The sequence below is a fragment of the Dunckerocampus dactyliophorus genome, chromosome 11, assembly GCF_027744805.1.
Source record: "Dunckerocampus dactyliophorus isolate RoL2022-P2 chromosome 11, RoL_Ddac_1.1, whole genome shotgun sequence".
NCBI lineage: Eukaryota > Metazoa > Chordata > Actinopteri > Syngnathiformes > Syngnathidae > Dunckerocampus > Dunckerocampus dactyliophorus.
The window spans coordinates 8,140,579-8,612,100 of NC_072829.1; the positions used below are offsets into that span (position 1 = coordinate 8,140,579).

A 471,522-nucleotide genomic window follows, 5' to 3' on the forward strand; every position below is an offset into this window, starting at 1 on the left:
AGCTTTTTTGCATGTGCATTAGCTGCTACAAAACCTGCATGAAGCTGAAGGAATTTAATGTTGAACCGAAATCAAAATAAATGTCGGAAGGAGGTCGGTGAAAGTGGGCGCTCGTCCAGCAGCTACATGTAGTCACTTGACAGTTAGTGTTACAGTACATATTGACATTTGAAGTTAGCGTCTTGAAATATTGGCTAATCACATATTTTCATAAGACAAACGTGAACTTCGCTGAGTGTTTCTGCTTTGAGGCCAAATGAAAACACCCCACAAAAAAAAAAAATCAGGCGGTCATTTACAGTAAAATGTTTTACCTTCACCTCCAGAGAGAGGTGAAAATGAAGCGGGACTCAAAAAAGGGAGCTTTTGATAGAGCGAAATAAACCCAGCTGTGAGCTGGACCCGACCCATGCGATATATAAATAAACGCGCGCGATGTGCCAGTTTTTCAACAAACCGCCAACTTAATGGAAGATTTTATTTCACATTAGATGGGGCGATACCCGAATTAGCGCTAATGGGAGGTGATTGGTGTCAAATTATTTGCAATTTGCTGTTGATTTAGGTGCTAAGTGTTATTTTAGATAGATAGATAGACTTGCTAAGCAAACTAGCTCGCTAAAAACGAACTAGCTATCGAAGATGGTCGTTTGCTATGACAACTTAAATATTACGTCCATAGAGAAGAAACTAGCTACGCAAACTAGCTTTGCTAGCTTCAGATTGCTCGGCTAACCAGCTAAATAAGCATTAAGGTTGCTGATATAGCGGCACGTGTAAACAATTCTTTAATTCATGAATTGTTTTTCAATACAATGTCCATTTTGTTGTTACATTTTATTTCATATAGAAAAATAAGACAACTAGCTAAGATAAGCGGCTCGTGAAGACTTTAGAAGATAGCTAACTAGCTGCGCTAACCAGCTAACTAAGCTAATGTGCAGCTAACATAGCGAAATGTGTGAACAATTGACTCACATTTTAATTGACTCTTTTTCTATTTGTTGTTCATTTAGGTGGCCATTTAATTTTAGACACAGATATAAATAGGCTAACTCGCTAAGGTAAGTAGTTTGCTAAGGCGTTTGGATAGATAGTGCTAACTAGCTAAGCTAACAATTTAATAAGCAAACGGAATTCTTCTTTCTCATGGCTCTTTTTCATTTCTTTTTCATTTTAACTAGCTGGTTGCCTTGCTAAGATGTTTAGATGGATAGAGCAAACTAGATAAGACAACCAGCAAACATAGCAAAATGGTTAACAGACTAATACTTCAATTGTCTATCTTATGAGTCTTTTTCAATTCTGTGTTTATTTAGTTTTTTTGTTGCATTTTAGATAGAGCAATACCTAGACAGGTTATCTCGTGAAAATAAGTAGCTAAGTTAAAGTTCAGTTGCTAAGACATAGGCAAACGTGTAGCTAACATAGCGAAATGTATAAACAATTCTTTTACTACTCTTTTTCAATTTAGTGTTCATTAAGATGTTAATTTTTATTTTAGATAAACAGGTTATTGCATATGCTGCCTAGCTAAGGTAAGGCTTGCTAAGATGTTTAGACGGCTAGCGCTAGCTAGCTAAGCTAACCAGCCAACCAAGGAAACTGCGAAATGGGTGAACAATTCTTCTTTTATCTTCTGATTCGTTGGGTGTTTATTGAGGTTTTAGTTGGATTTTAGACAGGCAACTAGACAGGTTCACCAGCTATGATAAGTAGGTTGCTGAGATGTTTAAACAGATACAGCTATTGCAGCTAACACAGCAAAATGGGTGAAAAATTATTTACTTTATGACTCTTTTTCAATTCTGTGTTCATTCAGGTGTTAAATTAGATTTTCTAGCTACCTAGCTAATATAAGTAGCTTGCTAAGACAATTAGCTAGATAGAGATAGCTAGCAAAGCTAAATAGCATGATGGGTACGGATTGTTGCTCTTAAATATTTTTCACTTGGTGTTAATTTTAGTCTTAAATATTATTTTAAATGAAGAGATAGATACATAGCTTAGCTAACTAAGCACATTATCTAGATGCACCGTATAAGATAAGTGGCTAAGCAATAGATAAGCTGAGTAGCTTGCTAAGCTAAATATCTACATCTGTGGATAAAGATTTCCAGAGTCATATTTAAGCTAACTACCAATTTTTCTTAATATTCCCTTCCCCTGTGCTGTGTTTATTCCTGCGCCGTCCATCATGTGGCTGTGACAGGCCAGGACACTTAGCAAAGAAAACCTCATTTACAACACAGCTTCAGAGCGTACATGTATTACACATATTCAACAAACACTGCTTCAAGAGCCACTTGGCGCAATGTTTGCTTTAATCCGTGAAATGGAAGCCGTGATTTAAATTAACACTTCAATTAAACCAGCTACCAGAGGCCTCCTTGTTTGTTAGGGGCGGAAAAACTCCGCTTAACCAAAAACTTGTTTCCATTTTTCCCCCCTTCCTCATAAGTGATGAAGAAGCACTCCAGAAACATTGAAAGGGTGTTAAAAGTGTTTCGGTTTCTCATGGTTTTTAGCCTCACAGTGTGATATAAGACAGGTTTCCTCTTCCATTCATCCTCTGTGGGCCTTGGAGGTTGCCTGAAAAGTGGAAATGTTAGTGTGGCAACATCAGGACGGTTGGCATTTATTGGTGATGACACCAGAGCTGAAGGGCTTCGCTCTTCGTGCCCCATGTTGAGAGGATTATTTTTCTGCCATACATCGCTTAAACGCAGACCTTACATTCTTGCTAATTCGAGTTCTTGCAGACTCTAATCAGAAGGTTTTACGGTATTTGCATGACGACTTTGCATGATGCAGTGCAAGATGATCGATGGACAGGTGGAATCGGAAACAGCCTGGTCATCAGGCTAGCAGGCTAAGAAGGCGTAACATAATCCACACTGCTTGCCTGTTGCAATTCCAGTAACGACTTACGATAATATCTTCGTCACTGAACGTCTTGAGGCTGCATTGGCAAACTTTTATGTGTCACAGGCACAGCGCACAACGATGGTGCGTCCAAGGACCGCTGAACAAAGTTCGAAATCTCAATGCTTGATGGAAAAACATTGTTAGTGAAGTATGAAGGCATAGCCATGTACAAAATGTGGGCTGTAGCGGTGCATGTACTGTATGCTGTACATGATACCTGCAGTATTCTGTTTTTATACATTTTTTTCCAACTTATGGTGAATGAGATGTGTTTTTTTTATGGAATAAGTTCACTATTTTTGGAGAAAAAAAAAAACGGACCAAAAATCCGCTAATTTTGCGGGCCATGAATGTTCAGTCGTGAATGTATGGGAATCCACTGTAGTGCAAAATAGCTAAACAAAAGCTACAAAACACGACCATTGGCTGAGTGCTAAAGTTCAGTGCTATGCATCTGAACTGCAGCGGTGAAGAAGTAAGTGAGAAAACACGTACGATATGCAGAGATTGATCCTTCTGTTGTGTTGCAGCAACTTCAGCAGCGATAGCAATGCAACTACAAAGCAATGTAAATAAGACAAAAACATGATCAAACCTTGGGACAGAGGTCATTAATTCAAGAAATATACCCTTCATTCAAAACTCGTATTCAGTGTGCTGCCTCCCAAGATTTTTAAATGTGTGTTGCCCTAAAATAGCGTTGTTTTGACTGAATTTCCACTTTGGTTTAACAGAGAGAGCTCGAAAAATGTTCATTTTCTCAGCTTGACCTGTTAAGTAATATGTAAGTAGAGATGTCCCGATCTCGATCTCGGTTATTGATCGGAGAATGGAGGATGAGCCCACCCGATCTTTACAGTAGCCGGAAAGTAACAAAGCCATGCCAGCCGTGTGGAAGTACTTCACCATTGGAAATGAAAGTAGTCCTCCAGCCATTTGCAATGTCTGCAAAATGACAATTTCAAAGGATGGTACCAGCAGATCTGCATTCAATGCCACAAAGTTAAGATGTCATCTGAGGACCAAACATAAAACGGAGTACAAAGCGTTCAGCAAGACCACCGACGAAAAGGCTGCTCTCCAAAGCAACAAACTCTGTACTTTCAGAAGACAGACAAAAGAGAGCAAAAAGGCAAAGCAGATCACTGAAAAGGTAAGCGAATTTAATGCTTCAGACAACCAGCCCATCTCGGTCACGGAGAACGCTGCTACTTTGGTGATTTACAACAACACTAGCAGATTCTAAATGTAACGGAGTACGCGTTATAGCAATGTGCTTAGTGCTGTCTTTGACGAAGGATTTTCATCGTTGAATCTGATTCGTCCGTAGTCGATTAATATTTGTTGAAACATCTCATTTGCGACTTTTTCCCCGTCAAAGAAAAAGGCTGAAACACTCAGATAAACGAATAAGCATGGAGGGTGTGAAACAGCAGTACGTTGATTTATAGGGATGAGCGAGTACACCGCTATCTGTATCAGTATCAGTATCAGTATCAGTATCTGTATCTGTATCTGTATCTGTATCTGTATCAGTATCTGTATCTGTATCTGTATCTGTTCACCCGTCGTATCCGTAACTGTACTCGGAGTGGGCGGGGCATAAACCGGGTGGGGCTTAAATCGGAACATTATTTTAAGTCTGAAATTGACATGGATTGATCAGAAGTTGGGCTGCTCGGTGGTCTAGTGGTTAGCATGTTGGCCACACAGTCATAGTAGATCGGGAAGACCTGGGTTCGAATCTCCGTTTCTGTGTGGAGTTTGCATGTTCTCCCCGTGCGTGTGTGGGTTTTCTCCGGGTACTCCGGTTTCCTCCCACTTCCAAAAACATGCATGTTAGGTTAATTGGCGATTCTAAAAATTGTCCACAGGTATGAATGTGAGTGTGAATGGTTGTTTGTTTATATGTGCCCTGCCATTGGCTGGCGACCAGTCCGGGGTGTACCCCGCCTGTTGCCCGAAGTCAGCTGGGATAGGCTCTAGCATGCCCCTGCGACCCTAATGAGGAGAAGTGGCATAGAAAATGGATGGAGGGACAATACGGGCAGAATGTTTGATGCAACTCTTGTACTGTGCAGGTGTACCTCTTACCACCGTCTGTGTACTGCCAACTGAAAATGAACAAAATTCATGTATTGTAGGTAAAACACCTGTTTTATGATGACTTCATGGAACAAGACAAAAATACATAAAAAAAGCGGTCATGCTACCCCAGTTGAGTTGCATAAGTGACATAAGTACATACATAAATACAACACAGCGCTGTGTTGTCAAATGCACCACATTCTTTACCAAAGAAGTTTACCAAGTAACTTTAGATACGAACCGAAATAGAGGTGAGCTGAGGAAAACTGAGCTGAGCTGAGGCAACGCCACACGAGCTGTTTTCATCTTCCCAGTTGCAGCGTGTACGTGAATGAGGCACCGATCAACTCCTCTGTGGCTCCAGCCTGCACAGTTTGTCTCGGGAGGGGCGGTCGCTGTGTGTGATTGGCCAATCACAGAGCGTGGACAGTGAATACATAATGACGATTTTCTTTCATCACGATTACAGATAATGACAAGATGTACTCGTTTAATGCTCGTGTTCGGCAAAAATGCATGATCCGTAACGGCTCATCCCTGTTAATTTATTTCGTGATACACAAAGACAGACAAACAAAATCGGAACACGTCCGCTTTTGGCACACATCAGAAAAGTGCACATAAAACAGGAGCAGCATGGCTTGAAAAACAACAACTTGGCAAAACTCTCAGGTAGCAGCCTAATTTCTTGCATTAAAATCCACATTGGGGATATAAATGAAGGTGGCGTGACAGCCTTACCCATTTTAAATGATACAATGTTGGTTGTTTTATATGCAAAAAGCTGCTGACACAAGTTGCACTTCACTTTCTGGAGTCACCTTTAACCTTTTCAAAATGCTTCCACACTTAAGATGATTTTTTTACTATCCATTATGAACCAGTAAGTCCCTCGATGTTGACAGTCTTCCCAGCGTTCAAAGCTAGCGCTCAGCTCATCTCCTTTGGATTGTGCCACTGAAGCAGGTGATTCTAGTCATGCGTGGTAAATTTAGGTCTTCTGTTAAACATACACATCATTTTCATTTCTTTATTTGCACAAATTATTTAAAGTAGACTATTTATAACAAAAACACTCCTCCAAACTGAATAGTCGAATGGTCGACTATACCACAAATCCTTATTACCACAATATTCCAAAATTATCGAAAAACTATTTAACAACAGGTTGGAGAAATGTATTAGTAAGAATGAATTACTCGCGGACAGCCCATACGGATACAGAGCTAACATTTCAACCTACATGGCACTGATCAAAATTACCGAGGAAATTACCAACGCTATAGACCACAAAAAGTGTGCAGCTGCAGTATTTATGGATCTGACAAAGGCTTTCGTTACAATTAATCACGACATTGTAATTACAAAATTAGAAAGGTACGGAATCAGAGGGTTAGCTTTGAATTGGGTCAAAAGCTACCTAGCAAACAGGAAGCCATAAAACTGTTCAACTTATATAGTAATGATATATGTAAAGTGATGAAAGACCTAAAGCTAGTATTATTAGCAGATGATACTGCTTTCTGTTCTGGGGAATGCACACAAGAGCTAATGAAAACAGTCACAGAGGAAATGACGATTCTAAAAAGATGGTTTGGTAAAAATTGATTATCCTTGAACCTACGTAAAACTAGAATAATGCTATTTGGTAATAGCAGAAAGGACACGAACGTGCAAATACAACGGTGTGAATACTGAAAGGGTGAATGAAAATACATTTCTGATCTAGTCAATTTTCAAACAGCTAAAATTATGCATAAAGCAAACAATAACCTGCTACCCAAAAATGTCATACAATACTTTTCAACAAGAGAGGAGAAATATGATCTCAGGGAAAAACTAAACTTTAAACACTTATATGCGAGAACAACGCTAAAAACCCACAGCATTTCAGTATGTGGAATCAAATTATGGAACGGCTTGAGTAAGGAACTCAAACAAAGCACCACCATGAGCGAGTTCAAGAAACAATACAAACAGTTGATGTTTGCAAAATACGAGGAAGAAAAGTTTTGAACCGCTGTGTACAAAATGCTATGTCTAATCACGACAACACTCATTACTCTGCATTCTTGTGAGTTCATTGTCAGTACTCACCTATTATTACAGCTAACTTCAGTTATGTCTTTAAACTGATTATTATTTATTTACTATTATACTAATTATGTGATTATTATTATTTATTATGATTGAAGACAAACCCTGACAATTTCATTACTACACTGTTACGTTACCTTATCATTACCTCATCCATTGTATCATTTTCCCATAAATCAACGGGTAAACTGGTATCGGAATACAAGAAGTGAATAAATGTATTGCAATTGATGCGAAATGGACGAGAGGAAGGATTAAATAAGCTTGGCTTCTTCCTACTCCTTTTGGACATGTGGAACTGCGACTTGACCTATGTGATGTATTCCATTGTAACTTTTATGCACGTTCAAATAAAATTAAACCATTACCATTACTGTACTAAGACACCCCTTAATGTGTTATTGTATTTACTTTGCTGATCGGCTGATCGGGACATCACTATCGGTAAGAATAATGTACCAGTGTGTTACTTTTAAATGGAATTATTAATACCAAAATAGGGGTGTTAGCATGCCAATGTTAAGATAGTATAGTATAGTAATAGCAATTTTTCTTTGCTTACACACCTTGCTATTGTTCCCGGTAATGACAGTAGCATGTCAGTAGCAATTTCCAAGTTTAATTAACATAATGCTAATCACTTTTTTTTTTTTTTTGCTTACACGTCTTGCTAATGTTCCCGCTAATCACATTAGCATGTCAGTGGAGATTTACACGTTGTTATTCGATAATTTTTTTGGCGTAGGTGTTGTATTGTGAATATGTCAATGAATCAATATTGTTGTGGAACTGAGAACTGTTTATGAATAACTCATCATTGTAGACAAGATGGAAGCTAAAAAAATACCTTCCAATCTACTTTTTAGGGAACATCAGAGTTTATTGTGAAACAAGTGTCGACAACTGCAATCATCTTTAGCCTGCAGATGGTGCATGACATCATGTTTTCCACACCAGGAGACAAAAGGGCATGCAGAAACCTTACATGAAATTGTACTCAGTTTCCACATCAAGCGAGTAAGTTTCGTTGCAAGACCCTTGTGGAGATGTACGTCTGAGGAACGGTCATGGAACATATAACCCAACCCAGCAGAACTGACAAAACATTCCAATTGTTCTCCAAAATGGGCGATTATCTCCTACATTAACCATCCTCGTAATGTTCCTGATGTCACCTCTTTGAGGTGCATATTGGAATAGACATGAAGCTCCCCCCCACTTCATTCTGTGCTTATTTAAGCCCACAGGAAGTGAAGCGTAAGTGTAACAGGAAGAGGAGAATCCCCAGAATGTAAATCAAGCTTTTTTTTTTATTTTATGAGGCCGGCCACCCTGCAAGATGAAGTGCTCTTGTTGTGAGTGAAAACAACGGAGCAGCACACATGTCATAACATTGACACCTCGGAGGGGGTCGGCTGGGATCCATCCCCAGGCCACGGTTCCCATGTGCCCTCTTGGCCTGAAATGTTAGCCCCAAGCAGCCCTAAAAGTCATTCTTCCCTGCACTCTTGAACACTCTTCCCTCGCCAGTGTCCCTGCTGGATGCCAGATTTGCTTAAAGTGCAGAGCTCGGCTTGAGTCCACCAGGACACACTCTCGAACAATAAACACACGGTCTTGGTGGTCCTGCTACCACAGGACTGTCCTCTCTGTGGACACTTACATTGTCAAAAACCTCCTGGGGGTTGTGTTATGTCACAGTCCAAATGGTGGATCATTCGCCTTAGATTATGCCACCAGTCACTGAGACTAGGTGTCTAAGTGTGGCCTCAGAGAATATAATACAGCCGGGGCCTCCCCCAGTTCCTGAAAAACTGATTTTTGGTGGTGTTTTCTGCTCACTCTAGATGCTGTTTACTCTGTAGGAAGTAAAAATCTATTCATTTTGCCTTTAAACATAACTGAAGTTAGCCTAGCCAGTTTGAAAAAGATGTTTTTCTTTATTTTTCTCAAGCTGCTGCACCTTCTGGCACCTCCCACTTTGAAAACGTTACGACACAATACAGGCACTTGTAAACTTATTGTTCAACGTCTTAGTGTACCTTTTAAGTAGAGTGGATCGTCGGTTAGCATATGCGCCATTCCTCAAATATTTCCCTATTGCCTTGGTTTGCGCACCTTTTTCGGTTAGCGTACAACATGACGAGCGCCTTGTTATGTTATTAATACACTGCATGAGTCCAACGTGGTTTTATCACAAAACGTCTTTGTTCACGGCCTATTAGAATGCTAACAAAATGGAAACAGCAACCGGAAATTATTTTCCCCCAGCTCCAATGCCCAGCTATGATGTCATCAGCGGTGGACTGTAGTTCTTTGCTAACACAGTTACACCACAAGTCTTTGCTCTTTTTTGTGATCATGGCTGTAAAATAACCCAAAATGAAGCCAAAGAAAGTTGCCAGTGACAGCATTCTGGTAAAGAAGGTGAGAAACACTATTGCATTGAAGAAATAACAAGAGTGCCGTTGTGTCAGCAATCGAGTCTTCAATTAAGGTGAAAGTGACGTTAAATGCTCATTTATCCCTTCCATTCGATAAATATATTAGCCGAATGCATTGGAGATGTCTTCTTTTGCTGTCAAACTTAGCCGCTGTAAGAAAAGACTTTGGAGGAAGAACTCCTGCCCTCAAGTTCTGTTCTTTTTAATGAAGCCTTTTCCACAGAGAAAAAAAAATTGGCTAAGAGTTGGGAGTTATAGTGCCGCTTGTTGCTTTTGCATACCTCGCCAACCTACAAAGTTGTTTTCATGTACGCAAATCCCATTTATTGCAGCCTGTAAGGGAGATGTCAGCATTAGTTGACAAATTTTAGAATCCTCCACATACAAAATGTCATTTTCAATCAGCAGAGCTGTAAGTGGTTAGCGTCTTACTGAATAGATTTTATTCTATGCAAATAATGTTAAAGGCCTCCTATTCTGCAAAAGTGACTTTTTAGATGATGTTCTAACAGTACTATGTGTCACTAGAGCCTGTTTATGAGCAGCACATGTGAGGAAAATGTACCGTGTCCCTCACTTGTTTGCTCCACTTTTGAGAGAAGAGCCACTCTCAAACCGTCGCTTATGAAGTTGCAGCTCTTCATGACGTCATGAAGGAGAAACCTCCGTTATCATGGAAATGATACTGCCTCTCATCTGCCCCTGGGTAGATGAGCCCACCACTTGACGGAGGACAGCTTGTTGTAAAACAAAACCTTAAGCCTGGAAAAAAGAAAAGATAGGCTTCACTACACATCTTAAAATAAGGCTCGACCAACTACAGTACCTTCAGTTAGCTACAGACATGGGAGCTGTTTGATGGTTTTCTTTTCTTCAGTGAATAGAATAACCTTGGGTAATGTTGCTGTTAAAAGGTGAGCACTTTAGCTCACACAGCTAACAGCTATACAAATGTTGCTAATGGTTGTGTTTTCCTGTCCCATTCCTTAATGTAACATTGTTGTTTGTGACATATGCCATCAATTACGTTGGACATGCGCAGAGTTACAGTGTATATGTAAAAAGTGGATACAGTACACAATAGTGCTCACACACAAATACAGAACTTCATTTTTAGCATTAAAGCTACGGACACACAAATAGGCGTGTTCTCACCGTGGCTTACTAAAAGCACTACAGTATTACAATGCACTACTGTGGGACCTGTAGGACGTATTTAACATTGTGAAAAACAGTATGATATGGGACCTTTTAATGAACACAATTTACTTTTGTTAACAGTTCAGCTTTGGCAGATTATTTGAATGTACTCAGCTCCGTGCTTTTTCCAGTAGAGTGTTACATGACCTTATGTTCAACTGCTTGCATGCACTGTAAGTCAGCGACAACACCTCGCCTTTTATTCGCGTGGAAACACTTTTTAAGCAACTTTTGTTTGTTTACCCCCGGCCACTTCGCACGCGGGGTTGCCCCCGGTGTGACTCCACTCAAATATTACAGCTGCAGTTTTTTAAAACAATCCTCTTAACTCGTGATTGGGCATGGGTTGCCACAGAGCTTGCATGATTGAGCGCCGGCGCGGCGTATCTTAATTGCTGGAGCACCAGAGGTATTTTGCAGGAAGGTCTGTGTTTACCTCGAGTGTGTGACAGGAGCCCGGGAGATGCCTGTTATAATGGCGTTTATTTACGTTCACACTCACTTACACTGGCCAGCGCCTGGCACTCTTAACTAGGGGGATACGTTCCTGCTGGTGCACGTCACCCGGTTCTGTTTGCACGAGCTGTGGGGTCAGCCGTAGGGATTATTCAAATTGAAAGGCCACAAAATAACCTTGTTTCAAAAAGGCTTCAACCTTCCTAATCCGCAGGTGCAGGAAGCGTTACAGTGGAAAACTGAGTCACTTAGTTGTTTTATTATTAACAATACAGTAATCCCTCCTTTATCGCGATTACTTGGTGGATTAATTAGAGGTGAATTTCCGCAAAGTAATATTTCTTATTTATAAATTGAATATTTTTGTAAATGCAGCACAGAAAACTTGTTTATGAACTTCTAAATATGTTTTTTAACATTATTGGAGCACTCCAGGCATGGAATAATATAGTCTCTTTTACACTCGTATTACCCAATATGGTAGACAGAGAAAATAAGCCGTCTAAGCCTAATAAGACTCTTGCTCATGTGTGCTGCTGTAAATGTATTGCCGGTGGCAAGAGAGCTGAGTGGAGTGTAAACAGGTGATGTAGGGGGTTCAGAGGTGAGTTTTAGCTTGCTGTGGGTTACGCCCGCAACAGTAGCCCCTGTTTTTATTAGGGATTTTTATTCAGGATTATTCGGCCTGTTGTGAGATAATTCGAACCTGCAATAAAAGCCTGTTGTTTCGGTGATCAAGTCTGGTGCTTGTGTGTTTCAAGCTGACATCTAGTGACCAGTGTAGAATACTACATATCATTCAGTGTCTTTGAATGTGTCTTATGAATGCCTTATACAGTATTTGTATTTTAGCTCATTTAACCATTACTACTACATTTATGCTTGAAAATGCTTCATTTAGGAAAAAATAAATAAAACTTGAGTTCAACATGTCACCCTATTAAAATAATGACCTAAGTCATATTTTCAAGTTTTTGGGAAAACACAAAAAACTGACTCAGAGTTCTCAGAGAAGTTCTGGACCTTAACATCAGAGCTAAATTGAAGAGCCCACAAATCATGTACAGTTGGGTCTTCTGCTTTTTTTTCCATACTTGAGAAGTAAGACCCATTGAGTTTCATGATTTCATCATGTTCAATCAATCAATCAATCAATCAATCAATCAATCAATCAATCAACCAACCAACCAACCAACCAACCAGTCAGTCAGTCAGTCAATCAAAAATGTTGACTTGAGCAAAAAATAAAATGGCCCAAGTCACCCTCTTGACACAGGCCATTGTCCTGTAGGGATCCTTTCAATTAAGGATTTAGGTGATTTTACCAGAGATGGCCAGCATTATCAAGAGATGATTTAGGCCAAAAACTAATTTTCGTCAAAAAAGGACTTAGGGTATTATATAATATTATTTGTCGAATAATCGTCCGCATTCAAAATAGCATGATTTATTCATTTATATATTTTGAAATACTGGGGTAGAGTGAAGCTGCGAAATTCAAAGCGTGAAGTAGCGAGGGATAAATGTACACTATTTCCCATACATTCAAATTGGGCTCTAGCTGTACACCCCCACCTGTGTGTGGAGCTTGTTGTTCCGACTCTGCATAGTAGATGTCATGATAACTGCTTCTTAACACACCTCATGTGCACATGCAACAACTGACTTGGCCGTGCATTTTAATGCATCTGTTCATCCATGTGGTGAGATTTCACATGTACAATGATATGTACTGTACATTATCTTTAAAATCAGGAAACAGGATGAATGTTTTTTTTAATTGCCCGTGCGTGTTATAAGACGCACACGCTGCACGAAATAAAAACAATAGTGATGTGCGATACCGCTGATTTAGTTTCCGATCCGATACTGAGTAAAATTTGGGCTAGTATCTGTCTGGTAAATTACAAAAAAAGTAGTGTATTTCAAATCATAGCATAAAGAATATAAGACATCAGAGTAATCTATTTGTTTATTTTAAACTCTGAAGTATATTGAGGTAGTGCGGCGATTTACCAAGCTAACCAAGCTAATATACTGTACAACAACAGAAAAACAGAGGACAACATTACATAAAATATGCGAAAATGGTATTTTAAACAATAAAAACAAAATAAGTAAAATAATAAAACCATTAAAATGAATGATTAATAATTCTTATGAATATTATACTTATTATAATAATACTAATTATTATTATTATTATGAAAACATTATTCACAATTCACACATTGCTTCGTTTACGATCGGCCATCGTTTCAACAGACTGAGACTGACTGACGGAGCACTGTGCCACTGCGGTTACGTGTTACGCACTTTACTCAAGTGGAAGAAAAAGTAGTTCCCACAAACGGCGTATCATATACACAACATCTCAATAATTTAGTTATCATCCACTGCGTTCCTGTTAATGACATACATGACTTCAAATGACTACTAGAAAACAACACCTTCATGTTCTGTTGTTAAATAAAGATTAAAAACATGAGAGAGTCTGACACATTTCTTATGACACAAACAAAAAAGCTCAGTTGCACCCATCCACACACAAATAACGGCCAGTTCTGCATATTATAAGAAGACGCCATCTCGGCAGTCCTTATTTTTACACTTAAATGTTAAAATGCAAAAACAGTTTTAGTCTAGTAATAGTTTGACCCCGCAACTGCTTATTTCCTATTGGGAAGGTTTTTTTTTGTTTTTTTTAACTCAAACAAATTGGACCTTAACGGTTCCCGTGTAGTCGCTGGTGGCTTTTATAGTCGTTTCCTCTTTAAATATTGTAGGTAATATGTAGAAGGAAAAAGTAGACGTTCCACTGAGACTACTCAGTGCTCAGCTATAAATCTATGCAATTTTTCCAATTTTACATGGCAGAATTTAAATGAATATTTAAAAAAAACAACTGTAAAAGTGAACCTTAATAAACTATATCATATCACAAATCAAACTGTCATAATAAGCTCTGATTCCAAGATGAATTTCCAACACATCAGAGTTTGAAATAGACCAGATATTATTTGGTATTTTTGGACTGGCGTTCTATTTGCGCTTGAACTATTTAGCTTGGCCGATAATTGAGGTCTCATTTGGTGTCAGTCTGCCAACACCTTCCTCATAAAAGCTCAAGTCTTCAATATCTGCTTTGGAGTGAAGTTATTTGTTGAATAGACGGTTTAGCTCAGCAGCTTAAACCATGTTGTCCTTTCACTGTAAGTTGTTTCTTCTCCTTTTCCTTGTGTTTAAAAGAAAAACAATGCCAAGGGAGGTAATCAAGTGTTGTTCTGAATTCACACATTGGATCAACGCGTAAAACACCAGAGACTGGAAATCGGGCCCAACCTCTGTGAATGTGAATGTTTCATTGTATCTAATGTTGCCTTCCGCGCAGCGCCATCCAAAGTAAGCGAGCTGCGAGAGGTGCGCCGCGAAAAAAAGGTTGAAGCCCCTTGTGAGCGCTTGGACCAAAGCGGCTCTCTGCTTTCTTCACGCCGGCCATCCAATAACAGTCTTTTTTTTTTTTACTGAACAGGGTTTTCACTCACATTACCGAAAGCGCTCGTGCCCAAAGCGTACTTTGCTTATTAATAATGCAAGCAGAGGAGGACAGTGCTACACCTTCCGAAATTGGTTAGTGTCCGCCCTGGTTAGCGTGTTTTTCAATCAACGTTGAAAATTTACCGCAAAATTTTGCCACGATTTACGGAAATTTTCCAGTTAGCGTACAATACAGCGTGCGTCTATTACGTAATACATTGTGTGAGTCCAACTGTGTTCTCAATGTATATTTATATTTAGCTTCTAAGAAAGAAGCTAGCTCACTAACTTACAAAGTCAGCTACCGGTCGACTCTCAAAAATGTTAAGACAAAACATGCTTTTATAGTTTTACATGCATAAAACCTTTCTAAATGCATATAAATGATTAATAAAAGGGATAAATGAACATTTTACCTTCATTGAAGACATGATTCTTGAAGTGAGCGTTCCCAAAGACACGACACGGACACCATCTTCCTGTTTTGTCATGAGTTATTTCTTGAATTCAATAGTGTTTTTCTACTTCTTTATCAAAATGTTGGCACTTGAAACTTCCTGTGGGTTATTGAGATGAGAAACAATATTGAATTCAAGAAATAAGTCATGGCAAAACAGGAAGGCGGTGTCCATGTGGTGTCCTGCTGCCACATCCTGTCTTTTGGGAACACTCACATCGAGAATCATGTCTTCAACGAAGGTGAAAGTAACCTTAAATGTTCATTTATCCCTTTCATTTATCATTTATATGTATTTCTATTCGTGAGGAATTGTTTACTGCATGTGAAACTGTAATTCTAAAACTATAAAAACGTGTTTTGTGTTGACATTTTTGGCATACTGGAACAAATTAATTAGATTTTTTATATTTTGTTATGGGAACACTTTATTTGGTTAGCATCCTTTTCAGTTAGAGTTGGACCTTATGCCGCGAATTAATGACGTTAAACAAAGTTCCACCATTGGAACGTGTATTTACTGTTAAAGCCACTCATAAAGTGGTATGCTAACTAGCTAGGAAGATACTAACAGACATTTGAGGTGAATGGATTATAAAAAACTTTTTGTTGCCCTTAATCAAAGTTTAATCAAAGTACTCAAAGTTTTTTGTAAATATCCACTTCATATATCTATTACTGTTGTAAATACACACTCAATGTTTGCAAAAAAAATGGTTTAACTCAGCCATTGGTGGCATTGTTTACCTGTACATGAGTATATATAACGATAACAAGGTTTATGGCATCATATTAGTAGGTGCGACCTCGCAAGTTAGCAAGATGGTAACAAACAAACATTGTCCGATGTCAAGCTCTCTATTGCCATCTATGACAGCTTAAATGGACCCTTGTTGTTGTTGTTCATTGGGTATTTATTACATTCATTTATTTTCTCTGCCGCTTATCCTCACTAGGGTCGCAGGGGTGTGCTGGAGCCTATCCCGGCTGACTTCGGGCGAGAGGCGGGGTACACCCTGGACTGGTCGCCAGCCAATCGCAGGGCACACATAGACAAACAACCATTCGCACTCACATTCATATCTATGGACAATTTAGCGTCTCCAATTAACTTAACATGCATGTTTTTGGAAAGTGGGAGGAATCCGGAGTACCCGGAAAAACCCACGCACGGGGAGAGCATGCAAACTCCACACAGAGATGCCCAAGCGGAGATTCTTCCAGATCTCCTGAGTGTAGCCAACATGCTCACCACAAGCAGCTAGCACACAAAACCGTACTGTTAACCCTCCCATTTTCCTTGGGAAATGCCAGTATTTTGTCCTTCTTTCCTGTCGACCTCCTGTTAAATTAGTTTCTGGCAAATTTCCCGTATTTTAACTTTCATCATAAATCATTCGGTACTGAGACTGGCTTGAGTAGCGAGCAATCTGCGTGGGCAGTTGGGTCTTTCCATTCCCCCGGCCGGAGAATTTGTATGTTGTATAATATTTAGATACATACTAGGGTTGGGCACTACTTTTTATATACCGGTATAAATTCTTCCAATGATAAGAAAATGACTTACTGCTATAAATTATAGTTGGTGACGTGTATTTCCTGCGACTGTGCTCCGCAGTGCACTGTAGTTGAGCATGGCTGAAGGCAAGGCTGAAGGCGGAGGAGAAGCGAAGACGGGGACGTACCGCTGTAATACGGAAGTGGTTTGGTTTCGATAGAGCAGATGTGCAGCAAGAGACCATAATATGCAAAGTTTGCAAAGCAACGGTGACGGCAAAGGTAGGAACTTGACAAATTTGTTCTACCATGTCAAGCGCAAACACATAGGGTTGTCATGAAGTGTGAGACAGAGTCAGCTAGTGAGTACTCACCCAGTCAAAAATACAGAAGACTTTTGCTCATGGCCGTCCTTACGACAAGAAAAATAAACAATGGCATGAACTGACTGATGCAGTGTCATACTATTTATCCAAAGACATGATGCCTTTATACTCAGTCGAAAAGGGCAATATTTAGCTCTATTACTGTATTACTGTTTTGCAATTTGCAGTTGCTACTAAACAGTATCCGTGAATTCTGAATACTTTGCACTGATCTATCTTGGTAGACACTAAGTGCACTTGCTGTATTGCAGTTTGTTACCAATAAATCAATAAATGTGCTTTACAATTTCAGACAAATGAATTTAATTATATGAGTTAAGGCTTGTAGCTTTTTATAGAAGACTCCGTGATTCATCCAAAAAATATCATGACATGCTAAGCTCCATATCAGCCAACATACCCTAAAGTAGTTTAAAAAAGTTATAATTAAACATATTAATTGTAAGGTAGTGTATATAAGTGCAAAATGTAATAATTAAATATATTATTTATTGTATTTTTTTTTAACGGGGGTTGTATAAACTGTCAAATAACCAAACGTGGAAAAAGTAAAAAAAAAAAAAATCCTGCCTGTAGGTGTCATTTTAGAAGCACATGTGCGCCTGGTATTAAATAAAAGTGCCCAGCCTCCCTCCAAAATTCAAGAATGATCTTAATTGCCTCTATCATTTGACTAAATGGCTAATGACAGTGATTTCAGCACACAGCGCCTTGCCAGCTGTGTGTGTGTGTGTGTGTGTGTGTGTGAGTGTGAGTGTGTGCGCACGTACGGCGTGTGTGCTTTGATTTCCCCCCCTCTTCGCCAGCATGTGCGAGGACTTAGCGGGGCGAGCTCCCACACATCTGGTGGACATTAGGGGCAATAACAGCTGGCCGGACCTCAAACACGGTCACCCACTTCACCTCGCCGCGTCTCTGAGGATAACCCCAGCCTGCCTCGCACTCCGCCATGACAAGTGGCCCTTCTTCGTCGTCTTCTTGGGGCGTGGCCTACGAGCCGAGCATCCTCCACCAGAAGAGTCTTCAATTCTTTTTTGGCCTTCTTTCTGTCTCTCTCAGGCCTCTCATCCCTCCTGCTGTGCCTGGGAACAAAGTGGGTGGTATATCAGCCATCATAGTATCCCACCAAGTTTGATTTCTCCATAATGTGTCAGCTTGTTGTTGGAATGAATTTCGAGCTCACCGGTGGTTGTCCGTCAACATCTCTCTTGTGGCTTCTCTCCTGCGAAAGATGGAGAAGAGGGAAGGAGTTTGGCCCCTACGGCTTGCAGATGTTGAGGTCACGCTTTAGCACATTTCCAAGATTTTCTTTTTTTTCACAAATTCAGCACAGTATTCAAGTCCAAAGATAAGCACGTGGAGTAAAAACACTGATAATGGGGCATCAAGTTCCCCTGCTGAAGTGGAAACTATGGACTTTTAAATAAAGAATGCATATTTAAGAGTAATTTAGAATGCCTTCTCTGTTTGATGATTTAAGGAAAAACATCCAGCTGACAAAACTTGTCAGTTGTCATCAAATACTTGAAAAGCTGAACAACCAAGACTTAGCGCTATTTATGTCATCTAATTGAGTGAGGAAGTAGCCGACAAAGCTAATGCTATCTAACAAAGTGAGGACGCAATCGACAGAGCTAACCTTAGCCAAGGAAGCGAGGATGCAGCAGACATAACTAGTGCTACTAGAGCAAGGAGTGGAGAAACTAAGCTAATGCTCGCCAATGGAGCGAGGAGACAACATACACAGTTAATACTAGTCAATGGAATGAGGAAGCGGCAGGCAAAGCAAATGGTTTCTAATAGAACGTTGAACCAACTGACAGAGATCGTAGCCAAGGAAGTGAGAACGCCACGGAGAAAACCGAAAAAATGAATGCCACCGAATGGCGTGAAAATGCAACTGACAGATCTGACGCGAGGCAAGGGAGGATGCAACAGCTCGAGCAAATGCTACTCAACGGAGTGAGGAAGCAACAGATGGAGCTAATGTTGGAGAGAGACGTGAGGATGATGAAAACGCTGACGGCAACCCACTGAGGAGGAATTCAAGCTGGTTTCTCATAGAGCAATGAAGCAACTGACCAAGCTATTGTGAGCCATGCGGCGGAGTGAGGAAGTAACCGATAAAGCTCGTGGCTTCTCATACAGTCATGAAGCAACTCCTCTTTCTATGATATTACTCACAGATCAATAACCACATTCACAGTTACCAACCTCAGCGTTTTAAAGACGTGCCTGAGTCGCATTTTATGAGCTTGTGATTAGTGTTTTTATGGTGGTGTGGAGGTCTGCAGATGGTTTGTGTAAACTTGTCACACTGAGGCTCTCTTGTAGGCAACACTGACTCAGAGAAAGCTCTGTTGAACCTCAGAGACTCCAAAACACAGAGACACAGCGCCCTCTTCTGGATCACCTCACTTCATACACCACCAGGGCACTGAATTATATTTCCATAACCAAGCATTCCAAACATATTTTGTGAGTATTCTTTTAGTTGAAAAACAACCAAAATTACCTTTCTTAAACTTAAATGACCCTTCTTAAACTAAAATAAGAACATTCACAGAAACAATAAGATACATGTTTTTGAAAATTGCTTTAAAATTCATGTTTTCTAAAATGTTACGTTAAAATATTAGTGTTGCATGTCCATAAAATGTTACATAAATAACTAATAAATAATAGATGGAGTAAATATATATATATATATATGTATATAAAATAAATGAAAACCAATGTATGCGCCTTAAATCTTTACAATGTGTTTAATTTATTTAATAGTGAACAGAAGTGTGGACTCTTCAACTCTTGCAACTTGGACTTGAGTGAGACTCAAGTCACACTTTTGATGACTTTGGAATTGATAATACTGTATCTCGACGACTCAACTTGACAATATTATCAAAGACTTGCAACTTTACTTTGACATCAGAGGCTTGCGACTTCAGTCTGATGACTTAAAAATACTTGAGATTGAGTGTGTTGAGTAAAATGTGTGCCCATTCAAAGGATTCAACAAATGTGATTGTTAGTAGGTCATTTCCAGCAAGACAACACATTTTCCCACAGAATCTGCCTCACTGAATGCATCTATTAACGTCTGACCAGGTTTAAGAACAAACAGCGATGGTGTGGATTACATTTCTGTGCACCAACCAAATCTCGAATGCTTTGTCAGCGCTCGTTTGCTGTGACTATTCTTGTCACACTGGTCTTATATAAAAAACTAAACAATTCCAAATGCATTCATTGTATATTTCAAGTGTAATAGATTGTTACATTGTTAAAGCAGTATTTTATTTGGTAAACACTGAACGGTGCTTATGACTTTTAAAGATTTGAACATTTCAAGCCAATGACTTCAGACTTGGCTCGACCTGTCTTGTCTTGACTTGAGACTTGACTTGGACTTGCAAGTTTTTAAATGAGGATCGCCTCGATGCCTGAGATTCAACACTTGAGACTTGAGAACACTGACTTTCTCTCACTTCTGCTACTAAATCCATCCATCCATTTTCTATACCGTTTCATCCTCATTAGGGTCGCGGGGGCAGGCTGGAGCCTATCCCAGCTGACTTAGGGCGACAGGCGGGGTACACCCTGGACTGGTTGCCAGCCAATGGCAGGGCACATATAGACAAACAACCATTCACACTCACATTCAATCTGCTACTAAATAAATACCAAAATAGTACATATAAATAAAAAGTGTCCATGTACCCGTAGTTTGTTGAATCATAATAGTAATGATAGACAAATAGTTGTCAAATAGTAATATCATCATTAATCTATATAAACTTATTTATTAGAGTGTCCTTATTTAAAGTGACAGCCAACTTTTTCTGAGTGTGTGTCAAATGAAAACCATAAGACTAGAAAAAAGTTACTCCATTGTGAGCTTTAATCCATTTCTGGATGTGATTATTCCAAATGACGCACTTGCACGGAGGATGGAACTTTTCTGCGTGTTATTATATTTCTTCTTTGTGATGCATGGCTATGAAGCAGTCAATCTGTCACTGAGGCCAATATGAGCTCTGTGGTAAGTGAGCGAGCCCTGTAATTACCACACAACCACTTTGCTGTGGCAGAATGGACACATGGTAGAAAAAAAAATTGTTTAAATCAGTTAGCAGGTGTTTGACCGCACTGACAAGACTGACTGCTTCATTTCGTTTCATGACGCGGTGTCCTATAAAGTGTTTGATACAATTATTTAGGATGTCTGTTTTCGGAAATTATGACATTTAGAAACTTTTTTATTGTTGCCAGAATTGAATGAAAAGAACGTTACAATTCTTCAATACGTCACCATGCAGCTAGGAGCCTGTTATTTACCGTAATTTCCAGTGTATAAGCCGCGACTACTTTGAACCCTGCGGCTTACACAGCAGTGCGGCTAATATGTGGTCATGGTCTAATATTGTGACATCTTGTATACTTAAGAATTACTACTAATTGTTAAAATATGTATTTTGGAAAAAAGCTATTACCGTCGGGCACAAACCATAGTGTTTTATTTCTTTGGGCAGATTAAGAACAGATCTCTCATTCAGTTAATCACGGAAGGTCATCGCTCAACACAACAGTCTCAGTCATGGTGCACAACTAAAAACATCACACCGAAATGCAGCAGAAAACACAAAACAGACAAGAAACTAAGGCTATTTGTGCAGAACAATAACTGACAACTATGTAGCTCAAACATGTAACTTTAAGAGCATTTGCACCAAAACAGCACCGCAAAGTACGCTGGGGAACAGGACGTGCTCCCAGCGACGCTACAATACGCTAGCATGCATGCACGCTAAAACATACGCTAGCATGCATGCTAACGTATGTTTTTAAAAAGGCAGCAGGAGCAAAACTGAGTTCGATTGGACTTTATTGAAGTATTTAACAATGTGCTCGCGTTATTTTTGATCAATCCTCATCCACAAATCCATCAAAGTCCTCATTTTCTGTATGCCAAATGAACAGCTGGGCAAATTCTCCATCAAACACGCCAGGTTCCCTCTCGTCATTGTCAGAGTCAGTCTCGTTGCCGTGCGGCTCCTCAGAAATGATGGCGGCTTTTGCGAAAGCTCGAACAACAGTGCAAGCAGACACGTCAAGCCCATGCATCCACAATCCATTCACGCCCGGTGTTCCCGGCGCTGCCTCTCAGTCTTAGTAAAGCTGTGTTCGCCATCTGTCACCCATCGCTCCCACGCCGCTCGCAACTTCACTTTGAACGCCGTGTTCTCACCGATGTCCAGCGGTTTTCACAGCGGCTGTGAGATGGGCGCGCATGGAGTCACAGATCAACAGGAACGGTGACGCGTGGAAAAAAAACATCCGGTCTCTTTTCTTACACGTCACTCAGCCACTCAGCCATTTCCTGCTCGCCCATCCAGCCCTTTTGATTGGTCTTAATGATGACTCTGGCATGAACCTTTTCTTTAGGCAGAGTCTTCCTCTTAAAAACCACCATAGGTGGCAGTCTCTGTCCATTACCATGGCAACCAAGCACAACAGTAAAAGCCGACTTCTCGTGCCTGTTGTGTGTATCGCTACCGTGCTGGTCCCCCTTCTTCTTTACAGTGTGGTTCACCATGATGTCGAAAGTGAGCGGCACGTCGTCCATTTTGGTGATGTGGTTGGGCTGGATGTGTTTGTCGGCAATTTTTTTTACTGCAGTAAGAGTTGCTGCGCCACGGTAGTCCTTGCCCGCATGGATAGATGGCGCCGTTTCGTTGATCTTGAATTCTCTTGCGGTTGCTCGATTCCCATGTTCCTCCGCGTAACTGATAGCTTGTAGTTTAAACTGTGCTTCATAAGCCTGTCTTTTTGTAGGTGGCATTTTCGAGGGTCCTTAGCCAAACCGATGTTGTTTTGCACAATGCACATACTGGCACTATGTACTACCTACTGTCTTTAACGTCCTCTTTCACGCCCACCCTTCCGCCTTTAACGTCCGCATGCTGTCCTCAGTCACGTCTGCCTTCCGTCTATATAAACAGCGTGTTGGCAGGAAATGCTTCCAGTCAGTCAAGCGGAGCGCTCATCAAAGTCACACAACAACCTTAACAGATTTTGGAACTCGGTGCACACATAAGGCGTGCCGCATTATAAGGCGCCCCGTCCATTTTGGAGAAAATGTAAGACTTTTAAGTGTGCCTTTTGGTCGTGAAAATACGGTACTAAGCTTAGTGCATCATAATGGCTAAAAACGTTCAGGAAACAACCAAAAAACACAGAGAAGCCACCTTTCTTTGCATTTGCTAACCCTATCGCTCTTGTTGAGTGGAGCTGGGTATGCATGCACACGCTGCAGTTTATTGTGAGCAACATCAAGCACAATTTATATTAAAATCGAATGTAAAACATTGTTGGATTTGGATTATTCAATGAATACCATAAATATACCACCAAGATTGCAAAGCCTCTTATGTTGAATGAAAACAAAAAGGGAAAGTAACATATAAAAGAGGGTATGTAATGGAATTTGTGCAACGATCGCATTGTTGACACATACCTGCATCTACCGGGACGCACTATGATGACTCAAAGGGGGACCACGGTATCACTGGTCCCGTTGTACCGTGGTTCTTATGAAGTCCAGAGTGATAAGGCCAGCAGAAATAGCGTGGTATATCCAGCAATTCCCCAAGTGACCCTACGTAAAACTTATGCAATATACATAGCGCTACAGGTGTACACGTCATATCCGCTCACGTACACTATACATCAATAAATAGAAATACGGATACAATAAACCATATAAAACAAAATAGAAAATGCCGTGTAGTTCTCTTGGAGATGAATAAGGGTGCTATCTAACCATCTAACACTGACTGCCGACAAATAGGCCTTTTTGTTTATGGCGGGTCACAACCAACGTTTAGGTGCATAACGCCACCTACTGTACCGGAATGTAGACGTGTTGTGCACATGTGCACTGACAACCCAGGAGTCTTCCATTATAGAAAACACGCAAAGAAATTATGCTGCTTTCATGTTAAAGGCAATGGATTTGGCTGTTGGAGAAGGAACTGTGCAACTTTTGCACAAGTCTGTCGGTGGATCCTTACAGCGTGGAGCACAAAAAACACTTTCATCAATGGGTTTTGAAAGGCTGGAGTACTACCAGATGAAGAGGTGGACACGGAGAGCGACGCCAAAAGAGTGAGAGAGACCGACGACGTGTGTGACAAAGGAATTATGACGCTGTTCAGTTCTGATATGAAAGAGGAAGACTTTTGTTGTTTTAGTTCCAAAGAGGACGGCACTGAATGACTTTTCTGGTAGGCTATAGCTATCTATGTTACATTCACTCTTCAGCACTGTTTAACTAGCCATAGACTCTAAATTGTCCATAGGTATAAATGTGTTTAAGTGCCCTTCGATTAGCTGGCAACCAGTCCAGGGTGTACCCTGGCTGTCGCCCGAAGTCAGATGGGATAGGCTCCAGCTTACCCGCGATAAGCGGCGTATAAAATGGATGGGTGTAATTTTATATAAATAAGTGAAAAAGACATGATACAATTCTGTTAACCGTATAAACATAAAAAATGTAGCTTTCATAGCTAACGTATGTGTCAGTCAGTAGTTCATTTAGTTAAAAAAAAAAAAACAGTCATTCTTGGCATCTGATTTCTTAAAGCTTCTCATGCTGAACTCCCAATTTTACCCACTTCCTCCTCAAAGAAACCAATAGTGTTCTTGTCCAGTAGTTGTCAGGCAGCCAATCACGGCAGCAGCTCTTAAAGTGTCCAAACTAATTAATGAAAGAATCCATCTCTCTTATAAGCTTGACTATAAAAGGTCTATTTCAGGTGTCATTTGACTCTACTTGAAAAAAGACTTTTTAATGTGCTTGGACTCTGAAGCAAGGGAGGGCCATGGCGTCTATTTTTAACTCCACTTTGGACAGGACGGCTTATTTTCTCAGGTGCTTTGACTCGACTTTACGGGAGAATGGTGAGGTGAGCCGCAACCTCGTCCCACAGCAGAGGAAGGCGGCTTCTGGGAAGAACGGACTTTCCCCCAGTGTGTGTCAGCGGCCTTGCTGTCATGACATGAGTGAGCTGTCTTGTGGATGGTTAGCATCAGTGATGTCAGAGGCTTACTTCCTGTTCACGTGTAAGCTTGCTGCCATTCACTCATTTTCTTTCCTTAGTCTTTACTTTATTTATTTGATTTTCTCCCTATTTTTTAGCGATGGAGTCATACCCACAAGGAAATATTTACAAAAAGAAAAACATTGTGGTTTCGTCACCGCAATGTACCACGTAATGATTTGGCTACTAACAAAAGTCTTGCACATTTCGAGTCGTATCCGACACACGATGTCCGAAGTGCAATTCTTAAATTTGCTTTTCCTTTGGCTTTTTTGCACCAGCGCTTAATCCAAGCAGAATGTAAAAGGAGAAGTTACTTGAAGCATGCTCAAATTTAAACCAGCAAGACTACAGTATTGTTTTTACATTTTGCAGTGGTTGACTTCTCTTTAGACTTGTGTGGCAGTCAAATATGTCAAAAAGCGACACGCATGATGCGAATCAACTCATGCTTTACACATCTCCAATCAAAGTTCAGTGTGTTTAAAGAGTGTTTTGGTGTGTGGTGATAGAAGACTGTTTAGAGCGGGGGTGTCCAAACTGTTTTCACCGGGTGCTGCATTCAGACAAACCAAAGGATTCGGAGGCCGTTATAATATTTTTAATTTTTGTAAACAGTCTAAAACCAACCCATTTAGATATGACAAGAAGTTATATTTAAAAAAAAAAATAACAGCCACCGTGTCAGCTTTGTGTAATTGGTGACAAAACTTATTACTGGAGGCCCTCGAGTGTCTTGAACAATTTCCGTTCCAACGACTTGTTGTTGTAGGAACACATGAAGGACATATAATAGTCATAAAAACACATAATACAGTCATAAAAACACTAAATACAAGAGTTAAGGAAACAGTTATAACAAAAAGAAAAAAACACTCCACTGCTGTTACTGTCACTGTCATTGAAGCAAGCAGGTCCTTCAACATGCCCGAGGACACTGCAGCAAGCTGGCAGTTATGTCTAATGATAAAGAGTTTTGTGATTTCCGACTGGCTGTGAACGTGACAGGCGATAGTAGCCTGTTTTGATTTTGCAATAAAGACGTCGTTAATCGACCACCTCCTCGCCATCCTTACAATGTCCGGGTAGATTTGCTTTGTTTTCAACTTTTGCTGTTATTTTTTTGCTGTTTTGTTTTCTTGCTTAATTATATTTTAGAATGTGCTGTGTGCCAGTAAATAAATAAAAGGCCCCATATGGCCGCCGGGCTGCATTTTGGACACCCCTGGTTTAGACTAAAGGTCAAATCATTTCATTTTTGTCACATTTTTCAACCGTCAGTCTTCAAACGGTGACATGTTGAAATGAAAATAAAGAACCCTGTTCATTTTGTACAACATTGGCTCATTGCTGGCATCCATTTTTCTCGACGGCATGATTGCATGTCGTCTCAGTGACACCACATACGAGCCATGTCATGCTGCGTGATGCAATGTGAGCATGCACAGACCAGTCCATTAAACCATATGAGTGCGTGATCACAGTTTGACAAGTCAGACTGCACTTTGGTGCCAAATGTCAGGAGAGATTATCATCACTGCTCAAAAGAAAAGCAGCACTTAGTTGAAGTAAAATGCCCAGAATGTCCCTCCCTTTTGCTGTAAATTGTTGCTTCTGGTCGTCTTCTCCATGACGTGGCTGGCTGAGGCTGTTTAGATGTGGAGTGCAACACGGTGTGATGAGCTGTGAAAGAGTCAGACTGAGCTGCTTCAGCTTGTCCTCAGCTGTGCAAACAAACTGCCCTGGCTACTACTCTCCTTTTCATACCATCATTCTTCTGTCTGTCTACTTCACTGTCACCTTTGCTGCACCTTGATGTATACTTGTCTCTTACTGTGCACTTTTCATGAGTAATTAGGCTTTTAAATATTTTGTGTCAAGTATATTTCCCATAATGGCCCTCAGTAAGGCTATTTGCCCACATACCAGAAATGTCCATTCACACTAAAGATGTTTTTTAAAATGGAAAAATATTTTCATTTCAAGCACATGCCAAAGCAACAGAAGGACAATTTTAGTGTAGCACCCTACTAATTTGATGACCCTTTCGTACCTAAAGTGGTGTTATCGTAACCTTTTAAATCCTTTTGCCTTTTAAAGGGGTTTTAGTAAAATGTTCTACATTGAGGCAGGCCTTGAACGTCTCAGATTTGTTTCTGTCATGTATTGGCTCCACAGGTGTCAATCACTCATCGACGAATCAACGTCAATCTTTATAAGCGATTGTTTAAGCCAATTGGATGCTCTGAGGGCGGGGCTTACAATCACATACTGTAGTTTACAAACAAAAGAACAGTAAAACTATGTTTAAACGTTTGTTTGCCCGTGGTGAGCATGTTTTATTTTTGCGCATTTTTTCTTAATGGTCTGTTCTGTGTTAAGAGTTTATGTGCGTATTTTGTTAATGAGCACACCACTCGTCCTGTCCATCCATACTAGTATTGCTGTTAGCTAGTTAGCTTTAGCCCTGACAAAGTTAGTGGAGATGTTTTCATTCCAGATTCCGAGTAAGTATTCACTCTAAGATTTGAATATTCACACTGATAAGTAGATATTCAAGCTTTATGAATGTAAATAATATCGACAGCGTATTTGTACCATAATATTCCTGAGGGAAGTTAATGTTCACTAACAGTATAACTTTACAGCATTAAAGCTAACTTGGCCTCGCCTCATCCTCAAGTAATTTATATTTGCAGAATTTAAAGTAAATTGATTTATTGTATATTTTGGAGCTACAACAAATTGCTCTATCATGCAAACTTGTGGTATGATATTCAAAGTGTTGCATCATAATCCAGTGTTATTCAAAAGTAAACTGAGAGGGGAGGGCGACATGAGCCAGTCAGAAGCCTTAAGAAAGTAATTTCCAGAAAAGGCACAACGATGGCAGAAAGAGGGGGAAAGCAAACTGACACTGAAATACGATGTAACAAAACATGCAAAACCTTTACTAGCAAAAAAACCCTAAAACACAGTTGGCATGATAAAATGCTAATAGAAAAATGTGTAGAGGAATAGAAATGTTGACATACAAACATGGCCTTAGTCAGCTTTTACAGAGGCGGTTTGATCACACAAGTACTCTAATTACATTTGAAGTTGATCTCATTTAGTGAAAGAAACATTATTAGAAACCTAACGCAGTATAGTGCAGTACACTTGTACAGCACAGTAAAGTACAAACCTAATAATAAACATTAAATGAATACCGCTCAAAACTAAGCATTATTATCTTTGAAAAGTCATTGGCTGTCATTAGATTGTGCAGGTGTTATGGACTATATTGCAAAAAGAGCAAAGGGAACTCAGGTAAGTAAAGTAAATACATTTTAAAGCATTCCATTGAGACTCTTGATCCTTCTCGTCTTTGTAGACTTCTCACGTGTACAGTTAAACTCACATTTCTCACAGCATTGTGCCATTGACGGTATGGGACCCGCATTTAAGCGTCCTCAGATTGTTCTATTTATCATGGCTGTACGTGCAGGCGAAGGCAGTTCAGTCCAACAAGGCTGTCTCCAACATACCTACCTTGATAAATGTCCACTCTGACTAAGTTAAAAATGTGTGCTTAGCATGTGGAGCGTGTCTCCTACACTTGTAGGCTAAAAGGTAGTGAAAACACACCTGGATGTCTAACATGGGACATGTTGCCTTATATCCACCATTAGCTTAACGATGAAGGCGTCATTGACATCAAAGATGACCCTCTCCTACCCAGACAGCCATCAAGACTATAAGTATGCCACCTCCAGGTGAGAGCAGGAACTGATGCCCCTTTTCAAGAGTAACAGTTGTTTCCCAGCAGCATTGAGGACCACACACAAATGATGGCTCCTCTACGCGATGGCCCATTGATGATTAAGCAAGGACTGGTGTGTTTTCCCAGAAAGCTCACAGAGCCACAAAAGACAGTGTGGAGTGAACGCATGATGGTCTGCAAATAAATAAAGCAAGAGTGGAAAAATGTGGGTGAACACTCACCGATAAAATGGCCAGATTTTGCGAGGGTAGACTTGAGTGTTTATTTCCAGACTATTGTGGGTCTGCGCCATCATTTATGGCTCTCCCAGGTTGTGTCTTTAAAAATGTCAATGAAATTTTCATAGCTGCTTCAGCGCAATAGTGGAATAGTAAAACAGAAAACGGATTCAATGTTAAGTTGCTGTGTTTTCACAGTGGATAACTTCTTTTTACGCTTGTGTGGCGTTCAAGAACGTCCACAAGTAAAGATGCCCAACGTGACACAAATCAACTCCACATTACGGCTTTGTCATTTGTCGTCAAAGTTAAGATTGTTTTGTTTTCATGTCTTACAACAGCAGCGGTTAACGTTTTTTTTTTTTTTTACATTTGTATGACGCTAAAAGGTCCAAATTACAGTTGCTAAAGATTTTATGATGGCAACAGTTTGACTCCGGAGCGGATTATTTCTAGATCCATTATTTCCTATAGTAGAAATAGTTTTGAAATATGAGAAAATTGGATGGAGTTGTTTTCTCAATTAACAGAACTACGCATAACTGTCTGGTGTAAGATCATTACAAGAAAAAAAAAATCACCAAATTTGAGAATTTTTCCTAAATATTCGGTACTTATTGTTTTACTTGTTTGCAGAAAAGTTTAGTTTCTTTGTGGAGGTGTAAGAACCTCATAGAGAGGGCACAGGAAGGGTCTAGTTAAATCTGGATAAAGTTGCAGATTCATGCTAGATTTCTTGAAATTTTGTTGAATTTGCCAAAAGTTGTAGTTTTTCAATAAATGAATGCATGAAAAATAGGGGTGTCACGACACAACCGTCAGTACAATGAAAAAATATATGACCATATATTGCAATCTACTAATTGAATTACCACTACAGTACACTCTTCTGCACTGCGTGTGTATGCCACCGGCCTCGCCTCCACCCGCCGAGGAAAAGAAGACTGCATGACTGACAAAAAGCGGCTGTTCTGTGGAAAAAAATCCTAGGGGAAACCCTGAGAGACGAGGGAAACAGACACACATGCACATGGCAATATACTAAGACAGAGTTGATTTTCATTTATTGTGTGATCAATTAATTAATTAATTACCATCCTAGGCCTAGGGGCCACAAGGCTTTTTTTTATTCTGAATAAGAAATCTTGTCATGTTTTAATATCGCGACATCTTGTGACATGAGATCCTGTGACACCCCAACATTGTTGATATATTCCTTTTCTTCCTCAGCTAAAGTTTTTGACGTTTTTAACTCAACTCATTCCATCGTACAAAATTCCCTACTATGAGCTAGGTTAAATTAATTAAATATTAAATATATATGTTATTTAAATATATATTTAATATTAATAAAAATAAATAAATTAGAATTAGATGGGATTTTTTTTATTCCACACCCACTACATTGCATGTTTCTTTTGTTTTTGGTGCAGGTTTGGGTAAAGGTGCGACCTGGGTTTTTTTTGTTGTTCACACTTGTTAACATTACAACATTTTCAGTGTTTTTCTTAAATGCTCTGTAAATAATGCTTGAATCTTTTGTAACTCTGGCACGAGCAGTAGGAAGACGTACAAAGTATTCCTTGGTGGAAGATTGCACTGATTGGAAATGAGTCTCACTTTGCTGTTATTATAAACTACAGTAATGATCACATGTACTTGCATGGCTTTTGCCTACCATCAGTGTGCCCATGCATGTTTAAGTGCTCCTTTGCCTCCCGCTCCATATCCCAGCAGTGATAAAGTGTGTGTGGTAGAATGTGCCCCCATGAGTCAGCTCCTCCCAGATTAATGGGCCGTGTTGGGAGGGGAAAAGTGCAGCCAGGCGAGGGGAGCATAAATAAGTATTTAAGTAGCCTGCTATGGCAGCTGTGGGCCTGCCAAGACGTTTTTGCGACCAAACGCAGAGAAAATGTTTTGATTTACTGGCACTCCGTGATGGGTCGCGTTTGTATTTGGAACACTTTGAGATATGATGAGACATCTGCTTCTGTAACCGGTATGCGGATGTACGTTGGGAAACCTCACTTCCTGACACCTTAAGAGACGCGCTGTATGTTGAGTTGACAGTTGGGGCTTTTAGCTTGACGGCCACCGCTCTCGACTCTCATTCTGTGGACCTTGGTTTTGGGCCCAGGGCGGGATGTGGGGCTGGCTGAACCAGGCGGGTTACATTTTGTAGATTGGATGATATGGTAGTGCTGTAGTACTAGTGTGGTCCACCAAAATATCTTCCTTTCAATTTATTACGTTCAACTGCCAACTTAATCTGTATATAATAATATAATAATAAATATTACATATATATACAGTATATATATATATATATATATATATATATACACTAAGTCCCCAACTAACGAACTAATGAACACAATTGGTTCCAGACGACCGTTCTTAAGTCGTTCAAAGTCGTTCTTAAGTCGAAACAAAATGAATATTACCAATGATATAGGTACTACATGTACGTGTATACATATACAGTATATGTGTATGTATGTAAATATGAGTTTGGATGCAGTAGTAATATTAAACAAGGATAATTAATGAAAAAAACAATAATAAAAAATGATATAATAATACGTAATGATAAATGTTATTTACCTTTGAAGAGGAGTGGTTGAGCATACGTCGTTGGTAGAAGTGGTGGGGCAGGAGGAGGAATTATTGAAGAAAGAACAAATCTTTGTCGTCGTTAGATTCCTCCAAAAGTGGTAGTTCAGGGGAAACTACTGAGGTGGAAGGAATTGGCGACGAAGGTGCAGATGAAGGTGTAGGCATTGGTGGCAAGTCACATGGTGACGACGGTGCAGGAGTAGCAGATGTCCGTTTGAAGAAGCTTTTAATGGAAGTTTGTATGGTCTTCCTTTTCTTCTCCATGTAGATGATACGGTAGCACTGTAGAGCGTCGTTGATACTGGTTGAAACCTTCTAGACCCTCTCAACATTAGGGTCTTGACTCTGCAGAAGCAGTAACCCCTCTTCAAATTTCGAAAAGGCAGACAAAAGAAGCTTTGTGTCGAACCTCTTAATGGGAAGTGTTTCTTCTTCTTGCGTTTCCTCCATCATCAAAATCATCAAAATCATCAAAACATGCATCATGTTACGAGGCTTAATACAAGCGTCCAGACTACATTTTATGTAGCTGTAACAATGTAGCTACTTTCAAAACATACAATATAAGAAAGTGTATGAGCCCCTGTACTGTACATGTGCATGTCAGTATGAAGTGAAGTGTATATCTGCATATATCTTTATTTCTCTTTAAACGCTGTATAATAGTTGTAGATAATGGTGGCCATGTGAATTAACAGTTGCATCTATTGTTGTTTATCTCACAGAGACGCAACTTACACAACGTTGAAACACTGTAATACGCTTTCTTAAACTTGTGTGAAGAAAAACTAGAATGTTCTCTTGTTCTACTAAAGTGTAGTCTTATATTGTTTTACAAAGTTACAGCCCATCGTCGTGTAAAAAAAATGTAGTTTGTTTCGTCGTTCGTGTCCTGCAGCCGAGTAAGAAAAATCATTTTAGATATTTAATTTTTTTTATTTGTATTAATTTATCCTTAAAATTAAATTTAACAACCATAACATTAATTATAATATATATATTCATTTATTTATTGTATTATTTATTGTCTGTAAAGGAGAAAGGAAAAAAAATGCAAAAAAATAACAGATGTGAAATTGTGATTGGAATTGTTGAATTATTGTGAATAATTCAACATTAGAACATATTTAATTTCACATACAAGTTGAGATGTTTTTAGTGCAGCAGCTGCAGACAAGCTGCAGCGGCTACCAATGACAAAACGACCGGAAAATGCAGTTAGCGCTCTGTTATGTCACTGACCCGTTTCATTTGAATCTCACACACCGGGTCTCTCTTTTCACATTCCTGCGAATGCAGACTGGAGAACGGGGTGCAGAGGAGTTAATTTAGCATTAAGAGCGAGTGGCGGCGAGCAGATGTTCTCTTTAAGTGTTTGAACGTAACGACTTGGCGGACACGAGTCAGCGCACTTGATCTCTTGTCTGAATACCACCCACTGAATACCGCACACACACACACACACACACACACACACACACACAGCTGTTGGGCTGCTGTGGGTTGAGAGTCGTGTCCTCAGCAACAGTGTGATAACACGTGCTAATATGTGAGCTGTAGCTTCTAGTTTTTCAGTGTTCGCTTCTCTCAGGAGAGGAGGAAAAGAAACATGAACATGCACATGCCAATTTATCCAGGCGGGCAAAATTATTATTGTGCGATTAATTGATTTATTGATTGTTGTGACAATTTTTGACATTTGTGACTTTTTAAAAAAAATAAAATTAGAGCTTTTTTTCCATTTCTGCTGTCTTTTTAAATTTTAAAACTATTTCAACTTTCTTCTTGTAAATTTTGTTGTTGTAATTATGACTTTATATTCCCATAATATTTTTACATTGATCCCATAATATTAGAGTTTTTTTCTCAGCCTAATTTTCCAAAAATTACAACTTTGTTTGTTGTTTTGTTTATCATTCATAATATCACAACTTGAAAAAAATAAAATTCAAATTTCAATTTTTTCTCTCATATTACGTTATTCTTCTAAAATTATGACTTTTATCATTAGATTGCAACTTTTTTTCCATAAAATTTGGAATTTATTCTTGTATAATTATTGTAGACTTGTCCAATTATTGCTGTTGTTGTTGTTTTTGTACTTTTCTTGTTAAATTATATTTTTTAAATGTGCCGCAGGCCAATAAAAAAAAAAAGAATTTTGAAATGTTAAATCTGTAGGAATGCTGAATTTTGTGTCTGACAGTATTCAAATGAGAAAAAACATTGAATTTAAAAGAAAAGAAAAATCCAGTGTGTGAATATATACAAAGTGTAGCGTTAGCATAGATTGGGCTAACGTGGCTGTTCAACAGCAAGAAACTAGCAAAATGTGAGCTAATGGAAACAAGCGTCTATTCTAATGTTATTCTATGAAAAAGATAAAATGTATGAAAATCTATTCATGTGACTCTTCTTAGACATTACAGCTTTATGTTTGAGAAGTCCAACAAATGCTGTTTGGAAGTTATTCTAGGCCTAGTTAATCTAAAACGCGACTTTACGTGAAGCAAATCGCTACATCACCATTACTGCTCATATTTAGAAAGATACAAATAGAGTGGCACCATCAGACGTATGGTAAAAAGCAATGAAAGCTGTTCAAAGTTGTTACTACTCAACAAAAATGTACTATTTTTTGGTGCTAAAACTCTCCCACTGAGTGCAATGAAGCAAGGAGTGAAAACATTGCTGCAGTTCTTGGCAGTAAAACTCCCAAAAAAACCCACCTCTGAATCACTTTTCTACGAAGCGTGTCTTCACTAAAGCATAACAGCGGAGGACCACACAGCTCTTTGTGTCGTCGGCTCACTTAAGAGGAATTAATGTGGCGAGAAACACCACCGGTGACCTCACTTCTTTGAAGGAACAAATATTATTTTTCAAAGGCGGCAGAGATGAGACTGTTGGATTATGGTCTTTGTTCGCACAGCAAAATGGGGTGAACATTGAAACATTTTAGGTTAACAAAAACATGGCGCATGTAAATAGAAAGTTTGTGTGTTGGTGACGGCACAGTTCATGGTGACCATAACCTCCCAAACTCTCTAAACGATTGATTCAAGATTCAAGATTCAAGATTCAAGAGATTCAAGAGAGTTTTATTGTCATGTGCATGGTAAAACAGCAGTTATACCATGCAATGAAAATCTTATTCTGTTCATTCTCCCAAGAAAAGAAAGAAAACAAATGAAAGAATAAGAACATAAGAAACATAAACACATAAACATATATACCAATAAATTAAGCAACAACAACAGACGAGACATTAATACAAGTAAATAATACAAATAAATAAATAAATAAAGTGCTATGAGTGTGTGCGTGTGTTGCGTGCGGCGTGTGCGAGTGCTTCGTTGAGGAGCCTGATGGCCTGTGGGTAAAAACTGTTTGCCAGCCTTGTGGTCCTGGACTTCAAACTCCTGTAGCGTCTGCCTGACGGTAGGAGTGTGAATAGTGAGTGTTGTGGATGTGTGCTGTCCTTGATGAGGTTGTGTGTTCTTCGTAGGACTCTAGATTTATAAATGTCTTGCAGTGTGGGGAGGGCTGCCCCAACAATGTTCTGTGAGGTCTTGATCACCCGCTGGAGTGCCTTCCTATCACGTGTTGTACAGTTACCGTACCAAACAGTGATGGAGGCGGTAAGGACACTTTCGATAGTGCATCTGTAGAAGCAACTCAGGATTGTGGTGGACATGCCAAATTTCCTCATCTGCAGAATCTGCAGATTCGAGGGTATAACAAAAAGGAAACGTATTACTTTTGTAAGTAAGCTCTTTTAAAAGTCTTTCCAAAATGCTTCTGAGCTTTTTAAACATAGCATAAACGCAATGTGGGCTACAAACAGTAGAATGAGCTGCATGTGAGATGTGGGAGTTTGGCCACCAGAGGGGGCCAAAAGTATGGCGATTAACGACAGTAGGAAGTTTCATTGATCATAATGCAATGATTAAAGCTTATTTATTGATCGTGTAGATTGTAGACAGCACACAACCTGTCCCATCTACTGATGATTCCACCACAATTAAAGAGACAGTTAGCAAAAATATGTATATGTTCTAGCAGTAAAAAAAGAAAGAGAACAGTTGCAAAAATGTGGTAAACGATGTAGTTTTAAATAATAAAAAATATTGTGTCTAAAATAAAAAAATAAAATGTATTTGATATTTAGAAATACATACATTATCGTGTATATTTAAAAAAATATTTTAAAGTATACAGTAGATCTTTGACTTTTTAAAAAACTTTTTATTTTAAAAGATATTAAAAGATATTGTCACTGCAAAGAAATTGGATGAAATAGCTTGAGTAATCCTCTACAGCAGGGCTGTCAAACTCATCTTACCTGGGGGCCGCTGGAGGGGAGGTAGAGGCTGCACCTCATGTGGTCGTGGGGGGCTACCTGGTGCCCACGAGCACCACGTTGGTGACCCCTGGGCTATATGATATGAAAAAGGGAACCTGGAAATCACCTTCATCTAGACAAAAACATATTTGACATACTTTTTCAAGAGAACGTGTATCACTCGTGACACTTACAGAGGATGAGACGCCTTCTTTAAAGAGAGTACATATTTTGATGGCGTTCTCGCAGGACTTCCAGTATCATGCCGCGGGTCTCCGAGTGAGAGAACAGTCGAAAAACCAGCTGTCTTCCCCCGCTGAAAGAGGCTGGTCATCTAGTCTGATGAAATCAATTATATTTGTAGCTAATTGTTTTAGACTTCTGGCACACACATACGGGCGAGTGTTGTCCAGCGTTGGCTACATTAGGTGCCGTTTGACTGATGATCACGTCGTGAGCCTCGAAAACTTCGTCAAGTGTTTGTTCTTCAAATGCCGTATTAAATTAAAGCTTTTTAACGTGGGTGCAAAATTTAGGTCACTCTCGCAAACGGCAGGTAAGTTCCACACGGCAGACATGTTTGTTTTGGGTTAGGCACGCCTGTGCAGTGTGATTGAAAGTGGGCGGGGACCCTCGCTACAGGCTGCATGCTGCAGTAATACGAGCCAGAGGTTACTGGCTTTTGTGATCGGCGTTGAAAGGCAGTCGTCGGCATATGCCGATCACATGCTTTTTCACAGAAATCGGCCAATATTGATCGGTGACTGATTGATTGGCGCATTGCTAGTTTCAGGTACTCCAAAAATAAGTACAACTGATCCAATCTCTTCTCAATCTTTACTAACAGCAGTTCAAAACATGAATGGTTCTTCAGAACATAGGCTTCTCTTGCCTACTTCTTGCTGCCACGGACCTCGGAGCGCTTCCTCTTGCACAGCATCACTGTGAGTGCTTTTGGGTTCCCAGCATGCCTTGCGGCACGGTAAAAGTTAGGTGTTTTATGTTAATGTAGTTGTTGTTTATTATAGTAGTTGCCCTGTATTAGTTTGCTTACCTGTTACATGTTATGCTGCCATTTTTGTGTTTTGCACTGTGATTGTGGTCAGTGTTCTGTCTTGTGACCGCTCCTCCTCACAGGTAGTTCAGTGCTGGCTGTGGCTTGCCCAGTTAACTCAAGTTTGCCACGGTATACATAACATTAATCAGAGGTTGAGACCCGTGCTCTACAACCTTTTTGGGATTATTCCGATATGTCAAAGAATCCAATTCATTTTGAGCCTCCATCATAATTATTTGACATTTTTTAAGCTAAAGCCAGAACACTATTGATTTTACACGAAACGTGACACGTGACACAAGAGGCTTGACGTGTACCCTGCTACTTTTGCAACCAGCATCACAACATTTACTCCTAATGCTACAAACACTCACGAGTTAATTTAGCATCACTGTTATTAGTGGTTATTATTACTACAGCAACCACACAGAGTTAGTAAATGTTGGCAATAGTACAAGAAGCACCATTAAAGCACGTCTTTTATTGCTACTGATGTTGCTGAACTATTTCCACTGTACGATAACATCCTTTATTCCAGCTGTGCTCCTAATAAACCCAACAATAAAACCAGCATGCCAAAACCAAACAATTTTAAAAGCAATATACAATCTCATGGGGGGGGGGGGCAATGATTTAATCATAATAATGCTTTTTTATTCTTTGATCGGCGTGCTACAGCGGCTGATACAACCCGTCGACATACAGACATTTATTCATTTTTTAAATTCATAAATGCGTTTCGAGAAACTGTGACAGTTGTTTTTTTTTTTTTGTCACAATGCATTGTGTCATCATCATTATCATCAGCACTTCATATAATCACACAGCAACGCCAGCATTATCTCAAGAAAGGCGGCGCTGGTAAGCACCTACACACCTACACCTTGTGTCGTGTCTCGCACATAAATAGATTGGATTCAGACGCAAGTGATCTGATAAGGTGCAGATACGCCTTACTGGCTGAGGAGAATTTAAGATGAGACGGTTTCAAAGCTTCCACATCCCACAATGCTTTGCATATTACAGACACTGCAGCTGAAAATATGTAAAATACTGTTTTTATATTCATCTTCTTCTTTTTAATTGGCCAGCTTGATAGATGCTTTGACCTGTAAAACCTATAAGATAACTATTTAGTACATTTTGAGTTTATTATGACGTGTTTTTTGATGTTAATGAAAAAAAACATGTTTTTTTTTGGAGGATACATTCACGACATTGATACATGCGGTAAGTATTCATCAAGATATTTAATATGAGGTGTGACTCGATAGGGTTTGCTGCAGATTGACTTTTAGTTTAGTTCAGTTGCAAACACGTCTATGAGTTCATCCTGGGAACAACAATCCACCTCATTCTTGAGGTGCATTCACAGCCACTCCGAACTCCGAACATCACAACATCTTTATTATGCTTGGATGCATCGTAAATAAGCAGAAAGACAAACAACAACAATATGTGCATGTTCTTATTGCAATCGAAGTGTGCTGGGAAATCTCAGAAAATACACCCAAAACGTGAATTAAACTTTATGCGGTGTCTTTGAACGCAACCCCTCATTGCTCAGAATATTTAAATGTTCTGCTACTTTTAAAGAAATTAAAGGTAAATAGATTTTGAGACATGTGTGGCATCTTTATGTATGATTAAAACATGATTAAAATTAATTAATTTGTAGCTGTTAATGCATAAAAATATATGTATATAATCCTGTCCTGCCATTTATCTTTCTTTTAACAAACTACAGTAAAAAAAATTGTCATATTTCAGACATAGTTGCAAATAGTGATTAATCCTGATTAATTCATTTGAAAATTGTGATTAATCTGATTTTAAAAATTTAATTATTTGACAGCCCTGATAAAAACTTGTCATTGGGTCATTGCGTTGTCACATGAGGACATATTGACAAACTAACTGCAGATCCAAAAAGCATTCATCAATGCCTCTAATATGAGGTGGTCTTGTCTTTATTCAGTTTTAACAGCCAAATGTCCTGCGCTGTAGACATCTGGGCCATCCCATAAGCAAGCTGCAGGGATGCTAACTGCTTGATATTGCTTTAAATAGTGGAACATTCAAGCACTTTTCAGCCGATTGTCACCAACTTCAAAGTTTCTCAACTTTACAAGCATCCTCTTTTAACGGTTGAAGCGCGACGCTTATCAGCACATTTTAAAGGCCTCGAGTGTAAGATGCAGCTTGAGGATATGCATCAGTGTGACGAGCTATTCAGCGTATTTTCCCTCTCCTCCTCCTCCTCCTTGTTGCAGCTAAAAGATAAGTGAAAGCTATTTGCATGGCACGCGATTGTGGATAGTTGGTCCTTTTTGTCTTCCATCTCCTGGAGGATTCCGGGGATGCAAATGCAGTTTTGCCCTGTTTGATAAGACCTCCAGCAGACGCAGATAACAGCCTGTTTTGCACACAATTATTGATCTTCCAATACCATGTTTATAGGAGGAAACATGCCTCTTCCGTGATGAACACATCCTATTTGCATATACAGTCATCTCTCGTTTATCGTGGTTAATTGGTTCCAGACCCGACCATGATACGTGAATTTCCGCAAAGTAGGATTCAATATTAGTCAACTGAATGTTTTTGTAATTAGCGCAAAGAAAACCTGTTTATGACCTTCCTAATCAGGGCTGTCAAACTCAATCGCACAGCAGGCCAAAACCCAAAGCCGCCTTTAGGTTGCAGGTCAGGACAACGCCCCGACCCGGCTGCGAATATACGACTGTGGTTGTTTTGGCGTGGTTGTCCATTTCAGTAAAGTGGTTGTTGATCGAGCACCTTTTGTCATTCTCCCAACATCTGGGCAAAAGCTACAGTGTTTTACATCAACACAAAAACATCACAATCAGGAAGATGTTTAACCTGAAAGTGTTTGCAGCTGTGGCATGGGCGGATCACATGTGCAGTTAAAATGGTCATTTTTGACTGTCTTATGCCTCTTGAAGGTGTTATTTTGTACAGACAGGCTGCAATATTAAAGTGGTGTCATTTTTTTGTTGTGTACACTTAAACTATTATTACTTTCAGTCCGAATCTGGCACCTTTTACTACAACGGCTGCAATTAGTGCTATATACAATACTGTGGCCACCTAGATTCAGCAACACTAACTGAATAGTTGAGACTGACAAAATGATTTTGTTGTGTAGGTTATTGTAAGCACGCTGTTTGATGAGGTCCGTGATACGTTGAACAAACAGTTCCGCGGGCCTTGGGTTTAACACGTGTGCTAAATACAGTTTTTACCTTTACCTATTGTCTTATGTAGTAGACATGATAAGCGATAATAAAACATAATAACTCACATGCATTGGGAAACTTCCTTGTTGTTGTAGCATCTTGAACATATTGTGGGTTAATTGCGTGGCATTAAAAAAAAAGATTGATGTCAGTCAATCATCCATCCTCCCTATGTCTTTGTTTACACCACACTGCACAACTCACAACGCTTAGCACAGGTTTTGGGATTGCTGCGGGAACACGAGAGACAGTCGCTGCTTTAAACATAGCAAGCTATTGAGCTAACGAGTTAGCCTCCAATTTATTTATCCTAAAGTTAAGAAAGTTTTTTAAACTGAGTGGGGAAGAAGGACAAAGTAAAAAGCAAAGACCGTACCACTTCCACACGGAATGGGAGGGTAACTTTTTTTCACTCTGCATCCATGGTTGACCCCATACAGTGCAAGTTAAGGTAAAGTCATGTAAACTAATGGCTCATCAATGTAAAATGACTGATGCCTAATGTGTAGTGCAGAATACTACATATGACTTGTCTTTCAATATATTTTGACTAATAATAGGCCATCGTCAACCACAAAACAGTGATCGTGTATTAATGAATTTTTGAAAAACTGTGATAGAGTGAGGGAGCAATGTTCGAACCTCGATGTAGCAAGGGACAATTGTATAGGTAAATGATCTATTCTACATCTATCTATGCAAAGGGGATCTTTTCATCTTAAAGAGACATAAACACTGTTTCAAAGCCTATATGCTTAATTTTGTTTTTCTCCTTAAAACATGAAAGCGGATTTGCAGACATGAAGCAACGGGTGGCGCTTATAACCCTCAAACCTAATGCGATGTTAGCCAATCAGAAACTTCACAAAAACAGCAAAAATGAGCAATAAGGGAATTCATACAAGCAGGCGTATTGTAAAGCGGACTGCATTCCATGACAGTGTTTGACATAAGACTGCCATCTATTTGTGGGTTGGGGGGGCTAGATGACATCATCGTATAATTTGCATAATACAATCAGCAAGCACTCGTTAACTGTGAGGCATTAATGGAGAATGTATGCGCCTTGTGGATGACCGAGCAGACAGCAGACAATAGGAAACAATAACTTGGCAACGGCTTCATAGAATGTGCTTTAGTGCCGTCTAGTGTCTACTTAGGTTGCGTTACTCTGTGGTAATAAAACAAGTGGAACGTCAAACTATGCACACATTTGCGTGCAAATAAGCATATTTTGTTAGATATTTTGAAATCCAAAGTTTTTGCGGCTAAGGTTAGAAAGAACACTTAAACCATTGACAAATTCATCAAATCACAAGCTGATGCAATGTTCGTGAAAAAAAAATCAGCCTCAAATCATCATTGTCAACTGTAGCTGCGACTATTCTGACGAAACTGCAGCAAAATCAAGCATTTTTGGGTGCAACAATAAAAAAAAAGTGTCCAAGTGTTTTAAATTAAATTAAGATTTTTAATTCGTGTTTAATTTAAATTGTACTTTTAGTACAGGAACCTTGACTTTTATAAAGGTGACTATAAATAAAACTATGCTGTAGCTAACTATTACTTTATAAATTATAGAAATGATAATTAGAAATTATAGAAAGAGCTTTGTGCTATTATTAATGAGAATCACCATTTCAGCTTATTCTCATTACACGATGCCTTTTTGCTCAATTTTTCCAATTTTGCTAGTCAAAGGCTGGGCTGCACGCCTCCACACCTTGCCTTTTACGGCAGTGGTAACGCACTCTCCCTCGTGTTTGTGGAGGGTGCCCTGCAGGTCTGGATCTCTGCTCCTGCAGCGAATACTTTGCCATTCCTGACCGCTTGTATATGATTATCAAGCATGCGTTATGCAAGAAACTATTCCTGTCTTACAGCGTGGGAATTCAGAACAGAGTGGAGTAACGATGCACCACCTAACAGGTCGCGGCAAAATCATTTGGGGGGGCTCAAATTGATTAGTGGCAGGCCGTCCACAAATAAATGCATGTCTGGGAAACATTGAAAGTGCTGAAAACTGAGTTAAAAAAAACAAATTTACCCCCTAACTGTAGTTTAAAGCGGACTTTCCAGTGATGCATGGAGAAATATGTTTGTGTTCATGTGTGCATGAATCAATCACGTTCATTCTGAGCCTGAAAATAAGTAATAAGTAATCATCTGTTGGATATGTTGCACTTGAATGTCTCTCACCGCAAACTAAAGCATCCATTAAACATTGACATGGACGGCAAAGGGGAAGATGAAAAAAAAAGTGTTGTGGCGTGCCAACAGCTTTACCCCTGCTGCGTGCCAGATAGCGAAGGCAAGCCAGGGGCCGACGCACATGACCTTGTGCTATCAGAGCAGACATGCTCATCCATCACTGCAACCTTGAATCATTGTTTTAGCCAGCTGCAGCGTTCGCGCTATACAACAATCTGCTGAGAGCCAAGCAACGCAAGTGGAGAAAGAAGTAAGAAACTTATTTATTTTGTAGAGAGACATCTGACTTGAAATGCAGTTTGCAGTGAAACACATCAAAGCAGGCTGTGTTACACATGGTCCAGTGTGCATGTCTCACACTTGACATTTCTCCTTTATTGGAGTTCATGGGCAAATTGGCCCCGCACACCACTTAAATTAGAATTTGCATCCTCTGCGTTTGAGTCCTCTTTGAATTGATGTGCTTTGAAGACACATGACAAGCCCAACGAAGCTCGGCGACCAATGCTGCAGCCCTTGAAAGAGCGCTCCGGCATCAGGCCTTCGCACATTCCTTATGAGTGACAGAATAATAGCCCACTTCACTCAGCACTGCCAAAATACCGCTTTTATTAAATGCAGAAATTACATTTGTGGTCACGTGTGTAAAATGAAAACGTTTACAGCCAGGTGGGACATGTTGGTGAGGAAGGGGGAGGTTGATGAATAGTCCAACTTCTTGGCTTGATTAATGGCCATCGACTTAGCAACACATGCCCTACGTGAGGGGGGACAAGTAGCAATATAAAGAGCAGAAATTACTGTCAGTGCTTTAGCAATTTAGCTCCCCTGTGACTAACAGGAGGTGAAGTTTACCTTTGAATAACTTTTCAGAGTGAAAAATACTGAAAAGTGAAAGGATTCAGGGGCTGTTTTGATGTTTTTAATTGTAGTTTATTAAATAAAACCAACGCATGCTAAGAAGTTATATATAATTAAAGACAAATACAGCCTGCATGTCAGATTTGTGGTCTAGGTGACAGCGTATATTTGTATTTGTGTTGAGTATAAACCAAATTGCTCAGATTTGTTGTTTTTTTTGGTCATCTGTGGCTTGGCATTCATTGGGCTCAACCATAACTGCCCCATTGGCCAATAAAAACAAGCGATGGTTTGCCGGAACCCTTGTTGCCAGGCAGAATTCACAGGGCTCAAACAAAGCTGCTTCACGGGCCAGTTTAAAGAGAGGCATACATATTCCCGACCACTTGTTACTTCATGGGACTCAGTCATAACTGCCCCATTGGACCTTGAAAAGATAGACACACGTTTTCCCTGGAACATGTTGCTAGACAGAATTCCTATGGTGCAATCGTAATTGTTCTATGGACCAATGAAAAAAATACGTATACATTTGCCTTGCCACTTGTTTCTGGGCATGATTCATAGGGTTCAATCAAAACTGCTCCATGGGCCAAGAAAAAAACAGGCACGTGTTGCTAGGTAGGATTTGTAGGTATCAATCAAAAATAAAAACTGGTATACATTTGCCTTGCCAGTGAAATCATAGGTATACATTTGCCTGGCCATTTGTTGCTAGGGATCAGAGGGATCCACCATAACTGTCCCATAGACTAGTTATTAAATTAATAAAAACAGTGCCATCTGCTGATGACTGGATTATTACAAGTCAACAGTGACCGTGTTTACAAAAGGAAAACCAAATATGCATCTCCTCGGGCTGCTACAGGGTGATTTTTTTTTTTTTTTTACAGCCCAGCTCCCAATTATTGAAGCCAATTGTGGAAATGAGTGTCACAGCTCATCCGAGTGGCTCAGTGTGGCTCTCCAAACAATCTTCCAGTGATGAAACATGCTGGCTGCAACAATCGCTTGTGGCGCAGTAGGCAGGAAGTGATACACGTCCAAATACACAGGCCAAAAAAAGAACTTATAGAATGTTAGTGTACAAACAGGTAAAAGTGCCAGGCAAGTTGTGTGGTCATTGCAAAATTTTTAACATTTTGCTTCATTTATCTGTAAATAATGCATTAATCTTACAGTGGAACCTTAAAACCTAGTACTATTTGGAATTCAACCATTGTACTGGAAAATATGACTCAAAAGTCAAATCGAATTGTTCATCATCTGTGCAATTGTAAGATTTCAGCTCAGAGAGCATCTGAAGGATTAACTCCACAAGTGTACTTACCTGTTTGTCTTTTTCATGTTTTTTTGTGATGCTACAACAAAAGGGTACCAGTTTTACGTGTGCAGTTATATAAAACACTACTAGGTGTACAGTATCACCCTGCTGACAGTAGTCAGTACGTTTACATCCACTAAAACAGTGGGATTCCTGAAATAGTTTGGTCTCTCCATTTTTCACACTTCAATGTGAAGTCCCTGTGTACAAGCACTATTTCTAATTCGATGGTGGCCAATTTTGGTCATTTTAGCTCGTGTAGCTGTGTGGGTAGAGGAAGAGAAGGTTACAGTCGTCGGGTCTAACGGATAAAATGGCTTTCTCCAGCTCTTACGTGTTGTGGGTTAAGTTTTTTTTTGTTCGGGATGTCACAAGATCTCACAAGATTAAAGCGTGACGAGATTTCTCGTTTGGAGAAAAGGTGTCACGAGAACAGGGCAGCCAGAAGCCAATAAGACTGTGAGCTATGGCGTTGCTACTATGAATGATACACGTAAGTGGCACGAAGTGGCAGTGCGTGAGGCGTTTTTGGAAGCGCACATGTGCTACAGACACCTTGCAATCTTACCTACCTTGGTGTTCCCAACATCAGCGTCAACAAGTGAGTGTAGTTGTGTTTTCCAACGAAGTTGAACAGCAGCCGCCGTTCTAATGCCCAAGCAGAAGCTGTAGTAATTTTCCATTTGATCAAAGTTACTTAAGATTTGTCGGATCAAAAACGTAGATGTTCTGACTTGTCTGAACCCTTAATCACCGAGCGGTTATATTTTCTATTTGACTGTGCCAACTTCACAAGCAACAGCAGTGGAAGTTGGTTACAATTGCTCCAAGTTCACAGCAGAAATGAAAGTCAGGTATGGTCACGATGTATTGGAAGATAAAGGGTTAAGTGGGTGTCTTGGTATTGTGGCAACTAGGGATGAGCGAGTACACCACTATCTGTAGCTGTATCTGTTCACCCATCTAAATAACCTGTATCTGTAGCTGTACTCGGAGTGGGCGGGCATAAAGAAAAAGTGGGCATGGCTTAACCGGAAATGGGTGGGGCTTAAATCAGTACATTATTTTAAGTCTGAACTTGACATGGGTTGATCAGAAGTTGCTATTTTTATTGTTTATTATTCAGCTATATGTGTAGTGTGTATGTGTGTAAGTGATCTGTTAGACTTTATCATTTATTTTTTTAATGATCTGTGTGAAGTTGGTGATTCATGCAAACATCCAGTGATGGCAAACAGGGAAATAATCTGTCAGCTTTGTTTACTGTGTTTTTCTCAAAAGCACCGCATTCAGTACAACGAGCAAAGTTTTCCAACTGACGTTATATCACCAGCCAAATTATAAGAAAGCAGACAGAAAAGAAAAAAAAAAACACACCGGCAGGGGCCGACGCAACACAAGCCGTTTACAGCTCTATCTTGTCAAATGTACTGCTCACGTAATGAAACACGTTTACCGAGTAACTTTTCGACTTAAGAACGGTCATCTGGAACCAATTGTGTTCGTTGGTTGGGGACTTAGTGTACTCGTTTCATGCTCGTACTTAGCAAAAATGCATTATCCGTAATGAATACTCCGCTTCATAACACACCTCATACATAGAAGAAATCCGTGTTGACAATTTAGCGACATGTTTACTATATTTAGCAAGTAGGGGTGTGCATTAAAAGTGAAAGACAGGAAGTGTTTCTTGCGTGATGCATTTATTCGGTAATGAAATCAAATTCAACAAAGGAGAAGTACTGTATCTGTCGCTCAGGCGAGCGGGAGTGGAGCTCCACCAACGATTCTGAAAGCTGCATAAACCCCTCCACAATGCTGTCCAACCCCTGACCAGCGACGGAGCCAAGAAGGCAGAGCTGGGACGCAATCCTCTGTTGCTTGGCGGCACCTCACCTTACTGGTGAAACACGCATGGGTGTCCAAAGTGTGGTAGAGGGATCATTTTTGGAACGTGGCTCATTACAGATATAAAAAAAACAAAACCCCCGCAAAAGTGGAAAAACTTAGCATTCAATTGTGAATACAAAAATGACATTTGGGTGTTAAAATATGGCTGTGTGGTATGGTTCTAGCCACCGGGATGTGTTCAAGCGTCATGACACGTGTTATAACTGGCTTCTTCGAGAAGATTCTACCATTTATTATACTGCTAGGTTTTAATTGTATCGATTTACTTTCATTTCATCTTTTGTATCTTTATTTTGCCTCCTCGTTTGTGTAAACAGTCACCCTCTCTGTGGCTTTGTCTTCTTCTCTTGTGAATTTAATGTTGTTAAGACTAGCATGTGTGTAGGAAGCTTGATCAAGGTTCATACATGCAAGAGAGACCTGATTTCCAATCGCATAGTCCAGGTGTTTTAATCAGACCCTTAAACAGTTGAACACTATTTAATTGAAGTGTTTATATGCGTTTTGAAAAGCTGGTTTCAACCAAATTCATGCAAAAATTCAGGGTTTGTTTTTGTGCATGCAACCATAGTGATTGTAGTCTGTGTCTTTAAATGGTGAGGAGTTTTACTTTATTGTAGTTTTATTATGCTCTTGGGAACTTCACTTGACGTTTGCTATGAAAAGTAAGGTAAAGGTAATAATAAATAAATCAGTTCACAAATAACTGTTATGAAATTATAACAGGTTGGAATGTGTTGTGTGTTTGAAATTTAGCAGGTTCCACTGTATATTATATTTTGGATTAACCCGCACCAATCTAGGCAACAAATATAAAGGTCTTCTACCTGCATGAACCACTCACCCAGAATGCACATAATTAGTCTCCATGGCTCAAGTTCCCAGAGGCTTTTAAGCGCTAATCCCCCACCAGAGTCTCAGCACACCAACGTTATACAGCCTTTGATAATGGCTAATGACTCCAGCGGTGATTCCTTCAACCATAATATTATTTGAACCGGAGCTGATTAGAAACATGTGCTTTCGTGTGCGCGTGTCAGAACGATTTATGAGCCCCTCCGCCGGTGACCTTTCCGCCTGCCGTAACGCTCGCCGCTCTTATCGGGGGCACCCCACCGAGAGCTCCTCGCTTTTTCATTTTTCCAGGAGAAGTACGGCTCACTTACCTTTTTTGGTGAAGCGCCGAGAGTGGACTGTCACACATTTCAATCCATATGCAGTATTTATTTCTTTGCAGGTCAACTAGACACAGATTTATTGTTACGGTATGTAAATGAGCATGTGATTGATCAAGAGCCTTTCCTTTGACGAGCCACAAATCTGCTTATACAGTAGAAGCTGCATGAATTCTCAGGTCACAAGGCACTGTTTAAACACACTTAAGCCCAAAATGAGTCATACATTAGCTTAAAGGGACTGTTTGCAACGGGTTCCCCAGCTGTCAACATTCAAATGTGCTTCAAGTATTATATCCCGCCTTGTTCCTGCTTTTAGAACATCCTCTTCCTGCTTTGAGTGTCATCCTTAACTTTGACCATTAGTTATATTTAAGGATGTCCCGATCCGATCTTCGGGATCGGCTGCCGATTTGCTGTATTTTGAAGATCGGATAATATCGGCTTCCACCACAAGATCGTGCCGATCCGGTTGCTGTAAAACGTTTGTAACTCTGAGCCACACTCCAGCATGGTAGGAGCAGTACTGCGCTTCAAAGCTGGTTGCCACTCAACTCCTGCCACCCGCAAGAAGCAGAAAACGCAAGACCACAGTGCAGACATGTCCGCAATGTACCGTGGTGAAGTTTCACTTTACATGGTGGATATCTGGCTCTGTAGCTCCTCTGTTGCGGAGCGTGAATGGAAGCTACCAGGGTTAGCATAGTTTAGCTGTGCAGCTGTGTGTGTGTGTGTGCGCGCGACTCAGGCTGGATGAGTATATTTTCACCGTGTTGTGTTTTACCGCTTTAATGTAAGGACCATTTTAGATTGTAAGGACCATTTTAGAATGTAAGGACCATTTTAGAATGCCCACTGACTACATGCAGGTTCTGAGTGAAAAAAGACGAGATGCTCGTTTGTTCTTTTACCCAGCTCGTATGAACCGTCAATTGCATTCTCAACACACACATTTCCAGCCTTCAAAATAAGAGCGTAAACAAAATAAGGGTGCCATAAAAATAACGTGATTGGAATAACATCTGTGACTCCATCTTCCTTAATCACAAGCACGGGCATTACAGTTGGTTGGAGATTTTGTAGCAACATGTGCTGAGGCTGACATCCCATTAGAAAAGTTATCCAAGCTGCATCCATTTCTTCATTACTGGACAAAATGGGCCAGTGATGTATTGCATCAATGTAATACATGGAAGACATTTTATTCACAAACCGTAATAGCACACACACTATGCTGGTAAAAAAAAAAAAGTGGAAAAGATGAAAAACAGAAGCTTGAGACGTCATCTGTACTTCTGTGAAGAAGGTGTCGGACGTTTCGCTCCTCATCCGAAGAGCTTTGTCAGCGAACTAATAAGTGCTGGTAGCCTAGGCCTAAAATACAGTAAGAATGGGTGGAATTGGTGTGCCAACACTCTCCTTCTAGTAGTGGTATAATCCTCTCCTGCTATTAGCACCTCCGATAAAAGGGAAGTGTCGCTCCCTGAGTTGGGTATGAACGACTCTGATACTGGCTCGTTAGCATCTATTGTTCAGTATCAGAGTCGTTCATACCCAACTCAGGGAGCGACACTTCCCTTTTATCGGAGGTGCTAATAGCAGGAGAGGATTATACCACTACTCCGCCCAGGCTTAGTGTAAGGAACCAATAGAAGGAGGGTGTTGGCACACCAGTTCCGCCCACTCTTACTGTATTTAAGGCCTAGGCTACCAGCACTTATTAGTTCGCTGACGAAGCTCTTTGGATGAGGAGCGAAACGTCCGACACCTTCTTCACAGAAGTACAGATGACGTCTCAAGAAGCCTTTCCCTTGATGGACAACTCCTGTACGACTGAGAACCTACACAGACATAAAAAACAGAATTCAAAAAAATTTTAAAAAATAAACGAATTTCATAGGGCCCTCAGAGGGTTTGTTCTAAATCACACCACAAATTGATCTATAACCATGTCAAATGATTAATCCTACCCTAAAAGTATTTCTCGCCTATTTTTTTACAATATTATCTTTTATAGGATGAACTTTTATTGGATCTTTTATTGGATTAAAGACCTGACTCTCAGGGGTTTGTCACAAAAGCCAAACAATACTGTTGGTCATGCTGTGTAATAAAAAAGTTAATTTAGCAATACTTTGGTGACATTATTTTTAATGCTTTGAAGAGCTATTTTCATAACCATATTCAGTTCCACAAATTCATGTTTGTTATAAAAAACATGTTAGAAAAAAAATTATCGTATTGGATCCGATCGGCAAGACTATAAAAAAAAATCAGATCGGATCGGAAGCCAAAAAATGTGGCTCGGGACATCCCTAGTTATGTTTGTTGCCAGCTAATGATAGCGATTTGGCAAGGTTTAGGTACTCACGTTAGCTATCAGTGAATGTTTAACCTATCGTAGCAATGACGTGTAGTCAGGGAAGGCAGGTGAGGCTCTGTCATGATGAAAAATGTAAAAATGAATAATGGTAACAGAAAATAAATGATAAATAAAATAATAATAATAATAATAATACTAAATTAAATAAATGTGACTTGTGAATGTGAACGCAAAGCATCCAGAAAGTAACGTGCATGCGCAAAAGTGTTGTGTGCGCAAGGTGAACCGCGATGTAGCCAGGGAACACTGTATATGTGTAACATTTGTTTGCCTTTTTAAAAAATAATTTAAAAAATAATAAAAAGATTTGAAATATCAAAAGGACTCCCCTGGACAGCCCTGGCGTAAATAATAAAGGTGGAATTATTAATGCTGCACTTCAGACTATAAGGAACTTATATATACTACCTGGCACTGTATAATGCAAACGGTTGTGTGGCTGATTGGCGTAGTGGGTAACGATGTCGTTATTCGGCACAATGAACTGTGGGTTGAATCCCAGTCAGGGTAAATGGCACAATACTGTATGTTATTGTTGTTATTATTTTAACAATACTGGCCCTAACAGTGTCTGCCAGGAGAGATTCTGGCTGGTCAAGCTGCATTTCTGTACGCCTGGCTCTGTTTGCAGCTGCCAATTTGGCCATATCCATATGGAGTGAGCACTGTGTGAGGCTGAATGCTTTAGGAGGCAATGTTGATACAAAGCCTGACCTTCACCACAGACCACCAACTGCTGCACACACACCAGTACTCTCTCTTCATTTGCTCACATAATCACCACCGTTGCCTCCCATCGAGCCGCGAACGTGATAAATGATATGTCTCGTTTGGCTTCGTTAGGACCAGCGCAAACCTCCTAAAGACTTTATTATTCCACTTGTTTTTTTCTCTCCACCTCCTGCTGGGTGGTGGATGTTATGCTGAGATTTTGCGGGGAGATGAGCGAGATCCTACTTTATTAATGAGCACCTCTAAACAGGAGACGTTGCAGGTGGTTGGGTGTATTTGGGCTCCATCAGGAAAAAGGCACCCGACGAATGGAGACAGACTAAAGACATTAAAACTAAAAATAGTTGTGTGCTTCGAGCCAGCACATGCATGCACTGCAGTTGTTGTCGTAGTGCAGGGGTCGCCAACCAGTCGATCGCGAGCCATTAGTCGATCTTTGGGACTTTGCCGGTCGATCGTGAGAATATTAGAAAAGATATGTATTTTTACATCAGTGCCCTCTCCTCCATTAGAGTTACCAACAGGCACGCATTTTGACCACCGAACACGCCCATACGCCTCTCCGCCCTCCAGGAACGCGACCCGCAAGCTCCAGCCAGGAGCGCAGTCCCCAAAAGCTGGCCGGAGGAACCACATGTACGCCGGCTCTCCTCACCTCGCAGCAACAAGCGTTCAGCGGGTGAGATAAAGAGAGAGAGAGAGTGACAGTGCGCAGCGATGTGCCTGACAACACAACAGTAGTTATTGCGCGTTAATATGGCTCAAAAACTGCCTTTGCTACCTCAAAATTAAGGCACAAATATAACTCCATCGACGTACACCTCCCAAAAAATCTTCGAGCTGCGGCTCGGTAAGGGCTGAGTATTGTAAGTCTCTCTCTCCCCAACCACCATCGCTCGCCCACGACACGGAGCCAGCAAGCCGAGCTGTAGTTTGCTCGCAAACCCACAAGCCACACCCTGACGAAGATCCACAAAAGTAGAGATGCACAAAGTGTGGCTTGGGGGCCATCCGCGGCCTGTGGCTCTTTGGTCATTGCATCACTGCAGAAACAAAATAACATTTCAAAAATTGTAAAAATCGAGCAAAAGGCACGATGAGAAAAGGCTGAAATGTTGACGCCAACAACCAATAGCACAAAGCTTTGGATTTAAAGACAAAGTTTAAATATATATCACGTTTTACTTTTCTTACTACAAAATAATAAGCATAATATAATAATAATAATAATAATAATAATACATATTTTCATATATAATTTTAATTGATATTGTTTATTTTTTTCTAGGCATACATATATATCCCGTTTTTTTTGTGGGGGTTTTGTGCAGGGTTTTGTGCGGGTTCATGGCCAAGACCTGGGATCTTGGGCTCAAAAAGGTTGGTGACCTCTGTCGTAGTGGGTTCTCTCATGTCCCGTGGTGCTGCACGAGGTGGGATGAAGGTTTCATACAGGAAAGTCAGAACCTATAGCAACATGGTGGAGCACCACAGTGTTTAAAGGCCAAGCAGAATCGATGGTTGCATTTTTTTTTTTTTTTTTTGAGGCATGGCTCCGACCTCTCATGTTGGCACCAGTTATCAATCACCGGGCGGCCTGCTTCTCCGCCTCACTGCCCGTCACATTCGCTCGACAAGGCGGGAACAAGCTCCATCTACCTACTCACAGATGTCACATGACACGGAGTAACACAACAGGACACTTGTGGGAGAAATCAGTGCCGGGAAAAGTGGTTTGAATTCAAGACTATTCAGCGAGTGCGTTTAATTGCATCAAGTCCACCAAGAGGATCGTCGTTGGTTATGCTAAGCTAGGCTAAAGTTGTGGAACAACAAATTTATGATCAAATGAACAGAACTAGCATTCATTGTCTTTATGCCAATTTTTCTTTTGAATACAGCAGGAATGTCACGTCTACAACGATTGGTGTCTTTACAATTGAATGAAAACACGTGTATTATCTATACAAGAGACACACACTTGTAATGCTGCATTCCAGACTGCTGGGAAATCAGAAATATCCTATTTGGAGCTTATAAGGTGTGACAAACAAACATGGCTGACTACCTCAATAAGCATTAGATTTGCGTAAAATCTGGAAAACTAGTGGACAATAGTAAGATTCCATGAAATAAATGGTTATCTATTATATGACCAAGTATAACCCCATAAATATTTTTCATACAATGTTTGAGTGTAATTTTTACATTCACATTGGGCCCCACCATAGTTCTGTGACGTTACATTTCTTGAATTTGAACAGCGATCAAGTGGAGTTTTCCTGCCAAGAAGTTCGCAAATGTCCAACGTACAAGTTTCTAGGGTATCATTAGATGTCTCGGGAAATCAATTTGCCTCCAAATGTCATTTTTCCCAGTTGGACGTTACAATTTCTGATTCCCCAACTTTTCTTGGAATGCAGCATTACTTTGTTCACCCACATAATGGTTTGGTTTTGGTTTGGTTTGCTTTAGTTTATTTGAACATGAAGGTTACAATGGAATACATCTCATGAATCATTCTTTGACAGTTCCACATGTCCAAAAGGAGTAGGAAGAAGCAAAGCTTATTTAATCCTACCCCCCATCCATTCTACATCTAGTACAGTACATGTAGTTCACTTCCTGGATTCCATGTCATGTTTTCAGTGATAGTCAGGATAACACATAATAGATAACGGTGAGATAGCCCTCCCCCCAAAAAAAGAAAGAACATTCATAATAATGATAATAATGATGACAATACTAAATAAATAAATAAATAAGAACAAAGCTTTTTTTTTCTTTCTTTCTTTTTTTTTCCTTTCCTTCTTTTTTTTTTTTTAAACACAACAAAGAAAATTATAAAAAAAAATAAAAATAAATAAATACAAAATAAAATTTAATTAAATAAAAAAAATTTAAATAAAATAAAATAAAAAATAAAAAAAATAAAAAAATAAAAAAATAAAATAAAATAACAAACCTGACAGAACAATCAGGACTCTTCTGCCTTGTATTTAGCAAACATCAACTGCTTGTATTGTTTTTTGAATTTGCTCATCTCTGTACATTGTTTGAGTTCTTTACTCAATCCGTTCCATAATTTAATTCCACACACGGAAATGCTGTGGGTTTTCAGCGTTGTTCTCGCATATAAATGTTTTAGGTTTAATTTTCCTCTAAGATCATATTTCTCCTCTCTGATTGAGAAATACTTGATTAGATTTTTGGGTAACGAGTTATTATTAACTTTATACATTATTCTAGCGGTTTGAAAGTGTACTAAATCTGCGAATTTTAATATCTGTGATTTTAAAAATAAAGGGTTTGTATGTTCTCTATACTTGGCATTATGAATTATCCTCACAGATCTTTTTTGCAGTACAGTGAGTGAGTGAAGATTGCTTTTGTAATTATTTCCCCATATCTCCACACAATACGTTAAATATGGTAATACTAAGGAACAGTACAGAGTGTGGAGTGATTTTTGATCAAGAAGATATTTTGCTTTATTCAAAATAGAGATATTTCTCGCCACCTTTTGCTGTATAAATTTAATATGAGATTTCCAACTCATTTTTTCATCTATTATAACCCCAAGGAATTTATATTCTTCCACTTTTTCAATATCCGTTCCATTAATTTGTATTTGTTCGTACGTGTCCTTTCTACTATTACCAAATAACATTATTTTAGTTTTACTTAAATTCAGAGATAATCTATTCTTGTCAAACCATGACTTTAATATGACCATTTCATCCTTGACCTTTTTAATGAGTTCTTGTGTGCTTTCACCAGAACAGAAAGCAGTGGTATCATCGGCGAATAAGACCAATTTTAAGTTGTTAGTTACTTTGCAAATGTCGTTAATGTACAAGTTAAACAGTTTTGGTCCCAGTATGGACCCCTGTGGTACTCCACACGTATTGTGTAGACTCCCAGATGTATATTCTCCTAGCTTTACAAATTGTTTCCTCTTTGCTAGGTAGCTTTTAACCCAATTTAAGACTAAACCTCTAATTCCGTACCTTTCTAATTTTGAAATTAAAATAGTATGATTAATTGTATCGAAAGCTTTTGTCAGATCCATGAATACTGCAGCTGCGCATCTTCTGTTGTCTATGGCAGTAGTGATTTCCTCCGTGATTTCCATCAGTGCCATAGAAGTTGAAATGTTGGCTCTGTAACCATATTGACTACTTGCCAATAATTCATTCTTATTAATAAATTTGTCCAACCTATTATTAAATAGCTTCTCCACAATTTTCGAGAATTGTGGTAACAAGGAAACTGGTCGATAATTTGTAAATTGGTGTTTGTCTCATTTTGCTTGGAAATATTCCAGTCTGAAATGATAAGTTACTAATATATGTTAACGGGTCTGCGATCTCATTGATGACCCTTTTAATTGTTTCCATTTCGATTCCATGACAATCAGTTGATGTTTTTGCCTTAAAATGGTTAACAATGTCAGTGATCTCCTTTTTGGTTACAGCAGTGAGAAACATAGAATTAAGATTCCTATCAATAATATCAATCCCTTCATCAATTGTGTCTTGTTTTGGAATTTCCTCTTCCAGTTTTTGTCCAATATTTACAAAATATTCATTAAACATTTCAGCTACCGCATTCATGTCATTCCTGTAAGTGTTTCCAACCATGAAATAGGGAGGATAGTCTGCTTTCTTAACGTTGTTCTTTATAATACTATTTAAGATGCCCCAAGTTGCTCTCATGTTATTTTTGTTCTTATTTAGTACATGACTATAATATTCCCTCTTACACACTCTCAAGATAGTTGTCAACTTGTTTTTGTATGTCTTATACTTTTGTTCTGCTTCTTTAGTCTGTTGAATGATAAATGTCCTGTATAATGTGTTCTTCTTCTTACAGGCGTTTTTTAGTCCTTTTGTCATCCATGGCTGCTGGTTTTTCTTTTGCTTCTTGGGCTTTTCTTGGGCTCCATATAAGTGCCAAGGAAGCTGTCATATGCCTCGTCCACATCTGTTGCACTGTAGACACTCTCCCAACTTTGTTCTTCTAGTCCTATCTTGAAGGCACGGATGTTGTCCTCTGTACGCAATCTTTGAAAAGTCTTTTTTGCCTCCGCCTGTTTTTTCTTATAATGTTCATTGTAGATTGTAAACACTGGAAGATGATCACTGATGTCACTAATTAGCAGGCCACTGATGGTGTTGTTATCAAAGTCATTGGTGAATATATTATCGATGAGGGTGGCACAGTGGTCAGTTATTCTACTTGGTCTAATGATTTTAGGATATAAACTCAAACTATACATTGTATCTATAAAGTCATCTATTTCCTTGCACTTGTGTGAGTTCAAGAGGTCAATATTGAAGTCTCCACATATGAAAATAGTTTTCTGACCTATGTCTGTAAACGTTGTCTTAATCCAATCCTCAAACATTCCAATCTTTGACTTTGGAGTTCTATACACACAACTTATTAACACATTTTTGCTTTTTTCTTTACAGATTTCAATTGTTATACATTCTAAAATGTTATCAATGACAAATGACATATTCTTTACCATTTTGTAGTTCAAATGTTTGTCCACGTATACGGCCACACCTCCTCCATTTGCATTGTTCCTGTTTGCACACGTCATTTCATATCCTTCCAGCTCGAAGTCCATTCCTTTGTTAGCATTAATCCAAGTTTCTGAGATTGCTATAACTTTGAAAGGTTCTTTGAATTGATTCAAATATTGTTTAATATTAGTAAAGTTTGCGTTCAAGCTTCTGCTGTTTATATGTATGATGGATAACTTGTCGTCGTTGATAAAACTGTTGTTGTATTGCTCCTCCGTATAATAACGGCAGTCGTTTGTAATGTGAGAGAAAAAATTTGAGTCTGGATCAATGTCTTTTTCCATATCCAATTGTTTGTGATCTGTAAAGTGAAAAGTGTCCAATTGTAGATCTTCTTGTAGCATATTAAAACTGTTTTCCTCCATGTTGGGAAAACCTCAATATCTTTCTAGGTCCTTGATGTCTTTGACAGCAAGAACTCTGGCCTCTGGTCCTCCATTTGCTTTGATGAAGATTTTGCAGTTTGCACTCCATGTTCCTTGAATCTTTCCTTGCTTCCTCAGATCACGTGCTTTCTTCGCAATCTCAGCGTTGCGCTTGGTCAGGTGGTCATTCATGTAGACATTTGTTCCTTTCAGCTTCTTTCCCTGTTTCAGCAGAGCAACCTTGTATTTCCTGTTGGTGAATTTGACGATGATGACGGGTGTGGTACGGTTCCTCCCATACAGTGGGATGCAAGTATCAATAGATTGGATGTCTACATCCACCTCCTTCGATTGCAAAAAATCAACAACTTGTTGCTCTGTTGAGGCGACATCCCTTTCGTCTGGTTCTTCAGTATTCGCCACTGCTCTGGCATAGGACCTTGGTTTAATTCGAAGTCCCGTCACGACCACGTCATTCATTCGTGTGTTCTGATCCATATCATCTATGGTGTTTTTCAGCTTCTCAATGATTTTATCCTTTTCTTCACATTCATTTTTGAGAGTGGCTCCCAGTGCATCATAACTTTCCTGTAATTTTTTATTCTCCACTCTCAGACCTTGCATTTTGTTCCTTAATATCCCCATTTCATTTTGAAATGCTTCTCTCTGAACTTGTATTTCTCTTTGTATGGCGTTGGTAGTCTCTAGCAAACTGTAAGTTAGTTTATGCAGGGAGTTGGAATTCTCCACAAGTTGCTGCATCTGTTTTCCATAATCCTCCATGGTTTTCGCCATGGTATACTCACTCTTTTCCATTGAACTTCTTTCTTGCTTGTTTGCGCGGTGTTTAACCTTCTGCAAGGCTGTCGCTGTTGCTTTGTCTATATTTCCACTCAGGTGTGTCAACTGGTTAACTGTGTCATCCTTGTAGGGTCTCGGCGGCGGTTGTGGTAATAGGTGAGCACCTCCAGTTGTCTCAGGAATCTGTTCTATATCGACATCTTCCATATATATGACTGAATCTGGAGTACTTCGACCAGAACTGCTAGAGCCACTGCTTGTTGCGCTTCTTCTCCCTCGAGCCTTTGACATTGTTACTGTTGCTTGGTAACGCCGTCAGTTAGCCGTTAACTTGTGGTGCAATGCCTTCGGTGAATAATCTTCGTTATAACGGCGAGTTTATCTCTCACCAGTATCTCACCAAGGTCCCACCAGTCCTCGTGGGCCGAAAAAGCTGCACAGGAAAACTCCAAATGTTATCCTGTTATTGAAATCAGGCTTCAAACCGCGGCTAGCATGATAGCTTGCTTGTAACGGCTGTCGGCTCCACCTGATTGTCTCTTTTGGTGAGTTTAGTCCACTCGCGGGTCCGAGTTGAGGCAGAAGTCTCAGCACTCACTTGCAGAGTTGTAATCACAAGTTGTGATCACAAACTGTATTCACCAAGGTCGCAAAAGTTTAAAACTCCGGTAATAGTGGACGGAGCTTTTCCGTGAGCGTCCTTTCCGTACAACAGGAAGCGACGTAGATGTCCACTGAAGACATACAAAAATGTATTTCTATATTATTTTAATGTACTTTGAACCTGGATTGTACCGTGGTAGCTCGGTTAACGTCTGTTAGCGAGTTTTTCGGTTAACAACCAAACCGTTTTTGCTCAAATTTTGCCTTGGCTTGCGTTCGCCCGCTTGTTTAGTGTCCAAAATACCGTCCGCTTTGTTTACGGCGCCATCTTGGCTCACGCGCACAAGACGAAATCTCACGATACTTGCACATGATCGCACGGTGCATTGTGGGCCGACGTCTGTATCAGAGTTGTAGAGAGATACACGTAACGCACACATGGACCGCACAAAAGCGAAAGGCTGTGGACTGTCCTGAGACAAGGGTGAAAGACCTCCGAATTTTACGGCTTAAAGAGAAGACCGTCGTCATTTCAGAAGTATGTAAATGTGACGGCGAGTTAGTCATCAGCTGCGTGCGCACATACTCATACATGCATACACAGCGTCCCGCGTAACAGTCCATCAACCCGCCGGCGCATTGAGGATGACACTCAGTGTTTCTGCCTGTCACATTTTACATCCAAAACACTAATTTCTGCTTCCAACAACAAAACATACGTGGCATCCACAAACACATGTCACCAGACGTAAGGCATCCTCGCAGGCGCACTTCCGTGACGTCACTGCCGCCAGTGTTTAAAAAAAAAAAAAAAACTAAACAAGGTACATGTTTATTGGTTCTAGAACGTTAATTATAGTTTGATATATTTTTGTTTACATTTTTGCAAATTGTGGTTGCAGCACAATAATGCGTTTATTTTATGTTCTTAATTGATGATTTTGTGTTTTTTTTCCCAACAAAACTAGGTACTGTAAAAGTGATGTAGGTAAATGTTCAGTTGTCTATTCATTTGTCATTTGTAATTATTTTTGCATCATTTTCTAAGTATTATTTATTTTGTGTTAACATTTTTGGGTGTCTGAAACGGATTAATTGGATTTACATTATTTGCTTTGGTTATAGTCCGTTTTGGTTTGAGTCTGACCTTCTGGAACGGATTAATGACCTTAACCAAGGCATCACTGTACCATGTTATGGACACGATAGAGGGGTGTTTTTGTAGATGTTTTGTGACTCCAGTCCATTAGTTGGTGGTAATGCACCTTTTAAGCTTGCCTACCAGACTCCATAAAAGGAAAAGAAGAAAAGCTAGGAGTTGAGGCCTAGATGGGCTACAAGTAGAGCCGGAATTTTTTTTGGTTATGTCATTTTGCATTTTAGAACTACAAGTAAACAGCAATGGAGCTTTAGCCACAAATGGTCCACAGCTTTACAAAGGTTAGCGGCACACAAGTCGACAAGTAGTCAAGTCCACATGCTTGATATTGGCTTTCTTACCGATATCCGATATTGTCCGGCACTTCATTACCAATACCACCATCAATACTCATATCGGCAGCCGCTCTTCCCTCAAACTAATAAACACATTATGGTTCTTCTACTGTCATGCTTTTGCTGTGATGCATTTCACAAATAAACACAAAATAATGTGCAAAATAAGACAAATGCAGTAGGAAGTACACGTTATAGGACAAGTGCTAAAAAGCTGCGTTTGACTTGGGGATTCTTCCTGAGGTGTGATATTAGATTATAAGTACTGAAGAAAGACTGCTTACTTCCCCCTCGCACAACCAGCGCTTTGTGTCATGTTCCACATGAGAGGTTGGACTTTAGTTTTTGTTTCCCTTAGTGTTCACGTTTCCTGTTTTCTGCTCTTATTTTGGTTTTCTGTTTCCTCTTTGGCACACTGTGCAGCTGCAGCAGTACCCATTTCCCATTAGTAGTGAGTGCTACTTTTTAAGTGGAGCCTTGCATTACATCCAAAGAGCAAAACGTAACACTTTACAGACATAGCAAATTGCATATTGTCAATCCGAAGGCGACACTTGGAAATAATTGCAGACTGCGGACATGCTGAACTTGTTGCTCTGTGGAGGATTGTGGAGGATTGTGCAGTTTGATGAGGTCTCACTCTCGTGCTAGTATTAATATCTGCAGAGAAATTGATGTCGATTTGATCCGATATATCATTTTTATTCAATTATTGGCAAATACTATTGGACGACCGATATTATTGCACATTCCGAAAGTCAAACCTTTTTTGAAGTCATAATTTGACTGTTTACCTGGTTTTCATGTGCAGTATTGACTTGTCTTGTCTTGTCTTGGCAAATTAGAATCAGAATTGATTCTTCTGGATTGCGTCATTGTCATTGTACTTCATACAATGAAAATTCTGTACAAACCTTGTTGGTGATGCAATAATAAAAACACAAGAACATAATAAAATAAAACAGAGTAGCCTAAAACATGATAAAATATGATTAACAAAACAATTGCAGCAGGTCATTGCAACAAAACCATCAGACACAAATTACACATCTGGTTTAAAATCAACTTTTTGACAAAGTTTCAGTCTGTTTCTTTTGATGTCCAGTTGCTCGTATATCGTCTGCCTGAAGGAAGAAGTTTAAAGAAGTCACGTCCTGGGTGTGATGGGTCTGAGAATCCTTTGTGCCTTATTGAAGAACTGTGATTTGAACAGTTTGTCCATGAAGTGGAGAGGGCAGCGGACAATTTTTTCAACGGTGGGGACAGCAGCAGTTTTTGAGGTAACTTGTTCTTCCTGAAGAATCTCAGGGAGTCTACAAAGCCGCCTATGTTGCCATAGTGTTTCATGCTCCATTTAAGATTCTCTGTGATCTGAATACCCAAAGATGAGGAAGTTGTATATCATCTCCACAGTCCCCATCGATTAGGAGCAGCTGAATGTCTCTCTTTATCTCTCTATAATTGATGATCCTTTGTCTTGGCCGTGTTCAGGAGCAGGTTGTTGTCCTTGGCCTAGTGATGGGAGAGGGTGCAGAGTAGCGGGCTCAGCACACAGCCTTGTGGTGTGCCGGAGGCCTACTCTCACCCTCCAGGAGCGATCTCTCAGGAAGTTCAGAATCCAGCTGCAGATTGAGGCAGGCAGACCCAGTTCTGTCATTTTAGATGCCAGTCTGCGGGACGATGGTATCGAAATCAGAGCTAAAATCCACAAAGAGAAGTCTTGCACAGCTCCCCTGTTGATGTATAGGTGCTTCAAAGCAGAGTGTAGAGCTGTGGTGATCGCATCCTCTATGGATCTGTTAGCCCTGTGGGTAAGCTGCTGTGAGTCCATAGCAGGGGCCTGCTGGAAATTGATCTGACTTCAAACCCATGTTTTGAAGCACTTCACGGCGATCAGTGTAAGCGCCACAGGACGGTAGTCATTGAAACAGGTCATGACTGACTTTTTGGAGTAATAATAGGACTTCATTCAGGACTGTGACAGTGACTCATTGAATATTCAGCTTAAATCACCAGACAGCTGGTCTGCGCATGTGAGGTGTATTTGTTTGACCTGTAAGCAAAACTTATGATATTAAGTTAATATCATTAACTTATGATATTATGATTATAACTTAAGATATTTTGACCAGTGAGGTTCCAGGATTTTCTTTCAATGGTGAATTCAGAAGTTGTCTTAGTATAAAATAACTTGACAGACTGATGTTTTTATTAGGGATGCGCCGTCGATCGGCCACCGATCAGTATTGTCCAATTTCTGTGAAAAATCACGTGATCGGCATATTCGGATGAATGCCTTTCAACGGCGATCACAAAAGCTGATCACCTGTGGCTGGTACTACTGCAGCCTGCAGTGATCCCTGCGAACAGTCTGGTGTTTTGCCCTAACTAACGTCTTGGACAGCGTCCTCCCACTTTCCTTCACCATGCACACGCGTACAGAAACAATATTTTCTGCCGTGTGGAACTTATCTGCCAACACATACCACGAAATCTATCTTGCGGGGGTAGCACGTGAAAAAGCTTTAATTTAATATGGCATTTTAAGAACAAACACTTGACGGAGGATGGTGAGTATTCGAGGTTCACGGTGTGATCATCCGTCATGTTGCACAGCACTCACCTGTACTGTATGTGCGTGACAATCAGAAGTCTAAGCAAATAACCTGAAATATACTGTATTTGAATTCATGGGACGAGATGACCAGCCTTTCTCAGCGGGGGAAGACACTGGGTTGGCCGAGTGTTGTCTTTTACCTGGAAGTCCTGCTAGAGCTCCACCAATGTACTCCCATCCAAATATCCTTAAAGAAGGCGTCTCATCCTGTATAAGCTTTGCGAGTCATAAATGTTCTCTTGAAAAAGTAAGTCAAATATGTTTTTGTCTAAATTAAGGTAATTTTATGTTCCTTATTTCATATCTTATAGCCAGTAGCAGCCAGAAATTCTGGGCCCCATGGAAAAAAATCACGTCCCCCTTTATTACTAATTTTTATTAATAATTAGACATTTTTTTGGGGACCCCAAACGGACCTTGGAATTGTCCTGACTTTGTACAACACCTCTGGTCAATAGCACTCATCATAAATAAACTGAAAAATGTATAATTAATCCATGTGATCAGTATCCCCCAATTTCAGTCCTTGATTTTCGGAATCCCCATAAAACCCTGATTGGAGCATCCCTCGTTTTTATATGACTAAACGAACAGGATGTTTCACCATACACGAACATGTCAACAAAGAACTTCTTATCATTTTAAAGGCTGCTCTATTAATATTAATCACCATGTGTGCTTCAGCCAGCTTGAAGAAAACAAAGTGTCGGTAGAGCAAACAGTCCGAGGGGGCATTGTTGTTTAGCGTGATTAAAAACAGATATATAAATAAATAAATCAGAGCATGTTTTGATGAAAGTGCTTAATTTGTATGTACGGCTGATAGCCCCTTTTGATGCGATACTAGCCTCCTGTCGCAGGTTTGAAAAGGAAGGGACGGTTCCCATTATGGAGTAATTAGTCTTCTTGTCACCGCTGAACCTTGAGAGTGAAACCGCTCGAGGGGATTGGCTCGTTTGCCACGGCTGAATAATAATAAATATGGCTATCACCTCCTCCCACCAAGGGCGAGGCCTTCACACCCACCAGATGCTTTTGTAGCTTTCTTGTTGATGGAATGTTTCAGGGTGAGGGTTTTTTTGGTGTGTGTGTCTGTAGCAGCTTCATTTTTAAACCATGTTTTAATTAAGGCGGTGTCATCATGGCTTTATGTTGCATCTTCTTTCATGCGCTACCACGCCAAACAAATGCACTCCATCAGTTCCGCTTGCCCCCATGTGTTTGACTGAACACAAACAGCCATTATTAGCTGGACCAATTAAAACTTTAGATTTTCATTTTTTTTTCAAAAACACTCAACAGGGTTCCCACGCATCCTGGAAAAACTGGAAAATGATTGATCAATTTTTCAGTCTGAAAACATGGAAAATAAAGTCCTGGAATTGGTTACATTATCCTGGAAAATTACTGTAAATTCCGGTGTGTAAGCCGCTACTTTTTTCTCATACTTTGACCCCTGCGGCTTATACACCGATGCGGGAGGATAACTCCAGCAGCAGTAAGGTACATCGTAATATCCAGCAATTTCACAAGTCACCCCACGTCAACGTTATGCAATGTACGTAGCGCTACAGACGTAGATGTGCGCTCACGTAAACTATACATCAATAAATAGAAATACAGATATAATTAAGCATATAAAACAAAACATAAAATGGCGTGTTGTTCTCTTGGAGATGAATAAAGTATCTATTGATCCATCTAAGTGCATACTGCCACCTACTGTACCGGAATGTAGACACATTCTTTGTCTTCTTTTTGTTTATGACGGGTCGCAACCAACATTTAGGTGCATGCCTCCACCTCCCGTACCGGAATGTAGACGCGGTGCCCGAATGTAGACGCGTTCTTCTTCTTCTTGTTTGTGGCGGTCGCAACCAACGTTTACACGCATACCGCAACCTACTGGACCGGAATGTAGACGCGTTGTGCACGTATGGCCGGTAGTCACAATCTTCCATCATAGAAAACATATGAAGAAATGGATATGATGCTGCTTTCAAGTTAAAGGCGATGGATTTGTCAAAGAAAGAACTGTGCAACTTTTGCACAAGTCTTGCACGAATCATTACAGCGTGGAGCAGAAAAAACACGATGTTCAACGGGTTTTGAAAGGCTGGGATTAGTGCCAGGAGGACACAGGAGGACACCAAAAGAGAGAGAGAGAGAGAGACGTGTGTGATGAAGCAATTATGACGCTTTCCTTTTTCTATTTATGTATCTATCGAGGTACATCATGCACTATTTGCCACTATTTAACTACTGTAGGTGTGTGCTGTTCTGCAGTGTTCCTCAGTGGATATCCTTTGATACTTCAGTATGTAGCCCGAGGTGGAAAGAGTTTAGAGGTTAGAAGGGTCCACTGTACGTGGAGGACATTTGCCTCTTTAATGCAGAGATCCTGCAAATTAGCTGCATCAGAACCATAACGGTACATCTCGCAGAACTCAGCGTCGCAAGAGATTGCTGTCACTGTACTCTTTCAGACAGCTTTTATTGGCGTGTAAAAGGAGCTACAGTTGTGTGAAAAAGTGTTTGCCCCTTCCTGATTTCTTATTTTTTCGTATGTTTGTCACACTTAAATGTTTCAGAGCATCAAACAAATTTAAATATTTAGTCAATGACAACAACTGAATACAAAATAATAAAAAAAAAAAAAATCCAAACCTACATGTCCCTGTGTGAAAAGGTGATTGCCCCTTAAACCTAATAACTGGTTGGGCCACCCTTAGCAATGAGGGAGAGAGCAATTTCACAGCGCTTTGGAGGAATTTTGGCCCACCAATCTTTGCAGGATTGTTGTAATTCAGCCACATTGGAGGGTTTCCAGCATAAAGCACCTTTTTAATGTCATGCCACTCAATAGGATTCAGGTCAGGACTTCAACTAGGCCACGCCGAAGTCTTAATTTTGTTTTTCTTCAGCCATTCAGAGGTGGACTTGCTGGTGTGTTTTGGATCATTGTCCTGCTGCAGAACCCAAGTTGGTTTCAGCTTGAGGTCACGAACAGATGGCCGGACATTCTCCTTCAGGATTTTTTGGTAGACAGCAGAATTCATGGTTCCATTTATCACAGCAAGTCTTCCAGGTCCTGAAGCAGCAAAACAGCCATAGACCATCACACTACCACCACCATATTTTAGTGTTGGTATGATATTCTTCGGGGGAATCAGTTTTTCACACAGGGCCATATAGGTTTGGATTATTTTTCTCCCTTAATAATAAAACATTTCATTTAAAAATTGCATTTTGTGTTCAGTTGTGTTGTCATTGACTAATATTTTTAATTTGTTTGATATTTGAAACATTTCAGTGTGACACACATGCAAAAGAATAAGAAATCAAACAGTTTTTCACACCACTGTATAGTGTAGCCTTTTCTTTTTTTCTGTAAAGTTATATTATTTTGGCCCTTGAAAGTATAAGAAAAATGTTTTTGATGAGACATCCAGCAGTTTGTGTGTGCATAAAGTGCAGCTTTTATCCTCCAGCCACATGTGTGATGTTGCAGCTGGAGTGTTTCTTACTTCTAATGTTGTTCTGTTTGTTGTTTCAGAAGCAGCTAAGAGCTCTGTCCTTGTGCATCAGTCAGCTTGAAGTGTTTCCTTCCATCTCAGTCCTCCTACACTTCCTGGCTTTATCTTCCAAATACCAAAAATCACACTTTCTTTTTTTTTTCACCCACATCACTCAGTGGAGGATGGCTGTTATTCCAACTATCTATCCATCATTTTTTACTGCACATGGCTAATCCTACATTCGGGTTTTGATTTGGGGTGGGAGAGTTGCCAGTACAGTTTATTTCAGCTACAACCCAAAATTTTGGGGTCGGATGTTTTCAAAGCACGTATAGCAGATCCCCACGTAGTCGCAGTTCAGCATTCACAATGTAACTATCCCACACGGACAATGTAGGTATGGAAATAGATGTTTACACATGAATATTCATGCAAAACAATACTATTTTGTACTAATGTATTACCCGTACGGCATGCTGGGAAGCCCACGTGCACACTTCCCTAACGAGTAGTTACTTAGCATGCCTTGTGCGTTTTAAATGAGTATAAAATAGTGTTGTTTTGCATGTATGTTAGTGCGTATGTGTTTATTTCAATACCCACATAGTCGGTGTGGTGCAGTTACATTGTATGTTCTACATGTGTAAAACAAAGGCAACTACAGTTGTCCATCGCTGCATGTTCGGGTCGAACATCGCTCCCTCACTCTTTTGTGTTTTTTCAAAAATGTATTAATTAATAAATGAGTGCTGTTTTGTGGCTGGCCTATTATTAGTCCAAAACTATTGAAAGTCAAGTTATATGTAGTATTCAGGTCACTAGGCGTCAGTAATGTTACATTGATGAGATATGACATGAGATGAGATTACCTTCACACTGCATGTAGTCAGCCAGGGCATGCATGTCCGACATGATAGAGTGAAAAAAAAAAGGTTCTCCTCCCATTGCGTGTGGAAGTGGTACGTTTTGGGCTTTTTACTTTGTCCATCTTCCCCACTCCGGTTGAAACACTTGAGAATTGGAGAGGTTAACAAGTTAGCTTGGTAGCTTGCTGTGCTAGCAGCGGTTGTCTCTTTTGTGCCTGCAGTGATGCTGAAACCTGTGCAAGGTGATGTAAACAAAGAATAATAAGAGTGTAAAGGTGCCGAGGGGTGACTATAGGGGTGCCATGCCTACAGGGCTCTAATAATATTAAAAACCATATTTAAAAAGTCCTAAATAGTTTTTCTATGCTGTAACTACGAAAATGTTCCATTTATTAATATTGAATCGTACTTTGCCAAAATTCACATATTGTGGTTGCTTCTGGAACCAATTAGCGCGATAAACGAGGGACGACCGTATTTGTATTTTTACATTTTATTTATTTATTTTTGTTTCATGGTGTCCGCACGGTGGTCTAGTGGTTAGCATGTTGGCCACACAGTCACAGTCTGGAGATCGGGAAGACCTGGGTTCGAATCTCCGTTGGGCATTTCTGTGTGGAGTTTGCATGTTCTCCCCGTGTGTGCGTGGGTTTTCTCCGGGTACTCCGGTTTCCTCCCACATTCCAAAAACATGCACGTTAGGTTAATTGGAGACTCTAAATTGTCCATAGGTATGAATGTGAGTGTGAATGGTTGTTTGTCTATATGTGCCCTGTGATTGGCTGGCGACCAGTCCAGGGTTTACCCCGCCTCTTGCAGGAAGTCAGCTGGGATAGGCTCCAGCGTGCCCCCGCGACCCTAATGAGGAGAAGCGGTATAGAAAATGGATGGAAGGATGGTTATGCTAAACATTTTATTTATGTATATGTATTATTAGGGATGTCCAATATTGGCTTTTTTGCCGATATCCGATATGCCGATATTGTCTAACTCTCAATTTCCGATTACGATATCTACCGATACTGATACAGCTGTATCCAGCTGATACTGCTGGATACAGCATCAGCAATTAGCGTCTCGATGTGGCTGTAAACAACATCTTGCAAATTCCCGCGTCTGCCTGCCGCTATTTCCGCGTTGTTTTTTTTTACATTCCCGCTACACCATAGACATTCTATGAATGACTGAATTGTGCACGGGAATGCAGTGTTTTCTACGTCGGGAAATTCTGCTCTCAAAACGATGTTATACAGTAATGGCCAAATCATGCAGTCTATGTAGCGATGTTACAAAATTTGGAAATATATAACATCAAGTCTGTGGTTCATTCTGTCTGATAAAGCATGACTTGAACTTTAATTTGATACCTCATTCACTTCTCTACCCCAAATATTACAGTAAATAAGTCAGAGCAAATTTCATAGCGGGAAATAGTGGCTTTGGTTCCCATTGGTTTACCATTGAGTCAAGACAACATTTGTGTTCGACCCACGGACCTTGGCGAGTACAACCGTACTACAAAATATATACTGTAAAAACTGTGAAATTCTCTTTTTAAAGTCAACAGAGTAGACATTTACATTTTTCTGATAATCAAAAAGTCCAGGGAAGAAAATCAAATGTCATATTTTTCATGTACTGTATATGCCATAGCTAGCTATCATCGATGACAGGAATGTATAAAATCCACCATCCACTCCATATTTGAGAAAATCAGTGTTTTTTTAGCCTGATTTTGTTATGATGATATCTAAATTATCCATATTTTATTTGCTGTTATATTTACAATCAAGGCATCCATATTAAAAATAAGACAACGCAAGCATGACATGTAGTAATTCTGAGTAAAACAAAACATGTTTCGCACCATCAGATTTAAATGAAATCTGCAGATAGATATTAAAGTTATGAATTAATTAATATCAAATACTATAAAAGGTCATTGTTCCGGCTTACCTGTGAAATGTTTGGTTTGCAGCACATGAATGAGCCATCTTCTCCGCTCCGACTCTTGCCACATGCAATGTGGCGGCGAGGTTGACGTTAATGGCTCAGCACTCGATGTAGCGTCTATATATATATGTTTATGAGATACCCCGCTCACCATTAGTGGTGTTTGACAACCGACCACGTCCTGCCACCCCAAACACGTTTAAAGTAGAACATTGGCTCAAGTATATTCTGCATGTTGACTGTCATGGCGACAGCAGTGTTGCTTGTGGCGCTTAAACGGCCATATCGGCTTTCGTTGTAGGGAAAAAAACGATACCGATATTGAAAGATTATTAAAGATATTAAATTTTTATGCCAATATCAGGCCGATATTCATAGTTTTCAATTTGTATTATTATTGTTATTATTCATGGTTTATTGTAGCATATTTAGTTTAATTCAGAGGACATCTTCTTCTTCCCTTTGCCATTGTTGCCATCATGCCTTTTCCGGAAATGATTTCTTCAGGCTTTGGATTGGCTAAAATAGCCTAACATAAGATATTTTTTTTGACAATATCAAGAATGAGAATTTGCTTTTTTAAAAATCTTTTTAAAAAACATATGTGTGATAAAACTAAAATGAGGCAAAACTTGAAAAATCTTCCAAAAACTGGCAAGCGGCCATAAGAAACACACAGGTGGTAGCAGACGAGGGCAGACAAGCAACGGATGTTTAGTCGCAAAAACACCAACAATGCTGTCTGTGCTCACAAGGACAGACTGAGCACACAAAAAACACCAGATAGAAAAAACAGCTGGAGTAAGGACAAACAATACCACACAAACACGATGAGGAAAACATCCAGACACACAAGAGAAAAACAGAAAAGAAAGATTTCAGTGTTGTTGCTTCATTCCAATAACCTAAGCTTGCCTCACCGGCCTGCTTTGGCTGTGCAAAGAAAGGTACGTTTTTAAACATATCAATAAGAACGAATCGATACGCCGTGTTGCAGTGTGGAGGTCAATGATTCCCAATTGGCGAAGGACTCGCCACAGTAGCAGCTGCATACTTCCACTTTGTCTGCTTAATTGTCTCTCTAGATACTGGATGCTTATGAAACATGGCCTTGTGTGCTCATACATCAGTTTCCAAGAGTAAAACCTCTGTTAACCTGACCAGCATTGTTTTAAGTTGCATTCTTACTTGTCATGCAAGTGTAATAAAAAAAAGGATGTGGCCACACTTGCCATGTTTGGTTGGTTTCAAAGGAACTCTGCTGCGTTTGCTCTGCTAGCGCAGTTCATTTGGTCAAGTGTGAATATGAGCATCTGAGCCCTGTTGTGCACCAAACAAGAGGAGAGAGATGAGTCTCGGTCCACTTGCAAGTTCATGCGGTTCGGTTCACTTGAGCTCAAAAATCCGCACAATATGGACCAAAAACACGGACCAGTTTTAAAATGACAGCACAAAGCATACAGAAAGGGAAAATAATGGGATGGCGCTCTTTAGAAGTACATTTTAGAAGCTGTTTGTCAAATCTGTGCTGGTAAAAATAGCAAAGTATAAAAATAACCTACGTGTTATGGCATTTTGCTTTGGAATATTTGGGTTGTGTCACATATTATGCCAGGAAAGCTGCCTGTTGTTCATAGAAAGTTGTTTTAAGACAAAATAAGCGTACATCAAAGTAGACAGCAAAGTCACTAATACTCGCTTTGAATGTTAACTTCGCCTCTGATATTCTATTTGTTTGGTTTCTTGCAGCAGCCTCCATAGATGTATTGCATCCTTAATGCTGTGTCAAGGTCAGAGTCACTTTCCTTTTGTGCTTAAAAAACACTGAGAAGATGTGAGAAAACAAACAAGCAAGCATGCGAAAGAGGAGAAGATTAAGAAGTGAAGCACTTGACAGCTCTGCTGAGGTGATGTAGACTCTTGCTTAAGTCCTGACTTGAATGTAAAGCATACTTTTTGTCAACATGTCTTTTCAGGACTTGTCTTTTAAATAATAAGGAAATCAGTGTAATTGAGTTGGGTAGCATTTCCAGGAAGTGCATTGTCCAAACTTGGACTTGAACAAAGAGTTCTTTCAACACAAGCTGGGGTTCAAAGGTCATGGCCACGTGCTGTGTGACAGATCACGTGGTTCACAATGGTCGGCCCTCCAATTATCTCTGGCATTTCCAAGCTTGGCAAGAACGAGCTTTGTCAGACGTTTCCCTTGACAACACATTTAGTTGTTTTCGTGCTACATGCATCATTAAGTTGGCACAACATGTTTTTAAACCAAGACTACTCAACTAAATTATTAACACTAGTCAAAGATCCTTTATATGACAGGAGCACTCTGCTGCTTTAAAGCACCTACTGCAAAGAAAATGCTAGTTAAAGATCCTCTCCATCACAGGAGTTCGCTGCTGTTTTTAAGTGAAAACTGCTGAAAGAAAAAAATGCTAGTTAAAGATCCTCTATTACAGGAGCACGCTGCTGTTTTAAAGGACTTTCTGCAAAAACAAAATGCAAATTAAGGGTTGTCTATGTGATAGGAGTGTTCTGTTCTTTTTAACCACCTGCTGTGGAAAAAAAAACAGCCAAGGACCCCGAGGGGAAAGGCTTCTTGAGACATCATCTGTACTTCTGTGAAGAAGGTGTCGGACGTTTCGCTCCTCTTCCGAAGAGCTTCGTCAGCGAACTAATAAATGCTGGTAGCCTAGGCCTTAAATACAGTAGGAGTGGGTGGAATTGGTGTGCCAACACCCTCCTCCTATTGGTTCCTTACACTAAGCCTGGGCGGAGTAGTGGTATAATCCTCTCCTGCTATTAACACCTCCGATAAAAGGGAAGTGTCGCTCCCTGAGTTGGGTATGAACGACTCTGATACTGGCTCGTTAGCATCTATTGTTCTGGCTCGGCCCTGGCTTCACCTCATTTGCAAGACTAAGAGCTGTGGTTTTTGGTCTCAGTAACCTGCTGAACACAGGGTCCAAATTAAACCTCAAACTACCGTTCCGATTCAATGATGGGTTCTGTTGTTTGACAAAAATAGCTTCCTTTACTCCTCTTTCAAACCATCTGTTTTCTTTGGCCAAAATCTTTACCTCGCTGTCCTGAAAAGAATGATTGGTAGCTTTCAGGTGTAGATGTACTGCTGATTGAGGACCACTAGAATTGTCCCTGCGATGTTGATAAAGCCTTTTTTGGAGCATTTGCTTAGTTTCCCCAATGTAGTGCTCTTTGCATTCCTCATCTTTACAGTGGATGGAATAGACCACATTGCTCTGTTTTTGGTTTGGAGCCTTGTCTTTAGGATGCACTAATTTTTGTCTCAGGGTATTTACTGGTTTGAAATAGGTAGGAATTTTGTGTTGCCATAAGATCCTCTGGAGTTTTTCGGAGACCCCCGCTACATAAGGGACTACCACTCCTCTCCTTTTTGCTTCTGTGGGCTTTTGGGTTTCTTTCCCTACGCTCTTCTTTTGACATTTGTTAAAAGCCCACCGTGGGTACCCACAGGTTGAGAGCGCTCTCTGGACATGTTGTGTCTCCTTTTTCCTTCCCTCAGCACAAGTTGGTATTTGTTCTGCTCTATGTTGGAGGGTCCTAATAACCCCTAGTTTATGTTGTAGTGGATGGTTAGATTCAAAAAGCAGGTATTGGTCAGTGTGTGTGGCCTTTCTAAAGACCTCTGTAAGTAGCTGTCTGTCCTCTCCTATAATTACCTTGCAGTCTAAGAAGGCTAGTTGGTTCTGTTCAGCGTCCTCGCGAGTAAATTTGATATTGGTGTCCACCGCATTGATGTGATCTGTGAAAGACTGAATTTCTTGTTTTTTGATTATGACAAAGGTGTCATCCACGTATCTAAACCAGTGCCTTGGTTTTGTCCCTGAGAAGGATGTGAGAGCCTGTTTCTCCATCTCTTCCATGTACAGATTCGCCACTATGGGTGAGACTGGTGAGCCCATAGCACAACCATGGATTTGTCTGTAAAATTTCCCTCTAAACTGAAAATATGTAGTGTTAAGGCAAATTTCCAATAATTGGCAGATGTGGTCAGCACTAAGTTTTGTTCTCCGATGCAGAGTTGAGTCCTCGAGCAGTCTCTTCCTCACCACCGAGACTGCTGCTGAGGTGGGGACAGATGTGAAAAGTGAAGTCACATCATAAGACACCAAAGTTTCCTCTGGCTCCAATCTGAGGTCTTTGATACTCGCCACAAACCCTTTTGTGTTCTCTATATGATGATCAGTGTTGCCTACCAATGGGGATAAGACTCACCAATTCCGCCCACTCTTACTGTATTTAAGGCCTAGGCTACCAGCACTTATTAGTGAGGAGGAGCGAAACGTCCGACACTTTCTTCACAGAAGTACAGATGACGTCTCAAAAAGCCTTTCCCCCGATGGACAACTCCTGTACGACTGAGAGCCTACACAGACGCAAGCCAAGGACCCCGTTATTACAGGGGTGCGCTGCTGTTTTTAAAGACCTACTGCAAACATGTTAGTCAAAGATCCTCGATAACACAGCAAAGCTCTGCTGTTTTTAAGCACCTACTGCAAAACAAAATCAGAAGTTAACGATCCGCTAAACAGCGGGGGTGCTCTCTTGTTATTTGAGCAGCTACTGCAAAAGACCCCCACTAGTCAAAGATCCTCTGTATAACAGGGGTGATCTGTTTTTAAGGACCTACTGCAAAATCATTAGTCAGAGATCCTCTACATGACAGGAGTGCTGTGCTGTATTTAACAATCATTTATTTGTATTGTTTTATATTTTAAAAATTGGATACATTGCTGAAATATGAAAATAATAAGACCAGTTGAAGAATTGCAAGAATTGTTGAATCTTAAGGAGGTTCTAAGTGGAGCTTCAAAATGAAAGAAGAAGAAATGGGCTTGACCGAAACAGTTTTGAGTAAGCAATTTATTGCAAAGAACCGTTAAAGTGAAATAGGCTGTTCATCAGCTGATCAAAAGTTTAAGACCATAGCTAAAAAAAAAACGAAATCCTGCCAAAATACAAATAAAATGTTCAAAAAAGGATGCGAGATTGACAGGCGGATTGGTCCAGTGTCTGCAGTGATGCGGACTCTGCAACGGTCTGTTGTGGTGCAGAGGGAGCTGAGCCAAAAGGCCACGTCATGAGCTTCGGGTAGTGACCGAAAGAACAAGATCGCTGGCCGAAATGAGTTTTCTCCGTAGAGTGGCTGGGCTGTCACTTAGAGATAAGAGAAGCACTGTCATCCGGTAGAGTAAAACCGCTGCTCTTCCGCGTTGAGTGGAGCCAGATGAGGTGGCTCGGGCGTCCGGGAGGCGTCCTGACCAGGCGCCCTGGTCCTTGAGGAGGTGTTCAGGCTACGTCCGACCGGTAGGAGGCCTCAGGGAAGACCCAGGACACGTTGGAAAGACTATGTCTCTTAACTGGCCTGGGAACGCCTCAGGACTCACCGGGAGGAGCTGGATGAAGTAGCTGGGGAGAGGGAAGCTTCGGCTTCCCTGCTTAGGCTTCCCTCGAACCAACCTGGGATAAGCAGAAGATGGATGGATGGATGGATAGATGTTCAAAAAAGGACTCAGTAATGAGTAGCTGCACCATTCTTTCTTGTTAGTCACCTCAACAATTGTTTTGGCCAGTGTTTCCAGGCGGCTAATGGGAATGTTGCTCCAGGTGGTGCAGATGGAACTGATGTCCATTTTTGTAAACTTCTCTTGTCATCCATCCCCAAATGTTCTCCATTGGATTTACATCAGGGGAACATGCAAGATGGTCCAGAAGAGTCATCTATTTTCTGTGCTGCTTAGGGTCGCCTCCTTAGGGTCGCGGCGGTATGCTGGAGCCTATCCCAGATGACTTTGGGCGAGAGGGGGGGTACACCCTGGACTGGCCAGCACACTCACCAGCCAATCGCAGGGCACATATAGACAAACAACCATTCACACTCACATTCATACCTATGGACAATTTAGAGTCCCCAATTAACCTAACATGCATGAGGAAACCGGAGTACCCGGAGAAAACATGCACACAAGCAAAGATTCGAACCGAGGTCTTCCCGATCTCCTGACTGTGTGGCCAACATGCTAACCACTCGTCCACTTTGGAGATTCGCCGTTGCAAAACTTCTTTGTGTGTGTGTTTTTTTTTTTGAAAATGTATTTTTCTTCAAGTCTTAGTTTTTTAAATGACATTTTTTCTTGCTGCAGTAGTTACAGTATTTCAGTCAGACCTTGATGCAGCCAAAATGTTTCTGCTTTCATCTCCCGCTCCTCAGCTGTCAGTCTTCCATTGTGGAGCTGTATAATAATAGGCTTTAATTATCTCAGCCTGAATGCTGAAAGTATCTAAAGTGTGCTCTGGAATTGACATGCCGGCTTTCCCCCTCCCTCCTCCAAATGTCATTTAGCCAAGGTCCAGTGAGTGTATATGAAATTGCTTCCTCTTTTATTCTGGCCAAACATTGTTACTCGACTGCCCTTGAACGCCTCCCCCAAAGGAGGATTCGTCCACTTTTCCGGAAGGTTGAAAAGACGCTTGGACATGAGGTTGCCGCTGCCTTTTATGTGCGACCCTCAGGTGTTCACCTTTGTCCCAGGCACGATGATGAAGGGGATGAATGATGAATAAATGAGTGTTATTCATCGCCTGTTTGCTTTAAATGTTACACTTCTGAGTTCTTATTGTAATGAGTTAGCCACAAAGCTGGAAATACCAGCTTAAAAAAAAAAAGTAACCGCAAAGTTAGTGCATCTCTAGTCATTCTTTCACAGTCGTCTTCGGGATTTTTAGTTGAATTGTCCTCCTTTTTGCGAAAGCAACGTAAACTGCGTTTGTGGCAAATTGTGTGTGTTGTGTGTGCGTGTATACTTCTCAGTGTACTTCCCTTTTTGCATTATTTGTTTTGTTGATTATTTTTATTTGTTGTGGTGTAATGAAAAGCATGTATCTCCAACTTGTATACGTTTTTTTTTTTTTTGTTATTCAAAAAACCAAAAAATAACATCTACTATGTGGATTAAAAAAAAGAAATTGTTCTAATATACATTTAATCATGCGAGATATAAATATATATATATATATATATATATATATTTATAAAGAATAAATTTATTTTTTTTCTTTGAATAAACCATCGAGGAAAAGGCTTCTTGAGACATCATCTGTACTTCTGTGAAGAAGGTGTCGGACGTTTCGCTCCTCATCCGACGAGCTTCGTCAGCAAACTAATAAGTGCTGGTAGCTTAGGCCTTAAATACAGTAAGAGTGGGCGGAATTGGTGTGCCAACACCCTCCTCCTATTGGTTCGTTACACTAAGCCTGGGCGGAGCAGTGGTATAATCCTATCCTGTTATTTACACCTACGATAAAAGGGAAGTGTCGCTCCCTGAATTGGGTATGAACGACTCTGATACTGGCTTGTTAGCATCTATTGTTCTGGCTCGGCCCTGCCTTCACCTCATTTGCAAGACTAAGAGCTGTGGGTTTTGGTCTCAGTAACCTGCTGAACACAGGGTCCAAATTAAACCTCAAACCACCATTCCGATTCAATGATGGGTTCTGTTGTTTGACAAAAATAGCTTCCTTTACTCCTCTTTCAAACCATCTGTTTTCTTTGGCCAAAATCTTAACCTCACTGTCCTGAAAAGAGTGATTGGTATCTTTAAGGTGTAGATGTACTGCTGATTGAGGACCACTAGAATTGTCCCTGCGATGTTGATAAAGCCTTTTTTGGAGCATTTGCTTAGTTTCCCCAATGTAGTGCTCTTTGCATTCCTCATCTTTACAGTGGATGGAATAGACCACATTGCTCTGTTTCTGGTTTGGAGCCTTGTCTTTAGGATGCACTAATTTTTGCACTAAATTTTGCACTAATTTTGCACTAATTTTTGTCAATAGGAGGAGGGTGTTGGCACACCAATTCCGCCCACTCTTACTGTATTTAAGGCCTAAGCTACCAGCACTTATTAGTTTGCTGACGAAGCTCGTCGGATGAGGAGCGAAACGTCCGACACCTTCTACACAGAAGTACAGATGACGTCTCAAGAAGCCTTTTCCTCGATGGACAACTCCTGTACGACTGAGAGCCTACACAGACGCATTCTTTGAATAAAGTTATTATATATTATTAAAAAGTTAATTTGACAAGTATCACATGATTAAATGTATATTAGAAAAATGTATCTTTTTTATCCATATATATATACAGTATATATATATATATTTTTTTAAATGACTTAATTTACAAAAAATTATACCTTTTTATTACGGTGTCATGAGTTTTTTTCTCATCCTATTATTACTTTATTCTTGTAAAAGGATGACTTTCCTTTCTCTGAATTTCATGACGTTATTCCAGTGACATTCCAACTTTAGTCTTTTGAATTTACGACTTTTTCTCTCTTGTCTTCATAACATAATAACTTTATTCTTGGAAAATTTTACCTTTTTATTCCATCCATTCATTTTCTATGCCGTTTATCCTCACTAGGGTCGCGGGTATGCTGGAGCCTATCCCAGCTGACTTTGGACGACAGGCGGGGTACACCCTGGACTGGTCGCCAGCCAATCGCAGGGCACATATAGACAAACAACCATTCACACTCACATTCATACCTATGGACAATTTAAAGTCGGCGATTAACATAACATGCATGTTTTTGGAATGTGGGAGGAAACCGGAGTTTCCAGAGATGCCCAACAGAGATTCGAACCCAGATCTTCCAGATCTCCTGACTGTGTGGCCAACATGCCAACCTCTCGGCCACCGTGCAGCCGTACCATCTTATCATTTATTTATTATTCTTATTATATCATCGCTTTTTTCTCAAATTGTAATACTGTACATATTTCCCCATTTTCCTCCGCTTATCCGGGTTTGGGTCGTGGGGGCAGCAGTCTCAGAAGGGAAGTCCAGACTTCCCGGTCTCCAGCCACCTTTTCCAGTCCGAGGCCAGCGGTGAGACATAATCCCTCCAGTGTGTGTCCTACAGTACGTCTGCCCATAAAAATGATAGTGTTCCCTCGCTCTATCACGGTTCACCTTTCACGGATTCTCTGTTTTGCGGAATTCTTTTAGTGCTTCTTTTTTTTTTTTTTCAGCGTATGAACCCTGTTACAGGCCGAGCCTGGCCCTTTAAGAATTGCATTGTGGGAAGTTGAGTGTCTTTCTCTTTCCTCTCTCGTCTGTCTGCACCGCCCATTGTTTTCTGTGACTGAGGGAAGACTTTATTTTTGCAAAATAAATGAATGACTTATGATATTATTCCCATGAAATTTAACTTGATTTTTGTAAAACTGTGATTTGATTTGTCATACACAACTTTGTTCTTGTAAAATTGTGACTTTTGCACGCATAACTGTATTGACTTATTTCACTTAAAATTACAACTTAATTACTCTCATAATATTGTGACATTAGTCATGTAGAAGTATCACTTTTTTGTCATATTATGAATTTATTCCCACAAAATGAAGGATAAAAAGGATAAAAAATTTTAAAAAAAATCTTTAGTCCTTGTCAAATGATGACTTTTTTTTTACCATAAATTACAACTCTATTCAGTTATGATATTTAGATTTCACATAAGTTTTTTTTTTCCTTTTCAATGTGGCCTTAATAGACGTCCATATGATGTAAGATAGCAGAACTACATGATGATGTAACTATGTTTTTCAATGTAGGATATTATGGTTATGGAGCCTCATTGATCAACTTCATTACCGGTGCCAAGAACAAATAGATGAGTTGGCCTTGCATTGCATTAGTGAGCAATTAATAGAAAATTGAAATGTCTCATTTTCCAGTTACCGCGGCAACAGGGGTGGCAAACATGCAGCTAGGAATTTGAAAATAGTTCCTTTTTAACTGGAAAAGGTACCCTAATTTTATTTACATGATGCATATGTGTGCTCATCCAGGACCCCCACTGGGAGTGAGGCCTCTTCATTATGCCACAAGCTGCTTTATCCGCTACGGGAGAATTGTTGCTAAGCCACAGCTTGCTTTAGACATGCACAGGTGTATTACTCACGTTCAGTTTTTTGTAAGGCAGCGTTAGTGTCTGCAAAGCCAAAATAGGGCATAGCGAAAGAAAATTAGGCGACAGCAGCGAGCGGGCAAGCGCCCACTCAGTGCGGACCTTTAGCTCGTACAGTACTCCTCCATGCACGCCCATCAAGAAACAATGGCAGTGATTAAAAAAAAAAACAGTTCACACACTCCTGTTGACACTTGGTGTAGTTTTCGGCCTGTTACCCAAAGGAATAATGTGATTGAGTCCGTGCAGGAAGTGGGACATCTTTCATGTAGCGAGGAGCTGTAATTAAGGAAGTGAAATGCTGAGAGACGGATGCACGTTCAATTCTTAAAATAGACAACAACATCAATAGTGGACTTTTAAAAAAAACTAAACTATTAATGATTTATATTAAACTCATGGAACTGTTCTATGCCCGATACCAGCTGCACAAATGGACACAAAAATGATTTGGGTAAACAGATTTTTTTCCATAAATACTTACATTTCACGCCACTTTGTGTTTCAAATTTTGTGGCTTCACTCGTATGGCTTTTCAAAAATATATTAATTAATAAATCATGCTGTTTCGTGGTTGAATACGGTCCGTTATTAGTCAAAAAGTATGCATACTTAAACAAATTTCAAGTAGTTTTTGCCTAAATCAAGTATTTTCAAACATAAGAATGGCTAAGTGAACTAAATAAGGCAAAATAAGGAACTAATAAGGTAAATAAGGAACTATATAAAAAGACGCATTCAAAGATGCTGTGCTGATATGTAGTATTCTATGTTGGTCACTAGGTGTCAGTAATGTTACTGTAATGTTCCAAGAAACACAACCACTAGACTTGATCGGGGGGCATACACAATATAATGCGCCCCCCAAGCTGCGGTGCGTTTTCAGGCTCAGACAAAATGCACATGACAGCTGGTGAATGGCTTTTCATGTGGACAGATTTGTTTTTTTTACTTCAATCGTGTGGATGGACTTTTCTTTTTTAAATCGGGGAAATGTGCACGTTTGAAAATATGTCAGTTCAGATATTTGTATTCTGTTCGTGTCAGTTCATTCCTGCTTGAAATTTCTCTGAGGCCGTGAATGAATCCTGACTTCTGGTTGGATGAGTCAGGAAATGGGAGGGGCTGACAACCGAGGATACAGTACTGTGTACGACTACGGTTGTCTTGGCGTTGCTTGTTTCAATAAAGTGATTTTTGATCAACCCCCTTCTCCTAATCCTCTCAACGTGCGGGCAAAAGCTACAGTATTTTATATCGACACAAAAACAACACATTCCACGAGATGTGTAACCCGGAAAATTTTGCCGCTGTGGAATGGGCAGATTACATGTTTCCCAGCATGCTTTGCAGCAGTTAAACTAATCACTTTTGACTGGTATGTCTCTACAAGGTGTTATTTTGTGTAGACACGTGTAATAGTTAAAGTACTGACGTGTTTCGTCATATATAGTTACTGTAAATGATTGTTTCTTTTGGCCTGAAGTGACCGTAGTAAGAATAGTTGTGCAATCTGTGCTATATCTAAGACTGTGGCCACTTTACTACATGTAACACCCGAGGAGCAGTTGATATGGGGAAAGCTCGTTTATTATTTATTATGCAAGGACTTTGTTTGTTGACTAAGTTTAATGCGATTTTCCAGTACAGTTCGGCAGGCGGGCTGACATTCCTGTGTAGGTCCGAGTTTGTATGGTCTAACAGGGGTGAACAAAGTGCAGCCCGGGGGCCATTTGAGGACCACGCCTGTTCTTTTACAGGCCCGTGGCACATTCTAAAAATATAATTTAATAATAATAACAATAATAACAAGATTAATAATAAGAAAACTGAAAGAGAAACACAACAGCAAAAATGGACATGTCAGCAGTAATTTTACAAGAATAAAGTCAAAATATGAAGAGAAAAAAAGTTATAATCTAACGACAAAAGTCATAATTTTATGAGAATAACTTTGTAATATTATGAGGAAAAATAACATAATTTAGTAATACAAATTTGAAATATTAAAGAAAAAAGATGTTATCTTTTTTAAGTCGTAATACTATGACAAACAAAAAAATGAATATAAAGTTTCTGGAAAATTAGGTTGCGGAAAAAATTTTAATGTTACGAGAATTAAGTCAAAATATTATGGAAATAAAGTAATGATTACCAGAAGAACATATTAGGAAAATTAAAAAAACAACAGCAGGAATGGAAAAAACAGCTGTAATTTCAAGAATAAAGTCACAATATTATGAAAAGAACATTTACAAAGATTATTTGAAAAGAAAATTGAAATATTTTGAAAAAAAACATCAAAAATGGGAAGAAAAGACAGAAGTTCATACTAATAATACGCTTTTTCACCTCTATCACAAAGCGGAGAAGCAGGTTTTCTTGAAATATGCTTTGAACCCTGCGGCTTGTACAGTAATGCAGCTAATTTATGGCTAATAACTATATTTCCCATGATGCTTAGAGTGCAGCTTCCGGACGTGGTGATGTGGACGAGTGAAGTGGAAGCTAAATCACACTTTGAAGTCTTACGCAACGATCTCCGACACATCTTGAGTAAGTTTGATCAAGTGAAAAATTACTACAGCTTCTAGGCCAACTATCATCCACTATCACCAAAGGCTGGACTGAATGAAGGGGATAGCTCAAGCTAAATGGCTAAAAAATGAAGAGTGACAACAAAAGAGAGAGAGAGAGACTGACAAAGTGTGTGATGGAATTACGAGGCTGTTTAATTGTGATGCTTCTCAAGATGACTTCAGTGGTTTTAGTTCCCAGGAGGAGGAGGTGGAGGACGCCGATGAATGACTTCTGGTAGGCTACTGTTTAATTAGCCTTGTTACACTGACTGTTCGCCACTGTTCAACTAGCCATGTTACAACAAACATTTATTTCATCAAAAGTTCAAAAAGTCTTTCTGTGTACTGAACATCCCATGATACAACGTGGACACCTGCGGCTGCCCCTGCTCTCGGGGCACAAATTGCTGTTAGAACATCATTAAAAACTCACTTTTGCATAATAGACGACTTTTTAATATGTTTTGTGTGTTTTGAAAATTTACAGTAGACGCCCCTACAACGTAAATAATCCGTTCCAAGAACCTTTACGTTATAGGGTTTTTATGTTATACGAAGCGTAAAATACATGTAAATAGCCTAATCCGTTCCAAGATCTTCCCAAACTCACCCCTTTAACACTTCAAAATATTCAAAGTCCACCAAATATGGTCGGAAAATATAAGAAAACGTTAGCATAAACATAGTAGAGTAACATTCCAATATAAAATAAGGTAATAAATAAGATTACTGTAAATGAATAAAACTGAAAAACAAAAACAATCCTACCGTTCACGAGATGTCTTGATCAGGAGCGCAAGTGGAGGCAGGAAAGAGGAGGAGGACTCGCCTTAAAGAGTCTAAGAGTCAGCTGGTCTCACAGACAAACGCACACGCACTACACGATAATGCTGTGTGCAAAATTTTAATTTGTAACTTAACTTAATTGTTTAAGTTAGTTTCAGGGCGACTACGAAGAGGAAGGAGTTTGTCTCTCACACAAACTCACATACGTGCTGTATAACTCAGCCAATGAGATGAGAGCGTAGGCGGTGCCCCGATAATCAGCCAATGAGATGAGAGCGGAGGCGGTGCCCCGAAAATCAACCAATGAGAGCGTGATGCATCAGAAGGCGTCACCAAGTGTTAGCCTGAACTTGCACCGACTTGAGGCATTAATAAAGTTGATTGAAAAAAAAAAAGACTTGCACTGACTTGTCGCTTTATGTTATATGGAATTTCTCTGTAATACGAAGCAAAAACTTTACATAAATTCTTTATGTTCAGTGGAATTTATGTAAAAGGTTTATGTTATGCGAGGTACTACTGTATTTGTATATTTTATTCAAGTTATTCCACTATGCTGATTTGTTTTTTCATTTTATATACATATATACATATATATACAGTACATATATATTTTAGAATGTTACCTGATTAATTTATGTACGATATAAATAATAATGCTGCTATCAGGCGTCTAGTATAATAATGAAGATGGATAGTGATTTAAAAAAAAAAATAGAGTCTTCATTAGGTTGGAAGTGATTACAAACGGGAAGCGACACACAAGCCTCAGTGGTTGTTTTTCAGGTGTAATTTATCACTGCCCACTTTAAATGTTCCCCCTTTCTTCCAAAGCAATCCACACATGAGCAGCGTGGATAATGTAAAGAAAAATACAATTCATCAAAACAAATAAGGCATTGTGGAGTATTGGCTTGTCATGTCCAATATCAAAATGCTTTATGAACGAGTGAGGATTTTTTTTGTGTGTCTTAAGTCGACTCCCAAGTGCAGATTGACTCATTTAAAATGAGGATGCGCTCGCTTTGTTCGGAGGAGGGGCGGGGGATAGGAGCTTTTTTTGGCTTCGGACTGTGAAAGTTGTCACGACTGAACGAGCTAATTGATTTTCACAGCCTAGGAGACAATTGCTTCCTGAGCTCAGTCGTGTTTGAACACTTCATAAACATCTCCAGCTCCAAAAGTAAGTGCATCAAGTGTGATGTGAAACAGAATAGATTGGATGGTTGTTCATTGGGGATGAAACATGGATTTTAGATGAGTGGAAATAGGCCGAAGTTGCTGCTAAAAATATTGATAAAAGTAGACAACTAATTCAAAACTTTAATGGCTAAAACCTCAAATCTCTTTTTTCCAAAAATAGAGCAGAAAAAATAGGTCTATGGTAGCGTCCTTTACGATAGAGTTCCCTTTTGGGGTCCCTCAGGGATGTGTGCTTGGTCCGCTGCGTTTTTTGTTTGTGTGTGAACTTTTAGTACTTTTTTGCTCACATTGTCCTGCAGACAATACCCAACTGTATTTCTCTTTAGGAAAAGAGGAATTCCATCGCTTGAAAGTGTTTCTTGAGTTATTGTAAATATATTCAATTGCACTAATCCACTCACCGCGTCAAATTTTGCGGCATCACTCTTATAGCGTTTTTTCTAATTATAATTATATTAATTAATAAATCATGCTGTTTTGTGTGTGTGTGTGTGTGTGTGTTTTTTTATGCATATTTAAGCAAATTGTATGTATTTTTGGCCTAAATTTACCATATATATGTAATATTGTACACTGGTCACTAGTTGTCAATAATGTTACTGTCTTGTTCAGTGAGACACACAAGCACCAGACATGATTGCCGGAACAACAGGCTTTTATTGCAGGTTTGAATGATCTTACAACAGGCACAATAATCCTTAACACGGGATACTGTGTAGGAATGCATAAAGGTAAGTTTTGATGACTTATTGAGTGCTAATGTGCACATTTGTCTCAAGTTAATTCATGCTAGCGCACTGCCTTTTACCACACACGTCAAACAGCGATGTAATAATCTCTCTGGAAAAACTTGGCTGGAACTTGAACTGGTGGATGGTGGGTCGGCATTCATTTTGTGCTTTAAATTTGATGTTATTCATGTCTTAGATTTACACAATACATAATAAATAAGATCAATTAGATCGCGATCATGTACGAATCCCCCCCGGTCCGCGGGAGATTTGTGGGAACACAAGCCGGTCCGTGGGTCAAAAAAGGTTGGGGACCACTGCTCTATGTCACTTCCCCCCCAGCATGGAAACACATTTACAGCAACATACTGGAGTCTTATTTATGTCATTTGTCCCTATTTATGTCTTAAATGGCTTATTTTCTATTATTATGCTTAGTACATTACGCACGACAAGTGTAAAGGTGACTATAGGAGTGGTATTTCATGTACAGAGGGCTCTAATATGTTAAAAATATATATTTAGATGGTCATAAATAGGTTTTCTATGCTCTAACTATGCAAATATTTGATTTATACATAAGTAATCCTATTGTGGGGGAATTCACTTATCACGGTTGGGTCTGCAACCAGTTAACCATGATTAACGAGGGATTGCTGTATAGTGGACGAGGCTTTTTAAATTGTGGACAACACCGCCCTTCTTTCTCATCATTTTATATTCTGTGGCTTGTAAAGTATTTCAGTCCCTCTTAAATCTGCTTTCATTATTGTAAGCACTTTAGTCATCTTGGCAAAGCATAGCTTAACACACACATAGCTGTTTTTGTCATTCTCTGAGAAAAATCCTCACAAAAGTAAGACTTTTCCTTAATGCCCTTGCTAAAATTTTGTCCTGTGAGATGGACAGGAATCCACATATGTGGCTCTCACATGGGAAAAGTATTTGTTCCACATGACCCTAACATTTGAGTCCAAATCATCTGCGCCACAGATGGTGTGCTAATGTCCAGAATGTGTTTGGTCATTGCTTTTGCGAGTGACCCCCATGGACGTAAACAAGCTCTCTTCTACTTCATTAGCAGTGCTATCTACATGGCCAATATGTTAAATACAGGCCTTTAGGGGAGTAACGGTACACCCTTATGATGGTTCGGTACGTACCTTGGTTTTCAGGTCACGGTTAATTTCAATTTTGGTACAGTAAGGGAACAAAATGCGAAATGTAGAACTGCTTAGCTTTGTGTAAAACAGCTTTTTGGAATGAAACAAAAACTGCAAATGGTGAGCAGGTAATTATCCAATAAATAATATTCTAAAATAAAAACAATTCAAAAACAATAATATATTACCGTTGACGTTTCTTATTAGGAAAGCGTAACAATGCAGACATGTGCAACAGCAACCTTTTGAATTGTCTTGATTGTTATTTTATTTTTAGGAAATGAAAGTTCCTTATGGGCTGCACGGCGGCCGAATTAGCATGTTGGCCACACACTCAGGAGATCCTGGGTTGGAATCTCTGCTTTGGACATCTCTGTGTGGAGTTTGCACGTTCTCCCCGTGCGTGTGCAGGTTTTCTCTGGGTACTCCAGTTTCCTCCCACATTCCAAAAACATGCATGTTAGGTTAATTGGTGACTCTAAATTGTCCATAGGTATAAATGTGAGTGTGAATGGTTGTTTGTCTATATGTGCCTTGCCATTGGCTGGCGACCAGTCCAGGGTGTACCCCGCCTCTCTGGGATAGGCTCCATCATACCCCTGCAATCTTAATGAGGATAAGCGGCATAGAAAAATAATGGATGGATGGAAAGTTCCTTATTGGCTCTTCGTGTAGCATTCATATTTGGAGCTTGTAGCCTGCTTTCGTCTTACCCTCTTGTCATCGTCCATTTATGTATTTCACAATGTAGGCCTGTGTTCCCAAACATTACACTAAGAGGGTTTTCAAGCTCTAATTTCGCCTTGGCAATATCACTAGCCATGTCTCCCGCTAGCCAAAGTCCGGGCTGCTTTTTATTTGTTTACCTTACTGAGAAATTTGCTTACGAATACAGGCACCATTACACCTCCAGTATTGTTAATGTACGTTATTGACTTCCATTTTTCCAAACAACATCAAATCTTTTTCGATCGTGGTGGTTTTTATCTATCACTTCAGACACCGTCAGGTCGCAAGCATATCGATTAAGTCAAGAGCATTGTGACGGTAGGATGAACCTGGAGCAGAGGCGAAGCAAAGAACGCTCACATTGTGTCTTTAATCAGCATCAGCCTGTGCTGTGGCAGCTCCGATAAGGCATTCCAAGAATCAATCCAGCATCTGTATTGGAGCCCATCAAGACAAGTGTTTGTCTATTTATAACGGACTTGGAACCCAGCTCAGAGAAACTAAAAGTAGCTTTCGTTGGTGGTCTCTTGGAGTTTTTATGATGGCCTTTGACGTGTCTGTGCTACGTGCTAGGAGCTGCAATGAATCAATGATTCTTTGTTTTCTGCACTCTTAACGCCAGCCTTGATGACACCAGGAAAAGAACACAATGGGGTCTTCTCAAAGCTTTTTTCTACCAAGGGAAGCATTTTCTTGCTTTTCAGCTTAACATTTCCTCTATAACCTGAAACGAGCTTTGTCCGCTGGCTGATTTGTCTTTCATGTTATCTCCCTTTAAAAGAAGGACGGACGCAACCGAGGAAAGTGCCACCTCTGCATTGTCTTTGTAGATATGAGCGGGTCGTAAGGCCTTTGTCTTGGTGAAATGCTGAGGTCGGCTAATGAGGAGATCGGAGTTTGTTTTTTTTCAGCCAGTCTCTGAACCTTGACATGACGGACACCTGGACCTCGTTTCTGCTGCCGAGTAAAAACTGGAGTAGCCTCTGATAAATTTTCATGTTTGTTTTTCCAATTGTTCTATAGCACGGAGTCCCAACTTTTACCCACTGAGGGGCCCACAGTGGAAAAACTGAAGGACGTGAGGGCCCCCTTTTCTTTGTCCAAAAACATCAGAAATTATCAGACATGTCAACTTTGTGTGATAGGAGACAAAGCAATTAACATTAATAATATTTGTGTTGTGTTTATTGCAGTTAATTGGTTCCAGACCCGACTGTGATAAGTACATTTCCTCGTTATTTATAAATTCAATATTTTCGTAGTTAGAGAGTAGAAAACCTTTTAACATTATTAGAGCCCTCTAGACATGAGATAACACCCCTATAGTCACCTTTACACTCATATTACCCAATATTGTAGACATAATTACAGAAAATAAGCCATTTAAGACATAAATAAGAGTTGTGCTGATGAGTATTGCTGTACATGTGTTCTGGTGCGTGGGGTGCAGACAGGAAATGATGTCAGGGGTTCAGAGTTGCGTTTTAGCTTGGAGTGGGTTATGGCCACAATAGTATCTCATGTTCAGGGTGATTGTGGCTGTTGTGAGATCATTCAAACCTGTAATAAAAGTCCGGTGCTTGTGTATCTCACCAAACATGACTGACACCTAGTGACCAGTGTAGAATACTACATATCATCACAACGTCTTTGAATGTGCCTTTTGAATGCCTTCTATTTGTATTTTTGTGCATTTAGTCATTTTTATGCTTTATAATGATTAATTTAGGCAAAAAATAGTAGAAATACATGTACCAAGAACTGGGTCAAACTGTGTACAGGCAATGTTTTACAATGACATAATGCAAAGTGTGAAAAGGAGGCCGCACGGTGGCCGAGTGGTTAGCATGTTGGCCACAAAGTCAGGAGATCGGGAGATCGAATCTGCGCTTGGGCATTTCTGTGTGGGGTTTGCGTGTTCTCCCCGTGCGTGCGTGGGTTTTCTCCGGGTTCTACGGTTTCCTCCCACATTCCAAAAACATGCATGTTAAGTTAATTGGCGACTCTAAATTGTCCATAGGTAGAGCTGGGCGAGATGTCGATATTTTTAAAATATTGATTTTTACTTTAAGCACGATATCAAAATCAACCATATCGTTGCTATCGATATAGACTGGATTTGCGCTGTATCTCACTCATCCCTGCATGAAGTCTCAGGAGGTTTGCTTCAGGTGGCTTAAAGTCATTTAAAATCAGGGTTTTGAAATAGAAATGCTGGTTCAAATCCTGAATTTTACGAATTATATTGTTAGGAGTACGTTAGGGGTTGTTCAGGGCACTCAGTTGGATGCGTTTGTAGTGCGAGACCGGAGAAGACTGGACAAACTGCTCTCCATCATGGACAACTCCACCCACCCACTCCATCGGACAATAGAGAGGGCGGCGGAGCTCATTCTCCAACATACTCCTCCTGTTTCGTTCCCACAGTGAACGCTACAGGACTTCATTCATTCCACGCACCAGTTATTTACCAGTGATTGTCTTTTTCTTCTGTAATTGAGCTACTGTAGCCAAGCAATTTCCCTTGTGGATCAATAAAGTCTAAGTCCAAGTACAATTTTTGAATTCCATGGTTTGTTTCCTTTGTGGAATTCTTTCCATATGGTGCAAGAAGAGCCAGAAACAATTATAGAATTTGGTTGACTGGCATTGTTGATGTTGCTGTTCTGATTTCTCCAAAGCTCGACTCCAGCATGTCAATTTAGCATCAGAGACCCAAACGTACGCGCTTTGTCGGCAGCAGCGGCGAGCAGACAGATGGATGCCTTGATTGAAAAGCTCGGACAGCAGAGGTAAACCTGCGATTTGGGATTTGATGGTTGGATGGAGAGGCTTGTTGGATGGACGCATTGAGTCATGAGAGAAGTAAACATGAACACGAACTGCACAAGCAACAGACTGGAAGAACGCCAGCAGATAAGAAATCCAAAAGGTGGCTCTACAGTCACCGCTACTTCCTCAAAGGACGGTGTGGGCCAAGGGTCAAACAGGACGTGCGCACGTTTATGACATGTGAAAAAAACAGTGCCGTTAAAGGAATCTTCCGTTATTAACGCATTAACTTTGTAACATATACCTGGACGTTGTAAGACTTGACGAGAAGGTGGTCGTTCAACTGTCTCTCTATTGCAAAAACAATAGAGGCTAATGTTGGCCACAAACACAGCAAAACAACATCAGCAAACTCATCCGTAGGGGTGTCTTAGAACATCGATTCGATTCGGAGAAGTCTGATTCAACTATCAATCGCATAGTCGAAACATATGAAAATGTCATGTGGTCAAGATTGTACCTTTCGGACTACATGGGGCGGTGCCCACGGCTGCTGCTGAGCATACAATTTTACATACATTGTCTTTGTTTTTGTTAAATTGCCTATTTTTATACAAATTAAGCCTCATTTGTGTTAATAAAGAATTGAAAATTACGGGTGTGTTTAACACAAGACTGATAATTACTCAAGCTGGTGGCACGTAAACACAGTGAATTAAACTATGTCACTGTCGTGCTTCCACAGAGGAAAAGCCAGCATTTTGTTTTTTTCTTTCTGCTAGCAAAAGTTAGCAGAAAAACAAATGTATTCAATATATATATATTTTATGCTCTGCTGAATGAATGACTTTGGCTGCCAAGGTGGAGGATTATAAACCCAAACTCACCAGGAGATGATCAGACTTTTACAACAAAGTATCAGAACTTTTCCTGGAGAAGAAAAGGCCGCATGTACTTCATACACAAATAAAAGGTAAGGACGCAGTTGTTTTTCAGTTAATAAAAAAATCAATAAAGGGGTCTTAGAAGTATCTGAAAATATTTTGAAAACCTTTTTTAAATGAATTATTCTTTTTTTCTTTGGTTACCCTCTTAATGAGCAACCTGTATTTACATAGTGGTGTTATTATTGTGATAGGAATTAAGGTGGTTACTTGGTATCAAACATTTGTGAACCCCTGTTTACATCATGAATTCAAAACCAATAAGGTTTAAATAGGCAGACCATGCCTCCAATGTACCAAAGGGAATGTGTTACATTGCAGTCTTCGTCACAATGCTAATGTCAAACCGCTAACTTCCAGCCTGACGTCCTGCTGGAAGAAGCAGATGGAGCGCAGCAGCTCATTGCTTTCATTTCATATCATGTTTGACCTTTAAAAATGGAGGTTAAGTTCAGCCAGAGGCCGCACAATCCATCTGAAAAGGTTTCCTCCGCTGCAAACTAATAATATCCCGCCAAACCAGGCAAAGACGTAGCCGCCCTGAGACGCCACATCTGCACTTTCGCACGCACTTTTAAACGCTCCTGATAGATGACCTCTACGCCGCTTAAGTTGAGAGAGATTTACGCGGGTGCACACATGCATAAACGCAGAAGACACGTGCGCACACGCACACACCTGGGGTCCGGGCTCAGTACAGGAAGGTGCATCACGTTATTATCCCAAATGGGGTGGAAGTGATGTGACCTCACATGATCACATCAAACAGGAGGGCTCTGGCTGTACATAAAATACGCTCAATGGCCACTTCATTAGGTACACGTGCACTGTCCAATCTGTAACTCATGCTTTTACAAACATAATAATAATAGTGGACTTTTGTGGTATTGATTTAATAATATGCTTATCGCTGTGGTGGTACTGCATCATACTACCTACCCTTCTAACGTTTTGACCCTCTTACCATTAAATATGTGATACTGAGCTTTATTTTCTGTTTTAAGTCATTGGGAGTGTAATTTGTAATCCTTTTTACATTACACAGGTGTCTCTAATAATGTGGTCAGTTAGGACACATTATGAATGAACAGTCAGAAAATAAAGATGGTGCAAAACTTTATAGTGGGGTGGGACAAAAACTAAATAAAATCAAAATAGTCCAGATCTAGGATTGTTTTTTTAGTGAGCAGCACAGTATTAACTAAATGATGCAGCAATGTTGCAATTTTGCGACGCTGGTGCTAAAAGTTCTATATCGGCTTTCATCTAGGAAAAAAAACAATTCCGATGCTGGCCGATTTCACATTTTTATGCCAATATCGGGCCGATAATTATCGGTGGCCGATATTATCGCACATCCATAGTATTTATTACTATTAACATTAAATACTGCCAAGCATGCTTGAGTCCCTTGAAAGGTGTAGTAGTGGTAATATTGTTATTATTATTGTTGTTAGTAGTCGTAGTAGTCATATGTTTTGATTTTATTTACTTGAAAGAGTAGCAATTATTTTAAAAGAAATCCATTTTGATAAAGAAATCCATTTCTTCCACTTATCTGGGTCCGGGCCACGGAGGCAGAAGTCTCAGTAGGGGAGTCCAAACTTCCCGATCTCCAGCCACCTCTTCCAGTTCCACCGGGAGGACACCAAGGCCCTGTCCACACGAGAACCCTCCTGAGTGCATCCACACTGTGCTGAGTGAAAACGATGTAATACACAATGCACACCTACAGTGCGTGTGGTGCTGTGAACAGACACACAAACGAAGCCAAAAAAAAGAAAAACAAAAAGAACGCATGCGCATACGTTCGTTGTCTTCTGCATCCAAGGCTCATCGAGACTTGCGAGAAGTCAAATGACTTCTGCAAGTCATTATGGAGTATAAGACAAGAACATATCAGGAGAATGTTGACAGGGGTGAGTCACGCCAGTCAAAATATTCAGATTATTATGCTGTCTTGTCGTCAAAGCTCACTTCTGGTCATGGGATGTTGTCAAAGAAAATTGTAAAACTATAATAAAAAAGACCTTTGAAAGAGAAAGAACAACAAGAGTGTGATGAAGGTCCCCAAAGTAGACGTTTCTTGGAGGAAATGACTGAAATGAGTTTTGAATGGAAGCACTGTGATGACAAATCCACAACAAGTCTAATTAATCTCACGCTGCCTCGTTGAACGCCACTTTTTCAGATGGCCGCTTTGTACCTGGGCGCGTCTCTTGATGTATGAAACACCCAGGCTGCTTTGTCTTTTGTTTCAGACTCCAGCACGGTTTAGTCATTTATCATTTTAATGGATTTGCTCCTCTTTGTGCTAAGTTTTTTAAAATATAAATTAATCACGCCACGGAGCATTAAACTGAGGCAGGTCTTTTAATGGACTGTTATGACAGGTTTATTCGTTTTTTTTGTGTGTGTTTTTAATCATGACTGTTTAAGGAACTATTATATTTTGCCATATAAGAAAAATTGTTTCAGCTGAACTTTGCATTCATTGTTCATGCTGTCTAATTTGTGGCACTTGTTACCGTAAACCTTATAATAGACGTGAAGTGAAGTGTCCTAAGCTCATCACAGTGGAGGATAGTTTTGTTTTGCGTAAAGAAAACTAATATATACAATGGTGTGAAAATTAGTTTGCACCCTTCCTGATTTGTTTTTTTGTTTTGAATGTTTGTCACACTTAAATGTTTCAGATCATCAAACAAATGTAAATATTAGTCAATGACAACATAACTAAACACAAAATGTAGTTTTTAAATGAAACATTTCAGGGAGAAAAGAAATCCAAACCTACATGGCCCTGTGTGAAAAAGTGATTGCCCCCTAAACCTAACAACTGGTTGGGCCACCCTTAGCAGCAACAACTGCAATCAAGCGTTTGTGATAACTTGCAATGAGTCTCTTACAGCGCTGTGGAGGAATTTTGGCCCACTCATCTTTGCAGAATTGTTGTCATTCAGCCACATTGGAGGATTGCTGCACATGAAGCGCCTTTTTAAGGTCATGCCACAGCATCTCAATAGGATTCAGGTCAGGACTTTGACTAGGCCACTCCAAAGTCTTCATTTTGTTTTTTCTTCAGCCATACAGAGTTGGACTTTTCGGTGTGTTTTGGATCATTACTGGTATGTGATGATTATTGGATCATCACCATGAGGTCACAAACAAATGGTCGGATTTTGGATTCATGGTTCTATTTATCACAGGAAGTCTTCCAGGTCCTGAAGCAGCAAAACAGCCCCAGACCATCACACTACCACCACCATGTTTTACTGTTGGTATAATGTTATTCTGCGATTGGCTGGCAACCAGTCCAAGGTGTACCCTGCCTCTCGCCAAAAGTTAGCTGGGATAGGCTCCAGCATACCCCTATGACCCTAATGAGGACCGGCATAGAAAATGGATGGATGGATGGATATAACATACTTTTTACGCGAGAGGTAATGGCACACACATTCTAAAAATTTCAACTTTTGTCTTATCAGACCACAGAGTATTTATTTTCCCCAAAGTCTTGAGGATCAAGGTGTTATCTGGCAAAATTGAGACGGGCCTTAATGTTCTTTTTGTTCAGCAGTGGGTTTTTTTCTCGAACTCTGCCATGCAGGCTGTTTTTGCCCAGTGTCTTTCTTACGGTGGAGTCATGAACACTGACCTTAACTGAGGCATATGAGGCCTGCAGTTCTTTGGATGTTGTTGTGGGGTCTTTTGTGACCTCTTGGTTGAGTCGTCGCTGCACTCTTAGAATCATTTTGGTTGGCCAACCACTCCTGGGAAGGTTCACCATGGTTTCATGTTTTCTCCATTTGTGGATAACGGCTCTCACTGTGGTTCGCTGGACTCCCAAAGCTTTAGAAATGGGGGTGGGGTGCAATCACTCAACTTTTCACACAGGGCCATGTAGGTTTGGATTTCTTTTCTCCCTTCACAATAAAAAGTTTCATTTAAAAACTGCATTTTGTGTTCAGTTGTGTTGTCACTGACTAATATTTCAATTTGTTTGATGATCTGAAACATTTAAGTGTGACAAACATGCAAACACCTTTTCACACCCCTGTATAGATATATACCCTATCTACGTATGAATACCGCTTTTGTAAGTCACCAATTTTTCATTACTTTCAACCCCACAGGACTCTGACATTATATTACATTTTTTAATCTCAAAATCAAAATCCTCTTTCGGGACAGAAAATGCTGCTGTGCATTTTCCCATGTATGATGAAAATTTTAACTAATCTCTAATAGAGAGGACCAAATTAAAAAAAACACTCCCCAAAGAAGAGCTTACAGGTCTCAAGAGGATAAAGTGATTTTTGTGTGTGCATGAATACCTTTCTGCATGTTTAGTAAACTGTTCCAAACTTCCTTGACTTGTTCCCCTTTGGCCAAATCCCTGTTTGACATTGACTTCGCCACTAATTCTCTTCCCGGGACTAAAAAGCAATTTCTCATGCTGCTAATCCCCACATCATCGTCATGCATGTACACTAATCCATACTCGCCATAGTTAGATGGGAAAATATACTAGTTATGGCAGCTGGGAATGCAATGAGAGATCTTCTGTTGGAATTAGGAGTTCATTTTAGTCTTTTTTTAAGCCCCATAAGAAAATGTAAATAAAAATATTTCAATGTTTTTAACAATTTTATAGCATAATTGTTATGTAAATTGGGGCCGGCTCTACATGGCTTGCCCCCCCGGAATCAAAATTTCAGAAGTTAAAACTCCACCAGAAAAAGCAGAAGACATCGCCACTCATCTCTCATCTCCGTGGCCGTCCTGCATGTGTCTTCACAGCACATATCGCCTTCACTACCCTCAGTAAACATCCAATCACTTTTAGAATGCAAATGAGCCAAGACGCAGCGCTATCATGTCAGGTTTCAAGACAGAGCGGACTTTGAGGAAACACAAGTGACCCAGTAGACATTGCGTGCCTAAAACCCGCCCTGATGTAAGTGCACTAAGGCGTTATTCAAGATTCAAGAGAGTTTTATTGTCATGTGCATGGTAAAACAGCAGTTATACCATGCAATGAAAATCTTATTCTGTTCATTCTCCCAAGAAAAGAAAGAAAACACAAGAAAGAATAAGAACATAAGAAACATAAACACATAAACATATATACCAATAAATTAAGCAACAAAAACAGAAGAGACATTAATACAATAAATAATACAAATAAATAAATAAATAGAGTGCTATGAGTGTGTGCTTGTGTTGCGTGTGGCGTGTGTGAGTGCTTCGTTGAGAAGCCTGATGGCCTGTGGGTAAAAGCTGTTTGCCAGCCTTGTGGTCCTGGACTTCAAACTCCTGTAGCGTCTGCCTGACGGTAGGAGTGTGAATAATGAGTGTTGTGGATGTGTGCTGTCCTTGATGAGGTTGTGTGTTCTGCGTAGGACTCTAGTTTTATAAATGTCTTGCAGTGAGGGGAGGGCTGCCCCAACAATGTTCTGTGAGGTCTTGATCACCCGCTGGAGTGCCTTCCTATCACGTGTTGTACAGTTACCGTACCAAACAGTGATGGAGGCGGTAAGGACACTTTCGATAGTGCATCTGTAGAAGCAACTCAGGATTGTGGTGGACATGCCAAATTTCCTCAGTCTTCTCAGGAAGTACAGTCTCCTTTGGGACTTCTTCAGAATTTGTTGGGTGTTGTGAGACCAGCTGAGGTCCTCGCTGATGTGTGTGCCAAGGAACTTGAAGGTTTTCACCCTCTCCACCTCAGTCTCACCAATAAACAGGGGTCTATGTGGCTCCTTTTCCCTTGTTCTTGGGTCGATGATCATCTCTTTAGTCTTATCTGTATTGAGAAGGAGATTGTTATCACGACACCAAGCTATGAGGTCCGCCACCTCTCTTCTGTATGATGTTTCAACACCACCAGTGATCAGGCCAATGACTGTAGTGTCATCCGCAAATTTAATGATGCTGGTGTTGTTCTGGGAGGCCACGCAATCGTAGGTGAAGAGCGTGTAGAGGAGCGGACTCAGCACACACCCCTGTGGGGTCCCAGTGCTCACAATTCTTGAGCTGGATGTGCGGTTGTGGACTCTGACTGACTGGGGCCTGCCTGTGAGAAAGTTAAACACCCAGTTACAGAGGGAGGGTGACAGGCCAAGTGTGAGGAGCTTATTTGTGAGTTTGTGGGGGCTGACTGTATTAAAAGCAGAGCTATAGTCTATAAATAGCATTCTGACGTATGTGTCCTGGCCCTGTAGGTGAGAAAGGGCTGTGTGGATGGCAGTGTTGACTGCATCATCCGTGGACCGGTTCTGGCGATATGCAAACTGTAGAGAGTCCACAGTTGCCGCCGGGATGCTCTTTTTGATGTGGGTCATGACTAATCTTTCAAAGCACTTCATAACAATAGGAGTGAGTGCTATAGGGCGATAGTCATTCAAGCAGGTCCCGTTGCTCTTCTTGGGTACGGGCACTATGGTGGTGGACTTAAAGCAGGTCGGTACAGATGCTTGTGCAAGTGACAGGTTAAATATGTCGGCAAGCACATCAGCTAGCTCTGATGAGCAAACCCGAAGTGCACGTCCTGAGATGTTGTCTGGGCCTGCTGATTTCGTGGGTTTGTTTTGTTTAGAACCCTGCGCACATCAGCTGATGTCACCATGACAGGTTAGTCCTGTGTGCTCCCCAAGTCCAGCCACCCTCTCTGCTCATCAGGAGTTTGGGAGTCAAAGCGGGCATAGAACTCATTCAGCTCATCTGGAAGTGTGGTTTGGCTGGACGTGGCTACGCTAATCCGCTGTCGATAGTCTGTGATGTGCTGGTGTTATACACGTCACAGTAGCTGATAGGGGTGTCACAAGGTCTCAACAGATTAAAACGTGTGTTTCTCGTTCCGAAAAAAAACTTTCATGGGCAACAGCACAACTGGAATGAGCCTATTTGTCTCGGTGGGGCAGAGGCGGGGCCACTAGCATACACACTGAGTGCAGAAGAGTGTAATGTAATGGAACTAAATTAGTAGATTGCAATATATTGCCATATTTTTATTAGCGGGAAACCTTTGAAACAATAAAATCATCAGCTAACCTAACCTTTTGAGTAAACACATTTGATTCATGTCTCCAACTTTTATCATGCTTGCACTTTTTACTAGCATTTTAGCATAATTAATTGAAATCTCAGTGTGAAAGAAGTTACTAGAAATTATAAAATGTTGGTACCGCTAAGCGTTATTGCTCATGTAAGTCCAAAAATAACTTATGCAAGTCACCTCCGTTAGTAGTAAAACTTAGAACCAATCAGAAATACTCGTTCATCGTACCTTCAACCCCTTGCCGTTCCGCTGCTGGTTTCACGATGAAGCCGGGGTTTTATGCTGCCCCCGTTTGCATGCCAAGGCGTGTTATAAGTCACTAGAAACCTCAGTTCATTCAGATCAGAATGATACACACCATTCCAGGATACAATTATAACTGCAGGCTCAGTAAGTAGAAATGTTAGCCCAGTCGCAAACATAAATATGAATGCAACTCACATTCAAAGCCTCATACTGCAACAGCAGATAAGAGTCTGACAAATAAGCTCCTGTTACGTCGGCAGTAGTGGATGTAAATAGTTGATCTACACCGAGCCTTGCAGCCATAAAGACACATACTGCTCAGATCCACATATTTACCACATATTCCCGATCGATGGAACTGTTTAACTTTTGATTGGCGCCTCAATCGACCCAATAGATGCTGGTTTACTTCGGCGACTGTGACAATAGCCAATTGAACTTCTGTGTGTGAATGGAAAAACTTTGGAACACCTTTGGGAAAAAAAAACAAAAACCTGTGTAAAACACTAAATTGTTGTAGTATTATTGTGAAATTTGAAGTGGTGTGAAGTAAGGACTCCTGCTTTTGTCCCATTGTCTTTTGCAGCTCATACCGTCAGTTATTTTGAAGGTACATATTAAAAAAAAATCGTTCTTTTTTTATTGTATTTAAACTCATATTCCTCATTGTCAGTAGCACTTACGAATGTTGGGGATAAGAATTCTGGATGTTATCTTTCAAAGGAGCCCAAAACAATGCCTCCACTCCAAATGGTTCAAGTACGGCTTTACATTCACTTTATGAGTGAATGGGTGAGTGTGTGAATGAGTTTTTCAGCACTTTAGCAAAAAAAATTGCGGAATTTTAAGGCTGGGGTGTCCAAGGTACGTCCTGAGAGCCATTTACGGCCTGCTGCGTTTTTTTTTATTGGCCAGTGGCAGATTCTAAACATACTATTTACCGTAACAAAAAAAAACCCAACAACTGCAAAAATGCATTTATAAGAATAAGGACTGAATATTAAGAGAGTGATAAAAATAATAATAATATTACGAGAAAAAGAGAATAAAGTTTAAATATTAAAAACTAAAATATATAATTTTTTGTTGTAATATTATGAGAAACAAACAAAACAAAGAATAAAGTTGCCATTTTAGGTAAAAGTTATAATATTTCACTAATAAAGTCAAAATATTATGAAAATAAAGACAGAATATTACAAGAAAAAATGTACTCGACGAAAGTTGTAATATTTTTTTAAAATAATTACCAAAAAAGGGAAAACAAGCAAAAAAGTGAACTTAAGAAGAAAAAGTCAATACTAATGATATGCTTTATCAATGGCTACGTTAACATGCAGTCAAATAACTCTATCATAACTGGAATATTAGCAATAACCTGGGTGTGCACGGCCATGTAAACACCGATAACCCTTTTGAAAAAACGGAAAATGCTCATATTTTTTTTAAAAACTTGAATTGCTCCTTTTCTAACCCGAAAATCAGGTCATGCATACGCCTATCGGGATATCCCGGTCAAAAGGAACATTAATTTGTGTTCTGCGCATGTTCTATTCAAAAGGAATCTTGTTTCTTTGGCAGGAACTACTTGTAAACATGACGACACGCAAAACCCCACACTTTTGGAGCGAGGGGGAAACAAGGCACCTCATTAGTAACCCGAATATTGACTGCATGTAAATGTACTCAATGATAACACAAAGCAGAGCTGTGGCTGTTTTTTTTTGTCATTATTCAGCATTTTAGTAACATTTTCGCATCATTAATTGTCATGTGAGTGAACATATGCTGGAAGTGGTGCTCGAGTAACGTAATGTTTGATTTTTAAAAAGTACATTTACAAGAATGAAGTTATCGTTTTATGAGGATAAAGTTGTAATTTGTAAATACGTTGTAATATAATACGTTTATTTTGATAATATAGTAGAAAGTCATACTCTTGTGAGTAAAGTTGTAATTTGACATGCACGTACAATCCAACCTAGTATATCTCACAGTTTCTTGACTTTCACCTGTAAAAATGAAGACTTTGTCCCCGTCATTTAACTTTTACTTTTCAAGGTGGTCCCCTTAAACTGAACTGAACTGAAAGCAGCATACAGAGTAGTTGTATTGTTGTGAGAACATGTGTCCCTGATAAGAGCGGCACTGTAAGATCCCTGCCGTTCACTCCCACCCGGCTGCAGAACACACACACAAGCACAGGCATGCCGGCGTGAGCAAAACAAACGCCCTCTACCCTTCACAGCTGCAGCCTCTGATAAGTCTTTTCCAATAAAAACACCAGTTTAAAAATGTTGGAGTAAACTTAATGATAGCCGGCAAGTGAGATGCCAAACTATTGCTAAATAAATAATAAATGAATACTAGGGACATGCTATACGAGGCCACTATTGCACGGACACCATAAACAGCATTCTTTTTGGGAAGCATCTTCACTATCCTCCATCTTCACCATTTCGCTTGCATGGAGAGACACAGTTTTACTTTTTCCTTTGATGGAATGCTAGTTTTTTTTAGCTGTAGGTGTCGAGTAGGCTTATTAGCAGCCTCATGCTGTAAATGGACGCTTTTTAATGAGCACAAGTTGCCTTGAAAAGTCGCTCTCCAGCCGTTTTTGCTGACAAGAGGCTGTGACTTCTTATTTAAAGGAGCGGCCTTGCCTGCTGTGGTGGCGGAAGATTTAAGTCAAGCAAACTCTTACAGATGTTTAAAATGCAGTTCCACAAGTTTGTAGTTCATTTGAGTTGCATTTGGCTAAAGAGGGATGGAAAGAAGTTTTGAAAATCAACAATAATGATGACGGGAAGCTGAGCAGGATAGGTGTTGACTTCTAGAACATCCTCTGGTGGCCTGCAGCCAGCAGGGAAATCATGCTGTTTTGAGTCATAATCATAACAACAAGAATATTAATAATATAGTTGGCATGTAGAAACGCAGAAGAAGATGGACGCTGATTCATGAGGAAACTCTTTGTTTTCCTTGAAATACTGGAGGATTGTGGGTAGTGTAGGTGGTATAACACTGGGGGAGAAAATAAGGCTAAAAAAATATTTTAAAAAATACAAATAAATAAATAAAACAATTTAAATATTATTTTAGAATTTTTATATATTTTTATATATTCTTTTAGATATTAAATACTAAATAACAGAATGAAAGTAATTGAGATATACTGTATCGGTGTGGAAAATGTTATAAAGCTTTTTCTAAAGCTTTGGGACTCCAGCAAACCACACTGAGAGCCATTATCCACAAATGGCCAAAACATGGAATAGTGGTGAACATTCCCAGGAGTGACCGGCCAACCAAAATTACCCCCAAGAGTGCAGCAATGACTCATCCAAGAGGTCACAAAAGACCCCACAACAACATCCAAAGAACTGCAGGACTCACTTGCCTCAGTTAAAGTCAGTGTTCATGACTTCACCATAAGAAAGACACTGGGCAAAAACGGCCTGCATGGCAGAGTTCCAAGACAAAAACCACTGCTGAACAAAAAGAACATTAAGGCTCGCCTCAATTTTGCCAGAAAACACCGTGATGATCCCCAAGACCTTTGGGAAAATACTCTCCGGTCTTACGAGACAAAAGTTGAACTTTTTGGAAGGTGTGTGTCCCATTACATCTGGCATAAAAGAAGTGAAAAAGGACATCATACCAACAGTAAAATATGGTGGTGGTAGTGTGATGGTCTATGGCTATTTTGCTGCTTCAGGACGTGGAAAACTTGCTGTGATAAATGGAACCATGAATTCTGCTGTCTACCAAAAAATCCCAAAGGAGAATGTTTGGCCATCTGTTCGTAACCTCAAGCTGAAACCAACTTGGGTTCTGCAGCAGGACAACGATCCAAAACACACCACCAAGTCCACCTCTGAATGGCTGACAATTGGCTGCTGCAATTTCATCCAGCCCGCGGAACTGAATGGAAAATAGCATTGCGTTGGACCACCTCACGGACCTGATCAAACAAATGCCTGATCCTCCGGCATTTCAATTTTAAAAGTGGAAACAATATTGTGTATTGCACAAAATTCACAACCATTCTTAATAAAGGTGCCAGATTCAGACCAAAAGTTCAAATAATTTAACCATACACAACTAAAAATAGTGCAGTATCAATCTACACATCACTAACCAGTTTTTTGCTATTGTTTTTTTTTTAAACTTTTTTTTTACTTTCTTTTTAAATTTTGGTAAATTTTCTTTCGTAATATTATGACTTTATTCCCAAAATATTATAACTTTTTTCCCCAAGCTAATTTTCCAATAATTACAACTTTCTTTTATTTTGTTTTTGACTTTTAGACATTTTTATTTTTTTCTTTAATATTTCAACTCTATGCTTCTAAAATGACATTATTCTTCCTCATTATATTATTATGAGTTTATTCCCATAAAATTGCAACTTTTTTTTTTAGTTAAAATACAACTTTTTTCTGTTCATATTTTGACTTTATTCTCATAAAATTACAGCTGTTTTTTTTCATTCCTGATGTTTTCTTTTTAAATTTTCCAACAATTTTAACATTTTTGTAAATGTTCTGACTTTATTCCCATAATATCTAGACTTTATTCTCGTAATGCTAACTTTTTCCGCAACCAAATTTTTTAAAAATTGCAACTTTTATTTATTGCTTTGTTTGTTTGTTATAATATTATGACTTTAAAAGAATGTCTTTTTTTTAAATATTTCAACTTTATGCTACTGAAATTTCCTCATAATATTACGCCGATATCCTTGTAAAATTACGACTTTATCGTTAGATTACAACTTTTTTCTTAATATTTTGACTTTATTTTCATAAAGTTCAGCTGATTTGTCCATTTTTGCTGTTGTTTTTTTTTTTTTTAAATACACACCACTGTTTTGAAACAACTTGAAAATGACAGTGCTATTAAATAAAAAGACTGTTAGTCTCTGGCATTTACTAAAAGATGACCAACAAATTGCACTGAATAATCACAAAGAGCGAACCTTGCAGCAGAATCTCAGCAATCTCTGAAATGTTTCGTATAAAAGAAAATGTGTTTTAACGAGTGTGGTAATTCTCTTTTGCTTCCCTGTCCACTTTCCTCCGCTGATGACGCCTCGTGTTCACTTGCCGGCATGCATTGCGGTGTTTGCTTGGCCTGTTTACTATAAAAAGACGAGGGCGAGGAGGTGATGTGAATATATTGTGAGATGTTGTTTGAGATGTAAATGTGTTGTTGTTGTTGTTGTTGGTGGTGGAAGTTTAATTATGACTGATCAAGTCCAGACTTTTAAGCGCCCTCATGAATATGTGCTTCTCTTGATGCACGTCTGCATAATTTCATATCATGAGGGCATTCACTGGCTTGTTTCTTTGTCAATATGCCCAATGGTTTTTCTCCAGAATGAAGTTTGAAGTTGTTTATATGAGTTGTGAAATTCGACTAAACTTTTGTTAACTAATGTTAAAATTGCCGTAGACAACGGTTTGTCGTAAGCTATTCAGAAGTCACTTGAAAAATGCACTGATTTAAGAAAACATGCACGACTGTCACGACCATGATTTAGGATAAAGATTGTATTGTAACGTCTCCCCTGACGTTGGAAGGATGGAGGTGGTCGATCAACAGTCTCTTTGCAAAAACAATAGAGGTCACTGTCAGCCAAACAGCGCTAAAACGACATCATATGCTAGCGGCAGCCATCTCTTATGTCCCTGCAGTGAGCCCGTGGCCTGTGCAATGTGCCGTAAACAAAGAATAAATAAAAAGCAATTGATTAGTGCCTTTTCAGAAAGTACCCAAAGCCACCTAATCAACACCAAACATTTATACACCAGTGTGGATAGCGCTGGGGGGTGAAGTGTCTTGCCCAGGGGCACAGCAACACTGACCGCTAACCTTCTGGTTTCCAGACAACCCGCACTACCTCCTGAGTCACTGACGCCACGTAACGGGATCGTAAAGATGACTATAGGGGTGTTATTTCATGTCTACAAGGCTCTAATAATGTTAAAAGCTGTATTTAGAAGACCATAAACAGGTTTTCTATGCTCTAACTGCTCAAATATTCCGTTTATTAATATTCCATCCTACTATACGGGAATTCATTTATCGCGGCCGGGTCTGGAACCAATTAACCGCAATAAAGACTATTTGACTTTGGCCATTATGCTAGGTCAGCTAGCCTTTAAAGTAGCCCTGTAGGTGACAATACTTTGTTTGAGAATCGCGTCCAAAATCTGACATTGTCAATTTGAATATGGTTCTTTTCATAAACAAAACCAACAGTTGCTCTCGGCAGCTGTGCTTTTTGTTTACAAGATGGTTTTGTTTTTGAGCTTGGACTTTGTAAGCGAGCAGTAGTTTGATGCTACTTGCAAACTCTGCAAAAAGATTACGTTTACTTGTCATTATTCCAGTGTTATGTTCTAAACAGAAGCAGCAGTTTTGTCCTCACACAGACGGTCATGGAGACAAGACGGTGCGCCCGAGCAGATGGACGATTCCCAGGCGAGACGCAGCAGCTTGTCGTCAACCTGTTTTCTTGTCTTCTCTGCGGGGAGACAAATGAGCCAATGTCAAGTTGCGTTCCTCGTGTGGTGGCGTGACACGCTGATCAAGTTTACTCTGTGAGGTGTTGTCTGGCTTCAAAACTACAATAGTTTGTCAAATTACCAATGTCCTACATTAAACACGTCTAAGGAGGTCCCACAATAATGTGTTGGAAGTGTGTTGTTGATGCTGGAATTGTAAAAGTACTTACTGGGAACAGGCCATGTTGTGCGTGTAGCTTTAATGCTAATGAGCTGTGTTCGTCCAACAGAGTGTGTGTCTCCAAGAAGCACTATTGTGCACTTTATTCACGTTTTACATATACACGGTAACTCTGCACTTGTCCAACGCTGAAGAAAACAAAATAATGATGGCAGAGTTTGGGGGTTTTATTCTAAGATGTGTAGCGAAGCCTAATGTTTACATTGTTTCCTTTTTTTTTTTTTTTTACAAAGCTGTGAAGTGGTGTGCGTATACACGGGGCGGGCTCATCTATCGCAGGTCGGGTCAGAGCCGCTATCACAAGGAAGCAACTTCAAGAGCAAGCGTTTGAACGTTTGTTCTCTCAGCAAACAGGTGAGGAAGATGACGGATTTTTCTCACATTTGGTGCTAATAAGCAGTGTTGAGGGATGGTAAAAGTAAGAAAAATAAGCTCTGGAGTTGGAATATACAAGTCAAATATAAGCTATTGCTTTAAGAATGATATACTTAATAGTTAGTCATTTATATTCCAGCTCCTCATGTGTTATATGATTTATATCTACTTATTATGGCAAACCATTACAAAGCTTGGAAACGCTTTAAAGTTTATGTGCCGCTTTTATTACAAGTCTAGTCATAATATCCTCTTGCAGAATGAGCCATCAGTTAAAAGACTGACGATTATCCTGGTCTGTAAAATTTTATAGGCCCACCCAATTTCACAAAAAAAAAACACGAGCATTGTAGCTCATTAAAAAAACACAGCATGCAGTTGAAGAAGCTGTACTGTACATACACATATTTGTAATATGTCACATCTATTTGCTCATCAGTAGTGCAAATTGTGGCACACGTCGGGCCGATGGATATATGAGTGTGTAATGTACTTTGGTTAATGTTTCTTCAGCTGGGGCTTTGAGTTGGTTGCAAGATCCTTCTTACAAATAAAACATAAGACATCCATCAAACTACGAGTCACACAAGAATGACACTGCCTTAAAAAACATGTGCCTCTAGTCTAGAGCCCTGGGGTACACCATCATTACAAATGCTGGGTTGAGACAGAGGGGTTCATTCATAACACGTGGCAGAGATCATTGATAGGGTGTGAGGTCATTCAGGCGTGGCTGGATACAGTTTTTACGCAACTAACAATTATTTTCTTAGCCGATTAATCTGAAGCTTGTTGCTCCGATTAATCAAGTAATCGGTTAGGCCCTAGACCAGAGTTGTCCAAATGTTTTCCACCGATGGCGCTGCATGCTGAAAAATCAAAGGATGCGGGGGCCAGTTTTACATTTTTTAATCCACCCCATGTAGATATGCAGATAAGTAGATTTTTTTTATATATTTAAAGAAAAAGAAAACAGCCTGCATCTCAGTTTTGTGTTGTGTATTATTAGTATGAACTTTTTCTCCTTACACTATTTTGCTATTTTTTTCATTTTTACAAGTATTTCAACTTTCTTCTTTACGTTTTGTCTCAAAGTATTATGACTTTATTTTCATACTAGTTTGAAGTTATTATCCCAATATTCTAACTTTTTTCCAAATACATTTTCCAAAAATTGCAACATTTTCCTTTGTTGGTTTCTCATATTATGACTTTTTCCTTAAATTTTTTTAACTTTATGCTATTTTTTTCTCTTAATATTATGCCTTTACTCTCTTAATATTTTGTTTTTATTCTTGTAAAATTATGTTTTTTCCTCTAATTTTGCTGGGTTTTCTTTCTTAGTTTTCTTGTTTAATTGGATTTTTAGAGAGTGCCGAGGGTCAATAAAAAAACAGCCTTGGGCTGAAAATGACCCCAGGGCTACACTTTGGACACCCCTTCTCTAGATGAACCAAATCAATATGAAAGTTTGGTCTGCAACATATCCGAAAAGAGGCAAACATGTTTTTCAGAGTCAAAGATGACGTGTGTGAATTTTGCTCTGCCTAAAACACAAAGATAATAGGTCTGCTTTCATGGAGGACTAAGGAAATTAAAAAATATTCACATTTGAGAGGCTGAAATCAGAGGGTAATTACATTTCCATAAAACTTTTGATCAAATACCAAAATAGTTGTCGATTGGATCATTGATTAATCATTGATTAATTCTTGCAGCTTTACTCTAGACTGCCCATCGGTGTGACTGTGAGTGTGAATGGTTTCCTGCATGTGCCCCGTGATTGACTGATGACGCCTCCCGCCCCAAAATGTCAGCTGGGATAGGCTCCAACTCGCCTAAGAACACCCGAAACAGGAACATGAATGCATGTCAGAGAAGTCGTGTTTCTTTTTATTGCCACCCGAGACAATGTGGAGCCACACGGGCTAAAAACACCCAAAATCTTATCAGAGATTTTGAGAGGCCCCCTTGTGCCTGTCAGGACCCGGTAATAAATCACTGCCCCCCTCGCTGCCAAGTGGAGGTCTGAGCATGCCAGGAAACACTCGCTTCCTTAAATTCTCCTCCATCGAAGGCACTCTCCCCGTCGCTGCCAACAGCTACACTTCATCGTTCGATGGAAAAAGTAAATATTTACCAGAAAGTGATGAAAAGGTTACTGTGAATGCCAACAGAGAGAGAGCACCATTAAATATGAGCGTAAAGAGAAGAGTCTGGTTTTAGGCGCCGCTTTTTGCTTTATTGATGTTTTTCAAGGTTAAAACAGTTTGTTTACCATCGCTCCGCTCTCCGAGCACACCGTCAAATTTAACGCCTCTGCAGTGGAGGAAAAACAGTGTTCAACCTTCCGATGTCGTAATGAACCGTGACAACAGCAACGTGTACTGAGCCGTCACATCCGCTGCTACCGTAATATGTTTTTGTATATGACTTTATATAACGCCAAAGATCAGTGTGGCAGGTTATTATTTTGCAGAAATTGCAACCACAGCCGGGATGTTGTAGCGCTGTGTCAAATCGTGCAGGTCACAAATGTGAGCTCTTAATGCAGCACAAGGAATACAGTAAATAGCTTTTCCCCCTTACATGAGACCTGATAAGGAAACATGACTGCTTTTTAATGCTGTAGCTCTACATTGTGTTTAAGTGCCACACAGTTTGTCTGTTGGATTCTGCTTTTCATTATTGGCATTTTTGCTCTGAATACCTCCCCAGGGAGGTGTCCAAGAGGCATCCTAACCAGCCTCATCTGGCTCCTCTCAATGTGGAAGACCAGTAATGAACAGAATCGGTGACAAACTGCAGCCCTTGCAGAGTCCAACCCTCACTGGAAAGGAGTCCAACTTATATGCACACCAAGTTTTGGCAGGAACGAACGAACCGTCTGAATTAGGTGGTCTGGTACCCCATATTCCCGGACTACTCCTCACAGGATTCCTGGAGGAACACAGTCGAATGGCTTCTTCAAGTCCACAAAACACATGTGGAATGTTTGCAGAGTGCCAAGAGTGTAGAGTTGGTCCACAGTCCCACGACCAAGACGAAAACCTGAATCCGAGACTCAGCTATCCGGCGGATCCTCCTCTTGAGAACCTCTGAATAGACCTTACCAGGAAGGCTGAGGAGTGTGAGCCCAAGATAGTTGTAACGGACGCCTTCATCAAAAGGGGGACCACCACCTTGGTCTGCCAATCCAGAGGCACCGCCCTCGATGCTGCAGAGAGAGGATTGAGCCATGTGTCAAAAATACAGGGAGCCCTGCACGGGGTGTCGCGATGCGGCTTGCAGGTGTCACGGGGCGACCATGGTGTGCGTTTGTGAGTTCTTTTATTTAGTTATTATTTATTGTATTTATTACTTTATTACTGTCTCTCTCTTTCTTTTTTTTTTAATTGGGGTACATGGGGGTGGCTCCGTGGGGGCCGGTGCTGGGTGTTCCATCTCTGCAGCCCATGCCTCCATGGCGTGTGGGGGCGATACCACCACTGTCCCTGGGCGGACCGTGGGGTGGCCTGGGGCGGGCTGGACTTCGCTCCCTGGAGGTGCAGGGTGGCCGGAAAGGAAAGGTTGGTGGGGGCGCTACTGGGCCCGCTGGTGTGTGTGCTGATGTAGTCCAGTTTGTTTCTCTTGTTTTTGTTATTGTCGTTGCAAATGTTGTTGTTGCTGTTGTTCTTGTCCCTCTCTGTATTGTCCCCGCACTCCCCCCTCTGTTTTCTTTTCTCTTCTTTTCTATCCCCTCCTGCTCCGGTCCGGCCGCTCCCGATTAAGAGTATCTTAAGAGAATCTTGCACTTTTCCCTGGCAGAGAAATCTGTTTGTAAGGGTTTTTAGATCAACAATACTATCTGGTCTAATGGCTAGACAGGTAAAAAAAAATGCACATTTTTATCGGCGTCTCAATTACATGCAGATTTTTTGCATTTTTTTTCATTTGCTGGTGGTACTGGAAAGTAACCCCAGCAAAAAAAGGATTGTACCAATGTATGCAAAACTTTGTGCCTTGCCATTTTGCCATTTGCCATGTAAGAACCTAGTAAATTTAGGTGAGGATAAAGGTGTGGACACAAGAACCTATTTTCACTTTTATAGTCTTACAGTCAGCTTGCAGCACCTGGCAACCAGACCAACAGATGGAGCTGCGCCCGCTAGTATCATACAGTTTCAAAATCGACTTACTGTATTTACTGTTATTTGAGAAACACGGTAGAATTGACAGTTGACAACGTTATTTTTTTGCCTACAAAGACGACAAAGGACAAAGTGTGAGCATATTTTCAGAAAATTATAATTTGTAATAACAAAATAATTATTATATGTTACATTTATACTGTTCTCTCTAATATACAGTATATTGAATGACAAACACAATTTAGCTATTTAATCCCTACTCTGTATTAAATATAAAATGCAGACTAGAAAAAACTGCCCCAACTGGAGGGCTGCAGAAGATATTAACGATTCAGACAAATGGAGGATAAAAATCTCCAAGGTCTCTTCATTTCATGGGGATCATTGACGGAAACACACAACAAACCTCAGCAACAGGCTTGTAATCAATGTGGAAAAAGTAATCAGCGCTTGATTGGATGTAACGTTCCTTTTATTGATCCTTGTCTGCGCCGCCTGACAAGATCTCTGACTGAGTGAGACATCTTCGATTGCGCCGGTGAGGTTAAACACAGAGCGATACCGCGACGGGGGACCGCATCTAGACCGGTACAACCACACAGATATATATATGCGCGTGTGTGTGTGCCTGTGTGTGTATTTTTTTATATAATAAATGTACTGTGACAGAAACAACAGCATTCTGTAATACGACGGTTGCATCATAACATTCCTGAATTTGAGATCATCACCAAATTGTACACCTCCTTAGACACCTCCCTCGTGCGTATGTCTGAATTATGTCATCAAGATGTATGCATGGTTAATTATTCATCATAAGGCAGCGTCTTTGCGTACCTAGAAATGTGCTCTAGAAATGCCGGAAAAATATATTATTATTAAAAACTGGTGTTTAAAGAAAATGGGAAAAAAATACTGGTAAGTAAAGAAATTTGTGAAAAATATATATTTTATTTAGACTGACAAAATACAAATAAATAAAAGTATTACTGTATATAGCTATTGTTAGTTATTATTTGTTAGCCATTAAAGGAAATGCGACCAGTCAAGGGTGTACCCCGCCTCTCCCCTGAAGTCAGTGATTAGCGGCGTAGAAGATGGATGGATGGATGGATGGATGAATATATATATATATATATATATATATATATATATATATATATATACATACAGCATATATATATATATATATATATATATATATATATATATATATATATATATATATATATATATACATACAGCATATATATATATATATATATATATATATATATATATATATATATATATATACATATATATATATATATTTCAAGCTTTGTGGTATACTGGAGGTGAAAAAGTGTATTAACAGTATCATCTTCACTTTTTGCTCTTTTTTTCCCCATTTTTATTTTTGCTGTTGTAGTTTTTTTTTATATTTCAACTATCTTCTTTAATAAATATATTATATTATGACTTTATTCCCAAACTTTTTTTTTTTGGAAAGTTTTTTTTCTCATAATATTACCACTTGCAAAAAATAATGATTTAATATTTCAACTGTTACTCTGTTGCAATGACGTTATTCTTACTCGTAATGTTAAGAGTTTATTCTTGACTTTTTTTCTTGTAAGAATATGACTTTTTTCTCTGAACATTTTGACTTTATTCTCGTACAATTTCAAGTGTTTTTTTTCACTTCTGCTGTTGTTGTTGTTGTTTTTTTTTTTTAACTATTTCAACTTTCTTCTTGAAAATTTCATTCCTATGATATTTTGACTTTATTCCCATAACATTATATAGCTTTTTCTGCAACCTAATTTTTGAAAAATTACAACTTTAGTCTTTGTTTCTCATAATATTGCAGCTTTAAAAAAACATCTTTCTTTAATAATTCAACTTTATGCTACTAAAATGGCATTCTTTTTCCTCATAATATTACATTATTCTCATAAAATTAAGACTTTTCTTGTCATATTAAAACTTTTTTCTGTTAATATTTTGACTTTATTCTTGAAAAATGACTGCTGATTTGACCAATTTTACTGTTGTTGTTTTGTTGTTGTTTTTTTTAGTTTTCTTGTTAAACTATAATTTTAGAATGGCCACACTTTGGACACCTCTTATGTAATCAATAATCTTGTTGACTAATCCAAAAAATAATCGATGACTAGTCGATGATTAAAATCTTTAAAAAAAGACCTAAAAAATGTAATAAAACATGACAAAATATTTTTGTGGTGGCCCAAATTTAATTGTGGCGGGCAAATAATAAGTGTATTTATTTTTGTTTTGTTATTGTGATATAGTGGTGGTAATTAAAGAATGGAAAACATGGTGTTGCCAACTAATAGCAATAGAGATTGGCACCAAATTATGAACAACACATTAGTTGTAAACTTGTCAAATTCCACTTGAAAAATTTTGCATTGTTTTAAGTCAAATTCATGTAATTTAAATTTGTTTATCTATTTATTTTCCATAAAAATGGCGTCCTTACAGGATGGATGCTTTCATAGCAGCAGTTTTATCAGGAGAGAACATTTCATTACTGCAGAAGAGCAAGGGCCAACACCGGATGACATCATCAGAACATCATTAGCTCTTTTTTTTTTTTTTTTTTTAGCTTTGCTCGTCCAGATCTCTCATGAAAGCCGCTGTGCTAAGGCTCCCTGGTCACAGTTCATATCGCTCTGCTTTCACATGATCCATACTTATAATCTTACCGAGCAGCACACCCCACCTCCCCAAACCACTCACCCCTTCCTTACCCATCTGCGGTCGGTTTAGCTTTTGCACAATCCCTCCTTAAATCGCCACAAAGCTTCCAAGAGCTGCTGACTGGACTTCAAGAGGAGGCCACTTTCATTTGAATTCAGCTTGCATGCTTGTCCTAGTAACTTTGAAGACACGGGCATTAACTACATCAACTAGTAATTCACTTTAAAAGCCCGTCACCCCCCTCTCACTGCAGTAAATTGTGAAGGAATGCAGACCCAGAAGCCGATCAATAAAAGTCCTTAACAATTTAACAAGAACAGATGTTTGCAATCCCAGCAGGTTGGCCCAGTTACATTCTAAGCATATCGCTATGCATTCTAGGCATTGTATCTCTCACATTTGTGCCATCATCAGCATGTGGATTATCTTTATCACCGGTTTCAATTCACTGGGTTACAAAAAAAATAGTTTTGTAAATTGTCTCTGTTTTTTCAACTGATTTAGGACCACTCTGCAACGCTGAATCCAAAAATGGCATCCATTTTTGTCAATCAGGTCAGGTTTTCATGCCAAATGGATTTAGAAAAACCTGATCTTTTGACTAAATTGATTACATTTTTGCGACATTATCAGTTGTTTTTCGTTAATATTTCTCATCCAGAAAAGGTTTCAGGAGAAAAGAAATAGTTTTCTAACAGAATGTATTAACTAAATGTTACAGTCTTCAATTTCCGTAAATTGAATAATAGACATTGATCAAGGTAAGTTCACGTAAATTGAACGTTACGTCGTCATTGTGCAAAGTTCAGGACATGAACTTCCGTTTCTTCGAACCCTTGGAATGCTCAGCAGCAGGCTGTCTCTCTTCAGAGTCCAAGAGTAATCAGCCATCGTGACTGCATCGCAGCGTGCCTGATATCCGGTCTCCATCTCTTTCATGTCCTGATGGAATCTCTCCCCCTGCTCATCACTCATTGATCTTCGATTCTCAGGAAACCGATCCACATGTGAGAATAATAATGCGTTATGATGCTCACGGTGCATTCAAGGTTCCTGAAAGCAGTCAGCATATTGGTGACAGGTTCGGCATAGTTCCTGGCCTTGTTGTTGCCAAGAAAGTTCTTCACGACCAGAACAAAAGCCTTCCACGCTTCCGGTTCCACTTCGTTCACTGAGTTTTCAAACTCAGGATATCTGATGGGCTGATGGATTTGAGGACCATCAAAGATGCCAGCTTTCCAGTTCTCTATTACTCTCAATACTTCTTCTCTAATCCTGGAAAAGCATGGCACAAGTAAATGAAGCAGCCACCATCCTTGTCTCGAGCTTTGGTGAACTGTTTAATCAAGCCGCGCTTGATGTGCGGCAGTGGGAAGAGTATCTTGTCTCTGTCTACCAGAGGATTGTTGATGACGTTCCTTGCTCTGCAAGGCACCAATTCCTCCCGCACAGGCCAGTCCTTCTTTGTGTAATGCTGAGCAGTGTCCTTACTATCCTGCATGCACAGAAAGCATGGGTACGTGGTGAAGCCGGACTGTTGGCCAGCAAAAAAATCACCATCTTCAGGTCATGCTGATCATACCAAATTTTCTCCAACACATACTTCACCACGGTGGCCTAGTCGTTAGCATGTTTGCCACACAGTCAGGAGATCGGGAAGAACTGGGTTCTAATCTCCGTTGGGCATCTCTGTGTGGAGTTTGCACGTTATCCCCGTGCATGTGTGGGTTTTTGCCAGGTACTCAGATGTCCTCCCACATTCCAAAAACATGCATGTTAGGTTAATTGGCAACTCTAAATTGTCCATAGGTATGAATGTGAGAGTGAATGGTTGTGCGATTGTACCCCGCCGCTCGCCCGAAGTCAGCTGGTGTGGGCTCCAGCATACCCGCGACGCAAGTGAGGATAAGCAGCATAGAAGATTCCTGGATGGACATACTTCACCACTTCATACTTCTCCTTTGAGTAGTCGAGTGAGCAAGGGTTACAGAGGCAAACTGGTTGACGTTGTGAAGCAGAATACCTTTCAGCGATCGCTTGCTGCTGTCAATGAACAGTCTCTAATCTTTGGGTTGATTCTGTGGCACCCCAAGCTAGTTCAGAAGCTGAGCAATATCTGTACAGTACACCAAGTCCTTCTCTTCAAAGAAAAAACAGAGAAACAGTTGATGTCTGTTGTGGTAAAAGGTGTGAGCACTGTCAGACAGGTGGTTCTGTTCCTTCAATCTGGATACCAATAGCTCGGCAGAGGACCTTGACAAGCTGAGGTAGCAGACTAGATCATTTAGCTTATTTTGGGAAAAAGGATGTGGAGCGTCATTGTTAAGAACCACTTCTTCTTCTTCTGGAACACTGGAGGAATCTTCGTCCCTGATGTCAGGAAGTTCTCCAAAGACAGGTACTGGGGTTTCATCACAGTGAGTTACAGGATGACGTGCTGATTCAAGATCAGGATACTTGAGGCTGCTTCGGTTCTTTCTGTTGATCCCAGTCTCATCAATAGCGCAAAAGTAGCAGTCAGTGACATGGTTTGTCGGCTCCCTCCAAACTCTTCTTGCCTTTGGTCCATGGACGGTGCATGCACGATACTCGGTGCATGACTTGCATACCATGTGTGGTGCCCAAGCTTTGTCCAAGCTTACTACCCAAATAAGCATGGTAAGTACGCTTTATGAAACTTGTGACTGGATTCCTGTTAGGAACAGTGGTGTATTCACCATTGCAAGGTCCATTGAAGCCGTTTAATTCACCTGTACTATAACAACAATTAGTCATAAACTGGCACATGCAAAATCTTCAAAATGTGTTTATTGCAAAAAATGTAAAAGAATTTTGCATCATATGACGTGAAAATACCTGTACATGTAAACAAAAATGTCAAGAAATGAATATGTAGCTTAGTTCAGAAAGTTGACCTGATTGAGCAAAACCAATGTGATTTTTGGATTCAGCACGTCAAAATGATCCTAAATCAGCAAAAAAAAAAACATAAACAATAAATTTGGTGTTGACCATGTCATGATCTGGAGAACTGCTCTACTGTCTCGTTGCAGCACACTACCGCCTGCCTGGGAGGAGTCACCTGAACACACCTGCAGCCAATTTACCAACAACTACTTTAGCAGCGCTGTCATGCCTACCCGTTGCCAGATTGTTCCCTGCTTCTCGCCTGTCTCCTGCACTCCCTTGCGTCGTGTTTTTGTGTGAGCTTACTTTCTGGTCCCCCCGCGAGTTTCTCGGCCCAGGGTTTTTGTTGTACTGTTGTGTTTTTGTATTGTCCTCCTGTGGGACACCTTATTGTTTCATAAACTTTTGTTACAGACTGACTCGTCTCTGCATTCTGGGATCCTGCAGTGGACCCTCGTGTCAGACCATTGATGAGCATCCGAGTCCATGTGAGCAAACATGCATAAGATGCTCATGGGTTGTTTTCTTGCGACATATTTACCCCAAATGGTGGAGAGAAACATCTGCAGTGATGCAGTTTTATATACAGCCAGGAGTGTTTCTCTTCAAAGCTATTGTTTTTATAAGTGACAGGTGAAGTAGATGAAATGCAAGGCAAACGTGCGTCATACTGTTTCACCTGAAGTGAGTACACCCCTCACCTTTCTGCAAGCATTTTACCATACCTTGTCAACAGACAACACCAGGGGGTGTGACCATACGCTCAGCTCACGAGATGCGACCATAAACGATATTGGGTCTAGGAGACGAGTCGAGATTTTAACTCTGCTTTTTAAAAAAAAGTACAAAGAAAAAAATATGCGACCAGACTAACAGGCTTTTTAAAGTGAGTCACAAAACAATGCAGCTGCATTTTTAAATGTTTTATAACTTTGCAGGGGCGCAGCTACTTACTTTGTAAGGGGAATGCAGACGCATTACACTTATTTTTGTTCATGTTTACATGTATAAATCTTATTTGTTCGTATACTAATAAAATCCAAGACTACAGACTTTTGTTTTTAGTGGTTAGCATGTTGGCCAACACAGTAACAGTCTGGAGATCGGGAAGACCTGGTTCGATTCTCCATTGGGCATTTCCGTGTGGAGTTTGCATGTTCTCCCCGTGCGTGCGTGGGTTTTCTCCGGGTACTCGGGTTTCCTCCCACTTCCAAAAACATGCATGTTAGGTTAATTGGTGACTCTAAATTGTCCATAGGTATGAATGTGAGTGTGAATGGTTGTTTGTCTATATGTGCCCTGCTATTGGCTGGCGACCAGTCCAGGGTGTACCCCGCCTGTCGCCCAAAGTCAGCTGGGATAGGCTCCAGCATGCCCCCGTTAATTACTCGTTAATTTATTATTATACATACATTAGATATACAATAATCCCTTGTTTATCCTGGTTAATTGATTCTAGAACCAAGTGATAAGTGAATTTTCCGCAAAGTAGGATTTATTTATAGATGGAATATTTTCATATTTATCAGCATAGAAAAACTGTTTATGACCTAAATATGGCTTGGAACATTGTTAGAGCCATCTAGACATGAAATAACACCCCATGGTCACCTTTACACTCGGATTAACCATTATAGTAGACCTAATAAGACATATAATACGACATGCATAAGACTCATGCTCGGGGGTGTTGCTGTAAATGTGTTCAGGTGCCAGGGGAGCTGAGTGGGACAGGAAGCAACGTCAGGGGTTCAGAGTTGAGTTTTAGCTTGGGTTACGGCCGCAATTTGTTAGGGATTATTGTGCCTGTTGTGAGAATTCAAACTTGCAATAAAAACCACTTGTCTTTTGAATGTGTCTTCTGAATACCTTTTTATTATATTTGGATTTGAGTTCATTTAGCCATTTTTATGCTTGAAAATGCTGAATTTAGGCCAAAAAAATGTAAAATATGCATATTTTTCGAGTAATAATGGGGCGTATTCAACCACGAAACTGATTTATTAAGATATTTTTGAAAAATCGTGATTAAAGTGAAGCTGCGAAATTCACAAGCGCACACAAGCGCACAGTGGCAAGGGATGACTGTATTAATATAATTATACAATACAATAAAAACACTTGTGTGCGTGCTTGAGGGTACGTACACTGGAGCTCTTTCAGTGTGGGAGGAGAGAGGTGAAGTAGCGGAGGTGTGCCTAATCAGTGACGTGCCTCTATTGATGTTATTTACCTATTATTTACCTATTTACCCTTAATGAACCGCAGCTCATCCAGCAGCACTCATGCATCCCCAGACCATGATGCTAGCTCAGCTGTAGGGTAACCACTTGTGTGGCCAGCTATTTAGACAACGGGTGTGTGTTGGTTCTTTTTCAGTGAATGGGAAATCCATACTGCTATAAAAACTGTACACTGACTACTCTGAAGTGTAAACAAGTTCACTTTCTGTTGTTTTGTCCCCGATGTAGTCATAAGAATGGTTGCAGAAGTGGGAGGGGTGTACTCACTTTTGTGAGGTGCTATATACTATGTCTGGTGGGGTACATTGTGCATGTCTACAGGTATTTCTAGTGCATATGTGAGATTACGTCATGGTTAAGTAAGAGTTTGTATGTTAGAAAAATGATTCATCCAGCATGGTTTCCACAGTGTAATGAATACATCATCTAAATGGAATAAGTGATGGTATGTTGATCTTATCATAGTTTCTATTGGTAAGACATGTTGTAAATGTTGTACACAAGTGAAAGTGTTTAGGAAATTTCCCAGGAGTTTAAATATGAACACAGTAAATCACGCTGAAAGGGGGCTTATGTAAAACAAGATCTTTCCAGGGGGGGCCATCAGTAATTCAATTAGATGCTCCATCCCTCACAGACTGTTTGGACGCCTTCCACCCATTCTTCTCTTTGTATCCACTTGTCGGGAATGAGACTTCCCGTGCCCGAGTGCTTGTAAAGCATGCGCACTGGGAATGTCGACATTGTAGAGAAAAGGTCAGCGGGCACGGCGCCACCGATGACCTCACGGCAGCCGGGGCGGGTAACAGGAGGGACTGGTTAGATCAGTGGTGTCCAAATGTTTTCCAGCAAGGGCTACGTACTGAAAAATGAAAGGATGCAAGGGCCACTTTCATGTTTTGGAAAACAGGAAAAAATTGCATCTCGGCTTTGTGACATAAGTGAAAAAGTGTATTATTAGTATGAACTTTGCTCTTTTCTCTTATCCTAAATGTTGCTGTTATTTTTTTCCAAAGATCAAACTTTCTTTTCAAATCAGTTTTCTTAGAAAATTATGACTTTATTCCCATTTTGACTTTATTTTGTTTTTCATATTACGGCTTCAGGAGAATAACATCTTTTTTTCTTAAATATTTCAACCATATGCTTCTAAAATAACATTTTTTTTCTCCTATTGCAATGGAATTGTAATAAAATTATGATTTTTCTCATTAGATTACAACTTTTTGCTCTTAAAAGTTTGACTTTATTTTTTTTTAAATTTTTTTCTTAAGTGATATTTTTAGAATGTGCCGAAAAAACAGCCTTGGGCTGCAAAAGGCCACTGGACCGCACTTTGGACACCCCTGAGTTACCTCCCGCTCTGATGGGCGTTGCTGACACGCCAGGTTGGGGTGGCTGGACGTGGAGTCGTTAGATGGGGTGGTGCTTTGCATTCTAAAGGCAACTTCCTCCACACACATGCACACAATCACTGTACACAAGAAGAGAAGAGATGTGTGCCACTGTTGCTAGGATACCACTTCTTCTGGATCCTTCCTTCGTAAGTCTGGCTGACTGCTAGCAGCGAGCAGGAATGAACACAAAGTAAATGTAGTGGAGAGATGGGGCACTGATGGCTTATAGCATTCATGTCAGTCTTGGCGGGGACTCTACATGAGGGGCAAGATGGACACTGCCCCCCAGGTGACATCCAGTAGAAGCTTCAAAGCTAAATGCCCTTAAAGTGGTGCAAATTGGAGTTCATTCAAGATTTTCAGGAAAATATGTCACGCAAAAATGTCTGCAAGACTTAACTGCAAAAGAGTGTTTTGCTTTTGAGGTACAGTACTAGTAATGGCAAACGGGAAATACAGTTCGTGATGACAACCCTAGAACCAGAAATTGAGCTTCTCATTTCTGTCCTGGCTGCTCAGTACAATATCTGCCATATTTTCCCATGGCTGTGTTTACTGTTAATGCGCCTCCCTGGAACATGCACCATCAAAGTTCATGTTGAGCACACAATTTATTGCTTTAGAGTTTTCCAGTTGCGTGTGGCTGACGTCTTTGTGCCTAAAAAACGTGACACGTGAAGCTGACACATCTTCAGATGATTCTTTTTCCTCTCCACACGTCCGTTTTTTTTATTTTACTTGTATTTGTTCGTGTTAAGAGTTGAAGTTATTTGTACACTTGTGTGGCAATTGAGAATGTTAAAATGTTACTTTACTTGCTGCTACGTTGCCTGTACGATTGATAAACAGTATGATGTTGGCGGTTTTACCCTGGAACAGATTCTTTCTATTTTCCTGTGGGGAAAAATTGTTTTGGAATCAAATCGATTGAGCGGAGAGAGAGAGCTTTATTACCCCGCTGTGTAAACCTATCGTACCAATTTTTTCCTATGAAAACATTACTGACCCCTACACCCTCCAATCCATCCAGCCACCCCACCCCGCAATCTCTTCTCCTCGGTGTCTGCTGTTATTGAACAATTATGGTCATTGATTTCCTTTCTCTTCTCATAGCACGTCTGTATGACAGTTGGCCTTTCTAAGAGGCCTCCAGAGACTCCTAACTGCTGCCCTCTATAAGCTCAAACACACACTATTCCATTTCTGACCCTTCCCCGCCGTGCACTGAGGATCTTTGGGAACAACTTGATGAACGACAGTGCAACCCATGTTGCACTTACAGTACGTTTCATTTTAGCATGCATGCAAGTACCCGCACGACATGGCGTTGAATGAGAAGCGAGAGCTAATGCTCCACAGATGCCACTCACTGATGTGGTTGACGACAACGAGCCTTTCATTCGTACCCGCAACACAGACTTTATAAAAATTGACTGTTGGCAGACAAAGAAACGGGCGCATATAACTCAGACATGATGTTTGTGTTAAGAGTGAACTGACAAACCGCTTTGTTTGAACTTTCAGTGCCCAGAATGTCAGGCAGAAGAAAAAGTTCCCATCAGAAAATATAACTTGAGTTCATATCTGGACATCTCCCCTCAAAAAATACAAGAAGAAATGCTTCCCCAGAAATAGTGCCATAATGCAGCTGCCAGTTTCCTCCCACATTCCAAAAATATGCTTGTTAGGTTCACTGGCGACTCAAAAATTGTCCTTAGGTAGGAATGTGATTGTGGATGGTTGTTTGTTTGTATGTGCCCTGCCATTGGCTGGTGACCAGTCCAGGGTGTACCCCGCCTCTCGCCCAAAGTCAGCTGGGATAGGCTCCAGCATACCCCCGCGACCTTAGTGAGGATAAGCGACATAGAAGATGGATGGACAGCTGCCAACATGCTTTGCTCAAACTGTCATATTTTGCAATAAAAACTGCACAATTTAAAAACAACTGGCCTTTTGTACATATTAGGACTCAAGCAACATTGAAGTCGAAACTCACTGTACACTTGAAGTTCGGTATTTTTGACAAACATTTTATTTTTTTACAGTGAAAAGGTGAATATTTGGGGGGAAAAAAACGCCTGTGACTGTGAAACCATATCGTGTAAATGTACATACAGTACGCCTCATGATATTGTTCAACGTTTGATTACTCCATCATTCTCGTTTAATGTTTTACTAACAAACTTACATTGAAATCAGAAGTCAAGATGCGAAGCAGAACTTCTAGTAATGACTCTTGTATAATTTATTCTCAATGGGTTTTGACAACAACAACAAAAAACAAACTTGAATTGCATTCAGTACCAATTAGACTTATTTGACATTTTTGAGAATTTGACTTGCCTGTTCTCAAAATTTTAAGATGGGGGAACGTCACAACTACAGTGGCGTGAAAAACTTCCTGATTTCTTTTTTTTTTTTTGCATGTTTGTCACGCTTAAATGTTTCATATCATCGAGCAAATTGAAATATTATTCAGTGACAATGCAGCTGAACACAAAATGCAGTTTTTAAATGAAACTTTTTATTATTAAAGGAGAAAACAAATCCAAAGCTACAAAGTGTTTCAGATAACTTGCAGTGAGTCTCTTACAGCGCTGTGGAGGAATTTTGGCTGACTCATCTTTGCAGAATTGTTGTAATTCAGCCACATTGGAGGGTTTTCCAGCATGAACCGCTTTTTTTTTAAGTCATGTCACAGCATCTCAGTCGGATTCAGGTCAGGACTTTGACTAGGCCAAGTCTTCATTTTGTTTTTCTTCAGCCATTTCTTCAGCTGTTTTTGTGTTTGCCGAGTGTCTTTCTTACGGTGGAGTCATGAACACTGACCTTAACTGAGGCAAGTGAGGCCTGCAGTTTTTTGGATGAAGTTGTGGGGTCTTTTGTGACATCTTGGATGAGTTGTCGCTGCGCCCTTGGGATCATTTTGGTTGGCCGGCCACTCCTGGGAAAGTTCACCACTGTTCCATGTTTTTGCCATTTGTGGAAAATGGCTCTCACTGTGGTCGGCTGGAGTCCTGAAGCTTTGGAAATGGCTTTATAACCTTTTTCCAGACTGATAGATCTCAATTAATCTCAGTTAAGTTATGTTTTAATGGGGGTGGGGGCACTTTTTCACACACAGCCAAGTAGGTTTGGATTTTTTTTTCTTACTTAATAAAAAGTTTCATTTAAAAACTGCATTTTGTGTTCAGATGTGTTATCATTGACTAATATTTGAACTTGTTCGATCTGAAGCATTTAGGTGTGACAAACGTGCAAAAACGAAAGGGGCAAAGACCTTTTCACACCAATGTATAAAAACAAAGTTGTTTCTTTTCAAGAATACTTTTCTTCTTTGGAGCAAAAACAAAGTTGAATATTCTTGAACATAGTTGGATATTAATTAAACAACTTTATTCTTGTAATATTTCAATTACATTCTCATAGTAGTCTACCATGATTTTTTTCTTAGGATTACTTTTAGTGTGGCCCAGGGACTCCTTTTGCAGCGTTCTGAAGCTAAAAAAGAAGAATTTGTTGATGAAGTGGTGATGTAATGCACATTTCCCACATAGTTTTCAGTGAGCGAGTGTTCAGTTATGACAGGTCAGCTCATGTGTTGAGGTATTCACACTCTGTAGTGTAAACACCAGCTGGTTCTTATACTGTTTTTAAGTTAATAACAATCCTCTTCAACCTCTCACATGACTGTTCAAGCGTTGTTTGCCATCTTTTTCATTCTTTGTCAGTGGGAGAAGATAAGGGTGCAGTCCAGTGGATTTTCTTAAACTTTATTTATGCCAAATAGCCGATAATCCTTATTTTTGTATGCTGGAAATCTGCTTGAGTCACACCTCCATCCTAAACACACACACGAGCATCCAATGGCGATGAAGAGCAGTGAAATATTTCATCCTCCGCTGTGTCAGAAGTTTGTCACTAATCCTCTGAGTGGAGTATATCTTTTTTAAAATGTGTGTGTCTGCAGCCTGTCACACAGCATCACATCACACGCTGATCAAAACAGCCTTGGGCAAGCTCTCTCTGCCTTCCAGGGAAGGATGGAGGATAGCGGCATGGGCAGCCTGGCTGGTGGCAGCATCAGCAGCAGCATCATTCCGAGCGAGCCGGGTTAATCCCCCACCGCTCATTATCCCCCCTTCTAAGCCACACTGTGCCTCATGAAGGCCATTTCCAAGGATTTGCACCTCTGCACTAATTACACACACACACACATTCAGCTTACCTTTTTTATTTACTTATAAAGAGTAATCCCCTGGGGGCTGTGCTAGCGTTTTTGCTGTAGCTCCTTAAAAACAGCAGAGTGCTCCTGTCATATAGAGGATCTTGGACTAGCTTTTTTGCAGCAAGTTCTTAAAAGCAGGCGAGTGCTCCTGCCATATAACGCAGTGGTTCTCAACTGGTGGGTCGGGATCCAAAAGTGGGTCGCGCATCCATTCTGGTTGGGTCGCAGACAACTTGATGTTTTTTTTTTTTATTATTTTAAATTTAAAATTGAGTAATAATTTAGTCATCTGTAGTCATTCCTGTGTGGTTTACATTCATTGTTATAAGTGAAATATGCCATTTTGTGGTCTTATTTAGTGCAATTTTGATATTTCATTTTAATTTCTGCATTATGTTTATGCATGCAGTTGAGTACTTATTTTCTTGCCAAAATCCCTTAGTAAATTCCTCTAAAATGCACTTGGAACATGTCATTATGTGTGTTCATGTTTTAAAAGATGACAATGGGGATTTTAAAAAACAAATGCGCTTGCTTGGTTTGACTTAAAAAGTAAATCAAGTGTGTTAGTATAAATAAATACATAAATGAAAGAATACAAGTATAAAACAAAATAAAATGACTTACTGTAAATAAAAGTGTAGATAATAATAATAATAATTTAACAGTGTCCGAACTTGATGTGGTCTTTTTTTATACCTCCACTTCATGCTCAATGATGATAGAAAGTGATTGGTGAATGCTTTGCAGAGTCTGCAGAAGTCTACGCTGGCCTAGAGTAGAGCATACAGTCTCTAGTTCTCTGATTACCCGCGAAATATAGTAGACCACCATGAATAAATGAAGGTATGTGTGCGTACGTGCACCCTTCGTGCTGCACAAAGCAAAGTTCAGTCCCTCCACCTCATATGCATACACACATGCACACGCACACATTACACGTGTACGCGGACACGTGCACATGCACATGGCCATGCGTGCATGCAGGCACACAGAACATGCATAGACCTCATTGTTCCCCACACATTCATTTATTCATGGTAGTCTACCATATTTAGCCAGTTATCAGAGAACTATAGATACTCTTTTTCAAAAAAGCAACTACCGACAACTCTAGGCTAGTGTAGACTTCTGCAGACTCTGCTATGCATGCACAAAAAGGGGGGGGGGGATTTGGAATCTGACCCTGCAAAAAAAATAAATCGTCAAAATCAATTTTACTACTAATCTTATGTATAATTAAGCTTTGACATAGAGCCCCCTTACATTTATTATATGGGAAAATAACTCATTTTGTTTGGACGGTGACATACAGTAATTGGGGTCAAATAATACAAATATTTACGTGTTTGGTATTTTTTTATTAGAACTCAAGTTGATTGAGAGATCTAAGCAAAAATAGAAATCTGTTATGTTTTTAGAGCATTTTTTGGGGGCAGACCTTTTTGTCTGAAGTACCCGAAAGGGTGGGGATTTTGGACTGGGCGTCTGGTTGACCTAGAAACAAATTTTAAATTTGAATTTTAGGATTTTTTTTTTCATTAAAAAAAAAACATCTTAGGAAAAATCATGCCAAATGGACTAACACAACCAAAGTTACGAGCAAAAAAAAAAAAAAAAAAGCAAAAACGTACCTGCAAGGACAAAAAAAGTCCTTGGGGATCCCAGAGGGTTTGTCATGTAGATTATCTTTGACTTGTCTTTTTGCAGATGGTCCTTTTAAACATAGTGGAGGCCAAAAGTAAGCGATTTGGCAGTAGGTTCTTAAAAGTAGCAGGATTTTGAGTTGTGTTTTTGCAGTAGGTCCTTTTTAAAAACAGCAGAGTGCGCCTGGCATACAGAGGTTCTTTGACCAGTGTTTTTGCATTAGGTACTTGACATCCATTTCCAAGGATTTGCACCTCTGCAGTAATTATCTGTATACACATGCCGCTTACCTTTTAAAAAAAAAAAAAGTAGTTATAAATAGTAATCCCCTTGTGGCTGTGCTGAGCCCACAGGAAGAGCAGCGTTCAGCTCCTGAGTGCTAATGAATGTTTACACTTACAGAATGTCAACAAACGGATGCTTATTGACTGTAACACTATTCACCATCTATTTGTTTAGTTGTCAATATCAAAGAATATGTTTTATGTGTTTAAATAATGTAAAAAAATAAAAAATTAAAAAAAAACACGCTGCTTGATGCACTTTAATCCAGCAGAGAAGCGTCTGCTGCCGCCAGCGTACATCCACCTCAGGAGAAAGCCTTGTCACGACTTGTTAGGAAGACTCTCTCGTGCATTCCCATGACTGTGTGACAGCCACCAGCATACCCCGGCACAATGGAGATGATGCAATTGTTCGTCCTGCAAAATGTTGACGCAGTCGTGTCATCAACGTCATGCATGTTTGGAAGCATGTTTGTCGGTCAAACGGTCAAAGTTGGAGCTGCTGGAGGCTATCATCTTACATCCTTTTGTCCTTCTCATCCAACAGTAATTCAAATTGCAGACAACTCATGTGTGTGTGTATATATATATATATATATATATATTTATATATATACTGTGCATATATGTACTACATTATGTGCTATAAAAACTCCAATACCAAGTGTTACTGCTTTGGCCCGGTCAGAGTTGCTAGAGGTTGTTTATATGCTGAAGTTATTGGTGTTTGCACTAAGCTAGTTTTCTTTCTTGTAGATGTAACATTTACTGCCGGATGGTGCCGCCTTAAGTGCGCTAACATGTTAGGTGTGTTTCCTGCAGCATACCCCATATCCGTGGAACAATGTCGACACACAACTGGATTTATCTACTTGCCTTTGTCCATCCCTAATTTTAACAGGGAAGCCAAAGCTCAGGCTTCCCGCTTGCATTTGCCATGATGCCATTTGTCACGCTGCGAGCTACTAGCGTTGCTCCCCCGTCAGTCAGTAGTGTCCGACACTCAGAGGCGTCCGTGCGGAAACTTGCCCAGGACTTTAGTTCCGCGTGAAGCCACTCTAGTAATAAATTCAATGAGAAAAATAGCATAAAATATGCTATACACCCCTACTTTTTACCCATTTTGAATGACTTTCAGAGGTCCGAAAGGGGTTACGTTATGTGACCACCTTCAAATGGCAAAAAAAGGCAAGTAATTGAGACACCCGTTTTTGACACTCGAATCAAGCCTGGACTATGCGGGTATCAAAATAAATGTGTACACACTATTATGCAAGCAAAACAATACAATGTTACACTAATTTAGAACCCGCAAGGCATGCTTAGTAAGTTAATGTTGGAAGTGTGCACGTGGACTTCCCACCTCCTCAAACAAGTTGAAGTTTGCCTCTAATTACTCAAGCGTTACCAACTTATGTCAAATGAAGTGAGTTTTGTACTAATAAGCATAGAATGGCAAGTTTCCACAAAAAAATCATGTTTTGATCAAAGATTCGCAAATTTGCGGGGTTGCGAATGTTAAATTGTGAATATGCAAGAATACACTAATGAATTGGAAGTGTGTTGTTCAAAATCTCTCATTTTGGAATTTAGACTGTTTTAAAAGTGATTTTAGTAACTTTTCGGAACATCGACGAGTGGGACAACGAGGATACAATCGACGAGGATAGAAATGTTAGCAACACGAGCATAGCTACAGCATGTGAGCTACAGTGCTAACATTACGTGTACATTTTAACAGCAACATCATGCTAGGTTAGCCTATTTGCTGATCTAACTTTCCGCTCCCACACATTTGTAGCTAAGTGACAGATAATTGGCAGAACTCTGGAAATTATTTTAAAATGTGTAGTGAAGCCTGCTTCTTTTTTTTTTACAAAGCTGTTTTTTGAGAAGTGGTGGGTGTGTACACCCCCCATCTAGGTAGGGGCGAGTGAGAGGCAGTGTCGTGTCCTTTAGGACGTCATGACGTTATGCAAAGCCGCAAACTCAAAAGTGAGCATTTGAACGCCTCTCCTCTCAAAAGTGAAACAAACCAGTGAGGGAAGGTGAAAGATTTTTCTCACATTTGTTGCTCATAAACAGGCTTCAGGGACACACATTACTGTTACAACATCATTAAAACATCAATTCTGCATAATATGGGGACATATAAACGCACTCTTGAAACCCTGTGTAGACAATACAACAATCAACATCAATCTAATATCGAATATAATCACACAATCTTGCATTTTTCCTGCATGAGTACTAACTAATTTATCACGTTATAACACGGTCGATGCAAAAAGAGAACAAACTAATACACTTTCAGGTCCTGAGTGGGTGATGAGATGCTCAACAATGCAGCAACATCGCCTTCACTTCAGCCAAATACAGTATGTGCACTCTTGTAGTGTGTCGCTGAGCAGAAAATACACTACTGTGTTGCTGCAGGGTTGCACACTTCAGCAAATACAAGAAAGAACACAAAGGTCACTCTGTAGTCTGCACACTTCTAACGGCCACCATCCAAAAAGATGTAACTTTTAACGAAATTGATAAAAGGAGGAGACCTAACTGGGGGAAAAAACAGGAAGGATCTTTTGCTTTTACGTTTTTGCAGCCGGTCCTAAGAAAGCGACGTCCTGTCATACAGTACAGGAAGATCTTTGTAGCTGCCATGCAAAACTTGTCATATCTAGAAACGTTGTTTACGGACAACATGCTGAGCGCCCATGAGGAGCCTGTTCAACTGGTTTGAAATGCTTTTGTCACGCATGCAGTAAAAAGACTTAACTTCTTCTTCGGGGGAACAATTTGATGAGAAGAGGAAGCAGCAGCAGATGCTACAAGCACACAAGAGAAAATGCTACACAGGCCGATGTGAGCGACTGAGGGTATTTGTGCTCTTTAGCTGCGCTATTATTATGTTAATGTGCTCTGAGGCTTCTTGAAAGTGGGATTTTACTGTACACACAATGCAGCACCATGACTCCGACAGCTGCAGGCGTACCTCAAGAACCGGCCTCTGTCAGTTTCAATAGGCAATACACAAGCGCACCTTTTGCAATGTCTCCTCCCACTAAGCCAGCGGTTCTCAGTTATTTTCTGTCAAGCCCCCACTGGGGACAAATATTTTTGCTTCCCCCCGATTTGAAATACAATTGAGAAACGGATAATATCTATTTATTTATCTGTACTGCACAGACTGAACTCAAAACAGAAACCAGCGAAATGCAACAAAACGGAGAGCAGTGAAGCATACAAGCGTGTTCAAGAGTCAAATTGCATGCTGACTACAACAAATTCATACATGTTGGCAGGTCTGCACTAACACTGAAAGTCCTCCCTGCCTCTCACGTTCCCCCCTGGCAGTTCACCACGCCCCTCCAGGGGGGGCCCCACCCCACTATTTGAGAAGCACTGGACTAAGCAGATTGAACATAGATGATTGTCCTGTGTGTGTGTGTGTGTGTGTGTGTATCGTGAGCATCCATATTCCACCTCCCATGCATTTATATTCCTTCTTGCAAAGCCCTCCTGCTTGTACGTATTATAGCAGTGATTCCCAACCCCCGGGCCGCGGCCAGGTACCGGCCGTGGGTCATTTGGTACCGGGCCGCACAGGAAGAAAAAATAATTTTGATTTTTTTTTTTATGTTTTATTTTGAAAAGTGGCCGGATTCTCTTTGTTACATCCATCTCACGTGACGCATGTCCATTGTGCGTGTGCTAACACAGATAGACTACTACTGTATTTTTACCATTTTTCTTTCACCTCATATTTGGTGTCAAATGCTGATACTATGTGCGCATGCATAAAGGTACGTTTTGATGACTTATTGAGTGCTAATGTGCACATTTGTCTCAAGTTAATTCATGCTAGCACACTGCCTTTTACCACACACGTCAAACAGCGATGTAATCATCTCTCTGAACTGGTGGATGGTGGGTCGGCATTAATTTTGTGCTTTTAATTTGATGTTGTTCATGTCTTAGTTTTACACATAATAAATAAGATAAATGAGATCGCTATAATGTACGAAACCCACGCACCCCCCCCCCACCCCCACCCCGCACCCCCCACCCCACCACCCACCGCGCCCCCACCCCCGGTCCGCGGGAGATTTGTGGGAATACATGCCGGTCTGTGGGTCAATTGGGGACTACTGTATTATAGTGTATCCTTAAACACCTTTTAACAACCTTTAGCACAGCAGGACCCAAACAGTGATATGAGTCCCTAAAAGTGCCCGATAAGATCAGAAAAAGTTGCTACATTCGGCACTAGTTGCTTTTTTTGAGTCGCTAAACTGGCAGCTCTGAATTCCCTCTTGCTACGTCGTCTTATTCTTTTCTTCCACGTGCGTATGAGGTGTGTTAAGAAGCAGCGTTACGATGCCGTCTGCTGTATGGAGTTGCAACGACAAGCTACACAGTCAGTCCTATTATAATGTGTTCATGAACAAGGGCAAACAGGTAGTGCCAAAAAAAACAAAACAAAAAAAACACCAAATGACTCTGTGGCGATCCAAATTTAGTAGCGGGCTGCCACAAGTAAATTAATGTATGGGAAACACTGGCAAGTGGAAACTCATATTAACCATTATTGTTTACTATTTAATGCCACACGGTGGTCTAGTGGTTAGCACGTTGGCCACACAGTCACCGTCTGGAGATCGAGAAGACCTGAGTTCAATTCTCTCCTGAGGCATTTATGTGTTCTCCCCGTGTGTGCGTGGGTTTTCTCCGGGTACTCCGTTTTCCTTCCACATTCCAAAAACTTGCATGTTAGGTTAATTGGAGACTCTAAATTGTCCATAGGTATGAATGTGAGTGTGAATGGTTGTTTGTCTATATGTGCCCTGTGATTGGATGGCGACCAGTCCAGGGTGTACCCCGCCTCTCGCCCAAAGTCAGCTGGGATAGGCTCCAGCATACCCCCGCTACCCTAAACAGGAGAAGCGGCATAGAAAATGGATGGATGGATGTTATTTAATTTCTTCCAAAATTTGTGTTTTTATTTATTTTCAAATAGATTTTTATAGTTCTGTTATCCACACTGTGAGAGAAAGAGATGTAAATGAATAAATTAATGCATGAAATAATTGCCTAAAATTCACAACGCTGTATTAATTTATGTACTGACTTATTTTAATTTATTTTATTTTTTTAACGTATCGCTTGTAATGAATTTATCTATTTGCTAGGCGTGCTCCGATCGATCAGCCACTGATCAGTATCGGCCAATGTCCATGAAAAAGCACGGTATCGGCATATGCGCCGTCAATCAGCTCCACCCCCCACTGCAGCATCCAGCCTATAGCGACCATCTCCCGCCCACTTTCCCTTCACAAAGCCACAACCAAACATGTCTGCTGTGTGAGACTTACCTGTCGTTGTGAGAGTGATAGAAGTTTTGCACCGTGCATGAAAAATGTCTCGACGGGGTGTGGCGCGTTAAAAACCTTTAGTTTGGTTTGGCATTTGGGGGGCAGGGTATGGTGTGTTTTTGAAGCTTGCGATGTGATGATCGGTCGGGCGGCGGCGTGGCAGTCGCAGGTTCGGGGCCGATAGCTCGAAAAGTGGTTGGATTCGTCAGACTGGACGGTGGAGGAATGGAGGCTTGTGTGCTCTTGAATCAAAATTCTCCTTAAAGAAGGCGTCTGATTGTCCTAGTCCCCCCCCCCCCCCCTCTAGTAAAACAAGCATATTGGGTTTGTTTGGGTTAAAAAAAAATTATTTTATTCAAAAATGTACACTTAATCTATGTGATTGGTGTCAGTATCGGCAGCATAAAACCCTGATCAGGGAGCATCCCTAGTTTTTACTGATACCACTTTGATATTGTCATATATTTATTTATTTTTTATATATATTTTTTTTTTTGATTTTTGTAATCAAGCTCTTTTTTTGTTTTAATTGTATTTCTGCAATGTCCCGTGAGCCAATAAAAAACCTCCCTGGAGTAAATGAATAAACGGAATAAATAAATAAAATAATTTCTTAAATTATAGAATGTATAATCAATTTTTACATTTATTTTAATACATTATTTTTATAATTTTGCAGAGTGTCTCTCACCCACTCTGAGGCAAACACAGCAGAAACAGAAGAAATACTTCTGACCTTTTTTTTTGATGATACAGTGAATTCTATTCATATTTAAATAGAGTATCAATTAAACATGTCAATAATATCCAAGCTCGCATGTTCCTGCTGCGTGCTCCACATGCCAGCAGTGTTCTCCAGTCACATACCACAACGTGACGTCATGGTGAGTCAGGAGGGGGCGTGGCCACCATGTAGGCGTACAAGAAGAAGAAAAAAAAAAGCTCCGTAAAGAACCCCAGGAGGAGAACCAGACACTCGCTGCTCAGAGGAGGAGGAGGAAGCTCCTTCTGTCTCCTGGTTAATGTTGCCTCCCTCTCTCCCCCGCTGTGCTCGTTGTGAACATCCACAGAAATAAGTGGAGCTTTTTGGAAGAGAGGATCTGAGGATGCTCCACATGAAGAGCAGGTCGTGTGGACTATTGTAGACCAAGTACAAAAAAAGGTGGGATTATTTCTTGTTGCTTTGATGTAAATGCATGCAGCATATGATGTTTAGTTCAGTATTACTCTGCATGGAGCTCTTATTGTTCTATCATGTAGCAGATTGCAGGCTTCTTGTTAAAAGAAGTGGAAAACATTCATAACTTATTGTACTTCGCTACACTTTTATTGATATTGTTTACCTATAATGTTAGATATAAGTGTAAACATATTCATGGTTAGACTAGCAATTAGTAATTTTACTTCTTTATAATATGTATAAGTATGTAAAATCCTTATAATACAGATTAGACTTGATTAGACTTTTTCTAATTATGTTTTTAAAAAACTATTTTGTTGCATTATGTCAAGTATTGTACCTTCTTATACGTTTGTTTTTTAATATCTTCATAGCTAGACATAAATGTAAACATATTTATGATTAGACTTTTTCAAATTACATTTATTTTGTTGCATAATGTCAAGTAATTGTACTTCTTTATACATTTATATAATTAAAACATATACAGTATATAGTACTGTAGTATTGAGATCTTGACAGGTAGAAATAAATGTAATGCTGTTATTATCTTGTTGCATTTTGGGCATTGGGCACTGGATGTTGGGCAACCCTGCTGTATCTGTAAAGGTTTCCTATTTATTGGATGAATTGACTGTAAAGTTGACCTCATGCATGCTAAAACCTTCCTGTGAACTTTGACTTGTAAAGCGTTTACAGTTAAATGACAGCGTTTGCCAATGAAGGATTAAGCACTGGAGAAACTTGACTGGAAAGTTGACCGAGCCTAACATTTTGCGCTGAGATGTTCTCATGTTGGTGGGTTATGTTGTTTTCTTGACTAACGAGGTCACATTTGGTATTTTGTCTCCCTTGCAGAGACTTTTTTTTGGTTCGTCACAGCTTCCATTGTCTCCATCCAGCTGCTCTTTCAATGTGGGCTCCAGTCTTGTCCCTCACGCCAGGCTGAAATCCTCCAGGGTCAGGACCTCCATCATGGCGGCCCTGCTCCTCGGGGTGCTGCTCTTCGCTATGCAGTCCCCTACCGTCCCCTCCTCAGGGGCCCTGGAGTGGCAGCCGCCCACTTTGTCGCCACAGGCGGACAACATAACCGCCGCCCACTCAAACGGGACGGTGCAGCAGCTCCCGCGGATCATCATCATTGGCGTGAGGAAAGGCGGCACGCGGGCGCTCATTGAGATGCTGAGCCTGCACAGCGGGGTGGCGGCGGCCCAGAACGAGGTGCACTTCTTCGACTGGGAGAACCACTTCCAGAAGGGCTTGTCTTGGTACCGCAGCCAGATGCCCTTCGCCTTCCCCGGCCAGCTGACGGTGGAGAAGACGCCCGCCTACTTCACCTCCGCCAAAGTCCCCGAGCGCATCCACCAGATGGACCCGGGCGCCAAGCTGCTGCTCATCCTCAGGGACCCCACGGAGCGGGTGCTGTCGGACTACACGCAGGTCTTCTACAACCGCCTCCAGAAGCACAAGCGCTACCAGCCCATTGAGGCGGTGCTGGTGAAGGACGGCGAGGTCAACCTGGGCTACAAGGCGCTCAACCGCAGCCTGTACTACCTGCACATGCAGAACTGGCTGCGCTACTTCCCGCTAGAGAGCATCCACGTGGTGGACGGCGACCGCCTCATCCGGGACCCCTTGCCCGAGATGAAGAAGGTGGAGCGCTTCCTGAGGCTGGAGTCGCAGATCAGCGCCTCCAACTTCTACTTCAACAAGACCAAGGGATTCTACTGTTTGAGGGAGCACGGGCGGGAGCGCTGCTTGCACGACTCCAAGGGCAGGGCCCACCCTCACGTGGCCCCCGCCATCCTGCAGAAACTCTACCACTTCTTCCAGGAACCCAACAGGAAGTTCTTTGAGCTGGTGGGCCGAACGTTCAACTGGAAGTGAAGCCTCCCTGTTGTACTAACATGAACACAATACTAAGTCTATTTTTTATACCAAGTCGTCACTTTTTTTCTACTCACTGGTCAAAAACACGGCCCCTAGCGACACAGGCAGTCACATCCATGTCGCCATGTTATCAAGCGCATCTTCAACTTAATTAAATGTACCTCAAGGACATTCAGCGGCTGCTACGTTTTCACTTTCTGGAGAGAAGCCACATACGAACCTTTAATAAGTGTGTCTTTTTATTCCTTTTAATCCCGCTCTAATTAATCGTGTGCACAGATTAAGGCAGTGTGCTGTAAGAGCCTATAATGGAGATCATTTTGTACAATTTCATACAAAAAAATAGGCAAAATTTAGTGGAAAATATACATTTTTTAAGGTTGTCAGAAAAAAAAACAGGTGTGGAAAAAAATGTAACAAAGCTTTTCAAGGCAACACAAGTTGTTATATTGCAATTTTTGCCAACTTCCCAATAATAATAATAATAATAATAATAATATTGACTATTACTATTATTTTTTTAATTTATTTTTACACCCCATTACTGAAGTCTTATTTGCGGAATATTTTTTTCATAATTTCACGAAAAAACACTGAATTCATCAAAATATATTTCCAGAATATTTGCTGTGTTTGTGGAATGCAAGATTTGTCATTTTTATGCACAAAAAAAGTCCATTTGGAGACATTTATAGTGTACTAGATTCTCCTGTCTGTAAATAGATTTATTTCTAAAGTGAAGAATTAATACTATATTAAAGATATATATTATTTTCATGTTTGTTTTGTTTTTGAATTATTTGGAAAATATCCACATATTTAAATACAAGAACTTGTTCATACCTTTTAAAATCCTTCTCCTCATCAGTGATATCAAAGTGTAACATTATTGTCTATTTCTCATGACCTTTCTTTGATGGTTGAAGTTTACCTTAGCAAATATGGTTCTTTGCTCCATAAAGGGCGACACATCTTGTTTGTATTCATCCACAATACCAGATAGATTTTTATTTATGGAACGCACACTGTGATCATTTACAAGGCCCGCCGTATGAATTTAAAACACCAACAGGTTATTTGGTGACCCCAACCACCTTGGATTTCATGCATAAGCAAGTACAGGTGGGAAAATATGTCAACAAAAACTCGGTGATGATGGACCGGTAAGTCAAACTCGCATGATTATATGTATAAAAAAAAACATACTTCTGCTCAAGGGTGTCCTCTGACGCCGTGTTTTGATAGCCAATCTTTTGAATAATTTTCGTCTTTATTTCCTAAAAATCTGAGCAGAGTTTTGGAAAGTAATGTTTATGGCTTCCAAAAGAGCTCACACTCTGACTTGCTTTTGTTCACACTAAAGGCAAATGGTTTACACATATTTTACAAAAATATGAAATATTTTGTTAACCTGTGTGCTTTTTTTTTTTTTGCTTTTTAAGCACACATTGGCACCATCTGTATTTTAATCACTTTAAAGGTCTCATAATATTTTTCTCCAATTTATTTTTAGGCGTGTGGCAAAGCTTGCTCTGTACGTACGTATGTATGTATGTGTGTATGTATGTATATATACAGTATATGTATATAAATGTATGTATATGTGTGTATATATATATATATATATATATATATATATATATATACATGTATGTATATATGTGTGTATGTATATATGTATATGTGTGTATATATATATATGTATGTGTATATATGTATGTATATATACAGTATATGTATATAAATGTATGTATATGTGTGTATATATATATATATATATACACACATATATGTATGTATATATGTGTGTATGTATCTATATATATGTATGTATATATACAGTCTATGTACATAAATGTATGTATATGTGTATATGTATATATGTATATATATATATATATACTGTATATATATATGTGTGTGTATATATATATATATATATATATATATATATATATAATATATATATATACATGTACATATGCATGCATGTACATATATATGTATATATGTATGTGTATATATATATATATATATATATATATATATATATATATATATATGTATGTATATATGTATGTATGTGCGTGTATATACTGTATGTATGTATATATATATATGTATGTATATATGTACACTGTATGTATGTGCGTGTATATACTGTATGTATGTATGTATATATATATACTGTATATATATATATATATATATATATATATATATATATATATATATACACATACATATATACATATATATGTATATATACAGTATATACTGTACATATTGAGCTAGGGGCAAGTTCAACAAGTGAGGGAGATGATCGATTTTTCTCATGTTTGGTTCTCATAAAAAGGATCAATTTGTATTTATTACCATTAGAACATCATTCAAAAGTCACTTTTACATAATGGGGGGCTTTAAACTGTTGTTTTGGCACACTGAGTGCAGTAAAATGAAGTAAATAAAGTAATGGTATTCCTCTATGTAATCAAAAGGGTGCGGATCGTCACGGTTGATTCACTGACAGTCTGCTGCCTGCACTCGGCTATTAAGAGATCATGAACGTCTCATTAGTCTCGTCACTTGTGCAGCACTCCAAAGTTTTACAGCCCCCCATTACCCCCATAAGATCAGCTAATTAATCTGAGACACACATAATGTGCCCCCATCCCACATGCAGCATTACACTCTGGGAACCAGCAGGATTATTGGTGCCGTTCCGTCCTCGGCTTAGAACAATATTGACTGAAGAACTTTTTGGACGAACTGGTACACGCACACACATGCGTGCACACGCACACACACAGCTAGCAGAGTTCCAGAAGCAGCCAAGTTTTTCTAGCATCACAATCTGCCTGTCTGCCTGCCTTATTCAGGATAATGTGACCCAGCGAAGCGGGCCTCCTGCAGCTCGACTCCTTGCTTTAATTGGAATGGATTGTTTGTCCACCTGGTGTGTGAAGGCTTGTCTCGACACTCACACACACACATGCACACGCACACACAGATGCTAGATGCTGGTAAACCTCCAATTTGAAACAATTTCTCCCATAGTCAGGAGTGGAAATACAAATACAATAATCTGCTCCAGTGTCATAAAACTTTTATATAGTATATAACTGTCCAGACAATGCTTTAAGGAACACTTCAACAAGTGTAAAAAGAAGTTAACCACTGTTCATATTAAGATGGAAAAACCCTAAAATCCCTTGTCTTTAAATATGATGCAAAGATGATTCACGTTGCACGCATCTTGCATTTTAACAAGTTTAAATCAGGTGTAAAAAGAAGTTGACCAGTGTTCATATTACCTTGTACAAACAGTAAAACCCCCAGTCTTTCAAATGAGTCTGTAATGCAGAGATGATTGAACGCTGCAAGAATCTTGCCTTCCAACTAGGGGTGTCACAAGATCTTGGAACACACGATCTCGCAAGATTAAAACGATTTCTCGTTGAGAAAAAAAGCGTCTTGCGGGGACCAGGCCTGGGATGATAATAAATTTGTTAATTAATCACACAATAAACAAAAATGAACTCCATCATTTTGCTGGCCTCATTGCCATGTGCATGCGTGTCTGTTTTCTATCGTCCCTCGCCTCCAAACAGGCAGGATGAGCGTTCACTCTGAACACTGGTTTCAGCACCTTGGCGCCTTTTGTTCCATAGAACAACGGCATAAACGGAGCGAGCCTTTTGTCAGTCATACAGTCTAATTGTCTCGGTGGGTGGAGGCGGGGCCGCTAGCATGCACACACAGTGCAAAGGAGTGTAACGTAGTAGAAATTAAATGAAAAGATTGCCATATATTGTCGTTTTTTAAATATTTTTTATTGTACTTTACTCAAAAGTAATGTTAAAATCGTGTCTCGTGACGCCCCTAGTTTTAACGTTCCTAATTCAAGTGTAAAAAGAAGTTAACTACTGTTCATATTACCTTGTAAAAACAGTGAAACCATCTCAGTCTTTCAAGATGAGGACGTAATGCAAAGATGATTCATGTTGCAAGCATCTCGCATTTTAACAATCTTAATTCAGTTGTAAAAAGCAACTAAACACTTACCTTGTAAAAATAGTAAACCCTCAGTCTTTCAAGATGAGGATATAATGCAAAGATCATTGGCATTGCAAGCAGATCAAGCTTTAACAATCTTAATTCAAGTGTAAAAACAAGTTAACTGCCATAAAATGTAAAAACAGCCTGGCTTACTGTGCTTCACGTAACTTTTCTTCTCGCATCTTGTCCCTCATTTCTTCTGTTGCCAAACAAGCCAGAGAAGAAGCCAACCACAGACGATCTTGTGTGATATGCTGACATGGATTGATTTTTACACGTTTTGTTTGACTCCAGAGGCGGATTTTTGTCAAAATTCATTACTTGAGGGGACTCAAATATCCATGGGTTTATCTGATAAATTCTTAAGTAAAGTTGATCAAATGCAGACTTACTACAGCTTCTGCAAAGTAGATCTTTCTTCATGAAAATTGAAGCGGTAGGAGGACTTCAGTTTGTTTAAAAAGAGAGTTCATAATTGTATTTTTACCATATGATTGTTCAAATTAATGATGGAAATTTCGGCTCTTTTTGGAGAGCCAGTTCTTTTGGATTGGCTCACTAAAAGAGTCGATTCGTTCGCGGCCGACACATCACTAATTGAAATGCTTGGTTAAACCTAAATAGGGTCGCCGTCTCCCCTCTGTCTTATACAACACAAGCTAGCAAACATAGTGTAGTTAGCTAACTTAAATGGCATATTTCCCGTCAAAAGCTTCGTCGTCCGTCTTTTTGGTACATTAACTCCCAGTTTTAGACAGTTTTTACAGATGAAAACTACATGTTTGCTACATGTGTGCAAGAGAACTGAGTTGCGTGTAGTTGTCTAATCTTGGAAATATTGCTAATGATTGGTTCGCTACTTGCTTTTATTTGTGTGATGTCGCATGGTGGCATTTTGATATTTCTATTTTTTGAAAGGTCTATTTCCTTGAATTAGAACAGGGGTGTCCAAAGTGCGGCCCGTGGGCCATTTGCGGCCCACGGCTGTGGTTTTATCGACCCGCAGCACAGTCTAAAAATGTCATTTAACAAGGAAACTTAAGAAAAAAACCAAGCGCAGCAAAAATTGGAAAACCGATCAAAAGTCAAAATATTTAGAAAAGAGTTGTAATCTAGCAAGGAAAAAAAGCCATAATTTCACAAGAATAAAGTAATAGTGTGAGGGAAAAAAAGTTTTTGTTTATTTTCATTAAGTCAAAAGCAATGAATAAAGTTGTAATTTTTGGAAACTTGGGTTGGGGGGAAATTTATAACATGGGAATAAAGTCAAAATATTAGGAGAAAAGAAAATATACAAGAAGAAAGTTGAAATATTTTGAAAATTATACAAAAACAATCAACAGCAGAAATTTTACCAGTCAAAAGTTAAGAGTAAAGAGAAAATATTAAGAGAAAAAAATTGTTTTCTAATGAGAGAAAAGTTTGGTTTGGTTTAGTTTATTTGAACATGAAGGTTTCAATTTTATGAGAATAAATTTCTAAAATGAGGAAACATATCATTTTAGTAACAATGTTGAAATAAAGAAAAAAGACATTCTCGTTTTAAAATATTTATAGAGAAAATTTACAAGAGGATAGTTGAAATTAAATAGTTGAAAAAAAATGCAGAAATGGAAAAAACTGCTGTAATTTTATTTGAATAAAGTCAAAATATTAAGAAAAAACGTCATAATCGAATGAAGAACAAAAGTTGCATTTTTAAAAGAATAAACTCGTATTATTATGGAAAAAACTTCATTTTTAGTAGTATTTTACCTATATTACAACGGTGAAATGCATTTTTTTCTTGTGCTATATATAGCTTCTTAGCATATCTCTGTACAAAATATCGAAGTGGCCCTTGCATCCTTTCATTTTTCAGTATGTGGCCCTCGCTGGAAAAATTTTGGACACCCCTGACTTAGACGTTCTCTGCTATTCATAACTGTTTCAATGTCATGAGCATTTCAATGTACCGTATGTCAGAATGTCGGGAACTTACCACTATCATGCTAGGTGTTGGCATACTAACATTCGCATGTTAGCATTGATAGCATGCTAACATAGGCATGTTAGCATTGTTAGCATGCTAACATTAGCATAACGGAATTTTTTGCCATTTTCGTAGCTAGACACATATATAAAGACTTAGCACTATCATGCTGCCCCCGCAACCCTAAAGAGGAGAAGCGGTATAGAAAATGGATGGATGGATGGATGCTTGGTGTTAACATGCTAATGTTAATATGTTAGCATTGGTAGCATGCTGACATTAACATTGTAGCATTTTTTGTCATTTTCATAGCTAGACACTTATATAAATACCACTATTATGCTACATGTTAGCATTCTAATGTTAGAATGTTAGCATTGCTAGCAAACATTAGCAACCCAAATATAGATAAAATATAGATAGATCAAATAAATGTAGGATTATTATTTATGGTGTAAATCATAATATGGGGTGAACTTTGGCGCTTGGTGGAGGTCTGCGCTCTCCGAGTGCTTTTCTAGTTTGAACTGTTATCAGTAAGAAAATATGGCCCATCACAAGCATCCACTGGGTGGATATGCTCATGATAATCAATTATTGTACCAGTAATACTTGATTTCTTTCTACTTGTATATCCACTGTGAGGCCTGAGAGTCTTGTGTAATGATTCCAGACAAAACAAGAATATTGTATTGGGCTTGACTGTGCACATGATGGCTATATAGTGATGGTTTTATAGGACAAAAGTGATGTCGAAGGGGGACAAATAAACAAACTGGAGCATAACAAAGACTTCAGTCTCTGCGCGTAGCTTGACGTGCACCTCAGAAAAAAAATCCTCAAGCTGCGTAATTTATTTCCACGTGTGTAAACAATTTTGGATCTACTGACCATTGTCACGCATCAATTAGTTCCAGCCGCAAAAACAACATTCTCCTCTCTTTAATTACCATCCTTCGCTCACGACGGGAAGCTAGCACGCTGAATAGTCGAGGAGAGAAGTTGTGGTTGCTCACAGAGTTGATGTCATGTCACGCTCTCAATTCTGACAGAGTGCCATATAAAAAGCGTCCAAAGACCAAAGTGTGTTTTTTTTGGCCTGCAGTACATCACAGAAGTAAAATAAAAAGTAATAATAAAAAATGCATAAATGGGGAAAAAAATTTAGCAAAATGCTAAAGAAATGCTCATATTAACCTTTGTTTAATCCTTTTTAGAAAATAAGAAAATATATATGGTATACATAAACTTCTTATATTTCGCATACATTTTCTTAAATTATTTTATATATTATATTTGTGTGTTTTATATAATTCATAAATAGTAATATTTAGCCCACTCTGCCCCATGAGTCCGGCAGCAATTCTTCGCAGACCGGGCGTCTTTATTAGCCTCCACAGAGGGGAAGTGCCTCCCGGTACTTCAGCTGTCGGGAATGATGAAGGATTTTTAAGAGCCCTTTCCTATTTCTCCTTGAAGGCATTACACTGAGTAAATTGAATGTAAATTACATATGGCTCCACGTTATGGTCCTCTCAAGGGGGATCACACAACTCATCCATTTCCCTCCTCCAAGCTAATTGCTCCAATAAGCTTCTTCACATTGCAGCTCAGCATAAAAAAGTGTGGGTTTTCCTCCATGCTGGAGCTGCACTGAGATGTGCATGAGATTAGTTCAAAAACGAGACAAAAGAGTGGAGGTGCTGTGTGATATATGTGTACGCATTCCCATCATCCCTTTGTGGCGGCCAGCAGGTCGGGATGTGCTGCTGTTGTGCGTCGTGGTGTTTTGTTATCGCTCATTTCCTGGCACGGCCTCCTCTGGCTCAGGGATAAGCCTCCGTTTGCCAGTGATCGCTCCCACTAAGAACACACACACACTTCTGCTTACACGTGTGTACGAGCAGCCAACCGCGGTGCATTTTGGCACAGACTCCCTTGATGCGCATAAAAGAAAGGGAAACCCGGAATATTTGTAAATGACTTTTACATGTCGTGTTGTGACACGCTGGATGTTCACATCGCAGACGAGAACGTGTTTGAGAAGCCTTGGCTGCGCCACGTCTTACGCAACCTGATTGTGCAATTGTTCCACCTTTTTCCATTGGCTCTGCCACAGCGTGCATCTGGGTCGAATCAAAGCTAAGTATTACATGTCATAATGACTTGAATTGTACTGCACGCTGCCTTGAATAACACAATACAACCACAGGTTGATACCATAGGTTGCCTGTCATGTGATATAGTTGCTACGACGTTGAAAGATATGTACACAAAACCCTCAGGGGGCATGCAATTGTTGAACTGCTAAGACTGCAAGGTGTTTATATGAAATCAAGTATCCATTTGAGAGGAGGCCTCTGTTATATAACTAATTATGTGCCACAAAAAGACAAATCTACATGTACTCAAATATGGACGAGGCTGTTCATGTAATCAAATGCAGAGAATACCACATTTGTATTTGAAGTAAGGCATCTATTTGATTTTTTGTTTTTACAAGTGATTGTTTAAGACGAAAAGACAAATCCAGATTGATATACTCAAATATGGACCAGGGGTGTCCATGTGAACAAACACAGAGAATACCACATTTGTATTTGAAGTAAGGCATCAAGTTGAATTAAGGCCTACTCTACTCTATAATTACAGATGTTTGTCAGTTGCAGAGCTTGTTTATTGAGTTTTAAAAAATTGAGCAAATATGCAATATATTTGTCTCTTTAAAGCAGTGCTTGTCGATTCTTCTCTGTCATGCCCCCACTTGGGGGACAGAAATGTTTTCGCGCACCCTAATTTGAAATACTATTGAGAAAGTGATTGTTTATCAGGAGTGCACAGACTGAACTCCAAACCGAAACCAGCAAAATGCAACGAAATGGAGAGCAGTGAAGCATATGTAAGTGTCCAATCGCATGAAAGCGCAACAAATTCGTAGAAGAAAAGTAAACACGTTATGTGTTGCTTGAGACACTCTGCTGCCACCTATCTGCTCAGTGTTGCAGTGACCTGAGGGGGATGTTTGGGGCGAAGCCATGTGGTCACACCTCAGAGCAATCTTCCCATTAGGCCTCTGATGGGACTATTCCTTCCGTAATTTGCTTTTTGGCCTACCTTTGTTCCTGGACTTTGTGAGCACTTTTGTTAGCTTATGCTATTCCTGCCTTTTGCTCCCTTTGTTACCTTTTACCTTGCGGCTTCGCCCAGCTTTTGTTTGTATTTTGTTTTGTGTATTTTTGACCATTTTTCCACTCAGCTTGAGTGCACTTTTTGTTTTGTATTTTTGTAATTTTTGTAAACTCTCTTTTGTTGTCTCTGCTTTGGGGTGCAATTCCGGCTTCCCGCCGTTTTGTAACAAAATATGCATTGCACGAAGCGGCAAAGGGCATTTATTTTCTTGGAAGTAAGGCACCTATTTGAAGTGAAGCCCCAATTTGAGGCAGTACTTTGAAAGAAGTAAGGGGGAAAACATGCAGTATACCGTATTTCCTCAAATAATAGCCAAATATTTTTTATTTACTCAACTGCACATGAGAGTAGCTGGTGTTCATTTGAAGTAAGGCATCTATTCATAAGTAGGCTTCCGTGTAAGAATTGGGAAAAAACATAAACGATACGTCCTCTAAGAGTGTAAAAATATGAGGAATTCAATTGAAGTAAGACATCTACTGTATTCAAGGGGAGACCTTAAATTATACAAATGTTTGTGAAGAAGAAAAGACAAATATATGCCGTATTTGCTCAAAAAGTGTCCAGGTATAGTTACTGAGCTACTGTGTTTATTGGCAGTAAGGTGTCCATTCCAAAGGACACAAAAATGACACAAAATCTTGTGTAAGAAGAAAAGGAAATCTGTATGCCGTAGTTCCCTGAAAAAATCGGCAAATTTATTTACGCATGGGTAAGACATCTATGTGAGAGGAGGGTTCAGCTACATTGATCCTATCAACAAAACACATGTTCAAATAATTACCCTACCCTTTTCTAAGAAGCATCACTTCAGACTAATATCAACTCTTACTGTATACATTACTTTTTCCAATTATTCCACACTTGTGTTTTGTTCGTGCCATGTTATGGATGTATTTATTCAGTCATCTGTTGCAGGAGCAGCACCCCCTCGACGGTAATTTTTAACGTATATAAACACTACGAGCCCCCATCGGTTTATGAGGGATGATTAATGATGCCTGGCTCGTTAAAAACGCTCTCAGTTTGTGCACACTTGGTGTGCTGTACACCTGCACGTCAGATGAATGGATGAAGTCGGATATTTTGCATTGGTGACCTCGGTCATGGAACCTAAAGGCAGTTCATCAATTCACAATGCAACCTTGACTCAAGCAGGATTATGAGGCAACAAATGTTCTTTTCTGCCATCTTTGCTCGCGTGCTCAGGTGCTGCTCTGTGGGCCTCCTCAGCTCCCAGATTAAAAGCAGGTTTGGGGATTAAAAGTTCCCCCCTGAGAGAGCGGAGAGGAAAGGCAGCCATTGATGTTGCTGTGTAACACGCTGCACTCATGCACAGGGGTCAATGAAATCCCCTCAGCTTTTCTCCACACTTTGATCAATACCCGTCCGTCCTCGGCCATTTGTGTTCATTGTCAGCCACCGGGAGGACGCAATCAGTGTGCAACAGGAAGCTGAGCACACTTTGATGAAGATTGTAGCCTCCAGAGAGACAGGATGTTGTTTTCCTGCATACTTTGAAATAGCTGAACTTTTGTCTAACATGGTGATTCATTTGGGTATAGTTTTTAAGGAAATATCATCATGATAACGTAGGGAATTCAATTTTGTGGCTACCGTGCTTGTTGTTGAAGCCCCCAGGCGTTTCAAGGCTCCCTTCGGAGCCAAGAGGAATACACTGCATGTACTTCAATGACCGCATCAGCACCAGACTCTTTTTATCCCTCCTTACGGTCTCTAGCGTCCTACATACAAACATGATTTAGATTCTCCAAATGAATTCATATTTTTTGGAGCAAAAATCTTATTACTGTCAGCATTTTCTCTTATATTTGAAATAATTAAATGGCACAATGAAATCTGACCAGAAAAATGTATCCAAAAAATTACTAAACGTAAATTATTTTTGTGCTGAAAAATATTAAATAGATAAATGCATCTTAAAAATATGACATAACTGCTTTCAAATAATGAAAATGTTTTAAATTAATTTTTTTTTGTTCATTTATTTTACTTTACTGTGGCAGTCTGGTCTCATGGGTAGATTTTTTTTTTAATTTGAGAAAGTAATAAACTATAAAAGCTCAAAAGTCATCTCTATGAATAATTTACGTTAAATGAAACTCACACACACACACACACACACACATCAGCGTTGCCAGGTCTGCTTATTATAAGCGACTTTGGGCTTGAAGTCGCTTGTATTCCCAAGTACCCTGCTGTTTTGGGCTTGCTTTCAGAGACCTGACAACACAAATTCTTCACCTCCGGTTTGGTTCGTTTGATATACTTACTACAGTGATAATACTTATGTACTTGTGCAATATTGTACAAAAATTACAGTTCTTACACAGAACCACTAACCTGTGAAAATGCTGCAACATGTCCGGTGATAGTGACAATGCTACATTATATGTGTACTCTGACCTTTGTCTCTGAATGGGTGTGTACAGTATATCTTCTGAGGGCCTGATATCTGTATTTTAGTTCATTTAGGCATTTTTATGCTTGACATTTCCTAATTTAGGCCAAAAAAACAGAAACATTGCTTAAATGTGCATATTTATTGACTAATAATAGGCCGTAGTCCACTGCAAAACAGGGAGGAACCACGATATATTTTTTCATGAATATATTTGGAAAAACCTACATAGAGTGAAGTCGCGAAAGTCAAAGCGCAAAGTGATGATGGATGACTGTACATTTTGAGGGTTACTTGACAAATTCATCTCTTTATGAATAAATGATGTGAAAATAATACGCCCTCAACATCAACTCCTGCATCACTTTGAAACTATGTCTCAAAATATGCACCATGTCTATGTCTATGGAGTCGGTTTTTGCTTTGTTGATGGTATTTGGGGAGTTGTTCCTGTTGTTTGAGGTGAAAACCTAGTGTTTGGCAGGTCTGTCATTTTTGTGGAGTGTATTGCTAGTAGCAGGGGTTCATGCATGTGCAAATACTGGGAGTTGCATATAGATTATGGGTAAATGTGTTTTTGCACGCCACTTACCTACTACTCCTTCAAAGCATGAAGGCAATAAGTAACCTTACTGGAGTGTGGCCTAAGGCTGAGCTAATGGAACTGCATGCAAGACCAAAAGATATCACCTTTCTCCAAGGAAGAGTCCCTGAGGACATCACCTTTAAATTGCATTTTTGCACATTTTACTTCGTTCCTTTATTATATTATTTGTGCTTCTTTTCATCTAAACTTCCTCATTTGAAGGTTCTCATAGTTCAACCACAAGTCAAAGAGACTGTTTTGCATATTACCTTGGCAACTGCAGTTTTTGCTTCTTTTTTTTGTCTCCCATCATTAGACTGGCACAATTTGCTTAATAGAAGTTTCATTCCGAGCCAAGCATTTGGTATGGAAATGAGACTCCTCCCTGCTTTGGCAAAATGAGAGTCTCAGCAGAAAAGATTTGGGTTCCAAACCCAAAAGAAAGGGAAAAAAACCCACAAGGTTCTCATTAACATATCAATGAGGAGAGAAAAAGATGGAGAGTTATTCTAAAGACCCTCCCAGTGGAAATCTGACAAAGACGTCTTAGCGGAGAGGTATTTTAGTCGCAATAATCTCAATTGTAATATTACCTGGCTTTGATTCCTTGCAGCTTTTTGTTGTCTCTTAAGCAGGTTAAAAATATAACTTTTCCTTTTTGGGGTGTGTTTGTCTTCAGATAGAGAGAATGCCGGGCACGTGTCTCATCATTCTTAATTGATAATGGATAACAACAGTTCAGTTCCCATTGACGTGGGCCAGGGCCCGGCGCGATTGCGACAGCAAAATCCATACCAAACCATAGTGTTTGGGCACTTTAGAGCAGGGGTGTCCAAAGTGCCCACAGCACATTCTAAAAATATAATTTCATTTAAAAAAATAACCATCGCAAAGTTGGAAAATCAGCAGTATTTTTACAATAAATAAAGTCAAAATATGAAGAGAAAAAAAGTTGTAAAAGAAGAAAAGGTCATAATAGTGTCATAATATTATGAGGAAAAAATTATGTCATTTTAGTACCGTAAAGTTGAAATATTCAAGAAAGCTGTTTTTTTTTAAGTCGTAATGCTTTAGAAAATTTGGTTGCAGAACATAATGTTACAATGTTATAATGTTACAAGAATAAAGTCAAAATATTATGGCAATAAAGTCATAGTTATGAGAAGGAAATTTACATGAAGGAAGTTGAAATAGTTGGAAAATTAAAATAAAACAGCAGAAATGCAATACAAAAAAATACAGCTGGAATTTTTAATTTTAGGAATAAAGTAAAAATATGACAAGAAAATAGTTGTATTCTCATGAGAAAAAAGTCGCAATTTTTAAGAAAAATGTCATTTTAGTGGCATAGAGTTGAAATATTAAAGAAAAAGTTTTTTTTTTTAGAAATTGTAATTTTATGAGAAACAAACAAAAGTAAATAAAGTTGTAAATTTTGCAAAATTAGGTTGAGGAAAAAGTTAAAATATTATGGGAATGAAGTTATAATATTATGAGAAGAAAATTTACGAAGATTATTTAAGAATAAAGTTGAAATATTTGGAAAATTTAAAAAAAACAACAGCAAAAATTGGAAAAAAAAAAAAAGAGCAAAGAGCCAAATTCATAATAATAATATGCTTTTTCCCCTATAACTTCTTAGCATATGTGCTGCACATGTGTTGCTTTACAAAATATCCAAGTGGCCCTTGCATCTTTTCATTTTCAGCACGTGGCCCTCGCTGGAAAAAGATTGGACACCCCTACTTTACAGGAACAAGAAGTTGGAAATGTGCGGTGAGGGGGTGCCAGGGAGGGTTGGTGTCTCTGTCTGGCATCTCAAAGGGTGACAAAGGCGTGTGAGAGAAGCTTAATGTCTGCTGTCTACTCCTATTTCCTTCTTCATTTCACACGCTGTTGACTCAGGCTATTAACTGCTGCATGCCGGCCGGCCGTCCAGCAGCACACACATAAGTAGTCTGCCTCGCTGCTACATGTCCTTACTTATCTAATGAGCTGTGTGTCTGTGTGTCTGTGTGTGCTGTGATGCTCTTAGCGGGTCATTCCTATGGGCATCCCCCACCTCCTCCCAGGACAAATGTGCACTTTGCACCTTCTGTGTCTGGTGATTTTTTAAAAAACTTACTGTGTTCTCAGGAGAATTTACTTAGAAATGGTACAAAAAATTAAATACTTCAGTATGTTTGAAAACGACATGTGGTCAATTCTATGGGATGACACTGCTCAGACAACGGCATAATGTTTTACAATAAAAATCTAATATTTTTCATGTTTTTTGTTGTTATTTCAAAGTGCTATTATTATTATTATTATTATTATTATTAACCTTAAGAATGACCTGAAAACCCAATTAATTAACACATTTGTAATTTAAGTATAATTGTTATATCACAGTAAAATACTATTAATCTAATGAGCGCCTTGAAAAAAGTAACAAGAAATGTCCCTTTTTTACTAATTAGTGGACAGAAAATTTTCTTACAAAATGATTTATCGTAATTTCCGGTGTGTTAGACTTTTTTCTCAAGCTTTGAATCCTGCGGCTTATACACCGGTGCGGCTAATACCTGTATGTGGTCATGTTCTAATCTCATGACATCTCCTATAATTCACAACTAATCGCTTAAATGTGCATTTTGGACACGCTACTACTAACATAGTCCATCATAAGGGTAAAAAAAGTTCAGGAAACAAATCAACAAACGCCAAGAAGCCACTATTCTCGGCGTTTGCTAACCCTGTCACTCTAGTTGCGTCAAGCCGGGTATGCATACACACACTCCAGTTCATAGTGAGCAACAACAAGCACAATTTATCCTAAAATCAAATAAAAAACATTGTTGGAATTATTCAGTAAACTGTATAAAAAATACTGCCAAGATTGCAAAGTCTGTTATGTTGAATGAAAACAAAAAAAGAGGGGGCGTATTGGAATTTGTTCGGCGATCGCATTGACACATACCTGTGTCCGCCGGGGGATCCACGCACTATGATGACGCAAAGGCGGCTACAAAGGTGCCACTGTACCGTGATTCTTATGAAGTCCAGAGTGACAAGTCCAGTAGAAATAGCGTGGTATATCCAAGTGACCCTATGTAAAACTTATACAAAGTACATAGTGCCACGTATGCTATACATAAATAAATAGAAATCAATAAGGTTTTTCCTTGTGAGAGCTACTTTTACAAAATGAAAATGGCCAAGAGCTACGCATTTTTGTAACATTTATTTTCAGAGCTTATTTTAAACCCAAACAAAGCGAATATGCTTGTTTTACCAGAACATTAACAAAATGCTGGTGTCCACAACTCACATTTTGTATTTCAGAATGCATTTCTTTCTACTGTTCTTTCATTATTAACTGGAAACCTGAATGAAAAGCAGGCTTGCGGGCACCTCATGTGGTCGTGGGGGGCGACCTGGTGCCCGCGGGCACCACGTTGGTGACCCCTGCAATAGACCACATAAAACAAAACAGATTTTTACAGGTATTTCATCCTTTAATAAGGAGGTGCACAATTACGACCCTGTTAAATTAATGTTTAAAGAATAATTCATTTTTAATTTAATTATCCATCCATCCATTTTCTATACCGCTTCTCCTCTTTAGGGTCGTGGGGGCATGCTGGAGCCTATCCCAGCTGACTTCGGGAGGCAGGTGGGGAACACCCTGGACTGGTCGCCAGCCAATCGCAGGGCACATATAGACAAACAACCATTCACACTCACATTCATACCTATGGACAATTTAGAGTCACCAGTTAACCTAACATGCATGTTTTTGGAATGTGGGAGGAAACCGGAGTACCCGGAGAAAACCCACGCACGCACGGGGAGAACATGCAAACTCCACACAAAAAACTAAATTAATGAAATTATTGTTAATTACTCATTAATATTTATTTAAATATAAGAAACTGTGTTTGGTAAACGACTGACAAAAATAAATATTTTAAAAAATTCTTATCAATTCTGTAAATTAGTAGAATTTGGCCTGAAATTCTATGCTGACTTTGTAAAATATTGCACAGTAACTTGATTTTATCTTGTGTTTAACCTTTTCCAGTGATTTCAATGTAGTATAGAACAGATGGCGCTATAATTGACTGTAATTTAACAGCAACAATGCAACACAACAAAAGGCCCAAGTAATATCACCCAAACACAAGACGCATTCAACGCCTATTCCTGGCCTTAACACGTTTGCAATTCCCATCAGTTTTTCCTGTAGCCAATAACATGTTCGCCACCTCGACTCTCTTTAACAGGATGGAGGGTCATGTCTTGCCAGCACCGTCCTGTGATTTGCTACTCAGTCAAGCACATCTCCAGAGAAATAGAATGCAATGGCGTGCCCTCCGCGGAGTGAGATGAAGGTCACTCCTTTCCTTGGAGATGCCATTTGCTGCCATGTTATTGTTTATAAGCACGGTGAAAATAAAAGCTGGAGTCTGAGCTATGGAGTCTGGGGGATATGCTCACACATTCCTCCAGGCCTGAAGGGAAATTTACCCTTTCACCCCCCCATGTATGTGTGAGGCCTTGGCGTGATGGCACCATTGCACCTGGACTAGCTTTACAATCTGCTGAAGTGTTGTTGCAAGCATTGCATTTGGATTCTATTACTTGTGCTATAAGAGCTGCTCTGGTCATCACTTTAATTACATGATATGATGATGATGTCTTTGACATGTCTTAGCCAAGATGGACTCATTACAGTCATCTTGCAGTCACTTAACCTTCAATCTATGTCCTTTTGTGTCCCCTCCAACACATCATTGCATGATAGCATAGTACGTCCCCTTGTGCTTCCTAGAGTTGTTAAGTTGTTAATGTGGATGGATGGCATGCATGCCGGGGCAAGGAGTTGAACCAGACTGCAGGCGGGGACATATGTTCACTCCCCGCCCCTCGCCCCCTCTCCAAAATGGCTGTGATATATTTCAGAGGAGTAGAGGTGGCTGCAAAATCAGGAACAGGATGTGTCAATGGTCAAGATGTTGCAGTAATTAGACCTGACCGTTAAGTAATACCTAGTGAATTGCCATCTAACGAAAAAGAATCGAGCCATTTTGCTCGAAACAGAAAAACCAAAATACTGTAAATGTCCTGGGAAAACAGGACATTTGGTCCCCCTAGTATAGCATGTGCATATTTACGCAAGCGCCGCTTAGCAATTAACATAGCAACACAATGCAACACAAAAAGGGGCATTTTAAAAGGTTAAAACTAGAGATCCGATCGATCGGCCACCGATCAGTGTCGACCGATTTCTGTAAAAAACACGCGATGCTCTTATATCGATAAATGCCTTTCAAAGTCGATCACAAAAAACGAGCGGCGTGCGGCGGCAAACCCTACATGTGTGCTGTGTCACGCAGGGTTGCCAATACCCGTATTGAACAGACAAGGGATGCGCTTTGTCCCGTATTGACAATCAAAACTACGCTGTAAAACCTCAATGGCTTCAGTTTGGCATGCTTGCCACAGGCCACACCAGGGGTCACCAAGGTTTTTCCTTGTGAGAGCTACTTTTACAAAATGAAAATGGCCAAGAGCTACTCATTTTTGTAACATTTATTTTCAGAGCTTATTTTAAACCCAAACAAAGCGAATATGCTTGTTTTACCAGAACATTAACAAAATGCTGGTGTCCACAACTCACATTTTGTATTTCAGAATGCATTTCTTTCTACTGTTCTTTCATTACTAACTGGAAACCTGAATGAAAAGCAGGCTTGCGGGCACCTCATGTGGTCGTGGGGGCGACCTGGTGCCCACGGGCACCACGTTGGTGACCCCTGGGCTACGCCAATCGATGTCTCCCTTATCAAACCTATTTCCGTTTGACTTTTCTTGCATTCTTGTTTACACACTTTGCCTAGTTGCAGCAACTAGCTCGCTAGCTAAGTAGAGTTATCCGCGTAGCTTCTGGTCTTCGGACTCCAAATGTGACTTTTTCACCAAAGTGACATTTTGTGTTTAAAACAAACGAGCAATGCAGTTAGTTTGGAGCTCGTTTTTGTCCCACAAGTGACCATCGCATAGACTCTAGAGCTGAGTAAAAATAGCTTCTTTTTTTTCAGTTGATCTTGAACCCCTTTTTTTGAGTTAGAATTTTAGTCCTCAGGTGTTTAAGTTCTAATTTGATAGAAAGTATATGTAACACTGAAACTGAGTTAATTTAAATGTTAAGTCATTATTGGTGTTAGGAGGAACGCTTCAAATGTAAAATTGTATTAATTACATTTAGACCACCTTCAAGGTCATAACAGTGCAGCTTAAGTTGTATGAAACAGCCAATAACATGCACACTGCATTAGATTTAGTCATCAGAACAATAAAAACGTAGCAATGTCTGTTCAGTGCAACATTGTGCTACATGAGGTAAACCACTGAATTTACTCCAGCACATAAAACATCTCAGTGGATCCCATTCTGATAAGCCAGATAATACAAATTTTCTGATCCAACATAAAATGGTGAATCACACCCATGTGACTCGGGCATCAAAGCACTTGAAATGTGTTAACTGCTCCCTTTCTATCAATATCTTCCTTGGCATGCGAAGATGGTGCTTCAACCGTCTTGTTGCAGAAGAGACACATCTGAAGATCACAAAACAGAGTAGTGCTTATAAAGTCTACGATATCACAAAACTACCATGATTGCAGTCCCGGGGTTGAAAAGAAAACATGAACATCACCTCTTAATACATTACCAATTCTATGCCGCTTATCCTCATTAGGGTCGCGGGGGCATGCTGGAGCCTATCCCAGCTGACTTTGGGCGGGAGGTGGGGTACACCCTGGACTGGTCGCCAACCAATGGCAGGGCACATATAGACGAACAACCATTTGCACTCACATTCATACCTATGGACAATTTAGAGTCTCCAATTAACCTAACTAAATTTATTAATGAAATAAAAATCTCTAAATATGTATAAATCAAACACAGAAAAGTGGTCGCCAACCAATCGCAGCAAATATTATACATGATTGTAAATTATAAGTATTTGAATGTAATTTTGTGATAGTCTGAACTATATTTTTTATATTAAATGTTAAGATTTTCAAAATATTTGTATTTCTAAATTTAAAAAAACATACTTCATACTAATGTAATTAATTACATTTGTAATTTGTGTAAAATGTTGTAATGTATATAAATGAAAGGGCAAAAAGTTTTGTTTTGTTTTGTTTTTTGCTTTTTTTGACGCACGACTAACGCGCGCACGTCCTCAGCCCACAGCGTAGTTTGAGGAAACGCAGCACTGGATGTGGAGCCACAAGCGTCAACAAATAATAAGAGGAACTGGACAAAGAAAAGGGTATTTGGAATGGTAAGTTTAGCTTCAGATGGCTCCCACAACAAGACCAAAGTTATTTGTATCAACTGTCACTTTGAGTTGAGTTGTCACGGAGTACATAGACTGCAAGAGTCTTTAGTATTTTTTTTATTGTCATTCATACAGTGGTACCTTGGCATACGAGTGTCCCAACTAATCAGTGTTTTTTAGATGGGAGCTGTCTCTTGGCAGATTTTTTGCTCTGAACTGCGAACTAAAATTTGGGTTACGAGCTGCTATATACCGGCAGGCATAGGCCTGGACAGCTATTTGGGGGCTTTAGTCAATGTGACCATGACTGAAGACGAGAATGGATATAAATAGCATTAGCAGGACTAGCATTAGCAGCACACTAGCTAGTCACCAGGAAAGATTATCAACACATAGGAAAACATACGTACATAATTGATCTTATTTATTATGTATTGGGTAAAGCCATGACAGGAACAACATCAAATTAAAAGCACGAAAAAAATACTGAGCCACCATCCACCAGTGCGAGCCTGGAGTTTGTTTTTGAGAGAGGTGCGCCGCACAAATACGCACATTAGCACTCAATCAGGTCATCCAATCTTACCTTTATGCATTCCCACATAGTATCAACATTTGGGGCAAAATATGAGATGAAAGAAAAAGGGGAAAAACACAGTATAGTAGTCTATCAGTGCAGAGTAGGAGAGAATTAGAAGGTGCATTCAAGGACTGTCGAACAATGCGGGACAGTCCCCGCTTACATTAAATATTAAAAAACTGTGGGATTTGTAACTGTATATTATTTTTTGAATAAAATAATGGCCCATATTTCCGAACTTTATATCCCTTTACATACAATTTTATGTAGTTATTTACGTATGATTTTAGTGTTGTTGTTGTTGTTGTTTTATCATTGTGCTGGAATGTTTCCTACGGGCAGGTGGTTGGGGACGCCTGCCTTACAGCATGCTTGGGGATTTGGTCTGCTCTTTTACACATGTAAAAATACCGTAAGAATGTCACTTTTATACAAGCGGCTTCTTTATTTTATAACGCAAGATTAATGTCTACATAAACAAACGTAACTGCTGAATTGTATCGTTTGTACACTGTATCGAATTGTATCAGATCGTTCCGTTTTTAAAATATATCGCTTCTGAATCATATCTTAACCCGTGTGTGTGTAGATGCGTATGGAATCATTTACTACAAAGAAATTAGCATTCCTACTTATAAAAGATACTTCTTATAAAAAACAACTTATTTCTATCTGCAATTAACTGTGATTAATGTGATTAATTGCGATTCAATATTTTAATCCATAGACAGCCCTAATAAATTATAGTAAAATAATGTAATTTCATTTGATTTTGAAAAATATATTTTGATTGGCTTATTCTTCCTTGGTATATATGAATATGAATTAACTATAATTTTTTTAGAATAAATTTTTTGTAGTTGACATTCCTCCTCTTAATATTGTGCTCTGGAGTACATTTTGCACATAATATTGAGTGTATTTTTGTTTTAAAAAACAACATGCATGTGTTATGAAGGCTATTATAATGAAAACTAAATTAGCGTGCTTTTACCTCTATAAAAGTGTCACAAAAGTCACACCTTAATGACCATGGGAAAAAGTGAGTCCCAGGATGAGATCAGTTGAGAACCCCTGCTCTACAGTAAAGTTTCATGATTGCTCACATCGTCTCCATGCAATCCTGCAAAGTAACAAGCAAGCAAATGGCATTAAAAGGCAACACAGCACATCAGCTTCTATAAATTACATTCGCTTGCTAACTCTCTTCCATGCTAAATACAGACAGTGTACAACAGGCTTGCATGTGTTTGTAATGAGCAAGTATCTATCAGAGGCCTGCAAGGTCAGTGTCCCTCCTGTGGTTTGGTCTGCAACACTATCGCCTGGACTTCCTGCGAGAGATTACCATCTCGCCTCTCATATTTTCACCGATGCTTATCTATTGAGACAGCTCCCCAAACACGTCCACACCTTCGCCCCGAGCGACGACCCATCCACCTGTCAATCTGGCAGCTCCTCCTGTGTCCAAATCCCCACCCCTGCTCCTGCCTCCTCTCCTTGTCCTCCACCAGGCAGCCAAAAGACATCCTTCGCGTCCTCATCAGTCCTGGACCTGTCACGGAGAAATAAGATCCAGCCTGGAGGGTTGGCAACACTGACAAAGCTCAAAGTGGGTAAAAAAGTTGGTAAACATGTGCCCGGGTATGTGAGTTACCAGTATTAAATCGGCTGTATTGAACCACGGTATGAAAAGAGTGTAGTCCGTCGTCCTTCAGGCGTTCAATAACTGTGAGCGGGCGCTAATCCGCAGTGTATATAAAAGAAGGATGAGATCTCACTGATAAGATCTGAGCAAGGTCTAGTCCAACTCTCCGATGAGACCGCGATTCAGTGGCGTGAATAATTAAAGCCGCCAGCGCTGATGAGAATCTGCGGACACCAGGGTCGGATAATGGCGGACAGATAACTGGCGGGGGTTGCGGGTGGGGGCCTCCAGTGTGGGGAGGCGGTGTCTGTGGCGACATCAGTCACTCCCTCCCCTGCCCGGAGCACAGTGCTGAAGGTCAGCAGATGATGGATGGAGCGGCACCACCGTTGGCTTACAGCGGTGGATGACCAGGAAACCAATGTCGCCCGACATGAATTATGAGGCTCGTGGAGGAGGAAGATGGCCGCCATGATACACGGCAATGTGTCATGGCTTTGTGAACTTTTTGGAGGAGCCGCCATCGATCAAAATCTCCTGGTTTTAGAACTAAATGAAGTGGAGGTATAGAAGAATGTATTGCTTATTAGCAGAGATAGATTACAACGTATGGTGGATACAGGAAGGTTGATTCCAGGGTGCAGGCTGACCTTGGATTTGTTCAGATTAAGTCATTTTAAGTCATGACAAGAGTCATCTTTCCTGTAAGAAACAATTGAACTATAAATAGTCTGTTCCAAGGTAAAACTGTCCATCATAAAACCTTCAGGAAATGCATTATATAACATTTTAACCTTCCTGCTGCTAGGTTTTGACATTATTTATCTATACCTTTTTGTTATTATCACTTCTATACTGTATTGTCCAGGATCGCATGTGCTTTGACTTTGTGGATTATTTTGAGTCGCTATGTTTATTTCTATTGTGCAAATTTCTATTGTGGTGATTATCATTATTGTTACTTAATGGTGGGAGGAGCAATCGCATTGATTATCCGACATGTCTCCTTTGCATGCCCATACATATGCCTGCATTTGAGCAAGTGTACCTCTAGGTTTGACTTTGTGGATTATTTTGAGTCCCTCTGTTTAGTTTTATTGTGCAATGTGGTGGTTATCATTAATAACGAGCAGGAGGAATGATGACATTGATTCAAGATTCAAGAGTTTTATTGTCATATGCACAGTAAAACAGGTAGTTCTGCTATGCAACGCTTTGCATACCTCCCAGAACAACACCAGCATCATTAAATTTGCGGATGACACTACAGTCATCGGACTGATCACTGGTGGTGTTGAAACATCATACAGAAGAGAGGTGGCGGACCTCATAGCTTGATGTCGTGCTAACAATCTCCTTCTCAATACAGATAAGACTAAAGAGATTCAAGATTCAAGAGAGTTTTATTGTCATGTGCATAGTAAAACAGCAGTTATACCATGCAATGAAAATCTTATTCTGTTCATTCTCCCAAGAAAAGAAAGAAAACAAATGAAAGAATAAGAACATAAGAAACATAAACACATAAACATATATACCAATAAATTAAGCAACAACAACAGAAGAGACATTAATACAAGTAAATAATACAAATAAATAAATAAATAAATAAAGTGCTATGAGTGTGTGCGTGTGTTGCGTGCGGCGTGTGCGAGTGCTTCGTTGAGGAGCCTGATGGCTTGTGGGTAAAAGCTGTTTGCCAGCCTTGTGGTCCTGGACTTCAAACTCCTGTAGCGTCTGCCTGACGGTAGGAGTGTGAATACTGAGTGTTGTGGATGTGTGCTGTCCTTGATGAGGTTGTGTGTTCTGCGTAGGACTCTAGATTTATAAATGTCTTGCAGTGAGGGGAGGGCTGCCCCAACAATGTTCTGTGAGGTCTTGATCACCCGCTGGAGTGCCTTCCTATCACGTGTTGTACAGTTACCGTACCAAACAGTAATGGAGGCGGTAAGGACACTTTCGATAGTGCACCTGTAGAAGCAACTCAGGATTGTGGTGGGCATGCCAAATTTCCTCAGTCTTCTCAGGAAGTACAGTCTCCTTTGGGACTTCTTCATAATTTGTTGGGTGTTGTGAGACCAGGTGAGGTCCTCGCTGATGTGTGTGCCAAGGAACTTGAAGGTTTTCACCCTCTCCACCTCAGTCTCATCAATAAACAGGGGTCTATGCGGCTCCTTTTCCCTTGTTCTTGGGTCGATGATCATCTCTTTAGTCTTATCTGTATTGAGAAGGAGATTGTTATCACGACACCAAGCTATGAGGTCCGCCACCTCTCTTCTGTATGATGTTTCAACACCACCAGTGATCAGTCCGATGACTGTAGTGTCATCTGCAAATTTAATGATGCTGGTGTTGTTCTGGGAGGCCACGCAATCGTAGGTGAAGAGCGTGTAGAGGAGTGGACTCAGCACACACCCCTGTGGGGTCCCAGTGCTCACAATTCTTGAGCTGGATGTGCGATTGTGGACTCTGACTGACTGGGGCCTGCCTGTGAGAAAGTTAAACACCCAGTTACAGAGGGAGGGAGACAGGCCAAGTGTGAGGAGCTTATTTGTGAGTTTGTGGGGGCAGACTGTATTAAAAGCAGAGCTATAGTCTATAAATAGCATTCTGACGTATGTGTCCTGGCCCTGTAGGTGAGAAAGGGCTGTGTGGATGGCAGTGTTGACTGCATCATCCGTGGACCGGTTCTGGCGATATGCAAACTGTAGAGGGTCCACAGTTGCCACCGGGATGCTCTTTTTGATGTGGGTCATGACTATTCTTTCAAAGCACTTCATAACAATAGGAGTGAGTGCTATAGGGCGATAGTCATTCAAGCAGGTCACGTTGCTCTTCTTGGGTACGGGCACTATGGTGGTGGACTTAAAGCAGGTCGGTACAGATGCTTGTGTAAGCGACAGGTTAAATATGTCAGCAAGCACATCAGCTAGCTCTGATGAGCAGACCCGAAGTGCACGTCCTGAGATGTTGTCTGGCCCTGCTGCTTTTCGTGGGTTTGTTTTGTTTAGAACCCTGCGCACATCAGTTGATGTCACCATGAGAGGTGAGTCCTGTGTGCTCCCCAGGTTCAGCCACCCTCTCTGCTCATCAGGAGTTTGGGTGTCAAAGCGGGCATAGAACTCGTTCAGCTCATCTGGAAGTGTGGTTTGGCTGGACGTGGCTACGCTACTCTGCTGTCGATAGTCTGTGATGTGCTGTGTGTGTGTGAGATGATCATCGACCCAAGAACAAGGGAAAAGGAGCCGCATAGACCCCTGTTTATTGATGAGACTGAGGTGGAGAGGGTGAAAACCTTCAAGTTCCTTGGCACACACATCAGCGAGGACCTCACCTGGTCTCACAACACCCAACAAATTCTGAAGAAGTCCCAAAGGAGACTGTACTTCCTGAGAAGACTGAGGAAATTTGGCATGTCCACCACAATCCTGAGTTGCTTCTACAGATGCACTATCGAAAGTGTCCTTACCGCCTCCATCACTGTTTGGTACGGTAACTGTACAACACGTGATAGGAAGGCGCTCCAGCGGGTGATCAAGACCTCACAGAACATTGTTGGGGCAGCCCTCCCCTCACTGCAAGACATTTATAAAACCAGAGTCCTACGCAGAACACACAACCTCATCAAGGACAGCACACATCCACAACACTCAGTATTCACACTCCTACCGTCAGGCAGACGCTACAGGAGTTTGAAGTCCAGGACCACAAGGCTGGCAAACAGCTTTTACCCAAAGGCCATCAGGCTTCTCAACGAAGCACTCACACACGCCGCACGCAACACACACTCATAGCACTTTATTTATTTATTACTTATTTATTTGTATGAATGTCTCTTCTTTTTGTTGCTGCTTAATTTATTGGTATATATGTTTATGTGTTTATGTTTCTTATGTTCTTATTATTTCTTGTGTTTTCTTTCTTTTCTTGGGAGAATGAACAGAATAAGATTTTCATTGCATGGTATTACTGCTGTTTTACCATGCACATGACAATAAAACTCTCTTGAATCTTGAATCTCTTGAATCTTGAATGCAATGAAATTCTTGTTCTGTTCATTCTCCCAAAAAAGAAAGAAAACACAAGAAAATGAATATAAGAATATAAGAATAAAAGAACATAAGAAACATTAATACCAATAAATTAAGCAATAAGAACAGAAGAGACATGAATACCAATGAATAAATAAATAAATAAATAAATAAATAAATAAATAAATAAATAAATAAATAAATAAATAGAGTTATGAGTGTGTGTGTGTTGCGTGCGGTGTGTGTGAGTGCTTCGTTGAGAAGCCTGATGGCCTGTGGGTAAAAGCTGTTTGCCAGCCTTGTGGTCCTGGACTTCAAACTCGTGTAGCGTCTGCCTGACGGTAGGAGTGTGAATAATGAGTGTTGTGGATGTGGTAATATACAGCGTGAGTGCGTTGAATTGATTTGATTGTACAATAATGAACGTCTATCTAGATAAACAACCAAACATTTGTGTTCATTTGTGTTTAAAAGGTTTTATGGGAAAATCAATCTGAAATTTAAACAAATCAAAGCTCAAACAAGATCCGAGTGTTGGCTGTGTATCTATTTTACTGGAAATAATGCTAAAAGGGTCCTAATATTTTAAATTTGACTCCTTTCTTTGATAAAATGTTGCAGTTTGGCATTGAATCCAGAGATGAAATGCTCTCCTACAGAGCAAAAGAATGAAATGTCACCATGTTCCTGCCCACATAAATTGATGATTCATTAGATTTACTTGACACACATCACTTGTTAGGACTTCTTCTTCTTCTTCTTCTTATTCGGGAACATTTCTACGCTTTGTGTCGCATGAAAAGTCACACTTAGAAAAGGCAACATGGTCATCATTGAATGCAGCATACAGCAACGGAAAGTTTCAAGGTTTAATCCACCATGATGTGCATGTGAGGTGTGCATCAGTAGAAGTTTCCACAAGCTCCTTGATGCTCACAGAGAAGCAAAGTCGCAGAGTTGTCTGCAGAGTGTCCACAAAATCCCACTCCCCATCAGCCACACGTTTTTTAATATTTTTATGTTCCTGTTTCATCTTTATAATCTCTCTTTCCTTCTTTCATGTGAGTCATCCAACACCGCTTCCCATGACCCGCTAATCTCTGCAAAGTAGACCAGACAAGGCCCTGCTGAGTGTTGCTACACACTTGCAAAATCCAATTCCAAGTCGGAGTCCGCCTCATGGGACTTTGGATTTCACAGCCAGGACAAAACTTTTGATTGTGAGGCTGTTTGTGTGTGTGTGTGTGTGTGTGTGTGTGTGTGTAATGCCTTCATGTCACTCACAAAACGACTGATTCGTACTGACAGTGATGGCTCAGGAAGTTGCAGTTTTAAGCGTCCGTGCCTTTGTGGTTCTCCACTGACTGGAACCAGCCATTTAATTAGGGACAGCACCTAATGGGATCCATTACAAAAGCCATATAGACAGATTCTGAATTTTAAAAAATTTAAGATAATAACGGCCGGTTTTGATTGGCAGTCCGAGGTTTTTGTTGTGTTTTTTGTGGTGTAGAAGTGCGCTGCATCATTCTGACAGCTGTTTCTCATATTTTGACCAACTGTCATGGTACCTAGAGATAGGGATTTGATGCGGTAAATTAATTAATTATTAATTATATTTGTATTCTTTTATTTTCATAATTATATCATTTGTTTAAATACAGTATTTCCTATAAACGTTATTCAGTTGTGACTACATTATGTATAATATTGTATTAACTATAGTATTTGTTTTATGATCTTAAATCTGGCATCATTAAAAATCAATAATTAAAATAATAAATAACAAAATAATGACCAGCGACATGCTAATTTGACCTCAGCTACTGCATTCATTGTGTGTTTTATGTTAGTTTGTGTTCTTATTTGTACCGCACACAGTGGCCTCGTGTTAGCATGTTCTCCCCGTGTGTGGGTTTTCTCTGGTTTCCTCCCACATTCCAAAAACATGCATGTTAGGTTAACTGGACACTCTAAATTGTCCATAGGTATGAATGTGAGTGTGAATGGTTGTTTGTCTATATGTGCCCTGCTACTGACTGCCGACCAGTCCAGGGTGTACCACGCCCAAAGTCAGCTGGGATAGGCTCCAGCATACCCCCACGACTCTAGTGAGGACGAGCGGCATAGAAAACGGATGGATGAAAAAACTAAACCTAAAAATAAATGTTAAGAAATTACTAATATTGCTTTTGTTTGTTTTTGTACAATAGTTTTATATTTTAAATATTTTATGATTTTTTTTAAACAAATAAAAGAGGACAAAAAAAGGCCCCCTTAGAAATGTTATTGTCATGCTCCGTGTGACAGGTTGGACTGTTTTCCTGTATTTCCATCATTTCAGTTCCTGACAGGCTCTTATTTTGTAATTCTTCCTGTTTTGTTCCGCTTTGCTCTTTGCCGCCTTTACTTTCCTCATCTGACGCACCTGCCGCTAATTTGTGTTTGCTTTTTTTAGTTCAGCTGGTAACGTCATCCTTTGTTGGAGCATTGTGAATGTGTCGCGCTTCCTGTGTCTGTTTTTTGCTACGAGCTCTGTTTGGATCCTTTTTTTCTGCTCGGCAAACATTATTAACAGACTGTTACCTGCACTGGCAACACACCACTGCATGCCACATCGTGACAGAATGCTCCAACCACAAGATGTCCTTGCGTTGTACGACTATTGGACCTTGCTGCTTCTCAAGGTGATTAATCTCAAGGTTCACATCGGAGGAGCTGGAAACAATGGTGTGGGGGCCAGATGGCTGATTGGTTCCCATGGAGTCGCTGTACCCAGGGCCCACAGCTCACACACCAGCTTGCCTGCGACCGAGTGAAGGCTCCACGGCATGCAAAGGTGCAGTCATCCCCTCCCTCCTTATCACACCAAGCCAAGGTGCAGCGGCTGCAAGCTGTTCCTGAGCACCGCCCCACGGTTCAGCCCACTATGGCCCCTGCTCAACATCAGCACATCTTCCAGCCGTCCTCCTTACTCGCACCACTTTTACCTCCAGTGCAACGTCAAGACGTGCACCTCGGCTCTCCAGGATTCCGACGCTCCTGGTGCCCGCACCACATCAGCTCTCGACACCCGTCCCTGGTTCTGTTTTGGCAGTAAAGGACATAGGAAATCCAACTTTGGAAGGGGGGACTAGCTGTGTGCCACCAGTCACCTCCTGCTTCACCTTCACACCAGGCGGGCAAGCCTGCTCCTCCTGCTTCGCCTTCACGCCAGGCGGATGAGCCACTTCATGCTTCACCTTCACACCAGGTGGATGAGCCGCTCTCTTCAGTTCCTGTCCCGGCTGAGCCCACGCACCAGCAGCCGTCTTCAGTTCCTGTGCCAGTGTCGCCCACACGCCGGCCTGCTCCGCCTCAAGGTCTAGTCCCGGCTCAGTCCATGTGCCAGCCACCATCAGTTCCCCTCCAGGCTCCACACCAGCCCAAGACGCTCACCTGCTCTCCTGCGGCAATGGTGCCTGACCGCTCAGCTCCGATTCCTAACAGAGAGGAAATAGCGCCGATAGATTGAGAGGTCTGACTTTTTTGGGGGGAGCGGTTTTATGATGCACATGTATTACTCTTTTGAACGCATATTGTTTTGTGAAGCAGAATGCTTTACTTATGTGACCCCACCAACTAGCCCGAACTACTTTCTTAAAAATAAAAAAAAAAACAGAACTCAGCTCATGGGACCAAGTGGGGGAAAAGTCACTGTTGATGCACAACACCGCTGAAGAGGATGTAATACAACTTCATGTCAAAAAATCCAAATTATCATTTTAAGCAAAACTAAAATAATGCTATTTGGTAATAGCAGAAAGGACACTTATTCGCAAATACAAATTTATGGCATGGACACTGAAAGGGTGAAAGAAAATAAATATCTTGGGTTCATAATATAGATGAAAATATGAGCTCGAAATACCACTTTAAAAATATACAACATAAAGTGGCAAGAAATACCTCAATACTGAATAAAGCAAACTTTGTTCTGGACCAAAAATCACTCCATACTCTCTATTGTTCTCTGGTATTACCATATCTAACTTATTGTGTGGAGATATGGGGAAATAACTATAAAAGTGCACTTCACTCGCTAAATGTACTGCAGAAATGATCAGTTAGGATAATCCATAATGGAGCTTGTAGGGAACCTTTATTTCTAAAATCACAATTATTAAAATTTGCTGATCTGGTACATTTTCATCCATCCATCCATCCATTTTCTATACCGCTTCTCCTCATTAGGGTCGCAGGGGTATGCTGGAGCCTATCTCAGCTGACTTTGGACTGGTGGACTGCCCCAATCGCAGGGCACATGTACGTAGACAACCATTCACACTCACATTCATACCTATGGACAACTTAGAGTCACCAGTTAACCTAACATGCATGTTTTTGGAATGTGGGAGGAAACCGGAGTACCCGGAGAAAACCCACGCACGCCCGCATGTTCTCCCCGTGCGTGCCCCAGGGAGAATCAAACCCAGGTCTTCCCGATCTCCAGACTGTGACTGTGTGGCCAACATGCTAACCACTAGACCACCGTGCGGCCGGTACATTTTCGGTACAGCTACAATTATGCATAAAGCTAACAATAACCTACTACCCAAAAATTGTTATACAATTCTTCTCAACAAGAGAGGAGAAATATGAACTTAGGGAAAAAATTCACTTAAAACACTTGCATGCCAGAACAACGCTAAAAACCTTCAGCATTTTAGTATGTGGAATCTATGGAACACATTGAGGAAGGAACTCAAACTATGCACTAAAATCAGTGATTTCAAGAAACGGTACACACAGTTGATGTTTACAAAGTACGAGGAAGAGTCCTGAACCACAGTGTACTCTATATACAATGCTGTGTCTAACCACTACTACACTGACTACTAACTCTAACTTGTTTTTGAGTACATTGTCTGTACTCACTCATTATCCAACTATGTTTCTGTCAACTATTAACCCTTTCGTCAGTTATTATTATACTGTATATTATTATTTATCATGACTGTTATATAATTTATTTGCAGTGACTACAACCTTGGCTCCTATTTTACCACATTGTTATACTACCTTATCATTTTCCTATGTATTTAAAACTGGCAAAGGGTACATTTGGAATACAGGAAGTGAACAAATGCATTGCAATTGATGTCAAACGGGTGGAGGGTAGGATTAAATAAGCTTTGCTTGTTCCTACTCCTTTTTGAACATGTAGAACTGTGAATTGTACTGTGTGATGTATTCCATTGCAACTTGTATGCATGTTCAAAATAAATTAAACCATTACCATTTCACCTGCACTGGGTTCCCGTCTCTGCATCTTGAGGTCATGCTAACACACAATCGTGACAGTTACTGTTTTTACCCTAAAGTCCAAAAACAATCCATCTTGTACAAATATTTTTTCTCCCACTTTAACCTCATTCACCACCTTCAGACCTAACCATAGATACAAAACTTTATATTGTATCTGTGTAATATTTTAGGTTAGCTGATTTAGAAGACCTTATGAAAGGGTGAAAATATTAGAAAGAGCTCCCAAAATGATACACCACTGCAATATACAACCACAATAATAAATATATTGTTCAATTATTATCGCTATAAATTTTAACTGAGCATTCTGTGATTATATATTGGCTCTCACAGTTTCAGGAAATAGCTGTGCATCACATATAAGACAAAGCAATAGAGACAGCTGTACTATACTGCTTTGCACCAGAAAAAGCTCCGGTGAATATAATGAGCCAAACACCATACACCGGCAAAACGGGAGCATGCAGAGAATGAAAGCAGCGTGTGGATGTGAGAGAAACGTCATGCTGGGAGAACATGATGCTCCAGTGGCTCTCCGGGGCCATCTGTTGGCTGTGTCACACTGCGGGAGATTACAATTATCCAGGAGAGAAGGAAACATAGAGTGTGAACACCCTCCCCTCAGATCTCCCTCTTTTTTGTTTGTTTTACTCTCTCACATTGGAATCTAGAACTTCATACTGAACGTGTCTTTTAATTAAATGGACAGCTCTCGGCCGCAAATCAATACAGAGCAGAGCACTGCTGAGACTGGCCTATACGTGGGTCAGAACAATAATCCAAAGTCATAACTTTGTGTTTAACTACGTCATCATCACTGTTGGATCTTCTCAGGTCACAGTTTCACCAAGCTGTTACTCTGTGGACACTCATTCCAGCACTCACTGGTGTCCTTATTTGTGTTTCGAGTGGAACTTCTCGAGCGTGTGGAAGATGTCACAAAGCTCAGCGCTGGACTTCAGTCCATCCAATGGGTAGAGGAAGAAGCCCTGAACTAGGAAGTGCCTGCTCTATTGTCCTGTTCTTGAGTCCCACCCTCGCAGGGGTGGTACTGCTCCCCTACGTGGCTCAGTGGTGTGGCTACTGTATGTGTCCGCATCTAACTGGTTCCAGCTCATATCAGTCTACGGCAGCCATCACAAAATGGCGGACCTCGATTCGGATACCGGCCCAGTGATGGCCCTTTACGGCCCCGTGACCAATTAAAGTGAACGGGAAATATAATAACATACAATCATGCTCGCGGCTCGATCGCAACGGCAGTTTTAATTCCTTCAGCTATTATGATTAAGTGACAGCAAATGCGGTGATGTCGCTCAAAATGAGCCAATGAAATCGTTTGTTTACTTGCAGCGAAGTGAGAGAACCATGGCTTGCTCAAAAGCAACAAAAGTTAATAGAGAAAAACGAAACATTTAAAAGTGAATGGATGGACCAATATATGTTGGTCGCTGTGTCTCATCCGCTCGGAAACAGTAGCACTGGTCAAAAGTGCAAATGTGACAGAACATTATCTGACATAACACAGATCATTGGATGGGGAGTAGCCACTGAAGTCTGATGTGAGAGGGTGGAAAATAACGCCACTTAGGGCCCGGTATGAAAAATCTACGAGTCATAACACATTCATCTATAGCAGAGCAATGTGCAAATGACTGTTCACTGAGCAAAATAAACATCTTTCGCTGATGGGAGACTTGTGAAGGAGTACAGACCATACTCTATAAGGCAAACAAAATGAGGGATTGTGTGACAAATTCAGACAAATCCCAACGTCAGCTACAACAATAACAAGAAAATCTGAAACTTTAAGAGGATGTACTCTTGCAGATTTTCTGTTAAACAGGCATTTATTAAATTGTTATTATTTAACTTTGTTTCCAGGCTCGGCGCAGCGAGCCTGCGAAAGGTGAACTGCGATGGAGTGAGGGAACACTGTATTTCTTCCTTTTTAAAAAAAAAAAAAAAAAAAGTGTTGCTAAATGTGATCTTGTAAGATTTGCTCACTTTGTCTCATGAAGTCATGAAGTCTCACGCATGACGGAGGTTCTAACTCTGAAGTTGAGTGGTATTTTCAATAGAATATATAATTGGACCACTTCTGTGGTTCCACTGTATATTTAACATCACAGTTGGTCAAGAAAAGACATTTGCTGTGAGATGCTTTTCTTCCCTTGTAGGTAGGTCACCCCTGAGGCACTGATTCTGTATGGTGGGTCCAGTAGTAGTCCACTGACGAGTTTATAAGGATTTGGCTTTGAGCAGTGTCGCCATATAAAGGCCCCAAATAGGTAATTATTAGAATTCCTGGTAGCACCCCTGCTTTGAGGAGCAGAGGGTAACAGGTTTGAGATCCCCTATGAACCATAATACGGATGAATACAGGGACAAAATGCTGGAGAAGTACAGAAAACAACATATGCTACTGTCATTTTATTCCAGTTACAATCTACTTTTTTTCCGACTCCAAAAAGTACATTAAGTACGGAAAAGAATCTTTAGTTACAACCCATTGCAACCCCTAAAGGTACATTAAAGTACTTTTTTTGATAGTGTGGAGGCCATTCTGGGCCACCCTAACAAGATATAGCTTTAGCACCATCTGTTGGATGTCTTGTGGTATTACGCAATTCCGCCAATATGCCAATTTCACCTCAACATGAGGCGTTTTAAAAAAAACAACCTGTCTTAAGGTCATGACCATCATGAACACAGTTTTAATAGAAAAAAAACTACAGTAATAATATAAAAACACGGTGCAATGATAAGGAACACTGAGGACACTGGTGTTGAAAAAGGCAAAAGTAAAACATTTAAAAAACACTTTTGCAAAGTCATGGCCCTTTTGAAAGTCCACACAGGACATTCAAGCACATTTCTTCTGTTGGGATGGAAGAAGCTGAAATATTCTCTCAGCAGGGTTGAGCTCCATTCAATTTTCTTACTTGAGAGCCTCACAGGATACTCATTAGCTACAACTGCACAATGGCATCTGATGCAAGAGCTGTAACACGCAGTTGTGCAAAACTGCAACCACAATATTTGACACGCTGCTGTGTTATTACCAAGCTAGAACATTTCACAGGAAATGTGTAAAAATAATTTTTGACAGTACTGTATTAGATGAGGGGTGTCCAAAGTGTGTCCCTTGTCATAGTCTGAAAAATATTAACGTTATCACCTATAAGACAAAATCTACAATGTCAATGTTTTGTTCAAATTGAGCATATATTGACCTACACTGGAGTGGTTTTAGCATTTTTTATGTACAAAATGAATCCAGGTTTCTGGATGCGGCCCTGGGTGGTTGGAAAAAGTTTGGTCACCCCTGTATTGTGCAGGTGTATCTAATGTTGTGACTGGTAAGTATAACTTTACATATACAAAAATAAAATGGCAAGAGACAGAAATCTACATTATATACACATTGGCAACAAACTAAAAATCAACCAAAAGAGCCTACTTTTTAAGCATTCAAACTTTTTTCCTAGCATAATTCTAACAGTGGTATTACATTAAAAACACATGTTAACTAAGCAACGCAAAAGCGCGTACAGAACAAATAAAACTGAATTGAAATGTTCTCCTGTTCTGACCCAAATTGAAGCTGCCAAGCCTTGAAAACACAACACAGATGGTGCATTCAGGTGCTCCTTTTCAAGTGGGTAAAAACTATCCTCCTCAATACAGTAACAAGCTTTTTTTTTGTATTTACACAAAGCAGGACGCTTTAGCCATTTCTTGTATTCATTTGTGTCAATATTCACAATGACAGATTTTGGAAACACAGGCCATATGTGGCCTCAATACAAATAAATGATTCTGAGGTATGGAGACATTAGTGACACGTTTTTTTCTTTATCTGGATGGAAAAAAATGTAAAACAACTAGTCTATTACTAAAAACTGGGACTTGTTTTGTTTTGGACAATTTGCAGTAAAAGGTGGTGGAATAGTTTGGGCAGTGCATGACATGCTGCGATGCCTTCACAGAAATTAATACTTTTTCTCTGGGATCAAGTGTCTTGATTAGAACCTCTCTCAAATAGCGACTGTCCTTTACTTGCATTGAAATATGGAGTTCAGTTCATCATCTTATATGGGGCTATGCGGGCATTTGTGACACAATGTTCTTTTTGATTTTACCACTACATAAGCACAAACCTGCAGCAAAAAAAAATAGATATAAGGCACCCCTGGGATGCATTTTGCTATTCCTGTACATTTCTTTCCGAAATGTACCACAGCTGCTAATAATGTGGTTATTACTCAACATTACTGACGACTATTTGCAGTAAATAGTCACAACTGTGCATGATAAAGCACAATGCCACCAGAGGTTAATATGCTTTCTTGTTCTGAGCTAAGGTCTCCATCCAGCTGTTCTTTGAAATCTTTGAAAGTTATATGCTCTATTATATGGCACAGCAGTGATTAAGTGTAAAAAAAACAGAGGGCGGCAGTTCGAATTGGATGAAAAAAATGTGAAAAGTGGGAGTGAAACTTAAACTTTGAGATGTTTAAAAAAAATACAACGTAAACTTGGCACACTGATATCTATCATACTGTGTATCTCTCCTCTTTTCAATATAATCCTCCCACTTCGAACAATAAATGTAATTTGCAGCTACTGACTGTACAACACTACCTACATCCATCCATCTATGCTACGAGTCGCTAGTAAGGCTTTAAAAATGTTTGAATTAAATGCTCTGTTGTGTTCTTGCTTGTACTTTGGAAACAGAATCACTCTCCGGCTTCCTGCACAGCTACTAACACCAATGTCGTTGATAATTAAAAGCACACATTAGAAAGTAAGAATTGTACAAAAATGTCCATAATTGTACAGTAGTGAATGTTTTTCAGATCTTATATCTAAAATAGTTCTGTGGTCTTCATTGTAAATACTGCAAATTTGTACACGATTATTTATCATGTGTGAGCATCATGGGGAGACCCTGACAGTGCATCCCATGACCTCATATTTCTGTCCCATCACTTTGCTCAGCCTCATCTTTAGTATTTGGCACTTTGCAGGCTTCTCTGGGCTTCCGGTGTCAGTAACTTTGTCGACAGTCTCCTGGACGGGAGACCGTGGTTTAGGGTGATTGAGGATGACCACGGGCTGATCCGGGCCCGGCCACGTCACCAGTTGGTCCACCTTGAGCGGCATTAGTTGGATCTCCGTGCGGACGCTCGGTGCAGACGTCGGGGGGTCGCATTTTGACGCTGCGGGTTCCGGCTCATTCCCGCTGCTCATCCACGCACCGCATTCGTCCACTCTCATCAAAGATACAGTTAGGAATTTTGAAATGTCATATACAGGATTCACAACAGCAGAAGACGACACCGCATACGACTCGTTATTACAAACTGACTTTTTGTTTTTGGATTCCAAGCACGGAACATCTTGCTCTGTCTGTGTCATGCTGTTTTTCTCCCACTTTGCATTGTTTTTGTCCTCCTCCTTAATGTCATTCCGGGCCGGGACAGGCAGGTGTTCAATCATTTTGTCATGCCCTTCCACTTTCACAGGGCCACAGGCCACCTGTGCTGCTAACCGATCTCGAATGTCGACAGCTGGATTCAAGCTCTCGGTGTTGTGGAGTTTGTCCATGTCGATGCCCCGCAAAGCCATGACCAGCGGCTGCATGGTGCCCTGACCCTCTTCTGGTTGTTGGCTCAGCGAAAACACGGAGGAGATGACGGGGAAGCTCTTAGGCTCTGGCGCTTTCTCCATGGAGCGGACACCTTGTGGCCAAGTTGGACAGCTGGACTTGGAGCGAGAGGAAGCGATGGACGCTTTGACAGATGAGGACTCGTTGAGCATCTGTCGCAAAGTGGAGGGAACTGGGAAAGACATCTGAGGAGTAGCGCTGTCCTGGCCAAGCTTCTGGCCAAGCTTGGTCGTTGGAGGTGCCACTCGGACAGTTGCACCTGAAGAAACATTCAAGGAGGTCGATTTCTGATTTTCCACGTTGATCCCTGCTGGAGTATTCTTGATTTTGGAGGAGTTCTCACGGAGATTAACTACATCGGGCTCAACTTTAACAGACGTCAACAGGTCTCGAAAGGAACTTTCTGTCATGACTGCTTTTGTGACGGGAATACTCTTTTGACGCTCTGGAATACTTGGTAGCCTTTCATCTGGTTTTTGCTGAGAAACACACAATCCCTTTTTTTCTAGGTGTGGGAGGCGCGCCACCCTGCTGGCCTGGCTGGTGAAGATGACGGCGTCAGGTTTCACTCTATTGGGGACAGGTCTGTTCCACGTATTCGGGATTTCCATCCTTTCTCTTATGGGATTGTGGAGCATTTTGGAAACCTTGTTGGGGCAGTCGGCCAGGTTAATGACTTCCTGCGATGTCCTCTTCATCGGTGCTTGGTTCGAGACAAGGCTTTTGGAAGTGCTGACAGGGATTACAGCGGAACGTTGTGGACATGCCACCCTTGTTTCAAACTGCTTCTTGCTCACAAAGCACATCCCCATGTTTCTCGAATTTGTCGCATTTGGAGGATTCAATTTGGGCGCTAAGGTCGTCCCCGCTGTGAGGTTTTGTTCAACTGCTGTCCTGGTGTCTTTCCTGACTGACTCGTTTTCTTGTTGAGAGACCAGCCTCAGTTTTAGCTCCTTTGACCCATTGACAGTTTTCACTTCTACAAGTTCCACCAGACAGCCAGGTGGGATAGAAACTTCATCAGGGAGCGAAACCGTCAAAGCCCTGTTGTGATTAGTAACATTATTTGAAACACCATTTGGATGATTAATGACCTTTGTGTTCACTGTCCTAGTAATCTGTGCGTCTTTGTTCAGTCTGACGGCATGTGTGTTGAGGGTTGGCACGTTCACTCCAACTGGCTGTCGTGTTGACGGTTCTGCGCTGGGTAAGGTATTGGAGACCTGTGGATTTTTAGTCATGCCATGTCCTTGACCACTGTTTTTATTATGCACACGCTCAATGTGTTTCAACATGCAGCGATTCCTCATATAGCTCTGTCCACAGTGGGGGCAGGTGAACCTGTGCTTGATATGTTGCTGCAGATGGGCGTCCAGCTCCTCCTTGCTGAACATAGTCTTCTGGCAAAAAGAGTAGTGCGGTTTCGCCGCCGTGTGCTCAAGCACGTGTCTCTTGAACAGCTCTACATCCGACGACGCAAATCCACATTTGTCGCAGCGTGCCATCACAGAGGAGTTTATTGAATGGACCAGGACCGGCGGTTGCGCGCCGTACACCAAGGTGGGGAAGCTTTGATAGGTGACGGGCTTCATGTTTAGGGGGTCACCTGGCAGCAGCAGCTCCACCACTTCCACAGCTTCACATCACAGTACACATCAGATTCTGCTTGTTGTCTGCTGGAGAATGATGCGCTCTGTACCACAAGAGAAGACAAGAGAGAGACATGCTATATGGTGTTGATGATAGTCAAAGCATAGCCCCTCCCCCTACGTTGCTCATTCTTTTTTGGTCTGATCCACGCAACCCTCGACCACGTTTGTCAACAAAACCCTTGACAACACGCCCTTAAGCAGAGTTACTCAATTAAATTTAATAACATTCATCTGTAGGTTTCTTTTTTGTCCAACTGGTGGTGTGGGGGGCCGACGTTTCCTCTGATTGCAAAGTGAAGGCCCAACCAATCGAGTGAGGCTTTGCCACAAGAGGGGTCGCAAAGACGACGCCCCGGTGTGGAGAAAAAACGCCTATTCGTCATACAGATAAATGCCGCTTACGTACCTTTGGTGAAATATTGTGCCTGCGCTTTAGGATAAAATGTTTAAAACATTATTGCCGGATGGTTTCCCGATGGCTGTCAACACTGCAAATCGAGGGGCTTTCGTCGTTAGCTTCGTGTTGGTTAGCTTGTTTGGACTACACCGGAAAACATAAATGTCCCTTCAAAATAAGAAAATACATTATTTCATTAAACAGTTAACGAATTGAAACGTTTAAGTTCCTTTCAATTTATCATTTTAAAGAAGTATTTTTTTTATTCCAAAGTGACTTTAATAATTTAAGTTGTGTAATAATGTAACGTTTTGTGATATTATTAAAGTGGCGTTTTATTTTGACAGTCAAAAGCGGATGATTGGCTCTTGATTTATTTGACGGCTGCCAGACTTAGCGTAGCACCGCTGCTATTCTTTCTGGAATTATACGTAAGGTACGTTACGTTTTGTGTACAATGACATGTGATTTACGCTGGATTCTTAGGGCTGCTTTCGAAAATGACTTAAGCGTCCTGATTGGTTGCGAGCTTTCCTATACCGGAAGAACAACTTCCTGTTTCGTATTGTTTACTTCAGTTATCAATGCAAATGTATCCATCAACAGAGAATTGCTCTTTTAGACACATTTAGAATTGTAAAACCGACAGTTTGATGCAGTAAGGCACAAAATGGTGAAAATATGCTGTTTGTAAAGACAAGCAGCTTTCTTCAAACTGTGTCCATTTCACTGACACTACTGAGGTATGTTTAGAGGTTATTTTTACATTTTAAATAGTCATAAAGCTTGATAAAAACTGGATGTCGAATAGTTATTATTGCTATTAAAGTTTTGTCACTGTGGTTCACACCTGTTGTTGTAAAGTGAGCGTCACCGGGACCATTGTGAGGACGTTTTCTAGGATTTACACACCATTGTTGCATTTCATAATGACACAGCAGTGCAGCTTTTTTCGCCGGACCCTCCCACGCGTGTCAGCTTCCTGGTTATGGCGATATTAACCCGTCTAACTCGTACACACACCCCCTACCTTGTATTCTACTTCTCATCCGTCACCAGACATCGACCTTCCTCGTCTTTCCGGGTGATCCGTCGCAGTATGGCAACAACAACAACAGGGGTGACCCGGTTCGACTTTCTGGTGATCGGCGGCGGCTCCGGGGGTCTGGCCGGGGCACGGAGGGCGGCGGAGCTGGGCGCCACCGCCGCCGTAATCGAGGGTCACAAACTCGGAGGTACCTGCGTGAGTAACAATTCAAACACCTGACACCTGGAGCCTCCGGACGCCTCTGGTATACCGTAAAGTATGTAAAAGACTAGCATGGAGACATTAATAATGTCCCCTTCTGTCACAGTGCCCACATGACTGCATAAAGTCAATAAGTCTGCCGTTCATCTTATGTTGTGCAATGTGTAGCTAAATATTCTCCCCAATATATACACTATTCATGATAATAATGCATTTTATTTATAGAAGTGCTTTTAAAGACGCTAATAGCAAACTCCCTACACACTGCCGATACTACATGTGCATCTCAATTAATCAGAGAATTTGATTACATTAGATTACCTCTTTGATCCCTTGGAACCTGAGGGAAATTCAAGTTCTAATATCAGCAACACTGTATGTAGTATACAAGGCAGTAGTGGCAATAGCAGCACAGCAGTTTTCACAGTTTTTAAGTCTCTTGGTTTTGTGGAGGAACAGCCTGAACATCAGTCATCAGCTTGCAGATGGTGACTGGCATCATCTGTGATGGCCAACAGTTTGTCCCAAGATCTTCTCTCTGCAACTGTCACCAGGTAGTCCACCTTCATGCCAATCACAGAACTAGACCTCCTTATTAGTTTGTTCAGACTAAAGAAGTCCTTCTTGGAGGTGCTCCCTAGCAGACCATAGTGTAGACGAGCACACTGGCACGCTCACTGGTAGAACATCTGCAAGAGTTTCTTGCAGACGTTAAAGGACTACAGTGTGTTGTCTACGTTGTTTGACCCGAGGTACTCGGAGGCGCTAACACCCTCTACCTCGGTACCTTCGATCAGAACTGGTCAGGGACTTGGTCTGGACTTTCCAAGTCTATAACCAGCTCCTTTGTTTGTAGAGTGTTGGTATGGGTCCTGATGACAGAATTCTTCACAAGACTCATGTACTGCAACTCTCGGGCATCTCTGATACACACCTTCGTCTGCAAACGTCTGAATGTTACATAGCTCAGAGTTGCAGCAGGCGTCTGAGGTGTATAAAGTGAAAAGAAGGGGGGCCAGCACAGTGCCTTGAGGAGTGCCTGTGCTGCTGACCACCTTGTCAAATGTAACATCATTCAACTGTACATACTGCATTGTGTCTGTGAGATAGCTGGAGATCCAGGACACCAGGCAGGAGTCCTCTCGTATCGGGGCCAGTTTGTCTTGCCACATCAGGGGCTGTTTGGTGGTGAAGGCACTTAAGAAGTCCAGAAACAGGACCCGGACTGTGACCCTTCCCTGGTCCAGGTGGCAGAGAATGGTGTCCTCAAAGCAACTGTAGGGGGTCTTGAGCATGTTGCACTTGGGGTTTGAGGATGGTGAGGAAAAGCCGTTCCAAGTGTCTTCATCAGGTGAGACGTGAGTGTCACTGGTTGGAAGTCATTAAGTTTGTTGGGCCAGTTTTTTTAATGCAAGATGTCTTCTCATGCCAAGATGTAGTCTCGGAATGAAGACATGTTGGAGTGGTTCCCCCAGCTCAGCAGCTGGGCACACATCTTGTCTGCTTTCCTGGGGCAAAGCTTCTTCAGCCTCCCCCTGACCTGCTCAACAGTAGCGCAGCGGGAGGCTGCAGGGCTAGGGGACGAGAGGGGGCTGTGTGAAGAGTCTTGAAGGTAGACGGAGAGGAGGATGGCTGGATTGAGAGTGTAGGGGACATGGGCTGGTCAAACCGATCAGTTTCCGATCAGTTTGTTAGCCCTCTCGACTGCCTCCCTTGCTGTTTGATTCTTGTTGTTGTAGCCTGTGATGGTTTTAAAACCCTTCCAGACCTCACTCATGTTTTCCTCCAGCTTCTGCTCCACTTTTTAAACTGTAGGAGTCTTTGTTCACCTCCAACAGGGCTGTTTTTATTGCCTCTCTGTCCTTGCTCCCAAAATCCGCCTTCTTCATATTGTGGACTGCCTTGGCTTCTTGTGTCACCCAAGTTTGTGTTTGTGTGGTGTTAGCTCCTTAATGTCCTCATCCTGTGGGTTCAGCAACACCTCCCAGTCTGAGGCTTTGAAGCAGTCTCTCCACTGCAGGATACCATTTCGTGATTAGGTGTGAACGAGGCAATGTACTGTGGTTGAAGGTGGACCAGATTGTAATCAGACTTCTCAAGTGGGGGTATGGGGAGACCCTCACATTAGCATGCAGTGGGTCAATTGTCCTACAATTTTCCCGTCCAGTGAAATAACATAAAATCCGTATGGTGCTGCGTCTGCAAAGTTGATTTGTTTCCGTAGTTCAATTCAAAGCGTGAGACTCTTGTATTCTATGCAGTACATCCACTACACACAGAGTGATATTTGAAGAATGTATTTCTTAACCATTTTGAAAATTATAGCCTGCAGTGAATAAAAACGCCAAATTCAATAGCTCATAAAATGTAAAAATAAAAAATAATAAAAAGCGCAAAAAGTTCAGTCTTGGTACTGGTTCGCGCTGTAATCAGAAAATGAACTGCAGAAACATCCCGAGCCTCTAATTGGTCTCTTAAGCTGTACTGAACTTGTGCACAAATTTATTGAGATGCACTTGTATAAAACAGAGGCATCCAAAGTGCAGCCTGGGGTTCATCTGCAGCCCTCAGCTTGTTTTTAATTGGCCTGTGGCACGTTCTAAAAATACAATTAAACAAAAAAAAATTACAAGCAAAAATAGGAAATAGAAAAACGATCTAATGTACTGAGAAAAAGTCTCAGTACAAAAAGTCCTAATAATAATACAGTTTGTCACCGATAACACAACACGCATCTTTTGATTTTTCAGTACTTGGCCCCGGGTGGAAAAAGTTTGGACATCCCTCATCCCTGCTATACAAGCACGTCTGCCTCACAGTCGGGTTTGAATCTCCACTGGAGCAGCTCTGTGTGGAGTTTGCAGTGTGGGTTGTGTCCTGGTTCTCTGGGTTCTCCCTGCTTCCCAAAAACATGCATGTTAGGGACGGTGTAAATTGTCCATAGGTGTGAATGGTTGTTTGTACATATGTGGCCTGTGTACTCCGCCCCTCACCCCAAAATGTCAGCAGGGATAGGCTCCAGCTAACCCTTGACCCTAATAAGGACAAGCACTATAGAAAATGGATGGATAAAATGGAGTGTTTTTGGTACGATTCATGCATTTACTGAAGAGAAGAGTCTTGCGTATATTAGGTGGTGTAGGTGTACTCTCTATTATTGAATGGTGTCACAGAAGGGCAGTTGCGTAAATTGGAGGAAATTGCGCCTAGTTTGACTTCCATTGTTGCATACTCAACTCATTGTTGCATACTCATTGTTGCATATTCAACTCAAAAACATCAGTCTGGTGAACTTCCCCATTTAGTCACGACGGAAATTGCGTTGTATGTGTCAAAGATTAACGACGGTAATGCTCACGGTTCAGTTTATTTCCAACATGTTTAACAAAGTTACATTACGGAGCATCACATGATTACATTTTCACAATTCAACATGTCTGAAAAGGAGAAGGAAGAAGCAGAGCTTATTTAATACTACCTCCTTCTCCATGTATTACTGATAGTTGGGTCACTTCCTGTGTTTAACATGTTACAATTTCCTAACAGGGAAGAAAAGAATACAGAATGTGTAATAACGGATAGATAGCTTATTCAGTAGTGAAAAATAAATACAGGAGTAAAACCTGACAGAAACATTTGTATAGTGCATAGATAAATACAGAATATATAATAAATAATATCTTCTTCTGAGTTTTGCTCCACATATTGATATATGAAAAGTTGGTAGTGTTGTGCAGGCATACACTTATTTCTCCTAATAGTAGTTGTAGCACGTATTATTGTATATATTTTGTGATAAGCATGACATTTTTTATACAGTTACGTATTTTTTATTGTAAACTCATTTTTAAATTGTATTGGTTTTGACTTGCAACTACTTTAGCACCAAGCTTATGCAAGAATATTTTCTCTTTGCCAGGTCAACGTTGGCTGCGTCCCAAAGAAGGTGCGCTTTTCTTTCATTGAAAAATCACCTTACCATGACTTTATACTAAACTAAGAGGCACCTTTTTTTTCCCTTTTTCTCTACGCAGGTCATGTGGAATGCAGCGGTGCACGCCGAGTACCTCCACGACCACGCCGACTACGGCTTTGACGTTGGAAGCGTTCATTTCAGCTGGGAGTAAGTGACTTTAGCGCAAAGAACATCCACTCTGTCACGTCATGTCTTGTTTGTGCTGCACTGAAGTCAAGGTTTATAGAAAAGCAAAGCTCAGGAAGGAGTGGTACAAACAAAGCAGATAGGGATCAGTGGTGTGTCATACAGTAGAGGCTGGACTGGAATTTGTAAGGTGTGCCTATGTGTGTTTCATTTCATGCATTTATTCTCCTGTCTGATAGATGGGAAAGAAAATAACATTCATGCACCCCTTGATTTTTTTTTTACATATTCTGCTTTCAGAGCACTGAAAACAAAACGGGACGCTTATGTCCGTCGTCTGAACCACATTTATCGTAACAATCTCGACAAGGTAAGAACAAATCTTTGCATTGAGTCTCTAAAGCCATGTTTTCCAAACTTTATTGAGCCAAGGTACATGTGTTACATTAGAAACATCTCACGGCACACCACTAAACATGCCGTGACTTATTCTGTTGTATGAACGGCAACAGGTGTCTACCTGGGTTAATTACGTCTCATCAGCCATGTAGTGGAATTGCTCTGCCTGTTGCTATGCAACGCTGGCATTGATGAACAAAGATACATTATTTCTAGAGTTGTCACGAGATCAAAACATGACGAGATTTCTCGTTCAGGAAAAAAGCTTTCTTGCGATAATGAACAAAAACATTATTCACACGCTAAATGAAAGTGAACTCTATATATTGTGCGCCTGTGCATGCGTGTCGGCTTTACTCGTCTCTCGCCTCCAAACAGGTAGTAAGAGGGTTCACCTTGTGCATTGGTTTCAGCACCTAGATGCTTCATAGAACATATTGAGGAGTTGTGAGCCGGAGTGAGACCTCTTGTCAGTCATCCAGTTGCTTTGTCTCTGTGAGGGGAAGCGGGGACACTAGCATAGCAAAACACAGCAACAGCTAGTAGACGTTAGGAAAAAAGATGATTGCAAAGCCAAATGCCACAGCCCCCGTGTGGGAATATTAATAATAGGAATGTCCCGATCTGATCTTCGGGATCGGCCGAGCCGCTGTCTTTTGCCACAAGATTGGGCCGATCCAGTTGCCTTTCACGTTCCTAACTCTGGGCCACACTCCAACATTGTATGTGCGGTAATGTGCCTCAAAGCTGGTTTCCACTTGACTCCCGCCACCCACAAGAAGAAGAAAACACACCGCCACCATGCAGACATGTCCGAGTTGTACGGTGGTGTTAGTTTCATGTTGGACGTTGGATATTCAGCTCCGTTGCTACAGCGGTAGTTCCCGCTCACTGTGCCCAGACTGCTGTGTCATGGTGCGGGGAGCTTGCACGGGAAGTGCCGCTCTAAACCGCTGGCTGTTTCTAGGGACCGCCAAATTACTATTGCTTTGAAGAGCATTTGCTTGTTAAAAAAAAAGTCATATATTCTAAGTCACACCACAAATGAATCTACAATCATGTCAAATGATTAGTCCTACCCTAAAATTAGATTCAAGAGTGTCACAGAGACGTCTGCCACGGAGGGCGCCATCTTTGATCTTTTTTTATTATTTTGCATGCCCATTTTTTCCAATTTTATCTTTTATTGGGTCTTTTATTGGATTGGGGACCTGACTCAAATAGGTTTGTTACAAAAGCCAAACAATATTGTTGGTCATGCTGTGTAATATAAAAGTATATTCAGCAATACTTTGGTTGCATTACTTTCAATGTTTTGAAGAGCTATTTTCATAACCATATTCAATTTGACAAATTCATGTTTGTAACTAAAGCTTATTATTTAAAAACAAAAACGGATCGATATCGGATCGGCAAGACTATTAATTTAAATGATTTAAACCTCAACAAGACACTGACACAAGACACAATTGTTCATAACTTTCCCGACAGGCAAAAATCCAGACCATCGAAGGTCACGCCAGGTTCACCAGCGATCCTGAGCCGACAGTGGAGGTAAGCGGCAGGAAGTACACGGCGCCACACATCCTCATCGCCACCGGAGGACAGCCTTCTGTGCTGAGCGATACTGAGGTTCCAGGTGCGGACTTTGTAAGAGATTTACTCAGGGTTAGAATTAGTAATCAGCTTTTGTGTGAAGGGCATGCATGACCTCTTTTACTCTCCTCATTATTATAAAAGTACTCATAATTAAATAAGAAGAACTAAACAATTCTTTAAATATAATTAAATTCAGGAGCAAGTCTTGGCATCACCAGTGATGGCTTTTTTGAACTTGAAAGCCTTCCAAAGTAAGCAGCTCATTGAAACTCTCCTGTGACTGATTGATGTTAAAAATGTCGCTTTGCATTGAGTTTTTTTTTTCCCTCTGTCAACAGACGTAGCGTCGTTGTGGGTGCTGGTTACATTGCTGTGGAGATGGCGGGCATCCTCACCACCCTGGGGTCCAAAACGTCCCTCATCATACGACAGAGTGAAGTGAGAAGACCTTTAAATAGTGCATGCGTACCTAATGATGTGTCCAAGGCAATGTAGTGATGGCCAGACACTGTCACCTTAGGTTTTGAGGAACTTTGACAGCTTCATCAGCACAAACTGCACCAAAGAGCTGCAGAATTCGGGCGTGGACTTGTGGAAAAACTCTCAGGTGAAGTCAGTGCATAAAACTGACGCGGGGCTGGAGGTGACGCTCGCCACCATAGACCAGGAGAAGGGTAATGGCGAGGAGAAGACCAGTACAATTCAGGAGGTGGACTGTCTCCTGTGGGCTATCGGCAGAAAGCCCAACACGTCTGGGCTGAACATCGGCGAGTTGGTATGTCCTCTCATGACGTTTTTTCTGCTTTGATCACCTACATTCCAGCTGCTTCATTGTCTACCATATCAAATCATTTATTTTTGAGACTTATTAATGTTATGTTATTGGATGGAAAATTAGTCAGAGATGCTGTTTAACCTCCAATTCAAATTGAGAACACATTCTTCCCATTGAAAAAAAAATGGAAATGCCATTAATCTGTTCCAGGGTCAAACTCTCGCCATCATAAAACCTATATTAACTGTCCATGCAGTGTTTTAAGTAACATTATAATGTTACTGTCATATAATAGTAAAATTAACTGTTAATAGTAAAATTTTAAATAATTAAAATTGTCTTCTCATCCTGAATTTTACTGATAAATTAAGGACGCGGTTACTACATGCACTTGAGAGGTGAGTCTCGTCACATCAACTCTAAATTGAGCTCACTTTCCGACATTATTCCCTTTTTCTTATATTTTAATTGTCGTCAATTTGGCGTCTTACCATATGAGCAGCCAAGACACTACCGCTTGCATATGTCACGTTCTTTTTCTAATTCTGTGGTCATCATCACACTTCTCTTTTTGCCATCACTCGTACCCTTCTGTGGGGGTTTCACAAAAACAAATCAATCCAAAGAAGAAGCAACATTGTACTGAGCAGCCAGGACAGTGGTGCTTGCACAGTCAGTTCATTTTGTGGTTCTGTAGTCATCCCTTATGCCATCACTGGTACCCTTTTGTAGTCATGTCACAAAAAAATCCAAAGAAAAAGCAACATTGGCAACATTTTACTGAGCAGCCTGGAGAGTAGTGCTTGCACAATCAGTTTTATTTCTGGGTCTCTGGTTGTATCACAAAAACCCACAAAGAAAGGCAAGAAAAAGCAAAACACTTGCAGAGTTAGTACTTTACGTTAGACTCACTGAGATTATAGTATTTGGTTACGACATGGACCTAGGATGCATCAACGCCCTAACATTGCTGAAAGATCATAGCACTTAGTATGTCACCCTCTATACTGCTCTCGGCCTCTAGGGGGCATATTGGCAGTGGCCACCAACCTTTTTGAGCCCAAATGGTCTCAGCTATGAACCTAGGCAAGAGCTACATCCCTAAGGAGATTTAGCGTACAGGCCAAATGTTTGGACACACGCAATACAACCCTATAGTCCCAACCCCATTAGTAAGGCAAGAAATTTCACTAAGTAACCCTGACAAGGCACACCTGTGAAGTGAAAACCATTTCAGGTGACTACCTCATGAAGCTCATTGAGAGAACACCAAGGGTTTGCACCCTATCAAAAAAAATTATAAGACATAAAATATATGTTAAAAATGTAAGACATATTTAGAGTTATTTCAGAGGAATTGTCACTGTGTGTGTGTTTATACACAGACGTAAAGAGTGAATGGGAAATGCTTGCGCTAGCTCAGCTTGTAAAGCCGGTGTAATAACGGATTAAAAGGGCATCAAGTGTGTGTTTTTAGTCGCAGAGCTGTGTTTCTTCTATTTATGGTTCATTAACAAAGGTAAGCGAGCTGCTGTCGGATTGCCCATTAACAGAAAGTGCCAACATTGTACATTGCTCTTGTTCGATGACAAAGTCCTTCTCATGTAGCTAATATTATAACCAAGATGTTAGGTAGCCGTATGATGCATTGCAAACTACAACCACGATAATAAAGATATTGTTAGATTATCATTTATCTTGAGTTACAGTTCTGATACAGAATCATCTGCCTAATTATGAGTGTACTGTAATGTAAATGTGTATGTGTGTGTGTGTGTGTGTGTGTGTGTGTTTCAGGGTGTGGACACGGATGACAGAGGCCACATTGTGGTGGACGAGTACCAGAACACCAGTCGACCAGGAATCTACGCAGTGGGAGATGTTTGTGGAAGAGCTCTTCTCACGCCCGGTAATACGTGCCTTCAAGTGTGTCGTTACTGATGAAGTGACGTAATAGATACTGTATTCACTGCTTATCTGGAATTGGGTTGTGGTGTGAGATAAGACAACTTACCCTCCACCGAGAGTTTCTTGGCCAAATGAGGTCTATACAGTACATTCGCTCACACTCTTTGTTGTCACCCATATATTGTATTGTAGTTTTTTTTGTATTTGTTTCGTTTTTATTATACTGTTTTAATCACAAAAATGTGTATTCTCACTCATACGTAGGGCGTTTTTACTTCCAAAAACAATAGACCTACGAGATCACATTGCTCTGTGTTAATTATAAATACTATACTGTGCCCCTTGTTCAGATTTTTTCATATGACTGTATTTTAAATTTGTGGCGTCCCCTATGCGTAATGGTCAAAATGCTTTGGCACATACATGTAATACAAATATCCTCAAACATTTTATAATCATTAGACAAATGCTCAATCACTTATGGACAATTAGTTGCTTAGTAAGGCAGATGTTTTGCTTGATGGTGGCCATGATTTTTTGACCAATCTTGCTCCAACTTTACACACGTGCGCTTGTCAGTCCCCTAATGGTATGTTTTGTGTTTTGTGACAATTCGGCTAAATGCCCTAAAGTTACAGTGGGTGTTTTATAGTAGATCAGTGTGAGAAATTTCAGGAAACATAGTAGGGTGCATGTTTGCACAAAATTTTCACCCTTTTATATATGCAGCAGTTCATAAGTAGTAGGGTGTCCTAATTTTTTCACATGACAATGTTTTGTATCAGTTGCCATCGCCGCAGGCAGGAAGCTGGCACACAGACTGTTTGAGGGCAAGAAGGACTCCAAGTTGGACTACTCCAACATTCCCACGGTGGTGTTCAGCCACCCGCCTATTGGCACCGTGGGCCTCACAGAAGGTGAGCCGGCTGAAGACCCGCCGATGTTTCCCAGATCCACTCTTACTTCCAGTTATTTTCCTACAGAGGAGGCCATCATAGCCAGAGGCAAGGAGAACGTGAAGGTCTACAAGACCTCCTTCACGTCACTCTACCACGCCATCACCAGCCGCAAGAGTCCTTGCATTATGAAGCTAGTGTGTGCGGGCAAGGAGGAGACGGTAGCCTTCTATGTCCCCTTTAAAAAAAAAAAAAAAAAAAAAAAAAAAGTACATCTCTATTCGAGGTACATATAAAAGCTTGCAACAATGTTTTCTCTCCACAGGTGGTGGGTCTGCACATGCAGGGTCTGGGCTGCGACGAGATGCTGCAGGGCTTCGCTGTGGCCGTCAAACTCGGTGCTACCAAAGCGGACTTTGACAAGACCGTCGCCATTCACCCCACCTCCTCCGAGGAGCTTGTTACCATGCGTTAAAAGAACACAAGTGGCCTTCTGGTATCACGATACCATCACCAAAGCACATGCACACCAGATTATAGTCTGTAGTATGAAGATTTGCTTTATAAAACCACACGCTTCCATTTACACTCATATAAGCCACCCTCGTTGTGCACAGTGGTTCATTTTTCTGACTTTTCTGACCCAAATGGAACACGACTGAGTTGTGGCTTTCTGAAATTGTACTGTAGGTCATGATGACTGAGTGATTATTATGATTCTATTTTAATAATTGGTGTGAAATGGAAGTGATGCATCTGGATGGCAAGTCCAAAGACCTCAATTTTATTGTATTATGTTGTCAGTCATTTGTCAAAACACTCCCTCAAAAGACAGCAATGAGGGAATATAACAGTGCATTGAGAAATAAACATGCATTCTGTTTTCATACGTTTTGTTGGGATTATGTCGCTTTTATTGCGTGTTTTTATTTATTTATTTGCTGTGTTGTAAGTTCCATTAAAGTACATCACATGTTCAGCATGTCTGAAAAGGAATAAAAGAAAAGAATAAAGAGTAATAATAGCTAGATTATTGAATATTGGGAAAAAATTAGACGAGTAATTACCGACATAGACCTTGTATAGTGAATAAAGAAATAGAATGTCTAATAAATACACGAGATAATGAATTCAGTGATTTTAATCCACAGTACGTTGTGTGCTTATTAACTGAAATTGAACATTTTACGTATATATACATTATAAGATGAGAAACAACACTACGTCTGGTTCGCATAAATTACAGTGGTACTTTATAATACAATACAGTAAACAGTTATAACACGTTTACTAAATATCGCGATAAAGTGGCATTTCACGAGACTTTGGGTCCAGTGTGCCGCTCTTACCCTCACGAGAGGATTAGCGTCACAGGTCACGTGTTCATTATGTTTGTAGCACTCGCCGGAGTCCCCGCTTGTTGTCCATAGATTCGCACAATGGACACAGACAATGCCGAACAAACTTCACCGGAGTAAGGTACGACTTTTATGGCGTATCTCGTTCGACTGCACCAGGTAGTTGGCTCAGTTGGAAATCGGTGTGTGACGATTAAATTGCTTAACATTACGCTCTTTCGGTTAGCTTACGGCGCTAGCTAACTTTGTGAAATATCAGCGTTAGCTCACCGATGAAGGGATTTGTTGACGTAATGATGATTGGTCAAAATACGTAATAATAATACGTTTTTATTTGTGTGTGTGTGAGCGGTTTAGCTCCACTTCTTCGGCGGTTGTCATGCCTCCAATGGCGAGGACTTGGAGGAGTTAATCTGTTTGAATGAGGTTAAGTTGTCATGCGCTTCTGCTAGCATATCTCACCGGGATTCTCTGTGACTTTGCCAGCTACTGCACGCCCGTAGCGTCCGAGCCCGGGTCCAGCCAGGATGTTCCCAAGCCTGGCCCACAGACCGTGGCAGGTCTTCTGCAGGGTCTCCTGGCGGCACAAGGCGAGCTTTCCCCAGCCCCAGTGTCTCGGTGAGGTCCAACACCAGCTCCAGGGAAGATGCACTCAACAAAATCTTAAGACCGGGGAGAATTTAAAAATATTGCATTTTGCACCATTACTACCATTGTAAGTAGAGCATGAATATGCACAATTAGACCAAAATAGAGGGTGTGCAATTTTCGGAAAACTGCATTTAACCCTAAACAGGCTGATCAAGAATTTAAAAGCATTTTTAAATCATTTTCTGGCATGCATTCACACTGTTATGTCCTACTTATGGCAAATGCACAAAGGTTGTGCATTTGGTTGGATGCAATGAGAAGGGGAATTTCAGAATTTCTTGAACGACAGTGTGTCCCCTTGGTTTACAGTACTGTATGTGCAGGCGCGCAGTGTTGCCGAGTCATGCAATGACTGTAATGCGATCCCAGTTATATATGGTCACGGTCATCTTTTCATAAGACTTATTATATATGGGCACGGTCGTCTTTTCATAAGACTTATCAATAGAAAAACTCCAAAGTAATCCACGGTGATAACCTGCGGCAGGCTCGCTCAAACAAAGACATCCTCAGCAAACTCACGACCGTGTAGAGACAGAGATGACATGCTGTTGTGTAAATAGTAGGGCTGTCAAAAATAGTGCGTTAACGTCGGTAACTAATTTATTTCATTAATTACGACCTCAGCACATCAGCAGCAGTGCAATTCCAACACCATATATGCATCTCCAACTCACAAACACATCTCTACTCAGCTCCGCTGTGGAACACACGTAAACAAGATGGCCACGGCGCTCCGTCGCGGATGAACATACGCCACATACACACAAACAAAGAGGCGACATTGCGCAGGGACACGGCATGAGACATATAGCGCCAAGTGATTTCTGAGGTCTGATTTTTTTTTTTTTGAGAAGGTATTTGTATGATACAAATGTATTACTCTTCTGAACGCTAATTGTTTTTGAGAAGCCAAACTCTTTACTTAAATGACCCAGCAACTAAATAGAACTACGCTCCTCGTCACGGCAATCCAACCAGAACTGGACTCGTGGGACCAAATGTGGGGTTAAGTCACAGTTTAAATAGTCCACTGCTGATGGGGATGTCATACAACTTCATCCAAAAATCGGAACTATACCCCTTTAACGCGTGAAAGTGTTCTGCTACTGTTTAAGAGACTAGCGTTAGTCAAATACATTTTCAGACATGTGTTATGTGTAAAGACATGGAGCAGTTGTCAACCCAATTGAACACCCTGACTGCAGCCCAATGACTATAAGATGACATCTGCGAGAGAAGGGCTTAAAGTGGAGCTAAACTGGCGACTGGCAATGTGTAGATGTTCTTTCAACAGGACAACACTGCAACATTTGTTATTTGTCTCCACCCCCAACCCCCGGTGTTAAGAGTTGATTAAGGAGTGTGTTAGCTTAGCTTGGTTGGGTTGTTGTTGGTTTTACTCTTTTGGTCTGGAAGGTTGGCAAACCGCAAGCGCATTTAGCTTGTGGTTTAGCCCCCCGGAACGCAGCGTCGCCTCACTGGGAGCGGGCCGAGTCCACTTCTACTCCACCTCTGGAAACGGTAAAGATGTTCCACCAAAATCTCCATCAGATCCAACCGAAAAGGCGCCTGCAAAATCTAGCACAACACCGACATCAGGTGATGAACTTTACTTAACATTTCCATCATTTTATGTGTACAACTTCTCTTTTTACTAGCGTCATTTCTATTTGTATGATAAATGTTGCTCTCACAGGTTCACCACTTAAGGGGCTAACCAAACTTGAGACAATACAAGTAAAAGGTAAAGTCCTGCCTCACTCTGACCCTTTTTTTTAACAGGCTTCTAAGGAACATACATAAACATAACTTAACTTTTATGTTGAGTGATACAGTTTGTATTTCTGATAGTTCCTGGTGCAAGACATCAGTTTTTCTATTTGAGTGCTTTGGTCTTGTGCTTGTGATCATCCATTAATGTGAGCACTCAGTAGACGTCCGCTAAGGCAGAACCGTTTGAATCTGTGCCAGTTGTGCAGCTTGATAAATTCCCATCCTCTTTTCATGATGTAAACATAAACCTCCCTGATGTTTCTGCTGCATTCAGTCCGGGCTGTCCTGAAAAAGCGCGAATATGGATCCAAGTATACCCAGAACAACTTCATCACAGCCGTTAGAGCCATGAATGAGTTCTGTCTCAAACCGAGGTATCCCTTTATGCTACTTCTTTGCCGTCATGCTTCAAATTCCTTCCGGTTAATAGGTAACCGCGCTGCCGCGATTAGCTAACAAGAAGCAGCATCATCTCACACGAGTTGTTCCTCTGTGTGTACTTTCAGTGACCTCGAGCAGCTTCGCAAAATCCGAAGGCGCAGCCCCCACGATGACACTGAGGCCTTCACCGTGTTCCTGCGCTCTGACGTGGAGGCAAAGTCAGTGTAAACACACTTAGCCATTCATAGAAATGTTTTATTGATTTGATTTGTTTCTCTCTCGGCCCGTTAGAGCTCTGGATGTGTGGGGAAGCCAGGAAGCTCTCACCAGGGAGAGAAATCTCCGCAAGGAGGTGGAGAGAGAATACCAAGAAAGTAGGTGTTCACTTCCTGTACGCTGTAATTTGCTTATAATAACCATTATACGCTTTGTTTTTATGTAACAGCTTTCTGTGCACATTATGCATATTATTATTGCCACGGTTGACCAATTTACTAAGGATATTACCTAATATAAGATGCTATCTCGCAACTTTCCTTTCTAACGCAGCACATTTTAAGTATTCTGATTCTGAAAAATTCAGGACATTTATCTAAAATAATTAGGTATGGAAGAAAATTTTTTTTTTAATTAATATGTTAAATTAAAAATAGAAAAAAATTGAAAATTAATAATGCACCAGGGAATTCCATGATGATGATCAAAATACAGTACTTATTAATAATGACAATCATTGTTTCTCTCCTATGTTGCCCTATAGATATCTTTCGCAGTCAGCAGCTGTTGAAGGAATACAAAGACTTTTGGGGAAACACAAAGGTGAGCCTCATGATCTGTTGTACTTAGGCCTGTCACAATAGCAAAGTTTGCTGGATGATAATTGTCCTACAAATTATTGCCGAAAAACAATATTATTGCTAACATTATTTTGAGACCTTTTTTCCATTAATGTAATGATAATATATGGCTAAATATTGCAAGTACACAATATCAAAAACAATAAACTTTAATTTCTCACGAGTATTTAGCATTGTAATTGGAATGCCAAGAGCTTTTAAATAAATTAAACACGCTTGGAAAAATGATGTAAAACAATAGTTGCCCAAAGTGTATTGATTAGGAAAAAAGCTTAAAAAATAGATCATTTCTGATTTGGAATCTATGTCACTTTTGTTATTGTCTGAATATTGACAAAAAACGAACAAATAATCCGGAAATAGTCGTGCTCATTTGCATATACACTTCCTTGATTCACTTTTTTCAACATTGTTTGTGGAATATGCTGTTTACGTTTAATGAGGTGTAATGTTTTTTTTATTAATTTAATTGTCTTTGTCACAAACTTTTTCATGTCACAAAATGACAATGCGTAAACGGGCTGAAATTGACATCAGATCATGTTTTATACACAACAGGCTCGAAAGTATTAGATCATGTACTGTAGCACACGACATGCACAGCTAGCAAGAGCACACACAGAGTGCTGCTCCTGCTTCTCCCCACTGGGACAGAGAGAGAGAGACAGGACGGTTCACTCACTCCATTCATTCCATTATAGAACCAAAGCTGTTGAGACAGATGCACAGAGTGAATCCTCTTCTCATCCAGCCTTTTTGGTAGAGGTAGAGGAGAAAAACAATCACATATGCACATGTCAATATATCAAGGGCGTCAAAATTATGAAGTCCGTTTTTATTTATCGTGCAGTTAATTGATTATTGTGGCAGGCCTAGTTGTACTTATGTAATGTAGCGCCCTTTTTTTTTTTTTTTTCCTAAACCCCCAACGAGATCCTGTACAGGAGATATATTTGTAAAAAAAATTCAACCTTTAGAAAAATAAAGTTTTGATTGATTGTGATGTAGAATTGCACTGCATCATAGGGAGAGCTATGTGTAATATTTGTAATATTTTGGTTACCTTATTCAGTGACGTGAGGGGCACATCTCTCACTATGATGCAATACAGGTTTACCACCACATTGTGTGTCTTTGAAGTTTCTTGTAAGTAATGCCACAGTTAAGTCATCCATTTTTGTGTCCTGTTCTCTGAAAGCCACGATCAGGCCAGAGGGCAACGTTTCTCCAAGGGCCGGGGAAAGTGGTCATGGTCGCCATTTGCATGTAAGTTCTCGATTTGTCGTCAGGCACATCAGCACTGCTGACTTAGGCGCATTCTTTCAAAGTTGTTTCATCAACTTTTTCCACATGGAAAATAACATATTGCATGTACTACAAGTAGTAGTGTCGTATTTTTAAGTTAAGTGTGGTGTAATTCAGACATTTGAGGCTGCAGCTCATCTAGTGTCATGTAAAAAAATAAAAATAAAAGACTGAATTGTGTCTCACATGAGGCTCTATGGCCGACTTAATTAGGATAATTGTGTTAGAGGTCGCATGCAGTCACGTGAAGACATTTCCTACAATGAGAACATGCAGAAAGCCACTTTGCTGGAGATTAAGGGCCTCTGAATGACTCACTCTGGCAAAAAAACAGATTACTACCTATCTACCTGTCTTATTTCATCTGCTTTTCTTTATCTACAGAAATGGGCTGAACTTCTTTTTCAAGCTGCTGGCGTGGATTTACACTGGCTCGGCTAGCATGTTCTCCGAAGCCATCCACTCCCTGGCCGACACCTGCAATCAGGCCCTGCTGGCCTTGGGAATTAGCCAGTCCATCCGCAACCCGGACGCAGTGCACCCGTACAGCTTTTTATTTTGTTTGTCTTGAGCAAACCCCAGAGCACCAAAGTTTAGAAAAATAATAAAACATTGTTTTTTTTCTCCATCAGCTATGGCTTCTCCAACATGCGCTACATCGCCTCCCTCATCAGCGGTGTGGGTATTTTTATGATGGGCGCAGGCCTCTCCTGGTACCACGGCATCATGGGATTGCTGCACCCGGCGCCCATTGAGTCTTTACTATGGGTGAGTCTGCTCTCACTCACCCCTTCCTGTTGTACAAGATTAATATGAAGTTAAATAAAACTCCATCCATTGTTTTGTGGCAGGCATACTGCATTTTGGCAGGTTCTCTGGTGTCTGAAGGAGGTATCTATTATTTATTTAATTTATCTTCAGAATAGTACAGTTCATTCTTCATATTGTCTTGTTTTTTTTCTCCAGCCACACTACTTGTTGCAATCAATGAGATCAAGAGAAGCGCCCACCAGCACGGGCTCTCTTTTTATGAATATGGTACGTACAAGTGAAATATTCAAGTATATTCAAGTGCCATGTCTGTGTAGGTACTTTCCCGCTGCCGCACGCAATGCATCTTTGGATCATTGGGTCAAGTAATAATGGCAGAAAGTGTTGATTTTATTTCCTCTCTCTGCTATGTACAGTGGTGTGAAAAAGTGTTTGCCCCTTCCCTGGTTTCTTAATTTTTTTGCATGTTTGTCACTCTTAAATGCTTCAGATCATCAAACAAATTTAAATATTAGTCAATGACAACACAACTGAAGACAGAATGCAGTTTTTAAATTAAACTTTTTTTTATTAAGGGAGAAAAGAAAAACAAACCTACCTGGCCCTGTGTCAAAAAGTGAGATCTATCAATCAGGAAAAGGTTACAAACCCATTTCTAAAGCTTTGGGACTCCGACCAATGTCCAACCAATCTCTGTGTGACCTCAAGCTGAAACGAACTTGGGTTCTGCAGCACGACAATGATCCAAAACACACCAGCAAGTCCACCTCTGAATGGCTGGAGAAAAACAAAAAAAAGACATTGCCGTGGCCTTATTGAAGTACTGACCTGAATCCTATTGAGATGCTGTGGCATGACCTTAAAAAGGAGGTTCAAGCTCGAAAACCCTCCAGTGAGGCTGAATTACAACAATTCTGCAAAGATCAGTGGGCAAAAATTCCTCCACAGCAATACATGTTCCCATGATATCACTATATATTATGCAAATTGTATACTGTTCCACTCTTATCCTGTTGGTGGCAGTAATGCAAAATAAATTAATCCAAAGACTCCCTTTTCTCATGTATAATTTTTCATATATAATATAATACACATTGATTAAGACCTGATCAGTCTCCCCAAGCCACTGAATGTATGTAATGGTGCTATGGTTGTGTGCAGTGATGCAGAGTCGAGACCCTAGCACAAACGTGGTGCTGCTTGAGGATACCGCTGCTGTGCTGGGGGTCATTTTGGCTGCAGGCTGCATGGGAATGACCTCACTCACAGGTAAACAGGAAGTCATTTTCCCAGGAGTAACACACTGTGTGTGTGTGTGTGTGTGTGCGTGTGCGTGTGTGTGTGTGTGTGTGTGTGTGTGTGTGTGTGTGTGTGTATGTGTATATATATATATATCAGGGGTAGGGAACCTATGGCTCGGGAGCCAGATGTGGCTCTTTTGATGACTGCTCCTGGCTCTCAGACATGTCTTAACAAGATAAAATTTATTTATTTCAATTATTTTTTCGCTGACATTTTAAAGTAAAACATTACAGAAATCACAGTGTAAAAATAAAGTTCAAAATATAAAACTTTCTTATGCATTTTAATCCATTCATCGTCTGCCACAAAGCGGGTGGCCAGAGCCAACGCCAGCTGTCCTTCCGATATTTTCCGGGACGGACACCAAAACTTGATTATTGTTGGATAATGTGGTAGCCTACCTGCGTCACTGAGATGTCAAGAAGTAAACTTCCCTCCTTTAATTTGCTAATTCTGCAAAGCAACCACTTTTGACGAAGAAGATGGCGAAAAGAAAGAACGATACGGAGTGCGGTGCCAAACCGTGCAGCACCAGAAGTTGCATTAATTGTAACAAGTATTTTATTTATTATTGGATAGCTTTCAGTATAACAATGTTAGTAAAAAGAATCAATTCAGAGACTTATTATAATCTAAAATTGTTGGTCTTGCTTAAACATGTACATATTTAGTCATATTCAGTGTTACAAAAATATGATATGGCTCTCACGGGAATACATTTAAAAATATGTGCCTTTCATGGCTCTCCTAGGCAAAAAGGTTCCCGACCCCTGATATATATATATATATATACACAGTCAAACCTGTCTTAGCGGCCACCTTTTATAGAACGGCCACCTGTCTATAGCAGCCACTGAAAAATCCCCCCCAGCAAATTTACATGTTATAGACCCTGTGTATAGCAGTCACCTGTCCAACGCGGCCACCCATTTTGTCTCCCTTGGTCAATATCTGACTGCATATAGCGGCCAAATTACCAACTCAAGTAGCTTCATGCACGAAAAAGTTTCGTTTTTCAATCAATGAAGCCGTCGTGTGTAGACTTTAATTACTGAGTCCTAGCTCAGTCACAATCATTCACAAGATCCACACAAACTGTCAGTTGTTCCACATAAAAAAGGCGTCTTCTTTTGAGCTTGCTATTTTCTGGTCAAACATGTAACTTTAAGAGCATTTGCACCAAAACATTACCGCAAAGTAGGCTGGGAACAGGACGTGCTCCCAGCGACGCTACAATAAAAAAAAAAAAAAAAAACATACGCTAGCATGCATGCGGCAGCGGGAGCAAAACTGAGTTCGGTTGTACTTAATTCAAGTATTTTAGAATGTACTCACGTTATTTTTCATCAATCCTCATCCGCAAATCCATCAAAGTCCTCATCTTCTGTATTCGACACAAAAAAAGCCGTCTTCTTTTCCATTCGCTACTAGTCCGTTAACTTGTCAGTGTTATTCAGCTCTGAAGCAAAGAAGGAAACTTCTCCTGTTGCTTCTGCCAACTTTATTTATTGAACGCGGCCACCAGACAGCAGCTCAGAACACACACACATCTCAGCATCGTCTCTCCTTCCTGCTTGCCCACAAGGCAAAGGTTAAACAACAAGAGGTGAATAAATGTATTGCAACTGATGTGAAACTGATGAGGGGTAGGATTAAATAAGCTTTGCTTCTTCCTACTCCTTTTTGGACATGCAAAATTGTGAATTGTACTATGTGATGTGCTACTGTTTGACTCATGCATGTTAAGGAATAAAACCATGAACCATGATAATAACAAGCCTAGTAGTGCTGTACAACTTTTATCCGCAGTCCGCAGTGCCCTCTACTGGTCAACATTATTATTAATCTCCTCCCCCCCTTTTTTTTCCTCTACTGGTCAACTTTCAAACTGGACGCCAACCTGTCTATAAAGGCCACCTGTCTATAGCGGCCACTTTTGCAGACTCCCTCTGGTGGCCGCTATAGACAAGTTTGACTGTGTGTGTGTATATATATATATATATATACATATATATATATATATATATATATATACAGTATATATACACACACACACACACACAAAAAACAGTCTATAACGGCCGCTGAAGGAAAACGGCAAAAGTGGCCACTACAGACAGGTTGGTGGCCATTTTGAATTTGTGCATGCACATATTAACATGTTCACAAAAATTAAAAATTCAGTGTTTAAAAGTAATTTTAAAAATGTAATCAAAGAAGGTAAAAAATTATAAAAATATAAGTAGCGGAGAAATATTTTAAAAAATCAATTTCCATCTTTAATTTTTTGTTTTTTTTACACGATTTTAAAAGCAAGAAATAAAAAATTTTAGTGATCGAGCTTGAGGAATGAGATCTAACAGGATACGCGTGAAGCAGTCATGAATGGGTGTGTATGTGAACAATAAAGTGCGGCGGAGGTGCGAAGATCGTAGTAAACTAACAATACCATCTGTTAGGGAACGGGGAGTGCCGTGGATTGGATCCCAAGATGCGATAGTCGACGTGTGGTTGGAAGATGTTTATTCCAAACCAGAAAAAGATGAAAAGTACAACAGAGGGTAATTACAACAAAAGGTGACCGGATGACAAACGGGAAAAGGAGCAAAGAACAAAAAGAGCTACCAAAAGAGTAGCGTAAGACTAAGACAAAACACTGCTGAAAACCAAGCAGGAACAATAGCAAAGGTTGCTTACGCTGTCGGAGTAAGCCAGGCAGGGAAAAAAGAATAGCAAGAAAGGTTCACTACGAATAGCAGACAGTAGGTAACTGCTGGACTAGAGTCGAGGAGCGAATAGCAACGATCTGACAGCGGGTGAAGGAGCGCTTGCATATTAAGTATCTGCTGCTGATCGTCTCCAGGTGTTATCAATTTGCTCTCCATGGTGGTGTTTAGGGTGTACTGCAACAAAGAGCACAGGAGAGGGCAGTATCGCAGCACACAGCACACCACACCATTGCTCCTTTCTTATTGAATGGGCTTCTAATCTCTAATTAAGTGAAATTTTAGATGTTTTATTCAGGTGTTTTGGCCATTTTAGAATCTATTCACGGCAGCATTGCAAAGTGGGAAGATGACCGTTTTGGCCGTCATTGAATCTTTTCAGGGCGGCATTGCAAAGTAAGAAGACGGCTTTTTTTATGTGGAACAACTGACAGTTTATGTGGATCTTGTGAATGATTGTGACTGAGCTAGGACTCAGGAATTAATGTCTACACACGACGGCTTCATTGCTTAAAAAACGAAACTTTTTTGTGCATGAAGCTTCTGCTTCAGTCGGTATTTTGGCCGCTATATGCGGTCAGATATTGACCAAGGGATACAAAATGGGTGGCCGCTGGCCGCGTTAGACAGGTAACCGCTATACACAGGGTCTACAACGCGCAAATTTTCTGCGGGGGATTTTTCAGTGGCCGCTATACGCAGGTGGCCGCTAAGACAGGTTTGACTGTGTGTGTGTGTGTGTGTGTGTGTGTGTGTGTGTATATATATATATATATATATACACACACACACACATGTATATATATATATACATATATACACGTGTGTGTGTGTGTGTGTGTGTGTGTATATATATATATATATATATATATATATATATATATATATATATATATATATATATATATATATATATATATATATATATATATACATACATATATACATACATATATATACATACATATATACACTGACACACACACATACTGATACTATTTATCTACCGAATAACCCTATAGAGTTGAAGAAAGAGTTGTTTATCTTTGTGTGTGTATGAACTTAGTCTAGTTTCCACTGATGGCTAAAACTGATTAGATTTCCACCTCCTGTCCAACTTAGGTAACCCTTACTATGACAGCCTGGGCTCACTGGGAGTGGGAACGCTGCTCGGCACCGTCTCGGCCTTCCTTATCTACACAAACACAGAGGCACTGCTGGGGCGTTCCATACAGGCAGAGCGCGTCCAGAAACTCACAGAGTTCTTGGAGAACGACCCCGCTGTGAGGTTGGCACGAAATTTAAATGTTTCCTCACACAAGGCCTTGAAGTCTCCATTTCACACTTTTGTGTTGGTGTGTGTCATGAGCAGAGCCATCCACGACGTGAAGGCCACTGACATGGGACTAAGCAAAGTGCGCTTTAAGGCGGAAGTCGACTTTGATGGCCGAGTGGTCACTCGCTCTTATTTAGAAAAGCAGGACATCGACCAAATCCTCAATGTGGGTCTTGCATCTCATTTTTGTCTTGATGCGCTAATGATCTAGTTAGATCCAATACAGAAGATATACCTGAAATTCCAAAATAACAATGCTCAGTTTTGATTGATATTGATTTTTTTTAAATCATTGTTTCATTGTAGGACATTCAGCAGGTGAAAACACCTGAAGATCTAGAGAACTTCATGCTCAAACACGGTGAGAACATCATTGACACGCTAGGTGCTGAGGTGGACCGCTTGGAGAAGGAACTCAAGGTAACAAAACCAACCTTTAAAAACAAGCTACACCTCCTTTTAAAAATATATTTCTTCTAGAGTCATTTTGCTCGCTTCTTCCAACAGGAACGCAACCCAGAGGTCCGCCACGTAGACTTGGAGATTCTATAATAGAAGAACCTGCGAGATGAAGTGACAAAGTACTTTCTGCCTCCCATTTCATACAAAAAACCTCCACTTCCTCACAGGTTTCAGTGCAGAATAGTGTGGAAGCATCTATAAGGACATGAGAGATGCACTGTGAGACGCTTGAGCGCTGTTGTGGCCAGTTATGCAATCAGACATAATCCAAGTTAGTTGCAAAAAGCTAATTTCTCAAATTTCAGTACAGGTATGCCCATTCTCATTAGTGAGCGTCAGGGGGTTTCAAAGGTTTGCACAGTAAACCCTCCTTTCAGGGAAGGTAAAACTGCAAGGAAGTAAGTAAAAATCAAATTGAGCTTCCCCACCTCACACTTTGAAAACCAATGGCTTCACATTCCCTTTCACTCATCCACAACTCTACTTCACATCATCATCACATTACAGCACCACTGTTTCACTCACTAGTGCACAGCCAACCACAATGCTGTGGTTGCATTTTTTAAATGCTTCAAACGCACTGCATGCACAGGTTACTTGATGAAAACTCTTATAGATTTTATTACAAATGGTAAAAGTGATATGATCATATAAAGTACAGTAGATCCCCACTATTTGCGGAGGGTATGGTCCAGGACCAAAATAACATTCCTCTTACAGTTATTAAACGCAAAATACTTACAAAACGTGCAGTAAGGCAACATCACATTTTGTCAAAACATCTTCCAACGGGAAAATATTGAGTGAATTCCCTTGTCAGACCGCGCCCTCTGCCGGATTCATAGCTGCAGCATTTTTTTTTTTAAATCAAACTCCTTTCTATTTAAGAAACAATTTAAGCAGAGAAAAGAAATCCAAAAAATATGTGGGGGAACAAAGCTGAAAATATCTGAGTACAGTCTTAAAATATTACTCCATGGTGTATATTATGAAGATAAACATATATGAAACCCATTTGTAAACCAACAGGGTATAAGAAACATGTTGTTTTTTTGCTGTCTCACTTTTTTTTTTTTTGCTGAGAGGATACAGTATATGAAATTATCTTTGTACATGCATCATCATGTTCAAATTCACTGGACAGTGCTTTTATTTTGAACCCATTTTGCAGGTACAAGCTGGAGACGTCTCTTATTAAATTATTCCAGGGCCCAGAGTCATTTCATCCTAATGAGGAGGGATGGATCTACATATTTGAAGGTGTTCATAGTATCATACGTGACTTTGGGAGGCGGGTGGCAGATGCTCGGCAAAACACAATGTTGCCACGTATGCAGGAGTTGGAACAAATTTGGAATAATTTATTAAATTATTTTGATTTCTGTTGGTGCATTGGCTGGCCTTTTTATTTTAACACTTGGTTTTGGTGTACCTAGTCTAATGTCTGACATGTGTCTCAGTATATATATTTTATAGCCTCTGTAATAGGTATTATGTGTTATGATTGTGGTTTGCGGTGGTGTACCTCTGTTGTCACAATGTTTTGCACCTCATGTTGGTAAGTAAGGCAGCCTAAATATCAGAAACAGCTGAAGCAGACCAGTTGTATACCACTGCAAACCTCATCAATAAACATGACTGCAAAAGTTACATTTTGAACCTGCAAGTGTAGACTATTTAAATCCTATTCCACTAGGTGACGCCCTTGTATCACTAGGATGGCGGAGGGGGGGCGTTGACGTCAATTTTTTTTTTCTAAAAAAGCATTTCCAAGCCGTCTGCGCATTGACCCACCATTCCAAAACATGACGCTCGGCACCACGACTGGACCTTTCTCCTACAAGAACTGCAGGTTTTGTTTTTGTTAACCGCCATTATTTGTTGTCGTGCATGTGAGTTGTGTGCGTGCGCTTTCCATCGTGCAAGGTGATGTATTTGAACCATTTGTTACAATAGAAATCATGCCAAAATGCGCCGTATTGGTGCAATTTTTTGGCATCACTGGTTTTGTTGTGAAGACGCTTTTTGGATGTGTTTTTCTTCCACCCCACCCTTTTTCCAGCAGATGGGGGCGCAGTCTCGTGCACCCCCCCCCCCCCCCCCATCCCTCCTGCATCCATCCATCCATCCATCCATCAATTACATGGCCTGCCATCTGCAAGAATCAGAACCTATTATCGTCATTATCATAATCCAGGATGGCTATCCTCTTCTTTGCACACACCAGGTGCGTATCTAAAGGGGGGGGGCAACAAGAAATGGTGGTGATGGTGTGTCAATGGCGGTCTCTTTGCATGCTCTATGCTGTGAGCCTCTTTACGGTGCTGCCTTGTGTGATCATGTTCAAGCAGCATTGTACAGGGCTATGACAGCACAGAGACATGAGCAGCCGTCGGTGACATCATCCTTTTAGTGGGTTTTTTTTTTTTTTTTTTTTTTTTACACTGGACTACCAACATGACCCACTTGTTTCATGCATTGCCCTGTAGTCTATTATGGTCTATGAAGAAACTACAATGTATCGAATACACCAAGTATGTCTTTTTTCTTTGTCCACGTAGGATTTCTTTTTCCTCTGCTGGTTTCCAGTGGAAGCATTGACGCCTCCACAGTCAAGACAAAAGGCCAGTATGTGATTAGTAATGGTGTCAATGTTTGTCTCTCAGCATACGAACAGTCCCTTTGTATGCCAGAAATGTCAATGCAAATTTCTGAGATGCTGCTGTAGTTCAAAAAGTCCTATGCAGTGAATGCTGAGAGACAGGCATTCACGGGAATGCTGCGCTGCTCAAAATGTGTTTTTCTTCAGAGTAGATGCTGAGAGACAGCAGTTATTTTCAACATTTTACACAATTCTCTCTTGTTTTGGTTGCAGAACAAATTATGCTTGTCTCTCAACATCCTCTTAATGAGATCATAAACATTTTTTACACAAAATGGCATGATAATGAGAATGTAGGTGTGTAAATAATGAAATGTACTTGATTCTTAGAGTCAATGCTGAGAGGCGAGCAATCACGCTAATTTATGTTTTTGTGCCCCCCCCCCCCCCCCCAAAAAAAAATCCTATTGGTTGGATGCTGAGATAGGCATACACAATAATTGTGCAAAAAACTGAGAAATGACATTTCTGTGTATGGGTGCTTGCTGAGAAATGAGCATTCACATTAATGCCATTTATTTGTCATTTTCATCTTATTAGGGTGAATGCTGAAAGACAAGCATTTACATGAATGCTGTTGTGCATCAAAAAATCTTTTTACTATTCAATGAATGCTGAGAGATGAGCATTCACACTAATGCTATTTTTTTGTAATTCGCATCATTTTAAGATGAATGCGGAGTGATAAGCATTCACATGAGTGCTGTTGTGCAGCAAAATATTTTTATGATTCAGTGAAAACTGAGAGATTAACATTCACACTGATATATGATTGTGTGTCAAAAAGATGCTTTTTAATTTTATTGTTTGGTTGCTGAGACAAGCGCTCACAACAATGCTATGCAAAATTAGAAATGAGATTCATACCATAACTGCTGTGCATTCAAACCAAAAGATGATAATATTCCCTGAATGCTGAGAGACAAGCCTTCTCAATGTCACATTGCGTAGAAAAACAAACAAAAAATACATAATTTTTATTTTCTTGGTTGAAGTGAATGCCAAGAGACAAGCACTCACGCTAATGTGGTTCCATCAGAAAGTATTTGTACTCTTCTGTGAATGCTGAGAGATGAGCATTCTCATTAATGCTGTTTGCTGTTGAAAATGTAACAGTGTGATGCAGGCGGCGCAGCCATCTTCATCACATACACAAGAACGGACAGGCGACAGAGCGCCGTGATATGACGAAAGAGAAAAGTAACACTGAGCGATTTGTGCGGTCTGATTTTTTTTCAAGGAGGCATTTTTGTGATGCATATATATTATTGTTTTGAACGCCCGTTGTTTTGCGAAACCAAAGTCTTTACTTAAGTGGCCCCAGCAACTAACCGGAACTATGTTTCTCATCACCGAAGTCGGACCAGAACTATGCTCACGGGACAAAGTGGGGGGGTATGTCACCGTCGATGCACTACACTGCTGACAGGGATGTCATACAATTTCATGTCAAAAAAACGATCCCTTAAATACTGTTGCATATTTTTTCCCCTATTGTGTGAATGATGAGAGACAAGCATCCAAACCATAATGGCTGTGCATCAAAAATATATTTGCACCGATTAAATGCGCTGCTTCATAGAAGCTCTGATGTCTGCTCACAGCCACTAGGGGGCATATTTGTCTGATATCACAGGGATCGTCATGATATGTTGGGATGTGTTTTCAAGCCTAAATGAAGAAGTCACTATTCATGTTTTGTATGTGATTTCTGTAATAAACTATAGTAACAGTAAACATGTGATCCTCCATCAATACCAGTGTAAATCATGGAAGGAGCAATTTCAAAAACGTTTTATTACAAAGTTTTGTCTTTCATCAATGACAAATGGCCATGAAGATGGAGAGAAAGAAAAGCAAGGGGGTGGGTCGGTTCTCAGGCACTTGACATGCTCACAGGCTGCAGCTCCCACAAGGCCGCAGTCCGTTCTCGTTGCAGGAAGTGCACTTGAGGGCTTTGAAGGAGTCCGTGAAGCAGTTGCGAAACACGGACATCTTGCTGCCATGGCACGTCGGGCACGGGATGAAGGCGAAGCCCCCGCAGCTCTGGCACGTCTGGGGGTGTTGCACCCGCTGGAGGGAGGACACATTCATGCACGCCTTCCAAATATGTGAGTATTTTACCTGCTGCATTGGGTACACAATCTTATAAAATACAAGAAAAAAATCAGCCTTGCATGCTTGTACTGTAGATGACCACAATGTATCCTCAATGATACCGTATGTGTAGGGTAATCACTGTAGTTCTATACATGTATATAAAAATAGGTTATGTAACATTAATGTGCAGAGAACAAATGTGTTGGAAGCAGAATCAATGAAAGGCCCTCCATTACTGACGCTCACTTATTGACATGACATGTTGTATTTTTTTTGTCTCTATTTTATTGGCTATGGTGTTCATTTATTACATTAGGACTTCAATTCTGACACTTTGGTGTTTGTACAATACTGTATGCTGCCAAACATCAATATAATAATCTATGTGTGTCAGTTCCACAAGTGTAGTCCACAGCAACATCATGGTTGACAACCAACCTCAATTTTTGTGAGAAGGTCTTGCAGCTCTCCTGATTCGTTCATGTCCAATATCTTCTCAGCACCCTGGAAAAAAAACAGTAGCAGGAACTTAAATACTGACAAACCACTGCATGCTACTGGCCAGGGACCCAACACACAGCCACTGGAGACATCCAGCACTGGTCCAAAGCCCGAATAAACGGGAGGGTTGTACCCAGTGTAAAAACAATGCAAAATCAAACATGCGATTGAAGCCCTGTGGAACCTCTGGCAAGAAACGCTGAAAGACAAAAATAAAAAAAATCTGTTGCAGGTTGCAAAATGTATAGGTTGTTTACAAAAATGTAAAAATATCTAAAAATTACAGCAAATATAAAATGTTGTTTGAAATTATTTATTTGTTACATTAACATTAATTCAATAATGTTATCATTTGGAAAATGTATTAAAAAATGTAAAATTATATTTAATCACAATCATACATCATGTTAATTAGACTGTACTGTGTATAAATAATAAACTATAGTGGTATAGTACAAAGTATAATATTTTTACAATACCAATACTATATACACTACTCATAAAAAGTTTTGATAATTACAAAGTGATCACTTATTGTAATATTTCAAAAATTCCCCAGCTGAAGTAAATTAAAAATTGCTTAAAACATTTCCAGATTTTCTTAAATGATATCAGTGTTCCCTCGTTTATCGCTGGGATAGGTTCCCAAAATAGCCCGCAATCTGTGAAAGAAGTGAAAGTAGGCAACTTCTTTTTTCTTTACTATTATCATATATGTTTTAGGCTGTAAAAACCCCTCATCATACACTTTATACACTTCTCAGACAGGCAATAACATTTTCTCACATTTCTCTCTTGTTTAAACTCTCAAAAAAGTTCAAAGCTTTGTTTGAATTTTAATGACCAATCGACACACGAAATTATTAAGTCAATCATGTATTTCACTCCTGTGACCACGCCTTTTCGTCCTGGTTTTGTAACCTTGTTAAAACATCTTCCCGCAGTGCACCTCCTGTTGCAGTCCTCCTCCTCCTCCAAACCGAAGATTGATTTACAAGCTAGCAAGCAAGCTACCTTGACACAGGATTGACAATGGTCTACAGCCAGTCAGGACGCAGAAAACAATGGGCGGTGCAGACAGCCGAGAGAGGGAAGAGAGAGACACTCAAATTCACACAATGCAGTTCTTCTTAAAGGGCGAGGCTCGGCCTGTAACCGCTTCATACACAGTAATAGAAAAAAAAAAAATCAGCAAAACTATGAATCCGCGATAGAGCGAGGGAACACTGTATGTAATTATTTATTTAGCCTCTTTGCAACCACACTCCTCACTGAGCGCGTAGAATATTAATACATGAGAGCCATCCTGTACTGACCCCGAGGTAGTGTCCGTCTATGAAGACCACAGGCAGAGATGGAGGCTCTCCCACTCGCTTGCAGCGCTCTTCAAGCTCCTTGCCGTACTCGCCGTCCAGGGCGATGTTCCTCTCCACAAACTTCACCCTGTGGTTCTGGAAAATCTTCCGCACCAGCTCGCAGCCCTCAAAGGTGGTTCTCACCACGCGGAAGCTGGTGGTGTAAATCACAATACGCCCAAATTCCAGCAACAAATCCACCTAAGGGGGAAAAAAATATCAACATTTTGTTCATTTTAGTTTTTTTAACTGCTTGTTCTTCCTTTCGGGGCCTTTTTCTCGATTAGAGCAAAAACTCTGTTGCTTTTGAAGGACATCAATCTTTGGACTATGTAGCTCAAAAGCCAAATCACAGCATTTCTAAAGCGTGGGGGGGGATATCATTTTGTAAGAACCCTATTGTTTTTTGGGGGGTGTACCATCCAGCCCAAAATGACATATGATGTCAAGAAACCTATCAGTTTTTCATTCATATCTAATCTGTGATGATGCTCGGTGTCACCTTCCTTGTCAACTACAAAACTTAGAGTGATTTTCAAGCTTTAAAGAATGATTACAAAGCAAGAACCCTGTTGTTTTAAAACACACACACACATATATATATATATATATATATATATATATATATATATGTATATACAGTATATATGTGTATATATACTGTATATATATGTATATATATGTATATGTGTATATATACTGTATATATATGTATATATATGTATATGTGTATATATATATATGTATATGTATGTATATGTGTATATATATATATATGTGTATATATATATATATATATGTATATGTGTATTCATCCTACGAAAAATGGCAGAGGCAACTGCAGGTCGAAGTTTGTATTAGTACACGTCTCTAGTCCTAATCTTTCAATTGTCTCCATGCTTGAAAGGGATCATTATGCAACATCAGAGCGAGATGATGATTTTTAAAAAATGAATGCACAATCTGGGTTGATGTTCAGGTAATTAATGTAAACATTTATATTGATAACAGATCTTCAACTTTTTGGGAACATTGTTTGATTTCTTAGCGAGAATCCTATTGATTTTTTTTAGCTTCCTTTTGAAAATGAATGTCATACCCAAAATGTTAGATGCTGAGGTCTAACTTCATCTCCAAACTTGAAAGGAATATCTACGTAACATCAGAGCAAGAATACTATTGATTTTTCATTGATCAGTATCCAATCTGTTATGAAGCCTGCGGTAGTTAACATAAAAAATGTATATTGATACTTGTCATCCTGCTATTAATTGATAAAACGTCTTCAAACCTTTTATGGTGATTGGATGACATCAAAGCAAGAACCCTATCAAAATGTTTGGGGCCAAAGTTCATATTACCATTTCTGATGCTCCCAATTTTTCAATGATCTCAAACTTTGAGTGGCTGCTTGACATACAGTGGTGTGAAAACGTGTTGACCACTACCTGATTTCTTATTTTTTTGCATGTTTGTCAGATGTTTCAGATCATCAAACTAATTAAAATCTTAGTCAATGACAACACAACTGAACCCAAAATGAAGTCTTTCAATAAATGTTTTTATTTTTAAGGGACAAAAAAAAACAACCTACATGGCCCTGTGTGAAAAAGTGCTTGATCCCCGTTAACATAAAAACATAACTGAGATTAATTGTTATCTACCAGTCCGGAAAAGGTTATAAAGCCATTTCTAAAGCTTTGGGACTCCAGCGAGCCACAGTGAGAGCCATTATCCACAAAAACCAAAATGACCCCAAGAGCGCAGCGACGACTCATCCAAGAGGTCACAAAAGACCCCACAACAACATCCAAGCAACTGCAGGCCTCACTTGCCTCAGTTAAGGTCAGTGCTCATGACTCCATCATAAAAGACACTGAGCAAAAACGGCCTGCAAGGCAGAGTTCCAAGACAAAAAACAGCTGCTGAACAAAAAGAACATCAAGGCTCATCTCAATTTTGCTAGAAAACATCTTGATGATCCCCAAAACCTTTGGGAAAATACTCAACAAAAGTTGAACTGTTTGGAAGGTGTGTGTCCCATTCCATCTCGCGTAAAAGTAACGCCACATTTCATAAAACGAACATCATACCAACAGTAAAATATGGTGGTAGCAGTGTGATGGCCTAGGGCTGTTTTGCTGCACACACGGTCATATGTAGGTTTGGATTTGCTTTCACCCTTAACAATAAAAATGCTCATTTAAAACTGCATTTTGTGTTCATTTGCGTTGTCACTGAATAATATTTAAATTAGTTTGATGATCTGAAACATTTTAGTGTGACAAACACTTCACACAACTGTATATGATTTGGTGACGTCAATGTAACAATCCTATTGCTTTTAGGGTGGTTGTGTTGTGAAATAAATATCACTAATGTAGTTGTTAATCTAAAAGTTTATATTCGTTATGCAATTATACTGTACATACGATACATCCATTTTATATATATATATATATATTTATATATATATATTTTTTAAAGATTCATTATTTTTGGATGATTGCTTGACGTCAAAGCAAGAACCTTATTGATTAAAAATACTAATAATACTTTGCCCTAGGTGTTAGAGGCAGCTGAGATCAAAGTTCACGTTTCTAATGCTCCAATTTTCAAATGATCCTCAAACATTTGATTGCTCGACGTCAACACAAGAACCATATAGATTTGTGATGATGGTCAGGGTCATTCATGTAAAGTTTTATATTGACCTTTCTTGTCAACTCTTTCCCAATTTTAAAAGCTCTTTAAACTTTATGGCATGATTTCTCTTATGGCAGAACAAGATCCCTATAGGTTTTGAATCATGACCAACTTAAAGCAGCTGCTGCTTCCTTACACATCTTTTAGTATTTCCAAAAAAAATAGATGTGTAACCTTTGCACTGTTAAAGGAGATCATTTCTGGTTGTATTGTTTGTTGTTGCTTACTTGTGTGTTGCGTGCTCACCTGACGCGTATTACAGCGCCCTGCTCAAAGCTAATCTCACTTAATCAAGTGTACAGCCGCATTGTTTGCTCCATTCTGCAGTGAAACCTGCAGCAACAGCCTGTTCTTTGTTTGTGTGTGTGTGTGTGCGTGCGAGGTGACTAGAAAGTGAAGTGCTGAGAATTCATTAACCTGATTAGTTTTTTCTTGACACACTGAAACCAAATGTATCATGAATGTTTAATTCCACGCTGACCTTGTCCTCTAGCGGGAGCGTGTATCCTGCGCAGCGTTGTGTTGCTCCCACACAAGGCACAACTAACTTTAAACAACACACGCATAACAATGCTGTTCATGTTCAAACTTGAATGGTACCCTGTTGCCAAGACTCCAATTCATAGATAACCACTTCCTGCGTCGTGTCTTATGGGATCATGAAGAGACGTGCGTTATTCATTGAGGAAATGACAACAAATGTCACTGCAAGGTCAACAAAACATTGATGGATGTGCACCTTTATCTAGATCTGCACCAAAATGTCTAGTAGTAGCATAGTATAAAAAGGCCATACTAGAGTTCCACGTCGGAGATGAGAAAAATAATGGACTAGCCTAGTGTTTCTCAACTGCTGGGTTGGGACCCAAAAGTGGGTCACATTAAAATGGGACAAAATTTCTTGTTCAGAAAAAAATGGCACTAGTGAACACTTGTGAACACCCCTGATAATTATTATTAATAATGTGCTGTGAAGTGCTGTGACCTTTTTCATATGTAATTGAGTGTATTTTTATTTAAAAAGATGCAGTGCATGGGTTTTGAAGGCCATTTCTAAATAAAATACAGTTTTAAACTTGCTTTTACCTCTATAAAAGTGGGTCACCACTTAATGACCATGGGAAAATGTGGGTCCCAGGATGAGACCAGTTGAGAACTCCTGGACGAGTCGATGGATTCCATGGAACAATGCAATTATATTATTACCACCCATGCTAGCATTGTAGCCACATGCATAGCATTCGATAGTCATTAATAATGATACAGTATATTATTTGCTGATAAGTTCAATAAAATGTAAAAAAAAAAAAAAAAAACACCAAAAAAATCCTGGAGTTGTACCTATTTCCAGACATGCACCATAGTATGATGGGTTCCATCAAAAAATATAAAAATCTCCATTTAAAGAGTGGAAGTATGTCAAAGATGCCAATATGCTGAGTTTAGTTATGTTGTCATTTAAATCATTTATCATGGTATGCACTGAAAATGTATTTGTATGAATGATCGGGGAAAAAAAGAGGCAAACAATAGTATGGAAATCACCATTGAAAGACTAATTGTGCTAATATGCTAACCTCCTGAATAAGATTAAATGTGAAAAAAATTGTAATGCCAGAAAAAATTCCTGGCCTTGCACCTTTATCCAGATGTGCACCAAAACCTATAGTAGTTTCGTATTGCTGGAATTCTACCTCAAACATGCAAACCTGTTTGGAATTTCAAATAATATTTCTACAGGCATATGACGGAATTTTGCCATTAAGGTTCACAATTTGTACCTTTACTCTATTTTGCACCAAAATGTATTAAATATATGACCCAATTCAGTAATATACATACATTATTCAATGAGAACATGTAAAACAAATGCCATTTTATGTCAACAAAAAAATCCTGGCTCTTCACCCATACCCAGATCTGCACTAAAATGCATAACCGCAGTCGTGTGCTGGAGCATTTCACAATAAAAACGAATAGAATGCAAATCTCCATCACGAGTGCCACAGTTGATACATGTAAAAGTAGTCGTCGTTTTAGACTGAACTTCCCTGGTGGAGGTAATGAAATGGACTTACACTGTTGCTGGGGTGGTTTTCAAAGAGCGTCTGACCTGCGCTCACTTTGTGCTTGACGCCCCTCACAGTCCCGTTTTTGCTGAGTATGTTGACCCTTTTGGAGGTGAACGTCCAGTCCTTGGTGGCCCCGGCGTACACCAGGAGGTCGTCGGGTTCGCTCTCACTGTCATCCAGCTCGGACCCCAGGTATCCTCCATAGGGGGGTCCGTCCCCGCTGGTGGATGGCGTGCTGGCCCGTTCCGCATCCGAGCTGCTGGTGCAGTCCGAGTCCAGGGAGTCGCAAGGCCCCTCGTCTTTAAAGATCTCCTTCAGAACCCGGCCGCTGCTCCCTGAGGCCACGCGGAACCTCACCCGCTTCTGGGGCTTGGCCTGACCCGGCTCCACCGCCGCCATTTGAGAGCCCGCTGCGGCGTCTTACATTATGGGGCACAATGTGGCCGTGCGGCGCCTTCCTTGGTGCACATGGGTGTGTATGCCATGGATTTGCCAGCTTCTTTTAATCCGATCTGAAAGCGGGCGACAGCCTAAGCTGCCTTCCACCCTCCAGTCACACTCACTCTGCCATTCAATTATGCATGTGCTGTTGCCTTGGCAACCTGGCCAGCACTGTAAGGTGATAGCGGTCTAGTTATGCATTATACAACTCACTCGGCGTAGTTTTCAGTTTTCAAGGTTTGGACCCCAGACTTCTAATAAGCCCACATGGTGTGCTTGAAGCAAACCAGCTCTCATGATAACGTTTGGCCTTTTGACCCCAGCTACCTCAAGGAAATTGTGACCAATGACCTGGAGTGAACGTCCAACGCCCCTCAGGTTGTAAAATGTAATTAGACCCACTTTTTCAGGGGAAAAAAAAATGAATGAAGTCAGGCAACTCTCCTTCAACTTCAGCTGAGTGGACAAGTGTGATGATAACCATAGTACCAGGAATTGAACTTGGTACACAGGACCCTGCTCTGGTGTCTCAGTACAACATGGCTGAGTCGACGTCAAGTCAACAACAATAATCACTGAAGCAAGTCGGATGTGTTTGTTGTTACGCAAAAAGACTTGCCTCCCAGGAACACCCGCTAATGCTTACCCTGCGTTACTTCCTGTCACTTTTCATGACATGATGTTGATGTTTAAACCATCATCATGCTTGGTTTTAGCTCTTTTGCATTATTTTTTGTGTGGTGCACTGTAATAACAGACGAAAGCCAGTTGTGTTTAGCAAACAGTTGCCTTTAAAGTTAAACAAAATGTGCTTTTTCTTGGGCTTTTTTGTGAGTTTCGTCTTGTAGTGATTTCACCACGGAAGGGTACCACCGGTGGCCGAGAGGAAAAAAGTGATGATAACCGTAGAAACGGAAAGGGACTTCATGTGTTCAATCTCGCAAGTCAAATGACAATCACTATGCTTTTTCTTTGTGCATGCGTGTGTGTGCGTATGCGTGAGTGCGATCCTACGACAGGTTACAAGTGACGGCAACGAGGAAGGGCTTCATTTTCAGTATAAGTACAGACCATGAAAGCAGGGACTCACCATCCTTCTGGCTTTCTGGGTTTCAAGCAGGGGGTGTCAGAAAAGTTACCACAGGGATAACTGGCTTGTGGCGGCCAAGCGGTCATAGCGAGGTCGCTTTTTGATCCTTCGATGCCCAATTCAAGTGTTGGATTGTTCACCCTACTGATGATGTGTTGCAATAGTAATCCTCGTAAACCATAGAACCGCAAATGAAATTTATTGCCATGTACGGGTCGCTCCTGGCTGCTCAGTACAATATGGTTAAATTAAGTCAACAGTAACGATAAAGGAAAAAGAATGAAATGCACATGGAGAACGAAAGCCAGCTGTGTTTAGTTTTTTTGTGCCGAGACTCGCCTCCCAGGAGCAGTGATCACGCTTCCTCCTGTGTTTTTCATAAGGAAGAGAAAAAGTGTGAGGATAACCACAGACCTGTCAATACAACTTACTGTGACCTGACATATTACATAACATCATACATAACAATGATAATAAAAGAAGAAGCGGTTGCCCCAATGGGAAGAGACTCACCTCCCGGGACATTGTTATCAAATTATTGTTATTGTTTATGCAACCATTGACTTCTTTTTCTTGAATGACAGATAAGGGTGTGAACATGTGACTTAAAACATTGCTTGTAAGGTTTTAGATGACGCTTTGCATGATGTGCTTTGTTGATGTCTGATTCTACGTACTGTTTATTTATAGAGGAGGTGTCTGACAGGCGGTGCGATGTGACACCTCAGCTCCAAGTGGTGACAACATCACTTTGGATGAGTGCTGTGGTTTGACCCCTGTGTTGGTACACACACACACACTCACACACACACACACACATGCACAGTTTTGATGAGGTTTTTAAACAATATGTTTATCATATTATATTATAGTACCATGTGGGCGAGGCGAAATAAAGCACATCATTCTGCATAAAGCCGCTTATGTTACAGTAATACTGTTACAGCAGATGGGTGCCTCGCTCTTGTGATTGGAATAAATTAGCCGTGGTCTTTACATATCATTTTCATTTTAATAATGACTTTTCATATCACGGCGTGAAGAGCTTTGATCCGTCACTGTTTGATTCTCTGACTATCTGCTCTTCAGCATCATACAGTGTTGTTTCGCACCAGCCAGGTTTAATTGGAGAGCACGAAGCCACAATAACACCATGCCAAGCAGCCATTCTGTTGTTTTTGAAGGTCTTTTTTTGAAGGGAATTTAGTCACACAGCCCTATAGATTTTTTTAAATTATATTGTCACTTACCCAACCTTCAAGTGCTAATACAAAAACCATTTGAGAAAGATAAATGCTAAAGTATTTTAGTTATTATTGACAGCAGGTGAATGGAAGTAAACAAGCTCATCAACACTTGAAATGTAATTCACTCACTAATCATCACATTAGGGACACTGGCACAATGTTTTAAATGAATAATAAAAAAATAAATACATTATAATACATTTAATTACATTACAAATACATATAAAATATATATTAAAACATTTTTCCTAAATATAATTCATAATTATAATTATATTTAGTGAGGCTTAATCTGTGTATTATCATAGGTGTGTGTTAAACCATTCTTTGCTGATTGGCTGGGAGAGATCACATGGTGCCACCGTTTCATAATGAAGCAGCGAGATTCAAATATGGTAGCATGCCAGACAATTTCCCCCACAAAAACCCTGACTTCCAATCTAAATACAAGTGCAAAAAAGTAACCTTGTATTATTTTCTTACATTTTATTTTATGTATTTATTTTATTAGGCAAGCAGAAAAAAGCTCTATTGTGCAATTTTTTAAAAAAATATTTGAATTTATTTTCGTTTTCGTTTTTGTTTTTGAGTGCGTAATATTGTTTTATATTTTGTTTTATTTTATTTTATTAGACAATTGTGCCATTCTGTTATATTTCTTATTGAGTGCCATGAGAAGGCTTTTTTTCTTTTTTTTTGAGCTCAGCTGGTCATTCAAACCGCCTGATTTGTGAGCCACAAGGGGGCAGAGCGTAATTCAATTAGAGCCTCAATACTATCACAACAAGGCCCAAACATTGCATTCTACACTTTTGGACGCTGGTTAGAAGGATAACATAACACGGTTTGCTTGCATTGCTATTTTTTAAGACACTTTTTTTAGTGTTGAATGGCAACAAAAGTAACATAGCGAGCAGAATGAACCCTACAAGAAAGAAAACCATCATAGAAAGTAGCTTTACTACAGCAACATTATATTATTTATAGGGCCAATGAACAATTAAGAGATATAATTTACATCCAGAATATTCCATTTGATTATTTGTGGTCATCTCAAATAAAAATATTAAATCACACACAAATAGTACAAAAAAAGAAAATAACTATGAGGAGGCTACAATATTTTAAGTCACATCCCCCCCAAAAAAGCCAAATTAATTGATATGACTCTATCAGGAGTATAAATGTGTACTGCTGTTGAAATTAGTCACGCGTGTCATCATATGTGTTATAAAACATTACAGCCATTTCCTGCGCGCATAAACACGAGCACACCATCGAGGAGGAGGCAGGCATCTTGTCAGTGTTGCCTAGCAACCGCAGGAGCCACACAGCCAAATCCCTGTGGTGACGAGCTGATGTTGAATTAGGCGTGTGGGGGGGGGGGGGGGGGGGGGGGGGGGGGGGGCATCTTTTGGAGAAAATGTGTCTTAACACGAAAAGGAGAAGGAGGGGGGTATCTGTATCTTATCTTTGTAGAGTTTTGCTTTTAAATGGACGGCGGCTGCGTGTACAGTATCGACTGTAGAAGAGCGACAACAACAACATGCTTCTTCATCAACATCAGCACACATTGGCATCCAATATGTTGCCATGCATTATTTATAACAACAGTGCGAATAGAAATACTCACAGAGACGCCAGAGTGTCCAGTATATATACAGTATGCAACGTAAATATATGTACAAGGACTGGCCATGTCTCATTCGGGGCACATTTTGCATGATTGAAATGTGCAGTCTGCACTTGAGACATCCAAGAGTTTATGTGTGTGTGTGTGTTTGTGTTTATTTGTAACCGTTGCAGTTCTCTCAGGCAACTGCAGTGGTGCTGCTGCTTCACTCGTGCTCTCAGCGTGATTTACATGTCAAACTGCAGGGAGGATGAGAATACACTTTGATGGTACTGTACTGTCCTGTGCTATACTGTATTGTAATATGCTTTACTGCACGGCAGACAGGTATCATGGCTTCTCACCTTTTTGGATTTGTTTCTTTACACCTTACTTTTCATTACGGAGGCTCCCAGTGACAAAAGGCTGAAACAAAAAGGAATATAAGACAAACTGAGAGGCATATTTCTATGAGGTGATGGAAACACAAGTAAAGTAGTTCTGTGAAGTCAAGAGGACATGAGAGAAAATGTTTCGAAAGGTGATGAGGACATGAGAGAAACAGTTCTAAGTGGCGATGAGACCATGAGAGAAATACTTCTGTGAGGTGATAAGAATATGAGAGAAATTATTTTGTGAAGCGATGAGGACACAAGTGAAACAATTGTAGATGGTGATGAGGATATGAGAGAAAATGTTACAGGAGGTGATGAGGACATGATGGAAACAATTCTAAGTGGTGATAAGAATATGAGAGAAGTCATTTTGTGAGGTGATGAGGACATGAGAAAAACAATTGTAGATGGTGATGAGAACATGAGAGAAAATGTTATTGCACGTGATATGGACATGAGATAAACATTCAAAATGGGGATGAGAAGATGAGATAAATCATTTTGTGGTGTGATGAGGACATGAGAGAAATAATTCTGTCAAGTGACGTGACGCAAGGGACATCGCTCTGTGATGAGAACCTATTAGAAACAATAGTAAGTGGTGATGTGATGAGGACATGAGAGAAAATGTTATGGCACGTGGTGGGGACATGAGATCAACAATTCTAGGTGGTGATGAGAATATGAGAGAATTTATTTTGTGTGTGATGAGCACATGAGAGAAATAATTCTGTCAGGTGACGTGGACACAAGGGGCATAGTTCAGTGATGTGATGAGGACCTATGAGAAACAAAACTAAGAGGTGATTGTGATGAGGACATGAGAGGAGCAATTCTAAGTGGTGATGAGCAGATGACAGAAAATGTTATTGGAGGTGATGAGGACATGATGGAAACAGTTCTATGTGGTGATAAGAATATGAGTGAAATTATGTTGTGAAGTGATGAGGATATGAGAAAAACAATTAAAGATGGTGATGAAAACATGACAGGAAATGTTATGGCACGTGATGTGGACATGAGATCAACAGTTCTAGGTGTGATGAGAATATGAGAGAATTTATTTTGTGATGTGATGAGGACATCAGAGAAATAATTCTGTCAGGTGACAACAACATAGTTCTGTGATGTGATGAGAACTTATGAGAAACAATACTAAGTGGTGATGTGATGAGGACATGAGAAGAATAATTCTACGGGTGATAAGAGTATGAGAGAAATCATTTTGTGATGTTACGAGGATATGAGAAAAACAATTGTAGATGTAGATGAGACATGAGGGAAAATGTTATGGGATGTGATTAGAACATGAGATACATTTTGAGGTGTGATGAGGACACAAAGCAATAGGTCTGAGGTGTGATGACAACATGCGAGAAACAACTGTAGGTGGTGAAAAGAATATTTATATATTTATTATTTATTTATAGATATATTTTGTGAAGTGATGAGGACATGAGAAAAAAATTATGATGTGTAATGAGGGCATGAAATAAAAAATTCTACATGTTGAGGAAGACATGAGAGAAAATGTTATAGGAGGTGATGAGAACATGAGAAAAATCATTTTGCGGTATGGTGAGAGAAATGAGAACATTAATTTATTCATTCAATTGCTATACCCCTTGTCGGTGATGAGAAGATGAGATAAATTATTTTGTGATATGATGAGGACATGAGAGAAATCATGTTCTGAGGTGATGAGGACATGAGAGATCTAGTTCTGTGATGCGATGAGGACATGCACAAAACAATTGTGGGTGGTGATAAGAATATGAGAAAAAACATTTTATGAAGCGATACACATTTTAGGATGTCATCTTTCATGATGTGAACTCAAAGATCCACGAGCACAATGGTTTTGTCATGCAATGAGGACATGAAAGGATGTTATGAGGCGCCATGAGGAAGTAGTTTTGAGCATTGAAAGGTTGGACATGACAAAGTAAAAGAAAAAAAAAAGGTTGGACATGAGAGAAAGCATCATGTGTTATGATGCATACAGTACATGAGAGAGAGTGATGCAATGTGGTAAATACACAAGAAAAATAATGTAATGTGATGAGAACACGACTTAAATTGTTTTTTTCTGATGTGATTGTTACACAGAGAGAAATATGTATGATAATTTATAAATACATGAGAATAGAAGTGATGTGGTGAGGACGTACATACCCATATGTACAAATATGAATGGTATAGTACACCATATATAGTACTATACCATTCGTATTCCAATATAACAAACCACTGAATGGTGTTTGTATTAAAACCAAAAAAATAATGAGAAGAAACACATTTTCAAATTAATAACATTTTTCTGTTAGGTTAGTTAGATATATTATTATAGCTAAAAAAAAATGTATGATTGCTTAAAAAACAACACTCATCCACTCTACTACTGTATGTATGGTTCCCTCAGTATAATGTACACAATAGCAACTTCCGAGGGGTGGCTCAAGACTAAATAACACTTTAACAAACGAACCGTGAATATTTATTAAAAAGCATCACGTCATATAGAAACAGAACTGTTCAATAAATGTAATCACGACTTATTTGGCAGACTGAAAAACTACCTGGCATAGTCTTCACCTCCGGCCTCCCTATGGTCACCCCCATTGCGGCTGCGAGTGGTACGGTCCATAAAGCAACTACACTCCCGCCCCCCTCCGCCTCACTTTACGGCAGGTTCACTCTGGTTGCACCGCGGCGGGAACAGAGAGGAGATCCGCCGTGTGACCACCGGGATGCAGTTGGACCCATGAGCACGTCTCCCTCCCGGACAAAACGAAGGCTGCCTGCCTGCCTTCCCACGCCCACGTTAGCAACAAATAAGCTGCGTGGTAGAGGATTTGAGGCCCAGCGTTTTTTTTTAGAACTACACTGAGAAGAAGCGGCTGTCAGTGGCGGCTCGACTAACCAGCCGCGGCCACTTGACAGGTGCCGTCGCCCGGCATCGTGTGTGGAGATGCCGCCCGTCCAGAGAACAATGTCGGATCTTCGAACCCGTGCAGACGGTATGTGAATTTCTCTTGAAACTATGCGTCATGCACTGTGTTGAAACAATGTGCTCATTTCCTGCTGAGTGAAAAGTAGTAATGCGTCCCCCAAGATAAGAAGTCTCCAAGAGTGGATGCCATATTGCTTCATTATTATTATTATCATTATTATCATGCATTTCTCTTTACACCTGTCAACTTTAATATGACTTACTGCACACCATCTAACTGGAAGGTGCCCTCTTTATATTAAAAAGACACATCATTGTCTCTCTATATGTGTGTGTGTGCGTGTGTGTGAAATCATGCCTCCTGAAGTGAAACAAATGTAGCATGCATCTGACCTGGTTCTTGCCCATGCAGACGGGGGATGCCCATCACTGGCTGTCACACAGCCCCAGCAAAGCATCCCTGCACCTCGAGCCTGACAGCACACTAACAAGTGTCCGATACACTCTCATGCAAAACATGAGGGAAATAGTTTTGTGAGGGAATGAGAACATGAGAGGAACATTTCTCGATGGTGATGAAATACAGTATACTAAACCATTACCACGAAGAAATGATCCTAGGTGGTGATGAGGACAAGACAGAAACAATTCTAGGTGGTGTTGAGAACATAAGAGAAATATTCTCTTCTGTGATGTGAGTAATCCAAAGATTCAAGTCATTTTCAGGAGTGATGAGGATGTGAGAGAAACAATTTTGTGACAGAAATCATTTTGTGATGTGGTGACGACATGAGAGAATTTTTTTTTGTCAAGTGATTTATTGATGCGGTGGTGATCGGAACATTGGAGAAACCATTTTGTGATGAGGATATGATCGAGTTTTGTGATCTTTAAAGACATGAGAGAAATAGTGACCAGTTACAGATGTGTAATGTGATCATAACTTTGTGATGTGATGGGGACATGAGATAAATAGGTTTGTTATGTGATTGGAACATGACAGAAAAGTTTTGTCAAGTGACGACAACACGATAGGAGTGGTTTATGGGAGGTGATAACAAGAGACATGAGAGAAGTATTTATGAGCGTTGAAAAGGTGGTTTAGTTTTGTGATGAGGAAATGAAAGACATTGTTACTGTATATTGTGATGAATACAGAAGAGAAATAAGTGACAACATTTTGATGTGATGAGGACACTAAATACCTTTTTATGTGTTGAGGACATGAGAGAAATAGTTTGGCGATATGAGATAAATCATTTTGTGAGGTGTTGAGGACATGAGGGACATTGTTCTGTGAGGTGAAGGTGAAATATAATGAGGGTAATAGAGATACAGTACTTCTGTGACATGAGAAAAACAGGTGCTGATGAGAAAATTGGATAGATCATTTTGTGATTGATGAGGACATGAGAGACATAGCTATACGATCTTATGAAGCCGTAACAGAAATGCGCGATGAGATACAGTTCTGTGATGTGATTAATAACATCACTAATGAGTCAACGCCGTTTGAGGAGTGATGAGGACATGAGAGAAACAATTTTAGGTGGTAATGAGGACATGAGAGAAATCTGTTGGTGATGCGATGAAAAAACAATTCTTGGTGGTGATAAAAACATTGGAGAAATTGTTTTGTGTTGTGATTAGGACGATTAATGCATGAAAGACATAATTTTGTGAGGTGATGAGAACATCATGAGAGAAACCTTTCTAGGAAGTGAAAATGAGCAAAATGGCTATGTGATGTGATTATTACAGAGAATGTCTGAATACATGACTTACATACACTGGCTGTCCTGTCTACATCATCCAGCTCAAGCCTGACAGCACACTAACAAGTGTCTGCTACACACACACACAGACACACACAGACATACAATACACCTATTGTGTGTTTCTCTCTGGGACCCTTCGCTGCACCAGTAACTTTCCACTGCATCCTCTTGCCAAAGATGCGAGAAAAGGTGCATCCATAAAGTAACTGTTTGGATTGATGTGTGTTTTTCTGTAGTTTGGACACATACTATACTGCGCATGTTGGGTGTTTTATGATGCGCTTCATGTGTTTTGTGGCTTACCTTGACCTCCAACCTCTGTGGACAGGAGCAATAACTTACAGTATCTGCAGGAATCAATACCATGTCATATGGTCCATTCAACTGATTGCACTGTGTGTTTCTCTCTGCTGGTGTGATGACTGCAGGCTCAGGCAAGTATTTTTTTGTGTTTTGTTTGCTTTGGCTACAGCATGCTTTGTTGTGTCAATGCTTAAGAGCAGCCACCCGCTACATCCACATTTCTCAACCAGTTTAACCAATTCCAGCCTTAAAACGTTCACTGCATTCAGGATGTCTGGGCTGTCTTTTGGGGAATTCAAAAATATCCCAGGTTTTCCCACAATTCCATATTTTCTTTAAAATCTTCTTTAAAATGTACAAGTTCCATATTTCTCACATTCCCCAACACCCAGTCCAAAAATCCCCAATGAAATGAACATTTTGAAGAGAAAACAATTACAATGTCCACATTTCTGAATTGACTCAAACCATTCCAACTTCAAAACATTCAACTCATTCTGTATATTCCTAGAAACAACCTTCCAAAAATTCCCATATTCCACATTTACCATACAGTACAACCTGGAAAGGAAAACTGCACTTTTTTTTTGGAATTTTGCCCATCATCCACAATCCTTATGTGAGAAATGAACACATCTTTCTCTTTTTGTGCGTAGTTTGATCGACGTAACAGTGTTAGTAATAATAATAATAATTATTACTATTATAATAATAATGTCGCTGTAGCTTGGTTAATATGCACGTTGCATTATATGTAAATGGAGCATTGTTGACGCTTTTTGGAGTTTTCAAAAGGCTTTATAGGCGGAATAAGGGTTTCCCAGTACGTGCATTCTTAGCTGCGTCTTTTTAGCTGTTTTTATATCTTTACAACGCACAGAAAAGAGAAAGACATATGTGTTCTTGTCTTACATAAGGATTGTGGGTGATGGGCAAAATTCCAAAAAAAGTGCAGTTTTCCTTTAAGCTCTTAAGCTTTCACACGCGCTTACTTCAAAGATATTTGCGAACTAGAAAGGCAGAACTGTGTTGGATCTAGATTAGATGGACCTTTAGAGGTTCAGCTGAATGTTTAATAATGTAGTTCATGTGTTGTTTGCAGTGGTGTATCGCATTGAGAGTTGTTTTTACTAAGTTCTAGCTAAATACATTAGAAAAGCCTGTTAGTGGACCTCATTAGGTTGTGCAAGTGCACCTCATGTTGTTGTCAGTGAGCAGTGAGGTGTTCACAAGTGTCTGCATCGCAACTTGCTTTTTAAAGGCCACCTTTTGTGCTGTTAATTACAAGGCCATTTGTCATCCGTCTTCAGCACCACAATGGAGATGTTTTTTGTTATTGTTACCGGAGACCTGCACATTCTACTGGAAGAAAGCTAAATAATTCAGCACTAATATGTCATCAATAGAAAATTGATGCTGCCACTGCTGCTGCTGCAAAAAACACACAAACTGTTGACACCGACTGTCATGAGTGTCCTTTATTTTTTAATCAACGCAGTGCGCCAGGCATGCCTCCCATCTAGAGAGGGCAGCCCTCTCTGCCAGGCTTAGCGCCTAATCCGTCAGCCGCCTGTCCATCAGCGCACACTTCAGAACCTTGCCCACCACGTGCTGCCCTGCCCCGCATTGCCCCCCTGGCCTGTATGCACCTCCGTTATTGTGAGTTTTTGTCATTTTTAGTTTGCTAAGAGGATCATAAATGGGCAACTTGTAGCGGTTTGTTGCTCAATTAAGTCCACATTCTAGCAAATCCACGGTTTAAACCTTACATGTACAATAGATGACTGTAAAGTGTGTCTACTAACAGTCATTTGTTTTGTTTTTCCATAAAATTATCGTTTTTTTCTTTGTTTTTCATTAGACACTGACAATATTCCTGATTATTGATGTCAGATGTTAACAACAGCCCTGAAGGTTGTCGATACCTGCCTCTGCTCTTTTAAAGGTGATTGACAGAGGCCGTGCGTGTTAAAGCGGCACAGATGGGGGCGTTAGCTCTCACGCTTATCTGTCAAATCCTCTCTCCCAATTGACACTAAAGTGGCGATAGACAGGTAAGCTGTGTGAGGACAAAGCCGTCCAATGACCAAATGACTGTTATAGTTCATGGCTGCTTCTCAGCAACTGCAACCCAGCAACCCAATGCAGCAGTTTTTAAAAGAAGCAAAGTCGGCAAAAATATAATTTAAAAATCATTCTTTTGGTTACATTTGATGTGAGAACTCGGCAATCTGTTTGGCGACAGCTTAAAGTTCCTCACTCCCTGCTGATGGACTTAAGTGTTAATTGTGCTGTCTGTGCGCCTTACGCATGCATGAGCAGCAGGACAACTGCCTCAAGCTTGCACGTGCCACAAGAAGAGTGGTCGTGTGGTCGTGTCTCTGCAGGATGGAGGTCAGGCGGAGGTCAGATGGAAAGGTGTCATCGCCTGGCAGGTGGGCAGTCCGCGTGAGAAGATGAACTCGTCGCCCTTTGTTTCACTAGTTTTTGAATTTTTTAAGTACCCGCCTTTGTCTCTGGATGGATAGTTCGAAAATATTGCAGCCCAACGACATTTTTTCCACTAGCAAAATGCAGGTACTACTTCTGGGAGTCAGCCGAGGTTCCAAGCTTGATGAGCTGATACCATGCGGCTGGCTGGTGGTTGCTGATTGGTCGAGCAAATTTTATTTGTGTCATTACATCTCGACAAAAATAAACACGCTAATGTTAGCTTAGCTTGCAGTATTTACAGTATTATACGCCGCAGTCTTTGCTTATTTGACCCACTAATACTGCTTTAAAGGTCCCCTGTTATGCAAAAGTGACTTTTTAATGCTGTTCTAACAGTAATATGTGTCCCGAGAGTCTGTTTATGAGCACCAAACATGAGGGAAACTCACCCTCACTTGTTTGCTCCACATGGGGCACTCAAACTGTGGCTTTTCATGATGTCATGAAGGAAAAACCTTCTTTGCCACCCCTGACCCACCCCTAACAAGAAGACCCCGCCCTGTATATACATCCACCACATTGTAAAAAAAAAAAAAAAAAAAAAAAAAAAAAAAGGCTTCGCTACATATCCTAAAATACAGCCTGGTGATCTGCCAACTATCAGTGAGTCAGCTACAGATGTGGGAGCTGTAAGTTTGATCATTCTGTTTTTCTACAGTTCTTCTTGGAGAGACACACGCACTCTGTTGGAAACAGACTGGGACAGACACATCTCATTAGCATTAAAGCTACAGACACACAAAACGACATTTTTCTGAGACTAGTACAATAGGCTGCCATTAAACACAATGAATTCAAAGCCTACACATTAGAATCTGCACTCATACTGTTTCAAATCAGTCTACATGGCTCAGGGAACAAATGACTGGCTACTTTATACAGTATTAAGGGTACAGTAAGCCAGAGCATCAATAACAATCCACTGTCTGTTTCTGCCTCGTCTGACTGGACAGTACGTCACCCCCCCTCCACCCCATGACTTTGACCATTCATAAAGTTGCTGGAAAGCCTCCCGTCTGTGCAGCTCTCTTGCTAATCTGAGGCAGGCCGGCCTCCGTGATGTCACAGATAGCCCCAGCTGGCCGTGCCATCTCGTGTCCCTTGGCCATCCCGCTGAAGCCCGCTGAGCCTATGGGAGGGGGAGATTAATCCCGCAGCTGCCCTGTTGTTGCTGCGACGGCCGGTTACAGCATTGTGATCTGATAAGCGACTTATCGATGTTGCTGTAGCTTAAATTGAGGCAGTATTTATACCCCTCCTGCAGCTCTTATCCTACCATTCACAAATGGTGATGATGACGGTGTGGTGGGGGGCGGAGGTGTGCATGTCTGGACTGGGATTCCTATGAATAGACTGTGGCTGCTCTGTCTGCTGAAATATTTATCTGGCATAAAAGAATAATGGGCGAATCTTTCTTCAGTGGCAGATAAAAATGATACGTGAGAGATGCAAAAGATGCCAAATGTGGATCCTATTTCCATGATAACTGCTAGAGGTGTAATAGTACAGTTTGGTAGTCACAGTTTGGTACGCACCTCGGTTTTAAGGTTTGGTTAATTTTGGGTACGGTAAGGGAACAAAATGCAAAACATAAAACTGCCTGGCTTTTGTGTAAACAGTTTGAATGATTTTTAAAATGCTACATAAAAAACTGAAAACTGCTAGCAGGTAATTGTCTAATAAATACAATTGCCAAAAAAAAAAAAGAAAGTTCCTTACTAGCTGAAGTGCAGCAACAATAGTTTCACCTTATTACCCCGTTCCACAGCTGTACTGAACAATGGCGGCACACTGCTTTTGTCTTATCAACTTGTCTTTGTCTGTTTACGTTTTTCACTGGGAAGGCCTAGTGTTCCCAAACAGGAGACTTTAACAGTGGAAGAGGGTTTTCAAGCTCTGGCTTCTTCTCGGTACTGTCTCTAGCCACGACTAGCTCTAGCCTGCTAGCCAGAAGCTGAGTTTCACTGTAAAGTCCCTCGCAATATCGCGAGGGACTCGGATTATCCCTCCCTCACTATATTGCGTTTTTTTCAGAAATTCCTGGTAGACTATTATCTAGAATTTGTCAAAACATATTGAAATACAAGTGATAGTTAGTCGTCACTCGGTGGCAGTAATGTCACATTACATATTACCTCACCTTGCACTTGATGTAGCCAGCCATAGATGCAGAGTGAAAAAAGGTTCTCTTCCCATTCCGTGTGGAAGTGTTATGTTTTTGGCTTCTTATTTTGTCTTTCTTCCCCACTCTGTTTGAAACCGTAACTGGTTAGCTTGCTAGCTTGTTATCTTGCTGGCTTGCTAGCTAGTGGCTGTCTCGAGTCCTTCCAGCATAGTTGTGCACTGCTTTGTAAACAATGAATAATAGGAGTGTAATGGCGACTATAGGCGTGTTATTTCATCTCTACAGGGCTCTAATAATGTTAAAAAACGTATTTAGAAAGTCAGAAACAGGCTTTCTTTGCTCTAACTACGAAAATAACATTTATTTTATTAACATTGAACCCTATATCACGGAAATTCATTTATCGCTGTCCAGTCTGTAACCAATTCACCACTATAAATGAGGGACAACTGTTTATGGAGTAGATGCATGACTATATCGCGAGGCGGTTACACTTCCTGTCCCTCACTTAGTGTGTACCATGTGCGACATCGGTTCGCCTATGTACCGTTACACCACTAATAACTACAGTCCATTATTTGTGTTCAGACTCACAGTTCCTCACTGGGTACTGGTTTAGTTTATTTTCAACATCACATGTTTGCACTTGCCCAAGTCAACATGTCAAAAAAGGAGTAGGTAGAAGTTGATCTTACTTGTTTTTGTTGCATCAGTGCAACTAACCCCAAGTGCCTCCCCCCAGCATTATTATTGTTATTGAATGAATCCTGTGGCAGCCTCGTTCTCGCCAGATCACGTGCGCCCTCATCGAAACTTTATTGACCAGCAAACGGCTCACTTGCGGTCATTAGTGCTTGTTCTCTATCACGGCAGATACATTGGAGTCTGGCAGAACAGTAGGAATTGCTCCATATGGATCTTTTTGCTCATTGGGTCTTGGTCGGGGAGATGGTACTCTATTTCACAGGGGCCCTACCCTGCTCATTTCATGATACTGGATTAAGTAAGTTTGTTTCGAAATTAAAATATTCCATACATTTCAATTTGGGTACAGGGTAAATCTTTCTTCTTCTCCTTTTGGCTGAAACGCATCTACTCTGTTGCGATTTGTCAAGGGTTGGGGGTTGGCTCCAGCCCCCCACTCTCCACTCGCAAACCCCACGACTGCTCAGAGCTGCATAGAGACACGCCCCCTCCGACCGGTCACATGCTGGTGGTTATCAGCAAGCAGTAAAGAAGCTAATTTGCCTGACCTGACTGCTATGAATTTAATTTCCGCAAGTAGTGTTCGTCGTTAGAGCATAGAAAACCTGTTTAAGACCTTCTAAATATGTTTTTTTTTTTTTTTTACCATTAATGCGTCTGCAATAAAAAAACATGATTTATTGTTATTTATTGTTTTATTATTTATTTAATGATTGAACTTTTCAACAACTCGCAGAACATGAACCGAGAACAAAACTGTTGAAAAACTGTTAATTTAATGGCAAAGTTGCGGAGAGCACTGCCAGCATTTAAATTGCACTTTAATTACAAAGCACATCATGTTTGAATGTTTGAACACTTATAAAAATACTAAGAGGGGAAGCCAGTATTCTTTGGTGAACTACTCAACATCAGCTGGTGAGCTACTGCTAGCTTATGAACTACCAGTGGGAGACCCCTGTGTTAGCATCACGGTCTAACGCTGTACACACTACGTGTTTCTGTTGCACAACTTCGACACACAACTACTGTTTTGATGACAAGCCATAAGTATTACGTAATATGCATTATGTAAAGTAATGATAACAAGAGAGCAAGATTGTTAAGTGACACTTAAAAAAAATAAGTTGTGATGATAATCAATGATTAATGTATCCCATGAACGTAATAGCCACTTGTTGCTTCGAGTTAGCTAGATGCCGCCAGCCAAAAATGCCAGAAAGTGGAATGGGATTGAAATGTGAACGATCACACACGCTGGCATAGATGGTCTTAGCATGCGACCAGCTGTTAAAGGACCACACATTTTACGGGCTATTGTTCATTCTCCCGATAATAGGAAACAAAGTGAAAGTCAACACAAGACGTGTAGCGTAGATCTGGTCACTGGTCAGGTGCCAGCAAGGAAGACAGGCAAATCCGGCGCATGCTTATGAAGAAAGCACAGTGACATTTTTTTTGTGGTATTTTAAATTGTTTTCAAACTAATTGTGGTCAATATGTGCATAAATAATAAGCTATATATGTATCCATATAGCAAAAATATCCATTAATAGAATATATTACTTTAAAATTGTTTTCGCCGTCATTTTAAAGGGTGTGGCAGCTTTTATTCTGTAGTGGCGCACCGCCACGATCAGTTACATGGAGCGCAAACCCTGCACAATATCAATGATCTTGAAAAATCTTCAAGATTAAACTCTTGTAATGCACTACGTCATCATCAGCTTATGTATTTGTTCATCTAACGCACACAGAACAATGAACAGCTTCATGCTGTCACCTTTCTTCTGCACTGTACTACCGGCTGTGGCTGTTCACATGAAGCATTTGAGCACATTACGTAAATCTCAGTGTTTCGTGCTAATGTAGTCAAGCCGTTTATATAATTTGTATTCACGTACCCCCTACAGCAATACCCCACTTTGGGAACCTAGGACCTAGAGACCAGTGTAGAATATTTCTTTACTGCTGATGTTACTGATGTTTTTACTAACAAGCAGAGAACACATGCAGTGAACTTTCACACAGGAGCTGCTGTTGGCCACTCGCTACACTGCTAATATTCTGCTAGCACTCCGCTAACAGTCAGCTCTAGCTATCTGACGTGGCAAACGTCACTTCCCAGTGTAAGTCACAGATACAGAAGTACACTTCATATCACTTCTTTTGAAATTATTTTTTCGTTCATTTAGCCATTTTTATGCCTGAAATGCTTAATTTAAGCCATACATTTGCTTAAATATGCATAAAAACAAAAAAACAAAGCGATTAATTAAATAGCTTATGAAAAAATGCAATAGATTGAGGGTGCGGTGTTCGAACTGTGATGTAGCTGAGGGATGACTGTACATAAGTCTGACAAGTTGGGAATGTAGCATTGACTGGTAATACGGTGTACTATAAGGTCGTCATTGTCGCTGTCACGGCTGCCATTAGGTGCATTTCATCTTGCTCGTGTTGACGGCCGTGGCAGCCATCATTTTCCACCCCCACCATTTTGGCCTGACCTGTGCTAACGCATTATCACCCGAGACGTTGTAAATCTTACAGCGGATGGTTTGCTCTTTAACCTGTTTGATCTGCCCATGATGTGTCACAAAAAGGATCATCCCTCAAATAGTCCTACAGTATCTGACAAAAGTGAGTACACCCCTCACACACTTTATTATATCTTTTCAAGGGACCATGCTTTTTATAGTAAGTATACTGTAATAAAATAGGTTGCTGAAATGTGAGACACTGTAGTTACTTTTCAGCTAACCTCAGGATATTCTCCAACGGAGACACAAGAAGACCAGCATATGTTATTTGCTGGCGCCACTATTTTCCCACTGGGCACTTTCTCCCTAAATATTCGGCCCCTCGAGACTCCAGTTCCTCCCTGTTGTCTGTTGGCTGACACAAACAATAATCCTCACACGCGGCCTGCACGCAAACATCTTACGACACTGACTGGCATTGAGTCTTCCTCCAGAGGCTTCCCCTTTTGCTTTCCAAGTCACACTTGTTGTTCGTTCCCTCTTCTCTTGTCTAAATGGCCACCTCGCTACACTGGATAGCCCATTCTCGCTGTTCCTTATCGATGAGCGGTTGCAGCTAATGAAATTAGTGCAGTAAAAAAAAAAAAAAAAAAGGCACACAGGTGCACCAAAGGGACGGTGAGGAGTAGCTCCCACTCGGACCTCCGTGGCTTAGCACATTATCCACAGTGATTAGGAAGTGGTTATTTCCAGGCAGGGAGATTCCTTACCGTAAAGCCCTCTGCATGCTGGACGCTGATGAGAGGCTATTTTAATCCCAGGACCATGCCTGACTATAGCCTTTAAACTGATGTGTCAAGATAGTAGCTGCAGGAAAACAATCTGATCCGGTTTGTCTTATGATGGCCATAAGATTGCAACAGTGCTTCTCTTTAAGTCATTCTACGGTTGTGTCGGTGTTTGGAACAAAGTGCCCAACACCCCTCCACCAACTACCTGCCCCCCAAAGCTGAAAACCTAAGGGACACACTAACTACATAAGTAAATACTGTAGTTCTTACAGGCTTAATATAATGTGACGCTTTACCTGAAAGCTGAACAACTGAGGCTGTAAAAGCGAGTTAAGCAGCAGCGATGGCAGCGGCAACTGGTGCAATGCAGTACCTGGCAGGGGAACACACACACACACACACACACACACACACACACACACACACTCCGGAGCACCGACGAGGGCTCATTCACAACACAGGGACACAACATCAATCACAGCCTTGGCCAGGCTTTCCTGCTTAAAGCCTCGCTTTCTCTCCGGCTGCTCTTTGACGCCACGCCAGCTCTCTCGTTTCATTCGTCTGTGTGGACAGTAATTCCGTGATCAACCAAACTTCACTTTGACCTCGAATCTGTGATCATTGACATAATGTTGACGGTGTGAGTAGCACTTCAGCCTTCTTATGAGTGCTCTGACTGAAAATGATCGACTTACCAGCACACTTTTGGAACTCCTCGCCATTCTTTTGTCTGCCATACACAAGCATTGCCATCTTGCATGTAGGAATGTGAGCCAGTGACAGTTGGGGAATGAGCTTCGGAACAGATAAGCTCGTGCCTTTAGAGAAAGAGCAGGTTATGATATCGTTGAGTGAATCAATAAAATGGCGGCGCCGTTGTTTTACTGTTACTGCTACTGCTGCACTGTGGCTGAGATGTTCTTTGGCTTTACTGGCAGTCTTAAATTGATTGATTATCTATAGGAAATTGAATACAGAGCTGAGAAAAACTTTATTATAGTATTTTTTTTAACAATTTTAAATAAGCCTCAGAAGTCCCTCTATAGTGTATTGGAAGTGTGTTGTCCTAAATCTAGCCATGATGCTGGAATTCAGTTTTAAAAGTGCTTTTAGTAAGCCCTCGTGAGAACACGCCATTGTGCGTCTGTAGCGTTCAATGAAAACTGCACTTCTTTTGGAATTTTGCCCATCATCCACGATCCTTATGTGAGACGTGAACTCATATGGTTTTGTCTTTTCTGTGTGTTCTAACGATATAAAAACAGATCAAAACAGACGGCTCATGACTGCACATACGGGACAAACGTATTCCGTCTATAAAGTCTGAAAAAGTCTCCAAACATACATACAGTGCAGACACACATTCTCATTCACTGCATTTTCTTTATTCATGACTACATTGTAGATTGTCAAAACTATGAATGAACATGTAGAATTATGTACTTAAAAAAGTGTAAAATAACTCTAAACGTGTCTTATATTTTAGACATATATTTTATGTATTATACATTTTTTTGATAGCGCTGCAAACCCTTGATGTTCTCTCAATGAGCTTCATGAGGTAGTTACCTGAAATGGTTGTCACTTCACAGGTGTGCCTTGTCAGGGTTACTTAGTGGAATTTTTGGCCTTATTAATGGGGTTGGGACCATCAGTTGTGTTGCGTGTGTCAAGCTTTTGGCCCGTACTATATAATGTGACGTGCATATTAACCAAGCTACAGCGACATTGTTATTATTATTATTAATAACATTGTTACGCCGATCGAACTACGTTACTGGAGCATTGGCAGTACGCCATACCACACCGAGTAGCTATCAGACGGCTAGCGACGAGCTTAACCGCAGACTCGCCCGCAGCGCATCAGCGCCAAGCAAAATGTAAGGCTACATATTCGAGATGCCACCAGGCACGAGGTGCTGTTGTGTTTTTATTTTTAAGTTTGTTACGTTAACGCTAGGTGTGGGTGTTCATTTCTATGCTGTTATGTGAAATCAATGTGGCAAAAAAGGAAGTTCCAGTAATGAACAAAATATGCTAAATACTGTAAGTATTACATGTCATCATGAATGTACCTGTTGATACGTGGTCACATCAGTGAGTACCTTTTATCCAAGTCTCGGTAAGCACGGCACTCGTTTCGATGACATATAGGTCGGATATATGCAACGTAATCGTTCAGATGGCAGTAGTTCACATACATACATGAATACATATTTCTTTCCCGTTTTTGTGCGTTCTAACGAGAGAAAACGAGTTAGCATGAGCCAGCTAACTGCACCTCATTGGAGAGACCTTTTTCGGATGATAAAGCCCTAAAAAGAACCGCTAAAAAAACAGTGTTGCATTTACATAACTGACCTGTATATTAACCAAGCTACAGCGATATTGTTATTGTAGCAGCTAACATGAAAAACTATATTTATCTGGCGGAATAATACAACGCCTCGCTAGTCTCAGTGTCACAAAGCCTCAAGCCACTGCAGCGGGACAGATGGAAGAGTGGATACTACTGGCTCTCGATTTCACTACGAAGACTCAACAAGATGCTTGTTTGCCGTCAGCATTTTTTACCCGAGGCCTGGAGCACAATCCCAAGAATGGACATTGCTAAGAATGCTAAGAATGGACATTGTGGATGATGGACAAAAAAAAGGTGAAGTTAGTATAGTATATAGTATAGTATAGTTTGGTGCTAATTTGAATTAGGTTTCTCCTGCCTTGGTGGAGGTTATGCACTCTTCCAATAGCATTCTAGTGTATAGTTTATTCATATAGTAACAGTGCATGAGACATTTAAAGGTATATAGGACGCCCCCCTCCCACTCAAGTATGACCGTCCCAATCCTTTTGTCACCACGCTAATCCAATAAATCACCTGCGCTGAACGGACGTCTGGGTGGGCTCTTGCATAATGACGCTGGATAGCCGACCCGTGTTTCCCCTAGTGACCAGATGACTGGGTGGGGAGCTATTTTTAGCCCCCGGAGCACATGCGGGGGGAAGATGGTGGAGCGCCTGCCTGTCACTCCTGGCTAAATCCTCTTCAGTGCAGCTGAGAGGATCATTAAAATAACAAGAGGTGTAAAGTAAGATTCAGGGTTTGTGTAACAGCGGGGAGAGAGTGAAAACGGTAAGGCGAGAGCTAGTAGGGATCAGAGAGGCAAGAGTGACACGTCTCGGAAGGGCTCTCTCTTTCCATCTGAAACTTGTGCACACGTTTCTTTGTACGCTTGTGGAAGCTAAGCTATGCCTGTCCTTGTCCTTGTATCACCTAACACCACCAGCATATATAAGGAGGAGGTGGGATTCCAGAACAATACTTTCCATAAGGCTGTTTGACCTTTGATTTGTTTGGATTGCGCAAAAATGATCCTCGTAAGACATCATGGAATAGTCAATGGTAATCGTTGTCATGTAACTGAACAGTCATATAAATACAGTACGAGTATCCATCCATTTTCTGTACTGCTTGTCCTCATTAGGGTTACGGGTAAGCTGGAGCCTATCCCAGCTGACTTTGGGTGAGAGGCGTGGTACTCCCTGGACTGGACATCAGCCAATCGCAGGGCACATATAGCCTGAAGAAACAACCATTCACACTCACATTCACACCTGTGGGAAATTTAGAGTGTACGTACAAGTACAAGTAGGTAACTGTAAAACTCAACACTTTTGCGATTTAAATTCTGTTGTTACCATTTTCCTTGATATCCTTGTGAAAGGGCATGCTAAATACATGCTACATTTCCAAAGAACACACAAAAAAACAGATACAAACTGGGAAGCAAGTTGGTTAGATTCACTTTTTTTTTTTTTTTTTTTCCTTTTCCGTTATTCTTTCCTCAAACTTTTAGGTTTAAATATGAGTGGTTGACCGCTGAACTGTTTAAACTGCTGTTTTGTAGTAATTTCCCCTCGGTTCCAACATAAGCATAAGGAAACCCGCGAATTTATGACATTATGTAATGAATCCTCTTGATTTTCCCGTTAAGTATGGGCCCTTCTCAGGGTTCTATTACTACAGTGGGTGCAAGCACCCGCACATAACACGACCCTGAATTTACGATGACCCGTTTTTTGGGGGGGGTTTGTTTTTTTAAAATCATGTTTTCAGTATCAGTGAAATGACATGTTTGCTATCTTGCTGTTTGCTATAACCTGAGCCACTTTTTTCCAGTCTCTGTTTCACCAAGTTACTGGTGTCTGTGAGTGACAGGAAGATAAGCTCTGACTTGCTTGTGAAATAGTTGTTTAGCCCCACCTGAACATAAGCCAAATTGAAAGAGAAAAAAAATGTTGTACATATATAGGTTGCACTTGTCTGTAAGCCACAAGCATCCACGTTGTAACATGGGATATTTGCACAGAAAGACACACTATAAACCTTGCAATCCTACCTACAGTCGATGTTCCCAGCGTCACTCGTTAGCGCTAATGATGAGACATGAGACGCTTTTTTTTTTTCCCATCTGAGTTCAACAGCTGCCGCGGTCCAAGCAGTCCAAGCAGTCCAAGCAGAAGCTGTAGTAATTCTACACTTCAAACTTAACTTAAAATTTGTCAGATCAAAACACAATCGCTGCATAAGACTTCAAAACGTGACATTGGCGTCCACTGTACCAGTCCAATTCACTACTTCCTGACTGTGCTGTAAGCATTCCCTGATGCTTACACTGTAATTTTTTTAGCCATGAAATTAGCTGCATCATTGTTCAAAGCGTGTGAAAAAAGTAGAGGCTTATCATCCGGAATTTACGGGAACGAAACTCACCAAGAAATGGTTAGAAAATTCCAAACATGGCAGTCATGTGGTTATGCACAATAGCCTAAGTAGTGATCGTTTCATGCCTTTTGCTGCTTTTGCAGTGTTTATATGAGCAGAAAGTTCAAGAGTGTCTTAGAAAGTTTGATTTCATTTCATGTCAAACAGTAATTTAACACCTGCTTCACTCACTCATAAAAACAAAAAGCTTTTGGTTATCAAAAGTTTTACATTTTGTAGTCATTTCTTAGATTTCTTCTCGTTAGGCAAATATCCTTGAAGTTGGAAACCTGGTTCAGGTGTCCCTCTGATTTCTTTGGGCCCTTTTCCACCTCAAATAAAAATGTTTGCTCGTGGGAACAAAAAAACGTGTTTGCTCATGCTTCTCAGCCAACGCCACACAGGCATTTTTTTTTGTTTCCTTGGTTTTCGTAGCTGCCTACATCCCACTCTGTTGAACCCGGTGGGAAGCGGTGCTCACTGCTGGTCCAGGCTTCATTTATGGGCCAGATACTTCGCCCATGCACTGCATTGACCTCATTGCGCAAACACCAACATTATGAGTGCAGCCTATATGAGTTTGTTTCATACAAACTATTGTTGTCTACTTTGTACCTTTTGTGGTTTATACCCGTATACTGCTTTTCTAAATTTTCATTTTTTCCTCATCCTTTAGGTTATGAAAAGACGGAGGACACATCAGAAAAGACATCCCTAGCAGACCAGGAAGATGCCCGACTGATATACCTTAACCAGCCGCAGTTTACAAAGTTTTGCAGCAATCGGGTCAGGTAAGAAATACTTATGGTACAATTTTTTTTTGTAGGTGTCTACATTGTGTGTATATTTAATAAACGTTTTGTAGCTCAGCTATCAAAAGCTCAGCTTTTGATATTATTTGATATTTGGTCCTTTGTCCAGCTACTAGTTGGTTCATTTGTTCACATGATTTACAATTGATTTCCGCCATGGTCCACATTTTTTATAACTGCAACTGTGGAATACGAGTCCTTATTGCCTTTAAACATAAACTGACGCACTGGGATGTGTAGACAAACGGTTCAATTAAACGCTGATGGGACTCGGCACTAATGGGGCAAATGTATGCTGTAGTTTGTACAGATAAAATGAGGACACCCCATAACTCTTCTACTCCTGAACTGCTGCACACAAAAGAGTTTTTTTTGTCTGTGTAGACTGTGCTATTATTTTTCTCACGAGTACACCACATGGTGGTGGCGTCCTTAAAACCCCCGTAAGTTAGACTGACTTGAAATTTCTCACAAAGCTCTACAAAACGTCCACTGTAACTTTAGGGCGTGTAGCCCAATTACCACCAAGTTTGGTACACACCTTTACACAAGATTGGTTGAAAAACATGGCCAAGCACAAGCACAATGTCTTTGCAGGGCACGGTCTGGACTGAGCAACAAATTGCCCAAACAGTAACTCATTGACCATTTTTCTAATGACGATAAAACTTTGAGGATGTCTGTATTACATGTATGCTAGCATGCCTTCCAAAGTATTTTGACCACGACCTATAGGGGGCACCACAAATGGGGCGTTTCATACTTTTGTGGACTGGTTAGCTGAAATAACAGAATGCGCTTGTAGGGTTGATATTTTATTTCAATGAAATGTTGAGGTTGAAGATGCTACTCCGTAAAGTCAGCACTTCTCCACTGTGACTGTCTCTGTCTCTCAGAGGATGGCGCTGCTTTTAGCATTAAAGGTCAAAAGTGTCAGGTCAGGTCTCTGTCAAGGAATATTACTGTTGGCATTCTAGCTGCACGAGTTCTACATGTGCTTACACACACAGGCACGCACACACACACACACACACAGAGCATGAAACTGAAAGGCAATACATAAAGAAGAGTGCAGCAGTGGTTTAATATGTTACTTTGTAGTTGTCTGTGTACGTGAAACACACATAATAAAGTATAAAGGGAGCGTGAAGAAGCAAATATGGACACCAGCGCATGACCCACATTAACTATCATGGACTACCCCTTCAAAATGACCACATTTCAGTTTGTCATCACGCCGCCCTACTGTAATAGAAAGCATGTAAACTGGCAAGTCAGCATGCCATTTACCACACACTGTGGATGCAATGGAGACGCTCCCAAACAGGACGTGATTTCAATTGCCAAAAGCTTACTGGTCCAACCAGTTGGTCGGTGTGTTTTGTGTGTGTGTGTGTGTGCGTGTGTGCAGCTGTGTTTACCTTGGATCAGGTGGATAAGGATGCACTCATGTTTCCAACACAATATGCTCATTTTGTCACTGACACCAGCGAAGGGATAGCATTTGTTGCCGCTTTTTTGTGGTGTTTACAATGTTTTCTGTCACGTTGTTGTGTTTCTTTTTTATTTAACCTTCATTTAACCGGGTAAGTCGATCGGGCACCTATCCTATCATTTTAACATATTAATAAAAACATCATCATCATCATCATCATCATCTAAATCTAAAATAACAATAATAATAATAATGATAATACTAATTAATACTAATAATTGATAGACCTTCCATGGGACCTTAGATGGAGAAAAAATAAAAAATAAAATAAAAATAATCAACAGAGTATGAAATGTATACTACAAAAACATTCATATCTATCAAGACAACCTGAACAAAATAAGAAATGATAATATGAAAATACTATAAATGAAAATAATAATTATTCCTGTTATTATGTAATCATTACAATAATATGGTTTAATTAATTATAATGTATTACAGTATTCATTAATTGGAAACTGTGATAAATGGATTTCCGCAATGTAGGAATCAATATTAATAAACGGAATATTTTAATAGTTAAAGCACAGAAAGCCTGTTTGTGACTTTATAAATACGGTTTTTACCTTGGTATGCCCTTGTAGAAATGAAATAACACCCACATAGTCACCTTTACACTCCTATTATTCTTTGCTTACACCACATTGCTAATGTGCAGGCTGTGGGATCACTGCAGGCGCATAAGAGACAAAAAGTAAAATATAAAATAAAGAAAAATTGGTTTGGTTTGGTTTAATTTGAACATGCATGCAGGTTACAATGGAAAACGTGTCATGAATCATTTTACACTTCCACATATCCAGAAGGAGTAGGAAGAAGCAAAGCTTATTTAATCCTACCCCCCATCCGTTCCACATCCTGTGCAGTACATATTATTCACTTCCTGTATTCCATATAATATTATTCCATATAATAATCAGCGTAATAATAAATACATGAAAATAAATAAAAACAAGCATGACAGAACAATAAATATAATAATTAATATAATAATAAATAAATAAAGAAGATGAAAACAAGCATAATAAAGGAAGTTCAAGATTCCTCTGCCTTGTATTTAAGAAAACATCAACTGCTTATATTGTTTTTTGAATTCGCTCATCTTGGTGCATTGTTTTAGTTCCTTGCTCAGTCCATTACGTAATTTAATTCCGCATACTGAAATGCTGTGGGTTCGCATATACTGTAAGTGTTTCAAGTGTAATTTTTCCCTAAGATCATATTTCTCCTCTCTTATAAAGAAATACTGTATGACATTTTTGGGTAGCAAGTTGTTGTTAACTTTATGCATTATTTTAGCAGTTTGAAAATTTACTAAATTTGCAAATTTTAATATCTGTGATTTTAAAAATTAAGGGTTTGTATGTTCTCTATACGCCGCATTATAAATGATCCTCACCAATCTTTTTTGCAGTACATTGAGTGAGTGAAGATTGCTTTTATAATGACTGCCCCATATCTCCCCACAATAAGTTAGATATGGTAATACCAAAGAACAGTAAAGAGTGTGGAGTGATTTTTGATCAAGAACACATTTTGCTTTATTCAATATTGAAGTATTTCTTGCCACCTTTTGTTGTATATTTTTGATATGAGATTTCCAACTCATTTTTTCATCTATTATGATCCCCAGAAATGTATTTTCTTTCACTCTTTCAATGTCCACTCTGTCTATTTGTATTTGGTCGTACGTATCCTTTCTGCTATTTCCAAACAGCATTATTTTAGTTTTACTTAAGTTCAAGGATAATCTGTGCGTTATCAAACCATATCTTTAATACGACCATTTCATCCTTGACCTTTTTCATGAGTTCTTGTGTGCTTTCACCAGAACAAAAGGCAGTGGTATCATCCTCAAATAATACCAACTTTAAGTCCTTTGTCACTTTACAAATGGTTAAAAAATGGTTACAAAATTAAGACTACAAGTAACATTTACTGTAAATAAGCGTACCTGTCTTAAGACATGATTTTAAAAAATTACACAAAATGAGTCAGTGTTACTTTCAATATCTAAAATGTTCAGTTTAGAATAATGGCTGTAAGATTCTGTTTATATAATTTTTAAAAAAGATTTTTCCTTTCAAGTAAAATACTCTTAGCGAGAGCAAAAATTCAAGCTTGAGTCACTCTCACCCTCAATGTGATTTTATTATTTAAACATTAGTTGTTTTAATATTTCAAACATTGACTGATAAACATTGTTGCTGTATCACCAGGAAAGGTTTTGCTGTAATTGAAACATATCCGAATAAAGGAAGTGCTTCCCTCAAATGGCCTCATTCCTGTTGGACACTGGCAGGAAATAATCCTCTGCTCAATGTTTCAACTTCATTTTTTTCTCCACGTCAGAGGAGGAAGTTAGCGGTAATGAGCACCACAGTGCTGCCTCATGAGATCCAAGGCAAGAATTGAGTACCGGTAGATACTGCACGGTGAGTGATCTTTTAGGCAAGATGAGAGCGGCACTGAGAGATGGGAATGATAAAGCCACGGCTTAAAGGCTAAAGCATCAGTCAGATTTGCCACCCACCATTTCTGTGCTACCTCCGGGGAGAGACTGTAGCAGTCGTTATGCATTAGCGCTGTCACGCTTAGATGTCCTTATTGCAGGGATTTCATACTGTAAGTACTGCACAATATGGTGAAGCAAGAAGGTCAGAAGCCACATCTGCAAGCGTACTGTATGTCCCTTGTTAATGCTCTACAATTTACCGTGTACTCACTTTGAATGACGCCAGATTCAAGCTGGGGTTAAATGTCATATCAGTCCCAATCAATGTTTCCTCTAAGCTGCGCGCGTGCTCAATCACGCGCTGGTCTCAAGCTCTCTGCACACCGCAAAACCATGCTGCGCATAAAATACAATCCAACCTGAACTGTAAATGAAATAAGCACATAACAATTTATTCTGTACCATTTTGCAATGCAACGCAGTGAGTGGCAGGAAATAACAAGAAGCGGAACATATAACACAATGATGAGCACTGTCCAGCCAATAATAAGATCCTGTTTGCTACCACAGCCGATCAATTTATTAACAGCGCGTACATGGTACATGCCGCTGTTTATGGCAGGTTAGCATATAGCTAATGCTACTTGCTAACCCTGTATTATGGCGAAACAAATGAACAGAGCAACAGTGTCTGCAAAAGCGCTGCTTTATAAAACATGCTGCAAAGCCGAAGTAGCAAAGGTCTGTTGTGAGTTGATTTTATTTTATTTTAATATAGACAAAAGTAAACAAACATGGCATCAATTTCAAGTACATTTCCAGGATGAAATAGTGCCACAACGGGCTGCTTTAAAGCAGAAAGTGAAAAGTGCAGTGAAAGTCAAATAAGGAAATTAAAGTATACCTATTCAACAATATAAATGGTAAACAAGATAATAAATTGAAAATAAAATTATAAACTAGGGATTTTCTACAAGATTCCGATGGTTAATTGTATGAGACCATGGCTTATTTTGTCCAAGATACAGAATAAAGAAAGCTACATTGTGGAATCCTCCTTGTCGTATGTTTGAAACCACTTATAGACAAAATATAACAGAATCAAAGTTCTCAGTTCTCAGGTTTTGTACAAACTCAGGTTTTGCGATACTACAGTGTGCACGTATGATGCCGCTCACAGAGGTCCAAGGAATGCTCAGGTCGTTTTTATGCTCAGATACTTGAAAAATTAGAGGGAACATTGGTCCCAATCCATGTACCATTAATAATTAGTGAAGCATCTAAAGTGTATTTTTGTAAGTGTATTTTCCATAAGATGTTCCAAGGTGTTCCTGTTCCTGCGGCTATTTTCAATTGGGGGGAAAAAAACATAAATAATGCTTATTATTGTTGTTAGAACATTGACCCCGATACGGGTCAATGATTGTCAGCCACATTGATTTTCATGTATATATGTATATATACAGTGGTGTGAAAAAGTGTTTGCCCCCTTTCTGATTTCTTATTCTTTTTGCATGTTTGTCACACTTAAATGTTTCAGATCATCAAACAAATGTAAATATTAGTTAATGACAACACAACTGAACACAAAATGCATTTTTTTTATGAAACTTTTTATTATCAACGGAGAAAAAAATCCAAACCTACATGGCCCTGTGTGAAAAAGTGATTGCCCCCTAAACCTAATAACTGTTTGGGCCACCCTTAGCAGCAACAACCGTTTGCAATAACTTGCAATGAGTCTCTTACAGCGCTGTGGAGGGATTTTGGCCCACTCATCTTTGAAGAATTGTTGTAATTCAGCCACATTGGAGGGTTTTCAAGCATTATTCGCATTTTTAAGGTCATGCCACCGCATCGCAAAAGGATTCAAGTCAGGACTAGGTCACTCCAAAGTCTTCATTTTGTTTTTCTTCAGCCATTCAGTGGTGGATTTGCTGGTGTGTTTTGGATCTTTGTCCTGGTGCAAAACCCAAGTTTGTTTCAGCTTGAGGTCATGAACAGATGGCCGGACATTCTCCTTTGGAATTTTCTGGCAGACAACAGAATTCATGGTTCCATTTATCACAGCAAGTCTTCCAGGTCCTGAAGCAGCAAAACAGCCCCAGACCATCATACTACCACCACCATATTTTACTGTTGGTATTCTTTTTCTGTAATGCAGCGTTAGTTCTATGCCATTTGCAATGGGACACACGCCTTCCAAAAAATTAAACTTTTGTCTCGTCAGAGTATTTTCCTAAATGTCTTGCGGATCATCAAGATGTCCATCCATCCATCCATTTTCTTTGCCGCTTATCCTTGTTAGGGTCGCGGGGGAATGCTGGAGCCTATCCCAGCTGACTTTGGGCAAGAGGCGGGGTACACCCTGGACAGGTTGCCAGTCCATCGCAGCGTACATATATAGACAAACAGTCATTCACACTCACATTCATACCTATGGCCAATTCAGAATGGTTTTCTATGCTCTAACTAAGAATATTCAGATTTTTAAACAAGGAATCCTACTTCATGGAAAGTCACTTATCACGGTCAGGTCTGTAACCAATTAAGCGCGAAAAATAAAGGATTACTGTATATGTTGTTTTTTCTAAAAGTGTTCATTTTAAAACAAAAAGTCACACTTCAGGTCCTCAGGAAAAAAATGTCAGGACCCCGAAAACTGCTCTAAATCATTATAGATGGATGTTTTTTTTCCACAAGACATGGTGGCACTTGCAGTCACAAAAAGGTCTTTAATAAAGGAAAAAGGCAACACAGGTTGCAAGGAGCGGCACAGCTCACAGTTACAGGAGCAACAAAAGTACTACAGGTACTTTTTTATACACACACACACCGTTATCCAACATCCACAGACACACGCTCATCATAGCTGTTTGTCAGTTTGCTACATGCTTTACATGGGGAAAAAGTTGCACCATCTGGTGGACATATACTGTATAAAAATAGTAATAGTCAAACTTCTAAATCTTAACATAAAGGATTGCATTACTTTACTTTATGTAAGTTATGGGATCCAAAATGCATTTTCAATGCTTTGCAATTGGACATTTTTGGTCTTGAGGAACAAATGTGTCGCTTTTTGTGTAACTTTGCCATTTAAGGACATTTTTAATAAATATCCTCACCTATATTCAGCCAATGTCTTGCAAATGAAAAACTGAAGGGCAGAAAATCCCTCCAGGATCTCTTCAAGGGTTAGTGTACCATACCACAACACTTTTTGTCCTTAAAAAAGCTATAAACAGTTACCTTTTGGAGTCCAACAATTTGATTTATAGGTGCATTAGTGTAGATTGTACCTTGAGGCACAAATGGTGACAGTCAATTGCACATAAGACAAACTGACTGCAGAGAAACAGTCCACTAGAAAGGAATTTGCTGAATTAGACAGAGCACCGTCATTGTGGACTTTTTTTGACCCCTCCTTATGTTTGACAAGGCTCTTTATCAGACTGATATCACATTGCATCGCCGTTTGAACAAAGCTTTTTTTGCTGCTTTCATTCTTTTCACTTTACCTGGACTACACAACCTGAATGATAGATTTGAGTTGAATAAAACGCTGTTAATATGCTCCACCCTTGTAGAAGGCTTGGCGGGTAGGGTCTCTTGAGAGTCTGCTTATATCTGTGTGTGTAAACAAAGCATTACAGTAGCTTGGCATGCGTACGTCATGGAATATTTTATGTCTTCCAACCACCGGCCTTTTAACTGAGTCCTCCAGACTTCATATATCAACATCAGCCATACCTGCAAGCCAACCACCGCCCCGTCTCAAACCCCACCCGGAACTTATACCTAAATTATACCTAACTTAACACCTAAATCATTCACACTGTACACAGAACACATGAAGGGCATATAAAATGTGGTAATAAAAAGATTATATACCATAATTAAATGAAACAATAATAAAAAAAAAAGTAGAACTCCACCTAAACTATACATCCATTCATCCATCCATTTGCTATGCCGCTTATTCTCACTAGAGTCACGGGGGTATTCTGGAGCCTATCCTATCCCAGCTGACTTTGAGCGATTGGCGGGATGCACCCTAGACTGGTCGCCAGCCAATGGCAGGGCACACATAGACAATCAACCATTCACGCTCACATTCATAACAATGGACAATCTACAGTCGCCAATTAACCCCACATGCATGTTTTTGGAATGTGGGAGGAAACCGGAGTACTCGGAGAAAACCCACGCATGCACCGGGAGAACGTGCAAACTCCACACAGAGATTCCCAGGTCTTCCCGATCTCCTGACTGTGAGGCCAACATGCTAACCACTTGGCTACTGTGCGGCCTAGGCCTAAGCTAGAACACTGAAAAGGACATTGGAAGGGAGGGAGAGACAGGCTTATCACTGTCCATTTCATAGGAGCAGATCCTTTGATAATGGTCACCGCGTTTTAGTGCATGAACAGTGCATTTAGCCGATGTTTATCGCCGTTTGTTCCACTTCCTGAGCATTTTACACTGTCTAATTTCACTTTTCATTTTCACTTTCCTTTTCTCACTGCAGTCAGAAGAGTCTGCCTCACACTTGTGAGGCATACTAAGGGGACAAAAGTTAACTAAAAACAACAAAAATGTCCTTTCTCAGTCTTTCTCAGGACTCTTCTTCTGCACCACACACGCAACTAATTCTCTTTTTGTTTTTATATAGCAAGGGTGTCTATAGTGCGGCTCGAGGGCCATTCAATGCCCGCAGCGTTTTTTGGTTGTTTTTTTTTTTTTTGGCCCTCGACTCGTTCTAAAAATATGATTAAACAAGAAAAGAAAAGAAAAAAACAAAGACAGCCAAAATGAAAAAAAGCAGTAATTTTTAACGATGAAATCAAATATTATAAGAGTAATGTCATAATATTAAGAGGAAAAACTGCATAAAGTTTAAATATCGGAAAAAAGCTGTAGTATAAAAAACAAACAAAACAATGAATAAAGTTGCAATTCTTTTTAATTTAGGTTGGGGAAAAAGTTATAATATTACCATAATAAAGTCAAAATATGATGAGAATAAATCATATTATTATGAAAAGCACAAAGCTGACATGCAGGCGTGTTTTTTTCTTTAAATATAAAAAACATCTCAGCATATCTACATGGGTTGGTTTAAAAAACATAGTACCTCCAGCATCTTTTGAAGTTTGGACACCCCTGTTGTCTAGTATTAATGATTTATGGGAGTGCGTTGTAACCACGAAACGTCGTAACATAAGGAGCTGCCTGTATTCTCATTTAGCACTGCAGACACTAGTTACTTAAAGTGCCTGAAAGGCCTTCATAGGAGTGAAGAACCAATCAATGTAATTGATCCGAAAACATTTAGTGCCTCGGAAAGATGATGAAAATGCGTTTTAAGAAGTGTTGGCCAGCCAGCACAAAAATGAAATGTGGTTAGGAAAATACTTCCTCATTTATTGAACGTTGACTTAGTCACACTTTCTGAGTCCTAATGAAAGTATGCTTTTGGCCAAGACACTTTAGTGTTATTTCTTTTGAGTGGTGTTCCACAGTCCCACTCCCACTCATATTAATTTCAGTGAGAGCACCAAACCTACTTACTTACATTACCATTTGTTGTTGCTATAGTGAAACCTAATTTCTCTCTGAACCTTACTACGGCCACAGTTTGCTCAAACTATGAACAATATATTTAATAAATTACTATTACAGGAGCAATAGTAATAAATTACTATTGCAACAACAACACATCATCAGTAGGGTAAAACTAACCTGTCTCACGACGGTCTAACCCCAGCTGGCGTTTTAGTGGGTGAACAAATGAGCGTTTGGTGAATTTCGCTTCACAATGATAGGATAATGATTAGAATAAAATCTTAATGTGTTATTAATTAAAACAAAATACATTTGTTTTATTAAAAATAAAAAGGTTTAATATATATTATATTTTTATAGAATGTACGTGATCTCACAGGTTCTTCACAAATAATTACCATTTGGAATATTAAAATCCGTGAATCACCACCTTACCGTGGTGGAGTGGTTTGTGTGCCCCAGTGATCCTAGGAGCTATGTTGTCTGGGGCTATATGCCCCTGGTACGGTCTCCCAAGGCGAACAGGTCCTGGGTGACGAGCCAGACTAAGAGTGATTCAGAAGACCCTGATGAATTAACACACAAGGAGAGACCGCACCTCGCTCGGATGTGGGATACCGGGGCCTCACCCGAGCGCCTGGTGGTCGGGCTTTCACCCGTGGGGCCCGGCTGGGCTCAGCCCGAACAAGCCACACGGGTTCTCCTCCCCGTAGACCCACCACCTGAGGGGGCAAGCATAAGGGTCCGGTGCATTGCGCTTTGGGCGGCGGTCGAGGGCGGGCGCCTAGGCGACCTAGTCTTCGGCGGCCAAATCTGGTTCTTGGGACATGGAATGTTACTTCTCTGGCGCGGAAGGAGCCCGAACTTGTGAGAGAGGTTGAGACATTCCGACGAGATATAGTCGGACTCACCTCTACCGACAGTTTGGGTTCTGGATCCAAACTCCTCGAGAGGGGCTGGAACTTGCTCTACTCTGAAGTTGCTGCAGGGGAGAGGCGGCGAGCTGGTGTGGGCTTATTAATAGCCCACCGGCTCGGTGCCTCCGTGTTGGTTTCATCCCCGGTGAATGAGAGGGTCATTTCCCTACGCCTCCGGGTTAGGGAAAGGGTCCTGACTGTCCTTTGTGCGTACGCGCCGAATGGCAGTTCAGAGTACCCAGTCTTCCTGGAGTCCATCAGAGGGGTGCTGTAGAGCACCCCAACTGGTGACTCCGTCGTTTTGCTGGGAGACTTCAACGCCCATGTGGGCAATGACAGTGTGACCTGGAGGGGTGTGATTGGGAGGAACGGCCTCCCCGATCTGAACCCGTGCGGTGTGATGTTGTTGGACTTCTGTGCGGACCACAGTTTGTCCATCACAAACACCATGTTCGAACATAAGGATGTACATAAGTGCACATGGCACCAGGACACCCTAGGCCGCAGGTCTATGATCGACTTTGTAGTCGTATCATCAGACCTGCGTCCGCATGTTCTGGACACGCGGGTAAAGAGAGGGGCTGAGCTGTCAACTGATCACCACTTGGTGATGAGTTGAATTAGATGGCGGGGGAGGATGCCGGACAGACCCGGGAGACCCAAACGTGTAGTGAGGGTGTGCTGGGAACGTTTGGCAGAGTCACCTGTCCGTCGAGTCTTCAGCTCTCACCTCCGGCAGAGCTTCGCCTGCATCCCGGGGGAGGACGAGGATATTGAGTCCGAATGGGCTCTATTTCGTGCCTCCATTGCTGAGGCAGCCGATCGGAGCTGCGGCCGCAAGGTGGTCGGTGCCAGTCGTGGCGGCAAACCCTGAACCCGATGGTGGAGACCAGAGGTCAGGGCTGCCGTCCTATCGGCCTGGATGGCTTGTGGGACTCCTGAAGCAGCTGACAGGTACCGCCTGTCACCATCATTGGAAGTGCACATTAAGTGCTTTAGGCACACCCAGCTATCCAACCTACTTTCATGTTCACAGCGTCAGCAGTGATGTGTGGCTGTTTTTTTCCATCAGAGTTGAAAAGCGGCACGCGGCTTCGGCGGTGGTCGAGGCAAAAACTCGGGTGTGGGAGGAGTTTGGTGAGGCCATGGAAAACGACTTTCGGTCGACCTCGAAGAGGCTCTGGCAAACCGTCCGGCGCCTCAGAAAGGGGAAGCCGGTCCACACTGTTTACAGTGGGGACGGGGGCCTGCTGACCTCGACTGAGGATATAGTTGGGCGGTGGAAGGAATACTTTGAGGCCCTTCTCAATCCCACTGACATACCTTCCATAGAGGAAGCAGAGGCTGAGGACACGAACGCGGACAGTTCCATCACTGTGGCTGAGGTATCTGGGGTAGTCAAAACGCTCCCCGGTGGCAAAGCTCCGGGGGTGGACGAGTTTCGCCCTGAATTCCTCAAGGCTCTGGATGTTGAGGGACTGTCTTGGCTGACACGTCTCTTCAACATTGCGTGGAAGTCGGGAACAGTACCTCTGGATTGGCAGACTGGGGTGGTGGTCCCCCTTTTCAAGAAGGGTGACCGGAGGGTGTGTTCCAACTATAGGGGGATCACACTCCTCAGCCTCCCTGGGAAAGTCTATTCCAGGGTGCTGGAGAGAAGGGTACGACCGTTAATCGAACCTCGGCTACAGGAGGTGCAATGTGGTTTTCGTCCTGGTCGCGGAACACTGGACCAGCTCTACACCCTTGCAAGGGTACTGGAGGGTACTTGGGAGTTTGGACCAACTTGGACCAACCGGTCTACATGTGCTTTGTAGACCTGGAAAAGGCATTCAACTGTGTCCCTCGCGGTGTCCTGTGGGGGGTGCTCCGGGAGTATGGGATTGGTGGCACGCTACTACATGCCATTCAGTCCTTGTACAACCGGAGCAGGAGCCTGGTTCGCATTGCCAGCAGTAAGTCAAGCCTGTTTCCGGTGAACGTTGGCCTCCGCCAAGGCTGCCCTTTTTCACCGATTCTGTTCGTCATTTTCATGGACAGAATTTCGAGGCGCATCCAAGGTGTCGAGGGAGTCCAGTTCAGGGGCCTTAGGATCTCATCTCTGCTATTTGCAGACGATGTGGTCCTGATGGCCTCATCCAGCTGTGACCTGCAGCGTTTACTGGAACGGTTTGCATCTGAGTGTGAAGCTTCTGGGATGAGACTCAGCACCTCCAAATCCGAGGCCATGGTTCTGAGTAGGAAAAGGGTGGATTGCTCCCTCTGGGTTGGGAATGAGGTCCTGCCCCAGGTGGAGGAGTTCAAGTATCTCGGGGTCTTGTTCACGAGTGAGGGAAGGTTGGAGCGTGAGGTCGATAGGCGGATCGGCGCAGCGTCTGCAGTAATGCGGTCGCTGTACTGGACCGTCGTGGTGAAGAGAGAGCTGAGCCGGAAGGCAAAGCTCTCAATTTGCCGTTCGATCTATGTTCCCACCCTCACCTATGGTCATGAGCTTTGGGTCATGACCGAAGGAACGAGATCGCCGATACAAGCGGCTGAAATGAGTTTTCTTCTAGGGTGGCGGGACTCACCCTAAGAGATAGGCTGAGGAGCTCGGTCATCCGGGAGGAGCTCAGAGTAGAGCCGCTGCTCCTTCACATTGAGAGGAGCCAGCTGAGGTGGCTCGGGCATGTGGTCTGGATGCCTCCCAGACGCCTCCCTGGTGATGTGTTTCGGGCATGCCCAGCCGGGAGAAGGCCCCGGGGAAGACCTAGGACACGCTGGAGGGATTATGTCTCACAGCTGGCCTGGGAACGCCTTGGTGTCCTCCCGATGGAGCTGGAGGAGGTGGTCGGGGACCAGGAAGTCTGGGCTTCCCTACTAAGACTGCTGCCCCCGCGACCCGGACCCACATAAGCGGAGGAAAATGGAATGAATGGAATGGAATATTAAAATGTAATTTTTACATGCTTAAATTGAATAACTTGTTAATATGTATTCGCGTTGTTTCCTTCTCTTTTCAGTACGGCCAAGTACAACGTCCTCACCTTCCTTCCAAGGTTCCTCTACTCCCAATTCAGGAGGGCGGCCAACGCCTTTTTCCTTTTCATTGCACTCTTACAGGTAAGAATTATACAATGTATACTGATATAGTACTTGGATACTATTAACCCCATGCACAAGCTATCATTCCTCACAAATCTTTGCTCCTCGCAGCTTTAATTGTGTCTTCGCTGCCATTATTATGCAAACGGCAGACTGTTTACGTTGACCTAGACACCATTTCCAAAGGTCATGTCTGTAATTTCTTAGCATATACGCTCATAAAGACACACACACACACAAATGTTATGCTAGCTTAGTTATGAATAATACATGTAATACTATGTTCCATTAAAAGGAAACTCAATTTCTCTCCTGGCCCAACAAACTTTATATCACGTTGAAAATGGATTAGTCGCAATGTAGCCCCATTTCAATGTGTTACTGTACCTGTCCTTTTTGTGTATGTATATATTTATTTTAAAGCTTTTTCTGTCTTTCTTTGTAGCTTGGAGGATGTTTGCTGTGTCATTGATGTTTTTTCTCCACCGTCAATCATTGCAATGTGATCCAAAGTTGCAAAAATCCGTATCCCAGGTGGGATTAAAGGGAGGTTTAGCATTATTCTACACCTTTATTCCCAGAGCTCGGATGAAGGGAAAAACCTCCATCCTCCATAACCTTGAAGTTGCTGCTTTGAAAAGCAGCTGGTGAATCTTCATTAACTGCCTACTGGATGTTGCAACCTTGAACAAAACCACCTCTTGTTCTTGTGGTGCCTGGCTTGTTTTACATTTGATTATGAAATGTGGAAACCCTGAGTATCAGTGGGTAACATGAAAATGGTAATTGTATAATTTTCATTGCCTGTACACTCAAACCCGTTTATGTCGACCAACTCATCAAGTCCCGGTTGTTTGTCGTCTTCTTATTCTTCTTACGCATCCTTTGTGCCATCCCTGTTATGTTTTTTGGCACCACTTTTAACCAATTTTTTGTCGCTCATGATGCACTGTTTCTTCTTCTGCAATTTACCAGTTATTTATCTCTTACTGTTTTCTTCCTCCTCTCTCCAGCAAATCCCAGATGTGTCTCCCACTGGTCGCTGGACAACACTGGTCCCGCTTCTTTTTATTCTTGTGGTAGCTGCTGTAAAGGAGATCATTGAGGATCTGGTAAGATGAATTTAAAATAGCTTCTACAAATTTAGAGATCGGTGCCACATTTTGGCACAGATGCTTAACACCAAATTGTATTAAGAAAAAAAAATTGAATTCATTAGCAATTTACATTGTTTTGTCAGGTTAAGATGCTACAGTTTGCTTTGTAAAAAAAAGGAAAAAAAAGCAAAATTACAGATAATGTAGTTAGCAACCCCCAAAAAATCACTCCCTACTAGGAGTGTCGCAAGATTAAAACGTGACGAGATTTCTCGTTCGGAGAAAAGCTGTATCGGGAGAACAGGGCAGCCAGAAACCAATCAGGCTGTGAATTATGGCATAGCTACTATGAATGATAATACAGTAATATGGAAGTGGCAGTGTACAAGGCATCATTGGAAGCGCACATTAAGTGCTTTAGGCACACCCAGCTATCCAACCTACTTTCATGTTCACAGCGTCAGCAGTGATGTGTGGCTGTTTTTTTTCATCAGAGTTGAAAAGCTGCTTGCTACAAGACAGAGTTGAAAACGTGTCGCGTTGGTCACTGCCTCCACTCCGGACGGGTTTTCTTTTTTAGGTTTTCCCCAGCTCAGCTCGTATCGAAAGTTACTCGGTAAACTTGTTTCGTTACGTACGCGGTGCATTTGACAAGATGGAGCAGCTCATGTTGCGTCGGCCACTGCTGATGTTTTTTTTTTTTTTTTTTTGTCTGCTTGCTTCTAATTTGTCTAGTGATACAAAGTCAGTTTGAAAACTTTGCTCGTATCACTAAACGCGGTGCTTTTGAGAAAACTACAGTGAACAAGGCTGACAGATCTCTGGTTGCCATCACTGGATGTTTGCATGAATCGCCATAGTTGTTTACGGTAGTTTTAAATTATAACTATAAAAGGACAGCTGGACAGCTGTAAATAGACAAAGACAAGTAGATAAGAGAAAAACTGAGCAATATTATTATTATATATTATCATAACAGTGGTTTATTTGGTCTCCAAAATGTTGACACTTGCTTTGCTTGACTCATTTTCAGTGGATAATAAATCTATACAAGCTGTACACTGACCACTCTAATGTATATCCAATTTACTTTGTCTCCCTTGACAATATATTCTATTCTAATATTGTGATAATGTAGCTATCGACCCAATGATAATTCACTCACGGCAGTGATGGTCGCATGACCTCAGCAGGGTTTGTGCATACATGATGTACATATGCAAACAAACAATGATTTCAGAGATCACAGCTGTGTACTCATGGAGCTACGTAATTAACCTATATATGCAGTATTTATATACTTATCACCATCCATAGAAGCAACACATGAAACCTTTCTCAATAGCGATATAAATATTTACTCTGTTCACTTTGAAAATGCGGCATTTCAGTGTATCGACATATCAGACTGTATTGCAGTGGCTCTGCTATGTGATCCCGCGTGCACAAGTCCCTGTGGACCGCTAGTGTATACTGTCCGATTCTATCTTCCATGCCCAGCCCCTCCCTGTTCTCTTGTTTAGGGAAAAAACCTGGGAATGTAGCTCTGATGATGACTCTTGAAGCTGAAGGTCACCTGAGCCCTCGCATCTGTTTCCTCTCTGAGCTCGTGCCTCACAAGTTGACCGGACAGGTGTGGCGACGTTGAGCCAATACAGTACATTGAGGGCGATGAGTGGTGTGGGGTGGGTTGGACGGTTGCCATGGAGACAAAAACCAAAGAAGATGTTTGTGCACATTTTTGTACAATTTTTTACATCGTCAAGCTCTCAACCAAAAATCCTGGAAGTCCTATAAAGGCCACGTGACCAAGGATGTCACGTCATCTTGTTTCAAACATGCTTAACAAGTTTACATTTGCACAATTCAACATGTTTGATGGGGCATAAGAAGAAGCAGTGCTTATTTAATCCATGTCTCAACAATGCTGGTGATTTGTTCACTTCCTTTGTTTAAATGTTACAATTTTCTAATGGAGCCGCAGGGGGGCCTAGTGGTTAGCATGTTGGCCACACAGTCAGGAGATCGGGAAGACCTGGTTTTGAATCTCCGCTTGGGCATCTCTGTGTGGAGTATGCATGTGCGTGGGTTTTCTCTGGGTACCCTGGTTTCCTCCCACATTCCAAAACATGCATGTTAGGTTAATTGGAGACTCTAAATTGTCCATAGGTATGAATGTGAGTGTGAAAGATTGTTTGTCGATATGTGCCCTGCGATTGGCTGGCGACCAGTCCAGGGTGTACCCCATCTCTCGCCTGAAGGACGATGGATGACAGGCTCCAGCATACCCCCGCGACCCTAATGAGGATAAGTGGAATAGAAAATGGATGGATGAAGTTTTCTAATGGGGAAAGAAAATAATAGAGAATGTGTATATTTAAAAAATATATATACACATAAATAAGTACATCAATAATAAACAAATAAATAAATATAAATAATATGTATATAAATAATACAATTTGTTAAGAATAAGTAATAATAATAATAGATGCAAATAAATAAAAGGTAAATGCAAATAAAGAGTTTAAAAATAAATAAATAAATACAGAAGTAACAAAACTGACAGAAACATTGTTTAATGTAGAAATAAAAGTAGGATATAGACTAAGCCATAACTTATTAAACTACAAAAGCACTTGGAGAGCGCAGCCCCCTGCCAAGCGCCATAGTTCCCCCGATATTGTGATTTACGCCATAAATTTTAGTCGTACATTTATTTTATCTACATATTTAGTTTCCTTGACCATGAAAACATACCATTAGCAATTGGATTCATAATGATATAACATTAGTTCAGTAGTTATTCATAAAAATCTCATTTTCCGTAACGGCGTTTTTTTCTGGATCTACTCTGTAGCTTTTGAAGGTACAACAAATCCGTTGGCAGACTCCAGATTCCACCGTGTCTTGGCTATACTGTATATAATGGTGTTTGTCGTATGTTTCTAGCTTCATTTGTTGTCTTGCTATGATGAAAATTACAAAGGTCCTCTATTTTTTTTCATAATCCGGCTCATAGTATCTGAAATGGTTCCATTATCTGGATCAGTCTTTGATATTTTGTTGAACCTGTTGGAAACCTGTCTTGTTTTCCCCCCCCCCAAATGCTCTGACCATTTTTTGTGGGGTAATATGCACAAATGCCGAAAATGGTGGGAAGAAGGAGGAGATGGCGCTGACAAGTAACAAGCTAAGGCATATAAACGCGGCTCCCATCTGACATGTCTGTTTTTTTGCGCGAGGAGCGATGAGCCAAATGGTCGGATGAAATTAGCTGACAGGTCTTGCACACGGGATGATGGATGAGCTTTATCGTGTCACTGAAACTTTTCCCAGCATCTGCTGAAAGGTTGAGCCCCGCGTTACACCGCTCCTGTCTTTTCATTACACACAGAGCGCGTTGCTGAGATGTAATGTCGTGATTCGAGTGGAGCCATACAAAGAACATGAGAAGGGAGAGTGAAGAATTCCCCATTTAGCTTTTGAAATTGAATGAGCGCGGGAGTAAATCGGAGCAAGTAAACAGTTTATCATGTTGTGGGTGGACAGAAGAGAATGCATCCACGCCTCTCTTATCAAGGCCGGCACACGTGTCCGCCTGTGTGGCTGGATGCCTCTTGACAAGACCTCTAACATCAGCACTGTTGATTGCGTGACTGTTTAGCGGTCAAGTGGGACAAGAGGGCAAGTAAGAGTGCTGACTTGAACTTAAGGCTCGACTGGGGCGCTGCACACAACCATCCATTTGTTTAACAATTGAAACTACTAGGCAGATAGCTGTGAGAGCTCAGTAAAAGTATATAAATTAAACCATGACCATAACTGTATTATTGTGGGCGTGGCTAATATTGCAGTCCAACCAATAGGGTCATTGATCCCTCCCACCAACCCACAATTTATTTATTTATTTTATTTGTTTGCATATTATTGTAGGCCGCACGGTGGCCTAGTGATGAGCGTGTTGGCCACACAGTCAGGAAATTGGGAAGGTCTCAAACAAATCATTGTGTTTAATAAAAATATTTCACAGTTAAAAAAAAAAAATCCATTATTTTACATCAGTTTAAAATGAGTCTCACAATAGTGTATTGGAAGTGTGTTGTCTAAAATCTCGCCATGATGCTGGAATTTATACGGTTTTCAAGTTCTTTTAGTAAGCCCTGCTGGGAACACGCTGTTTTGTGTGTCTGTAGCTTTAATGCTAATGAACTGTGGTTGTTCACAGAGTGTATGGCTCCAAAAAGCGCTGTTGTGTACTTTATCCACTTGTCTAATGTAACAGACGTCATACATCACATACGGTGACATTAAGGAGTCGGACACGAGGACACAAATGTTAGCCACACCAGCATAACTATGTGAGCGACAGTGCTAACATTACACTCCCATTTTAACAGCAACATCATGTTAGGCTCGCATATTCGTGGAAGAATAACAAAATGATCAAACTTACAGCTCCCACGTGTGTAGCTGACTGATAGTTGGCATAGTTTTGTTTTCAGATGTGTAGCAAAGCCTGCTTAAAGTGTTGGGCTTATCCAGTGGGCATGCTCATTTAGCTAGGGCTGAGTGACAGGTGGTAACATGTTCATGAGGAAGGAGGTATTTGCGATGCAGGTAATGCAAATGGTTGATACTTAGCTCACCTTGTAACCCCTCTTTTAGAGCACTCTCTAATTCACTGTCATCCAAAACCGTTTATCTTGTAACCTTTGCATAATTAACATTCCCTTTTATTGTTTCATTCTAGAAACGCCACAATGCAGACAGCGTTGTCAACAAAAAGGAATGTCAAGGTACGGAAAATTGTTGTTGTTGTGGGCTTATTTGGCTTTGAAAAGCAAAGCATTGCATGTAATTGCGTTGCATCTCATTCGTACCTCCTCTTTGTTCCTGTCTGTCTTCTTCTTTCATTTGTCGTCATAGTACTGAGAAATGGCGCCTGGGAGATTGTGCATTGGGAGAAGGTATGTACTGCAACGTGCCGCTAACAAGCATTCTCACAACATGTTGTTTGCTGCGCTGTTTTCACTTCATCTATTGACCCCCGTGTCATGTGAGGCGTCAAATGAATCCAGTGAAGCCTGTCAAAAGGCTGATATGTGCTCTCCTTCATAACAGAGTTGTTTTGTTATTATTGTTGCTGGGGCAACCCACAACAAAAGAGCATGTAATAAGGTTACATTTCATGAACAGTGTCATGTTTTTAGTTGATTAGTGAGGGTGTTTGTTTACTCAACTACAGTTACAATATACTATTAGACTTAGGGTGAATGAGATGTGTTTTCTGCAGAAAAAAACGGCCTATTTTTGGAGAATACAAATGAAAAAATTAACCCTGCGAATGCCATATCGCAAATGTGTGGGTATCCGCTATGTTAATACATCAAATTTTTATTCCAATTCATTTCAGGCTTGTGTTAAAATGACAACACTTAGCGAGTGAATGACACTTTCTCACTAAACTCTAAACTAAACTTTGCCCCTTTAACAGGAATTATGGTAAAAAATAGATATCACAACATCGTTATTGAGGATTTTTTGTGTTTACACTTTTGCCAAATGGTTGACAAAACCTATACTATCTAATTGTGCTTTCATACACTTAGAATGCATTACTGGTGCGATATGTTGTCGTTGTCTACTGTCATACATTTCACATTTTTTCATCTATTGGTTTATTAGAGGACACTTTACGGCTTTGAGAAACAATATTTAAACATGCAGGAATACACAAACATTGGCTAGGTAACACACTTTACTTATGCCAACATTTGCTGATCTGTTATTTAGATGAATACATGTTATTGGCCACTGCAGAGTGGAAGTGACCCTGTTGCTATTTTGCTTTTATAACAGCATAGATGTTTTTTTCATGCATATTATAAAAGACTATTATTTCCCTCTTGGTTTGCTAATTATTTTGTTCCTTTTTTCAGATTTAAGGCTAGATATTTGCTATGTTTCAACATTTTTGCAAAAATTGACAATATGTTGTCTCTTTAAATAATTCATGCCTTCATGCTTTCACATCTAATTTCTTTAAAGCGCTACCTTTTATGTTTTTTTTTGTTTTGTTTTGTTGTTCCATTGCGTTGTACGTGCACGGCAATGACCAATTTATTTTTACAGGTGGAAGTGGGCGACATTGTTAAAGTAAATGCTCTCGATTTCGTGCCTGCGGACGCTTTGGTTTTATCATCCAGGTATCCAGAGTCCACTCCGATGGCTGTCTATTGGGTCGTCTCCTGCCTCTGTCTCTCTTCTGCCCTTTTAAACTCTTAGCTCCCTAAAGAATGATGGTTGAGCAACATACAGTAGAAAGAATTTTATCTTTGGGTTGCCACTACATCTTTTTATATCTTGATGACCATCATTTTTGTAGGTGGGACAGGTGGTAATGGGACTGGTTTGGATATTGGGGCAGATGAAGGACCCTCAGCACTGACTGTAACGCTCCTTTCCTTTTTGTAACACTTTCTTTTCTTTGTCCTTCTATGTGTTTTTACTTCTTTGTTTCCTGTCCTCCCCCTTCCACTCTCTTGCCTGCCTCTGGTGTGCTAACGTCAGGTGACTGTTGGGGAAGTAGTCCGAGCTGCCAACGGGGATCACCTCCCGGCTGACCTCGTCATACTGTCGTCCAGGTCAGGAAACCAACAGAGCCGTTACCATAGAAACAGCTGCGTCAAAGACATTCCATTATCTCCCAGATGTTGTGTGTCAACTAAACTGCATGTTCACGTCTGAACTATTCATCATTTATCTATGCATAAGCAGCGGAGTTCCCATAATCTCTTATTTCTCATATACAGTATCCTGAATCTCACATTTGCCTTGAGAATTTGCATGCTGTCATATTCCAGAATGGAAGAATGACACATTTTGGAATGATGCGCACACATTTTCTTCAAATCGAAAGTATTTGCCAATTAATTTTGTGTTTTATAAATAGCTTTAGTGGCTGTTTACACTGCAATCGTTTAACGGACGACTCAAATCTGTTTTGAGTTGTTCATTTAGACGACGACAGCATTGCTGGGCCTGAAAATGCAAACTTGTTTTTTGTCTTCTCACTTTGTGTATACACTCAGTATGTGGTTTGCTCTGAGGCTGCCAAAAATTGTTTATTTTGGTGTCCTTCACAGTGTAGCCAGAACCTTTAGCATCTAGCCACCGTATTTCAGAGTTGTTTGTCAATGTGATTCAAGTCCATCCATCCATTTTCTATGCCGCTTATCCTCACTAGGGTCGTGTGTAGGCTGGAGCCTGTCCCAGCTGACTTCGGGTGAGAGGCGGGGCACACTCTGGACTGGTCACACATAGAGCACATGGCAGGGCACACATAGACAAACAATCAATTTTGATTCGCCAAATAACCTAACATGCATGTTTTTGGAATGTGGGAGGAAACCGGAGAAAATCCACCCACGTACGGGGAGAACATGCAAACTCCACACAGAGATGCCCAACGAAGATTCGAACCCAGATCATCCCGATCTCCCTACTGTGTGGCCAACACACTAACCACTAGGCCACCGTGCAGCCCGTGATTCAAATTCAATTTGGTATTGTATATCAAGTCATGAACTGTATTTTCCGGACTATAAGTCGTTCTGGAGTGTAAGACACTAAGCTATCATCAAGCCATCATCAGAGTGAGCTTTTTTTTTTTTTTTTTTTAGGAGTGTTGTGGTCTCATCATAGCGAAGAAGCCATAGGGATACGGGGAATGTTTACACCAACAAGGGCACAAATAAAGCTACAGAAGTCACATTTGACTTGGTATATTTAGTATATGAATACATTAAAACCTTACTTCTTTAATAAGTGTCATAATGTTCTCTAAGGCATTTTTAATACGCGACATAACGCCTGGATGCAATCCGGTGGGTAGAAACATACCAAGCCGTATTTTAACACCAAAATTTAACTTTTGTATTCACAAATGATTTAAAACAGACTGGAAATCATGCATGTGTATTTAGTTTTTACTATTTGACACTGCAGCTACAATCTCCTAGTTTGCCATAATTTGTGCCTTAAACAATGCTGCTGTATAAAATACCACATTTCTCAATTCAAAAAGGTATCATATTATTGTAGTTGCACATTACTTACAGTCACGTAGTCTCCAAGGCAGAAATGTAATACAAAGTATAACAAAAAACATCCGGTATGCTCTGTATCATTCAGTTTGGGTCACAACAAGCTCAGCTCAATGAATTATTACACCAAAAAAACAACCACTAACCCACTTTAACTTAAAGGCCCCACATGTTAAATTATGTACTGAATTCATTTAGATATATAAGTCGCATGACCAGCCAAACTGTGAACAAAAGTGCGACTTAGGTTTTATTCCGAGCATCTTGTGTGATGCAAAAATTGGTATGAGACGATCAACCAAAAGCATTTGTCTACAGACATTTATGAACATGGACTCTCGGTCAGGTAGGGGAGGCAGGAGCTCGGTAGGCATTGGCATCAAGGTACTTAACATTATGCCTACAACATAGATTTTTTTTAATTTGTAGAACTTTTGCATCCTTCAAAATTTGGTGCCCATGTAGGCCTCCCCCAAAGGATAGTGCCTTCGCTACTGACCATCTTAAGTGGTGACGCTTGGGTGAAAACACTAAGAACAAATCAGGTCTTAGCAGGATTGTTATCATGCAAATACCACCCTACTTTATTAAGGAGTCACTTCCTGGCCATTACATAATCTTGGATGGCTGGACCTCATTGATTGTATTCTGGCATGAGCCCCTCCCTCCCATGCTACATGCTTGAACTGGCACCCTTTTGTTGCTTAAAGGAGTGCTTACCAAGAGTAGCTGGAACCTTCCCAGCATGCTCTAAGGCTGTCCCCATGCCCGGTAATCTGCCAATACGCCCGTTTGTTTGCTCTCCTTCTTGATGCTCTGCACGACTTCTCGCTCACATCACGCCACTCGTGAGCTTCCTCTCCCCTCCACTGTCGCCGCCCTTTGCTTTTTCATGCAGTTGAATCAATATATTTGTTGTTCAAGTGCATTCAGTAGAAACATTCATTGCCGTAAATGCTCGAATTATAGCCAGGGTGTTTATTTACCTAAACCGCAAAGAAGAACGGGCATCAATTGGAAGCAGGTGATAATTGAATTGAAAATATGAAAAGTAATGATAGGGAGTGCGTGAGAAAGTGTAAAGGAAAATTTATTAACAAGAATAGTGCACAAAACAGCAGCAAGAGAACCAAACTTTATAGTGCCGATGAGTTCATTGTAAACAACAGTACGGTAAGTGTAACACGCACGGATTTCAGCTGAGTGGCGACATTTTAAAGTGCATGCAGAGGTAGATAAAGCTGCTGGACGCTGACCACTCCCGATAAGTCAAATGCAGCTTCTGCCATCTTGTGGAGGTAATAAAAAAAATTCAAGTGTAGACAATGCACTGTTGGAGAGTGCAGTTAATTGAATAGAGGCGTTAATTGGAGCATTTATGGCAGTATTTTTTGCTAGTGGCTTGTATTACTGAAGTAGTCAATCCTTCCCATCTTGGACAAATAATTGGACACATTTTGTCGATAATTAGCCACCTCTTTATGGGTGTGAATCCACAGTGAACCACAGGGAATGTGCTACATCGAAACATCGAACTTGGATGGTGAAACAAACCTTAAAATTCGACAGGTAATTACAAGATGATACAGTTCATATTGTTGTGCAATATCGCTATTGTTGACACACACAACACAACAGGGTCTCCAAGTGACGGCCGACTTTAAGGACATCGACAGCCTGACGCGTCTCTCGGGGCGGATGGAGTGCGAGTGCCCGAACCGCCATCTGTACGAGTTTGTGGGAAACATCCGACTTGATGGACACAGGTGGGCACACGGTGTTCTGGCCCGACTTCTGTATCAGCTGTGGTCCATTAGCCCACAGTGGAGCCACAATAAAGGCTGAAGGCACCTGGTGCACTGAAATCCAATTATGTGTTTGTTTAAAGGCTGTGTCATTGCAAGGAAAATGCATTTCCTTCCAGGGACTAGAGGCAGTTTTATGACATCTTTTATTGAATTTGATCATTCCGGAAACTAAAAAGCTTCCATGAGTAAGCAATTTCCAAAAAGTACATTAGGCTTTTAGTGGGTTTAATAGCTTAATGGTGCTTTTGTGTCATTGTAAATGATTTTAGCAGTAGTGACCTTTCTTTGTTATTTAGTACATGTGTTACGGTCTTGGTCGTTCACTTGCAAGGCTGGAAACTCTTACTAAAATTAGCATTTCAAGATGTTGTTACTCTGTGCCATAAGTGTGTTGTGTCTTCCACTACAGCACAGTGCCGCTGGGCCCGGACCAGATCTTACTGAGAGGAGCCCAGCTGAGGAACACACAGTGGGTCCACGGTGTGGTGGTCTACACAGGACATGACACAAAGCTCATGCAGGTACAAGACTCTATTTGTTACTTTTAAAGGTTCCTTACTATATATTTTTTCAACAGTTTTACAGTAAATACGTAAAGTCTCAGAGGTCCCACAATAGTGTATTGGAAGTGTGTTGACCAAAATCTAGCCTTGATGCTGGATTTAAACAGTTTAAGTGGTTTTAGACAGTACCACTGTGCTATGTGTAGCTTTAATTCTAACGAGCTGTGTTTGTCCACACCATATCATCAAACACATTTAAATATTATTACACAAAATGCAGTTTTTAAATGAAACTTTTTTATTATTAAAGGAGAAAAAAAAATCCAAACCTACATGGCCCTGTGTGAATAAGTGATTGCCCCCAAACCTAATAACTGTTGGGCCACCAGCAGCAACAACCGTTGCGATAACTAGCAATGAGTCTCTTACAGCGCTGTGGAGGGATTTTGGCCCACTCATCTTTGAAGAATTGTTTTAATTCATCCACATTGGAGGGTTTTCAAGCATGAAGTGCCTTTTAAAGGTCATGCCACAGCATCTCTATAGGATTCAAGTCAGGACTTGGTCATTCCAAAGTCTTCATTTTGTTTTTCTTCAGCCATTCAGTGGTGGATTTGCTGGTGGATCATTGTCCTGCTACAAAACCCAAGTTTGTTTCAGCTTAAGGTCATGAACAGATGGCTGGACATTCTCCTTCAGGATTTTTTGGTTGACAGCAGAATTCCATTCCATTTATCACAGCAAGTCTTCCAGGTCCTGAAGCAGCAAAACGGGCCCAGACCATCACACTACCACCACCATATTTTACTGTTGTATGATGTTCTTTTTCTGAAATACAAGTGTTACTTTTGCGCCAGATGTAATGGTACACACACATTCCAAAAAGTTAAACTTTTAAAGTATTTTCCCAAAGGTCTTGTTGATCGTCAAGATGTTTTCTGGCACAATTGAGACCAGCCATAATATTATTTTTGTTCAGCAGTAGTTTTTGTCTTGGAACTCTGCCATGCAGGCCGTTTGTGCCCAGCGTCTTCCTTATGGTGGAGTCATGAACGCTGACCTTAACTGAGGCAAGGGAGCCCTGCAATTTTTTTATGTTGTTGTGGGGTCTTTTGTGACCTCGTAGATGAGTCTTCGCTGCACTCTTGGGGTCATTTTGGTTGGTCGGCCACTCATGAGAAGGTTCACCACTGTTCCATGTTTTTGCCATTTGTGGATAATGGCTCTCACTGTGGTTCGCTGGAGTCCCAAAGCTTTAGAAATGCGTTTTTAACCTTTTCCACACTAATAGATCTCAATTTCCTTCTTTCTTATTTTTTCTAGATCTCTGCATGATGTCTAGCTTTTGAGGATCTTTTGTTCTACTTTTCTTTGTCAAGCTGGTCCTATTTAAGTGATTTCTTGATTTAGAACAGGTGTAATATTGCACGTAACAAACTGGATTGTTCCGTGAAATTGAGTGCCCAAACAAAGCACTTTTTTAAGATGTGTAGCTTTTCTCTCAAAAGTGGAACAATCGAGGAAAGGAGGGAGATTTTTGTTGCGTTTGGCGTCAGTCTCTATGTACACATTACTGTTAGAACATCATTAAAAAGTCACTTTGGCATAATTGGGAACCGTCTACCTGTGATCCACACCTAGTTTTTGAACCCCCCCACTTCAGAGAGGACAGCTTAGTAAAAAATCTGGCTTTGCTACACATCTTAAAATAAATCCTAGAGCTCTGCCAACGTGGGCTGGCCTCATTTTTGTGTCCAAATTCCAACAGTTTATGCTTTTCTCCTCTACTACTACAGTATTTATGAAATGTAAACATTGATATTCATCAGATAGTATTTTGACTTTGACCACACGTCCTCATTCTGTTTGCCTCGCCAGAACTCCACTCGGCCTCCGCTCAAATTGTCCAATGTGGAGCGCATCACCAACTTTCAGATTCTGGTCCTATTTGGCTGCCTGCTGGCCATCTCTCTGGTCTGCTCCGTGGGCCAAACCATCTGGAAGTACCGGTGCGGCAATGACGCCTGGTACATGGACCTCAACTGTAAGAGTCCCCCCCCATCCCTGAGGCCACACGCCGCCTCTCATTGCACATATTTAATCTCACTTGTGTCCATATCAGCTTATTTATTTGGTCGTTCTAAGTTAAATGCTGGTATGCACCGTGTCTTTTTGTTTTTTGTTTTGGTTACGTTGCCTCAGTTAAACAATGTTTGGCATAACAAGTGAAATATGTGGCAATGTGGGAATTAGCACATTCCCTGTTAATTGATTCATAGATGTGTTGCGTGACAAATGGTTGAATATCACTGCGCTGCTGTACTCTTTTGGTTCCCTTTCTAATGTTGTGTTTGATTTTGTTTTTTTTTTCTTTGTTGTCGTTTTTTTAACAGCTCCAGGTAACAACCATTTAAAAGCCTTGGCCATCCGTGAATGACCTCCCCTTACTAACCCCTTACTGAAGCTCTGCCTTTGCTAAGCAAATGAGGCCCCCTACCCTCGCCCCCATACGGTTGCCCAACTTTCTATTGGCCCGTTCCCGTGGACAAGCACATACCAGGGATCCAACGATAGGTTCTCCCCTCTTCCACCTCCGTCTAGTTATTTTCAGTGCCTGATGCAAACAGTGTCTCACGTTTCCTCCATGTTTTTTATTTTTTGGTATCTTTCTTTGTTCTGCACCACGTGAAACACTTTGCGACTCCCAAAGCTTCAGACCAAAGCAGCTCTGTTCCTGCCATCGACAGGAGCTTATTCTCCGGAAACTCTTCCCGGCAGGAGGCTTCATGCATGTTGATGTATGGTTGAACACCACATGTGGTGCAGGAGTTGACATTTGTAAAGGCCTCTGCTGCCATCTTTTCAAAGCAGGAGAAGACAAGGGGAGGCATGCAAACCTAGTTGTAGTCCGCTGCATCCATCCATCCATCCAATTAAACATTGGTTACAGATTTGTTCTGCAATCGAATCTAAACCTTATTTAAGATATGCCCCTGCGAAGAAACCTGTAGAAATGGGTTTGTGAGTTGGATGGTCTCTTGTTTTTTTGCACAAATTAGTTTTATTCGAATCACATTGAAATTGTTCACGTTTATAAGAGTACTTGAGATCTCAACACTGGCCTGATGGTGTCTCTGTCTTCAGTTTTGATGAAGTAATGCCATTTGTCTTCATGATTCAATGCAATTTAAAAGACGTTTAAGTGATGGTACATTTTACTTGTAGTATCATAAATATCATAAAAAGTCGAAAAATCGTACAGTTAGTGCTCATTTTCCGTGATCTACCAGGAGCGTTTTTTAAATTTGATCTTTAGTGAAGCACTAGACAGCTATGATCAAAGGTAAAATCAGTGCTTGTTTCTATTCCGAACACTACCAGTCACGATTTTTTTTGCAGTTTTGCGGTCAAGGATTGTACAGTAGCACACAGAGAAGCAAAGTGTTTGTCAACGAGTAAATCCTTCTTTCTGATTAGGAATGCACTAATTACATTTTTCACTTCTGATCCGATGACGATGCCTGAATCGTATCGTATCGTATCTGTCGATACCGATGCTATTACGATACTGGAGATTCTGTTTGCTTTAATATTATTATTATTATTGTAGCATCTACAAATGATATAAAAATGATAAGGAAGTGGTCGATCAACATTTCCTTTATTGAATAAAAAAGGTTACTGTCGGCTGCAACTATGCCAAAAGAATATTAGCAAATATAGCTGGAACAATATCAGCAAATATAGCTGTTTCCTCGCATACACAAGCTTTCAACCTGATGTTTTCATTGCTTCACAGACAGTCTGACAACACAAGACTCTTAAAATTGAATATAACTTCCGGGTTGCTACAGTTGTGAACACAGGTGGGAGGGTATCGTAATAGGACCTGATCAGAAAGCTCAACCTTGCCTGGGGCAGTTTCCATAGATCAGCCCGTATGATGGTCTTGTCGATGACGACCTTCCAATTTGTCCACCTATCCTGCTGAGATTTACTCACGGCTTTCTGTAGCCCTCATCTTTCTCCCTCCTGACTTTTGAGATCACCATTGTTTTCCCCTCTTTCATTGAGGCTTTAGCCTATGTTTTCGTTTTCTCCTGGTGTTTCAGCCATGTTAGGCTTGCTGCACTGCCTGTGAATCATCCCATTTCTTTCCGGTGCGAACTTGGACTTTGACGTTTTGTGCCACTAGGTCGGGTGAATTTTCGAGCTAGAACCATAGCTTCACCTTTTTCAATTTGTAGCCCAGGCTGATGGATTCCATTGGAAGCCTCAGGATGTTTCTTCCATAAAAGGCTGACATGGTGAGATATCGGGGGAGGCAGAGCCACTTCCGAATGTATAGTAGTTGTTTGCCGTGACTCCAACATCAGGACTGTTGGTAATGTGATGATACATAGTTTGAGGGGCCACATCAGGCGATGGAAAAGGGTGAACTGGTAACACCAGACTTTGAACTTTCTGGGAAGGGGACTTTGGTCTATCTTCTTTGTCTCTTCTGACAGTTGGGCGGCTATGGCGGTAGCCATCTGTTTCTCCGAGAGGTCTTCTGTGTAGAAAAAAAGTGTAAAAAGTGGTTGGTCTACTACAAGTGGGATCTCTTTGCTGCTCACTGAGAAGGTAATGTTGTCCTTCCTGGTCCCTTTCCGGATTGATGGGCTACGGGACTTAGATGGCTTTATCTTCATCCATGCCTATGTCACCAGTTCTGCAAGCCATTTAGGCAGCTGGTTGGTGTATGTTGCAGTCTGAGGGAGATTGATGACATCGTCCATGTAGCTCTAGTGCTAGTAGCTGTTGTCCTGACAGGGTCTTTACTCCTCTGACCATTTGTCTTCTACCAGTTAAGATTACCTCACAGGCTGCAGTGAAAAGCATTGGAGAGATGGAGCAGCCCATTGCTATGCCTTTCTCTAGCTGGTGCCAACCTGTTGTGTTGACCAAGGATGAGTAGCAGACTTGGAGGTTGTTCAAATAGTTGGTTATGAGACTCTGAATTCATGGTGGTATGTGGGGAAAAAAATTGTGGGCAAACCTGGTGAGCTGGTGGGGGACAGATCCGCAGGCTTTTGCAAGGTCCAACCAGACCACGTGTAGGTCTGACGTAGTGCGCTTGGCTGTCTTTATCGGCTCCCACATCATAATGGAGTGCTCCATGCAGCCTGAGAAACCTGGAACCCCTGCCTTCTGGCAACAAGTATCAATATATCTGTTTGGCAGGAGGTAGCTGGTCATCCGCCTTGCCATCACAGAGAGAAAGATTTTTCCTTCCACATTCACAAGAGCAGTGCCTCTGAATTGGCTGATATTACAGGAGACTTTCTCTTTGGAGTTGAAGATGCACTATTAAGGTGGAATGGATTTAGTTTTCCAGGCCGCATTCATCAGCTTCCAGCTTCAGGACGGTGGGACAGTTTTTGTAGACCTTGTACAGCACGTTGTTTGGTCCAGCTGTTGAGGCAGCTCTCGCTCACTGTGTGACCTGGTGGGTTTCTGACCATTTTGGAGGGGTGGTGTGAAATTGGAAGGATAGCTCTGGTGGAGCAGGGATGTAACCTTGTGAACCGAGAGGGCTGTGTCCGAAGTCATCGCTGGTCTGAGCTTTGACCTAGTCTTCCAGTGCCTGCTTGGTGGTGTGCAGCGTTCCTCTCTTTCTCTCTTGCAACAGGCTATGGACGTACTTAAATGGGTCCTGTAAGAACATTTGTCTTGCCTTTTCCTTGCGACTTTGCCGTTTTTTGATCGTCTATGGTCCAAGAGCCTGTAAGAGCCTGTTTTTAATTTGGCCCGCAAGTTCTTCAGACCCTTTTTTTTGCGGTCCTTCACCTTTTTCCATGATCCGGCGATCCTTCACCAGCTGCTTGATCTCTTTTTCTCATCTGCTGTTCTGTCGAGGACGGGTATATCTCAGCTGCAGTTCCCCATATCTGTTGCAGCCTTCCTCATATACGATGTCTCCAAATAGATTCAGTCTGGCGGTTTTACTGCCTCTGAGGGAGTTCTGAAGGATGACATGCAGGCTCTGCTCGAAGCTTTTGGCCAGTTGCCTTTGGATTTCTGGCATGGTTTTCTAGCTATCTCTGTTGGAGGTTCCCTGCTTCCAGTATCACTAGGATGTTTTATCTTTGGGGTTTGTGTAGGATGCTGCGAATCCTCTTGGGGGCGCTGATAGTGCACCTTTCTGCCTGGCGCGATGGTGGGTCCCATAACATTGTGGTGCTCAACCTGGCTGCGGTTTCTCCTTGTCTGACCTGCAGACGCAGTGCAAGCTTGTGCCTGGGTGGTACACAATCATTGTTGTTGATTTTATATGAGGGTGTAATAAACTCCTCTCTACAGACAAGAATGATACTGTAGCGACCTGGAAGACTGCTTGTGTGTGTGTGTGGATATGTGGCAAAAGTGCAGTGCATGTTTGGAGACAGTTACGTTTGCTGATACTCTTTTGGCTACATTTGCTAACAACAACAAGCTTACAGCATTAAAGCACAGATGTGGCTCATGGATGAGAAATCTCTGCTGGTGGTATTGGAAATTTCTGATACGTGAATTATTCTGGTATCGGAACTCAATATCTGATCGGTGCCATCATCATTCCTCATGAACATGAAATTGCTACGGACACACCCCTAACCAGATGAGCCCACCACTTTACGGAGGACAGCTTCGTAAAAAAACCCCCAAACAAACAAAACAGCAGGCTTAGTGACACTTCTTAAAATAAAGCCTTAATCTTTGAATCAAAAACGTCTGCGGCATCTGAGATCAAAGGTAAATTACGATTTCCAGCCTATTATTTTAAAACTATCTGCCATTAGTTTTCTATAATATAGCCAAGAATGCTATTTATTTTTACCCTTTGGGGTAAAAAAGTTGTATAGTAGTACGTAGATACTAACAGCACATCTACTAGTAACTCCTAGTTTTTACATGTGCTCTCCAGCCCCTTCTACTTGAACTTGTTGTAATACAACTATTTGGTCAGATTTAAATGATAAATAACTGGTTAGTGCAAGGTGGTCTGCAGTGCTGAAGCTCTGGTCTGCAAAGTGATCATGGTGGTACTTCGGCCATTACTCTGTGCCCTGATAGGCTTGTAGGAGAGGTCGTGTCCTGGTCGATTTAAGCTTGCGTTACGACTTACACTCTACCCCTTTTTTGTGCTCTATTGCTTGTATTGGTGAGGGGTTTCTGGCGTTAAAACACACCTTTTAAGACACTTTAGGGGCAGTGTAAGTCATAAAAGCAAGTATCCATTTTGAGACTTGATTGTCCCTCAATAAGGAGCTTGTGAGGCTCTTTCCAGTGCGCATTGTCCAACCTGTGACAAAAGAGAGAGGTGGAAAGCCTGTCAACTTATGTTTTTTTGCAAATTATCGCCATTTTACCAACATTGGAAAGATAAATGGAAAGGAATTGGCGTTAGCTGGCCACACACAGCATCCCGCTGGCTCGGATGTCCCTGAAGCCCGGTGAATAATTAATGTGACTTTGGGCGGTCACAGAGTGCTGATGCTGGCAATCGTTTGTATTAAGCCTGTACGCTGTGATAACATAATGCAGATGGCGGCCATAGAGTACACACTGGTAAATATTTATGCATTCAAGCAAACCTGCTAGATTGTACTCTTCAGTACTCGCTATCTCAAAATAGAATTCAAGTTAGTCAGATTGCTCAACTGGCAGCGTGGTCCCGCTCAAAGCGGTTTAGTTCTGCTTTGGCTTTCATTTTAGGGAAGCCAAATAGACAAAGTTGAGTCTGCAAATTCAAACCTACAAAACATAATAACGCAACTTCTGCAACGAGCTGTGGTTTTTAATGGTTGATGGTGAAAAATGACATTCAAAGAATAGTGGAACCTCTAAGGCTAAACATTGCTATTTGTTCGAATTTCAAAGCAATTTTTTCTCATAGGAAATAATAGAAATAGTTTGTTCCAGGTTCTAACTGTTGTCATTATAAAACCTTTATTGAGTGTATAGGCTTTGTTCATATAACATACAATAAACAAACAATAAAATGCTTGTACTCATGACAAAGGTGTAGTTTGAAGGTGATTCACATTTCATTTAGTTGTCACGCAAGTGCATAAACGAGTTAACCTCATATAAACCTAACCGCAAAAAAAACCCCTCTACCTTATCATGTGACAACAAGTGACAGTATTGGTTAACTGCCGGAGTGACAAAACAGTGACGGTGTAAGGTCAAGCTGTCACGTTTTTGTGAGTTCACTTTCTTTGTATTGTTCTTTTAGAATCTTTGGCTGCACAGAGCCAAAGAAAAAGCAAAATGCCAAGTAAATCTTTTCAAGCTCTCTGAACGTGTATGTTGAGGTCTTGTTACTTCATCTATGAAAACGATGCATATTTCCAAATAAGTGTCGCATACAAGCCAAAGAAAAAGCAAGTGTAAAAAGAAGATAACCACCACTCAAAAGTAAAATACAGGGCTTTAACGCTGACAAGTGACATTTGGTTAGACTGAGTGCAGGAGTGAGTCCGGTTCTCTCAGAATGTCTCTTGGAGTAAGTGTTATAAAAAGCCAAAGGAAAAGCTGAACTATTGTGTGGTCCACCATGACAGTGGTAGTCCATAATATTAGCAAAAATTACATTATTAATCAGAAAATATTACAAAGCCAAAGAAAAAGCCTTAACAGTGACAATAAGTGACAAAATGCACTTGTACGCCGCACAAAATCTTAACCACCAGAGTCTTGCTGCTTTTGATGTGAGTCTGCTTCTGATGTATTCTCTCAGAATATTTGGCCACAGAAAGTCAACAAAAGAGCAGAATGCAAAGTAAATCGTTCGATACTTGCTGAAATAAGCTCTGTTGAGGAATACTGACGTCATGTGTGATTTCAACCAGAACGACCGTCCATCTTTTAGAATAAATGCCACTGATATGCTCCAAAAATCCAAAGAAAAACGCATCCCCAAAATTACAGAATTAAATCCCCTGAATTAGTCCTGGGACGCTTACTGAGTGAGGTTTTCTTGCAATAGGCCTATTTTACGCTGAAATGTTGGTGGAATACACATCTTAGGACTTAATGCGCAGCATCAGCTGTAGAGATTCCGCTGTATATGGGTGGGGTTTTGCACTGGTGCATGTCCTGCAGTGCATTTTGAAAGCAAACAGATGAATTGTGGAGTAAAGGCACTTAACGATGTGGCGATGCAGTGGCCATCATTAACATTAACACGCTGGCGCCATCCACCCGCTCTTTTCCACTCCTTGTTGGTTGGGAATGTGCTATGGACTGACTCTCCCTCCTTTTTGTCTTGAGAGCATCCAGTATGTTTGTCTGCCCACCCTCCCTCCCTCACCACACTTCCAAGACTCCCTGTATTTGTTGTACCAGTAGCAGTGTCGCTTCCATCCCGCTAGTTCCTTTGTGTCATCCGTTTGTTTTGCTATGGTTCTGCCACAGCAAGGGGCCCCTCCCTATCAAGCGCAATGCTAAGTTGGCTTGAGGAAGGTAACTCTTGCAAGCTCCCCCGCACAAGCTGTGGAAAGGTAAATGACATCCCTCCTGTTTTCATGTTTGGTGTCCGTGGGGTTCTATGTTGATCATTGATTGCTTTTTTTGTTTTATGTTTTGGGTGGGGGGGAGGGAGCTGCATCATTTTGCACAGTGCTTCATTTGGAATTCATTGCCTGGATCATGCTGGATGCCAAGGCTGCTGCTGTGACACTAATAAAAATCTAGATAGTCCCTCACTCTCAATCTGTGGGACGTCAAATTTGAAGACCAGGTTGGGTGGATGGAATGGGTTAATTCCAGCTAATGCTCCATGCTAGCCCAACACGCCCCCCTTGCTTTGGGTTAGCAGTGACCATTGACTGGAAGTACCTGCGGGCTCTTGAACATTTAACTGATGGATGCTCATGAAACGAGCGCTGACATGCGTCCTGTGTATCACTTCCTGTGTCCAAACCCGTCTCCTCGATAGATGGCGGGGCGGCTAACTTTGGCCTCAACTTCCTCACCTTCATCATCCTCTTCAACAACTTGATCCCCATCAGTCTACTGGTCACTCTGGAGGTCATCAAGTTCATCCAGGCCTTCTTCATCAACTGGGTGAGTCTGGGGTTGAAGTGCCAAATATGTACGCGTACGCTTGTACGTATGTACGCTTTGCAGGATGAAAACTTATTTTGACATACAGTCTCTCACAAAAGCGAGTGTACCCCTCAATACTAGGGTCAATACTATAGAAAGTAAACTTTGATATACTTCAGTGTAGTCAGTGATCAGCTTGTATAGCAGTAATAGGGATGGGTACTGAATTCGGTAGTTTTATAGGCGCAGACTGAAATGCGTCGGTACTACCGAGTACCAATTTCCATGAAATCAAACGCTACCACGTTTTGGTACCTAAATGCATCTTTGTGACTGTGAGCGACTGGAAGAGTCGGCGACAGCTGGGTTGCATGTGATGTAAGTCACGTCCGGTTACAGTCGGCGAGTTAGTGACCAATAACAACCCAAATTTATACTAAAATTAATTTAATTTGTGCATTATTAAGAAAAACACCGCATATTCATATAAAAGAATTATGTGAAAACTGCAATGTTATAATACAAACAGTTGGATGTTGTTCTGATATACTGCTCAAGTGTATATATTGAAAATAAATGTTACACTGACAAATTTTGAGATTTTATTATTAAACAAATTAACATTTATTACCACATAACATCCACAAAACTACCGAAAATCGATGCAGTTGGTACCAATTCCGATGTACCGGGCATCGGTACCGTATTGGTTCAAATGTGAAAGTTACCCATCCCTAAGCAGTATAGATTTACTATCCACTCAAAATGAGTCAACACCCAGCCATTATTGTCTAAATAGCTGGCAACAAGTGAGTAGCAAGATAATTGGTAGCGTCATGGTCTGGTGCTGCACGAGTGCTGCTGGCACTCGGGGAGCTGCGGTTTTCATTTTGAGTGGATAGTAAATCTATATTGCTATCTGCACTGTACACTACTATTGTATTGTTCGGAAAGTAGATGTATTGTCATAAAAATGGTTGCTGAAATATGAGGAGTATAGCCTACTTTTCTGAGATATGAGGCTATATTGAAGGCGAGATCAGCTTAAAGTCATGAAAAATGTGTACTTCCCAACTAGGTCATTGCCACTGACTAGTTCAACTAAGTTTTTGGTTTTTTTGTTGTTGCTATCTGCAGTGTCTCTGTAGTCATTAAAATTTCATAATTTTTTTTTTTTTTTAGCAACTTTAAGTGAGTCCTCATTTGGCCTCAATATCTTTTTGACAAAAGAAGTTAAACACAACAATGTTTTTCCAGGTATTTATTTTACCTTTGTATGGTACTGTCCTACCAACAGCCACCGCACTGTTTTAATACACACACACACGCGCGCGCGCGCACACACACACACACAAACAAAACACAGACTTTCAGTGTATTATTTGTAACAAAGCAATTTCCTGCAAAGGCTCAGTCTATCAATCTATCTAGCGATCTACAAGTGTATATACAGAACCGACCCATTTCTAAATGATGTTGTTTACGGAACCATGCATTTGTAGTTAATATATTTGTTTGTTGTGACTTTCCAGGACACTGATATGATCTACGAGCCGACAAACACACCTGCCATGGCTCGTACATCCAACCTGAATGAAGAGTTAGGCCAGGTAAAAAAAACAAAACAAAACAATATTATAATGATGACTTCCCATTTGAAATGTGCTCTCCTGTTTTTTCCACTAGGTGAAGTACATTTTCTCTGACAAGACGGGCACGCTGACCTGCAACGTCATGCAGTTCAAGAAGTGCACCATCGCTGGCGTGGCCTACGGGTACGTAAACACCCCACCTACCCTTCAACCCTTTTCACCTATCTCCTGCTCCCTTCTCTTGCTTCCTGTTGCCTTCACCTTGCACATCATGGTACCATCTGTTGTCTTCTCTCCTCCCTCGCCTTGTCATTAGCGACTTCATCACAGCTCCTCTCAAGATAACCTATATGTAACAGGTGTATTTGTACTGCAAAGCTGCCTTTGGAATTTTACCTTTTTTTTACATTTACATTTTAGAAAACCAGCCTGAAAGGTTGAACACTTCTGGGAAGGAAAAAGACTCACTCTACTGTTACAGTCAGTTACAGCCGTGACGGTACACCATTAATCCCATTAGTGAAAAGCCTTATCAATGACGGAGACAAGGCTAGAAGGGAAGGTTTTATTTGGACTCTGTTCCAAGAAGCATGAATAATTTGAGGAAATTACATTTCCTTGACAGATGAACCATTTAAAATTGAATATTCACTTTGTATTATTTAGTTTGACCATAATTTCGATAAAAATATACAGTGCACTATAATGCAATATTTAGAAATATAACGTTCTTATGGGCCGCACGGTGGTCTAGTGGTTAGCATGTTGGCCAACACAGTAACAGCTTGGAGATCGGGAAGACCTGGGTTTGATTCTCCCCTGGGCATTTCTGTGTGGAGTTTGCATGTTCTTCCCGTGTGCGCGTGGGTTTTCTCTGGGTACTCCGGCTTCCTCCCACACTCCAAAAACATGCAGGTGAGGTTAATTGGCGACTCTAAATTGTCCATAGGTGTGAATGGTTGTTTGTCTGCGTTCGGCTGGCGACCAGTCCAGGGTGTACCCCGCCTGTCGCCCCAAAGTCAGCTGGGATAGGCTCCAGCATGCCCCCGCGACCCTAATGAGGAAGAAGCGGTATAGAAAATGGATGGATAACGTTCTTATGAATGTTTCTTTCTGTATGGATTTTACTAATGCCCGTTTAAGCGCCAATTTGAGTCATGTCTTCATTCAACGACACAAATATTCTTAACAATGTTAAAAATTGACAAGTGAAGTTATGGTAAAATACGATATTTTCTTATTTAGTGGTTGGGTTGTTTATTTACTCAGCTACAGAGGGTGGGAGGCATTGACTATGGGGGTGGGCCTATATACTAATGTATTTTTGGAATGAAGCTAAACAATATTGTATCTACTGTAAACTTTTGTCATTTTATCACAACTTAAAAAATAGAACACAGTACCAGTCAAAAGTTTGGACACACCTTCTCATTCATTAGCATGAGCAAGTGCGTCCAAACTTTTGACTGGTGTGCTATATTCCAATATACATCAAGTGCAACTGGAGTTGAAACAATACAGCAAGAACAGAAGCAAACAGGGAGAATTGTATTATTTTGCATTGCTTGCCGGTTCATAAAGATGGATGCACATGATATTACGGATTGATCACATGTTGAGAAAAGACAGTGTGCTGCAGTTTCATTTTTGGATCTCCTGGTAATGTATGATTATTGTTAATGCGGCGCTGAGAACTCGTACAACATGTGGTAAGCCTCCATGTTTGAAGGTGTGAAAGATCGTCAGTAGGTTCTGCTGTTTTGGTTAGCAGGGGAGTTCAAATGACCTTAGCAGTTAACTTATTTGAGAAAATGGCTGTGCCACAGTTTCATCCTTGATGTTTAAAACATTTTTGGCCACTGACATAGTTGTTGTTTTTTTCCAAATTGGCACTCATCTATCAATCCAATGAGGTCATGTCTGTCGGCCATCAAGGATAAACGCTCTCCCCGACACACTTCCGTCACTCTGCTTCAGTCTTGGCTTGACCTACGCTTTTTAATTCCAACTAATGATCATGAATGTGTGCTCCGTCGCAGGAAGAGAAGAAGACTGCTTTTAATGAGGGAAAACTATGTTGTTGTTTGCATAAAAGTCCATTTCCAGTAGCTGCTTACAGCACTTGTCATTGTTTACGCCTAAAATATTATCCACAAACACTAATTCTGCACTATCATAGTTCCCACTCAACAAACAAGCTGAAATCCCTTTTTGCCACGTGGCACTTTTGCGTCTATTCCCATCACAGATGTCCTATTTCACTGCTCGCCTAAGGTTAAGTCGAGTATCTTTAGTCGTGCGTTGTTGCTAAATAGCATGCGTGCGTCTTCATGTGGAATAAAAAAAAAAACTCTGCTGTTTGACTTCCATGCATTAGAAGTTTAAACATGTGGATGTGGGTTGGGGAAACACAAGAACATTTTTAGCACAAGTGCATGAACAAGCACGCGTGCAAAGTCGTGACTTGTAATTGGGTGACACACACACCACACTACACACACACACAAAACACTGACACAACTGCCTGCATGTGTTCCTCTCCACAAATGAAGCACTGCTGTAATTAATAAAGTCATCCCCGAGGGTGTAGACATTAATTAATTCCACTGGAATGGAGTCCAAATCTCAAGGAGAGGTGTTGTTTAACTGAGTGAAGCACACACAATGCACCCCAACATGAAATTTCAATGGAGAGTACATTTATATAATACATTTTACTCTTTCTTAATCAATAATGTACTTTTGTCTAGCACAGGACTATTATTTCTTGGATATAGCAGTTGCAAAGATGAAATCAAATAATTTTTGATTACTTACTGAAGGTACAAAAAGTTGATGTTTATTTTGGTCGTATTTTCTTATCTCATTATTGTGGCCTCAGGCACATCGTAAACGCATTTTTAACAAAGCATTTCCCTTTAAGCGTTTAGATTTTTGCCTCGTGTTTAAATTTATTCACATACATTTTACAGGTTTACAGGATTTTGTAGGCAAACCATTGTCGCTTATTTAACCAAAATAATAATAAAACATGTTTTAGGACTGTCAGTTTTGTAATCATGTTATGTTATGTTACACATTACGCTACTTATTTTACTTACGTTCTAATATATGTTATGTTACTTTGTTATAGGTAACGTTACATTATGTTTTATTGTGTATTATGTTGTGTTACATGTTGCTGTGTTACGTTTTACGTAACATTATGCTACTTAAGCTGTGTTACTTTTTTTTGTTATGTTATATCTTACACAGTACGTGACATCACGCTAGTGCTACTCACACTACGCTACATAATGTGCTATTTTGTCATGTTACATATGTTATACATACATATTATATTTTTATATTACATTATGTTATGTTGTTGTAGGTTGCGTTATGCTACGTTATGTTATGTACTGATGTGTCGTGTTTATGTTTACACTGTTACGTTACGTTATGCTACTTTGGCTATGTTACTTTAACTTACAGTATATCATATTGCGCATTATGTTGTTATGTGTTACGTTATCTGTTACGTTATACAGGTACGCTACGTCATGTTATGTTACACTATGCCACGTTACATTGTTATGTTATACGGGTACATTACGACCATTAGGCCATGTTAAATTATGTTATGTTACCTGTTATGTAATGCGGGTATGATACATTCTGTTATGTTACATACTGTATGCTACGTTACAACAATATGTTATGTCGTATTTTTTAAAATTATTTTGTGTTATGTTATCTGTTACGTTATACGGGTATGTTACATTACGTTGTGTTATTTTATGTTATCCTGTGTTACGCTATTTTACATATTTTGTTATGTTATGTTATTTGGAGGCTTGCTATCGTCCCTCTCCGGATCTAACCCTCATACCTTAGCTCCAGTTCTCCGTGACATCCTAAACTGTCCCATAATAGTAACCCATCCTCCAGCCCTAAAGGCCTCTGTATTTAGAATATTACTGAACAATGTTAACAGACGTCATTTAAGCTTTTATTTTTGTCTTCCCACCTTGGCTTCGACAGTCACGTGCCAGAGGCTGAGGATGGTAGTTTTGCGGAGGATGACGGGTAAGACGTGTGATGTGTGTGACGTGTTTTTTTTTTGTTTGTTTTTTGCTCCTGGGTTTGTTTTTGCTGCTTTTTGTGATGTGATAGTGCTGCCTTGCCTTGCAGGATACTTGGAACGCAACGCTGCTCAGTGTGACTCGTGTTTCTCTGTGAACTGAGTAATGTTTTGGAAGTGTGGAAATGTAGGTTCAGTACTGTTGGAGGCTTTTTTTGCGTTCTCTCACGCATAATACACAACTATCCTTCTACACACACAAACACACACACACACAGCCATCTGCAGTAGTGTTAATATGTGCAGTAACAGCATGCAACTATTGTGCATGGGTTGTTGATGTCTATGTGTACTTTTGCTGCTTTTTATCTGCTCAGAAACTTAATTGTAACGCTGCATTCATGCATGGAGAGGTTTTTTATGTACAGAATGGATTACTAACACACTACCAATTAAAGGTGCACGACAATGAATGTTGGTTTGTTTCAATGAAAACGGTACTTTCAGAGCCTGAAAATGTGTGAAAGAGTGTCCCGGGGTGTAATCATTGCTGGTTCTTCATTGTAGTTACTAAGCATGGGCCAGTTACCGGTTTTAAGGTACAGCATGGTCATGGTTTCAAAACCACTAAAATTATCCGTCATGCCGTTCCTGCGGTGTGAGAGAAAGTGGAGGTCCAGCGCGGCCACTGCATGCAAATACTTTGTCACGTCCTGTGACAAATGCGTGTGCTGTGTTGCCAAAAGTCAGGTATGGATAGCACTGGCGTGTGCTGCCTCGTTAGTGACTCGTTTTTGCCGTTGGCGCTGTTATCGGTGGACATGTTGCTCACGTCGAGGGTCACCAAATGTGGAGATGTCATTCAGAACGAGACAGGAGTGGTACAAACAGTTTACTCTCCACTGAACAACAAGCAACAACCACTTAACAATGTTTCAGTTGCTCACAATAAATCACCCGGAAACAGACGTTTGTGGAAAAGTGTGACCTGCACATTCACCACTATGAAATAATAACATAATAAAAAATGTAAAAATAAATAAATAAATTGTTGTGACCTTCTTGAGTCACTTGATTGCATTTATTTGAATTTTGCCTTTTTTTTTTTTTTTTTTTTTTTTTACTAAGAAAATATTTATTGTGTTGTGATTGAATTGCAGGATTAGCCACAGTAGACTGCAATGACTGCAACTGCATTTTATTAATTTATTTAGTTAGAAAGGTTTCAGTTCTTTTTTTTATTTATTTGAAATGCATATTTTCCACTTTCGTCATTCTTTTACTGTATATGGTTTAAAAATGACAAAAAAAAATTGAATGGACTTTGTTTGTCTTCTAAATAAAGATATTTCAAAATAACACATTTCAAAGCTGTAATTATAATACCATGAAACCGTGGTATTTTTGCCCAAGGTTTTCATACCGTCAGAATTTCATACATAGTTACACTGCCAAATACTGCTTTCGAATGCTCACAGCAGCGTCCACATTGCGCAGGGATACAGATGTGAAACTGCAGCCTGTCTGTTTCCCACTGGTAAGTTATAAACCCATCCAGGCCTCAAGTGCCTCAGCTTTAATCTAGAAGCTGCCCCCTCGTAATTGATTGTGAGCCGTCTGCACCCTTGTTCCTGCCGTGACGGGACCCCTGCTGTGCTGGCAGCTAATCAATAAGTGACCGCGCTCAGCGATGCTGGAGAGGAGTATGGGCCAACCTGGCAATTTTGCACCTTTGGATATAGTATCAGAGCCGTGACAAAGGCGGGGCAGCGCCTGTGTGGAAGGGATGTCTGCAATGCTAGATGAGTGAAACACTCACTTCTCCTGCCCTGTTGTGTTGAAAGTAATTGTCACTGCCTGACAAGTATTTTTGTCAGACGTGTACATTTTTTCACACAGCTTTTAATGTAATGCTTTGGAAGACATGCTAGCGTGCAGCCAGTGCATATATCATCAAAGGCTTCTGGGCAATTAGTTGAGTGCCCCTGCAAGGACGTTTTGCTTGATGGTGGCCATGTTTTTCAACCAATCTTGCTCAAATTTTAAATACCACCGCTTGTCAGTTCGCTAAAGGTGTGGACCAAATTTCGCAGTGATTCCGCTTACCGTGGGTGTTTTAGAGAGCAATGCATTGAGCTGTGTGAGAAATGTATGGGCATCAAACGTTGGGGGTTTAATAATGGCGCCGCCATGTGGTGATTGTGTTGGAAAAATAATAGCAAAGGCAACACACTGGGTGTGCACATTTTGTGTGCATTGCAAGATGCTGTGTTGCCGTGCGAAAGCGCACACAGTTGCGTGAATATCCCGTCAATGGTGGCTAAACGCCGGCTGTCCTGTTACGGCTCTGATGCAGCAGTTGTGGAGGTTCTCTGTGTGAAATAAGCTGCACAATGTAATGATGACCCCAGCATGTTCAACCCTTGTTGCTGCATTAGCATAAGCTAATGTCACATGTAAATGTAGAGTAAGCCCCCCGAGCGAAGTAGCTTTGCTATGTGTGCGGTCAGACTAGCATCACCGCCTCATCAAGACTTTGTTGGAATATCTGCAGTGACATTTGCGGACAAGCGAGTTACTTTCTGAGAATGGCTGACATATTGGACTATTTCTGCAAGGACATCCAAAAGAGGGCGTCTTTGCATCGTATTTGGGGATTGATATGATATGCTGTGATGCATCAACCAGCAAACTAGTCATCTTTGATTATTTTTAACTCCTGATCTCTCAGCATTCAGGGTCAGTTTCCAGTTGAGAAATAATTAATAATTCCCTGCTTGCCTCCCGAGTGTATTTCAATAAATCGTCCAAGTAACCTCCAGATGATCTCCACAATATTGACTCCTGCTCCTCTGTTTAATTTGCATCGTCTGCGTCGACACGACCCTCCCGCACGTACCGCAGATGGGAGTGGCCCGTCCGCCAGGCCTCTCAGCAGCCTCTTCTGAGGGCTTGAGAAGACTTATGGCCGCCACTGGCAGTCACCGGTGGTAACGTTTCTATCAAGCCTGCAGTGCCAGGGACAAAACTGCTGTCAGCCTGATCTATAGGACGCCATTTGTCATGGAACGGCTGGATCGATAGCGCCCGGGCAGCCGGCGCACGGCCCACTAGACAGGCTAGGGTTGCAGAGATAATGAAAGACATCATTTCTTTTATTAGCCTCCGTTAGCCATCTAGGTTGTTATTGAGACTCTCCATTCATTAAAGATGTTATCAGCGTGTTCTTCTCATGAATTATTCCCTGTAATGGTAAACATTTATGGTGCTAGTAGGAAACTAATGTTGTTTCCGATCATTTATTTATGTTTGGCTTTGAAAAGAGACTGGGTGATTCTTGTGAGAAATGTGTCTGTGTAGGCTCTCAGTTGTACAGGAGTTGTCCATCGAGGGAAAGGCTTCTTGAGACGTCATCTGTACTTCTGCGAAGAAGGTGTCGGACGTTTCGCTCCTCATCCGAAGAGCTTCGTCAGCGAACTAATAAGTGCTGGTAGCCTAGGCCTTAAATACAGTAAGAGTGGGCGGAATTGGTGTGCAAACACCCTCCTCCTATTGGTTCCTTACACTAAGCCTGGGCGGAGTAGTGGTATAATCCTCTCCTGCTATTAACACCTCCGATAAAAGGGAAGTGTCGCTCCCTGAGTTGGGTATGAACGACTCTGATCCTGGCTCGTTAGCATCTATTGTTCTGGCTCGGCCCTGGCTTCACCTCATTTGCAAGACTAAGAGCTAAGAGCTATTTCAAACCAGTAAATACCCTGAGACAAAAATTAGTGCATCCTAAAGACAAGGCTCCAAACCAGAAACAGAGCAATGTGGTCTATTCCATCCACTGTAAAGATGAGGAATGCAAAGAGCACTACATTGGGGAAACTAAGCAAATGCTCCAAAAAAGGCTTTATCAACATCGCAGGGACAATTCTAGTGGTCCTCAATCAGCAGTACATCTACACCTTAAAGATACCAATCACTCTTTTCAGGACAGCGAGGTAAAGATTTTGGCCAAAGAAAACAGATGGTTTGAAAGAGGAGTAAAGGAAGCTATTTTTGTCAAACAACAGAACCCATCATTGAATCGGAATGGTGGTTTGAGGTTTAATTTGGACCCTGTGTTCAGCAGGTTACTGAGACCAAAACCCACAGCTCTTAGTCTTGCAAATGAGGTGAAGCCAGGGCCGAGCCAGAACAATAGATGCTAACGAGCCAGTATCAGAGTCGTTCATACCCAACTCAGGGAGCGACACTTCCCTTTTATCGGAGGTGTTAATAGCAGGAGAGGATTATACCACTACTCCGCCCAGGCTTAGTGTAAGGAACCAATAGAAGGAGGGTGTTGGCACACCAATTCTACCCACTCTTACTGTATTTAAGGCCTAGGCTACCAGCACTTATTAGTTCGCTGACAAAGCTCTTCGGATGAGGAGCGAAACGTCCGACACCTTCTTCGCAGAAGTACAGATGACGTCTCAAGAAGCCTTTCTCTTGTGAGAAATGTTACAGCAAAAATATTATTTTGGTTTTCCTTCACAATTGTATCACACCAAAATGTCCAACTGCATCTTTGGTATGTAGAGGAAAAGTGTATGAAAGTTGTTTCTGCTGTCTGCCTTGAGGATGAGAGCTGCTTTTGCACTGTGTTATTTACACTGCACTTTTGCTTACTAATACCAGTACTAATCGCACGCAGCTCGACAGGTCAGACGAGTCTGAAACTTGCTGTGTGGTCCTGATCTCTTTGTTTGATGTACTCTATTTAAAGTAGGAGATGCGCATGTGTGCTACTGCTCATCAAATGCAGTAAAACAAAATATTTATTTATTTGTTTTTTACATTTAAGATAAATTCGACATAATTCTACATTTTATTTATTTTAGTTCAAAATATTGCACAATGTTGTTTTGAATAAATTGGCTGAATATTTATTTTTTTGTTTAAATATATTTTTAAAATTATAATTAGTATAACAATGATGTTGTAACATCTTCATACAAATACAATGTAACTCAATGTAAATATAACAGTAATAATATGATGTTATTAAATCAGGATTTAAAAAAAAACTTGTTTAAAATGAAATGTTGCTTGTCATTTTTGAAAAAATGAAGAGAAATTATATAAATATTCATAGTTCACAAATGCAAATAGTGTATCATTCAATAATAATTAATATTTTTCACTTTTTGAAATATTTACATATGAATAGGTCAATATTTTTTGTATTACACAACCATTTACATTTGTCACATTTAATCGTAATAATATACTTATTGTATTTTTACTATAATTATTTTTATAAAAGAAATATGTATTATTATTATTATTATCATTATTATATATAATTATAAATATTGTTTTTTTTTTTGTTGTTGTTTTGTTTTTTTTTTTTTACTACAGCAGAGGTTGTCAACTTTTACCATCAAAAGAGCCATTTTGCCTCCTCTTCCAGGAAAAAAAAAATAGTCTGGAGCTGCAAAACGTTACACGACTTTTAAACTTGTAAAAATTTGTATCTTTTTTTGAATGTTACCTGTTGTAACCACAAAATTCAACAAACAGAAGTGCGCCCATATGTGTAGGCCTACTCTGAAATTATTTCAACACGTAACTCTGGGGCGGTTCTCATATTTGTGTGAAATTAAAACAAAATGTCGCCAACTTTAACATAAAAAAGTCCATCAGAGTTCACACATTAGTGTTGTTTGCTCAATACCGTTACGCTGGCGCTGAATCGTCATCAACCATTCTGTTGGTCCTGTCCTTGACTGTCTTTGCAAAGACGGACATTCTTTCACTGTCTGAATCATTTCCTGTTTATTTTTTAATTAGCGAATAGATGCTCTGACGTTTTTATGAACGATTCTTTCATGTATTCTCCATCTGTGAATGACTTCCCCCTCCTTACCATCTCAGTGTTGCTAGCTTGGCCATTTTCTCGCTAAATCTCAACCCTCTTGGTGATTTATTTTCTCAAAAGTGACTAGCGACAAATGTAGGGACTTTTCCTGACCTCTCTGGGAGATTTTTCTGGTATTTGAAGATGTAAAAAGTGAAAGAACATATTGTTCTGAGCGGTGAGTGCACAGTCAACTCCCACGGCACACTACCTGCCTCTCCTGGAGTCACCACCTGGGCGATTAGCGTGTCACGGGCTCCGAGCACATAGCTACAGCGCGCTTCTTTATATAAAACTACTGTATATTGCTATGCTCTCGTTCCTACGCAGTAACTTACTTCAGACTTTTTTTTCTCTCCCACGCTAGTGCTTACACTAGCCTACCTCCCCCTCCCTTTCTCATCCAATCAGCAGTCAGAACACCGTCTAGATGCATTCACTGACTTGTTGTGAGTCGGATATTTCAAATTCTTTTCGAAAATGCACGTCACCTACTTCGGTGTTAAAAAAAAAAAAAAAAAAATCACCGCAGCGAAGGGTGCCTGCAGCATGGAGGCCGCAGGTTGCCCACCGCTGGACTAGCGCGACTTACTAGAAGTGTAGTGTAATGGTGTGTAGTATTGTCAAATCATATGATGTTACATTTTAAATATATGATTAAAAATAGTCACTTGTCATTTTTCAGTAACTGTTAATTTACCCCAATTTACCCCCTAAATCTGACAATCTTACAAGTAATTGTAAGATCAGCCCATTTATAATATAATAATTTGCGCTATTTTGGTATTCAAATAATCGTTTTGTCATTTAATAATGTGAATTTCCTCTGATTCCAGCCTGTCAAATAACGAGAATATTTTCTTATTTCTTTAAGTCATCCATGAAAGGCCGATTATCTTTGTGTTTTTTAGCAAAACAAGGTATTCATACACATCAGCTTTGACTTTGGAAAACAGTGATGGACATTTTTACCTTGTACTGTACATCCAGTAACAAATGATTCCTACACTTGTTGCTGTAGGTTCTTCTTTCCATTATTGTAGTGGTTACTGTATGTTATTCTAGCGCCTTCTTTTGGTTTTGACTTGGGTGTGTGGTCTTTTTTAGGCACAGCACGCACTCGTCGGAGGAGTCCGGATTTGTTGACCCAAGCTTGCTGGAAAACCTCCAAAGTAATCATGTAAGTAAAGTCAGGGGTTGTGCGTGGTGTGTACATGATGGTTCAGGTGTATTGTATGCAAAAAGACAGTAATAATCCTATTTTGGAGCAAGGCGCTGCACTACCGTAATTGCCCGTCACAAGCAACCACTGTTTGCATGTCTTACAATAATCCTGCTCCTAATTAATTTCATTGTTGCTCTGGGTGGATGCGGTATCTTAACATTAGACACTGTATTATTTGACTCTTTCCTGCTTCCACTTGGATTGCTTCCTACATGAGTCACATTGGTTTCAACTAGTGATGCTCCGATCAGGGATTTATGTTGCTGATTCCGATACCAATCATGATCCAAAAATAGGGCCCAAAAATAGGTAATTAATAAAGGAGGGGTCAACTTGATTTTTTTCATGGGACCCAGAATTCTTGACTGCAAATAGTAGATCATTTTTTCTTCCATTTACTGCGAACATCCATAGTAACACAGTCCAGTATCTAAAGTATGTATCCCCTCATTGGAGCCAGCTTTTCGCTTAATACTAATTATCCAAAGCGAGCATGCTAATGAGCTATAAAATGTGACCTGTGTCCATGGCAACGTGAACCCTGCTGATTACCAGCATGCTAAGTATGCTAGAGAATCCGACGTCATTTCCTTGTGCAAATTCAATGTGGTACTGAAAGAACACAAATAATGCATTTTTTGTTGGTAGAGTTCAAATCTGTGATCATGACAGCCACATACATTTGTGCCTCCTTTCACCTCAGAGACAGACTGTGGTGGGATCTAGTCAGACTCACGCCAAGTCAGGGGTGAGTGCTCAGGTGGTATTTAGTGCCACGATCCCAAATGTAGAACAATGCAAAATATTGACAGTGGAAAAAGAGCCAGAATGTAAAAAGTAGAAAAAAAAGTATATATATTTACAGATGAGCCAGAAAAAAATACTTAAACAATGAGTACTGCAGTCACTCATGGTTAACTCGTCCAAAAAAAAGTAATCAACCACGTTACCTGCTGTGTAACTCCACCTAGACTCCCCTACCTGCCTGAAAATGCGCCCCTCTTAAACTCCCTAAGCCCCTCCTATTGGGCATCAACCCTTTCTTTAATATTAATAAATAAAAAAACATTTATTTAACAAAATAATTGGCATAATGGGCTAAATATACTCCCAACATAAATAATAAATCAAAACAAACGATAATAAAGTCCTTTTGAGGCATTTGAGAAACTTATGAAATGAGTCACATCATGTGACCAACGTGATGCTCGAAACCTCCTTATTTAAACACCCCGGAAGCGTTGATGCGGTTTGGACCGGGGCAACGGAGCGACCGAGGAAGTGACGTGTATGCGTGTGTATAGGTGTGATATATATGCAATAGAAGATAAAATACTCCCAAGTGTGCACCTTTGGTTTGTTTTATCGAGGGGGAAGAGGGGAAAAAGACTTGGCATGTGTTTGTCGTGTACTGAAAGGGACGGCCACACGGTGGGGAAGGCTAGCGAGGAGAGTGAGTGCCGTGTGTGTGTTAATGTAGTGCTGGTATTTAGACACCATTAAAATCATACAGTATCAGACATTTTAGCATTTTTTGTATCTTCTCAAGGGGCAATACAACAAAAAATAAACTTGAATATGCTTTAGGGTAGTCAGTGTACAGCTTGTATAGTGGTGTAGATTCACTGAAAATGAGACAGCGTACCAGCAACACAAGTGAGCACACCTCACAGCGAACATGTCCAAATGGTGTCCTTGTTGTGAATATTTAGTGTGAGTACTCTTGTTATCCAGCACTGCCTTAATCCTCTTGGGCATGGTATTCACCGGAGGTTGTTACTGGCATCCTCTTCCAATCCTCCATGATGACATCACTGGTGGCGCTGGTGGACGTTAGATACCTTGCACTCCTCCGTCTTCCTTCCTGCTTGAGGACGCCCCACATTTGCTGTGTGTTGACTATTCTGTGGATAAGAAATGGAGACTATGATACAAGCTGTACACTGACTAGTCTACAGTAGTACCTTGCATAACGTAAACCTCCTTTTACGTAAATTCCACTGAACGTAAAGAATTTATGTAAGGTTTTTGCATCGTATTACGTAAGGAATTCCATATAACGTAAAGCGTCAAGTCCCTGCAAGCGACAGAGAGACTAACAGAGTACACTTGGTGACGCCTTCTGGCTTCACGCTCTCCTTAGCTGATTATCGGGGCACCGCCTACGCTCTCATCTCATTGGCTGACTAATCCAGCGCGTCCAGTTTGTATGTGAGAGACATGCTGCTCAGTTCCTCATCGTAGTCGCCCTTAAACGAGTTCGCACACATTGAAATCTCTTTTTAATTTGTTTATTTTTCTTTGTGTTAAAATTACCGGAGTCATGGACCCTAAACCAAGTGTAAGTGAGAAGAAAAAAAGGGAAAAGTTGTCGATTGAAACATAGCAGGAAATGATCCAGAAGCATGACGTGGTATGAAATTAAGTGATGTTGCTAGACTATACGGCCGTTCCCCATCGACCATTATACCTTATTTACCTTACTCTTTGAGTCGCGTTTCGACTCAGGCTAGTCCTCCTCCTCCTTCCTGCCTCCACTTGCGCTCCTGATCAAGACATCTCGTGAACGGTAGGATTGTTTTTGTTTTTCAGTTTTATTCATTTACAGTAATCTTATTTATTACCTTATTTTATATTGGAATGTTACTCTACTATGTTTATGCTGTTTTCTTATATTTTCCCACCATATTTGGTGGACTTTGAATATTTTGAAGGCCCAAAGGTGTGAGTTTGGGAAGATCTTGGAACGGATTAGGCTATTTACATGTATTTTACGCTTCGTATAACATAAAATCCCTATAACATAAAGGTTCTTGGAACGGATTATTTACATTGTAGGGGCGTCCACTGTATTTGTATACCCAAGTTGAGTTTCTATAGTGTTGTTCCTTGACAAGACATACTGTGATCAAAATGCAGTTGAGGGTTGACACTTTTTCCCTCGTCCCGCCAGCTTTTACCACACTGGCCACGTCCAAAGTGGGCATCTGTCACTGTTGCTGTGACAGAGGGCGATGACCCAGGAGTCAGTGGAGGTCAAGGGTCATGGTCTATTGCTGACCATGCAGTATTCTCTCGCCAACAAGACCGCTTCTTCGGCTCTTTGGACTTGAACCTGTCAAGACCTCATTTGCATAATACGCCCCTTAACTTCACAATTACCAGCCATGCTAACCTGGCTGGAGGCTTTAACCTTCATACATCTTCTCACCACTCAAAAGGCTCCTCGTCCTTCAGAGGATACCTGTCCACCCCAAACGAGATTAGCATACTCAGAGGACACAGAGGGAGGGGGTGGGTGGCGGCAGAGGGCCTTTCATGGCCACCTGGATCTTAATAGAAAGTGTGTACTTTCATTTTCAAGAGACCCTTTGATTCGCCTTTATTCATTTTGTCAGAGAGCAGGGTTGCCATGGACGACCAGACAAGCAGATTTAATAATGGCGAGCTTGTACACACACACCCTTTTGTTTGGGAAGGACAACACAGGTTCCTTGGAGATTCTCGGTAACAGAGAAGTCTTTTCATTTTTGTAAATGTAAAAAATGGATACAGCTGTGGTGTTTTGGCCATTTGTTTACACAATTTAGTAGTTTGTAATTAAGGATTCTATTGATTTGTGTGGAATAGAATGCTGGTTACTACTGCATCTTCAAGTGATTGAGTCACAATGAGGTGCACTTCTTGGCTGCAACCAGCAGAGGCACTGTTGATTCAGTCACAACTAGTTTACTGTCTAAAGTAGGACACCATTGGCATGGAAGCAGGAGTTCAGCACATTCTGAGCGACGTCTTCCATCCTGAGAATATCTTTAAAATAATGAATTGAATTGATCTTAAGCATTTTTTTAACTAGCGCATTATTGTTTCGTTTAAAAACACTGAAAGGTCTAGTTGATGAAATCAGAATATGTGTCCTTGCGTTCTCAGTGTTCAATGTAGTGCACATGCAAGTACGTCACAACCAAAACAACAATGGTGGACTGCAAAATGTACATTTACTACACCACTCTTGTGTGCACTCAGCTGTTTTGTCTGAGAGGCATGAGCATAGTGCTTCTTTTTAAAGGGACATCGCCGCCCATTGGCCTGGCAAGCATATTACAGAATTTTTGCAGGACTCTGTAAACATCTTGACAAAGAAGTTTTCACCCTTTGTGTTTTTTTAGACAAGGTTTGCATCTTTAACTTAAAATTCAAGCATTGCCATGCACTGTAAAGTTTTAAGACTCTAGTCACACTAGAGTTGGAATGAGCCAGAACACTGTCGGAATGAAAATTCCTGGTTCATTCCTGGATATTTGAAGTGCATTCTAAAAATTGTGACTGCATTTGGAATGCTTTCCAAATATTAGGGCCCATTCTTGTAGCTTGCCGTAATGTTTTGAGCATGAGAGACTAATCCATTCCTTTGTCTCCAGCAGGCTGGACTACTGTAACGGCCTTCTCACCGGGTTCTCTAAACCAGCTGTAAAACAGCTGCAGTACATCCAGAATGCTGCTGCTTGAGCCCTGACTAGAACCGGGAAATATGACCATATTAGTCCAGTCCTCAGGCCTCTGCACTGGCTTCCTGTCGATCAGAGAATAGACTTTAAAACAGCTCTGCTTGTGTACAAGTCTTTTCATGGTCTTGTGCCAAAGTACATCTCAGACATGTGTGAGCCACATAAAACATCTCGGGCTCTGAGAAGCACAGGGAGTGATCTTGTGTGGATGCCCGGAATCTGGGCTAAACACGGTGAGGATGCGTTTCAGTTTAATACTGCCAAAATCTGGAACAGCCTTCTAGAAGATGTGCGACAATCCTCAACTTTGGCAATGTTCAAATACAGGCTGAAAACACCTCTCTTCAGCTGTGCATGTGACAACTGAAAGTAGTTTATCTGCACTCTTCATTTTGATTTGATGTTTTTATGGAGTGATTTTCTTAAGTGATTTTACCCTTCTTTCCTGTAAAGCACTTTGAATTAACTTGTGTATGAATTATGCTCTATAAATAAACTTGCCATGCCTTGCCATGGCTTGCCATGATAAAAACTTTCAAGGTGGATTAGAATTGGAAAAATATCGACAATCATTCGAAAGCTATACTAGCTGCCCTCTGACTGCATTCTAAATCTTCCAACAGCATTCCAAACATTCTGTTCATATATAAAAAAAAAAAAACACAGCCAGCTGCCACTGAAACATGACCATGAAGCGTCGCCTTATTCACATCACGTCATGCCGCCAAGGAAAAAAGGAGCTAAGCTTATGAATTTCAAAACGTCTCCCGCATGCGGCGCAAATTTTGAAACTTTCTCATTCCAGCTGGTTCTGCTTGATTTGTGCTGATTCGTGCTTCGTGTTACGGGGTCATAAAAGATATTGTGCATGTGCAGATGCATGAGTGAATGTTTTTCTCACTTTCAAATGATGAAGTAATTATCCTCAAACCTCATTAGTTATCATTAGGAGGCGCTTCAGTGACAGACACTATCCCGTATCAGACAAGTGAGGATTTTTAAAGCACCCGTGAGACCTTTAGCTACAGTACATGTCTCCTCTCTGGTATGAAATATTGATTTGCGGCGAACAATGTGTTGCTGATGTTGTCTGAAAGGTTATAAGTAGAAATGCAAAACCACACACAAGTTCACAAGGTGCACAGGAAGGATGGATTCTTCCTCTGTGAGGATTTCTTGCCTCTGAAAACTTTCGGTCTGTGTCCTTTCTGTCTTAATTGCAAGCATCATAATGTTTTTATGTACGTTATAAATACATACATAAATTCACAGTTGCAGTGCCTTTTCCTCTTCTTGTAGCCGACAGCTGCTGTCATCCTGGAGTTCATGACCATGATGGCCATCTGCCACACCGCAGTCCCCGAACGCAACGATGGAACAATCACCTACCAGGCGGCATCTCCAGGTACACCGTGCCTTCCTCATCGCACCCATTTGTGTCATTACATAGAAAAATGTCCACTTATGTGCACCTGTGTGTGAGATTTGACAGTATTTCAGAAGAAACGAGGGGGAGAAAGCTGAATTGTTATTACCGTATTGTTAACAATAATCATAATAATAATAATAGTTAGAATAATAATAGTTATGTATTATTATTATTGTTGTTATTATTATTATTATATGAATTTGATTGAAAAATAATATTTTATATAATGTGTAAATCGTTATTGATATTATTGTTACTGTCGTTGTTATTATTGTTAAGACAAGCAGGCCGCATTTAGCTTGTTGTTGCATTGCCCTTAGCAGCAGTACATAAATGAGTATGGAAATAAAATTAAATAAAATTAAATAAGAAAACATATAATATAGGATAAATTTAGTAATTAATAATGTTGCCACATTTTAAAAAAAAATGTTAAAACAAAACTATTATTATGATAAACATTACTACTACTGCTGCTGCTGCTGCTGCTACTACTACTACAGGGTGTATTTAAAAAAAGTAGACTCTCCAAAAAGTAGCCACTAGTTACAATTTCATGACATTTCTTTATTTTCATATGTGGTATGGACATCATCCTTCGGTCCATACCAAAATTCATTGCATAATTCAATGCATGCCTGAACACAGGCCCGTTTTCTTGTGGGCAAAAAAAAAAAATCCTCCAAAAAATTAAAGGGTTAAAATTTAAGGCAAAGTCACAAACTGTGATGCAAAATGAGAATTTTTGTTCTTTTACGCTGCGATACCCAGATTATTCCGACTAAATTTGTTTTATCGGAAATGGTTTAATTGTTGGACCGTACTTTTTCCGCAACAACATCAACGGTGACTATTATCTCCGAATGCTGAATGAGCACCTCGTTCGTTTTCTCAGAGGAAAGCCGTGTTTTCGTCTTCAATGAAATGGTTGGTTGGCACATGCTTGGTGGGCCCAAGATGGCGCTCCACCACACCGGAGGAGAACTGTAACTGATCAGCCGACAGAGCTTTTTGGTGACCATGTTATTGCTTTGGACCGCCCAGTGGAATGGCCCCCGAGGTCACCTGATTGACACCGCTGGACTTTTTTCTGTGGTGCCATCTCAAATCAAAAGCATATGTGACACCACCACACGACCTCGACGACAGTGAACGGTGAATCAGAGCTAACATCCTCCGAAGGGACGGGAATGATCAGGCGAGCAGTGCAGGACATGCGGAGGAGAGCGCAACTGTGCATCTAAAGAAAGGAGGTTATGTTGAGGACTAAGTTGACACAAACTTACATCCATTACCCCAGTGCAAACAGCATCAAACAAAGGGTTAATCTGGGTGTCGCAGCGTAGAAGAACAAAAATTCTCATTTTTATTCTCATTTAACTCTTTTTTTTTTTTTTTTTTTTGCCCACGGGCCTGTGTTCAGTCATGCATGCAATTATGCAATACATGTTGGTATGGACCAAAGGATAATGTCCATACCAACATATGCAAATAAAGAAATGTCATGAAAATATTCAATTGTAACTTTCGTGGCTAGTTTGTGGAGAGTCTACTTTTTTTTTTATACACCCTGTAGTAGTAGTACTACTACTACTAATTATGACAGAATGATCATACAGATGATGATCATAATAAGAGTGAGAATTAGTTTTTATTATAATGATTATTTTCATTATTATTAAGCAGCAGTCCATAAATTATGTACAAAAAAAGTTTATGTATATACAGTATATATATATATATATATATATATATATATATATATATATATACTGTATATATATATATATATATATATATACAACTAGTATATATTGTACAGGGTGATTCAATTTTACAAGTACTCAATGTTGCCACTACCGGCAGCACGGACAACATCAAGCCGATATGAGAATTCTTCCCAAATGTGCATCAGGATGACGCGCTCCCCGTGTTGATTGCAGCTGTTATTCGATCTTTCATGTCATCGATATTTACTGGAAGTCGTGGAACATAAACTACCCCACAAGAAAAAGTCACACACAACGAGGTCCGGGGATCCGGAAGGCCAAGCGCAGAGTGACACGCTGTTCACACTGTGACTTTTTCAACATGTTGGAATTCTCATATTGGCTTGATGTTGTCCGTGCTGCCGGTGGTGGCCACATTGAGCACTTGTAAAACATGAAATAAAAACTTGATGGTGTGTACAACACGTGTGTCCAAGCTGGAGTTTTCTATTGTTTTTACTTTTTCAAATATTGCGTGCTGATTTTGGCACATTCTTTTCGAATCACCCTGTATAATATAGGAATGATGGTGCCACATTTTATTAGATTTTTTTTTATCAGTGTTATTTAAAAAAATATACTACTACTACTACTACTACTACTAATGATAATGATAATAAAAATGATGATATAGTGAGAATTATTATTGCTATTATCATTATCAGAATTATTATCTGAGTTATTACTGTCATTGTTGTTATGGTTAGCGAAACATTCAGAATTTTTCTTGTTCCTACTACTGCGTTTAAACATGATTGGTGCCGCAAGCAGCAGCATTATGTAAATTATGTAATAAATAAATAAATAAATAAAATAAAGGGACAGTCTTAATGGAATTGCAAAATGCCACCATCCCTTGAGGCATTTGCTTGCTGCTCCAAATGTAAACACTGAGTGGGCCCTCGTTCCAAAAAAAGAATAAGAATTGTTGCAACTTGCGTTGACTTGTCTAGAAACACGCAACTAGACTGTAACTGTATATAATAGTCACATGTAAATGCAACATCATACACAAATGTTTATATGTCATAACTGTGACAAATATCTTTTTATAAACAAAGAAAATTGCCTTTTAATAGGTGCTTAATGTAACATTCTGCTTATTTTGTGCCTGATTGCAGACAACAATCCTGCTCGCGCAGCGCTTTGGGGTTTCAAAGCAAAATGGGGGATGAGCTTGTTAAGTGAACTGTAAAAAAAAAAAACAACAACAACAAAAGGAAAACAACAGATAGCTTTTTCTCACCCTGCAGCATCCTCCAAGATACCTGGCCTGTAAACGCTGCGCTTGTTATTACAAAACATGTCATGGGTTTTTGTCTGTAACATTGAGATATTCTCTCTGTTTTATCTTTTAAGATGAAGGCGCTCTGGTGAGAGCTGCACGGAACCTGGGATTTGTTTTTTCTGGTAGAACCCCAGACAGCGTCATTGTGGAAATGGTGAGTTTCATTTCCTGCTTAGCAGAGGATGCATGTAATTCAGGTTCGACTAATTTGCTGCCTAAACGGCTACCATAGTTAACCAAGTTAATTGACTGCAAAGTGTGGTGTATGAATATATTAATATAAAAAAAATAACAAGATGTCTTATAAATATTGCAAAATCCATGGCACACAGGACTGATGGAAAGTGAATGGAGTTAGGTGCCTCGGACTGGCACATCAATAATACCTCAGCATCCTCCCATACGGTGCAACTGGTTTTACTATCTAAATATCTTCCATATACAAGTGCTGCTCAATAAGACCAAAAAGTTGATTTATTTCAGTAAGTTCATTCAAAAAGTGAGTCTTGTATATTATATACATTTATTACACACACTCTGATATATTTCCATTCCATTCCATTCCATTCCATTCCATTTTCCTCCGCTTATCCGGGTCCGGGTCGCGGGGGCAGCAGTCTCAGTAGGGAAGCCCAGACTTCCCGGTCCCCGACCACCTCCTCCAGCTCCACCGGGAGGACACCGAGGCGTTCCCAAGCCAGCTGTGAGACATAATCCCTCCAGCGTGTCCTAGGTCTTCCCCGGGGCCTTCTCCCGGCTGGGCATGCCCGAAACACCTCACCAGGGAGGCGTCCGGGAGGTATCCGGACTAGATGCCCGAGCCACCTCAGCTGGCTCCTCTCGATGTGAAGGAGCAGCGGCTCTACTCTGAGCTCCTCTCGGATAACCGAGCTCCTCACCCTGTCTCTTAGGGTGAGTCCCGCTACCCTACGAAGAAAACCGCTTGTATCCGCGATCTCGTTCTTTCGGTCATGACCCAAAGCTCATGACCATAGGTGAGGGTGGGAACATAGATCGATCGGTAAATTGAGAGCTTTGCCTTCCGGCTCAGCTCTCTCTTCACCACGACGGTCCGGTACAGCGACCGCATTACTGCAGACGCTGCGCCGATCCGCCTATCGACCTCACGCTCCAACCTTCCTTCACTCGTGAACAAGACCCCGAGATACTTGAACTCCTCCACCTGGGGCAGGACCTCATTCCCAACCCGGAGGGAGCAATCCACCCTTTTCCGACTGAGAACCATGGCCTCGGATTTGGAGGTGCTGAGTCTCATCCCAGAAGCTTCACACTCAGATGCAAACCGTCCCAGTAAACGCTGCAGGTCACAGCCCGATGAGGCCATCAGGACCACATCGTCTGCAAATAGCAGAGATGAGATCCTAGTGCCCCCACAAGACTCGGTAGACCTTGATTTCCAAAGTGATGTGATGGTTTGTGGTGCCATGTCATCCGCTGGTCTTGGTCCACTGTGTTTTCTGAGGTCCAAGGTCGATAAATGCGATACGTCAGATCCAACAATGCAGAAGACCTGAAGGAGGACCTGAGGAATGCCACAGACTGACGGACTCCATGCCACGCCGTATTCCTGCAGTAATTCAGCCAAAAGGAGCTGCGACCAAGTATTGAGTGCTGTACATGTTCATACTTTTCTTGTTCATACTTTTCAGTTGGCCAACATTTCTAAAATCCTTTTTTTTTTAAATGTTCATAAGTAATATTCTAATTTTTTGCGATACTGAATTTGGGATTTTCATTAATTTTCCAGTTATAATCATCAAATTTAAAAGGAATAATCATTTGAAATATATCAGTCTGTGTGTAATGAATGTATATAATATACAAGCTTCACTTTTTGAATGAAATTACTGAAATAAATCAACGTTTTGGTCATATTCTAGTTTATTGAGCAGCACCTGTATTAGCTCTTTTAATCCCAGCCATCTTTCAAAAGACAACCCCTTCAGTACCGGCGATTTTAGACCATTTTGTGAATATTGTGTTCTACGGCTATGGCTATACTGTATAAACATGGAACCTACCAAAAGAAAGATTAGACTCCTGTCTTTTATAAGAAAAAAAGGTTGTTTCTACCCTTTTCTATTCTTTAGTAATCAGCAATAGAATGTTCACTTTGACACAAATATCTTTTGCTTTTGTGACAGCTCAAATATCAACGATACCACAACATAAACAACACAAAAGTTGTTTTTTTTTTTTTTTTTTTTTTTACTCCAAAATAATTTATTGCAAATATAACACCATGAACTATTTACAATTTTCACATTTGGAACGGAACTATGTGTGTGCGTTCTTCTGCACATGACACTCCTCCACGCTCTCCCACTTCCTTTTTCCTGCCATGTGTGATTCTTCTGTCCACACGATCTCTGCCAACCTCTTGTCAAATGCACTTCTGTCACCTAGTGTCCGCTTTTATGGCTTAAAATTGGCTCTGAAGCGAAATGCATTCGTGGAGAGTTGCGTCATCAGCCTCTCGTGCAAAAAAACCTAACCTTGGGATCGGCCGTTTGGGTTTATAAAAACGTATAACTACGTCTTTGGTATTGAATGAGTTAATATTATTGCAATATTTAGCAAATTTATGATTTATAAATAAATTTATGATTTATGAAGTGAATGGAGTTACACGGTTTGCCCTTGGATTTTTCGAAGCTGTGGTGGTGCGCTGCATGGGAGGGCGGACTGCCGCCGCTGTGCCGTGCCGCTTCGCCGTGCCGCTGCTGGGTCTTTTTTTTTTTTTAAGGACAAATAGCAATTTTTTATGACTTATTTATTTATTAACGTATTCAACTTCTTTCAACAACTACCAGAACATGAGCTGAGAACATTGCAAAACTGTTCATTTAATGGCAAAGTTGCTGAGAGCACTGCCAACATTTAAATTGCACTTTATCTACAAAGCACCTCTCCACTCAGTGTGCTCATTTGTCTTTAAATACAGGCGTCGTGTTTGAATAGAACACTTATAAAAATCCTAGATTCTTTGGTGAACTACCCAACATGCTACTCAATGCTCTCCCCTGACAAAGACGCAAGTTCTCTTTCATCACATTCTTTTGATCCCATATCCTCAAATATGGAAAAATAGAAAAAGTAGATGTACCATTTTAAAATAGAACCCAGCACTTATTTCCGTGATCCTGCTAAAGAAACAAACCATCTTCTGTTTGGTGATAGCTTGAGTGTTGCAGTGTGTGACTAGTGTGTGTGTAGTGTAGGTTATCCATCCTGTTGCTCCCGTAATTGGCTAACCTGATGGTCGCACTCGGAGACGGAGAGGTCATAGCCAGTTCCCGTCTTTCAGAACATTGCATCTCCAGAAGACACTCCAGCTTCATTAAGACCACAGCTTAGCTCTGCTCTGCTTAATCATTCGGCCTTGTACCTCGTTGTTCATTTAATTAGAGAAGTTAATTGAATCCCACCTTGTTGTTCGTCCAACATCAGCTCTGTGCAGGCAGCTGCTAAAATCGAATAATTGTTTGTATTTGTTGTGATTTGACTCTGTTTGTGATGCTTTTAGCTGGGGAACGAGGAGAAGTATGAGCTGCTTCATGTGCTGGAGTTTACAAGGTACAGTATGGCTGCAGAAACGGGTTATTTTATTTAATGTTGGTGCACACAACTGAGCATGTGCAGTAGCTATCCAAACAGGCCATCAGCGCACATTTTGCATGTTATGTAGATGACTAAAGGGTGACTAAGGCTAAACATGCATAATAAAGTTCAATTGAGGAACATCTTGTTTGCACTTACATGTCTGAAAAGACAGGCTTATTTAATCCAACCTGCTTTCCTATCCTACCTAGTTTGTTCACTTCCTGTCTTCCACATTATTTTTCTAATAGAATCTATTATAAGAATGTACTACTTCATGCTGCTTTTGTAATGTACACCTACATTTGTGGTCCTTTTTCTGTATTTAAAGACTAGAATGTTACTTATTTTGAATTCTATTCAGTCCTAAATAGTAGTATTACCCTGACATATTGCTATTATTAGAAGGTGGGGGAGGACACAAATGTTATAATACTGGCATATCTACGTCCGCTACAGTGCTAACATTACACTTACATTTTAACATCGACATCATGCTGTGTTAGCCTGTTTGTTGAAGAAAACAAAACGATCAAACTTACAGCTCCCATGTCCGTAGCGGACTAATTGACAGCAGAGTCTCAGGTGTTATTTTAGGATGTGTAGCTTAGCCCTTTTTTATTTTATTTATTTATTTTTTTACAACGCAGGTGCTCACAATTTTCAACCCACCGTCATCTAACTTTCAGGGATTATTGTTGTCAAAGCAAGAACCTTACTGATACTGAAGTTTGTTTTTTTTTCAGCAGTTTGTGATGGTTTCCTGCAGTGAGGTGTTACCTTCCTCCATCTTGTCCAATTTTAGCCGCCGCATGCTCAAGCTGTGCGTGATAATTTGTCAACTGTAACACCTCACCATGTAACACCTTCTCTTGCTCTCTCTCTCTCTTCCACAGTGCCAGGAAGAGAATGTCAGTCATCATGCGCACACCATCCGGAAAGATCCGCCTCTACTGCAAAGGAGCCGTGAGTGTCTGTCACCATAGCAACACCCGCCCGCCAGAAAACTCATTTCCTTACTTGCTCTTGTCAGGGAGCCTTCTAGAAACACAAAAACAACAGAGATGCATGGCTGTTCAGTTCTTGAAAGACAACATGTGGTTGTTTGAGAATAAATGAGTTATCTGGGTGTCAGTTGTTAATGCATCTGTGTGTGTGTGCGCGCCGCGTGTATTTGTGTGCGTGCGTGCGTGGGTTTTTTTCCCCAGGACACAGTGATTTATGACAGACTGGCAGACAGTTCTCGGTACAAAGAGATCACGTTGAAGCATCTGGAGCAGTTTGCCACCGAGGGTGAGTGAATCAACGTTGCCCCCTTGTGGCGTACAGTAACATACAATCTCTTTGTTTTATTTATCATCACCGTCAGGATAGTCGAACTTTAAATCCCTTTAATGTCTTCACCTAAATATCAAAGGCGCAGACAGCGCTACATTTTAAGGCTCTGTGCTAATACTGCCCCCCAGTGGCAATTACTGGTACGACGTCACTAGAAGTACCACAGACTAAATACTGCATAACATCGCATGTAATATATATTTACCGTTATGTGAACCAGCTTGATATTAAATACAACAGCATCTCTACCAAAAATATTTTAATTGGTTCAGATCTGATCAACATTTTACAATTAAGTAGAACTGTAAAAGCGGTTTATTGGATTTTATCTCGGTTCAGCATTCCACTTATCCAATATTTAGTGATTATTTTTTATTTAACTTGTATTTCATATTTATTTAAATTATTATGTATTATTTATTTATTATATTTTCCTCGTTATTTAATTTTATTACATGTCTACTGTTAATCAGGGCCATTATCATTAATGTTATTATTACTGTATTGCTGTTAGTGTTATTATTGTTATGCATTCATCCATCCATTCGTTTTCTATGCCGCTTCATCCTCACTAGAGTGATGATAAGAATAGACAGATACACACACACACACACACACACACACATGCATGCATTATAAAGACGTTTTTGTGACGTTCGGAGTGCCCCTGAACGCATCTTGCATTCTTGTAATGGCAATGAAGAAGTGTAACGACCTAAAGACGTGTGAGTTGGAGAAACATACTAGGGCACCAGGTGGCCCCTAAGGACGACATGAGTCGCTCGCCAGCCTGTTGTAAAGATTGCTCAAATAGTACCGCTTACCTGCAAACTGCACCTAATGTTTTTTGGGTTCCTATTCTTGTTTAAAACACGTTTACATGTAAACTGGAAATGACAATATATATATATATATATATATAAACTCTTTAAAAATTGTACAAAAGGCTGTTTTAGTAGTGCCCATTCTCTTTTGTTCCGTTTAAGTTAACATGGGATTAAATGTAGCTCTCGATTACGACGCGAGATGGCACATGAATGCACCAGGGCAGCCGCGGAGCGTTGAGATTTGTTGTCGTAACACGGACCTTGTTTTTGACGTTCAACTAACAGTGTGCGTTTATAAACGTGAGTAACCTGGTTATTTCGCATTCGTTCAATGCTAGACGCTATTTGCACTGTGATATTGTATTGTGTGGCAGCATCCACCTGCCGAGCTAGTCAATAACCGCTGAGCTAGGTTAGCCTAGTCAGCATTGCCACCAATTCATTATATTGTTAGCATGCTGTTTCAATATGTTTAGTGTTACTGCTGATAGCTGAGATGTTATGTTGCCGTGCATTTGTGTTTATGTCTTGGGAGGGGCGGTCGCTGTTTGTGACCGGCCAATCACAGACCGTGAAGAGTGACTACATAATGTGGCTTTTCAGTCATCACGATTACGGATAATGACGAGCTGTACGTGTTTTGTGCTTGTACTCGGCAAAAATGCATGATCCATAACTAGACAAGTATCCAGCTCATCTCCAATATATACATTATATGGTGTTGGAATTGTACTGCTCTTAAAGTGTTCAGGTCAGAATGAAGTTATAAAACAGCGTCAGACTCTATGTGACTGTCTGGGGACGCTCCACTGTGTTTCGAAGCACAGTGGGGAACTCCGTCTGTCGTCATAGCAGAGAGGCGTGTCTTAACACAATACAATAATAGAAGACTTGTAATGTAATAAATTGGCTTATTATTTACTAGTTTATAGTGTAGGAAAAAAATAATTTACTGAGTGGGTAAATAATTATTACAAGTAGATTTTAGAATAACTGTTTGCTTGATGTCGATTGATTGAATTATTGTTGAGCGTTTTAAAATAAGTACAGTGTAGATATAACTGTTTAATCAATTAGTCTAATAACTTAATGAATGATTACAAGTAGTTGATAGAAATAATTCTTTATTAAATAATTAGCAGAGTAAAATCTGTTTAAGTGTGTCAAAGGTTAAACAGCCAGAATATAGACAAAACTACCTTGACATAGGCCGAGGAAAAGAATGTTTTGTTTATGTCAATAACTACAGTAAGTCTTATCGTCAGCGAAGGAGCCGGCTATCATCTGGCGTCACAAACTTCGTCAAGGAATTCAGGAAAAAGTTATCTTTGGAGCGACTGGCGCCAATGGTCTGAGCAAACAAGGGTAAACATGACTATGGGACGATCGGCGGGGAGCACCCTCTCATTTTCAGCCAGGAGATGTGTACAGGTGAAATGAAACGGGGTCCAGGTACCTGTAGACTGCGGAAACTATCCTGTCTGACTATGTCTGATTTATCTTTCAATGATTATGTCTGACTTATTCTTCAATACATTTGGAAAACAGTCTAATTTGTTGTGAGAGTCTTTCTTCCTTCTCATAACTGGAGATTAAAGAGCACGCAAGGGGGAGGTGAAATTGGCTTAATTCATTTTCCAACGTGGTACTTTGACCTTAAGGAGGTTGTGGAGAATTTCATCTCCAACAAATCATGGTCAGTTATTAGACTACAGGTAATTGATTAAACAGTTATGTCTATACTGTACTTATTTTAAAACACAATGATTCAATTAATAGACATCAATGCAAACAGTTAGTCTACAATCTGCTTGTAATAATTATTTACCCACTCAGTAAATTATTATTTTTCCTATAATAGTCTAGCACCAAATACTAAAATATGCTGTAGGCTGAAATATTCATGTAACTACACCACAAGCCAATTATCTGTACCAGTACCAGCCGCATGTTTGAAGGTAAACTGTGGCTATGATTGCAAGCGGAAGTTGCAAAAGCGGTGGTACTTGCAAAGCAAAACATTTTAGGTGGTACTTGGTGTAAAAAAAACAAACTAATTTAGTACACTCATTCATTCAGAAATGGCGTCAGGTGTCTGAGTAGTGTTCATGCTCAGCATGTCGTTATTATTGTCATCCAGGGCTACGCACGCTTTGCTTTGCCGTGGCGGACATCAGCGAGTCGTCCTATCAGCAGTGGCAGGAGCTGCACCATCGAGCCTGTACCTCCCTACAGAACCGAGCCCTCAAGCTGGAGGAGAGCTATGAACTTATCGAGAAGGTCAGCCGCACAGGACACCTTCTTGTACAAATACACACAATGTACCATTCCCTGCTTGAACTTGATTAATTGCAAGCTTTAACAAGCTATGAGTTAATTCCACTGCACAAGAGCGTATGTTTGGAAGCTTTCTACGTCCACGCCAGATAAAAGCCACCTGACTCACCAGTGTGGCCAATGTAATCACGCTCAAATATCTGGAAAAAGAAGTGTGAGATGAGAAGCTGTGCCCACAGGTAGTTCTGTGTGTGGTGGGTCCAGTGGAAGCACTAGTCAAACACAGCAAGCCACGGTCGTAAATCACCCACTTGGCACATTTCTCCACGACCTCCCCCACTCACACAAATGGGAGTCGTCTATCACAGAATAAACATGAACGTTTTCCAGGGGGGAAAATGCAACATGCACTGCTTAGTGGGCAAGAGTGTGGTCCTGGGTTGCCAGTGAGTGTATATAAACCACAGTAGGCCATAGACTGCCATACAGTACGTGAAAAAGCCACAGGGGGGCGCCTTTGAGTCACTATCGAGCACTGTAGGAGCACATTCCCACATCAACACTCAACTTCTTATGGCATTAAGTTCCAAGTGTTTATTTCTAGTTGAATTATCTTCATTCAAGTACCAATTAATCTCTTTAGACATTTAAAATGACATTTTGGTGCATAGACTGGTCACATAATACATAACATTTGTTTTTTCAACAGAAGAGGAGAAATGCGACCTCAAGGAAAAGTAAAATTTAAAACATCTGTATGCTCGCACAGCACCAAAAATTTTTTGAATATCAATAAGTGGAATACAATTATGGAAGTGAGTGAGCAAGGAACTCTAAGAATGTACCAATATGTGCCAGTTTAAGAAACAGTACAAGCATATGCCGTTTGCAAGGTACCTGGAATAAGAAGAATGCTGAGAAACCACAGTGTCTGATATCATTTATTCATTCATTTTGTGTTATTCATAATGTTGTTTGTATGTATTTATTTGCTTTATTACAATTACAGTCGTCTCTCGTTTATCACGGTTAATTGGTTCCAGATTCGAACATGAAAGGTGTATTTCCGTGGAGTAGGTTTCATTGTTAATACATGGAATATTTTTGTAGTTATGGCATAGAAAACCTGTTTTGGATCTTTTAAATATGTTTTTTTTTAACATTATTACAGCCCTCTATGCATGACATAACACCTTTTATAGTCACCTTTATATTTATATTACCCGATATAGTAGATATAATCAGAGAAAATAAGACATATTAGGCATAAATAAGATAACAGACTCACATGTTGGCAGTTCCTTGTTCTTTTCTGGACAGCGTGCTTCCTGTAGTGGCTATATAGTGGAGGCTTTAAATGGCTTTACACTCGTATTATATATATATATATATATATATATATAGTAGACCTAATAAGAGTAAATACGCCATTTAAGACATAAAAAAAACCTCCTCCTCGTGTGTGTTTCACAGCAAATGTGTTCCCTAGGGGACCTTAGTGGCGGGGGGGCCGATGTGTGGGGCACAGGAAGTGATGTCAGAGGTTCAGAGTTGAGTTTTAGCTTGTCGTGGGTTATGGCCCCAATAGTAGCTGGTGTTATTATTGTGATTATTAAGTTATTATTATTGTACCTGTTGTGAGATCATTTTAAATTGCAATAAATGCCATTTCTGGCGATCACGTCAGACCCTAGTCTCACCAAACACCAACACCTAGTGGCCAATGTAGAATACAGTACTACAGTACATTCCCAATTATAATGGTCCTTCTGCCTTGTATTTGTATTGTAGTTCATTTTGTATGTATCAATGTATCAAACAAAGGCATTATGATTCACTAACCAATTCATTCAAAAAGTCCATATTTTGCAGCAAAACGTGGTGTCTTCATACCATGGCACAAAACAATTGAGGAATGGAGTGATTCAGTAAATGTAGTCTCAGCACAATCCTGTTAAATACCAAACAGTGTAAACGTAATCAAGGTTATGGGTTAAACCATGCGTACCATTGGTTAGGCTACAGCGTACCAAGAATGCCACATCTTCCTTATATTGCTGACCCTTGATCCAGTCATTGTATAAACAATTTGGATTGGTAAAGACTCTCCATATGGGCTGGCTAACTTGATGCACCGATAAGACACCGATTCATCACTCACATGTTTTATGTCGTGGCCTGACTTGACTTAGTGTCTGCATGGTCCCACCCTGACTGGGGGCTGAAATCCTGATCCATGTGATCTTCTTGTCTACCAATAACCCCCAAGATAATACATCTAACAAGATGGAACAAAGGAGTCCTAAACGACTGTGAGAACTGATCAGGTCTAGTTGACTTATTTATTAGGGCCCGAGCACCAAGCAGTGCAAAGGCCCTATTGAGACTGCTATGTTTATTATTATTATTATTATTATTATTATTATTATTATTATTATTATTATTATTGTTATTATTATTATTATTATTATTCTGCAAATTTCCTTTCCACTAATATTTTTTGTGTGTTTTTTTTTTTTTTATATATTTCAGTGGTCCCAAACATAAACTCCCAAAATTCACACAGTAGCACCCCCTTTAAATTAAAAAAAAAAAATTAACCCCCACCACAAGTTTCATGGATCATCACAAAATTTGGTGGAGATGTCAATCATTACTGGCTGCCTAAAAAAATCTCAAGAACCCATATTCCAAAACAAACAGGAAGTCGGCCATTTTGGTCTGCGGCGGCGATTTTGGGGAGAAAACCAGGGGTTGTGTTTCGACAAACCACTTCAAGCAAATGAGGCCACATGAAAATCACGGATACTGGTCATATGGGCGATTATATATTGCAAACCAATTTGACGTATGCAATAGAATGTGGGCGGAGCCTCTGAGACTCCCCGAGCAACACGAAACTCAAATAACTCCACAAGGTCAGACTTCTACATTAATTGTATACAATAATTGAAATGTATAAGTGCTCTAACTAACTTCTACATGGTCCGATCGTCCCGAAATCTTTTATGGTGGGTTGGGGCATGGAACAGGACGTGACCACATGGCCACCCTGGCACCAGTGGCACCCCTCCTGGTCGAAAATTATAACGTCAATTATAAAGTCAAATTGGCTCCAATTTTTTTATGGTGGGTTAGGTCACCCCACCAGTCGAGACTGTGTGTATACATCAACTCAGATAGCGCCCCCTACTGGATACATAATATGCATAATTAAATTCTGCGGGAGACACCGCTGTTATTTTCAAACTAGGGATACTGTCGTCGAGTCCTGTGTCCGCGTGCCGTCCGACTCACATGAACCCCGAGTTGCGTGGGGGTGCGAGGTGCCCGTTCAACGCTGCTTGCAACTTTCATTTGTGTCTCGTTTTTTTTGTAGAACCTGCAGTTGCTCGGGGCCACTGCCATCGAGGACAAGCTCCAAGATAAGGTGCCCGAAACCATAGAGACTCTGATGAAGGCCGACATCAAGATCTGGATCCTTACCGGGGACAAGCAGGAGACAGCCATCAACATCGGTAAGTCTTTTTTGTTTGTTTTTACTGTTAGCTGTGTTTTTTTACACTTTAATGACATTTTAAGGTTCTTGATTATGCAAAAGTGACTTTTTATTGATGTTTTAACAGTAAAATGTGTCCTTAGAGCCGCACGGTGGCTGAGTGGTTAGCACACAATCCACACAGTCAGGAGATCGGGAAGATCTGGATTTGAATCTCCGCTGAGCATCTCTGTGTGGAATTTGCATGTTCTCCCCGTGCGTGCGTGGGTTTTCTCCGGGTACTCCGGTTTCCTCCCACATTCCAAAAACATGCATGTTAGGTTAATTGGTGACTCTAAATTGTCCATAGGTATGAATGTGAGTGTGAATGGTTGTTTGTCTATATGTGCCCTGCCATTGGCTGGCGACCAGTCCAGGGTGTACCCCGCCTGTCACCCGAAGTCAGCTGGGATAGGCTCCAGCATACCCCCGCAACCCTAATGAGGAGAAGCGGCGTAGAAGATGGATGGATGTGTCCTTAGAGCACCAAATGTGAATCCCTGACCAGTTCGCTCCACTTGTGAGCGATGAAGTGCTTAAAAGCTCCTTCCTCATGGACTGTAGATACTCCTCTACATACATGAGCCCCCCCACCCCAAAAAAAACAGACTTAAAATAAGTCCTGGAGCTCTGACAACTATCTGTTATTCCGCTACAGATGTGGGAGCTGTAAGTTTGATCATTTAGTTTTTCTTCAGCAAATAGGCTAACCTGGCATGATGCTGCTGTTAAAATGTGAGTGTAATGTTAGCACTGTAGCTCGCATAGCTATGTCCTCCTATCTCATTCCTGAATGTTACATTATTGTATGTGATATATGGCATCTTTTACATTGGACACATGTAGAGTTACAGCGTATATGTAAAAAGTGGATAAAATACACAATAATGCTTTTTGTGCTTCTTCTTCACTGTTGGACAAATGCAACTCATTTGCATTCAAGCTGCATACACACAAAACAGCGTGTTTCTGTCTAAAACTGTCTAAATCCCAGTATTAAGGCTAGACTTCGGAAGACACACTCCCAATACACTATTGTGGGACCTCTGAGACTTATTTAAAATTGTATACTATGGGACCTTTAAGAATGTTAAATGCATTGAAGTCCTAATGTGAGGTGACTTGCCTCCCAAGCAGCACCATGCAAACCAAACTCCATCCTGAAGGTCATTTGCATTCATTGTGGTTTTCACGTAAAGACTAAAAGCTGCTCAGTCTGCGGCTGCCTACGTTAGGGCACAGATGTTAAACCTGATATTAAACCCTTTTAAAGGTTCTCCAGCCACTAAGACCAACTAAAAAGACAAGCTGTACGTCCCACACAATGATATATGATCCCCCCTTCCTGACATGAAGTAAATAACATGCACATGTACACAAGCAGTCGGGTCTGGTTCCCCTCGGGGTGTTTTGGCCTCACAGAATGTGTTAGAAGTGCAAATGACTGACTCTTGCAGAACATTTCAGTCCACACTCCGTCTCTATGCAGCGCTGGTATTATAGCGGCCAACACGTGAACAAAAATGGCAGGGAAAAAGGATATCTAAAGTGTCTTGGTGTGAGCCCATACCTACCACTGTGGGCATGCTCAATCGGCCCTTTGTGCCCAGATGTGAGCGCTACTTCTACAGACTTGCTGTAAAATGTCCTCTCAATATTGACTTTCATTTTTATATTTTTTCCAAACTGAAAGGTGATCTCTCCAGCTCGAGTTTGCCCACTTTCACAAGTCTAGAACCACCCAAACGCCACACTTGGCACAACCCGCCATAAATCATGCAGAAGCCAGCTGTGTTGACTCAACTCAAAGGCGTTTAAACGAGTCGGTTTGATCCGACTTGTGCTGTAAATACCCATCATTATTTGAGGGCGGCGCTCATCTGGCACTATCGCGCCGTCATGTACAATAGTGACTCTGACAGCATCGGAGTGGTTGGCTCGCTGCGCTGTTTGCTCTGGGACACGCTCCCAGCGCTGTTGGTTCAAAGTACGTAACGATCCGGACAGGTCAGAGCCAGAACTCGGTGGAAGCAAAGTGCCCGCTGTCCAGATTTATGAAAAAGCAGTACCAGTGACGAGAAGTCATTTGCAGAAACGTCTAAGAATGATTCGATGTACATTTTGATATGAAAGTAGCAGGAAAGTGACAAGAAACAACATTTTCACCACTCCAACGACAAAAAAGCCACACTGACTGAGGCTCAGAGCTATCTTCATTCCAAATATAACAAAACAGACAAACACTTCTTATCCTGGTGGAGACCAGTCATAGTCAGTTCAGCGACTAAAAAAAATGTAAAACATATTGGTGTGCTAATGTGTCCAACATGGGGAACCTCGCTCCATTCGATTCCCATGCCTATCTATGTGTTGTACTGTAGCATGTTTCTTTTAAAGTACGCCTACCCTTGGAAAAAGTATAGAGCCCCGCTAAAATAATTTAATTTTAACAATTTTAAAACATATGGCAAGATGTTGGTGAAATTTTAAGTCAGATAATTATTGAACATGTCACACACCAAAATATTTCATCACTCTTTCGCTGTAGGAACTGAAATCAACCCATTTAGTTTTCAACATGTGGTGGTGGGGGCGTCTTTGTGGGCTTATGGGGCGCCGTTGTGGCGATGCTGGCGTTTCGAATACCTGGTGGGGTTTAGTGTGTGGATGGTCGATGTTTTTTTTTCCCTCGTCGTGAAGTGGTTGCGGAGCATTTGGTGCAGCTAGTGCGTGAGGTATCTGAGGTAGTGGGGAGGTCCCACACGATCGACACCATGTTTATTTACAACATGTGTTTTCAGTACTTCACAAGTATGCGAAAAGGAACCCTTTATTTGGTCACGCTAACCCAACTACAGCACAGTACGGGTAATCTCGCCTCATTGGAGGGTTTTTTAAAATTATCGGTTATTGGAGCTATTTTTTAATATCATCGGATTTATCGGAATGACATCATAATGCCTTATGTCGACCCAATAATTATTGGCCTGGTATTTGCAATAAAATATTTCATTCACATTTTTAATTTTATTTTTATTTTATTCCCACCACATCAAATCTTCACACCTAACCACATATCATTTTGGAAAATATTTTTTCATGTTTTGATGCGTTTTTTATAATAGGAAACCTGATTTTAATGGGAAAAATAACAAATATGCAAAAGGGGGGGAGGTGCTTTTATTTTTACGGTAAATTTAGGTAACATTTTACGTAAAATTAGGTGTCCATGGGAAAAGCATTGAATGCCGGCATTACAGTAAATGATCCTAAATATATGGTTGAAATAAGAGTCAATGGGACCAAATTGGTCTCAAGGATAAAGAATGTAAGCAAATAGGAAGATGTCCTGCTCTATACACCTTGCAATAATAACAATAAATAAATAAATAAATGAAATATTTTACCATAGCTTAATATAAAATATTTTAATACATTACACATTTGAAAATACTGCAAGAATGCCACTTTCAAATAATTGCCTTCTTTATCTTATAATGTAAGATTAATGTCTGCATCAACAAACATTAACTGTAGAATCTAATTGTATCGTTTGTACATTTTCATCGGAGTTCAACAGCTGCTGCGGTCCAGAGAGTCCAAGCTGAAGCTGTAGTAGTTCTACACTTGATTAAACTTACTTAAGATTTGTCAGATCAATACAAGATTGCTGCATATGACTTCAAAACGTGATATTAGTGTCCACTTCACTACCTCCTGAATCTGCACTATAACCATCATGGCAGCTGTAGTTCTTGTAGCCATAAATTAGCCACATCATTGTTTAAGCCACAGGGTTCAAAGTGTGTGAAAAAGTAGCGGCTTATAGTCCGTAATATACGGTACTAACATTTACAGCACATTTTTCATTAGTTCAGCACCATAGTCATCCGTTTACTATGTTTGCCGCTGACATTATTTGTGCACAGAACACAGGTCACAGTTTTTATTGGATGATGTTCAAATTTTGTGTGTTTGTGACACCTATAGTTCTCAACATGGGCCAAAAATTGTATCTGCATATCTTTTTTTTTGATGGAGTTATGACATTTTTTCCTCATAGATTCAATGTAACCTGATTGCTTTTATGGCACATGTACATTGTCATAGGATGCTTGGTGGAATACATTGTGGTCATTTGTAGTTATGCTGAATATGACGGCAAAGAGATGATGATGATCCTTGGCACATATGTCACCGCTTTGTCTCCCTGGAGTTTGTAGTGTCTGCCTTGAGTGCCCTCTGAGGGTCAAATGTCACAATGTCCTAATTGTTGCAACAGCAGAGACGGCCTGGACGTGAATGTCGTTGTTGCACATTCCCCAAGTCCTGCGGGAGCGCTGTTTAGTTCCGCTTGAGAAGATGACAGGCCAGGAATGCAACATTCTCTGTCCGGGCGGCCGTCAAATGAGCTGAAGGTAAACACGGAAATGAGGCCGTGGCAGCAGCGGACGGGGAGCAGAGACGGCGTTGAGATGGGGGGGGGGCGGAGACGTTTGCCACACATTTTTCAACATTTTGGACATTTGCACTTCTTGCACTTGAGAAAACAATCTGCCAGCACCAGTCCCCAGTCGTGTTTGGTTTTCACTCTTGTTTCCAGTGTGTGTTTTCTGTGTAGCCTTATCTCATTTTCACTGAGGGAAAATACCACCCGCACACACCCAAAAAACAGAAGCTTTGCGGTAAACCCCTTTAAGGACTGGCAATTTGTTTTCAGATAGGAGAAAAGTGTCGAAGCCTGCAAATATTCACGTGGTTAAGCCGCTAGATTGTTGCTTTTTATGTTGCTGCACACTCCCGTTTGCCCCCCCCCAATGGGACGTTTATCCCTTCCACCATCTTGCCAGTGACCCTGAGCATCTGTCCCAGCCGGGAGCTCAGAGGGGCTCCCCAGAGAGTCATGTTAGGTAACTCAGAGTTGTGACTTCCCTGTTAAAACAGGAAGCTGAGAAGCCCTTGTAAACCAAACTCATTAGTCATGTCCCGAGACTCTGGCTGCGAGCTGCTGCTTTTCAACTGCTGTCTTTAAAAAATAATGTGGTGGAGACGCATTCCGCCAGTGATGTTTGCTCCTGCTTGTGTTGAAACTATCTGTGCATTTTTGGACAAATGTATACATAGACAATGGGACCTAACGCACAGTCATGTAATGAGGTGTTGATTTTTTAAATAATTAAAATATGAATAGAAAATAATATAATGCATTTTAATGTGTTTAATATGTCCATTAATATGTCCATTAATTATTTAAATTCTGAAATATCATCTGAAATAATTGTATTAAAATTATTTATTGTTTTTTTCTGAAAAATTCATCGATAATGGGACCCAATGAGTACACATGTATGGAATTAATTGAATGAAAATAAAATAATGTAAGAAATTGTCCATTAATTAGTTAAAGTGTGAAATATAATGTAAAATAATTGCATTGAACATATTTATTAATTTCCTTATGGAGGTGTTCTTTTTCATTCAAATATGACCTAATGGGTTAACTTGTGAAATATAATACTGAATAATTGTCTTGGACCTATTTATTTATTTCATGATACAACAGCACATTCCAAAGCTCCATGAAATAAACAAGTGGTGCTGCGGTTTCCATGTACATTATTTACAATGCTTGATTTGTTGTTTTTTTTATGTATTGTAATGCTTTGGTTTTCTTTTCCTGCCATAGGACATTCCTGCAAACTGCTGACCAAAAACATGGGCATGCTGGTGATAAACGAGGACACACTTGATGCAAGTATCCAACATTTTTCAACAATCTAACTTTCTATTTGGGTTTGCTAAAACATTGACGCTTTATAGTCTAGGCGCATAATGTCCCATTCCTCCGTGTACATTAGCTATAACAAGAATGTGCATGGGGCGACACCAGTGCTTCTCAATTATTTTCTGTGACACCTCCTCTAGGAAGAAGAAAACATTTCGCACCTCCTTCCACTCTCCGCCACGACTATAAATAGTATCAGTTGTCTTTAAAATTGTCTGCATAACATTTTATCCTTATTGACAATAAAGAAAAGGAAAAAAGAAAGACATATACAGTACATCAGCTTACAACAAACAGAAGATTTAAAGTGCATCAATTTGCCTGAAATAAAAAAAAATCGAATCCTTATTTAAACTATAAACATTCTTTGACCGACTAATTGAACCACTTGATACTGAAACATAAAATTGAATAAAATCAATAAATTAAAATTGATCAGCAACATTAACTCAGAGCACAATATACAGTATAAAGCACTTTAACCTACAAAACAAACATGAATAGAACAATTTGTGCAGATTATTTTTTTATATCAGAATGAGGAAGTCAGACCTAATGGCACGCTTTGCAGTACTTGCGTCATTCAGCATGTCAGAGACCATGCTTTGCTACGGTGTGGGGTTTTTCGCACTGAGCTATGTGGTACGCCACCTTATATGATGCTAACTGTGCTCGCTGGCTTACTGTAACAGCATTCACAAAGCAGTATGATTGTTGGCAATATTCGGCACGTTTTCGCTGAAAAAACTCAAGCGGTTTATCAGCGTGAACGGGGTGTAATGTCTTTAAGTGACGACTTTAGTTATTTGGCTTCATGCTGTCTGCAGCCAACACTTTTAGACACAGTAAACACACTGGTCTTTTCTCGTCTCCCGCCGTAGTCACAGTGAAGCCAAGTCCTGTCTGCGCTTCGTCATATTTCCTCGTTTTAGCTTTCGGATGACTTTTTGTCTCTCTCCGCCTTTTTTATCATCACTGTTAAGTATTTTTCCATGGTGCCTCTGGAGGGTTTGTTCACTGCACTTCATAACTCCTGCTCTGTGCTGTGTGTGCGCATGCACGGTGCACTTCACTTTTTCAGCATGCAAGTTACAAGCCGACATGATCCATCTCTTACTATAAAACATACAACATATACATAAAGTCTAACTGGTAAACTTTGCTACTGCTGTAGTAAATACTAATGGTTAGTATTTCACATTCACAGTTTCAAAGTTTCCAGGTATTCAAAGTACTTGATATCATTCAATAATTCACAGTTTAGTTCAATATGACAATAAAGATAATTACACACAATTGTGTACATAACCTGAGTACCTGTAATATGTCAGACAAAATAGCTACGTAGCATTCATTAGACAGGCAGTTCATGTATTACGTCCAGGTAGCATTTGCTATCAAACAATACTGATTTGCAAGGACTGAAAATGATTATGCAAAAGTCAAAGCAACATATTAAAAGGGTTTCAGGAATGGGCACATTTTCCAATTAATCATGAAATAATAGTTTACAAAACAGAAGTGCAGAAAACAAACATTTCTATAGTGGAGTTCATGACGCGACGCAAAGCCATCAAATAATTGACTTTTTTGTCTACATACCTATCCACTACAAGTGAACGGATACCTTTTGTTATAGATGCAGGCATCGGACTAATAAAGATGAAAGTTGCATCTCTGTGTGTAGTTTGAGACGTCGCAAGAGCGAATCAGGAGAGGAGCTTAATGTCAGCTGACTGATGTCACATGACATCTGCAAAGTGACGTTTGTGCGATCGACCCAAACTACCTTTACGATCAACCGGTAGCTCGCAATCGACATAATGGCCACCCCTGCCCTACGCCATAGAGCTAATACTCCCTGCACACACTCTGACAATGGGAGCGCTACTACCACCTAATGTAGTGGGTGTGCAATTACACTTTATTCTTGTGTGGCAAAAAAAAAGCATGTTCCTCAAGGTCACACGCACCCCCCCCCCGGCATCGCATTTGCTCCCCACTATTTAAGAAGGACTGGGCTACACTCATCGGTTCATCGTTTCCATAATTTTACTTTGTATATTGATATTTGTATTATTCATTAGTATAATAATACTAATACCTACAAGTAGTAACCAACTACTGGCTTGGCATGCATACTACAGCATGCAGTTACACTCCTATTGTTATGTAAATGTGGGCTAAGTTTTGTGACAATTACTAATACATACTGTATATGTAGCTCTTCTGTTGCCACTTAATATGATGTATTTGCCAGAAAAACAAACAAAAGACGCAAAAATGTGCCTCGAGGGAGCAAACTAGCCTCCCAAGACCACCACCACACATTCTAAATCTCCATTAAATGTCTGTAAGACATCCCGCTGGGAAGTCTGTTAACCCCCGGCAGGAGAGCCTTGTCTGTCGTTTGTGAGAAGGCAAAGCGCAAATCCTTGTACTGGAAAAAGGCAAAGAAGGAGAACAAACTTCAGGCTAAATAGTGAGAAGAGATGTGTGGAAGAAGGCGAGTGTTCGGCGGCGTTGACAGACGGCCTTCATTCTGTCAGCCACTCGTTAAGCATGATAAATTGAGTTGAAGTAAAAAAATTGGGGTCGGTGGATTTGGAAAGCGCATGGAGCGGCACTTTGTAATGTCACCTCCCATTCTGTTGTGGTTGAACAGATGCTTACATAAGGCACTTTGTTGAAAAAAAAAGGCAGAAAGCCTTCGCACCGAGAGACCGACGCAGGGCCAGACGCTAATTCGCAGCCATGGCCATGTGCTGCACAAGAGAGTAATTGGAGCATGTCTTCCCTCGCTCCTCGCTGAATTGTACACATGCTTATCAAAGGCTGGACAACATTTTTTGACATCACCCTGTGCTAAATCACCTTTACCTTTACATTGCTCAAGTGAAACCTGCTCTTCAAAGTAGGATGAGGGCACTTTAAACGGCAGCTTCTTTTATGTGGTTGGCCCGACACTTCAAGTGGCTCGGTCCCATCAGAATTTAGCATGAAATTGTGCAAAAAGTTGAACAGCGACTACCCAGTTTCTGATAATTACGGTATAATTACAGTATAATTTCAATGGAATCCTGCAAAATTATCATGAAAATTGGCTTGAAAATGCTTACAGTGATTTAGTGTTTGTGTTTTGCCTCAAACACACTTCTCTGCAGCCATGTAACATCAGCAATGATAGGAAATATATATATGTATATATATATATATATATATATATATATATATATATATATATATATATATATATATATATATATATTAGCAATTATTATGTTTTATATTTATTAGGGCTGTCAAATGATTAAAACCTTTAATCAAATTAAATCAGTTTTCAAATTAATTTATCATGACTAATCACCGTTTGCAACTGTGAGTGAAATATGCCAATTTTTACTGTACAGTATTTTATGAACAAAATGATAAATGAGCAGAAAGATAAATGACAGGACACAATTTTGTTTTGAGTGTTGATGTATTTTCTGGGATTTCCGAGCATACTTAAATGCACCATATTGTACCTCTGCATTAAGAGTTACGTTAGTGAGTGATAAGAATATCCACTTGTTGTTTTTCGTTGTCTTTCTGTTTGTTTAGACCACACATACATGCGTAATAACGATATTATTGTGTTTTTTGCCGTGTCCGTGAATGCATGTTGTGACAATGAATGAAGTGTCTTTCCAAGGAGGACTAGAGACATGTTAATGAGTTGGAGATGCATATACGGTGTTGGAATTGCACTGCTGTGGATGTGTTCAGGTCATGGTTCTAAAAGAGCGTCAGACTGTGTGACTGTGTGGGCACGCTACACTATGCTTCCGCCTGCTGTCATAACAGAGAGGTGTGACTTGACATGATGCGCATATGTTAATTACGCAAGTTTATTTTAATGTAATTTAATCAATTTGTTACCAACGTTGACAGCTTTCACAATTAATATAATAATCAGTATAATAATAAACAAATAATAATAAATTGAGAAAAGCATAACAAAACAAGTTGAAGACTCTTCTGCCTTGTATTTTGCTGCTTGTATTGTTTTTTGAATTAGCTCATCTTGGTGCATTGTTTGAGTTCCTTCCTCAATTCATTTCATAATTTAATTCCACATACTGAAATGCTGTGGGTTTTTAGCGTTTTTCTCACGTATCAGTGTTGCAAGTTTAGCTTTCCTCTAAGATCATATTTCTCCTCTATTGTGGAGAAGTATTGTATGAAATTTTTGGGTAGCAGGTTATTATTAACTTTATGCATTATTTTAGTGGTTTGAAAATGTACTAAATCAGCAAATTTTCATATTTGTGATTTTAAAATTAAGTGATTTGTATGTTCTCTATACGCGGCATTGTGAATTATCCTCACTGATATTTTTTGCAGTACATTTAGAGTTTGACGATTGCTTTTATAGTTATTACCCCATTCCCTAAGTTAGATATGGTAATACCAGAGAACAGTAAAGAGTGTGAAGTTTTTAAAGAAAAAAAATCTATCACACAACTCATCACTGAAATGCATAAATAAAATCATTTCTAAGTTGTGAAGAAAATGTAATAAATCCCACATGTGCTGAAAATTAATCAAAATTAAGTACTGGCATGAAAAAAAATAACAAAAATGAAATCTTAAAGCATTTTCACACATTAGCATTATTGCTTTATTTATTTATTTATTTTATATTTCTTATTTTAAAAATACATCTTCTATGTAACCTCAGAAATACTTCAGGTTGTAACATTTTTTTGTGCGAAATCATGCAAAATTCTCATGAAAACAAGCCCGTCGGAGAGATTAAAAAACGTTGCGGAAATATTCTGCTGAAATAGTTGCCATAAGAATATTGCATTTTACTCAATTTTGTCTTAATTTTGCAAAACGGGGAAAAAAGTCACAAAATATGGCAACACATGCTTTTAACTGCAAAACCATGGAAATATGTCATTTTGCTACTAAATACAATGCATTATTTTGTGGAAAAAAAGTAAAAATATGGACTGTGGGTGCTACCGTTCTAAAAAGCCAACAACTGCTGTAGTTGACAGGTCGGTTTAGCGTACATACGTCTCTATCTGGACTGGATTAACCATTCATTGTGGATCACGGTCTAAGACAGTTGACGACTTTACATCTGCGCAAACACCCACATTCCACATCACGAGTGTCTTGTCCCGCTGGCTCTCTATCAACAATGGAGCTCAGTCTTTATGGGGAGCTCTTGTGGACCCCTGAATGGATGCTGCATAGCCGTTCCCAAAACCAAACACTAGCGATTCACATAGGCTAAACGGCTCATTATAGCTATAACAAAAGGTCTTTAGAAGGAGACATGTAGAATTAGCGCTGAAACTCCGTAGCGTAATTTAGCGTTGGGGGGGGGCATGGCTTCCCTGAATGAGTGTCCATCGCAGTGTGTGATGAATGGATTGTGTCCCAAATTTGACTACTAGTGGAGCTTTGTTTTATCCCATGTGGTGAAATGCAGATATGACACAAATGTATCAGTTTGGCATAGAAGGCTCACATCAGGCCAGCTGCTCTCTGTTTGTCTCCCCTCTCTCTGTCTCTCTTGTGTTCATCCATCATCTCTCGCTCGCTTTCTTCTTGCAAAGCCCTGTTGTCCAAATATTTCTTTTAAGATGAAGTTTCAAGAGTTTTGTTATGCCAAGCCGTTACTGCATGATCCCACTGGTCCTGCCTGACCGCGTTGACATATTGGACACTGTATAGTGTTCCCTCGTTTATCGCGGGGGATAGGTTCCCAAAATTGCCCACAATAAGTGAAATCTGCGAAGTAGCCAACTTGATTTTTTTTTTTACAATGATTATATATTTTGAAGGCTGTAAAACCCCTTACCATACACTTACATACACTGTTCTCAGACTGGCATTAACATTTTCTCATGCTTCTCTCTTGCTTAAACACTCTTAAAGTTCAAATTTTGTTTGAATTTTAATGATCAACATACTAGGCTGGACACAAGAAATTATTAAGAGTCTCACGCATATTTCACTCCTCTGACCTCCCTCTTATGTAGTCCTGGCGCCGTTCGGCTGTAGAGTTTTTGTGTTCTTGTTAAAACATATTGGTTGGGTTCCTCTGCCTTTTGGGCGCGGAACGTTTCTTCGACATTGTGGGTTTTGTCAGAGAGAAAATGTGCAAACACACAGGGTTCAGAGTTCACTACAAGCTGTTGCTAGTGATCATACAATGGGAAACATGGCAGTGTTGTACGAAGAAGATTGATTGACTGTGGTCTCCAGCCAATTAGAAGGCATAACAAAATGGTTGGGTTCTCCCTTAGCCAATAAGGATGCAGAACCCAAATGCGGTTTCTCCCTTAGCCAATCAGGACCGTTGTGGCTCTACAGTCATGGAAAGAATGATTAGACCACCCTTGTTTCTTCAGTTTATTGATCCATTTTAATGCCTGGTACAACTAAAGGTACATTTGTTTGGACAAATATAATGATCATAACAAATAGAGCTCATAAGAGTTTAATTTACGAGCTGATATCGAGCAACTTCTATGGTTTTCTTGAAGGTAACCAAAATCACTTAAGTTCTGACATGAATAGCTATAGCATTGTACTGCCAAAACATTTAACTCTTATGACTCTATTTTTATTGCCATTGTTATATTTGTCCAAACAAATGTACCTTTAGTTGTACCAGGCATTAAAATTCAAGAAACTGAAGAAACAAGAGTGGTCTAATAATTTTTCCCATATCTGTATATTTAGCCGGCTATTAGCTCTACTGTGGGTTGGTTCCTAAAATGCTCGTACAGGCACATAAACACATATTAAGAAGAGGTGGAGGGACAACATATTTAGCTGCACACGGAGAAGCGGTATAGAAAATGGATGGATGGATGGATGTCTTCAACTCTGTACGGCACCCTCTACTGATAGCCGTACTAAATACAATAACAGACACGTACAACAGAGCACCGATAGATACATACTAATGTATCTATCGGTACAAATACACCACCAGGACACAGACTACAATGCGCGTTCATATGCTGTTAAAAAAAAAAAAAACATGCAAAATTGCATTATAAAAAAGCCGCAAAACAGCGAGTCCGTGGAAGGTGAACCGTGATGTAGCGAGGGATGCATCGATGCGTCGGTAATCAATCGATGATGTCATGTAAAGGCGACTGATGTGGTGAGCAAGGGTTACAGTGTGGTTGGTTGGAGCAGACACATCCTCTCCAAAGAGCATACGTCCCTGAGTTTTTGTCCTGTAAAGACAAAATATGTTATATATAAAATATATATATATATATATATATATATATATGTATATGTATATATATATATATATATATATATATATATATATATGTATATATATATATATATATATATATATATATATATATATATATATATATATATATATATATATATACATACAGTATATGTAGTCAATGACAACACAACTGAACACAAAATGCAGTTTTTAAATGAAACTTCTTATTATTAAGGGACAAAAAAAATCCAAACCTACATGGCCCTGTGTGAAAAAGTGATTGCCCCCCAAACTTAATAACTGGTTAGGCCATTGTTGTAATTCAGCCACATTGGAGGGTTTTCCAGTATGAAGCGGGTTTTCAGGTCAGTAGGATTCAGGTCAGGACTTTGACTAGGCCACTCCAAAGTCTTCATTTTGTTTTCTTCAGCCATTTAGAGGTGGACTTGCTGGTGTGTTTTGGATCATTGTCCTGCTGGAGAACCCAAGTTGGTTTCAGCTTGAGGTTACAAACAGATGGCCCGACATTGTCCTTCAGGATTTTTTGGTCGACAGCAGAATTCATGGTTCCATTTATCATAGCAAGTCTTCCAGGTCCTGAAGCAGCAAAACAACCCCAGACCATCACACTGCCACCACAATATTTTACTGTCGGTATGATGTTCTTTTTCTGAAATGCGGCGTTACTTTTACGCCAGATGTAATGGGACACACACCTTCCAAAAAGTCCAACTTTTGTCTCATCAGTCCACAGAGTATTTTCCCAACGCTCTTCATGAACATGTTTTCTGGCAAAATTGAGACGAGTCTTAATGTTCTTTTTTTTTTTTTCAGGCCTTTTTTCATGCACACTGACCTTAAGTTATATTTTAACAAGGGGGCCAGTCAGTTTTTCCACACAGGGCCATGTAGGTTTGGATTTTTTTTCTCCTTTAATAATACAAATTTTAATTTAAAAACTGCTTTTTGTGTTCAGTTGTGTTGTCAGTGACTAATATTTAAAATAGTTTGATGATCTGAAACATTTTAGTGTGACAAACATGCAAAAAAATAAGAAATCGGGAAGGGGGCAAACACTTTTTCACACCACTGTATACACACACGCACGCACACACACACGTATATACATATATTAGGGGTGTCACAAGATCTCGCAAGATTAAAACGTGACAATATTTCTTTGTCAGAAAAAAATGTTTCGCGGGCACTAGGACTAGGACGATAATAAATAACTTAATTAATCACACAATAAATGAAAATGAACTAATAATAATTTTTGCCGGCCTAAATGTATTGCCATGTGCATGCGTTTCTGTTTTCTTTCTCTCGTGCTTCCAAACAGGCAGGAAGCGGGTTCAGCACCTTGGCACGTTTGTTCCATAGAACAATGGCATGAACTGAGTGAGCCCTTTTCAGTCACACAGTCTCAGTCATGCTGGCTAAAGAAGTACAACATGGCGTGAAAGAATGTGGAATTACATGATGAAACGCAATTTTCTTAGTGTTTTATACCAACTAAAATGTATCGAAAAAAACCTTAGGTTTATTGTTTTATCTTTTTGATATCTTATTTATATACTTGTTGTATAATGTAGTGTAGTGTCATAAAGTCTTTGTTATTTTTGAATGATGGCAGCAGTTTTACCCTGGAACAGATTCTTTATATTCCTTGATTTCTTATTGAAAAAATAATTTCCATATCCTTCCAAACCTTGAAGGTGTACGATCATCTCTTGTTGTTGTTCTGATGTTGAATGTCCTAAGCCAGGGGTAGGGAACCTATGGCTCGGGAGCCAGATGTGGCTCTTTTGATGACTGCATCTGGCTCTCAAACATGTCTTAACACGATAAAAATGTATTTTAGTTTTTTTTTTGTACGCTCACCTTTAAAGTACATTACAGAAATCCCAGTGTTAAAAATAATGCTCAAAATATAAAACTTTCTTATGCGTTTTAGTCCATCCATCCATTTTCTACCTCAATGTGGGGTGGCCAGTGCCAGCTGTCCTTCCGATATTTTCCGGGTCAGACACCAAAATTTGATTATGACTGGATAATGCGGTAGCCTACGCGCATCATTGAGATGTCAAGAAGTAGCTAATTCTGTAGAGCCGACCCTTTTGACGAAGAAGATGGTGAAAAGAAAAAGATACGGAGTACGGTGCAAAACCACGCAGCACCAGAAGTCGCATTAATGGTAAGAAGTATTTTATTTATTATTGGATAGCTTCAGTATAACAATGCTAATAAAAAGAATAACTTTAGAGACTTTAGAGGTCTTGCTTAAAAATGCCCACATTTAGTTGTATTCAATGTTAAAAAATATTATGTGGCTCTCCCGGAAATACATTTTAAAATATGTGGCTTTTATGGCTCTCTTAGCCAAAAAGGTTCCCGACCCCTGTCCTAAGCGCTTCACCATCTGGGTGGAAGATGGTGGAAGACAGAGATGATCTCACTAGTCCTGCTATCCAGTCCATGTGCTTCCAGTCGGGACAGTAAATCCTTAAGTTAGTCCCACGGCTTTCCACCCTCGCTCGTCATCATCAGTCTTTTGTTCGTGCACCATTCTTAGTAGTACCTGCGTTAGCACCCCCCATGGACGCCTCGTCAGTGTAGCAAAATATGACTCAAGTCTTCGAACATCACCTAGTGGACGTTGATGACCTTTTAAAGCATAGGGAACAGTCGTCCTTTGGTACAAATACTACAGTGGAGGTCTTTTGTATTGTTCTACAAAATATTTGCGGTGTCGTAAATTAAGTCCAAGGTCCGCGTCATGGAAGCCTACCGTGTTGGCTCATCCATCATCTCGTTTTCTCTGCTTTTCATCCCCTTTGGGTCGACACGTTCTCATTGTTAAAGAAAACAGAAGGCCAACCAGAAACGCCTCAAAGCAATGTTTACCCCCTCTAAAAATGTCTTTTTGGCTCAGATGTAATCATTCTAATTCCATTTTAGCGTTTTATAAATGACATATATTATACGTTGTATACATTCGTGTTTCTTTCTCTCCATCAACATGCAGTAATTTGCTGAAACAACATGAAAAGAGTTTTATCAGAAGAAGGTATATGCCATTTATTAACGTGAATGACATCCTTATAATAATATTATAGTGTTTTGGCATCTGTTAACAATTGGACAAACTCGGCCAATGGCAATTATTAACATCCATCTCCAAATTAGACCCACGTGTTTCAAAACAGCAGCAAAGTGATTTACTGTGAGAAAGCGATTATATCAACAATTCAATAAAAAGATGGAAAATCCACCAGACTGGAAATAATAGCGGGAATTCATCAAGTGCTCTAATCATGAAACGCATTCAATGTTTTCCCACCGGCAGAGAACAAGGGAGACCCTCAGCCACCACTGCGGAATGCTGGGAGACGCTCTCTACAAGGAGAATGACTTTGCGCTCATCATCGACGGCAAGACGCTCAAATACGCCCTCACCTTCGGAGTGCGGCAGTACTTCCTGGACCTCGCACTGTCCTGCAAGGCTGTCATATGCTGCAGGTAGGAATTTAAATTAAAAAAATTTAAAAAACAAAGCAAAGTCAAGATAAATATTAAAATGACTTATAAAAATAGACCAATATTTCATGTTAGATGTGTTTTACTCACTTTATTCACTCACACATTTAAAAAAAAATGACAAAAAATGTCAGCTTCCCAAAAACAGTTGGAAAATGTATATTAATATTATTTTTAATAATAATTTAATGATAATATTATTGATGTTTTTAAATCATTTAATATTGATATTATTTATAAATAAAATAAATTAAATTGCTTATTGTTATTATTTGTGTCAGTAATTTCCATCGCCATTGACTTTCATGCATTATTTTTTTTCAGTAGCAGATTTAAAACAAAAACTCATAGTTGAGGCCCAAAAATTGCAGCAAAAACACTACATATTTTTTCCCTCTTTAAAGAAGTTTGTCTTTTAAAACATACTTCTGAAATATGTGTATCAAATACTAATTATATTTTTATATTTTTTAAAGGCAGGTATGTTTATGGAGCTCCACTGTTGTTTAGTAAAAAGAAACAATAAACAGAAACAATAAAAATAACACACACACTTTATTTAACACACACCATTATCCAGTATCAATAGCGATGCACACTTATCATTTCAGTAGCAAGAAAACTGTAAAAGTAGTGACATTCTGCTGCATGCTTGGAATGGGAAAGACTAGTGCCATCTGGTGGACAAATATAACAAGTAAAAATGGAAAAAGCCAGTAGTTCAAATTCAAATCTTAACAAAGGATTACATTAGTTATGTTAGGATAAATGTGGGATAAAAAATGTCATTTTCAATGTTTTTCAAAGGGATATTTTTTGCCTTGAGGGTTAAACGTGTTGCATTTTGTGCAACGTTGCCATATTCTGCCACATTTCACCTGTATTCATTCAGTACAGCTACAATATTTGAAAATAAAAAAGCAAATGACGCAAAATGTCCCCAGGATCTCAGGTCATCATTTGCATTATTGCGCAAGTTTCCGTTGCTCAAGCTACTTTTACAGTTCATCATAAAGATGATCGCCAGACTTTACAGCTGAAGCTTTAAAGGTTTTTTTCTTTTATAGTCGGAGGTAAATTTAGAATGTCAACTTGCAACATTATGGAGGTGCACTGTTGACCTGCACAGGCCACATAAATAACAGGAAGTACTTTAGCTGTCGAGCACCGTATTCATGCTCTGACCGCCAGTCAGCACTGTGTTTTTTTCCAGCATTTTTAAACCTTTACATTTCATTTCTATGGATTTCTGCATTTCATATGACAGGTCACAGCAAGTACTGTTCAGATCGTTTTCGTCTCAGGGGGAATGATGTTTCAGGGTCAAACTGTGGCCGACATAAAACTTAAGTAAAACTTTTTTTACTTCTTACTTTAACATTCACACAAGCGAAAAATAAGTTAAACTGCAATTGTTAATTCCCAAGAACAAAGCAGTAAGGTCATACAGGGCCCTATGAAATCCGTTTTAATTTTTCCCAAATTCCATTTTATTTTTTTCCATATTCCATTTTTTCCGTTTTCAAAATAGATATTTTTTAAATATTTTCAAAAATAGAATTAAAAAAAAAAAGAATTCCGTTTTTTAGATTTGACACTTACCAGCGTAGAGTGTGTCTATTATACTATAAATGTTTATTAATTAAATGCAAAAATCCTTACATTTATTGATGCAATACATCGTTGGCCAATTTTGCCCAGTAATCCAGAAATGGATGTAGCCTGCCTAACCTTTCTAAGGGATGCCAGCCTGTGCACACATTGCTGCACAATCTTCAGCAAACTGCAATGCCCATGCTTGTGATTGAGGAAGATGTAGTCACAGATGCAATTCCAATTGCATTGTATGTTGCATGTAAGTTATTTTTTTATGACACTCTTATTTTGTTTACACAATTAGACGATATGTGACAAACGGCGCTCTTATTTTGAAGGCTGGAAGTGTGTTCTGTGTGTATTGAGAATGTCTGTTTACATTTAAGACTAGCTGGGTGCAAGAATAAACCTGCCTTTGTGTTTTTTACACTCACAACTTGCATGTCGTCAGCGGGCAGTGTAAAGCGATCCTTACATTAAAGCGGTCAAACACAACACGGTCACATGCTGAGGTCACACACACACACAGCCATACTAGCACGCTCTGTTAAACTAAGCTAACCCCGCCAGCTTACATTCACGCTCCGTTTCAACCAACTTTTGCCAGTGTTTTAGGTCACCCTTTGTGACATGTTTAGTTTGGGAGTTTGGGTCGGTTTAGTGTTTGTGATAAGATTCTGCCACAATTGAGCGGTCCGCCGGGGAAATACTTCTTCACACGAACATTCCTTCTCCTCATGATTACAGCATTTCATTCACATTATGTCAATTTCTTCGAGATTCCTCGTTTAACACTAAATGTCTCTTTTTTTTTTGCCAATTTCCCGCGATTCTGCTCTTGATTCTGTTAACGTGGAAATCACAGGACCCTAGTAGTAGTATAGTTTGTTTTACATTATTTCTGTAAGGAAAGTGTTTTTTAAACATGTAATTATTTCAAGTCACGTTAGGCTTCTTTAGACAGCAAACTCGCTGACACTGAATCAATCAGCTAATCAGCTAAGTAGTGCTTATGAGACCACAAATGTTAGAAAAAAGCAATAACAAAATGAAAGTACCCACTGACAGTTTTTTTCCATTGGTTTGGCTCCTTTCTTGAAACAAATTACATTTTGAAAAGATCATTTGGCCGATCAGTCTTGCAATTGAGCACAACATAAGGTATTCACAAACTTAAAGTAATAAGAAGAAAACATGTTTAGTATAACATACTCTAATCTAAACACATCAAGATACTAGGGAAATGATGTCGCCTACGGTGCTGTAAATAAAGCTGCAGTTTCATAACTGACACTTCTTCACTGGTCGCTGTCCTCACCCTCTCTCTCCTGGCCAGCGTCCTCGCTCTCCTCGGCGTCCTCACACTGCTGTCTGTCTGGTCACAGATTCTCATCCACATGACAGTGCAAGTTCTAGTTTCACCTGACCGTCAAATAATCAATCTATCCAATGTTCCAAGCGATTCATATATGGCATATTACATATATGGCAGTATATTACAGACTCATTTTGACAATTGAACAGACCGTTGTGCATGTGATGACTTATACAATGAAATGGTGCCGACATGTTTTGGAGAGAACAACCCTTACACCTGAGAATCGACAATCATTTTAGATCAACAAGATCTATTCAGTTGGAAACTGTGCTAACTGTAGCTACCTATACTTAATCATTTACAAAGATGCACATACACATTGAGACATTTGCAATTTGATGAAATGAATGAGAAATTCAATTCAATTTCCAGGTTGTTTGGAGTTTGTCCATGTTATTTGAGAATGTTATTTCTCTTTCAAGAAATGAGCCAAACCAATGGCTGTAATAACTGAACTAAAATTGTAATACATGTTTTTTTGTCATATTGCATTCATAGACAAATATACAACTATGAAATACCAGTGAAAACCCCGCTAGCGAGTTTTAGGAACTGATCCCATCTTGCATGTGATGTCACTACCAGAATACATTCTGGTAACCAAATGTAATCAGATGCAGGCATGAACTCACAGCAAAGCCAACAAAGTGACATATTCAAAACAATAACATAATAATAACTTTCACTGATACTGTGTTGCGGTGACTATGATATAACACACACAAAAAATTGGCCGCAGGTATGTTTTTTCAAGTATGTCAGTAAGTGACACTGACAGCTCTATGCACATGCAAAATACAATAGCAGTCAACAGCCGATTGCTGTTTATCTAGCCCTGCCGTGAAACCCCTTACTATTAAATTACTATTAAATGTGGATTTACTTACTGAAGCTGACAGATCGACTGCGAGATAGGCTGGAAAGACGAGTCACAGCGTTGTTTAGCTAGCAATTTGACATGAAAGCCCATATTTTTTAAAGATTTGTAGTGATGCTCAATCAAAGACGACACTTTGGGTTTATAGTTGCATGTGACAACATTAGCCACCTAGCATATCATAACCAAGACACTTAGGAATCAACACTAGGCTGGCTACTATAGAGAATATTCCCAGCGAGCCATGTTTTGTTCCCAAAATGTTATGAAAACTTAGCATTTTTGTTGCAGAAACAAATCTGCTGGTGACCCTTTGGTTGCAGTGTTACGTTTTTTGAACGTTGCGTGGTGGTTACATGGTTGGTTCCCTCAATGTTCACCCCTAACGTTCGTTTAGAAACGTTCTCCCTTGGTTTAGTTCTACCTATTGGAGAACCACAAACTAATGTTCTTTTTTTGTTATGTGTTAGCTGGGTTGGTAGATAAAATGTGAATTGACCTACTGCCACCTTGGCACACTTTTCCATGGTCAAACGTCTTGTGGGTTTTTGACTCTTTATTTCCATCTGCGCGGCAGTATTAAAACATTTGTCCTTCAATGTTTGATGAAGCATCTGATTCAAGAGATTCAAGATTCAAGAGAGTTTTATTGTCATGTGCATGGTAAAACAGCAGTTATACCATGCAATGAAAATCTTATTCTGTTCATTCTCCCAAGAAAAGAAAGAAATCAAATGAAAGAATAAGAACATAAGAAACATAAACACATAAACATATATACCAATAAATTAAGCAACAACAACAGACGAGACATTAATACAAGTAAATAATACAAATAAATAAATAAATAAAGTGCTATGAGTGTGTGCGTGTGTTGCGTGCGGCGTGTGCGAGTGCTTCGTTGAGGAGCCTGATGGCCTGTGGGTAAAAACTGTTTGCCAGCCTTGTGGTCCTGGACTTCAAACTCCTGTAGCGTCTGCCTGACGGTAGGAGTGTGAATAGTGAGTGAGTGTGCATTCTCTGATGCAGAGAATGGTGGGTTTTTTTAGAAATGTGAACAAGTTTACTCTGTCTCCTTAAGTGTTCCAGCAAAAGCCTTCAACACAACCGGCGGGCATAATATATATTTATAAAAAAAACACAACATAACAAAAACTAATCCAGAACTGGAACATAACAATTGAGACAGCAATGGCGTGTTAACTTTGGGGTGCGAAATTCTGTATAAACGTCACTTGCTCCGCCTTCTCCAGACTCCGGAAGACACAGCAAAAATTATAAAAAAAAAAAATCAAGTAAACATTTGAGCACACATCTAACATGGGAAATATGCATTTGTGGTGTCATGAGCACTTTAATCATGAAAAATAATTATATTGACTGCAAGCCTGTTGTGTTAATTGCTACATAAGTGTAAAAAGAAGTTAACCACATTAAAACATCAAACTTTAACTCTCACAACAAATAGCAATTTCGGGAGTGGATTCTTTTTTGTTTGCTGACCCCTAGAAGTCTAAACTACAGTCATGTAAAAAATGATTAGGCCACCCTTGTTTCTTCTGTTTCTAGTTCATTGTAATGCCTGATACTAAAGGTACCTTTGTTTGGACAAATACAACAATGACAATAAAAATAGTTAAATATTTTGGCAGTACAATGCTATAGCTATTCATGTAAGTTCATTCAAGTAATTTTGGTTATCATCAAGAAAACCATGGAGGTTGCTAGATATCAACTCTTAAATTCAACTCTTATGATCTATATTTGTTATCATCATGATATTTGTCCAAACAAATGTACCTTTAGTTGTACCAGGCATTAAAATGGATCAATAAACTGAAGAAACAAGGGTGGTCTAATCATTTTTTACATGACTGTATATGACCGCAGCATGAACTACAAAGTTTTATGTGACTTTGGAAGCATATTTGTCCCAAAAATGTTTCAATATCAAGGGAATTCCGCATTTGAAGTTTCATTGTAGTGTACTCCTTCCTGGACTGGTGATGCAATCTTTTAGCATTATTCACTCAATGTGATATTTTCGTTGCTGAAGAATCTATCTTTTAAAATGGAACATTTCATACTGATGGACAGAAAACTCCTTGGAAAGACATCAGTGCATAAATGTACACAGCTGCATCTCCAAGGTCCAAAAGGCAAAAAGAGCACACAATGCAACGTCACCAAAAAACCCCGGAGAGGACATGAATGCATTTAAAAAAAATGTCTGCCGAGTTAAAAACTCCTCAGAGCGCAGTAAAGAACAACCATGCGGACATGTAAGGAGGGTGTACAGCTGTAAGTTTAACAGCAGTGAGTGATGGAGGTCACCAAGGCCCTGTTACAAGCCCGCCACACTTTGAGAGAGCATGCTGAATCATGAAACATGGGGAACTTCTAAAGGGACAAATAGTATTTACAAGCAGTTGGAGAGTTGTGGAGACTTTTTGGCATTACAAGACCACAAGGACCCCCCGCCCCCCACCACCACCAAGCGTTTCAGCATTTTTCATGTCATTGCCTGCAATTGTACTACAGTATAACATACTTTGTACAATAAGTCCACAGACAAGCCAACAACACTGCTTTTGTTTGATGCCAAGTGCAGAAAGAACAAAAGAAGATTGGCCAGTCCGAGAAAGTCAACAGAGGACAAGAAGACAATTTCTGCGACGTGACATTAGGGGGAAAAACATGGAGGTTGCGTTAGATAACATGCTTGATACGTGTCATGTTATAATAAGCACAAGGCCCAGCGTCTGGACTGTCTTATGCTCTGCCACGGTCTTAGAACTTGAAGTGAGCCTTCCAAAATCAACTTGTAAGGAAGTGGGGAATCAAAATTGCGAGCACTAATAAGGCACATGCTATTTGACCTCAGACTGTTCCGCCAGATTGTGTCCCCTATTGCTCAACATCAGCAGAACTTTTGGATTTTACATGTTGCATACATGGATGAGTGTCTGATTCTGGTATTGTTTCAGCTATATTATGATACAATTCATCCAAAATCGATAGAGTTCTTGGTTTGGCATGTGACACGCAATTGGTGGACAGGTGGTAAGGAACAGGCACTGATATGGCTCATTCAAAATCAAGAGAATTTCTTTTATTTTTTATTTTTTTGTACAATTTTTATACACTAGCATACAATTGTTTGAATTGGTTTTGTCTTTCTCTTGGGTGATGAGTAATGTGTACCCATATTATTATTTCAGTTCTATTATTATACAAGTCATCCAAAATAAATAAAGTTGGTTCGGCATATGGTATAAGGTTGATGGACATTTTTGAGTGGTAGACAGGTGACAAGGAACAGACACTGATATGGCTTTTAACTTCTGGTACATGAGCCATTTTATGATCTATCTTTTAAAATCAACGGAATTCTTGTCCTTGTTTTTTTTGTTTTTTTTATTCCATATGATTACTTTGACATTTTTGGCTGGTAAAGAGGTGGTGAGGAGCTGCCAATATGACTTTTAACCTCAGCTAGCTCAGCCGTATTGTCTGCCCTATCATCCAAAATTTTAAACCTATGCCACATGATTGGTTTGCCATTTTTGATTCATTTGATTCATGGAGATGTGACCAGGAACCTGTACCAATATGTCATTTGACCGGATGTACCTCAGCCATATTGTGACATATTTAAAAAATAATAGAGATCTTGCTTTGGTATGTGGCATAACACTGGTCAACATGTTTTAGTCCAAAAAAGAAACATATGACAGGACTGATATTGTGTCACCTACCATTAAAAATCAATAGAGGTCTTTGTTTTTCCATATGACGGAACATTGGTGAAAATAGGTCACCTGTTTTTTTTTTTTTTGTGTTCCTCCTTCAGAGTGTCTCCTCTCCAGAAGTCGGAGGTGGTGGAGATGGTGAAAAAGCAAGTGAAGGTGATCACGTTGGCCATCGGCGACGGAGCCAACGACGTGGGGATGATTCAGACAGCTCACGTGGGCGTGGGCATATCTGGCAACGAGGGCCTGCAGGCTGCCAACTCCTCCGACTACTCCATTGCTCAGGTGAGTGTCAGTATATTTGTACAGGAGCCCATTGTGGGCTCCTGCGGGATGCATTATAAACATAGCGTTACATTTGTTGTGTTTTTGTGAGTGGGACACAAGTCACAGTTTTATTTGGATTACATTGTGTTTTTGTAATAATTCTTGAGATAACAACATAGGCCAAACATTTTATTTCTTTCTTCAATTTTGATAAAGTTATGATTTTTTTCCTTCATAATTTCTAATTTGAGCTACTGGATTGTTATGGTTGTTTTGTCGGACCACCTTTGTCACATACAGTACAGTTGTCCCTCACAATATTGCGGTTTGATTATGTATTTCTATAGCACCGTTTTTCAGAAATGAATTAATTCATTAATGGTAGACTATGGTCTATTATTGGTCAAAACATATCGAAATACAAGTGATATGTAGTATTCTGGTGACTAAGCGGCAGTAATGACAAAACACATTGAGACATTACCTTACCTTACATTACCTTAACGCTGTATGAAGTCATGTAGTCAGCAATGGCATATCCGACATGATAAACTGAAAAAAGTTCTCCTCCCATTCCTTGGGGAAGTGGTAAGTTGTGGGCTTCTTAAGTTTAGAAGAAATAAAGTCTAGGCTAACTGGTTAGCTCGCTAGCTTGTTAGCCCCTTAGCTATAGGCAGGTGGCCGCTATAGGCAGGTTGGTGGCCATTTTGAATTTGTGCGCGCACATATTAACATGTCTGTGATTAGAAGCTTGTGTTTGCAGATACATATAATTATACTGTTACATGTCGACCAGTAGAAGGCACTGTGGGACTGCGGATAAAAGTTATAAAGAACTACTAGGTTAATAAACCGCTGTTAATAAAGCGATTAAAGTGCATCGGCGATGTGAGTCTCTCCTTCCCCACAACAAGGGGCATTACAGTATTGACCAGTGCACATTGTCTCACACCAGGAAATAAACGGTGTCACTGTCTGCAACAAGCTCCAAAGAAGACGGCTTTTTTTTTATGTTGAACAACTGACAGTTTGTGTGGATCTTGTGAATGATTGTGACTGAGCTAGGACTCAGTAATTAAAGTCTACACACGACGGCTTCATTGATTAAAAAACAAAACTTTTTTGTGCATGAAGCTTCTACTTGAGTCGGCCTTTTGGCCACTATATGCGGTCAGATATTGACCAAGGGATACAAAATGGGTGGCCGCTGGCCGCGTTAGACAGGTGACCACTATACACAGTGTCTATAACACGCACATTTTCTGCGGGGGATTTTTCCAGTGGCCGCTATAGGTAGGTAGCCGTTCTATACAGGTGGCCGCTAAGACAGGTTTGACTGTATATGTTATATATCATATATGTTTTAAGGTTGAAAACCCCTTACCATTCACTTTATAAACCTTTCTCACACAGGCAATAACATTTTCTCACATTTTGCTCTTGTTAAAGGGCCAGGCTCGGCCTGTAACAGCGTTCATACGCTGTAATAGTAAAAAAGCACCAAAAAAAATTCTGCAAATCTGTGAAAAGTGAACCACCATAGAGTGAGGGAACACTGTATTTAGCATAGGTGTCATACGCTGTAACGACGAAAATATTCCATTTATTAACTTTGAATCCTATATTGCAGAAATTCATTTATCGCGGTTGGGTCTGGAACCAATTAACGGCAATAAACGATGGAAGACTGTATACACATGCAGTATCATAGACAACTGGAGGATGTCCCATGGGATATGTTGTGTTGGTTTACGACTTGGAATTTTTTGTGATTTTGGCATAAACAGTACTTGTTGACGTTACAGTTACCATCTTTATGTCTGTTTTAAACTTTATAGAGCGTATAAAGACCGTAATAAGTGAATTTCAACGAAGTAGGATTCCTTTATTTTTAAATGCAATATTTTCATAGTTAGAGCATAGAAAGCCTGTTCACAACCTTCTTTTAACATTAAAACCCTCTAGACATTAAATAATGTGCCTATTGTCAACTTTACACTCGTAATATCCAATATAGTAGACGTAATAAGAGGAAATAAGACATAAATAAGACATAATATAGACTCACAAACACACATATCACTGTTGCCAGGCCCAAGTTGTTCAAGTTCAAGTTGCCTGTTGTTTTTGTTGTATGTCTAACATTCATGTTCTATGTTTGCCATGTTGTTGGCAACATCATCTTGTTGACTTTTCCAAAAAGTCCAAAATAATAGCTGTCAAGCATGTTGTTAGCGTTAGTGTCAGTGATAGCTTGGCACATTTGTTCTGAGCAACAAAGCCTCTCATGCCTTCCAGGCCATCAGCTTTGACAGTGAAGTGGTAACACCTGTAAGACAAGCATCATCCAACTACATCAGGAACAGACTGCGGCAAAATGTAAACAAGTACTGTACTTCCAAGCAAGAATGTCTGCAACCCGGCGTCGATATGCGATACCTTAGTGCAACAAAAACGCTGCTGTGTTTATACACAGAACACCATTCAATGCAACATTTTTCTATTGCCGCCACAGGGCTCCAGAGCATGGGAAAAGCAATAGTTGCGTCCAACACAGTGCATGCTCTGTCCTTGAGTATGCAATTACTATTCAAGAGAGCCGGGCTTGTTCCCGCTTCAGTCCGCATTACGTGTCCAAGGTTTATGTCTGTCAAAGACAGGTGGCCTCTTATAATCCACTTGGCAAAATTAAATTACACTTCCAGAGTTTGGCCGATGTGTTTTCTCTGTGTTGGCATAGCTCAACATTAGCTCTAATTTGCTGACTGGGAAAGTGAAATCCAATCTGGGAAGCTGGCTAACTTCTAGTTGTTCCGTTCATTTACTAATTATGACAAGCTCCAAAGTGTGCGTTATGGATTTATCTTTGAATTTAAAATTATGAATTTAAAAGTATGAGTTTATCCCTAAATGTATGAGATAATGTCACTGAGCTTTAAGAAAACTATTTTTAAAACAGCACAGCAAACAACTGGGATTGTTTTTTTGGGGGGGGGGTTGCACAGTGTAACTTTATTAAGACATTACATTGTGGTCAATAGAAATCAACAGCAGTGATGATTTCATTTACTCAGCAGGTAGTAAACACTGTATGATCATGTTGTACAAGTACCACACTAACGCAAACACAACACAACCAAAGGAGTGTCCAGGCTGGTCCACCAGTATTTTAGGGTGTGTTCACACATGTTAGTACAGTTCATTTGGTCAATTCGAACTCTGGTGTGCACCAAACAAGCAGACTGTTGTGCAGTTGGGTTTTAAATGTGAACACTGCATGGACCAAAACATGCACCAGTGTTAAAATGCCCGCAAAAACCATGCAGAAGTGACATGTAAGCGAAAATATGCTCTGCTCTCTCCCTCTGTCTGTGTGTGTGTGTGTGTATGTGTGACAAAGGTGCTACTTAAAAGTACAGGTATATTTTAGAAGCTTTTGGTGAAATCTAAGGGGCTACCCACACAAATCGTTTTCAAATCAAAACGTCAAAATATTTTATCGATTCAGCCTCTCATCCACACGGGGATGGCGTTCTGGGTGACCTGAAATGGTATTTTTTTTTAAACGGCTTCTAGGGTGGGAAAATCTGAAAACGCCGGCTTGTCGTTGTCGTCTATACAGGCAATGCGAGACCGATGATGTCACCGACCAACCGCCGCCTCGTCGACGTCATGTGACCAGAAGTGAGCTTTGACGACAAGCCGACATAATATCTGAATATTCCGACGGATACGACTCACCTCAGTCGGCATTCTCCGGATATTTTGTTGTCTTGTACTCCATAATGACTCGCAGAAGTAATTCCGCTTCTCGTAAGCGGAAGACGACGTACTTATGCTCATGTATTCTTTCTCCTTCCGCGGTTTGGAGTGTCACGTGGTTCCGTCTGCATGCATGTTCAGAGCGCCATATATGTAGGTGTGCCTTGTGTTTTACATCATTTTCACTCAGTGATGCGTTCTCGTCTGGACGCAACTATATTCTAATTTGGCAGTGTGGACAACCCACCAAAAAAAAAAAATCCCAAGAATGTTTCCATGTGGGCAGAGCCTAAGCTGGTATATAAAAAATAACCCACATATTCAACCTATCAGACGGTATTTGGTATGCAATATTTGAGTTACTTTATGGAAATGTTCTTTACTGCACAGCCTTCGGTCACATGACAAAAATACCAGTGTGGACCGCACCAAAGTGTATCTGTAAAGCTTTTTTCTTTCTTTTGGGTTTTGGTCTGGACCATAGTACCGAACTACAATGCAGCCTTGGCAATAACAGCACCACTTCTTCCATTACAAGATGCCAGTGTAGAAGTTTGAGGCTTAAACTGCTTGAGCTGTCCTTTCTCACACTCTCACTTTGTCAGACAGCTAAAGGATGAAATGTAAACTTAGTAAAAATGTGCTTCTTCAGTCACTTGGAGAGTAAAGTAAAGAACGTTCCAGTATAATCACACTTATCAGCCAGAAATTACACTGCAATTTTAGACTCACCACAGGCGTGCTTATAGAAGGATCCTTCTAAAGTCATGTAACGATTACGCTGAACTTTTGGAGCCCACATAATGTCGTTCTTATTTTTTGATGGGGGTCGCTATTATTTTACCATCTCCCTGCTAGGACAAATTCCTGCTGTTTCTTCCTATAATCCAGACGTTTCTATTGTGGCTTTAGTGACATCTTGTTTGTAAAGTGCAATTTAATTTACTGTGGGATTTTTTTTCCCGCCCGCACAGTTCAAATACTTGAAGAATCTGCTGCTCGTCCACGGAGCTTGGAATTACAATCGTGTAGCCAAATGTATCCTCTACTGCTTCTACAAAAACATCGTCCTTTACATCATTGAGGTAAGTAGCTTATACTAGCTGATAACATACAATAAATGCTCTTATTTTTACCGCTTTTATTCAGTTGGAAGCAGGCGATAATTGATGAAAGGCTGCTATTTCCTAAATTTCTAAACTCATTATACATACTAACTTTTTTTTTTTTTTACTTTATTAACTTGGAGTGCATGAAAAGGTGGAAAGGAAATCATAGCGCTCTTTGATCACATTAACAAGTATATCACACAACATTTATTAACAAGTATATCACACAACACAGCAGCAACAGAACCAATATTGTAATATCAGAAAGGCAAAACCAGCAGTAATACCACTGATGATGTAATGTAAACAACACTACGGCAAGTGTAACATGCATGAGTTTGACAGCAACAGTTGAGTAGCGACATTTTAAACCTGCTGGATGCTGAGCACTCATGATACTTCAATACACTCACTGCCATCTTGTGGAGTTAATAAAAAACTACTTTAGGAGGTTGCCCACAGCCACAGATGGTAATGCCAATGTTTTCACCTGGCACTAATTAGAGACCGAATTAGAGACTGAATATGGTTTTAATTGCAGCATTTACATAAAAAACAATATTGTGTTCAAATTCAAAACAATTGCTCTCATGAGAAATAAAAGAAATAATCTCTACCAGGGCCAGACTGTCACCCAAACTGTTAAAGGTTTTTCCCATGTATTTCATTTATTATATTTCTTTTATTATATTATAATATGCATGGATGGAATATGTAGTGGAACCTTAGTTAGCATCATTAATTCGTTACAGAAGGTCTGACTCAAACCGAAACGTCTTGGCAAAATGGCAAAATTTTTGCCATAAGAAATCATGTAAATCCAATTAATCCATTCCACAAAGTCAAAAATGTTAACACAAAACATATTTTTATAGTTTTACAATTATAGCTTTACATGCAGAAAACAATTTGAGATGCATATAAATACATGTCAATAATGAATGACAGGGATAAATGAACACTTAAGGTTACTTTTACCTTCATGACGTGATTCTTGATGTGACTGTCCCCAAAAACACCATGTGGCAGCAAGATCAACCACCACCACCACCTTCCTGTTTTGACATGAGTTATTTCTTGAATTCAATAGTGTTTCTCACCTCATCACTGTAACCCAAAATTGAGCCAAAGAAAGTTGCGGGTGCCAAAATTACGATAAAGAAGGTGAAAACTACTGATTTTAAGAAATAAGACATGACAAAACAGGAAGGTGGTGTCCCTGTGGTGTCTCAGTGCCACATCGTGTCTTTGGGAGCAGCAGTCTTCACTGAAGGTAAATGTAACCTGAAATGTTCATTTATCCCATTCATTATTTATATGCATTTAAAATGGTTTTATAATTAGAAAACTATAAAAACGTGGTAACACTTTTGAGAATCAGCCATGGATGACATCATAGACGGGGGACCTAACTTCCGGTTCCGGTTGCCATTTTGTTAGGTAGCTAATGGGATATTAACAAGGAAGTACATGTTTTAATAAAAAAAAAAAACACATTAAGAATACAGAACCAAAGAGTGTACGCAAACCAAGGCAAAATTGTGGTGTAAATTCTCAACGTTCACCAAAAAACACGCTTCAGGTTCCATTGTAGATATTAAAAAATCTAGGAAATGTGCCAAAAAATCCCAATGTTGACTACCTACATCTTTATCTTTATTCATCTCCCCAAAAATTATGTAAAACATACAGTGGTTAAGGTTGTATTCTAAGTTAAGCCAAAACAAGCATGTAGACGTTTCCACACTACCTGATCACATGCGTACAAGTTTTTGTGTTTGTGCTGCTGCTGAAGGACCCCACATATGTCCAAAATCAACACTGCTGGATAAAAAGACGCAAACAAGAAAACACACATAGTCCAGATGGAAAAACCAAAGACAACCTTCCAAGTCAATGTGATTAATGACATTTACTGTAAATCTTTCTACATTGGATTTCTTGATGGTTTTAAAGACTGAGAGAGGAAAATACTTGGAAGCTATACAGTAGATTGAAGAGATGTAATAAAGTTTGCCAGGACCACCATGAAGGTTTGCCATATTTAATTGGCCAATTTGGCATTCTTTCTTCAATACCCACTGAAGATGGATGTGAATGCCGCAGTTGGCTGCCGACACAAAGCAGCCCTCACACTGATTACAAGTTCAAAGCTACAAGGCAGCATGAATGGGAGGGTAAAGTGTGTCCGATCAGCACTGCCTTTATCAGCGGAGGCGCTCCTGTGTTTTGATCTTGCTTGTCAAGTGGCGGCCCCCACTGTTTGCGTCTTCTCCCACCGCACGTCTTCCCACACCATGATGTCATAATGCACTTAGATGCTCACCATCATGTAATGTCCGGCCATGTGATGGATTCCATTCTTCCTGTAAGGCAAGGAGTCGTGCCTGTGGAATACATTTACTCTCTTCTGTACATGATTGATTATGTCGGACACCACACAACATAGCACAGTAGACATGGAGTACAGAAAGTATGGTCGTTTATTTTCCTAAGCCTCCAGACAGGATGCTACAATTAACCACACTGTGTCAACAGCATCAGGGCAGTAGATGTACGTTGTTGTTTAAAGGTCCCCTATTATAAAAAAGTGACTTTTTAATGATGTTCTAGCGGTATTATGTGTCCCTATAGTCTGTTTATGAGCACCAAACATGAGGAAAATCTATCATCTCCCTCACTTGCTTGCTCCACTTTTGAGAGAAGAGGAGCTTAAACACTCACTTTTGAAATTTGATGGTGTTCTGGAAGGAACAAAAAATAGGCATGCACAATTTTTTTAAGCCGATACAGATAATATCCTGCTTCTCGAGACTGACATTTGTTTTAGAGGTATTAATATATAAATGTAGATTTAACTGTAGTTTGTGCACATCTGGTGGTAAGAACAACTTAAACAAAGTTGTATTTGACAAACTGTACATGTATACACTACAAAAAGTTTTAGAACACCCCAATTTTTCCAGTTATTTATTGAAATTCAAGTCGTTCAAGTCCAATGAACAGCTTGAAATGAAACAAAGGTAAGTGGTGAAGTGCCAGAGGTTAAAAACAAGGTATGTTTACCCGAAATTGAAAAATAATGTGTATTTCAGAATTATCCAAAAAGGCCTGTTTCAGGGACCACAAAATGGGTCAACAATTTAAAGCTGTTCCGCAGAAACATGATGAAAAATTAAATAAATAATGATAACATAAAACAAATATTAATATATGTCCATTAAATAATATTCTAAATGTATTTTCTGTATGAGTCCAATCGTTTTTTAACATTTTCTTGCACGTTTCCTGGTCAGGTGAGATTGCTGCGAACGTGCATGCCTAACGTCTCAGTGCACACAGAGTTGGATTTTGGAGCCTGCCAGTTTGTGGTGTCAGTTTCTGTTTGTCAGCATGTCGCCAATAGTATGTTGCAGAAACATTTCTTATACACCATGATTTTCTACAATCTGTGTAATGTCTGTAATGTAAGCGCGACATCATTATTGTTTCTAATCAGACAATAAAAATGGCATCATTGAGGCACTTGCAGTGCCGCTGCATCCTGAAGGGGTCGGGCGTGCTTGAGCTGGAATGTGCCTGTCACTGCCGTTCTTCCAGCAGCAGTGGTTGGCAGAAAGTCAAATGCGAATGAAAGAACAGCTACATGAACTTCATATACATATAAAAAGTAAGAACAGAATTTTTTTCCAGTTAATAAAATATTAATACTAAGAAGTATTTGAAAATAATCAATTATAAGATTTTTTTAAAACAAAAGTGAATTATTGTCTTCGCTTTGTTGTTATCCTCTTAATGAACAATCTTTTTAAAAAATAATTCAAAACTTATGCTTTTTTAACTTAGCACAACAACAGAAAAGAGTCAGTGCCTCACCAGCCATGAACCGTACCCATAAAACAGCCTACCACAATTGATGATGCGAAAATGTTGCAAAAAGCCATAGAAAAAGTGCCCTTTGGTGCATACTGAACTGAGATCTTGCAGCATATGCCCACTTCTAATGTCTAAAGTCTTCTGATACTCGAATACATTAAAAACAACAATTTTTTGTAGTTTGGTTTTCCTGTTTCCACTGTGCTTCAGGGTCGCATTCCTTCTTTTAATCACATGTAATGCGGGTAAATATTTTTTTAATCTTACTGCCACAACTTGTGATGCAGTTCAAACGCCCCTCCCACCTCGTCTGTCCGTCTTTCTCCTTGTACAGTCGGCCCGCCATTGTAAACGAACCACAACGTTCCGAACAGACCACAGCCCACAATCGAATCTTGGTCAGAAATTCCTCTCAAGATTGTTTGTGTGTTCTTCTCGGCGCGGAAATGCAACATCTCTTTTGAGCGCTTGTGGTTCGCCTTTCAAAAAGACTTTTTGTGTCGTTGGTTGTCTGCGGGGCCTGTCTCGTCATCCTTCTTGCGCTCCTTTTGTTGTTGTGAATGTACCTCCACGCTCTTCTGCTCATGTGATGCTTCTTCAGGGGATTGAAGGAAATAATAGGAGCCTGGAATCTTTATCACTTTGTCACACTTATAACTCTAGCTTTGTCCTAGCTTGTGCTTCCCGTCACTCCCAGGCTGTGCAACTTCCAGATGCTGAAGGAGATTATTATCTTGTACCTGGGGCCATATGAGACACGATAATACTTCAGCCTCAGCATGACTCCACTAGTCTATGCACTTCACATTGGCCATATTTAATTGTCTGTGCTTTTGCTATAGGTACAGTATATGTTGTCAATTGCCTTATTCCAACAAAGTTGGGGTAATATTTAAACCCAATTTTCCGGCCGACTAGGTAACTAGGGAACGTCTTGTTGGATGTGGTTAGCCATGAATTTCTCATGATATTTGGTTGGTGGCGATGGTTGTCTTGCACAGTTTTGGACAGATTTCTCAAACTTCAAATTTTGTCAAATACCTCTACCCTTTAAGTGGTCCTTTAAATTAAAACACATAAAAATAAAACACATTTCACCCTAATTACGAAAAAATGCCAGATTCCCAAACATGATAAAACTGCAGGGTAACTGTTTTGCCTCAGCTTGCGTACAGTATGGCGCACATCATGTTATTAATACACAACATGAGTCCAACTGTATTATTAATGTTTTTTTTTTTAAATCACAAAACGTCCTTCTGCGTTAGCATTCAATTAGCTAGCTGACAAGATGGCACCCGGAACCGGGCATCAGCTATATGTTACGTTGCCCGTCTATGATGTTTTACAATTCATTTTACAGTAGTTTTACATGAATAAAACAATTCAAAATGTATATAAATGACAAATGAAAGGGATAAATGACATTTAAGGTTACTGTTACCGTCACTGAAGACGTGGCTGTTTCCAAAGACACGATGTGGTGGCGAAATCTACCATTACCACCTTCCTGTGTTGTCCTGAGTTATTTATTGAATTCAATAGTGTTTTTCACCTTCTTTGTCAAAATGCTGGTACTTGCAACTTTCTTTGGCTTTGTGTGGTATGTTTTTGGCTTCTTACTTTTTAATTCTTCCCCACTTGTTTTAAACACTTTCTTAAGTTTAGAACAAATAAAGTGAAGGCGAACTAGTTAGCTCGGTTGCTCGTTATATACTATGTCTCTTATGTCCCTGCAGTGATCCCGTATCCTGCACATGTGATGTCAACAAAGAATATTAGGACTGTAAAGGTGACTATAGGGGTGTTATTTCATGTATACAGGGCTCTAATAATGGCAAAAACTGTATTTAGAAGGTCATAAACAGGTTTTCTATGCTATAGCTACGGAAATATTCTGTTTATTAATATTCTAGTAATATTTCCTACTTCGCGGAAATTCACTTATCGCAGTCGAGTCTGGAACCAATTAACCGCGACACAAGGGATAACTGTATATTAATATAGAAAAAACTGAAAACAGTGAAAGGTAAAACATTTTGCTGCATGCTTTCAATAGGAAAAAAATGGCGTCATCTGGTGGACAAATTCCTAAAAAAATAAAAGCCATGAGTCCAATTTAAAATCTTAATAAAGGATTGCATTCGTTTATGTTCAGATTAATGTGGGCTCAAAAATGTCATTTTCAATCATTTTCAGTGGGGCAGTTTTTGTCATGAGGAACAGATGTCTTTTGGTATTTTGGGTAGCGTTGCCATGTTAGTTTGATTTAAGGAACAGAGACAGTTCTAAAATGTTTAAAAAAGGATTATTCTTTGCCATTTTTCACCCATATTCTTTCAACACAGCCAATCTAACTTGGAAAAAATGGCTTAAAAAAACTGAGCGTCGCAAAATGTCCCTAGCATCTTGTTGATGTCTTTCACATGGATCAAGGTACAAATAATAAGTGAACCACATTGCTTTGCTAGCGTTGGATGTAGCATTGGCATTGTACATAGAACTGCCTCTTACAGGACTTAAGCATAACAACATGTACATGGATGTACAGCTTGAGCCTGTTTTTGCTCTTTTGCTTCACTTTCGACTTCAGGCTGTTGTGAGCTGTCTTGTGCTGGATGCAGGATGATTGATTGCATTGCAACGAATGTTTGTTCCATTTTTAGTGTCAGTTTTCATCCATTCGTGGCACATTTTCCTGGTTATAATCATGCGGTTATTTTTATAGTTAAAGTGAAGCACGATTCCCACTTTTCTAACAAACGCCACAGTTAACTAAAGAAGCGCAATGAATGGGGTGCTAGATTCAATCACACTCAAAGGGAAAGAGAACCATAGCAACTTCTTTCAAATAGCCAATCATGTCGGCCACTTATGTTTGATTGACACCTTGCCACGATGCCACAGAGCCCACTGACGGACAAGTGGCATTTATGAGGCCATTACATGAAAGCGTATTCAGTGGTTCCGGGGTGGCCGTGCTTCGCATGGCAAACGCCGCTCGTGCATGGACCGCCACATATTTTTGATACACATATACTTCTTTCACTCAATGGTGGCTTTGTGCATGAATTCTATTAGAGATTCTGCAATGCGATGCTTAAGAGCATCAGGGCCCTCATTGTTCGGGACAAACGTCAAGCCCTTCCAGAGTCCTGACACTTTTCAGCCAGGCTGTACAATCAATGATTTTTCATTAGCTGATGAATATGCAAAGAGTCTTCTAATCGCCTCGGCTCGCTCCCCTCCCCTCCTTGGCTTGGGTTTTCAAGATGTGCACTGGGGGAGAGAAGCCAGCCACACCCCTCCGCTGTGTGGCTGTCAATGTGGAGAAGAAAAGAGGAAGAAAATCCTGCCCGGTACTTCCTCTTAATGAGCAAATCAATGCATCTGTCCCTCGAGAGAGCTGAGAGACAGAGGACGTATTGGGGGGACCCTGAGGACCAGGCCAAAACACAGCAGTTAGTGCACGCTCTGAATAGGAGGCTGTTTTAACTTAGCACAACAATAAACAGGCCCAACCTCACATTGGGCTGAGCTGTAATTAATTCAGGAGTGTGACCTGCCCACTAGCTTCTCCTCGTTCAGCCTACCTTCTAGCAACTTCTTGTACTCACAAAACCTACTGCTGTAGTTGTAGAGCCTCACAAAATGGTGTGTCCACATTTTTGAGCTACAATGACTGGAAATAACCTGTGTAGCACCCTCTATGTGTTGTTTTTAAAATGCATTGGAAGACATGCGAGCATCCATTTTTTTTGTAACAGTCAGTGACTTGTCCGACCCGTGCCCCTGCAAAGACAGTTTGCTTGACTGCGGCCATGTTTTTCAGCCAAGCTTGCTCTTGTTTTGTAGAGCTGTCTGAGAAATTTCTAATTCAACTTTGGGGTTTAGTAACATTGTCAGAAAAATAATAGCACAGGCAACACAGTAGATGTGGATGTTTTGACATATTTTCACTCTTTTGTGTGCAGCAGTCGCTTCAGGAGTAGAAGAGTTGGCTTCCACAAACAAATACGAGCTTTGAGTGAACATTCCATGCCAGTGTAAAAATGCTCCCCTCTTGTATAAAAGCAACAGCCTCATGGTAGACTGCACCTGATGGAGGGGAGGCTGGGGTCTGGGTTCGGTGGGCGTGGTAGTGTAGGGGGGCCCTCATACACACACACACACACACACACACACACACACACACACACACACACATAAAAATCTATCCTGTTTTTTCTATCCTGGTCTTTACGGGCATGCCTTCTCCACCCTCAATCAAGACAGCTAAGGGGGGTTGCATGCATTCTCTTTCACAATTTAAGTGGTGGGATGAGGAGAGGGGGGCCCAGTGGCGGTGACGGGTGGGATCCCCAAATAGGTTCCGTCCCGATTTGTGGCAGCTCATGCCTTCATAATGAAGTCAAATGAAGCGAGAAAGTGCTTGCTTAGCCTCAAACTCTGCAGCCCTGATGTTCACCAGACGTGACTGATAACAACAGTCTGCTTCTTGACCCATCTCTGACTCACTGCTTTTTTTAAGAAATCATGCAAAAAAAGGAACCTATTTTACAATCAACACAGACATACAGTCATGTGAAAAAAGTAGGACACAAGTGTGTAAGTTAACACTACTCTTCAGCTGCTGCACGCTGCTGCACATAAATGGGTGAAAATTTGTCAAAACATGTGGCCCTACTGTGTTGTCTGTGCTATTATTTTTCTGACAAATACACCACACGGTGGCGCTGTTATTAAACCCCAAAAAATTGGATTGACTTGAAATTCTCACATAGCTCAATGTGCTGCACAAAAACACCCACTGTAACTTTCGGGCGTTTCACCAAATCACTACCAAATTTGGCACACAGATTTAGGGGACTGACAAGCACGTGTCTGTAAAATTTGAGTACGATTGGTAGAAAGGCATGGTCACCATCAAGCGAAATGTCTTTGGACATGACTGTGTGTATTTATTTGTGTAAAGCAATGTACTGCACACAACCGCTGCACACAAAAGTGTGAAACTTTGTCAAACCATGCCCCCCCTACTGTGTTGGGGCGGGGGGCTACTATTATTTTTCTGACAAAAACACCACATGGTGGTGCAGTTATTAAACCCATTAGTTGAACTGACTTGAAATTTCTCACATAACTCACGGCTATGTTCTACAGAACACCCACTGGAACTTGAAGGTGTTTTGTCGAATCACCATACAATTTGGTACACACTTTTATCGAACTGACAAGCACATGTGCCTACAATTTGAGCAAGATTGGTCTAAAAACATGGCCGCTGTGAAGCACAACATCTTTGCATGGACACGGGCATGGTCCTACTACTACAATAACTGTATTTGTTATTGTTTTAGTTGCTTCTTTGGGTGAAGCTTGCACTCCAAAATATACAACCAAATGATTGAAATCAGAATCACACATATTTTCTTATTCTTCTGCTATGTCACTCTTCACTTGTCTTTTTTTTGTCTCCCACAGATCTGGTTTGCGTTTGTGAATGGCTTTTCGGGTCAGATTCTGTTTGAGCGCTGGTGCATCGGCCTGTACAACGTGGTGAGTGTTGATAAAAAGCTGTGCTTACGGGGTTCCCCGCCAAAGAGCTGTGCTTCCAATCATCTCTTCATAGACGGATTGTGTCGCTAACATCCTGACAACTCTCCAGTGTGTTTACTGACCTTTTGTCAAAGCCCCAACCTCCCCTGTGGCCTCAACTATGTGACGAATGTGAAAGAACAACAGTTTGTTCTGCCCCAGGAAGTGTAGTTTAGCCAGTGCAGCTATGCTTGCATGATATTAAAAAGAAAGAGGAAGGGGAATCCCACAGGGCTCTATCATGGGGCCACTCCTAATGAAGTCATATTTCAAGTCTGTCAAGACTTGCAGTAAAAATCTGCATGTTTTTTGATCAGGGTGCAAGTCATTTATGCAGTTAAGTGGATATTTTCTCGCATTAATTCCACGATGAAGCACCACCTTAGCAGGACTGGGGGTGCAGTCTTTGACTTTGTGCAAATTCCTGTGGCTCCGTGGGAGTCTGTCGGAGGCACTGGTCTGAATCCGCCCCTCCATGGAGATCTTCCTCTGAATAAGAAAGGGGTCCAGTGGTGCATGTCGTGTGGACCCTTGCTCCCGATGGGCCCACTGAGAAGTCACACCAACTGACCCAGTGAAGCACCCCCCACTTTTAGACTCCAATACGAGTTAGTCAAGAGATGAGTTTTGCATGCGGGCGGATGTGAAGCATGAGCATTCAAAAGTGAAGAAACATGAGAGGTTTTAATGTCACTGCTCCTCCGTGCTGCACACGTACTGAATGGACCAAACAGAGGAAGGAATGAAGAGAATTCCACTAGAAATCTCAACAGGAATTTGCTTTAAGCTATATTGAAGATATTGGCAAGGGTAGCAATAACCAAGAACCACATACACATACACTGCACACGACTCAGCCTTGACCTTCAAGCTAACTTGATTATTCATATTTATCTTTATTCCTGTATCTTGAAGGCAGGTTTCTTTCAGTTTAATACTTTTAGGACAGAGGTTCCTAAACTTTTATTTCTCTAGAAAACATTTGATTTGGTCTTGCATTCCTTTTGTTCATTTATTTATTTGATAGGGACAAGCGTATGCATTTTATATGTCACAGACCATAGCACTTGCTTAGAGCCATGGCTTATTTCCAGTGTTCGTCCCTCGAAGGGCCTTCACAAAAACAACAATGACACAAACAATGGAAATACAATTAAAATGTTAAAATACCCGTATATACATAATATATATTACACAACACTTAAATGTTAGCACCTCTGGTTGGGAACCGGTTTGGGTCTCAGAATAATCCAGTTCTGCATTAAAAAATGTAATTAGATTTTCCAAAATTAAGACTGTACTTCTTAAAATGACATAAAATAATTCAAATGTAAATAAACAGTATTGCTATATTGTCAAAAATTTAACTATACTGTAGTTTAACACAAGTACACATTCGTACACTTGTTACATAAAGTACAAGTAAACAATAAATAAAATAAACATGAGTTCAGTGTCTCATGGTGGTTTGAATCCCAAAGGATGACATGTTTTTTAAGATGAGTTGTACATAAATGAGACATAGCTTGTGGAAATTTTGTGAAGTTCTTGTACCCAACCCTTCACAAGATTTAGGAGTGGCATTAAAATTAAACCAGGAAAAACTTAAAAACACACCAACCTCCTGATATGCCACTTCCACATCATGTAGATGATGTGTCCAACATTTTACACAAGTCTGAAAAGTTGAAAATGAAGGATAGGGCCCCTTAACTTGCAGATACGGTACTATTAGACAACTGTTTTTTTGTAGTGTGTGCTGCGTTTGCTGTGTGCAACATTTCACATCTTGCAAGATTCAATCCAAAAAGACAATCCTTTGGTGTTTCCCAGTATAGCAATAAGAAAAATTGCCATTGTACAACATATGTATAAGCTCAAGACAAATATTACACAATTTAGGACAGTTGAACTGAAATGAATTGTTTTTGGAATTTTGTTGATCTTGGTTTGCTTCCTATTTTTTTTACTCCTCCTTTTCCATACATGTGTTGTAATTTCTTGTCCAGATCTTCACTGCTCTGCCTCCTCTCACTCTGGGAATATTTGAGCGCTCCTGTCGGAAAGAAAACATGCTGAAGTACCCCGAGCTCTACAAAACCTCCCAGAATGCAATGGGCTTCAACACCAAGGTAAACCACTCTGCTGCACTTTATATTCATTTTCTCCTTCTCTTAATTAGCTTAATGGACAACGTGTGATGCTGGGGGACTGTTGGGATGGATAGTAGCGCGGTGGGGCCGTCTTGTTAAGATAGCAATAAAGACGTCTTCCACAGTGGGTAACAGTGGGCTCCTGTACGCTCCTCACAGGCGTGGTGACCTGCTTAGTGCTGCGTGGAGGTGGATTAGAGAGCGATTGGCCATGGGGGTCAGGGGCAGGCAGGGTCAGACGGCTGGAAGCGTTTGGGGGTGGAGGAGAAAGAAGAGAAGGCAAAGGAAGAGAGTGTGCTAGCGTTTGTCCTGGAGAATTATGCATTTTCTTTAAATCAGTATGATCAATGTGGCTTGGGGGTACATGCTAAAAATACAATTAAACAAGAAAAAAACCCAGCTAAAATAAAAAAAAAAAGCAAAAACGGCAAGGAAGAAGTCGAAATGTTGATGCTACAAATAATAATATGCTTTACCACCTATAAACACAAAGTTTATAGTTGTATATATATCTTCTAACTGTATAATATCTAGATTGGATTGGTTTTAGCTGTTTGTTTTTTGTTTTAAATTAAAAATATCAAAATGGCCCCATATCCTGTTTTTACAGTATTCTGCCCTCAGTGGTAAAAGTTTGGAGCTTCGAGAGTAATGGTTTCTACAGCAAATGTTTTCGTCAACTTTTCCAAGAGCAGACATGTTTTATTCTTTAGACAGCGAACTAGTTGAGATTGAATCAACAGTGCCTCTGCGGGTTGCAGCCAGGTAATACACTTCATTTCTCAGGGGCCTGTACTGTAGAACATAGTTACAATCCTCTGTTACATGAAAATTGTTAAAAAAATATCATATTGGGAATAAAAACTGCAATTTAGGAAACTGAATTCTCAATGAAGTACATTTTAATCAGGTTTTGTACTCAAATCTGAGTCATTTTTACTGCTTTTCCCAACCCTATAATGGACATAACTTACTTTTATGTCACTTTAGAAGAAGCCTCTCGTTGTTGTTGTTGTTGTTGTTGTTGTTGTTGCTGGCGCTGGCTTTTGTGGTGCAAGTTGTGGTCTTTTCAGGTGAATTAAAGCTGTTTGTGTTGAGATGAGAGGAGGTAATAAGCAGGGGTGTCCACTTTTTTAACAACCTGAGGTCACTGACGTATAAACCGGTCTTTATGTGGCTGTGGACTTTACACAGATTGCCACCTTCTTCTCTTGTATGTTCTTTACTTGGTTCCTCCCTTCCCACGTTGCACCTTATACACCTCCCAGAATATTTACTCCATAGTAATTGTAATTACTAGCTTTATTTTTGCAATTAAAAAAAGCTACTAAGTGTAAAATCTCTGCAGGACTATACAGGGTTCCCACTGTGACAAAAGATAAGTGTTTATTGGTTTCATTAGCATTCAGCGGGCTTGTTTGCCCCCCACTGGGTGCAAACTGAGGCTGCCACTGGGAGGCTAATTGGCATAAATGTGTTTGTTCAATGAACGATCATTTAGGCAGCATCTCAGCACCAGGGAAGGAACATTTTGGAAGGGTTTTGATTGCACTCCTGCCAGCCCTCGCTTGATGTGTTGGCGTTTATGCACACAATAGAGTGTGAGGTCATCCTGGGCGGGGTGGAGGGGTGCAGGAGGAGGGTGTGAGCTCCCCCCCTCCCAATTGGACTTTGTTTAGTGTGCAGGAAAGGTGAGGAGGTTGTGACCACAGAGGCCAACGTGTACAACAGGACTATTCAACTGGCGGCCCATGGGCCAAATGCAGCCCATGAATGACATCAGACTGGCCCACCACTTCAATTCAAGACTTAGGAGTCACATGTTTACAGCAGATTCTTAACAACGGCAAAGTGTGATTCTCATATGGAAGATCTTTGACTAGCCTTTTTGCAGAAGGTCCTTAAAAATAACAGAGCACTTTTGCCTTAAAGCATATCTTTGACTTTATGCAGTAGGTCCTGGGAAGCAGCAGAGCGTGCCTGTCAAATAGAGGGTCTGTGACTAACATTTTTGCAGTACAGTCATTTTGCAGTTTGAACATTGTGCCCTCAATCGCGTTTTTTCAAAAATGAATTAATTAATAAATGACCGCTGTTTTGTGGTTGACTACGACCTATTAAAAAATATGCATAATAAGCATATATTTTACATATTCTTCTTCTAAATTAAGCATTTTCACGCATAAAATTGACTAAGTGAACTAAAATACAAATATAGGATTAAAGCACGCTGATGAACTGTAGTCTACACTGGTCACTAGGTGTCACTAGTAATACACACCAGACTTGATCACAATTTGTCAACAATTCAGGTTTGAATTATCTATCACACAAGAGGCACAATAACAAAACTAATAATTATCATCATTATAATCATAATAATTACACGGGTACTGTTGTGGCCGTACTGCAGCTAAAACGCAACTCTGAATCCCAAACATCACTTCCCGTCAACATGTCAAGAAGACATTTTTTGAAACACATGCGAGCACAAGTTTTATTTATGTCTTAAATGGCTTATTTTCTTGGATTATGTCTACTATATTGGGTAGTGCCCTAACCGTTTGTAGAAGCTATTTACGCAAAATAATTTGCGTAAATTATTTATAAATAAGGAATCCTTCACAGAAATGTATTTATCACGGTCAGGTCTGGTATTAACCGCTATGAATGAGGGATAAAAAAATACAAATAAAAAATAGCATAGGATTTTTGACAAGTCTTTTGGCAGGAGACTCCTAAAAACAGCAGAAAACTCCTGTCATTTATAGGATCTTTGACCAGCGTTAACATAGTGCTTGTGTTTTAATTCATGTTTTTTTTACTTTATTTATGACTATCATATGATGAAATTAATTTTTTTAAGGTATAATAGGCTTGCGCTGACATTATATATAAAATATGATTAATAATGAAGGGAGAAGTCCCTTAGGCTTTCCAAAAATGTGGCCCCAGAACAAATAGTTGAATAGTTGTTGTGGTGTAGAAGCTGTAAGTTATGGTTCTCCCCCACTCTTCAGTCCTATTTAAAGCACTGCTATTGAAACCTGTGACAATCTGACAAAACGACCGCTTTTCAAGGTTAGCTACTTGTCGTGATTTGTGATGGATGGTTTTGCTGAATGAGAGCAAAAGTGTGTTTTTAAAATTCTGCATTGCCAGAGAGAGGCCAACGATCCCAAATGTGACAATTTAAGTTGCGGTTGTGGCGTTAATTTCTCTGCAACAACACTAACGTCTTGGTCCAGTGTGGAGGTTTTTTTTTTTTTGGCAGAATACATTTCACGCTAATTTCATGCTACATGGGCCATTAGTGTTTTGCTTGGCACCGTCTTTGTAGAATGTATATTTGAAGTAGGTTCGTTTTAGGGGAAAGACTTCATGTGGAGGCATCATCCTTACACAGACACAGACACAAGCTTTGGTCCACACCCATTAATGACCTTTAATAATTACCATGACAACTTTGTGAGTGCGTTGACACCTCACCCGTTATTTAGTTGTCTCCCAAAAGGACTGCTTCCTTATTCAGGGAACTCTTTACCAGTCAAATACCTCACTAGGCGTTGGGAGAACCTCACCTCACGCAGACAAATAGTTAATCATTATAATTATAATAATAATTTTATGATGATAAAAATAGATTTTAAACAAAACATATAACAAATCAACAAGTAATTAAGTAATATGACAAGTAATATGACGTTACATTTTTTTATTTTATTCAATATAATAATTAAAAACCTAGCCAGCCATTACAAAAAAAACTTGTATTAATATTAAAATAATAATAATAAAAAAAAATAAAAACAACTTTTATGAAGAAATATGTCAATAAAATCCAGTCATTGCAAGGGTAGTGGTAATATTAAAATAATAAATGATACAGAAATTAAAGAAAATACATAAAATATATATAAAAAAAAAAAAATTCAACAAATAATTAACATTTCTAAATTAGTATACTGATAATAAAAAGCCAGCCAATAATTGCAAACAGTAAATATTTATATTATGCTAATTAATAAAAATACATAAATGAATACATTTTACAAATAAAATAAAAAAAATATTAACCTTATAATAAAAAGAAGAAAGAAATACTATCATAAACGTAATACTATAACTTTATAAAAAAAAATTAACCAATCATGCAGAAAAAATATTAGTATAGGTACTGGTAATAGTAATAGCCTTATTAAAATACATAAAACATTTTTTTTTATTACACTAAGTCCACAACTAACGAACACAATTGGTTCCAGACGACCGCCCTTATGTTGAATCGTTCTTAAGTAGGGGAAAAGGTAATATTACCAATGATATAGGTACTACATCTACGTGTATACATATACAGTATATGTGTATGTATGTAAATATGAGTTTGGATGCAGTAGTAATATTAAACGAGGATAAATAATGAAAAAAAACAATAATAAAAATGATATAATAATACGTAATGATAAATGTTATTTACCTTTGAAGAGGAGTCGCCGAGCATACGTCGTTGTGGAGGAGTTGGAGGAGGAGTTATTGAAAAAAAGGACAAATCGTCGTCGTCGTTAGACTCTTCTAAAAGAGGTAGTGTTCTGTTGGTGGTGTAGAATTAAGCAGGCCTATTAACTCTTCATAAACTTCAATCACACGCTCTGTCCGGGTTGTATAATTTAGCTTTCTGTTTAGCTTTACACTGTATCTCCCCAGCGTCTAACTCTTCCTGTGTTGGTCTCATTAGCTCTAAGGCTGCATTAGCAGTGTCACAGTGCCCTCTACTGGTCAAGAATGTATAGTAGCAGTATAAATATTGATTGAGCGACTGACTACAAGGTAAAATAAAATAAAATATAGATCAGTCGGCTTGTGTTCGTATCCGCGAGTGTTCGCTAGTCGGGTGTTCGTAAGTTGGGGACCTAGTGCATTTTCATTCTTGCCCTCTCTCTCTCTCTCTCTCTCTCTCTCTCTCTCTCTCTCTCTTTCTCTCTCTGTATATATATATGTATATATATATATATATACACACACACACACACACACAGTCAAACCTGTCTTAGCGGCCACCTGTATAGAACGGCCACCTGCCTATCACAGCCACTGAAAATTCCCCCGCAGAAAATTTGCGTGTTATAGACTCTGTGTATAGTGGTCACCTGTCTAACGCGGCCAGCGGCCACCCATTTTGTATCCCTTGGTCAATATCTGACCACATATAGCAGCCAAAATGCCGACTCAAGCAGAAGCTTCATGCACGAAAAGGTTTTGTTTTTTAAGCAATGAAGCCGTCGTGTGTAGACTTTAATTACTGAGTCCTAGCTCAGTCACAATCATTCACAAGATCCACACAAACTGTCAGTTGTTCAACATAAAAAAAGCCATCTTCTTTGGAGCTTGTTGCAGACAGTGACACTGTTTATTTCCTGGTGTGAGACAATGTGCACCTGTCAATACTGTAATGCCCCTTGTTGTGGGGCACTTTAATTGCTATATTAACAGCAGTTTGTTAACCTACAGTAGTAGTTCTTTACAACTTTTATCCGCAGTCCCACAGTGCCCTCTACTGGTCAACATTCAAAATGGCCGCCAACCTGTCTATAACGGCCACCTGCCTATAGCAGCCACTTTTGCCGTCTCCCCTTAGTGGCCGCTATAGACAGGTTTGTTTATATATATATAAATACATATAAATACATATAAAGTCTGAAACGGTTCACATGGATGTATTGAACCGTTTCGGTTGTGCATCTTCGGTTCGGTCCACTTGCATACCATTTTGGTTATATTTTATGCAATTTTTCTCATAACATTTATTACTAGAGTGATTTAAGCGCTTCACGCGGAACTATAGTCCTGGGCGAGTTTCCGCATGGACGCCTCTGCGTGTCGGACACTACCGACTGATGGGAAGCAACGCTCGTAGCTCGCAGGCGTGACAAATGACATCATGGCAAATGCAAGCGAGAAGCCTGAGCTGGAAGACCCTCCCATCTCACTGCGGTCTCCTGTTTGGGAACACTTTGGCTTCCTTGTTAAAATTAGGGATGGACAAAGGCAAGTGGATAAATCCAAAGTTGTGTGTCGACATTGTTCCACGGATATTGGGTATGCTGCAGGAAACACGTCTAACATGTTAGCGCACTTAAAGCGGCATTATCTGGCAGTGAACGTTACATCTAAAAGAAAGAAAACCAGCTTAGTGCAAACACTGATAACTCCAGCATATAAACAACCTCTAGCAAGCAACTCTGATCGGGCCAAAGCAGTAACACTTGGTATTGGAGTTTTTATAGCCACGAGATTACGTCCATATTCAGTTGTTGAGAATTCTGGCTTTAAGTACAGTCATGGATAAGATGATTAGCCCACCCTTGTTTCTTCAGTTCCTTGTTCATTTGAATGTCTGATACAACTAAAGGTACCTTTGTTTGGACAAATACAACAATGACCACAAAAATAGCTCATAACAGTTACATTGTTTGATAGTACAATGCTATAGCTATTCATGTAAGAACTTAAGTGATTTTGGTTATCATCAAGAAAACCATGGAAGTTGCTCGATATCAGCTCTTAAATTGAAGTCTTACTGTATGAGAATATTTGTTTTTCATCCTTATATTTGTCCAAAAAAATGTACCTCTAGTTGTACCAAGCATGTGATTAAAGTTCTTGAACCTCGCTATGAAATACCATCACGTCCTCACTTTAGCCAGAAAGTTTCCCAGCACTTTATGAAAAAGCTAAAAGTGCTGTTGTCAACGAGCTATCACGTGTCCACTATTTTACTTACTACAGATGGTTGGACTTCACACGTAACAGAGAACTATTGAACTGGAACTGTCCTTTACATTTAGCCGCAATGTTTAAACAATTGTTTAAATACAACAGTTTATTTTATTCGTATTTTTCTATTTAAAAAACTCAAGAGTCTAATTTACTTGAAATCTCACCCAAATGGGTCACTTTTATTTATTTAAAAAAAATGTTTGCATTTTTTTAAATAAAAGAATTTGAAGTCATTTTTTCCTCCTTTTTTGTACCAAAAATTAACCGAACCGAGCATTTCAAGAAACTGATGCGAACCAAAATTATTATATTTAAAAAATTTTGTATATATATATATTTAAAACAGGTTATAAATCCATTTCTAAAGCTTTGGGACTTCAGCGAACCACAGTGAGAGCCATTATACAAAAAAAATTATGCAAAAAAAATTACCCCAACAGCGCAGCGAGGACTTATCCAAGAGGTCACAAAGACCAAAAAACAAAAAAAATGAAGACTTTGGAGTAGGCTAGTCAAAGTCCTGACCTGAATCCTATTGAGATGCTGTGGCATGACCTTCAAAAGGCGCTTCATGCTGGAAAACACCCCAATGTGGCTCAATATCAACAATTCTGCAAAGATGAGTTGAATTGAATTCCTCCACAGCGCTGTAAGAGACTCATTGCTAAGGGTGGCCCAACCAGTTATTAGATTTAGGGGGCAATCATTTATTCTCCCTTAATAATAAAAAGTTCCATTTAAAAACTGCATTTTGTGTTCATTTGTGTTGTCATTGACTAGCACTTAAATTAGTTTGATGATGTGAAACATTTAAGTGTGACAAGCATGTAAAAAATAAGAAATGAGGATATACTGTATATAAGGTTTACCAATACAAATGTCAAGGCAATAGACCTGTTACCTTCTACACGACTTCTTTTTCTCCTTGTGAGATACATATTAGTGTGCTTACTTCTCACTGCCAATTCCCCCCCACCCACTATACAACGTGTCTGTCAGCGGGGTGGCCATTGAGCGAGGGGGCCCCGACAAAACCTCCACTTAGCCTAGCGCTGGGTTAGCACAAAGGGTCCAGGTCAGAGGTCACCTGGTAGGCAGGAGCTCCACACACTCTTTGTCTCATGCTTTTTTTTTTTTCATTCTTTTTCTCTCTTCTTGGAATTTTCTACCATCTCCAACCCCCTCCTCTGTTTTTTTTTTTAGGTTTTCTGGGCTCATTGTCTGAACGGTCTCTTCCACTCAGTCATCCTCTTCTGGTTCCCTCTTCAAGCCTTCCAGCACGGTGAGGCAACGCAGTCAGCATCACATACTTAATTGGCACTTTGCACATACAAGCGCCTGCCGGTGAATTGCAATCACGTTCGAGGAGTAGGCCTGTCGCAATAAAAAATTTTGCTGGACGATAATTGTCCAAGAAATTATTGCAGATAAGCGATATTATTATTATCATTATTATAACATTATTTTGAGACAATTTTTCATTAATGTAATGATAGTATTTGGCATAATAATGTAAGTACATTGTATCACCAGCAATTAACTTACATTTCTCCAGCTTAAATAAATTAAACAAACATAATAAACAAAGACAAGAAAAATAATGAAAATAAAATTAACTCTTAGCGTCTTTTGGCAAAATTTGCGCATGAATACAAATCAAAGGCAATCACAGTATTTGTAATTTTGAATCAGCGTCACTTATGTTATTGTCTGAATATTGACCAAAAAACAGAGAAATAATCTGGAAATACTGTGAAATTCACATTGTGTAGCAATGCAGACATCAGGTCATTTGCACATACACTTCCTTGATTCACGTTTAGCAACACTTTGTGGGTAATACACTGTTTATGTTTAATGGGGTGCATCGCTTTGTCAGAGTTTGGTCAAAGTATATGTTTTGGATGCAGCAAAATGCGGTGTTATACTTTGGGAATCATGGCAGCTGAAACATTTGTATATTTGTTTGATTGTCTTTGTCACAAATTTTTTCATGTCACAAAATGACAACGCGGAAATGAGTTGAAATTGACGTCAGATTGTGTAGTCTGTGCGTCATGACCATTAAAGTAACTGCACAGTCGCTGGTACTCCTTTCAGGAGAATCACCCATTTGCATTTGCTTACTTGTTACCCCTCACAACGCTAACTTGCAGCATTCTGTGTGTGCACTTGCTAGCACCCCGCTGTCATCCAGCCAGCTTGGTAGAGCGAGAGAAGGAAAACAAACACACATGCACATTAGGGGTGGGAATCTCTGGCCACCTCACAAGAAGTGCTATTGTGTACTTTGCAGTATCTACTTTATACATACACACTGTAACTCTGCACTTGTCCAATGTAGTAGATGCCATATATCACATAAAACAACTTAACATTAATGAGTGGGACAGCAGGACACAATCATTAGCAAAACTAGCATAGCTATGTGAGCTAGAGTGCTAACATTATACACACATTTTAAAAGCAACATCATGCTAGGTTAGCTTATTTGCTGCAGGAAAAACAAAATGATCAGACTTGCAGCTCCCACGTCTGGTGCTGACTGACTGATAGATCGGCTGTAGTTTAAGATGTATAGCGAAGCCTGCCCTCCGTTAAGTGGTGGGCGTATACACAGGCTGGACTCATCTTTTATCCGAATAGCAGAAGTGCAACTGCTACGTTTTAGTGCGGAGAGAATTGAAATCCTTGAGTCCTGAGCCATGGACCACACAAGCACAGGCCCGTTCCCCGAAACAAAAGACTCCTTCGCTGAGATTGACAGTTCTTCAGCGAAGCCTCAATGAACTCCAGACAGGGGGAGGTCCGGAAATAAACGGAAAACGGACTCCCTCCTCTCAGTTTAGACCATGTGTCAGAATTTCAGGATATAAATTCACTATTTTGGACAAAAGTCTGTTAAGACATGTCGGACAATTGTATCCGTCCAACTTTGTGGGAGCACTTTACCATCAGAGCCAACACTCATTAGCTACTGAGTGGAAGCCCTGTATGGTGTAATGACATGTCCCGATACTTTTGTCCTTCTTATGTAAGCATCAAAACAACCATTTTTTTTTATCCTAAAAGCCTTGAAATGCGTTCACAGATACAGTGTTTGGCAATGGAAGAACTCCGGACTATCTCCTCTTAGGAAACATGGTTTACACAGTAAGTACACTGATGCTCCTGCTTGCTAATCGTGATACCTTTTAATTCCATCTTGCTCTCATTTGTGCCCCACACAGTTTGTGGTCATCACAGTTTGCCTTAAAGCCGGCCTGGAAACATCATCCTGGACTATGGTATGTGTGCATGACGTACAAGTATTAGGACTTTTTCTTGTCAAATTAAAATATTATTTACGTCGTAATATTATGCTCATGCAGCTACAACTTTGTTCTTGAAGATGGCAACTTTTCTCATTAAGTTACAACATTTTTTCACATACTATTAAAAGTTTATTGATAGTTATAACTTTTTCTCATGAAATGATAACATTTTTCTGTAATTCCTTTTTTTGGTCATGTAATGTTCATTCTCATTAGATGACACCCTGTTTGATAATACGACTTGCTGTCACATCAAATTACAACGTCTTGTAATACTATTGCCTTTATTCTCAAAAGATGATGACTTTTTGTCACATAACATGACAACTTTTCTTATAAAAATGCAAATTAAAAAAAAATACACATACAACTCCATTGTCATACAATTTTTCCATACTTAAAATAATAAAATTTGGATTTTATTTTTAATCATAGCCGTGCTTTATTCTCATTTTTTCTTACTTTATTCCTCATATTACAACTTTTTTCCTCCTGAAATTATAACTTTATTCTCAGAAAATTCCATCTTTTTTTCCATACTACATTTATTTTCTCATAGTCTGACTTATTTTTCCCTCTCAATTTATTGGCATTCATTTAGAAATACAACCTGATTCTCATAGCATTAGCTCACAACTTTTTGTTGTAAAAATATGATTTTATTTATACAAAATTGCGACTTTATTGCCACAATATTCAGACTTTTTTCACAAAGAATTACAACTTAATTTTCACAAGAGTTGAGTATTTTAAACAAAAAAAAAAGTAAAACATTGTTCTAAAAACACTGACAAATTCATTGTGAAAGCGTCATTCTCATGTTGTTTTTTTCATATAACATTCTGATAATTTTTGTCTAGTAATTTATCTTTTATCTAATGATTATACTTTTATTCCTTCGCATTAGTGAGTTTTTCTTCTTTTCTAGTTTTTTTTTTTAAATATTTTTTTCTTTTCAGTTTGGCCAGATTACTTCTTTGACACTTCTGTTATTTGCAGTTCAGTCACATCGCCATCTGGGGCAGCATTGTGCTGTGGGTGGTGTTCTTCATCATCTACTCCTCCTTGTGGCCCCTCATCCCCCTGGCCCCCGACATGTCAGGCGAGGTAAGCATCGTTATGTACGACCTGTGTTGCCTCAGCGGTGACTCTGTGCGGCAGACGCTTGCGAGCGCTCCTCCGTAAGGAGAACCAGAGGCTCAGGACCTGTCAGACCTCCGGCTTGTATTGCATAATAACTTAATTGGTCCAATTAGGCGGCTGTTTGTGTTACGCCGGCCTCCCTGGGCGCTGAGTATGCGCAGGTGACTTTGAGTCTGGAAGGAAAACAAAGCGAGGCGAGCCGTGTAGCTGGGCTCCGACGTTCATGTCACAGGAAGCAGTTGACCCTGAAAGTGTTGTTTCTTTTTGTGGGCCTTGCGTCTTCTTTCTCTGATGGAACTGTCAAGTCCACAAGTGATGTTTGCCAGTAGAGTTTCTTTTTTTTTTCTCTATATATCCTTCCTTCGTCTCAATCACATGTAGTATTACAACATTTTTACTTACGGAATTTTAATCTCATATAATATTATGACTATTTTTTGTCATAAAATACAGCTTTTTTCTCATAATAGGACACTTTCCTCATACTATTCCAACTTTTTTCTAATAGTATGACGTTTTCCTCTTTGCATATACAGTATTATAAGTTTATTTGTGTAAAATTCTGGCTTTCTTCTCATATCACAACTTCCTCACATTATGACCTTTTTTCCTCATGACATTTAAAAAAATTCAAACTTCATTCTCATAATATTATGACTTATATTAATTGATAAAATAAATGTTTTGCCCTCATATTATGATCCATCCATCCATCCATTTTCTATACCGCTTCATCCTCATTATGGTCGCGGGGGCATGCTGGAGCCTATCCTAGCTGACTTCGGGCGACAGGCGGGGTACACCCTGGACTGGTCGCCAGCCAATCACAGGGCACATATAGACAAACAACCATTCACACTCACATTCATACCTATGGACAATTTAGAGTCGCCGATTAACCTCACCTGCATGTTTTTGGGAATGTGGGAGGAAGCCGGAGTGCCCGGAGAAAACCCACGCGCACACGGGAGAACATGCAAACTCCACACAGAAATGCCCAGGGGAGAATTGAACCCATCGATGATTTTAAAAAATATAAATTTTAATTCTCATGTCATCTATTTCTTGTAAAATGACTTTTTTCTCACATTATGACTTGTTGCTATTTCAACTCTATTTCCATAAAATGAGAACTTTATTGCCATTTATATTTTTAAAAGTACAACTTTATTCTTATGATATTATGACCCTTTTGGTCATAAACATATAACTTTTTTTTCATATTAGGACATTTTTTTCTTGACTTTTTTTCCTCATGCTATTACATATTTTTTTTGTGAAATGAAGACTCCGGCTCCTGAAAAAAAAGTAAAACTTTGATCCTCGTACTAGTTATTTTTACTACAACTGCATTTTTGCGAGATTATCGCCTGTTTTTGTAAAATTACAACTTTAGTTTTTATAAAATTATGACTTTATTGTAATTCTATGTAACTCGTGTAACAAGTTTATCTCCATAACATTATGACTTTACTTTCACACTTTTGTGCTACTTTTTTCTTATACAAATGAGTAATTGAAGATTTTTCAAATTAGTTTATATATTTATAATTATTTATTATTTTATAATTAATCATCAATACATGATTTTTTTTGTAAAAATATTTTTCTATGAATTCTCATGAAATTGCAACTTTATTGTCAGAAATTTTTACTTTTTGTCTCTTGACATGACCACTGTATTTTTTTATTGGGACTTTATTCTCATAATATTCAGACTTTTTATCTGTAAAACGTGAGGTCAGAGCAGTATTTCTAACGTATAGTTATAACAATACCATAAATTCCGGTGTCTAAGCCTCACCGGTGTCTAAGCCACACCCACTAAATTTAAAGGAAAAAACAGATTTGGACATATATAAGCCGCACTGGACTATAAGCCACACATGTCCACGTCAAAAAATATTGTGGTGTGTACGAGTCCTGACTTTTAAACCTCTTTTAAAGAATTGCAAACTATTTTAAAGTTTCCCCATAATGCATTTCGTCTGAGCAAAGCATTCATTGGAGGACAAGCAGCATAGAAAATGGATGGATGGACGGATGGCGGTGCAGTGCTGCCTCTGTCCACAAGAGGGAGTCAGAGGAGCCTGGAGCCCAGAGGGAGGCTGACATCATTGCAGTGCTCCGGCAGGCATCAATGAATGCTTGTTTTCATTTGAAACTCATATTGGTACATGTTTTTATATTTCTCCGGTATTCCTTTTGAGTGTTTAGTTGCTGTGTGATGACTTTAGTGTTCTTTGTAATGACACCGTGAGTCAGACTGTTATATTGTTCTACTGTTATATATAATGACCTGCCGTTTTTAATGGGTTGACAAATTCGTCATGAGTGCACTGATAGCTCGTGATTGGCTCCTGCTAAAGAAAGAGCGACTGTTTCCTCACTGACTTGCGAGCGGCAAAGTATTTAAACAATTAGTAGTAGTTCTGGAATAAAGATGTCACAAGATTCAAACTTAGCCATGAATTAGCCGCACCGCTGTAAAAATAGGGTTCAAAGTTTACGAAAAAAAAGTAGTGGCTTATACACCGGAAATTACGGTAGTTTTATTATTATTGCATTATATTTTATTTTTAACATTTGCCTATTGTATTGGATCTTACTAGATGGTACAGGTGAACCCAAGTATGTGTTTACTTGCAACATGCACTATCATGCAGCTGTGTGTGTAAGTATAGTAGATTCGCCTGGTGTTGCTTTCATCCCCTCCCTGCAGCACTCCATTGAACACACTAACGTTGTCCTGTGGCAAGCTGGTAACCTTACACACCACACGACTTCCGACCTCTTTCCCTCTTTGCTCCCCAGTACATCATCAAACAAGGACACGTCTCTCTTTCTTTCTTGCTGTCTTTGTGTGAAACCTGAAACTGCATCACAGAGAAGCTTGTGAAGAAGCAGGATCATGCCTAAGACTTGACGCTGGGCCACATCTTCTAACCCCCTCCTGCCTCTACGTCAGCTTCAGTCTGCTCATACATCTTCCTCTCTTTGCCATCTCTTTTCTCTCTCTCCTCACACCCTAGTTGATGCGTCAGCTTTTCATCCCTCCCCTCCGCCCCCTGCTAACCCCAATATGTCAAAAACAGCCTGAGGACACCAGAAGCCCTCCTCTTTCTCCGTTCGTCACGCACACATTCATCAATGTCGGGCAAGATTTATATTTTTGGAGTGTCGTCATGACTGGACAGGTGCAGGATCCATCATCCACCACACAAAGTCAGATATATGATATCAAATGGTAGATTATTGTATGTCTGCTGGGCTATTAAGTTACATATTTAAAGCCCCTTTCACTCAGGGAAAAACAAAAAATAGGTAATTATTACAAAATAAAAGGCGGGGGGCTCAACGTGATTTGATTTTCATGGTGCCCAGAATTCCTGGCTGCACCCCTGCTGTTGGCTATATGACAAAAGGAACCATAAACTCACCTTAATTTAGGCAAACATGTATTTTACTTACTTTTTCAAGAGAACATATATCACTCGTGAAACCTACAGATGATGAGACAACTTCTTTCAGCGGACTTTGGCTGCGAGAGTCTATTGATGGAGCTCTAGCAGGACTCCCAGGCAGCACATAGGTGGGCTCCAAGTCAGAGAGCAATTGGCAAACCTGGTGTCTTCCTCCACTGAGAAAGGCTGGTCAACTAGTCCTATTAATTCAATTATTTTTCGGGCTATTTGCTTAGCCATCTGACTGTCACGCACATACAGGCGAGCAATGTCTGCCGTTTTGGCAGCGCTAGCTGCCGTTTGACTGATGCTGCACTGTGAGCTTGGAAAACTCACCGTACTCTGTCAAGTGTTTGTCCATATTAAATTAAAGCTTTTTAATGTGCTTTTTATTTTTCATTTTATATCACTCTCACAAATGGCAGGTAAGTTCCACACGGCAGGCATGTTTGTTTTGACTTTGGCACGCCTGCGCAATGTGAAGGGTGGGGGACGCTTCTCCAAGACGTTAAAGCAAGGCACTGCACACAGGAATCACGACAGGTTACAGGTTGCAATAGTACTAGCCAGACGTGATCGACCACCGATCAATATCAGACGATTTCTGTAGAAAAGCATGTGATCGGCATCACGTGCTTTTCCATGGAAATCGTCTGATATTGATCGGTGGTCGATCGATCTGAGCATTCCTAATGAAAATCTCTAGCATCCTTTTGTCTTCGAGAGACAATGTTATGCGCCATAGTAGTCTTGTCTTTACTTTAGACTTGATGGAAGCATTGTCTGTAGTGGCTCAGCAGTCCGATCCTGGCATGACAGTCTTTGCCGTGTCGGGTGCCTCACTTTCCTCCTTGCTCTTCTTTCCTCGAACTGAGCTTTTTCAGAAGCTGGAACAAACCGCTCATGTTCGTGTTCATGTTAGTCATGAAGACCAATGAATCAAAATAACAATATGCATAATAGAGGAAAATCATGTCAACAAACTGCTACAGGTTCATAAATCTTATCACCCATTGACCCATGCTGGCGAATGTCACAAGTAAATGTGAAAGCAATGGCGATTTTTGGTTTCGGTTATGTCGACAACCGCTCATGTTGACGTTAGTCAGCCAGTCGGAGAGGCTTCAACGTAAACAGGTTCCATGTAATTAGATGAGGCATGGTTGGAGCTTACAACTAATTATCCATAAGTTATTGAGCATTTTGAGGATATCTGTATTACATGTAGACTAGCATGTCTTCCAAAACATTTTGACCACAACCCATAGTGGGCGCCACAAACGTCATTTATCATCAGATTGTGTCCTGTTATTCTTCTCAGCTATTGATTCTGTACCGCACGTGAAGCGGCAATAACACACTGTAACTGTTAGTGACAAAAGCCGCCCTGGTCTTCTCCAAACACTGTAAATCAAACCGCTGACTGCTAAATGTTTGTGTAGAAGGTTTGCTGTCTTTGTTGGAAGACACGCGGCGTGGACGGACGAGCCCAGCGAGAAAGTCTCTGTTTGTTTTCCCCCGGCGGAGCTCTTTTGTGGCGTTATTGGCAGGTTTGTCGGTGCCTGTGTTGTTTTAGGGGCCGGGCCTTGTCGACAAGGCTGTCAGAGCAGTATTGAAAAGGAGAAGATTTGTTTTCACTTCATTTTTTTTCAAGAGAATATCTCTGTTTGCTGTTTGTTCATCATCACAGACGTTCAAGTTAATGTTGCAGAAGATATGACATTATTTGACCTTATTATACTGTGATCGAAGCCACTGTATGCCTTGAAATGGGGTACATTGTTAAAACATGGAGGAAATAGTACTATCATGTTTTGGCTGGGAGAAATTTAAAGTATATATATCAATATCTGTGATCTGTGTGTGTGTGTGTGTGTGGGTGTGTGTGTGGGTGTGTGTGTGCATGTGTGTGTTTTTACTAGTTGACCGGAAGAACTCATGATTTTTTATTTTTTATTTTTTTGCTGCAACAGTGTGACTGAAGTCCAAATTACTTTTTATTAGCAATATTTTTGACTCATTGACTGAGAAAATATTATTCTTTTTTAATTCAACAATGTGAGAGCTGCATTAGATTAGTTTTTAAAATCACATTTATTAACTATTATAATGATTGGCTGGGCAAAAACAATGTGACAGGATTGCAAATAATGTTTTATTTTATTTGCATTGTTTTTGACTGATTGTCTGGGAGAAATCATATCTTGTTGGCTGAACCATTCTTAATTTAATTTATTATATTATTTAATTTATTATTTTAAATTTTACTGAATTAGAATTATTTCTTGACTGATTTGCTGGGAGAAATATCATCTTTCATTTTTTTTACTTTAGCTCCAACAGTGTGATTGGGGGCTATGTTCCCAAAAATGGTTCCTTTGGCCAAAGAGCTAAGTCTTCAGACACAACTCTTAATTCATCAATGAACTTGATCAAGCAATTTCAGTAGAAATTGTGCGTGCATGCTGAAGCTGAACTGAAATGTAGCATGAATGTTGAAATATCCTAAAAATGTGTTCAAATCTATTCACCGACTGAGGATCGAACGAGCAAACATCAGGCTGGGAGACCTGAACCATGCCACCTTGCACAGCAGCAAGTTACATGTGAAGATAAATGTAAAATGAATTTCCATCAATAGGGGGCGACAATGACGTTGTCTATTTTCAATGTCACAGAAAAATATTGAATTATGGAGAATGTGGGGAATTTTTTGAAAAGTCCTGATCGATAGCCTCTGTGTCCCAAATGAGCTCGACATTTTGATGTTGGAATGGTTTGAAGCGGTTGAAAAATGTGGGAGTAGTTAGTGGACAAAAAAAAATTGGCGGAATTTTGAAATGTTGGAATGTAAAAATGGAGAATGATATGTTGAAATGTATAAATATGTTGAACAATTACACGAGGATCAAACCAGCAAACATCAACTATGTCACCCCAAATAGAATAAGTGGAATTTACAGTAATTACAAATGGTAAATTATTGTTACAAGTTTTTATTCCAATTGTTTTCAGCAGACCGAAAGAGGCGGAATTTGAAATATTAGAATAAAAATTTGACGTGTCCTGAATTAGCTGAACATTTTGATGTTGGAGTTAGCAGACCAAAAACGAGGTGGAATAAGAAGTAGTCGAGAAATAAATAGTTAAAAAATGTGGTACAGTTTTTAGCACTCACACAAGCTACAATGCCAACTTTGTGGGAATAGCATAGGGCCTAGGTTCCCAAGGTGGGGTACGCCAATTGTAATTGGGGTACATGAATAAAAATGAAAAACAATTAGCAACTAACACAATTAGAAGTGCATCTGAACGCCTCACGGCGCATGGAGACTGGAGCAGAAAGGAAACACAGCACAAAGTTGGTTATAGCTCTGCGTTCATCATATGAAGAAAAAAGTCAGTTTGATGATGATTTTGTACATGTTTAATCTGCGAAGATTATGTTTATATTGGTGTTCCAACCCTCGCACGGCGCAGCGGTGAAAACCTGTCACTGTGAGTGAGCCGCTAAAACGAGGCTTTATCGTTGGTTGGTTGTATTTTGTACTTCACAAACTGCTTTATCATGATTGTTAAACTTTCCCCTTCAATTTGGTATTATATTAATGTGCAGATTTCAACTATAGCCATCGTGAGTGGACAAAAAACCCATTCAAACGGAAGGATGCCAACATCAGACTGGAAGAAAAGATATGTAGGATGATTACTTATCTATTTATCAGTGCTCATGTGAAACTTTAGCAAAATGTCACCATGCAAAATACACGTTTGACCCGGAATTGCTACAAAATGATTTAACCAATTAATTATGTTCAATTAATTATGTTCAATAAAAAGGTATATGCTTTGTACGTCTGCAGGAGTAGGGGGTACATGGCTTCAGGTCAAATGTCTGAAGGGGTACGCCACTGTAAAAACTTTGGGAACCACTGGCATAGGGAAGACCCACGGTGTCTTGTCCAAACACCAGCGGACACCACTGTCCAAACAAGTCAGACAAGATTATTAGTTTGTCCCAAAAGTACACCCACACCCCTTTTTTTCCAGGACCCCACTCACCCCATCCAAGTTCCCGAGGGCCCCCTGGTATGAGGCGGCGCTCGCGCCCACTGACACCGCCAGGCCCTGCTGGCCGCCGGGGAGCTCATGTAGATTCCTGAAGGCAAACATTTATTGTTGCTTTGTTTGCTCTTTGGGTAAAGTTCACTTGCTCTAAAGGATGATTATTAATGTGCTGATTTATTTGTCAAAAGCTTCTCCAGACAGCTTAAACACTGCCGTTTAAGACAGAACATGAAAATAATCAAAGCAACTTACAAGAAAAACAGGCTGAATTTCCACGTGAATGTGGGTAATTTAAAAAATTGACATAAATGTATGGTTTAATTTGCTCCCTCGCCTCTTTACGTCATCAAGGGAGCTGCACAGAAAAGCTCCATTCATCCATGTCGCATCTCAAAGACATTTTTGATTTGCTGCCGTTTTGGGGTTTCCTCCCGTCGCACATCAAAGCCAATTTGCAGCTAATAGCGAGCACAATCGCTCATTGAGCGAACGAGGCTGCTTTGATACTTTTGACACTGATGGTGATGTGTTTATGTGTGTGCACGCATGTGTGTGTGTGCGCATCATGGGGGCCCCCTGTGTGTGTCACATTACAGGAAGCGCAAAGCTAAGGTGCCTCCCACCCCCCAACCCCAGCAGTTTGTACAAGCGGTCCATCACAATGTGAGGAGCGCTCTTTGACACGTCACGACAGAACGTTTCAATGCAGCCCACCAAAGTAAACATGCTCCTGCGCTGAAAGATGTCTACTGCCTCCCACCCCTCCCCCAAAATACAAAATCTTCTGAAGCGCCGCCATTCCATATAAAAACATTTGCTGACATACATACTTAGTGAGGAAAGATAGCGTCTGCTTTGTAGATTTAGATACCGCTAATTAGTTTTGCATAGGGCCGGGTGTAAAATCGTAGTGGCTGTTGGCACCCTCCTAACGTTTTTTTTTTTGTTGTTTTTTTTTAGAAATAACTCCACAAGATGGCAGTAGCTGCATTTGAAGTATCATGAGTAGTCAAGCATCCAACAGCTTTATCTACCTCCGCATGCACTTTAAAATGTGGCTACTCAGCTGTTAGTGTGCAAACTCATGCGCGTTAGACTGCACCGTGCTGCTGTATTGTGCAAAATACATGTGGAAAAAAAGGGGTTAAAATTAGCCAAAACTTGCACCCCAACTATGTCTCATATGCTATTATTTTTCTGACAAATACCCCACATGGTGGAGCTGCTATCAAACCCCTACGTTTTACACAGTAAGTCGGCAATTTCTTAGACAGCAATACAAAACACCCACTGTAACTTTAATGTGTTTGACCAGATCACCACAAAAATTGGTACACACCTTTAGGGGATTGACAATCACACATGTGTAAAATTTGAGTAAGGTTGTTTGGAAAACATGGCCGCCTTCAAGCAAAACGCAGTGGGACTTACAACTGTCCATAAGTCGTTGAGCATTTGTCTACTGGTTATAGAACTTTGAGGATATTTGTTTTACATGCATCCTGGCATGTCTTCCGCTGCACGGTGGTCTAGTCGTTAGCATGTTGGCCACACAGTCACAGTCTTGAGATCGGGAAGACCTGGGTTTGATTCTCCCTTGGACATTTCTGTGTGGAGTTTGCATGTTCTCCCCGTGCATGCATGGGTTTCCTCCCACATTCCAAAAAACATGCATGTTAGGTTAATTGGCGACTCTAAATTGTCCATAGGTATGAATGTGAGTGTGAATGGTTGTTTGTCTATATGTGCCCTGCCATTGGCTGGCGACCAGTCCAGGGTGTACCCCGCCCGAAGTCAGCTGAGATAGACTCCAGCGACACTAATGAGGAGAAGCGGTGTAGAGGATGGATGGCGTGTCTTCCAAAGCTTTGTAACCACAACCCATAAGGGGCATCACAAATGTCATTGACAGCCATGTAACATTTTTCTTTCCGCTTTCTCATGCGCCGCACATCATTATTAACGTTAAAATGAGGTTGAAGTTTTGGAAATCTCTCCTGCTTCCAATTAAGTCCTCAACTATAATTACAACATTTACGTTAGAGAATTGGATAGAATTCCCTACTGGATCATCAAAAAAATGATCTGGACTATAAGGAGCTGCTTTCAGGTGAAAGACACACCGCGCCCTCAATCCTTCACAGGTACTTCCTCCACCCGGGAGGCCTGAGGGGGTTGTGGTCCAGACAAAAGCATGGTATCATTTAGTCACGCCAGATTAGGGCTCTTTGGCTCCATCTCCCTCAGCGTTTCCACAACACGACTGTTTGTTTTGGCTCGTCTTTGTCATGCATGCTTCTCATTAAGGGCCACTGAAGAGGATGATGAAGGTTGCCTGTTATCAGGTGTTTCTTCCTTCTAAGAGCTCTTCTTGTTATCTGATAGGCTGCTAAGCTCTGATTGTCTTACAATGACCTGTGTGTGTTGTCAGGCGGAGATGATGTTCTCGTCGGGGGTCTTCTGGATGGGCCTGGTCTTCATCCCTATCACCTCGCTGGTCTTTGACGTGGCCTACAAAGTGTGAGTCTCCTCAGCAGGAAATTCCTCCTGAATCTCCTCCTATCTTCTCCTTCGACTTGTTTGTTTCGGCTGGCCTTTGATTCAGTCCGCATCTGCACTATATTAAAGTCTACTCAGTGATGTTTTTTTCTGTCTTGATGTTTGGTTACAGGGTGAAGAGAGTGTGTTTTAAGACGCTGGTGGATGAGGTGCAGGAGCTGGAGGCGTTATCCAAAGATCCCGGAGCAGTAGTACAGGGGAAAAGGTACGCAGCACTTTTACTTCACGTCTTTATGTCTTTTTACACACTAAAAACAAAATGAATTTGACCTCAGGAAGCAGTAAGTGAGCACAGAGACCACATAAACACATTTTACAGAGTTTAAAAAAAAACATGAGGCTCCACTCACACTTGTGTTTTGGTACTCTGGTCTGTACCAATAGTAATAAAAGATACTTGGTATGCATTTTTTAGCGGTGATGCTGGTAGTGCTGTCATGTGACCACATCCTGCACAGTAAAGAACATACAGTATGTATAAAGTAAGCTTAACTTGCAAGCAGACCGAGACCCACCAGGTTTCAGAATCCCATTCACATTGACAGAACAATCCGTACTGGCAGAGCAAACGCACCAGAGTTCTTTTTAAACGAACCAAACATGAGCAGTATGAACACACCCTAAAATTAACCAAAAGGTCCACACAAACACAGGTATTTTTCATCAAAAACATATATTTGTATGTGTTTTGGATTATTATTATTTTTTTTACATTTGTCTCATTTTTATAAATGTGACTTTTCCAGAAATGACTTTCTTCAAGCTTCTGATTGGCTAAAAATGGCCTCATGGTTAGTGGTAGTGGCACATGTGCCTTTATGGAGGGTCTTCAAAATGTGTGTGTGTGTGTGTGTGTGTGTGTGTGTGTGTGGACATAAGACAATAATTTAACGTCACTATTTTATACACTTACAGCTCTTCCATTTTTTCTAACGTTGTCATGTTGTGTTATTAATCGGGCAGGTGACTTGCAGTGTGTTTAAAACTGAAATATTTGTAAATAACAAATAGCATACACACACATACATACACACTCTAATGGAATATTTTTTAAATAACCCGTAGTGGGTCTTGTTTTAGTATCCAGAGAACCTTCTTGCTTGCACTGCTGCTACTCACTGTTGTAATAAACTTTTTGGAGTCATACTTTGTAAAAATGTAATACAAGTGTTTTAGTATTTAAGTATACATACTTTTACTTAAATTATTAAAAACTAAGTTCATGCACTGGTGAGCAGTGAAACTATACCGCAACATACATTTTTATAATCTAGTGTTGTCAATAATATATATTTTAGAATACATATAACATATGGAAGACTAACCCTGTGTCTGAGAAATTGATGCTAAAAAACAAATAAACAAAAAAAAAAAACAATAATCCATTCATCAGCTGTTGATCACAATGGCAATTCCAACTAAAATTTCTAAACAATTGAAAGCATGTTTATTTGCTTTACTATAGATAACCTCATTTAAAAAATGCAATTTAATGCGTTTTGCATTAAAAAAAAAGCTAATATTATCTACAGAGCGTATAAAAAAATGGTCATAAATGCATGTTAAAAATAATATTTAATATGGTGGCAATATCAGTAATACTACTATTAATACGAGTAACAACAACTGTAATAATAACATAGTAAAAAATATATATAAATTAACAATAATACGTATTATAAAAAATAATAATAAATAAATGTAATATAATTAAAAATTTACTAATAAATATATGTAAATACATTTTAAAAACATCTATGACGAAGAATATATTAAAGAAGATCCAGTGTATAGCAGCTTTTAATTCAATAGGAATAAAATTGAATTCGTAATTGGAAGGTGAAAAGAGAAATTTTGTAAGGATCTAAAATAGTGATAAATAACAAAACTAGTAACTCAAATTTAAAATTATTATGAGGATAAATGAATAAATACAATAAAGTAAAAAAAAAAAAAGAAAACTGTCATAAAAGTATTTTAAAATAAGACTGATAGTACATGAAAGAGAGAACGAGGAGGGGGGAACACCTGTTTATAATCTTAACTGTAACATTCCTTTGCAGCATTTTTTATGACAAATACCACCTAACTTCCCTGAAATTCCCCTACGAGGATCAGAAGAATCCTGCACTAGCCTGTGCAATCAGTTAAAATCAGGACTCACATCTTCCAAATTACAGCTAAATCCGCCGGGTTTTGACTGTAATATCAGCAATCATGTCGTTGTGTTCGCGACAAGCTGATTGTCATCATGTGAGAGGTGCGCTGCTGCGATACAATGAGTGTGTATTGGCCGGGAGGAGGTGGAGTGATGGGGGTGTTGCAGCTGTCTGGGCTCTGAGGCCTGCAGCGTCCATTAGCATGAAGCAGATCTGTGTGAGATCTCCTGCTGGCTGAAAGTGATCCCTCGGCCTGGCCGCTGTCCCAGACCCAGCCACACACACACACACACACACACTTTTACATGTAAAAGCACACGCAGAATAGCGCACACATAAAGACATGTAGTCCACACATTTGTTAGCTTTACATGAATTCCTTTCCTGCAGCCTGCTGCTTGACATATTTCACACACACTTTGTTCTCCCGCCTGTGTTTCTTCCACTTTGTCTCCCTACATGGTGTTGGAGCCAGCAGGTAGACGCTGGCTGGCTTGGAGGTGCTTGATGAATGGATCATTAAATCAGCCTGTGGCTCTCAGCATGCTGCTAACACACTGGCTGCACTTGTGTGTGTGTGTGTGTCTTTGTGTGTTTTGTGTGTGTAGTTTGACGGAGAGGGCCCAGCTCCTGAAGAATGTCTTCAAGAAGAGCACTGTGAGTCTGTACCGTTCCGAGTCCATGCAGCAGAACCTGCTACGTGAGTTCACATCCTTGTCTTGTTCTCCGATAATGTATTTTTCTTGCACAAAGTTCACACTCTTGGATCGGTACTCTGGTCCAGACCAAAAATGTTTTTTAAAAAGATACTTACTGTGCACTTTGGTGCCGTTTCCGTAGCGTTCAATGGGTATTTTTTTCATGGAACCAAAGGCTGCACAGTAAAGAACATATGCATAAAGTAAGGACCATTGTAGAAACAATCCCAAACAGCAAAAAACACTAAAAATGCTGTAATATGCATCCCAAGATGCATGGGATGCCCCATTCACACAGGAGTTTTTTTGGCGTAGCTGTTCTGTTCGAAAAAGTGGCAAGACGGACTTCTCCCACCCTGTTACGTTGAAAGCAGTAGCCCCTGTCAACCTCCTTGTAAAAGCCCCCCCATGTCGCTGTTCTGTATAAACTGCACTGGCACGGAATAGGGGAGGAAGTCATTCCATCAAAATTCCACCTCTGAGGGTCAGTATCAGAGCTGCAACAGAAGTGGGCTGGTGCTTGTGTAAAAGGGAATGCCGGGACAGTGGTGTAGAGTTGAAGACCCGACACACTCCCCCTGCCCTATTACTGTTGTTGATAGCAGGAGCCCCTTTCACACGGTCGGTAGAAGTTGCCTTTTTCCGCCTTTTTTCCATGTTCAGGGGTCTCATCTATAAAGCTTGTGTACGCACAAATGGGCCAAAAAGTTGTGTTTGCCGTTTTCCACTCAAAGAACTGTATGTGATCAATAACAGCGGTTCTCAACTGGTGGGTCGGGACCCAAAAGTGGGTCGCAGATTCATTCTGGTGGGTCACAGACAAGTAAGAAATTTCATTGAAATATTTAATATGCACCTCATGCACCTCATGTCAAGTAAATTGTGGTCTTTTTGATATTTCATTTTATTTTATGCATTATTTATATGCATGCAGTCATCATGTTCTTCCTCATTTACTTTACAAACTGCCGTAAATTTCCTAAAAAATGCCCCTTGGACATAATTATTACGTAATTATGTGCATTCATGTTTCAAAAGATGACAGACAGTTAAAAACAAATACAATTATTGAAATAAATAAATGAAGGAATAAATAAGTAAAGACTAAATAAAATAAATCAAAATAAAAAATACTTAAATAAAAGTGTAAACAATAATAAAAATAAATAAAAATGTAAAAAATAATAAACATAAATAACAATTGAAAATGACTTAAACAAAAGTGTGCCGTGACTTAATGACCATTGGAAAATTTTGAGGACTCCTGATCGATAAAAAGAGTGTGCACACCAGCGTGAAGTGAAGTCATACGTTAGAAATGAACAAGCAATGAAGCCAATGCAGGTTCATCAGTCATTGACTTAACCGTCACATCGTTATTGGCTGTGTGGAAAGTGTTGCCATTTTACATGTTTATTAATCAACATAATCAAACAACATATGAGTGGTGAGTGTAAATGGATTCATGGTAGTAGTCCTAAAGTATCATAAACACCATTACACATGAGGGTATTAGTACCCTGACTAAAAGATACATAAAAAAAACAACAACGCAGGGCTTGGAATCTAACCACTTCATTTGATTATCATGACAATATTATTATGTATTTGATAATCATTAATTGTAATAAACATTAACTTATCGATCAAATAATTATATGTGTTTTAAGTTTATAAGATAAAGAGCCAATATGCATGTCCTCAACGCTGCGCTGCGGACCATTTATCAAAAAACAAGACCGTTCTTCATTGCATATGTTAAGTATGTCATCAATATCAACATTTACATGTGTTAGCATAGCCTGTACTTGTGTGTCAGGGCCGTGTGCATTGTTACTCTTGTTACGGTAGTTTTTCTTTTCTACAAAGGATGATTGCTCATTTGTGTTGTTGTGATTCACTATAACTAATACACAAAATTAGTTCCTAATAATAACAATATCCCTAACATTTCCATGGTGTTAAAGTCAGCATACTGTTAAATATTTTAAAAAATGTCTGTCTAAAAATACAGCAAATCAATCTGTGACGTAACTTCATCCATGTTTGGACTTTTCTTTGGATGAAGTACTTTAATGTACTGTGTGTACTGTAATGTAATGTAGGCGATACGAGGAGGACAGGTACCTCTTTGCATTTTAAATGAGAGGTTCTTTGAATCCAAAATGTGCAATATTGGACTGAAGTGTGCAAAATATTAAAAAAGAGTTTGCTAAAAATGAAAATGTGTGCGAAGTTCCATACACGCCGATGAGTGGACGTGCTGTCACTCGATCATCTTTCTTTTATTTGTTATGCCACTGCTGTTTTTTTTTTTTTTTTTTTTTTTTAGTATTTCCACCTCCATTTCTTTGTCGTTGTCTTCTCACCAGCCGTCACAGCAGCCACCATAACAATGCAATCAAGGCTCTTTAAATATGGACGCCACATTCATGAGTCACTTTGCATCGACCTTCTCCAGTGAAGTGGAGGTGTGGCGAGGGCGTGCGTTGAATACATACACTTCTACTGTACTTAAGGTGGAATCTATAGACCACAAACTGCGTCAAAGTGAGCTTACGCCGCTTTTTATGAGGGTGAACACTTGGCTTTCTGGCGTACGGAGACTTTCAGTCAGAATTCCACGCACACTTTTATAGATGAGACCCCAGAACAACAACACGGAAAACAGCGTGCAGGGTACAAAGGTCATAAAAGGTCCTAACAGTGGTGGGACAGCCCCTCTATAATCAGGACAGCCGAGTATGAGAGCTGTAACAGAGTCTGCTTCTGTTTGAAAGCCGGGACAGGTGTGAAGCTCAACATCGAACACTCCCTACTCCCACCATGTTGTCACGGACCAATTCTTTCTGGCAATTTTCCGCCTTCTGAGGTAGTATCTGAGCCGTAACAGAGACAGGTCTGCTTCTGTTTGAAAAGGGACTAGCAGGAAGCCAGGACAAGGCTGTGAAGCTCAACATCAGACACTCACGGGTCCCGCCACGTTATCTTTTTTTCGCCTAGAGTAGACTAATTCTTTCTGGAAACGTTCAGCCTTCTGAGGTAGTATCAGAGCTGTAACAGTGACGTGTCTGTACCTGTTTGAAAGAGACTAGCGCAAAGCGAGAACACAGGTGTCAAACTTAACATCGGACGCTTTTTTTTACCCGCTCAATTGTGTTGAAAGTTACGGCGACATCCCACCTTCACTGAGTGTGAATGGCTTATTGATAGCTTCTTTTACGGCTGTGATGCGGCTACTTTGCCGACTGCACCAACAAAAGGCCAAAGACTCCAGAACAGGAAGCTGACGCCACCTTAAACCGATGAGTCACCTTCATGGCAAATTAGAGATGGTAAATACTTCCAGCATGAGGACGACGGCGTGTCAAATAACGAGCTGTCAAGTGGAGACTGTGTCGAAATCTTGTTTTCTTTTTCTTTTCGTCACCCTTTTTGTTCATCTTCTTTAAAATTTGCTTTGTTCTTTGGCTTACTGTTTGTTTTAAGACCAGAAGACACCAAAACTAGCCAGACGGGATCAACATTAGCTCCAGAGCAGATTCACAAAAACTCATCCTCAAATTATATTTTATTTGCATTTATTATTTTGTGACCTGATATTTTAATATAATGTTATTATAAGTCATATTTTTAATGTCTAAGTAGTTTTTCATTTTTCTCGCAGGGGCCAAATACATTTTGCTTTGTAAAAATTAGATTTTTTTGTTACTTTAATATTAAACTAGAGTGTTTTGGTTTTTAGTGGCTTTTAGTTCTTTTATCAAGTAAGTTGAAAGTTACCAGCAGATTTTTGTAGTCGATGAAACATTGTAAACAAAGCTCCGTTCCAATTAGGTTAGCTGCCCTTTGATTTTTGTTTTTGACAATATCGAGTAACTTTCAGGTTTTTCAAGGAACTGTCGAGTAATTACAACTGTATTTAAAAAAAAAAAAAAAAGACTTGCCAAAATATATAATTAAGCTAGCTACTTTTGATTTCTTTGATGATGACAAAATCCAGTAACCTGGAAAATGAACCACAGATTTGTTGAGTATAGTAATCACAGCTCTATTTAAACAACGCAACAAAAAAACTAACTAAAACTAACTAAAACAAATACTTGTAATTAATTTGTTTTTTTAGTTGTTTTAGTTAAATTTAGTTGTAATTTCTTAAAGTATCGAGTAACAGATTTTCCAAGTTGATTCAAACTTGTAAAAAAAAAAAAGCTTTATTAAAAAAAGTAGAAATAAATTATTTTTTCTTTGTTGTTTTTTTACTTTTCAAAAATAATATTATTTGATGAAAACGTACAACGAAAAATATAAATAAATAATAACACAACTAAGACGTGTAATTAGGCGAGTGTAGCCTGTTAAAAGTTCCGATGAAGCAAATGCAAATATTGAACGACGTCTTCCTTCTCGTTTTTAGTTGGAGCTCGGACTCAAAGCTTCGCATTACGGATTAGACCACTGTAGCAAGTTTTAGATTAGTCCGCAACAAATAACACTGATGGATGTTGAAAGGTGTCTCTTTTGATTTTGTGTTTTATTTCTTTGTATTGTGTTGTGTTTTGTTGTGTTGTGTCCTTTTGTCTGATCAGTTTGCTTTTTGTTTGTTGTCTCGTAGGTGGGGATGAGTCGCTTGTTGTGTGATTCCTTTCATTACATTTGAAATAATGACTCAAGCCCGCACCTGCTTCCATTAGAGTTCCTCATTAGATGCCCCTTCCTTTTTTCCCTCGTTTCTTTCTTTGGTTCCATGCCTTCCTGTCCTCTTCCTCGTGTGCCTGCTGTGTCCTGCGGTGAGCTTAGTAAAAGAAAAAAATAGGTGAAATGACGAAATGTTGCGCTGTTATTCCCCCCCCTGGCTCAGCACGCTCCTTTGAGCTGACCCGCTGGCCCCCCAGGTACTGACCCGCTCATTTGACACCTCAAGGTGAGACACTAAAGGGCAACTCTAGGAACCATTAGCTTAGGTAACCTTTAGGCTATTCTTCTTAGTTCTTTGTTTTGTGCCTTTAAATGCAACATCTTGAAGGAGTACAGTATATTCAATGTTTATCACAGTCTTTATCAAAGTGTCAGCCACTGAGCTTTCTTAGCGTTAGCCTAGCGCTGTCCAAAATACTTTGTTCATACTCCAAAAATTGCAACTAAAACACAATGAAATATTTATAATTGAGCTTTAACATTGTAATGTGTGGGTTTGATAACTTGTTTTGCTTTTATTTTAGCTTTTAATGTGTCTTTAAGAGCTAACAGCTAACCGATTCTTGCGAGCTTGTTAGCCCCTGATTTAGCGCCAAAAGGAAGTGTGGTGTTTTTCTTCTTATGAAATTGTCAATTAACAAAAAATGTTTTCTATATTTAAGATGTAAATTCAATGTAAAGGTTTTTTGTTAAAGGAGGCCAAAATAAAATTATTTTAAGTCAATAAATACAGAAATTAACTAATAAAAATGAAAATAAATGTAATAAATTGTGGTTAAAGTAAGTTAACATAACAATAATACTACAAAACCACTTCTAATAATAATAATAATTGATATTACATCAAATTACATGAAGTTGAGTAAGTAGTATATTATTTTATTTGTAGAATATTTGTTTGTTTTAAGTGATCAACTAATACATAATTATAATGAAATAAATATTATTGTTGATATTATGTATTATTATAAGAAAATTAAATGAAAGAACAATGTATTAAATCCCTTCTTAAGTATGACATAAATAGTTTATGTATTAAATAAATAAATATTATTGTTGCTATTTTTAAATGACTTAATGGACGATTTAAAAAAAATTCCCATTTTAACGATTTATTTCATTAACTTTATTCAATTTGCTGCTTTTTTTTTGCGTGCTGTTTTTCTTGCTTGTCTCTAATCAATCATTTTTTCCCCAGTAATCGGCTGTATGTCATCTAGATTTTAATACGTTTTGTCCCGTTCGGCAGACGGCTACGCCTTTTCCCAAGACGAGAACGGCGTGGTGTCCCAGTCGGAGGTGATCCGAGCGTACGACACCACCAAGCAGAGGAGCAGAGAGTGGTGAGCGCCCACCAATCAATCCGAAGCCACAAGTTCCACTGTTCTAGTGGTGTTCTTTTTTTTTTTTTTTGTATTTTTGGAAGGAGGATGACATTTTTGGACTCTTACTATGACCACAGACAGATAAGAATGGAATGACGTATTCTTTGAGAAAGGGAACAAATGAATTGTGCGCTTGTTTGACGAGCATGGTGGTTTCTTCGTCCTCACTCATCCCCCAAATTGAGCGAAGAGTTATTAACGGTTATTAGCGCTAAACCAAACACACTAGAAATCATTGTGGACGATTTAAATGCGAAACACTGGGGTGTAACGGTACGCCATAATCACAGTTTGGTATGTACCTTGGTTGTAGGTCACAATTTGGTTTATTTTTAGTATAGTTAAGGGAGTAAAATTTTAAAACATAAAACTGCTTAGCTTTAAAAATTAAATGTAACGTAAAGTAAGGAAAGTAACGGAAAAGTAAAGTACTCGGTTTATGTATTTCACCGGGAAGGCCACGTGTTCCCAAATTGGAGACTTTAACGACGGAAGAGGGTTTTCAAGCTCTGGCTTCTGCTTGGCGTTATTGCTAGACAAACACGGCTGCACCGTGCAGTGGCACCTTGGTTAGCCTCATTAATTACGTTCCAGAAGGTGCGACTCAAAACGAAACGTACTCTAACAGAATCAGTTGTTCCCATAAGAAATAATGTAAATCCAAGTAATCCTTTCCAGAAAGCCAAAAATGTTCATACAAAACACGTTTTTATAGTTTTGCAATTGTAGTTTTACATGCAGAAAACGAGTGAAAGGGATAATTGATACCTTCATCGAAGACCTGGTTGTTGACAAGGTGGCGATGAGGCAGCGAGGTCCACATGGACAACACCTTCGTGCTATTTGTTGAATGCTGGCACTTGCAACTTTCTTCGGCTCCATTTCGGGTTATTTTGCAGCCATGATGAAAAGAAAAGCAGAGACTTGTGGCGTAACCGTGTTAGTTAGCAACAAACTACAGAGCCACCCGCTAACGACTTCCGGTTCTGGTCTCCATTTTGTTAGCAAGCTAATAGGCTGCTAACAAGGACGTTTTGTGATTAAAAAAAATACATTAAGAACACAGTTGGACTCACTCACGCAGTGTATCAATAACACGACAAAACACGCACCATATTCTATGCTACATATTGGTGTGAATTTTCAACTTAAACCGGAAAAAATGTTAACCGGGGCATATGCTAACCAAGGTTCCTCTGTGTTTGTTTACAGAGTAGACCAGTGACTGTATCATGAAGCAGCCACACTTCCTGTCCTTCACTTAATGTGTCCTGTGTGGGAACTCTGTACGCCTCTGTACGATTACGAAATGTACCGTTCCACCCCTACGAAACACTGTTTTTAATGTGACGACTCATCCCCACATCAAAGAATAGAAAAGGTGGCGTCAGATTGCCAAAGAGCAGTCGTGTGTACAATCTCGTGAAGTACTCGTGAATTCGGAAAACTTGACCACCCGATCTCCTTGTTAGCAGACTTTTAAGTTACTTTATTTTTATTTTTTTTGCACTAAAGGAAGCGTGTCATGTGTAAAAGCCTTACATTTGCATCATGCCTTCATCCTCGCTTTTAGAAAAAACACATTTTTGTTCCTTTTTGAAGTAATGTAATAGATACTGTGCCTGGTTTTTAGTCTGGATTTGTTTTGGTCCGGTTTCCAGCTTTTGATGGATGATAGCATTCCACACATCCCTCCTGACTCCACAATCACAAAGGTGCCTACGTTTCCATCCCAGAGGAAAACAAGCTAGCGTAGGATGCACACGTACAAGGAAAAAACAAAAAAACAACAAAAAAAACAAGATTTCAGACAGTAGTGGTTGTGTTTCCCTAACAGTGGAGATTGGAATCCTTCCAACATAAGTGCCATTAGCTTACGAGAGAGAAGAAATACCCAGGAAACTCCAGTACGCCAGTATCGACGACAACCTATAGTTATTATTTTGTGGATTTGTATTTTTATATTTGGAGATGTACACACATTTTTGCATTTGACTGGCTTTGTAACCTTTGACCCCCGACCCAACCGCGCCCCTTCCCCCCCAGGACACGGCGCTTTCTTAAACATCTCTCAGTGGTTAATATTGTTACTGCTTGGTTTATTTCTAATTATTGTACTTAATACTTCATGTCTGTGCGATGGCTTTCTTCTCCCTATGGGAGATACGACTTCTGACTGTGTGCGTGTGTGCAGTGCGCGCGTGAGTGCATGTGCATGTGATGTACGTGTGTTTTTATGTGTGTGTCACTTCTGCTATGTTAACTTTTACTGTATGTACGCATTGCATGTCCGTCTTCTACGAAGCAATATTAGGGCAACACAGCAAAGAAAATAAATAGTAAAATAACCGGGGGGAAAAAATCAATGTTTCAGGAATCAAGTTGTTGAAAGAGAGAAAACGGGCGTAATGTTAGAGGAATAAAGTCGTAATCTTACAGAAAAAAACAGTAACACCTTGGGAGTAAAGTCATACTATTACAGGAAATATTTAATAATGTTAGGGGAATAAAATACGAGGAAAAAAAACAAGAATGTCATGTAACAAAAATGAAGTTGTACTGTTATGAGAAAAAAATCCCAATGTTATGGGAATAACCTCGTAATATGAAGTGAAAGTGATGTTACAAGTCCAAAGTTATATTGTCACAGCAATAAAGTCGTAATATTGTGATGAGAAAAAACTGGTAAAGTTACAGGAAAGTCGCAATGTTAGAAGAGTAAACTCGTAATGTTACGGTCACGTTTCGCAATGAAAACGTTTGTAGTGTTTAAAGTAAAAATAAAGAAATAAATACTACGACAGAAAGTTTGTAACGTTATGAGGTGAAATTTGTAACAACACCAGAATTAAAGTCAGAAGATTTTACGATTTCACGTTTCCGATGCTAAATTCAGACTTTTTACTCGAAACAACTTGATTCCGGCTTCATCCCGTGACATTTAGATTTTATTCTGTTAAAACGAGGAAATATTTTTTTCCCCACATACAGTGGTACCTCGGTTTTTGTTAATTCGTTCAAGAAGGTCAGAAAAAAAACAGCATGTACAAAAATCGTGGCAATTTTTCCTATAGGAAATAATGTAAAGCTGATAAATTCGTTCCAGACACCCAAAATATTATTAATAAAAAATACATTTTATAGACAATAATTATACTTTTATATGCAGACATTGAATGTATAATTCAATATAATAATTTATACCGTATATAATAATTTATATACGGTATATATAAATGACAAATAGATGGAACCTATGGTAAGAGATGGAATTCAATAGTGTTTTTCACCTTTATCAAATTGCTGGCACTCGCAACATTCGTTTGTTGCGTGCAATATTGTACGAAAACCCACACAAAAATTAGTGATGAAAACTTGGGCGTACGAAAACCGAAGTTGGACTGTAATACATTTAGTAAAATTACGACTTTATATTCCGACGTTATTTGCCTAAAATTATTATTTGAATATTCTAACTTTATTCTGTGATATTTATTCTATTTATTTATTGTCATATTTACAACTTTCTTTTTGTATTATTCATTTGTTCTTTTCAGTGTGGCCCTAACAGTCTTTGGTAGTCTTCTATGAGAGACTGGAAGTTGTTGACGTATTATCTCCTGGTGTGTTTTTTTTTTAATGTATGTATGTGTGTGTGTGTGTGTGTGTGTGTGTGTTTCAATGCTTGCTCATACTGGTCTACGTGCACGAGCCCAGGTCTAGCTATGGTGTCCTCCTGTGTGCTGATGCATGTTCCGCGTGGGCTCGTCGGAGCGTTTTTGGTAAATGTGTGACTTTACGATGCTCAGTTGGCTTGGAAGGGGAGATGCCGCTCCCGATGTAGCTTATTTTCTGTCGTTACTCTTACTGTCCGATTTTTGGGTTTCATGGCGTTTGTAACGGGACAGCTCTAACTGCTTTGAAGTTGTCAACTGTTGCTGAATGTGGACGTTGTTGTCGTCTTTTTTTTATTATTTTTTATTCTAAGTTGTGCGCTGCATGAGTGGATAACACAAACTTGTACCACTTCACTTTACAAAAGCAAACAAAAAAAAACATTTTTCTCTGCTCTTTTTTTGGGGGGCTTTCATGATTGTTCTGCATGTCGGGACTGCAAATGTATAAGTGTTGTCTTTTATTGTCCGCGGAGGACGACTGAAATAAACTTTACATTCATGGAGGAAACCAAATGTCCGACTTCTTCCGTCTTTGCCGTTTACGTAAGCGTGGCCGCGATGGTGACGGGCAGGATATTGGGAACTAAACAGGAAAGGGCGGACAGACGAGCGGTGGAGACATCAGATGCCGAGGGATAGCTTCTAAATATTTACGCTAGACTGGTAAACAACAAAGTAGTTTGGAAATTTCATGTTTCACTAAATACGTTTTTTATATTTTTTTTTTATTCGTTTAAAATTTTCCACTCTGAGAACCCTTTTCTGCATTCAGGTGAGCCTCAGTTGTTATTTCCTATTTAAATGTATTTCAAGCGTTCATCAAGCAAAAAAAGTCACATTGAAGAGCTTCCAGCATCCAGATAGGTACTGTAGATCTTTTTCTACTTGTTATCACAGTTACAGCAATAAGACCTTTTGTAATGAAACTGCAATTGATTAGGTGTAAACCATTCAATTTAATCACAGTTCATTTGATAATTCATTTTTCCCCAGTGTTGTCCCATGTCAGTGCAACGTCCACAAAGGCATGTTTGGATGAGTTTGCTGTGGAGGAAGCCCACTAAACACTAACATTGCTAAAGATGTGTTTAAGAAAAACAATTCTGGTTTGATGATTGAAAAAGCCCAACAAAATTACACAATGATGCAAAATAACAGCATTTTCTCATACTTTTTTTTCACAATAATACAACTTTCTTTCAGAAATGACTTTTCATGTAAAGACAGAAAATAATCATGCAACTTTTATTTAAATGTACAGTAACATTACAATTTTACTTAATATTTTCACATTTTCTGACTTAATGGTCTAGAGTTACAACTATTGTTGTAATATTTAAATTAATGTACTTAATTTTGGTCAAATTATGACTTTCACATACAAAAATAGGATTTTAATCTCATATAATTCTGACTTATTTATCGTTATATTCTGACTTAACTATGATAAAATTTAGATGTTTTTTTTTCTTGAAATAAAATTTAATTCTCATGTAACTTGATTATTTATTCATCAAATTATTTGCTTTATTTCTCTTGACGATTCCGACATTATTTTTGTGATATAGCTACTACTTTATACTCGGAACTTTACGAGTTTTTTCTCATAACTTGGAAGTACTGGAAGAGTGGAAGCTGCTGCAGCTGCAATGGAGGCAGGACCAACTCATCTATTTTCACTACCTTGAGGTTTAATGCCGGATGTCCCAATACTTTTGCTCATTTGGTGTATGAGGGAAAATGTATGACCCACCATTTCCTTCTTGAGGATAACAAAATGAGTGATTCCTCACGCAAAAAGAGGCAGCCAAGATATTTGGTAGAGGTCATGAGAAAGGTGTATTTTGCAAGAAAAGCAGAAGATGATACAAACTGACAAGAATAGACAAGAGCTGCAGGCGGAATGTGACAAATGCTGACAATCAAGGTTGCTACGACGGCAACGCGTCAAGGGAAGACGGTCCGGCGTTGATTCCCGGCTCTGTTTCACAGTCGGGTAAGCAATGGCGCCGCACACACAAGAGGAGTCCTTTTTTCCAGTCGCTACCTGTTGATGCAACCTAAGCCTCCACCGACAGGCCCGTTGAGCACTGACAATGACAGATCTCAGCGCCGCATTCCTGCTGTGAAGTCTGCTGAGAGGTGGGAGCCTCCGCTTTGGTCTACTGATAAACCAAAAACATCTTTCAGATGTCCTTAGGATTGTCAAAAATAGAATCCCCTGGTTCCGGAATGTCTTGTAGAAAGTGTCGTTTCTGTACATATTATACAAAAGTGCGTAGAAGTCCTCCAAACAGATCCCCGTCCAACACTGTCAACTTTGCCCAAAGTCGGCAAATCCTTTAGCAGAAGCAAAGGGGTCTGGCTGCAAGGGGAAGAAGTACTGCTGGGGCAGCAGGAAGCCGGTGCCCTGAGGGGGGTGTGAGGGAGTGTGGCCGGAGGGTAGGGCATGAGGAGATGCGTAAGGGGGCGGCAGCGGTGGCGGAGGCAAAGTCTGATGCGTCTGTGTAGGAGTAGAAGCCGGAGAGGAGATGGCGGCCGACACCAGGCAACCGTGCTGCTGCTGCTGCCCGCCGATGGAGAACCGCCTCATGGAGCTGCCACCCCCCGCCGAGCTGGAGCTGGTGGTGGCCGTGCTGGACTGCCTCGAAGGGGCGCGGATGCTGGGCGGCGCGGCGGTGAGGATCATGGGGATGGTTTCTCCCTGACAGCTGCGCAGCGAGAAGCGGATGGGCTGCTGGGTGGGCTGCTTGGGACGCAAGCAGGTGCAGCAGTAGACGGCCACCAGAGAGCCCACCACCACGAAGGCCACGAACATGCTGCCCACCATGAGGAAGGGCATGTAGACAGGCTCTGAAAGGGAACACACTTGTCAACTGAGTGAACAGATTCAGGCCTTGGACATGTGCAAATCAAAATCAGGTAAGAACATGATATGTAAACAGATACAATACAAAAACCTTGTATTTGCACCGATCCATTACGTTACGTATACCCATAATATCCCTTTACCCCCTCCAAAAAAAACAACTGTGGAAAATCGAAATTACCGCAAAATCTTGTCATTGCTGACAAAACTAAACAGTATTTAAGGTTTAATTTTTGTACCACCGTGTAGTTCTTCATTTGTTTCGTTCACTAAATCCACGTTTGCACCAAACAGCTTGGTATGTATTTTTTGTCGCTTTCATTATACATTGTCCCAGCGGTGCGAATGTTTCATACCTTTTCGTTCAAGTGCCGGTCGCAGTGGTATACACTTTGGTATGCTTCTGTAGGACACACTGATTGGTTGAAAGAGGACTGTCACTTCCGTGTTACAGACTGATAACAAATTCTGTACATTGTGTTGGAATTAAAATGGATGTAGGAGTGACAAAAAACAACATTTTAAAACAACAGCCAGCTGAAGTTGCTGCCAACTAGAGAACCACCGAGCAGATGATAACTAATTTTCCACCCAACTCGGAAAAGGCGAAGTCAATCGCAACTTTTATTGCGAATGATAATGGAAGTCAATTAATCTGTTTCATGTTTATTTTAATTGTAGATCATTAATAAAATACGCTTTGTTTACTATCACACAGTGGGTAAAAATAAACAATACATATAAAAAAAATATACATGAAAAAACCCGCAAACGATCACAAAAAAAGATGCATCGATAATCATTTTATCATCGCATCGCAGGCCTCTGCATCAAATCGTGAGGTGGCCAGAAATTCCCACCCCAAATTCATACCTATGAAGAACTTAGAACATTAGCCGTAGAAAACCCACACACGGGGAGAACATGCAAACTCCACACAGGGATGCCAAACGGACATTTGAACCCTGATCTTCTCGATCTCCTGACTGTGTGTTGCCAACATGCTAATCACCAGGCCACCGTGCGGTCCGTTATCGTGAGCCATGTATCGTAAATCGTATCGTATGATGAAGTACCCTGAGATACCCAGCCCTAATTAAAAGTCATATCTTAAGTCAGATAATTTTAGAGTATTAAAAAAGCCGTAGTTTTATGAAAATAAAATAGCATTATATTGAGGAACAAATGTCATAATTATGGAAAGAACTTAGCAGGAATAAAGTCGGAACATAATGTGAGTGTGAATGGTTGTTTGTCTATATGGCCCCTGCGATTGGCTGGCGACCAGTCCAGGGTGTACCCCGGCTCTCGCCCGAAAAGTCAGCTGGGATAGGCTCCAGCATACCCCCGCTACCCTAGTGAGGATAAGTGCCATCGAAAATGGATGAATGGGCTCACAATAACAATAATAGCTTGATAGGGTGAAACAAAACAAAAAAAAAATAGTTTCATATTTTATTTTTCAGCCTTCCTGCAGCCAAGATAGGCTCCACCTTATCTGTGAACCTACTGAGAACAATATAGTTATATACTGTATATATCATTCCCTCATAATAATGATTTCATGCTCGTAAAATCACAGCTTTGCTTGTTATAATCTGAAATTATCACAGTAAAATTTATATTTGTGAATATTCCAACTTTAGGATTAGCATTGAATTACGACCTTTTGTTTGTAGTAATACGACTCTTTGCACCACTGTAGTTGTGAACAAGATTCCTCCAGTAAAGCCTCGTTTCCATCAAAGGTTCGGTTCAATTTGGGAAGCATTTTTTGCCGTTTACATTATAAAGTATGATTTATTCTTACCGTTTTATAGTCGACAGAACTGGCAATTTTGTTATGGAATGGCAACAAAATGTAACCTGTTGTGTCGTAATTAAATAAAAGGGTTTTTGCTGTACTTTTCTTGATGGAAGAAAACAACAAAAAGTTCATTTTTAAAACAGCAGAGAGAGCATTCAAAGACACGAAGCGTTTGTTGCAAATGTAAACACTGATACCGGATATCGGTCACTTCAATGTGGACAGTCAAAACAATCGACATTCAATCGTAAATGTGAGCTACAGGGCTGTTTCAACGCAAAATAACGTACACATTTTATGGACCGAAATCTCAAAAAACCTCAGATGTCATGAAATAGTCAATGTATTTGCCTGGTTAGTGGAACGTTGTAGGCATATTCCCCCATGCCAAAGCCAGGAATACTATTTCATGTGTTACCAATCAATTCTATGTATTCCTCCACAGGTACACATTCTAGCAGGGAACAACACAAACAGTTCAGGTTACACTCCACCGAGTGTGTGCACTCCTCGGGAGGAAATCGCTTGAGTGTTTATTTATTTTTTCAGGGAATTAAAAAAAAGAAGAAGAAGGAAATTGTGTGAGGTCAACTCCACACGCCTGTGGCCGGCCGACCCCGCTGGCTGGCTGATCCATTTTGGGGAAATTTGAAATGGATAAAGCTCTCAAGTGGACCACTGTTAACTTTTCACAAGCGACAATGACTTCATGCTACACGTTGAAATGTTTCAAGGAAGTCAAAGGCATGACTTCACAGTGAGAGAGCTGTGCCTAATTATACATTCTTATTATGTCATCTCACTGAAAGCCTGCTTTTTTCATGCAACTGAATGTGGGGTGCTATCGGGTGAAAGCTGGTTAAGCGCTTGAATTCTGTGTTTTTCTGTGTTATTTATCACCCGATGTGTTAAACTCACATAACAACTGATAGAGAAACTTCTGTCGGGAAACTCATGACCTCATGAATTGTATTTGTACATAAAATGTGTCACTTAAGAAGAAACAGTGATCTTCAAGAAGACACCACTTTTAGTTTGCCCTGCTGTAAGTCATAAAATGTTCACTATCATCTTTTTCGATTTTGTTTATCAATGCGTTTATTCAATGTACACTGATATTATTTCATATTATTCTGGAGGGGCGTTTTAATGCAGCGGGGTGTCATCAAGTAATACTCCCATTGGTGGCGACAACACTCTGTAGTGCAACTTGAAACCCGTAGTCGTAGAAGACCGACAACATTCGTTAGTCTGCAAGTTGCCTGTGCCATCCCGTCTCTTGCTGAGCCTTAATTATTAGGGGTGGCATGGACATTAAAACACGATGGGAAGAAAAACTGTCTCACAATAATAAATAAATTCATCACACAATAAATAAAAATTAACTTGATAATTTTGCCGGCATCCACAGATTGCCGTGTGCATGCGTGTCTGTTTTCCTCGTCTCTTGTCTCCAAACAGGAGGCAGGCGGTTTCACTCTGTGCATTGGTTCAGTACCTGGATGCTTCATAGAACAACAGCGGACAGGGTGAGACCTCTTGTCAGTCATTCGCTTTGTCTCGGTGAGGGGAGGCGGAGCCGCAAGCGTACGCACACAGGAAAAGAGTGGAGCTTTGTAAGGAGCAGTGCAAGGTAACATAGTCGAAGTTAGGAGGGGAAAAAGATGCTTGTAAAGCCAAATGCCACATCCCGCATGTGGGCATATAAATAATGAGCAAGGTGAACCCATCAACACGAATGAGCCAGTATGCCCAATTTATTCCAAAGTAGACGCAACATAAAAGGCAACAAAACAAACTTGTCCACCTCAAACATATCCGCCCCACCCAGTTTTCCCATCTGGGAAAAAAAAACTACACATTGAGATGCAAGGCCTTTGTCCCGGCAGTCAACACTCAGTGAGCTGTTTAGTCGGCAAATAAATACAAACGAAACAGCACAAAATTGTGTGCGTTCACAGAAAGTCATGGCAAAATAAATGCTGCTCTTTATTACAGTTTAAAAGCCAGCATTTCAAGAAATGCTGCAAATGTTAGACAGTACGAATTGCCTGTGAGAAAATTCATGTCACAAATGGCAATTCCACTTTACAGAGTGAGATGACATGTTAAAGTAAATACTGCATTATTATGATATTATTATTCATTATCATAACAGTGGTTTGTTTGGTCTTAAAACATGTTGACAATAATATCGTCAACGTGTGGGACAGTAAACATTTCAAAATGCACTTGCATTGTTGTGTGATGCGGTTAAATAAAAGTTTGTCCAGTCATATTTTTTCATTGTACTTTTCGTGACACACTTACTTATTATACAGTGTATCAACTGCGCTGAACACTCAGCCGACAGTCCAGGCTTTTAGTCGTGTGGTCAGCGCCCTCGCCTCCCATTATGAAGGTACGGTGTTCAAGCCCCGGTGCGGGCAGTGCGAAACAGGGCGGGTTACATGTGCATCTTAGTTATGTATTCAGTCGTCATATTCTGAGGTGTTCGAAATTGCCATTTTAAATCGCTAATGCTAATCGCTAGTGTATCAGCTAACCAATATTATCGACTGATATTGGCATAAAAATGTGACTTGGTTCATACCGATATCGTTTCTCTCTGCAGGCGGAATGATATTGGCGCGCTAATGATGACATTGCATTCCACACAACAATAAGCTTGCTAGCTCAATATGTCTTCCGTATGGAATTAGAGTTGCTCTTATCGCGGTTTTTCAAAAATGAATTCATAAATGATTGCTGTTTCGTGGTTGACTATAGCGTATTGTTAGTCAAAAAATACTGAAAGACAAAGGCATATGTACCATTACATCAGTAATGTTCCATTATCGAGACATGACATTAGATTACCGTCACACTGCATGGGGTCAGCAATGGCACGTCTGACATGATGGAGTGAAAATAAGTTATCTTCCCATTCAGGGTGGAAGTGGTAAGTTTTTGTCTTCTTTGTCCTTCTTCCCCACTCCGTTTTAAACCCTTCCTTAAGTTTAGACTGCAGTAAATAAATTCAAGGCCAACCAGTTAGCTTGCTAGCTTGCTAATGTTTGAAATCATGGCCGTCTCTTGTGTCCCTGCAGTGATCCCATAGCCTGCGCATTACAGCTGAGCAATGTGGTGTAAACAAAGAATATTCGGCGTGTAAAGGTGACTACAAGGGTGTTATTTCATGTCTACAGGGCTCTAATAATGTTAAAGGTTATATTTATGAACAGGTTTTCTATCCTCTAACTACAAAAATATTCAATTTATTTATATTCATATTATATTCATAATTTCCCCATTTTACGTTGTTCCTACATGGATGTTTGTGCCACATGGAAATGTGCAGCTTGTGTTGTTGCCAGCGTTTTTAAATTGGATTCTTATTTTTGAATGTATTGTCTTACTTGCTGATAGTAAATCAGCTTATTTTAGTTGACTGTTGGTCAGGATGATTTTTAATGACTATTTTGTTGCAACAATGTTTAAAATAAATGTAGTACTTTTTCTATAACTTACATTGCAATTTGCAGTATTTGTCTTATTTAACAGCATTTATTTGAAAAATGCATCTAGTGGCATCGCAGTAAAGGAAGCGTAATGTGTTCATTCATTACACAGGATGTCACCTGACATTAGTTCGAGGGAAGAGCTGCTGCGCATACTGTATTGATATCGGTCGATATTTGTAGAGGTAATGAAGTGCTGGAACATAACTGTATATCGGTAAAAAGCCACTATGGAACATCTCTAGTTAAAAGTACACTTTTTCTGTCTAAATGAGACAAATCCTCTCTTAAAATCAGACAGTGTGGAAAAAATGTAGTGTTTTTGTTTCATTTACAGTGTCACGTATTACATTTCGGCTGAAAGAAACAAATGTTATAAACTTAAAATGATGTTAAATATTGATCATAAAAAGTCACCAAAAACTTCTTCAGGTTATGTATTCTGAAACGAGACCAAGTGTAGACACTAAAATGCTTCAAGGTGTTTGTTTTAGTGTGAATCATCACCTAATTTATTTAATTTAAGATGAAAAAGTGCACGTGCTGTGACCACATTAGGCAATTCCTGCCGTCAGTCAAACGACATGACAACATTTCGGTCCTAAAATACTAAATAGTGTTTTTGCTTCATACATCATGTAAAAACTTGAGTTGGAAACCTGAAACTAATTAAATTTACATAAATAAAGTGTGTCTCCTGTTTTTTTGTTTTGTTTTGTTGTTGTTGTTGGTTACATTTACGCATTATGTCATGATGCCTAATATATAAATGCATGTTTATTGACGCAGAACGAGGACCCCCCCACCATCTAGAGAGAAGACACTGGACCTACGTGCAGCATACTCAGTGTTGTCCACGGGCCGGTCGTTGGTGCAGCCGTCCTGCTCCAGGCGAGCGTCCGCGGCAGCGCAGCAGTAGCGCAGCGAGCATGAGCCGCAGCATACGGTGGCGTCGGACGTGTCAAAGTCCTCCGGGCACTGGAAACCGTCGTGGTAGTTGCCGTTACCGTCCAGCCAGCCGTGGCAGTACTCCCCCTGGGCGTCAGAGATCCGCAAGTTCCAAGTTACGTATCCGAGCAGGAGGCAGCTGAGCAGGCGAACCATCCCGGCGGGGAAGGAAGAAGAGGGTGGTGATAATGATGGTGGGGATCCGAGTAAGGGGCAAACTAGATCCACTTAAGTCATCTTGACTACATCCAAAAACGGGTCAGTGAACCCAGCACAGACTCCTTTTAGCCAATTTAGTGTCACTTTAGAAATGATTTAACTTTGTCTTTTTCTTCCATGAAAGCAACCTGAGGTTTTTCCATTTGCTTTTCTCTTCATCGTCAGTCTTGTGTCAATGTCTCTCTTTCTGCGTGGACTTCCTCCCGCGGAGCTCCACCGCTATGTGCGCTCAAGTCGGGCGCCCTGCTCGCTCCATAGTTGGAGCGTGTGGTGACGTCACTGCGAGAGCGCGCGCGCGAGAGCAGAGCAATCAGTCGCGCGCGGTTGCGTACTAAAGGAGAGGAGAGCTGTTCATGCTAGGCTAAAGATAACGCTAGCATGCCAAGTTTAAACCCAGGGAAATGTTGGAGGAAAGTAGTCTCTTCGAATACTTCATTTGACTTAATAAGGTGTGTTTTTATTAATATGTCAGCATGAACTTAGACGTGACGTTTTTAAGTTAGACACACGAGCCCCTTACCATTAGGCACGCCAGGCTAATGTAGCGCAATCCAAGATAGCTCTTTAATATTGTTTCTCAATGTTTGATCCCACTGTCAAAGAGCTAGAGGGTATACGGCGAAGCGAGTTTAGTGGGTTAGCGAGCTGTGTTGATTTGAAAGCCGGACTTACGTGTTCAGCAGCTCTCTTTTAAAGCAGCTCTGTCACCATGGTAACTTCGGCTAAACTCAAAACCTGGTCGGGACATAGCTTAGAATCAGCTATGAAAGTGCCACTGTTTCACAGTTTAACTAATTCGGAGATGGCGTCACCATTTATTGAGAACCTATGAGGTTCCCGAAGGGACATGGACAAAAAAAGAACATAAGATAGATATGCTCACATGAGCACCAGGAATAAAATACAATATGAAATATTAATAATTAGGCCAACATTAGCAGACGGAAATGTCACTGCAGTCCTTGCGTGAGTACTCACGTCAACACTGCCATCTAGTGGCCACAATGAGATACAACAAGAAGACATACAGCAAAGAGTTTAAAAAATATATGTTTTTGCTCCAGTTTATTTATTTTTTAAATGGATAAATGTTAAAGTGCCAACGTTGTGCAATGTTGCCCCCTTGCACGTGAATGCGCACTTAGCACACATGATGTGTCTTTTTTGATTATCACCTTGACTATTCAATTTAGCATGAAAACCTGTGCTGGGAACCTGAAAAGTTAAAGAGGACTTTATTGAAGACACATGTTAAGTTGATACATTTGGTGCCATTTGGATGAAGTCGTAGAGCAAAAACTACACTAAATGTAAAGCTTTTTGAAGGGAAATAGGTTCCCGTCTCATTTTTGTTTTACTTTATTTGGAATATTTTTGGCAATGTGTCGGCTTTAACTTAGATGAGACATTTTTTATTTAGAGTTACTAGCCTTAACATCAAGTACACCTGGCTAACACGCATTTATCAAGCTTTTTGCCCGCTCAACGATAATGCTCGTTTCTGATCGACACTGTCAAAGGAGGTAGTCGTCTAACAGTAGAAGTAGTTTGCAGTGTGGAAAAACATTTTTCTTACTTTTCTTTTCTTTTACTTTTTTCTTTCTTTTCTTTTTTATTTTTCTTACATCTGCATATAGACATATTTCTCACTATTTTCCCTGTTTCATACCCTTATAGTTTTTTGTTTACTGCCTATAGAGACCATTGACTTCTCGTTTAGTGTAGGTTTTTACAAGTAACAGGCAAAACAGGTCTTAGTATTATCCAACAGCGGTTTCTTAGTCTATGTGTGTACATATGTGTGGATATGGCGCCCCCTTGTGGTACAAGTAACTTTTGCTGTCAGTCCATCCAGCTGGATGCCGATTTCGATAAACCCGAAAAATAGTGTGTGTTTGAGCAATATTAAATGCACTTAGGAGTGTTTATATTTGAACCTTAGCTTTTCTTATGCAAACACATTCAAGGATAGCTGAGAGTATATTATGCGAAATTTGCATTTTTGCATTTAATTTTGCATTTTTCTTTTTTTCACAACAGCTTTACAGCACTGTTTTGTCTACAGGGATGTGGACTACAAAGAAGGCAAGTCCCGAATGTCCCCCGCGCCCCCCGGACCAGTCTCAACATCGACTCTCCCGCCTGGGGATTGGCGAGAGGCGTTATGTCAGTAAATATTAGCCTCATCACCCTCCCTCCTCTTCTCGGTGTGTACCAGGGGAACCGATCCAGACAGTGACGGATCGATCAATCGCACCAGTCCTTACCTGCACCCACCTGGCTGCCTGGAAGGAAGGGATGGAGGGTGAGATGCAGCCCGCGGACGAAGGCCCCTCCGCCCCTAAAATGAGACGCGGTGTCCCCGCCAGGAGCCTCCACAGCAAGCTACCGGCAGACAAGTCGCGCCTCGACCGCTCCGCCGTAATGGAGCCTCCGCTGTTCTGTGACGGTCGTCAGTTCATCATACATCCCGGGCCGTCTCACCCTTTCCAGACACAGCACTACCATCGCCAGAGGTTCTCCGGCGAGACTAGGCCCAGCTGCGGGATCCCGTCATCCACCTCAGCGGTGGTGGCAGCAGCGGGTGGCGCCGCTCTGGATGCCCAGCAGAGACGCGCCATCAGCGGCATAGCCGAGTGCAGATTGTCCCCTGGACGTCTGAAGCAGGAGTCTCCAGACTGCACGTTTGGTATCAGCTCAGGTAGGTTTACAACTTCAGGTTCAGGTGCATGGCAACCACTTCCACTTTATTGTGCTTTATGTACATTGTCATAAAAACGTGTTATGTTGTCACATATACAATATAAAGAGGTGCATATTTTGCCTTTCTTGGCAGACATCACCATCAATAGTGCATCCAATTCAATGCAGTGAACTAAAAGGAATGATATAAGCAGCATCTATTTTATACGCACTCCCAAGGCGTCATGTTTTGTTTCATTTCTCCATTTTTTTCTCGTTAGCTGTGATTGATGTGCAGCTGTAATGAGAACAGCCATGATTGGATCTCCAGTGGGCAAAATGGCATGGGACTGAACTGACTACACATGCATTTTTTATATTTATACGTGTGTGTGTGTGTGTGTGTGTGTGCGTGCGCGTACCCCTAATATTCTCCCGTTGAAAGACAATGTTCCTGCTTGTCCCCCCCTCAGGCTGCTGTTCACAGGGGTTGAAGGGGTGGGGAGGCTGTGTGCCCAGGAAGGATGGGAGGGCGCGTCTAAGGCAGACCAACCCTGAGATGAAAGCAATGAATCTAATCCCCGCTGTTGCAAAATTAAACATGAGACATCTCATCCTCTAATCAGTTTTTAATCTCTTTATCACACTTGGCAGCTCACCGCTGCTTTATTGTTGCTTTGCAGCAGTGGTGCAGAGTTCAGTGTGATCTCAGGTAGTGTAATAATAAACCTGTAGACGTGTGTGACGAGCAGTAGCTCAAAGATGGGAAAAAACATGCGAGCCAAACTGGGATTTCGAAAACAATGCTCACAAGAAACGGATCAAACTGTCGCCATCATAACATCTTTATTAACTTAACATTCAAAACTGTCATACACTAGTAAAACAAAGTTAACCACTGTTTGTATTAAACGCTAATGGTTTAATCTTATAAAAATGGAGAGGGTTGCACATAGCATCAGTGCTGTGTGCAAGTCTCAAGTGGCAAACTACAAGACAGCGAGGGGCATTCATATAGAGCAGTGATTGTCAAATGATGGGTCGCGAGTCTTTGCTTGGACCAAATGCATCTTGCGATGTTGTCGTTGCTATTCGCTTGCTACGCTGCTGCGAGGTGCGTGCCATGTTTATTGGCAGCTTTGTCAAGCTTGAGCGGGAGGGGAGGGACATCAAGTTGGGTCTTAATGGGCAATCCGTCCGAGACACAGCACTATCACTATCTGCTGAAGAAGAGCGCGCCATGAAGAGAGAGATGGCGTCTCACTACTTGCAACTGATGTTGTGCTGCAAACAGTCCCTTTTTAAATATGAGATATTTGAGAAGTTTGAGTTGAAAAATGTCTGCAATTTGGCTCCCCGCTTGTCATTGAGGGGTGACGGTGGTCATTGAAACCCACTGAGAAAGACGGTAGAGAGAGCGCATGACTGCCTTCACAGTTGACGCTTGGAGCAGAGTAATAAAATGAAGGAAATAGTAGAGTCATTCTAACCTACTACCTTGTTTCTCATGGGAATGATCCGTTTTCGTGAGTCTTAAACAGCAAACAGCAAGACAAATGACACGTCCAACATATAGCATGTTACATTCAAATTAAACATGATTACATGAAACAGTAAAAAACTAACTGGTACTTTAATGACCAAGGCATAATATGCGTTGAAGATGTTCCTCACGCATTCCACATTCTTATCATCTTAACCCGGGCAGCATACAGAAAAACTTAAGGATACATTTTGTCCATTAAAGATGCTAATAGAAATCCAATGGAGGTCAATATTTGCTAATCTATTTGAACAAAACACTGAAAGCTTAGCTTTGTGTCCTAGGCGACAACGCGAATTGGTGTAATATCTAATATATCTCATTAATAATGAATTCATTGTATTTGTGGACTATGCCCAGGGCCAATAAATAACGAGCTGCGAGCTGAAAGTGGCCCACAGGCCACACTTTGCACACCCCGATCTTAACTTTTACACATTTGTTTAATATACACAGTGGGGCAAAAAAGTATTTAGCCAGCCACCAATTGCGCACATTCTCCCACTTAAAAGATGAGCGAGGTCTCCATTTTTCATCATAGGTGTACCTCAACTACGAGAGACAAAATGAGAAAAAAAAATCCAGAAAATCACATTGTCTGATTTTTAAAGAATTTATTTGCAGATTATGGTGGAAAATAAGTATTTGGTCACCTACAAACAAGCAAGAAACCTCAAACTTGAATATTTAGGGAAGTGAAAGTGAGGTTTTGGCTTTTGTTGAGAATATCTCTGTGTGCACAACTATTAGGTAACTATTATTAGGCAATTCAAAGAAAAGCAAAATTATTCCCATCTCACTACGATATTTTCATTTTTTTAAAGTCAGAATGATAAACAAACAGCACAAACTTTACAAATAAATATTTCTAACATTTCCAAAAATAAATCAGTGACCAATATAGCCACCCTTCTTTGCAATAACAAGCCAAAGCCTCCCAGACACTGTTCAGAGAGGTGTACCTTTTTTCTTCACTGTAAATCTTACGTTTAAGAGCCCACAAGTACTCAATAGGGTTTAGGTCAGGTGAGCAAGGAGGTCATGTCATTATTTTTAGGACCGTTACTAGCTAGCCACGCAGTGGAGTACTTGGATTCATGAGATGGAGCATTGTCCTGCATAAAAAAAATCATGCTCTTCTTGAAAGATGCACACTTTTTTCTGTACCACTGTGTGAAAAAAGGCCCAACAAGCTCATCTTTTAATACTTCCATCCCTTACCAGTACCCCACCTCCACCTTGCTGGTGTCTGAGTTGGAGTGGAGCTCTCTGCCCATTGCTGATGCAGCCACAGACCCATCCTTCTTGTCCATCAAGAGTCACTCTCATCTCATCAGTCCATAAAACTTTTGAAAAATCTGCCTTCAGATATTTCTTGGCCAAGTCAAAGCCTTTCAACTTGTGTGTCTTGTTCAGTGGTGGTCGGGTTTCAGCCTTTCTTACCTTGGTCATGTCTCTGAGCACCCAACACCATGTACCGTACTTTTGTACACTCCAGGCAGATTCCAGTTCTGGAATATGACAGCACTGGAGCAGAATGGGTTTCTGGAAACTTCACGTTTGATTTTGCTCAAATATTTGGCAGTTAATTTGCATGTTTTTCTCTCCACCCTTTCCTTGTCACCCTTTTGTGCACTTGCAACAAAACATTTAATGGTTCTGCGGTCACGTCCTAATATATTGGCAATTTCAAGACTGCTGTGGTCCCCAACCCCCGGGCCGTTGGTCATTTGGTACCGGGCCGCACAGAAAGAAAAAATCATTTCCATTATTTCATTTTTTTTACATTTTATTTTGAAAAGTGGCCGGATTCTCTCTGTTACATCCGTCTCACTTGACGCATGTCCATTGTGCGTGTGCTAACTTTATCTCATGCCGCACAGATAGACTACTACTGTATTTTTTACCATTTTTCTTTCACCTCATATTTGGTGTCAAATGCTGATACTATGTGGGAATGCATAAAGGTAAGTTTTGATGACTTATTGAGTGCTAATGTGCACATTTGTCTCAAGTTAATTCATGCTAACGTACTGCCTTTTATTCCAAAATCATGCAGGTTAATTGGAGACTCTAAATTGTCTATAGGTATGAATGTGAGCGTGAATGATTGTTTGTCTATATTTGCCCTGCACCAATCCGGGGTGTACCCTGCCTCTTGCCCAAAGTCAGCTGGGATAGGCTCCACGACCCTAATTAGGATAAGCAGCAGAGAAAATGCATGGTTGCATCCCTATGAAAGATGTTTTACAGTTCTTGACTTCTGCTAAATCTGTTTTCTGGCCCATTTTGCCAGAGGGAAAGAAGCCGCCTAATAATTGTGCACACCTAATAAAGGGTGTTGATCCCCTAAAGCAGGGGTGTCAAACTCGTGCCATGGAGGGCCGAGACACTGCAGGTTTTCTTTCCAGCCAGTCACTAAAGCAGGTGATTTTAATGATCAACACCTTCAGTTTGAGGGAAGGAGCTCATCAATTAAATCACCTGCTGAAGAAACTGGTTGGAGAGAAAACCTGCAGCGTCTTGGCCCTCCAAGACACGAGTTTGACACATGTGCCCTAAAGCCACACACTCCCTCAGTACACACATGCACATCACCTGGTATGCTTAAACCCAATAGGCATTTAAGTTTATTCAGGTTGGGGTTGGAAAATATGCATAAAAATGACAATATGGTTAAAATACTGACTTGCCTAATAATTGTGCACACAGTGTATATCAGTGTTTCCCATACATTCATACACACACACCCCCCGCTACCGCTTGTTGTGTAGCAGACAAAGCAGCAAAAAGTCAAAGAAAAAGCAAAACAGATTCCCAAAGATAATGATTTGTTGCTCACTTAATTGAGATGCTTACAGAAAAATATGTTGGTTACGTTGTCAAATTGTACAACCACTGTGGTACTCAAATTTCAAGGCTCCACTGTATCAATTCACAGAAGGTATACAGAAAAGAAATGATCTTAAATGGTCCACCAAAATGACATTTTCTGAACAAGAAGAATGCACAACTCATCCTCTTCACTGATGTTCCCTTGACTGGAAATAAACGAAGGCAGAAGGCATTAATACAAAGAAAAAATGCCCTTCTCGAAGTGTTGCGATTCAAACAAATGGGCCTCATAAATTCTCCACTGCCGAGCGCATTGGTTTTAATGACATTTTATGAGGCTACTCAGCTCACTGTGCTACACAAGAGAGGGGAGAAAGGCGGGGTTGCAGGGTGGATGATATCAGCCACATCACCACGAGTGCACAGAGACAGCAAGCCCGTATTATTAATAAATGTGACACATCTGTGGCAGACTGATAGACACATCTGAATGATTATGGGCAGCACGCTTGGACTAAAAGGAATACTATTAAATACTATGCTTAGAAAGAAAATAATCATTCATCATTTTTTGATTGCTTACATCTCAGATTGGTTCCTCATTACACCTCTGAAACACAATAATGAATACTCTTAAATTAATATCTCTATTTGAGGTTGTTGGAGATGAAATTCTCCACAACCTCCTAAAGGTCAAAGTACCACTTTGGAAAATGAATTAAGCCAATTTCACCTCCCCCTTGCGTGCTCTTTAATCTCCAGTTATGAGAAGGAAGAAAGACCTTCACAACAAATTATATTGGTTTTCAAATGTATTGAAGAATAAGTCAGACATAATCATTGAAAGATAAATCAGACATAATCATTGAAAAATAAGTCAGACAGGATAGTTTCCGCAGTCTACAGGTACCTGGACCCCGTTTCATTTCACCTGTACCCATCTCCTGGCTGAAAATGAGAGGGCGCTCCCCGCCGATTGTCCCATACTCATGTTTACACTTGTTTGCTCAGACCATTGGCGCCAGTCCCTTCAAAGATAACTTTTTCCTGAATTCCTTGACGAAGCTTGTGACGCCAGATGATAGCCGGCTCCTTCGCTGACGATAAGACTTACTGTAGTTATTGACATAAACAAAACATTCTTTTCCTCGGCCTATGTCAAGGTAGTTTTGTCTACATTCTGGCTGTTTAACCTTTGACACACTTAAACAGATTTTCACCTACTCTGCTAATTATTTAATAAAGCATGATTTCTATAAACTACTTGTAATCATTCACTAAGTTATTAGACTAATTGATTAAACAGTTATATCTACACTGTACTTATTTTAAAACGCTCAACAGTAATTCAATCAATAGACATCAAGCAAACAGTTATTCTAAAATCTACTTGTAATAATTATTTACCCACTCAGTAAATTAATTATTTTTTCTACAAGATGCAATTTTTTATTTGTTTTAACACACCTGCCGATTAACTTAGCTGTTTTTTTTTGGGGGGGGGGGGGTTTGTGCAGAGAACCGTCTCATCTTAGACGCCTTCGCCAAGGAATGCAGTCGTGTCCTCAGCCTCCTCAACAACGGGCGGCTGCTGGAGCCATCGCCGTCTTCCCTGCCCTCAACCAACATCAAGCTGGAGGACGTGTCCATGGCCCATCGTTGCTCCACATTGAGCAAGTCCAAGCCTGAAGAAAGCTCCTCCTCCTCTTCCTCCACCGAGCCAGAAGAGGAGGCCCAACAAAGCCATCTGAACCAACAACAGACCTCTGCCGTTCTCCGCATCTTCACAGACTCCCTGCACAACTATCTGCTCTCAGGACAGCAGCAGCAACAGCAGGGCCGTCTGGTTGTGGGCATGGATGAGGAGCAGCAGTGCCACTTGGCGGAGCCCGTCTCTCCTCTAAGACGCACCCTGGGGGGATGGGGCTCCCCGACACCGTCCGACTCGTACGGACACCCTTCTTCCACACTGCCCGAAGAGGAAGACGAGGAGGAGAGCTGCTGCCCACGTTGTCTGGAGCTGGAGCAGGAGGTGTTGTCGCTGCAGCAGGAGAATGAGGAGCTTCGCAACAAGCTGGAGAATGTCCCAGGTGTGTTCATCAAAGAAACACTCGACTAGAAGTGATGAATGGAGATTCACAGTGTTTGGGCATTGTGTCATTATGTGTTAGTGTTTCTGCTCTCACTGGGCGGCAGTGGCTCAGGAGGTAGAGCAGGTCGTCCTAAAGGTTGGCGGTTTGATCCTCGCTCCCTCCACCCACAGTCATTGTTGTCATGTCCCTGGGCAAGACACTTCACCAACCTTGCTTCCAGTTTTGCCCACCCTGGTGTATGAATGTGAATGAAAATCAAATCCATAATATTATTGTTGTTGTTGTTGTTGTTATTTACGCCCATTTCTACACAGTTCCCTGTCAAGACGCTCTTGATTATTTCAAGAATGTTCTTGAGTTTCACAACCAGCTGATGCCACCGATACCAGAAGAGCAGCTCACAGAGGTAAGAAGAACACTTGAAAAGTCAGCCATAGCCGGAGAACCTACTGCATGTGTATTTCTGGTGGTGAAATTTGAGTGTTTAGCACTTAAAAATAAATGTCTTTGCAGGAAGAAGAGCAGCAGACGGCATTTGAGGTTCGTGGTTTTATTTTTATTCAGTGTAAATGAAGATGAGTAAAAACAAGTGTCTGAAATCCTTCCTTCCTTCTTGGATCAGGTATCAGCCTGACAATAAGAAACGAAGGATAGTAATAATATCTGAAATTGCTGAATTTTACCTCTTTTAACCTTAAAAATCAGCAGGATTCTTATGTAGGACAGAAACATAATGCCAGTTATCATTTGGGAGCTGCTATCGAAAGTTTGTCATTATCGTCCAGTTAAAAGTATGCAAATATCTCCATTTTGCTATTTTTTTATCATTTTTTGAAACACAAAAAATGCCAGGCTATATGCATTTTATTGGACAGCAACCATGACATAATTTGAGATTTAACATCAAGTATTTTGGCCATTGATGGTTGGTTAGTTCTGTCTTGGGCTAGTCCCTCCACTAGAACTACAGCTGGCGTCGTTTTTCCTGATTCTTCTCATTAACAATTATAGATAAACAATAAAAGCGCAACCTCATTGGTGAAGAAGTCAAGTGTGGTGCCTTGGCAACATTGATTAAATTGTCTGTAGATGGTGCTATAAACCCTGTAGGAGTCTCCAATGTGTACCACATGAGGTCTAAAATATTACGCTGTGTTTCCTCCCTGCAGGGAAGCAAGCAGCTGCTGGAGAACTACCCGCTCTTCATCACCAGCAAGCAGTGGGACGAGGCCGTCAACTCCTCCAAGAAGGACGGCAGGCGGCTCTTACGCTACCTGATCCGCTACGTCTTCACCACCGACGAACTAAAGTTCTCCTGCGGCCTCGGCAAAAGGAAGCGCTCGGTCCACTTGAGGGAGCCGGGGCTGGAGAGGCGACCGCTCAACCCCGTCAAAGTCAGCTGCCTCAGAGGTACCAATAGACTGGTTCTGTTTATAAGGCCGTTTTAGATAGCAGTTAGGCTTTGATGTTAGTAATAACCGTTGCTCACTCTCTATGGCTGTTAGTTTGGAAATGTGGACGTCTGTTAGTAAGCACTTTCAAACTTATTGCTCTATACACCTCCTCATGGGGTGACTTATTTTTTTCACATGACGTAAATCAGTGGTTCCCAAATTGTTTACAGTGGCGTACCCCTTCAGACATTTGACCTGAAGCCATATACCCGCTACTCCTGCACACTTAAAAAAGATACACCTTTTCTAATCTTCATTAACTTGATCACATTTTTTTTCACAAGGTTTACATGAGCACTGATAAATAGATAAGCGTTCATCCTACATGTCTTTCATTTCAGCCGGATGTTAGGATCCTTCCGTTTGAATGGGTTGAACTTGAGCTTCACTTTTGTCCACTTGCAATTGCTATGGCTATGATTTAAGTCTGCATATTAATTTGATGCCAAATTGAAAGTGGAAGGTTTAACAAAGATGATAAAGCAGTATGCAAAGTACAAAAATACATACAGCCAGTGATAAAGCCTCATTTTGGGGGGAATCCCCACTCTCTCATCCTGACACATACATACACTGACAGGCTTTCAGAGTGTGGGGGTTGGAACACCAATATGAATTAAATGTTCATGATTAAACACTCTTAATGCACAACATAATCATCAGACTTACCACCATGTGGTGTATTTGTCAGAAAATTAATAGCGCAGGCAACACAGTAGGGATTCAAGTCTTGACAAATTTTCACCCTTTTGTGTGCAGCGGTTCAGGAGTAGAAGATTTATACCATGTGGAGTCCTAATTTTTCCATAAGACTGTACTGTATATTGCCCAACACAGCAGAAACAGAACCACTGTTGTAATGTCAATAAGGAGCAAACTGCTCAGCCAGTATAAGTTCCGCTGTTGTAGAGTTGTAATTGTAAACATTACTGCAAGTGTAACACGCAGTTTCGCAGCAACAGTCAAAACTTTAAAGTGCAAGTAGAGGTAGATAAAGCTCCTGGATGTGGAGGACTCATAATACTTAAATTCTGCATCTTGTGCAGTTAATAAAAAAATACAGCAAAACACAGAAATACGTATAGTTGTGAAAAAATGAATAATGACACCCCATGGGGGTTTCAAAGCAAGAAAACCAAGCTAGTTTTGCTTTTAATGTTTATTTAATGTTTATCTCATTCCTGAACAGTGATGACTCAATTCAGTTCAAGTTTTTTTCCCCTTTGAGGCAGTTTTTCCTTGCCACCGTCACCAAAGTAGTTGCTTTTCTCTTATGTATGAGGCACGTTGTGCTAAACCTGCTCCATGTGTGACGTGCCTGGAGATAACTTCTGTTTTGAATTAACGTCATTTTTGTTATAAAGTTGCTTTTCAGGGCCAACATGCTAAACATACGACTGAACCAAATAAATGTTCTTTTGTTGCTCCCGGCTATATGTTTTCCCGTCAGAGTTCATCCGGATGCACTGTGCCTCCAACCCAGACTGGTGGATGCCTTCAGAGGAGCAGATCAATAAAGTTTTCAGCGATGCTGTCGGACACGCTCGGCAGGGCCGTGCCGTCGGCACGTTCCTGGGCGGCGGTGGCATTGGCGGCGGCGGCATCTACATGGACAGCTTTGATGGACACCTGTCGCAGGACGAGCTCTATATGAAAGGATGTCACAATGGCCAGTTAGACTGAAGGAGGCGAACAACAAGAGCATATGCGGTCACTTTACACTCTTTTACTGTCAGTGAATGAGATGCTTTTTATAACAGTTCCTCTGAGATTTCACTTGTTTTTAGAATTGCATGGTGGGCCAGATTGAATGCACTCATGGGCAGAACATTGTCCGTGTATCATAGGCCACCCCTGGTTGACACCAGGATAAAAACATTCCACCTGAGGTTATCACAAGCCTCTTTTTGTGTCAAATATGTAGCCTAAAAACACCTACAAAAATAATTTAATCCAGGTTAGACTTTCAAAAGGGTTTTGTGTCATGTTTAAATCCATTGTTATTGTTCAACTCTGTTAAAAAGTGGGACATTTGAGACTGTGACATGTCCTGACCATTAAACCCACAAAGCATCTCCATTACACAAAGTAACTTTAGAGTTTTTTCCCCCAGCATAAAATGTTATCCACCTCATCAAACGCTGTGATGAAGCACCTTTAAATGAGTGACCCCCGAAGAGGTACGTTTTTGTTACCTGTGCACTTTTGCATGAACAATACCCTTTGTCCTGTTTCTGCAGGTGATGCGTCCTCATTGGCCCTCTCTTGGCTCTTACAAGTAACTGACTGACTGCTGTGCTCAACTGTGCAGTTTCAACCAAAGCTTTATGACATCCCGCAAAAGGTCAATGATGTCTCCTAGATTTGTTTGAGGTATTTCATCTTTTTCCCCCCTAGGTGCTGCTGCCATACAACAATGCCTTAAATTTAATCTACAACTTCCACAGTGTCCGACTTAGCAGTGTTATACTATGTATGTCATTACAATGTTTGACAGCCCCAACTGTAGCACAGCACAGCATCTTTTATGTGCACTTTCCTCCTGCTATCAAGGAGATTTTCACTTCTTAGTCATTCTTTTTGGCCATTCTACATCTGAATGTACCATTAACCTCGTTAACAATGTTGTGTACTTAATGTGTAATATAAACCTATGTGCGAGTGTTCCAGTTTTTTTTTTTTTATTAAAAAAAAATCCAAGTAGAAAAGTGCCACTGGAAACTTAAAAAGGTTGCATTATGTTGTCGTGCTCTGAATGTGAACATTCTTTATGTGAACTATCACTCCTGTACCCTTTGAAATGGCTCTTATCGACACTGTGACAAGAAACAAAATAGATTTGATTTTTTACAAAATCAGTTTCACTTTATGTTTTATAATTGATTAATAAAGTTGTTAAGTAGCAAGGCCGTCAATCTATCAATCTCTACTGGACAGTTTCTGGCTAGCTGTGCTAGCTATCTGGCGAACTTTCTTTATGCATTTGTCTTTTTTTGTGTATTGGCTATATTTTTATAACTAATCATGTTTATATTTAACATGAACATGTTTTATGGAACTATCCAACTCTGTTGATCTATGTGATTATTAATATATTCATATAGTATTGCACTTTAGATAGCACTATTCATGTCACAAGCACAAAGCTGTGTCTTTTATGTGAGACCAATATATTTTTAATGAATTTATTTCTTTAGATCTAGCTGCTCATGCTTTGATGATTTTATTGTTGCAACAGGTTATGTTACATCTGCAGGGAGCAAAATGTTAATGTAAAAGTGAAAGAGACTTTATATCCGGCAGTTTTTAATTGGTTAGATGGAAGCGTTCAGTATTGTTTGAAGGAAATATTCTTTACGTTTGCTTCTTACAAAATGTTTGAATTTAGTCTCTTTCGCCCTGACGTTCGCTAGAGGACGCCAGAGTTGCACTGCGAAGGAACAAAGCATCACTAAAGGACTGCACCACACTCGTCATAGCCTACGTTTTTTCAAACATAAATGCAATTTTAAATTGTTTAACGTGCACTATAAACGTCGTCTAGCCGTTTGTGCCTCTATTTCGTATGATACATCTTTGTCTTGTATCATCCCGTCACGATGACGCAATGACGTACTGCAGATTGGACACACGTGGACCTCAAAGCGACCATGTGACATTGATGGTTCCGCCCAGACGAACTTCAGGATATGTTAACATCTCGTTTTTGTCTTTTTCGTTGGGTATTCTGCAGCTTTAACTGTGCGACATTCTTTTCAGTACACAGTTTGTCTGGCTGGGCCTGGGATGGATGTATGCAGATTGGACCGCCCTGCAGCCTGACGAGTGACCTGGGGCGAACCCGGCCAGGCTCCAAGACGTCCGGTTCGGGGACACAGCTCGGTGCAAGATGATGTCGCTCATCGATCTGGACGATGAACAGCGGTGGGTGCCCACACACGTCAATGTCACGGTGCTTCGGGCGAGGGGGCTGCGGACTAAGAGCAAGCATGGCAGCCGCTACCTGTACGCGGTGGTCCAGGTGGGCAAGGATAAGTACACTACGGGTTTGGTGGACAAGGCCGAGGTGCCCGAGTGGGCCGAGGAGTGCTGCTTCGAGCTCCTCCCTGGCATCCTGGAGGAGGAGGAGGAGGGCGGATGCGGCCGCAAAGCCTACCCGCCAGGCAGCGCCGACCTGGTCCTCACCGTTATGCACCGGGTCCTGATTGGGCTGGACGTGTTTCTGGGTCAGGCCGTCATTCCGCTGGATCGCATGTTCCAGGATGGGACGTGTCCTAGAGACGAGTAAGTGTTTTGGTGTTTAAACGCAGGGTCACATGGTTTGGTTCATGTCACAGTGATCGAAATGTAACATTCTTTAAAAAGTACTTCACTTTTAGGCGTACAGTGGCGTGTAACGCTTGAATTTCAGCACACCTGCACATTTGTTGGCAATACTGCTATTTCTAACTGTAATACCATTTGTTATAACCATGCAACTCACCATCTCAAGCGTAACCCATCAACCCAGGTTCCTTGTTTTGGCCCTTTTAAATTTGTCTTGAAATCTAATAGCGAATCCTTCAGGGTAGATTAGTGTGGATTGTACTAAATGGACTGCTGTTACACCCCCGTTTTTGCCTGACACATTCCAACGACAACAACAAAGATGGACTGCTCTTCAATTCACTGACTTAATATACAGTCTATATAGTATAATGCTTATTTGAAATGTTATCTCACTACTTGTGATACTATCCATAAAAATTCTGTCTTTGCAAATAATTGCAAATTACATCTGCAATTAAATTAACACATATGCTGATTTTGAAATGTCTGTCAGTAAGGTATTCATTTAATTTAGCTTAATCTTGTGCCCCTGTCATTGAACCACAGAGGTAACTGCGGTATTATAAACACCTTTAAAGCGCAATATAGTACAGAAAGATAGTACAGAACCCCTGAGTTGCAGTTAGTGTCATGATGATGCTGTTAAGAGTGGAAGTTTACATGACACATTCGGATAAAATTCCTCATAGCTTCTTCAATTGGGATGACATCCAGTTCATGTCGGGCCATAATATTTTTATCCTGGACTACTGTCAGATACGTGTTTGTGAGACTTGTAAACACTTGAAAAACATGAACACGCGGCCTCTATTAGATGAACAAATTAAAAGGAGTTGTGACTTTGTTTTGGCACAGGTGATGTAACAGCACTCACTGACTAGTGTGATGTTTCCACCATAGCAGGCAGCACATCTGGCTTCAATTGTGGCTTCTCTGCCCGCCCCCTCTACACTCTGTGAAGCACACTCGGAATTTCTCCTTGCTCTTTTTAGGAAAAAAAAAAAAAAAAACAAGTTCACTTGTGGACTTGTCTCAACAAAGATTTAAGAGCTTATATTGTCATACAACTTGCATCAAATGTTGATTTGTTGCTTTGTAAAATGTAGTTGTCGCAGACAGCGGTCACATTATTTTGAGCCCTGCAGCGATATTGGCTGACACAAAAGGCATTTCCAGAAGGAAATCAATCTTTTTTTTTTCATTGTTGTATTTTGTTCTGGTGCACTATACACAGTGGTGTGAAAGTGTTTGCCCCCTTCCTGATTTCTTATTTTTTTGCATGTTTTTCACACTTAAATGTTTTAGATCAGCAAACAAATGTAAGTATTAGTCAATGACAACACAAAAGAATGCAAAATACAGTTTTTAAATGAAACTTTTTATTGTTGAGGGAGAAAGAAAATTTAAATCTACATGGCTGGCCAACCAAAATTACCCTAAGAGCGCAGTGGCGACTCATCCAAGAGGTCACAAAAGACCCCACAACAACATCCAAAGAGCTGCAGGACTAACTTGTCTCAGTTAAGGTCAGTGTTCATGAGTCCACCATAAGAAAGACACTGGGCAAAAACGGCCTGCATGGCAGAGTTCCAAGACGAAAACCACTGCTGAACAAAAATAACATTAAAGCTTGTCTCAATTTTGCCAGAAAACAACTTGATTATCCCCAAGTCCTTTGGAAAAATACTCCGTGGTCTGACGAGACAAAAGTTATACTTTTTGGAAGGTGTGTGTCCCATTACATCTGGCATAAAAGTAATGCCACATTTCAGAAAAAACATCATACCAACAGTAAAATATGGTGGTGGTAGTGTGATGCTCTGTGGCTATTTTGCTGCTTCAGGACCTAGAAGACTTGCTGTGATAAATGGAATCATGAATTCTGCTGTCTACCAAGAAATCCTGAACGAGAATGTCCGGCCATTTGTTCGTGACCTCAAGCTGAAACAAACTTAGGTTCAGCACCAGGACAATGATCCAAAACAAAATGAAGACTTTGGAGTGGCCTAGTCAAAGTTTTGACCTGAATCCTATTGAGATGCTGTGGCATGACCTTAAAAAGGTGCTTCATTCTGGAAAACCCTCCAATGTGGCTGAATTACAACAATTCTGCAAAGATGAGTGGGCCAAAATTCCTCCACAGCGCTGTAAGTGGCCCATTGCAAGTTATCGCAAAGGCTTGATTGCAGTTGTTTCTGCTAAGGGTGGCCCAACCAGTTACTAGGTTTAGTTAGTTAACAGTTAAACCCCACCAGCTGCCCTCTAGACATTATCCCTGCAAGGATAATGAAGGAGGTTATAGATACCATTGATCCCAGCCTTGTTCTATTTATGAACAGCTGCTTCAAATGAGTATAGTCCCCACTGCCCTTAAGCAAGCTGTAATTAGACCACTTCTTAAAAAACCGAACCTAGACCCATCAAGTCTGTCCAACTTCTGTCCAATTTCACATCTGCTCTTTCTGTCCAAGGTCATGGAGAAACTTCTCTTCTCACAACTCGAGTCATATCTGTCTATCCATAATATTGCTAACAAATTTCAATCTGGCTTTAGAACCCGTCACAGCACAGAATCCGCGTTATTGAAAGTACACAATGACATCTTCACAGCCCTTGACGCAAAAAACTCTGTTGTGCTGGTGCTTTTAGACCTTACAGCTGCTTTTGATACTGTGGACCACTCAGTCCTCATCTTCCGCCTTGAACACTGTGTTGACCTACGTGGCTCTGTGCTGAAATGGTTCATGTCATATCTCACCAACAGGACTTTTTCAGTAATGATTAATGACTTCTCCTCTAAAACCGCTCCATTCTCTTCTGGCGTGCCCCAGGGTTCCAACCTGGGGCCCACCTTATTTTCACTATACATGCTACCACTGGGTCCAATCATCTCCAGACACAATATCTATTTTCATTTTTATGCCGATGATATACAGCTCTACCTACCAGTAATGCTCAGTGACAAGAACGCACTAGATCCCCTCCATAGCTGCCTTCATGACATCAGACAATGGCTGTCTCAGAATTTCCTTCATTTAAATGAAGGAAAAACACATTGTTTTTTTACATTGTTTTTACATTGTTTTTACCCCCGATTCACCGAACAGTGAAACCAATTTTGACAGTCTTACCCCTCCTTTTGCTCCTGCCATTAAACCTTGGTGTGTTTTTTGACAACAATCTAAAGTTTGATAAGCAAATTAGTTCTGTGGTCAAAGCAAGTTTCTTCCACCTCAGGCTCCTGGCAAAGGTAAAGCCCTTTTTGTCTAGTACAGATCTCGAAAAAGCGATTCATGCTTTCATCAGCTCGAGGCTTGATTATTGTAATGCCCTCTACACTGGCGTAAAACAGTACCTCCTCCACAGGCTCCAGTTGGTACAAAACGCAGTTGCTCACCTTCTTACTAATACTCCAAAATACTCCCATATCCCTCCAGTTCTCCTTCTCTCCATTGGCTCCCCGTACAGTCTAGAATACATTTTGAAGTCCTTTTATTTGCATTCAAGGCCATTAATGGACTTGCTCCAGCATACTTGGCTGAGCTTTTAACTGTCCATCACCACTCCAGGGCCCTGCGCTCTTCTCAACACACAACATTAGAAGTCCCAAGGATGAAATACAAAAAATGGGGGGATCGTGCTTTTGCTGCATTTGCCCCCACACTTTGGAACTCCCTTCCACCTGCGCTACGATCTACTACAGAGTTGTCAGTTTTTAAATCTTTTTAAAAAACTCATTTATTCAGACTTGCTTACGACACATGATGATTATATGTACTTTAGTTGTGATTCTGTGCCTGTATTTTGATTTTATTTTATTGTTTTAGTTGTTTTTATTCTATCTTATTCGATCTTACCCTGTTGTCATTTGCTATTGCGTGTTTTTACTCTTGTGAAGCACCTTGGGCACCATTGGGATGTTGTAAGGTGCTATACAAATAAACTTTGATTTGATTTGATTTGATTTGATTTAGGGGGCAGTCACTTTTTCACACAGGGCCATGTAGGTTTGGATTATATACTGTGTATGGCAAGGCAAGTTTATTTCATAAGCAGAAGCAGATCAATGTGCTTTGCATAAATGTAATTTTTTTTCACCTTATGTATTATTTTGCCCTTGAATTTGAAGTCACCTGTTCCGTAATTATTTAGTCTTATTCTATTCTCTTATTTTTCTTATCCCTCCTAGATTGCTTTGTTAGATTTTCCTTTTAAGTGTTTAAGTTTATTATGACAATTTTTGCAAAGCTGCTGGGAATGAATGAATTTCTCTTGGAGATGAATAAAGTATCTCATTTTGATATAGTAAATAGTAGGTAGCGGTACTGTACCAAAAATCCACACTAGGGGTGATTCATGGGCCGAGGAAGAAGCCATTAAATGTTGGTGAGAATCTGGATAAAGGTGCAGATACAGAAAACAAAATGATTATGGTACCATTCATCTGCTTGTCCTCCTCCATAAACCAGAAGTAACCTGCTAATTAACAAACAGATGGACTCACACTTCTGTACTTACACTGAGCATTTTGAGTGCTCAAGTGTGTTCACACTGAGAATGACAAACGAGAATGAACCAGAAACAAAAGTGTCCTAACAAAAAGTGTGATACTTCCCAGGTGGTTCAAGCTCCACTCGAAAGCAGGACGAAAGGAAAAGGAACGTGGCGAATTGCAACTGACGGTCCAATTCACTCGCAATAACATGACGGCCAGCATGTTCGACCTGACCGCCAAGGACGAGCAGCGCTCCGCTTTTGGCAAGCTCAAGGATCGCGTCACGGGGAGGAAACGCCCCGACGTGGAGTCGTCCTCTGCCATTCTGCCAGGCCGTTACGCCGCCCTCTCTGCATCCACCGGTCCACAGTCGTTCGGGGACGGGAGCGCCGGTGCAGGCCTGAGGCGAGATAACGCAGAGATAACTGAAGAAAAGAGAAGCAAGATGAAAGATTTCTTCACAGGGAAGCTGCGGAAGTCATCCAACACCAGGTCATGCTCGTCCCTGGCCTCAGAGATCAGCGCCTCTTCCATGGGCAGCGACACCCCTAGCCCTCCGCCTTCTCTAGGCCTGCTCTCGGATCTCCCAAGCTCGCCTATCTACACCACAGTAACAAGAGTGGACGCCCACTGTGGAGAGCGGGATCTGACAAAAACAGGTAGTTTTTTTTTTTTCTTTTACACAAGAGAATGATTGGTTGTAGCTAGCAAGAATGTTAATTATTCAGGGTATGTTGAAGTGATATATAAAAACTATGTTCCAGTATTTCTTTCTTGACATAATTGTACCATTTTTGTTTTTAGACTAAAAAGCTTTCTTGCTAGTTTGAAATGTTAGAACTAGCTGCAAATGCTAAATAACAATTGTGATTCTGAAAACGTTTATGCTGGTTGTTCCAAGGCATGGTAATCCGCAAAGATTGAATTGAGGCAACTGAGGGGCCCAAGTCTGCTAACAACAGTGTCCTAACATCTGTCCCCCAAGGATTATCTCATTCCACGGGAAGAGTGGCCACTAACAAGTTGTTTTGCCACCAGGCTGGGCGAACAACTTCTTGTTGAACAACCCTGAACAATCCCCAGGGTACACACCCACCAGAGACATAGGATAAATGTCCCTCGATTCAACCTTTGTGGATGGCTGGTTGTGATAATTAATCTCAAACTATTTTTAGTTTGACTTAGGCTGTTCGTTTTATTATAATATCATTTGTAGCGCTGCTAACTGGTAGCTTCAGCTTTCTGAACCCAAGCTAAAGGAAATAATTTTTAAATTATGGGCTTCCCCCAATGTTCTGAGACTAAGTACCGAGAATGTTCCGCATTGTTGTAAACGCCTTTGTTTGCCTCCGCAGTGCTCACCTCTCAGCATGCTGCACAGATCCTGACCCACAAGAGAGCCTTTAGCGATGAAGCTAGCAAGATCATAACGTCTGCCCCAAGGGCAAATCCAACTGTGGAGTCCCTCAAAGGTCAAAGCATGTCTCAGTCCAAGTCTTCCTTGTGTATAAATGGCAGCCATGTGTATGACTCCGAGCCGTCGACTCCAAAGAACGCCGGGGCCCTGGCGTCCAAGCTGGTCTTGTCGGAGGATTCTTCCCCACTGTCCCGTTCTCTACAGAACATCACCAAGCGAAGCGAGAACAAAGGTTCCTTTGGCGAGGGTAGACGCTGGTCCTTTGACAAGATGAAGAAAGAGGAAAAGGAGGACGAAAAGGAAGCTCAGCCAGCTGTGATAGAATGTTGTCCTGTGCAGGCAGCAGCGCCAATCCTCCCCTCTGCTGCTGATTCCTCCGACAAAGGGTGGAAGCTAAAAAAGACCTTATTCTCTGGTAGTAGGAGTGATTCTCTCCCTGCAAAATCAGATGGGAACCAGGCCGGATCAACCTCCGAAGGGAGGCTCAGAGGGTGGTTCGGATCCTCAGAATCCCAGAACAAGCCAAGGTGAGTCAATGGGATGTCTGGGCTCCCATCAAGCCTCGATGGCATTTGTTTAAAGTCCTCTCCATCCAGGCTCATCCCAGTTCGGGTTCATTTGCTCCTGAGGGACTAAGTTAGCTCATGTGTCTTCTCATTTCACAGTCATGATGCCACCGAATCACTCCATAGTTTTCACTGCATCCATGTCGATATGAGCTTAGGCAGACGGTTTTCTTCATGCTTGATTATTTTTGCAAATCTGCTTTGCTTCTTTTGATTTTAGTTTCACATCTGATATCTGTGATTGTATCATTTGGCTACTTTTGTGTCTTGAAAGCATAAAGTTAGTGTAGCACAAATGTCAGCTAATATTTTGGTGACTGTGTTTGGGTCCCTGGCGCATGATTGACTAAGAGGACCACTGTGCCCTCTTTTCCTCTACAGGCTGGAAGTTTCTCCCAAAGTAGAAAACACCTCAGCTATATCCCCTCTCATCCCACCTCCTTCCTCACCCCCTGACTCCCATGCTGGGGGTCACTGCTCGCCCGTTGAGAGTCACACCCATCCCATGACCCCTCCATCGACACCTATCTCCCCTTCCAACCCTTTCTTTGAGGATCTGCAGAGGTCCCCCCCTTTTGCACCTGGCTCCTCACCCTCCCTTCACAACTCGCAACCCTCTGGCAACTACACTCCCAGTTCCACTCAAGGTGCTAGCAGCATGGCCTCCATCAAACGGGAGCGCCCCAGGCCTGTCACTAGGCAGATATCGTTGCCTGAGTTTTTACCTAAAGCTGCACTGAAATCCACCATGTCTGAGAGCACACAGCAATGGGAAGACTCGTTTGACACTTTTGCCTCAAGCAGGCTCAACTCACCGAAAGGCAATCAAACTCAGACTCTTCAGGGAACCACTCCAGTATCCATTCTGAGGAGGGCAGCAAACAGCCCTGCCAACAATTGCACACAAGAGTGCCAAATGCGCCAGGAGGAGCCACCGCCTTTACCGCCAAGGAGACCGATAAGAACTCCAGTGAATGAGATATACTCTGATGGCTGGCTTCACAGAGGCCAAGAGCTGGCAGTCCAGAAAGAAGCCTGCTTGCTCTCTCAGACTGGAGTGGCTTCACTGCAGCACGGGAGAGAGGCAGAATGTAAGATACTTCAACCGAGTGTTTCATCTGACAGTGAGACATCAGATTCCCTTAACATTAACACTCAGCCTTACAGAATAATCCCTTCACCAGGATTCAGACCCAAAGAGAGTCTTCAGAAGTTCAAGTATGAACCCCTGGAAGATAACAGTGACTTCTGGGGGGGCGTGCTGTTTGAGCAAGATTTATATGGGCGAGTTGGCATGGGAAACGCTAGACAGCCCACTTTTCCTGTATGTAACAATACAGGACTTAGGAATCTTCTAGCTTGTGATATGTCTGTCGCTGAACTTTTGAGGAAATCGCCAGACTTAAAGGCTGGTCGGACTCCCCCTCTGGTAGAGCCTGTGGAGTCGTCCATTATGAGTCAACCCGCATGTATGAACAATAATGTGACTTACTCACCAAACTTAGGAGATCTGAACATGAATGTGAGCAATTCCAATATCAACTTTATTGATTCCGATGGATCTTCTCAGTCAGAGGCAGTTGATGAGGCCAAAGGCCTAGGCAGCTTGAGTAAGACCGGTCTACAAGTGTCTCAAGATGTTTACCATGAGGAGACCACACAGATGGATGAATTCACCTCAAAAGACACCAGAATACCTGAGAGGAACTCTTCTTTAGAAAGAACCACACCATCTAACACAGCCTGCCAAGTCTCTCCAGTTTGCCAGGAATTTCCTTATGAGACGGACAACGGCGAAACACAGAAGCATCTCATAAGGCATCAACCTGATTTGGAAAGTGATTCCAGTGACGATAAAACAGAGAAGACCAAAAATGACTGTGATGATAACGGGAACCCTCAAGTTGAGACGGAAGTGTGTCCGCGGGTGGTTAGTGCACGTGTTAGACCAAAAGGAATGTCAAGAGTGAGCAGCAGAACTGATATTGGTCCACTTTCTTGTCTCGTTAAGGAAGGCCCGTCTTCGTATCAACCCATTAAATCATCTCTGTCCTCCAATGTGGAATTTGATAGTTTGAGTAAATCACAAACACCTTCAAGCAGTGAGTTTTTATCAGGGGACTTTGACACAGGAAAACCTTCGGAGATCACTTTTGAAGTCCTTCATGCCAGAGTAGCCCCTCATTTGAGAAGCCCTCCAAAGACCGGGCAGGGTTCTTCTCCCACCTTATTGGCTTATGCACCTGCAAACCTCCCCTCATCCCCTGCCTGTTGCCCCTCCATACGTCCCTTAGGGTCACATAGCACTGGGGTCAGTAGGTCTCTGACTGTTGCCCCCTACACATCCTCCACCGCCGAGCAGCCCCAGTTCAATGCACTGCACACACTTTTGCCTGAGGAGACTCGGCCAGCTTGCAACCTGCCCCTGCACCAGGAGAGCAGGTGAGAGTACTCACACTGGGAACCACATGCAGCTCTTCCATAGCTAATGACAGGCGCTTAGTCAAAATGAAAATGACATGTTTATTTTATTTTTTTTGTGCACTTGTTTGCCTGGCTTGTTTGCTGCTTAATGCGTTCACACTGTTGTAAGTTCTGCATTGTGCTGTGCACTGCTTCACATTTATTGTTGTTTCATGTCATGTTTGACTTCCGCAAGCTGGTTCTTGGGCTCCATTTACATTGAAGGTCTTGATGTTCATTTCTGATATCATTGCTGAATATCCGATTCCATGTCTTCTTCTTCTCTGTTTCCGTGATCTTCCCAATACGGCCACCATAGGTGATCCAGTATATATACACCGGTATATATGTCCAACCATGGAATTTAAATGGTGCTTTTGTCATTTTCCTTGTCTTGTGCTTGCCCATGTTTTGTTAGATCCAGACCGGGGTTCCCCAAACTTTTTCAGCTCAAGATCCAAATTAGAAACTCTGTACCTCACTAAACTTACTAAATCCCATCATGTATTGCCATAACATGGATATCCAGTAAACTAATAAGAAACAACACAGAAGACATGAATCAAAAAGCCAATATTGTGTGTGCCTGCTTGCTGATCAATAGAACATCTTAAGTACAGCATTGTACTGTGTAGTGAGTAACATAGTGGTTTATCCATGCTGACCTCTCTACCCTTGCAGATCCCACCCTGTGAAGCCTCTGAGTCAGTCAGAGAAGAAGGAGAGTCGTTCAGTCCTGGAGAAACTGAAATCCACCATCAATCCGGGACGCTCTGCCCAGCAGGTGGCGGCCGAGCCGGAGAAAATACAGGTGACTTAAATCTTCGTCATCTGCATGGTGAAATTAGCAGTTTTTCTGCTAGCATGCGCCTAATTCCTAAGAGGTATGGCTCTGTGTTAATGGCCAGACAGTCAAGTCATTAAAACGCCATAGTAAATCACAGAAGGATTCGCCAGACTAATGCCTCAGCAAGCATTTCTTAATACTGTAGTGCAATCAATACGCTGTGGGGCATTAAATCTTGTGATGACTTCATTTGCTTCCTGCTATTCAGGTATAACTTGAGCATGAAAATGACTTTTCTCATACGGAATCCAGAAATGTTGCATAAAACACGACCTGAATAGCAGTGAAAGGTTGCATGATGACAGAAAGTGTGACCCATTATCACGTATGGGGACTATTGATCCAAAAACAGAATCAACGGTTGAACAAACCTGTGTGCGCATCTTCTGATAATCCACCCTATTCCACTTTTTCCAATGAACAACCACTTTTAATTAAAGCCAAAGAGTCTCATTTGAAAAGTCTGTGTGTCCCCCAACAGGAGCCCGCAGAGGACCGGTGCGCCTTGTACCAGCACCTGACCAATATGGAGCTCATCTCCTTGCTGCTGCAGCAGGACATGGACATGCACAAGCAGCAGGCGGCGTCCGATCGCCAGCAGGCTCAGCTGGAGAAGTGCGAGGGCGAGCTGAAGAAGGTCAAGGCGCAGGTCCGCGACTTGGAGGACTACATCGACAACCTGCTGCTGCGCATCATGGAGCAGACTCCCACGCTGCTGCAGGTGCGCTCCAGACACAAGTGAGGGCGGCGCCACCACGCCTCCTTCGTTGGGAAATAGCAAAGTCTTTAAATAATGTTGGACAGAGACGACGATTGATACTGCCCCGTTAAGACATCATTACACAACATGCATGCAGCTAATGCAGTGTTACACCAAAAACACCATAAGAGAGAAGCTTCAGTTAAGCAGATGCTTATTCATGCTTACTAGAAGAAGCTGTGTTGTTGCTGTCAGAACAAATTCAAATGTAGCAATTAAACTAGTAGTAATGATAACATATTTTATTATTACACTATATTTCACTAGTAGAACATTAATAATAATTTATTAATATATTAAATGCAATGTAAAATACTGACAGGTTAGAAATAAATTATGTTTTAGCACTGCATACATGATATATTTTGAAGAATTGACATTTTGAAAACTTGGTTCCTTTGCTGCTTTGTTCCAGCTGCAGGCTAAACCAACAAGAATGTTGTTATATTTTCACGCTACTGTAGTCAAGAAAAAATATTCCTGCAAAAGACATGTTAAGATATTCCTAAAGCGCCCCACCCTACCGCAGTGTTATATATTATTACTAATAATAAAGTGTAAACCTTACTGTGCAAGTGTATGGCTTGGTGTTGACTGTCTGCTGTGATGCTCAGTCCTGACCACTAGAGGGAGCACTCACTCCAACTGTTACCTTCATGCCAAAAAAAAATAACTCCCATCATTGTTCCATTCAGGGTTTTTTTCTTTAAATGTATTGTATATTTGTTTTAAAAAATATATATTTATTAAAAAAGGAGAGTTCATGAAAAGGACAATCACCACTATTGTTTGCCTTTTGGTGCACACAGTCCAAACCTATCATTCTTTTATTTTTGTATAACCCAAACATTCTTTGTATATATCTCCAGGCTGTTATCAGAGCTGCGAGATCGATAAGGAGCAGTTATGTAACCGGTGCTCATCATCGATCATTCGGGATGTGTAGTCAAGCGCTGTTGCTATGCTAGCGCTGGCGAGGGCGAGAGGACACCATCTCCCAGCAGGCTTCGCGGCAGCAGGCAGCAGCCCTCCTTTCACTTACTTTGAACGGCGAGGGAGAGTTGTGTGTACTTGAGGACACGTCCGCTGGGTTCATTAATAATAGATAGACAGTCTGCTGTCATGGCGGAGGATGCGGCTTGCCCCGCTTTTCAGCTCGGGGGGTCTCGCTACGATCAGGTAAGTGGTCTTTATCTTGATTTCTTATCTTGATTGGGTTTTCGCATTCGGTGAGGAAGAGGAGAGGTTCTCTGATGGGAAAACAGCCTCCTCCTCCTCGGGATGCTTCCACTTTGCAGCCAAAGTTGCGTCTTTTGTTTGCTTGTTGGCAAAATTCCATCAACTTAAGTGAAATGCATGTAATTTTACGAGTTTACGTACTAGTGTCCGTAACAAATTAGCGAGCAGTCACTGCAGGTTTAACTGGGCAGTCCTGCTTGCACATACACGAGAAGCACCTTGAGTGTGTGCTCTTGCTCATAAAATTGACAAGAGTGTAAATCAGACACAAAGCAATAACCTTGTGGAAGCCCCCCACCCCAAGCACAACCTGGGTTAGAGATTGATGGGCTGCTCCCCTCCATGTGAAGCCCATTACTCCATTTTCCACCCTCACACCTGAAAAATGGTTTGCATGGGAAACGCATGTGACCTTCACATTTAAACATTTTTTGATTTTTCTTATTCAGCTGCAGCCACCTGGGAATTACTTATTTACCTTCTGCAGGGAGCAAAGTCCAAAATAAGACACCTCACTTTTATTGTGTTGCATGAGGAAATGAAAGCAGCACAATTAAAACAGGATGCAAGTGCAAGTTTGACAACAAAAATCTATTTTTGATGTGTTGTGTGTGTGCAAAACATGGAAGGGCATGCTACCGTGTTGACCTGAATAGAAAATTATCTTTTTTTTTTGTGAAAAATGTCAACATTAGGGATGGGCACAGGCCGGTAATACCGAGCAACGACTTACGTAAACTCAAAAGGTACCATTTTTCGGTACCTAAACGCCAATCTCTGGAGTGTTTGCATCGCTCCTAACAACATTCAATTCACAAGCGAAGAAGACAAAGCCAGAGGGAGGGGGCAATGTTTACACCAACAAGGAGACAAATGAAAGCTATAAAAGCTGGAATAAGTCATATTTTAAAAAGGGACCTATTTTCCTCTTTTCTGACCAATAAATGTTGTTACAATGTTGTGTTCTGGTGTTAAACGATGCCAATGTGTCAGATAATGAAGTTTGTGCATTTGGAAGTGAGACCTCGAAGCAGTTTTGGACGTCTCTGCTGATTTCCGGCCAGCAAGAGAAAAATAAGCTTCTCTGTCAACGGCACTGCACACGGGACTGTTTTGTGAACATGTGCCAATACGAAGCTGGACTATCCACCAAACTGTTGCTGAAGTCCAACGCCTTTCCAACGTTACTTGGTTGTGTTGAAGAGTCAGAAGAGTAAGCTGTAAGTAGCAATTTATCAGTGTCCTCACTGTTTAATTTGTGTAATCGGACAAAGGCAGTTGTCTGTAGCATTACAGAGTGTGCATACAGCAAGCGGAAGGAGTGTGACCAATCACAGCAGAGTGGGCTCGGCGGGAGGCACACTTGGAGGAGGGCCGGGGGTGGAGTAAATTACACAGCCCATCTGGGCGGGAGGCAGGAAACCCAAGGAAACACTGCAGGAAGAGTTGCAGATTCTGGAAGATCTTGAAGGCTTTGTGTGGGTTATCGTGTGTAGCTGCTCTATAGGAGTCCAGACCTCAACACAGAGGCCCAAAAATGAGCATAATAGGTCTCCTTTAAATATATGGATACAATAAAACCCAACTGTTTTAATAAATGTCAGCATCTTCTCAAAGAAGACACTTTTAATGAGACATGACACCTGGACGCGTCCCGGGTGTATAGAAACGTATTCAAATTGAGTGAAAATCATCAGGTGTGTGTTTTGTTAGTAATAAGTATGCAACAATAAGACGTTGGTAGATTGCATAAAGAATATGTGAGAACATTCACAACACCTTTAGTAATACTTTATTTAGTAAAGTAAGACTGGAATGTCCATACACAACAATTTAGATTCAATAGTAATCCAGTAATAAAAAAAAAGTCATCACATAGCAGAGTTTGTATTGTATAGTGTGATCAATATTCCACAATGGTGATTGTTTTTTATGCCTCTGAGCACAACCACAAGAACCAAAGCAGATGTCATTTAAACACACATTAAAACATGACGACAACACGAAAGAGCTGTAGAAAGTTACATGATCCGTAGACGGACGGCTTCACAGCTAATAGCATGTAGCGTCATCTTCTTGGACACAAGACGCGTGATTCACTTTCATTTGCAGTTTGTGTTACTTCAGTTATAACTATTTATTTTTAATCCATCTTTTGCTCCTTTGTTTTAAACTTTGCCATCCTTGGACCCCCATCGCACATTTTTCCAGAGGGGAAAGGAAAGTAATATGAATACGTAGAGCTGAAACAAGTGGGTTGCTAAAATACGAGCAGCTGAAAACACTAGACAGCGAATGAGACAACAGCTCTTTTTCAACATTTTCTCTCAGGAAAAAAAAAATTATATTCCAGTCAATACGTTAATTATTAATGTCTAAAAGCACTATTTGACTGCAGCCAGTAGAGGTGCTGTTGTTTAAGTCCCAACTAGTTTGCTGTCTAAAAGACAACATAATGTGCTACATCCACGCTACGGCAACAACCTCAGTCACCTTGATTCTGCTAAAGTCCACACTGAAACAGGAGTTCAGAACATTCAGAGAGAAATAGCCAATCTCTTTAAAAAAACTTTATTTTTATTTTTTTTTAAATGTCTCAAAGTTCAGATATGTGCGTTTCCGTCAGCTGCAAAAACTTCCAGTAAGCAAGAAGCCGGTAATCTGCTTAATTTATTTAAAAAAATTATCTTGAATTAAAATAATTTTTCACAAAGTACAAATTTGTACTTTGTAAATGTCTGTAAATGTCAGTATAATCTAATTGAGAAAAATGGTTGTAAATGTACCCTATATTGCAAACGAGCAAAAAAAAATTCAATACTACAGGTAAAACAGAAGTCATAAAATAATCATTATAATTAAAATAATGAATTACATACCATAATTAAAATTAATGCATAATATAACCCTTTTTTGTATAAACTAGATAATTCCTAAAATAATATAATTAAATTGATTAATTACATAATTATTTTAAATAGTTACAATATGCATTATCTATACCATTCTTTTATTATTCATGTGAGTAATGCCTGGCGGTGTACATTGTGGTCATCCACCAAACGTCCAGTTATTTATGCTCATCCACTGCTCTCATGTTTTGACCATCCCATGTATACAATAAGTTACCAAATATTAGAAGCAGTCTAGTTCAACTACAACACATGCTGCTACCACAATCATAAACATTGTTAAATAGTACTTCATGTCCACGTTTGACATCCATATACGTAGTTACTATCCGAACCAAATAAATGGCAATAAATATAAAATAACTAGGCACAAATTTGCATGTGAATACAGTGTGTATCAGTGTCCGGTTTGCTTATCAAAATGGTAGATCCAGCCGTATTTTTACTTTCTCACATCTACTGTAGCTGCAAAAAAAAAAAAAGAAAAAAAAATCAGGCCAGTTCTTGAATCAGCAATAACTGTGTGTGCGCTGCGTCTGTGCTATAGCCTTGTTGTGTTCTCCCCCAGAGAGCTGGAACTCATGCATAATTAAAGGCTGCTCCTCACATGGAGCCTGTCTCCTGCAACACAGGCAGAAGGGGAGCAGTGAAGGCATCGTGCAGGTTTTTAGTGAAGGTCGTTGACAGTCGTCATATAAATGGTGTGCAATGCGGTTTGCTACGTCCTGATGGATAAATATCTGTTGGGGAAATGTGATTGAAGCCGCCTTGGTTTGGCCCATCTGCTTTGCCAAAGAGGCTCCTAGAGTTATTATTGGTGCTGTTGGCACATACTTCGCTGTTGGCAACAGCTGATGGGGACAGTGAAGGCAACACAGAAAGGATGCTTCTCTGCATGCAAACTATGTTTCTTCAGTCCGCTTTTCTGGTTTTAACCGTTTGTGGACAGCAGAGCCTCCAAAAAGTTTTCCCCATAGAAAATCAAACCCTCACCATCATGCAACCTTCATGAAATCTACAGGCAATGTTTTCACATTGTAACGTCCTTAACTGTAACAACTGTAAAAGTAAGTTAACCACTGTATAATAAAATTGTGTCTTTTCCAGGGTTCGTTTCTTGGCCGTCTGAGACACTTTGTGGACATCATTGACCCAAGCACATTGTTCGTGTCGGAGGTAAAACTACTTCTTCTTCCATACAATTACAGTATGTTTGGAATGTTAGTGATCACTTACAAGACAATAAGTTGCCGTCATGGAACCTAAAAACCTCCTTTTTGCAACAGTTTATTTTAAAGTAATACATCCATCCATTTTCTATGCAGCATATCTTTATTAGGATATGCGGGGGTATGCTGGAGCCTATCTCAGCTGACTTTGGGCGAGAGTCGGGGTACACCCTGGACTGGTCGCCAGCCAGTCGCAGGGCACATATAGACAACCATTCACACTCACATTGGACAATCTAGAGTCGCCAATTAACCTAACATGCATGTTTTTGGAAAGTGGGAGGAACCCGGAGTACCCGGAGAAAACCCACGCACGCACGGGGAGAACATGCAAACTCAGGTCTTCCTGATCTGCTGACTGTGTGGCCAACATGCTAACCATTCAGCCACCATGCGTAATATTACATTAAATGCTTAATCATCACAATAGTAATTATGAAATAGTTTGAAATAAAATAAACCATATGGAATATGGAATAAGACAATATAAAAATGCAAATTCATATATACTTTTCTCTGGATAAAGGAAATATTGTTTGGGCTGGATCTAAAAAAGGCCTTTGATATTGTCATAGTATTTTAATGAGTAAACTAAATCTATTCAAAATGGCACCTGCAGCTCTGAAGTATAGTCCACAGGTAAAGAAGAAACAAAACCAGTAGCACAAAAGAACTGGATGCAAAATCACTGCCAGGAAAAAGGCTAGCAGGAAAAAACTAACCTTAATACAAAGCGCTGCTGGAAAAAGCCAGACAAGACAACGGATGCACAAGGCAAAAAAAACACAAGGCACTGCTGGAATACCGAGCCAGAACACAGAGCACACTACACCACAAGACCAGGCAGAGAGGAGAGCGGGTGGAGTCCGACTCACGATCTCGCAACAAGGAAATGCTTCAGCCGTGCTTAAGAAGCCAGCGGTAATTGACCACAGGTGTGCCGGTGGCCCCGCCCCTGCCAGCCAGCAGCGTACTGCAACACAAGGCAGATAGGCGGCAGCAAAGCAATACCACAGGACATGACAGATCCTGTCTTATCTATCATACTGCATTACATGATGGTCACACGCTTCTTCAACCACATTAAAACCTATAATCTCAATATACAGTACAAGCAAGTAATCAAACTTATGGACCGGGAACCAATGAGGTGGCACCACTTTTAATACAATTATGTTTTTGAAATGTCTAAATAATCGTGTGTCACCATTGTTCTCAGTTGGCCATTGGGCATCAGAGCTCCCACAGAGACAGCACATGAGCTGTTGTCAGTCTGCTTTCTCTGTAAAGCGGGCAAAACTTTGGACCTCTCTACCCACTCATTTAAAATTGAGACCAACAGTAATGGTTCTAACAAATGGTAATGGTTTCATTTTATTTGAACATGCATACAAGTTACAATGGAATACATCACGTAATACAGTTCACAGTTCCACATGTCCAAAAGGAGTAGGAAGAAGCGGAGCTTATTTAATCCTACCCCTCGTCCATCTCCCATCTGTTGCTACATTTATTCACTTCCTGTATTTCATATGTGATCTTTTTAATACATAGAAAAGTGCTAAGGTAATGTAGCAATATGGTCATATCATTGTCAAGGTTTTTTTCCACAATCATAATAACTACAAATAATGAATACACATAAACATAACAAATTAATGACTCTTCCTTGTATTTTGCAAACATCAACTGCGTGTACTGTTTCTTGAAATCACCCATCTCGGTGCTTTGTTTGAGTGTTTTACTCAATCCGTTCCATGGTTTGATTCCACATACTGAAATGCTGTGTGTTTTTAGCATTGTTCTCGTGCGTTTTAAGTTTAGTTTTTCCCTGAGATCATATTTCTCCTCTCTCGTAGGGAAGTATTGAATGACATTTTTGGGTAGCAGAGGACTCAAGCAATGGCTAAAATCTAAACAACAGTGTTGACATGAAAAGTTGTAACTGGTTGATTGCTTGACCATGTTAACTTCTCTTTTTAGCCTATTATGTAACTTGAAAATCTGCCTCTGGTTTATTGTTGTCTTGTTATTGTACACTGTATTTTCTTTTTATTCTTATTACTTTTATTATTTTTAATCATTTCAAAAGCCTCCTGTGGACGATGTTGCAAATTAGCACGTGCTAAAACACCCAAACAATAACAATAATAAGTAGTAAGTCGGGTGTGGACGCTTTATGTGAAGTGTGTGTGTGTTTTTAACGTGTTTTACGTATGAATGCAAAGATGAAACTTGTAAACCGGATTGCCGCGCCAACAAAGCATGTTATTTTTAACATAGACGCGTCTTAAAGAGAGCATCAAACTCCTGGACGACTTTAAACATGGAACGCTTCCAACAGGAGTCTCTGATCTTCAGGTGAGTTAAGACAACGTTATTTCAATATCTACTGTATAGGAACATACTAACCTTTAACGTCGTCTGTCCATGCGCTGCCTTGCGTTGGTGTGTGAGAAGCTGTGGGAGGCCCAAAAGGTCAAGCAGGTGAGTCCTCTGTGAACACGAGTGACACGAGCACACCAGGATGATGTCATACTGTCATGATGTCATCTCAGGCCATCATTCATCCCGACACAGGCGACAAGATCTTCATGCCGTTCCGAATGTCAGGTACGAGCTAAGGAGATGAAGATCTTTGCTATGTCGAGTCGGCCATGTTTATTATTGTTGTTGTCGTTCTCTTCGCTCAGTGTTTTTATTTTCCGGCCTGCGCAGGTTACGTACCTTTCGGAACGCCCATTGTAAGTTCCGTGTTGCTGCAATCACATTTTGAGTCAAAGGCTTCAGGCTGATGTCATTCCCATGCTCATTTTTGGTTTTTTTTAGAAAGTAGGCTTATTTTGTCCTAAAATAAGCTGCTGTCCCCTGACTGTCCTCCACTGTAGGTCATTGGCCTCCTCCTGCCCAATCAGACAGTGGTGTCCACCATTATATGGCAGGTAATCATCAATCATCGTTTGCATGTCAACGACAACGCCTCTTTTCTTTCTATTGTCTCCTCACACCACACTAAGCATTCACTGTCATAACGTGTGGGATTATTTGTTGGACTGTTGCTGGTGTCAAACAAGTCCTTGTGATCTTGCATATATATTCTCTCTCTCTCTCTCTCTCTCTCTCTCTCTCTCTCTTTATATATATAATTTTTACAGTCAAATTTGTCTATAGCGGCCACTAGAGGGAGTCTGCAAAAGTGGCCTCTATACAGGTTGGCGTCCAGTTTGAATGTTGACCAGTAGAGGAAAAAAAAGGGAAAAAAATAATAATAATAATGTTGACCAGTAGAGGATACTGCGGACTGCGGATAAAAGTTGTACAGCACTACTAGGCTTGTTATTATCATGGTTCATGGTTCATGGTTTTAATCCTGAACATGCATGAGTCAAACAGTAGCACATCACATAGTACAATTCACAATTTTGCATGTCCAAAAAGGAGTAGGAAGAAGCAAAGCTTATTTAATCCTACCCCTGATCAGTTTCACATCAGTTGCAATACATTTATTCACCTCTTGTTCTTCCAAGTGTACTTTGTAGGTCTACATGACAATGTAGTGCAATCATAGCCAAGGTTTTTACTTACTAAAAGGAAGCTAGAGGCTTAATAATAATTGATAGAATATATCCACGACCCACAGAACAAAGCTGTGCTAGTAATGTCTTACGCTTGTTTTTAATATTTTACTTTTTGTACGGCAGAGTGTCATTACAGCTTTAGTTCATCAGGAAGTGACGGGAAGTGACGGTGGGCGTCCCGAGCAGGAGAGCTAGGCTCAGTGCTAGCTGTGAGTTTCGAGAGAGTTGGGAAGTGTGTTTATGTTGGCGTGGATGTAAAGTCCTGCAGTGTTCTCCGCTGTTAATAAAGCCATTAAAGTGCATCGGCGACGTGAGTCTCTCCTTCCCCACAACAAGCGGCATTACAGTATTGACCAGTGCACACCAGGAAATAAACGGTGTCATTTCTTACAGGCATTGGCTGGACAGCTATGTAGTGGGGCTTGTTTAACCTTTGCCTTGTGGGCAAGCAGGAAGGAGAGACGATGCTGAGAGATGTGTGTGTGTTCTGAGCTGCTGTCTGGTGGCCGCGTTCAAGAAATAAAGTTGGCAGAAGCAACAGGAGAAGTTTCCTTCTTTGCTTTGGAGCTGAATAACACTGACAAGTTAACGGACTAGTAGCGAATGGAAAAGAAGACGGATTTTATTGTGTCGAATACAGAAGATGAGGACTTTGATGGATTTGTGGATGAGGATTGATGAAAAATAACGTGAGTACATTCTAAAATACTTCAATTAGTACAACCGAACTCAGTTTTGCTCCCGCTGCCGCGTGCACGCTAGCGTATGTTTTTTTTTATTGTAGCGTCGCTGGGAGCACGTCCTGTTCCCAGCCTAATTTGCGGTAATGTTTTGGTGCAAATGCTCTTAAAGTTACATGTTTGACCAGGAAATTGCAAGCTCAAAAGAAGACGCCTTTTTTATGTGGAACAACGGACAGTTTGTGTGGATCTTGTGAATGATTGTGACTGAGCTAGGACTCAGTAATTAAAGTCTACACGACGGCTTCATTGATTAAAAAACGAAACTTTTTTGTGCATGAAGCTTCTGCTTGAGTCGGTATTTTGGCCGCTATATGCGGTCAGATATTGACCAAGGGATACAAAATGGGTGGCCGCTGGCCGCGTTGGACAGGTGACTGCTATACACAGGGTCTATAACATGTAAATTTGCTGGGGGGGATTTTTCAGTGGCTGCTATAGGCAGGTGGCCGTTCTATAATGGTGGCCGCTAAGACAGGTTTGACTGTATATATACTGCTCAAAAAAATTAGAGGAACACTTCGAAAACACATCAGATCTAAACTGGGGGAAAAATGATCTTGAATATCTTTCCTGATAATAAGTGGGTGATGTATTAGTAACAAAATGATGCCACATCATTTGATAGAAATGAAAATGATCACCCTACAGAGGGGGGAAATCAAAGACACCCCAAAAATGAAAGTGAAAAAATGATGCAGCAGACTGGTCCATTTTGCTAAAATGTCATTGTAGCAACTCAAAATGATTCTCAGTAGTTTGTGTGGCCCCCACGTGCTTGTACGCATGCCTGACAACGTGGGGGCATGCTCCTAATGAGACTACGGATGGTGTCCTGGGGGATCTCCTCCCAGATCTGGACCAGGGCATCAATGAGCTCCTGGACAGTCTGAGGAGCAACCTGGGGGCGCTGGATAGACCTAAACATAATGTCCCAGAGGTGTTCTGTTGGGTTTAGGTCAGGTGAACGTGGGGGCCAGTCAATGGTATCAATTCCTTCATCCTCCAGGAACTACCTGCATACACTAGCCACATGAGGTTGGGCATTGACGTGGACCAGGAGGAACCCAGGTCCCACTGCACCAGCAGAACACAATGCGCGTTCATTTAAAAAAATGTGCGAATGTGCGAAAGGTGAACCGCGATGTCGCGAGGGAACACTGTAATGGATTTTAAAACACACACCAACATTGATTTTGAACTGCAGCTGACACCAAGTGTCTGAGATAACTGAAATAAAAAACAAGCACATATTTTATTTTTTTTTAACCAAAAAAACACCAAAATGATGAGGGAACCAAAGTGGAAAACAGGAACCCTATTGATTTTTCATGGCAGCTGGCAAGAGGTGGCCAAAGTAGCTCAATACAAGGCGACATCAGATGTAATTGAAAAATTGAAAAACAGGAACCCCATTTGTAACAGCAGCTGACATCATACGGCCGATGTTGAACGGTGGCTGAGGTACTGTAGCTGGAACCCAAAACAAGGTCCTTGTTCATTTTTTTATGTCAGCGGACATGAAGTGGCAGGGATAAATCAGAATGCTATTGATTTTTACGATATCCAATTAAAGGGGGGGGGGAAAGAATCCTATTGATTTTAAATGCAGACGACGCTAGATTGCTGAGGGAGCTGAAGTCAATGATAAGGCTGTTGCGGATTTTTAATGTGTGATGACACCAGATGGCTGGGTTAGCTGAAGGCATTAACAAGAGGCCTATTGATTTTTAATGACAACTTGCACCAGATTGCCAAGTAAGCTGAAGTCAAATACAAGATGCCTGTTGATTTTTTGGAATAATGACGAGCAACGTACACCGGATGACTGCAGGTAGTCCAACTCAGTTTTAATGGGCAGCTTGCTAACCTCAAAAACAAGAACGTGACTGGGAGCTATCAGCAGGTGGCTGCGGTACAAGAAACCTATTGATTTTAAAGGTAATTAGAAGTCAGATGTGAAGTTGGTCGTTGCACATCTCAAACAATCGTGTTGAAGTTGCCAGGTCTTGGTTCCAGGAAGAGCAAGACATCTATTGGTTTTGACTAATGGCCTTTTGTTTGCTCCAGTGGCTGAATCAGAGTCACAATGCTTGTGTCAACTACGCCAACCGCAACGCTACCAAGGTAAAAACACCACGTTATACTTCACTGAAAATGTATCCAAGTATCAATTTCAGCTGAATTGTCTCAAGAGATAAAATTCTGATATTTTTGTGTGTTTCCAGCCAACGCCAACCTCCAGGTTCCTTCAAGGTTATTTTGGAGCTGTGACCAGTGCTGTGTCTATTGCAGTGAGTGCTCTTGTATTTGTCATGTATAGTAGTATGGTAGTATACATGCATGACAAGTATACATGACAAGTGTACGTGATAGTACAGTAACTTTCACAGCCATTAAAGACTACTTCAAGTACAAGGAAAAAGACTGGGGCTAATGGTTGATGTGTGTGTGTTTGCTAGGTGGGACTGAAAGTTTTGATTGAGAAAGCCAACAAGCTGAGTCCTGCCACCAGAATGGTCATCCAGCGATTTGTCCCTTTTCCAGCAGTTGGTACGTCCCGACAGGGACCCCACTTAGCAGCAGTCAGGCTCTTGTACAAAAGCGTTTCTGCACTGAAGGCGTTGTCTTCCGACGTTCTTGTCTCAGCGAGTGCAAACATTTGCAACGTGGCCCTGATGAGACACAACGAGCTGTCCGAAGGCATCGACGTGCTCGACACCAATGGCGACGTGGTGGGCTCCTCCAAAATTGCCGCCAGACACGTGAGTTACGTTGTCTTTACTCCACAATTTCAGCGGTGGTCGGGGGCAAACGTGTTATTTCCCGCTCGCGTCACTCGGCTACCATCTGATCTCCTGATGGAGGAAATGATGTGCGTGTTTGAAGCCAAGCGTGTGCACAATGTTGTCATCCCCAGGCCATTGCAGAGACGGCCTTCACACGTGTGGTCCTCCCAATGCCCATCTTTGTGCTGCCCCCCATCGTCATGTCCTACCTAGAAGGGTTGGTACACACTGACAGCAGCACACACAGCGCCATCTATCACGCAGGAAAGGAACTGTAATGGCTCACTTTAGTAGGATGTTAAAAAATATTAAAAACAAAATTATTTATATAATTTATATATTTATAAATACATAATATAAATTACAGTGGAATAAAATCAAATGCTAATATTAAATTTATTTTTGTTTTTTTATTCTTATTAAATGATTAATTTAAAAAGGCATACTAAAAAAACTGCTAATATTGAATTTAAAAATGTTTTCAATTAAAAAGTGTATAAAAAATAAAAAGTACAATTAGTACATTTTGAAAAAAGACACAATACAATATTAGACAAAGACATAATACAATATTTTGAACGTAATTATTATGAATGAAAAAGAAAACTGTAAATAAAAGTACACATTTTTAAAAGTCCTAAATAAATAAATTACAAACAATGTCGGATATTGAAAAAAGTAATGATAAAACAAAGTGAGTACAAGTACAAATAAAACATGTACATACTGCAGTAGTTGAGTACAGGTAGATTGCCACTTATTTCAGAATATTTGATCTTTAAATAAAGTTGAAATGAAGATGCATGCGTAGCTGCTTTTGCAATGTTAAATATTTCATGCCTGATAGACCAACTTTGATTGGTTCTATCTGGACTTCTGCGCTTACAGGCTGCCACCCGTTTTGTGCAAATGGGTAGAGTGCTTTCTCGGTTGTCGTGTTAACACGCCAACATATGGCCGTGAAAGGCATAACGTCCTTGGTGGGGGGAACTTGTCCATCCTGACATGCTAGGACCCAACAAGGCGTGTTAGCATGTTTAGTGGGAGCAGCAGCAGCAGCCTCAGGCAAACCAAAAAAAGTTCCAACTTGAAAATCTGGAACAGCAACACAGACAGTATGACAGCTGTGCTAGCAGTTCTTGTTTCTTTAACACCACAAAACAGCTTCAAGCTAAAATAGTATCTCAAGTATATTTTTGTATAAGTAGATCAAATAACATTTAAATAAGTTTCATTTTATACGTCAGCCTCCTAATCAGCAGGGGGCAGCATAGGACACATCTCAAGAAGGAAATGCTAACTTCCTTAGCATAATTAGCTGAAGGAGACACTGACAGGTCCGTTCATTGATTTGTCATCAAACACTAACTTAGTGTGTTCTAATAAGCAGAGTACACATTTTAATTCAAGAAACTAAATGGTAGAAATGTAAAAAAGTACATAATTAATAATTAAAGTAATACATTATAAGACAAAGAACAAAATAGTTTTTAATATTATCAAAAATTATTGCAAAAAAGGCCTCCTATGCTGATAAAAGAATGATAATATTAATATTGATATTTCTATTAATACTGTATATATAATTACATGTGTATTATATTATTGGTACACATTATTGTTAATAATTATTCTAACTGATAATATTGTTTACGTAATAATTATATCATTGTATATTATATCATATTGTTTGTATATTTTAGAAGTTCTGAATGAATTTAAAATGTTTTATATGATTTTTATTGTTATTTTTATGAATAACGATCTGTTTATAAATTATTTGTTGTAATAATATTACTACTATTAATAATCTTATAAGAATAAGTAAATTTTTTTTTTTATTGCAATTAGGTTATTCATTAATTCAGAATTTCAAAAATGTATATGCTAATTAAAATGTATACATGAAGTCAAAATGTACATTTTTTTAAAGATCACTTCTGACTACTGTAAATTACTAGTCTAATTTGGGAGTAGTTCATCTCCTCTTTAAAACACATGTGGAGCGTTTATGTGCATTTCTTCTCACAGATTAATTTTGGAATAATTAAATGTTTTAATATCACAAAAGCTGATAACAATGTATTAGTATGTATAATATAATTCATATCTTTAGAATACATTTAATGCCATTGAACATTTCCTTGGCTATTCATGAATCTTTGAAATAGTTCTAGCTCTGTTCATTAATAATAGAAAAGGTTGAATAATTGCACCCTGAGGTGGCTTCACGCAGGCAGATGAATTGAACGACTCTGCACGACCCCCCCCCTCACACACACACACACACACACACACACACACATATCCCAAAATAACTGCAGGCTGGTGAGTCCATGAGGGATGCGTACGCCGCCTCATGTTTCTCCTGTGCTTCTGTTTCTAAATGTAAGAATGTGTTTGCAGGCTGCGCTTTCTGCAGAAGCAGCGCAGGCTGATGCTGCCCGTCCACAGCCTGGTGTGTCTGCTTACGTTCGGCCTCTCTCTGCCTGTGGCCATCAGCCTCTTCCCACAGATGTCACAGGTACACCATCGCTGCATTCATGCTCCAAATGTGCACGATTCAAGGCCCGGTTGGGGGGGGGGGGGGGGGGGGGGGGGGGGGGGGTGAAAGTCTGTCCAGATGCCTCGTTTTTTTCCCCCCTGCGTCTAATTAGAGGAGATGTAGCGCTCAAGTTTCACCTTCAAGCCTTTCTCCGCTCCTCTTCTTCACAGATTGAGGTGTCTCGCCTGGAGCCTGAGATCGCCATGGCAACAGATTGCAAGGTGGTGACCTACAACAAAGGTTTATGATGGATGGCGCCCGACGCGCTCAGGGAGGAGAGAAGATGGGAGGAAACCAGACGAGCGTTCATCTCGCTTTGGGATTTTTAAAAATTCTTCCTACCATCCTAACAGTGTTTTAAACACAGTCTTTTAACAATTATTTACAGTTTTTAAGAGCATGAGCATAAATATAATAAGATATTAAAAGTGTATTTTACAGTACCGTGGAAATACAGTACACTCTAAACCTGCAATAACAGTGTTTGCCACAAGAGGGCAACACAAATACTCTTGTAAGACAAACAGTAACGTACTGTATTTCCCCCCCAAAAAAACAAGAATAGATGCCAAAAGTTTGCAATTTGAATATATGTATATTACTTTTATCTGCAAAACTAAAAAATAATGATATTGTTTTTTGGAAAAAATACATGTAAATATAAATAATAATAACATATTAGTATTTTCATAATGTTTTATAATGTTGTTTTTAATTTAATGAAAATTTTAACAAAAAATGTATTTAGGGTTGTTTTAATAACTTCAGCTGTAAAAGCTTCTAAAATAATAATTTGTAACATTTAATATAAACTTGTTATAGAATACATGTACTAATACTTTATTAAAATTACTATATTCTAGTACATAATAATAATATATGTACATTTGGTCAGCCAAATCACATTTTTAGACAGAAGATTTCTTTATTGGAAGTATTAACGCTCCTGTTGAACAATAAAATGAGCCCGCTTGAAAACGGGGAAAGGAATAGACAGCTTGCGAGTGCAGTTGGCTGATAAATCTTCCCTCCGAGCAACACTTTCGTAATGAAAAACTTGCTAAAACTGTTGCTGCGGTATAGAACTTGGTGAGAGCTGCTTTACTGAGCATCAGTGAATTCTTAGACGTCAGCTGCCATATAAAACGGTGCTATTGTTGTAATTATTGTTGTTGTGTAGGTTTGCATTACGTTTTACTGAGTTGTAAAATGTTTTCAAACCATTTGTACTCCTCAAGAATTGTATTTTTATTTTAGTTGGATGACATTTTTAATGACCCTGTTTTAGTTAGACAAGATGCTGGTTATCTATTTAAACTGTGAGAAGCACTGCAGTAAATAATAATATATTCATACAATAAAAAATATTCTTCAACGTAGTCATAACACATGCATGAGAACGTTGCCAATGTGAAAATGTGGAGACTCTACTGTATTTTTTTTTCTGTTTTTGAATTGCTTCACTGGCATTATTTTAGTATTTTAACACCAACGATGTAAAACTTTTCCTTTTTCGCAAGCAGATTGGAAGTAGCGATGGAAATTTTTTCTCGCTTTTGGATCGGCTCACTAAAAACAGCCGTCTTTTGGCTCCCAAGTGGCTCCTCAGATTGTTTTTGCTATTAAATTAATTTATTACCAAACAATGTGTTCTGTGTAAAATGAATTACCAATGTAAAAAAAAAAACATGATATCAAATGTTTATCATTTAAATGGATTTATTCAAACCTCAATGAACAGCTACAAAAATGTAATATAATGTTATATTATAAAAACAAAGACCCATCTCAATAGACAAATTCAGTCAAAATAGGTCAAATCGCTTCATGCAAATTTCTCACGAACGACTCGGCTGTAAGAGAACCACCCCGCCCCTCCCCCTGCTCGGTGTGGCCACAGCGCCGCCGCCACACGTCTTGACCAATGACATTCGCCTTTAACAACAAAAAAAAAAAAACGAGAAAAAACTATTCGGCACCCAACGACGCGAACCGGCTTCTGTCGTTCATTTAGTTATTTTGCACAGTTTTATTAGAAAATTGTATATGAGTGTACCTATATGAAATGAGTATATGAACTGTTTTTAAATATTTGTATAATCCACTAAAAGGTTTATTGTATAATCCACTAAAAGGTTTATTGGAAAAAATACATAATTGAAAATAGATAATAAAATTATCTTCACCCATGTCTGTGAAGTTTTTCTTTATTTAAAAAAAATTGAAGAGTTTGAGCTCGCTTGCATGCTTTAGCTGCTGTTTTACATAATGGCCGTCAGAGGGCGTTCCAAGCTACACGCGGCGGAATTTAAAGCAAGAGTACCCGGATAGAAAGGTGAAAGGTTGTGTGGCAAGATGGCTGCCCCCATGGATGACATGTTTTCCTTCTGCGTGGACCCCGGCAAAGTTGCTGGCGGTGTTGATGTGAGATTCATCGACAACATCAAGGTTAGTGTACTTGGTGACGCCTTTTGACCATTTTGTTTGCTTCAAAATTGGGCTGCTGCTTGGCGCTGGTCGGCCGAGAGACGTGGAGCATCCAGTTAAAAGTGCTGCAGGCTGTAATTGTCTGTTGTTGTATCTTAACAACGACCATTTAGGTTGTTTATATATCCGAATAAGTGCCCCATGATTGTTTTTAGATAGCTTATATAGCCTTTGTGCTGGAATGTAGACAGTTGAAAAGTGCTTTGTTTTAAGTAACCCCTACTGGGAACATGCCGTTTCTTGCGTTTGTAGCTTTAATGCTAATGAGCGTGAGTGTGAGGGTCCAAGACGCGCTATTTTGCACTTTATCCACTTTTTGCGTACACTGTAAGTCTGCACTTGTCCAACTTAATAGACATCATATACTGTGTGACATACAACAAGGAGTGGGACAGGAGGACACAAACTGTATCGACACTAGCACAGCTATGTGAGCTACTGTGCGAACATTACACTCCCATTTTAACAGCTGGTTAGAGGTTGCTCAGTAACTAGGCTAACCTCCAACTAGGCCCCAGTTGCTGAAGAAAAACAATGCTTACCCTCACAACTGTAGCTGATTCAGAGTTGGCAGAACTCTGTTTTATTTAAAGATGTGTAGTGAAGCCTGTGTTTTGTGTCAAAGGGAAAAGGTCTGTTTGCCAAGAGAAGCATCAAGAAGGGAGGGACCATTTTCATTGAGCGCCCACTCGTTAGTGCCCAGTTTCTGTGGAATGCGTTGTATAAATATCAAGGTGAGATTTTAAACAATAGCAAGATGATTGAATTTCACATAGTTGACATGGAACTGTGATATATTTTTTTCTAACAGCATGCGAGTACTGCTTGCGAGCGCTGGAGACAGCAGAGGACAATGCAAGACGACTCAGCAGCAACCCTGCACTCAGCCTTCCGTACCCTGAACTCTGCCGGGTTCGACCAGAGCTCCACCAAGTCTGCCCTCAGTGTCAGGTCAGGGTCCACACCCCAGACTTTCACAGGCTTCATGTCGTGTCTCGTCATTGTTTACCTGTATGGTGGCAGGTGATGTACTGCAGCGCTGAGTGTCGGCAAGCGGCGGCGGATCAGTACCACCGAGCTCTGTGTCTCGGCCCGTCCCAGGAAGATCCAGACCACCCCGTCAACAAGCTGAAAGACGCATGGAGGTGACAGTCATGCTTTATATTGGACAGCTTGTGTCTTATTGGTTTTAAATGTTATTCTTTCTGCAGGAGCGTCCACTATCCTCCTGAGACCTCCAGCATCATGTTGATGGCCAGAATGGTCGCCACTGTCAAACAAGTGAGCTGACTTTGTGATGCTATATTCCAAACATGTATCCATCCTGCATGAGTGCACAGTCAGTAGCAAAAAATGTACCATGAGGTCAAATGTGTGAGTGTTTTTCAAGGACGTCTTAAGACGGGTTTCCAAACTTATTCCCTAGAGGAGAGGTCTGGCACTACAACGCATTTTGCTGGATGCTAATTGACATCCAGCCTATTTGGTTGAGCGAGAGAAGGAAAACAAACACGCATGCACATGTCAGTTTATCAAGGCCTGCAAAATGATGAAGTTCCTTTTTTATTTATCGTGATGGGCCTAATGGAGGATAAAATACTGAAAAATCAAAAGGATGCAGGGGCCACTTGGATATCTTCCATTTTGTAAACCAACCCATGTCGATATGCGAAGAAGTTTTTTTTTTCCCCACACTGACTTTTTTTTTACTTTAATAATTTGGCTTTAATCTTGGTTGTGCTTATTTGTCATATTACAACTAAAAATGTTTTTTTCTTTCATATTTAAACTTTTTGCGTCAAAAAAAGGAATAGATTTACCTCATAATGTTACAACTTGATTCTCGAAAAATTATGTTTTGTAGTGAAATTACAAAATTTCTCTTAATATGATTTTATCCTCCTAATATTTCAACTCTATTCATGTAAAAATTGCAGCTCGTTTTTCAATTTTTTGCTGTTTTTTTGTGTCTGTTTTCTTGTTTAATTGTATTTTTAAAATGTGCCATGGGCCACAGTCAGTTCCCGGGCCGCACTTTTGACACCCGTGTTTTAACAGATACTCTCTTTTCTACATCCGCTATAAAAAGAATGTTGTTTTTGCAGGCCAAAGAAAAAGCACACTGGCAGAAGCTGTTCTCGCACTTCTGCAGCCGCACAGCCAATGAGGAAGAGGAGCTGGCCCACAAGCTGCTGGGGGAGAAGTTCAGAGTGAGTCGCCCTTGTGAGGAGGAAAAAAGTGAAATCGTGTAGAATGCGTGCTGTGTCGTGACGTTGTGATATTTTTAGGATCAGCTGGCTTTTCTGCAGCGTCTTTTCAAAGAAGCTCTGTATGATGACCATCTCAGTAGGGTAAGCGCAATGTTCAGTAGGGATGTAAATCTTTGTGAGAGACCATTGGATTTGAATCTAGATACACAGGTTACGATATATTCTAAAAACAGAATGATTCGATACAGTGTATCAACGATACCATTAGATTCAGTTCAATTCTACGGGTAATATTTGTTCATGTAGACATTCATCCTACAATATAAAATAAAGAGGCAATTTCTTAAATAAAAGTGGCATTATTACAGCATTCCAAACATGTAAAAGGGCACATATCCTCAAACTTAATGATTTAAAAAAAAAAAAAAAAAAATAGTAAATAACTACTTCAAATGTTATGTACCTGGATATCAATTTTGGAAGAATGGGCCATTATTTTATTCAAAAACGAATATACAGCGGGGATACAGTTTTGCATGTTATTTGTTGCGAGCGGCGACATGTCCCTCTTTGTTCGACGGTCCTTGAACGCATCTAACGTCATCCCAAGGTGCCCAGATAGACTACTATACTGTATTTTTTCACCCTTTTGCTTTCACCTCATCTTTGGTTCCAAATGCTGATACTATGTGGGAAAGCAGAAAGGTAAGATTTGTTGACCTCATTGAGTGCTAATGTGCACTGAGGTTTGTTGGATTTGTGCACAACCTCAATTTAATTCATGCTAGCACACAGCGACGTATAATCTTCTCTGTGCAAAACAAACTCCAGGCTCGTTCGGGTGGATGGTGGCTCTGTATTCACTGAGTGCTTTTAATTCCATGTTGTTCCTGGCTTAGTTTTACACAGTACCTAATATATGATAAGGTAGATCACTATAATGTACGCAGCCATTCTTGTCTTGGGTCGTGTTAAGCTACGGTGAATGTGCGACAGTCCTTTCACTGGCAGGCCAGGCTCTCGCGTTGTTGAAGAGACTGACTTTCGGTTTATCGTTCACAACCCTACTAACTAAATAAAAAGTAGTGGTTTTGTTTGTAGTGGTTTGTTCCCGAGGGTTTCCGCTCGCTGTTCGCTCTGGTTGGAACCAACGGACAAGGCATTGGAACAAGGTCAGCTCTAGCTCGTTTTTTTTTTTTTCTTTACCATCCTTTTATTTTTCATGCATTAATCATGAAGGAATCTTTTGTCAGCTCCCTTAGTCAGTGGGTTCATGCCTGCGATGCAGCTGATCTTCCTGCCCAGCAGAGGGCGCAGTTGGACTCCTTTATCGACCAGCTGTACAAAGACATTGAGAGAGGTCAAACACATAGATTTTTATAAAATTAAAAATCATTTTGTTTGTAGCTTCTTTTTTTTTTTAACCTGTGTTTGTGTGTTTTCTCTGCCTGCTTTGCAGAAACGGGAGACTTTCTAAACTGTGAAGGCTCAGGTCTCTTTTTACTCCAAAGCTCGTGTAAGTGCACATTTATTTTTATTTTTATTGGAATTATAATTTTATAGATATTACAATATTTTGTTTATATTTTATTACGAGTTCCATTTTTTTAGGCACGTAGTTTTTTTTTTTTTTTTTTAATCTATAATTTTTCTTGCAAAGACCTTTTTAAAGTGTGATATCATTTTTCAGGCAATCACAGCTGCATGCCAAATGCCGAGGCTTCCTTCCCGGACAACAACTTCCTGCTTCACCTCAGTGCCCTCAGCGACATCAATCCTGGAGAGGTCAGGGGACACTTGGGGTCATGCATGTGGGCCGCTATGTGCAGCGCTTCTAACAGCAAGAGATTTTACAAATTCAGATTTTTTGTTTTCTTGGAACATTTCCACACAAGTTACCAATTTTTTCTTTATTTCTACTTACAAATAACCTTTTTTCTTTTTTGTTTAATAGAATGTAATGTATCTATAGACAAAATAAAATAATCAAGAAATGACCTTATTCTCCGAGCATTGCAACACACCGCTATTCTACTAAGAAGACTTTTCGTAAAAAAAATATTCTTTATTAGCAAATCATGTTTTTTCCTTGTAGTATTACAACGTTTTTCTTGTGAAAATCTGACTTTATTCTCCTGACATTACAACATGTCCCCTCATTAAATACAACTTTATCATCATAATTTATGAGTTACTTTTATTTTGTATAAATATGCCAAAAATACTGTATTCTCTTAAAGGGATAGTTTGGATTTTTTGCCATGAAGTTGTATGACATCCCCATCAGCATTGTAGTCCATCAACAGCGACTGACCCCCCCACTTGGTGTCCTAAGTCCAGTTCTGGTCGGATTTTGGTGATGAAGAACTTAGTTCCAGGGAGTCGCTGGGGTTTCACAAATAAGGAACTTGGCTTTTCAAAACAATATGCGTTCAAAAGAGTAGTACATTTGCATCACAAAAATGGCTCCTCGAAAAAAAAAAATCTGACCTCACAAATGGCTATGCGTTGTATTTGTCTCCCGCCGTATCCCTGCTCACTGTCGCCTCTCCATTCTTGTGTACGTGACAAAGACGCTCGCGTCTTCTTCCGCTGTGGAACACACGTAAACAAGATGGCCGCGGCGCTCCGTCACACGAGAATGGAGAAGCGACAGTACGCAGGGATACGTCGGGAGGCAAATATAACACCGAGTGATTTGTGAAGTGTGATGTTTTTTGAGTAGTATTTGTACGCGTGTTTCTGCTATAGTGGCGTCTTTTCTCGGGAAGGTTTTCTCACATTCCGAATCGTACCACCTCGTGTGCGTCTGCAGCAGCTGCTTGGACTGAAACTTGTTAAACTCCTTTGTTTCCCAGGAGATCTGCATCAGTTATTTGGACTGCTGTCAGCGGGACAGAAGCCGCCATAGCAGACACAAAATTCTGAGGTAAGAAAATGTCTTTCCTGAGATGGAACACTTGAATGAGACTCGTAGGGCCGAGAGCGCGTGCGGATCAATGTCTGCCATGGAGTAATGGGCGGCTTGGAGGCAAACGTGTTGGGGCAACGGCGGCTGCTCCAAGCTTACGTTTATTGATCCATTTGATTCCGCTACCCTCCCTCTTTGAATTGCATCACCACACTCAGAAAGTTTGGCTAGTCTGTTGTTTTTCTCCTCACCTTGCAGGGAGAACTACATGTTTGTTTGCTCGTGTCTCAAGTGCGTCTCCCAGTTGGACGAGCCGGATGTGACGTCTGACGAGGAGGAAGAGGAGGCTGAAGGTGAAACGGAGGGCGATGAGATGGAGGATGAGATGACGGACGTGTGATTTATATTAAAAAGAGCTGACGTTGTAGTCATCCATCCTCCCGCAGGACACAAGGATAAACACGAGTGCTACTTTTCACAGATCCATCCCCTCAACGCCTTTCAGCTTTTTTTTTTTTATTTTTATTTTCGAGACTCTCCTGGATCAGTCAATGTTTATTTGTATAGAATGTATTTAAAACTGCAGTAAACAGAAGAGTTTTATGGAAAACTGGATGATGACATCAAGCACTGTCATCAAAACGAGCAGCATCTTTCCTTTTGTCACCCTGACTCTACCAAGGAACCGTGAGGGACACACTCTAAAGACGGGCCGCACGCTGGCTTAGTGATTATCATCTTGGCCGCAAAGTTAGTTTGTATGAGAATAGCTCTGTGTGGAGTTTGCATGTTCTTCCTGTGCGTGGGTTTTCTCCGGGCACTCTGGCTTCCTCCCACAATCCAAATGTTAGGTTAGGTTAATTGGAGACTCTAAATTGTCCATAGGTAGGAATGTGAGCGTGAATGGTTGTTTGTCTACATGTGCCTTGCTATTATTGGCTGGTGAGTAGTCCAGGGTGTACCCTGCCTCTTGCCTAAAGTCAGCTGGGATAGGCTCCAGCATACCCCCACGACCCTAATTAGGATAAGCGGCATAGAAAATGGATGAATGGATTTTTTTCTCGTAATAACTTTTTCCCTAAACATTCCCATTTTATGGCTTTTTTTCTTAGAAGAGCGTTCAATATTATGACTTGTCTTACGTCATATTTTCTGTCTTTCAGTGGGTCCTTGATAATTCTTTGCATCGTACATCCTCCTTATGTAACCCTGGAAACGGTGTGTGTGTGTCTGTCTCTGTCTCTGAGTGAGTCATTGTTCAGCTTTTGTATATGTCCACACGCAAAGGTGAAAGCGTACACTTAAATTCAAGTGTCACAAGTAGCGCTTTAGGTGAGTGGAAGCCATTGTCACAATGGTGCTTCAATGATGGTATACATATACTGTACTGTATGTACTGTACGCTGATGTAAGTATTAAAAACAGCTGTCAGTCTGATGCACCGCTGCAAAGTACTTTATGTTATACAAATACGTCTCTGACTGTCAGTCAGCAGTGAGAAATGTGTCTTTGTAATAGCCTTTTTTTTTTTTGTCCATACAGTTCTTGTATGTGGATCTTATGCAACTGAGCAGCTATCACTTATGTCAAAATCTCACAACCAAACTGACTGTTGTATGGTCTGCAAAATCCAAAAAATGACAATACTGTATTGCTGTCTATTTCAGTAAGCAAGGTCGTTATTAAAAGCACTATGCACACACTTCTGACGTTGCTTATTATTCTCCATATTCCTCAGTAATTGGGAATAAACACGCATTTACTGTAAATAGCAGCAAAGCAAGCAGTCTGCTTACAAGTGCAGTATAAAGCATTGAGATGAGCCCATTCAGTCATTTATCTGCGACACACACACACTATTTGCACACTTGATCAAATGTTTGTCCATGCAGAAGAGAGTTGGACTAATTAGTCAGTTTATTTTGTAAATCGTGGGTGCATATTAGGATATTTATTAACAGAACTAATGTATGATCATCACCACATAGCATGAAAATAAGAATTGTGAACATTTGTGTCATTTATGACGTTATTCTTGAAAAAAACATTTATTCTCATAACATTCTCACTTTTTCCGAGGAGCAATACCGTTTTCCCCCCATATTTTTCAATTTATTTTTTGACATTTTTAGACAAGAAATAATCCAACAAGTATGGAAAATGAGGATTTTTCTCCTAGCATGTTATTTTTATTTTTAAATTATGATCTTTTTTTTAAAGTTATTCGAGAAAAGCTGTTATTGTAATGTTAGAAGTGAAAAAATTCCCTAGAGTTCTCCCAATGTCGCAATTTACTCTCATAACGTTACAGCTTAAAAGTAAATTTCTGCATTTTGACTTTTTCTGCATGAATTACTTAAAAATATATGAGCATATTTTCGGGAATATGATTTTTTTTTCCTCTTAAGAGTGCAGCCCTTGTTGAGAATAACACAGCTTTAGTCTTATAATTGAGTTTTTTCTCATAATATACAGTATATATATTTTTCCCTCAGAAGTCTATCGGAATGCCAGGAGAAAACCCACACAGGCACGGACGGGGAGAACATGCAAACTCCACACAGAGATGCCCAAGAGTAGATTCAAACGCAGGTCTTCCCGATCTCTTGACTGTTTGGCCAACATGCTAACCACTCATCCACCGTGCGGCCCAATATTCCAACATTTTTTCCGGCCATCTTCTATGCCGCTTATCCTCACCAGGGTCACGGGTATGCTGGAGCCTACTCCAGCCAAGCCACACCTTGCTGTTATGATGGCAGAAGGAAGCACGATAGTGTCCCCCCCGCAGGGTCTGACACTCTTCTATAACTTTATTTTGACCTAACATATATGCATCTCCAACTCTCAAACACGTCTCATCCAATCATGATGGAGACGACACTTCCTTATTGTCACTAGACGACCAGGTGGTGTGTTTACGGACACTCCGAACGTCACAATACATCTTTATTATGCGTCTGTGTGGTCTAAATAAAGTGAAAGACAAAGAAAAAGAGTAAGTGGATAATCTTAATGCTCACTAACGTAACTCCTGCTGCGGAAGTACAATTTGCTGCATGTAAGTATACTCGGAAATCCCAGAACATACGTACATCTACACTCAACTTACATCATGTGGTGTCTTTGAACGCAACCCATCATGGTTCATTATAACACGGTTAAAGTGTAATTTAAATGTCCTGTTACTTTTAAAGAGACTAGTGTTAGGCAAATACATTTTCAGACGTGTGGTATCTTTAAACTTCAGTTACATTTTCAGTTCATTTGGAGCTGTTAAAACATACAAATGCATATAATTGTGTCCTGTCATTTATCTTTTTGAACATAAAATATAGTCAAATAAAAGGGCATGTTTCACACACAATTGCAAATGGTGATTAATTATGATTATTTTGAAAAGTGTAACTAATTAGATTCAAATTTGTACTCAAGGGACAGTCCATGTCCCAAGAACCAGATTTGGCCGCCGAAGATCAGGTCGCCCAATCACCCGCCCTCGACCGCCTCCCAAAGCACATGGCACCAGACCCTTATGCTTGCCCCCGCAGGTGGTGGGTCGACGGGGGGAGATCCCGTGTGGCTTCTTCGGGCCGGGCCCCACGAGCCCTAATATCTACTAAATTATAATACATTACACGATGATGTTATTTTTAATACATTATTACACAACTTGACTTGACAATGACTTTAGACAGTAACCCCCCCCCCAAAATATACTTAGCATTTACTGACATTACCAGTTTTGTCTCAAAAAAAAAATTAAATCCCTGAAAACCTTCAGTAAATACGCTCTGATGTCCTCCCTACGCTGCTGAAAGTCCCAAGAGGGCGTTTATGCATGGCATCTGGGGATCGCTATGATGTATCAACCATTTTCACATCCCTCGATTCATTTCCAAGGTAGAAGCTATGTCTAAGTGCAGTTTGTGTTGGTTTTAATCACGAGACAGAGAAAGGGAAGACGTGTTGGTTAAAATGCAGCACACACCTGGGATGCAGCAGGCCATACAGGCCAGTCTTCCTCCATGTTTGCTGTCATGATGGACGCTGTGCCGGCAGCAGCACGTCTCCTCCTCATCCTCTTGTCTGTTTGATCAGAGGGTCCAGCCCCTGACGAGAGAGGGACTCATTTTCAGGACACAGCAAGCAGGAAATGACGCAAGCTTTAAAGGGACTTAAATGCAATGTTATTATGATTCTTGACTCATTCATTTTACAAACTTGGATAAGAGCTGATTTATGCTTCAGTTTTTAATGCAAAATCCTAGCAATACAAGTGTGGATTTGACGATAAATCAGCGTGTAGATCATCAATGTCTTCTGCTAGCAATAAAAGACCTCTCAGCTATTTGTCCAATAAGTCAGCGTGTGACTTTTCCAGGAGGTCAACTTGCACATAGCTTCCCACTGAGACCACATGACTCATGTTGGCCAAAACCAAACTATTCATCTTTAATCTGTGCTCTCATCTCTTGTAGGTCATTCACGACATCCTTGCTGGATGACGCCAAAGCTTCATAGAGAGACACTGACTGTCCAATGATGTGAGGATGTTTTGTCCGCACTCTTCACACTCATGCTAATCATAGATAGCTGGTGCATACTGCAGATTAGCATCTCGTCCAGAAAAGAACAATTCAATAGGACAGTTCTACTACTCTGAAATGGGGGAAGAAAAAAAAAGACGATTCTATCTGAAATTGTAAATAATGCAGTGGGGGAAAGAAGGATTTCATCCCGTTGATTTTGTTTACCTCCGTACAAAGATATGAACAGTCCAAAATGTTAGAGACAAAATGTAATCAAAACTCTAGAAAAATGTATCAATATTCTACAGTCATTTGCATTTGATTGAAGGAAAGAAGTATTTGATCCCAAAGCAAAACATGGCTGAGCACTCGGTGGAGAAACACAAGCAGGTCACACGTTTCTTCTAGAGGTGCTCCTCAGTTTACGGCGTTTCAAGTTAACGTACACACTCTCATAAATGATCAGTAGTGTACAAAATGAAAAAGACAACTACAGTAGTTACGTTCGTGTGGCGGAGTAGGCTTAGGCGGATGAACACATTGGCGGAGTAACGCAGAGTAGTCGCGTTGCAACACAGAGTAAGGACACCATCATTTTTGTTCTTTTGCGTTAGCTACCGTAATTTCTGGTGTATAAGCCACTACTTCTTTGTCACGCTTTGAACCCCGCGGCTTATACACCGGTGCGGCTAATTTGTGGACTCATCTCGTGTGCTTCGGAGCAGCCATTTTGCGCTTTGTACGTGCATGGACAACCCCTGGGGAGGTGCATGTGATGCAACTTTCAGGTTGCAGGCGATCGATCTAGCGGCTCTTGCTCGGGTCTGCCGGTGGATCTTGGCAGTGGGGAGCAGGGCCGAGCGGTCCACTGTTGCCGGCGGGTTTTGGGGGGCTGGACTGCTTGCGTGGTGAGGAGGAGAGTACAGGCTCGGGGGCTGGGAGCGACAACGAAAGAGGGAGAGAGACTGGCAGGGTGTGTGTCGAGGGAATTGTTCGTTTCCGACACTGAAGAAGACGACATTAGTGGTTTAGTGCGGAAGGAGGAGGATGGAGACAGCAATGGCAGCGACTTTTCTGGTAGCTTACTGTTTAACCAGCCGCGTAACATGCACTGTTCGGCACTCTTCAGAAAAAAACATTTAATTAAAAGTAAAACAAATCTCTCTGTGTACTACATGTCACGACGTGGACACCTGCACCTGGAAATTATGGTATTTAAGTTTAACCTCCAATATGTCTCCCAAGGCAGTGAGGCAGACTCGCCTGGTGGCAACACGTAAACAAAGTGCATATAGAATATAGCATATAGAACACTGCATCATAAGACACTTTAATTAATTGATATTGGCTGCATGCCCATCCTGAAAGATACAAATGGAATTCTCCAACATGTGAAAGGATCTTCTACTCTGCAAAGGACAGTGATAACTCCACAGTGTACTGTAGTGGTCCCATTATTAAGACTTCCTCATCCCAACAAGTCTCTTTCCCTCCCTTGCAACGCCCTTTCAAAGTAAAATGAGTTTCATTTAATTCTTGTATTTAATATTTTGAATACTGTATTCTATACGGCCTTCATGTGTCCTGTGTACCATGTGAGTGACTTAAGAGTTAATTTAGCTATAATTTAGGTATAAGATCCGACTTGCACCAAAACTCGACTAACATTCATAAACTGTTTTTTGTTCATTTTTTAACGTTTATTTTATGGTTTTATCTCATTAAATGCAGTATCAGACTTTTCCCCTTTAACTAGTTTGACATCTCATTTTTGATAAAATTCTTTTTTTTAAATATTTATTTACTGTATGTATTTATTTTTTAAATTGTATAAAAATATATGATGCACTATTTGGGTTAATTATTGACCGGTAAATCGAGAATGAATCTTGCTTTTGCCCCCCACATTCCGCTCGTGGGAATTGTATACGTCAATCCAATGAAAAGTCCTCAGAGGCAGCCTTTCAAGGACGTATGTTGTGCTTTTGAAGAATGATCAAGAATACGATGCTTTGCTCCTGTAATGAAAAGACCACTGTGTGAAAGCCCCCACATTACCTCATCATTGCTCCCCCTCAGGACACTTTGAGCAGCACGGGAGGCCCCAAACCACCATGTGTTCCACTTCGTCTCATTAGTCAAGCTCCGCAGCCACCATGGACATTGCTTAAGCACAAAAAGAAAGCTTCACTGTGTTTTTTTTTTTTATTCTGCTTCCTTTCAGCATCTTCCTCTCTCATATATTGTACAAGTGTGCCTGAAATACTCATTTTTCACTGTCAACACTTTTAATCAAGAAGATTTGCATAAATAATAACAGAATAATGACAATAATGGTATCATATAGGTAATAAGTATTTATCCATTTTTTGTTTAGATGTACAAAAGATTACTAGGGCCACAGTGAGCAGAAAAAGTATGGGGAAAAAAGTCAAGAATATTAAGAGAAAAATATATGTTGCAAGAATGAAATCCTATTTTATCTACAAAAAGTCTTAACAATATCATAAAAGTGTTAATATTACAAGAATAAAATCTTATTTTTCCCAGAAAGAATATTTAGAAAAAAAAAAGTTTTAACATTACAACAATTGTTCTTTTTCTAGAATGAAAGTTAGTCAGAATGTTAAGAGGAAGAACAAGAATAAAATCCAATTTTTTCAAGAAAAAAATTAAAACACTACCAGAAAAAAGTTTTGAAAGAATAAATCCTTTTTTCTTTCCGGCAAAAAAGTTGTAATGTTAAAAGAATACATACAGTCAAACCTGTCATAGTGGCCACCTGTATATAACAGCCACCTGCCAAGAGCGGCCACTGAAAAATCCCCCGCAGAAAATTTACGTGTTATAGACCCTGTGTATAGCAGTCACCTAGCGGCCACCCATTTTGTATCCCTTGGTCAATATCTGACCGCATATAGCGGCCAAAATGCCAACTCAAGCAGAAGCTTCATGCACGAAAAAGTTTCGTTTTTTAATCAATGAAGCCGTCGTGTGTAGACTTTAATTACTGAGTCCTAGCTCAGTCACAATCATTCACAAGATCCACACAAACTGTCTGTTGTTCCACATAAAAAAAGCCATCTTCTTTGGAGCTTGTTGCAGACAGTGACACCATTTATTTCCTGGTGTGAGACAATGTGCACTGGTCAATACTGTAATGATGCTTGTTGTGAGGAAGGAGAGACTCACGTCGCCGATGCACTTTAATGGCTTTACTAACAGCGGAGAACACTGCAGGACTTTACATCCACGCCAACATCCACACACTTCCCAACTCTCTCGACACTCACAGCTAGCACTGAGCCTAGCTCTCCTGCTCGTGACGTCGCACCGTCACTTCCCGTCACTTCCTGATGAACTAAAGCTGTAATGACACTCTGTAGCACAGCTTTGTTCTGTGGGTGGTGTAGAATAACAAGCCTAGTTGTTCTTTACAACTTTTATCCGCAATCCCACAGTGCCCTCTACTGGTCAACATGTAACAGTATAATTTTATGTATCTGCAAACACAACAAGCTTCTAATCACAGACATGTTAATATGTGCGCGCACAAATTCAAAATGGCCGCCAACCTGTTTATAACGGCCACCTGCCTATAGCGGCCACTTTTGCCGTTTCCCTTTAGTGGCCGCTATTGACAGGTTTGACTGTATGTATTTTTATTCATGGAAACAGTTGTCATATTACAAGTAATTTCAGCAAAAAGTGACAATGTTGACAGAATAATTTAGGAAAAAGTAATTACTGTTTTGAATAAGAAAAAGGTTGCAATATTACATGAACAAAGTTACAAAGACTCAAGAAAAAAAAATTATAAAGCCGGGAAAATAAAGTCAGATTTTTCCAAGGAAAATTGTTAATTGTAGAAGAGTAACATGTTTTCTAGAAAAAATGTCAAGTAAAGTATTTTTTTTCCTACAGAAATAAAAAATATCTAAATATTCTAGATAAATGTAACTTTATAAGAATAAATTTACAGAGACTCAAGAAAAATGCCATAATATTACAAGAAAAAAACCCTAATAATTTGGAGAGAATAAAGACATTTTTCTTCTAGAAAAACTGGAAATATTACAAAAAGATTTAACGTCATGGGAACAAATGTTCCAAGAATAAACTTCTAATGATTTCAGATTTAAAATATTGTTAAAAGTCATAATGTCAACTAGGATGTATTTTTTTCTACAAAAAAGTTGTAATAGTTGTTCTAAAAGTTGTAATATTATGAAAAAAATATTTTTTTCCTCAAAAAAAGTCATAATATTAGGTGAAAAGTTGTAATATTACAAGAATACATTCATGCTTCATTCTTTAAAAAGTTGTAATATTACAAGAATGAGTTTTCATTTTTTAGGGAACAGTATCAGTACAAGACTGCTGTTGCGTGGCTTCACGCAGGACACAGCGCGACACAGCAGGACCAAATAATGCCACGACTACTTCACGGATGCGGGTAGCGTGGTGACAATGGCTACCCATGCGGGAACAATGCACGTCACGCATACTTTTGTCGTGCACTAGACATAAACACTACTTGACAAGGTGTAAATAAGTCGTGGGGAAGTTGATGTTGCGGTGACGTTAGCCACCCAAATGAACCTCAGTGGAATCTTAAAGTCATATCATTTTCTCACAAAATCTCACAAAATAGGTAAAGAAATACGTCGTTGTAAGAAATAAGGCTGAATGTTGTTTTGTACACCACGGCAAAGGCATGAAGAAGATGGCGACTGTCTTAGGCCAGAAGAGCACCTACTGTATACACGGTATGTACTTGACATCACAAAGACAAGCAGCCTCAGTTAACACATAAACAAAGTCTTATGCTTGCATTCATTTCCATCGATTAAGACAACTAAAAGTGCACGGTCTGTACAGCGAGCGCATGCGTGCGCTGGCACAGGAAGCCACTGAATTATACATGCAGAAACAGGAAATTCCTCCCTTGGCCTCCTGTCACTGGGGGCGACCTTGCACTAAATCAATTAGCAGTGCTGGAGGCAATCAGCGCAGCTCCCTGGAGAGACGCTGTGAATGCTCTCCTAATTCACAGAGGCCTCCTCTCCCCCTCCATCCTTACCGGGCCCGTTCCACGCCTCATATGTTCAGAGGAGAATCAAATCGATAGAGGGCAGAATCATAGAACTGCAGGCTGTCTTTTTGTGTTCATTATGGAATATTGGAATGAGTAGTGAATGTTGCCTGCTGTGTCTTTTAAATTCATTTCTGTCACTGAAAATGATGTCAAATAATGTCTGAAGATTGTACATGTCACTTCTGTAAAAGCTCATAACGATGAATAATTTCATAATAAGGAAATAATCATTTTAATAATACTAATAAACAATACTACTTGTAATATGATATTTTAGTTGAGCTATTATTTCATATTTTATACTTTTTATACTATTATTTCACTGTACGTTAGGGAAAATATGTACAGTACAGCAGTGATCCCCAACTACCGGGCCGGGCCTGGTACCGGGCCGTGGGTCATATGATACCGGGCCGCACAGAAAGAAAAAATAATTTCCATTATGTTTTATTTTGAAAAGTGGCCGGATTCTCTCCGTTACATCCGTCTCACTTGACGCATGTCCATTGTACTAACTTTATCTCATGCCGCACAGATAGACTACTACTGTATTTTTATCATTTTTCTTTCACCTCATATTTGGTGTCAAATGCTGATACTATGTGGGAATGCATAAAGGTACGTTTTGATGACTTATTGAGTGCTAATGTGCACATTTGTCTCAAGTGAATTCATGCTAGCACACTGCCTTTTACCTCTGGAAATCTCTCTGGAAAAACTCAAGAGATAAGATAAATTACATCGCTATCATGTACGAACCCCAACATCCCCCCAAAGTTAGCAATCTGACACACCGTAAAGGCAAGCAAACAGCTGTCTGTCATTAAGCTCATGTGTGCATTGATTCTAATACCCCCTGAAGAATTATGTAAATTACTGCCAGATAGGCCGTATTAGTCATTATTACTGCGGGATTACGCAGGGATCACCCTGGGATGTCCTGACATTTCCCTTTTTGGGGGGTTTCAACCTGATGCTTATTAGCGTTTGCAGCCATTTGTTGTTTATCAGCAGCATCACTGCAGCATCTGTACCCCCCCCACAACCCACCTCCCTTCCTGCTGACTGCAAAGACTCAGAGAGATGTAATCCTCTTTTAGCTGAGCCATTCCTGAATCTTCCAATGTTGGTTCCCCTGAGGACACACGTTGGAGGACACATTTCCCGCTGAGATGAATAAGCGCATCTTGTGTAACAATGCATGGCTGGACAGTTGGGGCATATGGTAGCATGCCTCAGTGCATGTTGCTCATATGGATCATGCATTCATTGAAACATCCTCCTATTGATTCAGAGTGTAACAGTGCGCCATAATCACAACCACTGTTCGGTGCCTTTTCAAGCTCTGGCTTCCCGCTGGCATGATTGCTAGCCATGACTCAAAAATGAAACAATCGGCGACCATGTTTTCATATTTTTTTTTCCTTTCTTACATTGTCGGCTGAAGTGTACCGGATTAACATGTTACTCAAAGCCTGTGACATTTGTCAACCTTGTTTCACTTCTCAACAGCATAATGAGGCCAATTATCACTCAGGGTAATGCTTGTTATATAATACACTACAATTAGCATGAATCCCATTTGATTGCACATCCACTTCATCAACATGTCTCTCCCTCTGAAGACCTCGCAGGTGAAGGTCAACAGTCACCAAGACGTCTCATTAATTACAGTGTACAATTCAGAATTCAACTAATGTTTCCAGGAAACAATATGCTTTTCTTTTCACTTTGATACCAGTCATTAGCCAGTATGCTATTTGGCTACATGCTATCCAGGTTAGATATCGATATTTAAATGTTCACTATTTTACGCAAAAGTGACTTTTTAATGATGTTCTAACAGTAATACGTGTCCCTACGGCCTGTTTATGAGCACCAAATGTGAAAAAATGCCATCATCTCCCTCAAATGCTCGCTTTTGACATTTCGGACTTTCATCATGTCATGACAAAAAAAATCTTCCTTCCTCATGGACGTTACCACCTCCGACTCGCCCCTAGCTAGATGACCCTAAGGGGAAAAAAAGGCAGGCTTTGCTACACATCTTAAAATAAAGGCAGCAGCTTTGCCAACTATCCATAGCTACAGATGTGGGAGCTGTAATTTTGCTCACTTTGTTTTTTTAATGTTTTTATTTATTTATTTTTTTATAGCTTTGCTAGTGTTGCTAACACTTGATTATGATTAGTATTATTATGTTATTATTATTGAGCCTGTTGTGAAATAATTCAAACCTGCAATAAAATCCTGTTGTTCTGGCGATCAAGTCCGGTGCTTGTGTGTTACTAGCAGAGGTGTGAGCAAGTCAATGCTTTGCAAGTCTCAAGTAAGTCTCAAGTCTTTAATCTCAAGTCTCAAGTAAAGACGTGCAATTCCAAGGTAAGTCTCAAGTGATAACATAAATTGAGTCAATCCGAAGTTATAGGCTTGAAATCGTTTAGTCCTTACATGTCAGACACAATGTTTAGCGTCTCCCAAATAAAAAGCCATTTGAACAATTGAACGATATACTAAATTTGACAAATACAATGAATGCATTTTTAATTGTTTTATGTTTTAAATAAAATAACACCAGCTTGTCAAGATTTAGTCACAGAAAATTAGTGCTGACATAGCCAGTTTTGCCAACTTGGCGATTTAGTCGCTAAATCTGGCGACATTCCAAACCCTCTTGGCAACATTTTTTTCTAAAAAGCGACTAGCGACAATGCTGGCGACTTTTTCTGGTGTCGTTGGAGAGTTTTCTGGTATTTGGGGGCTTAAAAGTGAAAGCACATATTGTTCTGTAGTTTGTATTTTCAATGAACAGCAGCAGGTGCTGTTGAGAGGTCAGAATGTGTGATGGAAGATGGAAGCGCGATAAATGAAACAAAGGATTTGTTTCATTTCAGGCAAGTCCGGATGTAATTATTACACTGTCGAGACTTTGAGAGACGCTGGCAGAGATAAATTATTACAAATATTTTATTTTGATGAACTGATGGCCAATTTTAAAAAAGGCCATTCATTCTCTATGCCGCTTGTCCTCATTAGGGTCACAAGGGTATGCTGGAGCCTATCCCAGCTGACTTTGGGCAGGAGGCAGGGTACACCCTAGGTACACCCTGGATTGGTTGCCAGACAAAATTGGTCAATTTTATTTAAAATTGTATGAAAAAAACAAACCAAGAATCCCGTTTATTTGTAGTTCTAAATGTGTAATTAAATGTTTTTACTCACTTTTCTACTCTGCTACGAAGTTATGCTTTTCTTCCTACAGCATCTGTTACATCATATGCAAATTAGCAGATGACAACATCTAGCAACTTCCAAGGCAGCCAATGGCTACTTTTCAGCGGACATACTTGTAGCATTCAGGATTTAGTCAGTGCACAGAAATGTAATCCGCACATTCGTTGGTTGTTCTTATACCTGACTGGATGTTAAATAGATGCCTTCAGTGACGCAGATTCAAGAAGAAAATATATTGTCTTGCTGGAAATGACATCACAATTAACTTTAGTTGAACACTTTGCGGGCAGACACGTTACTCAACACATTCACTGAAAATCTCAAGTATTTTCAAGTCAGCAGACTAAAGTTTGAGTCAAGTCCCGAGCCATTGATGTAAAAGTCCAAGTGGAATTGCGAGTCTCTGATGATATTGTCAAATCAAAGCCAAACTCATCAAAATTAGGACTCGAGTCTAACTCGAGTCCAATTCACGTGACTTGAGTCCACACCTCCTGTTAGTAGTAACACCTAGTGATCAGCGTAGAATAATACATTTCATCACCGTCTTTTAATGCCTTATATTGTATTTGTATTTTAGCTCATTTAGCCATTTTATGCTCGAAAATACTTAATTTAGGCAAAGAATTTGTAAGATTTGCTTAAATATGCATTTTTTTTTTTTACTAATAATAGGCCATAGTCAACCATGAAACAGTGATCATTTATTCATGTATTAATTTGGGAAAAAACACAAGGCTGCGATGTTCTGATGACCGTATAGTAAGTATCCTAAGTGGGGTACTTTGGTGTTTTGAGCAGTCCACGGATCATTCTGGTTGAAATACCTTTTTAACCGAAGGTCATACAAGGCTGAAACCGAGTTCTACTCTCACAATTATAGGGGTGACCTTTCCAATGGTACCACCCACGGCCTTCTAGGACGTCGGGAAAAACCCGATCCAGGATTTCTGGATCCTTTGTGAGCAGCTTGACATAGTCACTTAAGATTATCATTGATCTCATCCACATGCATGCACATTTAGTTGAATGTGGAACAAGAAGTCAGATTCTTAATGACGAGCATCATTCATTCCTCTGTTAATTGGACGTTCTCATGTGAGCGATGTTGACGTCATATAACGATCTTTTAATGTGCTGCCTTTAAAGTAGGTCAGCATTCATTAGTGTACGCTGGAGCTAATGTGGCTTACTTTTGGGGGCGCATGTGTTCCAGTGACGTGCTTTGGTCAAGCTGTCGAAATGAAAGAGAAAAAACAAACAATAATAACATAAAATAGCTGTCTTATAAAAGTATATTCTGTATGATTCCAATTGTTTTTACGGGGCGTGCATGAGCTGAAAGGTGTTTGTTGGTGACGTCCTTTTATAGAGAGAAAAAGCCAGTGTGTTCCAGCAGCAGCATCATATAGACAAGCTTAACGAGGGTGATCAGACTTTTACAGCAGTATCAGAGCTTTTCCTGGAGAAAGATAGAGTGTGTATACTTCATGTGCACAGATGTTTTTAAGGTTATAAATAACTAAATAAATAGTAGTAAGAAGTAATGAGCAACCTGTATTAACATTAAAAAAAACTTCAAAGGAGTTAGTGCGTCATTTGCCATGAACCTCACCGCACGCCACTGTTTTCGTCGTCATTCGTTTTCAGATTTTTCAGTTCCTACACGGCACACTACTTACGGTACATGAGCGATACAACCTTTTAGTTTGGCTTGTGGAATTGTCCAGAAACGTTTGAAACTGTGAGCCCAGTGTTTTTAAATTGAGGGGTGTGTCACATGTCAACAGAGGAGCAGGCTGTGATTGACGACAGCTATTCCAATTGAAATATTTAAGGCAAAGACATCTCATTCATTTAAAAGCACCGTCTTGTCCCTGCGGTGTCATTGACTCACGCCGTGACGGGTGACATGTAATAATCAAAATGGATGAAAATCATTACTTTGTTCCTTTGGAGGGGCGGAGAAGTCTGTAACTAATCAAATTCAGTTTGATTTGAAAAGCTTTTGTGCAGTTCCTGCTCGGGGTAAATACTATAAAGCGCACGCACAATGAGAAGGGGGCGGCTAGTTGGAGTGGTTATTTATTAAAGCGGGGGGATGACACCTACAGCAGAGTGCATTATTATTTATAATGTTGGCTGTACGTTATGTGGGAGGCTTTCCAGTGACAGCCGTGATAGCAACGCTACACAGAGTCATGATACGGCCTCTGCTGCGGCACCTATCGGCAGATCATTTATTTATTTAAAACTTGATTAATTCACAAATCTCTGAGGCGTGTAGAGCTGCTGCAGAAATGTACACATACAACTGTTTGATGTCAAATTTGACATGAATGTCAAAGCTGACGCTAAATTTAAAATGCTGAAATCTATCTTTTTTCAAGCTGAATTCATGAATAACAATTAAATAGTATTATAGTATATGTGTAATATGAGGAAAACAATAACAAAGAATAGTTGTGATATCACAAACATGAACGTTATATAGCCAACACTGTACTATAAACAACTAGCATTCTAACAGCTACAAAAGGTTTCATCTTATCGTACTTCTCACCAATTTTAAATCTGTCCCAGAGTTCCCACAATAGTGTATTGGAATTGTGTTGTCCAAATCTAGCCTTGATGCTGGAATTTAGACAGTTTAAAAGTAATTAAATTTCAACGTCATTTTGTCTATCTGTAGCTTCCATGCTAATGAGCTGCGTATGTATCCAATAATTGTGCACATTATCCACTTATTTATTGTTGTTGTTGATCAGAACAGCTTGCTGCCAACCTCGACTTGAACTCGGGCCAGCGAGGGGTACGAATTCATTGAAATAAACTCGTTAAAAGTGTTGACAGCTGCTAGCATGTCAAGCTAACCAGCCAAGTGCTGAGGCTGAAAGCGGTTGTCTAGCAACAATGCCACGCAAAAGGTTAAATGATCATGGCCCCGGAAATCCGAGATCAGGCTCCTATATGCTGTTGAATGAGAAGGGCCTATAATGACAGAGCGACAACAGGAAAGTGTAACACAAATAAGGCAAGAAGCCTGCAAACACAAATTGGAAATCAAACAATCACAGAATATTAACTTCAAGAGGTGCTTCTCTGAGATCCGTGATGAGGTCAAGAACCTTAGGGAGGAAAATAGAGCACTTCACAAAGATATTAAGGTGCTAAAGGATGCTAACGCTGCATTGTGTGTCGCTCTTATGGTATAGAAATAAGCAAAGGAAAAAAAAAAAGTCAGATATTTGCTTTTTTGATGCCGATATTGTCCAACTCTCAATTTCCGATTCCGATATCAACTGATACTCATATGTGTAACATCGCATATCTCCTGTTGTGGAAAGACTGGACTGGATAGGACTTATAACCTTATTATGTATTATTTTTATTATGTATTATAACACTACAAATTTGACATGATATGTTCTTTATTTATTTATTCTTATTCTATTTTGTTATTGCTCATCTATCTAACCATCTATCTATCTATCTATCTAAACACATATCTGTTGTGAAGCTAGTGGATACAGCAACAGCAATTAGCTTCTCGACGTGGCTGTAAACAACATTGTACAACTTGCGTAAGCAAACATCTGAGAAATACTTGCCATTAGGAATGGCAAAGCATGGCCGAGGACTCTAGTACGGCGTCTGCCTCCCTCTATTTCCACGTTATTTTACATTCCCGCTACCCCACCTCACCATTAGCGGTGTTTGGACAACCCATCACGTCCTGCCACCCCAGCCACGGTTCAGCAAAGCATCGGCTCAAGTATGAGCTGCGTGTGGACTTGCTGCTGCATGCACACGGGACTTCAAAGTCTATAAACTCCTAAACTTTGCACAGAAACATGCCCACAAGTGTTGCTCAGATTGAAGTGACAGATGTCCCCCCTTATCCTAAGACATGAGGTATCATACTAGGTCATAATAAAGGTACAAATGTCTACATGATGGAGCATCTGACAAAACTTAATGCTGACATCGCCAAGAAAGCATGCGACTTGAGAAAGCAGGGGAAAATTCAAGACACTTGGAGCACCAACTGCTCTAAATCAAGTTAAATGGAGGTCCAGAAGAGGCCAGAGTGCTTGTTGTTAAGTACATCAAGGACGTGGATAAATACTAAAGATCACATCACCATGACAACAAGGAAAATGAAAGATACAACTCACAAACACAGAACAATGCAGCTGGAAGGACATTCATTAACAGTAACCAGCACCTCACAAGGGGCTGCTCAACAAGAAGCACCGGAATTAGGAACCCATTTATCTACATTTAATGACATTTGCAATACAACACTGTTTGCTACCCACACCACAAACAAGTGGAAAATGATATAAATCCAGACAAGAACAACCATTTTTTTTTCCTATACTAGAAACGGCTGCTTTTCCTACATGGAGGAACAATAAAATAACATTAAACTCAACAAGAAATTATCAATTATATATATGGATTTTTTTGCAGATATGCCAATATTGTCCAGCTCTCAATTTTCGATACCGATATCAGCTGATACCGATATGCGTAACATGACATATCTCCTGTGAAGCTAATGGATACAGCATCAGCAATTAGCTTCTCAACGTGGCTGTAAACAACATTGTACAACATTGTAAAACATCTGAGAAATACTTGCCGTTAGGCTTGTGAAATTTGTTTTAAAAGTCCACAGAGTATCCATTTACATTTACATTGATCATCAAAAAGTCCTGGGAAGAAAATCAATTGTCATAATTTTCATGTAGGCCTGGCACTCTTAGTGCAGCAGCAGTGACAGAGCCAGAATTTTTTCATTTGGGTGGTCAAGGTGAGACCTTTACTCACATATGAGTGGCACTAAGTTGATACCCGAAATGGCCACGCCACCCCACTGGCCATCACGTGGCACCGCCACTGTGCAGCAGCACGCATGCACACTAAAATGAACACAGTAATTCCGGCCAAAATGAACATAATTTGGACTATCAGATTTTTAAAGAAATTTCATCTGCAGATAGATATTAAATGTATAATTAAATGTATATCCTACATACCTTTTATCTTCTCCTGAAGCTCCGATCCATGAGTTTGAAAGGCTTAAAGTTGGGCTTAACATTCACAGCCGTCGTATGACTATAGGTGGTCAAACAGTGTAAATCCGATGAGAAATTGAAGAGGAAATGTAATCTACCTAACAAACATGTATACGAATGAAAATACCCCCGATATCATATGAAAAAGCAAAATTTTCACGGACTCTCCGAGCCGACTTCAAAAAAGTCAGAGCGGCCAGGAACACAAGAGGCTGTGGAAAGTGCAAAGGAGGTGGTCTTGCAATGTATGTGAACATACTGTGGTGTCATCCTGGCCATGTGAACATTAAAATGTCCGTCTATACAGCATTTTTTAATATCGATTTTCATTATCGGGAAAAAGTCCGATACTGATGTCTACCGATGTCATTATCCGTGGGCCAATAATATCGGACATCCCTAATTACAGTATATATATCAACAGCAGAAGTATTCGTGCAAACTACAATAACATCAAGCAATATTTGAGTCAACTGAATGAACCCCTGCGATGGGCTGGCGACCAGTCCAGGGTGTACCCCGCCTCTCGCCCAAAGGCAACTGGGATAGGCTCCAGCATTAGGATAAGCGGTAAATGGATGGATGGAATTGAATGAACCCTTCAAAGTAATCACAATCTCATAAACATAAACTTATATATTGATCTACAAACCTTAACTCTACTGTAACATTGTTTACATCGTGATCATTTCCTGACTTTATTTGTAAATCGTACATGTTGAATACAAGAAGTGAACAAATGTATGAGCGATTGATGTCAAACAAAGAGGGGGTAGGAGGGGGTAAATAAGCTGTGCTTCTTCCGGCTCCTTATCGCACATGTGGGATTGTGAATTATAACGTGATGCATGTTTGAAATAAGTTAAAACCATACCATATCATAGTTTATCCACATTTTGCATATACACTGTAAGTCTGCACTTGTCCAATGATGCCATATACCACAGGGTTTCCCCGAGGATTTTTTAAGCTCTGGTGGGGGGGCTGTATGGAAGGGCGGACTGCCACTGCTGCAATAAAAAAAAAAAAAAGACAAATAGCAATTTTTTATGACTTATTTATTGATTAACATTGCAAAGTTGCTGAGAGCACTGCCAACATTTAAATTGCACTTTATTTACAAAGCACATCTCCACCGAGTGTGCTCATTTGTCATTAAATACAGGCGTCACGTTTGAATAGAAAACTTATACAAATACTAGGAGGTGAAGCAAATATTCTTTGGTGAACCACTCAACATCAGCTGGTGGGCTACCTGTTGGAGACCCCTGTGATAGCATCACTGTCGAAAGCTGTACTCGCGACGTGTTTCTGTTGCTCAACTTCGACACACAGCTCGTATTTTGAAGACAAGCCGTAAGTATTATAATAACAAGCGAGCAAGATTGTTAAGTGAAACTTTAAAACAGTAAGTAGTGATGATGATCGTAGCTCTTAGCTTGCCAGAAATTGGAATGAGATTGAAATGTGAGCGATCACACACACTGTCATAGATAGTCTTAGCGTGGGACAAGCTATTGAAAATTGACTACACATTTTACGGGCTATTATTCGTTCTCCTAATAATAAGAAACAAACTGAAAGTCAACCAAAGACGTGTCGCGTATCTGGTCACACATGTGCAAGTGCCAGCAAGGCACAAAATAACGCAAACTAAAGTGCAGTGAAACATTTTTATGATAGTTTAAAATCATTTTCAAACTAACTGTGGTCAATATGCCCAAAAATCACTCCACATCCTGTACTGTTCCTTAGTATTACCATATTTAACGTATTGTGTGGAGATATATAATAATTACAAAAGCAATCTTCACTCCCTCACTGTACTGCAAAAAAGATCGGTGAGGATCATTCATAATGCCAAGTATAGAGAACACACAAACCCTTTATTTTTAAAATCACAGATATCAAAATTTGCAGATAGTAGACTTTCAACCTGCTAGAATAATGTATAAAGTTAATAACAACTCGTTACCAAAAAACCTCAAACAGTATTTGTCAATCAGAGAGGAGAAATACGATCTTAGAGGAAAATTAAACTTAAAACATTTATACGCGAGAACAACGCTGAAAACCCACAGCATTTCCGTGTGTGGAATTAAATTATGGAACGGATTGAGTAAAGAACTCAAAGTACAGAGATGAGCACATTCAAAAAACAATACAAACAGTTGGTGTTTGCTAAATACAAGGCAGAAGAGTCTTGATCATCACAATGATGTTCTGTCAGGTTCGTTATTTTTTTTTGTTTCGTTTAAAAAAAAAGAAAAAAGTTTTGTTCTTTATTCATATTTATTTCAAATATTTATTATTATTATTATTATTATTATTATTATTATTATTATTATTATTATTATTATATTTTTTTTGGGGGGGGGTCTTACCGTTATCTATTATGTATTATCCTGATTATCACAGAAAACATGACATGGAACGCAGGAAGTGAATAACAAGTGTTGTAATAGATGTGGAATAGACGGGGGGTAGGATTAAATAAGCTTTGCTTCTTCCTACTCCTTTTGGACATGTGGAACTGTCAAAGAATGATTCACGAGATGTATTCCATTGTAACCTTCATGTTCAAATAAACCAAACCAAACCAAACCAAACCAAACCAAACCAATATGTGCGTAAATAATAAGCTATATATGCATCTACTATGTAGCATATATATATCCATTCACACAAGATATTACTGAAAATTGTTTTCAAATTAAAAAAAAACAAACCAAATTTTTAAGGTGTGGCGGCTTTTATTTTGTAGTGGCATACAGCCATGATTACATACAACAATGTAACATCAAGGAGTGGGACAGGTGGACACAAACTTTAGCAAGACAAGCATAGCTATGTGTGCTACAGTGCTAACATTATACCCACATTTTAACAGCAATATAACGCTAGGTTACCCTATTCGCTGAATAAAAACTAAATAATAATAAAATATGATCAAAATTACAGCTCCCACATCTGTAGCAGACTGAATATCCATCTATTTATATTTTATGCCGCTTGTCCTAACTAGGGCTCCAGGAGTATGCTGGAGCCTATCCCAGCTGACTTTGGGGGAGAGGCAGGGTACACACCCTGGACTGGTGGCCATGTAATCGCTAGTGACAAATATATACTCCATCTATCCATCCTCTATGCCGCTTATCCTCACTAGAGTTCCAGGAGTATGCTGGGGCCTATCCCAGCTGACTTCGGGTGAGAAGCTGGGTACACCCTGGACTGTTCGCCAGCCAATGGCAGGGCACATATAGACAAACAACCATTCACTCTCACATTCATACCTATGGACAATTTAGAGTCACCAGTTAACCTAACATGCATGTTTTTGGAATGTGGGAGGAAACCGGAGTACCCAGAGAAAACACAAGCACGCACGGGGAGAACATACAAACTCCACACAGAAATGACACATACCCCCCCCCCCCCCCCCCCCCCCCCCACACACACACACACACACACACACACACCGGTACTGTATTTATAAAGACAAAGCTTTGTCTTATTATTAGTAAAAGTATCAGCATTTCAGTTTTGTGCCTTTTTGCTGTATTTTTACTCTTTTTCTGGAATTTTATTTTTATAATGTTCCACAAATGGCCCCCAGGTGGAACTTTTGGCACCCCAGATCTAAATAGAATAAATAGCAACAGTCTCAATAGATGCAAGGCTCAATATGTTTTGTTTTCCTTTTCTTTTTTTTTTTTTTTGCTGAGGGCAGTCTTGAACTCGGCTGTTAGTTCAAGAAAAAACTGCAACAACCTCCTCCTACACATACTGTAAATTGTACACACCAACACAGTTGCTTAGTAGTTTGCAGAGGAATAACACAGCAGCCGAGTTCTTTACTTAACAAGCAAAATAGCTAACAGCAGTTGTCCCCTCCTGTGCCCTTTGACCCTCACCAGATTTTGCCTTGTACTTCTGCTAATAGATTTTCTCCCCTGGGGAAAAACGCACACCAGCAGCAAGGAAACATCAATGCAATAGAACGCAGGTCAGGTCAGACTTCATAACAAAGACATGTGCAGCCACAATGAGGATCATTTCTCTCCGTCGCTGTGGTAACAAGTAATAAAAACGACATATTGAAGTGTGTGACCCCACCTTTGCACCTTTAGTAGCTCTTAATTAGAAACTCAGGCGCCATAATACTTCCTGTTTTGGAATAAAAACGTGCATTTTAATCAACATTGTCAAGCTGTATAACGTCATGTTAGCATGTTTATTTTCATGGAAGTAAGAAGTCTACTGTGGTGACTCAAGCCAAAGGATAATTGGACCTTTTGAGCTCCGCTGAAGAAACAGCAGGTCTTTCCAGGAAACAGATGTCCATCTGCGCATGGAGTTTTACTAAAAAAAACAGCACTAATCCAGGCATTGCTTTTCTATACCGCTTCTCCTAGGGTCACGGGTGAGCTGGACCCTATCCCAGCTGACTTCAGGCAACAGGCAGGGTACACCCTGTACTGGGCACATACTGACAAACAAACCGTCACATTCACACCTATGGCCAATTTCTAGTCTCCAATTAACACTAACACGCATGTTTTTGCCAATGCCAATGGATTTAGTCACAGGCTCTAACGTGCATGCCACAGCAACAGAAGGCGCTATAACACCTAACACATTCAAAGCCAATTAGAAATTATGAAAAATGATGACTTTATTTTTTCAGTGTCATAGCTTTTTTTGGCAATTACATTTTTCTCATGAAATTACATTATTTCTCTAATTATTGACTTTATACTTGCAATGTTATACCTTTTTTTTTTAAACTGGTACAGCAACACGGCTTTATTTGGCTAGTTAAAAGTACATTATTTTAGAAATTACAACTTTTTTTTTTACAGCTTTTTTTTCTTGTTTCTTGCACCTTCACTCAAGCTAAAACGACTACCGACGGCATTTATAGATGCTGAAAGTACAGAGCTGTTGATTTGGGTGTCATATGATTATTTGGAAGTGTCAGGAAGTAGGTGATAGATGTTTCCTGATAACCTCATCACCTTTTATGCAACCTACCACACAAAAAACACATGCACGCACACACACACACACACACACTCTTACCCCCTACTTTCATGACATGGGTCCATGGCAAGGTAACCGGATCATTTTGCTCTCCGTTTTTATCTGTAATTATATGAGAGGTAATAGCTGAGGCCTGAGGTGTAATAGAAGGTGTTGGATGTGACATTGATGTACTGTACCATCAGTGCTCGAGTATCAAAACATATAATGTCTTTTGTTGTTTCACTTGAAAATCAACTAAACTGATGTGAAAGTATTGGTAGCCAGCCAACCAAAGAGGTTTTAAGTTTTACTTTCTAGTCATATTTTTTTGTTTTGATTTTCTTCCCAATTTCACTCTCATACAACGTTAGGTTTTTTTAAATGACTTTTTTTTTAACCTATGTTCTCATAAATTGCATTGGTTTTGTACTTTTTGTAATAAGAATTTGAACAAAATAATGTAACGTAACGAGTAATAAGTAATGTAACGTTATTTTTTTTTGTCCAAAGTTCCACATTTTTCACATATTTTCATGATTTGCGATTTTATTGTCACGCTCTACGGTGACATATCATTTGCTTTCATTAAGTTGATTTCTAGATTCAGTTACTGCCGTGCTTTCTGTGTCACTCAGATGCTGGTCCTCCTGAGATGGGCGGAGCTGCCTGATGAGCACAGCTGTATCTCATTTTCTCGGCTACTTAATCCCTGTGGCTGCGTCTGGAAGACGTGGGATTATTCCTCGCGTTGGACTGTACCTGTGACACCCTTTTGTCTTCCTAGACATTGTTTTTGTGCATGTTAGAATTTCCGCCTGCTCATCTGGCAACCCGCACGCATCTCAGGTATTTTGTGTTTCCTTACCTGCCTCACTCCTTTTATCGCGGTGCCCTTGGACTCTAGTTGGCACCGTTGTTTTTTGTTCTTTTTGGTTATACTGCCTTGTGTTGGAATAAAGATTTTTTTCCGTACCTGGAGTTGTCTCGCTGCTGCATCTTGGGATCCTACACCAGACTCCTCCCAACAAGCCTGACAGAATAATCCCACCAGAGTCATGGATCCCGCAGAACAGGAGCAATTGCAGTACGCCCTCAAGGCCCAGGGCCAGATGCTAAGTCGCCATGACCAGGCCCTGGAGGACTTGTCTACCCTCGTCCGGGAGATGCATGCCCGCATGGCGAGCTCCCCTGTCACCACAGCGCCTGAGGCGTCTACACCGCTGGCGCCTGGTCCTCTGACGCTCATGTCACCCAGCCAGTTACCACGTGAGCCCAACTTCCCTCACCCCTCAAGGTATGAGGGAGACTTTGGTGGGTGCAGACTCTTCCTTCATCACTGCTTGGTGATTTTTAACCAGCAGCCTCAGACCTATGCCTCCGACTCATCCAAGGTGGCTTATATAATTGGCTTGCTCACGGGTCGCGCCGCCAAATGGGCTATGGTTGTTTGCGAGAGCAAGCCGGAGCTCCGCACCAGTTTGCAGGCATTCATGGAGGAGATGAGGAGCGTTTTTGATCATCCAGTGCGGGAACGAGAGGCCGGATTCCGGCTCTTGGCTCTTCGCCAGGGCTCGAATTCAGTTGCGGAGCATTCCATCACGTTCCGCATCATGGCAGTGGAGAGTGGCTGGAACGAAAAAGCCCTCCGCTGCGTGTTTTTTGCCAGCCTCAGCTCCCGTATACAGGACGAGTTGGCTGCCCGCGACGAGACGAGGACGCTAGAGGAACTCATCTCCCTCTCTATCCGGCTGGATAACCGCCTGCGGGAGCGTGTCCGACAACGGGGCGGGCTCCTTCCCCACACGGCCGATCAGTCATCTCTTCGCCGCCTGGATCTCCCCCCATCCCTGCCGCCTCCTCCGCTACTGTCCGGATCCTCGTTGGAGACCGCCGAGGTGGAGTCGCCGATGCAGCTGGGTGCCAGTCGGTTGTCGGCCACGGAGAGGAGGCGTCGCGTTCTCCTGCGGCTGTGTCTGTACTGTGGAGCAGCGGACCACACTATCACCCGCTGTCCAAGTCGTCCTCACTCACGGCGATCGGCTGCTTTCACGAGCGCTCCAGCGGAGAGAGGATCTTCACCTCCTCCTCCCTCCAGTCCCTCAGTGGGGCGTCTCCAAGTGGAAGGTACGCTGTCTTGGCAGGGGAGGGAGGGGCACACTATTAGCGCTCTTATTGACTCTGGAGCTGACGAGAATTTCATTGACGTTGGTCTTGTTAAACAGCTGGACATTCCCACTATGCCTGTTGAGACTCGCAAACATGTTCGTTCTCTTGACGGTCTACACCTAGCTAGCGTCACGCTTCAGACACGCCCCCTTTCCCTCTTACTCTCGGGTAATCATCGTGAATGCATTAGTTTTTTTATTATTCCTTCTCGCTCTGCTCCCGTGGTGTTGGGTCTTCCTTGGCTTCACCGTCATAGCCCCACTATTGATTGGTCTACGTTCAAAATTTCCAATTGGAGCATTTTTTGTCATTCACACTGTTTAGGCTCAGCTTCACTTCCTGTCACGCCCTCCCACACCTCCCCACTCGTTTCTCCCGACCTTTCACTTGTTCCCAGGGAGTATCACTCCCTTGGGAGGGTTTTCTGTAAAGACCACGCCATGACACTCCCCCCCCCACAGACCCTATGATTGCGCTATTGATATGTTTCCTGGTTCACCTCTTCCCTCCGCTCGCCTGTATAACATCTCTCTAGCTGAACAAGGTGCTCTGGAGGAGTATATTACCACTTCGCTCGCCGCTGGTCACATCCGACCATCTTCTTCGCCCCTAGCGGCGGGGTTCTTTTTTGTTAAAAAGAAGGACGGCTCCCTACGGCCATGTATTGATTTCCGCGCGCTCAACAAAATTACAGTACGCAACAAATATCCTCTACCCCTTCTAGATTCCGCTTTTACACCGCTCCACAATGCTAATATTTTCACTAAACTGGACTTACGTAACGCTTATCACTTGGTGCGCATTCGTAACGGGGATGAGTGGAAAACTGCTTTTAACACTCCTCTGGGGCACTTTGAATATTGTGTCATGCCCTTTGGACTCACCAACGCCCCCGCAGTGTTTCAATCCCTTATTAATGACGTCCTCCGCGATATGATTGGCCGTTTCGTCTTTGTTTATCTGGACGACATTCTCATATTCTCTACCTCACTCGATCAGCACCACCACCACGTTCGTCTCGTATTGCAACGATTATTAGAGAACAGGCTTTTCGTTAAACCACAGAAATGCTCTTTTCACTCCTCTTCGGTGTCTTTCCTTGGGTTTATTGTGGAGAAGGGCCAACTTCGCCCTGACCCTGCCAAGATTCAGGCAGTGGTGGACTGGCCTACTCCTACATCCAGAAAGCTTTTGCAGAGGTTCCTGGGATTTGCCAATTTTTACCGGCGCTTTATCCGAGATTTCAGTAAAGTAGCCGAACCTCTGAACAAGCTAACATCCGCTAAGGTCCCCTTTGATTGGTCGCCAGAGGCCGACCTGGCGTTCAGGCGCCTTAAGTCCGCCTTTACCTCAGCACCTGTTTTGATCCACCCTGATCCTTCTCTCTCTTTTACCGTTGAGGTTGATGCGTCTGATACAGGGGTCGGGGCCGTGCTCTCCCAGCGCTCCAGTCACGACCAGAGGCTGCACCCCTGCGCCTTTTTCTCCAGGCGTCTTTCGCCCGCTGAGAGGAACTATGATGTTGGCAACCGGGAGCTGTTGGCGGTAGTCCTCGCCCTGCAGGAGTGGAGGCACTGGTTGGAGGGAGCAACACATCCATTCCTTATCTTCACGGACCACAGAAACCTCGCTTACATTCGGGCAGCTCAACGCCTCAACCCCCGCCAGGCTCGGTGGGCACTGTTCCTCACCAGGTTTGATTTTACATTGACCTATCGGCCTGGGTCACGCAACGGCAAGCCGGATGCCTTGTCCAGGATGTTCGCCCCCCCGGTTGAGGAGTGTCCTCCGGAGACCATCCTTCCTCATTCCCGCATTCTGGGGGGTCTTCAGTGGCAAGTGGAGAAGAGAGTGGCAGAAGCTGTTCGGGACACACCTCCTCCGGCAGGTTGTCCGCCAGGTCGGCTCCTCGTTCCTCGTATCCTTCGTTCAGAGGTTCTGACCTGGGCGCATTGTTCCAGGATCGCCTGTCATCCAGGAGCCAGACGCACGGCCTTCCTCCTGGCCCAGCGCTTTTGGTGGCCTTCCCTCCACACCGACACCAAAAGATTCGTGGCAGCCTGCTCCGTCTGTGCCAGGAACAAGTCATCGAACCAACCACCAGCCGGATTACTGCAACCTCTTCACATCCCTTCCCGCCCCTGGTCACACATCGCGATGGATTTTGTTACTGGTCTGCCCGCTTCTAGGGGGTTCACCACCGTTCTTACAATTGTGGACAGATTTTCTAAATTTACCCATTTTATCCCTCTACGCAGACTTCCCTCGTCACTGGAGACAGCCAAACTCTTGGTCCAGCACGTTGTGCGACTCCATGGAATACCCGTCGACGTGGTATCTGACAGGGGTCCCCAGTTCGCCTCAGCCACCTGGAAGTCCTTCTGCAAGTCGTTGGGGTCCTCTGTCAGCCTCTCCTCGGGCTACCACCCTCAAACCAATGGCCAGACGGAGCGGGCTAACCAGGACCTGGAATCTGTTCTACGGTGCGTGTGCCATCAGCACCCCACATCCTGGGCCCGTGACCTTCCCTGGGTGGAGTACGCCCACAACACCCTGGTGTGCTCCTCTACTGGTCTCTCCCCATTTCATGTAGTCCACGGCTTTCAGCCTCCACTATTCCCATCCCAGGAGGCAGAATCGTCAGTGTCATCTGTGGCCGGTTTTCTTCGCCGGGTCCACCGGGTCTGGCGCGACACAAGGTTGGCTCTTTCACGCACTGCAAAGCGGAATCAGAAGAGTGCGGATCGTCATCGCAAGCCAGCACCGGATTACCAACCCGGGCAGAGAGTGTGGCTGTCATCCCGGGACCTGCCCCTAGCCGCGGAGTCCAAGAAACTGGCTCCCAGATTTGTCGGACCTTACGTAGTGGATCGAAAGGTGGGGCCAGTGTCCGTCAGACTCAAGATTCCTCCCTCCCTCAAGACGCACCCGGTATTCCACGTGTCCCGCCTTAAGCCTGTCGCCGAGAGTGATCTGAGTCCGCCACCAGTGCCTCCTCCCCCTCCTCGCTTGATCGATGGTCATCCCGCCTTTACAGCTAAATCCATTTTGGACGCCAGGAGACGGGGCAGGGGTGTTCAGTACCTCATCGATTGGGAGGGTTACGGTCCTGAAGATCGCTCCTGGGTTTCCCGGTCGCTCATCCTCGATCCCACTCTTCTTTCGGAATTCTACCATAAGTTTCCAGACAAGCCTGGTAGACCGCCAGGTGGCGTTCCTTGAGGGGAGGGGGGGATAATGTCACGCTCTACGGTGACATATCATTTGCTTTCATTAAGTTGATTTCTAGATTCAGTTACTGCCGTGCTTTCTGTGTCACTCAGATGCTGGTCCTCCTGAGATGGGCGGAGCTGCCTGATGAGCACAGCTGTATCTCATTTTCTCGGCTACTTAATCCCTGTGGCTGCGTCTGGAAGACGTGGGATTATTCCTCGCGTTGGACTGTACCTGTGACACCCTTTTGTCTTCCTAGACATTGTTTTTGTGCATGTTAGAATTTCCGCCTGCTCATCTGGCAACCCGCACGCATCTCAGGTATTTTGTGTTTCCTTACCTGCCTCACTCCTTTTATCGCGGTGCCCTTGGACTCTAGTTGGCACCGTTGTTTTTTGTTCTTTTTGGTTATACTGCCTTGTGTTGGAATAAAGATTTTTTTCCGTACCTGGAGTTGTCTCGCTGCTGCATCTTGGGATCCTACACCAGACTCCTCCCAACAAGCCTGACATTTATACGTACAATTGTACAGATTTTTACTTGTACAGTTTTAACTGGGGGGTTTTTTATGACCTTTGAGGGTTTTTTGTATGTTTGTCAGGTAAAATAGAATAATCACCCCTATTTGCAACTTTATTTTAGCAAAGTTTTGTCATAGATTGTATTTTCGTGTGAAACTGCATTATTTTGTTAAAAAAAAAAGCCACATTGCCATAGTTTTTCTTTGCACCTTCTTACCTGTTTTCTTGTAAACTGTTATCGTTTCTGTAAATGAACAACTTCATACTCGGGATGTTACGCATTTTCGTCTCACATTATTCTGGCAAGAACTGAACTTTTTCCCATTTCAAACTCATCTAATTTTATTCATTCTATAATTACGCTGCGGGTTTCTTTCTCACTCTACGTTGCATCTGGAGCTGTGGCCCACGTCAGATTGAAGCGCCAATGAGTAATACAAGCTTATAGCCACACAATGGTATGGAAGCCACGGACCATCTGTAAGGGTGACAAGTAACTGAGTCACCATCTGCGAAAATATTTAGCGTGAAGTCTGGCACAGTCAGAGTACATCTCCATTTGATAACATAAACACGGACTTTCAAGCATGTTAAACTAAACACAGCAGCTCTCTTCCCATCATATAAGGGAAATAAGCGCTCCATATTTTGGTTACTTTAATCAGCTAACCGCTTAATTTATCGTATTTGGGGCAGAATGTAGCGTCTTAAGTGTTTGTGGAGTGAGACGGCAAGAAGAAGCTAATGTCACTGGAAACTCAAGTGTGCTGCTGGATAGTTGGAAAATGAATCATAACATCTTAATCAACAAATGAGAACAGTATGGCATCAGGAGGGTAGTTTTGAACTGGCTAAAAAGCTACTTAACGAACAGGAAGCAATTTGTGAAGCTGAGAGAACATACAGCCTATCGAGGTTCAAATAGGTCCAGATACACAAGATTTTTTCAAGCAAAGGTCTGGTCTGCCCCCCGAGGTTAAGATTGAGAACCGACAGCAGTGATTGGATGTGTACTGCTGCCGAAAAGCCAACAGTATCTGAATATTTCGACTTGCACAACTCCCAGTCGACATTCTGCTGATAAGACATATCTATCTGCTTTCCCCGTAATTTTCACTTGTCTCGCTGTCCTCTTCATCCGTATCTATCACTCCTTTCTATCTCCTTTCCCTGTATGTCTCACTGGTTCGTCATTAGCGCCATTACACAGATTTGATTGGCTGAGTAGCATCATGTGGGATGTGGCTTAACATGCATGCAATTGGTTAGTGGATTTCCCAAGCTCATCAACCAGTACCATAAAGTCTAAAAAATAGAAGCACCTCATCAAAACTTAAAATACTTCAATAATTTATTGAATATAGGCCCAGGTCCGTATTGGACAACATCTGGGTCAGGACTCGGATCACGGTCCGCCAGTCAGTGATCCCCGCAGTATATCAGAATTTTGTAGTTTAATAACAATGCCAAATATCACTCAAATGTGTAAAAACTCGGGCTGTCAAGTGATTTACATTTTGGCTTGCCATGATGTGTATGCGCAAATTTAATTTAAAAAATTAGCGTAACAAATGAAATAAATTATTACCGCCGTTAACGCACTACAATATTTTACGTTATACGTTTAATGTTTGACTTTTTCTTTTTCTTTGATAAATACATTTTTATTTACAGGGTTAGGCTCTAGCTTACCCCGGACCCTTATGGGGACCCTACCAAAATTATTTATTTTATTTATGAAGGCCACAAAAAACTCAAAGTTATGCACAGCAGCTAATGAAAACAATCACAGTGAAAATTAACAATGAAATGTAAATGAACAAATTAAAAAAGATGTTTTAATAAAAACAGACTCTTGAACCTCAGCAAAACTAAAAAAAAGAAAACAAAACATGTTATTTGGTAATAGAACAAAAATATAAACGAAACACTTTTTCATGAGCTGAACTCAAAGATCCAATATTTGGTAATAGAGACGACACTCAAACACAAAGATCAATAGATGGTGTAGCCATGACAGGGTGCATGAAAACACATTTTTAGAGGTCATAATAGATGATAAAATGAGCTAAAAGTGAGTTAAAAACACAATTCCCTCCAAACAAAATCACAATTTAACTGAGGAAAAAGTAATTTTGTTATGTTATTTTGCTTTTCCACGTCATTTGACTCCTATCTATATATAACACCGACTTATACTGATCAGAGAAATTGCACAGCAACAGTATCTGAACCACAGAATGAGTTCACAGTCAAAATATTCCCTTGAGGGCATCTGTCGGCTTCTGACAGCAACCACTAAAAAGCATCCTGTCATTGTTTTGGCATGACATAGAGAGAGAAATTAAGCGGAATAAGTAACATTACAGCTTGGCTGTCAAGATTATGATAATAACAGGATCTAAAAATAAATAATCACCTATGACAGAAACAAAATGGTCATTTTTATTTGTGGTTTTGCTGCAAAAATAAAATGTTTTAAACCAAACCCAAGACCATATAAGATTAGCTCCGGAGAGAACTCTGTAAATCTTTCATGGATCATTCCACTTACGTCAGAGCAAGAAATCCATTGATTTTCAAATCATATCAGACTTGAAATGGCCGAGTAGCTGAGGCCAAAGATCATTCAGCACTCGGTGAAAAGGTTTCTGTCCATGTGTGTAAATGTACTTTATGGACACCTCGATCAGTCTGAGGTAGGCCAGTCATGATAACAAATTTTGCTGGACGATAATTGTCCTCCAAATTATTGTGGATAATTATATTATTGACAATTGACAATTTTTCATTAATAATGTTTACATCGTATCAAAAGCAATAAACTTTCATTTTTCAAGAGTACGTAACATTGTAACTGGAATGTCAAGGGCCATCCATCGCCATCTATACCGCTTCTTCTTCCTCATTAGCCAGCTGGAGCCTATCCCAGCTGACCTCGGGCAACAGGCGGGGTACACCCTGGACTGGTCGCCAGCCAATCGCAGGGCACATATAGACAAACAACCATTCACACTCACATTCATACATAGGCATACGGGGAGAACATGCAAACTCCACACAGAAATGCCCAGGGGAGAATCGAACCCAGGTCTTCCCGATCTCCAAGCTGTTACTGTGTTTGCCAACGTGCTAACCACTAGACCACCGAGAGCTTTTAAATAAAATAATTTTAAATATAAAAAAAATTCCAGTGAAAATAAAATTGACTCTCAGTCTCTTTTAGCAAAAATTGCACTTAAATAAAAATCACAGCCAAAAACAATAAAAAAGTAAACCCCGTTTCTATTAGGAAAAAAACACATCAATAAAAAGTACACACAATGATAAAAAACAATAAATAAAATGGAGTATTAAGTCTCTGTAAAGAAAATTGCACTTGAATAAATAATGAACATTGGGTATTATTCCTTACCAGGAACTATTCCTTAACATGTAGCGAAGGACACTGTCTGTGAGTGTGCACCATTTTGAGCTTTTTTGTTTATATTTACTTTGCCCACACAACGCCTCAGTAAGTGTTGACTGTCGTCGCTCGATGTTGGTCGTATTTCCCTTCATCATCACTACTGTACTTACTACTTACAGTACTACTGTCCTGTGTTCATGCGCTCACCCTGTTCATTCTGTTTAAAAGTGAAATATTCCCATCCTGGGGCTGTGGCATTTGGCTTAGAAACCATCACTTTTGTGCCTTCATTCATATTTGCGTTTGCTTGCTCACAATGCTAACTTGTGCTTACGCTAACCTATGTGTATCAACTCACGAGCAGCCCCGCATCCACCTACTGGGACAAAGAGGCTGAATGGCTGAGAGGAGGGTTCACTCTCTCCTTTCATTCCAACAGGCAGCCAACGCGGCCAGAAAGATGCAGAGTGAACCCTCTTGTCATCCAGCCTGTGTGGTAAAGAGAGCAGAAAAAGGAAAACAAACACGCATGCACATGTCAATTTATCAAAGCTGGCAAAATTATCGACCTTGTTTTTTAAATTCATCATTTGATTAATCGATATATTGATTATCGTGACAGGCCTAGTTTGCGGCATTCTTGCAATGCAGAAAAAGGAATGGCCTTAGCTTTGTATTCAATGGACGTCCTCATCTGATTAAACTTCGTGGCAATTGAGTTGGAACCCATACAGTAAGATAAAAATAATGGGCGCCACACACGGGAGGTGACAAACGGCCGCGATTGGCGAAATTCATCACCATCGCATATGAAACCATGCACACGGGAGGTGACAAGCGATTGTGACCAGCTACACTGGTGAGCGACACATTCACATCCAGAGCAAATTGTACAAGTCTCCCACGGTTTGATTGGCTGTCAGATGTGGAGGGAATTTCGGGGTATCAAAGTAGTTCAGAGGAGGAAAAGCGGCCAGTGTTGATCGAGGACTCTTGCTAGTACCGGATCTTGCTAGTATTGAAGATAAACTTACATAAATGCCCGTGTAAATTAATGTAAACTTATCAGATATGTTTACTCTGGCACCAACGAGTTCCCAAGCCTCTGCTTTTTTCTTTATATCTCTATATTATTTTTTTAGAAATGTCAAATAGCTCTGGGAAATCAGACACGGCAAGTATAGCGTACTGATTAGCATCCTGTCCGCTCATTGGTCGATTAATGAAACTCCCACTGATTGGTCCTCGTCTGGGCAACAGAGATGAAAATTTAAACATTTTTCAACTTTCTGGGATCGCGTCGCATGACACGCACAAGCACAAACTTTCACACGCACAAATGTCGCATGTCGCTTGGCTGGACCGTGACCTACAATAATCGCCCTATGAGGCAGGTTCCATTGAAAACGGCGTGTGCCCATGCCCATGCAAAGACGTCTTTCTTGATAACGGCCATGTTTTTTTTGTCAAGTGAAAAATTAAAACACCCCATAATTTTCCGGTTCTATTGTTATCATCAGTTTTCCACCATACCAACCATACCTTCTCACAAAATTTGTGTTTACCCCAAATTTGACCACTTTTGGGGGTGTTAAACATTGGAGGTTCCATTGTATATAGACAGATGGCAGAGATGGAGTTATTACATACTGACACTTAATGTTACAACAAACCATCATCGATACACGCTGGGGCATAACAATAGGTACTCCAACAAAATTCTGTCTTTGCAAACATAAATAATGCAGTTTTTCAACCAATCTTGCTCATTTTTTACAAACATGTGCTTACATGCCCTGCCAAAATGGCTGAAAACACTTTAATATGCATGCCAGTCCAGTAATTTGGCCATGTGACTTTTTAAAGACTGAAACACTATGTGAAAGTCCACCTAGACTGAAGCATTTATGGAATACCCTTAGGCGTATAATTGCCGTAAACGGAAAACCTGGCAAAAGCGCAACTGTGTGCATTTTCACAGCAACGGGGCATCTCGTAATTAGATAATTAGATGCGTGCGACATCAGCTGGCAACATGGCAGGAGACGTGAATGTCTGGCATTAAATTTCACACCCTGTCCCAGCATTAATGAATTCCCTTACACACAGACGTCCTGCCTCTGATACTATCTCAGAAGGCACAAAATTGCCAAGTCCACTATTCTCTGTGCACAACAGCATTGGCGAATGGCATGCACGCAAATGATGCCTTCCCGTAGGAAATACTATACATACTAGTAGAGCTGTTAAACGGACCTAAAGAATATTTGCAAAAGCCCGTCGACCCCCCCCACAAGCTGACACCTTGACAGATCGATGACGACGTCTGCAATAACGAATCTCTCATTAATGTTGTGTCCATACAGCAGCAGCAGCTGCACAAGATAGGAAATCAATAGTCGTTAGCCTGGAGCCAAAACTGGGAGCTTTCTGCTTCTATCCATAAAAAGATGTCAGGGATCCGCAGCCATCATCAGTGCATTAGCTGTGGCTCAAGACACTGATCCCTGCCACAACCCAAGCCGAGATTGAGTCTGCATATTTAATTTGAGGGGCAAGCAGGACAACCTGAGGCTGTGTTACGGTACTCTGATCCAGGTCAAAAATGACACTGGTATTTTTGTCCCGGGACCAAAGGCTGTATAGTAAAAAAAAATGTATTAAGTAAGGACTTGATTGGGCAGATTTTGTGACATATTACGTGACATACCTCAAATATTCCAAGCCAAAATGCTGTCTGCTAGGTTGAATACATACTGTAGGTTATTTTAATATTCTGCTGCATTTACCAACTTTACAATATTTTTACAATATTTGGCTAAAAACTGCATTTGCATTTGCATGTTCTGATCTTGTGACATCTCCTGTACTTCAGAACTACTACTAATGTAATTCGGATATCGCTATTACAAAGATAGTCCATCATAAGGGCAAAAATAAGCTCAGGAAACAACCAAAACACGCAGAGAAGCCACCATTCTTGGCATTTGCTGAGCCTGCTGTCGCTGTCGCACACACTTGAGTGAGCATCATCAATCACAGTTTCTACTATAACCAAATGTAAAACATTGTTGGATTTGGAATTCAATAAATGTTGAATACAATAAACACCATAAATATAACGCCAACTTTGCAAAGCCTGTTATTATGAATGAAAACAAAAGGAAATGTAACATATAAAAGCAGAGATGTATCCAACAGAATCCACACAGGGATCCACGCGCTATGATGACTCAAAGGGGGCCACAAAGGTGCCACTGTGCCGTGGAGGATAAATGCAGCAGAAATAATGGCTAATATCCTGCAATTTCATAAGTGACCCTATGTAAACCTTACGTACGATAATGTATGTAGTTCCACAGGCGTACACGCCATATCCGCTGACGTAATTAAACACAAGTACAGATACATTAAATATACCGTAGATATAAAATATAAAACAAAACATAAAATGCTGCGTTGTTCTCTTGGAGATGAATAAAGTATCCATCTACATTTCACAAGTGACCCAACGTAAAGCTTACGCACGTAGCATCACAGGCGTACACGTCATACCCGCTGACGTTGAGGTGCATACTGCCACCTACTGTACCAGAATGTAGACGTGTTGTGCACATTCGTACTGAACCCGGTAGTGACAAAGTTCACAATGTACACTTATACATTGGAAAATTCCGATACTTTTAAAGAGCACCATTGACGAGAGAGAGCAGAGCAGAGGGACAGCACTTCCAACGCATTTACTCTTATATATTTGACATTTGTGCATGCTTTTTGTGGACTGGTAAACACTGGTTCATACCTCTGATCCATGCAGCGTTCAAATTTTAGCTAAGTGAACCGAACCACACCAGAGAAAAACATCTGTCAAACAGTCTCCACTGAACTTGTTTGGTGCGCACCAGGGTTCAGATAATCGTGTTCACACTTGACCAAACTAACCGTACTAGCAGAGGAAACACAGAAGAGTTTCTTTTAACCGAACCAAACATGACAAGTGTGAACGAACCATTAATCCACTTTTATAGGTAAAGGGGAAATAAACATTCGACAGACATTTCTTATTTTAATCTGATGTCGATCTAAACTGCAAATGCTGCACCTTGCAGATAATGTGTAATATATACTTATCCCAAAGATCCCCATTGAGAGGCGTGGCTCTTTAAAGGCTCATAAAACATTTGCAGAGCCATTCTGCTCACATTTTAACTTAACAGTATCCCTGCAGAGATGCTAATGTGTTGTTGCAGATATTGTCGTCGCAAGCTTGTTAGGTAGACTTCTGTTATCGCCGAGGTGCAAAGACATTAATGCTTGTAGGCTGAGTAAGCAAAAAGTGTCCTCGAAGAACACAGGAATCTAAAATGTATGAAAGAGATCGACTAAATGCAGCCAGCCTGTGGAAGAAAAGGCATGAATGGCAGCAAAGATAACACCAGAGGGTCTTCACCGTGGCCTTGCCACACAGTTGGATCATCCACACACATGCAGTAAAGCACACACTCTGAGTCTGGCTGCTCCAACATAGTGACCCTTTGTTATCTGCTCCTCGCCAGCTTTGTTTGCATGGATCATCTGGAAACTCCATTTGCGGTTGCCTGTTTGGGAGAGACGCACTAAATGGGGTCGGTCAACAAACTCAAATGCACATCCGAGCTCGCCGAACGAAAAAGGGCTTCTGAACCATAAAATTAACAGATGGTGCCAAACTAGAATTCTTAGTATGAGGGAGGGGGAAAAATCAATTACAGTCTGTTTCAAAACAGCGAACTGCTCTGAAAATGGAGCTGTGCGGCCCTGGTGGTCAGTAGTGATCCAGGACTGGATCTGCCTCTCGGCCAAGTGTTTATGCACAGGCAGCAAAAGAAAACAAAATTGATCAGACATGAATATACATTATCAAGGTTTTATCCATTCAACGTTAAACTATTACTACTTTTCCACAGCCCGGTACCACGTCAGCTCAGTTTGGGATGTTCAGTTTCCAGCAAATGGCAAAAACTACGTCACATTTAATATATCCAAGACATGCTAACAAACAACATCAATGGAGGGGAACAAGGACAACCTGTATTAACTTCTCACCATGTGGCTGATTAGGAGACAACAGCAAAGTGGAACCTGTGGAACTTAATACTGCAGCGTCCATAGCTAAGCCACATGAACAGGTTAAGCTTATGTTCGCTTATTTTTGTAATTTGTAGCTTAAAATGCAGCAATGATACTACGAGCGACCCTTGGAACCCCCGACTGACCGGGTAGTAGAAATAGCTGACTGCCTTTGCCAGTGGAAAAGTGTCAATAGCAAGCAGTGCCATTCCTAGCAGAGTAGGAACCTTGCAGTGGAAAAAGGGCATACCGTAAATACTCTTATTATAGCCAGGGCTTTCTTTCCCCAAACCGCAAATTGGATGAGATGTTAATTGGAAGCAGGCAATATGTTGAGACAGGCTGTTATTTCCCAAATTCATCAAATATATATAAGAGGCTATAATTTTTTTGACAGTCCGGGCTTTGAGCTCGATGGCTAGCGCTCTTCAGCCTCCAAAAGTCTTGTTTTCGTATTTAAAAAAAAAAAACAACACAGTTGAAACCCTCAATGTGACTACACCCAGCACCTACAGCTACCTGACCTGAGAGGGAGTCCACGAGAGACAACGGCCTGACTGCTCGCATATTATTGTAGAACCAATTAGAGGCGCACTGTCAGCATGAATTTGGACTGCGAGGCCTCGAAGCTGTATGGGAAACCTTTGTTGAAAATAGGTTTCTCGTTGAGTGCCCCAAATCTGCCTCTTCTGAGAAGCGCACAAGATCTCGTATAGGTCTTTTTTTGTGTGTTTAATTTTCTCTCTGACTTCGCATAAGACTTTAACTCATCGACCACACGGCCAACCTCCAAATAAGATATGCATCAAAATGAGAGGTTTAGCCTCACCTTGTGTTTGTTTTTGAGCTTTTCCTACTTTTCTTTTTTCCATCACCTCCATGCTACTTGAGCACACTTGACGGTCATAAAAACCTTGAGCTGACAACAGAAGAAAGAACGCTTTTCTCCTGAAACCCACATGGAAATCATAAGCTGATAGAGTCAGTTCGATTGAGAAAAACTGACAGCATTGTATTACAAAGCACGGTGGTTTAAATACATACAGTCTGTAAATGGCATCTGTGGCGCCCCTATGGATTGTTGTCAAAATGCTTTGGAAGACACACTAGCATACATGTACAGCAATCCCTCGTTTAGCGCGGTTAATTGGTTCCAGACCCACTTTCTGCGAAGAAGGATTCCTGATTCATAAATGGAACATTTTCGCAGTTAGTGCATAGAAAACCTGTTTATGATCTTCTAAAGACAGTTTTTTAAATTATTAGAGCCCTCTAGACATGAACTAACACCCCATAGTCACCTTTACTCTTGTATTAGCCAATATTGATTCATTTTCTATGCCATTTGTCCTCGCTAGGGTCGCGGTGGTATGCTGGAGCCTATCCTAGCTGACTTTGCAACTTTGTGAGATAATTTAAATCTGCAATAAAAGCCTGTTGTTCATGCGATCAAGTCTTGTGTGTCTTTGTGTAACACACCAATCATTGTGTCTCACCAGTGGTGACCAGTGTCGAATACTACATATCATTCACAATGTGTCTTCTGAACGCCTTCTATTTGTATTTTACATCATTTAGCCATTTTTTATCCTTGAAAATGCTTAATTTAGGCAAAAAATATGTAAAATGTTGCTTCAATATTTATATTTTTTTACTAATAACATCCCAAATGTTATATAATCATTAGGCAAATGGTCAATGACTGATGGACAATTAGTTGCGTTTTGCTTGATGGCAGCCATGTTTTTCAACCAATCTTGCTGAAATTTAATTTCTAAGTGGTACCTATAATAATGTCTGGTTCTATGGTTATCATCACACTTTTTCTCTGTATGATTAATTTTTTTTTTTAACTTTTAAAGAATATTTTTCAACAACATTTGGGTTCAAGTTCAAATTGTACTATTTTTGGACTTTCAGCTTTGTAGGTTCCAGTGACTATACTGCAGATAGATGACATATCAAGTTATTACATGGTGGTGCGGCTCAATAATTTGGAATATCTTGAAAAAGATATTTGATTTGAGGAGAGACCAATTACAGGCTCAGGAGGTTTTTGCAGTTCATTTACTGACTGGAGGGCAAGCTAGTAAGTTACAATGTTTGAATACCATCCATCCATTTTCTATGCCGCTTGTCCTCACTAGCGTGGTGGGGGTATGCTGCAGCCTATCCCAGCTGACTTCGGGAGTGAGGCAGGGTACACCCTAGACCAGTCGCCAGCCAATATAGATATAAACAAACAACCATTCACCCTTACATTCATGCCTATGGGAAATTTAGAGCCTCCAATTAACCTATATGCATGTTTTTGGAATGTGGGAGGGAACTGGAGTACCCGGAGAAAACACATGCACGCAGGGGGAGAACATGCAAACTCCAAATGGCGATTCAAATCCAGATCTTCCCGATCTCCTGACTGTGTGGCGAACATGCTAATCACTAGGCCACCATGCAGCCCAATTTTTGACATTTTTTCAAATTTTATGAGATACTGAATTTGGGGGATTTATTATTTATAAAATCAACAGAATAATACAAAAATTAAGAAATACTTTCTTGAAATATTTCACTTGTGTGCAGTGAATCAACAGAATATCACTCTTTATATATTGTAATTGATCGAGATGCACCTGAATTGTTGCTTATTCTACAACATGCCACCACCTATTCATCCCCTATGCCGCTTATCTTCACTAGGGTCGCGGGTATGCTGGAGACTACCCCTCGCCTTCAGGGTGTACCCCACCACTCGCCCGATCGCAGGGCACATATAGATAAACAACCATTCAGACTTACATTCATACCTATGTCGCCAATTAACCTAACATGCATTATGTTTTTGGAAACTGGAGTGCCCGGAGAAAACCCATGCACGCAGGAGAACATGCAAACTCTAAATGGCGAGTCAAACCTAGATCTTCCCGATCTCCTGACTGTGTGGCCAAGATGCTAACCACGAGGCC

General features: G+C 40.4%; 11 protein-coding genes and 1 long non-coding RNA gene across 31 annotated transcripts; 9 read left to right on the forward strand and 3 right to left on the reverse strand.

Annotated features, from left to right (window-relative positions):
* The first annotated feature begins 27,477 nt into the window (after positions 1-27,477).
* LOC129190088 (uncharacterized) lies at positions 27,478-30,438 on the forward strand. The gene is made up of 3 exons (XR_008572928.1): positions 27,478-27,699; positions 28,867-28,935; positions 29,004-30,438. It is a non-coding gene; the product is annotated as an uncharacterized LOC129190088 (long non-coding RNA).
* Positions 30,439-130,110: 99,672 nt separating this feature from the next.
* Positions 130,111-132,948, forward strand: hs3st1 (heparan sulfate (glucosamine) 3-O-sulfotransferase 1). Of its 2 annotated transcripts, none has more exons than XM_054792190.1 (2): positions 130,111-130,304; positions 131,181-132,948. In XM_054792190.1, the coding sequence occupies exon 2, from the start codon at positions 131,298-131,300 to the stop codon at positions 132,207-132,209; it is 912 nt and encodes a 303-aa protein (XP_054648165.1). In that variant the 5' UTR covers positions 130,111-130,304; positions 131,181-131,297; the 3' UTR covers positions 132,210-132,948. The 2 variants fall into 2 exon arrangements, with proteins under 2 accessions (XP_054648165.1, XP_054648166.1); XM_054792191.1 differs by having other exon boundaries at positions 131,205-132,948.
* A 33,088-nt stretch (positions 132,949-166,036) lies between these two features.
* Positions 166,037-172,328, reverse strand: LOC129190086 (uncharacterized). 2 transcript variants are annotated; one of them, XM_054792460.1, is made up of 2 exons: positions 172,105-172,328; positions 166,037-170,718 (listed from the first exon to the last, which is right to left on the reverse strand). In XM_054792460.1, exon 2 carries the CDS (start codon positions 170,615-170,617, stop codon positions 168,293-168,295), a length of 2,325 nt encoding a protein of 774 aa, XP_054648435.1. In that variant the 5' UTR covers positions 170,618-170,718; positions 172,105-172,328; the 3' UTR covers positions 166,037-168,292. The 2 variants fall into 2 exon arrangements, with proteins under 2 accessions (XP_054648435.1, XP_054648434.1); XM_054792459.1 differs by lacking the exon at positions 172,105-172,328 and adding an exon at positions 171,084-171,237.
* Positions 171,438-182,891, forward strand: gsr (glutathione reductase). Of its 5 annotated transcripts, none has more exons than XM_054792463.1 (13): positions 171,438-171,510; positions 172,134-172,317; positions 176,243-176,269; positions 176,358-176,446; positions 176,726-176,795; positions 178,316-178,463; positions 178,620-178,674; positions 178,762-178,861; positions 178,944-179,198; positions 180,996-181,107; positions 181,892-182,023; positions 182,090-182,223; positions 182,328-182,891. In XM_054792463.1, exons 2-13 carry the CDS (start codon positions 172,174-172,176, stop codon positions 182,475-182,477), a joined length of 1,416 nt encoding a protein of 471 aa, XP_054648438.1. In that variant the 5' UTR covers positions 171,438-171,510; positions 172,134-172,173; the 3' UTR covers positions 182,478-182,891. The 5 variants fall into 5 exon arrangements, with proteins under 5 accessions (XP_054648438.1, XP_054648437.1, XP_054648441.1 ...); XM_054792462.1 differs by lacking the exon at positions 171,438-171,510 and adding an exon at positions 171,616-171,817; XM_054792466.1 differs by lacking the exons at positions 171,438-171,510; positions 172,134-172,317 and adding an exon at positions 171,712-171,817.
* A 452-nt stretch (positions 182,892-183,343) lies between these two features.
* On the forward strand, positions 183,344-196,311 carry slc30a9 (solute carrier family 30 member 9). 2 transcript variants are annotated; one of them, XM_054791082.1, is made up of 19 exons: positions 183,344-183,481; positions 183,847-183,978; positions 185,431-185,613; positions 185,711-185,758; positions 186,062-186,161; positions 186,294-186,386; positions 186,460-186,542; positions 186,929-186,987; positions 188,224-188,291; positions 188,715-188,873; positions 188,963-189,098; positions 189,182-189,221; positions 189,297-189,368; positions 190,263-190,370; positions 194,252-194,417; positions 194,502-194,631; positions 194,772-194,885; positions 194,973-195,046; positions 196,099-196,311. In XM_054791082.1, exons 2-18 carry the CDS (start codon positions 183,888-183,890, stop codon positions 195,015-195,017), a joined length of 1,695 nt encoding a protein of 564 aa, XP_054647057.1. In that variant the 5' UTR covers positions 183,344-183,481; positions 183,847-183,887; the 3' UTR covers positions 195,018-195,046; positions 196,099-196,311. The 2 variants fall into 2 exon arrangements, with proteins under 2 accessions (XP_054647057.1, XP_054647056.1); XM_054791081.1 differs by having other exon boundaries at positions 194,973-196,311.
* Positions 196,312-197,315: 1,004 nt separating this feature from the next.
* On the forward strand, positions 197,316-374,211 carry atp8a1 (ATPase phospholipid transporting 8A1). 3 transcript variants are annotated; one of them, XM_054791080.1, is made up of 38 exons: positions 197,316-197,555; positions 199,489-199,700; positions 230,184-230,298; positions 243,760-243,859; positions 244,855-244,953; positions 249,692-249,737; positions 249,868-249,908; positions 251,512-251,585; positions 254,546-254,615; positions 254,685-254,812; positions 255,264-255,375; positions 257,236-257,401; positions 265,322-265,449; positions 266,964-267,041; positions 267,118-267,206; positions 271,047-271,091; positions 278,087-278,159; positions 284,012-284,117; positions 287,270-287,352; positions 290,746-290,795; positions 291,716-291,785; positions 292,028-292,112; positions 295,125-295,264; positions 298,641-298,779; positions 304,486-304,550; positions 315,198-315,370; positions 323,093-323,276; positions 327,995-328,105; positions 337,490-337,564; positions 339,613-339,735; positions 347,737-347,815; positions 349,625-349,686; positions 349,764-349,820; positions 350,847-350,954; positions 360,954-361,042; positions 361,194-361,286; positions 363,849-363,940; positions 369,886-374,211. In XM_054791080.1, exons 1-38 carry the CDS (start codon positions 197,464-197,466, stop codon positions 369,981-369,983), a joined length of 3,750 nt encoding a protein of 1,249 aa, XP_054647055.1. In that variant the 5' UTR covers positions 197,316-197,463; the 3' UTR covers positions 369,984-374,211. The 3 variants fall into 3 exon arrangements, 1 of the variants encoding a protein (XP_054647055.1); XR_008572804.1 differs by lacking the exons at positions 197,316-197,555; positions 199,489-199,700; positions 230,184-230,298; positions 243,760-243,859; positions 251,512-251,585 and having other exon boundaries at positions 363,849-368,862; positions 369,886-369,980; XR_008572803.1 differs by lacking the exons at positions 197,316-197,555; positions 199,489-199,700; positions 230,184-230,298; ... (2 more) ...; positions 249,692-249,737; positions 249,868-249,908 and adding an exon at positions 251,167-251,391 and having other exon boundaries at positions 363,849-368,862; positions 369,886-369,980.
* On the reverse strand, positions 199,511-206,944 carry grxcr1a (glutaredoxin and cysteine rich domain containing 1 a). Its single transcript, XM_054791087.1, has 3 exons — positions 206,330-206,944; positions 201,507-201,746; positions 199,511-200,193 (listed from the first exon to the last, which is right to left on the reverse strand). Exons 1-3 carry the CDS (start codon positions 206,720-206,722, stop codon positions 200,110-200,112), a joined length of 717 nt encoding a protein of 238 aa, XP_054647062.1. The 5' UTR covers positions 206,723-206,944; the 3' UTR covers positions 199,511-200,109.
* shisa3 (shisa family member 3) lies at positions 373,645-383,785 on the reverse strand. Its single transcript, XM_054791086.1, has 2 exons — positions 382,708-383,785; positions 373,645-376,551 (listed from the first exon to the last, which is right to left on the reverse strand). Exons 1-2 carry the CDS (start codon positions 382,976-382,978, stop codon positions 376,013-376,015), a joined length of 810 nt encoding a protein of 269 aa, XP_054647061.1. The 5' UTR covers positions 382,979-383,785; the 3' UTR covers positions 373,645-376,012.
* Positions 383,342-396,557, forward strand: LOC129189450 (BEN domain-containing protein 4). Of its 2 annotated transcripts, none has more exons than XM_054791085.1 (7): positions 383,342-383,490; positions 385,107-385,742; positions 391,619-392,191; positions 392,509-392,600; positions 392,708-392,734; positions 393,364-393,604; positions 395,099-396,557. In XM_054791085.1, the coding sequence occupies exons 2-7, from the start codon at positions 385,340-385,342 to the stop codon at positions 395,329-395,331; spliced, it is 1,569 nt and encodes a 522-aa protein (XP_054647060.1). In that variant the 5' UTR covers positions 383,342-383,490; positions 385,107-385,339; the 3' UTR covers positions 395,332-396,557. The 2 variants fall into 2 exon arrangements, with proteins under 2 accessions (XP_054647060.1, XP_054647058.1); XM_054791083.1 differs by having other exon boundaries at positions 383,371-383,490; positions 385,082-385,742.
* A 90-nt stretch (positions 396,558-396,647) lies between these two features.
* Positions 396,648-409,279, forward strand: LOC129189447 (rab11 family-interacting protein 1). Of its 2 annotated transcripts, none has more exons than XM_054791078.1 (6): positions 396,648-397,932; positions 402,596-403,131; positions 403,828-404,416; positions 404,837-406,897; positions 407,600-407,729; positions 408,247-409,279. In XM_054791078.1, exons 1-6 carry the CDS (start codon positions 397,538-397,540, stop codon positions 408,505-408,507), a joined length of 3,972 nt encoding a protein of 1,323 aa, XP_054647053.1. In that variant the 5' UTR covers positions 396,648-397,537; the 3' UTR covers positions 408,508-409,279. The 2 variants fall into 2 exon arrangements, with proteins under 2 accessions (XP_054647053.1, XP_054647054.1); XM_054791079.1 differs by having other exon boundaries at positions 396,648-397,572.
* Positions 409,280-409,553: 274 nt separating this feature from the next.
* sfxn5b (sideroflexin 5b) lies at positions 409,554-425,703 on the forward strand. 9 transcript variants are annotated; one of them, XM_054792195.1, is made up of 14 exons: positions 409,554-409,704; positions 413,784-413,852; positions 416,189-416,266; positions 416,366-416,392; positions 416,464-416,518; positions 416,624-416,649; positions 416,794-416,847; positions 420,294-420,350; positions 420,452-420,517; positions 420,686-420,776; positions 420,873-420,988; positions 421,144-421,229; positions 423,419-423,536; positions 423,728-425,696. In XM_054792195.1, the coding sequence occupies exons 1-14, from the start codon at positions 409,648-409,650 to the stop codon at positions 423,803-423,805; spliced, it is 978 nt and encodes a 325-aa protein (XP_054648170.1). In that variant the 5' UTR covers positions 409,554-409,647; the 3' UTR covers positions 423,806-425,696. The 9 variants fall into 9 exon arrangements, with proteins under 9 accessions (XP_054648170.1, XP_054648168.1, XP_054648169.1 ...); XM_054792193.1 differs by having other exon boundaries at positions 420,686-420,988; positions 423,728-423,870; XM_054792194.1 differs by lacking the exon at positions 416,624-416,649 and having other exon boundaries at positions 416,486-416,518; positions 420,686-420,988; positions 423,728-423,870.
* A 77-nt stretch (positions 425,704-425,780) lies between these two features.
* On the forward strand, positions 425,781-432,603 carry smyd5 (SMYD family member 5). Its single transcript, XM_054792192.1, has 13 exons — positions 425,781-426,005; positions 426,670-426,778; positions 426,856-426,995; positions 427,068-427,189; positions 427,256-427,325; positions 428,150-428,254; positions 428,333-428,395; positions 429,356-429,426; positions 429,508-429,614; positions 429,714-429,770; positions 429,945-430,039; positions 431,113-431,183; positions 431,424-432,603. Exons 1-13 carry the CDS (start codon positions 425,913-425,915, stop codon positions 431,563-431,565), a joined length of 1,245 nt encoding a protein of 414 aa, XP_054648167.1. The 5' UTR covers positions 425,781-425,912; the 3' UTR covers positions 431,566-432,603.
* The last annotated feature ends 38,919 nt before the right edge of the window (positions 432,604-471,522 follow it).

Coding starts and splice junctions, on each gene's coding strand:
- slc30a9 (XM_054791081.1), top strand. CDS start 183,888: ATGTTCCCAAGCCTGGCCCACAGACCGTGGCAGGTCTTCTGCAGGGTC. Junction 186,543..186,928: donor GGAGAGAGAATACCAAGAAA/GTAGGTGTTCAC, acceptor GTTGCCCTATAG/ATATCTTTCGCAGTCAGCAG. Junction 188,292..188,714: donor GTCATGGTCGCCATTTGCAT/GTAAGTTCTCGA, acceptor CTTTATCTACAG/AAATGGGCTGAACTTCTTTT.
- shisa3 (XM_054791086.1), bottom strand. CDS start 382,978: ATGGTTCGCCTGCTCAGCTGCCTCCTGCTCGGATACGTAACTTGGAAC. Junction 376,552..382,707: donor CAACACTGAGTATGCTGCAC/GTAGGTCCAGTG, acceptor GTTCCCTTTCAG/AGCCTGTCTACATGCCCTTC.
- sfxn5b (XM_054792193.1), top strand. CDS start 409,648: ATGGCGGAGGATGCGGCTTGCCCCGCTTTTCAGCTCGGGGGGTCTCGC. Junction 416,519..416,623: donor CATGCCGTTCCGAATGTCAG/GTACGAGCTAAG, acceptor CGGCCTGCGCAG/GTTACGTACCTTTCGGAACG. Junction 420,989..421,143: donor CCAAAATTGCCGCCAGACAC/GTGAGTTACGTT, acceptor TGTCATCCCCAG/GCCATTGCAGAGACGGCCTT.
- grxcr1a (XM_054791087.1), bottom strand. CDS start 206,722: ATGGCGGCGGTGGAGCCGGGTCAGGCCAAGCCCCAGAAGCGGGTGAGG. Junction 201,747..206,329: donor AAAACCACCCCAGCAACAGT/GTAAGTCCATTT, acceptor TTTCCCCCTTAG/GTGGATTTGTTGCTGGAATT. Junction 200,194..201,506: donor TAGACGGACACTACCTCGGG/GTCAGTACAGGA, acceptor TTTTTTTTCCAG/GGTGCTGAGAAGATATTGGA.
- LOC129190086 (XM_054792460.1), bottom strand. CDS start 170,617: ATGAAGCCCGTCACCTATCAAAGCTTCCCCACCTTGGTGTACGGCGCG.
- LOC129189450 (XM_054791085.1), top strand. CDS start 385,340: ATGGAGGGTGAGATGCAGCCCGCGGACGAAGGCCCCTCCGCCCCTAAA. Junction 385,743..391,618: donor CACGTTTGGTATCAGCTCAG/GTAGGTTTACAA, acceptor GGGTTTGTGCAG/AGAACCGTCTCATCTTAGAC. Junction 393,605..395,098: donor CAAAGTCAGCTGCCTCAGAG/GTACCAATAGAC, acceptor TTTTCCCGTCAG/AGTTCATCCGGATGCACTGT.
- LOC129189447 (XM_054791078.1), top strand. CDS start 397,538: ATGATGTCGCTCATCGATCTGGACGATGAACAGCGGTGGGTGCCCACA. Junction 397,933..402,595: donor GGGACGTGTCCTAGAGACGA/GTAAGTGTTTTG, acceptor GATACTTCCCAG/GTGGTTCAAGCTCCACTCGA. Junction 404,417..404,836: donor GAATCCCAGAACAAGCCAAG/GTGAGTCAATGG, acceptor TTTCCTCTACAG/GCTGGAAGTTTCTCCCAAAG.
- hs3st1 (XM_054792190.1), top strand. CDS start 131,298: ATGGCGGCCCTGCTCCTCGGGGTGCTGCTCTTCGCTATGCAGTCCCCT.
- smyd5 (XM_054792192.1), top strand. CDS start 425,913: ATGGCTGCCCCCATGGATGACATGTTTTCCTTCTGCGTGGACCCCGGC. Junction 429,615..429,713: donor GTACAAAGACATTGAGAGAG/GTCAAACACATA, acceptor CCTGCTTTGCAG/AAACGGGAGACTTTCTAAAC. Junction 430,040..431,112: donor GCGACATCAATCCTGGAGAG/GTCAGGGGACAC, acceptor TTTGTTTCCCAG/GAGATCTGCATCAGTTATTT.
- gsr (XM_054792461.1), top strand. CDS start 172,063: ATGGCGATATTAACCCGTCTAACTCGTACACACACCCCCTACCTTGTA. Junction 172,318..176,242: donor ACAAACTCGGAGGTACCTGC/GTGAGTAACAAT, acceptor TCTCTTTGCCAG/GTCAACGTTGGCTGCGTCCC. Junction 178,862..178,943: donor TCATCATACGACAGAGTGAA/GTGAGAAGACCT, acceptor CTGTCACCTTAG/GTTTTGAGGAACTTTGACAG.
- atp8a1 (XM_054791080.1), top strand. CDS start 197,464: ATGTCTTTTTTCTTTGTCCACGTAGGATTTCTTTTTCCTCTGCTGGTT. Junction 349,687..349,763: donor TAGGAAACATGGTTTACACA/GTAAGTACACTG, acceptor TGCCCCACACAG/TTTGTGGTCATCACAGTTTG. Junction 361,287..363,848: donor GCAGTAGTACAGGGGAAAAG/GTACGCAGCACT, acceptor TTGTGTGTGTAG/TTTGACGGAGAGGGCCCAGC.